This window comes from Eulemur rufifrons, chromosome 10, assembly GCF_041146395.1.
Source record: "Eulemur rufifrons isolate Redbay chromosome 10, OSU_ERuf_1, whole genome shotgun sequence".
Lineage (NCBI taxonomy): Eukaryota > Metazoa > Chordata > Mammalia > Primates > Lemuridae > Eulemur > Eulemur rufifrons.
Window position 1 is genome coordinate 15470112 of NC_090992.1, and position 424273 is coordinate 15894384.

The 424273-nt window shown below is 48.7% G+C and overlaps 4 protein-coding genes across 8 annotated transcripts; 2 read left to right on the forward strand and 2 right to left on the reverse strand.

Annotated features, from left to right (window-relative positions):
• Positions 1-432: 432 nt before the first annotated feature.
• KCNIP1 (potassium voltage-gated channel interacting protein 1) lies at positions 433-304920 on the reverse strand. Of its 5 annotated transcripts, none has more exons than XM_069484216.1 (9): positions 304433-304520; positions 18542-18574; positions 12631-12755; positions 11159-11228; positions 9335-9405; positions 8508-8615; positions 5269-5373; positions 4312-4374; positions 1257-1304 (listed from the first exon to the last, which is right to left on the reverse strand). In XM_069484216.1, the coding sequence occupies exons 1-9, from the start codon at positions 304518-304520 to the stop codon at positions 1257-1259; spliced, it is 711 nt and encodes a 236-aa protein (XP_069340317.1). The 5 variants fall into 5 exon arrangements, with proteins under 5 accessions (XP_069340319.1, XP_069340317.1, XP_069340318.1 ...); XM_069484217.1 differs by lacking the exon at positions 304433-304520 and adding an exon at positions 193347-193407; XM_069484218.1 differs by lacking the exon at positions 18542-18574 and having other exon boundaries at positions 433-1304; positions 304433-304920.
• KCNMB1 (potassium calcium-activated channel subfamily M regulatory beta subunit 1) lies at positions 275161-284857 on the forward strand. Its single transcript, XM_069484222.1, has 4 exons — positions 275161-275221; positions 278560-278717; positions 280146-280317; positions 284537-284857. Exons 2-4 carry the CDS (start codon positions 278584-278586, stop codon positions 284804-284806), a joined length of 576 nt encoding a protein of 191 aa, XP_069340323.1. The 5' UTR covers positions 275161-275221; positions 278560-278583; the 3' UTR covers positions 284807-284857.
• Positions 304921-354715: 49795 nt separating the features above from the next.
• LCP2 (lymphocyte cytosolic protein 2) lies at positions 354716-400381 on the forward strand. Its single transcript, XM_069483858.1, has 21 exons — positions 354716-354959; positions 359133-359195; positions 364356-364402; positions 375009-375074; positions 375475-375506; positions 376368-376405; positions 378818-379016; positions 380927-381024; positions 382346-382412; positions 382525-382608; positions 385767-385792; positions 385895-385914; positions 386017-386124; positions 387570-387600; positions 389810-389822; positions 390574-390703; positions 392051-392100; positions 394533-394624; positions 395225-395302; positions 396854-397009; positions 398598-400381. The coding sequence occupies exons 1-21, from the start codon at positions 354882-354884 to the stop codon at positions 398718-398720; spliced, it is 1599 nt and encodes a 532-aa protein (XP_069339959.1). The 5' UTR covers positions 354716-354881; the 3' UTR covers positions 398721-400381.
• Positions 400382-402316: 1935 nt separating this feature from the next.
• On the reverse strand, positions 402317-407500 carry C10H5orf58 (chromosome 10 C5orf58 homolog). The gene is made up of 2 exons (XM_069484011.1): positions 407407-407500; positions 402317-402468 (listed from the first exon to the last, which is right to left on the reverse strand). Exons 1-2 carry the CDS (start codon positions 407498-407500, stop codon positions 402317-402319), a joined length of 246 nt encoding a protein of 81 aa, XP_069340112.1.
• Positions 407501-424273: the final 16773 nt, after the last annotated feature.

The window sequence follows — 424273 nt, forward strand, 5'->3', positions numbered from 1 at the left end:
GTCACAGTATTTATTTGCATTTGAATTGGATGTTTGCTTGGGATGGCTTGGGGGCTGGAAAGGATGATGTCACTGCTTGGCACAACCCTGGCATAACATAAGTATAGCTGACCCCCGAACAACATGGGTTTGAACTGTGTGGGCCCATTTATATGCGGATTTTTTTCAACCAAATGTGATCGAAAATATGATAGTCACAGGATGTGAAACCTGTGTTTAGGGAGGGCCAATTTTTCATGTACACAGGTTCCACAGAGCCAACTGTGGAACTCGAGTATTTTTCTTGAGTTTTGGTGTATGCGGGGCTCCTGGAACCAATCCCTCCTGTATCCCAAGGGCTGACTGTACTAATAACTGGATGCCAAATGAATGGACTGGCCTTTGCTTTTCACAACTTACCTCTCCTACCCAATGGAGTCATGGAAGAAATGATTGAGAGTGTAAGAAATAGTTCTGTTTATTGATCAGAACATGGTATAAAATTACAGCAATTTGCAGGCATTCTGGACTTTTTGGGAGGGACATGCAGTGCTGGGCTCAAGCAGGGAATGGAGTGGAGGTATGGACCACTGGGCAATGGCTCCCTTCCTGGGCATGTTAAGGGACTGGTACTACCAGCACAGATGTTAGTTGTGAGAGAACTATTGGTCCTTGTCTCTGGAAACAAATGACGTGGGCAGTTCAGGTCATCAGACAATGCCATGCTTAATAATCCAGTCCTTTCCCATATGTGTTAGGTTCTGGCTCTCCCAATCTGGTTATGGTAGATTCTAATTGTTCTGTATAACGCTCATTCTTCCCACCAAAGGAAGGGAAACAGGCACATTGGTTTGGGAGGCCATCAGAGAATGGTGTGCACTTGGCTCAGGTCCTCTTGCTTCTAGATTCATCAAGATCTACTCAACTTGGAGGCAGTGGGCTGGGGTCACGGAAGCAGAAAATTGTGCACTACTGTTTAAGCTCAAGCAGAGGGACCTTCCATAGGGCAGCAGTGTGAAGAGATGAGCATGCTTCCAAAACAAACTCAAATTTCATCTTGTCTCTCTCAAGAAGAAGGAAGAGGAGGAGCTGGCAATCAGAGACAGCCATGTGATGCTGGGTTCCATAGAAAGTCTTCAGCAGAGAATTCTTCCAAAGTGTAAAAGGTATTTCTGTCCCAAGAGTTGGTGTGTAAAATCAGAACAAGGGCAGATCAGGGTGTTAAGGTGGTTGTTTAGCACAATGTCTCTGAGAGCTGAATGGCTGAGCGTCACCAGTTACATGACATTTTGAAACAGCTGGAGAGACCTCATGATGTTGTCATCCTGGGGAAGGAAGAGGGAAAAGAGGGTGTTTAGAACTCTCTGAGGCTCCTCCCTGAGAAGCTCTGTCACTCTGGTGAGCAAATCTCAAGCTTTTCTCATCCTATGTGGAAAGAACTCCACAAGGGCATGGGAAAAAAGGAGCAAGGGGTGGAGACGTAGAAAGTGATCAACTCAAAGCAAGAGGCACCTCCGCTAGCCTTAAAGAGGAATTCAGAAGAAACAAATATTCTAGTAAAACAACAAGTTGCCTCTTCTAAGAAGCTCTGGGCAATTGTATTTTATCAATTTTCCAAGTCTACTAAGATGATCACATTTTCTTCTTTTTATTCTATTAATGTGATTAATTATATTGACCAATTCTTCAATGCCAAACCAATCTTGAATTCCTAGAATAAACCCCTTTGTTCATGATTTATTATGCTTTTTAAAAATATATTTTTGGATTTAGTTTTTTACATGTATGTTCAGAAAGAATATATTAGCCTGAAATTTTTTTGTAATGGTCTTGTCAAGTTTCCATATAATGGTTCTGTTACCCTCATAAATCAAGTTGAGAAGTTTCCCTTTTTTCTCTATTCCCTGAGTTTGTATAAGATTGGTATCATTTCTTCCTTAAAGAAATGTACTAGTGACACCTCTGAGCATGCCATTTTCTCTAGGGGAAAGTTTTAAATAACAGATTCAATTTCTTTAATAGACATAGGGCTATTCAGATTTTCTATTTCTTTTTGTGTTAGTTTTGATAAGTTGTGTTTTGTAAGAAATTTGTAGATTTTATATAAGTTATCAAATTTATTGGATAATGAACTATTATCTGTTTAATGTCTCTAAAGCCTATAATGATGTTACCTTTTTCATTTCTGGTATTCTGATTTCCCATATTGATAGTCTTGAGTTTTCTCTCTATTTTTAAACTAAGTCTTGATAAGCGTTTATCAACTTTATTGATTCTTTTCAAAGAGGGAACTTTTGGCTTTATTGGTTTTCTTATTGCATATCTCTATTTTACATTTTTCTATCATATATTCTCTGAAGTATAGTATTGAACATGAAATCCTCAAATGTTCTATACTAAGCAACACACTTCTAAATCCATTGGTCAGAAAAGAAAATATTCTGAATTAAAATATAACGAAAATATGACATCTCAAAATTTGTGAGATCTAAAGCAATATTCAGCTAAAGTAGTACTCAGAAAAAAATTTACTTCTTGAAGTATACACATTTGAAAGGAATGGTTGAAAATCAGTGATCTGAACTTCTATCTCAGAAAACTAGAAAACAAAATCCTAGAAAACTGGAAATAAAAAATCAGAAGGAAGAGAATCATTTAGATCACAAATTAAGAAATAGAAAATAGACCTACGATAGAGCAAATTAGTGGAGACAAAAGTTGATTCTGGTTACTTGAATCTTTAGAAGTTGCTAGGACAGGGAGAAGTTATTGCCTAGTATTTAAGCTTAGGGGTTCTGGGGTCAAGCTGCCTGAATTCAAGTCCTGAATCTGTCATTTCATAATGTTGTGACCTTGAGCAGGTTATTTAATCTTTCTGTGTGTCAGTTTCTTCACGTGTAAAATGGGGTTGAGTGTATCTACCTCTAGGGTGGGTTGTGAAAAAGAAATGAATTAATTAATGAATAGCAATAGAAGAAGTTGCTCATGTGAGAAATTAAATTGTTTTGAAAACCTCTCTCACCTGATAAGCAAGATAAAAAAAAAAATCACAGTTTCAAGGTCATGGTATTTAAAGTTAGAATGACAGAGTTCAAGTTTCATCTCTACCACTTACTGTGGCCTTAGCCACATCTCTTAATCTGGCAATGCCTCAGTTTTCTCTTCTTGTAGATGGGTATGATCAATATTGCTATCCAGCCAATTCATAATGATTAAATGTTAAGATATTTTGAATCCTACTGGTAAATAGCTGCTGACCTGAGCTGCCTCTCAAACCCCAGAATCTTCCCCTTTGGCTACATGGTAACTTGCTTGGGATCCCTGGGCCACCCAAAGATCCATCAACTAATGAGTTAATACCCACCTTCACAAGGGTCCTCTAAGGCCCTGATTGGTCAATGTTCAGTCCATTCAACTTGTTAAATATTTTGAGTGTCACCCTGCATATAGGACATCTACATCAGAGGGTTACTGTGACATTTATGTAGGGCTCAGAGCACTCAGTAGGTGCTCAGAATGTGATAATAACTCCTCCCCTGCTTTCTTGCATTCGCAGCTCTTCTTGGTTGGAGCTCAGAGTAACTGTGTACCTTTCTAAAATAATGTAGTGATATAAATGCATTTCTCTAAAGTAGATGAAGCAATTATTTCCAGTTCAATCTCCAGCAGATACTCTAGGGCCAATTTATTTGTTAGACAATGAAAATTGTGGTTCAGGGTCCAGGGGCACCAGCATCACCTGGAGGAATGTTAGACCTATGGAATTGGAATCTGAATTTTAACAAGATCTTCAAGGATGTTGTTATGCACATTAAAGCTTTAGAAGTATTGGTCTAGGGCATTTGTGTTAAAATGAGGGTTTCTAGACCCTACCTTAGATCTAGAGTGTCTGGGATAGAGGCCTGCAAATGTACATTTTTAGAATCATCACAGGCAATTTTTATGTTCACCGTGGTTTGAGAATCACAGTTGTGGACTTTTTTCTCCCAGCTACTCCCTTGTATCCTGGGGATGGGGCATCGAGCTAAAGGCAGGGAGGAAAATGACGATGTTGCCCACTTGGGAAATCTATTTTCACAGAGACCCCCTCTGGGTTTGCACATCCCCCCAGGCCCCTGCTTAGGCTGTCTGTTCAGTCCTGTGCTTAGCCAAGACCAGCCACAGGCCAGGTTGAGGAGTGCAATTATTGGACTTCTGAGCCGTTGCTGTTGTTGCTTTTGGCTCTGGTCAGACGGGTTGCAGATATGTGCAGGTTTCTCAGTCCCTTCCTTGGGGCAGGCCCCTCCTCTCGCCCCAGATTTAGAGTTAGTGTGCCCTGAGATCTCTCCTTACCTCCTGACATGATTCAAGAAATTCATCTAAAGTCACAATGCCATCTTTATTTTTGTCCATTTTCTGAAAGACACAACAGAAAGCATTTTAAAGAACCTCGTGATCTGCATTCCATCTCTTGCTTGTTGTTAATCAGCTTTGCCCTGAGAATGAGGGTGGTCTTTCACCAGCCAGACAACTCCAGTCAGTCCCTGGTGACAGCACTTTGATACCCATGAACTTCCTTTAATCAGAAGACTTGCTCCAGATACTCATCACTCATTGCTGGCTTATTCTGCTGACACCCTAACATATCTTACCTAGACTCCCTACTTGCCTGTCCCTATGGCAGGAAGAACACTGGACACAAGAGGTTCTGAGGCTGTCTGTGTCACTTACTGTACGACCTTGTGCAAGGCCAGAGAGGCCTGGGTTTCCCTATCTGCAAAGTGGGAGGCTGGACCAGAGGGAGCTCTGACATTCTTTGATACTTCATTGCTACACTAATGTTTTACTAAAATGCCACTATGATCACACCACTCCCCTACTTCAGAATCCACAGTAACCACCTATCCTTTATCAAAAGGCTAAACTCTTCCATTTAAAGATCTCACAATCTGGCCCTATACTAGTTTCCAATCTTGTTTCCGCTCGCTGCCCAGACACAAATGCTTGACACCTCCACAGATGTGGTTAATGAAGTTTTGTGTTTACTCTGATCCTCCAAGAATTTTTACGGAAATTAGAATTCATACTATGCCACTTACACTTAATAATATACTTCCCTGATCTCTTCTGTAGAGTGTACTTACCTGCTTATTGAGATCGTCTATTCCTCAAGGACAATATAGCTTATAATTCTATTCTGCTTCCAGCAATGCTTAGTATAGGGTTGGACACAAACTACTTGCTCAGGTGCTCTTGGGTGGACACATCTAAGTTGGACTTAAAGCTCATGCGGCAGGGTGCGTGCGTTACCTGGAAGAAGACGTCCACGTGCTGCCTTGGAGTGTCTTCTTTGAGCACGGGATATGTGTATTTCCCCATCATGTCATAGATGGCTTTGACAATGTCCATCATCTCCTGGAGAGGGGCCAAAAAAAGCACATAGTGCGGGAACCATGAGGTCAAGTTCTTAGATGGCAGAGTTTGTGGCTCCCTGTCCCCCTTGCAATGAAAGTGATTAAAAGGACCTTCCTCAGTAGATTAAAGGGCATTAGAAGGCTGAAGAGGCTGTATTCTGAGAGCCTCCTCTTAGAGAGAAGACAGTAGAAAATTCTTTTTGCCTTCAGAAGTTTTGGGTAGGTTACCTCTTCTTGGGCATTGTCTTCAGTGAGGGGCAATGTGCGGGGTCCCTATTCATGGACTTGAGGCAAATGAAATATTATTGTGGATTAAAGAAAAGTTAATGTTCTGGCTTAAAGATCTAAAAATCCTCACAGGTTTGGTCACCGTTTTAAGTGAAGAGAAATGAACCAACAGTCAAGATGATCGATGGGGCCACACGAAGCCAGTGGTTCCTCAGACTGGGGCATTTATTAGAAAGATCAGTTTCCAAGTCCACCCCAAAACTACTGAATCAGAGCATCTCAGGAATCACTATTTTTATCAGGGTCCATTAGGAGCCATTATTCTGACCACCTCGGCCCCTACTTGGGAAGGAGATAAAAAGAATGTTCAGCATGTTTGACATGGTGTCCACAGAGACCCAGGGGCCAGGCTCTATCCTGAGTTCCTTGACTGTTACTTCTCGTTCCAGGTGCTTATTTTATTTTATTGGTTTTTTTTTACTTTATTTTAACCTATTAATAATTTTAGACTTAAAGTTACAAAAATACTACAGAGACTTCATGTATACCTTTCACCCAGCTTCCTCTAATGTTAACAACTTGCATAACCAGGGCACAATTACCAAACCAGAAAGTTAACATTGCTGCAAAATTATTAACTAAATTATAGAGCTTATTCAAATTTCATCAGTTTTTCACTAATGTCTTTTTTTTCTTCAAAGATCTAACATTGCATTTATTTGTTGTGTCTCCTCTAATCTGTAAGTTTCATTCTTTCCTTGTCTTTCAGGAACTTTAAAATATAAATACTGGTCAGTTATTTTGTAGACTGTCTCTCAATGGCTTAGTTCTTGTAATTAGACTGAAGTTATCCATTTTTGGCAAGAATTTCATAGAAGTGATGTTATATCCTTCTCAGTGCCTCACATCAGGGAGGTACCTGGGGTTGGAATGCCTTGTTACTGGTGATGTTAACCTTGATCATTTAATTAAGGTGGTGTCTTTCAAATTTGCCTACTGATTTTAGTGCCTGTTAGTGTATCTTGCCTACAAAAGTTATTACTGTAGTGTTTGCCTAATGGTAATTTTGTATTTCCTTTATTCCTTCTATATTTATTAATTGAATTTTTCTGTAAGGAAGAGCTGCCCTTTCTCCCTCATTTATTTATGTATTCAATTGTTTTTTTTATATTAGTGTGGACTCATGGAAGCTTACTGTATTTTATTGGTTATAATCCAATACCTAATCATTTTGTATTTTGCTCAAATTGCTCTAGTTTCGACTACTGGGAACTCCTTCAGGTTGACTCTATAGCCTTTGACATGCTCTATCTTTTTTTTTTTTTTTTTTTTTAAAGCACTCCTATACTTCCCAGCACTACAAGATGCTCCAGGCTCATCTTGTATTTTCTCTTTCCCAGTACTAAAATCAACCACTTCTCAAAGGAGACTGGTTCTTTTTATTGAAGAATGGTGTTTAGAAACCAAGGTCTACATGCTAGGTGTGCTCACTGCTACAGGAGTGTCATTGCTCCAAGGCCTCGTCAATAGAGCTAGGAAATAATGTTTGTATCCGTGTGTTTATTTTAAAATGTGTGCTTTTCAAGCCCTTCATGTCCACATGGCCACTGAGGTCTTTCCTGCCTGGGTACTTTGTGTCTTTCAAGGAATGTGTCCATCTAGCAGCTTCCCAGTGGAATATGGATGGGCCCCTCACCCTGGCCCTCCACCACCCAATCATGCCAACCCTGCCAACTGGTCAGCCTCATTGTGCACCAGTCTTCTCCTTCACACCCGAATCTGCAGCCATCTGGAAGCTTTTCTGTTTCTGGAACATACAAAGCTCTATCTTGCCCCAGAGCCTCTCTAGCAGCTGTTCCTTATGCCTGGAACACTTGTCCTGGCTTTTTTGCATGACCGGTTCTAGTATGACAACACCTCCTTATAGCGGCCTTTGCTAACCTTCCCTGCCAAACCATATTCTACTTGTCTATTGTCCATCCTTCTACACTGCTTCTTGAGCAGGGGACCTAGTCTCATTGTTCACCTGTTGATGTCCAGCACCTAGAACACCTAATAAGCCCTTAAATACTTGTTAAGCAAACACATGACTGAATGAATGAGGAATGAAAGCTGGGTAAGCTCTCTGAGCTTCAGTTTTCTCTGCATAAGGAGAGAACCTTGCAGGGTTGAGGGGAAGGTTAGAGATGATATTCACACCCCCAGGCACCCTGCCTGGCACCCCGGAGCTCAGCAAGTAGGATGTTACAGGAAGCTCAATTCACACTTCCACTGAGATACCAGGACACAGTGGATACCAAAATGAGTTTTGGGATAGATCTTTGGGTATTTCACTGGCTAGGCACATGTACTCTGAGGTTCTAAAAGTGTCAAGCAGTGAAGATTCAGAAATTATTTGTCATGATTTCTTTAGAGATGGTTGTGCCTCCCATCACCTGTTCTGTGGTTTTATTAGTAGGCGAAATAAGTTATGGCCAATATGATCCACTTTTAGTCTCATCTTACTTAAAAATCTCTCTTTTCTCTTCTAGGTGCTGCCTGCAATTCTACCATCTCGACTTTCAGCTTTCACTTGTGGCTGCTGACCTGTCAACACGCAGGTTCCGTAGGGAAGAGGAACTCTGTCCACGCAAACAAGTCATTTTCACCCCCTGTGCAATGCACATTGATCTGTGTGATCCAGTTAGAATGAATCTGTTTAATTCTTTCTTGGGCACCTGGGAGTAGGGCAGGGCAATGTGGGATGCCAAAGGTGCCCTTCTTTATTTTGCCAGGGACCAGCTCTGTTAGCTCCAGGGCAGATCCTGCCTCGTTGAGACAATGTTATCCTCGTGACTGAGGTTGTTTTCTATTTGCTCAGGCACCTTCACAGTAGCTCTTTCGAGCCCCTGGTTTCAGCTCACTTACCTCTTTGTTTATGTATCCATCTTTATTGATGTCGTACAAATTAAATGTCCACCTTAGTTTCTCATGGACGGTTCCTCTCAGTAAAATCGACAGAGCGGTTACAAAGTCCTGAGAAGTGAAAAGGCAGGAGTGACATTAACCACTGAGCTACCGGGTGGGGTGAAGCTGTGTCTTTGGGTCAGACTCTGTGATGCTTTTACAGAATGGTGCCTCCCACGTCCTCTTGTCCACCTGGAGGACGCGGCCACGCTCAGCCAAGAGCCCCTGCCTTCCCATCGCTGCCCTGCCCCATTCTTTGGGAAGAATGAAGCTCTGTGAGACACAGGCCCACACAGCCTCCCCTGATGTCGGCCTGCCCCAGGGCTGTAGGGGTTTATTTGTCACCTGAGTTGCAGTACAGTCAGTGGCTAAGGACATGAACTATGGGGACACGCTGCCTCCATTCAAGTCTCTCCTTCACCACTTCTTAGGTGTTTGAAGTCGGGAAAGCCACCAAAATTAGAACCCTACTTTGTAGGGTTATTATGGGGATTAAACGAGTTAATACATGCCCAGCACCAAGTACAGAAGCTAGCACGTGGCAAGCAGTGTGCGTGTGAGCTCCTACACTGTGATTATCACTCCCCCGAGTCCCTGGATTCCTGGAAGGCAGGGGAAGTGGCTGCTCCTCTCCACCTTCAGGAAATGCTTATTAAATGAATGAAGGTTTCTTTGTCTTGACTGAGAGCATTTGATGATCCAACCCTTCCGCCAGTGCCCCGAGGTCTAGAGGGAAAGGTGGAGTGGAACCAGGGACCCCCTAGAGTGGACCCAAGAGACCGGTGTACCTCGAACTTCACGGAGCCTGTCTGGGTGGTGTCGAAGGCGTTGAAGAGGTAATGGGCGTACGTGCTGGCGTCTGCAAGGCAGGAAGAGAAGGGCAGGTGAGGGGGGCAGGGGCTCCACACAGGGGCGCGAGAGCACTTCAGACAGAGGCAGGGCTTCGACAAGAAAGAGAGAAGGGGGTGCTGGGGTGACAGAGAGGAGGAAACCATGGAGTGGGGCCTGTTTGCTCAACTCTTGGGGTTTAGGTGGAAAGTGAATTCTAGCCCCTCCAACTGGCCATCCTGAGAGAACCACTCTCCTGCCGGTCTGTGCAGGGAATCTGGTGGATGAACGACGTGGTGACCGTGTGAGGATGTTGTTCTGCGTGGCAGTGCAACGCCGTGGGATGAGCACTTGCTCGGGAGCAGACAGGCCTGGGCTCTGTCACCACGTGGCTGTGTGGCCACAGACATCTAACGCAACCTCTCTAAGCTTTCCTTTCTCCTCTCTGTGCAATGGGATGTAGCAAGACCTATCTCTTGAAATTTCTGAAAAAGTATGTTAAACTAGAGCTATGCCTGGCACACAGTGAAAGCTCAATGAAGACTGGCTCAGTGGAACACAGTAAACTGGGACTCTGGGGCCTGCAGGGGACGAAAGTCTCCTTCTGTGTGGGTAGGGGCCCTGCACTGGTCCCACACCTGGGTAGGCACCTGTCTGCTGCTGAAGAGGCCCATGGGAAACAGGGCCCAAGAAATGGTTGGGACACTTGGATCTCTGTATTGTCAGGACCCAGGGGAGGGGTCCTGTAGGAGACAGCTCTTGGGATCAGGATGCAAGGTGGTATGTGACACATGGAGGCCATAGGAGGAGCCACCTATGTGGTCCCAGGCCCATGTGGCTAGGGCTGGTTCCCGCAGGAGTCAGGCAGGGCAACAGAGGGGGTGCTGTGGGCTGGCACACCGGTGACCTGGCTGTATAAGCACAAACGTTACGCTCCCTGCCTCTTTTTGGATTCATTTATTTTTATAGTTTCTGGTATTTACTAAAGCTCTTTTTCAAAATTCGGCTTGTCTCAGCTGTTTTAAGGACAAGAGTGGAGACTGGGTGTGAAGGCTCATGCCTGTAATCCTAACATTCTGGGAGGGTGAGGTGGGAGGATTGCTTGAGCTCAGGAGTTCGAGACCAGCCTGAGCAAGGGTGAAACTCCATCTCTACTAAAAACAGATAAATTATCCGGGTGTGGTGGTACATGCCTGTAGTCCCAGCTACTCGGGAAACTGAGGCAGGGGGATAGCTTGAGCCCAGGAGTTGGAGGTTGCAGTGAACTATGTTGATGTCACTGCTCTCTACCGAGGTCAAAAGAGCAAGATTATGTCTCAAAAAAAAAAAAAAAAAAAAAAAAGAAAGAAAGAAAGAAAGAAAATGCCAAGAGTGGAAAGTGTCCTGTATAATGGTGGAGCCAACCTGGCAAAGCCTCTCATGAGACAATTACTGGGTCTAATCCTGGTCTGCTACTTCCTAGCCGTGTGATCTCAAGTAAATTGTTTAACTTCTCTGAAGCTCAATCAACCCATCTGGGATCACAGTACCTGCTTTCTAGAGCTGTTGTGAGAATTTATGTTATTGCATTATCCATTTTTCTTCCCCTCCTGGAGTGGGTCCATTTTCAGAGCTCTTTTCTGCTAAAGTTTTAGAGAATTGCACAGCTTGTGCTAAGGGAGGCCTCCTGCTCTGAGTTCTCTCTCCTCCGGGAGGGGCAGACGACAGGCAGGAGTGGACCTGGCGGAAGGACAGCTGCTCACCACAAAGGGGTCTGGGCGGGACGTTGTCAAGGTCAGACTCACCTCCATGAGGGAAGAACTGGGCGTAGATCTGCTTGAATGTTTCTTCATTGACCACACCGCTGGGGCACTCCTGTGCGAGGGGGAGAGAGAATAAGCATTGGGGGGTGTAAGGGCCCATCCTGGGGTCTAGGGCTGCTCATGATCCTTGGTGGGCAGGGGCTGGGCAAGCACCCCTGCATTTCCATGTCTCCAAGGAGAGTGGCTGGAGGTAGCCTCACCTCGGGACGGAAGCTGCCTTGCAAAATGTTGAGACGTTGTCAGAGAATGGGCACTGAGAGGTGGAAAAAGTTTGGGTTTGGGGATTAGAAAGGCCTAGGCTTGTATCCTGGCTCAGCTAATATGAAACTTTGTGACTTTGGCCAAGTCAATCTCTGATCCTCATTGTCCTTACCTGTAAAACAGAGCTGGCAGTACCTTCCCAACAAGGCTACCGTGAGCTTTAATAGGTGAGCCTGTGTCAGGTGGCACTGAGTCCATGGTCAATGCCAAGTAGTGTCTCTTTCTTCTCTTGTCTGGATGCTGTTCCCCTCAGCCCAGTCCCATCTGGGCCACCTTCCCACAGAGCCCTGCTCCAGCCCACGGCTAACACTGCCTCTTCAAGATCAGAAGGAAAGAAGCCCCGACGGTAGGAAACCAGGCACATGGCCAGCGCAGTGTGTGTAGAAGGCAGAGGCATCGCGGCTCTTGTCAGATAACTCCCAGGAGGTACTTGAATCCCCATGGGTCAGTGCCGTGAACATTGAGGCTGTCATCAGTTTAGGATCAACTAAGCTCTACCTACAGACTGCATCTGGAAGGAGGGTAAGTAGGAGCACCTCTCTCCGCCCCACCCCAACCCGGGATTTGGAAATAAGATTGCACTCTAAGAGTTAAGCTTGTACAAACAATCCCGGATGGGATCTGAGCTCTGCCTTTTGAAGACAGGAATGTATTAATGTATATGAGGCAACAATGATCCCCCATCCTCTGATTCCACCTTTGATTGTAACTTGGCATCTGCAGAGCTCACAGGGCAAGAAGGGCCCAGCAAGGGGAGAGGAGTGTCTGGTCCCACCACCAGTTCCATTTCCCATGGAGAATCAATACACTGACACTCGGGCTTATACATCAGTCTCTGTGAGCCTGGTTAGCGTAGGTCAGCAGACCTAAGTCCCATCATTTTGGGGCACCCACAAGATGGAAAGTGTGAATGTGTAAGAAGAGCTAAGGCCAGAACCTGGGCCAGGGTGAATCCTGCAAGGTTGTGCCACCCTGTGGAGTGTCTGGGCGGTGGGCCAGTTTACTGTCTCCTGAGATTGCCTCGTCCTTCCTTTCCAACCACGTGATCTCGCTCTCATGTCCCCTTCCCTGTACAACAGTTGGCCTTCCTTGTACAACCACACATATGGGAAACTCCCTTAGGAACTCCCTTGGCACTTGGGAGAGTTTAGTCCCATCCCACTCAGTGTCTGTGGAGGCTACGTGGGTCTTACATTTTTGAAGCCTCGATAAAGGACTTGCAGCTCCCTCTTAGTGAAGTTGGTCTGGGCCTCGAGCTGCTCCAGTCCCTCAGGTCGATGGCAAACCATGGTCATCTCCAGCTCATCTTCAATCTTATCTGGAACCAGAGGAGATGGCATTGGAGCGGTTGGCCTCAGGGGTCACTCTTGTCTGACAATAGTCTGCATTGGCAAAGAGGGCTGTCATGACCAGGGACTTAGGACTGTGGCCTGGGGGGGCACTGCCGATGGCCTTCCTGCCATGAACCTTATTTCCCTGCCTAGTCAGTCTCTGTCTCACACCAGCCCACCCCGTTACTGTGGGGGTGTTGGACACCACAGAGGGAGGGGCTTCGGCGTTGGAGATAAACATGTTCCAAGTGGAGATGAAGGTAGAAGTGCTCAAAACAATTCCATATGAACACATGTCCCTTGCTTTCAGAATAACCTCTTTGCATATTCAAATTGTTGTCCATTGAACTTTCTGAATATTCCAGAGACACAGGTAAGTGAGCAGAATGATAACGTCCTCCAAACAGCAAAGGGAAATAATGAATATATTAAAAAAACAAAGTAAACTCACACCATTTGGGCCAACTCGGGAAAGGTTAGGATGATTTAGTAAGAAGTTCAAAGTATAGCATGTTAAGTATTAATTATAAAAATTTGAATATATTTACAGTGTCTTATTTTGTTATATCTGCTAGATATCCTTAAATACTTGGAAAATGACTTAAGTAGGAGCTACTTTGTATAAAGCAATTGAAGGGCTCTAAAACCAGTTGTTGTAAGTAGTAGTTTAAGTATGCCTCACATGGGTACTATAATGGAATCTAATGTTGCACTAGTTATTTAGAAAATGTGTGTCAATCAAAGTAAGGAATCTGCCCATCTCCCACTGAAGGATTATATCATCCAAATCAGTGGAATTTTCAACATCTTGCCATTACAGAGGGGTGAGTGAGTGTCTTCCTCTGGGCTTTGCCAGAATGCTTTCTATAAATTTACACCAGTCAAGAATCAATTACCATCTAACTATCTCTGCCTGTTGTCATGAGGACATTACCAAATCCATATATTGAATGACTGTAAATCTGGGCTGGCGAGAATAGCGCTGACATGGGCAGGCTGGAACATGCCCACACCACGTCCCGCCCCATGGCAGTCCAGAGAAGGACTGGCTTAGTTTCTACACCGGAGAACAAGGTGAACAGGTACATTAAATCGTGCGCGTTTCTCTAATCATTGTCATTCTCTGCACCAGATTTTCTCTGCAATTGTCACTTTCCCCTCTGAGACTTTGATTCCAATATAAAAGGAATCCAACAAATTAAGTTTGTATCTTGTACATATCCCCAAAGGTAATGGATGCTCGTGTAAAGCTCCGGTAACTTGGTAACAATTCCTAATTGTCATCTTTCTTACGTGCTGGGCAATACATATCACCTTATCCTGCTGAGCGCAAGGCAGGTGATTCAATATGAATAAGACACTGTTTATATCACATAGCAACAAGTGGCCAATTTCCTCATAATTCATAATTCTTAAAGAGCCTTTGATTATTGTTATGTTTGTAGTTAATGAGTTAAGTAGCAATTACCTAAACACTGAAGCATTTCTATGTAAATCAAAAGGCTGATTCTAAAAAAAAAAAAAAAGAAGGAAAGAAAGCAAAAGAAAAGGAAAAACAATTCACATAAGTCTAATTGAGAATGCTCATATCTGTTTTTAACTCATTTTAAAATAGAAGTCAATTGTTGGTTTAAATCTCTTAACATTGGATCTTTCATTTTTAAAATGCACATATCTATGACTGTGCATATATTCAGCTGTGCATATATTCTGTAGAAACGTCAGAAGGGGCTGCAGCACTTTTCACATCCTTCCCGTTTCCCCTTAGGCGTTCTGGGGGTGCTGCCAGGTGGCCCCCATAAAAAAAGGAGAAGCAGCAAAAATCATATTAAAATGTAAATAAAGAAAATGGAAATATTGTATTTTTGGAATAAATGATGCATTTTTGAAGGCATCCAGTTTACCGTTCTAGGTTTATCTTACCCAGAAGCATAAAAGAATTTTGTGCAGTATTGTTTTATCCCTTAATCTTCCTGTGACTGAATTTCTCACAAGCTCAGAGAAATTTCTTTGTAAAAGTTTGAGGGGACCTTTCTGACTCAGAAGCAGCACTTGTTTCCCATCACTTTTATTAAAAATGCACTAAGTAATTATTGAGATATCAACTATTAAACACACTTCATTAAGATGGAAGTAGACTTTATTAATAAATGATTTGTTTGCTGTCTGGACAGCAAGATCGATTTCCATATCAAACAGATTCTGTAATATCTGAATATTTGGATATTGACTGCCAAGTTTTTGTTTTGTTTTCCTTTTTCATCATCTGCTAATTGTCAGGCTGTGCTAACAACAGTTATGGAAGGAAATTCACATCTTGGGGACTCAACATGCTGGCAAGTAGCCTGCCTATGGATGTTAGGGGCTTAAACCAGTGGCTTTCAATTTTTTTTTACTGTATTTTATAGTAAGAACTGCAATTTGTATCACAATCCCATATACATATACATATAAGCAAAAACTTCATGAACTATTTTAAAGCAAAATTTAATGACATAAAACTGTCCTTCACTAACGTGAGATGTATTCTATTCTCAGTTTTAAAAGACTCCTTTGGAAACACATGCTGGTTGTGACCGTCACGTGCCATGACTTCTGGCTGGCAAACACTGATTTAATGTGTCTACCGGGCAGGCAATGTGGTGCCGGCCACGGGAAATACACCCAGAAGAAACTTCAGAGGTGGCTGCAGCACTTTTCATATTCCTCCTGGTGCCCCTCGGGGATTCCCTGGATGCTGCCCGGGTGGTCCCAGTAAAGGAGGGAGGGTGACCCAGCTTCCTGATTGGAGGACAGAGAACAGAACGAACATGTGGGAGTCTCTGTGGCAGTTTCGTCTGAGGTTTGCTAAGAGTCTCCAATGCCAAATGTTGCTCGTCATTATTATTTTTGTTACAAAAAATAACGATGAGCCAGTTACTAAGTCAGACGGAGTTTGAGCAGTTGAGATAAAAATTAACCTAGGGACTTAATACTATGATGATCACTACACAACAAGAACAAATTAAAAGACTTTCTGTTTTACTATTAAGCTGTAAAATGTTGTCATGCCTATTGTCCCATAACCTTGTGTGTGGTGGGGAGAGAGGGGACCACTGCCCTGCCCATCTGACATCAAGAAGGTGGGTGTCCTAACAGACGCAGTAATTTTCCAACTATGCGTTCTTCACACCCGATGAGTCTCCATCACGGGGGTACAGCTACGTAGAATCACCAACTACGGGGGACCTACGCAGGAAGCTCTCAGGCTGCAGCATAGATGATTCAGTTTAAGTGGTCCTGAATGTTTTGGGATCGCAGACTCTTCTGAGTATAGAACGAAAGCTTTAGACTCCATCGGAAAAAAATGCACCATCACTGCATTCTTGCCTATACAGGCATGTGTCGCTTAACGACAGGGATATGTTCTGAGAAATGCATCATTAGGCAATTTTGTCAATTTGAGAACATCACAGAGTACACTCACACACACCTAGATGGTACAGCCTACTGCACACCTAGGCTGTACGGGGTAGCCCATTGCTCCCAGGCTACACAACTATACAGCACGGAACTGAATGCTGTAGGCAATTGTAACGCAGCGCTAAGTATTCGTATGTCTAAACATATCTAAACACAGAAAAGGTACAGCAAAAATATGGCATAAAAGATAAAAAAATGGTACATCTGTATAGGGCACTTACCATAAACAAAGCTTGCAGGACTGGAAGCTGCTCTGGGTGAGTCAGTGAGCGGTGAGTGAATGTGAAGGCCTAGGACACCCTGTACACTGCTGTAGACTGTATAAACACTGCACACTTAGGCTACACTAGATTCATAAAAAGGTTCTTTCTTCAATAATAAATTAACTTTGGCTTACTGTAACTTTTTCACTTCACAAACTTTGTGATTTTTAAAATTTTTGATTCTTTTATAATAATTCTTAGCTTAAAACACAAACACATCGTACAGCGGTGCACAAATATTTTCTTCCTTTATATCCTTATTTTATAAGCTTTGTTATTTTTAAAATTTAATTTTTTTGACATTTTAGACTTTTTTATTAAAAACTAAGACATAAACGCACACATTAGCCTAAGCCTACACAGGGTCAGGACCATCAAGATGTTGCTAGGTGACAGGAATTTTTCAGCTCCATTTATAATCTTATGGGACCACCATTGTATATGTTCTGTTGTTGACCAAAATGTCATTACGCGGAGCATGACTATACACTTTCGGCGAGTTTCTGCATCTTTTAAACACATTGAGCTGGTGCTAAGGTCTTCCAGCGTAGGAGATCTTTTCTAAACTCTGTCACTAACTGGCTTTGTCTAAGTCGTAGGTCACTTAGACAATTGGTGACAGAGCTGGATGTAGAATCCAGCCAGTCCTGGCCTCTTCCATCAGACCTGACAGCTCTGTGCCCGGCTATAAGTAGACTATGAGCAGCAGGAGGACCCAGTGAGGTGCCTCCTTGGCCAGCCTCATGGCCACGGCCATCTCCTTCTCCCTGGACCGGAAATAGTTTCGCCATCATGGTGTCTGGGTTGGACTTCATACTTACTCATCTAGTTTTTTTTTTTTTTTTTTTTTTTTTTTGAGACAGAGTCTCACTCTGTTGCCCTGGCTAGAGTGAGTGCCGTGGCGTCAGCCTAGCTCACAGCAACCTCAAACTCCTGGGCTTAAGCGATCCTACTGCCTCAGCCTCCCGAGTAGCTGGGACTACAAGCATGTGCCACCATGCCCGGCTAATTTTTTGTATATATATATTTTAGTTGTCCATATAATTTCTTTCTATTTTTAGTAGAGACGGGGTCTCGCTCTTGCTCAGGCTGGTCTCGAACTCCTGACCTCCAGCGATCCACCCGTCTCGGCCTCCCAGAGTGCTAGGATTACAGGCGTGAGCCACCGCGCCCGGCCACTCATCTAGTTTTGAGGTTACAAAATAGCTACTTTTGGCCTGAATGCAGCCCAAAGACAGGTTGTGTTTGATTTGTAAAATGTGTTTTAATTATTTGGGAATTAGGTGCCCATGTTTAAAGATGAGACGTTCATCTACAAATGGATTTCTGATTCCTCTTGGAAAATGGAGTTATCTGACAACTTTGGTCTCATATTCTCACAAGGCAAGAGTCTACTAGAGCTGAGCAGTGGCTGTCCCCTCTGGGCAGCCGTACCGTCTAGGGCTGTCTGTTGTAACCCATTAATGCCACCTGCCTGGCACCCCGGGCATTTGAGTTTTCAGCTCCTGATCTGTACCCACGACTCCTCCCACCCGCCTACCTTTCTCCTACCTCACACCACACCACCTACTCCCTCACTATCTGCTTATTTAAACACACTCCACGCTGTTGCATAAAGACTTGAGGCTGATTATAGGAAATAAATATAATAAAGTAATAAGTAATAAGAAAAACTGCCTCAGAAAATGTGGATTAGATTAAGAGGTCAAGACCACGGGGGAAAAAGAGAACAGAGAAATTCAGGCCATTTGTTTGAAGCAATTACAACACTTGAGCCACAAATTGGCTCTGAGATTTTACATATGTCTTATTGCCCATGAAAAAAAAACATATCAGTTTCTTAGGGGGAGCAAAGCTTTTCCTAAAGCTTATCTCAGAATGAACATTTCCAACTGTTTCTATAGAGGTGGGGTTTGCTAACAAGGGGAACAGAAAGTTGGTGAGTGAGAAGACTAATTATAGAATAGATACTTGATTAAGAAGCCCATCCCTTGCAAGTCATGTGACCAAAGTAATCGAGTAAGTTTAAACTTTTTTTTTTTTTTTACCTCTCTGATACTGGTAATACCACCAGGCGATGTCTAGGAAAAAGTGAGAAAACATTTTACCAAATCCATTCATCAAAAAGGAAAACACACTTTTATTGTTGATGGAGAGGCCACTCTAAGGGTGTCCAGGTCACCGTCCATCTCGACATATGCAAAGAAGCCTCTCCGTACCAGAGCTAGGGCTGAACACCCTGTCCTTTTCCCATGGTCGGAACAGGCAAGAGCGATGAGTCGCCTCCCGGTGGCCATGGCTCCCAGCAGGGGGCTCGCTGAGCATGCCCTCAGCCATGCAGTCATGCAGCCTGCAGAGATGGATGGCGCGTGGCAGATGTGCATGGATGTGGATGGGTCCTTGGAAATACCTGCATGTTTGACTGGAGAGCGGCTCGTAAGACCCCTCCAAAATCAGGAGGCCCCCAGTACCCCTCTCTGCTTCTTTGTGATCTGAAGCTACAAACCTTATAGGATCATTTATTCACTCACTCAACAATGGTCAATGAACATATTGGTGAATGTACTATGTATATATTGGTGAATAAAATCTCTGTTCCCTGCTCTCATTGAGCTTACAATCTATAAATCTTTGCTTCTCTCTTCCCTTTTTAAACTTGATAAGTAACTCAGATGCAGAAGAGGAAAAAGGCAGTTGTGGAAGATAATTAGCACATTAGGACGCGTGGCAGAGTAGATGCAGGCTAAGTCCCCTGTTATGCCGAATATAAAACACAAGACGAAACAGCAGACCTGGAAAGCCATCCATGGCACAGTGGAGTTGAGTGGGCCCAAGGTCCCAGGGAACTCTACTAGATGTCTCCTGGCCTTTTTGGGTCTATTTGGTGGTCAGCCTGGCTCTCCTTTGTAGGTTCTTCTTTGAACTTCCTCCTGTCTTGCCAGCACCCTGACCAAGAGTGTGTAAGGCAGCCCAGCCACCACCAAAAGTGTGCTTTAGTTTTTGCCCCCAATCTGCAACCCCAGACAGCAGGGACTTACTTGCCTGCTGCTCCTGTAAGTGGTAGCATAGGTGAATATCCATTGGTAAGTGTTTTCACTCTTGTCTCCTGACCTGTGTCCCATGGGACAAACTTATTTTGCTGGATTTATCTGCCCCTTTTATCAGGCTGGTTAGGTGACATTTGCATTTATTTATTTATTTTCACTAATAGACTTTATTTTTTTGAGCTATCTTAGGTTTACAGAAAAATTCCATAGAAAGTATAGAGAGTTTCCATACATTCCAACCTTACAGTTTCCCCTCTTATTAACATCTTGCATTGGTGTGGTATATTTTTTTTACAATTGATGAACCAATATTGGTATGTTAATAGTAACTAAAGTCTTTAGTTTATATTAGAGTCCACTTTTTGTGTTGCATGGTTCCATGGGCTTTGATAAATGCATAATGCCACGTATCCACACTTATAGTATCATATAGCATAGTTTCACTGCCTTGAAAAAGCTTAGGTAGCATTTTAATAGAGATATGTCTACAAATATGGATTGACATCCTCTGGCATGCCAGGAATGTGATAGGTATTGGAAAAGAGATGAAAAGACATAAAGTCTGTTTACATGAGCTGTCAGACTGGTGAGGAGGCATACACATAGTCCAGGGATTGCAAACTCAAATGCCAGTAGTCATTGGCAGGTAATTTAGATGAGGACAGGTGACGGATGTACAACTCTAGAGGGTGGTGGGGACTGAGAACTGGAGAAAAATTGCCCCATGAAAGGGGAACAACTGTTACTGAGCCAGTTGTTAATAGGTAGTAATAATTTAAGCCCAGTGAATCCAGATCTTTAGATTTTTCAAGAGATGCCATAATTAAAGATCGTTTGTTTCCTGATTCTTAGCTGTTATCAATGAATTTAATATTGAACACATACAGCAGGTGCCAAATATAACACATTTGTGGGAAGGATGTTGTAGGCTGTTGGTTTGGAACTTTTCATTGGCAAATCATTCCAAAACAGCATGGATATGGCAAAGAACTGGGAACTGGGGAGAGGAAGCTCTTAATGCCTCCTGGGTGGCACAGGAGTGAAAGGGATATGAGGGAAAGCTTCAAGGGGGTGTGTGATAATTTAGTTGAGTCTTGAAGGATGAAGGGACGAGGGAACAGCATATGCAAAGGCACAGAAACTGAAAGACCCAGGAATAGTGAGCTCTCTTGTAGCAGAGCTGAAATCTCTCTGAGAACAGCTAGAAGGGGATGATGTTTAAAAAGTCCCATCTGTTTGAAGGCATTACAGAGCCACCAAGGTAGCCTGCCCCAAAACAGCTCAGTCCCTGTCTGGATTAAGTTTACCTGCTTTTGTTCTATTACTTTTCAGAAGTTGAAGGCTTAACCAGATAGTTTACACATTTTCATTCTAATGTCTACCATTCAGTGAAAATTTGCCAGGCATATCAAGAGACAGGACCAAGAGAAAAAAACAGAATACAAGTCATAGATCTACAGATGATTCAAATACTGGATTAATCAGGCATGAGCTCTAAAATAAGGGTGAATATATGCTCAAGAAAATAGACAGAAAGCTACAGAATTTCACTAAAAGAACTAGCATATATACAAAAAAGTGAATTAAAAATTCCAGAATTAAAAAATATATTACCCCATATTAACAACTAAATAGACCAATTTAACAGCACGTAATACACAGATGAAGAGAGAATCAACGATTTGGTAGGCAGATCCATAGAAAAATATACAGGCTGATGCATTGAGAGAGAAAATAATGGAATCACAGGTAAAAGCATAGGATACATATGGGACATGATGAAAAGTACTAACATATGTATAATTAGTGTAAAGAATGATTATGAAGCAATATTTGAAGAGATAATAAATTTTAAATAAAAAAATGGGTGAAATATATTGAGCCTTGAGTTCAAGAAGCCCCACAAACCCCAGGCAGGATAAAAACAAAGAAAAACCACCTACAAAAACATAGGAAACTGCTGAAATATAAAGATAACTAGAAAGTCTTTGATACAAGAGAGCAAGCATCAGTTATGAACCAAACCCTAACTAAGTGATGTGTGCAAGCATAGGGGCAAAGAAATTAAAAATAAAGTGATGGAAAAGGATACACCATGCAAACACAAATCAATAAAAGCTGGCATGGCTATGTTCACATCAGATTCAGCAGATGTTAAAGCAGGAATCTTTGCTAGAGATAAAGATAAAGTTTTTATGTAAAAGGATCCATTCACTAGGAAGTGCTAACAATTCTAAATAACATGTATTAATAATATAGCTTCAAAATACATGAAAAGCAAAGACTGATAAAATTAAAATGAGAATTAAATTCACAATCACAATTGGAGATTTTAAAACACCTCTTTCAGTAGCTAACAAAACAAGCAGACAAAAAAATCAAGAAGGGTATAAGATCTGAGTAATACATTCAACAAACTTGGCTAAGACATAGAGAGCTCTGTACCTAAGAATCATAGACTACTGTACATTCTTTTCAAGTGCACATAGAACATTTTCCCAAATTGACCATTTCCTGGACCATAAAGCCAATCCCATAAAGTTTAAAGAACTGAAGTTATTTAGAATGTTTTCTGTCCAAAATTAAGTATGATATCAATAGCAAAAAGAAAACTAGAAAATCCTCAAATGTTTGGAAATAAAGCAATATAGTTCTAATTTCTAAGTAACCCATGTATCAAAAAAGCAGACTCATGGACACTAGATAGTATTTTTAACTAAATGATAAGGAGAATATGACATATCAAAACTTGTGGGATGCTGTGAAAGCTGTATCCAGAGGGAAATTTAAAAGAGCACGACATACTTGAGCTGCAAATAATTCGCATGACAGTGTGCATACAAAATACAGAATGCTGTACTTCCTCTTAAAATTATATTTCTAATATTTCCAGTATTTCATTTTCAATGTTGCCTGACCTATATTGGTTACATGAGAAACTGTATTAGTGATGGCATGCCAGCATTTGCAAATGTAATCTTTTATCTCCCTTTAAACTTGGTTGATCGGTTTGTTTTGGGTGGGTTTGGCACTATCTTTTTGATAGACATATAATCAGAGGTGAAGATCCTCGTTGTTTGCATAGAGCAGAGGAGGGAAAAGTCCCACTTGGTCCTGAAGCCTTGAGGCTTAGATTCTTACAGCCGAGGCTTGGAGGTGAGTCATAAACCCACTCAGACACACAGAGTGCACACAACTCATCAGCTCTGAATTTTATAAACTTCACAATGAGTCCCGGGAGTGCTGAGCTGAGCCTTGATAAAGATTTTCTGAGTGTTCCAGATATTTTTTTCAGTCTTCTTGGTTCAATAAAACTCGAATCATATTTTGCTCCAAGCATTTGTTCTCTTAATCTTGAAACCCCTCCTGCCCCTTTTAAGCAAGATTGAATTTATACATTTCTCATTCATTTACACCTCAGTACTGAAAATGTTCTGCAAGAAGAGTTCTATGGGAAAAAAAAAAACTTCGAGTGCATCTATTTCTATTGATGGGAAGTTTTCACGATCAAATGACTTAAAAATTCTTCAACATACAGTTTATTTCAGTTCACTACCCTTTCTCCCCAAATGAGAGTTTCTCGCCAAATCAGGTTAGCACATAGATTGAAGTATGTGGTGGGGAGTGTCAAATACTCCTTGCTGCCTCTCGGGAGGTGGGTGGTGGTGGAAATTAACCATCAGAAATGTAATGCAACTATTAAAAGTCCACAAAGTCACTATACAGATTGTGACATAAGTCACAGTTCTGTTTATGTGTGACAGTGTTACAGTCACGTATTTTTCACCAAGCCTAAAAAAACAAACAGCTGGGAAAGGAGTTATCTAGATGCCAGGGTTAGGGAAAGAAGCAGCCCTAAAAGGTGTCTGAGGACAAGAAGCAAGGCCACCTCCATTAAGGACTCTCATGTCACCTCACCTCTACAGCAACATTTTGGTCCAGCTGAGCCCAGGCTGCAAGGTAGAACTGTCAGTTTGACTACAATGGCTCAGCCACAGGCAGAAATCTCTAGACGATGTTTTAAGTGGACATTTTTGTCTGGAAAAAGTGCCTCAGGATGATTTTTTGATGATTTACTTAGGTAGCTCCAGCAGTTCCTGCAACTTTAGGGGGCAATTAGTCAAAAGAGGCCCAAATCCTGCCACCATCTGGCATTTAGGTGGCAGTGGAGAAACCTCCCACCGTTTCTCCTTTGGACCCAGCTGGATGCTGCCCTGAAGTTCCAGCACATGGAGGCAGCCAGTTAATGAGCAGTTGCTGACCGGTGTTGGAGAGAGAGGGCATGTTGCCCAGGGTAAGTGGGTCTAGGATATTTCTGCAGGAAATAAGAGGATAACGTGGGTGGGATTTTATTACTCCTCTTGACTGAGGCACTGAAATAACAATTGGTTGCAAATGAGAAGTGCCCAGGGAGAAACGGCATTTTTGGTTTTAAGATGGAAAAATGAAGATGCAGAAAGAGGTTGAAGAAATTGCTCAAAGGAAAAGTAAAATTGCCACATGAATAGAATTTAAGTCAGGTTAGCATAGAATTTCCTCATCACTGGGAACTCACTGGATCCAGGTCAGGCTAAGATGTGAAGAGCCTGCCTTTCAACCTGAGTTTTGAAGAAGAGGTGTTAACTGCTATGCAAGTAATCAGATAACCTGACAACTTGCTAAGTGATGGCTTCTGAGTAGAGAGCTGGTTTTGGTGGGCAGGTTAACGTCTGACAACTGGCTCTGGGAGAGGGAGGGAGAAGACTGATTGGTCCCATTTTCTAATTTTCTTGGTATAAATATTCCCATCATGGCCTAGTTCAGGCCATCAGTACGAAGTTGTTGAAGTGAAGTGATCACGCTTTGGGAAGGACAAAACCCCAGTATGATCTGGCTCTATCACATAACCGCTGCCATTTTAGAATAGCTGACATATGCTAACTATCCCAAATTAGTGTGCTAAAGACCCAAAAACCAATTTCACAAGGTAAGCTTAGTCCCCGTAATTCAAGCTAATAAACCCTTTCTTTGTTCATGTGAACATAAACTTCTGTCCATCATGTAGAATAATCACAAACAGGGAAATAATGGAAGTTGGCCAAGTGAGCTTTTGCTGGATTCAGTATTAATGTATCCTTGTATTAAGTGCCTGTCTTGGTGAGCTCAGAGAGCATGATAATAGTTTTAGAATTGATCTAATCATCTCACTGTCCCTAGGAGGTATGTGGTTATTAGACTAACTCAAGCTATAATCCTACCCACCTTGTAGCTATAAATCTAAATGAAATGAGGTATGTAAAATGCTCTGTGCACATAGTAGGTGCTCAAAAACAGTATTCCCGTCTTAAAGGATATTATGACTGTGATTTTAAGGGTCATTCTTAATAGCAGAATCCAACAGTTATGTTAGACTATGTCTTAATGATATTTTTCCTTTTCTGATGGATCTAGTTAACTAAATGTGCTTCTCTGTAATACAGGGAGATTTTCTTGTTCTGTGATTTACTCTGTCAGGGAGACACCCAATTTCCAGTTGAGGTTGGACATTATCTGGCTGGAGTGAATATATCATTGTATCTCAGCCGGGACGGCCATAAGTGAACACGAGTCTCTGGATGAAAGCACGTCAGCCGCCTCGGTCTGGAGAGCGCCGTGCAACGGGCAGGAATCTGTGGGTGGTGGACATCAGCGACCCACAGTGTAGGGCCCGGAGTGTAGTGAACAGACATGATAACTGACGGCCACTGAGGCAATGTCCTGCCTCCTTCTCCCTGGAGGTATTACATGGCTCCACGTTCTCTGCCCTTAATAATCCAACAGTCAGTGTGCGCATTGTTTGGTCCATCTCTTAGCTGGAGAAGTCAATTGGACATTACCCTCAGCTGGAACATGAACTGCCAAATGCAAGGACTGCAGTCAGCTCGTCTGAGAACGTATGTCTGCCTGCCCAGAGGCAGGGAGAAGATGTCAAGGTGCCATCCTCTCCAGGACTCGGCTCGGAAGCCTCTTAACTGTGCACTTAATAAATGAAGCCTTGGCAGACACACCTTGAATTATTAATGAAGTTATTCAGCTTTGATTGTTTCCTTCTTTTGGGGAAAGGTTATTCACTCAAATGCCTTTGATTAGACTACACAGTACATCACAATTGGGCATATTTTATGTGCAACTTTATGGCGATAATAGTTCTGTCTCATTTAGAAGCAAATCAGACATTATGAACTTCGTGATTTATTAATGTATTGATTTCTATAAATGTCAGCACATCTCACATCCCGTCAGAGAGCCTGGGAGCAATCAGTGAAGGGCCAATAAAAATGTAAAATGAAACCATCATAAAAAGAGGAAATACTGCCTCTTTCAAAGCCCCGCTGCCTGTCTGAATTGTTTCAGGATCCAGATCATTACCAAGAAGGCACCCCCCAGCCCCCGGGAAACTCAGCCTGCTGCTGGCGGGGTGGGGCTCAGTCATGCTTAAATCTATTTTAAATAAAAATAGATTTTGTGGACTGAAATAAAAAGCAAGAGGTAAAGGGTGAGAGCCGGAGGGGCCTGTGTCCAGTGCCCAGACTCATCCTGACACAGCAGGGGGAGAAGGGGTCCCTTTCCGTCAGATTCACCCTGCTACAGCCCGCCCCTCCCTGCTGAGGGAGCTTCAGGATGGAGCCCAGAGTCTCCAGCTGGCACTGAAGGGTCTACACTGGGGGCCCAGTCTACATCCTGGCACTGAAGGGTCTACACTGGGGGCCCAGTCTACATCCCAGCACGATTCCCTGACACTTTCTGTTGTGGGTCCTGTGCCATAGCCCCAGAGTCTGCTGGTGCATAGACACCTGTCTCCACTAGAGCATGTGACCAGCTGACCCCAATCCGACCCGCCCTTTAAACCTGGCTTAAGTGTCATCTCCTCTGGGCAGCTCTCTCAGAGCACTACATGGAAATCTCTCTCTGTCCAAACTTCCAAAGCACTTATCTTCTCTAACAATCACCCAGCAGGTGTCAAAATCTACCTTTGGGCGTTGCCATTTTCATATACAGGAGCGGAGTTGGGGGAGATTGTGTCCTGTGCTTATTTTTGTTTTGTTTATATTTTTGGTATTTTACTCTTGCCATTATGTCTGGTGTCCACTTTGCATATAGTAGATGCTTAGTAAGTGCTCATTATTTGCTAAAAGTATGTAGCACTGCAAGGAGTTAAATTAAAAAATAATACTTTAAGGGTCCTGAGACAGCCTCCAGGGGGATATACGGAAAGTATTTGGCTAATTTAGTGAGTAATTTTGTAATTTGACAGTTTAGTTCTGAAATCACAATCTGGCAGCTCACAGAGTACTGTTGCTGTTTCACTTCTTTTAAATGTGAATTTTGCCAACATTTATTTCACATAAAAATATGGATTTTTGGCTTCTCTTTAGAAATCTGAAATTATGGCCATGTTAGGCCCACATTCCCATATGGCAGCAATTGGCTGGAGCTGAGGAGGGGCTGCTCGATTTAGACAGGGCATGTGCTCTGTCGTGAACCACAGTCCCCACTACTCCCTATTGCTTCTCCAACACTAGACCAGGGGACGGTTGTTACTCATTATCACACATTTATGTACCTACTGGAGTCTGCAATCCCTTTTTAACAGCTCCCTTCCCCTGCCAAAATCATGTTTGTCCAAGTGGCTTTTATGTGTTTTATCATAGTCTAGAAAAAAATGACAGAATTTCAATTTTGGGGTCTTAGGCAACATGGAGATGTTTAATCACCCTGTAATTAGAGAGACTCTCTGTACAGAAGTACAGAGTCAGGATGTGTCCTGCAATGTACACTTCTGTGCTGCTCATAGCACACGTATCAACAATGGGGCGGGCTCCTAAGTTCTGGGCTCAGCACATTTCAGCCACCTGTTTTATGGAGAATTTTCACATCACTTAGCTCCTGTGGGGTATGCATTATAGTATCCCCATTTTACAGAGAACACTGACACTCAGAGAAGAAAGAGAAAAGATGACACTTGTGAGCACTGCCAATTTCCAAGCACTCTGATATGTACTTTACTTATATCGTCTCATTGAATTCCCGCATAGCTTTTAAGTATTATTATTCAATATTTATTGTTGGTTTATTATTAGGTAAATAGCATTTTTTCCATTTTATTAGGAGAAATGGAATCAGAAATTTTAGGAGACTTCATTGAGGTCACAAAGATGATGACATGGAAGAGCAAAGACTAATCTCATCATCTGCTCGATGGGCAGATGTGTAAGGCCATAGGGAACCCTCCTACGGGTCTCTGCTGGGCCCACTCTTGTGTCTTTGTGGTTGTGTCTCTGCACAAGTCAGAGACCAAATTCCACTATTCAAGCCTCCTTCACTTTCTGCACTTGAGAATTTGTAGAGCCCAATCTGAGGTGGCAGGAGGGGACACACCAAGTAGTTTCAGGAGTCCCCTCCCCATCTCCCCCTTCCTCAAGCTCTCTGCCATCCATTTAGCATTTCCAAGACTGTTTCCATTTTCTGAGCATCAGAGCACCTTCACTCTTGGTGACAAGATGTATAAGTCACAGAGCTTCTGAGTCACAGAGAAACCCTTTTATCCTGCCCTCTCAGTGTACAGATGTGGGTACCAAGGCCCACGGAGGGAGCTAGACTTGTCCAAAGTCACACACGGGATTCCGGCACAGCAGGGTTAATCTCAGATGCATCCTTCTGGCAACACAATGTTCTTTTCACAGTAAGTAAATGGGGTCATTTACTCACTCAACCTACTGAGTGCCTACTAGGTGCCAGGCCCTCTCCTAGGCACTGGGAACAAAGAAGTGAACAAAAGACATTTAGGTGGCGATGGAGCTATAACGGAAATACAGGAGGGTTATGGAACAAGAGAGAGATGGGTCACGGGAGGCCTGTTTTGTACAAGATGGCTCAGGAAGGCAGGGTGACATCCCCCTTGAGCATCAGTGAGAGAGGAAAGATTGTGAGCGTTGCAGTCAAACATGGTTGGGCTTGAATCCCAGCTCTGCAGCTTAACAGCTGGTGAGTCTGAGCAAGTCACCTATGTCTTCTGAGACTCAGTGGTCACAATAGGAAAATAGGCACAGTAACACCCATCTCTCAGTCTGCTGGGATCAAAGGAACCACTGCAGATAAAGTGCCTGGTACACAGAAGGCACTCACTGACGTCTCCTCCCCATTTAGTGGGGAGGCCCTGGGGCTCAGCTTCCTAATGAGTATCTTTGCTTGGCTGTGAGTGGGGTGCAACCTACAGAGAACCCCCATAACACTCTGTTAGCCAGGGCAGCAAGCCGGAGGGTCAGCTGGAAGACTCGTGCAGTTTAAGAGGATGAATGAGCTGGGATTAATTAGCTGAGTTAGTTTGTGAATACGTTAGTGGGTCACAGGGCTCTGAAGATGTTTCATCTGACAAGTGGTGGGTGGCAACTGCTGAGCCTGGAGTGATGCTTTGATGGAACTTTCCAGATCTGGAGCTCTGGGTTGGAATTCCCAGCCCTTCCAAACTCCTCGCTGTGAGATAGAAGTTCTCCTCATCACTGAAGTCTCAAGGTGGTTTACTAAAAGGCTTAAGTGGGATCAGAGTAGTCTTTGAAAATTAAATCTCCTATATGAGAAATAGCTTGAAGTCACGTCTTCTATGAGAAGCCTTCCTGGACCTCCCAGCCTGCATCTACAGTCCTGAAACGCTTTTGTCTATAAGGATTGTGTCTTGGGATTATGGGGTAGGGAGGTTGGGGAGAGGAGACACACTTTCCCCTTTATTACCGTCTGAAATATTTTTTAAACTATGGGTATGAATTGCTTTTAGAATTTTAATGTTTGGTTAAAACATTACATTTTGAGTGGGATAATGGCTTTGATCATTTGTTGTGATGTGCAGAGAGACCTGGAAAGTCTGCTCTACTGCAGTCCGTGTTTTGTTGTAATATTGTTTCTGTGAAATAAAATGTTTTTCAAATAAAATATATTAAGAGTCATCATTCATGCTTGTCAATGACAATTTCTGGTTTTCCTGCTTCTAGGCACAGGTATGGGTGTACTTCCTGCCCCTTTGAAGTTGGGTGGGACTATGTGACCAGCACTGGCCGATAAAATGTGAACATTTTGTAGTGTGTGTGTGTGTGTGTGTGTGTGTGTGTCTCCCAGGTGTCTCAGGAGTGATGTGTGTCCTAGGGGGTCCCAGAATGTGGGGAGGGACATAGCCAGCCTGTGTGCAGGCAGCTGACTTCAGAGGCAAAGCTTATAAACCACGATTCCATGCATATACAGTCCCTGTCCTCATGGAGGTATCGGTCCTGTGCTGGAGGCAGATATTAAATGAATAATTTCTTGGAATGAATAATTTCTTGTAATGAATAATTTTTAATTACAGGTAAGCAAAGTGTGATGGAGGAAAGGTATGGGTCGCTGGGGAACTTAAACTGGAAGCCCTAACCATAGCCGCAAGCCTTCTCTGTGGTGCCTCGAAGCTGAGCCTGGAAGGATGAGGGGGGACAGCCAGGGGACGAGCGAGGGAGAGCTTCTGGCTGGAGGGATCAGCCTGCACAGGGCCCCACGGGGGAAGAAGACAGGCCTGCTCTAGCGACGGGAGGAGGTGGCCTGTCTGGAGACTGGGATGTGGGGGGAACAAGGCCCAGAGGAGAGCTAGGCAGGTGTGGACCACATCGTGCCAGGCTGGGAGCCCGTGTTAACAGTGTTAGGAATGGGACACAGCAAAGCAAATAGAGCTTTTTTTTTATTATTATTTTATTTTAATTTTTTTAAAGAGAAACGGAGACAACTTTGCCCCTGCCCACTTTCTGGGACTTCATGGAGAACAGCTCTGTAGGGCCGGCTCTCTGCGGATGACTTTGCTTCCCTCCCTTCCTTGGGGGCTCGTACTGGAATGCCTCCATTGACCAATCAGGCCTGGGACCTTAGGCTCAGCCCCAGCAGGTGAGGGAAAGGGGAAGAAAGTCTGTTTCTCCTTATCAGTTAACAAGGCCTACGATTGGAGGTATTTGCGGTTTCAGCTGGAATAGCAAGGGGTCTGGTAATTCCTATCGGGAATGCCAAAGGCCAAAGCAGGCTTGGGTGGAGACCTGATTCCATGGCATTGAGAATATCATAAGGCTGAAGAAAATCTCCTAGGATTGTAAGATTTTTTTCTAGCTAATCAGAAACTTTCTCCTTTATTCTTACTTTAGTTATCTCGTGACGTTTCAGGGGGAAATGGCCCCTGGTAGTTGTAATTAAAAGGGGGGAAATTAAACATGCAAAGGATATGTGATAATTATTGGAGCAAAGTTCAAGAAAGTGGGAGCCACTGGGACAAGGACCAGAGCTGTGGGTAACCCTGTACTGATTTCAGATTATTTCCCAGAAAAATTCCTAGAAGTGGGAACAAAAAGCAAGTGTTATAAAACAGGAAATATTAATATCTATCCATAAATCATCTCATCTGTATCAATCTACCTCATCTGCCTGTCAAATCTATCTGTCTCCAGGAGATCATATGTAAGTATTTCAGTAGTGCTTATCTCTGAGAGTTAGGATTATGAATGGCTGTTATATTCTTTTTTTGCTCATGTGTATTTTCTAAATTTTCTCCATTGAGTAAGTATACATTTCTAAGACAAAGAAATTTATAAAGGTTATTTTTAAGTCACCTAAAAGGACAAACATGGGGCACTCTGCAGTCCTTAGAAGCCCTGGGATGGGAGTGGATGGCCGGAGCCCAGAGCCCAGGCCACCTTCGGCGTCCCTTCTCTGCAGAGAAGTCCTGGAAACTAGGCGCGTGAGCGTGGAGATCCTCCGGCCTGGAGATCTTCATGTAGCCTTGGCCACGTGTCATATTTGCCAATCTCAGTTTCAACATCTGGGCAATGGTGGGAATAATGCGCACTTTGCAAGGCTCTTGCTGGATTTCAATGAGATAATGAATGGAAGTGCAACTGGTGTGGAGTATACACTCAATAAATGTCAAACAATTGCTAGCAAGCTTTGTCCACCCTGTGACAAAAAAAAGACAATGTGGCTTGAGGCAGTGGGGCGCAGGCTGCCTTCCCTCTGGCAGAGGCGTTTCTGAGACAGCGGTGGGTGGCGTGGTGCAGGCGGGAGGGCCAAGGGAGGTCTCCCCTGAGCAGAGTGATATTAACGCTACATAAGCATTTCCTAGCGCCTGGTGCTTCACATGCTTTATCCCATGGGACCCTCCGAGAACGCTGTGAGCCACACACTGCTACCCTTTTGAAGACAAAGAACCTCAGACTTAGGGAGGTAAGGTGACCCACCCCAGGCCAAACAGTTAGTAAATGGCAGAGCTGGGACTCAAATCTGGGTCCGCTTGATGCCAGAGCCCACGTTCATAACTGCAGGATTCGCTCTCATGAGCTTCATAACCACGTGGAACTGGGCTGTGATTCCAACTTTGCTCTTGATTCCTGGGCCTTGGGTAAGTCACTGCCCCTCTCTAAGCCTCAGTTTGTTCATCCAGACAGTGGCTGTGATCTAATCCCTGTTTCATGGTCCTCTGGAGCTGTGTTTGTCACGTGGTGGTTCCCTGGCCCCGTCGTCTGGGTCCCAAAGAGGGCATTCCCACAGTGCCTGCGTCTTCCGAGGCAGCGTCTCAAAGCCGCGCTGCTGAAAAAGCAATTTTTTGCTCTAGCTTGTGTGGATAGATTTTTAATATTTAATTAGGGAGACCTTCCGCTTGGAGAGAGGGCAGGACTTGTTATTAAATCTCCGCTGCTTGGTCTCCCTCACTTGCCCGTGGGATTATTCATTCATTTCCAGTCACACAGTTTAATATTGCGACAGCTAATGGGGAAATGTTGATAATTTGTAAAAACTGGTTGGTCCCGAGGCCACTGGAGGAGCTCCATGCCTGGACCTGCTGTGGGGGCTAAAGCAGATTCTCGGGAGACCAGGGCTCCCGGGAGCTTCATGTTCATTATCAGTAAACATCCACCGAGCGCCTTCTGAGTGCTGGATCCACGTTGGGAGCCGTGAGGACCAGAAAGACGTTCACGGCACAGTTGCACCCTCGAGGATTCAGGATTCCCGAATGCGTCAAAGGATTGGACTCTGCAGCCAGACACACAAGGGTTCAAAATGCCTACTTCAACATTTCCGAGATGAGGCACTGGGCATTAATCTCTCTGGGACTCAATTTCATGCACTCTGCATGAAATTGCTCAACCTACCTGCTCAACCCTACCAATAGGTTCTCTGCAAGAATAGTCAGAAGGGCCTTTCTTAAACAGTCATTCATGGAGCACACAGCTCTGGAGTATTTTAACACGGGAAAGGCACTTTGGCAGGTACTGTGATTACCATGGTGAGTAAAAACACGTGTGGTTCTTGTTCCCAGAGCTTATGGTTTGGTGCATGAGGGATTTAACCTAAGAATCACAGACACAAACACAAAATTACAGCTGTGAGAACTGCTGCAAGGGAGAGCTATTTGGTGCTCTGGGAGGGACTGGCAGGGGTCCTGATGTAGTGCAGGCGTTCAGGGGAGGCTTCCCTGAGGAGTGATGTTGGCCCTGAAATCCCAGCGAGCAGGAACGGACTAGGTGGGAAGGAAGGGGAGGGAGGGAGAGAGAGAGAGAGACAGAATATGCATCAAAGTATGGAAGGAGGATGGGGAGGAGTTTTTAGGAACCTCCTGTACAGAAGCCCTGGAGAAGAAAGAGATAAGATGTATTCAAGGCAAATACATCTAACTACATCCTTACTTTAAAGCCTTCAATGACTCTCTGTGGCCTGCAGGAAAAAGGCCATTCTCTTTAATAAGGCATTTAAAGTCTTTAACGATCTGCTCCCTGCTTAGCTTTCAGGGTTTGTCTGTCCTACCCACTGTCACCCTGCTACATACACACTCATTTTCTGAAAATACTTGCTGTTCTGCCAACATGATTTCCTGACTGACACTTCCACACCTTTGCACATGCTCCTGCCTCCGTCTGGTGCCTGACTTTCTTCCTCTCTGCAGAGCGATTTCCTGGGTTTCCTCCAAGGCTAGCCCATTGCGTCGCGGACCTCCAGGGGGCGCTACTTACATGGTCTACAGCGTGAGCGGTGCTGGCTGCCATTGCGCGATGAATGCGTGGCCCTCTCTCAAACCTCGCCTCACGGGCTGCTTCCTCTGAAACTGTAGTTTTTCTGTCTTCCCCGGACAGTGTAAGTGTGACAAGACCCCTCTCCTGCAGCACCCATCCCACTGCATGGCAAACACAGAGAGAGATCTTTCTGTCTCTCCAAGACCGTGGGTTCCTTAACAGATACTGAGCTCCTACTCTGTGCCAGCAACACGGTCACAAATAAGTCAGGCCGATCCTCTGTTCAGCAGGAATGACATGTTAGACAAATATACGCACAAATGAATATGCGATTATAAATCATTTCAAGTGCAGTGAAGGAAAAGAGTGAGGGAAGTGTGAGGAAGAAAAACCAGAAGGAGCCTAATTTAAGTTAGGAAGGAAGGAAGTAGAGTCTGCGAGCATAGGAGCTGAAGCCTAAGGATGAGAAAGAGTGGTGGGAAAAGAGTTCCGGAAGAGGGAATAGCATACGCAAGGATTATGAGATGGGAAAGAGCTCCGCCTTTTGAGGGACAATGTGGCGGTCGAGGTGGTGGGGCAGAACGGGGCAGAGGGAGGAGGCCATGTCATGAGAATGTAAGTGGACAGATCACGAACCGTCTTATAAGGACTCAGATTTTCATCTTCAAAGCAAAGGAAAGCACGAGTATCAAGTTCATAACTGCCTCAAACCAGAAGCCTACCTGTGTTCATCAACAGTAAAGCGGATGACAATTGTCAGCACAGTCACGCAAGGAGATGCCACACAGTGATGTGAATGAATCAGCCACAACAGTGTCCAACAGTATGGGTGCAGGTACAGTGCAAAATCAAGGAGAATTACTCCCTGCTGTTAGAAGTCAGAGTAGCGTCACCTGTGGGGAGCAGTGATTCAAATGGAGCAAACAAGGGCTTCTGGGATGCTTTAATATTCCTCCTCTCCCTTTTTAGAAATATGGATGTTGGTTACATGAGTTCTGGTGCAGATTATATTTTAAGTAAAGTTTTGAATGATATTTTTGCTTTTTTAAAGTAGATGTAGAAAGACCTGCTAGGAGAGTGTTGTGACTGTCTCGGTGAGGGATGATGTTAACGTTGAAGGGGACAGAGGAGAGGCAGGTTTTGCATCTCTCTGGCAGAGAGAACCCAGCAGACTTGCTGATGTTGGGTGGCGGTGCAACAGGAGTGAAGGAAAGGGATCGGGAGGCGAAAAGGAAGATAATTCAGGCTTGAGCAATTGGGCGGATGGTGGAACTGTGCTGTGATGTGAAGTGGGGAAGGCTGGAGGGACAGCTGTGTCACACGTCTCTGTACCCTTGGCCCCAGCGGTGGGTGGTTCCGGAGAACGGGGTTTGGTTAATGTTGCCTTTTGCTCTTATAAGTCAATAACCCTACGATCTGTCCTGCAGAACAATGTTACCACACTTGTGTTCTACATATTCCATCTTCTTGAGGATAGTTCAGAATTATTTGTTCTTCCAACTGAACAGCTTTTTGCAGACGGGGCTCATGGATGTTTGTCACGTGGACAGCACATCTTTATTCTCCTTGCAGGTACAATGTCACATTATGGCACAGACATATATGTGTGACCACTTCAGGTGTTCCTTATGATTCTGGGTGTTGAGAGGAAAGAAAAGAACAATGAGAAGGAACCTCTCCATGGAAGGTGCTCTGTTGAATGCATCTCATACCCTCTTGAGGCTATGAACCAACCTCTTGAGGATTGTTTTTTAAATTCCCATTTTCTGTGTTATTAGGGCTCGGTGAGTATCACTGAGTGACGGAGTTGGAATTTGAACCTTAATGATGCCACTCTGCTTCCATGTGATCAGGGATGAGGGTCTGGGGTGCTCATTGGTATGTTAGCGGGTGACACAGACCTTCTCCCCATTTTAGTCTCTGTGATGAGAGGAGTGAACACCAGTGCTTAGAAGGTGCTTGGAGATCTCCAAAAGAGAGCTGCTCTAGGTTCTGTTTCACTGTTTTGAGAAACATTTGCCCATAATGTCTCTTTATAGGATAATAAAAATGAACCATCTGTGGTTCATTGGAAAACATATCTCAGGCTTATTAAAAATATATGAATTTTTACTTTAAGATGGGATGACCATATTATTCAAAATTGTAAGCCAAAATGTATTATCTATTATTAACTTATTTTTAATGGACATCTTTCTTATAGATTAGCATTCTAATTACTTCTGAAAAAGTGGGCCTCAGCGAGGCGAGTTTTCCAATTAAAATTGTCCTGAAGATAAATTGAGGTCTTTGGCTGAGAGCACTTCAGCGTTCTCCCCATCCTTCAGCAACAGCATCCGTCATCCCAGAGGGACGGAGCCGGGATTCGCATTTGTGCTGGATCGGCCTGAAGAGTTTGAGGTTCTCCTCAGGAGAGAACTGGGGCGCTCCCGGCCACAGACCCTGCTAAGGCTGTCCAGGAGCCGCACAGATGAGGGCAGAGCTGCCTCCAGCCTGCTTCCTGCCGCTGTCCACCCCTCCTCGGGCCCCTCCACTTCCTGCTCGCTAATCCTTCCTCCAAGCCAGAGATAAAACGTGTCTGCTGCAGGAACTGCTGCTCACATGATAGGACAGGGAATTTATGGGGTCTTTCAAACACTTTATATAACGGAAACATCTTAGCATTTATTTATAGTTTGACTGAAGCTCATTCATGTCCATTCACATCAGTTCATGTTGGTCGAGAGCCTCCTGTGCCCAGGTGTTTGCAGCGGTAGAGGCAGAGGTGTGGGACGAGCCGGATGCTGCACTCAAGGAGTCTGAATGGCTTGAATCTCAGACCTCACCCCCTCGCTGTGTGGCTTCTGCACGCACTTCACCTGCCCAGTGGTGGTGCCTCATCTGTGGAGGACACTCACTTCTCAGGTCTTCCTGAGGATTAGCTGGATTACCCAGAACACGGCAGGCAGCAGATGTACAACACATGTGCTCATTTCCTCCCCTTCTGGTCTATTCTGTGTGAGGAGGGTGGCCTGGCAGATGCAGTAGGAGCCCTCAGGACATCCGCCTTGGCGTCAACCTGGCTCCATCTTTAAGGGACAATGTGTGTGTGGGGGGCGGGGGGGAGGCTAGCTTGTCCCTAGGGATGCCAGCACAGGGCAAAGAACACTGACCGCGGGAGTGGGGGGACATTGGGTGAGTGGGATGGGAACCTGGGTTCTGGGCCTGCATCCTGAATCCTGGGCTTTAAGCATTTCCATTCTCTGGGCCTAATTCCTTCTGCAACAAAAAGAAAGGGTGGGGGACCCTAGCTTCCTACTTTTCTAGACTTGGCCAGTTCTCTCTATAGTTCTAGTTTATTAATCAATTATGAATCCGGCCTCCAGAAACTTCTCTAAAGTCATCTTAAACTTATGCTATTTTAAATTTATAGTAATTGCCTCTTGAGATAGCAATTTTCATTAAGTTTATTAGTTGTGCGGAAGGCAAACTTCTTTTGATCAGTCCTAGTTTACTTCTTTTAATCTTTTAATTTTAGCATGTTTAGGATTTGCTCAACATGCACATATTTGTTTAATAAGCATGTAAGCATGTCCACGCTCACCATATGCAGATTTCAGGAAAGAGAAGACATATAGAAAAGAAGTTTACCAATATGTCTGCTACATTAAGATACACTAAGTGCTTTCACATTTGTTAATCTCCTTTTATTTAACATCTTCTCAACAATCTTGGGAGGTGATATTATAATAGCATCCCCAATCTGCCATTGGGCAAGCCAAGTCTCAGAAAGCTCAAGTGACTCCCAAGGTCAGGAAAGAAAGTAAATGCTTGTACAGGCATCTGAAGTCACATGTTGCTTTCCGTGATTCCGCAACGTCATGTTGCTTACATAACTTTGCCATGTATTGTTGCAGTCTTGTAATGTTGTGCCCACCTTCTTTCTGCCTTTCTTCTCCTCTTTACACATCAGACAGATGGAAGTTATTGTTCCTAAAGCTGCTCTACATTGATTCTTTGCTTCTCCAGGCCTTGAAGATTTTTTAAAAACCTCCCTGCTTTATCTGCAAAGGCTTGGAGTGGAGACTCCTGAGGAGGGGTCCACCAGGGGTCCCACCCAGCACCCTGCCGCTTCTTGTTTCCTGCGGCCAAGGTGGGACCTTAAGATAAAGTGCCTTGACTGCTGCAGTTTGGTGATGACCTGGCTGCGTGGCAGCCTGTATATTAGGTACCACGCATGCTTAACTGCATCTGGCCAATGAGTGCGTTGCATGTTTGGGGATCTTTACTTAGGTGGTTCTGGGGAAAATTGAGGGCGTGTATATCAAGCAATTTTTGAATTATGTCTCTATTAGCATCTGTGAATATCTCCCTGGGGAAGCCAGGAAAGCTCTATTAGTTGAGCAGTTTAAAACAGGATTAGAGGAGGCAGTGGGGGAATATCCCATAGGGAACAATAATTATAAACAGCAGTTCCATGTAAACAGGTCTTAATGTGTTTTCTATATTGAATTCCTGAGAGTGGGGATCTTGAGTGGTGTTTCAGCGCCCCCTCCAGGGCCTCGCCCCTGCATTCTGGCACCTAGGGGGGAAGTGTTTGGAGCTGAGGAGGAAGGCTCTGAGACCCCAGTGGCTCCCTGGGCACTGGAAGCCTCTCAGACCATGGCAATGCCTAGCCAGTCTGCTTGTGCCCACTGGCTGCCTGTGGGCCCTGTGGTGGCATTGGCATCATTGTGTGATCTCCAGGAAGTGAGCCTGGGCAAGTCACTCACTCTCTTTGTGCCTTTGGAGTATTTATATAGACTTAGCACTGAACACAGGGTTCTCATACAGTTTATTTCAACTAATCCTGCCAACATCCTGCAAGGTGGGTTATATCACCCCATTTGACAGATGAGGAAACTAAGTCTCATGGAAGTTAAGTATCTTGCCCAAAGTCACTAATCAGCAAATGGCAGAGCAGGGTTTAAACTCTGGTCTTTGACTGCAATTCCAGGGTTATTTACATGACATCAGATTATTTCCATGCTCCAAGGTCTTGTCCTACTAAATGTTCTATGAAATGCACTTTTTTGGTACCAGAAGCTTGGTAATCTCATCTTGGGTTTTGCAACACCACCTCAACTTATTTAGACTGTAGCAGCCATGGGGACAGAAATCTTGCTCATTAGTTATGTGTTTTATGACTGCTGCTGGCTCCAGGGTCCCAGGGGTCATGGCTTGGGCCCAGTGCATACCCCAAGGATGCACCCCTAGGCATCCTCACTGACGGTTGTCACGCTGATGGTGCCATAGAGAAATGCCGTGGCCCCTGCTGGGTCGCATCCCTTCTGTCTACTTTTAAAGCAAGTATAGCATAGTTCTTCTTACACCAACAAAGGGGAATTATGAGATAATAAAAATTAAATTTGGACAGATCTTAGATACCATCCAGTGGTTTCCAAACTCCTAGAAAGGCGAGAGATTCTTTAATTGAAGGAAATTGTGCATGGATGCTAAGTGTGTAAAATAGATGAATGCAATCAGATGCTTGGGATAACATGGGAGATTGTGAGAATGTAGTTTTCCTTCCCCAAATCCCACAGGTGGTCCTAAGGGAATTCTGCAGATCACCGTTTGGAAACCACTGATCTATTTCAACCCTCTCATTTTACAGTTGGTTAGAGTGAGCCCAGAGAGTGACGCTGATGTGCCTGAGGGCTGGGGTTGAGGCTCTAGTCTAAGTCACTGGGGCCACATGGGGCTCTTTTCCTAACCATGCAGAAGTGGCAGCGAGGGTGCCCCAGAGTTGAACTTGAAAGAATTCTCATGTCATTTGCTATGGGCAGTATGGTACTTAGTTTGTGCATTAATCCATTCATTCAGCAACTTTTACTGAGTATTTATTAATATTTGTCAAGTAGAACTTGCTCTATCTTGGAATGTTCTCCGAAGTACCAGGAGATTACTCCAGGGAAGGTTAGAGGGGAATGAAAAGCTTCTGCAAATATTTAGGATGTATATTAGGAAGGGAATAGAGAGGTTTGGAGAAGCAGTCAGGCTTTGAAAGGAAAAAGTCCCACCAGAAATGAGCAAGAAGTAGCCTGGGATGTGATATGGGATGTGCAGTTTTTGCTGGTGAGGTTGGAAGCCTTTGTCTTGGGTCCCAGATGCTTTCCAAGGTGTGAGGAAGCTTTGGAGATAAATCCCTGCCTGGGCCCATCATTCATTAGCTTTTTGTTCATTCATTCAGCACTTAACTTACTGAGGACCTACTATGTGTTTGGCAGTGTGTGGGGCAGTATGGAGGTGGGTGAACAGAGCAGACATATCATTGTCTTCTGAGCTAGCTCCTCCTCGAGCCTCCCTCTTATTTATAAAGGGAGACTATGCAGACCTTGCATACAAAAGAAGGGGTTTGGATTTTCTTTTGCGTAGGACAGAAAAGTATTGAAATGCTTACTATGAGGGTGTACATTTTTAAAGATTATTCTGGACAAGAGTGGAAGCAGGAAAGCCAGAAAGGGGGCTCCTAGACTGAGGAGCATTATGGTCTAACCCCTATCACTGACATCATCTCCAGCCCTCCTTAGGGCACACCTCAGCTCCCAGGGCCACAGATGTCTTGTCTTTTCCTGAACATGCTTTTTCTACCTCTCAAGGCTCCTTTAAATGCATACACTTTTCTTTCTGTTGGAAATGTCTTTTCTCCTCTTCTCTGCCTCTAAGGCTCCTATTCATCCTTCAAAACCCATTTAAAATGCTCCCTCTTCTGGAAGCCTTCCCTGATCCCTTCATGGCAGATGTAGTCCTGGTTTCTTCTGTTGCACAGCTTTCTGCATGAATCTCTGTCCTGCAGCTCAGCTACTTACTAGTTGCATTACTTGTGCAAGTTATTTGACCTCCATTGCCTCAGTTTCCTTATCTGTCAAATGGAGAAAATAGTAGTAGCTTCTTCATAGGGTTGTTTTGAGGGATAAGTGTGACCATGCACACAGAGTATTTTGTGCAGGCTCTTATTTTATTACAATGCAATATTACTCCTATTGTATTACAAATATAAGGCTGACTATCTGACCAGACTGTGAATGCCCTTTGAGGATGGAGACATGTCTTATTCATTTTTGTATCTCCAGCAACTTTTCTGGAGTTGATTGATGTATAAATGAATAAGCAAATGAAGGAATGAAAGAATATCTCCTTCTCTGACTTGCCAAATTTCCACATATCTTTTGGCGGTCCTTTGTTAATTCTCTTGGTGGTGAAGCTTGCTTCCCCTAACCCTCAGAGACAGTGAACACGGACTCAGGTCATATATCAATTACCCTTAGCCCCTGATTCTCTCCCACCCTTCCACCATTCCTTTCTCTCTCTTCCCTGTTTTTTGGGGGTTCTCCCATTTCCATGCTAACTGGTCATCCCAGAGGAGCCAGGGGACAATCTGTATGACCACAAAACAGGGAGTGTGTTTCCACAGGATCAGCCCCAGTGTGGACATGGCCCAGATATTCCCAGAAATCAGACCTTTGTTTCCATGGAAAAACCTCAGGACTCTCCCCCTAGGCCACAGTTGAGGCCAGGGACATTGTAATGATTTTGAGACTTCACCTGGTGGTCAAGGAAGGCCTCCAAAAGGTCACTATTAAAAGGTCACTAAGTAATATGGTGTTATCTGGAGGGGTGACATATTTTGGTCTGTCTTTTGGGAATCTCAGCTGTGAACCCAGGTTGGAACTGACTGGGGCCTATCTGTCCATCTTTCCTGGGTCAATTTGGTTTTGCTTCCACTTGGTGATCAGGAAGTGTGGCTAGGCTGGCAGCCATGCTGCAGTGACAGAAAAATGTAACTTTTCCTTAAAGCATCTGAAAACTTGAGTATTGAACACAGCCAATGAATGGAATGGAGATTGATATACATATAACAAAACAACATAAATGTCCCAAAATACATTCCAAACTCAACTCTAGCTCAACCCTTCATTATGCTCAGTGACCTCTACGTCTCAGTCTTGCCCTTGGTTGGGACCTAGGTTTTTTTTTTAAACCAACCTCTACTTATGCACTTCTCATAATACAGCCTGACTTCTGGAACCAGACTACTTGGGTTTGAATCCCAGTTCCCTGCCTTACTAGCTGTGTGACCCTCGGTAAGTGCCTTAACTTCTCTGTGTCTCATCTGTAAAATAGGGAGATGATGGCGCCTACCTCATAGTCACAAGGGTTAAATGAAATAATATATATGATGAAGCATATAATATACATAAAGAACTTTGCTTGGCACATGGTAAGAGCTTAATAAATATACCTATTATTATAATACCATCGTATTTCTTTTTCTCTTGGAAAATCTGGAATGCACTTCTTTTTAGCCTTGGCATTGCTATTTTGTATCGCCCTTTGATTGGGCCACCAGCTGTTCTCTGTCTTCAATTCGATAACTGAGAGTATTTTATAGATAGTCTTTGTGCAGACTCTGAGGCAACATTTAGAGAATGGTTACTATACACATACATTCTCACATTTCATCTCATGACACCCATTGAGGTGGTAACAACTTACCCATTTTGCACATATAAAAGGTGAGTTAAGGAGGTGAAGTCTGTTCCCTAAGGTAACAAACAATGTGCAAAATGTAGGGTGGGATTCAGACCCTGCCTTCTGACTCAGGTGCTGGTGCAACATAGAGTATGTAACCTACCAACTCCTCCCCAAAAGCTAACTTCCTTGGGAGACACAGCTTAGAGTGACTTTGGGAGTAGACAAGGTCACCTCAACCATCTTTTCTCTAGCTTTTAAAATAAGCAAATGTAGGCCGGGCACGTTGGCTCACGCCTATAATATCAGCACTCTGGGAGGCCAAGGTGGGAGGATTGCTTGAGGTCAGGAGTTTGAGACCAGCCTGACCAAGAGCGAGATCCCGTCTCCACTAAAAATAGGAAAAATTAGCTGGGCGTGGTGGCACGCACCTGTAGTCCCAGCTACTCGGGAGGCTGAGGCAGGAGGATCGCTTGAGCCCAGGAGTTCAGGTTGCAGTGAGCTGTGATCCCAACACTGCACTCCAGCCTGGGTGACACAGTGAGAACTTGTCTCAAAATAATGAATAAATAAATAAACTAAAGTGAATGTGAAAGCAGCTAACAGTCTAACACTAATGCTGTGTTAGTACCATAATTGAAAAAAAAGATTTTATTCAGGCTCTTCACATAGAAACTCACTGAGAAAATGATTGCCTAAGAAGGCGTGGGAAACAGGGCGAGTACATTTTTTGGAGACAGATTCAATGCAGGGAAGTCTGGAGGACAAAGGGGCGGAGCGGCTAAGCGGCCCCCAGGGGAAGGCCGGGTAGCAGGGGAGAGGCTTGGGGCCCCAGGCTGGAGAGAGCCCGGAAGGTAGGAAGGAGAAACCTGTGACAGCTCTGACTTTTTAATCTGCGAATGTTGCCTTGAGGGAAATAAAAGCACAGTGTGCAGCGCTTACTCATTTCCAGGGCACGGACCACTGGAGTCCTGCGCCGAATGTACTGAACAAATGGCTGTGTGGGACGCGACCTCTCCATCGCAGGAAACCTCAAGCGCCCAGCCCTGGAGATGGCTGATCGAGTAACTAGACAGACTGTTCCTTACGGCCGCGGCTGTGGGCATGCGCAGGCTGGGGTCTGCATGGGGCTGGCTCTGTCTGGGGGCAGTGCTCTGGCCACAGCCTGAGTGCAAGGCCGGCTGCTGCGCCCGGCCTTTGCAGCGTGCAGTCTCTGGAGACACAGAACAAAAACAACTGGCGAACTGTTAATTAGCTAAGCGGACTCCTAAAGGCTAATGGCTGTAGGAAATACTTGGACACTCTAGTGAACCCCAGGGAATCAAGTGCTTGCCTTAGAACTGGCTACACCCCCTTCCTGTGACTGGCCCCCCACTGCCCCTCCTGCTCTCTCACCCTCTCCGCTTCACCTCTTCCTTCCCTGCCTTTTCTGACTGTTTCTCTCCTCTCTCCTTTCTTTTACTTCTCATTCTCCTATCTTATCTCTCCTCTTCTCCTTTCTCTCCAGTCTCTTCTGTAGTTGAAAATATTATGGACCCACAACATAGGTTTATTTCACTCCTTTACTAGATTTTATATTCACTTTTCTTAACTTAAAAATCAGGTGGTGACCCTCCTGTGCCAGTCTCCAGGAACCCGCCTCATCGTGCTCTGCTCTGAACACTAGCCCCCTAATGGTACTTTGTCCAGTCCTGGGAGGTACAGGCACACACTGGGTACTTTCACTTGATCTGCATCGTAAAGATTGTTTTTTAAAAAAAGTGAGAATCCATTCATGTATTACTTGTGTAATTGAATATAAATAAAAAGGAAATATTTTTCCAAAAATCAGGTGAGTTGACTATTTTATGTTTCTCTTTCCTGAAGAAGGTCAAGGTGGTTAAATGCAGTTGCTTTTACTCTTATAGGTCCTCCCTTTTTCTTAGAATCTCTAATCTTGGATAGAAGAAGAAATTTTTAAAAGTTAATCATGCTTGCTTTAACAGACTGCAAAATGCCACCTATTCTAGTCCTCCAATGTGGTGTCTTTTGCACTGGATTTTAGGAGATTCGGTCAGCTGCAGGTGAGTCTGCAGGCATTAGGTGGGCAGGTGGCAGAGTAGTATCTAGAGTCAGTCTTACTTTGTTGGTCAGATTGGGGGTGTTCAGGCTGTGGCTGGTCTGGGTCTGGGCGCCTCTGGGTGTCCCTTGAGATCAGAAAGACTGAGAGGGCTTCTGAACACAGAAGGAGTTCTCCCTGTTGGAGGATGGGAAGTACATGCTGTCTTCTTGCTGGTCATACAAGCAGAGAAGTGTCAGAGACAAAACTGGGAGCCCACCCAACGTCGGAGACAGGGTTGTTCTCATGTGGAATGAGATGCCTCAGGAAACCCTTCCCGTTTACCTAGAAAGAGGCATGTTCTGGGAATACCAAGGGCCTTGGCAGTGTGAAATGATAACACAATGAACAGATCAGGCAGATAGATAGAAGGATAGGAGAAGTAGAAGGAAGCGAAAGTGTCCTTGCCTTCTAATATTTCAGAGCAGGCGAGCAACAGACACTGCTTAAAGCCAACATTTAAGTAATTAAGGATTTAATGTGTCCTTTAAAGTATACCTGTATCTACAGAAGAACTAAAATTAATGAACCAAAATCTGGAGGTAGAAATAGGAAAAAGAGAAAAGGGGGAGAGGTTTGGGGCCCAGGTTGTAGAGCAGCAAATCTATTCTGAGGTGCCAGGTCCTTCTGTGACCATCAGGGACCAGAGATGGAGGAGGGACTCTGCATGCTGGCGCAGGCAGGAGGTCAGGGCTCTATTTCTTGTCCTCCTTGGAATTGCTGAGAGAAGGTGACCTAAGCCTTTATATTTACCAGCATTCCAGATCAATAGGTCTATCAGTATCTGAACTTTTAAGTGCATGTATTTTATTTTATATTATATTGTGGCAAATGAAGAAACATTTCAAAAAATCTGTGTATAATTTTCCTAAGGCTGTCATAACAAATTAGCGCAAACTGGATGGTTTAAACTAACAGAAATTTATTCTCTCACAGTTCTGGAGATCAGAAGTTCCACATTGGTCTCACTGAGCTGACATCAAGGTATTGGCAAGGTCATGCTCCTTTTAGAGGCTCTAGATGAGACTCCTTGCCTCTTCCAACTTCTGGTGACTGCCAGCAATCCTTGGCTTTTGTCCACATCACTCCAATCTCTGCCTCCATCTTTACGTTGCCTTCTCCTCTTCTGTCTGTGTATAATCTTTGTCTCTCTCTTATGACATTTATGATTGTATATAGGACCCATCCAGATAATTGAGGATAATGCTTTCATCTTGAGATCCTTAACTGAACTACATCTGCTAAGAACCTTTTTCCTTGTAAGGTAACATTTACAGGTTCCAGGGACTAGGACCTGACATATCTTTGGGTGGCCATTATTCATTCCACAACCTAACTATATTAGGTTCTGTGTATGTACTTTACCAAGAGCATATTCACTGAGTGGAAATAGTGATATTTGCAATGGTCCAGGCCCAGTTTAAGTTTGGCTGCATCTAGATAGCAGTAATTACCCTAGAGTGGGATTCAGAAGACTTGAACTGAGTGCTGAAATTGACACTTCCTAGCCATGTGGCCTTGAAGTCAAATATCCAGAGTCTCAGCTTTTTAAAAACTATAAAATTGGTTCAATAATAACATGAGACCTTTATATGTCATAGGATTGTTCTGCTGTCCAAGTCAAACACCAGATAGGCAAGTATTTCTTAAGCTGTATAGTACTAGACAGATGCTAAGTCTATAAGAAATGGTTAAAGCTGATTATGTGTGAGTGGATGGCTTCATATGAACCATATTTTAAACCTTTTGCCATCAAATGGAGCCAGTAAGCCTTCAGAGTAATACTGTAAGTCTCTTGTAATTTAGAATGCATAGAAAATTGACTCTAAAAACCCCAGTGGGCACTCCTGGATTCTCATGATTTCACCCCCAAATTTATTATTGTTACTATTTTTGGCTGTGATTCTTGCTTATCCTGTGACATTCCTGATTTCATGAACAAGTTATGGTCAGGTAACACAATTACTCTATATTTAGACAGATATAACATATGGCAGCAGGAGAACCCACTTTGAGAAACACTGATATATATACCTCACTGCCTCAGTAGATGATGACCTGGAATAGTGAATCACTTCTGCAGTTACCATGGCAGGGCCAGTAGACATGATGTTTTGGGGAAAAGAGTGTTGTCACCTGATGAGGGTGAGGTTGCATAATGCTGGCCTGGCCCAGCAAGCAGCAGGTGAGAAGAGAGGCAGAAAATTAACTGGTAGTGGTCTCAGAACCTTCCTGGGGGGTGTTACCTATCTGTCACCTCCATGCCCCTGCCTTGATATTTTCTTCTCTGCAGCCCCTGCTATCCTCACTTTGGTGGGCATGATGATGAGCTTTGAGTGCTGATGTATGAAGGCTGGGTATGCATGATGACATAGCATACAGACAAAAAGTCAGCCCAGGGTTCCTACCCTGGAAGCTTCACTGGAAACTTGCAAATTCAAAGGGAAGAATTATTCTGTCCAAGAGGACTGATGGATTTTTAACCAAAGGCTTAACGCATGGGTTTTGTTTGTTTTCCCTGATAACTAGGGCATTCTTTTGATTGGCATGATCTAAGGCCAAAGGTGCTTTATGAAGCACCTGCTATGTGATAGGTGAGAAGCGTGGCACTTCCCATGTGCCATTTCATTTAATCCTTACAATGCCTATAAGAACATTACTGCTATTGTTATAAATTGAATTGTGTCTCCCTCAAAGATAGGTCGAAGTCCTAACTCCAACTACCGTATTTGGAATTAGGGTCTTTGCAGCTATAATCAAGGCAAGATGAGATCACTGAGGTGGGCCCTGGTACAGTATGACTGGTGTCCTCCTAAGAAGAGGAAAATGCCATGGGAAGATGACACTGGAGCAATGCTGCCATGAGACAAAGGACACCTGGAGTTACCAAAGCCGGACAAGGCAAGGAAAAATCCTTCTCTGGAGGCTTCAGACCCTAGGGGCGTTTGTCAACACCTTGATTTCAAACTTCTGGACTCCAGAACTATGAGAGAAAATAAATGTCTGTTATTTCAAGCCATTCAATTTGTTATGGCAGTCCTAGGAAAGGAACCCAACTGTCATTCTCATTTATCTGTTTTATAAATGGGAAAGTGAAAGCTAGGGAGAAGGGACTTGCCTAACATCCCACAACTGATAAATGGATTGAAACCCAGGTCTTTTGACTCTGGGCCCCACATCTCTGTACTGTTCTAAAATTGTCCCTGAAAAATAAAATAAAAATAAGACCAAAGTCCTAAGAAAGACTACAGATGGGTTCTTCAGAGCTGTTCCACTGCTCTCCTCACAATGACTGCATCGCGCTGGTCCCGGTGCAGTTAGTAGGAGGTGGTATTCTCTCCTCAGTCCTCAAATGGGTGAACAGAGTCTCCCATACCACGTACACATTAAAATGGTGTTTTGGGCCATATGGTGAAGGCTCTAGCAGGAGAGCCTATGTGTGGTGTAGACTCAATGACAGACTACAGACTCCATCTGGAACTAGCTTACTTGCTGAGGTACTTGGAGTGCAGAACAGAGGGTGAAATTTTAGAGACAAACACCTCCACCTTGCTATTGCTTCATTTTTGGAAATTTTATTTAACTTTTCTAAATCTGTATTCTTCCTTATATAAAAGGAATAATGACATCTACCTTCCAGCATTATTTAACATTTTTTTCCGTAGAGCGTTATTTTGAGGGTTACGTTAGCTCATGTAAATAAAAGCACTCAGCACTATACCTGGCACATTGTGTGATGAATAAATGTTAATACCCTTCTTTTCCTTCACCTAGGATTCTCGGAAATAGTTTTGAACATATGTTCTCTACTCTTCACCTTAAATCTCCTCATTACTATAACATTAGGTGAATGATTGATATCTTCTGTGATAATAAAACCAAAAGCTAAAGTTGTGAAAGGGAGATGGATACTTATGACATGGAAAGGAAGGACAGAGACTATTTCCACTACTCCTTTTAGCCTTATAAGGAAGTAGGCAGTTCTTGAATTAATTTGTAATCTTAGAGGTAGCTGCTCTAAAGCTCTGAACAGGGATGGAACGTGTTTTCTTGGAATCCAGAGAAGAACAGGGGTTTTACTTAGTTGTTATGCACTGGCAAGCTGAGTTTGGATCTTTGGAAGAGCACATCAAAGGGCCCAAGGGCCAGGAAGAGTCCCTATGTGCACGCAGAACTATTCTTCCAGACTGTTAGATTTCAGGTGGTTTTTAAGAAAGAAAAAGTTTTCTGAACAAGCTTCTGCTTTCAAAATCTCGGGGAAGCCAGGTCATAGAATCATAGATTAATAGATTCACTAAATTTTAGCTAAAGCTAAAAAAGCCCTTATATGCAGGGCTAATATATAGAACAGATAAAGTTGATCTGGTCTGGTTGAAGTGGAGCTGAGGGGGCTCAGAGTTTGGCTAACCATCCCCTTCCACAAAACTGAATTCAAAGAAACCTTTGGGTCATTCTAGAATTCCATGGAGCAGAGATCGAAAACCATCACTAGGAAACTGAGACCCAGATTTTTAAAAAATGACTTGACTAAGATTAAACCAAGACAGATCATGGACAGACATCAGATTTCTTGACTCTTAGTCCAGGGCTCATTCAACCACAGCACCTTGAACTTCAGTTCCTGGTCTACCTCAGCTTCGGTTGGTATTTTAGCTTGTCCTTTGTGTACAAATGCGTGCCATTATTATGTATGGTTTAGTCATACGATGTCTCCTGGAAGAGAAATTCTATCTACGCCATGCAGTTATGAAAGAATATACCTTGACTAAACACTGATATACATCAAATATACATTATTGGAGGTTGGTCTTGTTTAATGCATCGCTCACTAAATTCGGAATCTTTCCAGGAGACTAATTAATTGTATGTGACAAAAATCATATAGACAAACTGTGTTCTATTTGAAACAACATCTCATGAGGAGGGAAAAAAACCCTCTGCACCTCCTGAGCTCCTTTACCTTTGGAAGCCAAACCACTAACTTTCTAATCACAAGCAGTGTGGTAAACCTGGGTTTTTAACTACATTGTCATTAAGGAACGGAGCTAAAGTCACTGGTGAGGAGGTGATTTTTAGAACAAGGGTTCTTATGAGGGTTGAGGGTTAAGAGTTGGGGAACGGAATCGACATTTGTTAAATGTTTTCTAAGTGATAGCACTGAGATCAGCATTTTACAAAGGTTTTTATCTCCATGTAATTTTCTCAAGTGCTTCTTAAACAAAGTTAATCAACATAATGACTTTTAAAAGTCATTCGCTTCAACCAGCAATACAAACAGTTATCCAACACTTTCAGAGAGAATTCTGATGCATTGTGCTGGTCGCACGTGGCTAATAATCCATGAAGACCCACACGCACACAGGACCAGAGGAGACCCTGCCTCCCCTCTCCAGGCGCGCCGCACTTCAGCGCGAGGGACAGAGCACGGAGGGGGGCGGGAGCCACACAAAGCTGTTGCAGCCGGGCTTTTTCAAATCTGGGTCTCCGCGCTGCTTTCCGTGCATTTTCTAAACTACTGTCACAACAAACAAAGCCGGAAAACACACTGGCATAAAACAGCGAGGCTCGAGGGTCCGCTTACCGTCCGACAAGTCAATCAGCCCGAGGTAGTGCAAAAGTTTCAGAGAGGAGCACACGACCACCACTATGCCCAGGGTTTGCAGCCCTTCCGACTCGCCCTCCGCCCACATCCTCACGGAACCCCTCCAGCAAGACGCCAGGCGGGCATTTAAAGCCGGAAACCAGGCTTCCAAGCCTCCCTTCCCGCTGTTCTCCCAAGTGCACGGTTTATTTCCTACCAATCTCCCTACCTCCTACTCTCTCTTCTCTCTCCCTCCCTCCCTTCCACTCCTCCCGCTCCCCCCACCTCTCTCCCTACTCCTCGCTGGCAATCTCTATGTCTCATAGTACTCTGTGCTTTTATTTCCTCTTTTACCCAAGGCAATTTCTCCAAAGGTTTAACCAATTCCTAAACTTCTGCTAGCTGATTGTAACCATCACGGGCAACGTCTCATGGCATATACTCTCGGCACCTCAGAGGAATATGTGTCCATATAGACCATTTCAAAGGCATAAAGAAAGAGAGCTACTAGACTTACTGCTTTGGATCTCAGATAGACTGAGAGATGAAAGCTATTTTTTTCAAAGGGACAATTTTTCTTTACTTCCCCAGTGAAACACCAGGCAAGCTGATTCTGGCATACGGGTGGTCCCTGCTTTGACATTGTGACGTGTTTCTGGAAACCGTATCACCAGGAAAGGTATTATAAACTAGACTGAGTACGCAGTTGTATTTGACTTTAGGCAGCTTTTATATCAGTATCAGGAATTATTAAGTGGGTAGCCAGGCTAAGTAATCATTGGGCAGCATGAATGAGCAAAAAACAGGGACATAAAAGGACGATGCTGCTGGCGTGTCCTACACCTGTGGGCTCTGTAGGAAACTTCGCCCTCTGCCTGCACCGGAATGTCAGCAGTGAGCCTAGTGGGGAATGATGTTCGACACGGGGAAGAGGGAAGATTGGAGACATAGGGTCACAGAGACCTGTCTTTGGGCAAGTTTCTGGATCTCCATGAAGTCCAGGTTCCTCTTCTGTGAATAAATGTATCTCTAATAAGAGAACCTATGCAAAGGGTGAGAACAGGGTGGGCACTTAACAAATGCTGGTGTCAGATTTTGAGAATACACTATGTTGATAACACTGTGGGGAAAAGGCACTCTCTTGAATCATTGGTAAGAATATATATTCAGAAATAAAAAATGTATATACTCTTTGATCCAGAAATTTCACATTGAGAAATTTTACTTGCAGGGATGGCTGTGTATGTGCACAAATATATATGTACAAGGATGTTCATTGCATCATTTGTTTATAACAGTAAAAGACTGAAAAGGCTTATATGCTCATCAGTGAGAAAACTCGTTAAATAAATTATAATATATACATAAAAGAAATACTATGTAGCCATTAAAAATAATAAGGCACATCTATGTATCTTTTCATAGAAGAATACTGACGGATGTGCTGTTAATTGAAAAAAATAAGTTGTTTGGTACGTTACCATTTTAATATTGAAAATGGACACCACACATACACTCACACACACACTGGAATATAGACAATATATTTCCAGAAGAGTACACTGATAATTGAGAATTTATCTCCTCTCCTTTGGAGAGGAGAACTGAGGGCCTGGGGTCAGAGGGTGACCCCACTGTTGAAATTTTCTCCCACGTATGTGTGTAATGGATTTAAAACAACAACTAAATATGAATGCTGGTCTCTCCTTCCTTTCCTTCTTTGCAAAAGGGAAGACATATTCTATATATCTGAGTGAGACTCAGGAAAATCTTGTCTTCTCTGCTCAGCATCTCTCTTCTCAGCTCTATGTGACAATCTCCAGTCTCATTGGTGGCTGGGCAGTGTGTCCTGGAGCCAGCCTGTAGCAGCTGGTGAAAGCTGATTGTTAAATATTTAGGAAATCTGCAATGTAGTTGGTAAACCTTTGGTAGCTTGAAATCGGGCATGGTAGGAGTATTTATACCACGGAAATCAGCAAATGCTATAAATCAGTGTTTCTTCCCCCTCCCCAGGGCCATTGATTTACCAGGACACCACACTGCCATTCCACATCCCATCTGCCCAGAAGGAAACCTGACAAATTCACCTGCCCAGGGGTTTTCCTAATAATGTTTCCTCTCTCTGAAGCCCTAGCAAGTGTAATACTTAGTCCACTGGGCTTAGTGGGATTTTAGGCATTAGTATATCCAGCCGGGAGGAACTAAATTAGAGCAGGGAGACTTCCAAGTCTCTGGGAAGTTAATACTTTATTCTCTTGGCTTCTCTAGCCTGTACTGCTTCTGGTTTCTACCTTCTCCTTCCCCTCTCTCTACGGCTTCCTTTCCAACAGCTCTGGGAAGGTGCTGTTCCCGATTCTCCCCGCTTTGCTAGTGCACGCTCACTGGGCCAGATGTCAGCTCTGGGCAGGTGCTCTGGTCTCAGGCACTTTCCTGGGCTCCCGTCCCACATTTTCATCTATTGCCCTATTTTACCTCACACGCAACATTCCCTCTTTAGTTCCATCAACAGGTAATACTGAGCATCTGTTAGATGCAAGGCCAGGTGCTAGGAACTAGATTTAATTCCTTGCTGCTTTCTGGCATTTCTGAGAATGAGTGATGCAAGAAAGGAAGCTAGTGGTTCCCGCTTTCTGCTTTGCTGTTACCATGTAAAGACTTAAGTTCTTCTAAGAATTTGACTTCAAAGACAAGTCCCCTTTCAAGTTGTCTCCTAACCTTGAACTTTAGGAGCATCTGTGTCTCAGGAGAGTCACTTCCATGGCAACCAGAAAGACTTATCTACTATTTCCCAGAAATGTCGAGGTGTTACTTCTTATCCCCAAGAAGATCAGAAGGAAATTCTTATGGTAGTGGGTGTCTGGGTATCAACCCCAAGTTACCTGCCTCCAAAATCCATGCTCTCCCCGTATGTCCAGCTAATGAAAGGCGAGTCTGTGGTTTGGCATTTGTGAGAGCTACATGAACTGTTTATTACAAAATTTGCCTTTTTCTTACATCACAGTTCCACCCAGAGTCACGTGGTTTCTGCACAAATCTTCCCTGTGCATGTAATCCACATTGAATTCTTCACTCAACTTCCATCTTTCACTTGATGAGACACTTTTGCCCTAACTGGAGCACTGTGGAATCTATTTCATAATTTGCTTTTTACTATTTCTATGTCCATTGTATGGTGAATATGTTTACATTGGAGATGTGAGCCTGTACAGATTTTGACACTTCTCTCACTAATTTGTCCCAAATTACTATTTTTTGGCCAAGAATTTTCACTTCGTTGGCCCTCTTTAATTCCTTAGCAACACTAGCAGGCATTTATTTCCTCAGGTTAATTTGCCCGGAAGAAACAAAGGTTTGATCATTTGTGAGAAGTTCTCTCTGGGTGAGGATGGGTGGAGGGGCGTTTAGCTGACCTCAGGTACCAGAAACCTGACTTTTGTTCTGATCCATCCTAGACACCAAAACAGGCTGGTTTCCAATCTAGGCCTTCACCTTGACAAATGAATACTGGCCATGGTCTTCAAGGTCCCTGGGAAGTCTTAGAAACCAAGGTGGTCACACTCACAAACACCAAGTTTTTGCCGAACAATCACAGAGTTGCTGGGTTGGATTTTTAGCTCTGCCACCTACTAGATGTGTGACCAGGACAAGTCACTTGAACTTTTGGAGCCAGTTTCTTTACTGAGGGATAGTATTAACACCCATATCACAGGGTTGTTGCAATACTGAACTAAGATAATGCCATAAAGTGCTCACACAGTCCTTGACACCCGGTGAAAGGCAGTGTGGCACAGTGTGGCACAGAGGTCCAGAGCACAGCCTCTGGGCCAGACTGCCTGTGTTGACTCTTAACTCTGCCTCCTACTTAGCTCTGTGACTATCGGTGAGTTACTTAACCTTTCTGGGCCTAAGTTTTCTCACCTGTAAAACACGGATAATCACAGTACCTACTTCAGAGAGTTGTGGTGAGATTAAAATGAATTAGTAATTATTCATAGAAACAATGATATCAGTATCATTATTACTGTTATTGTTATCCATAAGCTCAAGGAGATAATAATCAGACGGGTCCCATGGAGAAGTCACAAGTAGTATGTATCGACTGGGGGTTTGGATCTGGGGAGAGGAAGGAGTACTATTTCAGGCAGGGGAATTAAACTTCCTTTGGAAATTGCTGGGTGCTTGAACTTCAGTTCTCCAGCCACAAATCCTCCTTCTAGGCAAATGTTTTCAGCTGAGTATGATTCGTTGCTGCTTAAACTTCACTTGAATGTCTGCCCCTAGCAGCTACAAAATCGAATTCTATTTTAGCTCACTACTTGTGCTGCTCTCGGCTTGCTTGTTGCAGTGTGACTTGGAGCACACAGAGAGGCCCCGTGGTGCAGTGTCCTGCAAGACCGGAGCAGTCCACGTAGTTAACTGAAGACACGTGTGCAGTGTGACATCCACAGTCCCTTGACTCACGGGGCTTGCTGCTGGCATGTGGGTTTTCTGAGTGGTTCTCCTGGTAAGGTACTGTCTAAACCACATTTGGATAAACTAATTTGGTAGGAACCTCATTTTCCAGAATGTTCTGCTGCAGTTGGTATAAAAATAATGCCAATAATTGCATCTGGAGTTTTCTTTTTCTTTAGAAAGTATGAAAGAAATGAAAGAATTCCTGAGAGCACCATCTCAGAGCTCCTGATTCTACCAGAAAGCAAATTATTTAACTGCAAGGTGATTATTGTTCAGAGAGAAAATCGTTACTATTCCCATCACTGGTCAAAATGGGAAAATTATTCCTGTGTTCTTTATCCTAGCCCTTATCTTGGTGCCCTTTTGGGTTTGTTTAAATTAGTTTTATAATGATGATGATAATTGTACAATAATAAAATAGCGACACCTTCCTTCCTCCCTTCCTTCCCCTCGCTCCCTCTTTTCCTCCCTCTCTCCTTTCTCAGATATTCACTGTTCACCTAAGCTCTGTGTACATGTTGGACACTGTGGATAGATGAAAAGTCTTACCCATTAGGAGGTTCACAATATCCCAAAAGTTTTTTGGGATTTTTACTTTGTAAAGTTCTGTTTAACCTTTTAAATCTCTTTGCACAGAGTAGTTTCTCAATAAATATTTGTGGAAAAATACCTTGCCACTCTTCATGATCAACCTTTGGGTTAGGATACAGCATTATTTCTGCTTTAAAACAGGGGCAAAGAGGAGGGAACTAAAGGCTATTAGCGTTTTCCATGGAGCAAACATTGTGCTGGACTTTTTGCACGTGATTTCTTCTTTATTTAATTAGCACAACAACCGATGACATTCCTACTGGTGTCACCTTACAGAGCAATTTTAGACAGATGCTGAAAGGTAAAAAAAAAAACAAAACTCTCAGTGCATCCAGCTAGAAGCCCTTCTTTCAGAATCACAGTATTGGGAAGAGATGTCATGCTTTAAGCAGCTTCCCGTGGAATCCAGCTGGGCTGGCTCTCCACCCTAGGGGTCCTGGTGCCTCAGGAGTCAATTCTCAAAGCCAGATCTGCTCCTTTGATTGTATCATCAGCTCCACGGAGCCTAGAGGCAAGGGGAGACAAATGGAGACAAGCTTCCTGGTTTTCCCCTTGCATTTAAAAAAAAAAAAAAAAAAAAACCCTCAGGAAAGATTATGCCAAGCACCTCAGAAAATCAATTTTGGGAGGATCTTGAACCCTGCTTTCAGGATCCCCTGTCCCTTGGGTTGAACTTCAGGATTCACTCCCTCACACGTTCAGTATGCAGGACTCAAGTTTGCACTCTCCGTCTCATCACAGCCTCCTCCCCTACCGTGGTTCCAGGCTGAGGAGGTGGAGATGTAGGTCTCTCTGCGCAAAACAGGCAGGAGAACAGGAATCCACGCTCCCTGGCAGGGAATAATAATGAGCACATTCATTAATGAGTGCACAGTGTTCCCGTCGGCTGTCAGCACTAGTCATTTGTTGGTTTGAGCAAAACTTAACTGTTGTCAATGGAAAGCTATTTGTAAATAAAGCCAGTGAGTAATAACATTGAAATATTCCCTGACATGTTTCACTTTTTATCTCCTTTGCTTCTTAAGGAGGGATCCAGGCTCTGTTGGAATTTCAACAGAAATTCCAATTAATACACACATTTATAATCAAGACTGTGGATCCAAATAAGCTAATTAACCTACCTACCTCCCTTCCGTCCTTCCTTCCTTCCCTCCTTCCCTCTCCTTCATTGCTTTCTTCCTAGCCAGGTATGCTGCTAAATATCCCACAATGCACAGAAAGCACCTCCACAATAATGAAATATCTGTACCAAAACGTCAATAGTGCGGAGGTGGAGACATGTCGCTTTAGAGTATATACACCTAGGAATAGAATTGCTGCGTCACAGAATATGTGCATATTCCACTTTACTAAACATTGCCAAATTGTATTCCAAAGTTTTATTTTTTAACTAATTTACTCCACAAATGGGGGTCTCACCCACTCCCATTTTACTGATTAAAAATCTGAGGCTTTGGAGGGGTGTGGAGTGACTTGGACAATTTATGGAGTGACAAGGACATTAATAAAACTTTACAAAGAAATAGACATTTTATCTTCCCAGAGAGGGCAAAGTAGAGGAAAATAAATTTAGTCCTTCAATCCAAGAGACATTTACAAAGTTTCTATTATGTGCCAGAAACTATACACATATTTTCTGAAATCTTCCCCAAACTGTACAAGTTACCGGCAGAGGCTAGCATGGCACACTTACTAGCAGAGCTCTGAAGTCTGATAGAGCTGATAATGTGTCCAAGAACAGTTATTTACTAGCCCTGTGTCTTAGGAAAGTTAATTAAGCTCTCTAAGCTTCAGTTTTCTCATCTGTAAAATGGGGATTATAATAGAACTATATAATTGTATTGTTATGATGGAGGTAATGCAATAGCCAATCCCTACATATTAGTTGTCATTGACGTCATCATCATCACTCTCATTTAATAAACCAGGAATATAGCTGCAGAGTGTAAGTAAGTTGCAAAAGGTCACAGCTAGTAAGTGGTAGAACTAGAATTCGAACCCAGGTCTGTCTGACTCGAAAGCTCATCACATTTTAACTGTGTCAAGTTGCATCCCTGAGATGGGAGGACTCCTAGCCCATCCCACCAGTTTGGACTAACGTGGGGGGGGGGAGCACATATGAATTACTAAAAGTCAGAATTCATCGAGCACTTTTAAATAACAAATTTTAATGGTTTCATGAATATTTAGTAACTCAACTAAGTAAAACAAATGCTGCCAAGACATTAGTTCCCTGGGGAACTGCCGTAGTAGATAGACAGGGATGGTCTGTAATTAGAATGTGGACTGCATGAAAATGGTGATTCCACAGGGTGTGAGAACAGCTTATTGTCTTACAAATTCCACATATCTCCTTTACTGTATTATTGCTATTAATCTACTCCACCCTTAAAGACAAACCAACTAAAACCTATCGCCTAGGCAAAAGATCACAGATTTTGAATTAGTAGTGTCAGAATGAACAATGTTTGCCTTCCTACACCCTGTTTGCAATCAGATCTTCCTACTTCTCCATTTCCCACCCCTCTCCCTCCTGGGAAGACATTTGTCTTCGGAGGCTGGCAATGAGGCATTTGCCATTAGACACATTATGACATATTTTAAATATGCTCCAAGAAGCCAAGGCTAAATTACACTGTTGAGTTATTAAAAACAGCTCTCAATGCTATTATTATTTATTGCATTTCCAACTCTCAGCAGCAGCTGATTACACTGCTTAATCTTATATTTTTTTTTTCAAAATTCCCCACCCTGAAATTAAATTCTCCCTGCAACGAATAGGCAAGGTCGGCCACACTGAGCACCCTTTGGAAAAGAGAGCTTGGATTCTGGGAAGGAGTTTGATTGACATTCCTGGGACAAAGCATCAGTTTCCCCAGGGAAGGAAGGCCCTCATTTGAAATATGTGAGCACCTCTTTTTCAAAGCGCTTCCAGAGGGAGTTCTTCAAAATCGCAGGGCTCACCATGCCAGTCCCTTCCACACAGTCTCGGAGGCCACCATCTTTAGCTGTCATTGAAGGGCCTCTGTGACCTGGCTCCTGCCTGCCTCCCAGCCTCATCTCTCACCGCCCCGCCACTCCATCTGGGACTCAGTCATTGCAGTGACTTGCATTTCTTCCCAGTACCGGCTGCTGCCGTCTGAGCCTTCCCATGTGCTGGTCTTTCGCCTGGAGTTCGGCCTCCACCCTTATTTTCTTGGCCAACACCTTTTCCTTTCAGACGCAGCTTAGAGAATAGCTCCTTTGTGAAGCCTCCTCAGGGTGGAATAGGAAAAATTTTTTTCCCCTGCTTCCATTAAGCTTTGCACTTGCATCTATTATAGCACGTGACACACTATATTGTCATTTTGGGGTCATTATGTGTATTTTTGTGTCTCCTTCTTGTTATGTTGTAAACTGCTTGAGAATAACGATAAGCTTTAGTTGTCTGAGCTCCCTGTATTAGGCCCAGCACAAAGTAAGTGCTCTGGGAATTGAGAAATCCAAAAATAGAAGCAGGGTAGTGGAGTGGAGAGAGCCAAAGCTCGTGAATTAGGCATTTGTTCATTCACTCATTCAACAAATATTTATTAAGCATCTATTATGAGCCAGCACTGCTCTGAGCACTAGGCTACAATGATTAGAAATCAATGGTTATAATGCTAATAGCCTATAGGGGGAGGCAGATATGACTCAACTAATAGCACAAGTATAATAATATGATTATAAGCTGTGATAAGTCATACCCAGGGCTCAACCCAAGCTGGAGTGGTACAGGGAGGTTCATCAGGGATGCCTTCCTTGAGGAAGTGATGCTTCAGCTAAGGGCTGAAGGCTGCATAGGCATTAACTAGATGGCAGGTGGGATAGCATGTGCAAAGGTCCTGAGCCGTGTGGCCCTGAGTGTTGAAGAAGTGTCTAGGAACAGACTGAGGGCCAGTGCTAGAGCCCAGGGGATGGGCAGGGGTGGAGGTGGCGTGGCAACAGATATGGCTGGGAGGCACTCAGGGGTCATGCTGTGCAGAGTCATGCTAAGGATTTGTCTAGCCTGGGCACAATGGGTTTTCAACAAAGGAATAATATCATGTGTGTGTATGCATGTGTGTTTTCAAATGTCTGCAATGTAGAGAACAGAATGGAGGAGGACAAAGTGCACAGAGATTGTGGGGTTTGTACCCACAGTGTCATTCCTCAGATGATGCAGTGATGAGGTGAAGTTAATGCCTGAAAGACCACATGGAGGTGGGAGACCTTCTAGAGGTCCTCAGAAAGACACCTGGACCATGTCTCAGGTTCAGTGGCTCCAGGATGTCCCCCTTCCAGATCAGAAGCTCAGCCTTTCTCGGGCTTAACTGGTTTGAGGGGCCTCTTTTTTTTTTTTTTTTTTTTTTTTTTTTTTTACAGTGGAGCTCCCAGGGGCTGTACCAGACTTCAGGGCAGCTCTATAATTTATAGTTTATGACTCTAGGGTAAAGAGGCCAGAGAACTGGGCCTTACCTATAAGTTCTGCCTCTAACTTCTAGGTCTTGGAAGGATTATGTTAGCTCCAGACTAGACTTAATTTGCTACTTTGGGAAGCATGGGACCTTGGGAGGTCATCTGATTCATTTTCATCCATCCATCCATTTATCCATCTCTCCCTCCATCCATCTGTCCATCCATCCATCCATCCACCCATCTACCTGTCCATCCATGCATCTATGCATCTATGCATCCATCCAACAAACAGTCACTGAGAAAATCCTGGAACATACCGGGTCTAGAACCTGGCCTCTTAATCCCTAACACAGGGCCTATTGTGCACTGGTCCACATCTGTCCGGTGTGAATCAGTGCCTGTCAGCTTTAGCCAAGGTTTGGAATCTGGCCCCAGACGCTGTCACAGAATTTTGCTTTTTCAGTTCTTTGGTTGCTGAATTGAAGCCCCAGGCAAACCCTGCATTCTCTCTCGATTTAATTGGCCCATTATTTTAAACTTTTGTAGATAAGGGAATAAAAAAGTCAGTGGAATATTGTATTCATCACATTCAAATTAATATGCTTCATTACCACAAAGACAAAGAGTATAGTTGTAATATTTTCTCAAAACTTTTAATTGAACAGAGCATGGGAGGGGGGAAAAGCGAAAATGGAAACCACCAAGCTCACATGTTGTTTTTCTTTTTCTCAAAATGTGTGCCGTCTGTGATCCACGCATCTCATTAGTGTTAATTATGAACTAAAATAAAATGGCATTTAACACTGTGCTGAGACTTTAATTAAAGCCAAACCTTCATACCCAGGAACTCTCTGAAGTCTAAGATAGTTATTCCAAAGTGGTGTAACCTTCTGCTGAGCCAGCTCAGCAGTGAGTGTGGGGACACACAGTGAAAAGTCATGTTGATAGCATGTACCCTGCAAATGATGTGTTGTGAGCGGGGCTTGACCTCTGTGGTCTTCCTCCCCAAACCCCACTGTAATCATGAGAAAACTTCAGATAAAACCCAATTGAGGGACATTCTGTAAAACATCTGCACAGTAGCTCCTAAACTGTCAAGGTCATCAAAATGAAGGAAAGTCTAAGAAATTGTCACACCCAACAGGAGGCTAAGGAGACATGACTACTAAATGTAACGTGGTACCCAGTTGGGATCCTGAAATAGCGAAAGGACTTTAAGTAAAAACTACGGATGTCTGAATTAGGGATGGACTTTAGTCAGTAATAACATAGCAACATTAGTCCACTAATTGTGACAGTTTTAATGTAAACCGTTAACAATGGCGGACACCGGGTGTGCAGTATATGGGAACTCTCTGTCCTACCTTCGCAGTTTTCCTCTAACTATAATTTAAAACTATTCCAAAATGAAAAGTTTATTTTAAAAAGTTAAGCAGAAACAGAGTACGGCAGGCGCAGCTGAGGCTGTTACAAAGGCTGGGGAGGGCTGCTCAGGTCCAGCTCAGCTGGAGAAACGGCTGAACTCCCGCTGACTCGCGCTTTGTCTTTTTTGTCCTGAGAAAAATGTAGATTTCTGTAAATAAATCTGTCTGCTGGAGTGGAAGGGGATAAGGTTATTGTATCTAACTGGCTTCCCCATGTCCCACAGGGGTCTTATGGCAGTTAGATTCATTAACTTGGCGTTTTCTAATGATTAACACTGATCGATAATCCACTGGTCTGGTCCTTAAATCAATCGCCCCATTAATGAGAATGAAAGCACCATTTTATTATCCAAGCCCCGGACCTTTTGCAGAAACGGCTTCTGGGGTTTTGGGCTTCCATTCCCTCTGCTGTGTCTTAAGTTAATTAAAACTCCCACTCAGGTCTCCGAAGCCGGATGCCTGTGACTTGAAACAAAATTAACTGTAGGGAAAGACTTCTAGAAAAATGGGTTAGAGGCTTTCAATCAGTGAGACACTCGGTTAATTTGTGAGTCACCTAAGTTTTACTGAGGACCTAATGAGTGCTCAGGTCACTGCCACCTCCTTAGAGAGAGCTCCCTTCACCACTGTGTCTAAAATATTAATGCCCCCATGTTCTCTGGCCACTGCTTTAGTTTTCTTCAGAGTGTTTAGCACTACTAGATGCTAGATTTAATGTTTGCATATTTGTCTTTTTGCTTTGCTTCCCACTGAACAGAAAGCCCCATGAGGGCAGGGGCCTTGTTCATCGCCAATGTGTAGCACATAGCAGATGCTCGGTAAATGGTTTTAAATAAAAGCACGTGATTTGATCTCTCTCTCACCAAACTGGCTCCTAGGCAGATCTTCCAGAAAATGTCCGTTCCATTATGTCAGACACCCAGGTGTCCTCCGAGAGTGTTCTCCTTCCTCACCCTTCCAGCCCCCAGGCAGACCCTCCCGGGGCCCTGTTGGCTCCATCTCTAAGATGGATCACAAGTCTCGATCTGTTGCTCTCACTGGTTCTTCACAAACGGAGCTTTCTCTGTGAGCAGTGAGCCCTGTGCTGGCTCCACGTGCAGGACACGCCACAGTGAAGGTGCAGGGTGGCCCGGGATGGGTCTGCCGCGCTCTGCTGGGTGTGCGGCAGGTGAGGCCTGAGCGCAGCGGGAGGGCTGGGGGGGCCTCTGGCCAGGACCCAAGCTCCGCCTTGATGGGGATTTGGGGGCCGTTGAGGGGGACGTAGCGGAGGATCCCTCGCTCCCTGGCTTCTCTGATACAGAACAGACCCCAAGCACAGGGCTGAGTCAGCATACGGGTGGACAGGAGCCTGGGCCTGGAGTCCTTACCTCCCCTCGCCCTGGGGCTTTCCCTGCCACCCGGCTAGTCAGGGAGGGACGAAAGACCAAATATCATTAACTGAGCGTTCCTTACAGAAACCATCAATCACGGGTGTCACGCTCTGAACCCCAGCTGCCACTGTGCTGTGATTTACTTTAAGTAGACAAATGAGTGTTTTGTATAAAAATCATTTTCCTTTAAATATTAAGGGGAAAAGTTTTCCATTTTCTTTGGTGTGGTTTTTATTATATCTTGAGGGCAAAGACCTCCAATTTCAAAATGGAAATCGATGAGAAACATGATTGGATTTAGGAAACACGGTTTTACAGCCAACAGTTTTGGACGATGCCAGAAGTTCGGAAGGCTACAAAGATATCCATAAATCATACTAATATTTTGAGGGTTTAAAAGGCAACAGGGTGTCTGTTTCCCAGGAAGCTATCTTGGAATTTGGAGTCACTTCCAGTGTTCTACAGTCTTTTGGGGCTGCAGAGACCTTGAGATAAGCTTATTTCCTTGTCCTTTTCTTCATGCCCATTCCACTTTAATGTGCCCAAGGAAACAGACCAGAGTGCGCCATAAATAGTCATTCTCGTGGTTATTTTAATCCTGGCAGCTCAAAGGGACGAAGGAATGCAGGAGGTTATCAGAAGATAAACAGTGGCGATATGATGAAACGGATGCAATTCTAATAGTAAACAGTCTTCTCTTAAGGTTCAAATTCTGAATGCAGATTAAAACACAGGACAAAAAGGCATGTCCAGGGCCTGGTTCCAGCTAAAAAGCAGACTGTCCCCACAGCTGTCCATGCTAACTCTTCACTGCCCTCTATACATTGCTAAAGTTTCGGACCTACAAGATTCTGGGAAGTCTTCAGGAAAGACCTTTTCATAGAAAGAGGAGGAAAGGAAGGAGGGACTCCTCCAAAATTTGCCAACAACGCTTCTCTCTGTGCAGTAGGAATTTGGGCGACTTGTTTTTCTTCCGTCTAGTTCTCTGTATTTTCCAAGTTTTCCAGAATGAACATACACTGGGTTCATAATAAGGGCCCAGATTCCTCCATTCTCTCGGAGTTCCCCTCCACCCACCCACGCCTTTGGCACGAGTTCCTTTGAAATATCCCAATGTGGGTGTCTGTCTGTTTCTTGTGGGGATCCTGGTATACGCTTGGCATAAATCGGAGGTAACTGGCATCATGAAGTGAGTAAAGCCAAACAGTGCTGTGAAATCCTGGTGAGAGGACGTTAGTTACCAGAGGCTCTTAGAACACTGCCTGCCTTCTTTTGGTTTAAAAAAAAAAGTGATCAGAGAAGACTGACTCGTATTAGGGAAACCTTAAAGTCATGCTGGCAAGAAATACAGCTCCATCCTTGAGCAGCGCGGACTGAAAGAGGACAGGAGGGGAGTTACTTTCTTACTACATGTCTCGATGCTTTTGATGCGGGGCCTATGCCCCAGCGCACAGACACGGTCATAAGCCCTAGGCCCTGTGTTTTTGGAGACAGTGACTTAGACGGCTGCTGGTGGCCTGTCCGCTGTGAGGCTGTCTGAGTTTCTAGGCTCTCAAGCCCCAGAGAGGGACCCCAGAACAGACACGTATTCAGATTCATTGTGGAAAACCTTGTTGTCCTGGGACTTGGGACTGATGCAGCCTTTGGAGTGACGGTCTCCAATGCAAATCTGATCGAGGCCCTTAGCTCCATTCACTTCTTCCATTCACTTGCTCACTCACCAAATACGTCCTGTGTCCCTGCCGCAGCCTGGGTGTAGGCTAGACTCTGCAGCCTCAGTGGGGACCAGACAGACCCTCCCTTGGCTGCCCACCACCAGCGGAAGGGCAGGTCCCTACGCATGTGTGAGGGCCCCCATGATCTGTCCCTCCCTCTTCCAAAACTCATCTCCTACCATGTCTAAGAAATGTGGTTGCTGTGTGACACTCTATACTCTTTTTGCTTCTGGAGAATCCATCTGCTATTTTTTTTTCTTTTGGTCTTTGTGCCTTTGCTTATGCTGATCCCTCTGCCTGCAATGCCATTCCTTGAGGCCCAGCCAGGTGATACCTACTCCATGAAGGAACCTCCTATCTTAGGTACCTCTTAGGAGCACTGTGTCCTCATCTGTGCTCTTCCCTGGGTCGTGTACCCCTTGAGGCCAGGGCCTGGCTATGATTCACTTCTTAACATGCCTGGAGTCCAGCAGCAGGTCAGGGTTTGCTGAATGGCTGAGTGACTGAGAGGAGAGCCAGGGCTGCCTGGCCTGGTGGGAGGGCCACCTGATTGCCACCGGTCTGCAGGTCTCTCTCACTGTTTTTACCCGCCAGCGTACTCCCAACAACTGGTGATCTTAGGGGACGGGATAGGTTATTTCTGGAGGTGCTGGAGAAGAGTGAGAGATCCTAGAATGACGTGGGGCAAGTTGTCCATCAGGGGCGGTCAAGGGCATTCAACATGGAGCCATAGAGCCAGGGGCCCATGGAGGCCCATCAAGCCAACCCCGCACCTTCCATGTGAAGAACTGAGGCCTGAGCAAGGAGGCAGGTGCATGCCCTAAGGAGTGGGCGGCAGAGCTGGGACTCGGATCCCGGACTCTTGGCCCCTAACCCACCCCCACTGTCTTGGGACCTCTGCTCTCGTTTGAGAGGTTTACTTAAAGCCTTGCTGCGTGTGTGAGTCGTGCCTGTGCATGTGGACGACCAGAGTGACTCGGATGAGTGAGCGTGTGGGGCAGGGTTGTGGGGGGCATGGGTGAGACCTATGGCAGGAGCCAGGGGCCATACTGGCCTCCCCCAGCTGCCTCCCTTGTGGGCTGTTAAAGGGACAGTGGGAGGCAGCCACGCAGTTGTCACGATGACACTCCACAGTCCTGCTCGAACCTTGCCGGCATGGAGGCAGGAGAGGGAGGAAAATATCTGTGAGACAGTGACTGTGCTGGACGGAACCCATTGGCCCCTCCAGGCCCACCCTGCCCCCGCCCCCGGAAGCTGACCTTCACAGATGGCATCTGCCTGGTTCCCGTGACCTCTGGCTTCTAACGGGATGCAGCCGGGGGTAAGCAGAGGCAGCGCTCCCAGGGTTCTGCTGCCCTCCAGGCCCAGGGGTGGTGTAGCTTCCTGCTTCCAGTGACTACGTCCTGGGGTGTCTTGCTCCCCCTTATCGTTCTCTTAACCCTCCCAGGCCTCTGAAAGCAGCGGGCGCAAGACTCTTCTGTTGCTTTCTTCACGTCTATACCCCCTGGGACCCTGACTGCTGCGGTAATCATCACTTCTGCTACCTGTATTTCCCCTTCTCCACCTGCCCCAGTTCAGAAGGCAGAGTCTGCCAGGTGGCTGTGCCGGGGCAGAAGCACACACAGCAAGTCTAGCTGGCTTTTGTTTGCAAAAGACCCAAGGCCTCAGGACCAGATAAAGATGGAGCCAAGACAACATGTCTCAAGCAGGGCCAGAGGGCATGAGAGGCTTGTCAATCACCTTCCCTGGGAAGAGGGGTCCTTGGGCTTAGGGAAAGGGAGAGAAAGTGAGAGGAGTAGCTCCGCGGGCTTCCCAGGGTCCCAGGAGAGAGCTGTGCAGCCCTCAGAGGGAAATGGCTGCAAGTGTGCTGTGGTGGCAGGGGCCCTGCGGCCTCTCAGAGACACCCTGTGCTTCCTAGAAGGGACAGAAGGGCGGGTGGTGGCCAGGCCTTGCTGGACATGAAGGGGGGAAGGCAGCCCCCTTAGTAGTGGTGGGTGACTCAGGATCAAGCGAATTTCCAGATGCCTCTGCCCTGACACACCTGGGGTGGTGCTTCCTGAATCAGGGGCTGGGGTCGCCTAGAGGGAATGCGGTCATGACTTGCCTGGCTGGAGAGTCCCCGGGGCAGCAAAGACAGGCAGCTACTGTGCTATTTGCTGCTCCAGGCAGAGAAGGATAGGGAAATGGACCTTGCCTTCCCCCTTCCTCCCACGCTCCAAGTGCCTCCATGGTGAATCAAGATGGCTGTACGCTCAGGGGTCAGGTCTATGCCTCCTCCCTGGAATCTGGGCTGCCTGTGACTGCGCTGGCCAATAGAGAACAGTAAGTGGCGCTATGCCGGTTCTGGCTCTGGTCTTTTTAAGAGGACTGGTGGCTTCTGCCTTGGTCTCTTGGAGTCCTGAACTGCTACATGAAAAGCCAGACTAGTGGACCAGAAAGACTCGGTCCAGAGAGACTCAGAGAGCCCCTGAGGCTACACCAAGAGGGAGAGAGACTTGGCTGTGCCCAAGCTGTCCCTGTCAAGGCATTAGACATGTGAGCAAAGCCATCTTGGACAGTCCAGTCTAGACCAGGCTCAGCTGAATCCCACTGTGTGAACCCAGTCAATGCTGCACGGAGCAGAAGAATCGCTCAGCTGCGCCCTGCCCAAATTCCTGACCCACAGAACAGAGAGGCAATAGCGGAATGATTCCTCTTTTAAGTCATGGTGTTTAAGGCTAGTCAGTTGTGCAACAACAGATAACTGGGTCAACCTCCTGTGGGGGGAACCCAAGAAACACAGGCTGCAGAGGCAGGCCCAGGATTGTCACAGGACTCAGAATAGAAGTTAATTCTGTAATCATGTATTTCTTGCACACCTGGTGGGTACACTGAGATTCATTTCAGGAAAACTGAAAGGAAGTTTCTCACAGGGCCTGGCCCATATAAGCACTCTATTAACTGGAGCTATTGCCTATTGTTAGGACAGGGTCCCAAATGACTTGGGGAGCTAAGAGGTCACATCCCGTTTGGCCATGGCCCTCAGGGCCATGCTACTCTGGCACTCTGGCTGCTTTGGGAAGGCAGGAGAGGCAGAGGTCAGAGCTCTGAGCCTTGTAGTGTGAGGAAGGTCAGTGCCTGGCCTGTTTTGCTCACTCTCTCGTTCTCCCACGACTGTCACCTCCCACCAGGCCTTTGGGGCCCCAAGGACTTCCCAGGGCCATTGTACCAACCGCCCACAAGCTTTCTCCCACGCGCAGATCTTTTCTAATTTCCTGCCCTGTGGCGGAACCGTCGGTCCCTGAGCAAGAAGACGGATTGGCCTGAGAGAGACTTGCTTCCCGAGTAGGGTTTTTCCCACAGCAGGAACATGGTAATCAAACTTCGCTACAGTTGGGAGAACAAAGTTTCCCCAAGCAGAACGTCAATTCTCAGAGCAGGATGCAAATCAGAAGTGGAGTGGGCATGGGGTTGTGATCCAGCCACACAATGTGCCTGTTCGTGTCACACTGAAAGCCAACTCCCCTGTGCTCTGACTCACCAAGGAAAGGCAAAGGCAGCCTGCGCCACCGGACACCGGGGAAGAGGTCAGCTCTGCAGATCTCGACACACTCCAAATGGCCCTCAACACAGCCAGGGTCCGTCACTCACGCAACAGGGCGCAGAAATTGCCGTTGGCCTGTCGTGGCTGGAGCCACAGCGTACTATTTTCATTAGTTTCACGTATACAGATTTAACCAGAGTAGAACGGGAGTGGAGGAGAAACTGAGCTTTGCCAGCCAAAGCCACGCTGCAGAGTGAGTCATACCTTCCCCCGGCCCTGGCTCCCACCGGCCTCTCACAGGCAGGACATCTCATCGGGTCGAGTGTGACCGGAGCGCTGACATCAACGTGCGGTGGACGCCTGTCGTCTTTGCACGACACAGCCCCAAATGCACTCCACCTCCTTCACCTAATGCACAACTAAAGAAAGAAATTTCTCCCAACGTTGGATAAAAAGATTGGTTTTGTTGGATGTATTTTGAATTGGCATATTCACATATACTATATTTTAAAGATGATTTAAGGGATTTCAAGGATAATTCTGACTACGCCCAATTTTTATCTTTTGTGCCGACTCCAGAGCCACTTAAGTCATTACTTTATAATCTCCTTTATCCAGCCAACTTCCAGATCCTTATTTTTATAAGTGGTAATGATGCAAAACTGACCCTGGCTCATTTTTGAATTATTCTGAATTTCAGAATAATTCAGCATGCTCCAAACTAATGGTTTTATGATACACATTATAAATAGGATTCAGAACTTGGTAGTGTTAACATTATCTTACAATATCTTAACATTTTCTTTCTATATTCCAAAGAGCATAAAGAAAATTTCTCTTCGTACCATTAACCCGATAATGTTAATGCAAGTCATGTACCTAAATGTGAAACTACCGGCTGCAAGAATACTCTGGCAATTGGTTAACATTATAATTTTTGTCAATAAATAGCTAACCTAGTTTAGGGTGGATTTGAGCTGTACCCAGATGCTTGATGTGCAGGTAAACGACGGACAGTATTTGCACAGGAGAGTAATGAGCAAATCCAACGGTAGCTGGAACAAATTCTTTGCTTTAAGTAATAAGTTTTACCCTCATTAAATGCATTAATATTCATGAGTAAGTGGTTGTATATATGAATTTTCTACTGTAATGACCCAGATTCAGCCAGTCTTCCCCCTCTTTAAATGGATACCCAGCCACGATTTCACTGTGACTAGAATAATATACACAATTTGTGAATTTATTACCTCTTTGTGGACATGACTAGAATGTGAGTTCCTTCAAGGTTTCAGTTGTATTCAACCCTTCAGGGCGTTCCCCACGGCACTGGGGGCACAGTGCCTGGCACATAGTAGGTGCTCAGCAATGTTCAACACATGGAGAAACAAACGCCTGGTGGACATCGCAGACCCTCCACGGCAGAAGAGCACAGGAAAAGGCAGCTCACGGTGGCTGCAGGGACCAGGGCAGCAGCCTTCTCGGAGGGGGTGGGGCAGAGCTGAAGCCCAGAGAAGGGCAAGGGGCAGCTCCGGCGAACGGTGTGCGGAGGACATTTCAGAATGAGAGGAGGAGAGACAGACTTAGGCGATGTGCAGAGGTAGGCAAATGAAAAGCATGGTGTGACTTTTGTAGAAGGTGAATTGCCAGGTACAGGGGCCCCCTGTGGGCTTCTCAGACCAGTGCCCTCTTTTCTAGGAAACGTTCTCCCCCACTTCAAATTTTTTTTAGTGAAAATTGCGCTGTTCTTACAATATCGCAATTTGTATCACATCTGTTTATCACAGAAGCTTGGCCCAGGGTTGGAGGCTGCAGTTTTTGTCATGGGATGTCGGAGCTGAGACAAGGGTATCAATTCACCCTCTCCTGGGAGGTCAGGCTTTTGATATGAAATTGGAGTTGGTGGTGGCCGTCTTCTGCCATGTATATGGGAAAAGTGACAGCGTGTCTACAGGTAAAGGGAAGCAGAGAAGTGTGTGTGTGTTTGTGTGTGTGTGTGCGCGCACGCATGTGAGACAGAGAGAGAGGGAGAGAGAGAGAGAAAACTTCCTGGCAACGCCGTGCCTCTGCCTGTCCAGGCCCTGGTCCGCCAGAGGTCCCCTTGCCGCCTGACGTCAGGGTGCCTCTGAGAAGTCCCCCCTTTTAGCTCAAGGTTGGTAGAGTTGGTCCCTGTTCCTTGGCACTAAATTAGAGATTTTTATGTGCATCCATAGCCTAATGCTGGATCGGACAAAGAGGGTCTCACAAATTATTGCACAAAATCCATTCTTAAACCCAGAGGTGGCCTCACAGATCCACACTGGATGATGGTGATGAAGAGTGAGGAGGAGGAAGCAAAGGAGAAGAGGTGTTCATTACACGGCTTTCTGCTCTTTATCAAGGTCATCGAGCTGATCACCACTGGGCAGCAAAACATCTGCTGGGGGTCTCAGCCCAGCCAAGGGAGAGTTTCTCCAACTCTTCCCGCACGTACAATGAGATGCAAAATTCCAAGCCCAGAAAACTCTGATAGATGTCACCACTCTTGGCCAGTGGAAAGAAAAGGGGTCCAGAGCGGGGCTGTCTTTTCTCCACTGTCTGTCTGCATGCCCAGCGGTCTGGCTCCCTGCCAGTCACCCTAGGGGTGGGTGGATGCCGGCCTAGACCTTCGTTCCTTCACCCCCTGTCCTCCACCAGCTGTGTGCTCTCTCATCCCAAACAAGCAAAAGAAAGAAAGAAAATCTGGGTCTGTTCACTTCCAGAATCAACCTAAATGTCTGCAATCTTCTGGAAGGCAGGAAGTGAGTGTGCATTCGTTTTGTTGTTTGTTTTTTAGGGGCAACGTGTGGGGAATGCAGAGAGGTGTTAGGGAAAGCACCCAGGCTTTGCTGGACCACTGAGAGCCCCCACTTCCCCATCTGTAAAATGGGACAGCAGTACCTATATTTCCATAGGGATTGTTTTGGGGGGAGGGGTCTTGCTCTGTTGCCCAGGCTGAAGTACAGTGGCACGATCACAACTCACTGCAGCCTTGAACTCCTGGGCTCGAGGGATCCTCCCACCTTAGCCTCCTGAGCTGCTGGGATTACAAGCACAAGCCACCGGGCCTGGCTTTCCACAGGGACGTTTTAATGATAAAAGCAGAGCTGATGTATGCAAAGGCATTAGCATATGCCTGGCACACTATAGACAAGTGAGTAAAGGTTAGTCCCTCCCTGCCCCAGCAGGTACCCTCAAGTCTGACTCTGATGTCACTCAACACACACACACACACACACACACACACACACGTGAAAACCTGCAGCCTTTTCCACTCCAGCCTATGCTTTCCATCCTAAGTGCATAATGCCCCTTTCCCCGTTACTGGCTACCGCGGATGAGACCCAGTGACTTCAGGTCTGCTCTTCTTGTCCTCTGGAAGCCCCTGGCCCCAGCATAGGTAACCTGGCGACCAGGCAGGACCGGCCGCTGTGCTCTGCTCTTTGTCTTCCGCTCTCGCCTCCTCCCCCACGGCCAGCCAGCTCCCATCGCTCACCCTGACAGCCACAAACGCCTATTTATTTGCCGACTAACTTCCTGGTGGTTTAATATCCCCTTGAATTACTGTACAATCTTTCTCAAGTTATATTTGATTATTTTTCACATTTAAAAACATGAACACAATTACCCAACAATGGCACGTGCCGTTACAGTCAGAAATAAAATAGTATTGCAATACAATATATGCATCTTAGACAAGTAGTCAGACCCTAGAAATTATGTCTCCGGCGTGCAGCGAGATCCGCAGTGATAGGTACCATATAAATGCATATGAGACGATAAATAGTTACAAAGGGAGAGGATGCTGAATAATTAATCCACCCGCCTCTCCAGCCACGTTCTTTATAAATCTGTCCCAGGCATTCATTTGTTTTTTTACAGAAGCAAATATTTAAAAGTAAAGAATAAGTAATGTCCAGGAAAGAGACATAAAAAGAAAACAATCAGTGGGAGGGGGGTGGCGGATTACAGATGGCGAGGGCTGCGCCATCGGCCAGATGGCCTTTGCTAGGGAGACCAGGGTGGGCAGGATGGGGCTGTTAAGCAGCGGGGAGATGGCGGTGGTTTGGGGTCACATCTGAGCATCAGGCGTCCAGGCTGGGTTAATGGCGTGGACTTCTTACCCAGGCCCAAGCCCATGGGTAGATAGAATCCACCTACCTTCTCCTGATATGGATGGGTCTCCAAGACCCAGGACTGAAGACAAGGATTTAATGTGACCCAGTCCAAACCTTGGCTTTGATGGACTACCTCTCCAGGTGACTTGTCTAGTTTACCTCTGGCAGCCCTGAACGTTAGAAAGTTCTTCCTGTGGAGTCCAGAGTTTTCTCTCCGAGACCTGCCTTTTCCTAGCTGTCCCCCTGAGAGACAAGAGCAGCCCAAGCGCTTCTGCCCTTCAGATACATCAGCAGAGATCAAGTCCTGCTCACCCCTTCTCCTGGCTTCTAGGCCTAAATTTCCCCTGATCTGAGATTCCTTTGGGTTCAGAAGCTCCCTACTAAAATGTGCTTCTCGTACCAGTCATTCAAACCTTAGTGGGAAATGTGGTTGTCATTCTCTTTGTATATTTTAGATCCACATTCTTTATCAGCTAACGCTTTGCAAATATTTTCTTTCACTTCGCGGCATGCCTTTTCCTTTTCTTAATGATGTCTTTTGGTGCAGAAGTCTTACATTTTGATGAAATCTAATCTACTAACAGAGTGCTGGTGGCATATAAAATGCTACAACTACTTTGGAAAATCCCATGTTTTCAATTTCTTAAAAAGTTAAAGATTCCTCTATCATATGATCCAGCAATTCTACTCCTAGGTATTCTCCTGTGAGGAATGAAACCATGTCCATATAAAGACTTGGACATGAATAACATAGTGGCCCCAAACTGGAACCAACCCAAATGTCCATGAGCGGGTGAATGGGTGAACAGACTGTGGTATGTCCATACAGAAGGATATTACAACACTGCTTCAGCCATAAAAAGGAATGAAGTATTGAGGTGCATAACCACACGAATGAACCCCCAAATAGTCATGCTAAGGAAAAGGAGACAGATAAGAAGGGTTACATATCGCACTATTGATGTATACAAGTCTAGCAAATGCAAATTACAGCAAATGGATGTTTACCCGAGGTGGGGGAGGTAGGGTGGGGATTAAAAAGGGCCGGAGGAAACTTTGGGGGTGACGGCTGTAGTCATGTCTTGATTGCGGTGGTTTCATGGGTACAGCCCTATGTCAAAGCTAATGAAATTTTATACTTTAAATATGTACAGTTTTAAAAATTTCATTTATATCTCAGTGTATCTGTTTTTTAGAAAAGGAATTAGAATCTTTTCATTAAAGGGTATCTGATTTATAATCCTTGGCAATATTTCTTAAAATCTCCTTTTCTCTCCTGTCCGATTTTCTTCCTTCTCCCAGGTGCTCGGGAGCCATGGGTTCTGTGAAGCCCAGAAAGCTCTCCGGGACGGTTACCCTCTGCCTCGCCCTCCCTGACTCATTCCCAGCTGCTTGTTATTATGAAGATCAGTTGAGCCTCTCTGGATTCTTTTCAAGTCTCCTTTCATCCCAATCCGTCCGTTATCTGAGTTTTTCATGACAAGAAAAGATGAGAAGTCACTTGGCCTTCCTCCTGCCTCGCTTCCCGTTTCCCTGGGTGCCGGCTTATGACACGATTGTTCTGGGATGGAGTGTAGGGTGGTGAGTGGGGCAGGGCTCCCACTACCCTAAAAAGTGTCTCTGTGTGAGTTAGAATATGATGCTTGGTCTGAGTAGATGAATTTGAAAGATGCTTCCCACTGAGCATAGCCCGACCTGCAAGAACCTGGCTTGGGGAACAGATAGCATCATTGTGTGAAGCAGGAGGTCTTCGCTTTTTCTGTGTAAACATAGCCTGCATCAGGGTGCATGGTTTGGGGAGCAGAGTATGACTAAATTTCAGCTCCTACTCACTCCCTCATCAAGAGGCTTTGTTCAGTGCACAAACTAAACAACAGACCATGGCAGCCTTGGAAGAGAAGCAGCTTTGATGGCAGGCAAAATCAAATATTCTTAAGAAGAGGGGAAGGTTTAGAATACCACTTGATAATAAATCTTGTCCCCATGTGCTTTTATTTTCACTTTGCATCAAATGAGTTGTTTATTCATTCAAGCACTGAGAGTTTTTGCTGTTGTAAACAACAGTGCAATAAATGTTCTTGCATATGTCTCTTAACAATATGTTCAACAGTTTCTCTAGGGTAAATACTTCATAGTGACATTGTTAGGTCATTTTTGGCTCCTGTTCAACTTTTCTAGACATTTCCAAACTATTTGCAAAGTGGGTGTGCCAATTTACTTTTCCATCAGAAATGTCTCATCAATTCTTTATTAAATTTCTTAATTCTTACCAATCTGGTGGTTGTGAAATGCAGCTCACTGTGTATTTTCTTAGCAAACTTTATTTTTAAGAGTAGTTTTAGATTCACAGCAAAATTGAGTGGAGAGTACACGGAGTTCCTATAAACCACCTACCCCCACCGCCACAATCTCCCCCACCATCGACATCTCGCACTAGAATGGTGCATTTGTTGCAGCTGATGAACTTACATTGACACATCATTACCAAAGTTGATAGTTTACATTAGGGTTCACTCTTGGTACATCTTGTGGGTTTTGGCAAATGTGTAATGACATATATGCACCACTGTACTATCATACCACATTGTTTCATTGTGCCAAAAATCTTCTGTGCTTCACCTAGTCATCCCTCTCTCTCCCCAACTCCTGGCAACCACTAATCTTTTTACTGTCTCCATAGTTTTGCCTTTTCTAGAATGTCATACAGCTGGAATGAAGATTAGCTTCTTTCACTTAATATGCATTTGTGGTTCCTCCATGACTTCTAATGGCGTGTTCATTTGCAGAAAGAATGGGAGAAAAGTGGCATTTGAGGTCCTTCATTATCTGACCCACCCGACGCTGTTATTAATAGCTTTGTTTCCCAACACCGTCCATGGACTTCGCCTGTAGGCACTCTTGTCCACCGAGGAGAGGGACAACGGCCCTGTTCTGGGTCACCCTTCCAGGTAAAAGTTTGCACTGAGGGCTACAGATGATGAGGGGGAAGCTCAGAGAAGTTCCATGACCCATCCGTGGAAGGCTGGTGAGTGACACAGCCTGACTGTGTCTGACTCGCCTGTATACGTCACCTCACTTCATTCCCAGCCAGCTTGGGAGGGACTGAGCACGTCCCATGTAACAGATGAAGGCGCAGAGCCCAGGGAGTTACAGCCCTGACCCCACGCCACCCCGCCAGCTGCAATCGGAGCCCCGGCTCCTGGCTGCAGGTCTCTGCCTTCCGCCCGACGACATTTCCAACAGTGCTATTGGAGGGTGAAGAAGACACAGTAGCCACACACTGGGGATAGGCGGGACCGTGTCCTAGAGAGGCTGAGATCTAATGAAGGACTCGCAGCAGCCGTGAATAGTTTGACTTCTTTGTTTCTATTTAGGGGAAACTGAGTCGCACTTACTGGGCACATATTATACACCAGGTCCTGGGGACACAGTGATGACACGCTGTGGTCCTTGACTTCAGAAGTCCCTTAGTCCAGAGGGAGTGAAGGTGTCAGACTAGATGCCAGCTCCCGGCAGCACAGCCCAGCAGGACCCACTACACGGCAGAGCAGTGATGAAGCTGATGTCGGAGCCCTCGGGGCACAACCCTGGTGTTTTGGTTCCTTACGGCTGCTGTCATAAATTACCACAAATTTGGTGACTTAAAACATCACAGATTTGCTCTCTTACAGGTCTGGAGCCAGAGGTCTGAAATGTGTGGCGCGGGGCTAACGCCGAGGCTGGTTCGCTCTGGAGGCTCACGGACAGCACCCACTGCCTGGCCGTCTCTCGGGTCCCGGTCCCCTGGCCCTGGACCCCTTGCTGGCCCCACTCCGGCCTCTGATTCATCGTCTCTTATAAAGACACTTGTGATTACATTTAGGGCCCACCTGCATGATACAGGATAACGTCTCCCACCTCAAGAGCTTTAATTTAATTACATTTGCAAAGTCCCCTTTGTCATCTAAGGTAGCACTCGCAGGTCCCCTTTTAGGGGACATTATTCAGCCTACTGCAGTTGGATTCTGTTAATTTTGTCCCTGGTGGGAATCTCAAAAAATGGCATAAAGCCTGTGGGACAAAAGCCGCAGGAGTTTGGAGAGTCTGAGGTGGTAAATCTAACTTCTACCACAGGCAGCCGCCGGCATTCCTATCCCTCCCGCTCCATAAGGACGAAGCTCCCCTCCCCTGTCTCTGCAGGTGGTCCTCCCTCCCCAGGTAAAGCCCTCTATAAAACCCAAGGCTTTCCCCTCCCTGGGGTGGATGCTCTCTGACCTCCACCCATCTACACCCAGATGCTCAAAATAAAACAGCATTTTGCTACCCACGAGGCTTCGTGTGTCTCCCTCTCGGCTCCGGACCCGACAGAGTCATCTCTTCTTAACTGATTAATCCCGGCCGGAATCACTTCACCTCTCAGAATCCCAGTTTCCTCCAGTGCCAAGTGGAGACAATAATCCCCATGGCAAAGAGGTTCTGGCTTTAAGGATTAAGTGGTTGATACGAGCAAGTTATACTGCATTACACGGAATATTGATTTTAATAACTGCACTTGAATTCGCTTCTCCCGGATCCGTGCTCAGCCCGCAGCCCTCCCGCTGTGTCTGACGCAGGCTCGGGCGGCTTTGGCAGGGGGACTAGCTACAAAAGGCGGGGAGGGGGCTTGAAGTAAACCCCCTTAGAGACTCCCTCACATCTGTCCTCTGCACCTGGGGCCTGAGGCTTTGCTCTGGTGACGATATTGGAAAGCAGGACTGGAAGCTGGTGGAGGCACCACACTGCCCCACGTCCCCTCGGTGAGGTGAGCGGCCCTGTAATGACAGGGAGCACTGGGAGAGGGCTTGCTCCCTCGGTTCCCACCGCCCCGGAAGTAATAAGTGTCAAGTTCCCTGCACTGTGTGCACACAGTGGTGCTCACTGCATGCTGCCCCCTCTCCTTTGACCTCCAGACCTTGCTGGACTCTCCACGCCCGTCCCTGCTTAGGTCTGGAGACCCAGGGGGGCCACAGAGGCAACCGCCAGGGTCAGCCGCGGCTGCCACCCAGAGACCTCATGGTCGGGGCAGTTGCCCAGAGCCCTGGTCCTGCGTTCCCTCCCTCGGGCTGGGAGGAGCGAGGGCGATCGGCTGCCCAGCTTCCCCCACGGTGTGGCAGGTGGGAAGCGCTCAGCAATCGCTGCCTACTAACATGCGAGTCTTCATGCCTCACCCTTCCTGGGGTATCTGCACCCTAAAGGGGAGGGTGAAGACCCTGGTAGAGAGAGGACACCTGGAGCAGGAGCCCTTCTGGCATGGGACAGGGGTGGAGACGTGTAGGAGTGGGGTCTGTGTGACTCGAAGGGGTGCTCCAGGTAGGACCTATGGCTTAGCCCTTACCTGGGCATCCTTGTCTGTGATATGAGGAGATAATCACTTATCTCCACTTCACAGGGAGGAGGGGTTCGCGGGCTGGAGCAGCCAGGGAGCCGAGGGGGCCTGCAGGGAGAGGATCTGTGCACTGGTTGGGGCCGGGTGGTGCCCTCGCTCTGCCTCTTGCTGAGCTGCTGTCTCCTGGCCTCCCCGAGGGCTTTCCGCCCTTGATAAGCATCACGCCCATGGATTGATTACCTTAAGGTATTTTAAAAGATACCTTTAAAGTTCTTGAAAATGAGCCACACTTTTGCTCATCAGGCTTTCATTGCTACCACACTAGGACACGTATGTGAAGAACAACATGGGCCCCGAGGCTCTACCTGGCTGCCTGTGGTGAGGCGGGCACTTCAACGACCACCCTCCCTGTGGGACCCCAGGCTTCTGAGCCCTTTGTTCCGAAGACCTCCTTTTATGGCAGAAAAGCCTCCAGCCTGGGAAGACTGGAACGCTGTATGGCAGGAACATTCTACCAATCTGATTTGGGGAAAGCAAAGCCGATCAGAAGGCCAAAACATCCCCAGGAAATGATATTGTTTTGGGGCTCTTGACACTAGGCCGGGGCCCAGAGAAGAGGAGGCTCTCACCCAGCTCATGTGGGGATCCAGGGACCAGGGACAAAGTGGCCTGGGCTTCAGGGGACGGCAGGGAGAGAGTGCCCTCTGCTGTCTGGCGGCAGACCCCTGACTGAGGTGCTGGTCAACATCTCAGGCCCAGAGCTCCTGCCTGGTCTCCGGGAAATCCCACCGAGGTATCAGAAAGGCAAAGCCCTGGGTTTCCAGCCCCAGGCTTACTTCCCTAAAGCTGCAGTTTGAGGACATCTATCCCTCATCCCACATTCCCAGTGCACACAGAACCCAGACCACCTCAGGGGAGCACCTTTGCGAGCCCTTTGGGAGCACCTATTCCTAAGGAGTCCTGGGAACAGTGATTTGCATGTCCCTGGCATGTCCCATTCTCTTAAAATCCAGAGAAAATGAATTTGCATAGCAGTTGGCAGGAACTGTCCCTATCTGCCTTTAAGGTAAGAGATGGCTCTGCCCAGGCTCTGGTCCACGCGAGCGTCCCAAGGCCCAGAGCCATGGAGCAGGTGAAGAGGCAGCAGCAAAGAGGCTTGGGAGAGGGTTGAGGGTTGGCTCCCAGGGCCTGGCCAAGCCGGCAGCACCATCCACCTGCAGCGTGCCGGGGGCTGCACCCACGGGTGGATGCTCCACGTGCCACCCTAGCTGGTGCTTCATAAACCTTCGACATTTCAGTGCCAGAAACCAAATGTCACTGCAGAAACCTGGCCCTACAAAGACCTCATGATCCAACCTCCCCCCGACACAGGTAACTGGAGTCTAAACCCCATCTCCCCTGGCTGGAGCCCTGGCGTGAGGTGATGGGTGGGAGAAAGGTGACGGGAAGGGCGACAGAGCCGGGGGTGGGTGACGTGACTGGTGGGATGCCATGAGTTTGTAAATGGCTGAGGCTGCATGCCACCGAGGATGAGGGCCTTCCGAGCACCCAGGCAGGACTGACCAGGTCCCAGAAAGCTCCCTGCACCCCTCCATCCCATGCCGGCAGGTCTCAGCCATTTGAAGCTGCCAGGGCAGCTCTTCGGAGCCAATGTCATAGATCATGGGGAGACGCCCCCCTTGGAGCAGGCAGCCCAGTGCAAGCCACATGCACAGACAATGGGGCCAGGTCCTGGCCTGATGGTTGCCAGAAGCCACCATCCTTGTGCCTCCCCCAACCAATGCTAGGGGCCCTTTCCAGACCCAGAGAAGTCTCCTTGGGGACAGAAGTCCACACGTGGAGGAACACCCCAGCAGAAGGATGCGATGCAAGGAATCAGTTGTCTTACTGTGGCGGCTTTTGCTCCCAAACTGCCAAGTATGTCATCACACAGCCCTCCCGACTGCTCGAACCTGACTTACCTGCAAGAGAAAACACAGATGGGGATGACAGCCACCTCCCCGTGGGATGAACATGGCCTCCGGGACTGCGCCCGTGCAGCCCCTGGTGCCGAGGGAGAGGCAGGCTCTGAAAAGGCTCCCCCCATCAGGCAGGGCCAAGCAGGGGCTGCTGCACGTTTCTCTTCATGCCTTGACCTTGACCAAGTCCACAGCCTGAGAGAAACGTGGTGCGGCACAGAGGTGGAGTCCGGGAAGAGGCTATTCCCAGGGACCCAGAGTGAGGGCGGGGCCATGCCCCCAGGCCAGGGGACAGAGGGTCCAAAGCTCCACCTCTGCGTGAATGTTTTCCTTGGGGAGGCTACAGCAGCAGCTGCCAAGGTATATTCTCTTTACTTAGCAACCAGGGGATTTGTGATTTACCGGATTTTTTATCTTCTGTACAACTGCAAGCCAAAAGGAGTTAGCAACTCTGGGGTGGACTTTTGGTTCTTTTTAAATGACGATGCTCCCCCTGCCCATTTTCTGTGCATCAGAAGGAAGCATGGAGTCCGTTCTGCCTACGCCATGCCAAACCTGCCTTCTATGAGGTGTTTCCCTGGCAGGATGTTCCCAAACTTTATAGTTCTCCAAACTATGGGGAGTGTTGGGGACTCAGGCAAGACAGGGAGGAGAATTCTAAATACTGACGCTTCTCCCCAAAGACACATGCACAGCCTGGCACACACTGGGGGATTTTAGTAAACATGGTCTGTTTACTAAACACCCCCAGGTTATGATCTCTGACTAAGCTCATATCCTTCATGTGTATGTGGAGTAATGGACACTCTTCTCTTGTCATAAACCTGAAGTACCAGTCAAACACTTTCACTGTCAGTATTTCCTCAATATGATTCATTTTAACTCAACTCTGGATATTGGACTGTAGTTTGGGGGCACCGTTAGACGGGGCACACAGCCCAAACCACCAGGCAGGTGTTCACTGGAAATTCAAGATGGCAGCTCTAGAAGCAAACTCACTGAGATTCAATCATGACTTTTCTACACCCTGCTAATGTCTTCCGAGCCCCAGGCTGAGTTAGACAGGTTTCTTCCCTGCGTGCCTCCTCACAGCGTGGATATGCTAATACATATATTGTGACTCTCTAGTGCCCACCACTTCCTGGCCCCGGGACCACTGTCTCTGCCTCAGGAGATGGGATACTATCCATCTAGTTCTCGCATCGTCGCTCAGGAATTACTGTTGGCACCTCCCTGTTCCCCGGTTCCATAGCAAATCTGCCACCACGTCCTGTTGATTCTTCTGCCTAGATCTCTCTGGAAGCCACTGGCACTGTCCTAGAGCAGGCTGCCATCATCTGTGGAACCGATGGCTGGTGCCCAAGCAGCAGTCTTGAACTGTGAAGTAGCCACCATGGGCTGATCGATATTGGCAGACCAGGAAGGTAGAAGGAGCCCTAGTTTATGATGTCTTGAAGCTGCTGTACCAGCCCTGTGCCAACCACCTCCTGCCTTCTTTCATGTGTGAGAGAAATAAACTTCTTTATGGTACAAAGCGATGATTTTTCGGGGGGGGGGGAAGGGTAGCTTAATAGCACACAGCTGAACGTCCTCTGACTGAGTGACTGCGGCAGGGAGAAGGGATCTGACTTACCAGCAGTTGTACCCCTGGCAGAGCATTCGTGACTCCTTGAATTACAAAGTGATTGAGGGGGAGATGAGAGGAGGGGAGGGTTCCACGAGTGAGGCCGATCCATGGGGCCATGGAAAGGAAGTTACCCTCACAACCACCGGCGGCCCAGCAGTTACTGAGCGCGGATACTGTGTGTCCACCTATATTACCTCATCCACTCCTGAGAAACAATCCTAGAGTGTGGCTGACATTATTTCCATTTGTGAATGAGAAAAGTGAGTTTGGATAGGAGAAGTGACTCAGCAGGGCCACGCAGTCGGGGATGGAGGCGGGATTCCAACCCAGGACTCTGGCTGCACTGCCTGGCCCTCAACCGCCGCCTCCCTGGAGGTGTGTTTGTTTTCCTTAAATATCCAATAGATTGAAGTTTTATATGTAATATGCCAAGTTTTTGAGACATCACATCTGTTTAGGGTTTGACATCTGGTTTCATGAAAACCATAAGGGAGCCAGACTCTCAGGGCTGCTTGCTGGGAGGAGTCCACACACGTGGACACAGTATTTGTGCTCAGTCATTGCCGGCCGCCTGTAACTAAATAGAATTGACTGTCAGTCTGGGAGGAAAATTAAAGATCTACGAGGCCTTCAGGTTGTTATCACTGTTAATCGGCGGTGGCAGGAGTCCTAGGGACAGGCGCTGCAGGAGAGGCTTCGGTCAAACAATCTCACGTGGACCTTGTGAATAAGCAAGAGTTAGGCCGCTCCAGGGGGGCAGAGGCGGTCCGTCCAGAGAACACCTGCGTGGCGACCTCTGTGTGCGTCTCCTCCTCCTCGCGAGGAAATGGGGCTCCCCGCGCGGGGACACCTGCGCAGTCCCCGTGTGCGGGCCTGCGGGCCTTCCTCAGGCTGCTGCTGCCCTCTGCTGGTCACAGCCGGAATGGGCGGACAGCCGCCTCCCGGAGCGGGGACGCAGGAAGCCCGGACACCCAAGAGAGGATGTCGCTCAGGCTTCCTCAGGGGCTCCGGCTCCCACTGCCCCGTCACGGGAGTGTGGGCAGTGGCCACGGGATTTTTCAGGAGCTGAAGGAAAACACCACTTTCCTACGCAACTACGCAACGCTCAGAGTTGCTTTGGGCGCCTGGGCTGTGTGGAAGAGGAGGAAGAAGGTCGTCTATTGGAGGGGCTGAGGACCCTCATTATCACCTTTAAGTGACACACCTACTCTCTGAGATACATCAACTATTGCTCTAATTTTCAATAACTGCCACTCAGAATGGTAGAATCATTTCCTATTCCATTGCTGTCAAGACCTTAGACTATGGGGTCAACGGTATGCATTTGAGTCTCAGATACTGACGTTCCACAGGCAAGTTACTTAACCCCCCACCCCTCAGGGTCTGATTTTCTCTCTGGGAACTGGAGACGCTGCAGACTGTACAGGGGTGACTGGGAGGACCCCTGAGCTAGCAGGCAGGCTGCATGCCAGCACGGGCCAGGCACAGGGCCAGGCTCAGGACAACCAAGCAAAAGCAACTGCTGTCCAAGACCCACCTTGCAAGCAGCAGCACAGGTTGGAACCCCACCTGGCTACCTCCCTCTAGAGACAGATGGCCTTGAAAGGGGCTGTTGAGGCACAGGCTAAGGTGAGAGTTGGGGCTGTCCTTCTCTGCAACGCAAACTGTAAGTCTGGCAACATGGGCCCTCCTGCAGGCATCTCAACTCTTGCTCAAAGTCCAGGTCTCTGGGATCTCCGACCACCCCTGAAGCAGGAGCCTGCTTCAGCCTTTGGGTGCCTCTCACTTCCCTCTGCTTCGAGCTGAACCGGGAAGGTAGAGAATGACACATCTTTCTCCTGGAGTCCTTGCGCCATTTTATTATATTTGGCATTTGTTTATTCGACAGATATTAACTGCGAGCTGGGCCTGGCACCATTCTAGGGGCGGAGAAGCAGCAGTGATCACAACCGCTGCTGGACCCGCCCTGGTGGCGCCCTCATTTGTTTAAGTAGAGATGAAGGGAGACAGGAAGGACATGTGGAAACAAGTGACCAGAGAGGACATGAAACAGTGAAGACGCCTGGGAGAGACAGGAAAGCAGGGAAGGAGGGGAGGAGCGTTGCTGGCTGGGAGGGGCTCAGGGAAGCTCTCACTAAAGGGAAAGTGAGCCTCGTGGATGTCTCAGGGAAGAGCGGAGGGATCAGCACGAGCGAGGGCCCTGAGGCAGGTGTGTGGGTGCCACGTTTATGGGATGGCAGGGAGGCTGGAGCAGCCAGGGCCTGTGGGTAGGGGTGGAGGGGAGGGGCCGAGGTGTGTGGGGGTGGGGCAGTACGCAGGACCATTGGCCATTGCTCTGAATGAGACGGAAGGCACTGGAGGGACACGGTGTGACTCACATGTAGAGTCCGCCTTTGTCTGCTGGCGGAAGAATGGACTGAAGAGCGAGGCAAGGGCAGAGCAGGGGAGGCGCCTGCGGGGGTGGAGGAGCGGGGTGGGGGGGGGGAGAGACGCAGGCATGGCTATTCAGGGCGGGGCTGCAGCTGCCCAGTGAGAAGCCCTTGCCAGACGTTGGGGGTCTGGGGAGAAGGGGGAGCGGGTGGTCAGAGGGATGGCTGGGCCAGGGGCTCCAAGGGGCTGGGGAGTAGCTGGAAAGGACAGTCTGTATTCCCACATATGCAGGATATACCTGGGATGTAGGTATGCGTGTCTTTCTTCAAATAGAGGCAAATGCGGTTGTCATAAAAATAACACTTACGTTAAAAGCTGTTGACTCTGTATGTTTGAACGCACGCGTGCCTTTGTTCCTTGGATGCTGACCACCGTTTTGTTGGTGGTTAGGGTGGACTGGGGGCCAACCCACTGCTGACTTGGAGGTGGGCTTTGCATTCAGACAGCCTGGTTCACAGGCCTGGTCCTGCCACTTACGAGCGATGACCTTGCACAGGTCGTTTCACACCTGTAAGTCTCTGTTTCTCCATCTGTAAAGTGAGGACTATGGGACCTGCCTTACAGGGCGGTCAGTAATGTGGGTGGAGCACTTAGCTTGTAGGAGGTGTCAATGCACGTCCCACCTTTCTGCCCCCTAAAAGCCAGCCCCTGTTCTTGCTTTAACACTGGCTTGAGGTGTGGTCTTGGGGGACCTGTCTGTCTCTTTGGTCCACCATTGCTCTCCTTCTCAGAGAGCTCAGATCAGGAAGTGAGACCATGTCAGACTGGTTGGGTTATTGATGAGGTCACTGCATGCAGTAGGTGCTCAGTAAGTACTCTCCTTGTGGATGAATCAGTGCTACTGGCCTCTCTACTGCCATCCTCCCATGGCAGAGCTGGTTGGCCTCAGAGCACTGGCCTGTTTGCCCTCTGCTTCCTGCCTCTGCTGTCCCCGCATGTCCTTCCTGTCCCCACAGGACTCAGCCTTGCTCTGCTCTTCTCTGTCGATCTCTCAGTCCCCTGGTGATCCTACTCGGTGCCACAGCTTTGAACACTGTCTCTGTGCTGATGATTCCACTATACATACCCCTCGCCAGGCCCCCCAACTCCACACTCCTATTTCTAGCACCTTCTCAATATCCCACGCCGATGTCTAATAGAACGAGCTCCCAAACTTAAGAAAACGAGACTCCTGGTGTTTTCCCCGGACTTGCCCTGCGTCTCCCCCGCGGCACTCAATGGAAACTCTGCTCTCCTCGTTGCTCAGTCGTAACTTTGGTGACGCCCCTGTCTCTCTCACGCCCATACCCAGCCCATCGGCGTGTCCTGTTGGCTCGACCGACCTTCGACATATGCCCTGAGTGTGGCCGGTGCTTGCGACTGCCACCTGCACCCTACTGCCCCTGGCCCAGGCACCGATGGCCCTTGCCTGGCCTCCTGACGGTGTCCCTGCCTGCACAGCCCAGGGTTCCTTTTATAAATCTAAGTGGGATCAGTGTCCTCTTCCGCTCAACATGCTCCGGTAGCTCCGAATTTTCCTCAGAATGAAAAACTGGTCCTGCAGACATACTTCTTGGCCGGAGACAAAACCCTGGACAAGACAGCAGCTGGGCCTGCCCCTTCGGAGCTCACAGTGGGGGCGACGACAGCAGGGAAGGAAGCAGCTGCATGCACAGGCAGCTCCGGGCTGTGAGGCTTCTGTGAAGACCGTGCTGACTTGGGCAGGGGCTGCCTTGGATGGGGGGAGGTCAGGGAAGGCCCCTCTGAGGGGCTGATGTTTAAGACATCAAAGAGACTTAGAGCTGAAAGGGACTCTTGAGATACCTACGTTAATAAGTCTTCCTGCTCCATTTATGTGTGGCAGCAAAAGAAGCCCAGAAAGGTGAAGCAGCCTGCCTAAGGCCACACAGCCCACTACTTGCAGAGCTGGATCTCCAAGGCAGGCCTCCTGACAATCTAGCTTGTGGCTTATGGGTTGCCAGCCTGGAGCTGCAACTCCTAGCAGTGATGTCTGGGAATGCTATGCGCTGTTAAGCTCCTCTTAAATAAATAAATAAATATATATATGAAAAAAGAATCGCAGAATGTATCATAGTAACAATGACATTTCTCCTTTTGGCTTCGAGGACACATCTGCCTGGTCTTCCTCCTACTTCGCCGGTTTTTCCATCTCAGTCTTCCTTGTGGGTCCTCCCTGGTCTCCCCGACCCCTTGCCGTGGGCGAGCCAGGGCTCAGGGCTTGGTGGCCGTTGCTGCCCTCTGTGCACACACGCCCTTGGAGGGCTCGCTGGCCTTCGCATTTATGTGCCGGTGCCTCCACCATTCCATCTGCTGCCAGGATCTCTCCTTTGAACACCACAATCGTATACCCAGTTGCTGGCTCTGGTGCTGCTCCAAGTGTGGTTCTCAGTCTGGCAGCATCAGCATTACCTGGGCACGTGTTGGAAATGCAGAATCTTGGGCCCCAGCTGAGACTGACTGAATCAGCAACCCAGGGGAGGAGCGGGTGGGAGCACCCACCCATCTGGATGCATGCTGAAGTTTGGGGAGCCTTTTATTCTTTGGCCTCTCCACTCTGGTGTCTCATGGGCATTGCAAACTTACACGTGCAAACTGGAGTCCCTGGCGGTTGCCCCAGCAAGCTCCTCTACTGGCCTCCCCCATCTAAGCCCATGCAGACTCCATCCAGCCACGGGCTGAGACTGAAAGCCGCGGAGTGGTTCTGCAGCCTCTCTTTGTCTCCCCTCCTCATCTGCTCTGTCAGCAAATCCTGCTGCCTCTATGTTCACAGTGCACCCAGAATCCGACCCCTCTCACCACCTGCACAGCCACCGCCACCTCAGCTAGAGGTGCTCTTGGGTGCTCTTCATGCTCTGCCCCTGAGCCCAGCCCAGCAGCCAGGGACCCTGTTAAAATATGGTCACATCTTGTCTCTGTTCCCAACCCTCCATGGCTCCACTCTCATGGGGAGTAAAGGCCACAGCCTCAATACAACCAACAGCCACACACCCCTGTCCCCTTGTCACCCCTCTGGCCTCTGCTTTCCCCTTAGCCCTCCTTCCTTGGCCTCCTTGCTCATCCGGGCACCTGCCTGGCCCGTGCACCAGCTGATTCTTCTTCCCGCAGAGCTCTCCTCCCAGACACCTGCGCTCCAGCCCGCCACCTCTTCAGGTCTTACTCGGAACCACCTGTCAGTGAGGCTCCGGACGCCCTAGCCACTTAACGTCTTCTTTGCTCTTACGCCCGGCTTCCCTACTTATTTTTCTTATCTTGTGTGTGTCTGTATCTGCAGCAGAAGGCCCGTCCTCCAGGACAGAGCAGCTGGCTGCCTTGCTCCCACCGCAGCGTCCTCCCCTAACAGCTTCCGGCTCCTCGTGGTCCAGGTCAGGCCTGTCTTTCCCCCCGTGGACACCAGGTGGCGCCAGACACCGCCCCAAGCCCAGGCCGCCTCCATCCTCGCTGGAGTGAGAGACCCCGAGAATGCCAGGCGGGGGGCGCCATCCCTGGCCCCGCCCCCTCAAACGAGGATGCCTTTTCTGACCCCAGGAAGAGGATGGCTCCTCCGAGACCCGGGAATTCACAGTTCTTCCCCAGGAGGAGGGAGGGGAATGGGCTTTTCCACGTTCAGTCCGTTCTGAGCCCCCAATGCGCCCCCCCATCCCCTGCCAGGGGACCCGTGGAGGGCCCCGGGGGGCCAGGCGCCGTGCTAGGGCTTTCTCAAGGTTGTCCACGTCCTATGGAATCCTCACCGCCCCTTAGCATGATTGTCCCATTTGGAGATGAGGAAAGCAAGGTTCAGAGAGGCCAGAGTGCTGGCCTGAAGTCGCACAGCTGGTGCAGGGCTGGGATTCTAACCCCGGCCTGTCTGACTGGAAGTCACGGATCTTCCCCTGTGTCAAATGTCCCCTCACTGGCCCAGAGAGAACGCAAAGCTGGACGCCCGTCCATTCTTGGGTAACATTTTAGGAATCAAGGGAGGGACATTCATTTATGCCAGCCACTTTCTTCCCTTTACTTGCTACCCACATCCCTGGTGACAAGGACGTGCAAACTGAGCCCAGAAAGGTTAGGCGATCATGGGAGGACACACAGCAGAGCTGTGTTCTCTCTCCTCACTTCCCCCTCTGTGCAGGCGCCCTGGAGTGCGGAGGCAGGGCTGTCTGCAGCCCATCCCAAAGGAGGCTGCTTCCCTTCAAAGAACTCTTCAAAAGCCTTTCAAGGAAGCACCAGGGGGCGGGGGTGAAGCCCGGGAGGGGGTCTCCTTGGGTGGAGAGAGAAACAAGATTCAGATTCCAGGAGAGAACCCTAATTACAGAAGGATTAATAACCCAGCAGGGCATGTGCTGCAGGGCCGGGGCTCTCCCCTGCCTCCTCCCCCCCCATCGCCCCCTGACCCTGCCCCTCGCCCCCACCCCCGGCATTTGTTTGGAAGCAGATGCAGGTTTTCACGCCTCCCAGATCCTGAGGGGCTGGCCTGGGGAGGGGCAGGAGGACAGAGGGCAGGGACCAAGGGCCTCTCCGGTGGCAAGGGCTCGCAGCTGAGCAGGCGGCAAATGCAGGCCCCAACCAGGCCCCCTTTCTGTGGCAAACTGCTGCCTGACATTCCTGGGCACTGTGGGCATCTGCGAAGGGGAGGCCCAGCCCAGACCGGTTGGGAATGTCCCTATGAGGTAGTGGCCTGTTGTTACCATGGCAGCTGCCATTATTGACCTGCATGTGTGGGTACCATGCTACCCTCTCCTCTGGTCAGGACTGGCCCAGGTCTCCAGCGGGGGAGCAGGTGGGCTTGGGGAGCCCAGGCGGGCAGCATCTGCAGGGGAGGAGAGTGAAGGGGCTGCACCACCACTACTCAGAGCCGTCCCTGCCTCTGCTTCAGAGCAGGAAGGAAAAGTAAGCAGAGCAGCAGGCTGGGGGCTCTGTGCTGGGGAAGACAGCTTTCCTTCTGTGCAGGGAGGTAATCTTTTTTTTTTTTTTAAATTCTATCTGAGAAAGCTCGTTTGTTTGTTTTGCCTCCTCTTAGGGTCTGGAGGCTGCTTTTAAAAAGGCTTTGACATGGAGAATGGCAGAGACCAGTCACCAAGGCTCAGAATCGCCCTCGATTCCTCAAGCCCATCCCTGGGTCCTGGGTCCGGGGGCCATGTGTGTGGACAGCAGCAACGCCCTCAGCATTTCCTGAGCATCTACTGTGTGCCAGGCATGGTGTGCGTGCTCTCGCAGACATTCTTTGCTTCCTCCTCACGGCTGCCCTGGGGGTGGGATTTATAATGCCCATTTCACAGATGCGGCAACCACCTGGCCAGTGTGCTGGACAGTTAGGAGGTGCTCTGTCCTCAACAAGGCAGCTTCCCATCTCATGGAGCCGAGTGTCCCTGTTCATAGAGGAGGGAACAGAAGCTCAGAGAGGAAAGTCACTGGCCTAGGTCACACGGTGAGTCACCAACAATCTGTACTTGAGCCCTGTATCCTTATTACTAACCCAATCTTCCCTCCAATACCCAAAACCGTTATCAGTTGCTTATGCCCTGGTGTGGATAAGGGAAGGAGAAAGCCTTGGAGGTGTTCTTATCTGGACCCAGTGCCAATCAGAATGCTCCCCTCTCAGCATCAGTTTCTGGACCTGTAAAATGGGGTGATGGTGCATTCTGGGATTGTATCTTCAAGACATAGTGTTGCAATCTGTGTCTTTTCTCCCACCCTGCCTCACCAGGCATTTTCCTGTGGATCGAGAGGCCATACTTGCTCCCGTGGGGTGCAGCTGTTTCCCAGGAGATTCCCTGACCCCTGGTCCCGCCATCCCTCACGTGCGCTGTGCCCGTTCACACTCCCCCGCTGGGGCCAGGCTCATCCCTCTGCCTAGGCGCCCTTTCTCTTGTCTCGGATCATGCCTCTCCCTTGTTTCAAAACTGGCAGTGGCTCCCAACTAGTTAGTAAGGCCCTTTTCACCTGCCCTCCCCCAGTCCCGGCGGACCACTCTCAGTGCCAAGCACATGACTATACTCTAGACCCACCCCCTCCCCGACCCGGCGACGGGCCAACTCTTTCTTGCCTCTCTGCTGGGATGCTCATCTCCTGTGTGGACCAGGTGAACTCCTATTCATCCGTAAGGCCCACCTCAAATGTTCCCTCCTTTGGGGAGTCTTCTCCAGTCCCCTCGCCCACCCTTGGTGGCAGTAATTGGGGCCGTAACACCTGGTTCATGACTCTTGTCCGCTGGCTACAGCAGGAACGATAACTGCATGTTGATGGTGGAGTCATAGCACTTGGCACCTTGAATTATCAGTGTCGGCTCGCTTGGCTGTCTCATCCTTCTATTCATTAAGTAAATATTTATTGAGCTGTATAACATGCCAGGTCCTATCTGCAGCCTGTTTTTCTGACATGGCTGTGAGCTTGGTGGCGAGGGATTGTGCCCAGATCACCTCTGTATCCCCAGAGTCGGCATCTGCCCCCAGGAAGAGCTAGACGCCGTTCACCCGATAATTACCCGGCACTCAGTGCTGCTGTTTGCCAGAGGAGCCCGGCGAGCGCTGGCCCAGCGGCCTGCCCGCCCTCGCCAGGGAGAGAACTGGGGCGAGGTAAACTGCTCAGCCCTGGCCTGCCTCCCCCTCCCCTGCACCAGCCCCTCAAGAGGAACAGATCCGAGGCCGCATCCTGGGGAGGGGCTGGGTAGGTGGGTTCATTTCCTCCCACAGAGTCTACTGTAGTTTCTAGGGGGTCTGGCCTGTCCAGTTGCCCTTTCAGGTTCAGGTTTCATTCATTTCCCACATGTCTGGGTGCAATTGCTGCCCCTCCTCGGTGCTCTGTGCTGGGATGTAGGGGGATTGGGCCAGTGCTGGGGGCATGGAGGGGGGAGGTGGCCCAGCGGGGAGGACACTGGGGCCAGGCCTGAACGCCGGTGCCATCCTGCAGGGGGAGTGGGCAGCTACCCAGGGGAGGGACCAGCAAGGCCAAGGTGTGGCCCAGCCTGACACAACTGAGCTGGAGTGGGGTTGGGGGGAGAGTGGGGCACCAAGGCGTCCCAGCTGGCACCTCTGGCTGCCCAAGACCCCTTGCCACACCCTCTGTGGGCCTTGGCTCGGGGCAGAGTGGTCTATGACCTACTGTGGGGGCTTGGGTGTCCGGGACCCTCAGGTGGAGCAGGCCCTGGGGGAGTGAGCAGTCCCTTGGCCTCCTGAGTGCCGTCTCAGCCCATATGATCATTTATTCTTTCCTTCTGACCCTGACTGGGACCAGCCACAAAGTCTCTACGGGGACAGGCTGCCCCGCCTGTGGCTCCCCTGGCCAGATTCCCGGGGCCCTGCCCCACCCCATCCCTCAGAGCCCCCAGACTCCTGCCTGGTCACAACGATGTGTCTGCTTCCCAGGGCAGTGAGTGCAGGCAGCCAGGCCAGCGTGAGATCGATGCCTGTGACAGGGGCCAAGGAGGGAACAGATGTTTTCTGAACAGCAAATCCATAGAGCTCAGGGTGGGAGCTGAGAGGAAGTAGGGACAGAATGATTTTGCATTCCAGAGCCAGCCTGCGGCGTGATGGATGGAGGGCCCGGCAGGGGCTGGGGAAGCAAGCACAGGGTGGGCTCAAGTCCAGCGCTGACCTCGGTGCCACGGACCGGACCGCAGGCCTGGAAGCAGGAAAGGCGGCTGGGCACAGATTTTCTGTCTGGCCCTCTGCTCAGCCGCAGCTCCCCTGGTGGGGCTGGGGCCAAACCTACGACACTTGCTCAGAAACTCCAAATAGGAATCCTGCAAATTAACCTTGAGCTCCCTCCCCTCCAGGAGGAATCCCACCGCCAGGAAGGCGGGCAGGGGCAGCGAGGGATGTGTGCGTGTGCTCACATGCTGATGGGTGTCCTGGCGGGACAGCCGGGCCCGCAGTGAGATCGTTAAATCAGGGCTTTAGGGTCCAGATGCTGGGCATGGAAAGTACCCCCTGCTGCTTTTATGACACGTACAAATAAATAAGTGCCACCTTCTTTATCACATATTTCACTGAAGTTTGTCCCCCCCAAATTGGTGTTCCTAGCAGATTTCTCACTGGGTCTTCTTGGGAGCATTGCCATCATCTCGCCAATAAAAACCCAAAAAACCCAGAACCACCTTTAGAGTCAGAGAGACGGAAGCTGAAATTCCCGATTTGACACCTACTGTTGTGCGATGAGAGAATCTCCACCTCTCTGAGCCTCAGTGTCCCCACTCGTCACAGCGGGTAAGACACGTCTGCACGTACAGACTGTCGTGTGGATGAAATGCCGTGATTTCTATAAAGTGATTGGTGCTAGGAGTCGCCCTTGGGTGGCTGTCTGACGTTTGGGTGAAGAAGGGGGCTGTGTGGGCTTGGGAGGGTGGCGGGGAGGAGGCCGCCTGTGCCTTCTCTGGGCCAAGGCTCCCCATCTAGGCCAGATGCCACCATGGAGACCCTTCTTGGCTGCATTCTCATCTCTGAATGCCATCTCTGTCATGGTGGGTGATGCAGAAAGTTCCCAGGGGCTGGAATTCCCCACGTGCTTCTCTGCAAAAGGGGAGCCAGAGGAGTGTGCGTGGTCCAGGTCCACAATCCCTTTATCTGTGAGATTGGCTCAGGCCTGGCGTTGGCAGAGGAAGGCTTTTAATTAAAAGCTTTGACATTTCCTGGAGCGGCAGGCCACCAACATTCCCACACTGCTGATAGGATTCTTTGGGGGCCTTGGAGCTCTGGGACCAGGCAGAGCCCCCAGGTACCTCCCCTGTGCAGCCCCACCCCTCCCGGTGGGAGCGGTTCTTCAGTCTGGGCCTTGGTGGGGCAGAGCGGGCAGGGGGCAGATGGGGAGCTCCCACCTTGGCTCCTACAAGCTTCAGCCTTTTCGTCTGTCACCCAGAGAGGGCTAAATGCCACAGGGTGGTTCAAAACAGACCTGCAAGTGTTGTCTTCCAAATCAAAACTGTCGTGGGCTTTGCTGGATGCCTCGGGGTCACCATGAGTCACCACCTAGGACTTGGGCGCCCAGGTGTGTGGGGTCAGTTGGGCAGTTGGGCGGTGTGGGGTCAGGCAAACCTGCGTGCTGGTTGTGATAGTGGAAGCCCTGGGGACAGCTGCTGGCAGAGGGAACCTGACCGGAGGAGCTTAGGAAGCAGAGGGAGCTCTCTCAGTTATAAAATAAATGGTTAGTGTTTTTCTCATTCTGTTCAGGACCAATAACAGCTTCGTCCTGAGGACTGTTCCTTGAGAGCCACTGAGCCAATGGCGGGCGAGTGGGTTGTGGGGAAATGCCAGAGACGCAGCTCCTGTTCCTGACAGTGACCCCTGTGAGTCCAGGACAAAAACAGAAACAATGTGGAAAGGGGCACGTGGTCAGGCCACAGCCCATCTCAGCGCCAGGGAGGACACAGCTGCTGGCCCTACCCAGCACTGGGCACCGCTACTGCCGCAGCCACCAGGCACTGCCTTTTCCCATTTCCAAGTATAGATTTTTAAAAAAGAGTAATATCACTTGCTATCGATTTAATCTCAAAGTTTATTTAATTAATATAGAATGGTTTAGATAGCCAAATGCAGTAGTTAGTAAATTGGCCCTCTTTTCATAGAAGAAATAAATATGAATAGTATTTAAAAATAAGGATATATTTTTAAAAAATGGATTAAAAACTGCATATGAAACTGTAAAAAAAAAATAAATAAATACCTTTTCCCCCATTGCTTTGAAACGTTCCTGGTGTCTTGGGTAGAGGCATTTCTGTACTTGTGGCTGATGGAAGCCACTGACAGCTTCAGCCAGGCTTTTCAGGTGGGGCTTACCGTGGCCAAGACGCCTTTACCCCGGCCTGATTTTGAGCTCCTTAGGGACTTCCAGAAACTCACTCTAACCCAACAGACCTTCTACAGACCTTCATCTGACCTTCATCAGACCTTCATCCCGCAGGCTCCCAGCGACCCTTGGTGTCCTTTGGCTCTTTACACCCAGGGCTGCCCTGTGAGAGGCCGACACACTCTCCCTGGGACAGACAGGGAAGCTGAGGCTCAGAGAGTTAAGCCACTTGCCCAAGGTCATGCGACCCGATGACCAGCGCCAGGCTATGCACTTGGGTCTCTCAGACATCAGTGCCCACCTGTGCTTCCTCTGGCTAGTGCATTGGGAAGGGATTTGAAGGGGAGGTGGCATTCCGTCTGTGTTCGGAAGGACGAGGGAAAAGTTAAGCTAGTCTATAATCCTCTCATTGCTGCTTTTCAGATTAGTGTGTTATCGCTCATAGACACATTCACTTATTCATGCATTTAAGTATTCATCAATCTGTTCAACAACTATTTATTGAGCAATTACTACAGGCACTGAGGATACACTGAGGGACAAATATCTGCAATCTCCCTGAAGGGACCTTGGTTCTGAGGTTCTGGGAGGTCATGAGGGCCCCCAGGTCTAGATAGTGTACCCCAGGGCTCTGCAACTCGCCACATACAGCCTATGAAGCATGCACTCTCTTCTCTCTACCTTTTATAAGAAGGAAGGAAAGAAGGAAGGAAGGAAGGAAGGAAGGAAAAGAAAAAGGGAGGCAGGGAGGAAGGGATGTAGGGAGTAGGGAGGGAGGAAGAAAGGTTCTCTGTCCTTACGAAGCTCTGGTTATATGATGTCTCAACAACAGTACAAAGCAGACCAGTTGTTAAATCATCATCCCCATTTGACAGACTAGGAAACTGAGGCTTAGCTGAATGATGTGACTGGTCTGAGATTTCACAAATTAAGTGAGTGACAGTACTAGGATTCAAACTTTAGTCCCCAGCCTCCTAGGTTACGTTGCCCTGCACACCACTGGGATGACAAAGAAGAAAATGTCTCCCTCCCTCCCTCCTTCCTTCCTTCCTTCCGTTTAGAGAAGACAGTGCATTCTTACTAGGCTCTATGTGAAGAGTCACAGAGTCATGGGGGACACCCCAGACCTGGGGGCCCTCCTGAGCTCCCAGAACTTCGGAACCAGGGTCCCTGCGGGGAAGCTGTTAGCATGCACGCAAGTCACTGCAGCCAGCCCAGGGTTTTTAATCAGGCAGCATTTAAACCATCCCATTTTGTCTGTGATTATGCCGGATGTTTATATCATTTGTAATGAGACAAATTGGGACAAATTGCCAAGGACACTTATGTAAATGAAACCAGCAGAAATGCTCCCATCTTTAGTGGTCGGCTGGAGGGCTTCTTTCCCTTTCTCTCCTTTCTCCCCTGGGGATGTTGTAGAGAAGGAATGGTACTTTGTATTCCAAAAACCTTCTCCCTGGGCAAACAATAGTCCCTGTAACACAACTGTTTTACATCTCCGTTGTAATTCTCTCCTTCGTGTTATTTACTCTCTCACCCACCTCGAAGGAAAAGTAACTGTGTGATACCTGCACTCACTTTAACTTTCTCTGCCATCCCCTGCACAGAGAATGGGTAGCTCTGCATTTCCTGGAGTGTGTCTGCGAGAACATTAGGTGGGTCAGAAGAAAAAAAATTGCTTGTTCAGTTAAGTTTAGGGAACAGGGCTACAAAAGTTAAGGCAGAGTCTTTCCTGCAGGACATTTCAGAGCCTTAGACATGCTAATAAGCAACGAGACTCTTCAAGAGCAGATGTGGCTTATAGGGCCCCAGAGTCCCCTCTATGGGAGTCGTTTTATGGAATTGGTTGTGAGCAGACCCAGCCCTGGCACCGTCCTGTGAGCACTGTCTGCAGAGGGCCTGGATCCCTCTGCCTGTGACAATTTGTAAGGCTGCTGCCCCATAATCACTCTGATCCTGGCAGGTGAGGTCTCCGAGTGGGCAGCAGGACAGAAACAGGTGGCAGCAGGGGCTCGTGGTGTGCCGGCTGGGAGAGGTCAAAGCCCGACCGTGGTCCAGCTTCCTGCTGCCCATCTTGACCTGCTGGCCTCGGAAAGGACTTGCTCTTTGACCTCCTGGCCTTGCTGTGCCCACTGCCCGGGATGCCTTCATGCCTTCTCTCCCCTGCACCCCTCCTTTCCACAGCGCCCCAGTCTGAATGTTGGCACTCTGCAGTGAAGGCACATTATCCAGTAACATCATCTTGTCTTCCCCTCCAGACTTGGGGTCTTCAGGACAGAGGCCCTGTGTTCCTACCTTGATATCCTTAATGTCCAGCTTAGGGAAAATATTTATTATGCACTCCCTAGGTACCAGATCCTGGGCCCCAAGGATGCCAAGACAAGCAAGACAGGGACCCTGCCCAGCAAGAGTGTGTACTTAGTGGGGGTGACAGACAAGAAACCACAGTAATGGCTCAGCGTGATCACTGGGGTGATGGATGGGGACAACCAAAGGGTAGAGGCAGGACAGGGGGAGCCTGGGCCCACCCAGGGACATCTGGGAAGGCCGGACTCCAGAGGACATTTCACGCAAGCAGTGCCAGGAGAGGTAAGTAGGAGTTAGCCACGTGAAGGAAGGGGTACGGGGGTGCATTCCCAGCAGATGGAACAGCCTGGGCAAAGGCCCAGAGGCAAGAGAACATACTGGTTTAGAAACTGGATGGAGGTGCAGCGTGGCTGTGGGGGAGCACGTTCGTGTGGAAACTGGTGCGTGCAGGACAGGGTGTCTGCGGAGGAGGGTGCTGAAGAGGGGAGCACGGAGCCTGCCTCGTTCACGTGAGAGGGAAACTTGGAGCAGAGGGAGCGCGGGCTTTCACGGTCAGGCGCACAGACATGCACATGGAGACTCTCCCACCCTTACTCAGCCCCTGCAAGGTCTTCCTCCCATCCTGACTTTGGGCAAAGAATTATTTCAAAATTTAAAATTACCGAAAAACAAACAAACAAAAAACGTTGGTAGTGGAAAAGCACACTCTAGCCCGAAGGCCTCTGTCCTCGCTGCTGTTCTATCTGCTGACTCGGTCACTGTCCTTCACTACGACAACGTAAAGCTCTATGAAGACAGGTCCTTCGCTTTGCTCCCTGCGGAATCCCAATGCCCAGCTCAGTGCCTGGCCCATAGTAGGTGCTCAGAAAAAGTTGCTGATTGAATAAATAAATGACAAAGATAGTTATGAGTACCAAGTGCCGTGATGATCATCTTATCAAATTCTCAAAACTATCCTATAATATCAAAACTATTATCCTTAATTTTGGGGGAGATGCAGAGAAGTCAGTGACTTGTTTAAGATTCCATCGTCAGCCATGATCTGAATCTAAATTTGCAGATTTCCACTACTCCACACTTAATAAAACCCTGTTAAGTAGACATTACATTTCTTTAAAGGCTGGCATCCTTATTAAAGTAGGCTTGTTCCCAAACATCTTAGTCTTGCCTCTTCCGAGGCTGATGCAGCTCTCAGAGCTTCTGGAGGAAAAAATAATAAAACAACAGCATATGCAATAACAGCTGCTGTTTATTGAGCACTTACTATGTGCCTGATGCTGTGCTAAGGACCTTACTTGTACCGATTCAATTAACCCTCACAACCTTATGATATACGTATACCCACTTGACAGCTAAAGTAACTGAGGTGGTTTACGTGGCTCCAGGTGTGAGTAGTGAGGTCTGGATTCAAGGACAGCAGTTCGGCTCAGAGCTTGTACTCTTCTGTGGCCACTAAGTGGAGGTGCCAAGTGACAGGGGCATCTCCCACCTTTAACATAGTGGAAAACCCCAGGCTGCTGGGATTCTCCCTGCAAGGAACTAGCAAGACCGTGATCGTGACAGCAGTGGGTTTTTTCCTAGGACAGACAATTAGTCAGGAGTATTAATGAAAATGCCAGCTCCGTGATTGTAGAAACTTAAGTAATTTATTGGGAATTGCACTTGGGCCATTAAAATGTTACTACAGGCTTGTCAGCTGGTGTTCCACGTGCTTCTGTTCCGAGGCCAGTGCCTTAATGAAATTGTTTGGTGCTCTCAGAGCTGATGGTGCCTGGCTCTGCTGCGCCAGGAAGGGTGATTCTCCACAGCTGTGTGCCCAGGCTGGGGCAAAGCGGCGCATGCTCCGCATTGCTTTTACCATCGGTGAAGCTCCTACTATGCACCAGGCACTGAGAGGGAGTGTAAACAACAGAGACACAGGCTCGGCCCGCAGGGAGCCTGTAAACTCCTGGGGAAACCAAGTGTATAAAGGTGAGGATGCGGATGTGCAGGGAAACGGCACATGCAGTGACGTTAGGAAGCTCAATTCTGGCCAAAGGTGACTGAGAGGCTTCCTGGAAGAGGCGTCACAAGGAAAAAAGAATCTGTTTCCTGGTGAGTTGCTTCTCTCCCCTAAAATCTGGCGGGGCTAATTACAGAAACTGGTTATCTGAAGGCTGAGTGCACAAATACACTCTTGATGTGGACAATAGCATTCCCACCAGCGGCGAAAATTGATTCTCGTGGGAATGTTTATGTGTGCGAAAAAACCTTACTCTTTTTGCGTTTAAAGCTTAGATATTCATAACGTACATAAACAGATATTGAATATATTTCTGGTATTAAAATTTCATGGGGAGGATGATTAGGGAAAAAATATGTCCCATAAGGCAATAAAGAAAACAAGGTTGAACCCTGGTGCAGCAGCACTGGGAAGATGGCGGCTGGGCCCCACTGGAATGGAAGTACCCTCTGGGCCATCTGGCTGCTAGAAACTGCACGAATTGTAGCCCATGGTGAGGAGGGGCACTGAAGCTTCAGACAGCTCTGCTGCTAGCCAAATGGGCCGACAGGGTTGGCGTCATGGAATCCCATCTACGGCCCCCATCAGCAGGGACTCAGGCCTTCCTCTTGGCTGTGGCAATGTTTGGGAAGAAGAGGAGGGAAAGTCCCTGGACAGACAGTCCTCCCCAGCTTCCCCCCTCTGCTTTGTGACACAGCCAGGTGAACCATGCCTCCCCTGGGGACACATCCTCAACCATTCTGCTTCCAGGGACTTGACGGTTATTTGAGAATTGGGTATTTCACTTCATCGCCTCTCTAGTGGGCACTAGAGCTGGCGTGATCTCTTGTTGAACTTATTCTGTGCAGACTGGAAGCCACCGGTGCATTCATGCTTGTTCCCTCTCCTGGGCCACAAGGAGCCAGTCACACAGAAACCACGTGGCCCTGGCTAAGGACTGACCTGGCACAATATCCATGTCTATGCCATGATCTCCTTTTTTTAGAAACTCTTCATCCTTCCTTGTCTAATAGGACCTTCTTCTAATGTGTCTTTGCACATTACTTTACAAATGGTGTTATTCATTTTGTCAGTATGGGCTAGGATCTGCTACAGTAACAAACAATCCCCAAATGTCAATGATTTAAAATAATGAAGGTGCATCTCTAGCTCCTTCTTCTCCCTCCTTTTCTTCCCTCCACGTTCTCCATTTCCTGTGGTTTCTCCACCCACTTCTCTCTCTCCCACCTTCTCTGCATTCAAATCTTGGCTCTCTCACTTCCTAGCTGTGTAACTGTGGGTATGTTAGTTTTTTTATGCCTCAGTTGCCTAATCTTTCAAGTGGGGGGGGGTGCAATAATATTAACAGTACCTATTCAATGGAATGTTGAGAAATTAAGTGAATTAGTGCAGGTAAGGTCCTCAAATCACACCTGACATAAAGTAAGTGCTCAATGAATGTTTTGCCTAATTATTAGCTGTCTATGCCCCTGGAAGGGCTGCAAAAACAGACTAAGTAGGCTTCACCTTCACAGTCTTGGTGGGGAGATGGACACATACAGGGGTGGTAGTGATGGACGCTAAATTGGCAGAGGTGGGGCGAAGTGAGAGACAGAGAAGCCTCACCAGGAAGGGAGATTTAAGCCAGATTTTTAGGAAAAAGCAGGCATTCTCCAGGTGGAGACAGGGTGGAAGGCACTGGGGCAAAGGGATCAGACACCACAGTCACTGCAGTGCGGCTCTCGGGGAGGACTTCAGCCAGGGAGAGGTGTGATCAACTGTGAGCTCTAGAAAAATCTCCTTGCCGTGTGAAGGGTGGATGGGACCAGGACTCAGCCCTGGGGGGCAGAGGAGCCTGAGGAGGCTGTTGTAGCAATCCAGGGGGAGAGAGGAGAGACCTCCCGGAGGAGGAACCGGGTAGGACCTGCGGATTGACTGGGCTTTGGGTGGGGGAGGGTCCTTCCCAGGTTTCCAGCCTGCCCAACTCCGGGGCGGGGCGGACACGCAGCCATATCTGAAAGAAGATACAGCATGGGTCAAATTGAGTTCCCTGGATTATAAACAGCCACATTCGCTAAAAGCCAAACCTAACGTTGTTAGGCTGGGGCAGGGTGATCTGTCTGTTCTCCTCCTGCCACCATGACAACGGGCCTCCACTCCATTAAACCAATTTGCTCCATTTCTCAGACTCAGGAAAATGGGGGCGAGCTCTGGGGGGACTGTGGGCTCCCTGACCTCCGGCTCACCCCGAGAAGCTGCGCATCCGCAGCCCGGCAGGCAGAGCACTGGCTCGCTATCGCTCACCCACGCTCTTGCTGGGTTCCCGGGACTGTGATTCAGCCTGGGATCTGGATCCTCCTCGCCACTCACCTCCATTAGTCTCAGAGAGGGAGCTGCCGGGAGAGCAAGTGCTTCTTACTTGTGCCGGCTTAGTTACGCTGATTGCTCTTAATTTCTCTGTGCTGTGCCCAGCAGGGCCTGCGGAGAGCTTGCCAGGCAATCTGCACAGCTGGCTGGCCCTTGAGACCAGAGCATGTGGCCCCCAGAAGGCAATTTGGAAAAGGGAGGGGAGCGGGGAGTGGTCTAGAGTGGGGCGCACTTGGTGTGAGATGTTTTCTGGGGCCTCCTGCACGCTTTTTGCCTCTAGCTCCATCCGGGTGGCAATCAGGTGTCTGCCAGGTTCCCCATGGGCCACGAGCTTGCTGAGGGCAGCGATTCCGCTGTGGAACAGTCTTTATCTCCAGCACCTGTGCAAACCCAGCACTGGGTGGGCTCCCAGTAAATGTCTGGGGATTAATCAGGGGTTTATTCGCTAGAATGTGAATTCCATGCGATTTTTGTCTTTGTTCACTGCTACACGTTCAGCAGCTAGGGCTGTGCCTGGCAAGTGTTCAGTAAATGCATATTGTTAATAACTGAATGAATGAACAAATCCTCCCTTCCGACAGCCCTGCCAGGCAGGTGTGGTAGACTGTGCCATTCAGTTGCAGTTCTTCCCCTCCCTCCCTGCCCTGCCCAGCCCCGCCCCGCCCCGCCAGCTTTGGGCTTGGCCACGTGACTTGCTTTGACCGATACAATGATTGGGAACCCAGGCCTGACTCCAAGTTGCTGCTGTTTCCCCAGAAAATGGTTAGGTCGGGAAGGGGTTACACTGTGAGGGGAAGAGGGTGGAGTGGGCTTGGGAAGAGGGTGTGTTTGCCACGTTCCCGGCAGGCAGCCATGGCCATGGACACCAGGAAAGAAGGGAGTCTGGAAAGAGATGCCTGTGTGTCTTGACCCTGAATATGTTTATATGACACCCTCCTGCAAGGGCTATGTGGATGATTCCATGTCTTCTAACCTTTTTCTGCTCTGAGCAATTGGCCCTGAATTCTCTGCCCTACTCCCTTGGACTCCTGCTGTACTCTGTAGTACAGTACTTTTCCTTGGATTAACCTCACCCTTCAAAGCTGTTGTGGGCACAGGGCAGAGAAATGAACACCAAATGTGAATTACGAGCCCTGGAGGGCTGCAGTCTTGGCTCTGCCGAGTCTCCTATGGGTGCAGAGTAGGCCACGCCCCTCTCGTACTCTGGACTTTCATGGCTGTAGACCAGAGGCTTGAACCAGATAAATTCTAAGGGCCCATCCTGCTCTAATTCTAAAAACTGATGCCCCTACTCCCTCCCAGAATCAAAGGAGGCTGGAATTGCAATCTGAGAAAGCATCTCAAAGGTCCTCAAGAAATGCTTGATGAATTTGAGTCCCATTGTCAAGCCAGAAGACTTGAAAACAAATCCTAGCTTTGGCACTTATTACTTGTATGACTTTAGAAAAGTCAGTTCATTTTGGGGAGACCTCAGTTTCCAGATGCAGAAAATGGGTAACAACAGCTACAGTGCAGAGCTGTGGAAAAGAGAAATGGTGCAACGTATGTAAAAGCGCCCTGCACATATTAGGTGCTCAGTAAGTTTGGAACATGAATCTCTAGAATAATCCTCCAGGACAGATGGTGGCAGGAGACGTAGTCATAGGCTGGTGGCTTGGAGGATTATCTATAGGAAATGTGCTGTCTGTTTATAATCATAGGACCATTTTTTAGGGACTCACTAGCATACTAAGCACCATACCAAGCACACCATCTATTAGCCCATTGAATTTGGAATTCTATGGAATAGGTAGAATAGTTATTTTCATCTTATGCACAAAGAAACTGAGGCAGAGAGAGGGAATTAAGGGAATTGGCCAAGGTTACTCAGTTAATGAAAGGCACAGCCAGGATTCAAATCCAGGCCAGCTTGGCTCCAGAGCCCTGGCTCTAACAGCTGCGCTAGGATCTTCTCCAGGCTTCTTACTACTCGGAGCTGCATATGAACATGAAACCAGGCCACATGCCTGGACAACACTGCTTGATCCCTCTGGAACTGATTAAACTGTGCCTTGACAAGGTTTCATGGACCTATGCCAAGGGGAAACTTAAGAAAAAGGACTTTGAAATTCATGGTGGTTTACAATGGGGATTTGGTTGAAATAATAGCTCACTGCATCATGCAGAAATCTCTGAGTTGTCAATGTTAGGAGCTAAGCTATTGGATTCTGGGGTTAGACTAACATGGAATTCAGATTCTACCTCTATGCATCAGTTTCCTCATCTGTAATATATAAATCCTGCTTCATAAACCGTTTGGAAAGATTGCTTGGGGCAACGCGTGCAGTGACGTGCTTAGCGCGGTGCCTGGCACAGACGGCTCCACAAATGCAAGTGATCATTATTATTATTCCTAGGCAAAAAGTAAATAAATAGCCTCGTGGCTGTCGTTGCTTTCTGTTGCCTCCCCCATGTGACGGGAAGGAGGAGAGAAAGCGCTTTCTCATTACGTATGATAAGAAGCCACCCCGGGGAACACAGTTTTCTCGTTTCCAGTCTTTGCTGTGTACGATTCCGCAGGAGACACACTGAACAACACACACCGCAGTGAACGACGCTTTCCTGTCTAGAGCACGTCACTGTGGGAGCACCAGGAGGCCCCATTATATTGCTCCCACACGGGGGGAGCCAGACATCTCCTTCTTGGAAAAGGGAGGGGAGCGGGGAGTGATCTAGAGTGGGGCGCACATGGTGTGAGATGTTTTCTGGGGCCTCCTGCACGCTTTTTGCCTCTAGCTCCATCCAGGTTGCAATCAGGTGTCTGCCAGGTTCCCCATGGGCCACGAGCTTGCTGAGGGCAGCGATTCTGCTGTGGAACAGTCTTTATCTCCAGCACCTGTGCAAACCCAGCACTGGGTGGGCTCCCAGTAAATGTCTGGGGATTAATCAGGGGTTTATTCGCTAGAATGCGAATTCCATGCGATTTTTGTCTTTGTTCACTGCTACACGTTCAGCAGCTAGGGCTGTGCCTGGCAAGTGTTCAGTAAATGCATATTGTTAATAACTGAATGAATGAACAAATCCTCCCTTCCGACAGCCCTGCCAGGCACGTGTGGTAGACTGTGCCATTCAGTTGCAAGAGTGTGAGCCAGGGACACTGGCGTCATGGCTGTGAGTGTGGCCTTGCTGACACAGGCTGATGTGGCGACGGTTATTAATCTTAGTAAGTGTTGTTATGAGGACTGAATGAAGTCACACATGTGCAAGAGACACGTCACACAGCCTGCCACCCCCACGTCCCCAAATCGCCCAACCCACAGCCCTGGGAGAAGGAAAAACACTATGGGTGGCCACATTCTGGGTCAGGGACTCCAGGCTTCTCCCACCTCCCTGTTCTCCAGCCAAGCTGACGGACTGCCAAAGGCTGCCCATCATTTTGTCACTTTACATGCTGTTGAGAGATCACTGCCTGGTGAGTAAAAAAAAGCAGTTTCACAACCACTAAGATGATTATAAAGACAAAAGCAGGTGTTGGTGAGGATGTGGAGAAATCGGAACCCTTGGACATTGCTAGTGGGAACGTAAAACTGTGCAGCTGTTGTGGGAAATAGCTCGGCAGTTCTTCAGTAAGTTAAACAGAGAATTACCATGTAATTCCTCTCCTAGGTGTGTACTCAAAACAATTGGAAACAGGTGTTCAAACAAAAACTTGTACATAAATGTTACAGCAGCATTATTCACAGCGGCCCAAAGGTGGAAACAACCCAATATCCATCATCTGACGAGTAGATAAACGCAATGTGGTCTATCCACACAGTGGAATATTATTCAGCCATGAAAGGGAAGAAGCAATGATACATGCTATGACATGGAAGAACCTTAAAAACATTATGCTAGGTGACAGAAGCCAGACACAAAAGGTCACATGTTGTGTGATTCCATCTATATGAAATGTCCAGAATAGACAACTCCATAGACACAGAAAGCAGACTGGCTGCCAGGGGCCAGGGGGCAGGAGGAGTGGGCAGTGACTGCTGAATGGGTATGGGGCTTCCATCTGGGGTGACAACAAAGTTCTGGAACTAGATAGTCCCAGACTATCTAGTTCTGTCCCCCAGTTCATGATATTGTGAATGTAATTAATGCCACTGCACTGTATGCTTTAAAATGGATAAATAGTACATTTTATGTTATGTATATTTTACCACAATGAGAAAAATAAAAGTAGGCTGGGTATATCTGGTTCTGTGTCTCTCCCAGAAGTTGCAACTGGGAAATAACAAGAAAATGAGGACGTAGGCGCAGTGGTTAAAAGGTCTTGAGGAAGAGCAGGAGCAGAAGGGCTCCCAGGCCGGCTGTCACAATGAGGACATAGGGACCAGGATAAGCAGAGCCCGAGATGGGGGAAGACAGAGAAGGAAGGGTGGGCAGGTGGCTGGCGGGCAGGGGCTGGGTGGCTGCCGTCTCCATTCTGCAGCAAGGGAACCGAGAGGTGTGCCCACCTTACATTGCCCACTGACACTGCCGAAAATCAAACTCAGGTCTGCCTGTGAGGCCCAGGCCTGTAGCCACTGTACCGCACTGCCCCCTGCCTCCCCCAGGCTGGGTAGGCACGAGTCCTTTCTTGAGCTGGAGGAGGGACAGAGGGAGACCCGCTGGCTCAGAGAACCAGATCTGCTCGGGAAAGAGGCAGCACAGGGGGCCCATGCACTTGGCCTCTTTTCTGTCTCGAGTTGTTTGTGAGAACTTGCTGGGCTCTGTGGGGTGTGTGGACACGTGCACCAGCAGGTCTTCTCCTGGGGGATGAACCAGTCACTCTGTGGGGTGCAGCTGCTGAGCCAGACCCCAGGGGTGGGACGGATCTAGGAGGTGGCTGAGCATCCCCGCGTGCAAACTCCTGTAGTCAGCTCCTGAGCAAAGGGGCTCCAGCCTTTATCTCATACAAGGAACAAACAGGGAATAGGTCCTTATTTTTCTGTGGCCCCCAGGCTTCTTGGGGACAAAATGGCCCCCATTTATATAAAGCCACAGCTGCCCTTTGGCTTCTCCCTACAAGTGTGAGATGAGCTGCAGAGGTCACCACGGGCCCCAGGCCAAAAATCCTAAATATTCTGCTCAGCCTCCACGTGGCATCTGCTGTTCCTCCTGCTGCTCCGAGTCCCCTCCACTGAAGCACCGCTGTGTCCAGCACCAACTGCCGCGCCCACGGGCTGTGGCATCAGACTGGGCTGCCAGGGCTCCTCTGCACCCTGACCCCTCCTTCCCTCAATGTCGTGAACCAGTATGTTCCCCACGTTCACTGCAGTTGGGTTTCTGTCACTGGCGACCCAAAGAATCCTGAGAGAAGCTGAGGAAACTTCCCTAGACTGGCACTGCCCTTCTCTCCTCCCTTCCCGGCTCGGTAAACGGCGCCCCCTGTTGGTCAAGCCAGACACACCTGCGCGGCGCCACTCTTCTTCCCACGCCAGTCACCTTGGCCCAGTGAACTTGTCCCTTTCTCCCTTTCTTACTTCAGGCCTCATCATCTCTTGCCTTTAACAGTTTTCTTTCACAGTTTCCCAGAAACTTCCCCTCTCCCCCCGAGACTTCCGTACCCCCAGTCTTTCCCCCTCGCCCTCCTGCTCCTCCCATAATCTACCCCCCTCCACAGTGAAAACAGGAGTTTTCCTGAAACACAGATCTCAGCCAGTCCCTGCTGTCAGTGACACGCATCGTCCGTAGACTGAAACCTAGACGCTTTCTCACCTGGCATTCAAGGCCCTGCCAGGCCTGGGCTCCGTGTACCCTGGGCCACAGCAGGGTCCTGGCCCACCCACCCTCCATCTGAGAGCGTGTCAGCTCTCTGGGCCCTGCCGCCCTGTGCAGGGACACCTTCTGTCCTCCTTCGGCTGGCTGGCAGGTCCCCTCCACAACCCTCTTTCCCCCGCTCACACCCCTGTGTACATCCCATCTTGTAGCATGCATGTGACCCTGTTTCTTCCTCTGTCTCTGAGGGTTCTGCGCATCCAGAGTTGGCATGTGTCTGTCTCATTTGTCACTGTGTCCCTGGCTCCCAGCACAGGGCCTGCCACAAAGCGGGAGCTCAACATGGAGCCAGTGAATAAATCAGTGAAAACTCTCCCTGCGACCGAGCTCAAGGCCCTGGACGCTCAGGCAAGCGGAAGCTATTTCTCCGGCCCCTCCTCCCCGCCAGAGGTGTGATTTGGGACCTCTTTGCACCAGTTCGTCTCCGCAGAACCTCCAGCGACACTTTGAATTCCTGTAAATTACTTCCCTGCTATGACTCGTAAGCCGGGTTGCCAAGCAACGGGAGGGATTTGGTCCTCTGGAAGGTCCTCATCGGCACATCGGGCACATCGCGTGCATTAGGCGGGGGAGGGACCTCCAGGAGCGGGTCGGGGTGGGCAGGACCCCGCGCCCTCAGCCCCTGACCTGCTGGGAGCAGCAGCCTCAGTCGGGGCCTGACCCCTGGCCCCGAAAGGAGCTGGCCTTGTTGGGAGCGCCCGAGACATCCCTTTCTGAGGTGCCGTCCGCATGGCCCGCCCCTGGGCAGGGGAGGAGAGAGCCTTGGCAGAACCCTGGGACCACAGGCTCTGCATCCCACAACCGGCACTTGGACCCATGCCCTCGGGGAGGTCCTTTTCCGTGCTGATCTGGTTTCCCCATCCGGTCGGTGTGAGTATTAAGACCCGTTGTTCCGGGCCGAGGGGAGGAGCCTGCTGCAATGCCGCTCCCACGCTGTGCTTAGTCCTCCCGTTCTGACGCCACCCTTGGCTGGGGGAAACCACAGCACTGGGCAGTCAGGCCCACGTGTGCCTGGCACTGAGCCCGTGAGCTACCAGAGCAACATAAAAGAGAAATAGAAGTCACCGTTGGGGTCCTTTGGGGACCTTCTGCCAACCATCGTAAGCGCCACAGCCTGCACAGCAGACGGGTGGGTGCTCAGTTTCCAAATTTCCTTCCAACATTGAGGATTTTTTCAACTGCTGTTTACTGGGCATCTGCTACATGCCAGGAGCCGAGCCAGGTGTCCCCTCCCCGTCCTCCCAAACACCCTGCGATGCGGCTGTTCCTTTCCCCACTGGCCCTGAGGCTCGGCAGTGATTTGGTTCCAGATGTTTGGCCTGAAAGTCCCCTAGGGCTGAGGAGCTGAGGGGGGAGGTGGTGGGTGGGCGAAGCAGCGGGAGGCCAGGTGGGAGGATTGTGGGCCTGGATCAGTGCCTTCCATAAGTATTTGTTGACTGACTTACCGTCCTTAAAAGCAAAAGATATCCATGTATCGTGCAGGAGCTGGTCTTAAACTTTCATAGTTCTGTGAATGACAGGCATCCTAGAAAGGCTGGCATGTCATGCAGGGCAAGGGCCACTGGACTTCAGGGCCTCCAATTCGCACACAGAGGCTTCACTCCAGTGGTCAGATTGCCTGGGTGGGTCCTTTGACCCGAACTCAGCTTGGTCCTCCAGGCACCATCTCAGTCTCAGTGGCAGCTTCTGTCCCTGCTGCCTGTCCCTCCGCAAGGGCCAAGGCCCAGGTTATACCCCAGACAGGTTCCACCTCTTCCAGGATGCTTGCTCCAACGTCCGCAGGCCACACTGACGGTCCCTTACCATGTTCGATGCCTCTGTTACAGAGCAAAGCATCCAGCTGCCTTCTCTGCATCGGCCTGTGAGCTTCCTGAGCACAGGAACCAGGTCTGGCCCGTCTGTGGTACAGAGCAGATGTTCAGTGAAATTGTTGAAGGGTGAAATGAATGCTCTTTTTTTCCTGCTTTCTCCGCTGCTAAAGTATTTATTGTTTCTGCCCCTAGCTGACCTCACATTTCATTCCATTTGCTTTCTTCCGTCGCGTGTGACTTTTAATACAAATTGTGTCCTATTGGGATTAAAAACTAAGAGAAGCCCTGGACAGATAAACTGCCTCATCCGAAGAGAGGGCCCTGGAGCTGAAGCCCTGGATTTCCCGGGCAAAGCACAGCCAGGCTGAGGTTTCACGGGCTGTTCTAGCCTGGCTCATGGATGGCGTTCCACCTTCTGCCTCCATCTTCTGCTGTCTCTGGGGATGGCAGGCAGCTGACTGTGGTTCTGATCCATTGCTCCCATAATTACTTCCAAATGTCATTTTCATGAAGCCATATTCTCCTCCACACTGCTGTGACTCCCAGCCGTCCCCGACACGTGCCCCATTAGCTCCAAACTGGGAGCTGGTGTATTTAAAAGGCACTGCAGCTCAGCCTACAGCCTCGGCATGCAAACCAGGACAGGGCTGCTCCATAGAGACAGGGCAGACATGGACATTTATCGAACACCTACAAGGGATCCAGAACTTGGCAATGGCAGGTGTCATTTTGCGATCTTTAAAATCTTTGTAATTTTTAAAATGTTAAGCCCATTTTATAGAGGAAGAATTAAACTCAAAGAGGCTGAGTGACTTGTCAAGGTCACATAGTTGGTAAGTGGTAGAGTTGGGGTTCAAAACCGATTTGTGTTGTTAGTACTGAATTTATCGTCCCTGTTCAGAGAGGTGATACAACCTGCCCAAGGCCACAGAGCTAGCCCGTGGCAGAACTTGGGCTTCAACCATGGCTACCTAGACCTGAGTCTATGCTCCATCCACTTGCCCACCCCTCCTTCCAGAACAATGCTCTGTTCGGAAATGCCAGAGGTGACCCGGGACCACATCTTGGGGAAAGGCAGATGTGTAAAACCAGAAGTCTCCGGGGCTCAGAGGCCCCCTCTGTCCAAGAAGCTCCGCCTCCTTCCCCTGTCCCCACAGAACTCTCTTTCCTTTTGATGCCTGTGGCTGGGAGTCTGAGCCCCACAGTCTCACTCTGGGCTGGCCCCAGGTCTGCCTCCCCAGTGAAATTTCATGTCACTGAATGCCATTGCCAAACTCACGGCAGGCCTAATTCAATAAACATGCACTTCTTTGTTTATCTGGACAATAAATAACGGTAGGGAACATTGAGTGCTGACCATGCCAAGCATTAGTTCTCACAAAAATATTCTGAATTAAGCCCTAGTACAAATCCCATTTTCTAGATGAGAAAACAAACTCAGAGAGGCTCAGTGACTTACCCACGGTCACACAGCTGGTAAGTGGTAGAGCTGGAATTCAAAACTACATCTGTGTGATTGGAGCCCAATTCTGAAGTTCAGTGTTGCCAAACATTGCTGGGCCGTGTGCTTGCTGCGTCCCGGGCACTGCGCTAATCAGCTTACATGTGCTATCTCGTCCAACCGTCGCAACGGCCCCGGAGTGTGATGAGCAGCTGGCTAGCTGCCCAGGGTCACACAGGTAGCAAATAGCTGGGTGGAGATTTGAATCCAGGCCGCTTTGGATCCACAGCTTCAGCTCTAACCATTTGCTATCCTGCTCCTGCACATAGGACCTGCCCACTGAGGCCCTTGGGAGACAGCAGTGAGTGAGACATGCTGCCAGGTGAAGACGACAGGGCAGTCATCAGTGGCAGTGTAACATGAGAAGTGTGGTCTGAGGTGTCTGTACAGGGCAGGGGAGGTGGAGAGGGGGTGCCAGGGGCACACGGAGGATGGGATGCTAGCACAGCCTGATGGGGTTGGGGGCACCAAAAAAAAAAGGCTTCCAAATCTAGGAGGACCTTAAGGTTCTTGGATCCTAAAGGACAAGCAGGATTTGGGTAGAAAGAAACAAAGGAGGAAGGAAATTCCAGGCAGAGGAACAGCCTGTGCTAAGGCCCAGAAGCTCAATACAGCATGTATTTAGGGAAACACAGGTCATTCCACGTGGCATCAGCCAAGAATTCCAGGGGGTGAAAAATTTAAGGGAGGTTGGAGAGGCAGGCCAGGGCCTGGTTGAGTAAAAGTAAGGGGTTAAGAAAGGCCGTGCAAGGACTAGTCCCCTGACTTCAAGTCCCAGCTCTGCTATCAACTAGCTGTGTGACCCTAAGAAAGTCAATTGACCTCTCTGGGTTTCATCTTCGGGGGGTTGTTTTTATATGGCTTAAACAAGTCACTTGTAGCAGTGACTGGCATTTAACATGCTCTCAGTAAACGTTATCTCGGGAAGGAAGAGGACCTTGGGTGCCAAGGTAAGGAGCCCTGGTTTTCTCCGAAACAGAGAAGGCAGCCGAGCTGAAAGGGAGTAAATGGCTTTAGAAGCAGGGACGTGCTGTTATATTTTCACTCGATAAGTCCTTGTTAGATTAAGTCCGTTCTGTCCTTATTGAAATATCTCATTCAGGTCAATGCTGGAGGAAGGAGGGAGAACGTTCAGGTGAAACTCATCTGAGTGTCTTCCTGGGTTCTCCAGTTTCTCCTCCTCCCACTCACAGTGTTCCAACTCCTCATTCTTCCCCACACCCCAGGCCCATCACACACCCACTCCACGGTCCTGAGCATCATTGAATCTCGGGGTGGGAGGGCGCCTCTGAGCCTCATTGGCTACTGCCTTCTCCTCCACCTGTGACCAGAAAGGCTCTACTTGATTGCCTCCAATGATGGGAGACTCATTACTTGAGATAACAGGCCCACAACTCTGAAGAGTTGGGTGTGGTAAGACTAGTTGCCCTGATCTCACTGGAGATGCCACATGGCATTGCACGGGATTCCTGGGCGAGCGAGTGGCCTTCTGAGGCTGTGACTGGGTCAGAAGCTCAGGCCAAAGATGGATGCACTGTGTGCCGCAACCACATTTCCCTCCAGTGTAATCGTAATAGCTAGCATTCATTGAGCACCACTGTATGCCTAGCACTTTGTTTTAGTGCATTTTAATTGCTGTTTCCACCTTCACCTGCAGATGGATGACAAATTTTCGGAGCAGAAATGTGGAAGATACAGGAAGGAGGGGCGGGCCACTTCTGTCTGGGTCCTGCTCCGGTTAAGGCAGCGTCAGCAGGCCTCAACCCCAGGGTAGCCTTGGGGGTCCGCGAACAGCCAGGGCCTCAGCCTTCGGTTCTCCGCCCTCTCTTCCTCTCTGCCTGCCCCTCCCTGCCCCACCGCAAACACACAAAGGGGTTATGGCACGGGGTGTGTCGGATGGGTACAGAGCCTGTTGCATGCTCAATATCCTGCTTCAGCTTCGGCGTCTGCGATGACAGGGGCTCCCTCCTGCCAGGGCCCTGCTGACCCTGCCCTCTGGTCCCACGCAGAGCAGGGCGGCCCCTTGTTCTGGAGAGGGCCCTTTGAGGGTGCAAAGAGAACCCCTTGGCACCTCCCAGGCCTGCTCTCTCTGTGCAAGACCGAGATCTGCTCTAAAACCAGCGCCCCTGAGTCTTTGGCTAAAAGCCTCCTTAGTCTCCCCACCTGTGGTCTGTGGCGTCCGTGCAGCGGGTGGTGCCCGGCAGCCGGCAGCCAGCGCCTTGCCCAGTCTGAGCGTGCAGTCTCAGGCAGCTCATCTGATCCACGGGCTGGCGCCTGAGCAAGGCTCCTCATGCCCAAACAACACCTCTGCCTCCAGGAGCTTCCATCTCTTTCCCTCATTTGATCCTCATAAAACCCTGTGAGAGGGGCCAAGTGGGTATTGTCCCCATTTCACAGATTAGAAAAATGAGGCTCAGAGAAGTGAAGTGACTTGCCCAGCCAGGGCCACCCAAGTCCTGGTCCTCTGCTTCTTCTGCTCACTTTTTCTGGGGATTTGCTTTTATACTCACAGGGTAGGTAAGTTGTCCAGGGTTACACAGCCAGAAAATGGTAGTGACAGAATTTGAGCCCAGGCTGTCCGACTCTGGCGCAGGGCAGGTGTTCAGCAAAGGTGGAATCAGATGGCCTCGTCGGTGCCTCCTCTCTGCCCTGTCACCTCCTGTCCTTCGGGTTCCAGTGGCCTGGACCCCACTGGCCATCTACCGGGCAGAGGGAGGACTGGCAATTCCTTCCTCCTCCCGGCTTCCCTCGGCTGCCAGAGAAGCAGGTGGCTTCCCCTCATCTCCCATTCAAAGGGCGTCGAGCTGGCAGAAGGCGGATGAATGAGCTCCTCAGCCAGGGAAGATTTTGCTGCTAAAATACACGGTCTGATTAGGAGTGATTGAAGGGCTGGAGAGAGTGACTGCAGTTGGCTGTGATTTGTTCCGATTTGAAGTAGTTCTAAACAAGTCACCAGGAGGCAGGAGTGGGGGCCGCAGAGTTCAGCGGCGCCGGGCTTTGGCAGTGACACATTTCCTGTGGATGCCGGGGCCGTTTCCAACCGTTCTGGACAGAGTTTTCAAACAGTTTTTGAAATCAGATTTGGTGCATTTATTTTGCCTCTTTCCCACTTGGCATGAAAGCTTCCCCTCTTGTCTCTCTCTCTTCCTTTTTTCTTTCATATATATATATATATATATATATATTTTTTTTTTTTTTTTTACCCCCTCTCCAGCATCAGAAGTGAGCTGCCAATTAAGTGGCAGCGGCTCGGGAACCGAGCCCAGGCCGTGTGGAATAACGATGTTATCCGTGGCCGAGATCAGCCGTGGCACTGCCTCCCGTGTCGTCTGACAAGGAGAATCTGCTTGAGGGAATTCATCCTGTCAGCACTGAAGGCAGTAATTGGGGCCAGTGATTCATGACCCTTTTATGGGCTCATGAATACATTCATCTTCCAGATTTATCTCATTTCTAAAATCCATGATCGTCCGTTCCGGCAAGAGGTGGTGGGGCGGGGTGGGCTGGCGTGGGGGGAAGTCTCTTTGCAAACCAAGATAAAGGGAGGGCACTTAGGGGAGGTGGCTCGGCGAGGAGGTCTCATTTCGACGGTTTGCAAGATGGCTGACTCAACCCATGGTGCGGCCTGGTGGCTCTTCCCTCACCAGCAGGGAGGATGAGAGCCAGTCCCCCCGTTTGTCACTTCTGCCTGGGTGTGAGTCATAGGATTGCCACAGCTGCAAGCGACTGTCCTGCTCTTGGCTTTTAACTGGGCTGAACCAGCCACGCATCGTTCGGGCCCAAAGGCATTTTCTAGCATGATGACCTTGGACTGACCCCCAACAAAGGCAGGGTAGACCAACAGTTAAGGGCACGGATGTTGGAGCCAGATCAGCTAAGTTCAGATCCTGGCTTTTCCCTTTAGCAGCTGCATGAGCTTCAGCATGTTATTGAAATGCTCCGTGCCTCAGTTTCCTCATAAAACTCACCTGTAGCACAATTGTGCAGCTGAAAAGAGTTGATACATATTAAACACTGGTACACAGCAAGTGCTCAATCAGTGCTAGCTGACACCATTCACTTTCTCTTGCTTTGCTGCCTGCTTCCCAGAAGCTCCGCTCCTTGATTGTGACATCTGCTTCCTGTCCCATTAGTTGGGGACCCTCTGGACAACCACCTCTTGGCTTCTAGCATCTGCGTTTTCTGTATGCATCTTTGCCTTGACCACAGCTCCAGCCTTGGCCTCCCAGCACCTCACTGCCTAAGTAGGTCCCAAATCGGAGGGGTGTTCAGACAGGACGAGAGCCTTGAGATCGTCACGCGGTGGTGTCTGTGTGCAGATGGCCGAGGCACTTGCCCAGGGCTGCCTGGCCAGTGGCTGGCGGACCTGGCACTCCTCTCACCTGGTCTCACGCTCTCTCACTGCTCCGAGCTCTTGGGGTGGTATTTCCTTTATCATGCCATTCGTTCCTCTTCTCCTGACTGTGGCAGAGTCCGGGTTCGTGAATACCGTCCTGCTCATGGACCTCTGGAACACACCCCTGAGATCCTCAAGCAATACCCTGGTCTGGCTTCGGTCTCTAAGGAAGGAGTTTCTGCCTCCGCTTTTGGTCTGAGTGGCAGCTGCAAATGATGACAGGGCTTCCACGTGGCAGCTTTCCTCACCGTGAGTACTGTGGGTGTGATGGGCACGGGGATCAGCAGAGAAACGTTGCAGAGAAACGTGCTGACTTACAAAGGGACAGATGAACTGCTTTATTGGGGTGAGGGCGGGGGGATCCTAATCTTCTAGGGCAAGTCGTTTGAATTAATGGCTCTTTCTTGAGTGCAAGATAATAAACAAATCCTTTGTGTGCTGCTTCCTTTTGCTGCTTTCAAAGCCATGTTCTGGAAGCCTGGGGGCTCCAGAAACAACTTTTTGGGTCCCTGCGTCTTAGAAGGGAGCCTCAGGTAACTTGGCATTTGCATTGCTGGAAGCCTTGCTGTGACAGCCACATTGAGATGAGTTTGGATGAAGCCCAGCACCCCGAGGCCCCGACACGCACTCCCACACACGTCCTGCATGCACACCTTCCTTAAGGTCAGCAGAGAGCACTGCATGTCAACTGCGTTGTCTAAAGCCATGACACAAACTTGCAAAATGTAAAGGGATGACTGACTGATCTGCTGTAAAGCGCTTGGCTCTTTGGAATCAGAGTCATGGATTCAAATCCAGACATTTTCTAGCAGTGTAACCTTGGTAAAATCATCTTAGTTCTCTAAGCCTTAGCTTACCCTTGTGTAAAATGGGATAAAAATGCTTAACCTGCAGAGATGTTAGAGAGATTGACTGAGCTACACAGGTGCTCAGTAGTGCTAGTGCCTTCTCCTCGGCCCTTCTCCCCACAGGCTGAAGCCTGTGCACCCCAGCCCATAGTAGACCTGGCAGGTTAGTCCTGGAGATGGGCAGGAAATCACCCCCGAGGGTCCTGGAGGGACAGATGCAGGGACCTTTTCCTCTCCTCGTCATGGGCTCTGTTATCAGAGCCCTTGCAGGCAAAGTGCTCAGCATGGGACTGTGGGCTGTGGGCAGCGTGCAGGCTTCTCTGCTTCTTTGGCCAGCCACACTGCATGTGAATTATCTTCATGGACTAACTCCAATCCCACCGCTGATGGAACTGGGCACAGCCCCCTTAGGCACAGCTCCTTGGTCCGAGGAGCCATCTTTGTGGACTCTGCTTCAGAACAGAACAGTGGGGCTCCATCACCACCTCCCCTTTACCTGCATGCCCTCCTCCATCCCCACGCCCCTCACCCTGCACCCTTCCAGTCCCCAGCCCAGCCAAGCCCTACCACAACCAATGACCGCCTGCCACTCAAAACTCTTCAGAGAGCCAGGCCTGGGGAGCCACTTGGCAGGACTTTGGTGGCCTTGAAGTGAATCTTGGCTCTTACACATGCTACAAAGGAGATCGAGTGGGGGACCTGCCTGAAAAAGGGGTGACTCAGTTGGATTGACCTGACACTCCCACCCAGCCATGCACACAACACCTAAAATTGCATGGCCAAGTGGTGCCTGCTACAATCTTCATGAGAAACCAAACAAGAATAACGGGTAATGTCTACCATATGCAGACATTGTGCCAGGCACTACTTTTCATAACTCATCAAGGGGATCCCTGTGATTTCCAATTTATAAATAAAGAAACTGTAGTTAGAGAGAGTCAGCAACATGCCCAGCCCCACAGTGGAGATGTCGTCTTTGGCTACAAAGTGCTGCTCTCTCAACCACGTGGCTCTTCCCCTCTCTTGGGGGCAAAGAGTCAAATGCCATCTCTTTCTCCATACCACAAGCACTGATCCAGGACACTGCCTGAGGTGTCCCACACACTGTGGCTGGCGCTGTGTATCCTAGTATTAGATTATTCCCCGTGGATGCAATTTATCAGGAAGCAGAAGGCAGCAACAAAGGAAAGACAGAGGCATTCACGGAGCTCCTACTATATTCTTCATATCGTACTCGGGACTCTGGAGCATTCAAACATCCTGGCCCTGCCAATTTGTAACTGTGTCATCTAGGGACAGTCATCCTTTGGGAGCCTCGAGTCCCTCATCCGTAGAATGGGGATCAGTTCAATGTCAGATGTCTCCTCATTGAGCAGAATTACACCTTGACCCAGGTGTTAAGGGCACCCTTGCATTCTGTTACACAACAGGGGTACAGGAAGGTTCATTGACTTTGCCAAACTCACAATGCACCTGAGGCCGGAGCCCACATGCTTCCCCCAGCTCAGGCCTTCTTTCCTTCTCCACAGTAACGGCTAAGAAGGGAAGGCCCCGGGACATGGGTTCCAAAGCTCCAGCCCTCTGCTGAGGCCCACACTGCCGTGGCGACCCCTCCACCTCCCTGCACTCAGGGCGAGAGTGACTGAGAACTCAGGGACCAGGCGCCAGCCGGGGATGATGTCTCGCTTAACGAGGGATTGTGGGAGGGTGGAAAACATACCCGATTTATCTTTGTTGCCTAAATACCTCTTACATTCTCCCTTGAATACTTCTAATTCAGCAGAATGTGAACAATTATAGCAGGAAGCTATTCATAGGTGGAAGGGGGCTGATGGAATTATTTATCAAAGTGACATTTTAATTATAGTGAAGGATGAGTTTGTTGTCACCGAGATGGAAGGCACTGTTCCCCGGCCTCCACACACCCCTCCAGAGTAAATTACAAATGCTCCCCTCGTCATGATAACGCCATTAGGTGCTGGGGACGCAGGAAGCCCGTGGCAGGTTCTTTCCAGTAAACATTCCTGGGAGGAGGTGAGGTGAATCCCTGCAAGGGATTCTGCCTCCCGCCAGGAGGTGTGGAGTCTCCAGGACACGTGGGTGGCAGGTAGAAGCCAGAAGGGGTCAGAAGAGTCTCTCTCTGTTGTCTCTCCTTCTCCTCCCACCGCCTGGCCACACTACTCTGGTGTCCACGCTCTCTTTTAAAAGGCAGTATATGTGCATGGCAAATTCCAACTCTGCAAAAGCATGTACCATCAACGTTAAGTCACCGAAGTAAATGAGCCAGTTTCCTTCGCCTCCCTGTCCCTCAGTTTCCCCATCTGAGGCACGCAGTGTGTCCAGACCCTCCTGACTCGGTCCCGAGGTGATCTGCACGTACACAAGCACGTTTGCAGTCTGTGCTGACTTCGATTTTCTTCTTTAGTTGTCGCTGGGCTACTTTATTTCCTCACCTAGCAGGAAAGCCAGCAGAAGGCACAAATTATGATTTAGGCTTCTTGTGTTTGCCCAGCACTCATAGCACGGTGGTGTTAATTTCTACCACTTAGCACCTGCCACACGCCAGCCACATGTTTAGTACTTTGCAGAGGACTTTGTTCAAATCTTCTAAACAATACCCTGAGGACTGAATTTCTCTCCCGCCCAGGTATAGAGCAGCTGACTAAGTGTTCCAGGTCACCTGGAGCCCATGCCTCTGGTGAGGCACTGAGCTCACATCCACTCCCCCAACATGTCATTGATTCGGACCCGTGCCTGCCGCTGTGTCGGAGATCAAGAAGCAGTCTCTGATCCCAAGGTGCTCCCAAACTACGTGTGGGGCAGGGCACAGAGGACAGCAGATAAGTGAATCAACATCATGTAATGGTGCAATAATAGTGGACTTCATGGAATGTGCTTTGTGTTTGGAAAGAGGATGGATGTTTAAATACAAGCTCTGGCATTTTCTGGCTGTTTGACCTTGGATAATTCGTCTTTTTATGGCTTAGTTTGCTTACCTATAAAATGAACATAATAATACCCACCTCATTGGGCTGTTAGAAAGATTGAGAATAATATTAATAAAGAAGTAAGAGGAGTAAAGTAGACATTTCTCCAAAGAAGATATATTATACAAAGGCCCAATAAGCACTTGAAAAGATGCATAAATCACTAATCATCAGGAAAATGCAAACCAAACCACAATGAGACACAACTTCACACCCATTAGGATTATTTAAAAAAAAAAAAAAAAAGAAACAAATGAACAGCAACAACAGAAAATAACAAATGTTGGCGAGGACGTGGAGAAACTGGAACCCTTGGGCACTGCTGGTTAGGAACGTAAAATGGTGCAGCTATAGTCAGACAGCTCCTCAAAAAAATTAAAAATAGGGCCACGCACTGTGGCTCATGCCTGTAATCCCAGCACTTTGGGAGACTGAGGCAGGAGGATCGATTGAGGCCAGGAGTTTGAGGCTGCAGTGAGCTATGACTGTGTCACTGCACTCCAACCTGGGCAACAGAATGAGAACCTGTCCCCCCCCCCAAAATTTTAAAATAGAATTACTATATGACCCAATAATAATTCTTCTGGGTATATAACCAAAAGAATGAAAAGCAGGGACTCAAACAGATACTTGTATGGCCACGCTCATAGCAGCATTAGTCACAATAGCCAGAAGCTGGAAGCAACCCAAATGTCCACTGACAGATGAACTGGTAAACAAAATGTGACATAAACACATAATGAAATATTATTCACTTTAAATAGGAAGGAAATTCTGACACATGCTACCACATGAGTGAACCTTAAGGACATTATGAGAAATAAAACAGGCCAGTCACAGCCCGACCCAGCTCATCCTCAAACTCGCTGGTGACCTTGGACAAAACAAGTCCCCTCTCTGGGCCTCGGATCTCCTCTGAAAAGTGAGGAACCCGTTGGCTTAGATGTTCTCTAAGGGCACTTACACCTGTCAAATTTTATGGCTTCATTAGGCCAGAGCTGTATAGGTAAGAGGGCAAGTTTGAACTCAGATTTTTTTTTTTAATGATTTTTGATTCTGGATTTGCTACTTATTAGCTGTGTGACCTTAAGCCAGTGACTTGCCTTTCTGAATCTCAGTTTTCTTACCTTTAAAGTGGAGATACTAGTAGTATCACATCCTAGGTTTGTTAGGGGTTAAATGGGATCATGCCGGTAAAGGGTTAAGCCAGCGCTGATGTTACCATCAGTACAGGGGCTCTTCCCATGCACCACCAGGCCCGCTCTGCCAGGTCTTCGCTTTGGGAGGTGGTGGGGGGTGTCAGGCTCTGGGGACTGCAGAGCGAACATGGAGCAAGGGAAAGAAAGCACATGGATTCCTCTATTACCACTGATTGAAGCCGAAAATAAAACTGAAATTCAGCTAAAAAGGAAGGAGCATGTGAGTCACTAGTGAAAAGAGTCCCCTCTGCCAGCCACTGTGTCCTGTGAGTTGTCCCTCCACTCTTTCTGTCCTTGTCACCGTGACCTGCCTCTCCCACGCCTCACGCTGATTGCACGGCTCTGCGTGCTGGCCTTTCTGTCTCCCTACCTCTGCACGTCCCTGCCAGGTTCCTGGTGTTAAATGCAGCTTTTCTTACATTATTCCCCGGAGCCCAAACCTTTCACGACTCACAGGCTTCCGAGCTTGACATTCTAAGCTTTTCCAAGTTCTGGTCCCCATCTCCCCTGCCACACCTGTCTCTGACTGTCCAGCCTGGCCTCCCAAGCCCCCCGTGCTGGGCCCCGGAGCAGCCTCTTTCGTTGGCTTCCTGTTTTGAGTCCCTTCTCTAAACCTTATGCATTCATTACTTTATCTATGCAACAAACAACAATCGGAATTTCTAAGCAGCACAGAGTCTGGGGAGCACGGCTTGGCTCTGGTGGCCTACATGCAGCTGCTCCCCGGGGTCCAGCGCCCGTGGCAGGCATTACTAATAGATCACAGCACTTCTTCTCTCACCAGGTTCACACGCAGCCTCAGAATCATTCTCAAAGCAGTTCCTCTGCAGCCTGTACTCATGGATTGAGTTGGCACAGCCCAGATTCTATCTTCAGGTGGTGGAGTCAGACAGGTGGGGGTCCCAGCCCCATTCAGTGACCCCAGCTACCACTTTGTGACCTCAGATGAGGCCCAAGTCCATCTGACCATCCATAGCCTCCATGTTAAAATAATGACAATTACCTTCACCCCACAGGGCTACTGGGGGTGGGGATCAGAGATAATGGACGAACCCTGCAGGACCACATTTGGGGAGTTCCTCTTTGCCCTTCCACCACTAGCTCAGCAGCATGCATCACGGGGAGCCAGCGTGCAATGGAATGCTGAGAGATTTTCAGTTTATTGAGCCTCAAGAGCCTGAGCCCAGAAGATCACTTTGTGCCCAAAGCAATCGATTTTGGAGAATAGATGAAGAAGCCGGCTATTCTGCACTCAAGCTTCTCCACACCCGGGGAAAGAGGGGCCGGGAAGGAGAGAACTGAGATGCTGGTGGCCACTGAGGAGCGGGGGAGAAAAGGGAGCCCTAAGTCAGTCTGGAGATGAGAATGAAGTGAACAGCAGGCTGGGCCCGGGGAAGGCAGAGCTGTCCCGGAAGACGTGTCCCGGAAGACACCTCCCAGCTCGCCCCTTGCTTTTCCTGCTCTTGGAGTGGGGCGCAATCCTGCCGACCCACAGTTCTGAGAATTTTCATTTTTACTGTGTAGGCAACTTCTCGGGAGTTATGAAGACATATGAACTGACTGGCTGTCTAGCTCTGTTGTCAAATACGTTTAATCGGTTTATTAAATGGTCTTTAGAAAATGCTGTGTGCTTTGATAAATTTGGGCACAGCAGACTTGGGAGGCAGTTTGCTCCCCTGTAATTCAAGAAAGATGTACAACCTCCCAACATCACATTCTCGGCTGATGGCCCCCACACATCATTGCCTCGGGCTTGTCCCCAAGTGTCAGGACCGTGGGTGTGTTCTTTGGGAATCCCCACCAAGCAGGGCTGGAAGGCGAGAGGGCTATGGAGGTAAGGAAGCTGCCCTTAGCTTTTCTGGCCTGCCCTCCTGGCCTTCCTCTTTTTAGCCAGAAAGCTGGTCCTGGGATCTCTTTGGGAACAAGAGACTACAAAAATCTGCCTCACACCAACAGTCTGCGATTGGTGATCTGTGTGTGCCCAGCAGCATGTTTATGGGTGGCTATTGCCGCCAACCCTTTTGCAGCCTGGAAAGGTACTAACTCATACACAGAGAAGGAGGAAGGTGCAATACGATAAAGTGGATACTTCCTAACATTCATTGAGCAACTGCTAAATGTTAAGTATGCTGAGAACTTTATCTGTATTTTCTCTATTTCTGTGGCAACCTTGTGAAGGAGACATGATTCCTCATTTTACGGAATAGTCAAAGGATCTCAGAGAAGCACCTGCTCAGGACTACCCATCAAGTAAGTGGTGGAGCCACCTGCCAAGCTGGTACCTTAAATTGTTATTCAAGCCATCGACATGCCACCTGTCACCTGCTCTATATTGCTGGGGCTTAAGGTAATTGCACATCATTTTCATTCCGCTGATGCTATAGTTCACATATTTGACCCCAAACCTCATGTTGAATCTGATCCCCAAAGTTGGAGGTAGGGCCTGGTTGGAGCTGTTTGAGTCACGGGGATGGATCCCTTATGAATGGCTGAGTGCTGTCCTCAAGGTAATGAGTGAGCTCTGTCTCTATTTTTTCCCAAGAAATTTCCCCCAAGATCTGGTTGTTGAAAAAAGCCTGGCACCTCCCCCCTCTCTGTGGCTTCCTCTCCCACCATGGGATCCGCACATGCCGGCTCCCCCTCCGATTCCACCATGAGTGGAAGCAGCACGAAGCCCTCACCAGACGCAGGTGCTGGCGCCATGCTTCTCGTACAGCCTGCAGAACCAGGAGCCAATACACCTCTCTTCTTCATAAATTCCCCAGCCTCAGGTGTTCCTTCATAGCAACGCAAACAGACGAAGACGGTGGGCTTAATCATCACACGTGGACCCTTGAATTGTTTTCATAAACGAGGTGGCTAAATAACCTTATCTCACATGATTAGCTCTTCTGCAACACTCACATCACTTCCAGAGAGCTCCATTTGCACATGCAGAAAGTCATTGAGATGGACTAGCTCAAGGACCCCAAATCCTTGGTACACAGGTCATCACTTCCTCACCTGTGTTCAAAGCAGACATCATAAATGATTCATAGAACTCATTTCCACTGAATCCAGATGTGACCTCAGAGTCCTTTTGGAAAACCACTCTTCAGGAAACATAAGCTATGAATGACAGGTTGGCTCATGGAGCAAGTCCAATTTGCAATTGTTGGATGAGAAGACAGCCCAGCATCCTTAGCGCCTGACACTCACCCGGCCATGCGGTGTGGGAAGAGGAGCTAGTCGTGAGCTTGGCCTTGGGAGCCCAGGGTCTAGCCTGACTCTGCCACTTGTAAGCTCTGTGACATTGGCGTGTTAGTCCCTGCCTCCAGGCCTCAGTTTCTTTTTCTGTATCCTTCAGCTCTGTGGTCCCACCTAGCGCCAATAATCTGTGATTCATATCAGATCACCTGACAGGGAGCAGATGTGAAGTGATCCCACAGGTTTTGCATCCCAGGCCAAGAAGACATCATTGAGGAGGAATAATACCCGCCTTTAGGTTTACCAAGGCGATGGCTGTGCTAGGCACTGTAACCACACGACCAAGTGCTGTCTGAGATAGGACCCCAGTGAATTAGAATAGAATCACCTATACTCAAGATCCAAAGTGCCTCAAAGATTATTTGGGTCATGTCTATCTGATGCTTGAGACCCCTCATACCGCCTCCAAAAAGAAGTTGACACATCTCTGCTTGTACACCTTCAGTGACGGGGACATCACTGTTTTTGAAGGCAGCTCAATCCTTTCGTGGACACTTCTGAGTATTCAAAAGCTTTTCCTTAAATGGTGGAATTAATTCAGCTCTTGGTCCCATACAGGGTCTTCTGCCTCTTGATAGTTCTTCAATTATTTGAAACTAGTTTTCATGTCTTGTGCCTCTTTTCCTTGCTCAACTCCTGCCATGAGTCTGCTTCTCCTCATGCTGAAAGATCCTCTAGTCCTTCCTCTATTCTTTATGAGATAGAGTTCTGAGGACCCTTGCCCTGGATGACCCAGGGCGGTCCACATCAACGTTCAACCTGAATGTAGCCTTCTGCGGGTGGGGTCTGCTCTGCGCAGCATGAAGTGGGAGGCAGAGTGGGGGTTGAGGGTCTGGGTTCTGGGGTCCACTGACTTGGGAGCCTCAGCTCTGTGTGACCTTTCACAAGGGACTTCTCAGAAACTCAACCGCTTCATCTGGAAATAAGAGTGATAGAGTGGCTGCCTCATGGGAGTGTGCAAGGATGAAGTTGGCTGTGTGTGCAAAGGGCACACAGGAACCACACGGCATTAGTTGTTACCACCTCATCCTTCTAGAGGTGGCACTTCTGTTCATGTAGCCTAAAGAAACAACTTTCCAGCAGTGTTTCTAAGAAAGCAAGGATCCCTGGAAGCAATGTTGTCCTTTTTAGAGTGGGACATGGACCAGTACGTGGGGCTGGAGGAGGTTAGGATGCCCAAGCAATTAATGGCCATTTTTCCTCAGAGACTCAGAAAATCAAATTTAGAGCAGAGAAATCTACACCATAGCCTGACAGAAATCACCAAACGTGTCTGTGAATTTGCAAGAAACCTGTTATTTCCCCCCCGCCCCCCCCCCCCCCATTTAGGGCTGTTCATCCCAGGGCGTTTAAGAGCTGATTCAGGGCAAAATATGTAAGCCGGTAATGAGCTTTTGGAATGCCACCCCCCACTCAGGCAGGGATCAGAGAAGGCGCAGCAGGCTCTGGGAGAAAGGTGGAAATGCGTGCTTTGATTCCATGTGAGCCCCTCTAAGCTCTGGCCCCGCGGGGCTTCCTGCCTCCAAGCAAGAGCCAAATCCAGCTCTGAACCCGGGATAAGGAGCCTTTGGATCCCAAGGAATTTCTTGGGGGTCTCTGAAGAACCTCTTGCAATGCCAGAGAATCCAGCGGAGCTCAGTGCAGAGCAGACTCCTAGGGAAGGATTGTTACACCGGAGATGCCATTAACTCACGGCTTCCCTGGCTGTGCCAGCAAGATGGCATCACGGTGAAGAGATGCATGTGATGCTAAAAATGCCCAAGACCTTTGTGATCATTGGCAAATGGTGAGGTCTAGGGCCAGCCTCTGCTTGATCCTGAAGGTAGAGAGGCAGGGCCGTTTCTCTGGCCCGCCTGAAGCTGTCCTGGGTGCATTTTCCCTCATTGATTCTCTGGGTGTGGTACATGGACCACCTTCATTGTAACTACTTGTGGTGATTTTTTTCAATGTAGATTTCTGGAACCTGCTAAATCAGACTCTCTGGGGATTAGGCCTAGAATGCTATAGGCTTAATCAGCTCAACAGGTGTTTCTTATGCTCATTAGGATTTGAAAGCCATTGCATCTAGATGTAGGACTATTTCTCATGCACGCAATGCATTCTGAGGCTGCTTGGCTTTAAGAGCAGACAGGTTGTACACAAGGAGGTAATGAACATGCATGGAAAGAGAAGAGTTTGGAGACAATCATACCTGGGTTCTAGTCCCAACTCAGCTACTTCTTACATGCCACTGAGTTTTGGGTGCTTTGTCACACAGCATTACAGTGACAATTCCTGACTCACTCACTCTCGCCATTTTCAAAAGAGCTCACTATGCCCCAGTCATGGGTTGCTTTCCGTTTCTCAAACATACCAAGCTTTTTCTGTTCCTTCTGCTTGGAATTGTATGCTCCCAACCTGCTGGTGACTGTCTCTTCCCCAGTAGTTACATGTTAGCTCAGACATCCTCTTCTCAGAGAGTCTCCCTAACCAGTCTATCTATGTAGACCTCCCCTCTCCCACCCTCTTTATGTCCTACACAGCATTTATCACTTTGTGACATGTATTTGTTTGTTTGTTGTCCATCCCCTTTTACTTTAAGGCACCTCACTGGCTATGATCACTGACGGATCCTCATTGCCCGGGGTGCAGCCTGGCGTGTTGTAGGTGCTCAGCACATACTTGGCGAATGAATGAGGGGAGAGCGTCACTTTCCCCAACGCCATGTGGCTGCGATTAGCTCTGGGGTGATTCTTTCTCCTCGGATCTCATCACTGATGACACCCTCTCTCTTTTGAGGGCTTTTTATATCTCCTCACATGCAATGCCTGTGTGATGGCATAGTCCACAGTCCTGTGCGCCCCGACAGTCTGCCCAGCGGGGAAGCTCTGCTGTCCAGGTGCACTCAGACCGGGCCAGTCTTCCCACTCCGACCCTCAGCGTCAGTCCCTGCAGAGCCAGCACTCTTCCTCTTCCTCCGTCGGGCTCTTTCTCAAGCTCCTTGAACCGCACCTCATTCAATGTCCTCTGAGCTGCGGCACTAAGAGATCCCTGCATAGATTTTCTGCTGTTCTCAGCCCCCTCCTCAGCGTCCACTGCTGTCTGGCAGATTCCTCTAGCTCTCTTTCCTTTCTCGCTCTGTCGGCTCTGTGGAGGTGGGGGCCTTTCATTCGCCACTGGTCCCCCAGGGTTTAGAGCAGTGCCTGTCTAGCACGTAGTGGGCACTCAAGACACATTTGTCAACTGAACAAATAAATGTTATATTTTCTATAACATATTATGTTATTAATATAACATAAGCTTTGTCCTAATAATTCCATGTCTAGCAATCTGTTCTACAGAGGTAGTCAGACTTGTGCAAAGTTGTTCACGGAAACATTTTTCAGGATAGCATAAAATCTTAAACAATTTAAAGTCCATCAAGAGGGAATTGATTAAATGAAAGCTGATGTGGAATAACATGGAATTTGCAGCCAATATCAATAGAAGTCTTGACTCGCATGCATTTAGGTGACTTTCAACTGTTTTTGCTGTTATAAATAACACTGCTTTGAACATCCTTGTTCTCACACATGTACTCATCTTTAATATGTCCTTAGGATAGGACCATGGGATTGGAGTTATTGGGTCACTTGCTATGAACTCTTTTTAAAAAGTCCTAGTCTTTACAAATCACCATGCTGTCTCTGAAAATCCATCAAGAAAACTGCTTATAACACCTGAGAGAACACTGTTTCTTTGTTTCTTTAACCCTTTTTAATCAAAGGAAAACATTATTGCCCTGGAGTCAGAATTAACAAGAGAGACATTCCGTATTAAAAGATTCAGTTAGCATGAAGACAAAGGCGTCATATGAGCTCTGACATTCACGCGCAACAGACGCATAAATGGATTTCTCATCGGCTCCAGCTTTTGACTCAATGTATCCAGGCAACAGAAGTCTGGATTTAATAACAGATGTTCGCTGCATAGCAATCACCATATAATGCCAGGGTAGACTAAAACAGCATTTTATCAACCAATAAATGTGCTGTTTGCTTTATTTTACCATGTTGTTCTTCAGTTCCTTTCAAAACCGAGAGGACAGATTGAGTCACTCGGCATCTGCTGGGAGCAGTATACTTGGCTTCATTTAAAATGAAAAATCAGGTCTGTGTTTACATTTTTCACCAAAGCATGGTATCTGATGTGCTAACACTCCCAACTGGGCTAGCCGGAAGGGCATTCAGGAAAATCTCAGGGGAACTGGGACCAAAGCGGGAAGTCAGTCACCCTTCTGGGAAAGACATATGGTGGCCCTTCCTCTTCAATCAACCCTACCAGAGGGAGGTCCAGATGTCCCCCACCCATAGGCCTAGTGTTGGCAAGAGACCCCTGCCAGGTTCCTTCTCATAGGCAGCAGCTCCCAGCTTTGCAAACAAGAGTTTCTTTGAAAAGACCAATCGACCAGCAATGCTTGAATAATGATCTAGGTGCAACCTGTAAGTTTGTGAATACACAGATTTAATTTTCTGGGGGGAAAATGCTTCAAAGGTAGTAGGTAGCCAAGAAGAATGTCATTTTGAGTCAGTCCAGGTTGACTGAGATGAAGTTGGGGAAGAGAGAAAGAAGCTAACTTTTGTTAGACACACACTATGTGCCAGATATCAGGCTAATTTTTAAAATATATTATCTCATTTAATGATTTTAGTAGCACTCTGAGGTAATACTCATTTGTCCGCACTTTGGTGGAGAGCTGAAATCACTTGCCCAGGTGGCTAATAAGTGATGGGGAGGGGTGGGATGGAGTGTCAATCCTGTGCTCCCATTGGGCGCGACTGATTGCATTTTCCAAAGGTGCTTGCAACAATGTCTTCCGTCCCACACCATCTTGTACAGCCTGCCACTTCTCTAGTAAGAGAGGAGTCTGTGTCCCCATCTGTGAAACCAGGTGGGCTTTTGTTACAGTATCAACTACAGTACCACAGTAGAGGTGACATTAAGTGACTTCTGAGGCTAGGTCATGAAAAGCCATATAGCTTCCACCTTGCTTCCTGGAATACTCGCTCTCAAAGTCTTTGGCTGCCATGTAAGCAGTCTGCCTGCCCTGCGGTCACCATATATGGCGAGGCCCGCTGTGCAGGAGCTTATGTAGACACGAACCCAGCTTATGCAGACAGCCCCTGCCCACAGCTTTCAACTGACAGCCCCAGGAATGAGCCATCCTGAACGCAGACCCTCCAGGCCCCGGTTGAATTACCCCAGCTGACTCCACATGGAACAGAAACGAGCCATTTCTGACAACACCTAAACAAATTTCAGACTTGTGAGCAAAATAAGTGATTTTTATCACTGTAGGGCATTAAATTTGGGGTGATTCGTTACACAGAAATAACTAACTGATACATCGGGGATCTCAGAAGATGATTAAAAGAGGTTCATTTTTTCCAACTCTTCAGTGCCTAAATAAAACTTTTTGGTAAAAAGAAAAATAGTGTTTTCTACGTAACAGTTGTAATACGGTGAATTGTTAAGAAGAAAGGCCAATTGTTTTTAGCAGCCCTCTCCCACCCCCACACTGGAAAGTCAAGCCAGAATTTTGCTTCCAAAGGCCTTGAGAAAAACTGCTCCCTTTGTCCAGGAGAAAGAAGGGGTACAGAGGAAGCAAGTGGGAGAACTGAGTGGGGCAATTTTGAGCCCTTCCCAGCAGCAGAGCCTAACGGATGGATAGATCAGCACAGACCCAAGCAGTGTAGACACTGAGATTGAAAACTGGTCACCACCCCAACCCAAGAACCTGGTTCCAACTTAACCATAGGGTTCTTATTTGACAAGCCCACCCCGCAAGACAAGGGTGGGGACTTCCCAAAATAACTGATACTGAATTTTCTGCCAGGGTGGCAGGTAGTGGCTTTGAGCAGGTCACACCAATTTAAAGACATAATGTAACTGATATTTCTTGCACTCATTTTTCCTGCTTAAACTTAAGTAACATATGCCCTATTAAAGGGGAAAATTTCAGTAAGTGTTGACTTTATTTTTATCATAACGTTACTTAATCTGTACAGACGTAAAGCTTAGGTATAAAATCCTTATGCTTTTAGCTCTTATTCAGCTATAAAACGGAAACAAATTTCCAAATTAAACACGAATAAGACTGCAAAACCAATAAACTTCAAATTAACAGCATTAGTTTAATGTGAGGTTGTTTGGTGGAAACGGAATTGGTGCTCGCGGTGCGACTGAGCGTGGGGCTCATGGGTTTTACGTTTTATCTCATCCCGCCTCTCCTCCCCTGTGCGGTGATGGCTTAAGTCTCCTGCAGCTTCTCTCCTGGAACTACTCGAAACGCTTACAGCAGGTCCTCAAATGACGTCATTCCATTCAAAGTCACTTTGTTACAATGTTGATGACAAAAAGTAAATTGCTTCCCGGCCAAGGCCACCTTCTGCGTGGAGTTTGCACGTTCTCCACACATCTGCGTGGGTTTCTGCAGGTACTCTGCTCTCCTCCCACGCCCTACAGATGCGCGCACGCGGTGAGCTGGCACGTCTGTGAGGCCCCGGCGAACGTGAGTGTGGGTGTGTGTGAGTGAGCCCTGTGATGGGATGTGTCCTGTCCTGGCTGGCTCCTGCCTGGTGTCCTGAACTGTCGGGAGAGGCTCCAGCCACCCAGACCCTGAATTGGCTTAAGCAGGTTGGAAAGTGAACGAATGAATGAGTACCAATTGTTGTAAAATAAAAATTTGTAAAGCATACCATAATTAGACAAATGTATGGCAGTAAGCAATGCGGTATGAAAGCACTCAGCGAGCCCATCTTATTTGTGATTGTTTTGGAACCCCTGTTGGTGGCAGGTGCTCCTGACAATTTTTGCTTTGCAGCATTTATTTCTTGATCTAACCCACCACCCCTATGACCACTGTCGCTCACTGATTCACCAAAAATTGAATAAGTAATTGTGTGACTTGTTTTGATTCATCTTTCTTCAGTGTATGTATAGCTCACATGTGTTTCAATGTTTAATATTACAAATGCTTTGGGACATTATTTAAAACTTTAGCGATGTTTCTGTGACCAGAAATATGCTGTAGGAACTTAACTCTTGTTTCTATCCATTAGCCTACGGTAAAATTGGTTTTGTTATGCATTGTTTCGCTTAATAAAACCTCAATTTTTAAGAACCTGTTGATGACAATAAGTCAGGACCCACTGAGCTCTCTAGCCACATGCTCTAGGTACCTAAGGTCCTCTATTTCTGTTTTCCTCGTTAGTCCCATGGCAGTAAAAGCACAAACAGAAACAAAACAAACAGGGCACCCAACTCAGCTGGAAGTACAAATGTAAGGCCCTAAAATCACATTGCATAGGTCAGGGCTCAGCAAACACTTATCTGTCAAAAGCTAAACAGTGAATATGTTCGGTTTTGCGGGTCTCTGTTGTGACTACTCCTCTCTGCTGCCCTCCTGCAAAAGCAGCTACAGAGAGTACGCAAATGACAAGCGCTTTTCTGTTTTAATACTACTTTATTTATGGACACTGAAATTTACATTTCATGTATTTTCCAAGTGTCATGAAATATTCTTCTTCTTTTGACTTTTTTCCCCCCCATGATTTAAAACCATAAAAACAATTCTTAGGTTGTAGATCTTAGAATAATACATTGAAGCCGAGTGTGGTGGCTCACGTCTGTAATCCTAGCACTCTGGGAGGCCAAAGTGGGAGGATCGCTAGAGGTCAAGAGTTCGAGACCAGCCTCAGTAAGAGCGAGACCCCCATCTCTACTAAAAATAGAAAGAAATTAGTTGGACAACTAAAAATATACAGAAACAATTAGCCGGGCATGGTGGCGCATGCCTGTAGTCCCAGCTACTCAGGAGGCTGAGGCAGTAGGATTGCTTAAGCCCAGGAGTTTGAGGTTGCTGTGAGCTAGGCTGATGCCATGGCACTCTAGCCGGAGCAACAGAGCCAGACTCTGTCTCAAAATAATAATAATAATGATAGGTTGGGGGCTGATTCTGTCCATAAGCTGTAGTTTAGTTTGTGGATTCCTGACATAGGTGGTTATGAGGTGGTTAAAACAGATGATCTAGAATATTAAATCAATGCTTAAATGATTATTATTTAAATGAAAAAGTTTACATTTTGCAAAGAAGTTACTCTGGAGAATTCATAAGACCCTGAAGACTCTCTCCCAGGATTTGAGTTTGAGAGGTACTGCCCTGGGTTGTTTCCAGAAAGGAATCATGTTCAACTGGGCTTCAGGCAAGAAATTCGAAAGTTGAGGAGCAAGCTGGTTTCCGCAGACCTCCACAGCATCTCCCCCTTCACCCCGGAGCCTAGGCCACTCATCAGGTGCATAATAAATGTACCAACAGTGGCCTGGACCATCCACAGAAGCATTGCTGTAACTGGAGCATCCACACAAAACTTGTTTCTTGCCCAGCAAAAGACCGTGTCTGCCTGTGCCAGGGCCAGGTCGGAGAGTGCGGCGCCAGCGTCCAGGCGGGGGCCGGAGGCTGGGCCCTCTGCTCTGCTGCCCACTCGCTGTGTGACCTTGAACTTAACCTCTTTCTGCCACTGCCAAGCCTCCTCCCTTTCCTCCCCAAATATATCAACAGGTGTTATGAGGCTTAACTGAGATGGTATATGTTGATAAACATTCAGTATACACAAGCCATTCATAAAGTCCCATTACTGCTTGTTGTGGCGTAGTTGTCTGAGCTTCCCTGAGCCCTGACAGTCTCGGAGGTGGGTTCTGTCCGACAGCACAGAAACGCCGTGTGCAGCAACACGTGCCACAGGTAAGTCATCATCAGCCCTGCCACAGAGCTTGTGTTTGTTCCAGCGGCAAAGTCCTGAAATGAATATTTCTGTTCCAGTCAATAACATGGTGCAACTTGTGGTGAAAACTGCGAGGCGATTAGTCATTGCAACTGGAAGCATTTGATCCCACAGCGGAGAGGAAACAGGAACAATGTGCGAGCAATTCGGCACACCACGTACGCCTTGATCTTTTAAACGCTGCCTGGTTGGGTTATAAATATTTTTCCTTTGGTGCCGGGGTTTGCTGAAGCTTCAAGAAAACGCTGTGAGTGTAAAAAGGGAGGGTTTTGTGTGCACACAAACCCTAGCCATTTGGTGGATTCCCGGTGTCAGGGGTTTCATTCAGGTCTAACTGCAAGGAGATTTTATCTGCTCAGAGGGAAAATTTATGCAAAGATTGCAATCTGAGAACCAAAACCTCTGAACAGATGTTGTATTTGGTTTGTTTATTTTGTTTTTGCTGGGGTGTGTGTGTGTGTGTGTGTGTGTGTGTGTTTAATTGAGGAAACTCTTAAAAATTGGGGCATAATGCACACAGCTGATTTCCAGCTCCTCTTGAAAAGTCAGGAAATCTGGCCACGCTGGTTCCTATTCCCCTGGGCAACACCAGGCCAGAGTTAAGAAGCAGCTGCTCCTTTAGTCGGCCTGCAGCCTGCGAGCCTCCACTCGCCCAGTCCCCCACCCCCATCCATCCTGCAAGTGGACCACTTGGGTTGTCACTTGTTACTGCGGGACGGTGCTATTTATCTTACAGGAGAGACATAATTCTCTGTTTTCACATCTCTATTAAATGCGGAGAAATGAAAGATAGATCAAGAGGGATGCATTTTTCAAGGAAAATGATGGAAAACATAGTTTCCTGTGATATTGGAGAATTTTCCCGGGTATTTTGTATGCAAATGGCCAACTTTTGCTCACTTGCGTTTTATCTGGCCCCGAGCTACAGACTCTGTCCTATTCCCTAAGCCTCCGGGAATTTTCACGTTTAATCACAGTCCCATTACTGACATAAGGGGCTCAGCCCATGTCCACCGAGCACCTGCTCTGCACTGGGCGCCGTGCAAGGGCCTGGACAGCGGTGAATCTGGCAGACAGGCCCTCTGTCCCCTCCTCTCTGGCTGGCAAAAAGAATCCTAATGATCCAAACAAGCACCCCCAACAAAGGTGCTGGTTGCTGTCACAGGAGAAAAGTTCTGGCCACCGCAGTATAAATCAGGTGGGAAATACCTGATTAGGAGTCAGGAAGAACTGATGTTTCAGCTGAGACCCAGAGGGTGAGGCAGAGCAAGCTGTTGCCGGCGAGGATAAGCATGTGCAAAGGCAAGAAGGCAGGAGAGAAAAGTGTTCGAGGAACCAGAGGAAGGTACCTCTCGCAGGAGTATGCAGCACGGAAGTGAATGGGTCGTTGGGGGCGCCGTTAAAGATGAGTCTAGTGAGGTGAGCGACAGCTTGCTGTGATTGTCGATGGAAAGTGTCAGTGGACTCACTGGGGTTCTGAAACGCACGGATAGATCCCAGTTGCGAGAGGAGAGCAAGAGTCCACCAGAGCCCAAAAGACAACGTGGAGAAGGACGGGGGAGGTGGGGGAGGACGGGGGAGGTGGGGGAGGATGGGCGAGGTGGGCAAAGGCCGCACAGACAGTGGGGCGGGTGGAGGACTGCAGGGGCCTGCGGGGAGCAGCTCCTTGGCTGTCTTTGCAGCAGGCCCTGGAATCTGAGGATGAGCAGGGCGCTGAGAACGAAGCCCAGGCTCCCAGCCTAGACAGGTCTAGTGGGGCCACTTTCTGATTGGCCTTGGGATACTCCTTCACATGTACAGCCTCAGTTTCCTCACTTCTAAATCAGGCTAACGATGAATACCTCCCAGAGTTGCTGTGGGGGTTAAATGAGGCCAAACACATCTGGCACTTAGGGGGAACTTGATAAAGGTAAGTTGATTTTCAATTGATTTCGGTGTGCATTTTAAAACCTGACACCTAGCCTGGGAAGACTTAGCTTTATTTCCTCCCGTGAGGCAGCTCTTGTTCGGTGCCCCCTCCTGGGAGGAGCCCTCCCCCGCCGGGGCTGGCCATCTGTCGCCGGTGCTCCAGTGCCGACCTGCCGCCTGGCACGGGGCCGCAATCATAATTACCACTTCTGAATCGATTCCTTTGAGCCCTTTTGAGCAGGCTGAGGAATGCTGTGATTAAAATGATTTAAAACCTGCCTCCTATTTCACAGCTTTTAATATTTGATAAGATTTTGGAGCAAGGGATGAGAGCAAGGCAGGAGATTGAGAAAGAGAGAGAGTGAGAGAGAGGGAGTGAGAGAGAATAGAAACATGGGGAGGTGGGGAAGGGTAAACAGAGTGGATTCTCCAAAGGAGAAAAGCATAGAAAGATGAGATCCTCATTCTTCCAGGCTGTTCATGGTTTTGAATGCCAGGAATAATTGGGATGATTATTATCAACATAATGATCAGAAGACCAGTATAGCAGCTATCATTGATCACATACACTCTGTATGTCTGGCCTGCACGTAAGAAATATATTTTCTTTAATTTTCCCAACGATCTTATAAGGGAGTATTTTTTTCTTAATTTTATAGAAAACAGAGGCTCACAGAGATAACGTGACTTTTCTAGTACGGCTCGGCCAGTAACTGGGGAAGCTGACGTCCACCCTGGGTTGGCTGAACCTGCTCACCACACACAACATCGTAGAACGCTGAAGCAGAAACAGGAGGACCCTGCAGATAAGCAGGGACCTTGGATTTCCATCCTGTCCCATTCATGGCAGTGATCTTAGGAGCAAACAGCCAGATATCAAATGCCTAGATGTTTTGCTCTTTTCATTTTAGCTCATTTCATATTAGCTCATTTTTAGGCTCTCTCCATGCCAATTTCCTTCCTTTTAACCTAATTTTGATGACTCTGCTGGAATGTCACTGAGGACAACTTCTTTGTGTGGATGGAAATAATAACCCCTGAGAAGCTCACCGCATTGGGTGCTTACTAAGTGCCAGGTGCTGATCTACCTCTTTTTCTATCTCATACCTGGTGCCGGGTACCTGGTACTTTGCCCAGCAACCCTATGAGTCATGCACTATTGTTCTCTCTCTCTGACACACGAGGCAACTGCAAGGCAGTGGCATTGGGAGGTTTATTCAAATAACTCTGATAGGAACCTGGACTGGTCTCTGGCGCAGAAAAGACACCTCGAGGCTTCCCAGAGTGAGGTCTGAGAGGGTCACAAAATGTTTGCCGAAAGTGCCAGAGTTCATAGTTCTGGAAAAGCTGGTCAGTGAAAGCCTGGTCCTTTGTGCCTGTTTTCCTTCTTCTCCTGGTTCATGATTTCGCATCTTAACAACAGTTTAATTTCTCGGGTGCTTTGGGCAGGTCATTAATTTCATGGTGTTGCACTCTCATTAACACTTTTGCCCCGACAACCAGGGCCTTGTTTCTCCTCCATCCCCCCCTTCCTCTGCCTAATTTTTGCTTTGATCCAAGCCTTCCTCACTGGTCCATTCTCCAAGAGAGAAGCCAACATTGGCACATGTATCAGTGTAGACTGTCAGGGCTCCCAAACCATTGCACATCTGTTTCCGGAGGGACAGCGAGGTGGCATGGTGTGGGGAAAGCATGGGAATTGAAAGCAGACAGATGTGAGCCCTGCCTTGGTCCCTGCAGCCATTGTGTGACCCTGGGCAAGTCACTGAATTTCTCTGAGGCTCAGTTTAATGCAATAATTCCCTTTTCCTTTAAAGGCTTAAATGAAAGTACATGATAGTTCAGATAGTTCAGAAATCAGCAGAGGACAAGTTTCCCCACATGATTGTCCTCTTCCACTCTTCATCCATACACATAAATTATTTTTACATTGTTGCTGACAATATCCTGCCCTTGTCTCATTTTTCTCATGTCCTTACATATTAGGCATCTTAACACGTTGCTGTGTCATGTGAAGGTGAGGCATTTGGATTTAACTATACTATCCAGTTACTTCTGACAACAATCCTAGGAGACAGATATTATTTCCTTCCATTTTGCAGATGAAGAACCGAGGTCACCAGATCCCATAGAGAGAAAGTGGCAGGGCCAGGATTAAAATCTTAGCTTTCCCTACTTAAAACACATGCTTTGAAACAAATGGCATATTGCTTCTCATATAACAATTAATGGACTTGAATGAGGGAATATATATAAGGTGCCTAACAGTGCCTGGCACATAGTAGGTACTTATCAAATGTTAGGTTTTTTTTTTTTCCTTACCTTTTTGGGAGGTAATAAATAGAAACTGTGAGTGTTTAGAAAAGAGCAGAGTGTCTTTGAAAGTTCTTCTCTCTCCCCGGCCACACACTCTACTAGGGTCTAATTTCCTTTAGGCTGAAGTAAGATATGTCCCCCCATCTTCCTTCAGCACCCCGGACAGCACTTAATAAATAGTTATTGATTGAACTATTGGTTAAAGCAATACTGGAGGTGCAAGTCACCTCCATGGTGACTCTCTGGGGAGGGGTGGGGCTGGTGTGCTGGCCTATGGCTGCTCTCAGACAAGGGCGTTTGCATAACTGGAACGAGCTGTCCCCATCTCTAATAGAGATCCGAACGTCACTAATTGGCAGGCAGAGGCTGTGTTCTCTCTATGGGAATCAGGAGGCAGCAGAACGTGCCCTGAATGTCAATTTTCTCATAAGCCTGCGCTTGGGGGTGGGGGAGAGGAGAGGGAGAAAGGTTGAGGGGCACAGTAGACTCCACACACGCAGCTCTGGTCTTGTGGCCACTTCATGAAAATGTACTGAAGTAAAATCAAAAGGGCACAGGATTTGGTGCCAGGTAACCTAGGCTGAGTTCCTGAATCTCTTTCTTACCAGCTAAGTCAGAAACAAATTTCTCAGTCTCCCTGAGCCTCAGTGTCTATATATGTCAAATGGAAATAAAATAACAAGTGACCTGGTCAAAACATTTGTTGAATGAATGAATGAATGAAACCTGATAGATTTTTCAAAGGGATGTGACATCAGCTATATAAATTGTCTGCTCTGCAAGAGTGTAAACAGAAAAAAAAAGTCTCATAAAACAACAACAACAACAAAAATGGCAAACCACATGCAGGCTTCTGGGTAAAGCTGGACAAGAGTCCCCCACCTCCCATGGCAAGAGCAATACCAAGTCCTAGAACAGTGGTGCCCACACGTGGTCAGAAAATTATTTGAAGTATTTTTAAAAATACAGATTCACAGGCCATATCTCTGAAGAAAGTGTGGCTCAGTAGGGCTGGAAGGGAGGGCAACCTGGAAATTTGATCTTTTTTCCTGTGCCCCGGCCATTCACTCTAGAGGCGGAGCTGCTTCAGGGTCACATCAGCGTCCAACAGCTCTGTCTCCTGCCACCAACACCTTTGATGACAGAGAAGATCAAATGATGGGTCACAGGAAAGATCCCATGCAAATAACTGTTGCTGCCCCCAGTTTACCTCCCAGGACCCTCAGAGACATTTCAAGAACATCTGAGCAGGGGTCGGACTAGAATAAAAGTGTGTAGCTAAAATTTGTGAACAGTCTCAGAACATGAGTACAGTGTTTATTAGGTTATTAAGCATGAAATGTCTGACTTCCTTAAGTACTAAGTTTGACAGTTGCTATCTCTGACATTTCACTTTGACGCTTCTTGTTTTATTTTGATTGTGAAGGTACACCCTCAGTCTTTCACATGCATGTTTGGCTTGTGGGTATCTTTCAGATTTTTTTAGAGCAATTTTTGTGAAACCACGGAGAAGTCAAAAATTCGTGTTATTTTTGAATATGAGTTCTGTCATGGAACCAATGCAGCACAGACAGCTCAAAACATCAACGAAGTGTTTGGGAAGATGTGGCTAATGAACACACAGTACATCGATGGTTTGAGAAGTTCCATTCTGGTGATTTTAATCTTGAAAATGAGCCATGTGGGCGACCTGAGACCAAGGTGGATAGTGACAAGCTGAAAGCTCTAGTGGAAGCGAATCCGTCTCAAACTACGTGTGAATTAGCAGCAAGGCTTGACATTACTATTCCCACAATATTGGACCATTTGAAACAAAAGGGTAAAGAAGCTGGATAGATGGGTACCACATGGATTAAATAAGTGTCAAAAGAGAAATCATCTCTAAGCTTGACTTTCTTTGCTGTTACCACATAAAGGCAAACCATTTCTACACTGTATTGTTACGTGTGATGAAAAATAGATTCTTTTCGACAATTGCAAATGTTCAGCAAAATGGTTGGATAAAGATGAAGTGCCAAAACACAGTCAAAACAGAATATTCATCAAAAAAAGCTAATGGTGTCTGTTTGGTGGTCCAGCGCTGGTATTATCCACTATAGCTTCAAGAAACCTGGTCAGTTGATTGCAGCTGATGTCTACTGCAACCAACTGGATGAAATGATGAGGATGCTTGCGATTAAGCAACTGATATTGGTCAGTAAAAACAGGCCAATCCTCTTGCAAGACAATGCTCGAACACATGTTACACAAACAATGCTGCTCAAACTACAGAAGCTGGACTTGGAAACTCTCTGTCTTCCACCATATTCACCAGACCTTGCACCAATTGACTCCCACTTCTCCCAGGCTTCGGACCACTTCTTGCAAGGAAAAATATTCAATTCTCAACAAGCTGTGGAAAATGCCTTTCATGATTTCCTCGCCACTCGCTCTCCAGGCTTCTTTGCTGCTGGCATAAGCAAGCTACCATTAAGATGGCAAAACCGTGTGGCTAGTTTAAGTGCATACTTTGATTAATTGTACTGCTTGCTTGAGATATAATAAACTACACTTTTGATTCGACATCGGACATATTGTTAGCATCTGCTACTGTGCTAATACACCATGCACCTTATGAAACACACATAATTATAGAAATTAAAAATGCTGACATAAAAGTTTGTCAATAGAATTTCTTCCTGCATCTCTGAGATTTGGCAGATGGTTATTGCATTTTTAGTTTTTGGTGTGTTCACAGTGTACTGTCACATGGTTATGGAGGAAAGAGGATGGGGCAGTTGGGGACCCTGTGTGTGTTTGTATAAGAACAGTGTTTAGGGGCAGGGTATGTTGGAATGGGAATCTTCCTGAATATGCCCCAAATCCTAAAACCGTAAAAGTAACACACATCTCGCTTCACAGCTTCTAAACTGTGTGCACATGCCTTTGCATTCCTCTACAAAGGAAAAGAGGAAATATGGGAAAGAGGGAAACTTCCTAACCTCATTCATGCCAAATGTCTGGTGCAGATCGCCTTGCTTTAGAAATCTCAGGCCAGAGAGTGAGGCGTGAGGACAGGAGGGGAGAGGAAGCCCTGTGGGTGAGCAGGTGGTGTCAGTGCTACAAAACTGGAATGAGGACCATGGGCCTGAGTCCAGAGGGCCCGTCAATAGCAGCCACTGGGATGTAATTCCGATAAACTGAGCAACTGATTGATCCAAAGTCAGAATAATCACTGGCTTCCTTTCCTTTACTGCTGCGCCTGCACGGCTGGGCCATGTCAACCGTGCTCTAACCAAGGCGGGGAGCAGCAGCGCCTGCCAAATCAATAGGTGGGATCGTGGCCTGCACTCTGGGGGAGAGAGGATGAGTAAATGAGAGATTGGTGGGTCAGGGTGGGGAGGCTCTGGGCTTCCTAGGCTCTCCTAGAGGTCTCCCGCAGTGTCCAAGACTGAGAGGGGTAGATTGCGAGGGGAACTAGATCTGGGTGGGAGGGTGCGTGGGAGTGAGAAATGCCTCTGGATCCCAAACTTTCAGTCCAGAAACTTGGCAGCTCAGGCCCTGGGCTCGCTTTCCAGAGCAGAGGAGAAGATGAACACCCATCCTGCTGCCTGGGGCGAGGGACTGAAGACAGCCGCAGGAGCCTGGGGCCCGTGTGCTATTCCGGGGCCTGAACCGAGTTCTGGGCAGACGTCCCACTTGCTGTGTTTCAGTTCTCCAGCTGCAGTTTAGAGCCCTGGGCTCTGGAAGACAGATTTCTCTGCATTGCCATTCCAGGAAACTTGAAATGCAAATTTGCCCCTTGTTGGAAGGGCTTTTATTAGAAAATGGAGCATATCGTTCTCAGGCACAGTGGTTCTGGGGGTGGGAGACGGCGTGCAGGGGATGAGGGAGTGGGGTACCCACAGGATGCCAGGCTTTGGGAAGGGCTCTTGCAGGGACCCGCTGGGCTTTGGGAACTGGACAAGGAAGAGAGGCCGGAGAAGAGAGAATTCATTTGTTCATCCAGCAAATGTTTACCAAGCCCCTGCTATGCACGAGTGCTTTCCCCGACACTGGGAATACAGTGGTGAGCACGACGGATGAGGCCCTTGCTCTCACAGAGCTCGTGTGCTGGTTGCAGAACCCTAAGCTGTCACGTGGTCCTTGGGCACAGATCACAATGAAGCTGTTGTGCCCATGCCACTGTCCACTCATTCATCCCTGTCACTGAGCATGCCTAGGCTCACCCCTGCCTCACACAGGTGCTGGGCCCTCTGCCTAGAATTCCTTCTGCCTCTCCTGTGTCTCAGCAACGCATATTCATTCACTGGGTCTGAGCTTTATTTGACTTCCCCCAGGAAGCTTCCCTGTCATCCACAATGGGCCAGCTGCCTCCTTTCTTTGCTTCTCCTATCTTAGCATTTGCCACTCATCTATGTTTCCTGTTTGTCTTTAAACACATAAGGCAGATGGTCCCCAGCTTATGATGGTTTCACTTACAATTCTTTGACTTTACAATGGATTTATCAAGACAGAACGCTATGCTAAGTCGGGGAAATTCTGGACTCAGGATGGTTCAACTTATGACATTTGACTCCATGATGGGTTTATCGGGGTACTAAATGCATTCTCAACTTAGGGTGTTTCTCCACTTATGATGGGTTTATCAGGAAGCAGTCACAGTCCCATCATAAGTCAGGGGGCATCTGTAAATTCCTGGGGACAAGTCTGAGTCCTAATCATTTTGGTAGCCTCAGTTTCTGGGATAATGCCTCCCACAGAGTGGGAAGTCGATAAATATGATTCCATCAAACAGAATGGATGACTCCTGTGCACCTACTATGTGCCGGGTGCTGTGTGTGCACTAGCCATCCTGGGCGGTGGGGAGATTAATCAGATGTGGCCCTGCCCTCAAGAGGCCCCCAGTCTAATGGAGGGTGATCAACCTCAAGGCAGAGACTGAGCACTGTGGTCTAAGTGCACAAATGAGCTTCAGCCTATGCCCTGAAGGTACTGAGAGGAGGAAGGTCAATGTCCTCTAAACTTGTCCTCCACAAGCTCCTTCGCCCACACACTCCAGCCACCCTCCTGCACCCTCCTGGTCCCAGCCTGGCACCATCCCTCTCCCTCTTCCGAGCCTGGAGTGCTCTGGAAGCCACCTCAGCCCCTTCAGACTCTGCCCACCCTGCTGTCAGGGTCACTGTGGCTGCTTCGTCATCCACATGCTGATGGGCCACAGTAGGGCTGGCGAGGCAGGTGGGAGGGAGCTGTTCACCTGAGGATCCAGGGGCCAGCCACGCAGAACGGGGACTTTCTAATTGACATTTAAATGTCAATGTGCCACATTAAATGTTATGGGTGTTTCATCACAGCCCTTGAGGACCATAAACACATCCCCGCTCCTTAATCACTGCCCACATTAATTACAGATGCCCTTTGGCAAGTGGAAACAAGCCTGGTGCAGAGGCCACGCTGCAGTCAGGAGGCTGGGCTCCCGCCCGCAGGATGGCAGGCCGCCCTCTCCGGGACCCCAGACAGGACCCCCCTTGTGAGAAGGATGGACAGTGAGAGAGGGACAGGAGAGAGGCCCGAGGCAGGGAGACTCTGGGGAGGAAGGAGCCGGGAGAGGGAGAAGGAGGGGGAGGGAGAGAAACACACAGAGCGAAACTGCGGAGAGAGGAGCACTGGGGACTAGGAGAACCCAGGGTGAAGGCAGGAGGCAGCGCTGTAGGTGCAGGGCAGAAAGAGAAAGACAAAGACAGAGGAAGGCTGAGGAGACAGAAAAAGAGAGGGACAGGGAGAGACAGAGGAGGAGAGAAAAAGAGACAGGGACTGAGAAACATCAACCTGTAAAGGAAAGTGTTTCTTTCTGGATAGTGCTGGAAACTTGAATTTCTGGAATACACACAAACATGCCTGCATCCCCGTCACCCAAGACTGGCCCACCAGATTCCTGGCGTAGGGCGGGTGGGAAGACAGCACCACTAGCTAAGGTGAGGTGGTCCCGGGAGAGACAGGATCCACAGACTCACGACACTGCTGCGCAACAGGGACCGTGACTAACCCCGTGGGGCAGCTGAGAACCGAGACCCAAGAATGTGAAGATGCCCAAGGTCACAGGGAGAGATGCCCAAGGTCACAGACAGCATCCAGCAGAAGACCAGGTCTTGTCTTTTCCAGGGCTTTGCCAGGGCTGCCTGTCAAGACACTCTGACTCTCTCTCTGTCAGATCTGGAACCTACCCAATCCCCCGGCTGCCAGCCCTGATCCGGGCTGGGGGAACCAGGGCTGGGCACCCGCACCTCGCTGGGTCGAGTCAGGGGAAGAGAACAGAGGATGCTCCCGTGTGCTTCCTGCTGGCAGCGCGGAGGCTGAGAGGAGGGACAGGAAGACAGGCGGCAGGTCGGCTGCCCGCTCCACAGAGAGCTTACTGACCAGAAAACTGTCCCCCAGGTGCCACTCAGTGCCAGCTCCCATGGAGGAGTTTAGGGAACTTCTGGAACCCATTTCACACGGACTACCAGCTTCATTTATTTCTCTATTTTAAAATTTTGTCACATAAATGCTTTTGTTACAAAGCAGTTGATCTACGCAAAATGAATGTACGTAATGTATGTCTCCATTGCAGAGCATAACACTGGACACCATCTGTGAAGCCCTCATCCCCAAACTTAAGAAACAGAGCAGTTACCATGTAGCTGAATTTCCCCCGGGACACACTGTCCGCCTTACCATACTGATGAGGGAGCAGGGCGAGAACCGTGGCTGGGGCTGGAATGGCAACAGTAGAATGGGGGTGGGTATGAAGTCTCCGCCTGGAGGAGGCAAAGCTTGACAGAGGAGGGGATTTTTGAGTTGGACTGTGAAGGATGCATAAGAGTCTGCCTAGAGGCCAAGGGGAGGGTGGGGCCGTCTCAGGCAGTAGACAGAAAAGGTGTGAAGTTATAAAGTTTGAGGAACTAGAGCATGTTTGCAAACAGTTCCTCTGCTAGGGACTGGGGAGGAAGCCAAAAATGAATAATATGTGCTCCTGCTTCGTAGGTGATTTAACATAAACGTGAGTAACTAATTATGGGTTTATTGTGATAGCTTAAATAAGAATGATATGAACAATGCTTTGGGACTAGGGAAGTAGAATTTTGGGAAAATCACATTTATCTTTACCTCTATCAAATCTGCAAAAGCAGTTTAGGTGGCAAGAGAAGAATTAATTCAGTCCAGAGGGAAGGTGGGTGCTGCCTTGAGGAATGACGTTTACACTGGGATTGGAAGGATTCTCAAGAGCAGATCACACAAGTTGTCAAGTAAAGATACTGCGTCGCCTCAGGTTGGCTTAACTAAGAAATACTTAGCACCGACGCTGGCTTGGGACGGAAGAGAACATAGAAAGCAAAATCTTTTTTCAACCCTTTATTTTACAGGCAGAGAAACTGAGGCCCTGGGAGGCGATTAGGACTCATTTAAGGCCACTCGTTTTATTAGGGACTAACAAGATACAGTCCCATATATCAATCTGCAATTTCTGGGTTTTAAACAACTCTTGGGTCTATATGCACTTTGTTTTATTTTATGAGATCTGCGTGTCAAGGCTGATACCCTTAAGGATTTGTTTGTGCTTTTCCAGCTCATTAAAACATAATAACAGCCTTGGGGGCCGTTAGGGTTCCAATTCCCCGAATCAGCACTCAGCTGCTCTCTCTGGGAAAGGCACAGGTAGGTTGAACAGCGGCACCTGGGTCATTCCTAGCGGGTCCCAGGGGCTGCACAGCTGCTGCAATGCAGCCTCCCCAACTGCCCGGTCAGGGTCACTCTGAGAGCCCTCCAGTGACCTTGGACGGAGTCGCTCTGCCCTCCCCCAGCCCGCTCCGCTCTTTCTCCATAAGTGAGGCTGGTGTCCCACCTGTCCAATGACGCAGCTGAAAGGGCTTGTTTCCTGAGGTCGCAGCCAGCTTAAACCTTCTGACAGTAGAGGGCAAGAGCGGTTTAAACAATGAGAACCCTTGGCAGTGGGTGGCACTTTACCCTCAAGTTCATCATCACAGCCACCTGGGCTAGGAGATGCGATGCTGCCATTTCATACAAACCTGGGAAGGAAGGGGGCTTGGCTAAGCAAGGACGGGCAGAACTGAGAGTTGTCACCCAAGCCCTTAGAACGTGAAGGGTAGTTCTCTCACCTGAACCAGAATGCCAGTCCTTTCCTAGTAGCCCATAGGCAGCCTCAGGACTGGTAGCCACCATAAAGGCTGACAGTTCTCTAGAGCCTACCAGTGTGCCAGGTGCCATTCTAGGCACTTTACCTGGCTCCTCTCATTTAAACTTCAAAACAATCTTATGCTAGAAAACTCAGATTAAACCCAAATTTCTCACTGTGGCTACAAAACCCTCCATGATTTGACCTCTGGCTACTTCTCAATCTCCTCCTACTTGGCTGTTCTTCCTCCCTCCAAACCAGCCACTCTGGCCACCTGCCTATTCCTCAAACTTGTCCTCACCTCAGGGCCTTTGCACAGGCTGCTCCCTCTGACGGCCACGTGGCTCAGATACCATATTCTCAAAGGGGCCTTCCCTGACCCTCACCAGCACCGTATCACCTTCCTGCAATTGTCTCTGAGAGGACGGGACCCACACTGCTCATTGCTGGGCTTCTGGCCCCAAGCACAAGGCTTGGCACACAGCAAGGGCTCGGCCTATGCCATGGCTTGGGCACATGGAGAACGCCGGCGGGGGCAGGGAGCCGGGGAGAAGGCGGTGAGGGAAAGAAGGCATGAGGCCCCGGAACCACTCCTCCGGGCCACACGTCTTTGAGATGACTTCACGATGGACACGTCTTCAGGAGAAAAAGTTGTTGACTCAGTTTATCCATTTTCATTCCAGAACATAGCCACCGTGCTCTAATAATAGTGGCTAACATGTCTGAGCACTCACTATGTGCCAAGCCCTTTAAATGCATGAACGTGTTTCATCCTTTGACAACCCCATCCTTTGACAATCCTTTGATGCCTGTATTAGCCCTCTTAGGCCTATTTTACAGCTGAGGAGAGAGGCCCAGGAGTGTTGAGTCACTTGTTCAAGGTCACACAGCTAGCAAGTGGCAGAGCTGTCATTGGAGCTTCGCAGGCTTGGCTCTGGAGTCTGTGCACTTAACCTGCCAGGCCACTGCCTCCGAGGGAGGTGAGGGAACCCGTTCAAGGCCACACAGCTAGTACACGGAAACACAGGGGTATAAACGCAGGCCGGTCTGACTCCTAAGGCAGGTCAGCCGCTCTGTCCTGCCCAGGAAAATTTTAACGGGCAGCATTAGCAATTGGAATCCAGGCTACAGACCAGCAAGAATTCCCTGATGTGGCAGCTGGAGCTGACTGCAAGATGAGGGTCTAGAAATATTCTGGTGCATTGAGGGCGGGGCCTCCCTAGCGCGCCTGCCTTTCCTAATCACAGCAAAGTTTCTGGAACAAACATGCAGGGTCTCATTCGCATAATGAGCCATCGCAGATGGGGCTGAATGGAGACAATCGGAAGAGACACTTCAGATTGTCAGAGCTGGACAGCTGGCTCTAGCCTGCTTCCGGGCCCATCTGCCACGCACCCCTCCTCCTTCCTCCCTTCCCCCCACCCCTGCCCTGCCCCTCTGCCCTCTTCCCTGATGCTACCAGCAGCCCCGCCACCTCCTGAGGAGGAGACTCCAGCCAGAGGGAGCAGCGTCCCTGGCCAGGAAGGGGAAGCGAAGTGTAGGCAGCACCTAAAGGGGCTGAAGAGGGCAGGGCCACTTGGCGGTGGAGCCAGGGCCTGGGTGACGGGCACACGGTGCAGGGCTCCAAGAATCTCCTGAGCTTGGCATCTCAGAGGCATTCTTCCCTGCTGTCACCCTCAAACCATTTCTTGAAGCTCCTCCAAGAAAAACTCTGGAGTTTGGGGACTCCTGGAACACAACTAATATGGAGGGAGGTTTTAAAGCACAATGATTTAGACCAACTGGCAAGACAAACTGAGCTTCACCCCTCACTTGCTGTTTGACCTGGGGACATGGCTCGACGAGCCTCACTTTGCTCATCCATCAAATGGGGATAATAACATCTACTTTAGAGGGGCTTGGGAAGTATACTGATATATTTCACGTGTATAATATTGTGCCTAGCACACATTTTATGCTTAATGAACAGTCAAATTGTTGCCATTGTCCTATTGTGGTGGGTCCAAGGTTTTCTTAGCTGGTTGGTCTGCTCTGGCCCCCGACGGGGCGGAAGGCTGGTTCGGTGGGTACGTGGACACTTGGGTAGTGTCTCAACCTCATTCTCTCTCCTCACTAATATCCTCCCCTACCTTGTATCCCAGTGGCCCTGGGTTTCCCCTGAAAATTAGGGGACAATCTCAACAACTTGATACTTCGCAGTTCTCAAGGCTGCCTTGCTTTTCCCCGGACTTTCAGAGACGCTGTCTAAGCTCATTTCACGAGGGCCCTGTGAGACAGGCAGGAACACCCTCGATCAGCAGACGAGGACGTCACTAGAGAAGCACGGGGCAGCACAGCTAAGCAGGAAGCACTTGCTGCTGACATGGCCAGAACTTTCCAGAACCCACACAGGAATCATTTGGGGCAGAGCCTGCGGGAGTAGGTGGCCTCCCTGGGACACAGTGCCATGAAGCAGGAAGAGCAGAGGCTGGGAGGCCAGCTAGCTCTCGGTTAGAATCCTGAGGCCACGACAACTGACTGTGCGGCTTCCTCACTCAGTGCCTCGGTTTCCCCATCCGTAACATGGACAATCAGGCCAACCTGGCAGCGTTACTGAGAAGGTGAAATTCAACACCAAACAGGCACACAGTAGGTGCTCCATTCCTGTTGGAGTGACCTCTGTTTGTTCGGAATGCATGGTGCCCGTGTCATCCCTTCTGCCCCAAAAGATCCTCCCTGGAAGCTGTTTCCCTAGTGCATGAAGCAGGTGCTCTGATGTCACCCCCGAGGATGCTGGTGACAATCAGGCAGAGCGGCTCATCCGCATTAACCTCGGTGATGGCTGAGCTCAGTCCCGGCCTAACTGCTGAACCTCCACATGCAGGTTGTTTATCGGCGGAGCAACAAGGAGCCTGAGTGCGCTTGTTCTCAGAAGATGGGGCTGGGAGGGAAAGCAAGCGATTCTGCCTCCGCCTGCCAGCAATGAGGGATAATTACAGCGCTTGTCAAAATAAGATGTGCAGCTAGAGCCCATTCCCCGCCAGCAGGCTTCTCAAATCCCCTGGGAATTCCTGGTTTAATTAAATACCTGGTGCAAACGCGGGGTGCTGGGTGTCGGCAACACGCCTGGATTAAAAGTCCACCCTCAGTGGAGCCAAGATGAGCGCGTTCCCCCTCCCCTCCTCACAGGCTCTGGGGCGTGCAGAGGAAAGGGGAGATGGCAAGAAAGAGAGAGGAGAGAGGGAAAGAGGGAATGACAAACACGGGAAAGAAAGATAAACCGACAAAGTTTGCTCTGGCAGAAAGGATTAAATGGAACATGAAAAGAACTTCCCAACTGGGAAGTGTGCCTGCAAAGAAATTTTCTATCCTGATTAAGGAAAATGAAACTCACATCCTTGAGTGTGGCCCTGAGTGGCGAGTCACTGTGTGGGGAAGGACGGCTGCACCGCCCAGCCCCGACTCTGGCTTTTAAGACTCTCCGGGTGGCTGAGACTCACTCTCTAGTCGAGCCATGTTCCCTGACTCTTTGGCCTCTTTGGCCTCGAGAGCTGCTACCCTCTCTTCCCCCCTGGCCCAGTTTTGTACACAGGCCCCACCCTTTAATCCTCCTACAGGATGGCTGGGCTCGGCTGCAATGTCAGACAAGACTTAACTGAAATCCTGGAGAGACAACCGGAAAATAAACATCAAGCGTGACTTGCATCCGGATAAGCTGGCACGCAAAATGCAACTTCCTCTCGCAGGCTCCGGGAGCTTGCATCCTTTTCAGTCTCCACCAACCCAGAGCCCATTCTGGCCCACCTGCTACCGATTCCAGACTTGGGCTCTCAAACTAGTGGCCCAGGGACTTGATCGAGCCCTTAGATACTATTTTCTTTGGGACACATACAGTTTTTTTAAAATGAAAAAAAATTTTGCATGACATCTATATATCTAAGTTCTCATGGCAAATCAGAAGACCTGGCTGGACTGGGCCCCATTCCCACAGGCATGAGTCCTTCCTTTAGATAGGACATGCCCTTGTAAGCCTTTGACACTGTCATACTGGTCTGTACCCTAGAATGTGAGGGCAAGAGCCATGACATTGCCCTCCTGTGCTGTCCGCCAGCGTTGTGTTGGGTACTGACTCACGGCAAGAGTGTACCTGTGTTCACTCGTGCAACTACCCATCCATTCACTCGACAAGTGTTGTGAGGGCTTCCTCTGTGCCAGGTACTGTGCTAACCTGTACACAGAGGGTTAAGCAAGGCAGACAGCTGAGGTCCGCCTCCTCGCTCCAGGTTTCCTATGGGAAGTCCTTCCCTCCTCACTCGTAAGAATTACAACTAAGAATGACAGGCCAGCCCTTCCTCTGAGGTGTGCCTTATCCTCGCAGACCGCAAGACGATAATCATGCTGCCAAACAATGCATCCACCACACTGTGCTACCAAGATGCTTTAGTCTGCTGGGGGAGAAGAGATCTTTCCGCTGTGCTAGCTCATGGACAACAGTGGGGAAGTGGTACCATGCAGAGTTGAAAATGACGTGGATTCTGGCCCAGACTGCCTGCATTTAAATCCTGGCTCAGTGCTACCTTGGACAAGTTACTACGCCTCTGTGGGCCTCAGTTTTCCTCATCTGTTAAATGGGAATAATGACAGTTCCTACTCCCTGGAGTGGTTTTTGAGAATTAATATTTATAAAGTGATTGGGATGTAGTAAGAGTGCTATTTAAGGATATGACTAAAAATAAACGAGAACCAGGAACACACAGGCTTTGAAACATGGGTACAAGTCACGTGATTTCCAGGCACCCTTCCCTGTTTAGGGTTTCATGGTCGATCAGAGGTGTCTCTCACGGGGCAGGTGTGAGGATTACTCAGACAGTCCCTGTGGTGTGGGGCCAGGTGTCTGGGCCGCAGCAGGAGCTGCCCGCCGGGTTAAGCTTCTTCCTCTCTCGCTCAGGCCCTGGGCCGCAGCCAGCTGCTGAAGTGAGTGGCCTCAGCACACCCTTGGGAGGAATTCCCTGCATAGCAAGCAGCTGGCTGAGGATGACATCATTCACTGGAGCCGTCCCAGGCCTCTGGAGCCCTGAGAGAGGGAGGGACGGCTGAGTGTCACCATGGACCGGTGTGGCCCCTGCTCCTTGGCAGCATCAGTCCTGGCCTGGACAGCTCCCCGGGGCCTTGCTGGTCCAGCCGATCCCCTCTACGATTCCTTCCCCACACAACTGAGCTTCAGAAAGCATCAATCAGAGCTTGCTGTGCCTGCTGAGAACCTTCTAGTGGCCTCCTGTTGCACTTAGAATGAAATCCCACCTCCTTAGAGCAGCCCAAAGGCTCTGCCCCATCTGGCGCTTGCTGGCATTTCCTGTAGTCCAACCACAACTGCCCCTCCCTGCCCTTCTCTCTTCCCGGTCTGGCATGGCCTTCTGCCTTCCCCCTTCCTGCTGTGGGAGCCTCAGCACAATGCCACCTCCTCAGAGAGCCTTCCAGGATCACCGCATTTTAAGCAGCTCCTCATTCCTCCCACGTTACACCTCCTCGTGCTGTCCTGTTTGATTTCCTCTGTAGCCCTCCTTGTTGCCCAATACCATCTTACTGGTTTATTTCTTTGATTGCTGTCTGCCCCACCCCACTATTAAAGCAGTGGATTCCATAAACTCCATGAAAACAACAACTTGGTTCTGCTCTGTTTTATTCAGCTCCCAGCACCGTGCCTGGCACACAGCAGACTCTCAATACATATCTGGGCAACCAATGTGTGAGTGAACAGATTCCTTTCTTTCAGATGCCAAGAGATGTAGACTGGTCCTTCCTGGGGCCTGATGCTGCGCTGAGACCTCTTGTGACAAATGGTTCTAATTTTAACAACTTCCTACAGGCTGGGAGAAGTCAATGTCCTTGATCTATAGAGCAGAGGACTAGGTGTCCCTCCAGCTCATCATGAATATCATCGTGAAAACACATACACACACACACACACCCCTTTGCAAGAACAAATGACATTGTGTGGATGCAGCGGAAGAAAATGAGATTTGCCCTCAGATTCACCCAGATTCCAAATGTGGTGAAGCCCCGGCCCAGAATTAGCAAAAGAGAAGGTGTGGGCAGCACAGAACCTATGAGAAGAGGGGACTGGTCTGCGCAGCTGTCACTCTATGGAGGTGCACGTACCCTGCACATTTGCAATAGTTGTCCAAGAGTCTCTGGTGTTTTACTCGGGGAGAGGGCTGGGAACAAACTATGAGTCAGATGTGGTGTGTGCCCTCAAGCAACATGTCTTAGTATGGACACAGATAGTAACATGACCTTGGATGTGGTGAAGGTCATACAGATGAATGCAGAGCACACTGCAGGAGCCCAGGAACGTTACAGTCCATTCCGAGGTGGACATCAGCCAAAGCCCCAGAGAGGCTCTGACCACGGAGCTGGAGCCTGCAGGGTGAGGAGGTGTTTGGCTAAAACACAAGAAGGAGAAAAGACAAGCAGGGAAGGGGCACGAAAAAAGGCAATGACAGAGTAAAAGTGCATAGTGTGATTGGAGTGGGGGGGGGTGAGTGCAGCTGAGCAGAGGATATCTGGGGAAAGGGAAGAGACAAGCTGGGGAAGGAGGCTGGGGAGAGTCTTTAATCCCTTCTAAATCACCCAGGCACCTGCAGTGTAGGCCGTGGGGAAACTTCAGAGGCCGCATGGCCAGGGAGACTTGTGGTCAGACTTAAGCTTTAGAAAGATTACATTGGTACAGTGTGGAGACGGATTGAAGGGATGGAAATTAGAAGTGGGAAATGAGATGAGGGGGCTGTTGAGAAAGGATAAATGCCTGTTCCAGGGAAATGAAAGGATGGGCTCAAAGGCTATGTATCAAGTAGACTCACTGTGTTTGGTAAGCAATTGATTCTAGTACTGAGTGAAAGGAAGGAGTTAAAGATTACACTGCTATCATCATCACCGTCAACATCACTATTACCAACACCACCATCACTACCATCACCACCACCATCATTGTTATCATCACCACCATCATTGTCATCATGTCACTATGACCATCATCACCATCACCATCACCATCATCACCATCGTCATCCTTCCAGCTCTCATTTACTAGACTTGCACTGTAATCGGGCACTGTTACAGGGATTACTTTGGGAAGACTCCTCAGATCCATCAGAGATTCTGCAAGCCTTAAAAACCACCTACGTGCTTACCTAGCAGTAATTCCTAAACTTCCTTTCCTAGATAAATTCTTTGTTCAGTTCCAGAACCAAGTGTGTTTCTGCTTAGTCTTCTTCATGGTCCTCCAGAGTAGTACAATTATGTCAATAAGTTTTGCAGCTTCTAGGCTGGATATAATAGCCAAATGCCCAGCCAAGTGCCCAGCTCTTGGGCCCATTGCATGGCTATGATCCAATAATTTGAGGAGCAGCTGGATTCTAACCACCTGATACTTCCTTCTTAATGCTCCCATGACAGTTCAATGGTCCTACAAGCTTGATAAGACTGAAACCATTATTTGTAATATCTGTTTTATTCACCAATGAATACTAACAGTGGCAGGCACATCAGCAAATATCTGTTGATTAAATCTTACCTTCTCCATAATCCACTTTTCAATGTTCATTCATAGCATACAAATATCTGTACCAGCAATGAATTATATCTACAAAATGCATTTTTACTCTTCCAAGTTCCTTATATTTCTGGGGTCATATATGATTTGGAAACATTGACTCAAATAAAGTTAAATAGACTTCTATATTTCAGGGCTTCTTGAGCCTTTAATGTCTAATGTACTTTGTGAATCTCCAAGAGAACTTTCAATTATGTAGCATTTCTTAAGTGTATTTCAATATAGAGGCCTTTTTCATGGTCTAATGTTCCAAGGAACACACTTTCAGAAATGCTGGAGTTAAATCAATTGTGCAGTGGTTTTATCAACAGTAAACCAGCTGTCATCATCCCAGATTTCCTTATTTATATTCTTAACATGGTTAAGAGACAGATAACAATTTTATCAATTAGTTGCACACATGTCAGTTCCTTAAAACAGAGGAAGTTTTCTCAGCCAAGGACCTTTTCCTGGTCTAAGGTTGGGACTGACATCTCTTTGCTTTGAAAAGAACCCAGGAACTCAATCTGTGAAACTGTGGATGAACGTTTAGGTTAACCAAGGTTGATATAAGGCATATGCTTTTTCAGCCTTGGTGAGATTTTTGTTTTTCATTAAAATGAATGTAGCTTCTGATGACAGGATCCCAGGCTCTGGTGAACTTGGAGTGGAGGCGGAAGGGCTTACTCTTGGGTGTTCAGAAGCCAAGTGGGGACCTCTACCCCGCTGAGTGAGTCCCAAGTGTACAGCCAGGACCTCGTGCCGAGGATTCTTCCATCTAAGGAGGTACAGGATGGTTTTAGCACAAGGAAAGACTATGAAAGCAGGGTTCTGGTATAATAGGTCCACTGCCTTTAAATAATTAGTTATAAAAGAATTAGTTATGCACTTATGGTCACTCTTAGCCCTCGAGGTTAACTGCAAACTGTGCTTGGAAACCAGCAGGTAAAAGCCAGGCCCTATCAAGTAGGTAGAGGCCCCCACGTAAAACTTGGAACTCAGGGGTTAGACCTTTAGTATAAAGGTGAATGAGAAACGAACTAGCACAGAAAAGCTGCTTGTCCTGACTTTGATGCTGGGAAGGTGGATCGGGAAGGAAGGGCTCATTTTCCCTGAGAATTTGTGACCATATGCTGGCCCTCACTTGGGGACGTGGTCTGAAGAACCTCCAGTGAAACTTTTAATTTAAAATGGACTTGGGTTGGGAGTTCTCCCCAGTGGCTGAAAGATCCAAGCACAGTGCTTTCTGGAGAAGTGAAACTTTAACTCAGTCCTCAAATAATTCTCGAGACTAAAGTTCTAAGGAACATTCACCATCAAAAATTACCAAACACACAAGGAAACAAGGCACTATAAGAGAGAGTTCCTAACTACAACAGAAACAACAGACAGCAGAATCAGATCAGCAAAGCTTCAGATATCAGAATTTTTATTAGGCACAGAAAATGAGATGGTAAAGTTTATATGCTCAAATAAATAAAAGAGGTTTGAAAATATGAGAAAGTAATAAGACACTATACAGATGTCTTAGCAGTTTTGATAAAGAACCATATAGGATATCTAGAAATGAAAAATACATTAATTAGAAATTTTAAGCCTCAGTGGATGGATATGGATGAGTTAGAGAGCAAATAAGACACAACTAAGGGGAGAATTAGTAAACTATTATATAGTTTTAAATAAATTATCCAGAAAACAGGCTAGAAAGACAAAGGTGGGAAAAATGGAAGATGATTCTAAGACGTGAAGTATGGAATGAGGGATCTGACACAGGGCTACTGCACCTGCTATGTAGATAGGGTACAGCACAGTTCTGGAAGGTGAAAGTAACATCACAATCTGTGACAGAGAAATCTTGAAATTAGAGAGAAAACTTAGATCATCTATAAATAAATAGCAATTAGGGTAACAGCTGTCTTTTTAACAATAACATTGGAGGCCAGAAGGCAGTGGAATGATATTTTCCATGTGTCAAGAGAAAATAATTGACCACCTGCACATGCAAACTTAGTGAAATTATACTTCAAGGATGTGAGCAAACTAATTTTTTTTATGTTTGGATAAATAAAACAGGTCCTCATCAGAGGAAATTCTAAAAGATGTAGCTCAGTCAGAAGGAAAATTAACCCAGATGGAGAGCGAGAGATTCAAAAAGGAATACTAAGCAAATATGTGATTAATATGTGGGTAAATCTAAACTAACATTGCTGTACAAGTTAATAGTAATTATGTCTAATTTGCTGGTTTAAAAACAACAAGATAAGGTACTGCTTTCGGTAAGATGTAATAGATTGTGATGGGCCGACTCCCCCACGGCAACAACTATAAAAAAAAAAAAAAAGGAAAGAAAAGATGCAAAAATAGAAATTTTGAAAACATCAAAAAGCCATAGAAATGGACTAAATGCACCAAAATTGCAGAAAGGGAAGAGCCCTTTCTAGATAAGCTGATAATTGCTGGCAGTTTTCTTCCCTGGGGGCACTTGCTGATTCTGGACATGGGTTGAGGATTGGCGTTGGCCCAAACAGAGGTTGTCCACTGGGGGAAACAGAAACTAGCTGAGCTTCTGGAAGTTATGCAGGGCTGGCAGGATGGGTAGGAAACCAGAGGAGCCTGAAACATAAGGAGCCAAGTAACTGCTGGCTTCACACAGAAGACATTGCTGAGTGCTGAGGCAGCACAGGTGGCTGGGAAGCTGGGATGGAAGTTTGGAATGAAGGCTCTTCTAACCTCATGGACAGCACTCCTTGGGAGAGGGAGGGCCTGCCATAAATGCCCGTTTGTCCCCTCAAGACATTTGCCAGATTTTGAAGATAGGCAGCAAAGCTCAAGACATCCAAAGGGCAGAACTGAACCTCCTTCAGTCTTTCAGGGCAGAGGAGACAGAGACCAGCTAGGCTCTCAATCAAAAGTCATGAAGGGCCACACTCAAGGAACAGGGACAAACCAGAGGCAGTAGACTCAGTCCTCCTAAAAGTGCAACACACTTCAATTTCTGACTAGACTCAGGGAATCAGCCTTTCACCCTGCCTCCCTAACAGAGGGAAGTGGGAAGCCTCTGGTGGAATAAATCAGCTGGAGCCTCCCCAGTTCTTTTAAAAACAATGTCCAGCATACAGTCAAAATTATGAAGTATGTGAAGAGGCAAGAAGAGAAAGAAAAGAAAGCACATGATAAAAACAGGTCCACAGATGAGCCAGATACTGTATTTACCAGATAAGAGATTTGACTATGATTTAAAAAAAAAAATAGAGGAAAACATGGACAACATGGATGAACACGTACAGCCTTCTGAAGTCTGTTATCTTCTAACAGTTACCTGGCGTCAATAAAAAAGTACAAACTTATTAGATAAGTTTAATAGCAGACTGCACAGCAGAATATGGAGTCAGTGATTTAAAGGCAGAACAATAGGTAATAGTCAAACTAAAACCAGAGAGGAAAGACAAAAGGACTTTAAAAACCAACAGCTTCACGTGGGACATTATCAAAGGTCTAACATGCACAGGATTGCAGTCCCAGAAGGAAAGAAGAGAAACTGGGCAGAGCAATATTTGAAAAGACAATGATCTAGAGTTTCTAAAAGTGATGAAAGACATTGACCGACTGATTTAAGAAGCCCAGTGAACCCCTGAAAAGATAAACAGAAAGAAAATTACAACTACACATTTTATAGTCAAAATGTTGAAAACCAAAGACAAAGGGAAATTCTCAAAAATAGTCATAAGGAAAAAAGACAGATCATCTTCCAAGAATCACCAAGAAGGCTGTTAGCTGATTTTTCAACATACACTGATGGACTCTAGAGAACATCTTTAAAATGCTGAAATTAAAACAGATGCTACTCTAGTATTAGATACACAGCAAAAAAAATTCCTGCAAAAATGAAACAAAATAAAGACATTTTCAGACAAATAAAAGCTTATAACCAGCAACAGTTTATTATCATCACACTGACACTACACAACATACCAAAGGAAATTCTTCAGGCTCAAGGAAAATGATCCCAGCCAGAAATACAGAATTGCAAGAAGGAATGAGGAACACTACAAAGGATAAATATTTGGGTTATAAATATAAATATAAAAGAATATTGCATATTTAAAATGACAATATTAATAATGTCTTATGGGGCTTACAATATATATAAAAGTAAAATATTTAACAACAGCAGCACAAAAAGCAAGAAGGAAGTATTGTAATTCAACTGTTGTAAAGTTCTTGCATTGTTCAGGAAGTAACAAAAGTCCTAACTTAAAAGTAGACTGTAGTAAGCTAAAGATGTGTATTAGAACGTCTAGGGTAACCACTCAAAAATAATTCAGGAATGAAAAAAACAAACAAAAAAAACAATACAAGAAAAAATGCAATAAGAGAAATATTTACTTAAATTTTTTGAAAGACAGAAAAGAAGAAATAAAGGAAGAAAAAGGAGATAAGACAAACAGAAAATAAACACCAGAGTGGTAGAATTAAACCCAACAATATCAGTAAGTATATTAAATGTAAATGGACTAAAATAATGAATAATAGCCTATACATCAGAAAGGAGATAATCAGGCTCCAAACGTTGAAAAGCTATTATTGTTCAGGAGATGAATAAAGATACCAATGAGATGTAGACTTCAAGTGTACATGTTAAAATATCTAAGGTACCCTACTAAAAGAACCAACCTAATAAGCTTTCTAGGTTATTCTGAATTTGACAATTAAGTATCATTATTTAAGTCTCTGAAGTTACAAGGTTTGGTAGAGAAACAAAAATCTTCATAACACTAAAGTATTTACTAGTGAGCTGGTCACATAAACATTTTGTTCCCACTCCAGTATTACTTCCATTACACTGGTTTCTATCCTTACTCACCTCACCTATGGCTTTGTTAGTTTTCTTCCACTTGTTGGTTGTTGTAAATATCTGATGGTGTAATGGAAATTCAAAGGAAATTGATGAGGAAAAGTGCAAATCTGGAAACAGATTCAGGATTTCATGAAGTTAGCCGAAGTGTTGTTGGATAACTTCTCCACTCACATTTACACTACAGACAAATGAGGAGCTGGCAGAGTTAAACTAGTTAAAAACTGAGGAAGAGAAAAGATGTCCAGTGCTTCAAAAGAGAATAATGTTATCATCTAATGACAGGAAGAGGCTTATGGGAAAACTGATAAAGTTCAGAAGTATTTGCCCAATATGACCCTGTTTATTTATCGTGCTGTGAAAGTCACACAAAATTAAGACAGTTACATTGTGCTAAGATATAACTTTGTCTAAAAAAATGTCCCCCCAAACAATAAGCACTGGTAATTTCTATTTTTAATGAAAAAAATTAGCATATTTGATCCTATAATCTATATTTTATTAATAGAAAAATTAAAAAGACTTGTTTTTATGCCTTCAATTTTATTTTTTCAAGGTATGGGCCTATTCAAACCTTTTCCTTCACTACTTACAATGAATATTAAAGTTTTGTTTAAGAAGATTTTCTTTAAGTGGTATTTTACTGATACCAATTATCCTTAGAAAAAGGAGGACTGCCTGTGTCTACCTTCTTTTCCTTGATAAGCATCTTTGTGTGTAGTGTTTATTACACAGGTATGTACTACGGTCTGAATGTTCATGTTCCCCCAGCGCAGCAGTGTTGGCAGGGGGGGAATCTGGGGGGTGATTGGCTCATCAGAGCAGGGTCCCCTTCGATGGGATTAGTGCCCTTATAAAAGAGTCCCAGGTGAGCTTGCTCCTTCTGCTATGTGAGGACACAGCTAGGAGGCACCATCCATAAGCAACAGGCCCTCACCTGACATTGAATCTGCTGATGTAGTCATCTTGGACTTTCCAGCCTCCAGATCTGGAGCAACAAATTTCTATTTTTTTTTATTTCAATGAACTATTTATGTGATTATTTTTTTCATTCTCTCTTTTTTAAATTTCAAAATATTAAGAGGGTACACATATTTTTGTTACATGGATAGCTTTTATAATGCTTAAGTCAGGGCCATAAATGTGCCCATCACCCAAATCTTGCTCATTGTACCTGTGAGGTAGATTTTTACCTCTCCCCATCTCCCTCCTCCCCTCTTCTTGATTTCCAATGACTTTTACTTCTCTTTGTGCCCATGTGTGCCCATTAATTAGTTCCAAATTATTAGAGAGTACCTGTGGTGTTTATTTTTCCATTCTTGATATACTTCACTTAGGATAATGGTCTCCAGTTCCATCCAAATTGCGGCAAAGGACATAAATTCATTTCTTTTTATGGCTGAGTAGTACTCATGAATTCATGGGCACTTGGGTTGATTCCACATCTTTGCAATTGCGCCTTGAGCTGCAATAAACATTCCAGTGCAGGTGTCTTTTTGAAAAAATGACTTATTTTCCTTTGGGTAGATATACAATAGTGGGATTGCTAGATTGAATGGTAGGTCTACTTTTAGTTCTTTAAGAAATCTCCATAGTGTTTTCCATAGAGGTTGTACTAATTTCAGGCCTACGAACAGTGTATAAGAATTCCTTTTTCTCTGCATCTACACCATCATCTATTGTTTTGGGACTTTTTAATAACAGCCATTCTGATAGGGTAAAGTGATATCTCACTGTGGTTTTAATTTGCATTTCCCTGATGATAAGTGACATTAAGCATCTGGAGGCATCACATTACCAGACTTCAAACTACACTACAAGGCTACAGTTACCAAAACAGCATGGTATTGTTACAAAAATAGAGACATAGACCAATGGAACAGAGAGAGAGAATACAGATATAAAACCATCTACTGACAACCAACTGATCTTTGACAAAAGCAACATACACTGGGGAAAAGTAGCCCTATTCGATAAATGGTGCTGGGAAAATTGGATAGAAACATGTAGAAGAGTGAAACAGGACCCCTGTCTTTCACCACTTACAAAAATTAATTCAAGATGGATAAAAGACTTAAATATAAAGCATGAAATCCTAAAAATTCTAGAAGAAAATGTAGGAAAAACTCTTCTAGATGTCAGCCTACACAAAGAATTTATGGCTAAGACCCAAAGGCCAGTATAGCAACAACAAAAATAAATAAATGAGACTTGATTAAATTATTGATTAAAAGCTTTTGCACAGCAAAGGAAATAATCAACAGAACAAATAGACAATCTACAGAATGGGAGAAAATATTTGCAAACTATACATCCAATAAAGGGCTAATATCCAGAATCTATAAGGAACTCAAACAAATCAGCAAGAAAAAACCAAACAACCCCATTGAAAAGTGGACAAAAGACATGAACAGAAGCTTTTCAAAAGAAGATAGACAAATGGTCAACAAACATATGAAAAAGCAATAAATTTCTATTATTTATAAATTATAGTAGGCCCCCCAACCCAGGTTTCACTTTCTGTGTTTTCAGTTACATCTAGTCCATTGCAGTTTGGAAATAGGTGAGTACAGTACAACAAGATATTTTGAGGCTGGGAGTACAGCATGGTGCACACCTGTACTCCCACACTTTGCGAGGCCAAGGCAGGAGGATTGCTTGAGGTCAGGAGTTCAAGACCAGCCTGGGCAACATAGCAAAACCCTCTCTCTACAAAAAATTAAAAAATTAGCTAAGCCTGGTGGCACACACCTGTAGTCCCAGCTACTCAGGAGGCTGAGGCAGGAGGATCACTTGAGGCTAGGAGTTTGAGGCTGCAGTGAGCTATGATCAGGCCACTGCACTCCAGCCTGGGTGACAAAATGAGACCCTATCTCAAAAAAAAAAAAAAAAAAGATATTTTGAGAGAGCCCACATTCACATAACTTTTATTATAGTATATTGCTACAATGGCTCTATTTTATTTCTTTTGTTAATCTCTTACTATGCCTAATTTATAAATTAACTTTTATCATAGATATGTATGTATAGAAAAAACTAGTATACTATGTATAGTGCATACAGGATTTGGTACAATCTGCGGTCTCAGGTATCAATTGGGGGTCTTGGAACATATATCACCTTTGGATAAGGGGGGATTACTGTACCCAGTCTATTTTGTTATAGCAGCCCAAATGGACTAAGACACTGTGTCTTGTTTTATGTTCAATATAGGATTCAATCTTGACACTTTCTGTTTTTGACAGTATGAGCTGGGCATTTTGCTGAGTACATATCTCATGCAATCTTTCCAACAACTCTATGAGACATTTTGGATTTAAAAGCTGAAGTCTAGAGAGTTTAAGTGATGAACTTACCCAGTGCCACAAGGGAGTTCATGACTCAATCCAGATCTCCACCCCAGATGTGTCTGACTTCCAAACCAAGCTTTTAATTTCGACGCTACACTTTCCTTGCCTCTTTCTCTCCCAGGGCCATGGCAGAGCCTGCCACATAGTAGGTGCCAAGGCAGTGTTGGCAATTCTGAATTGTTGCCCAACTCAGGTCCTCAGTTCTGTGTAATATGGCTGAATAACCATTATTACCATTGTTCAGTTCGACTTTTGGGCGTATGGCTGGGAGCCCAGGTGCTATAAATCTGTGGATGGCGATACTTCTTTAGAATAGGAGCTGGCAGTGAAGCATCTTTCCCATCTTGCTTTGTAGACAATATTATTGGGATAGGAGAACTGGAAGGGAACCAGTAGTAGATCCTGAGCTTCTAAAATGTGCCAAGCGTTGTCTGAGGTATTTTAAATTTGTTATCTGCATCTCCTAAGAACTCAGCAAGGTAGGTATTATCTCATTTTTGTAGATGCACACAAGGGAGCTCAGAGAGGTGAAGAGGCTCACCAAGGCTACACAGCCCACAAGTGGCAGAAGCTGGGTTCAAACTGCCTGACTACAAATCTCGCTCCCTCCTCACAACATTCCGTTTGGAGCATCCGAACTAGGTAAGAAGGGGGAAGGGTGGGGGAGGGGGTTTTGCTTCATGGCTCTGCCCCTGCTCTGAGAAGATGACAAAGTACTGAGTCACCTGCATGGTCACAGTATGTGCAGTCTCAGGGAGAGAGCTTGCTGGTGACAGGTATTAAATAGCCCAGGCCACGGTTTGGGGGCAAGGCTGGGAACATCATTCATTCAACTGAGAAAAATAAATCCCTCTCAGTGAGATTAATGGGGCTGGTAGCATTCGCTGTCCAGGACTGGCTCAGAGCTGATCATGAGTACAGATAGAAGCTTTGCAGTCAGAGGGATGAAGAAATGATTGGAACAGACTCTAGGTGGTCGAGGTGAGAATTGACCAGTCCAAGAGGAATGCCTCAGGCCTGGCACAGAGGACAGACAGCCGGCCATAGGGTCACGTGGAACATTAGGTCACGTGCAGTGAGGACTTGTGTGTAGCAGTAGGAAGGGCCTCACAGATCATCCTTTTCCCACTCTCTACCATCAGCCCATTTTATAGATGGGGAAACCAAGGCCCAGAGAAGGGAAGGGCCTCATTCAAAGTCACAGAGCCAACATTGTCAATCTCATATTTCAAAGTTGGAGAAAGTGGAGTTCAGAAACTGTGAGATCTGAACTTGCCTAAGAACACCTATGAGATCATCTAGCCCTCTACCCCATTCTGTGGATGGGATCACTGAGGCAGAGGGAGGCCCAGAGACGAATCATTTCAGGCACAGTGGGCAGCATTAGATCTGCCAGCTTCTGCCCAGGTTTCGGTGCAGCCACCAGGACCTTCTCTACCTGGGGCAGTGAGAAGTGTTTGGGATTTGGGGTTCTTATTCCACTGGCCACATGCTTCACCCTGGTGGCCTGCCAGTCTAGTTAGGTGTCTTTGGGACCCCATCTCCTGCAGTTGAAGGAGGGTTGGTTTGGAAGAAAGAGCCAGAATGATGCAACCATTATGGCAGGATGGGACCAAGGCAAGCCCGTCAGAGCTTCTGATCTCTCAGATGCCTCCGGGGCTCGCCCAGGGTGGGTCGCAGTCAACATCACATTACAGAGGAGCGGGCTGCCAGCCTCATCGGCCTTGACTCACAGCAGTGTGCCTATGGGACGGCAAGTCTTCATCACGTGGTGGGCTCTGTGCATTTCCACCTGTCATCTAGAAGGCCCATGGTTGCCATCGTAATTGTGGATGAATTATGGTCCCCGAGATCCATGAAGCAGTGCTGGGCAGCAGCTGTTGGGGCAATAACTCACCAGGGGACTCGCGCTGTGTTTGACAATCCTGGCTGGGGCTGTAATTATGCCCCAGCTCCAGTGGCCTCCTCACTGTCCCTCAGTGTACCTTTCAAGACTTCTGCAGGGGGGAGTGAGGGGTGGCATGGGGCATGGTCACTCTATCCAGGAAGGCTAGCAGCTGGTCTCTCTCAGGACGGGGGCTTTAGGGGCCACACCCCTAAGGAAGCTTCTGAGTCTATTTCTTTGCCCAGAAACCTTGTTTGTCTCTCATTTGAGTTTTCCTGGAATCTAGCAGGGAAGTAGCATGTGTCAGGGCCTCAGTTTACATCAGAGCAGCTCAGGCCCAGAGAGCAAAAGTGAACATGTCAGATCCGCACAGCAGGCACGTGGAGCCCCTGAGGCAGCAGCCAGGATGATGGACGATCCCATTATTATTATTTTTAAAAAAACAATAATAAAATAAAAAAATCTCTTCTCCTTTCAGCTCAACCATGAAGTCACTGTGGAACATAAATTTTTTATTTACTCTCTGAGATGCTCACTCTGTGAACACAGACAGCTGGGCTTAGAAGACGCACTTAAACTTCTAGCAATTGCTGGCCATGGCCAAAGAACCTGCTTCACCCTGGCTAGTGCTTGGCAATTGTCCTGACCCAATAACTTGCTGAGCGCCTGTGCGGTGCCAGGCCCTGGGTTCTGGGTGCTTCTGGTGAACAGGACAGGCCAGGTCCCTGCTCTTCTGGGGCTTGGAGTCCAGTGCAGGTGACGGACAATAAACCAGTAAACGGGCACGTTCTCAAGATGCTGGAGGTTGGGAGAAGCACGGCTGGGACAATAAAAAGGGTGATGAGATGAAGGTTCTCAGTGGGGGCAGGTGGGGGCAGGGGCCGCTTCAGACAGAGCAGACAGGGAAGGGCTTTCTGAGGAGCAGTCGTTTCTGCTGAGACCCAGATATTGAGAAGAAGCCACTTCCCGTGGGAAGGACTGGGGCCAAAGGCAGGCACGAGCCCAGTGTTTGCAGAAGCGCAAGGAGCCCACCGCCAGCGGGGAGATGGGGCCAGGTCAGCAGGGCCAGAGCAGGCGCAGCCCTGAGGGCTGTGGTCAGGAGCGTGGGTTGCTCTCCAGCTGCCAAGGAAACTCCCCAATTTATGCCAGGGAGTGACAACCTGATGCATGAATTGACAGTGGCTTTGTGGGAGGCAGGTTTGGTAGCAAGGAGACAATCCTGAAACTATCGCAGTAGCGCAGACTGGAGACGAGGCTGGCTTGGACTAGCAGCGGAGGAGGTGGAGGGCATGGAATAGACAAGATGTGTCCTAGAGGTCGTGACCACAGGACATACAGATGCGTATGGATGGTGTTTAAGGCAAAGAGAGTGGATGACACCACGGGGTGGAGGCCAGGAGGCTAGCCCAGAGCCCTGGGGCCAGCCACCGTTCAGCAGGCGCCAGTGGAGGAGAATCTCATGAAGGAGGCTGAGAGGGAGTGGCCAGAAATGGATTCATTGAATAATACTTGATCCGTTAATGAGTGGGTGAAGGGACATGGGCCTTTGGCACTTAGAGGTACATACAGTGACAGATTCCTCCCTCTGGGCTTCTAGGAAGGAGGATGCCCCTCTGCTGGGCTTCTAGACCATCCCCCCAATAGACTACAAGTTTCGAGGGCAGCACCTGGGGCTCCTTGTATACATCCTATGCCAAGGACACAGCTGGTGCAAAGGAGGCTTCTGGAACGAGGACTGGTGATGGCTATGGGCAGAGGTGCAGATGAAGGAGGAGGAACAACTGTGTGCAGACAGACCCCCTGTGGCCCTCAACCCAATGGAGTCCAAAGTCAAGGCCAACAGACTGATGAGACTGTGTGGACAGAACATGCTGTAGGGGGACTTCCCATCCCTCACCCTATTGTAAAAGGGTTTTGGAATAATAATCATAATTGCATATTTACCATCCATTGTCTATCTGCTTTGTCAGGCCATGCGGGTCTGATCAAATCACCCCTGTTTATTTATTAGCCTAGATCTCCAGATGCCTCAGGGAGGGGGTAGGGGACACCTCTCCTTGAGAACATGCCTTGCAAGTGTGAGCCCATGTGGTCGGTGGCCTCCCTGCAGGGGCCAGGGAGCCATTCTTTGAGCCTCGTTTCCCCATCTGCAAAAGGGGACGAGCCATAGCAGCGTCCTCCCAGGGCTGTCTGAAGGCTTCGGTGAGATTTCGCCTGCAGAGAGGTGAGCACCGGGCTAAACTCAGCACTGTTGGCTACTCGTGCTTTAGAAGCCTGAAGGGAGGCCGGGTGGCTCACGCCTGTAATCCTAGCACTCTGGGAGGCCGAGGCGAGTGGGTCGTTTGAGCTCAGGAGTTCTAGACCAGCCTGAGCAAGAGCGAGACTCCATCTCTACTAAAAATAGAAAGAACTTAGCTGGACAACTAAAAATATATATAGAAAAATTAGCTGGGCATGGTGGCACATGCCTGTAGTCCCAGCTACTCAGGAGGCTGAGGCAAGATTGCTTGAGCCCAGGAGTCTGAGGTTGCTGTGAGCTTGTGAGCTAGGCTGACACCATAGCACTCTAGCCCAGGTGACAGAGTGAGACTCTGTCTAAAAAAAAAAAAAAAAAAGCCTGAAGGGGAAATGGTGCCAGGTCCGTGGCCAGACGGGACAGCTGCTTCAGTTAGGGTCTCGGGGGACACAATGACCCACTCAAACGGGGTGACTTGAAGAGAGTATAACAGAGGGACTGTTTCCAGTGGTGTAGGGAGAGTGTGGAGAGCACAGGGAGGTGCAGCTCCCTGGGCTGGGAACAGGGGTCCCTCAGCACCCCAGTGTGAAGAGTCGGGGGTCCATCGACAGAGGACGAGCAAGAGAGGCTGCCTGAGAGAGCCCAGGGCCACGGCAGCCCTGAAGGCTCAGGGAGGGAGGCTGGAGCTGACGCCTCACGTTCCCTCTCCTCCCACCCCCGGTCTCAGCAGGGGCCTCCCTCTTGCGGGCACTCATTACTGGGGTCCTCCCGGGCCAGCCTCCCTGCCTCAGAGGGGTGAGGGGAGAGTGGGTCCCAAGGGTTTGTACAAGGGACAAAGGGGGACGGCGGACATTTACCCACGCCCACATCACAGATGGAGAAGCTGAAGCTCAGAGGGCGACGCCACTTGCTAAGAACCATAGCACTTGGCTGCCTGACTCCCAAGCCAGTGCTCCTAACCACTGCCCTGAACGGCTCCACTCAGTCCTACCCTGACCTGGGTGCTATTTTTCTCATTTCACAGTTAAAGCGACATGTGCTCAGACAGGTAAAGTGACTTGTTTACACAACAGTCAGGCTCAGGCTGTAGAAACCAGGTCAGGGGACCCCAAAGCCACGCTGCTTTCATCACTCGGTACAACCCTGCCTTGGCAGGAGGAGAGAAGGTTCTGGAAACTAGGTTTAGATCAGACCTGCTACTTCTCTGAGCCACTGACCAGAAGTGAAGTGGCCTGTGGCACAAGGACAGCCCTGAGCGCTGGTGTCCCGGGAGAGGTGGATGAAGCCTCCTCTCACTTTGCAGAGCCACATTCTGGTGGAACCGCAGGGTGTAACCTCTCCTCTAGCAGTGGCTTTTCCAGGGCCAGAGCTGCACGAGTTCGACTCTCCTCTCCTTAATCCATCCAGCCTAACACCCTGGGGACAGCTCCCTCCGCCCTGCCTCCCACCCTCCTTCCCTCCCCACCCCCAGTAGCTCTCCAGACTTCTGAGTGGGTTTTCTTTGACTCTGTTCTCTGCTCTAGACAGATAATACATAAAGCTACTTGCCAAGGTCATTTTTAACTCCGGTGCACTGCGGGTGCGGGAGCGAGGGAGAGTCACAGCACAGCCAGCCCACCCAGGGCAGCACCGCTTTCCCTAACGTCTCGGCAGGTGTGCGGGGGCAGCGGGGGGACTCTGGCCCCTTCCCTCCCCTCACTCTGCCTCGACTCAGTGGGACCTGGGCTGGCAGCAGGAAAATGTTTGCCTTCTTCATTTCCTCTTTGGTGAGGGTGGGACCAGAGAGGAAGGGCGGACACAGGAGTGGGCGATTTTGATGATGGGAGAGAAAAGATTCTGGCCACGGCATGGATGGAAAATGGCAGCTCTTGGGGGCAGGTGGGACTGGGCTCTGCCTGTTGTCCACGGTAGAGGTGTGGCCTTAGAATAATAAGCCCATTCTACTGTTGGGAAAACTGAGGCCCAGGGAAAGTAAGGCAGGGCCCAGAGCTGCACAGACAGTAGTAATTGGTGGAATGAGACAGCAAGCTCACCTCTCCTGCCCTCAGCAGATAGAGGAGCTCCCAGGTTAGGACCCCGAGTCCCCAGTTTCAATCAGGGCTTTGCTCTGACTTGCTGGGTGACCCTGGCAGGTCACTGCTGCTCTCAGGGATAGAAAAAGCCAAAGTCAGGGAACTGGGGAGCATCCTCATGGATCGCTTCGTTTTTATTAATTCCCTACCACGTGTCAGGCACTGGGGATACTGTGGGAACAAACAAAATCCTGCCTTTATGGGACTCCCATTCTGGAGGAGAGAGGGCTGTGAGTTAGGCTCACAACCCCTCTTAAGGTGGGCATTGTTAAGCCCATTTCACAGATAACAAGACTGAGCTTCCTCTCCGCGCTGGTAGGGCCTCTTTCCACCCTGCCGGTCTCTGGCAGAGAGGAGGAGAGTGCAGTTCACACTGAGCTACAGATCTCGCAGATTTGAAATCTTACTTATTTGGTTTGGAGATGAGTGATCAGACTGTTTTTCACTCAAAAGCAGATTTACCTTCTTAATTATGTTTGAGTTAGATTTACAATGATATTAATTCCTACTCCCTGAATAAACATAGAAGGCAGGTGTTTGCTCAGGGAAAGACCTCGACAAGTGTGAGGAGGGGGGTGGCGGGGTGGGATGTTAGAATTTCCTGCAGGTTTTCAGAGGGTGGTCATTCACACAGGGCAACACCTGGGGACGTGGGGGGCAGATCTACAGAGGAGGGAGCCCCCGAGGGCAGTCCCTGCCATCTTTCCTGAGGCCTGTATCAGCAGGAGGTGGGTGCTCATTGTGCACCTACTAGATGTTGTTGGGGAAGCACAGAAATGGACGCTCCTCAGTTCCCTGTCTTCTGGCTTTTTCCATCCCGCGACAGCTGCCGGCCTTTCCTTGCGGAATCGGGCTCAGAGTAATGAGTTAAAGCAGTCTTGTCTTCCCGCCTCTTCCCTTCACCCAAGGGCACCCCACCTTGTTCCACTGAGTCATTAAGTCAGACGTCAAGGAGAACTTCTCTCCTGCATGTCAGCTGGGGGGAGAGGAAGACACAGCCTCCGTCCTCCAGTCCCTAAGGACAGTGGATAACCAGATCTGCTGGTGGGGGTGGGGCTGGCACCACGGCTCCTGACCTCCCCAAGGTGGCAGGGATGGCGCTGGGATGGTGCCCCTGCTACACCTGCTGCCTGAGTCAGCAACAACAGGCTCTGCAGCCATGGGGATGATTTAGCAGCTAATGAGAAATGGGAACTGGGAGAACAAACAAATGAAGCAGCTACTGCCTGGGGGAGGGGGGTGGGGGGAAACCCGTTCATCAGACTCGGAGACAGCGAGGCGACCGGCACAGCTGGCGCACCCAGGAGGAGGCTGCCATCCCGGGCTGGGAGGAGGCTGCCAGGGCCGGGACTCCGGAGTTCTCACCCCGGCCAGCTCAAGCCTCCCTAGGGCTCGCCTTTGAGCCAGGCTGCAAGTCTTGTCTGTAGCCTCTGTTTAAAAAAAAAAAAAAAAAAAAAAAAAATCTAACTGGGAGACCATTAGATTGAGGAGACTTTAGCACATTAAATTCCTACATGAACAAACCAAAGCCCAATGTCAACAGTGAGTTGAAACTAGAAACCGCACCAATCCGAAGCTGCCAAGGAGCCTCTAACTAGGAACTTCCCACTCTAACCAACCACAGTTGTTTCTTCGTCTGGCTTCAGCAGTCACTTTATAAAAGTTACCCCTCTTGCTGCTCCCGGGGAGCTAGCTGCTTGAGGCCTGGTGCTACCCTGAGTCATGAATAGCTGAATGCTCAAATAAAGTTTTTAAAATTTAAATGTGCTTAAGTTTTTCTTTTATCACCTCTATGGGGCAGAGACTGGCTACAAAGTGGGGCCTCCAGTGCCAAACTGAATCAATGCAGGAGCAGCTACTAGGAAAACACCCGAGGGCCTGGCCCAGCTAGTCCACCAGGCCTAGTGAGCCGCCCTCCCGCCCACTGCCTGCTGGAGCCAGCGTTTATGTACCATCTACCAGAGAAGTCCGTTGTGCCCATTTTGTGGATCAGGAGACAGGCATGTGGAAAGGGAACATGACTTCCCAAGGGCTGCAATCTATGAGATGAAATTTGAACTTGGTTCACACCAGTCTTGGGATTTGAAGTCTGAGTTCTCTTGAACCAAGAATTTCACCTGAGTAACCTCATTTAGTGTTCACAGCAGCCCTTTGCTTAATGGTTTATTAGACCCATTTTAAAGATGAGGCAGTGACAGTGGCAAGCGACAGTGACAAGCCATGATCCAATGGCACATGGCTAGTAAATGGCAGAGCACAGTTCACAGGCTGGGCCCCACCAAGTCTCAGGCACCGGGCCAGGTGCTCAGCATGGGACGCAGTAGAGCCCGGGGTTAAGTCTGGAGCCAGACTTCCTGGGGCTCTGTGGACCCTGGCAGTGTGGCCTCAGGCAAGTTCTCCAGTTCTCTCTGCGTTGGTTTCCTGGGCTGAAGGATCAGGATAAAAAGAGCACCCCCAGCACAGGACTGTAGGACAGCACAAGGAGAACAGTGCCACACACCAAAGTGCCCATTTACACCCCGGCTGGCATTAACCCTCCCTCCACTCTGCCGGGACCAGGAATGCCGGGGTGAGGGGCACTGCCATCCCCGCTGCGAGCTCTCTGAGTCGTGTTCTCCTCTCTCGGTGTCCTGACACTCAGCGGTCCCTCCCCAGGGGGGCCGCAGAAGGGCAGGGGGTTCCACCTCCAGAGAGCAGACAACAAAGAAGGTGCTGCCTGGCTTCTGATTTCCAAAGAGACCTTGACAACTGCAGGCGAAGACCCGAACTTGTGAGAGAAAGGGCTTTTGATCTCCTGGGCTCGCTGAAGTCCAAAAAGCCTGGAGCTTTGCAGGACTCCTGGAAAGCACAGCAGATCTGGGCGGCCACACAGTCGGGCAGAGAAACCTCTGGCTCCCGCTCCCTCCTCTGCCCTTTGTGTAAAACCTGCCTGGATGGAGAGAGGAGGAGGAGGAGGAGGATCAGAAAGAAAGAAAGCCCAGGTGTTTGTTGGTGGTCCCTGGAAAAGGGACTGGGACCCTCCCCTCCAGCTGAGTCCCAGGGCAGGGGAGGCAGGCACCCCTTATGGTAGCACGCGGGGACAAGTCTGAGAGCAGAGGGTGGCCACACAGCCTCGTCGTGGACTGTGGTCCGTGGCACCAAGATGGCAACATGGGGTGTCCCGGCCAATGAGTCTGAGGTGGTGTCAGCTGACCCCAGCCCAGAAAGCCCAATATCTCCTTATGCCCAAGAGGTATGCCCCAGAAGTATACGGGGCAGGGGGGGAGAGAGAGAGAGAGAGAATATGTCCTGGAGTCAAGAAACCTTGAGGCTCAGATGAAGAGAATACTACAATACACCAGGGGTCAGCCTGGACCTGTGATCTGAGATGAGACGGGTCAAGGACATTTCAGTGGATGCCAACACAGAGAGAAGACCAAGAACCAAAAGCCCAGACCCTGCCCCATGCCTTGGCTCCCCTGCCTGACGTGGCAGAAACTACCAGAGCTGGAAATGCAACCCTAGAGAAGGGGGAGAGGAACCTAAGTTGACCAAGATTCTGTTTTTATCCCTTGGCAAGAAAGGGAATTGAAGCTGAAACTAAGCTCAGTTATGAAACAATAAAGAAAGCAACATTTCTTGGGTAGCCAGGTCTGTGGCCTGAGTTTGCTGCAGGATTTAAACAAAGAAAAAGTCTGAAAATGTACTAATCTCTAGGATTTAGGTCAGCCTAAATCCTGGAAATACAGAAGGTTGAGGAGGCTTCCTAGGGGAGGTGACCCAGGAACTGGCTCTTGGGAGGTCATGGAGGAGCTTGCCCGATGGACAAGGGTGGCAGTGACGAGGGCACTCCTGGCTGGGGAGCTGCCGTGCAAAGCTTGGCACTGAGAGGGGGCTTGTCCTGATTGGGAAGTTGAGAGTGGCTGAGGCCAGGTGGCTATGACAAATGGCGTTAGACCTGGAACAAGCTGGGGGTCAGGACTTGGACGTTTGTAACTCACGAGGATTCTAGAGGGCAGGCCGGTGGCGTCAAGGGCCTGCGTTCCCCTGCTGGGCAGGGTGAGAAGTGGGACAGTAGGGAGTAGGGGGAGGCTGGGACTCCCGCAGTGCCTCGCACATTGTTGGCACTCCCTGGGCTGGGTGACAGATCCAGATAGCAAACCACATTCCTATCATGCTGCACTGTAGGGTAAAGGAACCAATCCTGTTTCTTCAACAAAACAAATTATTAAAATGTCCTCATTAGGAGCAGGATCGGCATGACAAAGTATGCTAATTATGAGATTTGAAGCTCCAGGTGTCTTAGGACTGATATTACCAAAGATAGGAATAATTGTCAGTGGTGAACTTGCCAGGGGATGATGTGATCTCATTATTTCATGACACTGAAGCAGGCACTACTGTAATGTGTGATGGTTTCCCTGAGGCTTCAGGGTCCCTTGGAACCTGACCACCTCAGTGGTGGTCCCGAGACTAGCAGCATCAGTCAGACCCCAGGGCGGGGTGTTGGACATGCAGGATCGCAGATCCCAGATCCCAGCTCGCAGCCCAGAGCTCCTGAGTCTGAATTTGCACACTAACAACATCCTTAGGTGGTTGGTGGGCACCAGAGTTTGAAAGCACTGAAGTAGAAGGCAAAGTCTTCCAAGGGCCCATCAGCATAATAATTCCCCTTGTTAGTCCCCGCAGTGTCTCCCACATCCTGCCCTGATACTCTTTACAGTCCAGAGCTGACGCTGCCACGTGGACATGCACGGGGATGGGCGTATCAGGCAGGGGTCTTGGCTGCAGACTATAGAATCCACTCTAGTTGGTTTACGCAGAGAAAGAATTTATTAGGAGATGTTTGTAGTGGGGAGAATCTCCGAGAGAGTCAAAGGATGAGGTTTGGGGGCCACCCTACCTAGAGCCATGTTCAAGCCAAGCCCCACCATGGAGGGCTCTCCAGGAAAGACCCCTACTGTCTCCACTGCTCAGCACAGGCACCACGGCCCACACTAGGAAGGTGGACTTTCCCACCACCGCCTCCACAAAGCTGTTTGCCTCTGCTGCGACTCTCTCCAAAGATGGATTCTGGACTCCATCCTCTTCCTCACATGTTTGGACCCTCCCAAACATAGCCTCCAGTAAGCCCCTCTGCTGTCTGAGCCCTAGAGGCAAGGGCAGCTGGAAGTCTGAGTTTGAACTCCCACCTTGGGGAGAAAGAACTCCCACTGTCAGGAATTCCCCAAACTTAGAAGTGTTCAGTAGATTCTGGGAAGCTAAAAACTACATTTTGAGCCCTAAAGTTGGCAAGGTTGACAAGGGGCAGATCTTGTGGGCAGCTCTCTGGGTATGAGAGGCAGAGTGGGGTGAGAGGGCCAGAGGACCCCATCCTTCAAACCGAGATACATTATATGCTGGCCTTTGAGAAAGTCATTTCACCTCCTTGACCCTCAGTTTCTTCATCTACAAAACAGGAAGGGTAATATGAGCATCATAGTGTTGTTGGGAGGATTAAAAGGAGCAGTTATGCAAAGCTGCTAATATAGTACCTAACACATCGGCTACCAATAATATCATACTCATTAGCTATCAGATCATCACCACCAGTAATAACCCCACCCTGGGGTCCCAGCAGCCTTCTGTGCTTTGATTTTTATTTGTGTTGCCATCTAAACAATCAATAAACATTTGATGAGATATGGACACCTCATATGTGCTAGGCACTGTACTAGGTGCTGGAGTGGTAAATGAGAAAGTTAGTTTTTGCCCTCCAAAAACTGGCAGCCTAGGAGAAAGAAACATACCAACAGTTTCAGCAGTGAGATAGTGACCTTGGTCTTGTAGAGAAGGGTCTTGCCCAGCATTAATCCTGGGGAAGACTATTCAGAGGAGGGGGCATTCAAGGAGGAGTTCTGAAAGTGAGCAAGAAATTGGACAAAGGGCATTTGAAGCCTGGAGACCAACAAAAAGCAAGGCATGGAAGGGTGAAGTGGCAAGGCACTCTTGGGGATGACCGCATGGCTGGGTGGCTAAGAGTCTACACTCTGGAGCCCAGACTGTCTAATGTCGATTCAAACCCCAACTCTGCTATTTATAAGCTCTAACTCTGAGCAATGCTGTTACTCTACCCCATAAGGCTGTGGTTTGCCATCTGTAAATGGGAATAAAGAGGACAAGCAATCTGAGTGGTTCACAAGAAGGGGCGTGTCCAGCAGTGGGCACGGTGCCTAACGGGAAGCAGGAGCCCTGCAGTTGTAAGCTGGAAGGACTCATGATCATTCAGGCTGGAGTGTAGGGCAAGCGGTTTCTCAGTGCGAGGTTAGGCTTTGCAGAAACCTTGTGTCCTTGAAGAAGGTAGTGACATATTTTCTGGATACCTTAGGAGGACGAACTAAGTTTTCTTGGACTTGTGTTATGCCCCAGGCACTGGCCAGGCTGGCAGCCATTCCCCTTCCAGTAAGAGTTCCAAGGTTTGCCCACTCCTCCCACCAAATACAAGCCATTTCATCGTTCTAGGTAGAATTCTCCTCCCTTCCCAGAACCTGGCCAGTCAGAGCCCAGCACATGACCCAATCGGGGCCAAGGAGAGACAGCCTTGGGACTTTTCCTGGAACCACTGAGAAGCCCTTTCCCACCAAGGTGGCTGCACTGGTGGGGTGCAAATCTGGGGCTGCAGGTGACTACTCTTGGCACCCCAAGGTTAGAATTTTCCTGAGAATGAAGCCAAGACAGGAGAGCAGAGAAATCAACAGGTCCTAGTTGACATTTTCTTTGAGCACCTGGATTCAGTTGTTACTGAGGTTAATGCTACCTTGGCCCTTTTATTATATGAATCAATAAATTCCTCTTTTTTCCTTAAAGAGGAAGAGCTGAAACTGAAAAGGTCCTAACACAGATGGGATGCTCACTTATGCTTCACCTGACAAAGGGACCATGGGCTACCTTTGAGGCTAAGCATGACCTTCTACGCAATGAGACTGCCAAGGCCTGTTGAGTAGTTGAATGGAGCCGAGTGGATTTCCATTCTCACATTCAGACTATTACCCTATCTGGAATTGCATTCCACACATGTATTCAGAGATAGCATCAGCTCAAATCCCTTAGAGAAGACTCTCTCTTTCCAGATGAAAATGGTCTAAAGTCTGTTTAGACCCTTGGGTTTCTGTGACTTGGTGTGTGTGACTCTGTGACATCTTTAGTTCCCAGAATGAGTCACAGATTTCTTGTCTATGAGCATAGAGTGGGGTGTGGGGGGTAATGGGCCCTATTAACTGACATCCCACGAAGCACTCCCCCCTCCAAACTGGCCTGGCACGAGCCCCATCAGCGACATTACAGCCTTGGACATTTGTGTCCAATCATCTTCTGGATACTTTAGGAGGATGAACTAAGTTTTCCTGGGCTTGTGCTATGCCCCAGGCACTGGACACAGCACATTCTATTTATTCCTCATGCTAGACATGCTGGCTGGCCCCATTCTACAGACAAGGAAGGTCACCCAGCTAGCAAACAACACCGCAGAACTGAAGTCTGGCCTGCAGCACTTTGCACTAGCCCAGAGAGTGTTGGGAGGAAGACTGTCAGGGTCTAGCCTGCCTCATCCAACTACCCAGCGACCACCCACTTACAGCCCACTCTTTGAACAAAGCGCCTGCTGACTGGGGCAGAGTAATGGGGGAGGTGAGGGGGAGCGGGAGCCAGGGAGCCAGAGTCTCTGGTTCCAGAGCAGCTTGGATGGGGTTGGCTGCTGAGATGTAGGTTTCCTCCAAGGCAGGCCCCAGGCAAAATTCATGGAGTTGCTACTGCAGTCAATCCTTGATGCTCCCAGGAGGGCTCCTGAGGCCTTCCCAAACCCTCCAGCACACAGCACCATTGCAGCATGCCATGGACCTCATAACATGCAGCAAAGGATAATTGAAAAATAAAATGACCCCTTCAGAACTGTCATGTTTCTATAAATGCAGGATGACAATCATTTATGAAATTATTAACACAAACTCTTCCCCCAAAATGAATGCTGTGTGACATTAGATTACATCAGGACTTTCAAGACAGGGGCATTTGGTTTTGTTTCTTAAATATTTTTTGCTGTAACTAAGAACCCAAGGACAAATAGAGGGAAACATGGTTGTTTTGAGATGAGCATTCTGGGGTGGGCATGGAAGTGTGTAAATGCGTGTCTAGCTCAATGGCTCTCCCACACCAGCACCCCAAGGAGCACCACGAAAGTTTGTACTTTAGCAAAATCGCTAGGGACCACCTGCATGGGTCTTTGGATCATTTGTGAATAGTTTAAAATCCAAGTGTCAAACTCTGCTGCCTGGTTCTGCCCATGGCTGTGAGCTGCTGATGTTGGCACGTGACTCACACGCTGGGTCCTCACAACATCACAACACGGGGGCATTCACACCCGCTGATGAGCTACGTGAGGCTCTGGGAGGTAAAATGAGCTTTTTTCAAAGTTCTGCAGAAGGCACAGGGCCAGGGTCAGAATTCTCACCCGGGTCTTCCTGATGCCCAAGCCCATGTAGTGTCTCCTGAGCCAGCACCCCTGCCTCAGTTAAATTCAGCTCTGCAAACATTCATTACTTAGTGACCTTAAGTTTTTTTGTAATAAGGCAGAATATTAGCAAATAAGTAAATGCATAGCTTTATTTAACTCCTGCCATAGGTCAGGCACTGTAAACTGTACAAGGCTTGGACTCTGATCTTAAGGATTCATGGCTTGAAGTTCCACGCTGGGCTGCTGGTGAGCAGGGAGTTTTGGAGTATGGGGAAGGGTCACCCAAGCCAGCCTGGGGCTGGGGGCAGGACAACGGAAGCTTGCCCGGAGAAGGCGATGCCTGCGTCAAGTCCCAAAGGACAGGAAGGAGCTAGTCAGGAGAAGAGCATGGGTGAGGCTGAGCAGAGGTGTCCCAAATGGTGGGGACTGCATGAGCAAAGGCAGGGGGAGAAGAAGCAGCTGACATCTCAGTCTTCCCCTCCCAGGTATCACCACCTGAGTTTTATTGGTGACTCTCCAAGGCCAGCAAATTTTCGAGTCCCAGAAGGACAGATCTCCAATTAAAGATGGACGTAGCCTGGGGCAGTGCCTATTTGACATGTAGGGGAATGACAGCTCCAGTGCAGCCTGAAACGAGCAGAGAATCCCAGAGTGGAACCCAACAGGCCCGAGTCCACATGCACCCTGAGCACGTGCCTTCCCTTCCTGGAGCCTCCCTCTCTTCTGCAGAAGTGGGCTGCCGTGTCGGTACTGACAGCACCCCTGGCATTTACTGAGTGTGCACCAGTGGCCAGGCACTGTTCTGAGCACTGCAGACTTCTTTCTCACTTCACAGTCACAGCGTATGCACTGAATTTTATAACGAGGATATTGAGCGCCCAGGAGAGTGACACGAGCCTGGCCAGGCCACACACCTGGTAGGTGGAGAGCCAGGTCTGGATCCAGCCATGGGCGAAAGTGCCTGGCTGCCCCGAGCACATGGTGGGGCCCGGTGACGCGAGGCTCAGCAGACAGAGCCGGGCCTGGCACATGGTGGGTATCCGAAGGGTGGTTGTAAGATGGTGTTGCACGGAATACAGAGACATGCCGCCCCAGGAGAGCAGCCTGGTTGGTTCTGGCATTCTCGGCAGCCCCGTTTTCCTGGGGACGATGACACAGAAGCCCTGGGCAGGGGTGTGGTTTTGGGCCCAGGACGCAGGGGGAGAGGCACAGCAACACGATCTGCAGCCCTCACCCCTTGCCGAAGGAGACGGCAGAGACAGAGTCTGGAATTACTCTGTTTGACCAGGTGGACCCCATGGCATCAGATGGCTCTCCCCACCCCCTTCCCCAGGGGAAGCTTCCAGAACACTCCTGCTTCTCTTCAGCTGCCTGGGAAAGGGGCTTGTCACCACATTTGGCTGGCATTGCAATATTGCAGTCTGAGTCAGAGAAACACACGGCAGGAAAGGTCACAGGCTCCCAAATTAACTCAAGGAAAAACTGCCAATTGGCAAAGATACATGTAGGGTTTTCACAGAGGTCTTCCTTCCTCTGCATTCTAGGGAGGGAATGCACACGGACTAGGTGCAGAGATGGGCGTTCGACATACACTATAGTGCTTGGTTATTGCCATTTTTAGATGTTTATTGAGCTTTTGCTAAGTGTCAGGCACTACCTAGGTGCTTTTATGCAGATTATATCCTTTATCCTCACAAAAACCCTATGGAGCAGGTATTACTATGATCTCCCATTTTACAGAAGAGGAACCCGAGGCTCAGGGAGGTTAAGTCACTTGCTCAAGGTCATCCAACTGCTAAGTGCTGGAGTCAGGGTTAGGACAGCTTGCAGAGTGCATGCTCTTAGGCCCTCTGCTAGAGGCCCACGGAGACAGGGACTCATCCACAGACACAGCTGTTTCCAAAGTCCGGGCTGGCCGGCTCCCCACTGACCCTGGGCACAGAGTGGGGACCAGCAAATGGGGCACATTGGACCAAGCCCAAGGCCTCAGTGTTAGGGAAAGTTCCCAGGCCTTGAGCAGAAGCCCACTCCTAACTGCCCCTCCACCAGATGTCCTCTCTCTGGTTTCATCTGGAAAGCCGAGTTGCACACAGTTCCTCTCCCAGCCCAGGCCACTTCTCAGAGTCAGACGCTTTGTAGGGGAGGAATCCTGCTCACCAGTGAACCCGCAGAGAACCCAGAGAACGTGACTGTGCAGAGGGAGCCATCTGCTCCACGCCAGGCCAGCAGGGCCTGAGGTCAGAGAATGCTGGGCTGTGGTTGGGATTCAGCCTCCTGGGGCAGCCGTAGTAAGGCCCCTTCCCTCTCAAGACCTCAGTTCTCCCTCTGTAAGGGGTGAAGGCATGGACTGAATTTTGTTTCCCACTGGATTTCACATTTCATGGGTCTCCACCTGCAGACATGCAGCAGACATTTGATAATACAGTGACCGTGCCCTAGTTATGTTCTCAGTGCTGTATGTGAATTATGTCATTGAATCCTCCCAACAACCTATGGGATGGGTTCCATTGTTACTATTATTTCTATGTCACACACAGGAAGAAAGAAGAACAGAGGGGTCAAGCGACTTGCCCAAGATCACACAGCTAGCAAGCGATGGAGCCAAGATTCAAACCCAGAGAGTCTGGCTCCAGAGCCCAGCACATTCACCCTTGTATTCTTCCACTCCACACTTGCATTTTCAGGTGTGGCAAAGCCATGCTTGAGGAACTGGGAGAAGTGTACATGGCATCCAACAGGGCTGGTTGTCATGAATGTGGCAAGAGACACAGTGCTGGAGCATGGGCAGCTTGGGAAGGGCCTGAGCACAGCCTGAAGGGGACAAGTTAAGCTGTGCTGAGGGTGACGGGAAACCATGGCAGGACTCCAGGCCTGAGAAGATGCAGCCAGATTTGCATGAAGACAGTGGATTTGGAGGCAGTGGGAAGCTGGTCTCTAGGGAACTAGGGTAGAGGAGGGGCCACTACGAAAAAGCCAGAGACGACCATGGAGCCTGGACCTGGGCTGGGAGGAGGGGCAGAAGCCAAGACACATGTGCTTGCTGCAGAACTGATGTGACCCATCTTCAGAACTGATGTGACCCGGCTTCAGATGGCACATAGGCAGCAGCAGAAAAGGAGGAGATTAGGAGGACCACTGGGTGCCTGGCTGGGGGTCTGGGAAGACAGGCATTGCTGGCTGGGAAGAGAATATGGATTGAGAGGCAGACTGGGGTAGGAGGGGAGCAGCTAAGTTCGGGGTGTGACGAGCTGGAAGGGACACGCAAAGTTGGAGGAGCCCTTGGTGTCATCAGCGCATAGGTGTTGGTGGGAGGGGCTGGGCTGTCCCCAGAGGGTGATGTGTGGGGGGAGTACTAAAGAGGGATTAGGTCAGAACCCTGGGGACCCTGCCAGTAAGGGGGCGGGTGGCCAGAGGGAAGGAGAGGTGGGCCATGCCCTGGCCCTGCCAGGTAGGATTCTTAGGCGGGAGACTGATTACCTTTGTCTTTCAAAGTTGCCTCTGAGGAGCAGTAACCGGCCGCAATCCGGAACCCTGCCTTTCTGCTCTGGCACCGGCCCAGGATTCTCCGGCAGGCTCTGAATCGTGTAATTATCCATGCAATAATTATGCCTGGCAGAACTCGTCGGCTTTCCTGGGGGAGGGCTTCCCGGAGCATCGCCTACCAGTGCAGCCACCCTCAGCCTGCTCCGAGGACAGCTCTCTGCACAAGATCAGAGCGCAGGCCTGGCCGGGGGAGATGAGACGTACTCTGCGGGGGCCCGTGGACACCTGTCAGACCGTCTCTCCAGGGGACCTGTGTGCACCACTCAGTTGGGCTTCCTGGTCATACACAGCCCATCTCGGCCTCTTCCCACCCAACCTGCTGCCGCCATCTCCCACAGCCCTACTCATGACCCAGAGGGGAAAAAATCTATCAGCTCGGAGCAGCAGCTAATCAGTTTACTCGGCTGCCTGGGGTCTGCCGATGTAATTATAATTCCTATCAAGACACTGGTGAGTGTCAGACTCATTTCAACGACTGCTGCAGACACGATAATCAAAGCGCCAAGATTCCTTTGTTCCAAGTCCTGCTCAGATGAGGCTCAGGAGGTCTGCTTTGGAGGGAACACTCTAGGCAGTGGATTTTTATTCTTCCACCTTCTCTCCTTCCTGCCTTCTTTCTTACAGAGATGAGGACAAAGCTGCTAGAATGTCCCCCACGCAGCTGGAAACAGACCCAGCCCCGTGGGGCTGTGGGTGCGGCTCCCCAAGGCTCCTGGGCGGCCAGAGAAGCCTCATGACGAGGCGGAAGCCTTGCTCTGGGGAGGCTGCTGGCTGCGTCCCAAAGACCTCACAAGGTGGCATTTACCTTGGCGAATTCCTCAGCCTCTGGCAGTGAGCCTTGGAGGTTTGCTGGCACACCCAGAAGGGACTCATCTGTCAGGAGAATACTCCCATTAACTCGGATCACGTGAGCAACACATAAGCCACAATGAGAAACGCAGCTGCCACGCGGAACAAGGACGCTGAAGATGTCATGACCAGCCCTGTCTCTCCCTGAGGCGGAGCTGCCTGGGGAGGCACGTTCTAACAGGAAGGTTCTCGGCGGCCTGGGACGCATCAGGGATGCTGGTTGAACCACTCATATGTTTAATGGGACAAGGCTCTGACCATCTGCTGCATCCTGTCCTCGGGAGGGAGGCAGTTGGCACCACACAGGCCTTACCTCTGGTCAGGGCAGGACTTCCCTGGACGGGTTCGGTGTGGCCCCTGCCAGCTGAGCTGCCTGCTCCAGGTCTAAGATGACCAAACAGCGTCTGGACTGACTCCTTGCCCAGGCGGGGCTCCACACAGCTGACTGGGGCCCAGGCCTGCGGCAGACCTGGCTGTGGTCTTCACCTCCATCGTGCGCTTCCCCAAAGCTAGAGTTGTTGCCGGGCCAGCCAGAGGCCACGTTTTCTGCCCTCCCCACTCTCTGCGTCTGGGTGGGGCTAAGGAGCGGGCTCTCCCTAATGAATCTGAGCATAAGTGATGTTTGTCACTGCCAGGTCAAAGTGCTTAAGAAGCAGTGTGCTTTCTATACCCGCTTCATCTAGATGTAGAGGAGCCCCAAGGCCAGGGAATGACAACAGGGAAGGAACCTGGGTCACTGAGTGACTACATGGAAGAAAGCTACTTGCCAGCAGGAACACCTATGGTGAACCGTTATATGAACCATAACTATGACTCTATGTGTTAGGCCACTGCAATATTGGGGTGGGGTTTGTTACAGCAGCTAGCATCACCCTAAAGTATACATTGTTGTATTCTAGGCCTGCCTTCTTGAGATTATGGCTGTCAGCCAATGGAGGGTTAAGTCCTTTGAAGACTTTGAATTCACATTCACATGCCATCTCCTGTGCCACTCCAACAGGTGGCTGAGGGTGTGTGCTTGTGCGGATTTTGCTCTCCCAAGTTCTAACTTGATTTCCACCCACATCCTTTCCAGACGTGAGCTGATGTGACTTGGAAATCCCAAGCCTTAGACAGAACAAGTGTCTAAGAATTGCAAGCGTGATTCTGAAAGCCCAGAGATTTGTACAAATAAACCAACACACAAATGACTGGGATGGTTTTACACTTGGGATGAGAAGTTTAAATACACATACACACAAACACAGAAACACGCACTCGCAAAAGCGGAGCTGAGAGACAGCCTGTGCTAAGCACAGGGAGCAGCAAATGTGGACAGAACTAGGATGCAAATAAACTTCATCTATCTCTCACACCAACTGTACTCAGTGACTGCTTGGAGTGCTGTGTTAAGAAGGATTCTGAAGTTCACATTCTAGCTTGGAAGGAAAAAGTCCTGTGATGCATGGATGATCAATGTCTGCCATGGGTAATGGGTGAGGGAGTGATAGCACGTTTCAGGAATGGCCATATCTGTGCTAGGGACTAGGGTTGTTGTTGCAGAAGAACCTGTTCTTATCACATCTGTTGCCCAAGACTCATGTTTCCGTTGTTAACTCTCAAATGAGTGCCGGTGAGGAAATAGATGTTTTACATACGCCTTCCAGTTAATCCTCACAGCAACCCTAAAAGGGAGATATTACCTCTATTTTTCAGAAAAAGGATCTGAGGCTCAGACAGAGCAGGTGCCTTACCCAAGGCCACACAGCTCGAGAAAGGCAGAGCCAGGTTCCAGAACAGCATTGCCTGCCTTCTAAGTCTGTGCACGTCACCATTACGTGGAGCACCTTCTGAATTAAGTGGGTTCTGGGTTGAGAAGGGGCAGGGCCAAGGCATGCCAGCCCTGGAGTCTGGCTGCTGCCTACCAGCATATGAGGGCAATGCTGGTGCAGGGGAGGAGGGTTTGTTTCCCGGGCAGCTCAGACGGAGGTCATCAAACTCCAAAATGTTTTGGGATTGGAGCTTCCTACAATGTTTCTTTGACTTTCGGCAGAGAAAGAGAGAAACTTTGGTTTATTGCTCCCCCAAAGTTTTGGAAGACAGCCAAGAAAGGGAGGAAGATCAGAAAGGAGATGGAAGATTTTGTGTTGTCCAGTGATGTGCCAGGGAGGGGACCAAGGAGCTGACAGAACTGGGATTTAGCCTCCCACTGCGTCAAGTAGGCTGTGCCAGTAAACAGATTTCCTGAGCCTCAGTTTCCCCAAATGTCAGGCAGAGCTAATACTAGTAGTGGGGTAGAATCTCTGAGACCTAAGGGGACAGGCAGGCCTGGGTTCCAACACTGCCCCTGCACTTAGCAGCTGTGTGGCCTTAGGCTGCTCCTCACTTCTCTCTGAGCTTCAGTTTTCTCATCTATAAAATAAAGATGATAGGAGAATCTGCCTCATAGGGCTGTGTGACAATTCAATGAGATGATTCAGGGGGAGTGTCCAGCACATTGTCTGATGGTATACACAAAGAAGCATGCTTTATCCTCCAGGAAGGGCCACACATGCGCACACACCAAACACCCTTTGATGAACTCCCACTGTTGGATATGTAGCGTCACTGGGTGGTATTAGAAGTTCAGGGGACAGCCTGCCTCGGTTTACACCCTCTGCAGACTGCACAGGGGAGCTTGAGGAAATTCAGCCTAGCTTTTGTTCATCGCTTCTTGCTTTCACTCACCTGTGTCTTTCCTTGAACTCTTCCTTCTACCTGGAGTCCCCTCCCCATCTTTTAACAGGAACAATCGCAACAATAAGAGTGACGACCACCAGTGAATTCCCCCGCTGTGGAGCTTGCTGTGGGCAGGCAGCTGCTACCCGCACCCTCCATGCTTCCATTTCCTTCCATACTCTTATTACCCATCTCTCTCCCTTCCTTCCTCTCATTTCTTGACTTTGTTCCAGCATTTGGGGGAACAATAAATCAACTCCAGAGACAGATAGAGGCTGCAGGCGGCTCTAATCCAAAAACCACTTTGGTCTTCCCATTACCTTCCGTCTTGCAATGCCTCAGAGGCTGATTCCCACCCTCGCTCCGTTTACACTTCATTTCTCGTGCTCTGCCAAGGAGCCGATGTGGTCCGTTTCACTAACCCCACCAGGCACACGAAGAAAGGGAGGCTCAGTAGAAGTGCTCACCCAGGGTCACGCAGCCAGGGAAAAGCAAGTCTGGGGTGGAAATCCAAGACTGTTCAGTCTCCAAATCTTACTCCTTACTCTGCAGAACAGCACTTGGACCCAAATGCCTATGGTTCACCCCATCCTTCTCAACAGCCCCACCAGTACCATGTGTCCAACAGGAGACCCATCTCAGTGCCAGGATCAGGGGGTTCAAGGTGAATCCAAGCCACACATGTTCCACCTAAAATCTCTGGTCTATCATTATCCACCACTTATTAGCTCAATGTCTCCACCCATAATAAAAATAATAAATGATACTAAAATTAATGTCTGCAACCATTTATTGAACACTCACTATGTGCCACATGCCTAAAAGCCACGAGAACCTTCAGAGATTGGCACAGGATTGTTCTTTCTCCACACACAGTGAACGGAGGCTCTACAGGTGCCTGTGACCTGCTAGAGTGGAGAGGGCAGGCTGTGGGGGCACTGGCACCTAAAGCCACTTCTGTCATCCCTCCCGCCATCGAGGGAGGACTTGCTACCAAGAAGAACATCTCCAGATCCAGGACGTGCCTCTCGTCCCCGCTGCATGGCAGGGCCACTGGGGAGGCAGGCGTGGGCCCTCCAGGGCAGCTGACAGGAGATGCCATTTTCTCCACTGTTCCTTGTGTTCAGTTAGTGCAGAATTAGAGCAGAACAGGCCCTGCCTCTGAGAGCAGGGTGTTGGGGACAAGGGTCAGGCCAGGCTGACACCCAATGGGCTCCCAGGGGCAGAGGAGGTGCCAATAAGCCTTCCCAGCTTGCCATATAAAAAGGCAAGCTTTTTATATGGCATTGCCCACGCTGCATGGTGTTAATGCAGGTATATTCTGATGTGACGGGGACTGTGCCTTATAACCCCTGTGTTATCTTTGAAGATGGGGCATTTAACTCTGGTGAGTTCACCCAAGAGCAAGGCCTGTGTCCTTCTGCTAGTTTATCCTTTCATTTCACAAATATTTATTGAAGACTTGACTATGTACTGGGCATGGCACTGTGCTACATGCTCGAATGCAAATGTAAAGAAGGCAGCTTATATTTAATGATTCTGAAAGCACCAACCATGAACAAGAGCAGAAATCTGGAGGCATGAGCTGATTTGTCTTATTCTTTCCTACTTTTGACAAATACACCTGGGGGAATTTAAGTTCTGAGTGTTGGAAATCCTGTGCAGCCTAGTCAACTTGACAAAGGGATTGATGGCCTCGAATCTACCACTGCTGCTGCCACCAGTGCCACCATCATCCTCCCAGCAGCACTACCATGAGTACCACTGTATCACCACCACCATCGGCAACATCAGCCCTGCCATTATCATCACGACAACCACTAACACCGTCTGTAATCACAACTACTGTCCCTACCACCACCACCACCATCACTGTCACACTGCCACCACCGCACCATCATTATTATCACACCCATCAACACCAGCACCACCTCCATAACCACCACCACTACCACCATCACTGTCACACTGCCACCACCACTCCATCATTATTATCACACCCATCCACACCAGCACCACCTCCATAACCACCACCACACCACCACCATCACTGTCACACTGCCACCACCACACCATCATTATTATCACACCCATCAACACCAGCACCACCTCCATAACCACCACCACCACCACCATCACTGTCACACTGCCACCACCGCACCATCATTATTATCACACCCATCCACACCAGCACCACCTCCATAACCACCACCACACCACCACCATCACTGTCACACTGCCACCACCGCACCATCATTATTCTCACACCCATCAACACCAGCACTACCTCCATAACCACCACCATCATTACTACCATTGCTATTGTCACTTCCACCACCATCCCTATAAGCAGCAACATTATCTCAGCTGTAATCATCACTGTTAGCACTAACATCATTATTCTCCAACATCATCATCATTATCATCATTAATACCACTACTGTCTTACCGTCACCAGCATCTCTGTCATCATCAACAATACTAGCCCTACTGTAATCATCACCACCACTAATAATACCAGCCTCAACACCACCACCAACGACCAACTGTTTCCACCACCAATGCTATCAGCACCAGCACCGCCACCACCATCAAAATCATCACTACCTGCTGCTATAACCAGTAAGTATAAATAAATAAATACATAAATAAAATCATCATTACCACTATGACCAATTAACATCATCTAATTTTGATCCTCACCCTTTATGCCCTGCCTGACAGTTTACTAAACATTTCCATTCACATCATCTCACTTAATCCTCATGACAATCCAATGAGTTGGTACCATGACTGTTGTTACTTAATAGATGAAGAAATTGACATGCAGAAAGGGGTTAAACAATTCATTTAAACAATGCAGTTTCATGAAGGGGAAACTAGGACTGGCCTTCAGTTCTATTCACCCAACGCGTCATACCTTTTTCTCTCCATCAACTCTAAGCTATAATCGAATGGCCACCAATACACTATGATCCACATAGTGGACCACAATCTTTGACGTCATATCCTGTGGGTGTACTGTGGGGGGACCTCAAAGCCATCCTCAAGTTTCTCTGCTACATTAACTCCAATCGAGAATCCCAAGTCTTTGTGCATCTCTATGAAATAGCAATTCAAGCCACCAAGGACCAGTTGTGTGCCCAGACTGTGTTGGGCTCCTCGGAGAAGCTCAGAGGGCAGAAAGGTTCAGAGTTTGAGAAAAGGATACTTTTGCTGAAGAGTCAAGCATGTTTACAGAGAATGATTATTCATCAGGTCAAAGTCATCAACTGTTAAATCATGGGGACAAACAGTGAGTGCCCTGGGAGGGGAGTAGGTGGGAGTGGATGAGGGCTGGAGCAGTCCCGGGGGGACTTTGGGGGACATGCGTCGGGGGGCACAATCCCCATCCTACTTACTCAGTGTTTTCCTCACCCTGCTATCTGCTGCCTCCCAGGACCCTTTCCTTCCCCGCCTTCCTGGACATGGACAGCTCACTCTGGTCCCTGCCTCCATCCTGTTCCCTCCCATTACTGACGACAGCCTTTCTGTTAAATCCTCCAAGTCACAGAAGTACACATCACCACTCATTTTCATTCCTCCTCCCTTCTTGTTGCCTACTTCCATGCCTGCTCATCCCATCCCTCCTGTCCAGAACTTCGATAATCTACATTCATACTTGGGCCAAGCCCCGGCCCTTTCACTGAGCTCCAACGCTGCCTCTTTCAGGCATGCTCTGTGATTCTCCAGCCCCCTCTGCTCAGGTAGAGGGGCTCTCCCTCCTCTGAGCCCCACGGTGTCACACAGTCTGTAGTGCAGTGTGGTTAGATGTCCAGCGATTGAGCACACAGGCACTCGAGTCAAATCATCTGGGGTCAAATCCTGGTTCGCCCACTTATAAGAAGCAACACACTAGACATCTGCTTATGTTCCCTAGTCCTCGGTTTCCTCCTCTGGAAGGGGTCTAGTAACAGTGCTTACTTTCTCAGGATATTATAAGGCTTAAATAAAACCAAGCTGCTGAAGTGTGGGGTAGACAGAGTTTCATAGGTTTGCTGTTAATATAACTACTCTCACCAGACAGAAGCTCTTTGAGGGCAAAGACTGTGTCCTACGTAGCTCTCAGCTCCTTCCAGCAGCTTCTTCTTTAGGAGAAGGAGGATGGGAGCCTGCCTGGGCTGCAGTATCGGGGCACGGTGTGGCTCAGCGCGTAAAGTGGTCACACGGCCAGGGCAGAGCCAGGGAGGATGGGATGGTGGCACACAGTGAGGACAGATGGAGTAGGAAACTGGGCGTGACCAGGTGTCCCTGAGAAGATTAGGGCAAGACTCAACAACACTCAGTCTTTAGTCCCTGGTCTTCAATCTTCAGCCCTGGGACACACCACTAACAAGGCGCTTCTAGGAAGTCGCTGGGCCTGTCCTGGGAGAGCCGACAGCAAGGCCTGGAGGCAGCCAGGCTGGTGTGAGTCCTGTTCCACCAGCCACCTGGGGGCTCGGGCAAGTCACTTGTTACTGAGCCTCAGTTTCCTCATCTGGAAAATAGGGGGATCAGTGCCTACTTCTCACCGTCCGACATTGCGTCTGTCACGTGGGGTAATCGTGGCACCCACCTCACAGGGCTGTAGAGAGGATTCAATTAGTTTAGTGTCAAAAGACCTGGAATAGCACATGGCACAAAGTGCTACATAGATGTCATTTCTTCTTCTTGCTATTCTTGTTATTATTACTATAAGGACAATTTAAATGTTATTTTTGTTACTGTTATTTTGTCAATACCTTGCACCATCCCTGGCACACAGTAGGTGCCCAATACAGACCAGTTTTTTCTTTTTCCTGTCTGGTTCCAACTCTGATGCTGAAATATCTGATAGGTAACCTCAGAAGATGCTTAAAGCACCATCAAAGTAGGGGCGCCAAAAATTGTAAAAACAACATGTTTTGAAAGCATATTATATTTCCAAAAAAGTCAGCAGAGTAGTCACCATGGGGAAAATCCAAATTCTAGTGACTTCCCTGGAGGTATTTTACTGTCTAAGCAGCCCTTGGTGGGGAATGAGGGACACAATCATCGCAGTGCTAGGGCCTTCAGGGAGCAGAGCCCTAACCCAGCCCAGGCTGGCTGAGTGCGAAGGAGAAAGGAAAGGAAGTGAGCCCCTTGCTGGCCTTGACTTTGGTGGAGGGAAAGCCTCCCTGGGACACCCCTGCCGAGTGTGCGACTTGGCCATCTGGGAGAGTCCTACATCGGTGAATCCCGGAGACAGGAAAGTGCAGCCTCAGCCGCGTGGATGCAAAGGCACCGGCTTCCCCGAGGCAGCTGGGAGCTGCATGGTCTCCACCAGAGCCCTCCTCTCACTCTGGGGCCAGGCTGGCATGGGTGAGGGGCTGACAGGGCCCAGAGGAGGCTGGTGGCTGTCATTTTCAGTCCCTGGGAGCTAGGAAGCTGGCAGTAATTGCCCAGCCTCTTCTTGGGCATCAGCAGCTTGCATGTCCTGGACGTGCCCTCCAGCTGCAGGCAGGAGGCCATGTGAGGGTGCCTGACAATCAGGCAGGCTTCAGTCCTTGCTGTCCAATCACTAGCCCATCAAGAAGCCCCCTGAGCCTCAGTTTCCTGCTCTGCAAAGTGAGGGTAATAATATAACCGTCAGAGGACTACTCTAAAAAGGAAAAAGAGATTAGATTTTTTTTCCCCCAACAGAGTGGTCCTATTAGGCTCCCTGGAAAAGGCATTCAACTCTCATGCTTCAGATCCTTCCTTTGTCTATTTAGACTCTTACTAACTTCTGTCAAATTTTCTGGTTTCAAATCCCACACAAAGGCTTTGTACGTAAACCAGGCTGCCAGCCTGCTCTGGCATTCTGAGCACTATCAATGAAATCCCTCGTGTGCGGAGGCCTCCAGTGGCAGTCCACACGGCTCTGTCCTGCACCTTGTACTGGCCTATGTTCTCAGAAACAACTCAGGGGAAGACCCTGAATTTTCTGCCTCCTCGTCACATCCTCAGGTAGCAGAAAATTTGGAGATACAGCTAAGGTGACGGCTGGTAGAATCAAGATCCAGGCTCTTGCTTGGCTGAAGTAACATTTAAAATTAGTAAATTTAAACTAAATGGGCATGTAGTACTGCACTTCTGTTTTATTATTAAAAAAAAAAAAGGAAGGAAGGAAGGGAGGGAGGGAGGGAGGGAGCGAGGGAAAATGCTCAACTGGAGAAATGCTAATCTGGGGAATTCTGACTCTATAGCAATTCATGTGAGACAAGCCAGGCCGGGGAAGCCTCGGGTTCAGATGCCAGGCCTGACACTCCAGCTGTGTGACTGTGGGAAAACCACCCACCTGCCCTAGAGGGGACTTCCTGCCCCTGTGGACCATGTGAACATCCTGCTTCTGAAGGTCTGAAATTCTAACATACTTGGAGACATTTAAATGCTCGATCCCTCCATGACAGGCAATGATGACTATAATAAAGGGAGAAAATTTAGTTCACATAAGTGATTAGAGCAGAGGACAGATGTTTAATCCTATTAATGAATTTGCTAATTGGCCTTCTGCCCCCAATCATTTCATATTCAGGCTTTTGCAGTGTCAGATTAAATGGAAACAGATCCAGGGGTGGTTTGAGATGGGGCTAAGAGTGTTTCGCTCAGGGCCTGCAGGCAGTTCAGTTGTTCGGTTTGGCTAATGAGGTGCTTGGGTCTATCCTGGAATGCCTTCTCCCCAACTTCTGTGCACCCGTTTTGGCTGTTTGCCCACTCAGGCCCCCCAGGCTCCAGAGGCAAAGCCAAGAGGGGAGGAGGTTGGTGCGGCGGCTAAAAGCTCAGGCGCTGGGATCAGCCAGAATTGGGCTCTGCCATCTCCAAGCTCTGACCCTAAGCAAGACACTTCCCTTCTTAGAGCCTCAGCTTCCTCATCTGCAAAATGGGAACTACAAACAGCATTTAAAATAACACAGGAAAGGGCAGAGCAAGGGGCCCAGTGCTGAGCGGAGGCCAGGCAATTTTAGCCAGTGTTAGCATTAATCTTCGTAGACATGCGCATTGTCATACCTCACATTTGGGACTTTCTGTTACTATGTAAATCAACAACTTCCCAGAGAAACTGCTTAGGGTTTTGGTGGCCATGGATGTGGTGGCTCTGGGTCTCAGAGGGATGGAATCAGAGGCCACAGCTCGAAGGGACAGAGATTGCCAAGGGTAACACAGTCATCATACAGGTGGAAGGAACCTGCCCTGAGATGGCACAAAGGGCAGCCGCGAAGCCAGCATTAGCCCAAGCTGCTGAGACCATCTTGCCTATGCGTAGCACTGTGCTCGCTCCCTCCTTGGCCTTCACACAGCCCTGTAAGGGCAACACTGGCATGCCCCCCATTTTACAGAGTAGGAAACTGAGGCTCAGAGAATTGCCAGAGGAGGGTTGTACCCCAACACTCTCTTACTCTAACTCAGTGGTCCTAACCATTACACCGTCCTATTCCTAGTTCCCTGGTTTGAGTGGAGTGCGGCTCCTACTTCTCCCCACTGTACCAATGAGGCTTTTAGTTTGGCCTGGAACCATAAGAATTAATCCAAAGTACTAAGCCCAGGCTAGGGCATGGGAAGCTAGCAATATCCCAACTGACTTCAACTACTTGCAGAAGGTGACCTATTTAAAATACTACCCGGAGGGAGGTGAAGCATTGAAAGATAAGTTAAGTTTCTCTGAAGGCCCTAGGACTCTTAGGAAATCTCTCCCTCTCTGTCTCTCCCTCCTCCCTCAGTACCGTTCCTTCCCTGCCTGATGAATGGGAACATCGGCTCCAGGGCCATTATGCGGAATTTTATAGGAGCAGACCTGGATTTCTCCTCTGCACCACTGCACTCCCGCACTCTCAGAGACATCAAGCACACACACCCTAGCCGATCCATCCTCACCTCTACGCAGCCAGCATCCATCACATCTGGACCCAGTGTCAGGCCGGACAGAGGCCCCAGAATAACAGCTCAGTCCCTGAGAGCTAGTCAGAGAGATAACTGTGTAAACCCACAATGATCACCTTACATTGTGTTCAGGATTGTAGTGAGAGGAAGTAGCAACAGCTGTAGGGGAACAGAGATGGGAGAGATGTGCTCTGTCTGTAGGAGCCTGGGAGGGCTTCCCAAAGGGGTAACACTGAAAGAGGCTTTGAAGGATGTGTAGGAGTTGGCCAGATGAATGCAAAGATGGAGGTGGAGGGAGGCTGAGGGAGCCAGAGTGGATCTTGGGCAGAAATGACATCAGAGAAACAATGTTAAAGGACAATTACAGGATTGGCTAAATGAACAAATGATAAATAGACAAATATACAGGTTCTGATCTCATACAGACAAGGTGAACGGGAACCTGAAATACAAGGGAACACAAGGGAAGTCACTGTGGGTCAGTCCCTGTTTTGTTTCAACAAAAGAGTGAAAACTTAGAGATACCTCCCCATCTTCTTGCCTTCCCCAAGGACACTGCACACCTACTGGGATCCAAAAAATTACCAGGACTCTTCTTGATTGAATTTATAATTTTCAGCTTTCTAGGAAGCATTTGCTTTAAGTTTACTGTTAATTATCTGCATGAGGGCTTCTTGTTACCTTGACTCCTTCCAAATTTCATGGTGGAGGGCTTAGATCCAGTATTTGGGAAGCATGACTCTAAATGCTCTTAGTGAAAAGACAGTCTTTTCTTATAGCTTTTCCAGGACTTCATCATTCATTCCCTCATTTATGGACACATTTGTTCATTCATGAATGCTTTATTCAATCATTCCTTCTGTCATTCCTTTGATAATTCATTTGCTTCCACATTCATTTGCTCATTTACTGATTCCCTCATTCATTTGAACATTCATCCTTTCACTCATATGGTAAGGTATGCATTTGCACGTTTAGCATGCATTTATGGAACAAAGCCCTCCCAGTGGACAAAACCCCACTGATTTTAGGCAGTAAGTCTCCTCCCTTCCCTCTTCCAGTCTTTTCCATCTCTCTCTTTCTGTTCATCTTGACTCCTCCCTTCCCTCTTCCAGTCTTTTCCATCTCTCTCTTTCTGTTCATCTTGACTCCACTGAGCTGCTTCTGGGACTGAGGGACCAGAACAGTGCTTGGCACTGTGTGTGGGCTCCCTGCACTTTTGTGACTATCAGGGGGCTGGGAGTAGGAACACTGTTCTCAGCACTTTCTTGCTAAATCGTAAACAGATTCGGTACATTTCATGGACAAAGCCAATTCAAAGCCAGCAGACCAAATAACAGAATTCATTCCAGGCAGAGGGCTGGTAACTGAAATTCCAGTGGGAAGTTAACTTTTCCTGCAGGGTCTGCAAAATCTAGGAGATAATGAAGAACAGCCAACCATTCCCTTATTTATAACTTCCTTCAGAAAATATTTATTGAATACCTACTACGTGCAAAGAACCAAGCTGGCTGTTGTGAAGAATGAGTCAGACAAGGTTCCTGCCCCAAGAAACCTGTACTCTGGTTGGGCAAGAGGGGTTAGCACCTCCACTGATTGCCTGATTGCCAGTGTGACTTGTGAATCACAAGAATGGACACCTTAAAAGAATTCAGGAATTTAGACGGGAGAAGTGACTTCTCTCTGGGGCTTGGAAAAGGCTTCCTGAATATGGAAAGAGCTTAGTGAGGTCTTGGAACGTGAGTGGAATTTTAACCATTAGACAAGGAGGTAGGGATGGGAAAAGGGTATTACGGAGTTAAAAGGATGGGCAAAGATGCAGGCACTGGTAACGCCCAAGACACAGGTCTCTACAAATTAGCATTCCCCCTTTCTAGTCAAAGAAACTGGCATTTGCAAGGTGAAATGACTTGCAAAAGATCCCCCAGGCACAGGACTGTGTGATTTTCTCTGCCTCTCTGCCTCTTGCTGGTCCCCCAACTCTCTCTGGTAAAACACGCTGCCCTGACCGATAAGCCCCAGACCCGGCCTCCTCAGGTACACTCTGCTTCCATGAGCTCTCCAAGGTGCTCAGTGATCTAGCAGCCAGGAGACTGGTGCCGTATTTGCCTCTAACTTGCCATCTGGCCTTAGAAAAAGCATCTGATAGCTGTGGGATTTGGTCCGCGCACCTACACAATGAGCATTCTGGAGATCCAAAGCCCAGCCCTTTCTGAAAGTTCCGAAAGCTTTCACCTGGTCATGGAGGATTTATAACCCAGCCACTCCTGCAATGTGGGATTCTTTGCTTACAGGCAAATCTCTCTTGAGATGGCCTTGGTCTAGTGATGTCTTCTCCAAGTTCTCTCGCCCCCCACAGGCCCAGCAGCTGCACCTGAACGACCCTCCTCTGGGTATTCCTGACACCCTAACCTGTCTCACTTACCCATGCGCGCCCAGGAGCAGCCCTTGGTATGATGGGCACATGCAAAACTGTTGAGCCAGAAATTCTACCTGGGACCGGGATGCACAGGTTGAATCCCAAAAGCAGGGCTTTTCCAATTTTGAATTAAAGACACATAAAGATTCCAAACAGAGAGAAGGACAGGAAATGAACTTGAATATTTTTATTCAGTGGCATGGCCCTTAAATGACTTTAGATTCTGCTGCCTTTAGGGAGCTCTCTCTGAACACCCAGGTTAGGCTAGGTGCACTCCTCTGGCAGCACTAATCACGTGGAGTTTTTGCCCTATTTTAAAAATATGTATGTACTTCCACATTGTATTTTCAAAGCATTCAGGGTTTTAGTTGAGCAGGCTATGATGTTCTCAGGACTAGCAACAGAGCAGAGGTCACTGGGGGCTGCAGCAAAGGACCAGCGTCTCTGTGCCTGGATTTTTGGTCCTAGTTACCTGGAAAGGGCTGGAAGAGGATTCCAGAAATGAACTGTTAAGATTCTCAGAGATACTGCCTACTTCCAAGATGGCCTTACTCTGGGCATTTGGAAGACCTGCATAATAGAGCCATAAATTGAATAGTACCTAAAATTTGCTGACCACTTATTATGTAGCAGAACCTGTGCTAAACATCTGAGTTGCATTAGCCTTGAAATCCACACAACACAACAGCTATTTTAAGATGGTAACTACTACTGTCCCTGTTTTATAGTTGAAGAAAACAAGGCTTAGTCATACAGCTAGTAAGTGGCAGAGCCTGAATTTGAACCCAGCAGGGAGACTGATGCCTAAGTTGAAAAATCCCAACCGCTCTCTTTTGACTGCTTTTAATTAGATCTGAGCCTCACATCCCAGAGATCATAGCAGCAGCTTTGGTGAGAGCATCAACAACAAAAATCTTAGAATTTGAGAACCAAATAGAACCTGCAGAAATGTCTAATGTAACTCTCTCCTTTTACAATGGATAAACCAAGGCTCCAAGGGAGAAAGTGACCTGGCCAGGATGGGACCACTCACCACCACCCTCCCCAGCCAGAGCTCTCTCCATGTTTCCAAGCTGTCTCCCTTGGAAGGGTCTTTGCTGGCTAGCATTCCATTGAGCAAGACAGTGAGATAAGACTCTACACTGGGGGCAAATGCCTGGGGGAATATATGTAGCCAGATTCCTGGACAATTCAAACCAGTGGCGTAAGGCTCTGTGCAAGAGTGGCTGACCACTCAGCGCTTAGGTAGCTTGTCTTGGAGGTCCACCCAGTGGTCTTGGACCTGCAGGGAGCCTCAGACAGTGAGGGTTAAATGAGAGAGTGCAGATAAAACACCCAGCACTGTGCCAGGCACACAGCAGGGGCACACTGAATGCTGGTAACCCCTCTTCTCTTTCTTAGAATCCTGAGAGAGAAGCAAGAGCTTTGGCCTCTGGGAACCCTGAAGGAATTCATCCAGGGTGACCTGGAGTGCACGTAGGAAGAGGGAATGTTAGACTGTAATATCTGAGCTCTTACTCTCTTCCCAGCCCTATGCAAGGTGCTCCTTACTCATCATTCATGTGACTCCCACATCCTTACAACAAGCTCCTCTGGGCCCTGGGGGTTTCAGACAACACAGTATATGAGACAGGGTCCTCCCTCCCTCTGTGTCCTACATATCCAGGTTCCCTCCTGGAAGTAGCATTCTCACTCATTTTATGGATAAGAAAACTGAAGCTTAGAGAGGTAAGGGGACTTGTCTAAGGTCCTGGAGGTAGGGAGTGATGAAGCTGGGATTCACACCCAGACTCTACTTGACTCTAGAGCTCAAGATCTTTTTGTGACACCTAGCTGCCTCCCAGGAGGCCCACAGACATTGAAAATATTTTAAAACAAACCCCTGAGTTTTCTGTCCCCATGGTCCCCTGGCCTCTGCAACCTCACGGTGGTCAAATAGATGATGGGAGAAAAGACCTGTATTTGGCACAGAGCATTGTCCCCGGTCGAGCAGCACCCCAGGATCTGCGAGAGGTGGAACTCTGAATGTCAAGGCCCTGGGCCAAGGCTTGCAGACCTCTCCAGCTCAGGACTGGTAAAAGGGCAACCAGTGCCTTCCCTGCCAGCAGGACGTGTAGCTCAGCTGGGCAAAGGGGCCGAAGCCTCTTCCCATGTTCTAGGCTGTAAATGCCAACCCAGCTTCATCACCTACGATCTGTACCCAGAGATCTCCCTCCTTGGTGCTCAGCCAGCCCGATGTCTCTGGGGGCTGGGCCAGAATCCTGGACCTCTTCTTCCTGCGGCCTTCCAGGGCAGCTTACCCGGGGGAGCTCTGGGGTCCCAACCCAGGTGAGACCAACCCAGTCCTAAGGGTTGGTCTAATTGTGCACTTGGGGCTCACCAGTACCCCACTATAGTCTTACTCACTAGCACATCAGGGGTGGGAGCGGTAACCCCTGCCTATAACCAGGATCTAGGCTCTAATGGCAGAACTTGAACATTTAAGTGTCAGGTTACTTAAAATCCTACCACCCACAATAGCATGTGAGCATTAAACAAAACCAAAGCCATCATTCTCCTTTTCCTAGCACTTTCAGTCTCTTTATTCCAACAACCAACTTTCTAACTGCTGGTTAGGAGGCTGCACAGTCCCCCACGGCCCCGCTTCACAGGGACCCACCTGACAACTCTCCCACTGGTGAGACCGGCGCATCTTGGCTAGGGAAAGGCAGCTGCCGAACAAAGTCCAGACAGAAGGGACTCCAGGATATTATGCTTTTCAATCTTTGATATAAACCCGCCTCTTGGCCACCCCTTGGCGGTGCCCTCAACTCCCCTGAGGTTCCCCGAGCTCCGCAGGCAGCAAGCTCGTGTGATGCCCTCTCCCCTCACTCCCTGAGCCACCAGGACATGAGCCTGGGGACTTTCACCACCTGGCAGCAGCTGATTCCTTTTGGCTTGCAGAGGTTTGTCGGGGTGGGCAGGCAGCGCACCCCCTCCCTGATGCTGGGGCTTCCAGGTCTGCACCTGGCACCCGGGAGGAGCGTGTGGAGCACCCTCGCTCGGTGCTCACAGTTGCACAAACGCCAGCCGTCATGGGAACGGGAAGAGCTTCACAACACTTCCACCAGCGAACCCCGTCTCCCCCACCTGTGAATGTGCCTCTTTATCCTGCTCTTAGAGATTTCCCCGGGAGGAGGGTCCTGGCACCTGTGCCCCACAGGGGGGCCGTCACCCCTGAGGCCAGCACCCACTCTGGCTCCCTGCTCTGGGGTTCACACCAACCCTCCCATCGGTTTCTCACTCCTCTGGACACAACCTGTCCGGGCTCCTCATGGGGAGCAAGGTCCAGACAAAGGGATGCAGGTGGCGCACCCACCTCAGCACCCCGCGGCCCCAAACCCAGCCAGGGGAACAAAAGGAAGAAGGAGGTGGCTTACCTTTAGAGGGTCGCCTTTGTTTGGTTTGCAGAGATGAGAAGGTGCCCATGACGGCCCCCATGGCAGCGAAGACTTGTGTGCCACTTGTGACCCCGGGCCCTACCCCTCCCCTCCCCTGGAAGAAATCAGTGTGGATCGTCTACTCTGAATTGGAGGAGAGAGGGAAAAAAAGAAAAAAAGAGAGAAAAGCCCGGCAGCTCGCCTGCAGCTCGGTCTTCAGCGCGTGGGGCTGGGCGCCGGAGGCTCTGGCTTCCGCCCGGCCAGCCTGCGGAACGCGCCCGGCGCCACCCGGCCCCGCCGGTCCCCTCGCCGCGGCCGAGGACGGTGCCCCGCAGCCTGCCAGGCGCTGGACACGGGGCCGGCGCCCGCCCGGCCGAGGCTGCCGAGCCAGCGCCGCGCGGTGCGGGAGCCGCGCTCCGCCCGCCCCTCCGCCGCACGCTCGCTCCCTCCCGGCTCGGGCTGGGTCCCGGGGGGCGAGTAGCAATCATGAATGAACAGAGCCCGCGCCCGGCGCCCGCCCGCCCGCCTGCCCGCGCTCGGAGCCGCCCGGGGAGCGGCGGGCGGGTAACCACCGCGGGGCGGGGCGGGGAGCCTGGCCCGGTGCGCGCCGGGACCCCGGGGAGGCGCCCCAGGCAGACAGGACGCCCCCCTCCCCGGGGCTAGGCACCTAGCTGATGGGTGCGGTTCAGGGGGCAGCAGATGGACTGCCCCCAGCTGATTGTGTGTGTGTGTGTGTGTGTCCCTGTGTGGGGTGCATGTGATTTCACTTGACTTCAAGGGAAATGTCATTTAACCCACTGCCTGACTTCATGAGGTGGGGGCAAGACTGTCTCACCCAGGAGAGGGAAAAAACATGCATCTAACTGGGTTGTCTGTGGAAGAGGGTGCCCTCCTGCTCTATGGGGCCCCGAGGTGCCTGCAGAATCCTCCAATGCCAGAGCCCACCTTCTAACTGGGGGGGGGGGGGGGTGAGGAGCCCTCGCCCCTCTGGGCTCTTGCTTTCTGTGTTTTCCGTTTCTGCCCTCTCTCTCTCCCTCTCCTGCACGGTAATTTCTTAGCGATCGGCTGTGGGGCAGGGGTTGAATTAGTGATTGAGGGGTAGTGATGGATTTAGGCATCCATCTCCCTTCTGTGAGCTCTCACTCTGGATCACAAAGACCCCCAGACCCCACTGTGGCTTCTTACTGAAAGGACTAAGTTTGGATCCGTCCCATGGACTCAGACCCTTGTGGTGTTGAAATGCAAGGTTTGCACCCTGGAAGGCTGGAGAGGAGCTTCCCTTCCCCAAAACTGAGCTGGGGGGGAGGTTCCCACGGAGACCCTTTATGATTGGCACTGAGTATCCTCTGCCCAGGCTGCTCCCAGACCCCCGCCCAGTCAGCTCCTCTCTGCCACACACACACACACACACACACACACCACACACACACGCACACACACCGCATGTTTGCAGTTCGCAGAGTCCAGCAACATATGGTGTCATAAACATGCCTACACGCATGCATACATAGTCCCGCAACCATATGGGCACGAGTCCCTCAAACCCACGGACACTGCTGTCACACACACAGACAGACCCAAGGCCATAATACACCCAGAGGTGCATCCATAGGACCCTACACAAGACTGAGACACAAACACCCAGGCACACAGACTCTTGCACAGTGCCAAGTGGCATTGCAGTCACCACATTGACACAGGCTCAAGGCCACACAGGCACACAGTTGGACCCCAAGGGTACAGGGTCCCTTGGGAGCTGCTTCCCCTCTTTCCAGCCGATGAGCTGCCCCTTCAGGGCCTCAGCTGACCCAAGAGTTGGCCAGGGACCCTGAATAATTTTCTTCATCCTTATACACTTAATGCTTCCTCAAATCCCAACACATGTCCTATTTTGTGCAAGGTGTATTTGGGGAAGGTGTACTTGCTAACATACGTCCCCTTCATTTGCATTGCCTGCTGCTGTGAGACCACATGACCCCAAGGGGTGCCCACAGGGAAGCCCTGCGAATAAGGCAGGTCCTGCCTGTTCGTTACCACAGAGAGAAATTGAAGCCTCCTGGGAGTTAGAAATTTGCCTGAAGTTGCCCAGCCAGGATGTAGGATTAGAACTCAGAGTCTGGGGCTGTCATGGCCTCCTGGGGACTCCTCTGCTGGCAGATGGGGACACTGGGCGCCACTGAGGTGGACATATCTGCTGTGGCTCCCACCAGAGTCAAAGCCTCAGCTCTGCTAACTGCCAGCTCAGGGCTGGCGCATGCCCAAGAGGCCTGGAGTCCTGGAGGAGGGGCAGGACGTGGGGCTGGCCCCTGCTTCCCTCCTGCCCTCCCTGCTTGAAGAAGGGGATGGGGTGAGGCTGGAGCCTGGGTCGCTAGGGGACCCTCTAGGACAGCCAGGACTCAAGAGAGAGAGGAGGGCTCTTTGCTGAGGAGAGAGTGATGCCACTCCAGGTATCTTTGCCAGCCCCTCGGGACCTCCCTGGAGGAACAACAGGCCACTTCACTCTCAGCTCCGCTAACCTGCACACTGCCTGATGGCCACGGCCAGGACAGCACTTGAAAGGCCACAGAAAGAAGGCTAGGATGCCACCTTCTTGTTTCCTCCTCCCCACAACCCTCGAAAGAAGCAGGGCAGAGAGGAATTGCTCCATTTATACAGATCAGAAATAGAAATGTGGTTCTGGAGGTGTTTGCAAATGGCGGCCTCTGAGCAGGGAGAATAAAGTGAAGTCACCAAGATAAAGTCCAAACTCTCCAACACGAATTATGAGGCCTTGTTGTGGCCTGGCTTCTTCTACCAATCCCCCTGTCCCCTGCTGCTCCCTTTGGGCTCAGCCACACAGATCCCTCGCTATTTTCCAAAGGTGCCCTGTATGGTCCTGCCTCAGGGCCTTTGTACATGCTGTTCCCTCTGCCTGGAATGTGCCTCCCCTCTTTCTCCACTGGCCACCTGCTGCTCATCCTTGAATATCTACTTCTGGTGTCACCCCCTCCAGGAATCCCTCGCTGGCCCCCGTCAGTTCCCAGAGCACGCAGGGCTTCTTTTCCTATCAGAGCACCCATTACTTGGGTTTTCATTGTCGCTTTCGTTCCTTGTCTCTCCCTCTGGACTACAAGTTCCTCAAGGGCAGAAACCTATACTGATTTAACTCTGGACTCTCTACTTAACCCCCGGTTTCTGACAAGGGTGCAATCAATCTATGCTGAGTGAATGAATGAATGAATAAATGAATTTTCCTTGCTCAGTAACACAGTTAGTAAGTAAAAACTGGTGTTTGCCAGATCATCCTTGCCTCTTAAAGGAAGAAGCACACTCTCCCAAGTGAAGATTCATTCGTCCACTCACTCATTCAACAAATATTTATTCATTCATGTATCTAGCATGTACCAGGTATTTACATGCACAATAGCTCATTTGTTCCTGATGATGCTCTATGAGGTAGGTGTCATCTGCAGTCAAATAGACACACACACACACACACGCACTGTATGATGCAGCAGACATCACCCATGAGATGCTCACAAAGAATGTGTCCATGCAGAAGTACATGGGTAAGTGTAAGAGGCGAGAGAGAAAGGTGATGACAGACCCACTTCCTACCCCTTGGGAACTCACAACAGAGAGCAGAGAGCTGCACGGGGAGAGAGGCAGTGACAAAACAGGTGTGTAGAGGGAGTGCCAAGGAAGCTTCCCATTAGCCACCCTGGCTGCAGAAGCCATTTGTCCTGTTGCTCCCAGCATGGTGTACTCACCAAGGTGACCTTGCCCCTCCATCCAACCTGAGCTCCAATGGCTGTGGCTCCTTCACTCTGGAAGGAGAGCTAGCTCTTGCACCGTCTCTAGCTCCGACCCTTCCCTCGTCCACACTGGTATGGACTCAATGTTTTTGTCCTCCCAAACTTCATATATTGAAGCCTCATTCCCCAGGCTGTATTTGGAACCCTCTAAGAAGGTCATTAAGTTTAAATGAGGTCATAAGGGTGGAGCCATGATCTGAGAGCATTAGTGTTCTTATAAGGAGAGACACCAAAGACATCCATCCTACGCACAAAGAAGAGGTCACGTGAGCACACGGGGAGAAGGTGGCCATCTGCAACCCAAGGGGAGGGGCTTCACCAGAAACCAACCCCGCTGGCGCCTTGATCTTGGACTTCCAGTCTCCAGAACTGTGAGAAAATAAGTTTCTGTTGTTTAAGCCACCTAGACTGTGGGGTTTTGTTAAGGCCTCCCAAGCAGACTAATACACACCACCGGTGCCAGCCCACACCCTCAGGAGGCTCTGGGAGCAAGGCTTTCCTTCTGACATGAGCACCCACATAGAATTCCTTAAAGCACCCCTCTGAGGCTGTTCAGGGAGGAAGGGGTGAGGTTGGCAGAGACCTGCAGGGACCTTGCTAAAACACGCATGTGCACATCTGAGTTTATGTAACGTACATGCCCTGTTCTTTCCCTCCCTCCCTCCCTCCCTTCCTCCTTCTCCCCTCCATTCCTCTCTCTCTCCTTCTGTCTGTCTCTCTCTTTCTTAATTCTTTTCTCCTTCCCTCCTACTTCCCTTCCTCCCTACTCACTCCTTCCTCAGCCATGTTATTTTCTCATCCTTGTGGACAACAACAGTCCCTTCCTGCCACAAACGGAGGTAGCAGAGTGTCACACTGAGTCTGGATTTTGGAGGCTGCTAGAACAAGGTTCAGATGCTGATTTTGACTGCGTGACTTTGGGCATGATGAGTGCTTTCTCTGAACCCTACTTTCATCTTCTTGCGGATCACATTAGTACCTCCTTGGGAGTGTTGCTGGGAGGGGTTGGTGAGATCACGTTTGTGAGGCGTAGCAGGTGCCCGGCACACAGGGTGGCCCATTACCGAGGGTGGGCCACCACTGTTCCTGCTGCAGCGGGCCAGGCATCGTGCTGGGCTAGAGGGGTAGAAAAAGCCACAGCCTTCCCTTTGGGCTTCCGTCTTTGCTCTTCATCTGTTTGATAGGAAATCTATTCTCAGGGTCCCCATCTGGTATTAAAAGACTCAGATTAGTTAAGGAAGGCAATGTGGTTGGCACCTGATTATGTGCAATTCAGCACTATGCTGGCTGCTGTCTTGTACCATTTCCCAAATGTTCTGCATGCATAAGTCTGGCCTCCTCAAATAGACTGGGAGCTTTTAGCAAGCAAAGGCCGAGTCTCTCCTGCTTTGCATACACCCGCTCCCCCGCCCCCTCCGCCGCTCTGCCTGGCCCGGAGCTCCCTGAGTGCTCCACAGATTCTCAAACTGAGATCCTTCAGGGCAGGGGAAGGGATGTCTCCCTTCACCCCTGGCTTCAAGTCCCCTCTTCTCTTGCTAAATGTGTACCTGGGCCTTAGCTTCCCCACTTGGGAAACATGAACACAACCACTTTGTGGGGCTGGCGTGAGGGTGGGGAAAGACAAAGTCAAGGGAGAGTGCTTTGTCTCTCTGTAAAGCACTCTACAAGTGTTCTTTATTGTTATTGGCTCTGGGCTCACTGAGTTATTCATTCATTCATTCATTCTTAACAAAGAATATTTGTTAAGCACCATCTCCAGGCCAGGCCCTATTCTAAATATATGGATCAATAATGAGCAAGAAGAGAAGAGTCCCTGCCCTGGGGACACGGACAATCTAGGGCTGAAGACAATCAAGTCATCTCATCATTACAAACTGTGACAAGGCTGGGAGGGAAAGACGGGAGCTGATGAGTGGGGGGCGGCAGGTGCTCGGAGAAGCCAGGTTGGGTCACTCTGTGCAAACTATGAGGTGATGACACTACACGCAGGTAGGTCTTCAGGGGACAGGGAAGTAGATGTGAGTTTCAAGTCAGGGAGCGCAGGCTTCAAGTCCTGGGCTTGTTTTGTGACCTTGGGCAAGTTATTTGACCTTTCAGAACCTCAGTTTCCATGTTTGTGAGCGGAACAATCCCGTCAGTATCGATGCGGGTCACAGGGGTGGTTGAAAGTGCTTGTGATCACAGCAGTGCCTGGCACAGGGTCTCCCTGGCTGGAATGCAGTACTGGTTTAGAAAACACAAACTCCATTCCTCACTTTCCCCTGCTGGCCCCCTTTGCTTGCACCGTCTTACCACCCTTCCCCAGGAGGAAGCAAAGACTAGGACAGGGTCTGGGGAAGCAGCTCTCCTGGGCCACATCCTTGTGCATGAAGCATGGCCTCATCTGTCACGGTTGATCATGTTCTGGAGGGAGTGGGGCCGATGTGGGCTGCAGGCAAGAGCCGGGGAAGCCAGGACACGGGCTCTGCCCTTCATGTCCTGATGGCTGCACTGCCCAAGGGTCCCCCCTTCATGCTCCTGCGCTGCCAGTCCCCACCAGGGGCTGAGATGAGTTCAGACAGAGTGCAGCCACCCACACAGCCGAGACACTGGCGGCAAAGCCCTCTGAGTTACCCGGATCCTGCTGGAGTGTGTGCGTGCGCGGGGCGGAGGCGGGGGCAGTCAGGGAGAGGGGGAAGGATATTCCTGGAGACCAGAGAGTCATGGGCGCCAGCACTATGCTTGGCGCAAGGCAGATCCTTCATGAATATTGATCAGATGGCTCTCTGGGGGTGGATGGGAGGATGGATGGAAAGGGGAAGCGTAGATGGATGGGTTCAAATATGTTCAAACAAACATTTAAGTATCTGATGAAACCTGTGAACACTTTCCCCCAGAATAACCAGGCGTGCACGAGCATATGCTCACATTTGGTGTAGAATTTCATGGAGTTCAGGGTCTCCCCACGAAGTACATCTGTGGACACTGGTTAAGAAACCCTGCCCTATGGAAGAAAGATTATGGTAAGGGATTTGATCCCTTCATTTCTTAGCTGTGTGACTTTGACTCCTCTGATCCTCAGTTTCAGCGTCTATAAAATAGGTACGATAATTGTGCCCATCTTTTAGGGTTGTAGTGAGGATAAACGAGTAGACGCACACGTGCTTCAGTGTAGCGCCTGGCAGGGTACAAGGCTCCGTGAAAGGGGCGGGTCCTCCTTAACATCAGCACCAATCATTCATTCATTCATTCACTCATTCATTCCTCACAATTTAGTGAGGACATCGAGCGAGTGCCTCCTGTTTGTCATGGCCTGAGCTGGTCTCTGGGGTTGCAGAGGTTTATGCTCGCTGCCTTGGGGAACCCACAGTCTAAGGGGGCAAAAAGAAGATGAACAATTCACTGATTTGTCCCAGAGGTCACCAAGAAACTGTCGGATTTCCCTCTCTCCAGCTCTGCTGCTGAGGAAACAGCCCCCAACTCTGGCCAGGTGCCAGCCCCACCCAGAGTCCTCGGGAGCAACAGATGTTGGGACTCAGCAAAGTTGGGGGCCAGGTCAACATAGGAGGTCAAAGGTCGGGATGGGGAAATCAAGGGAGGAGCTGAGTGGACAGGGATGGGATTGGGGGGAGTGGAAGTGAGACTCAGGGCAGAGCAGTGGGGGACGCCCTGGGCAACTGCTTTTCTGGGCCGTAGTGGTGTGGTTCAGGGGGGGCAGGTGAAGCTGACATGGTTGGGGCAATGCGGACACAGGGACACAGGGACACAGGGACACAGGGACTGTGGTTAGAACTTCTTGTTTCTCTTTTATTCCCCTCCCCCCCCCTTTTTTTTGTATAGAGACAGGGTCTTGCTATGTTGCCCGGGCTGGTCTCAAACTCCTGGCCTCAAGCAATTCCCTCACCTCGGCTTCCAGAGTAGCTGGGACTACCAGTATGCATCACCATGCCCAGCTAGAATTTCTTGTTTTTCTAAAGTGTGTGCAAAGTACGGATCCATAATCTCCTTGAGTAAATGTCCAGGAGTCAATGGTGTTCACACCCTGCTTTATTCTCCAGAGTTTATATAATCATTGCATTAGCAGCGGCAGCCACCGTTTATGGAGTTCTTACTGTGTGCCAGCCACATGCCTGGTCTCACTCAATCATTCCAATATCCATAAGGTAGATGTTGTCATTATCCTCCATTTTATATATGAGGCAACTAAGGCACAGAGAGGTTAAGCAATCTGCCAAAAGTCACACAGTGAGGAGTAAATGATAGAGCTGGCCTTGAACGTGGATGATCTGACTCCAGAGCTCACACACTGGTCTAGCTCCAAGCCCTCTTGCTGCTCTTGCAACTGACTTCCAGCCCTGGTTTTCCAGGGAGGCAGCGACTGGGGAAGCCCGGATGTAAGAGACGGACACACAGGGAGGTGCACAGAGTCCTGGACCATCTGGGTGGCAGGTGCTGCTCCCATCCACCCTCCTCATGCCCGGGGGCTGCAGTCGTGCCCACCCGTTGGCTAGGATGCACACGGGTCTGCCTTCCCTCCTCAGTGCCTAAGGCTGAAGAGCCTGGAGGGAGCGAGCAGGGAGGGGAGACGGGAGCAGCAGTGGCCACGCTGCTGCAGCTGCCTGGTGATTAGTAATGATGTCCGTGATCAGTGGCTGAGCCGCCCCTGGCCCTGCACGGCCTGCTGAACCCGTCAGCGCGGGCTCCAGGCTCCCAGCACCGGGAGGAGGGAAAGAGGAAGGAGTGAGGAAGGGAGGGGGATAAGAAGGTCTCGGTTGCCATCATGCTGAGAGAGCTGTCTCTGGGACAGGGCCTGCAGAAATGAGGAAATGAAAAACTGAGATATTAATGGACATTTCTTCTGCTATTTCCTGTGACCGCATTCGAGACCTGTGGCATTCACTGCCTGGGGCAGAGATGACACGGAAGCAACGGGGTCACCGTCTTGGATTTTGACTTAGTAAGGTCTGGTGTGAGAGGAAAGGCCTGGAAGAATCTGTGACCAGTTGGAGAGTAGGGGCCAGAGGGGTTTGTCCTTGACCTCCAGCTCAGGGGAGTCTGGCGGTTGATTGTCTGCTCGGCACTGAAACCCCAGACTTTGGTAGAATGTGAAAGCTGAGAGAAGACCCTGCCCTTTCCCAAGTCAAGCCTGGGAGAATGGACACAGCCCAGAGTCCCCCTCCGAGTCACACCACCCCCTGTGTGGCAGGAATACCGTATAGCCGCTGGGCTGTGTGTATTTTCCAGGCAGGGAGTACTGACCTACCTCTCCAGGCCAAGTCTGGGAAGGAGGAGAATCTTTTCACCCAAGAGGGACGTGGCCCAGAAAGCCCCCAGAGAGCCAGTGAATGTTGGGTCTGGGCTGGGGGACCCCAGATATGACCTGATTGGCACCATGACTGAAGAATGCACTGGAACTGGGACCTTTGGGGCTCCTCGTCTGCAGGGGTGATAAGGCTGCACCCCAAAGGTGGAACCCCCCTCATACCTTGATGCTCCATCAGCCCCCCATGAATGTTTAGGCAACACTAGGATGAGCATCCTGAACTAACTGAGAGTTCTCTGCCACCGAGAGGAATGGGAATTTGGAATAAAAATTAAGCTTAGCAATGTAAGCTACAAGCAAAGTAACATTTCTTGCACACCAAAGTAAATTGCCTGAAATTCTTAGTTATTTATAAAATGATCCCCACAATGCCACTAAGGCAGTTACTTCCCTTTCCCCATTTTATAGATTGTTAGACTGAGGTTCAGAGAGGTAGTGTAGTTTGCTGAAGGCCATAAAGGGGGAGAAATCTGTAGAGCCTGGGTTCAAACCCGGTCTGCCTGCCTTCAAAGTCCGTGCTATTATCCAGTAAGGATGGACAGCAGAGGAAGGGAAGAGAAAGAACTGGGCGGAAATAGCAGTGTCAGGAAGAGGAGGTGGGTGATGGGGAGCCTTCCTCTCGTCCTCCCTCCCAGGAGTCAGGGAAGAGTGGCTGTGAAGAGCCTTGGTCTTGGTTTAGAGGACACCACGGGACATATGTACATGTCCTGGCACATAGATGGCCGGGTGCAGAGGGAAGGATGGTGTAGCAGTTCCAGGAGCAGTGACACGCGTGCAGCAACTATTACATGGGCCCCTGAGTGCTGGTGAGGGGTGAGGGCCCTTCCTGAGAGGCCTGGCTGGGCCCCTTCTCCACTTGCTCTATGCAGATCCTTTCCTGGGCTGCCACAAAACACTGCCTTGACAACAGTGGCCCTTCAAGCTGATTTCTGTCTCTGTTGTCCCTCCTTGCGCTGGGCTGGCCCTCAGCGAGTGAGGGGGTTGGGCACTCTAGCTGGCACGGGGGTAGCTAATTGACAGTCCAGGGCTCTCTTGCTCCGGGCTGGCATTTGCATGGTGCATTAGTATTCGTGCCCGCAGCTCAGGGCTGCTCTGCGCGAGGATGCTGTGCAGACGAGCTCGGAGCCTGGTGTGCCACGAGGAGTTGGTGCAGTTTGCTAGGAATCCAGGCCGCTGCGTAGTGAGAGGCTGAGGAAGGCTGCGGACCCGAGACCAGGGCTTCTCACCTGGTTTCCACACTGCGGTCCCTGGGCTGTCTGCTCTCTGTGATGCATGAGCTCCTGGCCAATGCCCCCAACACTCCAGCCACATGCACTGAGCCCCTGCCATGTCCCTCCTGTCCAGGGATTCAGGGAGAGGTGAAGTGGGCGTGGTTCTGGCCCTCAGGAAGCTCACAGTCCTGTGGGGACAGAGTGGAGCATACACTGTTTGAAGGCAGGGGAATAGACCAATGTCAACTAAGCACAGGCCACGTCAGCTCAGAGAAGAGATATCTGATTCAACCTGGGGAAGGAAGAGTAGGGGGGACAGGGGGACAGGCAAGGCTTTTCAAAATAAGGAGTGCTGGAGCTGGGTCCTGAAAGATGAATAGGAATTTGCCAGCCGAGCACCACTCTTAACACATGATTTCTTGCCAGGCCCTCCTCTTTCCCCAACTCCAAAGGAGTCACAGCTGGTTCCATGCTCATAGAGATACCCTGTGGGCCGAGCAACGATGCATCACTAACCCACCTATGGATTCTCAAACCTCCTGCTGCGAGGACTTGGGAGAAAATGGGTCCAGACACCAGGGTTGATTTAGCTCAACGAAACCTGTGACACGTGATGGAAATGAGTGACTGCGTCACCCAGAAGCAATTGGACTTTTCTAAAGATCTCCAGGAATGGAAGCTTCCTAGCTTCTGTATGCAACCCTTTCCAGCCTTTTACCATGCCCAGAGCTAGGGGGTGCCTCCTGCTGTCTCACCAATGTCCTCTAAACTGAAGAACATTTACTCTTAATACTCCAGGAAGGAGGGAATGGAATGCCTTGCCTAAGAACCCTTTGTGCAGGCTACTAGGGCCACACAAAACCCTGAGTGTCCCAAGCTAAGCATCTGGGTGGGAGGGGGAGGGTGCTCACAGTTGGTGGGGGATACAGATGCAGACGGTATAGAAACTTTCTACAGCAGAAACTGAACTGAACGGGCAGGGCTGGGGAAGGCTAAGGGATTTGACCTGCACCCCAGGCTCTGAATCTGACTGTACACATCTGAGCTGTCACAGAAAGGTATTTGGTCTTTGTCTCTGGGTCCTGGCACAGAGCTCCTAGAACCCTTGGCATTTCCTGAGTGATAAGGGTCTAGGAGCATCTTTTGTTCTAATGAGATGGGTCTGGGTGGGTCCTTGATAACTTCGGGGTGGATCTGGTCACCAAAAAGACCAAGCCTTGGTTAGAAGCTGGGACTTGCAGCCTCTGGAGAGAAGAGAGGGGCTGGAGATTGAATTAATCCCTAGTAGCCAAGGATTTAACGAACCACACCTATGTAATGAAACCTCCATAAAAGCCCCAAAACAGCAGGATTTGGAGAACTCGCTGGTTGGTGAAGACATCAACGTGCTGGGAGAGTGGCATGTCCAGAGAGGGCGTGAGAAGTCTGTGCCCTCTTCCCCCTGCTGCGTACCCCGCCCTGTCATTTATTCCATTTGGCTGTTCCTGAAGTGCATCTTGTTAAATAAACCAGTAAACCTAAGTGAAGTGTAATCTTGAGTTCTGTGAGCCGTGCTAGCAAATTATTGAGCCCGAGAAGGGGGTCGTGGAATTTCCTATTTACAGCTGGTCTGTTAGAAGGACCGGGGGTCTGGGGCTTGTGACTGACTGGTGTCTCACGTGGGGCGGTTTTGTGGAGCTGAGCCTTTACCCCATGGGGTCCGTGCTAACTCCGGACTGTGAGTGTCAGAACCGAATTGAATTGCTGGACACCGGACTGGTGTCAGAGACTTGGAGAATTGGTTGATGTGAGGAGGAAAAAAGAACCCTTCAACATCTTCCTGAAAACTCAGAGAGAATCTCCCCAGAAAACAAAGTCTCTCCTAGAGTTACGCTATTCAGAGGTAGAGGGAATTTGCAGCCACAGAGCTGGGCCCTCACGTCACAGGTGGCCCAGGGAGGGAAAGATGCTGCTGAGGGAAGCGCCGGGGGACAGCGACGGAGTTGGGCGGTAACTCGGGGCCCGGAAAGGTTCTGGTGTGTTTCAAAGTGTCCTGAGTTTGCCTCGACTGTCAAGTCCCCCCACTCCCACGCCAGAACCGGACCCACATTGACTCTTGGCTTCCTCCGAGGCATAAAATTATGGGCACAGGAAGATGCTTCGGTCCCACAGTGCACCTCCCTCCCCTTAACTGCAATTCCCTCAAGATAAAGTCATATCAAATTAGGTTTAAACTGCAAATATCTGGAGGAAGTTGGCACTGATCTGGGATTCAGACTAAAGCATAAATGACTGCACACCGCTGGCCAGATTTGCTAGATTAGTGATTAGGAGGAAGTCAGCGCTCTGGAGACTTGAATCCCGTTACAGGGGAATGAGAGACAGACCAGGCGTGTAGCCTACGGCCCTCAGTACACGAGAGAAGCAGGTGTGTACCTTTAAACATAGTGTGAGTCCTGGGGAGGACTCTGCACTAGGTAACTTTCTGTGTGTGGCATGCATGCATTTATTCAGTCATCTACCATTAATAGATATTCAGGCCTACATGTGTCTGTCCCCACTGAAGGTATCAGGATACACCAGTGACCAAGATGGACATTTTCCCTGCTCCGTTCTCACAGGTGGGGAGGTAAGGACAGAGAGCAGTAGGCGAACAAACAAATCAGATCATGTCTGATGCCTACAGCACTCTGCGCTTGATCTTGGCTGAAAGGCTGAGACAGATGATGACAATAGAGCTCAAAAGACAAGGCCACTGTGATGTTGCTGCAGGGGTGGGCCTGAGAAGGAAGGCCCTGCTGGGAAGGGGAGACTTATTCTGATATCCGAGTGGGAGGAGTTACTCACGTTTAGGGCTTGGGGTGAGAAGACTTGAGGTAAAAGAAACAGGGAGCCCCAAGGTGTGCAAAGTAGCGGGCCATGCACTCAGGGCACAGCGAGGAGGGTGGGGCCGGCCGGAGCGAGGGGGCAGAGAGGGGTTCGCAGGAGGCCTGGCAGGGCCCGTGGGGCTGGGCACAGAGCTTGGGTTTTACGGAGAAGCCATGTGAGGATGTTTTTAAAACTTTTTATTTTGCAAAGATTTTAGACTCACCGAAAATTCCAATAATACTGAGAGCCCCCCCAGACCCTTCATCCAGTTTCCCCCAATGGTAGTGTCTTCCATAACTATGGTGCAACATCAAAATCAGGTCAAAATCAGGAAATGACTTGGCACAGTCCACACAGCTGCTCAGATTTTGCCAGTGTTACCCGCACTCTGTTGGGGGTGTGTGTGTGTAGCTCTATGCCATTTTATCACGTGTGTAGACTTGTGTAACTACCACCACGGTCAAAATACCAAACCATTCATCACCATAAAGGAACTCCCTCAAGCTTCCCCTTTATAGCTACCCCACCCCCCAACCCCTCGTCACCGTGGCAGAATTTTAAGCAGGAGCATGGAGAGCCTGAGAGCCATCAGTTGGGTTGAGGACATGGCCTATCCAACTTTGGATGCCCTAGAGGCCTTTGAACAAAGTAAGTTCACCATGAATATAGATGATTTTGAATGCTTTTACTTTGCTGCTGAGGAGCATGAACAGAGAGGCTAAGCTACTCAACCAAGGTCACACAGTGCTTCTCATGGCTTCCTGGCCGTCTCAATTTAGATGATTCTAACAACTCTCAAATTGCCTAGCCTCATGAGTGAAACGGACTATCACCTGTCTCAACCAGTCGCCATGAGGAACTGATTCGGCAATATTTGTGAAGCAGCAAGCATAAAGAAAAAGCTTTCCACCCCAACTTGCTGGCACTGGAGAGAAACAGTTGCCCCTCCGTACCCCTCTCACTCTTGTTTCAGTGGAAGGGGAGGAGAGGATCTTGTTGGGAGACTGGCCAATGGCCCTCAAACCCCGTAGCTCATCTCCTTCTTGTAGCTTCTGGCTCACGGCCTCTGCACATGGCAGACATCTCAGGGCTGCCCTCGTGGCTGTGGGGTGAGGGGGACATGCAGGAGACTCCAGCTCTTCGAGCTTTGCTGGATTACTCAGTGGCTAAGCTCACCCCGTGAGGCTGAAGCTGGGCACAGGTTCTTGGTTCAGGCCCCTTCTCCAGTCTAGCCATCAGTGATACATGGGTACCTTCCCCTTCTGAATCTCCACCTATTTCTCAAATGGCTCATGGGAGAGGAGTGAGAGTGACTGTCACCTTTCAACTCCAAAGCCAAGCATAGTTCTGGGTCCAGAATCCCTGCCACAAATAATGTCACAGTTTTTATTTAGAGCAGTCTGCTCAGAACTGCCCGCAGGGGTGGGTGTGTATTGGGTGGGGGGACCAGGAGAAGGGCCTTGAGCAAGATGGAGAGAGGAAGAGAGAGGCCAGGGGCAGCTTGGTGGGGGGTGCCCTCCCAGGGCACTGCAGGAGAGTCGGGGGGCCAGCCCCTGCCCTGGGGCCTCCTACACCAGGACCTCACCCCCGGCAGCGACCAGACTGTCTCATTCCTTCTCTGCCGACAACGTACAATCTTGATCGCCTGTAGCACGGTTTTTTCTTTCTCAAGGGAAATTTCTGTTTCTGGCAGTGGTCCTCCATCTTTCCGGGTAAGTGCCAGGGTAACGGATGGAGTCATCGTCCCCTACTCCTTCCTTCTGCGTCTGCAGCCTCCCAGGCTGCTCACTCACCACTGAGGGGCCACTGGGTCAGCCTCCCCGCCTGGCCGGCCTCCTGCCCTCCAGCCTCCCGGGGAAGCAGGCACATCCTTCCTCTCCACCACTAATGAAATCTTCCTTCTGCTCAGGGCCCAGCCAGGCTGGGGGTCAGTACTTTTACCCACTTGGCTAGGCTCTGGGCTCTGGCTCGGTAATTACACCCCACACCTCATTGCAGACAGGCCTGGCTCAGCTTCTCTGCACCATCACCCCCTGGAAGCTTAAAAAGTGCTCTCTGGGCTTCAGGGACTGTGGGTGTGCGAATTTTCTCCCCCTTCCAGGTCCTTGGTCGGCCTGGCATCCACTCACATTGACGTCCCCCCAACACGCACACAGTCAAGAGCCCTTCCCAGGTCTCTTTTGCACCTGGCTGAATCCCATCCCTCACTCCTGGCTTCACTCATGTCACGTTGCACCTCCCCGGCAAAGCCTTCCCTGATGCAACACATGGCCTCCCAATACGGCGACACTCACAGAGACTGCCGGCTTCTCCGAGCTCTGAACACTGGGCACTGGGCTTGGTACCTCGTAGGTGTGTAAACTACATAGTGAATGGATGAGGGAGGGAATGAATGGATGCAGGAATGAATGAATGGATGGATGGGTGAATGAATGACTATGTACTTACAAGTCTATCCTCCTCCTCTGATGCTTAACCATATGTTATTTTGTTTTGCTTTTTAACTGCTCCACAGAGAGTGATGATGGAAAATGCTTGAAGGAAGGAAACTTCTCCTAAACATTAGTCATTCATCGCCCATCATTCAGCAAACTTCCTAGTCTGCACCAGGCACGAGAACACAGGGAAACCACTAAAGCCTGTCTCTGCCCTTTGAGAAGCTCTGCCTAATGTCATGACATTAGGGCTCTCGGCCCTTCTGGGATCCTTTTGAAAATCTGATGAAATCTGTGAGCTCTCGCCCCCAGAAACACATACACATACAAATGAAACCCCCTGGCCACAGTCTAAAAATGGGGGGTGGGGGGCGCGGTCAGGTGAGAAAGAGAAGCAAGTTAGGAGGCAATTATAATCTCTTGCTAGGGCCATGCAGGGAAGCATGGTCAACTTGTATTGGTGGTCACAGAAGACAAAGTGATGAACTCACTTTGAGTTAGGATGGGGTGTCTCAGGGAGGTGGGGATCAAGGAAGACATTTCAGAAGCGCTGGCTCTTGAGGAATGAGTAGAAGTTTACCAGGCAGGCAAAGGGAGAGGAAGAGGACGGTGAACCGGCACGTACAACGTACACACCAATGTGTTCAGTGGCTGCCAGCAGCTCCGGGGCTGAGGGAGGGAGGAGTGGGAAGAGGCTGCTGAAGCCTCGGGGTTTCTTTCTGGGGCGACGAAAACGTTCTGTGATTAGACAGTGGTGATGGTTGCACAACTTCGTGACTATGCTACAACACGCGGATTTGCACACTTTAGAAGAGTTGATTTTATTTTGTGGTGTGTGAATTATGATGGTTAATTTCATGTGTCAATGTGGCTGGGCCATATTGCCCAGCTGTTTGGTCAAATACCAATCTAGGTGTTGCTGTGAAGGTAATGTTTTTGATGAGCTAACATTCACAGCAGAAGTCTTTGAGAAAAGCAGATTGCCCTCCATAATACGAGTGAACTTCACTGATTCGGTTGAAGGCCTTCAGAAAAAAATACTGAGGTCCCCCGAGGAAGAGGCAGTTCTGCCTCCAGACTGCCTGGGGACTCGGCTGCAAGATCAGCTCTTCCCTGGGTCTCCAGGTTGCCGGGCTGCCCTACAGATTTTGGATCTGCCAGCACCTACAGTCATGAGAGTCAGTTCCTTAAAAGAAATATCTCTCTCTCTCTCTCTCTCTCTCTCTCTTCCCCCACCCCCTGCTGCTTCCCATCTCTGTGTTTGTGCGGCTCTCTACATATCCTGTTGGTTCTGTGACTAACACATGAATTATATCTCAACTTAGAAATGTTCATTAGTAAAGGATGAAAGAAATTATGGTAAGATCTTAAAAAAACAAGAGCACAGGCATGAACCTGTGTGGCATACTCCCGGCGTAGCCAGACAGCTCCTGGTGGCGGAGCCGGCGGGAGAGGAGAGGAAGCTGGCTGGGCAGGCAGGGGCCAGGCCGTGGCTGTCATGACAGTGCTCTCTCCTGCCTGCAGAACGGTGCTATCTTAGCCAGGGTTATTTTTGATTGCAAGCAACAGAAACTGACTCCGGCCAACTTCGGCAAAAGGAAGAAATTGTGAGAAGGGTATGGGGGCTCACACGCTCAGAAAACACTTCACAGCCAAATCTGGAAGCTGCCAGGAGCCAGGGAAATCCCAGAAATCTTGGCAGCAGGAACTCATGACTTGGGCTTCTTGAGGATAAATCGATTGCCACCACTTTTTGTTCTTGGTTACTCTGCTCAAAATCACAGTCTCAGGAAAGAGAATGAGACTGGCCACGACTGAGTCCACATGTCCAACCCACGACCTGGGAGCACAAGGTGGAACCCCTTGTCTGAAATCCCTGCCAGTGGCTGCTGTCTGCTGCTGGTGGCAAAATGGGGAGCAGATGATGGCAGGCCGCTCAGTAGGAGAACATGGTACCAACCACACTGGAGTCTCCGACCAGCTAACAAATGACACTGCCAGGAGCCTGGTGTCTGCTGAGCTGAGTGACGGGCCTTTGTTACAGCAAGGACACTGCCCCCACCTCCGGCTGTGTCAGGACGACAGACCACCTGTTGCCAGGGCACAGAGCTGTGTAGAGGGAGGACTGGAGCTAGACAGGGCCCTGCTGTTTCTAGCTGTGTGACCTTGGTGTACTCACTTAACCTCTGTGAAATGCAACGTCCTCATCTGTTTGGGGAAGGCCAATCTACCCACCTTCTGGGCTTCTTAAGAAGATTAAATGAGAAAAACAAGTGGGAAGACGTCTGCCCGGGGTCTGACATATTCCAGAGGTTCATCCTTCCCTCCAGGGAAGGTCTCCTAGACTCGATGATGCCGAGTCTAGAACAAGGGCATGAGCAACATTTTCCAGTCTGCTTTCAATTAAATTGAGCCCAGCTGCGAGCTGGGGCTGGGGCTGGGGCCAAGGCTGTGGGTCCTCAGGCTGGGTAGAGTTGCTCTCTCCCTGGGCTCCCTGCTTTCTTCTCTCCGTCAGGTGCCGGGCCCAGAGGCAGCCGGAGGCCCTTTGCCTTCCTGCGAGGCCGCATCCCAACAGCCCCCTCTCCCCAGCCGTCTGGGAAAGGAACAGAGGCTCAGCCCCTGAGAGGCGGAGGGTGGGGCCCGTGGAGGCTCAGAGCTGCCCCAGCTCTTCGCAGAGTCCTGGAGGTGGGTCCCAGAATAGTCCTCACGAATGCCTGTGACCCTGCAGGGGGGCTGTGTGTCTGTGTGTGGGCCTGAGGGTGCTGTTGACCCAAAGGCTCAGCTCTGGCCACCTGCCGCCCTCCCTGTCCATGCCCTGGGCTGGAGCTGGGCCCTGTGGCTTGAGTTTGGGATGGAGACGAGATGTGTGTGGGGTGGGGGGGAGGAGCAGAGGCCCCAGCTGGAGGGCAGGTGGGATTCCTGTCCAGGTTGGAGGCCCCGGCCAGGCCCAGAGTCTTGCAGTCACGAAAGACCCAGATCTGAGCCCCGCTGCAGGTGGCTGCAAAAGCAGGGAGGGCGGTAAATGGAAGACAACATCTGGGAAGCAGGAAAGTGAGCCAGAGCCAGAGAGGAAGGAGAGCGGACAGGATGCAGAGAGGGTGTGGGGGACAGAGGAGGGAGAGAGGCAGAGGGTGGAGAGAATGACCCACCAAGACAGACCTGGGAAAGGAGGAGAAGGGGAGGGGGGACGGGAGGGGGGAGGGGACAGAGAGAAAGAAACACTGAGAGGAGAAGAGCAAGAGAATGGCCAGAGGAAGAAGAAAGAAATGGGAAGACAGCAACAGACGAGGGAGAAGGGATGAAGGAGGGAGAGACAGAGGAGGAAGAAGGGAAGCGAGGGAGACGGGAGACGCAGGCCACCTCCAGGCCCTTGCCAGCCTCCACGGACTGTGACAGAGGCCCTGCCGGCTGGGAGTCGCCAGCCTGGGCCACACGCGTGCTGAGCTTGTTTTCAGTCTCCTGCTCCGTCTATCACAGCGGAGAGAACCCCACAAGTGCTCCGCCCCCGCCGCCCCGGGCAAGCGCGCTATATTTGTGAGGTGACTCACCCCGCTGCGCAACCCCTGCGATCCAGGCAGAACGCTCCTCATGAGTTCACCTCCAAAAGGTCACGGGACTGCGGGGACGGGACTCGAGGGGGTGCGAGTGTGGCCGAGGGTCTCAGATGAGCGGGTCTGTCATCCCACCTGGGTCCGGGCAGATCCGGATGGCCAGGGCGAGAGCGACGCGGAGTCCCGCCCACACGCGGAGGACGGCTTGTGGCTTGACATGAGCTCGCTCCTGATGCCGCCTTTAGGCTCAGTCTCACCGAGGGGCCAGAGAACTGGTCCAAGAACTTTCTGTTTCTCATGGCAGCAAAGTGACAGGCTGTGACTCCCGCTCCGGGCTCAGCTCAGCCCCTCTTCCTGCCACCTCTCCTGTGTGGCGTTCCCGGGTCATGATGTGACATTCACTGTGAAGTGTTCTCCTTACCTTTCTGCCAGCAGACTGAGAGCTCGCTGACTGAGGATGGCGATGGGCTTGGCCCGTGGGGCCCCCACACCGTGGCGCCCTCTTGAGAACCAGCTGCAGAGAGGACCACTGAATGACACCTGTGCCTATCTGGGAATCTAGCAATGCTGAATTTTTATCCCACGGAGATATTTTTTGCAACCCTTTTGTAACGAGGAAGGGGAAGTTCAGAGACATGCAGTGACCGACGAGGGCTGCAGCTAGAAAGAGGAGGTGCAGGGATTTAATTAGGCCAAGTCTGACTGATCTCACCGTCATCCCAGCCAGCCATCAGCCCGGAACGTCGCAGCCCCACACAGCTCCACGCTGACGGCACCCCATTATGCAGTGATTTGTACTCTCCCCTCACGTGTTAACCCAACACAGCAAGCTAGATGTCTTCAAAGACAGAGAAGCCAGAGGGACTGCAGCAGATGGGAGAGGTGGTCTCAAAGGGGAGAGCCTGGCTCCGTCCACTGCACTGCGTCCGGAAGCTGGCTGTGTGCAATCTGTGCAGTATCCCGGGGATGGTCCCAGGAGAGTGCAATGATTGCATTTCCTCCCGGGAAGGGACTTTGGGTTTGCATCCTTGTTGTCCAAAGGTCTCTAGCCTTGGGTCACCTAGGTTGTTCCCGCGGAACCTGGGTTCCTCCTACCCTGCAGTTACCTGTGATTTCCAGGCCTGGGTAAGAGGCAGAGGAAGTGTACCCCAAAGGAACACCCACCTCAGCAGCCTGCTCGTGAGCACATGCATGGCCCACACTGGCCAGCTCCTCTGACCCCGTTTGTCCTTAGAAACAAGGCTAGCGTAGACTAAAGAGAAGAAAGGCCGTTTTTCCCATCTGGTATGTTCAATTTAGAATTTAGATAGGCTTGTATGACTTGGGCTATGTCAAAAATAAAAATAAATAAATAATAAAAAGAAAGCATTTAGGCTTCAGTTTGCAGGGGACACATGGCATCTAGTCATGCCCTCTTTGAAATACTGAAAGACCAGGCAAACTTCTCGGGACAAAGGGTGCGGGACAGGTGTAGCAAAATGCTTCTTCTGATGAGTAGCCCAAGTACGAGACGCCCATGTTGCCAGAGCTATGTCGGTGGATGGCGGAATTGGTGGAAAAAGGCTTTGGAAGTTATTGTCATTTTGGAGCTAATAACCTCTTTCTTTCTCTCTCTGCTAGGCTTGGCCTTGGACAGTGCTTGGCTCCCACAGCACACTAGGTAAAATCTGGACTCTGGAGGCTAAAATATCAGTGGCCAGGCCCCAGCGAAGACACGCGACATAGGAACATCTGGCGGCTTTGGCTTTTTGGGGGGGAAAGTTTCTCAAAACACTAACTTCCGATTTACTTGGTTCCGGTCTCTGCCACTCATCCTCTGTGAGTCCCTGAGAAATTACTTCAGCTACCTGGTCCTCAGTTTCCTCAAAGGTAAAATAAAACAAATAATTGTGCCAATTTCATGGGGCTGTTGGGAGGATTTATGGTATAATAACCGTAAAAAGCCTCCTGCTATACTGAGAACACGCTAAGGATTAAAAAAATTGGCCATTGTGGTTATTCTTATTAATAAATATTGACTAACCACTGGCTAAAATTCTACCCTCCTTTAACCATGAGGGAAACACATGAACTTGATGAGAGGTGGGACCATTTGGGGGGAGGTTAGTGGAGGTGTTTTGTGCTGCCTACATGGTGAGTCTTTTCTCAAAGTGGATTCCAAGCAGAAAGTGTCTTTTCCTGTTAACAGCTGGTTTAAAAGTAGAAATATTTCCTACATTCTCAGTTGGCCTCACACACCTCCCCTGGAGGAAACGCTAGCATGGCCGGCTTGGTATGAGACAGGGACTGTAAAGCATCCCACGGCCACAGCCAACATGCTGTCAGTTACATTGCAGGGGAGCAAAGTGCTTTAGCAGGTGATAAAGGACAGGAACGCAAAGAATCCTAAATGAAGAATAAGACTTAGAAATAAGGACTTGGAAGCAAGAAGTGGCAATTTGAGTTCTGATACGATTGTGTGGACCACTCAGGAAAAAACCACCATAGATTAGGTCCTTCTTGTTACCAGAAAATAAACTATAAATCTCTATCACTATAGAAGGTGGGTGGCATTATTCTTAACCTCTTTCTGTCATGGTAATAGATCCCAAATAGATAAGCCTCTTTAGAGGTGGGTAGATGTCGGCTCTTCACTAAGGTGGTCCTGACCTCACTTCTACACTCTTCAATCAACTGACTGCAGATTAATGAGAAATACCAAGTAGTTCATAAATATTTATTTCATAAATATAAAACAAAAGAGAAAGGAGGTATAATTTGCAGCTTGGATGAGGGGTTAAAATGTTAAGTGAGTATGTCATTGAGAAAATGCATTTGAAATTTTTACATTAGAACAACACAATTGAGCATTGCTAAAGTTAAATTGGGAACACTAATGGGAACTCCTCAACTTAAATATTTTCCCACTTCTGTCATTAAAAGTGGATGCAGCAGCAGCAGCAGCCACAGCACTGATGTCCACCACCAGTTCTCATGTGCCACCTAAAACTTTTCTCCTCTAAAAGAAACAGGGGCTCTCTCTAGGGATAGTCTCAGGTAGGGTAAGATCAGATTGGGCCTGGAAGTTTCTTTTGTGGCCAGAAAGCAAGGATGCTTTCTAAAATATCACAGGGCAGTTCTGGAAGGATCAAAAAGCTGGTTTAGAGAGGCTTCCTCTGGCCAAGCTCTGATAATTTGAATATCAGCTAAGATTGATAACTATAATCAATTTGAACACATGGAATCTGTGAAGGGCCATAAGTTCCTAATGAAGCTCCAAAGAGAAAAGTTGATATGAACGATGAACATGATAGGGTTTCATTTTATATTATTTTTAATAGCAGGCTTGTATTATATATGGGTGATATTATTTCTTCTATTAAATATATGTTGGTTTATTAAGCACAGATAGGTAATTTCCTCTATTGTTATAAGCAGGAAAGAGTGGATTTTGAATACATCTAATAGTCTTGGAGAAAATTAGAAATTAGCAGTCATGCATGACAACACATCAAGAGAGAACCAATAATGTGGTAGGAGAATTGGCCAAATGTCCTCATAAGGACAGCAACCTGCAGAGTTTAATCTCTGCTCTCCTAGGAGATGAAACACACATTAGTGTAATTCTCTGGTCGCAGAAAAGAAGACCAGGTGAAGGGCACGGACTTTTACATTCTTGATCAGGCCACATTTAATCTTAAGTATAGTCATTTTGTGAGACCCTTTGTCACTCCCAAATAAGAATCAAGACTCCTAAACCTGCTGGCCTGAGATAATATTATCTTTCTTTTGGTTCTTTGGAAGAAATCTATTTTCCTAGGAGAAATGGGATCATTTTACATCCTAATCCTAGGAAACTATCATAATAACCCTAAGAAAATAATGCTGATAAAATAAGTATAAAAATAATAAAAAAAAATTGATGATCTTCACATTTTTGTAACCAGTGTAACAATAAGTATATCTTTTTCAATCATTCTGATGTTTTGTGTGCATTTTGGTTGAATTTTTAGGTGTTTGAAGCATTTAAGAGAGTCTGACATATTAAACTCATATTTTTAATTAAAAGCATTGGAGAGTATGCTTAAATAATTTTGTAACCAATGTTTACAGGTTTGGAAAATTTTAATCAGTTCAATTTGTGATTATAAATTGATTTATCAGTTATGAAAATAGTGCTTGACTGTTAAGAGGAATATTGTTTAATATGTTTCTAAGGCTGGGGAGTTGAATATTAAACAAAGCACAAACAGGAGTGAGTGTTCCCCCTGGTGACAAATGTCCCACAGTCATTAAAGGCCCTTTCAATGCATCACAACTAAAATTCAAGAACCACTAAGTGGTCAAAACAACCAAGTATGAAATGGTGCTAAGAACAAAAGGGACTGATTATTTTTGTCTTGGGGCATGCCATGTTATGCTTGTATTTTAATATGGAGATTCTTAGAAATGGAGCGTTTTCATGTCTCAAAGGAATTGATCAAATGGAGTTTTCCTACGCAGAAGGTACCCAGACCTGAAATTCACTCGTTTTTTTCCCCCCCCCAGAACCCTGATATTCTTATTATTTTTATTTTATCAACTCAGACAAGCAGTATTTTATCACATAGGGAACAATAGGGCATTGCCTGCTCAGTGCCTCTACCTGGTGGCTTCTTCAAAATGGCCCCAGGCAACAAGCTCCCGGTTCTCTTGGCAACCAAAGGAGAGGGTCCTCTCTGATGGCTTCCTCCTGCTTGACAACACCTTGTATTTGTGGCTTCCTCTGCTTTAATGTCTCCTTGATAGGTTACTTGCAATCCCACTTTTCAAAGTCCAAAGAAAACAGGATTGAAACATTTGGGAGCAAATGCCCTGGAAATACTGCTAACCTTTTGTTTCCCTTTCCTTTTCATTAACCGCATTGAGAGTCACGCATAAAACTTTAGATCTATATTGGTGTTCCATTTGTAGGGAGTGTTCAGCTGTCTGTGTCATTTTCATTCGCCCTAAGTACCTTGAACATCCTACGGAACTGTAATCTTGAGAGCTAATACTTCTCAAGAAGTCTTTTCTTTTTTCTTTTAGAGCTTACAAGTGTGTCCTATTTTAAAATGAACCCACGATACCAAAATGCTCATATAGAAATTTAGACACATAGGCAATTGTTCTTACAGTGGGAGACTAGGCTTGGTAAAGAGATGGTTCCCTTGGGAAACTGGCCATGGGAAATTGACCTTGGAGCTGCACAGTCTTGTAGTGAACTGTCAGGCATGCGCTGAGTTTGGAGTCTCCGGAGCAGTCCGGAGTGGCCGACCAGAGTAGGACACCCTTGTGAGAATGGCAGAGGGAGGGTCCCGCAGGTCTGAGGGATCTACACCCTCATCAGGACTGACATTCACAGCAGATACCCTCATGGGACGGGAAGGCCAGGGAAGCTCGTCCTCCAGTCACGAGTGTTGCTGAGTCTCCTAGTCCACTAAATGAGCCACAGCAAAGGAATTCATATCCCTTGCGTATGTCTGCGATATCTTTCTGACCACCAAGCCACCTAGTGTTGTGACAACTATGGAATAACTGACAAGGAACTTGTACGAGGTATTGAATGAACATAACTGCGGTAAAATCTATTTGGATAAAGCCCCAAATGGTTACCCGACAACACCCCCAGCCCCCGCCCCCGCCCCGGCCTTATAATATCTTCCGGCCACCGCTGCCTTTCTGGCTCCGTCTGGAGCAGCCTCCCTGATGTGCCTGCCCTCTGCACTAAAGGACGTACGCGGCACGGATTCAGCCTTACGGGAGGCACGAAGATCCAAGATGCACCTCAACAACCCTTCCTCCCTGAACTCCTCCCTGACACTTTCCCTACCGCAAGTGGACTTGTTTCCTTGGATGCTTTCCTGCTGGAGGTTTTGTCATACGCTATTGCAAATAGGAATTTACAAATCTATGAACTCTGAGGACAGGGCCGTGTTGGTTGCTATCTCTCCAGTGGCCTATAGAGGGCAGCACTCAAAAATGATCCTTCAGTGGATAAGCAGTGACCAATAGCCACTAATGACTTCGAACCATGCTATCAAATAAATAGCTTAGAGCCAACCCATGAAATAGACCGTTAGGAGGCAGTAATATCTTAGGCTTTTAAAAATAAATATTTACTTTCTGACAGTTATAAAGCCCTGGAGTGAATTTCCAGGTCCAGGTAACGTATGGAAAATGTCTTTCTCTCTGGGCCCAAGAGAAGGCCATTTATTTACTTACTTACTCTTTTGAGCAGTTTTAGGCTCACAGCACAATTGAGTAGAAACTCTAGCGAATTCCCACGTGCCCCTGTGCCCACGCAGGCACAAGCTCCCCCACTATCAACATTCCTCACTACAGTGGTACCTTTGTGACCATCTGTCAACCTACATTAGCACATCATTATCACCCAAAGTCTATAGTTTACATTAGGATTCACTCTCTGTGTTGTAGGGAAGACCACTTAAAATATTTTACATTTCAAAACTGTCTTTATGCTTTGTAATCTATGTTGAGCACTACTGCTAGGATGTGGTCAGAATATTTTAATTTTTCTTGAATATGAGGAATTTAAGACTCTGCTACATTGTAGGGAGTGATGTGTTAACTTGTGAGATAACAATGCTTTTCCTTGAGAATGTATCCCCAAAGCAGAAGTCAGCAGAAATAGGCTCTTTTATATGCCAAATTTGCCTTACATTCAAAATTTCAGGCTAGCAATGATTTTTTTTGAGTCATGTTGCTATCCCAAGACCATAACTTTGATATAAGCCATTACTGAAAGGTCAAAATTCAAGACAAATTATAACATGCCTGTTTTTTAAAGCTAAGCAATATTTTTTTTCTGTTCATATTGTGTTTGCCAACAGTATGCTTTTAACTAATTAGCCATGAAGAGTGGGGGCGGCGGGGAGAAGCCCAGATTGGAACAGAAGAGAAGTCTACCATCTAATGCATGACACTGAGACAGTTAAGTCAAAACGCAGAGAAACAGAATCTGTTTGTTCCTGCTGGAATTGAGAGGGCAGCTCGATACTGAAATTTCATCATCTGTTATTGTTCTTAATCAGAGATATGAACATCTAAAAATTCGGAACAAGCCAGGCATGGTGGCTTATGTCTGTAGTCCCAACTACTCCGGGGCTGAGGCAGGAGGATAGTTTGAGGATCACTCAGGGGTTTGAGGCTGCAGTGAGCTATGATTGTGCCACTGTACTCTAGCCTGGGTGACAGAATGAGACCTCGTCACTTAAAAAAATAAAATAAAATAAAAAGTAAAAATAAAATAATAAATAAATAAATAAAAATTTGGAACTGCAAAGTAGAAACAAGTGTACCCAAAATTATACTAGTAATCATTTCATCCCCCTGACCCCAGAAAGCATGCATGGGCCACCTGCCACCCCTTAACCTATCGCTGACAAGGGGGGATATTGGATCATTCAGGATTTAGCCGTGACCTGGGACTACGGTCAGCTTTGGGGTGGGGCATGGGGTGGATTCCTGAACAAAATTGGGTCTGTCAGCAAAGTGGCCGAGAAGGGAGAGGAGGAAATGGAGGTGGCTCCAGCGTTCTCCTAGGGCCCTTGCAGCTCTGCAGATGAGAAGCCTCCAAAGGGGCCCTCGCCCCAGTTGTGTTAGAGAAGGATCCAGAACAGAAAGATATTTTGAGACTTCTTGTAACTTTGTGACTTTCTCCTTTTGTTTTGTTATTTTTATCTCCTCTGTTTCCTTGTCTTACCAGCAGTGAGAACCCTTAACTTAGAAAAACCTAAGAAAAGCCTGCTGCTTGTTTCTGGACAGCTGTGTGGGAGACACCTCTCGGTGGGTCGGCAGCAGGAGTCAGGAGCCCCCTCGCTGCACAGACCTCCTCTTCCGGGCAGAGGCGAGCAGACCGGCTCCTGGCGATGTGTTCCAGCAGCCCTGAGGCCAGCGCCTGGCCCCCAGCAGGCGGCGGATGTGAAGCTGGAGCGCATGGATAGAAATGAATATACTACAGAGGGAGGCAGAGCAGTGAGGCTAAAAAGGCTTTGAGGTTGATCAAACCTGGATTGGACTCTCAGTCCTGCTGTTTCCTGGTGGTGTGACCTTGGGCAAGTCACTTACACTCTCTGAGCCTCCGTTTCTTCATCAGCAAAATGAAGATAATACCGGTGACCCCAGAGGAGTTTGTGAGAATCAGAAATAATGGATGTGAAGCATACAGGATGGGGACTGGCACTTACTAGATGCTCAATAAATGCAAGCTGACTTCTCTCCTGGACTAGCGCTCTTGTAGGGGCGGGACCAATGGCTTCCCTCCACCCTTCTGGGTTCTTTGAGCTGTAAATTAAATGGACATAAGGCAGATTGGCAGGAGAAAAAATATTCTTAATTGTGTGCATCTCACAAAACCTGAGACTCAAAGAAAGGCCAGATAATTGAAGCTTATATAGCATCCTGAGCTACAGAAAGGAACAGGGGCTTGGGACTTCAGGGCTGGGGGTGACACAATTATGGGAGACTGAAGGAAGGGAATGTATGATGACTAAAAGTTGTCTCGTTATGCAGGTAATAAAAGTTGTCTCTGAGCAGCCCTCTTCCTGATACACATAGTTTTTCTAATGTAGGTTTTCTTTATAGATGTAAATTTCCTTTACAAAAGGACAGCTTTTCCGAGCTACTCCTGTGTCTGCAGTTTCTCAGAATAACCAGCTTGAAATATGCCAAAGACGTATATCTTGCCATGGCATATTCTGGTCTCCTACAGTCATATTTTGGGGTGGTATATCCTGGGCCCCAGCCCACTCTAATTATTTTCAAAATTAAAACGCCATGTCCTAGCCCAGTGTCAGCTGTACCAACACCACCCAGTCTCCTGGCTCACCTGCTGATGTGCGGCTGAGGGCAGAAAATTGGCAAAGTTGCTAGGGGCTCTGGCAGCTCGGCTCAACCTCTGTATTCTTCTCGACTTGACAGTGAGTTTGCCCTGATTATGTAAATTGCTTGCCCCTCCCTGATTTCTCCTGGGGCGACCACCTTATCAGTAAGAGCCTGGAGTCGGCCAGAGTTCAAATCTGGGCTCCAACATTGACACACACATCTGTAGCTTTGGACACACTGCTTTTCCTTCCTTGTGCCTCAGTTTTCTCATCTTTACAATAGGGATAAGACACTAGTACCTATTTTTATACTAGTAACAATTAGGGTGGTTTGGAGATTTAGCCAGCTAGCGCATATAAAGCCCTTGGCATAGGGCCTCGGATATGCAAAACACTTAATAAATGTCAACTAGTATTGTGATTATTGGGGACCCCCCAATTCACCCCATCGCTTACTGAGTTGAGCAGACCCGCAGGCGAGTGGAGGCAGGTCCACTATGGCACGCTACTACCTGCAGTGTTGCCCCAACAGCCTGGAGGGGAAGCCTCTCATCCGGAGACCTTTCTTCTGACTCTCACAATGGTGCTCTATCGGGTTTGGACCAAAACTATTCCCATTTTGTAGATGAGAAAGCCGAGGCCCAGAGGTGCATCTCTTCCTCAAGATCTGAGTGGCAGTCTGCGGCAGGGGGGACTGAGCCCAGGTCTCCTGACTCCATGTTTGGTGCCCTTCCTATCCCACCCTCAGAGAATGAAGAGGAAGGGGTGGGCTGGCAGAGGAAGAGTCGGGAGCTTCCCCCAACCCAGCTCCCGTGGAGGCCGGAAAGGGCTCTGACACCTGCCGCCTCCGGCCTCCACTGCTCCCACCTGTCTGCCAGGAGGCCTCTGATGGAGATGTGAAAAATGAGCCACTAAATGCATTATGACTTGTGAGGCTGTCGTAATAATTAAGTTTTATTAAAACGAACACCAAGGAATTTCCTGACATGGCCTGCCTGGCGAAGCTCAGCCAAAGCTGACAAATGAGCGGGTTCTGGGGAAGGAGAGCACCTGGGGCGGGAGCCGGGACGGGGAGGAGCCTCTGGGTGGAGGCGGCGGAGGAGGCCCAACCTCTGCCTCCCTGCTTTGGCCTTGCAGACAGTGTGCCGAGTCCAGCTTCCAACAGAACAGATTTCAAACCCCAGCCGGGCCACTACTGATGGTGGCAGCTTGCCCGCCCTGCCGGCTGCGCTGTGAAGGGGGAAGGCTCTGAGCAAACTACTGTCGCCCCTGAAGGAAGGGGGTGGCCAGTCACCCGTTTGGGAAGCCTGGCCATCTTGTCTGCAGACACTCACCGAGACCCTTGCCAAACAAACAGTGCTTTCTCCTGGACAAGGCATTGAAATTGGGGAGGGGGTTATTTAGAGCAATTCTGTTATTTTGATTTTCTACAATAAGCATCAGTTGCTTTTTGTACAGAAACAAATGAGCTCTTCCAGCCCGCACACATTCTAGAGTGCCTGACTGAGGGTCGCTTCAACGCGGAGGGCACAGGTCTACCGAGACACGGGTCCTGCCCTGGGGGAGCCCACGGTGGTCTGAGGGACAGGGGGTTAGGACAATTCTGTGACGGGGTGTTAATGGTGCTGTACCTGTGTCAAGGGCTATGGCAGAGGCAAGCCCAGAGTGGCTGGAGAGGGGCACAGGGAGGACCTTGGGAGAGGCTTTCTGGGCAAGGGTCGCCTGAGCTGAGGCTTGGTGGAAGGAAGGAGGGAGTGAAAGCTCAGAGGCACAAATAAGCACTGGGAACTCAGAGACTCATAGCTAGTTCTGTGGGGGTCCGATAGCATCTCTGATTGGCTCTTCCCGTTTGCACACAAGGCTGTCCGTTCTACCGGCTGCTGGGCTGGTAACTTTGCCTCATTCAGTAGCCCAGAAGAATGGCATTCTGGACCTTACTAGAAAATACAGTCTTGAACCTCCGTTGTCCCCATCTCCTATTAGGAAAAAAGAAAGAAAAAAAGCTCCGTTGAAGGAATTGTTATTTATGGAGGATTAAGAAGGACATTCCTTCTGCGGGAGTCTGGGTTTTATCCTTCCATCAAGTAGGTCATCAGAAAATGTGTACTCAAGAAAAAAGAGATCAATGGAACAGAATGGAAAGGCCAGAAATAGACCCTGATATGGTAAAGGTGGCTTTGCAGTGCAGAGAGGAAGAGGCAGCTCAGCCAGCGGACCCTGTCGGGAGAGTTGACTAGACATTCGGAATACAACACCGAAGCCTCACACCACACACCCAACCATGACTGGGCAAACGTTTACGTGTTAAAAAAAACGAGACTACAAAATAGAGGAAGAAAACATGGATAATGTTTTTTTAACATTGAAGTAAGAGGAAATTATTCTAAGAGCACCAGTCTCAAAAGCCACAAAAGAAAATGGTTGACAAATTTGATCACAAAAACATAAAAACTTCTAGATCATGAAAATAATTGTGCAAAGTCAAAAGAAAAGTGATGGGGGTGGGGGCAGGAGGCTTTCAATGGGAAACCACTAAAGGGTTTTCAGCAAGGGATTGTGGGGTAGGGGATGAAGTGGGTGATGAACTGTCACAGTTAGTTTTATATTTTGGTGGGGGCGGGGAATCTCTGGCCCTAGCACAGATTGTAGAATTAGAGGGGACTGACCAGGTGTAGAGAGAAGAGCAGTGAGCGTGGAGACCAGGGAAAAGGCTGTTGCGACAGGCCGGATAAGAAACGATGGCCACTAGGGCTAAGCGGGAGCTTGGACCACCGGCAATGGGTGGAATGGGGTGACATCTGGGCGTGGAAATCTACATGGGCCTTGGTGGTCCCACTGGAAAAAGGGGCAGTGGAGGAGAGGGTGTCAGGGGTGACTCCCAATTTCTAGGCTTGAATAACTGGATGGTAAGACAGGAAAGAGAGGACAGATTTTGTGGTGGGGGTGGAGATGTACAGTTATTTGACTTGTTGAGCTTTAGATGCTGTCGAGCAGGGCTGGCCTCATGCTCTCCTGTCACCATCTTGAAATCCTTCGTCATTTTTAAACACAGGAACTTGCATTTTTGTTTTGTACTGAGCTCAACAAATTATATAGCGGTCCTGTCTTTGAGCCATGCCAGAGCTAATGCTGTGAAACAGTTATCCAGATCTCTCCAGCCGGGAGGAAGCTTCTGGGCTGGAGATTCGCCAGTGTGTGAGTCATCTGCGTTTAGGCGGTGGCTGGAGCCCCTGGAGGGATGCACTGTCTTCAGGAAATGCTCTGGAGGACAAGAGGACAACTGAGGATGAGTTTTCAGGTACTCGCAGGTGTGATGTCTAGGTAGGCGAGGATATGAGAGTAGAGGTTGACAGGGTAGCAGAAGGAGGGAGGAGAATTTGGAAAACCCATGGGAGGAATTATATCAAGAAAGAGAGCAAAGTGTCAAAAGCCAGATATCAAGAGAAATGAGAACTGAGAAAGCTCTAGTGGGTTTGGTAACACGGAGGTCATTGGCACGCTCAGGAAGTGCCATTTTTGTGCACTGGATGGAGAGAGAGGACATTGTGGACACAGAAGCTTGTCCATGCTCTAGAGGGGTGGGAAATGAGGTTATACCCCAAAAAGGTGAGGGGTGGAGGGAGGGTTTTAATCATTATTTTTATGAGAAACATGGACATGTTGCTAAGATATATTGTTAAGGAAAAAAGCAGTACAGAATATTAGATGCAGAATAAACTTTGTGTACAAATGAGGTGGAAGGCAGATTATATGTGTACACAGTGAAAATTTCTGGGAGGAAACACAAGAAACGTGTCATGATGATTACCTCTGGGGAACAGGCCACGGGGCTTCAGCTTTTTCTTTCTATACTGGTTGATTTTAAAATTATAACCATACTTTAAAAATAATAAAAATGATTAATTTTATGCCCTCAAGGGCAGCTTTGGATACCACAATTATTGATTAAAGATTTCTTTGGTTCTCAAAATTAACATTCAATTTATTAAAGTTACAAATTCACATATACTCAAGTTCTTCTATAAGCTTTGAAATTCAGCTTACAAATCTTATTATTTATTTATAAGTCTAGCAAATTTTAACAATCATTTTTAAGGGTACCTTTGAGAAATGTTTCGTCTCATTTACAAATGTGCTTAATTAAATTGCTCTAAACATTGTAAACTGCATTTATAGACTTAATATATTTGAATTCCTTCTTAAGTACTTCAATTGTCAAACAAAGCTTCTCAAATATTTAAGTAACTAGTGCAAATCTAATTCATTAAACTTATAAGTACAGAAAAGCTTAAATTCTTTTAGTGGTTCCAATACTAATTTAATATAGTAAGACTTCAACTTAGAATCTGAGGTCCAAGTCAATGGCTCAGGGTGACACTTTACATTAGAATGGAAAAGTTAATCTATGACTCTTAAAGGCTACATTTTCTTAAACATAACAAGTGCATAAACAGCTTATTTCAGAGCACACATACCTTAATGGGAATGGTGTAGTTCCCTTCTATCCTTCTATACTTAATTCCAAGTCTTCTGTAGGTTCAAAGGTGCTCACCTATGATCCTGCCTATGTCACCTCCCCCATTCCAAGAACAGGGCCAAGGGTGGGGTCTCACTCTGCTCCCTGCCAGCACAGCACACCTGCATCCCTCCCTCCCCCTCCCCCTGCCTCTCCTTCCTTCCTGTGGACCAGCTGTCCCTCTTGCCGGGCAGGTCCAAAGCTCCACCTTTGTTTTGTTAGGGTCCTCCCACTTTCTTAAGTGCCCAGTAACCATCATCTCTTCTCTCCTATGGATTTGATAGTTTCCTTCAACTTGGATACCTCACATCAGCATTTTAAACGTGCTCAGGTCTATCTTTTAAAACAAATAAAAGCTACACGTGGTGACCCCTGGGTCCTGGTGGCCTAAACTCCTAACCGAAATCCTTAATTCTTACACTATGTAAGGCAGAGTATGAAAAATAGTTCACTGGAGCATCAGGTATCTCCTGACTTATAAGTAAGGGTCTCTAATAGGATTCAAAACTTTCAGGTCAAAGCCACTTCTTGGAATTTGCTTTAGGTTTAGGTTTAATCCTCTATTCTTTTGTTATACTTGACACCCATCTCCTTTTCTCAGATTACTCGTTATACCTTGAAAGTAGCCCCTTGTATATGTATCAAAACTTAATTTGTTCCTTCCTCCCACTGTCTCTGAGTTAATTATACTCCATTGCTTGAGCCAACCATGAAAACAAATGCTCTTCTACCAGAATTTTAAAGAAATTTGGGTAGAAAGAAAGGTTATTTCTGAGGAAGAAATAACCTTCTAAAACTGTAGAATGTTTTTCTCTTTTCACAAAGTGTGAATTATTCTTGTAGGAATAAACATTGCTTTTCCTGTCAATGATTGAATTCTGGAGTTAGCCAACCTTCCTGGGCAGATGTGTTAGTTTTCTAAGCTGTGTAACAGATAATATATCCTCAGGATGTCACAGTTTCTGTGGGCCAAAATATGGGCACACATCAGCTGCATCCTATTCCCTAGGTCTCTTAAGACTGCAATCAAGGTGTTGGCTGGTTTGCATGTTACTTGGTTGGCTCCACCTCGGGAGAATCTGGTTCCAAGCTTACTCAAGATGTTGCTGGAATTAACTTCCTGTGGGTGCAGAACTGAGGACTTAGGCTTTTTTGCTGGCTGTTGGTTGGATGCTACCCTCACACCTAGGGGCTGCCCACAGCTCCCTGCCATGTGGGATTCTTCATCATGCTTGCACACTTTAGCAGTCAGCAAAGAGAATCTCTGGCATGAATCTTCGAGCATAATGGAGTCATATAATGTAAATAATCAAAGGATTGATATCCCATCATCTTTGCCATAGTCTGTTGATTAGCAACAAGTCACAGGTCTCGTCTACCTTCAAGTGGAGGACATTATACAAAGGCATAAACACCAGATGGCAGGGGTAACTGGCAGTTGATTTAGGATCTGTCCGCTACTTCTACTCCAGTGCTTTCCAAAAGATATGCCCCCAAATTCCTTTCAGATCATTTAAAAAGCAAACTGGAACCGGGAATGTGGTACCCTCCTAAACGGTGCCTGGAAGTATACCTGCTGTCTGTGCCAGTGTGGTGGCTGCAGGTATCGCAGATGGCCTGTCCCCATCATTCCGCACTGAACCAGGACAGTGGAAGATGTGACAAAGACCATCACATTGAAACAGAGGCCGCTTCCTCTAATAAGGCCACTTTCCTTTAAAGTTAAATTGAGAAACTGAGCGACTGGGAGATTGTCCTTTTAATGGCTGCAGAGTGCAAATGCATTTTGAGAGCAAATCCTCCTTCTGAAAAAATCATTTCTAATGTTCTTTCAAACTGTCAGTTTGGAGGGTGAAGGGGGATGTGATTAGAAGACCAAAATAACAAAGAATTTCGAGACCAGCAAAAGTGTTGACTGCATGGATGTATAATTTAAACTGCCAAAGTGGAGGCACATTTTTGATGCCAAATATACTTAATCAGTAATAATCCTGTTCTTCAAGCAGGCTCCTAATTTGTTTTATTGCCTTTTTAGATTTGTCTTCTTTCATTTTCTAAAATATAATCATAGTTCAGCGACTCCATCTGCGAGCGATCCAGCGATGAATTCTGGGCGGTAATGATGTACAACGAGCGAATAACAATTCCTTAATCACGCTGTTTCCTCTGTTGTCGCCTCATTTGAATTCCTGGTTTTCAGAAAATTCAATTATATTTGCAATTTCATCAAGAATTACTCCGATAAATAACTGACAGCGTAACAGTTCACTCAGTCGTCAGGAGCGAAGCTCACGGCCCGCGGTGGGGAGAGAAGAAATGGCAAAAAGCAGGTTTGATAAAAAGCGTCGTGAAGTTTTGCTTTCCTGAGAAGCAAAGGAGACGGTGACAATTGCACAGCCGCAGATGTCAGCTCGGCCTGTGGATGGGAAGTGACAGGAGGCCCCAAATGGAACTTCCTCATCGATCCCGCCCTGCCTAACGTTCCCCTCCGGAGCTGTCTCTGCGGCTGTGAGGCCCCATTCCAGGCTGAGCTTCAGAACCGGGGGTTTGAGGTGCCTGTCGCCACCACCATCCTCTGAGTTTCACGTCGGAGTTCTGCGGCCACACACACCAGGTGCGGAAGAGAGGCCTTACTGCGACTTTAGTCTTCCCGGTAAAGATTCTCTGAGTGTCTGAAGAGGAAAATCAATCATCCTCCACAATTGCCATCTGTTGCCATTCTAACTCCACGCGAGTGATTCAGCCCGTCACCTAGCCACTGTCAGAGAGGAGCCAGTCACCACGTCCTGTGTCTCCACTCTGCACTCAAAGCCCGAACTGTTCTATTCTCAGTCCCAGTGCTACCAACCCGGTGTCCCTCTGGATCTTTCCCCAGGAAGCAGGACTGAGGAATGCAGATGGGGTCACAGTGATGTGCGTTGGATTGGAGTGATACCTCTTGGCATTTCTGAGGATGGCTTTGGGTGCAGTTAGCAATCCGTGACAACAGCCACCAGCTCAGGCCCTGGGCAGGGCAGCTCCTGGGATAGACAACGTCTGCTCCCTGCTCGCCTGGAAGCAGTTGTAATCATCCAATTATAACGTTCCTTTGGAATGTTAGCTGACGCCCCTCTGGATGAGACATACCCAGGCACAGACACTTAGAACAGCAAAACTTCTGTCGTCCCCACCCCCACCCACGCACACATGCACCCGAACACACATGCACACACACGCACACACAGCATACACCCACGCACACACGCGCACACACACAGAGTGGAGGGGAAGCTGAGGTGACTCTCCAGAAAGCACCTAGTATATTCAAGGCTGCCTACTCTAGAAGATGCTCCCTATCAGAAATACATTTCTCACCATCAATTAGTTGGCAGAGATTTGTAAATTAAGTATTTTTCCAAGTTCAGGTTTCCAGGATCTAGATGGTGTCAATGCCCTTTAGTCAAAGACCCGCAGGCACACACCTGGAGCTGAACAGCGTGGGGTTCGTGGACTCATCGCAGCAAGGAGAATGTGCACCGTGGGGAACGGAGAGGTTTGTCTGTAAGAGGTGTTAGAAAAGATTTAACTAAGGATTTGCACTTGTGTCAGGCGACTTTGGGGAGGTTTGGGTTAGATGCTGTCAGGCAGCAGGGCTGGTTCTACAACGGGGTATCTCTCTAAATCTTATCTGTGAGGCAGAAGGAATAGAGCAAGGCTAACACCGTTACTGGTAAACACGCAGCAGTCATTGCTATTAGCCAGAAAGAAGGGATGTTTGGTCTTTTTGTGGTCTGGGCAATGTTCATGTCACATACGATTATGAAGTGGTTTTGCTCCACCACGGTCAGAATGGCCCTGTCTGATGTTGAGGTTCTGTGAAATTGTTCATGTGTTCAAGAGGAGAACATGAGGGCCAGTGAGGACCAGGCCAGCTCCTGTCTATCTGAGATGCTTGTCTCTTTCTTAATGATAAGCTTCTTCAAGGTCATGAACCGCTTCTTCATACCCATGCTCTCAGCAATCGCACACATTCTTCCAAGTATTATGAAGCACCTGCTCCATTGCAAGTGTCAGGTGATGGGACTACAGCAACCAATGAGTCAGCCACAGTCCAGGAGAGGCCATTGCAGGCGCGGGTGGTGAGCTCTCGGCTTGCGATTCACAAGGATGTCACCAGCCACACGGTGAAAGGACCCTATGTGGCCAGGGGAGACTTCCTGCAAGAGCTGAGCTGTCAAGGAGCCTTAAAAACAAATAAGAGTTGCCCAGAGAAAGAGAAGGGAGAGTGTTTCCGGTGGGGGAAACGGCCGGGTCAAAGCCTGGATGCTTGAGATCTGAGAGCGCGAGTGGTTTACCGGGGCAGGAGTGAGTGGGGAGGGTGCACGCAGGCAGGAGTGAGTGGGGAGGGTGCGCGCAGGCAGGAGTGAGTGGGGAGGGTGCGCGCAGGCAGGAGTGAGTGGGGAGGGTGCCCGCAGGCAGGAGTGAGTGGGGAGGGTGCGCGCAGGCAGGAGTGAGTGGGGAGGGTGCCCGCAGGCAGGAGTGAGTGGGGAGGGTGCCCGCAGGCAGGAGTGAGTGGGGAGGGTGCGCGCAGGCAGGAGTGAGTGGGGAGGGTGCGCGCAGGCAGGAGTGAGTGGGGAGGGTGCCCGCAGGCAGGAGTGAGTGGGGAGGGTGCCCGCAGGCAGGAGTGAGTGGGGAGGGTGCGCGCAGGCAGGAGTGAGTGGGGAGGGTGCCCGCAGGCAGGAGTGAGTGGGGAGGGTGCCCGCAGGCAGGAGTGAGTGGGGAGGGTGCGCGCAGGCAGGAGTGAGTGGGGAGGGTGCCCGCAGGCAGGAGTGAGTGGGGAGGGTGCGCGCAGGCAGGAGTGAGTGGGGAGGGTGCCCGCAGGCAGGAGCCAGACCAGAGGCCTTGCGAGCCCTTCAGAGGAGTCTTGGCAGAATTTAGCCTTATGGCGAGTAATAGGGAGCCATGGAAGGGTTTTTAGCTAGGGAGTGACACGGTCTGATTTATGTTTTACACGAGGAGACACTTACAGAGCGACTGGGAGAAAGGAAGGTAGGCGTCGGTGGCAGAACTGGACATCTTGACCTGTGAGTAGAGACCCAGGCCCTACACAGCTGCTTCTCGCTACCAAAGCAGGAGCAGAGACTGCAAGGGGCGGGGCATGAAGGCAGGGTGGAGAGAACTGCCGTTTTTAAGCCCCCGGCCCTGCTGCTACTTCTAACACCGGCTGACGTGCACTCGCCCTTAGCGTGCACACGCACACTGCTCTCAACCCCGTACGTGGACTACTTTATTTCATCCTCGCAATGACCCTATGTCATGTGCTTTTTCCTTGGCCCTAAATTATAGGTGAGGAAACTGAAGCATACAGAGGTTAAGCAGTTTGCTCAAGACCCTCCAGCTGCTAAGAGGCGGCGTAGGAGCTCGACCCCAGGCAGCCTGGTTCAGGACCCCTGTTGCTTTCCTCTGGGCTCCTTGGGGCCCTCCCGGTGCCAGGCTCTGTGCTGGACTCTTTGCACACCGTGGCTCACCTGGGCCTCACAAAACTGCGGGCCAAGGGTGTGTGGAGCTCAGGGTGTCAATGCCAGGGCTCAAAGCACAGTTTGGAAAGGGAAGGCTACTTTTCACAGTGGAGGAAAAGGACTGGAAGCTCAGTGATCATGGAGAAGCTTTTTGAACTTGGCACGTGTGCCAACTTTGGGTCCAAAGCACCCAGTGTGGGGCTTGCTGGTTTTGCACTAAAGGTTAGAATTTGTTATGTGCATTTGAATGAATGAATAAGTCAAACTGTGACCTATCTTCCAAATAGATGGCAATAAAATATTATGCAGACAAGATAGGAGAAGCTTGGTGTCTCATTTTGGAGAAAACTTTCTCCAGGGGATGCAATTGCCACTGTGCCCACGTTAACAGCACAGGGAGAATTCACCAGCCTGAATTAAGCATGAAGCGAAGTGCTGCCTCTGTATTCCCAGCTGTGCAACCCCAGACAGGTCGTGTAAATGCTCTGAGCCTCAGTGTCCTCGTCTGCAAGATGGGAGCGGTCACTGTGAGGGGCTGCTTTCAGGCTGAGACAGTATATTCTCAGTGTCCGTTAAGGCGTGTGGCACGTGAAGGGTGCTGGGTAAAGGGCAGTAAATACCAAAGCCAGACATGTCAGAACAGTGATGAATCACTGCAAAGTGCAGCTTTATTTCCCTGTGACTGGAGGGAGAGAGTGAGGACCAGGCCTTGGATGGGCTGAGGCCAGCTCAGGCGCTATTACCCGTCTGCAGTGCCTTTTCCACTCGCCCATTCTTGAAAACTGTTCAGACAAAAAGGTGCTTCCTTGGTACTTGCTCCTTTGGTGGTCAGTGTTCCTTGGGCCACTCTCACCATTAAAGCGTCACCGTGGCAAACCGCCCGCTCACACAGCTTGCAGCGGGCCCACACTTCTCCCAGGAGCAAACAGCCCCTCCTGCAGGTGCCTCCCCACTCCTCTGGGCAGAGACGAGGGAGAGCAGCAGGGTAAGGGCTTTCACCTGCGGGATCCGAAACGTGGGCGTTGAAAGTGCACAGGCCTGGCATATGGGAAATACACAGAAACGCTGGTAGAAATGAATGAGGCAACACCATTCAGGGAGTTTCTGGAACAGGGCAATTGTCCTGGGTCCCAAAAATGTATGTTGCCCCAGGCTGCCAGGCAGGATAGTGGGGGTTCTGCTGGGAATTGCGCTGGCCTGAGACGGTTCCAGCCATCCATTTGGTCATTCAACAGTATCGATAGGCTGGGCACGACATTATGCACCACTATACAAGGATGGAATCGTTGCAGTTTCTATCCTCGTGTGGCTCACAGAATAGTAGGAAGCTGCAGAAGTAAAGAGTCAAAATCCAGTGGGGCGGGTGCTACTCAGAGGAACGTACAGGGTGCTGTGGGAGCCCAGGCTTGGGTGATCTCCAAGGGCTTCTCAGGGGAAGAGTCAAAGAGCCTGACACTTGGATGGACGGGTGAGGAGTCATCCAGGACGAAAAGGACGGTGAGTGACTGCTCCAGGTGGAAGAGATGACATGTGCAACCCTCAAGGTGAGAGGGAATATGGATGACTCTGATTGGAAACTCAAGACTTGTCTCGGTCAAGGTCTCATTTGTAAGCAACAAACACTAAGCCTGGCTCATCTGAGCGGAAACGGGATCGATTAAGTGACATTAGCTGGCTCACTGAGTCTCTGAGAGACTAAAATCAACTCGGAGGCTATGAGCCGGAAGCAACCCATGAAATAACATTGCACAATTGCTCCTGTGAAGATGCCACCATCCTGGCAGCTGGCACCGATGTGGTGGCTTGCGTGGTCAGCAGCGCTGAGGCTGAACTCTGGATGCCGGCCCTGGGAACTAGATGTAGTGTCACTGCCTTCGCAGACACGGGTCCTGCCTGGTTCCCAAGTCTTCAAGTCATAACTTCCAATTCAAACCCCAGGACAGAGGGTTTGATCGACTTGTGCTCACCACAGCTCACCACAGATGCCAGGGAGCCTGGGACAGAGGGCATGGGCCACTTATAGCTTTATGATGAGAGGTGGACTCTGCTCCGAACACATGGAGAAAAAAGCAGCGGCAGTAAACTAACGAGGAAAGCATTATCACGGAAACCCTGGGCCCACCTCCGTGACCGAGCCGTGAGAATTGCCTTCAAAAGGGCTCACAACCTAATGGAAGTGACACTCTGTCTATAAATAATAAAGAGATGGAGAAAGTGCAGGGAGGGGAGCAGTTCTGAAGATGGGCAAGGGATAGAATGAGTCAATGTCAAGGTTCCAAACTGGAATCTCAGGGTTAGGATGAGCTGGGAACCCCACTGACACCCCACATGAGTAATGCCAACCTGGAGCCCTTCTGCCCCCGCCAGCTCTCTAAATCAGTGGAACCAAAAGAACATAGGGTCCTCCAAGATACGGTTGTCTGCCAAACATCATCATTTTTTTTCATCAGCCATTAATCCAATCCTTCTAGAAACAATTTCTACTTCATACTTGTAACGGCTTGCAGGATACTTCAGTCTTCAGGCTGCAATTTCAAACTTGATTTCCATGCCTCCCCTCTACCCCCATCAACATCCCTCATATCTTTTGGGCTGTAGCCTAATGAATATGCCATAACCCTTCCCAAGTCCTGACGGATTTGAGGGGTCTGCAGCCTTCTGAGGATAGAAGTGCCGAAGGAATCTGAGAAGGCAAACCTTGGAGGGGCTTCACCCCCAATCCAGGGAGAGACCACGTGGTCCAGGCCAAAGGCAGTGGGTGTGTGTCATTTCCCTGGCCTCAGTAACTGGATCAGGTTGGGGGCACAGTAACATAAACTCTTTGACCAGAAGGAAGCCCCAGAGGCTTCTAGGCACCCCTGTGAGCTGTGGGACCCAGACCTGGAGCTGAGAGGCCAGTTTGCCGTGTGGGGGGAGAAGAGGACTTTGAGGAGCCACCATGTGAAAAAGAAGCCCACACAAGAAAGTAGAGACAAGAAATGCAGCAAAACCAGTTCTGTAGACAAACTTGACCTCTGGATCCAGCAGTGCCTGAAGCCTTATCTACCCTTGAACTTGTTAATTACGTGAGTGAGCCCTGACAAAGATTCTCTCATTGAGCAAACTCCATCCAGGCTCCCCTGAGCTCTTTTTCAACTAGGTATGACTTCTGCACCTCTGCGTTTATCTCTGCATTTTCGGATTTTAGCAAAAGTCCTGTTCAGTCAGTTTAAGCACAACCCTAACTCTTCACATCTGATCACCTTGACAGCTAATTGGCTTCCTCATCTCCTGCTATTGCCCAGGTGATGTCCGATTTCTGAGGCCTGTCTGCAGCTGAAATCCTGCTAGGTTGGTTACCCAGAATTCCGCTCACCCCTGACGTTTCCTCCTAGTCACTTTCCACCCACTGCCCCCACCCTGCTCCTTGGCTCCATGGTCCCGTTTGTTCTCAGAGTTGAGCCCAATCTCTCTCCTCGACTGCAAAATCCCATTGAGTGGGCCCCACACCTGTCACAATAGCTCCCTTGGACAAAGTCTTCCTTACCGCGCTTTAACAAGTGTCATGAATAATATTGTTCTTTAACAGTGAGAATACAATTTTTCTTCATTGGTCACTCACTCTATCGTTTTACTTATGCCAATTTGGGCTGCAGTTTTGGTCACTTGGGCAAAGCAGAGTCCTCAAGAAACAAGCTCCACCTGTCCTTTCAGCATCCTGATGCACCTGGAAACCTCCAAAGCTCTCCTGGGAGGGTCTCGGGCAGGGTCCTCACGTGAGAATAAATTTGCTTTGGTTCTACTTTTCCTCTGATTCTCTGTATGGCCTCGGGGAGTCCCCTCTCTTAGGCCCTCAGTTTTCTAATCTGTGAAATGACTAAGCCCCTGCTGTGGGTTCCACGGCCCCCAGGGCAGCGTCTGCCAGGGCCTGAGCGTAATGTTCTATGTGGTTTTCTGGGCCCTTGTGTTTTAGTTTGCTGGATCACAAGGGACCACAGACTAGGCAGCTGAAACAACAGAGCTGTATCGCCCCACAGGTCTGGAGGGTGGAGGTCTGAGGTCAAGGTGTTGGTAGGTGGATCATCTCTGAGGTCTCTCTCCTTGGCTTGCAGATGGCGACTGGCCCTCTGTCTTCCTGTGGTCTTCCCTCCATGTGTGTCCGTGTCCCAATCTCCTCTTACAAAGACACTAGTCATATTGGACGAGGGCCCACCCTAATGACCTCATTTTAATTTAGTTATCTCTTTAAAGACCCTGCCTCCAAATACAGTCACATCCCGAGGTATTGGGAGCTAAGACTTCAACACATTATTGGGGGGGGCAATGCAGCCCATAACACCTCCATTGCCACCTGTGGGCTATCAGGCACGGCCCTGGCTGTGTGAGGAGGGAATGGGCCACTCGTTGGCGCTTGAAGCCCCCTGAGGCTGCGGCCCATCTGTGCCCAGGCGGTACTCAGCAGCCCGCCCCAGGTGGGCACAAAGGGGCCACCCCTGCTCTCCCATGGCTGAACTGTGGGCTGCAGCTGCAAAGCCTGGGAAGAAGAATGTTGCTGGAAGTCTTAGTGCTGTCAGCCTGGAAGTCCTGAGGCCGAGACTCCCAGGCTAACCCACCCCTGGGGCAGCACTTCACGGCTCCCAGGGCTCACTAGGTGGCCCTGCAGAGGGCTGGGGCTCAACCCTCCCCCTGCCCTGGCGAGCATCAGTCTCCTTGTCACAGGCAGCTGAGAGCGCCAGGCGGGCACATGCCACATTGTCCTTCCTCTAGCGCACTGTGCTGAGACCTCCTGACACGCTGCAGGACCGAGCTGCAGCGGCAGGCGGTGAGAGGACCTGCCTGGAGGCGGCCCGGGGCCCTGTTCCTCACCTGCGCCTGCCTGCCAGGTAGCCTGCCAAGCTTCATAAATGCTGCAATGCGTGAAATTAAAATGTCCTTCATATTTGGATGGGGCAGCACAGGGACAGGGAGCAGGGGAGAAGACGCTGAATGCCACACCCGCCCCAACTCCACGGACCAGGAGGCCCCTCCAAGGGAGCGAGGCAGTAGACGGACCTGGTTTGGGGGCAGAGGGGAGGGAAAGGGGCTGAAGAGCACAGGCTACAGGGGTGGGGGGCAGGGAGGAGCCGGGCATCACAGCGACTGTGACACCTGCCTCCTTGTCGCTCCGAGGTTGCTGCCTCCGGCCACCCTCACACAGCAGGGCAGGCGGAGGGCTCCAGCCAGGAGGCAGACTCAGCCACGGCACAGCCCCGTTAGACCAGCTTTGCAGAAGCAGACCCTGAGACTGTGCAAGGGACTTATCCAGACCGTGCTTCCAGGAGAAACCGGTAGAGAGTGGGGAAGAAGGGCCGTGGGAGAAGGGTGGGGCGCCAAGCAAGCCTGCCCTCTCAGGCCCAATTCAGGAACCTCAGGGGTCAGTGGCTACCCAGTGTTTGTCCCTTCCCGCCCCCACACACTGGCTCAGGGGCAAGGATGGGGACTGTGGGACACAAGCTCCCAGGTGCTTCAGGCTCTGGCCATGAAGTGCAACGCCAGTGGCTTTGGGACTCCCCGAGCTCTGAGCTCTGAGGGCTGTGACAGTTATGGGCTCGGTGGGAATAATAACCCATCAGAATGGCATAATGTGACTTTCCACGGGAATGTGAGTTATAGCAGATGCAGAAGGAAATTTTGTCTGAACTTCTCGTATCTGACACAGCACTCTCTAAGAATTCAGCTGCCAGAAACACCCCTGCTCGGGGAGTCTCCAGACAAGGAGGAGACTGGCCTTTAACACCCTGACTTCCAAGGAAGTCGTGTAAAGGACTCGTCACAACCTTCCATACTCTCCCCTGAAGCCCCAGCCCCACCCTGCTTTAGTAAGTTGGTATATAGCCCTTATCCCTAGCTGTTCAGTCTCCCACATGCATGTGAATAAAACTTGTTTTTTCTCCTGTTAATCTGTCCACTGACAGTTAATTTGCAGTCCCCCACCCCATCACTGGAACCGAAGCTGATAGAGGAAAAGTTTTTCTCCCAGCAGAGTGTTAGAAGCAAAAGCACACAGAAGCCAGGGGAGGAATGTTCAGAAATGGTGAAAGGTGCCCAAGGAGTCTAGGTAGAGCATGGACAGGCCCACACATACAGTGTCCAAGGGCACACAGAGTACAACACAACCACACAGAAGTTTGAGGCACCACAATGTGCAGGGGGCTATGGGAGCAGGAAGGAGAGATGTCTGAGGCAGTCTTTGGATGGGGGTGTTTGACCTCAGGGTCAACTCTGGGGAAGGTTCTTCATTTGGCGCCCGAGGCTGGTTGGGTCATGAGCTGATGGCACAGGGCTGAGGGACCCAGAGATCCACGGCAAGGTGGCACTAGAGACTGTGCACAGACCCCGAGGTAAGGGAAACCGAGATGGTTTTAGATCTTGCAGTTCCCTCTAAGAGTGGGAAGAGGTAAGAGAAAGCATGGGCAGAGACCACCTTCCCGCCGCAGACCCTGTCCAGGGTGGCCACGCGGGACAGAACCCAGCTTTGAAGCCGAGGGTACGTCCTGCTCCGTCTAGCCCCCTCCTCGCTCTGAGCTTGCTGAAGGTGCGTATTTGTCCCCTACGGGGTCTCAAGCCCCCGCTCTGGGGCCAGGCTGCCCTGTCCAAATCTTGGCAGGTCGCTCCATCTCTCTGTGCCCAGTCTCTGGTCTCCCAGATAGGGGTGAGCGCGGGTCTGCGGGTTTGCTGTGAGGATGTGACGAGTCGTGCACACTCAGGGCCGTGAGCGGCTGCTGTGCGGAAAGCCGCGGATACGGGGGTGCGGGACACACTGCCCCAGAGCAGGCCGCCTTGGCATTGAGCAAACTGCGGAGGCAGGAGGGCTGCTCTCTGGCCTTCTGCCCCTCCTCCCTGAAACAGGCCTTAAAACATGCCCTGACCTTCCTCCGCAGTAGGTCGTAAGACCCTCATTGTAGAGGTGCTCTCCCCGTACCTGCAGGAAACGTACGTCCTTTCTCTGCAGACGGGGACACAGAGAAGCATCGGGGCAAACAGACCTTGCTAAAGTCCCCCTGGTCTATTGCCACCAGATCACACCCTTTGTCCAATTATATTTCTCCACAATTACCTGCTTCTTCAGCGAACGCAGCTTAGAAATCCACAGGTTTCCCTGTTTCTTTGGGTCTTCATTTCTGAAGGCTCCTGCCTCACATAAACTCACATTAATAAATGTGTGTGCTTCCCTTTTGTTACTTGTTCTTTTGTTACAGCTGCCTCAGCTATGAACCCAGCGGTGGATGAGGAAAGAAATCTTTTGTCCCCTACAGATGTATTTTTAAAACCCGTCTATGAGGCTGTTGTGAGGTCTGGAAACAAGGGCGTTGAGGGGCTCTGTGGATGCCAGGGGGCAGCGGCGGGCGGCTGCCACCCTTCCTGGTGTTGTCTGGGCCTCCGGGGTTGAGGACGGGGCCTGGAGACTGATTCCCAGTCAGGAAGTCTGAGCTGAAACTGCAGGAAGCAGAGATAGGAGAACACACACACACACACACACACACACGCATACACATGCGCTCGCACACGCGAGCTGCAACACCTGGGAACTTGTCGAAATGCAAATTCTCTGGCCCCATCCCAGATTTCCTGCACCAGCTCTGGGGGTGGGGCCCAGCTGTCTGGGTTTCCGGGAGCCTCCAGGGGGTTCCAGAAGGCTCCAGGGGGTTCCAATGCTGACTCAAGACTGAGAACGGCTGACACTGAGCAGGACAGGTGGATCTTCCCAGTTCTGGCCTCAGGCCGAGAGGCCGCCCTGAACCCACCAGGAGACCTGTCACTCTCTGGAGTTGGTCACTGGGACCTGTCTGTTCATCAGGCAGAGCAGGAACACGCCCTTTAGGGAGCAGCCTTCTGTCTGCCTGATAATATGGGCACCCTTTACCTGGGTTCTATTTCTGTCCCGTAAATTAACAACCTTGAGTGGCCAGAATTTGCATAATGGCTCTCCTGTCCCCTTCACATGCCTTAATTCATGTTTCAGAGCACTATTTCGCTCCGAGTTGCCTAGAGCAGTGGTTCTGTACCTCTGTGGGCCCCAGAACCACCTGGGTGGCCTGTGAAGAGGCAGATGCTGCCCCCACCCCTCCTTGGCCCCAGAGTTCTGGAATGTGGCTTGAAGCTACATCTTCACTCTCCATAAGATGGGGACAAGGCCAGGGTGACGGTCAAGGAAGGGCTGTGTGGTGTGGATGTCCGGTGGGGATGAGGGACAGCCCATAGCCCCTGCGGGCCCTGGTTTAAGAAGGGGCCCGTCTGGCTCAGGGACTGGGGGGGGTCCTTGCGGTGGAGACAGGAAGGTGATGTAGGAAAGGGAGAGGAGTTCTGGGAACTGGTTCTTGAAGGAGAGTCCTCTGGGTGGTCTCTGCAGGATACAGCCTGAAAAATAATAGCATCGTTTCCCACACACCTTGCTGGGCTCTGTGCACTTGGGTGCTCACGTAATTCTCCTGTGACCCCACAGGGTCGGGATTTTATCTCTGACTCTGCAGAGGCTGGTTAAGTCCATAATCACGTAACTAGTTGGGATTAAGCACAGCCCTGTCCTTTCCTGGAGCCTGCACCTTCCGCGTCATCTGACACTTCCTCCCCCTGGGGGAGAGTGTCAAGGACAGACAGCTCCGCACCTGGCCTTGAATGAGCTTACGGAACAGACAGCTCACAAACAACCCTGTGCCGCCCCACTCTGCAGTTGAGGAAGAGGAAACTCCGAGGGGTGAGCTGTCTGCACCTGGGGCGCTGGGACCCTCTGCGCTCCAACGAGAGTGCCAGCCCCACGTGTGGTTTGCGGTGGAGCTTTGAGGCAGGCTGACGGAATCTAGACAGACCTGGGAATCTGGGGATGGGGACGAGGCAGGATGTCTCCTGCCCGTGATGAATGTCTAGGAGGTTTCCTCCAGCAGGGAAGAGCAGGGAGACACTGAACCCAAGAGGCTGGATTTTGCAGTAAAATTTCAGGGCAGAAAAGCCTGGCTCTGGGAAAGGAGCCTGCCAGCCTGTGGCCTGTGCCGCCCTCTTCTGGTCACAAGTGGTACTGGCTGCAACTGGCCAGGGCCGGCTCCCCGGGCCCCAGGCCAGGACATCTAGGAATTATCTGAGGACTTAACCCTGGCTCCTTCCTCCCCAGCCAGGACAGACGCGCATTAGCGGCATCCAAGGCCATGCATGGCAGCTGGCGGGAGATGGGTCTCCCTTCCATCCTGTTCCTAGAAGAGGTTTGACAGTCATTTCACCGTCTCGGTCAACCCAGGTTCCTGGCTGCTGCCACTCCTGTCTGCAGGGGCAGCAAAGACAGCAGCTTCCTGCCTGAGCCCTCTGAAAATTCCCTATCTTGGTCTCCCGGGGAGGGTATGATGGCGCCTTTCCAGGATGCCACCTAATTTGGGGTCTGGGAAGTAAAATCTCCAAAGACCCTCTCACTCCAGCCCCTGGGATAATATTAACAGCACTTGGCATTACTCAAACACTGACTCTATTTCATGTACTTTTCTAAACGTATGTGTATATACTTACGTACATACTTAATCTTATACGTATACACATGCACATATAATTTTCACTTAATCTTAATACTCTACACTTAGTCTTAATACATACATCCTAATCTTCACAACAAATGTATGAAGAGGGTACTAATATCATCCCCCTGTTATTATAAACAACAAAAACCGAGGCTCAAAGAAATTCCACAGATAGTTTAAACAGTGTGAGGTCCCGCAGCCAGTAAGTAAAACTTGAATCTGGGCAGCTTGTTTCCTTGGTCCTCTTTCGTAACCATGGTAGGACCTGCTCAAGGAGGGCTCAATCTGCGGAGCTCCTTTGTGGCCAGACCGATGCAACACAGTGCAAGGCAAGGCACCCGGATTAGGAAACGAGAGCAGAGAGGAGCAGGAGTCATCTCTGGGTGGAGACGCAGGAGTCAGGGGAAAGAGTATGGTCTCTATGGCCCGATGGCCCTGGGGAGAGGGTCCCTGCGCTGTCCTTGATCCTGGGAAAATAGGTGCCCTGCTCTGAGCCTCAATTTTCTCATCTTTATTATAATAATAATATTTCCTTCTCTGTGGGTTTCAGTAAATGACAATTGGAACAAAGTAAAGCATTTAGCACAGGATATGACATATGACATATACAACACAGGCAGGTTTCCTCCCTTCCTTTGAGATTGGACTTACCAAATCACCTGGAGGAGGCAGAGGTAGTGATGATAACAAGGATGCCGATGCTCCTACCTGCTCCCAATTACTGAGCATCTACTTTGCTCACTCAATAACTATTAACTGCTATTGTTGGCGAGTGTATGAGCTTTGCACTTACTTTTCATTTCATCTCAGTGGTTCATCTTTGAGATTTAAAAAACCCCAGTGCCTGGGTTCTACTGATTGAATTGTACTGGCACAGTACCAGGTCATGATACATTTTTTTTGTGGCTCCTCAAGTGATTCAAGTTGTGCATCTGGGATTGAGAATACTTCCCTCCTGCCTGCCCTTCTCCAATGTAACACTTATTTGTCATTCAGATCTCAGTGCAAATGTCACTTCTTTAAAGAAACATTCCCTGATCACTTAGACCAGGCCCATTTTCTTTGTTTTGCACCATTGTAAATCCCCGTTCCTTTCCTTTAGGGAGAATTTATCTCATTTATATTTATTTTTGTGGCCATTTCAATGTCTGTCTCCCCTCACAAGATAGTTTTCCCATCTGTAAAATGAGGATACTAATTTCTACCTCATAAGGTTGTTGTGAGGATATAATAACAAAATGCAAGTAAAGAGCCTGGTTCAAGGTCATCCCTCTGAATGTCAACTCACTCATGTTTTCCTAGGGGTCTCTTAGGGTAATGCACCGTCACTTTCTAGTTCCCTAAAATGAACACATGGCAGCTTCAAAGCATGGACCTGGCTTTAGTTTTTCTGGATTTAGGCTACAAGGTGGTTCTTATGTCCTCTGAATTTCCCTGATTACATGGGCTCCTATAATAGCCCCCTGCCAAACCATGAATATTCCACAAATAACTGAAACCTCAAATGCCAGCTCTGAGCTGGGATCCTTATTTAGTGTGCCCAGCTGGTCTTTCCTTTTAATAATGAGATGATTTGCACAACAAATATTTATTAACTAAGGATTAGTTATGTGCCAGGCACCATTCCAAATACTTTACATATATTATCTCATTTAAGCAGTTTTGCTGCTTAAATAAAGCCAATCCTCCCGTTTCCAGTTAAAAGCTAAAGTAAATGTCCTCAGGGGCAAGAGTTAATATAAATGAATGCAGGAAGGGTTTTGGGGGGTGGAGTGGGTCCTTTGGCTGCTGGGAGATCAGGCTTTATTGAAAGACCCTGTTTTCATCTCCACCTAATTGTTTCTCCACAAGCCCAGAATTGCCAGACTGCCCTACTTTTAAAGAGAAACCAGCAACCTGCATTTTTATATGAAATTCTCAGCTTTCAAAAATGGCTCTATCAGGAAAAAAAAAAAAAAAGACAAAATACGGTTGAGATTAAACAAAGCTCAGCTGTGAGATGGGATCTGCCCATGTGTCTGCCGAGCTTGTGGGTCTTGCAGGGCAGGTGACAGAGCCTTGGCAGGAATCCCCGGCTCCTGTGCACCAGGTCTGGGGAGCCCAGCTCAGCAGACATCGGGTGCACCGGCAAACTTGAACTTCCAGGGCTTGGATGAGAAGGAAATGAGGAGGCCTCCCCTCTGCCTGGACCCCTCCTTATGGAGAACTTGTTACCTCTGGACGCCACCCTCCCCCACCGGGTGACAGCTGGAAGTGTTGGGAAGTTCTTTCCTTGCTCCCAGGGTGATTTCCTGGAAACTTTTCAACTGCGTGGAGATCCCAGCTATGAGCAGAGGTCTACCGCATGGGAGCCCTTGTCCTGTTTTCTCTGCACCGCCCAAAGTCCCCCAGTGTCTCCTGCAATGCTACAGAAGGGGACAGCACATCAGGAGAGAGCAGGTCCCTGCTTTCCCAGAGCCTCATCCTTGGTTTTGAGAAGATGAATGAACAGACATTTCTTCCACCGCTGGGCGTGGCGGGCGCGGTTCCCGCGTGCCCCTCCCTCGCGCTCCGCTTGCGTGGAGTAAAGGAAGGAGAAGCCGCCCGGGGACAGGCAGTGGCACCAAGACCTGCTGCCTTCTGCCCGGCTTGTAAACTCTCACGCTCGCTTCGATGCACAACCCAATTGCCTGTAAAATGAGGCCACTTTCCGCAAGTCCCTTAATTGGAATCTGTTTCTCCGACTCAGAGGCGAGGGCCGGAGCCTGCTCTGCCGCAGCTACTGACAGAGTGAGGGGGAGGACCTGTCCCGCGGGAGGGCAGGGGCCCGGAGGGACAGCACCCTTTCCTCCCTCCCATGATTGGGACAGGATCCTTCCTGCGTGTTCTCAGCCATGAGAGGAAGTCGTGGACAGAGCAAACTCTGGGACCCAGCAGGCAGGCTGGCCCCTCACCCTTGAGACCAGGGCAGAAGGCAGTTAGAGGAAGGGCTCAGATCCGGCAATAACGTGGCAGGGGCAGTGGCAACAATAACAGCTGCAGCTATCATTCGTGGGTCACCTCTCGTGAGCCAAGGACTGCACAACATTATCTCACAGAATCCCACAACAACTTTTCCCAGTCCTACCCTTCGCTGGTTCTTGATAGGCAGTTGGGGCTCCCAGGGTGAGCCTTTGGTTGAGGCAAGCATTTACTGAGCGCCCACTTTAGGTACAGGACTAAAAGATATCCTTGCGTTATAGACTTTCCCATCCTCGAGCAGAGATGAACGTGTAGGAAAGTCACCATGCGCCAAGCAATGCTAAGTGCCGCATTAGCCATACAGGGTATGACAGGAGCCAAGGAAGAAGCAATGTAATCTCCTTCAGCTGGAATAGTTGCCAGGGACGTGACACCTGAGCTGGGCTTTGAAGGGTGTGTAAGAGTTTGCCAGCTAGAGAAGGTGGAAGAAAATGCTGGGCAAATAGAACTACTTGAACAAAAGCATAGAAGTGTCAGAAGAATAAAAAGCACTTTAGCTGGGCCCAGTAGCTCACATTTGTAATCCCAGCAACTCGGGAGGCTGAGGCAGGAGGATCACTGGAGGTCAGGAGTTTGAGACCAGCCTGGGCAACAGAGTGAGACCCTGTCCCTGAAAAACTGAAAAAAGTTAGCCAGGTATGGTGGCATGTGCCTGTAGTCCTAGCTACTTGGGAGGCTAAGGTGGGAGGATCACTGGAGGCCAGGAGTTCAAGGCTGCAGTGAACTATAATTGTGCCACTGCACTACAGCCTGGGCAACAGAGTGAGACTTAGTCTCTAAAACAAACAAACAAACAAAACAACACTTCAGTGTGCTTTAACTGGGGTGTAAGAATATATCTATTGGCAGGAGAATAAGGAAGATAGGCGAGGCTGAACTTGGACTGTGATGAGCCTCCAGTGCTATGCCATGAAGCTTACTTAGAGCTTGTCCTCTAGACACTGCGGACTCACTGAAGGGCTTTGGCTGAGACAGTGACAGGTCCAGCCCTGTATTTTAAAGCATTCCCTCCGGGGGCTGCTGTGGAGAAGGGGCAGCTGAGGGAAGACGCACGAGGCAGGACCCGAGCAAGGAGCAGTTACCAGGATCACCTTGGGCTCAATAAAGGGAATGTTTCTCACACTTCCAGGCTGTCACATGGTGGGGAAAGGGGGTGCCCAGAGGGACAAGGTCTCCATCGGCAGCGGGTCCCTGCAGAGGTCAGGCCTCCTGCGTGTCCTCTTCTGGCAACAGAGCTGGCAGCTCCAGGTGTCAATACTTACTTTCCCAGCACCCCCGCAGCTGGGCAGGGACACAGAAGCAAAGTGTGACCAAAGGGCACCGGGAAGAGGAAAGAGGGGTCATCCGGCTGCTATTCTCCTCCCCGGATAAAAGGTGGGGTCGAGGGAGACACACATCTTTCCTCCCCCGGCTTTGGTGGAGTCGGTTGTGTGGGGCCGTCCTGTGACTATTGCCAGGACAGCAGATAGAATCTCAGGAGCCACCCAGAGCCTTGACATCATGGGGTGCTGAATTAATGGCCCCCAAATTCTCTGCACTCAGAACTCCCGCCACATAAGATGATAAATATCATGACCCATGTTTGAGCCAGATGTTATATTCCTCGCTGCTGAGTTCAGTCCGTCTGGAATGTCATTTTCATAATAAAACAACAGGAAGCGCGAGTCCAGCTCCAAAAGCCTGGGCCAGTATCGGGGCCCTGACGGAAGTTTTCGTGGAGGGACTGAAGAGAGCGTTACATCCCCCCTTCTGCACTTGGACAAGGCCCCTTCGCCATCTCTGCCCTCTCCCCCGCCTTTCCCAAGCTCCTTCCACCAACTCATCTTTCCCAGCCTCTGCCCATTTCTAGATTTCCTCTTCATTCTTTTTTCTTACGTGGAGCAATTTAGGCTTCTCTCAACTTCTCCACTGAGAAACACAGAGGTTGTCCCTGGGGCACACCTACATTAGAAGGGGAGAGTGGGAGGAAATGGGTGGGCAGGGAACATCTGAGCAGGGTTTTGAAGAATGAATAGGAGTTCACCATGTGAAGGAGGGAGGAAGGCATTCTAGAAAGGGGGAACCACACTTGTGAATCTAACAAACGTTCTTTCTATCATATGCTTACAATGCTAAATTGAACCCATAGGCCTCATCTAGGAGGCTCTGAGCAGCTTGCTGGCTCCAGGGTTGGGGGTCGGACCCAGATGCTGCAGGGAGTGTGGTGGGATGAGTTGTCTCTGGGCCATTGGCCCCAGCAGCCTGGCAGCATACTTGGCCTCAGGAGGAAGGCAAGGGGGTGGGAGCAGCTTCTCAGGAGGAAGACGTGGAGGTGACAGACCCCACGCATAGAGGCTGAGAGCAGCCCTGGTGCCCAGCGGCAGGCCTGTGGGTGGAGACCTGGCATTGGGGGTGGGGGACTGTCACATCCCTGCTTGTACTGGCTGGGAACCCATGAGACAGGTGCCAGGATGCTGAGCTGGGTGAGTTCTTTTCAGACCTCATGCAGCAGGCTGCACTGGTCTTACCACTTACTGGCTTTGTGAACCTGGAAGATTGCTTCACCTCTCTGTGCCTGTCTCGAAACTGGGGAAATAAGAATGCCCACTTCATGGGACAGCAGTGAGCACTGAATAAGGTGCTCCTGTCCAGGCACAAAAAGAGGCTGGCCACGAGCTACCAGCGCCAGGCCCAGAGTCTTAGACCTGCGTGTCTTTCCCTCTCGGTCCACGGAGGCCGCAGGAGGGCTGGGAGTGCAGGGCTTCTGGACAATAGTCCCAACGCACCAGAAACAGCTGCTTGGAGCTGCCTCACTGGTGACTCTCAGGGCCTCGTTAAGGACACGACTTGGAGAGGAGGGCGCTGTTGCCTCCCTTTTGCAGGTGGCCCCCCCTCTGCCCTGCCCTGCTCCCCAGCAGGAAGCACGGAACCTACACCCCTGCCAGAGCCCCCCTCAGGCCGAGTCAGACGGGGTCCGTCCTGCTCTCTGCTCCCCACCCTCACGGAAGGCCTCTTCCCTGTCACTGCAGAGACGTCCCGAGGCCCACGCAAAGGCTGCACACCGTGGTTTCTATCTGGGTTCCTCGTCCCTGAGGCCAAAACACGGCTTTGTTTTATGCAAGGCCGGCTGCTGGGGGCGGCTGGTTCTCAGCTCCCCTCCAGCCCCTCTTGGGAGCTGGATGGAGACAGTTGCCTCCCGGGAGCTCTTTCCGGGCCCTGCAGTGGAAATCCAGGTGGAGGGTGAAATGTTCCTTCAGGTAAGTCAGATAGTGCTGCCACCAACTGCCATTTCCTGGGTGCCTGCGCACACAGGCAGTGTGTGAAATGCCCTGAGTGCAGACTGCACTCCACTGCCAGATGCAGTTAGCAGTCCCGTTTTGAAGAGTGGTAAAACCGAGTCTCAGCGGCACTTAATTTGCAATTGTTTGCATCATGCAGACAGTAGCTGCCAGATCTGGGATTAATCCCTGTGATTTTGTGGCTCAAACCCACATCCTTTCCTGTGTCCCAGTGTTAATTCACAGCGGAAAGCGAAGCACGAGATGGTCAGGCTCCCACACTGGGCTGGAAAATGAAAGAAACCCCATAAGAGTGTCACCAACAGGGTTTGTCTGGGACAGGGTGGCTGCCTCACTGGGTGGATGTGACTATAACAGTGAAACTGTCTGTGCATGAATCCTTCCGAACCACAAAGCATTAGCAAGCACCTGCTCAGGTGTCCTGGGCCCTGAGGACACAGAGACCTAGGAGAGACAGTCCCCACCCTGGAGGGACTCTGGATCAGAGTTTAGTACAAGGAAGAGCAGCCCCTGAGAGGTTTTAAGGACTAAACGCAGGGGAATCAGCGGCTTACTAACCATCGGAAGGGCTGGAAAAGTGGCTGCCAGGCTGGGCCTGCAGGGGTGACCCCAGGACACTGCGGAACTGACCTGTGGGGTGGGGGTGGGGTCACTGCCCCTGAAGCTGCTGATAAAATGGCTGCGCTCCGGAGCACACACTGGCGCTGCAGTTCGGGAGCCAGGAAGCTGACGCCATGGCCGCCACCACGGCAACTTCCTGTGGTCACAGTGCTGCAGAAAACTGTATTTCCAGGGCCTTGCTGTCTGGAGAAAGGTGCCACAAAGAGTGGGAAGGTGGCTTCTTCCAAATCTTGCTAGGGTGTGTGGGACTCACAGCTGGAGCCCTGGCTCCAGGAGTCAGCTGTTGGGCCTCCATGGAGGAAGTGGCACTTGCTGAAGGCAGGGAGGAGTGGGAGCTGGTTCAGGAACCACGCCAGAGCACTCTCTAGCCAAAGGGGGTGTCAGGAGCCTGGGTAGCACCAGGAAGATGCCTTGTGTTCTGTTCATCCTTTAAACTCGCCTTGCAGAGTTGGGGGACATGAATCCAAAGGACATCTCCTTCCTGTGAATGCAGGGAACCCCAGAGGGCCTCCTGGGTTTTCTTTGCCAGCTCTCTGGCATCACCTGCATGGCTAGGACACCTGGAGGGAGGCCAGATTAGGCACCTGCGTGGGGCCTGAGCATGGACGTGGCAATTGCTTTTCAGAATCAAATTTTCACTTGCTAGGGGCGAAGTCAGGGTTAGCCCTGCTTGGATGCAAGGGAAATGGATGAAACAAATTAATTCATTTATTCACTTAATGTTTATCGGGCACTTACCATGTTCCAAGCACCATTCTAGGACTGGGGAAGTGGTGGGTGAACAGCTCAGATATCACTCATGGAGCTCACATGCCAGTGAGACAGAAAAGTAGCAAACTAATCAAGACATTAAGAAAGTGTAAAGTACTGCAAGGTAAATGAAACAGAGCTATGGGATGGACGTGTGCTGGGGAGGGCAGCTTTCATTCAAGGGTGCAGTGAGGGCCTGTCTGGAGAGGTGACTTAGAGCTGATATCTGAATGACAGGTGAAGCCAGCCATGGAAAGATCTAGGGAAGCAGGGTTCCAGCACGTGCAAAGGTCCAGAGGTAGCCATGAGTGCAGTGTGTCTGAAGGCCAGAAAGAAGCCAGGGTGTCCAGACAAAGTAGAGTGGTAGGGAAGAACATGCAAGTGTCAGCAGGGGTTATATCACAAAAGGCCTTGAGGCCCACGTGGAGGAAGTTGGCCATTTTTCTAAGAGTGATGGGAAGCCATTGGAGGCTTTTAAACAAAATGATCAGATTTCTGCTAGTAAAAGATTACTCAGGCTACGGGGTGAATGATGGGTTGAGGTGGGTAAGAGTGGAGGCAGGGAGGCCAGAAGGAGGCTGTCACAGTGAACAGGTGAGTGGTGGTGGGGAAGTGGACTAGGGTGCTGGCCCAGGAAGTGGGGGTCATATCAGCATCTCCCCCGTGTGTCCCAGCCCAGAGGACTCCTGGCTTTCTGAGCCTTGCTCTGGCCTTCAGTGGTCTCATCATTGCCAAAGGTCTGAGCTGTGTGGAGTCTAAAGTCGTTCCTGGGCAGCCTTGTGTGATGTCCAGTGCTCAGACACACCTGGGTTCCAACTCGGGCCCTATGACTTACCATGGGACTTTGCTAAGGTTACTTCATTTCCACAGACCTCAGTATCTCTGTCTATAAAATGGGAACAACAATGCCTGCTTGTGACAAGGATGAAATTGGAAACGGCAGCCCAATGGGAGGCATGCAAAGCAGGTCATCAGTCGATGGTGGCTTCATGCCTGCTTTCCATTCCACGTCCCCTCTCTCACTCTCCTGCCGCCCGGAACTCGGGGAAGACGGGAACTCAAAGAGCATGTCTGAAAATTCCTAGTACTGACAATGTCAGCAGCAGAAGAGAGGGGGCTGAGTGCTGCTTTGACGGCAGCGATGGCCATGAATGATTTATGTCCAGCGTAATGGTTACATAAGCAGCTGTTACATTCTGAAAGCATCATGCAAACAATATGAAACATTTATTTAAGTGGTTCTCCACTACGGGGAATTTGATTTAATCAGCCTTTATTTCTGTTCTCATTAGAATGAAGTCTGGCAACTCTAGTAGACAGCCCTACCTCCGTTCAGTAGCTGGAAGCTACCGAAAGCAAATATTTTTACTGTGCTACCATTAAACATGTATACAGCACCCGGCTCCCCATCTGGCCTGCGGATGGGAGGGGAGATACAGTGAATTCATGCAAAAATCTAGCACAGTATAAAGGAAGAAGCACCCCTACATCAAACAGAATTAATAAACCGTCTGAAGAGCCTGTGTGAGAACCGCAAGCTTCGCTGATTCGTAAGATTTCTCTTGACGCGCTGTGAGCTGCAGGCAGGCAGAAGATTCTCTTGATCAGTTTTAAATCTTTGCTATTCTGGGCCAAGTGGGATTCTTTGCTTTTCTTTTGAATTCTAAGATCATCACAACTTAGAAATTATGGGAGGTGCTAAGAAGATTCTTGGAAGATAATATGATTTATATGAAATTCTACCAGGATTTGCATGTGGTATAATCCCCAAATTCAGGACCGGGTTCCCCCGGGGACACAATGGGGAGGGTATGCCAGGGGGTTTTGTTGTATTGGTAACGTTTTATTCCTCAAGCTGGGTGGTGGTGCGTGGATATCTTGCACTAGTCTTTATGTCTTTTTGTATGCCTTAAATAGTGTATAATACAAATTGAAAAAAATAAGAAATAAAAAGAATTTTGCTGGGTATTGGAGTCAAAAAACCAAAATTTCAGTCTTGGCTCTGCTACTATTTTTGTCAACGGTGGACTTGTCTCGTGCCTTTTCGGTTTCTCTGTCTTAAAAGGGCAGGACCAGAGCCGTGTTTCTTAACTCGTTTTCCCCGGAACTCTTCCCGAGTGATATCCCTTTAAAGTAAAGTGTTTTGTGGTTAATTAAGCCTGGGAAATGCTGCATACTCTCCTGCCCGCTAGGAAAATCAGAGTGTTAAAGGCCCTGAGAAGTCCTGTGGCAAAGAAGTCTGTTTTGTTAAATATCTATTAACATCATTAAGCGCTAACATTCTGTAAACTAGTCTTTGGGACCTGTTACTCTGGACTATGTAAAAAAATCTCTTTTGATTCCAGGTTCTTTAGGTCAACAGTTTAGGCCACATTCCTGCCTATGAATGGGACAATCTCTAACCATCCCTGAAATAAATCAGACATTCCAGCTGATCACTTCCTCTAGTTTAGCCACCAGAGCATCTTCCCTTCCTGCTCCAAAGTCCCCTCCTTCCTTCCCCTGGGCACATGCCCTCCCACTGCTGGGCAACTCTTCCTGAGCCAGTCGCTGAGATTCTTGGATGTCTATCTTTTCTTTCTCTTTGGCTCCCCACCCTAGAAGTATAAATTGTCCAGGCTGTATCTTGCTCTGTATGAGGTGATAAAGATAAGGAACAGAGAGGTTGTGTGACTGAGTCATAGTCACAGAGCTGTGGATGGCAGAGCTGAAACTAGAATCAAGTTCCCTTCTCACCGTCCTCAACTGCTTTGCTGTACACCCAGTTTACATTCTGCCTGGTGCATGAATGTCCTTGATGCTGTTTTTCTTGCTGTTTATCTATGATGGTTTTGCATATCTCTCTTGGGAAAGCTAATCTCTTTAAAGGCAAAAGTCACATCTGTGTCTGTACAAGACCCGCCACCATCCTGAGGACACCACAGTGCTGAAAACACTCTCAACTGCAAGTCAGTGAATGTCCCAGCTGATTCTTCTCCTCGCTCCAAAGACTCCCCTCTTGAATGGCACAGTCTTATCAGTTGATTCATACAAAGCCGTGTTTAAAACTGCCCCTCCAATGTGGGGTAATTCAGAAGTCTAGAATCACATCAGCCCTAGTCAGGTGTTCTTAATCAATTATTCACATTGGAAAAAGCCTTGGTTAGCAGAAAGCCCAGCACAACCACACCCACCCCGTGTGGGTGAGGAAGACACAACTTGGCAGCTGCTGTGGTCTGAATGTTTGTGTCTCCCCAGACTCAGATGTTGAAATCGAATCACCAGGATGATGATGCTGGGCGGTGAGGCCTTTGGGAAATGATCAGGGCACGAGGGTGGAGCCCTCACGAATAGGGTTAGGGCCTTTGCAAGACGGGCCCCGGGGAGCTGCATTGCTGCTTCCACCAGGTGAGGACCCAGCAAGAAGGTGCCATCTGTGAGTCAGCAAGTGGGCTCCCACCAGACGCTGGCTCTTAATTATGGATTTCCCAGTTTCCAGAACTGTCAGCTTCCAGAACTGCGGGAAATAAATTGCTGTTTTTTTATAAGCCACTCAGTTTGTGGTATTTTGTTATAACAGCCTGAACAGCCAAGACAGAAGAAAAGTTTTTACCATGAATTGAAAGAGAGGTTACCTAATTTCTGGGGAGAAGCCCTTCACTCAGCCATGCAGTTAAATTAGTTGTGAAAGAAAAATATAAATAATTGTTTTAAACATGCATTCTGCAAAGCAATATTATTTTCTGCTAAATCTTTTTACTGCTAGGAAGCAAGAATGTGCCATGGCCAAGGTTGCCGACAGCGTGGGTGACTTGAGCTTGCTCTGTGGGTGTGGATCTGCTCTGGGGACATCTCCGGCGACAACACTCCCTCCCACCTCAGTTTATCCCGTCTGGGGAGCTGGTCCTGGGGCAGACTGTGCTGTTACTCCAGACGCAGAGTGCTTTGAGCTGGTTTTCCAGGAGAGGAACATGCGTCCACCAGAGGGCAGTGTGCCGGGGACCTGATTGAGCAGCTGGCTTCTTGCTCGACCCTGGCTACACCTGTCCACCTGGTAGACTCTAGCCACCTGTGGCTACTGAGCCCCTGAAGGGTGGCTGGTCCCTAAGATATGCTGTGAGGTTAAATTTCAGAGACCTATCACAAATGAGAAGAAGGAGGAGGAGGCAGAGGAGGAGGAAAGGAAGAAGAGGAAAAAGAAGAAGAAAAAATCTCATGAATAATTGTCATATTGATTGCATGTTGAATGATACTAGTTTGGCTATACTGGGTTAAATAAAATTTATATTAAAACTGATGTTACTTATTCGCTTTTCCTTTTTAATGTGGCTACTGGAAAATTTAATATTACATATGTGATCTCATTATGTTTCTGTTGGCCCAAGAAGAGAGACAGCTGGGGAAGGGAGGGCTGGGGACGCTGGGGAGGGCCAGCAGTGAAGGTCCCGTGCAAAGCGGAAAGCACGTGGCCTTGGGCGAATGACCACCTGGGCTGGAACTCTGGCTCCTGCATTTATTTTGGACGTGCAATTTAAATCATTTTAAGTGTTGCTTTCTCCATCTGGCAACAGGCATAAAACCGCTGCCTTCTCATACTGGTGCGGGGAGGGTTGGATGTAGGACAGCCGTAAATGGTGGTCTGCTCGGGCCCGTGTCCCAACGCAGTTACGAACAGCACCCCCTTCAGCTGCAGGATCTTCCCAGTTCAAGCAGTGAGTATTAGGTCTCCCCAGTTAAATGAGATCATGCATATTAAGCACTTGGCACAGTGTAAGCACACGATTCTATGTGTAAAAAGATCACACCATTCAGAGTTGGAAGACGGTGACTTTCTGTTCTATAATTCCACGTAATTTCTGACCCTGAGCCTCACTTCTGCTGGATGCAGAAAACTCAGCCTAGTCATTTTCAGGTCAATTAGATTATTTCAGAATTGTATTCAAATCCAGAGTTCTAGCTCCTCCCTTCTTCCAAGGATAATGCCTAAATTAGGGGAGGAGAGGCTTGTGCAGGTCACAGCACTGGGCAGGGAGGGGATATTGGCCATCTGCTCCATTGTCCCTTTGTTCCTCCATCTCTCCAGTTACTCCTTCCACTGCTGATACCACCAGGCCCCCCTCCCCCGTCCCCGGGTCCTCACCCACGTGGAGCTCCCAAACCTCTCTGGGGTCTCTGCCTCTCACCCTCCCGGGGACTAGCCATGGCTCTCCTTCTCAGAGGTCGACATTGGAGGCTGACTCTGTCTGTCCCTCTCTGTCTCAGCTCCCTTCTTCTATTCACTTAAACCATGACTTCTGTACTTTCCGGGGGAAGATCCATCCATCTGGTAGCCACATAGACCTCGCACCTGCTTCGTCCCAGACCTTTTGCTAAGTTCATAGGATATGGAGATAAATAGGAAAGGCTGCTTCCCTCAAGGAAAACACAGTCTTAACCGAGACACTCTCCCAAACGGCAGGTGGAAAACACTCACTCCCAGGACGGAGGTGTGAATGAAGGGCTGTAGGACTGCGGGGGGAAGAGCTGGTCACGGTGGGAGAGACAGCCAGGGCTGGGGACTAGTGTGGATGAGCTGCTGCAGAGGGACAGTCTCAAGGGACACCTGGAGATGGGGAGGGACAGTGAGCCAGTAGGGGACCCAGTGTGAGCAAAGGCTTGGAGGTGGGACCACGTTTGTGTGTAGGGTCAGCGGTTCAGTTTGATGCCAGGGAAGGTTGTCAATGAAGGGGAGGGGAAATCAGGCTGAAAAGTGTTCTTGAAGGCTGTGCTGGAAGGGTTTGGAGTTTGGGTTTGGTCCCATGGGCACAGTTTTCAAATAGGGCAACGGGTGGCATCAGAACAGTATTTCAAGGACCCTTACCCCAAAGTCACAGTAACACAGACTGAGGGGGGCCAGTAGGGGCCAAGAGGACCTGGTCAGAAGGGAGGGGCTGGAGAAATGGCCGAAGGGGGTTGTTTGGAACCAGCGCCAGAGCAGTAGGACTTTTTCTACCCCTACACCTGAAAACACCAGGGAGGAGGGGTTCCCAGAGCCAGACGCCTCGAGAGGGGCTTCTGTCACGGTGACCTCACAGAGAAGGAACTGAGTGACCATCTACCCGGTGTCCCTGTTGGCTGAGAGCAGACCGTGACGGACAAATGGAAGTTTCCTGCAAAGCATCCATAGTCTCTGATGCCAGGTAAGAAGACACTCACTAATTCCCCAGGAGAGAATGATTTCTGGCTGTTTATTCTTTTATTCAATAACTTTTATTGGGTTTCTTTCTTATTACAAATGTAGTACATGTTCATTGCAGAGAAATGAGAGGCTATAGACAAGTGGCAAGAAGAAATTAAAAATCAGTAGAAATCTCACTCTTGAGACAAGATGGCTGTTTACAAAAATGCAATTATTGTGGACTTTTCTGTTAAAATACATAGTTTGGATGTCTTTCTGTTTGTAGATATGAATAGATGTCATTTTGAACAGCTACTTTTACATGGAGGCACCACAATTTGTTTAAACAACCCCTCTTAGTGGAGATTCTAGCTGTGCTCTGCATCCTGAGCAATACTATATCCTTGTAGTCAAATATTTATACCTCTTAGGTTCGGTTCCTAGCAGTAGAATTGCTGGGGCAAAAGGTATGCTCATTTGAAAAGATATTGCAATATATTCCAGTATTAATTTAAAAAAGAGCATAATATGTAAGAGTTAGGGTGTGGGCTTCTTGGTTAAACCTTAGAAGCCTTAGAAGCCTTAGTGAATCTGGGCAAATTACCAACCTGGCTGGGCCTGTGTTTTCTTGTCTGTAAACTGAGGATGATAATAAAAGTATGCACCTGACAGGGTTGTTAGGATTAAGTGAATTATCAAGTAAAAGGTGTTTGGAATATAGCATAGAACATGGTAAGCACTTAAAAACAAAAGTTAGCTGTTACTACTGCCAAAGGTCTTCTTACACAGGAGATACTGAGCGACCCAGTGTTCTCCATGTTAAATGCAGAATTGCAGCTTTTTCTCAAAGTTCAGTCACAGCATTGAAGCAGGGAAGACCCTTTACAAGGCTGAGTTAACACGACCCAAGACCCTCAGGACATCACAGCTGGGAATAAGGAGTCTCTTCAATGATCTTTCCTTGATATTGCTTCTCTGAGCTGACTTTTGTGAGTAATTGGAAACAGGGAAGCTCGATGTTCCTTGTCAGGGCCTGGATTTGGGGTTTCCTACGTGGCTGACTGAGGGCCAGCCCACGCGGGTTGTAAAAGGGTGGCCCACTTCTCAGCCCACTCTGCTCAGTGCTGAGCTGCCCAAGTAGCTTTCGTCCTGGGTGGAAGGACTCTCTCTCACACCGGGATGGGGCTTGGGGGCCACGTCAGCTCTGGCTTCGGCCTCAGGAGTTCAGGTTGGATTTAGGAATCCTTCCCAAGCTGCCCAGAGTGAGGCTGGGTGACAGAGAGAGAGCAGAGTGAGAGTGGGCCAGGGGCAGACCTTGGGGTCACCTGGGAGGTGTCCGGAGGGCTTGCTGTCACTTAGAAGAGAGTTCGCACTCCTTGCCTGGGCTTCCTAACCGGGCTCTTTTGGCTCTTGGAGCATCCTCCTCCAATTCCTTTCTCTCCCCTCTGGCAGCTCCCACAAGCCATGCCCATCCCTGACTGCGCAGAGCTTTGCAAGGGCTGGTCCCACAGCCTGGAATGCTCTTCCTCAAACCTCCCACGGCTGGCAACTTGTTGTCATCTCTATCTATTCACTCGAGTACCTACCAAGTGTCAGGCACTTCTAGACCTAAAGATAGAGAGATAATTAAGATAGAAAAGGCTCTTCATGGGGCTCACTGGTTTGGACCACGTGGTCAGAAGTCTCACTGAGGAGGTGAAATCCTGAAATTGTTCAGAAAGAAGGAACCAGCCATGTTCCCCAGGGAGGTTATAGGAGTGGATCTCAACCTGGGCAATTTGTCTTGAGACACTTTGGTTGTGAAGACTCGGGTGTGGAAGGTGGGGGGTTGCTTCTCATACCTGGTGGGTAGAGGTGACGGATACTGCTAGATGTCACAGTACACAGCACCATCCCCACAACAAAGAATTACCCCACCCAGATGTCAGTAGGGCTGTGATTGAGAATCCTGGACTTATAGGATTCGGGACCCAAGGATGGAAACATACTAAGGGAAACATGAGGGAGAGACAGCCGGCCAACACGAAACACAAAAGTAGCAATGAATTAGCAGGAAAACCCCTTTGCATGGCACCCATCCCCCCACTCAGCAAAACAACAAGAGGACATCCACATGGGTTCTCCCAACTAATAGTCATGGTGTCTACCCACAGAGAGAGAGCAAAATATGCCAAGAGATAAAATATTACATTTAAATTTAGCTAAAGTAACATTTATGAATCATGAAAAATATGCAGAAACTGGAGTTCGTCATTCAAAATTCATTCAACAAATATTTGCTGAGCACCTACTACACACCAGGCATTTAGAGACCTTACCAACACATGGAAGAAATGCCTCCCCACTTCCACCTCTCCCCTTTCTCACCACACACAGAAGCAAGGAGCAGCAGAGTGGGAAAAGCCAGGGTAGAGTCAAAACATTAAATGGTGCTCCAAAGAATACTCATCACATTTCTAGTCGAAGAGCTTGAGTAGAGCTTTTATACAGAAGGGATAGTCAATAAGGATTTCTTTCTTTCAAATACCCATATACACACATACATTTCTGAAACCTGCACCCAACCAATAATCAACATCTAGCATTAATATAGACTTTTTCCTGAGAAGCTTTCATTAGATTGATTGCATGGCTCACAATAGAGAGTACCTGATATAAAGAAGGCATATTACGTATATGACATATAGACTACAGTTCCCCCTGCCTTGCCTGAGGCAGACATTGCTAATCGATTGCAACACTCTTGTCTGGATTTACAGAATGCTGGACAGCCCTAGTGTTCTTCCCGGCAGGACTCCGGGCACTCAGTGCCAGTAGATCTTAGCTGCTGTGAGGATGAAACAAATCTGTCTTCTATGCTCTTTTTCACCTTAGGTCATTTCTTCCCCATCTTCCACTTGTGCCATTGTTTTTTTAAAACTTCTGCTCAGGAGTGGTAGCAGATACAGTCAGACAAGATGAGGGGAACATGCAGGATTCATAAACGGCTGTGAGTTTTGATTTCCCCTTGGGTTCTGAGTCAGTTAATGGATTTTGGCTCCTTCTCCCTGTGAAAGCAGGTCCCAGGGGGAGGCTGGGCTCGTGGAGGGAGGGCTGAGAGGGGGCCCGGCCCTCCTTCCCGGTGGCAGGTCAGGAAGCCAAGGATGCAGCCAAGACACAACTTTACATGTTTATATATACAGTCATGTGTGAAGGGCTGGGCACGCAGAAATGGGAGCCCTTAGGCTGAGGGCAGGTCAGAGTTGAGGAATGAATTGAGCACTGAAGCTGACACTGTGAGTGGTGTGGAGTCTGCCCAGGCCCGCCGCCATTCATTCACTGTCAGTTCCTGGTTCCTGCAGGAGACATTTCTAGAAGCCTAAAGCAATGATGTAGGGCTGGAAATACTTCCCAGGCCACTCTCCTGCACCCCCCATTCCCTGTCCCTTGCCGAGAGTGAACTGTCACCGTCTTTGTGTCTTAAATCAATGACTCCCTTTCCCGTGGCTCAGCGCCTGAGCCCGATCTCCTTCTTTCCTCACCATTTCCCAGGCACCAGCACCAAACAAAATAAATAAATACAAAATATCTAGAAGGTTTTACTCCCCCAGGAAATTCTGAGACAGTTCAGATCTCTACTTGAACTTAGACCCTGAAGACAAAGAAAATGAGGTTGAAGGAACATCACCCTGGCATCGGTAATTCTGGCCCAGGAGTGGGGGCGGGTCCCAAGCTTGGGGAACTAACTGCAGGAAATGTCCCCAGTTGTCTGTTCCCACTTGTCACTCTCCCCGCATTTTCACGGGTGCCCTCACTCATGCAATAATCACAGCAGTAATAATGCTTGGTGCTTTCTGACTTCTGAAAAGCTCTCACATCACTTAATTTTTGGGTCTTCACAGCATCCTATGACATAGCTACTAGTACTGTTCCCACTTTACAGACGAGGAAACCGAAGCCCAGAGAAGTGAAAGGCCACGCCCAGGAAAGAGGTATGGGTAGATATTTGGGATTTGAGTCCATCTCTTCTGACTTAAGGCCTGGCATCCTTTCCAGTACAACACAGCTGCAGTGTAAGCACTGTGACATTTTAGTTTCAAGTAGCTATGTTTAGAAAGATTTCATTATGACAGGAAATGATCCCAGTGAGTGCCAAGGCCAGGCATGATTAGTTTGAAAGTGTCATTGCAGCTGTGCCTCCTGACCCCAGCCGGAAGGGCCTGAGAGACCCAGGCCAGCCCCACGAGGTCTGCAGGTTCTGCAGGGAGCAAGGGGCCTGCCCTGGCCGGCTCCCCGGTGCTCAAGCTAACGTCCTGCGTAGGCCACAGACTCATGATCCACCCATTCCTTCCTTCCTTCACTCTCTCATTCAACAGATTGTCACTGAGCGCTTACTCTGTGCTAGGCGCTGCTTAGCACTGGGGATACCGCCTGTGAGCGAAGCAGACAGCCATCCCATCCCCAGTTGCTATCCCAGCGGTGCATGAGTGGGGGATGCCAGACAGATGATGACTGAGTAAGGAACAGACTATGTCAGATGCTAACAGGTGCTGGATGCCTGGGGCGGCAGGTGTGTGGGGGAAACAGGGGGTGGAGAAAAATCTAAACAGGGTGCTCAGGGAGGGTCTCACTGAGAAGGGGCATTTGCGCAAAGACGAGAAAGACGGATGTGAGTGGATGGGGAAAAGCATGCCAGGCGGAGGGAACAGCCTGCGCAGAGGCGCTGAGCTGAGCGACAGCAGAGAAAAAGCAAGAAGTGCAGGTGCTGGAGCTGCTGCTCGTGCTGCACGGCGCCGCTGGAGGGAGCTGCATCCTGCTTTTCTCTTCCCGAGACACTGCGGCAGGACCTCCCGGAGGCGTTTTATGTTCATTTGTTCAGGGGTTTTTTGGTTTGTTTTTTCACATTTGTTCAATGATCTCCCGAAGTCAAATTTCTGGATCAAAAGGTTTGCACATTTTAAATAGTAGGAATACTTCCTGAGAGCATCTCCTGTACCATTTTCCTCTTTCCTCCTAAGAGCACCAGATTAATCTTCTCCCCCCCCATCATTTACCTCTTGCTGCTTCCAAGTTCAGAGACCTCAATGGCGGCCTCCTGCCCAGAGGAAATCGCCAAGCTTTTTGGCCCAGCATTCAAGTCTTCATGGCTTCCTCCTTCTGCCCGCCTAGACTTCTCCCATCCTTTCTCCTGCTATTCGCCTACGCAGAGTCTGCTCACTTCTCCAACACACAGTGCCTGCAGGCCTGGAGAAGCGAAAGCTGAGAAAGCTGATCTGGTGGTGGGGCCACAGGTCAGTTGAACTGCATGTGGTGGGCCGGCTAGAGGTCAGTGGCCAGCTGTCCCTGAAACCCACAGTTCCTCCCTCGCACCTGACTTCTCAACCATTTGTCTTTCCCTTTCGTCAGGTCCAACATTCATTCATTCAGCAAGCATGCGCCGTCACCTGCTACGGCAGGCTCTCTGCTCAGCACTGGGGACCCCGCGATGCCACAGACTGGGCCCCAGACCTCAAGGTACACTTTTTCTGGAGCCTTCTCAGTTTCTCCCTCTGAATCTGCCCGGTTCTCCCGGTGGGACTCCCCAACCCCAGGAACCTTCCTTGGCCACCCAGAGCCCGGTCAGCTCCCGCCTCTCACCTCCACGGCCTTGTGTTTGGCACTTGTCGTACATTTATTGATACTGTCGCTCATTATTTTTTAATAAATCTGTTTCATCTCTTCAACTAGACTAAAGCTAGGAGAGGGCAGGGGCTACATTTTATGTTACATCTCTGCAACCCTCTCTGAGCCTAGAAGATTATCTGGCACCTAGTTGTTGCTTATTACATATTGGTTTGTTGAGGATATGATCATGTCTCACCTCTGCTCAAAACAGAAAACAAAATTTGATAAAATTCAAATTCCTTGGCTGCCTGGCATTCAAGGCCTTTCCTTTAGGACAGCCTCCAGGAAGCCTTCCAGGAATGCTTATCTCAGGGTACTGGAGAGCCAGTGCCCTACACACGTGCACATATGTACACACACACCCACACTCTCTCGCACTCCTCCCAGCCTGTCCTCTATCAGAACAGTTATTTGCATGGTGGATGAGAACTTGGTCTTCGAAGGCACCAACCCCTGGGTTTGAACTGTGGCTCTGCATATATTTGCTGTGTGGCAGTCCCTTCACCACTTTGAGCCTCAGCTTCCTCATCTGTAAAATGGGCATCATAATCACATTTGCCTTCTGACAGGGTTAGAGGTGATGCCGTGAGGAAAAAGTGAGCAAATGCTACCTAGAAGCTCTAGCGCCTCTCCAGGCCCATGGAAAGCTGCAGTCGGTTAGCACCGCCTTCTCTTTGGTGACATGGTGTGTCTGAGGTCTCCTCGAGGGCAGCACGGAGCTGGCCTTGCTCCCCTCTGAATTGACAGTACCTGCTGGGGTCTGCGACAGAGAAGGTGCTCAGTGTGTGTTGGGTGGGTGACCATCCATGTTTGCTTTGAAAGAAAATCTAACAATTGTTAATGCAATCCTCTCTCATCCCAGAATAGCCCTAACAGCCACCCCTACTGGGGCATCAGTAAGAGTGACAAGGCGTAGCTCGGGGGTCACACGTGCCTCCAGGGGGGGCCCTTCTTCACCCTCCTCCTGGGCTTCTTCGTGCCCCTGCACTGAGCCACCCTCAAAACCCTTCCGACAGATTTGCTCCCATTCACTCAGACGCCACTAATCTCTTCCTTTTTATCCTGATCCAAATAATTTATATTTTCCCATTATAATTTAATTGTCTCCCTTCCGCCCAAACCAGAGCGCTTTGCCCACAGAGATATGGGCCATTGTTTGCATTTATAGCATCCTTATTAATCCCGCCCTGACCTCTGGGCTCGGAGCTCAGCCTGGGGAAACAACTTCAGTTCCCTTTCCGCAGGGCCTATTAAAAGGCCTTTCTTTTAATTGGTCCAAAATGGAAGATGAGCTAAAAAAGTAAAAAAAAAAAAAAAAAAAAAAAGCGCCAGCTTTCCTATTCCGTTTCAGGGTGCAAGAAGGACAGGCAGGTGCACCTGCACCGCGTCTGCAGTCCCCTGCATGAGGGACCCAGGTGGGCCCCCCTGGGCAGGCTGATGAGGCAGGTGGCTGGCAGGGACTCTCAGCATCTGATGGCTTTGCCTGGGCTCCTGCTGGGTACATGGAGCTTAAAGCAAAAGCATGTAAAGCTGGGAAGCACTGTGGATTCAAATTTGGCCTTTAGCAAAACTGGCCTTTAAAAATGCCAGTCAAATACTAACAGCTAATCTTTTGGATACTTACTACTTGCCCTTGAGTGTTTACTAGGCTTCAGGCGCTGATCAAGGTGCTTTCTGGGTATTAACCCCTCGAACCCTCACAAAAATCTAGGTGAGAAATACATCATTTTCCTCCATTTTACAGGTGAAGATACTGAGGCACAATGAGGCTATGAAAATGCAACTCAACCAAATCCCCCAGCTCTAAGCGGCAGAGGAGCCAGAGCTGGCCCGTGTGAATCCTTTGTGGAATTGGCATAAGACATCCTGTCCTCGGTGGAGGCCCCGAGATCACAGCCGAGCGACAGAGGCACAGGCTGGGTCCAGCCACCTTGCTCTCTCGGCCTGGAGCCCTTGCACAGGGCATAACCCACCTACATGGCAGTCCTGGTGGCAGAGGTGAGGATGGAACCCAGACTGGCTCCAGAGTCCGTGCACGTAACCACCACATAACCCTGCCTCTGTGAGCTTGTTCACACTCCTTGTCCCCTCATTACCAGAGCAAAGCTCGGGGACGGAGAAGTCCCTCAATCTTGTTGGTTTGCTCTTACAAGAGCAACCGGACAGGTGAGTTCACACACACACTGAGACCCCAGGTCTCCGGGCAAATTTCTGAGGTCTCAAGACCCCAAAGGCAGGTCCCAGGGGCATCTGTCTGTGGATGTGTGCAGATTAGGGACCTACTCCCAGCCACAGAGGGCACTGATAATGCCATCAAGCCTGAGATTTCAATTTCAGGAAATGACACAGGGGAAAAGGAACAGCACAGTCTCGAGCCTCAGACAGACCAGCGTTTATGTCCCAGATAAACCTCCTATTCCCGAGTGAGCTTGGATGCATCAGTAACCAGGCTGAGTCTGAAGATGCACAGTCACTGATTGTTGGGTGCCTCGAATAGAGCCCCCGCCCCTCGCCAGCCTCCCCTCCCCGGCCCAGGCCTGCTGCCCATCACCGGGAGAGGTGAACAGGCTCCCGAGACAATGCAACCTCCCAAACCCAGGCTGTTTGTGTGCCTGGGGAGTGAGCGCTGTCGGTGACACTTTCAGAGCCCAGGTGCTCCGGGAGTGGGGGGTGAAGCGTTTCCAGAGCAGCAGGACATTCCCTCCGGCACTTTCCTTTTTCCTGGAAACACTCACACAGAAGCATCCACTGTGGACCGGTCCGAGCCTCTGCCCTGCTTCTTTGTTCTGTGCATTCTTTCTTCTTTGCAACTAAGATTTTTTTTGACAAGGGCTGCAGCGACAGCTGAGAAAGCGTTCTTTAAGAAGCCAGGGACGTTCGTAACACGATTTTTCCTTTACCCCAACAAGAACTACCAAAAAACCCCAAAACCAAACAAAAAACCTCCCGAGCAAAGCCAAACCCTTTCTCTCCTGACCAGAGGAGGATGGGAATGCGTTTGGAATGCCACCTCGTCCTCTCTGTGGGACACTAGTTGCAGGGCCAGGGGAGCAGTTAGGGACAAGTGCGGTTCTGCAAGGTGTTTCCTGCTTTCTGTTTTGAGGTACAGAATAATTCTGCTGCCTCGGAAATCAGAAACACTTGGCTCTTATTGAGTTACATGGCAAAGAGCTCATTTGGCAGCATTTGGTGAGAGCAGATCACAGACCAGGATCTGAGGATTGATGAGCTCACTCTCAAGACACTCATCTGCCTCCAACGGCCCTGCTCCATCCAACTGAGGCCCCCAAGAGCCAAAAACCCTTCTATAGCAGTTCACTGCCAGCCAATAATTCTAATCTCCTTCCATCATCTAGTAACCATCTTTCATCCAACAATTTCTCTCTCCAATTAAAACCATCCTCCACTGACTATGGGGGGGGGGGGTCAAGATGACACTGACAATCAAATGACAGCCACCATTTGAGTTTTTATATGAGTTACTCTAAGTCCTCTACCCACGTTATCTCCCTTAATCTGTCCTAGAAGCTAGAAACTATTAATCTCCCCGTTTTACAGATGGGAACATTGAGTCTCATGAAGATTAAGCAACTTGCCTTAAGTCATGCGGCAGAGCAGGTTGTGATTGAACAAAGCCCATATTTTTTGAGGGCCACCTCCCTAATTAAGATGCCATCACTGGTGAAGGTCATTCTCACTGCCCTGCAGAGGATGAGGCAGTGTTTTGAGTAACAGTGTAATTTGTACATCCTTAAACCCACTATGACATGGTAGGAGCCTGAGAAAGAATGTGACACATTTTCAGAGTGGGCATTTGTCCTACCAGTGATGTGTATGAAGTTTGCCCTGCCCTCAGGAAGCGTGTGGTCTAGGTGGGAAGGCAGGGCTGGCAAATGTAAAATGATGAGAGAAACAGCACAAGGTGGGTCCTAAAATTATAACCATTGTAGAGCAGTGCTTTCCCAAATGCGTTTTATAGAAATGTAGCTCCCTGGAGTGTTATATCTTTTGAAAAATATTCCATGGTCACATTTCATTTGTTGAGCGTTTGATTCAGTGTTATTAGTTTTGTTTCTTTACTGCAGGCCTTCTCAGGACATTTACTTTCCTAATCTACATGAAACGTTCCATTCTGTATTTTCTTAATTAAAAGATGCCATTGATTGTAAGACGATTCATTTATCCAATGCCTTTTCCAGGAAATAAGCATTTTTGTGTTGAATATATAAACAGTTGACCCTCAAACAACATGAGTTTGAACTGCACAGGTCCACTTATACCTTGATTTTCTTCTGCCTCTGCCAACCCCTGAGACAGCAAGCCCAATACCCTCCTCTTCCTCCTCCTCCTCCTCAGCCTGCTCAATGTGAAGACGATGAGAACGTAGACCTTGCTGATGGTCCACTTCTACTTAGTGAATAGTGAATATATTCTTTCTTATGATTTCAAAAAGATTTTTTCCTTTAGCTGACTTTATTGTAAGAATATGGTGTATAATACACATAACATACAAAATATGTGTCAATCGACTGTGAATGTTATCAGTGAGGCTTCCAGTCAACAGTAGTTAAGGTTTGGGGGAGTCAAAGGTTACACATGGATTTTCAACAGCACAGGGAGTTGGTGCCCCTAACATCTGCATCACTCAAGGGTCAACTGAATATATACCCAATATAAGATGCATGCTGATTTCCAAAGCATTAATATGTGGAAATCAAATAAATTTGTTATTAGGCAGGATTTCCCAAGACTTTGGACCAGAGGGCCCTCTTATGCAGGACTGGTGCTCCCCAGAGAAGTCTTTGGGAACCATGTGTTGGAGGACAGAGCTCCCTTAGAGCTGGGGTCCCCAAGGAGACATCAGAGAGGACAGCTTGGCAGTGGGTCTTGAAATCTGGGCAGGAGAGGCTGAGAAGAAAAGAGAAGGTAGGGAGAGGGCTGAGTGCTGGGCCAGATACAGGGCTGCGTCCTGCCCCAAGGACTGTGTCCCACCTGGCGCCCAGTCAGGAAGGGGCCTGCAGGGAAGAGAAGGATATTCTCATAGTGTGCTCTCCCCATGCCAGCCGGCCAAACAGAATCATCAGTTCCACCAGAACTACTTGGTGAGTACCCATGCAGCACCAGGCACGGCGCTAGGGGCTGTGGGTAATACAGAATGAAAGCAAGAGACAGTTTTGAAGCTGCAAGCAGCAAACTTTATTAAAGGGAAAGTTCACTCTTAAAGGGGTTAAGAGCAGGCACCGGTCTGAGCTGACTGTGGCCCTGGGGTTTCTTTGATTTCTAATCAGCAAGTGATAGCACACTCCAAAAGGGATAGGAATGGGCACACGTCCCGGCGGACAGTGGCACTGGGGTCTCTGTGTCATGTTTTTTTTCTGTCTGGCCTTTCTCTTGTGTGGCGTTGTTTCTTCTTTTCTTTCTTTCTTTCTTTTCTTTTTTTTTTGCCAGTGGGGACGTCGTTCAAAGGGGAGCTTTTCACCTTTATATGGTCAGGCCCAGATGTGTTGTGGGGTCCAAAGCCCATTGTGGGGGGGAAACGGTAATGTCTAATGTGCCCTGTGTTGTTTCTGTTGTGTTTCTTGGGATAGTTGTGGCTGACCTTATTTTATTATTGTTACAGTATGTTCTCATACTCAGCATCCATTTGTCTACGTTGTTTGCTTTGTGTTTTTCTGTTCATGTCTTACTTTCCTTACACTAATATTCTGTGTCATTATCCTCATCTTGTAGTGTGTTTTCCTACTCAGTATCCTGCTTGTTTACACAGCCTGTCTGCTACCTCCTGGCTGGTGTCTCACCCTCTTACCTACCCCAGCGAGGTGAGTATAGTGGCTTGAATGGTGGTCCCCAAAACATATATCCATGTCCAGATCCTAGAACCTTGAATATGACCTTATTAGGAAAAAGGATCTTTGCAGGTATAATGAAGTTAAGGATCTCGAGGTCACCTTGGATTACCTGGATTGGCCCTAAATCCAATGATAAGTACCTTTATAAGAGACAAGAGTAGAAGCCACAGACAGAAAAGGAGGAGGCCACGTGAGGACAGAGAGGCAGGGAGTGGATGGTGCAGCCAGGAGCCAAGGAACCCCTGGGGCCACCAGCCAGGGGAAGAGGCAGCGGAAGGAAGGAAGCTCCCCTAGAGCCTGGGGGCTGGGGTGGATTAGGGGCCTGCCCACACCTTGATTTTGGACTTCTGGCCTCCAGAACTGGGAGAGAATAAATTTCTGTTGCTTTAAATTTGCGGTAATTTGTCAGAGTAGCGAAGTCACTCAGTAAACGATGATTTAAAAAAAATCAGTCCTTTTATGCCTGAACACTTCCCTCCTTAGACACAGAGTCTCCCGGGAGATGTTCTTCCCAAGAGAAGGCACAGTTCAGACCGACCTTGTTAACTCCCAGAGAAGACTCTGGCGAAGCCCATAATAGTCTTCACACTGAGAGTAAATGTAGACTTGAGCCTTGCGGAGCAAGCTCATTATTTATGGATGACAGACGCACATTTTCATTAATGTGTAACAAAAGGGACTAAAAAGCCTCTCTCTGCAGTGTGTCTTTTTAAGTGCCCACGGGAGGCAGCTCCCGGGACCGCCCGCCCTGCAGGCAGCTGAAGGATCCGCCTCCTCCTCCACGGGGACCTGGCTCAGAGTTTGCAAGGCCTGTCACGAAGGCCATTCCCACCCCAGGCTGAGGTGCAAGAGGGGTGTTAGGAAAGCCCCCTTAGGAGCTGCCTCGGGCAGGCTGCGATGTGGGGGACAGGAGCTAAAGGCTCTAGAGATGTCTGTCCAACAGGTTCGCTAGCTACACGTGGCTATTTAAATTTAAATTAATTAAAATTAAAAATTTAGTTCTCCTCTCACTATCCACATTTCAAATGCTCACTAGCCATACGTACCCAGAGGCTACTGTAGCAGCTAAGATTTATAGGCCGCTCCCACCATCGCAGAAAGTTCTACTGGATCATGCTGCTCAGACAAGAAGGGGTAAGAGTTTCAGCTCTGTAAGTCACCAGCATTGTGACCTTGGACAAGAAACGCTTTGTCTCTGCCTTAGTGTCCCGATCTATAAAGTGAGGATAATCATAGTCACTGCTATACAGGGCCAAGATCAAATTCAATGCTATAGTCCGAGTACTTAGCACAGTGCTAAGTACTGGCATATGTTGGTGCTCAGTAACTGACAGTCTCATGAGTGGAGAATACTCCACACAAGAGGAATAAGGCAAGACTTTGGCACAGAAATCAGAGGTGTGGGCTCCAGGCTGGGTCCTGACACTCACGAGAGGTTGTAGGGACAGGCCTGAGTTCCAATCCCTGCACCATCGATGCTGTGTGGCTTTGAGCAAATCACCCCACCTCTCTGAGCACAGACCACTCACCAATAGAACAACGGAGTGTATCTCACCAGAGCCTACACAGCCAGGAAAAGAGAAGAGGCAGAAGCCTTTAAAAGGCTCATGTTCTTTGGCTCTGATCCCTGCTTCTAGGAATGGTTGGAAGGAAATAATCAGAGAGGCTAGCAGAGACTGACATTCCAAGACCATCATCAAAGAGTAGATGACAACAGCAAAACCTTGAAAATAGTCTAAATATCAAATAATAGGAAAATAATAAAATCCATCATGATGCGTCTACATGATGGACTATTACAGAGCCATGAAACATTGTTTGTAGAATAATATTATATAAATGAGAAAATGTTGCTACTTAAAATGAGAACATATTTAAAATTATATAGTATATTTCTAGATTTGTTTTTTAGAAAGCATTTATATCTATCTGTAGAATATAATCCACCAATATTTTAACAGTGGTTTCCTCCTTGGGATGTTGGACCTTGATTGGTTTTTATTTTCTCCTTTTTACTTCTTTGTACTGATCAAATTCTCTACAACTTATCTCTATTAGCTTGTAAACAGAAAACGTTACTCATGCAGTAGTGATCCTCTAGGCCTGGAAGATCTCTAAGAGCCCTTCGAAGGCTGACATGCTATGACTCAGCAAGGACATTTGCAGAATAACCTGTTTATAGCCTCAAAGTCCCCCCCCCCCCCCCGCCCCGGTGCTGACAGGCTGGCAGGGGATGGGTCATTCGGCCCTTGGAGCCCGTCCTGACAGGAGCCACTGAGAGCAGCTGATGAAGATTGGCTCCCGGAATCCTGCCAGAGGAAGAAGAGAGTCAGAAGGGTCTGGGACAGGGACTTGTGGTTTACTCCTGATCACAATTTGAGACAAATAAAATATTTTGCTTCCAATGAGCATATGAAGGACTATTCAATCTTGCTAGTAATTTACAGAAAGCAAATTAAAACTGGGATGAAATATTTTTTACCTAGCCCAAAGACCCACTCCTTCTTTCCTTTCCTTCCTTCCTTCCTCCCTCCCTTCCTCCCTTTCTTCCTTCCTTCCTCCCTCCCTTCCTCCCTTTCTTCTTCCTTCCTTCCTTCCTTCCTTCCTTCCTCCCTTCCTTCTTTCCTTTCTTCCTTCTTTCTTTTTTTGACAGAGTCACACTCTGTTGCCCCAACTAGAGTGCAGTGGTGTAATCATAGCTCACAGCAACCTCAAACTCCCGGGCTCAAGTGATCCTCCTGCCTCAGCCTCCTGAGTAGCTGGAACTACAGGTGCACACCACTCCTGGCTAATTTTTCTATTTTTTGTAGAGATGGGGTCTCACTCTTGCTTAGGCTGGTCTCCAACTTCTGGCCTCAAGGGATTCTCTCATTTCAGCCTTCCAGAGTGCTAGGATTACAGGTGTGAGCCACTGTGCCCAGCCAACACATATTTCTAAATTTAATAGCGTCTAGTATTGGTGAGGATATGTGGAATCAACCAGTCTCATATACCAGCTGTGAGTACCAAAACTGATAGAAATATTCTGGAGAAAGGTATGCAATACGTATCAAAATCTTAAAAATGCAGACACCCTTTGCCCTAGAATTTTGGCTTGGCTTGGAAGTCTGGCTTTTATTCCAGGGAAATAATCAGAAATGTGCAAATATTTTATGCAAAGAATATTTAATGAAATACTATTTATGGACCCTAAGTTTCCTCATCTGTCACCAGCCTGAAGCTACAGATGAGCAACATTCATTTTGACACACAAACTTTTTGGCTCAAGGGCCCTACTTGCATGGCTTTCAGACACCCACAGATGTTTCTGTGGGTTTCCAGGGCATCCCCACGTGCTCAAACCCTGTTTGTTCTGACCTGCTTGCTGGTTCTCCGCCCAAAAGCCACAGCCACAGGGAGATGGACTGATACCTGTGTGTGCCCTGCAGGCCTCCAGCTGGCTCTCTGCCCTGGAAGCTGATCTCTGGGACCACAGCAAATCTCCTTGTCCGTCTACCAGTGGAGTCAGCCAGTGGAGATCAGGCAACGTGGAAAAGGGTCCCAGGAGGGTGAGGACAGCGGTTCCTTCCCCAGCTCCCTCCCTGAGGTCTCCCCAGGCTGGGGCATGCCCTCTCAAGAACAGTCCCCTGCTGATGCAGGACACAGCTCCCTTCCCTCATCCTAGAGCCCAGCACTGCAAGCCCTTGGGATATTACACTATTCCCTGTGGTTCCCATACCTTGTCCACACCTTTGCCAATAGTTACTAACGCCTCCCCAGGTTTCCCAATTGGAAAGTGTCCTCTGAAGTGGTATGCTGGCAAACCAGCTCTCCAAAAAGGCAAAAGCCCTGATTTGTGCTTGTGTATTTCACTGCTGTAAATATTCCCACCACAGCCATGAATTTCCTGCTCCTGGTGCTTTAACAAATGGCTTGCAAAAGCTGTCACAAGGCAGCATCAGCCATCTCCCGCACACCAGGGACGCTGACTCTCATAGGAGTCTCGCCCTCGCTACCTCTCTGCTGCAGCTGCTTTAAGTGCTGATGAAAGTTCCCTGTCTATGGGGGCCACTGCTTGAGGCCACAGCTAAACAGAGGTGGACAGAACCACTTCCTTACCTGAGTCCTAAGTGGCATTGTTTCTGTTCTGCGTCCCACAAGCCCCAGCAACAGCGCTCTCTCGCTCTCTCGCTCTCTCTGTCTCTTTCTCTCTCCAAGGTGCAAATCCAGCCTGGGGCAGGGCTAGGAAATTGCCAACCTGTTGTCAATTCCACTTCTATGGCTTACCCACCTCTGTCCCCTAGCACTGGTCCTCAAACTCTATCATAGATACAATCTCCCTTGTAACCTGTCAATTCATGAAAAATGACATGTGAGCGTGGTGTGGTTCTGGGGTGGAGAGTGAAACAGGTCTGCAGAGGCCTACTCTGCGTTCCACGAAACACAAACAGGCAGGTAAGCCAGCCCCACTCCTAAATAGCCAACAGCTGGCTTTGATGAAATCCACTATGGGTTAGCCACAGAATGAACACTGCACAATCCTTTAGAAACAATGTTTTATGGCATGGGAAAATGATTACAATGTTCTGTTACGTGAAAAAGCAAGAGCTTTGTTTGCAAATACTGAAGCACAACCACAGCCAACCCCTGAGATTCTGTGTTATTTCTCTGGATGCCAGACATGTGACAGTGAATAAGAACAGTCACAGTCCCTGGTCTTGGAGCGCTAATGCTGCGGTGGGGAGACGTGTTCCGGAGGATGCCCATGGATAAGTGTGAAATCGCAGGGAGAGGAAGTGCTCTGCGGGAGATGCACGCAGGGCTTTGCGCATGTCGACTCAGAGTGTAGACCTGGTCCAGGAGGCGAGGAGAGAGGCTGAGGGGACGGGGTCCCATGGAAGGGGAAGAGCTCACCAGGAGGCAAGGACAGGGGCAGCGTGTGCTGTGGAAGGAGCGGGCACTTGCGTCCTTTGTGTGTGTCTGGAAGGACACACGTGCTCTCACCAGTGACTCTCTTTAAGCACTTCGTCTTAGCTTCTCCCTGCACTTCCGTATTGTCCAGCTGTCCCACAGAGCCGGGATGATTTTGCAGTAAAGGAAAGGCAGGAAGAAACCTGACCTTACGGTGCAAACAGACAGCATTCTTTACTTACCTATGCTCCTCCTTGTTTCAAAGAGGATTTCCAAGCTGCAATTGAAACAATTGTTGGAATTACACTAACAACATCACAGGCTAAAATGCCTTGTCATTAAGTAAGAGAAATGAGGCCAAGGGAAAAGACAGTAGCACGAGTCAGGAGAGAGGAGTGGGGTGTCCCTCACACAGCAGGGACAGCCTTATCCTGTTCTTTGCCCTGCCATTTCATTCTAGCGTCGGCAATTAATTTTCCTGTTCTTATATTTTGTCTGCATTGTTATTTCCTCTGCCTTTTATTACTCTCTCTCCCTTAAAATGCATCATTTTCCTTTCTGTTTTGCATTTTTGCTGTTTTGAAAATCCAGCATCGCTTCTCCACAGGACGGGCCGTGTCTGAGTCGACTCGGGCAGTGGTGTGTTCACAGACTGCACACAGTAGGTGCTCGAGTGTCCGGACTGAGGTGACGCACACCCTTCCCCGCGGCACTCAGCCAGGGACGTGCACTCAGCGGGGGCTCCAGAGCCACTTGCCAATTTGATTTATGGGGCCTATTATCCCAAGTGTCGGCAGAGAATAGGTATCGCTTCCAAAGGGCTGAAATAAATAAGTGGCTGCGTGATCCAGAAAGGGTTACAGACTGAGGTGCGGGGTTTCGCAAAGCAGCTGCAGTGGAAGTCATAAACACCGGCCTTCTTGAAATTTGTTCCTGTGCGAGTCAGGGGGCAAGCGAGTGGCAGGGATGGGCTGCGGAGTCAGCGGGCACAGGTTCAAATCCAGGCTCCGTTGCATCACATGCTAGGGCGCGACCTTGGGAGAGTCACTTTGCCTTTTGCTTTCACAGAAGGAACAAGGCCTTTCGTGGGGACTGTGAAGAAGAACGTGTCCGTGTATGTGCATGCACATGCATACGCACATGCCTGTGTATGTGGCTGCCCTGGCACATAGTAGGCGCTTAATAAACAAAAATACCCTCCTATATTACTGCGCTTCCGTTCCATTGGTGCAGCAGGGTGTGACCTGACATAAGATAGATTAGAGCATTTCCAGATTTCCCCATAACACTCCATAAAGTAGTCTCGGGCTTTTAAATCCCCACTGGTTTACTACTCTTACCAACACAGTAACAGTCCCATTTTTAAATCACTTACAACGTTCCAGTAACCACAGCTGCATAACAAATTACCCCAAAATGTAGTGGCATGAAACAGCCATTTATTCTGCTCATGATTTCGAAAATTGGGAATCAGAAAGAGCACAGAGGGGGCTGCTCGTCTCCGTTCCACGATGTGTGGGGCCTCAGCTGGGAGACTCGCAGGCCGGGGCTGGGATGGTCTGATGAGAGATGCTGGATGTTGGCTGAGACCTGGGAAGGGGCTGTCAGCTGGAACACGTGGCCTCGGCTGCCTATACCGTGGTGGCTGGTTCCCAGGGGAGGGTCCTGAGAGTGCCCAGCGGAAGCTGTATCCCTGTCCATGACTCAGCCTTGGAAGTCACGCAGTGGCACTACTATTCCATTCTACTGGCAAGACAGTTACAAAGCCCCACCCACGTCGAAGACATAAATGCCTCTCTTGGTGGAGGAGTGTTGACGTCACATTGTGAAAAGAGCACATGGGATGAGATGTATGTTCAAAAATACAATCTCCACACTATGCCTCAGGTAGCTTAGGTGAGCTCTCAGTCCTCAAAAAACACTGAGGGTCTAGGTATAATCATCTCCATTTTAGAGATGCACAAACTGAAGCTCAGAGAGGCAAAGTATTAATAACTTGCCTTGGGCAATTTATTTAACCTCTCTGAACCTCAGTTACCGCCTCTATAAAATGGGTGGAAAAATCTCTATGTCAGTAGATTACTGCAAGCCTACAGTGTTATTACCGTAAGGAGTTGCTGGGAGGTTGGAGTCCGAGAAGGTGTTTGATGATCTGACACCGCGTAGCAATGCAAAGCATCAGCAAGCACCGTCGTAGCACTGTTACTGCCTCACCCTCCACCTCCGGCCATCGGGCACACACAGCCTCAGCCAGCAAAGGACCTGGGTTTTCATCCACACACCCTTGAGAGCAAGGCTTGTCAATGCGTTTTGATCGTGGCTCACTTACGTGCAGCAGAAGTGCTCAGAAACCACCCTCCCTACCTGTTCCCATCTTCCAAGAGGAAAAGACCCTTAGGAAGAATGCTAATGATTGTTTATAAATGCCAAATAATGTGTAGCCCTTAATAATCATTTAGTGGATTATGAGCAAGTCGTGCTTTGGGCATATGACTACCTGAAGGTGGCAGTCAGTTGCATTGCGTATCTCTCTCCCGAGGGAGCGGGAGGGAGGGCTGGTGTTTCTGGATTAGCTCACGTGCCCCAGGAGGACGCTTCTGGCTCTTGAATGGACCAAGGATTATCCGTGGAAAATTACTCTTCTGAGGATTAATTCCGCATCTGTGTCCCTCATTGTCAACCCACCTGCAAGGTCTGAGGCTGGTCTTAAGAGCCCCCCTTGTGCTGTGGTGCCCATTAAACAGACAACATACTCTTCAGTTAATATGATTCAATTAGGGAAGGGGTGGGAGAAAGGCACTGAGGCTCGAGAGGGTGTCAGGGAGGCCCGAATGGCGGCTCTCGGCCCTCAGTTCCTGCCTGCTGGACATCTCACAGCGGCTGGAGCAGGCCCGAGGGAGATGCTGGAGCTGCAGCAGGGGTGGCGGGCCTGCACCCACCTCCCTGGGGGAGGGGCACTCGGAGTGACCTCCAGACCTTCAGGTGGCAGGTGACTGTATAACAGAGGCAGGCGTTAATGTCTCAGAGCAGCGCCAGGGACAGTAGGGACAGCCCAGGCTGTGCTGTCTGGAAGGGCCAGCCTTGAATCCGGCTCCAGCTCACAGAGCAGAGCAACCCGGGACCAGTGACTTCAAGCTTCCAAGCCCCGGATTCAGTTCCTTCATCCGATCGTTGGGTGAGGTCAGGGCTAGGGATGTGCTAACCCTCCGGTGTCATGCCTGATACTTAGGTGTCTCAATACCCAATTTGTTTTTGTCACTGATTTTTAATCCTGACAAGATCCACTTTACAGAGGAGAAAACAGACGGACACCCAGAAGCATTTCTTTGCCTATAAATGCTGATGTTCATCTGTCTTATGGACAGGAACAAATCTCTGCCGTGCGCCCAAAGCATGCTTTGACAGTCTCTGGGAGCCCCCCGCCAAGCAGGCTGTGCCTGGATCTTGCTGGCTGGAAGCAGCCTCGGAGCTCTTACTACTCCCAGCTTCAGCCCACTTGGTCCTTAAAAGGCGGGTTTTCTTCCCTTGTTATAAACCCCCACCATCTCTGACCCACGTCACTACCTGAAACAAAGTTAAGTTTTTAAAACTCCAGTAGCACACGTGAGAAATCTGAGGCCCAGAGAGGTGGCATGACTTGTCCAGGGTCACACAGCACATAAATGCCAAAGGCAGGAGGGTTTAGCGGCTCCAGAGTGGATACACCAGGGGTTGGTGACAAGCCCAACCCCTCCAGCTCGACTCCTCCTCCCGTCCCCACGCCAACAGAAGGAAAATGATTTCCTATTCCTGGCTTCTCTGCCAGCCCAGACAGATCGAGTGAGGAAGAAATATTTCCACATGGACCAGGCTGGTCTTTTGCAGTTTCTCAGTCTGGCTGTCTGTCGTTGTTTGAAATCTGTTTCCCATGAGACCCTTTGGAAATGCAGGTGCAGGGGCCTGGGTAACAGCTGCCACCCTCAGGGCTGGGTACCTGCTCTCCCAAGTCTGTGTCTCGAGGCTGTGTGCTCAGACATGACCATGTTTGGGCATAGAGGCTCGTCCCAGATGAGGACCAAAGGCTGCTTCCCTGGAGACGGGCTGGGAGGCCAAACTTCCTGCTGGAGTTCCGCAGCCTCTTTTGGGGTGGGGGCTGGGGGCGAGGCAGAAAGAGACGTCTGCTGGCCGAAAATCTGCAGGGCACCAGGGAGACTGTGAGTACTGCGCCCAAGAGCACTTGGGAAGTGGTTTCTTCAAAGACTGGGGGCCGGGGGGAGCACTGCGGGGAGAGCAGCCTGTGATGGGGCCGAGAGGGGGCAGGTGCTAGCAAATCCCTTCACCTTCGGGGCTGCCCGTCAGGATGCTGGGCCTGTCGTCTGCTGGCCATCCAGGGCGTGGCTCAGTGGCCAGATCACTCTGGTGGCTCAGTGCCCCGGCCCTCCAGGTCCCAGCTTCCAGAGGGGCCGGAAGGCAGCAGCCTGGGGATCAAGATCAGTCCTGGCCCTTGTCCCCAGTGGAGGGGTGGGGCAAAAAATAGACTGGGCAAGAGCAGTCCAGACTTCTGCTCCAAACTGTCAGGCTTTCCTTTGTTAATAACAATAGCTAATATTTATCAAGGGCTGATGCCGGCCGAGGCACAGGATAGATGCATTGTACTTGATATATCATTTGATCTTCATCAGAACTCTCTGAGGCAGGTACTTTACTCTTATTTTTCAGTCACATGGTTGCTAAGTGGCAAAGTCAGGATTTGATCCCAGGTCTGATGACCTCAGAGCCCTCCCTGCCCCATACCCCACCAAACTCTTAAACGCTGTGCTCTATTCCCTGTCCTTCTAAGGAAAAGGATGTCAACCTAACTATCAGATCACCCAGGACACTCCACAATCTCGCCTCCCTTTGCCTTCTCCATCTTTCCTAGATCCATCTCAGACCTCGACTGACCTTTCTAAATGGGAAGATACAGCCAAAAAGTCCAGAGATGTTTAGAAACCCTCAAAACTTGGAAGTTCTTCTTGGAGTCTAACTGAAACCCCTCCTGCTGTAGCTGAAACCCATTTTTTCCTGTCCAGGCCTCAGGGGATATCAACAGTTCCCATCGTTCTTTTTGTCTGAAGGCTCTCACTGAACCCCAATTCCTCACCCAAGTCTTACATCTAAATAGGACCCCATGGTCTTTATCACGACTCTACAAACCCACTCACTTGGTGTAGGCAACAGTCTTATCAGAGCAGTATAGACAGGTGGGACCTGAATAAGCCGTAGGTTCCAGATTTTCTGTGACAGGGAAGCCTCCTCTCTCCTTCCTCCTGAGTTCCCAGGGCTCCCGCCTTCACCAGCCTCGGGAGTCCCGGGGGCTCTGGGAGGACATAGAAAACCATGCAGTGGAGGAGGCAGCGCCCTGGGAGGTGGGGGCCAACTCGCCAGGAAGGGGCGGTCGTGCCAAGGGAAGCCCCCGACTCCCCCAGCAGAGAAGCGGGTTTGCTGCGTGCACCAGGCCGGGCTTCCTCGTTGGTGCCGAAGGACTTGTGTCCCACAGTCCCTGGGGTGTGGCCAGGTGACAGTGAGCCGTGAGAGTCCTGGGCATGTGGGCTGTTGGGGCCTTTCGCGCATCTCCTGATGACCCCGTTGCCTTCCCTGTGAACACGGGGACGCGCTTGTTAATGGCACCAGGTAGAAAAAGGCGCAGGCTCTCCCTGCCCACGAGATCTCAGAACAGAAGGAAAAGGGTAAAAGGGGCTTCGGCAGAACATCTTTCTTCGCCAGGGGAATTTTTTGCTCACTTGTGACTTCGTAAGGTTTCCATTAGAAAGTAGGGGAACCTCGCCTCCCGGTGCCCCAAAGGAGGGAGGAAAAGCTGTCACTGGATGTCATCTCTGTGGATCCAAAGGGGAGGCGGGCCATCTCCCCGGGAGGCCGTGTCCTCGGTGCCTGACCGTGGACGTGGACTCTCCGCTGTAGGACGGGGGCTGGGGTGGTTGGGCTGTGGGGGAGGGGTCAAGGATCTCTGGACATTTGAAACAGTCCGATATTTAGGAGAGAAGCCTGAGCAGAAAGTAAAGCCCTTTGCTGAAAAACCCGTTGGACGAATGCCTGTCTCCCAGGCACTCACTGATTTATAGAAATAGTGGGTCTATTATGATACTTCAGGGACCTGGCAGGGAGAATAAAGACGCCTCTGATATCTGGCTAAAATTTCCCCTAAAACAAGCTATTATAGAGAAAGAGTCTCGTGGTCCTAGTATTTTTGGTAGGAAAAGTCTCTGGTTACCTTAAACAAACAAACAAAAGCAACAACAAAGTAAGTTACCTACAGGCCCTAGGACAGCTGGCAGAAGGCACAAAAGAGCCACAGGACGGGCCGCAGCTGGGCAGCTTGGTGGCCGCAGGCCTCAGGGATTGAGGGGCTGTCGCACACTCCTGGGAGGGCATCTGGGGACCCGCCAGGGGAGGGCGGGAATCTTTGCTTGCATTGGGGTCGGGGGGACACCCAGAGGGGCTGAGCCAGAAGACAGGGAAAGAGGAAAGTCACCAGTGACTTCCCCCATTCTGCTGTGGCCCCAGGTGGCTTCAAGTCCTGGAGCAAGACGGCAGTCGCTGAAGCCACCACCATGTCTTCTTTCTTTGCTTGGAACGGGGAGTGGCCCTTACAAAAAACCTGAATGTGGGGAACCTCCTGCCTCCCCTACCAACCTATGGCTGCCTTGTGAGGCCCTGCTCCCCGCTCTCTGCCTGCTGCCGGGCCAGCCCTGCTGTGAGACTGTTTCTTGGCAGAAAGTCTCTGCCCAGTTTCTCTGTAAGTGTCCTGGGAGAAAGTGCACGGATGATCCACCTGCGCTGTTCGTTTATTGTATTCGTTTCAGTGGCCCTTGTAATAAATGACCGTCAGCTGATAGCCCCAAACAACAGAAATTTAGTCTCATAGTTCTAGAAGCCAGAAGTCCAAGATCACCAAGGTGCTGCAAGGCTGCACTTCCTCCAGAGACTGCAGGGGATGACGCATCGTTCCTTGCCCCCTCTAGCATCTGGTGGCCACTGCCCTCCCTGCCTGGGACCACATCGCTCCAATCTCTGTCTCCTGGTCATATCACCTTCTTCTTTTCTTCTGCGTCTCACCTCCCTCCTATCAGGACACTTGGGTTTGGGTTTAGGATCTACATGAATAATCCGAGATCATCTCCCCATCTCAAGACCCTCAACTTAATCACTTCTGCAAAGTTATTGCCATATGAAGTAACACAGAGGGAGAGATGGACCTTAGAATTCCAGGGACTAGAACATGGACGTCTTGGGGTCCATTACCGAGCCTGTCAACACTGTGTGACCTACAGCAAGCCAGTTTCCTCTCTCAGCCATGGGTCCATCGCAATTGCCTCCCGGAGCTGGTGGAAGGCTTACCCCAGGGCAAAAAAGCCCTCTGGAAGTTGCAAAGCTCCACATATAAGTAGGAGTGATGATGACATTTGAGTGCCCTCCCCTCTCACCTGACCTTCCTTCTGTGGACTGGGGTCACCTGAGCTGATCTCACTTCTGTTTGCCTCTGTGGCCCTAGAAATGACTGCTGCCCCCAGTGGACATGGGGAAGAAGCTGGTGATGGCCCAGAAGCGGGGAGAGACTCGAGCCCTTTGCCTGGGTGTGGCCATGGTGGCGTGTGCTGTCATCACCTACTACATCCTGGGCACTGCTATGCTGCCCCTCTTCCAGAAAAGGTACTGAACCTTCCAGGCCTGCACCCCCAGCTCTCCCCTAATGGTCTAGAGTCTGCAAGGAACCCAGCCTTTTACATACCCCTGCCCTAGACCCTCACACCGGCAGGACGGTTGAGACAATGCTCATTCTTAGGTTCAAGGGTTCAGGCGTAGGAAAGGTGGATGGACTGAGCCCCGCTGGGCTGAGACTCTGGGACCTGGTGGTAACAGTCCCAGGCCACCCTTCTCACAAGAAGTCACAGGGGATCAGAGCAAACGCTCCAGTGCAAGTTTGATCCCAGGAGGAATCAGAGAATTGCAGATGTTTACAGCTCATCTGCACAGTTCTCTCCCCTCTGAAACCTCCCAGTCAGGGGGGCATCCAGCCTCCTGATGAATATCTCAAGCGATGGGGAGCTCACTACCTCACTGGACACATCATTTCATGTTTGGGCTTTTCTGCTATGTAGGCAGTGTCTGCATGGAGCCGGCATCTGCTCCTCGGGAGCTCTGCTGAGGAATCTCAGCGAAGGTTCCCTGCCCTTTCTCCCTGACGTGTCAACCACTTGAGCCTTTCAAGAAGAGCTGTGAAATTCCTGATTCATGTTCTGTTTGGAACAAACACACTCAGTACTCTCAGCCTGTCCTTAGGATGTCTCAGACCCCTCCTCTGGGCATGTTCCAGCTGCTCACAGTCCCTCCTGCCTGGCAACAGGCCCCGCAGGATAAAAGGGCGGTGAGTCACAGTTGATTCACTTGTGCGTTATGAGCTGTTGGTCTTTCCTGGCCTGCTCCATCATCATGTTTTACAACAGCAGAGCAATTCCAGGCGGGACCCTTACCCCGGTCAGGCACCACTCGGAGTGTCTCCACCATCTTCCCACCTGGCTCAAGTCGGGCCCCTCCTATGTCTGCTTCTTTTGGTAGAAAGAGCGGAGATTCAGAAGCCACTTGGACCGAACTTCAGGTGCTTAGGCCTTGGAAAAGTCATCTGACCTTTCTGAGCTTCTCTTACACCTCTGTACGATGAAGATGATGTGTCTAAGAGAATTTCAGTCCTGGCTGTTGAGCACAATCACTTCTGGGAGCTTTGTAAAAAATGCCAGGGCCTGGGCCCAATCACCTGAGAATTCTGATTCGCTTGCTGTGGGGTGTGGCTTGGACATGGGAATCTTTTTAAAAGCTCCCCAGGTTTTTAGATGAGTTGCCAGGGTTGAGAACCACCTATGTGCATGATGTCTAAGACACCCGCCTCCACTCACCAGCTCTGATATTCTGGCTCCTCCTTGTGCCCAGGGACTCTGGGTCACGTGCCTTCAGTGCTGCATGCTCATGGCAAGGTGAGGGCCCAGCCTTGGGTCTTTTTAAAAGGACCTAGGGGATCAGGGGTTCAAACTGGGTGCCCTGACTGTCACTCAGTTCTGAGATGTGCGTGTGTTGTCTCCCCAGTGTGTGGACCCAGGAATCCACGTGCCACCTGATTGAGACCAACATCAGGGACCAGGAGGAGCTGGAGGGCAAGAAGGTGCCCCAGTACCCATGCCTGTGGGTCAATGTGTCAGCTGTGGGCAGGTGGGCTGTGCTGTACCACACGGAGGACACACGGGACCAGAACCAGCAGGTAACCGAGCTGGGAGGACGGGTACACATCCCTGTGTCCCTGACAGGCATATGAGCCTGCTCTTAGCTGCTCCTGTCCCCGGGGCTGGGAAAGATTAACCCGCTTGTCCAGGGTCTCACAGCTGGAATGAGGTCAGGCCAGCCCTAGCTTCCCGGTATCAGAGTCAGACAGAATCTGCCACTGAATCTGCCACTAACTGGCTGTGCCACTCACCCCTCCAAACCGTTCCCACTAATGCCGCACCTTCAGGTGCTGTTATAAAGTCAGAGACACTGCACAGAATGTGCCAGGCTCCATGCTGGGTGGACGGTGGGCACGCAAAGGAAGCAGCACTTGGTGTTACTGCTTCCATAATATAAACTGAATCCAGTGAGAGGCCAGGCCAGAGCTGACCCCAAGGAGTGGAACCCCTGTGACTCCCCAGGAAACCAGGGACGCGGGGCTGAAATAACCTCCATAGACAAACGTTTAGCGTTTCCCATCCTCACCTCCCAGCATCCCAGCACCCTCCACTCAGAAAACCAAAATTCACCACCATATCCCTTCCTAAAGGAAATGCAAGTTGGCTCATTTCCTTCCTTCTTGCCTGCCTTCCTTCCTTCCTGCCTTCCTGCCTTTTATTCAACAGCAGTTGAGCACTTCCCGTGCCAGGGCTGTAGCACTCAGGAGCAGAGAGCTCATGCATGAGTAATACCTAGTTGAGGTGGGGGCATTGGCACCCTAGAGAAGAGCAGAGAAAGTTACGGGGTTAAAGGGGAGAGCGATGTTTTCCAGCTGTCACTGAGGTGAGGTATCATAGAGGCTTTTGGGTGTGGCTCCTACAATCAGGCCTGGATGCACAGGAACATGCAGGGTGTGTGTGTGGAAGGGGGTCACATGGAAGGGGTGCATTTGAAAGGGGGTGCACATGGAGGGGGTGAACATGGAAGGGGTGCACATGGAATGGGGTGCACAGAGAAGGGGTGCACAGGGAAGGGGGTGCACAGGGAAGGGATGCACATGGAAGGGGTGCACATGGAAGGGGTGCACATGGAAGGGGTGCACATGGAAGGGGTGCACAGGGAAGGGGTGCACAGGGAAGGGGTGCACAGGGAAGGGGTGCACAGGGAAGGGGTGCACATGGAAGGGGTGCACAGGGAAGGGGTGCACATGGAAGGGGTGCACAGGGAAGGGGTGCACATGGAAGGGGTGCACAGGGAAGGGGTGCACATGGAAGGGGTGCACATGGAAGGGGATGCATATGGAAGGGGTGCACATGGAAGGGGTGCACATGGAAGGGGGTGCATATGGAAGGGGTGCACAGGGAAGGGGATGCATATGGAAGGGGTGCACATGGAAGGGGGTGCACATGGAAGGGGTGCACATGGAAGGGGTGCACAGGGAAGGGGGTGCACATGGAAGGGGGTGCACAGGGAAGGGGTGCACAGGGAATGGGATGAACATGGAAGGGGTGCACAGGGAAGGGGGTGCACGTGGAAGGGGTGCACAGGGAATGGGGTGCACATGGAAGGGGTGCACAGGGAATGGGGTGCACATGGAAGGGGTGCACATGGAAGGGGGTGCACAGGGAAGGGGGTGCACAGGGAAGGGGTGCACATGGAAGGGGTGCACATGGAAGGGGGTGCACAGGGAAGGGGGTGCACATGGAAGGGGTGCACATGGAAGGGGGTGCACAGGGAAGGGGTGCACATGGAAGGGGGTGCACAGGGAATGGGGTGCACGTGGAAGGGGTGCACAGGGAATGGGGTGCACGTGGAAGGGGTGCACAGGGAATGGGGTGCACAGGAAAGGGGGTGCATAGGGAAGGGGGTGCACATGGAACGGGAGCCCTAGAACAAGGCATGGCACAGGGAGGGGCTGGGTGGAGACTACAGAAAATGACCATGATGGAGCGTATATAGCTGGAAAAAGCTACAAAGACAGACTAAAGTCTGCTCCCAGGGGACCTCGACTATCAAACCACGGAACTGAAATGTGAGCATGTAAGCCGAGACATCTCAACTTGGGTTGTGCATTAGAACCACCTGGGGATGTTAGAAACAAAACCAGGGTCCCACACCAGACCCACCGGAGCAGAAGCTCTTTGTGGAGCTCTGGGTGACTAAGGTTTGGCATCACTGCAGTGAGCCCCTGGAGGCAGGAGCAGAGCGGTACGAGGAAGACAGCAGCAGCCGTGGGGGTTCTGGTACTGGACAGAGAGGCTGGGGCCACAGCAAACATGTGGGCCTGTGGCAGGGAGAGATGCTGACAGTCGGAGTTTGGTGGCTGATGGGATGAGAATGGGCAGGGTGCCTGGGGTGGGCGGAGGCTGTGGGATCCCGACAGAGCTGGGGGGTGAGCGGGGAGAAGTGGGCCTGTGAGGGTGGGGTCAGACCCATTCTGTCATCGCCAGTGTGACTCAGCCCCACCAGGTGGAGAGAGAGCCTCAGGGCCCACCCGAATTAGCTCCTACTCATAACGCCTGCCTCTTTTTTGGCATTCAGTAGCAATTGCCAAGGTCACACAACTCAGAACTGGTGGTTGAACCCTGGCCTGTCTGGCTCCACAGCCACACCTTAGCTGAAGGGGCTGAGCTACCTAAGGTCACAGTTAGTGGCACTGGGGATACTTGGCCCAGGCCCTCCAGCTCTCAGCTCAGGCCTCTGGATTATCTGCTACTGAGGATCCGGCAGTGCCCAACAGCTCTGAATGCCGTATTCCTCAGGAGTCAGCTTCTCCCCAGCCTCAGCTACTCCCTGGCTGGCTGGGGCCCTATATCTGCATGCAGACATCATTTCCCAGGCTGTCAGAACCACGCTGCAACCTCCTCTGTGATGCTGGACTGAATGTCATCAGGACAGGCGGCTTTGGGGGTGGGGCCTCGTTCAAGTCCAGGGAGTAACCGAGACCTGGAGAGAAGCTGGCTCAACGCTTGCCATTTGGGTCTCACTTTTACCCATTTTGATCCTGGATATGATTTCACTAAGGCAAAATTAAGTGCGTGAAGGAATCAAAAGGTTCTCAGAATTAAGTGCATATAGAAGTCGCGCATCCCTGGGTTCCACCTTCAGGGGCTCAGAGTGAGTGGGACCGTGTGTACAGGCAGCCCTCCAGGGCGTCTGCTGCAGGTGGTCTGGGGGGGCCACACTTGCAGAACATTTCCCAGAGGCTCATGCCAGCAACGTTCAGCCCTCCCAGCACAGAACAGAGATACAGCCGGGAAATGCACTCCGTGCCTTCTTTGCAGAACTTTCCAGCTGGGCCTCGTCTGAACAGGCCAGAAATTCCTAACAACAATGATCAGTGTCCGAATGAAATGTGTCCCATGGTCTGCCTGCACAAAGCTCCTTTGTGCATTCCCTCCTTCCTTTGGACCCCAGCGTCAAATGCTGGCTTGCCAAGACGCTTTGTGTGGCTCACAGAGGGTTACACCTCAAAGGGTTTCAATCTGAATTTTTGCCCACATTTTAAAATTATGAGCGTTCATGTTAAAATCTGGTTTTCTGACTTCTCTTGAAATGTCGGAGGTCCGCTACCGTGGATCTCCTGGGCGGCCTGGTGTCCGTTGTCCAGAGAGAGCGGTGACGGCCAGTCTGGATGCGGCTGGCTCTGTTTTGTCAGGCCTCACCACTCGCTGGCAGTTTCCCCTGGCACCAAGGCAAGTGTCAGTTGGCACCTGTCACCTCATTGCCTTGCCTGCTTCGCTTGCTGACATTACGTGCACAAGCCCTGTAGGCAGCTGAGCACACGACCTCTGTCCTGAATCCACCGTGTGCGAGCCCACTGGCCTGTGTCCCAGCCCACTGGCCTGTGTCCCCACTAGTTTCCTTAGACAGTTATGTGTGAAGTCCTTCGCTAATAATATCCTTTGAAGACAAACTTGCTATTAACTCATTTAAGTGATGAGGTATCAGGGCTCAGAAAGGGTGAGCAATTTGCCTAACATCCCGCAGCCAATAGAAGCAGAGCCAGGACTGGCGCGAGGGCCCCTGTGTCCAGGTGTGCAGCGTGTACACTGAGCAGTTCCAGGGCCGCCGTCCACACAAACAGCACGAGGGAGAACGCGCCGTCCGGCCTGCGCAGTCGGCAGCCTGCCAAGCTCTAGACAGAAGTCCCGACTCTCATCGGGGGCCCGAGACGAAGCTGCATTTTCCTGCACTCCATCCATCCCAGGCCCTCACCCGTGGGCCCTGAGAGACAGGGATCTTCAACCTTGGGTGCTGTTGCTTCCCCCCCACAGTGCTCCTACATCCCACGCAGCCTGGACAACTACCAGCTGGCCCGGGCCGACGTGGAGAAGGTCAGAGCCAGATTCCACGAGCACCAGGTTTTCTACTGCTTCTCGGCGACTCGGGAGAATGAGACCAGTGTGCTGTACCGGCGCCTCTACGGGCCCCAGGCCCTCCTCTTCTTCCTCTTCTGGCCCACCTTCCTGCTGACCGGCGGCCTCCTCATTATCGCCATGGTGAAGATCAACCAGTCCCTGTCCATCCTGGCGGCCCAGAAGTAGACCCATCTATGCCACACCACGCCCAGGCCACAGGGCAGGGGTGGGTCCCCAGGGCTGCCCCCCACTTGCATCTCCATGCCCCTCCCCCTCCCCTCCCCCTCCCCCTCCACTCCATCCTGTCTTCTATTGCCTGCTTGACCTGTGGGGAATCACTTTGTTAAGTCATTTCCTGCTCAAGAATGTGCAATGGCTCCCTAGTGCCTTGGAGGACATAAGGCTGGCCAGTTGTAGCTCTCCATTACCTGTCCCCAGTCAACTGACTCATACCTGTTTTCTACTGTGTCACTGTGTACCCCACAGACAATGACGATTGTTGCCTCTGTGCCTATGATCTCCCTGTTGGCTCAAAGGGCTGCCCGTTCCACCCAAGTAGCTGTCCTTGGCAGACCTCAGTTCCTTCTTTGAATTCCATAATAAAAACAACAGCAGCTCCCGTCTACAGAGCACATTGAGACTATTGCTTTTTTAGAGTATACTAAGTGCTATAGACAACATTTTCCAACACACAGAATAACAAACAGCTTTAAGGAAATGCACCAAAACACATCAAAATATTAACAGTGGGATGGTGGTTAATTTTCATTTTCTCCCATATCCTCCTTTTTATACTTAGTAGTTTTCTAAACTTTCAACAATAGGCAGATTGTATTTTGTTTGGTTTGGTTTTAATCAGAAAAGCAACTGTAGATGCTGTTTTGGCAAACAGCATTTGAAAGGGTGAGTCCCCCTCAGAAAGGACACGAGGCTGGGTCCTGGGGTGGGATCAGGCGCCAGTCAGCTGTTGGGAACATGGGATCCTAGGAGCGCTCTCTGGAGGAAAGACAGTCTATAGGCCGGGATTTGTGATTTCCATTGACGGGGAAACACTCGGGTGCGGACCTGCTGGGGGAGCCTGTGTCAGACTGGGAAAGAGTGAATACGGAGGCAGCCGTCACCTTGGCCATTCCAGGAAGTTTTCCCAGTGATTCTCCAAGTGTGGTCCTGGGACCAGCAGCATCAGCGTCCCACGGAGACTTGTGAGACACGCAGGTTCTCAGGCCCCCATCCCAGCCCTGCTGAGCCGGAACTGCTGCGTGGGTGGTGGCAGGGACCCCAGTGGCGCTCACGTGGGGAGTACGCGCCCCGGCACCAGGCTTTTCTGACTGGACAAGTGACTCCTCCACAGGGAAAGTCCTAGCTTGGGGCCAAGTGAGGCTCGTGTCTCTGAAGTTCCTTCCAGTGTTGTGATCCTAAGACGCTGCCCTTGGTTTTGAATCCTGTCTCCACCTATGCCAGATTTCTTCTCTCTGATTCTTAGTTTTCTCATCTATAAAAGAGAGACTCCTCCTTTTGGGTAGTTGGGAGGGCTGAGTGAAGATCTGGCACATAGTAGGTGGCCGAAATGGAAGCTATTGTTAATCACAGTAAGAAGTGGTAAATACTCAGAAACTTCTAGAAGAAATTATACTATTCATAACAATGTTATCTAGCACATACTGGTGCTTATTTATTATGTGCCTGGCACTGTGCTAAGTAGTTTGCCTTGCAAAAATTCAGGGAGATGCTACCGAACCTGCTTCATAGATGAGGAGACGCGATGTAGGACAGCAGTTAAATACGTGGACTTGGGATGTGCCCTGTCTGGGTTCACATACACAACCCTGCCATTCATTAGCTGGGTGGCCTTGGGCAAATAACTTAACCTCTCTGTACCTCAGTTTCCTCATTTGAAAAGTAGGAACCAGTGATAATATCTCCCTTACAGGGCGGTTGGTATCAAATGAATTACTATGTAAATTTCCCAGGACAGTGACCAACACATGGCAAGTGTCATATACGCCACCGTGAAAACATGAGGCTCTGGGTGACTGGCCAAGGAGCTGGGATCAAGCCTGGTGCTGGGTGACTCCAGAGCCTGGTACCTCAACCACAGTAGTCGAGTAGCTGAAGGGCTGAGGGACGCAGCCACCCAAAGCCACAAGGGCCAGGCAGGGAGCACATTGCATTCCTGGAAGCCAGGGTGCCCACCTGCAGGGTGGGGGTTCCCAGGGGAGGGCCCCTGGAATCTGCACCCGCATCTGCCACTTCCAGCCAGGGATCCCTGCTGCGCACCTGTGCCCTCCCGCTTCTTCCCGGGTAGACCTCGGTTCCAACAGGAGGCAGGTCACCTTCCCTCAGCGTTTTTCCCTTCCGGGGTCAGGGAAGTCTCAAGGGTCCTCTGAGCCTTCTAAGAAAGTCCGAACTGTGATATTGTCCTACAGTTCTGCAAGCTATTACATTGGGGGAAATGAGGTGAAGGGTACGTGGGATCGCTGTATTATGTCTTACAACTGCAAGTGAATCTACAATTATCTCAAAATTTTAAGGTAAAAAAAACAAAAAAAAAAAAAAGAAAGAAAGAAAGAAAGAAAGAAAGAAAGTCTCAACGAGGGGTCTGACTTAAAGGTCCTACTTTGCACACGGTTTCCATGCGTTTGCATTTGGGACCAAAAAACATGGAAGCTCAGAATATCCAAACAGCTCCTGCAGGGGAAAGGCCATGTTCCTCTAGAAAAATGAGCATGTGATGATGCCTAGCCGCCACTGCCACGTGCATTATTAATGATGACCTTCATTTGCTTGAGACAAATGTCCTCCTCCTGTCAACAGAGACTGGTCTTCTTCTGTCCAATACCACACCTGTCTGCTGCTCACAGAACCTCATGCACAGGATGAGTGTGAAATAATGGGCATTTAGGTGTGATGGAGTCAGACACTGTGAATAGTATTGTTCGGAATGATAGCTTCCCGAGTCAGTTGCGTTTCACCATCTTTGCTTTTCCTCTCATGGGCCGGTGACCCACAGCTGGAGAGGTGCACCGGCACCACTTCCTGTGCACCCTCCCCCAGAACTCAGACCGCACGGTGCCGAGCAGAGGCAAGGGGCCCCTGCACGCCAGACTGGGGGTGGAAAGTCCTAACAGTGGGACATCCTGATAGTGCCAGGCCTTGGACAAAGTTTCAGCTCATCCGCTCAAGCCACAATTAGAGGGATGAAAGAAAAGAGGGTACCTTCTATTTTTGAAGATCTGAGAGGGAAAGATTCCCCTTCACTTTCACGCTGTATCTACTCTCCGTAAGCGGAAGCGCCTGCCTTCCAGGAGCTTCGCATCTTCTTGCCGTCCTCCCTCCCTGCCTCTCGCCAGCCATTATGAAGGGCTTCCTTCTTCGCAGTGAAAAACCCGAGTTATGCAGATTTTAAATAGTGCAATATAAGAATATGAATACAACCCTAACTTTTGTGACTTACTGAAATGACAGAAGCTCCCCCTGTAAATCAACAATTCATCCAAAATTTCTCCTCATTGCAAAACTCCTTGGGTCGGTGGATTGCAAACTGCATTTATTCTATAGCTCGTTGGCGTGCAGGCCGGTACTCAGAATATTCAGTGTCCTTTAGCGTTGGGCCAGCTTTGGGATTCCTGCCTAGGCTCACTCGAGAGCCGAAGGTAGCGTAGACAGACCCTGACCTCCCATAATCTCCATCATCCCATACCAACCTCCCCCGTTCTCAGCACGCATAAAATAAAAGCAGGGGCTGGCTAAGCAAGTGCGGCTTCGAGACACTCCTGCTATCCCACGGCCAGCATGGAGCCCACCTGTGCCGGTTCTGGAGCCCTTGCTGTTCCGCTCCCCTTCGATCTCACACATTCAGATACAAACTCTTATTCGTCAGTAAGACAGTAAGGATCATCTAGCACTTCCCCACTTTCTATTTGGTGCTTGAACTCTCTGTGGTATCATAGAAAGACATTTGGTCTTTAGCACAGAACTCCTGAAAGAAACCTTTGGAATTTCCTGAGTGATGGGGTGACAGGAGCATGTTTTGCTCTAATGAGGCGACTCTCGCTCCAGGGTGGGGGCTGCTTGGCAGAAGGACCACGCCTTGAGTCAGGGGAGAGGGGCTGGAGGCTGAGTTGAATCACCAATGGCCAATGATTTAACAATCATGGCTACATAATGCAATCTCCATAAAAATCTCTAAATGATGGGGTTTGGGGAGCGTCTGGGTTGGGGAACACATTGAAGTGCTGGGAGAGGGCGTGGAATCTTTGCACCCCCCCCACCTTGCCCTGTGTATCTCTTCCATCTGGCTGTTCCTGAGTTTTATCCTTTATAACAAACTAGTAACATTAGGCAGAATGTTTTCGTGAGTTCTGTGGATCATTCTAGCGAATTATCATACTGGAACGGAGGGGAGTCGTGGGAACCCCCTGTTGGTCAGGCAGAAATGTGGGTAGCCAGGGCACCCTATTTGTGACTGGTGTCTGAATGAGACAGTCTTGTAGGGCTGAGCCCTTAATCTGTGGGGTCTGGGCTAACTTTGAGTAGTTAGTGTTAAAATTGAATCAAATTGTCAGGCACCCAGTTGGTGTCAGAACTGGTTCATAGCAGGAGAGAAAAATTCTCTCACTTGGTGACAGAAGTATTGTTGGGAAAAACTCCCTCATACCCTCTCTATGACATTTCTCTTTAAGGACAATCTGCAGCGACACCTCTTTGGGTGAATAATACATTAGAACTAGATGTAGCCACTTCCATTTTGGAATATATGTAGCTAATCAGTCCCCATATAAGACTCGGTCATTCCTAATAGTAACAAGAACTAACATTTATTGAACACCTACCTGTGTGCCAGGATCTGGGCCAAGCGTTTGCAGGCCCCACTCATTTAACAGCCTTTGAGGTCATTATTAGTGTCTCCATTTCATCAATGAGGAAACTGAGGCACAGGGAAGGTATTCAACTTGCCCCAGGTCAGAAGTTAGTAAACAGCAGAGCTGGGATTCAAATCTAGGCCGTGTGGCTTGAGACTACTCTCTAACCACTTTTTAGTCTCTACCCCATATCAAAAGTGAGAAGTGCTATTGTGAATTGTGCTGTTATAAACATTTGAGTGCAGGTGTCTTTTTTATAGAATGTCTTCTTTCTCCTTTGGGTAAATACCCAGTAGTGGGATTGCTGGATCAAATGGTAGTTCCACTTTTAGTTCTTTGAGGTATCTCTATGCTACTTTCCATAGAGGTTGTACCAGTTTACAATCCCATCAACAGTGTATGAGTGCTCCCACTGATAAAATGTGGTATATGTATACCATGGAGTACTAGTCAGCCATAAACAAATGGTGAACTAATACTGCTTGTATTATCCTGGATGGAGCTGGAGAACATTCTTCTAAGTGAAGCATTGTAAGACTGGAGAAACAAACACCACATGTACTCACCATTAAATTGGAACCAATCGATCAACACCTATGTGCACACATGGAAATAACAATCATTGGAAATCAAGCAGGTGAGGGGGGGAGGAGGGGATGGGTAAATTCACACCTAATGGGTACAACGCACACATTTGGAGAATGGGCATGGTACAAAAGCAATTTGTGTAACCAAATTGTTTGTACCCCCGTAATACTCTGAAATTAAAAAAAAAAAAGTGGAAAGTGCTGAGCAGCACAAGCTCAGCACTGAGACGGTGTTAGATGCCTCTGTGCACCTTCCCACAGAGCCCAGCTTCTCAAAATGACGCCCAGGGCCACACCTCAAGAGTCAATAGATGTGGGGGTAATGCCCAAGTGCAAGGATCTGGAGCAGCCCTGCGAAGGTTCTGCTGTGGGCACTGCCGAGACTGACAGGGACCATGAGGTCAGCTGCCAGCTGCCTGATTCCACGACCTCCAGCCCACGGCCCAGCACACGCCCAGCTGGAACCCGGCTCGCTGTGGCTGCAGCTGCCTCCGACTATTCACTCCAATCTGTTGTTGATCTCTGCTTTCCTTTCCAAGTGACCCCAAACCCTTGGTTTACTGGTTAACGGTTAATCCACTCTAGACTTTGTCCAGGAATCGACAGCATGCTCATTTATATATAGCCTTAGAGACTCTCCTAGTACCATTAATAAAAATTGGGCCATGTGACACCTTCTTGGCCTATAACTAAATTTTCTGTGACTCTGCTGGCCACGTGCTCTCATTCCCTCTGTTGGGTCTTTCTAACCTGTGGAATCGAAATTCCCTGAGCCTCAATCCAGAAGCCCATTGATTTGAAGCAGCTGGAGCCATCGGAAGAGCTCCTGACCCCACGTGAGCCTCTCGGCCACGCTGGGCCATTGCACCCGGTTCGCAGATATCCCCCGTTGAGGCAGATGGGAGCGAACGGAAAGAAAAGTGACGTGTCTGAGGTCTGCCCCAAGCAGGCTCGGCCGCTATTTATTTTACTCTCTCTCAGGACATGTCTTAAAGGCCTTTTTCTCATTCTTACCCTTTTTGGGGGGTAAGTTTCAGATAAGTATGACATTATTCTTACTGCCCTAAACTACGTTTTTGTATTTGTCTTTGGAGAGGGAACCTGCAGGGAGGAAAGCTCAGAAAAGCAAGAGTTGAGTCCGGAGTCCGGCTTGCCTGTGACCTCGGGCAGTTCATTTCAAGTCTCCCCGAGTCTCAGTTTCCTCCACTGGAAAAAGAGCGTCACATGGTTTGTTTCATAGGGGGCTTGTGACGATTCTGTGCAATGCTGGACGCGAAGTACTCAGCACAGTGCCCGGTGCATAAAAGATGTTGCACAAATGTCTTTTCTCTCTTTGAGCAAGTGTGTCTTCTCCCACCGAAAATCCAGATTCTTTTCTCTTTGGGCTCAGAGAATTCTGCACTGCCACCTTTTTCTCACTAGCAACTTCTCACCCCTCTGTGTTGTGGGTGTGAATGAGGACTGCCTTGCCTCCCTCTCCATCCGTTTCTAGCTGTATTCTGTCTTAAAAATGTCTGCCAGGCCCAGACTGACAGTCTTTGCTTTGAACTTTCTTGGATCTACCTGTATAAACTTAATTCCTAAGGAAAAGCAGTCCCGCCCCGAGGGCCACAGGCTTGCCTCACTGGACCATGCCAGGGGTCAAAGGACTGGTTCCTTGAGAGTCTACTTCATGGGAGAACCATTGCCCATGATAATAACAGGTCTGGCAGAATAATCCTCCCAGTGTGAGGCAGGGAACCCCCTTGGCAAGGAAATCAGGCTTAATTGGAAATTAAATTGCTTTTCCATGCCAACTGCAGGATGCCTATATCCACAGCTAATGCATCAAGGTGATGCCTTATCTCAAGGAAGCCAGTGGGAACAGAGCGGCTGCATCAGCAAAACTGCAAACTTGTACCTGATGCAAAGAATTTTCTTTAAAGTGCAACTTGAACCCTTCAGGGGCCTCGTTTTGCATTTCAGTGTTTACTGGCTGCCTTCTCTGTGCAGGTTCTGTGCCAGGACCCGGAGTTACGGACACCAGTGGGACTGGCACTTCACCGTAGCAGCTCCCGGGCCAGTGGCAGGAAGAGAAAGGTGCAAGCGAAAGATCCCAAAGCCACAGCACTTTGCTTAGTTATCCTGGGCTGAGTAGCTCGGAGAGGTGGAGAGTGTTATGAATAGACTCATGGGTAAGAATTTGATTTCAATATTTGACACTGATACTAACAGTTCGACACATTCAAGGGTGTGCCAGACTCTCCGCCAAGCCCTTTACACACCTTCATCTCAACGTCCAGGGAACTGCAGGAGACAATGCACAATGATTTTCATTGTCCCCATTTTACTGATGAAGAATCTGAGTCTTAGGAAGTAAGTACCTCGCCTAATGTCACTATTGCCCAATTAATAGACAGTGGGACTGGGATTCGGACTAAGGTAAATTCATACAGATCCTATGCCTATAAACACTATACCATATTGCGCCTTCACTCCTCCAGCTTTTTATCTGGGAAATGCCCAGCTATGGTACAGAAGAGCTGCAAAATTCTGGGCATACATACCTTTCACCTCCATTCACCAGTGATTATCAGTATTTTGTTGTATTTGCACTCCCTCTCTCTGTGTGCATGTGTGTGCATGTGCATGCATGTTTGTGTGTGTATTTCTGAACCATCTGAGAGTCAGGTTCAGGAACATAAGACACAAGACTGGTTTGGAAACCATGTGGGGACCAGTTTGGCAGGAGGAGGACGTGCATGTGGAACAGGCAGCGGGCAGAGACTGTGGGGCTCACGGGGAGGGCAGGCCTGGCAGTCTGGGGTACACTCTAACACCAAGTGGACAGTCAGTGATACAGCAGCAGCCAAAGCACAACTTTTACTGTTGGTATTCAGAAAAATTATAAAATTAAAGAGGTATATTCAGCGAATGAAATCATTATAGTTTCTGATTAAATATGGGTATTTATTGAAGGCTATTCAGACAATGCAGAGAAGTATCAAGAAGAACTTTAAAAACTGACCCTTAATCCCAGCTAAAACCCACACTAATACTTCAGTTTCTTTCTTTTCTAATTTTTCTTTGTCCAGACACACATCTATTCACAGATTAGGACCGCATTGGGCATACAGTTGTTTCTCCTGCTTTTCTTGATACTATGCAGGAGCATTTCTGTATGTTACTAAATAGTCTTTAAAATAATTTTTCAAATTTAGTATTTTTCCATCAGGAAAATGATGGAAAGGTTTATCTAATGCACTATTTTTTGACTGGCACTTAGACTGTCTCTAATTTTTTACAATTATCAATAATGCAATAACACCATGATGGACACCTCTGAACGAGGTGTGTGCTGAAAGTCTGTGTGCACATCTCTGGTGATTTGCTTACAATAGATTTCCAGCAGGAGGGCTGGGTCAAAGGGTGGGGTGGACCATCTCTTTGTGCGGCCGTGGCGTGGAGGAGGTGGCAGGGGAGAAACGGGGGGAAGCGCAGTTTGCAGGCTGCGGCAGCAGAGCAGGTGAGACACGGTAAGAGTTTGGACTGCAGGGACGGCGCTGAGAACGGAAAGGGAGTGACAAAAATTGTAGAGATCTAATATACTGCGTGGGGACCATAGCTAATAAGACTGTATCATATACTTGAGATTTGCTAAGAGAGTAGATCTCAAGTGTTCTCACCATACACACAAAGGTAGCTATGAGGAGAGATGGACATGTTCATTAGCGTGACTGTAGTAATCAGTTCACTATGTATGTGTGTATCAAAGCATCATTCTGTACACCTCAAAAATAGACAATTTCAATAAAAATTTGAAAACCCAAAACCAGGTAAGAAATGTGCCCTGCAGCTGCAGCGGCAGTACGTGCTACGCAGGGAACCAGGAGATGTGGGGGAGTGAGGAGGAGGAGATGTGAGTGGAGGTGGGGGGAGTGCCAGGGGAGACTGGGTGGACAGTGTCCAGCGCCTAGACTGAGGGAACAGTGACTGCGAGGACCCTGAGGTTGAGGAGCTGAGTGTCCAGCAAGAGCAACGTGGCCTGGTGTCGGGGGTAGGTCACCTGAGCAGGATAGAAGAGAGGGAGACAAGAGGAGGGGGACAGAAATGCGGACCACAGATCCTGCAAAGCCCATAGGCCACCAACTGGTGTCTGCATTTGACTCTAAATGTGTCAAGAAACCACTGGAAACAGTTTTCAGCAAGAGGATTATATGATCCGTTTTGTATTTTAAAAATACGTGAATGGCCCATGTCTGGGTGAATGGATAAACGCATTGTGGTCTACACATACAATGGCACTTTGTTCAGCCGAAAACAGGAAGGGAATTCTGACACATGCTGCAACATGGATGCACCTTGAGGACATCGTGACAAGTGAAATAAGCCAGGACAAACACTGCTCATGATGGCACTTGTATGAGGTACCCAGAATAGTCAAATTCATGGAGACATAAAGTAGAACAGTGGCTTCCAGGGGCCGGGGGAGGGGAATGGGGAGTTAGAGTTTAATGGGTGCAGAGTTTCAGTTTTGCACGATGAAATGGATGGTGGTGATGGTTGTACAACATGTGAATATACTTAATGCCACTGAACTTTACATTCAAAAGTGATTAAAATAGTAAATTTAATGATAATATATATTTATTAAAATAAAAAATATGGAAAAGGGTGCTCTGCAAAGAGTTATCTATGGGGCCATATTAGTCCACTTGGGCTGCCATAACAGAATGCCACAGACCGGGTGGTTAAAAAACAGAAATTTATGTCTCACAGTTCTGGATGCTGGAAGTTCAAGTTGGAAGTCCAAGATCAAGGTCTGGGGAGGGTTCTCTTCCAGACTTGTGGTTGGCCACCTCCTCACCATGTCCTCACGTGGCCTTTCCTGTGTGTGTGCAGTCCTGGTGTCTCTTCCTGTTCTCTTAAGGACACCAGTCCTGTTGGATCAAGGGTCCCACCCTTAACCTCATTTAGCCTTAATTACCTTCTTCAAGGCCTTATCTCCAAACACAGTCACATTGGGGATCAGGGCTTCAACACAGGAATTTGGGGGGACACCATTCTGTCCATAACAAAGGGTGACAGTGCTGAAGAATTTGATGGGGAGTGCTCTTTGGTACTGCACATGGTCTTTGTAAGTCACAGTACTGGCTTTGTGATGTTGGCAGATTATTCAACCTCTCCAGGCCTCCAGTTGGGAACAAAAGTGGGTAACTCACAGAGATAGGGCTGGACTGGGTATAGAAATCCTTCTAAAGCCCCTAGCAAATAAGTGGCCCCCAATGGATGGTGGCAATTGTCATTCCTCTTATATTTCCTGTTGAGTTTATAGTGACAGCCTCTGTTTCTGGACTCATGAGGCACGGGCAGAGTTAATCAGCACGAGGATGTGAGTCGTTCTGCAATCCACTATGCTTTGTGGCTTAGAGACACCCTGGGCTGCAAGTGACAGCCGGTTCCAAGCTGATGTTTGCAGATACCGAGCAGCAAGCCTGGGCTTGGCCCGGCCTGCCAAGCACAGATGGTTTGAAAAATGTCACCCACGCTGGCCCAGGGTTAATCAAAAGATTACAGAAGGAAAATTGGGGTAGGATAACACCAGCCTCTCAGATGCAAGCCCCCAAAATCACAGCTCCCTACCTGACTTCTGCCCAATCCTCTCTTTAGCATCCAGCCAGAAATGAGAATTGGCCCTGCTAGAAATGAGACTGGAAATGCTTGCTGGGCAGGGTTTCCTTTCTCCTCCTGCCTCCACGCAGCCTCAGCTGTCGGGCCAGCTCGCACACACTGTTTGCTGTCTGACTGTAAGAGGTGACCTGTGGATGATGGTTTGGGTTGTGGCTTGGGGGGCTCAGGTCCTGGAGAGCTTTCTCCTGAACTGGGCTTCTTCAGTCAGGATGGAAGCCCTGAAACTTTGATTTCTGAAACAAGAGTGTCTGTTACCTCTTGGCCAAGCTGGGAAGGAATTAGTTTTGTCTGTGTTGCCGAGTATCATCCTGGACCTGATTTTTAGGAATGGAGGGTGTGTAATGGGGGTGTGCTGGGGAGGGTGGTAAAAGCCAGGACTTGGAGACAGACAGCCCAGGCTTCCAATTCCCACTCTGCTCCATGCTGGCTGTGTGACCCCAAGACAGGCCCTTCCCCTCTCTGAAGCTCAATCTTCATGTCTGCGAGTGGGTTAATCAGAGCTCTCCACCTTCTTGGGTTCTCATGCACATCAAACAGAAAGGTGGGTGCAGAGCGCTTAGGCAATGTTGGGCACACAGCAGGTGCCACCAGTAGAACACATCAGATTTAAGGCAATCTTGTTATTCACTCTTAAAATTCCAAAGCTAAAAGGTACCTTTGATATCAGCAGGTCCCTCATTTTAGAGATGAAGACACTGAGGCCCAGAGATGGGAAGCCATTTGCTCAGCGCAATGGATGAAATGTGCGTGAGTCCCTCTGAAATGCGGGTGTTGAAAGCCTAACCCCCAATGTGATAATATTTGGAGGTGGGGCCCTTGCGAGGCGATTAGGTCATGGAGGTGGAGCCCTATGGGACGGGATTAATGCCCGTATAAGAAGGGGCCAGAGAGCTAGCTCATTTTCTGTCTTCCATTGAAGATACAGCAAGAAGATGCTGTCTATAAACCAGGAAGAGGGCCCTCGCCAGAACCCACCAGGCTGATGATCTAATCTCAGATTTGCAGCCTCCAGAATGGCGAGAAACAGTTCTGGTTTATAGGCCACCCAGTCTGCAGTCTGTGGTTAGAGCAGCCTGAATGGAATAAGATAGCGATTAAATGTAAGGATTTGCACTAAAACCCAGGTCTGGCTCCAAAGCTGTTACTCTTTGTACTTCGAAGAACACCGAATGGAATCTTGGTGGCTTGAGCCAGAGAGGACCGAGGTTGGCTTTGTGTTCATGGTCCTCCCACCCTCACCTGGACAGAGGAGGAAGGCTTTCTTCTGCCCCTAGACTGCAGGTGTGTGAGCAGAACAAGGAGAGTCACTGGTGGTGGTAGATGGCTTCCCTCGAATCTTTTTCCAGAGTCCTGGCTGCTCTTTCCTCCAGATGGCCCAGGGGGGCCCGTGCAATTCCCTCATCCCTGCCTCCTCTCCCCGAGAGCTCCTCTCCCCACCTCTGCCCTTCTGGCTGAGGTGCAGGTGGGCATTGGGGAGGAGCCCCGACCTGACCTGAGCACCTGGCCAGCAGCAGTGGGTGGGCAGTGTGGGCCCACCTCTGAGGGGCAGTGCCCAGGCAGAGCACAGAGGATGGCATGAGAATGGGGACCAGGCCCTTGGTCTTGCTTGCATTGACCCCCATCTCATCTAGATCACTCTGGCCGGTCACTGCTGCCAAACTCCAGCACAGAAATTCAGAACAGGGAGATGGGGAGTGGGAGGCTCCAGAACTAGCCCAACAAAGAATAGACCTCGAGAAGGGACTCCAGCCATAGGGCCGGATGCTGCTAGGCAGGGAAGCACGGACGCATCACTTATTCAACATGCATCGGTTGTAGGTGCTCGAGGCACTGAGGCGATTCCCACGTGGTGAGTGCTTTTGCAGGGCTCCCATCCTCTCGGGAGTGGATGGCCAATAAGCATACAAACAGCTATATAAAAAGGATAATTTCAATTGTTGACAAATGTTTTAATTACAGAATTTGTCAACATCTAGGTAGGAGCAGGGAAGGGACTTGACCCACAGAGACTGGCTTCTTTCAGCTCCACCTCTCTTTTCCTGGCTGTAAGTCCAAGATAGGTCAAGTGAGAAGAGAAGGGCAGGGAGCTTGGCTTTACCGGGCAGCTGTCATGTGCCAGGCACTGTCCTGCCACGTGCACCGTCTTGTTCACTCTCCAGTAGCCCCATGAGCTGGGCAATATTGGCCCCATTTAGGGGAGGACACAGACTCACTATGGGGAATAGCTGGCCCAAGGCTGCCCCACTGGGGAATGGCAGGATTTGAACCCAGGTCTGTCTGGCTCCAGAGCAGTGCTTTCTTTCCCTGCCCCTCGCTTCTTTCCACAGCTACTTCATGTCACCACCTCCACCCTTGCCGATCAGCAGCTCTCAGGGACTTGGGACTGGGGTCTGGTGAGAGAGGCAACCCAGGGAAGACCCTGTAACCACAAGCAGACTGGGGACAAGGAGGGTCCCTGTGGCATGACAAAGGACCTCCGGGTCTCAGAAGGCTGATCGAGACCTGACTCGATGGGCTCTGCCCAGTGCCATGATACACGCCCGCCTGCCAAAGGGGCCCATTTCCAGCCACTTTTAATTTGGAACAAACTAGCTGCTCCCTCGTGGTCCTGAAGTTAATAGGATGTCTGTGCAGCAGTGCCAGGATAAGCAGCCCTGAACAAATTACTCCTGCGTGGTATCAGGGTTATCTAGGAGAGAGGCCCAGAGGCCCCAGAGAGGGGCAGCTTGGTGGTGGTGGTGGGAGGTCCCACCTTCTTCTCTGCCTTCTCCTGTGGGACCATGCAGACCCCAGAAAGCACCTGGACAGCCGAAATGGACCAGGGAGTGCTGGGCCTGCTACAGAGGGGCAGGGAGACCAGTGGGGCTGGGACGAAGGCTAACGGGCACAGGAAGCTGAGGCCAGCACAGTCCCCACCCTGGCAGGCTCTAGCTTGGCTCTGGAGAGGCAGGCATGGACCCAGAAGCCCCGGTGATGGAGCTTTCTGCCCGTGGCCAGGCATGGGTGTGCAGAGGTTCCAGGGAGGCAGGGAGTGGGGCTGTCGTAACATGACCCACACTGGGGCTTGCTGGTCTGGCTCTGCCAGCACAGTGACCTGGCCAAGACATGGGTGGTGGGGACTCTCTTTTCCCCCAGCAAGGGGCAGCTGAGCTTCTCAGGGAAGAGAAGCTTCCTTTTCGTAGACGACATTGTAACATCTCACAGGCCCAAAGGTCCCCGGTGTGAAGGCCATTGCTTTCCCAGACAATTGTAGCAAGTAGCCACAATGCTTCATTCCAGACTATTTTGTGTCCAAGACCTTGTGTGTTTCCCTGGACAAGGTTACTTCTCACACTTTCCCTGTAAGAAGGGGGATCTGATGGGCGGGGGGCGGGGGGGGGGGCGGTCCCTCATGGGCACGGAGCCCGCTCGGTGTCTGGCATTTTCCCTGGCCCTGCACACCTGAGAAGTGAGGGTGACACTGGGGGAGCACGGGTGTTGCTGTCTTCTTGACCTTGGCCTATGGAGGGTTTCCTTTCCCCATAAAGCTGATGCCTTAACCAGGCCATGCCACCTTATGGGTTTGTCACAGCCCTTTGCACGACAGGTGGCTGCTCTGAAGAGACCCAGCTGGGACGAACCCACCAGTGCAATTAGTGGAAGGCTGGGGGGCTCCACTGGTGACAAGGTGGGGAGCGTGCAGGCAGGACATTTCCAGCCCCGGGAGTGCAGGTGACAGTGCCTGGTCTTGGCCCCAGCAGGACTTGGGTTCTAATCCCAGTCCTGCCACTCACCTGCTGGGCCCCTGGCTTCCTTCCCTGCTGGAATGGTGACTGCAATCCTTACTTCCAGCCTCGGGACTGGGGTGAGGCAAGGCAGGTGCCCAGGGCACAAAACTGAAGCAAGAGCAGAGTCGGCACTTGCCCTGCCAGCAGCCGGTCTTGGCTTATATTAGCCTCATTAAATTAAAAAACAACCTTGTGCAGTTGATATTGTTGTTATTCCAGTTAAAAGCCAGGACTTTGCCTCGAGGAGGCTGTGGGACTCACTCAACCTCACACAGCCGGTAGACAGCGGAACTGGGACTCCAGCCCGGCCTGCCTGAAGGCACAGCCCGTCCCCAGGCCCAGGGTCAGTCCCCTGGGGATCCCGAGCAGCAGTGGGAGGCGGCAGGAGGAACGGCACATCTCCCAGGGGTCTGCAGCTCAGTTCCTCCCCTGCATGCACGGAGAGGGGGAGTTGGGGCTCCAGGACATTGTCCTTGAGATAGATCTGATCTTATCTGCACCCCCACACACCCCATGGGTGGCCTGGAGGATGCTAGAAGCTCTCCTGGATTGATCCCTCCCTCCTGCTTGCTTTGGCTTCGTCATCTGGGCCTCGGGGAACGTTTGTTCCCAGTGTGCAGGAGATGCGTCCTGCAGCCAGAAAGGACCTGCACAACTTCCGGCTCCCTCCACGGCCCCCAGGAACTGTGAGGGGGCTGCGGAGCTGGCTGTGGAGAAAGAGGAAGAAGTGGGCTTCCCAGACCCCGCTCTAACCAGGCATTGGGCCAGGAGCTGGGCTTCTCCTGAGTTACACAGCAGGCAAGGGCCGGCTCTGGGAGTCGGGCTTTTAACCCCTAACAAGGAATCGGGCGAGGCAGATGTCTCCAGGCAGGGAAGAGAATGCTCTAAGTCCTCCAGGAACTGAGTGACAGGGCCATATGCTTTCCTAAAGCAATCCCGAGTTGCCACTCTCAGGGTCTGTGCCTCGTGTTGAAGAAGCAAGCAGTAAGCGAGAGGGATTCCCCCGCTAATGACGGCAGTCACAGCCACACACGTGCTGAGCACTGATGGTGCAGGGAGTGTTATCCTCACAGTCTCTTTTAATCCCCGTAGGAGGGTATTGCTGTTCCATTTTACAGATTAGGAAACTGAGGCCAGAGCGGCAAGGGAGCCAGCCTGAGGCTTCCCACCAGTATGGAGAGTCCAGGGATGTCTCAGTCTGGCAACCAACTGTGCTTATTACTGCATTTGTGGTTTGCAATTTTTTTTTAAATGAAAAAACAAATCTTTAACTTTGAGAAAAGTTCATTATGTAAAACAAATCAAAACAGACCGGGGGAGCTAGAAGCCTGCCCACCCACCTTCCCCTCTTGGGAACAATTTAAACACCCTTCCCTGGACACTGAGCAAGCTCACGCAGAGTTTGAATGCTTTATGTGGCGGGAGGCTCACCCTCTGGACGTGGACTTAGCTGCTGCGGCTGAACAGAGTTCAGAGAGCATGTGCCGCAGGCAGCTGCTGCGTGGTGCCTTCTGGAAAGCTGCTGCACCAGGCATCATCCCAGGCCAGTGGCTGGTGTCTGTGCCATGCAGGGCTGTTTCGTCACTTAGCACCGTTAGTGAAGCAGCTACTCCATGCTGAGCACTGCTTTCGTAGCTCTGGCTGCCGTGGTGAGCAAAAATGCACATGCTCTCACCGTCGTAGAGCTGAAGTTTAGTGGGGAAGACAGGCTTTAGCAAACATGTTCCTAAAGGAACAAGGATCACAAATTCAGATCAGGGGTGGGAAGGAAAAGCTCAAGGTCGAAGAGATGTGTGAACAGGGGGCCTGAGCAGCTCGTCTCTGCCACAGGGCACTGAGGAGAAACCGGGACCACCTAGCACCTTAGACCAATGTGGAGGGGACTGCTGGCCCCGGGGGGCAGTGGCCACGGGTTAGGAACGGCAGGACAGGGAGGGTGGCCTTGGGCCTTCCTTGGTCCTCAGGTATTCCCAAGGCTGGTAGGAAACATTAAGTTACCCCCAGAACCAACAGGAGTACCTGGTCCAATAGCCATTTTGTATTCCTCAATTCTGAAAGGAACAAAGAAAAGTCCCTCTCCTGAGGGAGTACTGCAAATCTAGAACTCAGTGCAATGAATAATGAATAAGTGAAATCACAATTAAAACCAGAAATCATTAAGCAATCATAATGTGTCCATGTAGGGTTGAATCTGAACCCACCTAGGGGAGGTCTATACGTTAGAAAGCTTTTCTCCGGACTCTCTGAAGACCTGTCTCAGCTACCCTGCTCCCACGCTCCTCATTTATTTAACAAATATTTAGCAAACACCCAGCCTGGGCAGAGCACCAGTTACCCAGCACGTGCCTGGCGCAGAGCCAGGGCTGTGTAAACACTTGGTCCTCGTCGCAGGGCTGAGCAAAGACACAGATACCGTTCAGATGCGATCCTGCCCTGGTGCCTGCCGCGGGCTGCCTCCCTGCGCTCCAGCTCAGAAAACCTGGAACTGAAGCAGGTCAGAGAAAGGCCGGTGGCCCCTGGGTCCCCAGGGCTGTCCCCCAAGCCCCTTCTGAGTCACAAGGGTCTTAGGCTCTGGGATTCTGAGCAGAGAGAGGGAGCTGTCCTGACCCACCAGAGCTGGTTTCTCTACAGAGGCGACACTCCACTGCTCTCCCTCTGCCAGCGCCAGCCTCCTCCCCCCTGCCCAGCCCTGCCTCTCCGCCCGCCCCAGCTTAGATGCCGCTTTTTGGAGAAGCCCCTTTATCTGCCCCAGAAATGTCTTCTTTGCACTTGTTGGCCCCATCTCAGCGCTCAGTGTGATGTCCGGCGGGTATCTGTGTGTTAGGTCTGTGCCCCCACCAGACTGCGTGTTTCTGGACGCAGGGCTTGTGTCACCCATGTGTCCAGCGTCTTGGGATGAGCGTGGCACAGAGTAGATGCTCGGTGAATAAATGCTGAGAAAATGAGTGTAGGCAGATGTGCAGAAAATAGCTTCATGCTCATTTATTCAAACAGCCAACTATCCTCTTTTTGTCTGTCTCTCTCTCTCTCTCTCACACACACACACAGCCCTGTGCACACACTCTCTCTGCCTTACTGACTCACTTTCTCACACTCACCGCTCGTGCTGCCTTAATGTCCCGCATAACGCCGTTCTGTGATCTGACTCCCCCGTTGCTGCTGCCTGGGATGAACAGACCCCCTTGCAGGAGGCTAAATTAAGAAATTTCTGACCCTGGCCCTGCAGACCCACGGCCCCCAGCCCAGACCCCTCCTCACCTCTGGTCACTGCCACACACTCGATAAACGGATTCCATGTCCCGAGTCCCCCGGATCCTTGCAAGGAGGTAGACAGGCAGCAGGTAACGGGCTCATTTTACAGATGAGGAAACTGAAGCCCATAGAGTCGTGGCTTGCCTAGGTTTCCCGAGTCTGGCCAGAGCTCTTTCTGCTGCACTTCTGGGAAAAAGAGACAGGGGCAGGACGCTGTCCCTCTGCCATCACTCCCCGAGTCCCTGGTGACTGTGATTCGGAAGAAAGCCTTCCGTTTGTGTCTGCGGATTGAATGGGGGACTCTGTCAAACCTCCTACCCCTCCGCTTTCTCCTTGTGCAGTAAGGAAAGCCACTGAGAGCTGCCGTGGCCACACGCCCTCACCGCCACTTCCATTCCCCACTAATCCCGCCGGGCAGCCTGACCCCCACACGGGATGCTCGCTCCACTGGGTGCCTTGGAGGGGCAGTGCCCTATTTCAGAAGAGTAGCAGGGAAATAATGGGAAGGTCAAAAAAGCCTGAGGAAGGAGGTAAAATCTCACCACTGCCCCCGCCCATGTCACACAGTTTACACCAGGCCGGCCCCTGCGGGAAGCCGGGCACCTGGGCCACGCCACGCGGCTGGCACGCACAGCCCTTCTCTCCTCTCGCTGCCGTTTTTCAAATTCCCGACCAAGGGCTTGTGGGCCTCCTTCCCTGAATATCCTGCCTGCTGCCTGCAATGCCTCCCCCACCCCCAAAGACTCTCTCCTCCTGAAACAGGCCATGAATATTTAAAGACATTTTTTCAGCAAGTGGAACCACATCATGCTGCTGCTTTCCCTTTACAATCATCTCCAGAAAGTTTCCCAGAGTGTCCCCGAGCGCCGCCCCCTCCCCGGTACAGAGCACAGAAGGGGGTTCAGGATGGGGACCGGCCTGTTCTGCGGGGGAACGGGCTATGGGCCCATCTGGGGCTGAATGATGTACACGCAGCCCCAATTCTGGTCTGTAACCACCTTCCGGGCCGCCCGCAGAGCTGGTCCTGCGCACTGCCTGCCACCCCGGCTCTCGGGAGGCAGAAAAGACAGACAGCAACGTAGGCATGAGATGTGGAGGGACAGGCATCCAAGAAAGCAGAACCACGAACAAGTCCCGGAAGCACAGGCCCCTGCAACCCCACGTAAGAAAGCTCTTGGCGCACGAGAGGCAGAGCTGATCCGGATTCTGGATTCACCGGTGCACAGCAGCTTCTGGCCCCGTCGCCCCCTCCTGCCGGCCCCCTCAAGCGTCTCTGCTCTGCAGAATTACTCACAGCCCACTGCATCGAATCTCTCTTTTATCAACAAAACACAACACTCCATGGATAACTTCTTGAAACTCCAGTCACGCTAAGCCGCTTCCAGCGCTCTGGGAAGGGTTCTGTCCCTCGGCCTGCCTGTAACCAATCAGCCACACACCACCAACTCCATTTCCAAAGTTCCAGGCAATTACAGCCGGCTGAGCTCCCTGGCCGCGTGCCCACCTGCTCAGAGCCAGGACCCAGGTTGTCAGCAGCCTCAAATCCCAGCCACCGATTTCCCCAGCCTCCCCAGACCTGGGAGCACCAGAATGTCCACGCTTGCCACCCTGAGACACTGTGACCCACCAGGCCACAGCAAGACAGAAAACAAAGGTCAAGGCCAGTTTCCCTACCTTTGCTGAGGGTCCCCGTGATGAGCTTAAAGATGGTCTGGGCAAATTTCACGAACCCCAGCTTGCATCTTTTGGAGCAGCCGCTCATGGTGGTGTGGTGGAGGGGGGTGGGCGGGGAGGCAGGCTCTGCTGTCAGCGCCCAGAAGGGATGGCCCCCACCTCTTGTGCCCCCGGAACTTGGAGCCTGCCTGGGTGCACCCTGAGAGATGGAGGCACCCCTGGTGCTGGGCTCCGGGAAGAGCACAGCTGCCTCTGCAGCGAGTCTGGCTTCTGCATCCAGAGAGCCTGCAGGGCAAAGCCTCCCTCCCTCTCTCCACCCCCTGCTGCTGTCCACTCAGATCCTCACCACGGGAAGACCCGGGGATGCCAGGGCCGGGACAGCACTGCCGGGGCACAGGGCGCTCTGAGGGACCGAGCAGGAGAGTGAAGCCGAGCAGAGCAGGGAGGGAGGAGCTGGAGCCCTCCCAGGCTTTGCTGACTGTCTTTCTCACATGGCAGCGGTAATGTAGCAATTAATACTCGAGTCAGAAGGGAGGGGACTGCTATGCATAAAACACTCAGCCCCACAGCCTCCCGCGCTCGCTCTCCCTCTCTTTCCTTCCTGGTTAATCTAATAGATCAATTCTCAGTGCCCTGATCAGGATCTGGGAGAACTCCCCACAGAGCAGGAAGCTGCAGCTCGTCACTCAATGGAAAGTTTGCAGGCGGCCTTGAAGTGGCCTGGTTTGCATCACGGAGAAGTGGGGCTGAGTGGAGAGCCCCCGGGGAGCAGCCTGTGCACGATGGACAGACAGACAGAGCATGCCCAGCCTGTCCAGTGACCTCATCACCAGCAGCAGGTGCTGTCTGACTCCCTGACCCTGAACGCCAATGCCTCTGACCGCCTCCCGGCTCCAGGTGGTCCCAACTCAAAGTGAGACCACTGGATTCCGGCTTCTACCCCTGCAGAGCAGGCACCAGTCTGTGTTCTCTCATTGAGAGAGGAGAGAAGTGCAATTAGGGCTTTGCTTGATTAAGATAGTACTCCTTGGGAATGCCACAAAGTAATGACCGAGATCCAGACAGTTTGACTACAGTGCAATACTCTCAACAGTGGAGCTGCAAGGCGTTGTGCAGATGTGAGGTCCAGCTATTGCTCAGTGAACAATTCGGCTGCCGTTCAGTACCATAGACTGCGAGGTTGGAAGGAACCTCGGGGGACATCTCATCCCACCCTCTACACTGGGCATGAACCTCCCCCCAAACAGCCCCACTTCACTTTCTTTGGTGAGTCACAAGGTTCTCCTGGGCCCTGACCCTGGGCACCTACCTGTCAGTGCACCGTGGCCACCTGGGAGCAGCGGATATGAAATTCACTCTCATCTGAACAATGCCAAGCCCTGGGGGAGACTTTCTCTTCCTTTCCAGCAGCTGTCTCCCTGTGATCTGCTCCTCTGGGATGTCCTAGAGGAATATGTTGTGTAAAGCCCAGAGAATAGAGACTGCAGGTTGACAAAATGCTGATGAGCCAGAACTCATGCACTGGCTCTGGCTTCTTCCTGGTCTTCCAGGAGTAACGTGGAAGTGAATCTTGAAGAAACAAACCTCAGCCCTTAGAGTGATCACCAACAAAATTCAGCTCCAAGACGAGGCCTGGGAGACAATTTGTCAGCTTAGAGCTGTCTCCAAGCCCCAAAGCACTCAAGCCTTGCCAGCGTGGTAGGAGTCACAGCATATATAACACACAGTAGCTCTAGCAGGAAATATCCCATCGTGCTTGATGTCTTAGGGCTTGAAATTGCCACATTATTCACTCATTGTATGAAGGCATTGAAGGTCCCAGTTAAAAGGCATGTGGTATCTGAGAATGTCCATGGCACTTAGATGTTTGTTCACTTATTCACTGAAGCAATATTTACTGAGTTTCCAGTGTGTAGAGAAAAGCTAAGCGTCCGGGGTGCAGGAAGCACTGAGCACCCAGGATGTGGAGCGTGCTGAGCCAGGCGAACTAGACGACGAGGTCAAAGCCCTCAGGGACTTACAGTGGAGGGGATTCACCATCAGACACGAGGCCTCGTTGAGAATCCGTTTATTCAATTAACTTCTCTCCCTTTACGGAATCTCAGTGGGACTGAGACACGAGGCAGGTAGGCATTAGGAAGCAGGAACAAGGAACTAGGTCGTGGAGCACTTTCTGGCCAGCAAAGAGCAGGCAGAGAGCAGCCTGCCTGGCACCAGGGAGGAGGAGAAAGGTGGAAGAGAGACAGTTTGGAAAGGAGGGTGTGGTACCCGTCTGACCATTTTACCAAGGAGAGTATTGCCCTCTGGACAGGAGAACTCACTTTGCGGGACACAGGATTCTCAGCTAGACTCTGTTGCCTTTCTCTTCCATCCTACTGGAAAGAATACCGAAAATTGAGAAGGCAAAGGAAACAATGACTATGATATTAGTGACATTAGCTGACCTGGAACTCAGTCTTCAGCCAGGAATCTTGCTGCGGGAATGGCTGCCGCACGACTGTTGGCAGCGTCTGTGCGGGGATGATGAGCGACCCCCAGGGGGGATCTGCATTTGGGCTCCGGCTCAGGAGTGTGGAATCCCAACACTTGAACATAGAGAAGAAACAACAGCACCTGCTGTTTGAAGGATTTGGCACATCCTACGAACAAGTGTCCTCCAACTCCTCCAAACAAGAAGCATGTTGGTTAAGAGCATGGATCTTTCCACCAGGTATTTACTCCCTCACTTGCTCATCCTGTACCCATATATTGAAGGTATATCCCATTATCATGGACTCTGCTCTGGGTGCTGAGGGTAGAGTAGGAGATAAGACAGACAAAGTCCCTGGCTTACTGACTTTATATTCACATGGTGGAGGGACAGACACAGTCAACAAATGTGTCTATACACAAGATAGTGCCTTGAAGAACAAGAAAACTGATTCAGTGGATAGAGGGTGGCAGGAGCTCTAATTTCAGATAGGGTCACCTGAGCAGGCTTTTCGCTATTCAAATGACATCTGAGCAGAGACCCAAACCAGCCACACAGCTCCGTGGGGGGAAGAACAGTGACAGCTGAGAGAATAGCAAGTGCAAAGGCCAAAAACAGTCCTGAGCTCAACTCTAGGATCTGCAATGTAGCAGCTGTCGAGTAAGCAGTTTAGCCTCATTGAGCTTCAGTTTTTTCTTCTGTAAAATGGGAATAAGAATCCTTACCTCATAGGGTTTTGGGGAGGCTTAAATGAAATGAATGTGCTAATATAGTGTCTGGCATAGTAAGTGGAGAGGTTACTACATCAATGGCAAAGGTCATTGCTGCTGCTGCTATTGCTGCCCCACCCCCATAACATCTATGCAACTGGACAAGAGACATTCTCTATCTTGACTCATGAACACCTGCTAAGTGCCCAGTCCCAGGGTGGATGCTGTGGCGGGCTCCAAAGGAGGCATGAGATGGGATCTTTGTTCTCACACGAAACCATTGTAAAATCACTGCTCATATCAAGTGAGGGACAGGAGAATTCCAGAAGAGGAAGAGAAGATTGAGAATAGTGAGGCTCTAGTGAGTGGAAAAGAATTCACAGCGTGGAAAAGGAAGGTGAGAGCCAATAGAGGACTGCAGGTAAAACTTTACAATTATTGGAAATTATGGAGCCAGGCTTCAATTTGTATCTGTCCTAGCAGTAACTCGAACACTAAGCATTTTGGATTCTCCCCTGATTTCTGCAAGGCATCATGTGTTTGAACTCTCAGTCTTAGATAAATGAGTCAGGCTCAGAGAGGGTCAGCAGTAGCCAAAACACCACACAGCAAAATCTCCCAAAATGTGGACAAGGTGTTCAGTGTGCCAAGAACATTTCCAGCGAAGGAAGGCAAGTTGTGCCAGTATTCAATTCATGGCAGCAGAGTAGAGGGGAAAATCGTTCTCTGCTCAAGGAACAAATATTCTGCAAGTAAGGAATAGGAGAGGAGGATTCAAGTAGCACCAGACAAACAAGCCCATCAGGAGACCTGTGATCAGTTAGTCTCTGTATCATAGACGTGCATTATCTAAAGGAACTGGGGAAGCTGGAGTTCTCACCACCTGACACATCTGTGGGAATCCTCACACAACACTTCTGGGGGGAAGTGGGACAGACAGATGGGGGCTCCACATGGTGTCCAGGCCTGGGAAAGGGCTCTGACTTCTCTGAGTGCAAGGCTAAGAGAGGACAAGCATGCTGTCCTTCAGAACATTCAAAGGCGTCCTCAGTGATGATAATGACGCATTACTCATTGAGTTCCTTCTCTGGGCAAGTGACTGTTTTAAGTGCTTACTTTCCATATATCAAACCCTTATTATAACTCTATGTGGTAGCTCTTGTTATATGTGTATTAGCCCTTCTATGGACAAGAAAACAGAGGCCCAGGAAGAGAAAGTAACTTCTTGATGCCCACACAGCCGAAGCAGAATTTGAATCCAAGACCATTTGACATTTGACTCTAAAATGTACAGAAACTTATTTCATCTCCCACCAGGGTTGGAAATTAAAGTGACTGGCAGTTTTAGAGAGATGTATCTTGCCTGGATATTGGAAGAAACGAGTAGCTCCGTTAAAATCGTACACTCCCCATCCCTGGAAGCATCGTGGAGAAAGAATGCAGACATTTGTTCTGGAAAGAATTCCCTCCAAGGCCACGGTTGTGGGTGTGGGGAGGGAGGCAGGGCGGGGCATGCTCAGGCAAAGGATCCCTCAGGGACCAGCCCGGAGACAGAGACCACACCCACCTTTTTAATAGAGGGAATTTCATATAAAGGCCTGTTAAGCTGGCATGGGGGACAGCAGAGAGCTAAAAGGGATGCTGAGCAGTCACAGAGGCAGGAACTGCAGGAAGCAGCTACCCGTGCTAGTGCTGGGGGTGGGAGTAGGAGACAAGGAAAGCCACCAAGGTCCCTAGCACCTTGGGGGAGGGCTCTGTGAGGCTGAGACCAAACCTCTGCAGAAGGGGTGCGCTGGCTGTGCTGGTGTCTCTGAGGCAGGGCTGTGAGGTTGATTCCGGGAGTTAAAAAAAAAAAAATACTGGAAACTGGAGTCACCTGCTGCAGCTGGAACTTGCTGCTGCCGCTGGGGCCAAGAGCGATTGCTGTGGAGATGCAGGCGGGAGCAGGGAGCTCAGGGGAAGAACGAGAACAAGTCCCCTTCCTCCAGCCTGCACCTTACTCTCCCCAGTGCCAGAGCTTGTCACGGCGCTGCTGGCAAAGCAGAAACGTGGTTTTCAGTCTCAGCCTCAGCATCACCGTCACCCAGCAGGGCAGGGAGGGAGGCCCTCGAACCTGGGTCAGCAGCTGAACGATCGGCACAGTCTAGAAGTCTTCTTTCCTAAAATCCTAGAACCCTTTTCTCCTCATTTGTTCATTCAATACATATTAACTCAGCACCTACTGTGTGCCAGGCATTAGGGTGTGCTGGTAAATGAGACAAAAGCCCTTCCCGGGTGGAAACTGTATTCTAAAGGTTGAAAAGGGGAGGGATGCTCAGACCATAAACAAACGAATCCATAAGGTGGAGAATTCAGAGATTGCAACTGCTGATGCAAATGAAAGGAGTGATGTCTGTTTTCTAATCGGCAGGATCCGGCTCTCCCAGGGTTTGTGGCAGCTCATAGGGGAACAACAAGAAGAGGAAAAGGGCAGATTCCATGGGGGTGATGATTGTTATACAAAAATATCAGCATGATCTGCTACTGTTGCCAGCTGCTGTTGTGGGCGCTGTGTTTGGATTATCTCATCCTAGACTTGAAACAAACTCAAGAAGTAGGTGTTACTACTTATTATACCCATTTTAACAGGTACGCAAGCGGAGGCTTAGGCAGGGTCAGTGCTCTGCCCCAGGAGAGGAGTTTGAATCAGGGGGACCAGCACTGACTGAAGGAAAGCCTTGGGGATGAGGGAGTCAAAAGCCACCAGCAGTTCTAGAAAGGGAAATAGGAAAGGCGAAAGAGGATCAGGGCTGGGGAGGCAGAAGAGGAGGGAGACGCTGACAGACTTTGTACGTCTGAGACAGACCGGTGTCTGGCGGGCAGGCAGAAATGAAGATGGGGACTCAGGAAAGCAGGTAGAAGCCAGAATTCTCATAAATAAGAATTTCTGTTGCTGCTAACGAAGAAAATAAATGTGGCATCCCAGCAGGCCCCAAATATTAGCATTTAAATACAGGCTCACACAGGTGGGTAAAAAAGGCAATTTCCTAAGAATTAAATCAGGTTTTATTTTTTCCCCTAAGTCTCAGAGAAATCAGCTCTGCTCGAGTGTGGTCCTCGGAGAGGGACTCTGCCTCGCTCCAGGGGCGTGCTGCTCCGTGTTCTCAGGGGGACGTCGTGTCTTCTCCCCATCATAATTGCGAGAAAATGATGCCTGAGGAGCCAGAGGCAATTCATCAGCGCTGTTTGCTGGCGTTTCCAGGGCTCGTTTGTGTTGAGAGCCATGCATCTCGATGCTCTCTGCACGCGACTGGGTCGGCCCTGGGAGTCGCTCTCAACTTCCCCGTACCCTCCCTCCAGCAGCCCACCTCCTGCTGCTGTTACTTCCACCCCGTCAGCATCTCTCTGGTCAGCAATCCTCGCTAGCCCCACAGTCATGCACGGGGCTTCTCAGCGCGTGGGCCAGGGTCCATGTAGTGGCTTGAATGGGGCCCCCAAAAATATATGTTCACATCCTGGAACCTGTGAATGTGGTGACTTGTTTGCAAAAAGGGTCTTTGCAGATATAATTAAGCATCTTGTGATGAGATCACCTGGATTATCCAGGTAGTCCCTAAAGCCAATGACAAGTGTCCTTATAAGAAGCAGAAAGGAAGACTGAGGAGGAGGGGGCAATGTGGCCACAGCAGCAGAAAGGGAGTGATACTGCCACAAGTCAGGGAATGCCCACAGCCCCAGAAGCAGAGTGTTCCCTGGTGCCTCTGGAGGAAACACGACCTGACTTTGGGCTTTTGCCCTTCAGGACCATGAGAGAAAAACTTTCTCCTGCTCTAAGCCATCCAGCTTGGGGAGGTCTGTTAGGGCAGCCACAGGAAACTAATACAGCCTATCTGAATCAGAATTGCTTGAAGAAGTTATTGAAAATATGGATTTCAGGTCTCATGTCCAGACTGGTAACTGGCTCTTTAATTCCAGCAGGCATCACAATCACCTGGGAACCTGGTATGTTTAGTCCTGGGTTGGCTCAGAAAACCAAAGGGTCTGGGGCCCTGGAATCTGCATTTTTAGTAAGTTCTCCAAGTAATTCTGAGGACAGGGACTATGGCTTTTTCATCCTGGTACCCCAGGGCCTGGCACAAAGACCGGGGCAGAAGAGGAGCTAAGAAAATTAACTGGGTGAATGAATAAGTTACACTTAAAATCACACATCCTTGGTTTCTGACTATAGGGACAGAGAGGCATCAAACCCAGTTAGCATCCGGAGAGAATGATGTTCCCCACCCCCTTCCCTAAAGGATGCTTTTCTTGGTCCCCTGACAGACAGGGGCAGTAATTTCATGCAGCCATGCAGGAAGGGAACTTGTATCTGTGCCAGGCAAATTCCTCTGTCTCATAGCATGCTATCCTCACCATAGTAGTGTGAGAGGTGTTGGTATGCCCATTTTACAGGTGACAAAATTGAGGTCCAGCACAATAAGTGACACATATGGTCACACTGTTAACCAAAAGTTCAGTACTTGTCCCAGAGGCCGAATGAAGAACGAGTACAAATCGTTTGAGGAAAAGCAAGAAGTTTATTAATTTGCCAGCAAATGATTTTACCCCGCTTGGTATCTAAGACACCAGTAGGACTGTAGGTCTCTACCGTCACCTTGTACATAATGTCTGATACATTTGGAAATTCCTCGCTAAGGAATTGTCTCTCCTTCCTATAGACAGAACAAATAACCAAAGAAAGGTTAGGAAGAATACCAACATTTTCATTTTTCCTTCTTCTTAAACAGATACTTCAGGTCACCTAAAGGCTGGCTTGTCCTCTAGGGGCTTAGGTCCTCTTCTTCCACGGGACGTCTCTTTACTCTGGTATGATGGACCCAAGGTTTTACTCCTGGCAATTTCAACGAAGTGTGAGTTGTTAAAAGCACTTCACAGGGTCCCTTCCACTTCTCTGCAATTTTTTGTGTGGGTCCTTGCTCTTGCCAAGCTTTATGCAACACCTGGTTTCTGGTTTAAAGTGGTGTAGGGGTGCTTCCAACAGGGGCAGGGACCTGAAAGAGAAAAACTCATACATAGTGGTTAGAATTTGATTTATCTGTTTGATATATTGCTTTCCTTTGTTTTCTTCACCCATGGTTGTATTGCCATACTTACCTTGGGGTGCTAGGAAGGGTCTCCCATAAACTACTTCACAGGGGCTTAACTTAAACCTGCTTCTAGGGGCTACCCTTCTGGGGAGGAGGGCAAATGGCAGCATCTTATCCCACTTTAGATGCATCCATTTTGCTATAATTTTCTTTAAAGTATGATTCATTTTTTCCATTTTCCCCATAGAATGAGGTCTCCAGGATTCATGCAATTTCCATTCTAGATGTAGGGCTTTGCTTTCTTGCTGGGTTACCTCCGATATAAAGGAGGGTCCATTATCACTTTGTATGGAGGAAAGGAGACCATACCTCGGAATGAGTTCCTTCAAAAGGGTTCTGGTAACTTCAGACACTCTTCATTTGGGTAGGATAAGCCTCTACCCAGGCTGAAAGGGCATCTACTAACACAAGTTCCAGCCATTTTAGGCATCGGAGTGAAATCAATTTGCCAAGCATCAGAAGGCCGGGTCCCCAGATGTTGGGTTCCCTGTGCAGCAACAATCTTTGGATTGTTTTGAGCACATAAAGGGCATCTCTGAGTTATTTGTTGGACAGTTTGTTGCAAACAGGGTCCTCTTAAATGAGGTCCCACCAAATCCATTTCGGCCCATAATGTGTGCATTCATGGAGGTGCCTTATAAAGGGGCCAAACCAAGGCTTGAGTAGAATGAGTCCATGAGAATTCTGTCTCCACTTAGCTGCGTCATTTCAAGTGTCAGAACAGAGCCCTGGTCTTTAGTTTTAAAGGGGGTTTATAGTGATCTAAATCCAGCCAGGGTACCAAGGCCCTGAGGAACAGATCAACTTTAGTGGCCTCTGTAGTATCTCTGCCAGTCGCCTGATTTCTTTTTTCACCAAAAGCATCTCCTTTATTGGTGACCAAGACAGTGCATGATGGCCACCTGCGTGGGCTCAGCCACAGCCTGTATCAGGGCCATTATTTCAGTGGCATACCGGAACAGAAGTGCTCTTGGCACTCCCACTGCTCACCCAGGTCCAACGTGACTACTGAGGATGTTGGGGATGCCAGAGTCAGCAGCAGAGCAGTGCCAGCCCCAGTGGCAGCTCCTGGGCCCATGGCAACAAGTTCCTGGGCTGCTGCTGCCTAGCCCCCACCCCCTGCCTGGCTCACAGGGAGCTGTGTGTGGCTGGTGCCAGGGGCTGGGGCAGCAGCCACAAGGGGGGCCCAGACCACTTCTGCCCATGCAGCTTGGCAGTGGCGGTACTCCTGTGTCAATTAAAAATTCCACCAATCGAGTCCCCGCTGTCAATCATATCCAGGGCTCCTGTGGGGATATTTGGACCGGAGCCACAGTGAGGCATGGAGTCCCAGCCCCCCTCATTTTTCATCTGAGTCCTGGACTGGAAATATCATTTGCTCTCCTGGGGCTTTCTTGTTACCTGGAGACCTTTGCAATTTTGGACAGTGTTCTTTCCAATGTCCTTCCTCTTTACAAAAAGCACACTGATTGTACTTCAACCTGGGGCAAACTTTTCTGCCCTTTCCTTTTGACTGTCTCAAAGGATCCTTGTTTGGCGCAGGTAACAGAACACACATAGGTTTCAGTTTCTGTTCTTCCCCAGCATTGTATATTATACTTTAAAGGTGATATCAACAAGCTGTAAGAGATTCATGCCAATTGCCCCTTCCACACGCTGCAGCTTCCTCCTTGTATCTGAAGCACTCTGTCCTGTAAAAGTCATGGTAACGATGCACAAATTTTCAGGGGCCTCTGGATTTGCATCTGTATATTTCTGATATTCCTGATAGTTGTGTTCCAAAAATTCAGAGGGATCTTCATTAGCTTTTTGTTGTAATTCTTGGACCTGTTTAAACTCTTCTAAGCACTTCCCTCTTGAGGCCTGCCAGAATACACTTTGCTAATGATTTATTCTCACACCGTCTGCTTCTGCATTAGGATCCCAATCTGTGTGAAGTCCAATAATACCCTGCTGGCTGTCCTTGTGCATTCCAGCCCCCTATCTGATATTGCTGTAGTGCAATTTGCCCTGCCCGGCTCTGGGTGTCCTCTGGCCAAATTGAGTTCCCTGCCAGGTCTTGGAAGGAGAGACCATTTCCACTCCTGAGTCATAAGCCAGTGGGTATGGGACTGAAGAATTAGCTCCAGTCGCACCCTCCCCAACCCCCCTCATAGTGCCAATATGGCGGTGGCTGTGGGCAGTGGCAGTTGCCCCAGGCCTGGCTCTGCGTGGGGCTGCTTCCCCGGCTGGCTGCTCCTGTTAGTGTTCTCTGTGATCACCACATCGGGGGCTGTGGTGGATGGGGCAGCAGGGCCCCAACAGTGCAAGCTTGAGCACGTCCAAGCCCACAGCACCTTCCCCAGCTGGGGGTGGAGGGCAGATGGCAGTGGGGGCATAGGTTCATGAGATACAACCTGACTAATTTCTCCCCAATTTTATGACCCAAGATCTGACTACCCTTACCATTAACTTTGTCCCAGGCCTTTCAGCCTCTTTATTATGCAATTGCAAGAAAGATTGTACCTATGGGATCTCATCCCATTTACCTGACCTTTGACAACTAATTCCAGTTTGTAAGATAGTACAGTAATTTAAGGTTCCATTCAATGGCCACTTCTCCTCACATTCCATCACGTACGTTGGCCAAGCAGTATTACGATAAAACATCATTCTCCTTTTAGACTTAGACTTTTCGGTACGAGTTGATCATTCAGCCAAGATTCTCCCCCAGGGACTTGCAGATGGAACAGAAATGGAGCCTCCCATCTTGAAACAAAACTCACAAACAACAAATACAAGCTGACAAGTAGACAATACAGGAAATTCCCACCAAAAACAATCTCGAATGCCAAGGCCTACCAACAAATGGGCACCATACAAATGAGAACCAAATTCTCAACTGAGAACCAACATCTGCCAATCCAAAAGGAAATGAAACCCCAAGGTTCCCTCATTTTGCTTAACCGTGACTCCCACCCCCAACTGGTGCCACAAACAAATGCCCTACCACAGGGCTGGAAGGTTCACAAACCTTCCCCAAATGGGTGGAATTAAGGGTCTCGTTGTACACACCTGGGAACTTACCAAAATGGCCAAGGCATTGCGACTCTTCCCAAATCCATTTCCTTTTCCTCAATTAGGTTTATCGGGAGTTGCATCTAATTCAGGGATGGAGATACAGGAGATCCCCTGAGCTAAACAGGCTCCGGCAGCTGCTGGGGTGGTCCCTCATTCTCTCACCCCAAAAAGACGTTGCTCCTACTGGCAAAGACCGTTGGCTTGACCAGGTCTGCTCCCTGCCTCTTCCAGCCACGGCAGCAGTTGTGGGGTGCTGTTCCACTGGGCCTATGGACCCACCCAGGGACGCCAAATTCTGTTACAGAAAGTTTAGTACTTGTGCCAAAATGCTGGGATTATAGGCATGAGCCACCACCCTTGGCCTCAAAGAGCTTTTTCTATAGAGAAAGATTAGTCTACCAGACACCCTGGGAGCAAGAGTATGAGATGGGGCCCTTCCCTGCTGCTGCTTCATCTTATCCCCGTCCTCCCCACTGAGCTAGTCCACTTTGTCCCAGGTCCCCTGCGGCCCCCGCCACTGCACTCACCTGCTGGGGTTAGACCATGGCTCCCAGCCCCTGCCACTCCTCCAGGGCAGTGACTGTGCTGGCCTTCTGCGCTGCCGCCGTCCGGCTGCCGGGCCCGTGACGGGTGTGCCATATGCAGCCGTGTTGATTCAGACACTCCCTTGCATGGCTATTGTTTAATGTCCTCCCTCTCTGGATATAAGATTAGAGGGAAAGTGTCTGTTTTGTGCACTCTGCTAAGTCCAGGCTTGACGCACACAGAATCGTGAATGGGCTCCACCTTCCCTCAGGTCCCAGCACAGTGCTGGGCCTGGGGAGCTTTTAAAAACTCTGATGACCAGACCAAAGCTCTCGGGCCCTGGGGTAGTGGGGAAGCACAGAGGAAGACAGGCCAAGGGCCCAGGGGAAGTGGGCAGGGAGAAGCTTCCAACTTGGCCTCCACTCCCAGACCTGACTTCTGGGTCCCTGAGCCTGAGCCTGTCACAGCCCTGGGGCCAATGGAGACATCACCTCCATTAACCTCTGTTACCCCACAGGCCACCATCATGTCCTTCCCCTGCCCCAAAAACCTCCAGTGACCTTGTAACTGGCCCCTACATTGAACACATTTCAATGACCCCTATATAATCTTTTCCCTTAACTAACTTCCTGATCTTTTGAGTTGTTTCCCAGAAATGGCAGGTTTGCTACAAGACAAAGGAGCTGAGATTCTGAAGGCCGCTGGGCAGACTTCCCTATGCCCAGATCCACCCCCCACCCACCCCACCCTAGTCAGTTACACCAGGATCTGCCCCAAGGCACGTGGCCTCACCTGTAAAAGCCCATGATCTCCATTAGTGGGAGAGACAGATTTGAGGCAGCTTCTCCCATTCTATTACAAGTTTCTTCTTTGGGAATCCTCACTGTCTCAGTAATTGGATCTTTGTGCAACCAGTGGCTAGACCTAGACAGAAACCCCCTTGCAGTTTTGACAACAACCTCCCACTATTCCAACAAAATCTGAGGTTTTAACTGGGACCCACACAGCCCTGGGTGACCAGGGCCCACTGCCGTTCCTTCCTCGCATCCTTCCCTGCCCCTGCTCCCTCCCTGCAGCCTCACTGGCCTCTTGGCTGCTCCTTTCACAGCCAGGCATGTTACGGGCTTGCAGCCTCTGCACTTCCCTTCCTAGGCCTGGAACATTCTATCCTCAGAGAAGCTTATTCTCATTTTACTGAGTTCTGCGCCCAAACGTCACCTCCACAGAGGAGAAGCGCCTCCAACAAACTGCACGGGGAAGGCACCCCTGCCACCGCATGGTCCTTCCCTGGCTTCAGCTCTCTTCGGAGTGATTTCCACTCCCTGCGCCTGTTACTGAAAGTAGAGGACAAACTAAAGAATGAGGACGAACAGTTTGAGGAAAAGGAAAGAGAAGTTTATTAATTAGCTGGCAAATGAGGAAGACAGCAGACTCTCGTCTTAAGGAGCCTTCATCCTCCCTTTGAGCAGAAATACAGAGTTTTAAAGGGATTTTCAGCTTCGGGCTACTGCTGTTTAACCATGGTTGGGAGTCCCGGTGGACCTTATCTCTGGTGAAAGGACCCCATGACCTTGGCCTGGACAATTCCCTTGAGACATCTCCAGTGGTTTCAAACAAAGAACAAAGAGCACTCCTCTCCCCCTCTGAGCACTGGCCTCTGCAGGAATGCAGGGTTTAATTCCCAAAAAGAGTGGGAGGGTGGTTAAAGAGACAACTTGTAACACAGTTTGCCCTGACTTCTGTTACACGTCTACATTATGTATCTGTCTGCCCGCAAGCTCCAGGACAGCAGGGCCTGGGGCCGTTTTCCTCCGCACTGTCCCCAGTGCGACTGCAGCAGAGGCCTCCGGGTTCTCTCTCAGTAGACGGATGTCGAAGGAAACAGTGCCCCTGCCCTCGCGGCTAGACAGGAGGCTCTTTCTCTTCAGGGAGGTAGGCTCCCTCCTGGCTCCCACGCTCTTGGGTTCCAGATGTTTCAACAGGCCCACTCTTAAACAAATTCACTCGACCATGCTTGAAATTTGAGTCTGTTCCAGATCTTGCTTAGCTTTTTTTAGAGCAATACTGAACATGGGTAATAAGGGTTTTGCAGCCCACGAGGATTGACTTCAAATTGCTACTGCAACTACTCAATGGGTATATGTGCTTATAACCCAGTTATTCCAACTCTTTAAACTTTTATTTCCTTATCTTTAAAATGGAAATAAGACCTCTTAGCTATCAGAATGGATGCAGGCATTGAACAGGCAGGGTGACCAACTGCCTTGGTTTCCCCAGGATTGAGGGGTTTCCAGGGACACAGACTTTCAGTGTGAAACTGAGGATAATTCTGGGTCACCCTGTGAGGACAACACAGAAAAGCCCCTCCACAACAATGTAATAAGAGAGGGGAGCCTGTGATTTTTAGTCAAAATTTTATATTGCCTTCAGATTTTTGGTCACTCTCATTTTACATTTTACTACATATATTGTCACAAATGGCCCCAAATCTTTTGTGGTGAGGAAGCTCAGGAACTTTCACACCAATGTATGACTCCTTGGTGTAAAGAGTATTTTGACTTAAAGGCCCTTAGAGATCAAGAGGCCCTGGAAGGGGCTACCCTCTTTCTTCATAAAAATCCAGACCCATCAAAAATTGACTTCACAACTCCTTCCTGATGTTCCAGTACGTTGAGATATAGTGAGAGAATGCAGCCACATCTGGCCCAAACCATGCGAAAGGTAACACTTGTCTCTCAAGTTAATTTAATTTCCAAATAGAATCATCTGCAAGTCAGTCACTTCCCCCCACCCCTTCATTCTCCCAAGTATCTGTTCATTCTCCCTAGTAGCCACGTATTGCCCCTAAACAGAATTACCTTTATTCCTCATCTCCCCTCCCCTCTAAACTGAGGCTATAGAAACTTCGGGACCCCACTGGGATGTTGGGTAATCACTCTGTGATCCTCCTTGCGTGTAAATAAGAGCGTGGGAAATAAATTTGTACTCTCTTTCTCTTGTTAAACGACCTTATTGTGAGTTGATCTTTCAGTGAAACTTCGGGGGGTGAAGAGGAAGTGTTCCTTCTCCCCCGCAGTGGCCCCAAGGTGTGGTGTTAGACACAGTTAAGGGGTCATTAGTCACGGGTGCCTAGTCACTTTTGCTTCTGGGTTTCCTTCCCCTGTCCCCTCCAGAGATCCACTTGTGGAGAACACAGAGCCACACTCTCATGTCCACGACCAGGCAGACTGACCATCCCCCAACACCTTCAAGGTCAGCCTCCAAGAAAGGGTCAGGTGACCAAGGTCAAACCCCAGGCAGCTCCAGGTCTCTGTCAGAACAATTCCTCTAGAAATCCATCCAGAGACAGCGATGAGGGAACTTGGAGAGGAAACATTCACGGGTTAAGTAAGAGTCCCTTTAAATATTCATCCCCATTTGGGTAATTACCTCAGTGCCTGGAAGGTCTGGCTAATGGGCCGGCTGGAGACAGCGGCGAGTGTGCACTGGGTCCCAGAGTGGGTGCTGAGTAGGCACTGTTTCCCACACTCCCGGGGTAATGCTCACTGCAGAGCCGAGAAAACCGCCCCTTGTCATTGTGCCCAGGGCCTCAGATGATGAAATCGACTCAACTATTAGCGGAACTCAAGCTCGGTGCCAAGCCGGCATGTCCTGGGAAGGGCAAGAGGCAATAGGCCGGGCAGAGGGGAGGCTAAGGCTTTTGGGGTGACTTTATGTCATGTCTCCCCCTCTGGCCTGCAACCTTGCCCCTCTTATGCATACCTCAGCCCGGCGTCCCTCCCCAGGTTACCTCTCTGTTCTCAGAACGCCAACACCTTGGTTTTCGTATCGCCCTCCCATTCCTACGAGCAAAGGAAAGGTCTAGAGCAATAGGCCATGGCATATTGTCTAGGTGCGTAGCAGGCGGTGCCCTCTAGGATCGTGTGAGCACACCACGATATCCACACAGCGACAAAGTCACCTAACGATGCATTTCTCAGAATGTGTCCCCGTCATTAAGGGACACATGACTGTATGAGGATTTGATTTCTAACCTGTACATTGGCATACGGGTGTTAAATGGCATACTGGTTAAGAGGTAGTGCCTGGGATGAATAAGAGCCCAGTTTCTACACTTTCTAGCTGTGTGACTTTAGACAAATGAAACTTCACAGGCCTCAGTTTCCCCATCTGTAAAATGACAATAATAATAGTACCTACATCATATGATTATTGTTTTCAATGAAAAATGTGTGTAACGGCTCGATATATAATGTGTATATTATATATGTTATATAGTAAGGTATATAATATATACATACTGACATATAATATATAATAAGGGCTCACATAACAGTAGCTGTTATTGTTGTTGCTGCTGTTATTGTCATAACGTTGATCTTGGAGCCTACTAGAGGATGAAGGTCCCGAGACCCAGGGGGCCCTCCAGATGTTCTGACCCCAGAGCCTCCTTGCCCACAGCTCCCCTCACAAGGTCCTCCTCTCTCTGTCCCAGCCAAGAGTCCGAGAGCTGGATGTCCTCGTGCTGCAGAGCTGCCCCAGCAAGAGGACCAGGGACCTGGAGGTGTTCCCAGGCTCCTCTTGCACCTGTGACTTCAGCCCAGGGTGGGAAGGGTATGGTCGGCCCTGCACCCCCAAAGTGTCAATGAGCTACGTCATCACAGGACAAATCCTTATTAAGATCCTGCCATGTAGATGGAAAAACGCTCAAGCTGGGCTCCGATGGGCAGCTCAGGTCCTGCAAAAGGCCACGAGGCAGGACAAGGAGGGCAGCAGAACCCCTCTCTGAAGCCCCCTACAGCGCCCCCTGCTGCGGCGCTTGTCCCTTTCAGTTCTCTCTTTCCTGTCTCTTACCCATGTGGACAGGAGGTCCAGAGATAAACACAAATGTAGTGGGACGAAAGACCCTATTATCCCATCAGCTGGCAGCTAATTCAGGAGAGAATTTTCTTTGTTGGGGTACACACCCTGAATGTCACCTCGATAAATAACAGCTGTCAGGAGACACAGAAAGAAATATATAAACTTCTCTGCTTTAGAAATGAGCAGGAGCTGGGGCAGGGGAGAGAGCTGGCGAAGGCTTAGGGAGGAGGAGAGGGAGCCTGGCCTTCAGTTATCGGAAAGCGCCAAAGGGCTTTTAGGAATACGCATGTCTGATGTTGGACTTGAAGTTGTCTGTGTGCCTATGAAGCAACCACCCACACCTCCAAGCATCTCCCCAAACTTCCTGTGAAGTTGGCTATACATAAGGGACTTGTCAGGTTTTGTTTTGGTTTGGTTTTGAGTGAAAATTTAGGGAAGGGATTGAATGAAAATTCACATGCTTTTGATACAGAATAGAACAGGACACATAGGAAGCCAAACGGGGCCCTAAACTGGCTTAATTCAGTGAAGCAGATGCTCAGGGCTCCCCAGGGGACTGAGGAAACCCCGCCCTACGCACACCACCCTCTCCCCCGACACACACACGCCCCCACACAATAGCAAAGAGCTTGGGAAGGAAGGGGCCCACTACTTGGTGGGGGCACATTCTGGCAAAATCCATTTGAGTCTTATAGGATAAGGCATCTTAGCTGCTTTCTGGGTTTTAAAAATGATAAGAACACTAACATCGGCTTGCACGATACACTTTCCAAAGTGCTTTCCCATATTTTGTCCCTTTCAATCCCAGCGTTTTTAGTTTTCTTTTCAGACAGGAAAACTGCAGCCCTGAGAAGTCACATGACCCACTCAAAGAGACGTGGGCCAGGGTCTGTGCCCACTGCTGCGGGAACCTTGCTGACGCAGCAGAGCACAGGCATCTGGTTGCAGTAGTTCGCTGATCGTCAGCACATTAAGTAGCTCCAGAAATACTCCGGGTGGTTTCCAGGAGGCAAAGCTGAGTCTGGAAACGGGGCTCAAGACCAATCATGGCCGTGACCCTCCTGGAGCCAGGGTGGGTGGTGAGCCGGCAGGGCCCAACCCAGCAGGTCCAGCACGGGGAGCCGTGTGTGCAGGGTCCAGCCAAGAAGGGGTGGCGAGGAGCTACCTCCAGTGGGCAGGTCTGCAGGGGACAGCACGGGGCCAGACCCCAGGGATCTGCATGTGCACAGATGGGGGGTTTGAGGTTCAGTGCCAAGGCCCTCAGAATGGTGAGCATCTAAGACTGATCCACTGGGGAGCTGTTGCTTCCCTTGGGAACCCCAGAGGGGCCCTTTGTGACCAGGACTCGCCCCCTCCCACCACCTCCTTCTTGATGGAAAGTCCCACAGAGGTCACTCTGTGCCTAGATGAAGGAGTCTTCTGCACTGCCCCCACGGTCTCACTAGAGGGAGCCCAAGCTCCCACTCCCACCATCAGCCCACCTGGCAGGGGAGGCCTCCCTTCTGCCCCCCAACTCCGGAGAGGACGTGAGTGCGGGGATTAGAGAGAGGCAGCCCTCCCTCCTAGTGACCGGGAGGTCTCAACGGACATTCAGGAATCACAGGCAACAAAGGCTCAATTTGACTGTAAAATGAGTCCTATTTCTGTCATCCAGCCCCCACCCTGAACATGGGGTCTGTACCCCACCCTCAGCCTGCTCCCCCATCCCTGGGTTCAGAGTTCTTCTCAGCAAGTCTCGCTGAATACAGAGTCCAGGGAGCCGGACACAAGGATAGGAGCTGGGAGAGGCAGAGGGCACGCCACAGGGCCAAGGTTGCCGTAAGAAATATCCCCCTCTCTGGAGAGCCAACACTTATTTCTGGATCTCTCATGCTACTGTGGGGGTGAGCGGGACCTTCCCCTTTGCTCGGGAAGGTTTGCTGAAAGATCAACTCGCAGTAAGGCAGATTAGTAAGAGAAAGAGATTTATTTACCCTGCGCACAGGGAGAATCGCAGAGCGATTCCCCAATATCCCAATGGGATCCAGAAGTTTATACACCCTCGTTTAAGAGGGGCAGGGAAAATGGGGAATATAGGCAATTCTGTTGAGGGGCAATAAATGGTTACTAGGCGGATCAATAGCCACTTGGGAGAATGAGTGGATGAGGAGAAAACAGGTTGACTTGTCAGAGATTCTCTTTGGAAATTAAATTAACCTGGGAGACAGGTGTTATCTTTGAAATGATTTGGGCCAGGTCTGCTTGCATTCTTGATCTTTTTTCCTGCAATATATTGAGATAACAGGGAGGGGAAGGGAAGTCAATTGTCCTTTTTGATGGGTCTGTTTTTTTTATGAAGAAAGATGGAAAGCCCCTTCCAAGGCCTATTGATCTTTAAGGGCCTTTAATTTAAAATACTCTTTATACTAAGGAGTCATATTTTGGGGTGAAGTTTCCTGAGCTCCTTCACTGTTCCGGCCACCCATCCCCTGATGGATTTCCTCTGCCCAGCTGTGTTCTCAGGAGCGATGAGCAGCCCCATCCCCCAGCAAGAGCAGTGTGTGCGTGGAGGTGAGACCTGCAGGCTGGAGCCAGGACACTTTGTCCCCAGATGTGCCCAGCCAGGTGTGAGTGCCTCGAGACCAGCGGCCTCGTCCGTCTGTGCACCCTCCGTGCCTAGAGCAGAGCCTGGCACACAGAGAGCATTCGATATTTTATGAATAAACCAGTGGCTCCAACCCTTACTGCTTCTTTAACCTTGGACACGTTACTTCATCCCTTTCGGTTCTCTCCCCTGCAAAACGGGACAAAAACGTACTTACCAGACAGGACGGTGGTGAGGAGTAAGTGAGAAAATCCAGTTAAGGCACTTAGCACTGTTTTTAGTATGGAGTAAGCCTTCAACAGTGACACTAACATCTGATTAGCAGTTCATTTGTGCTGGGGTGAGAGTGTGTGTGTGTGTGTGTGTGTGTGTGCATATAACCTCGAGTAATCCTTCCAGGAGTTGGTTCTATTATTATCTTACTTTACAGTTGAGGACACTGAAGCGCAGAGAGGTCCAGTGATGAGTCCAAAGTTGTCTTGCTGGTAAGTGGTAGCAGAACCAGATTTTTAAGCCCAGGTGGTCTGATTCTACAGCTTTGCTCTTACGCTTAGAAATCGCTTGCTTAGAATCCTTCTGGATCTGATACTCTGCAAACGACAATGCAATGTTTTGGGTTGTTCCAGGCAGAGGACAAGGCAAATCTGCTGCCATGCTTTCCTGTGTCTGACAGTCACTTTCGGCACCTTCGATCACGAGTACGCCGTCAGCGAAGGGCCAGGTGGCCCAAGGAGCCGCTGACCAATGTCCCAGTGTCTGACCTGCTGCGGTGCGGAAACAGGATGGCATCAAGGCATTTAAGGTCTACGTTGGGGGCTCCCAGCCTTCGGAGTTCATCAGTAGCATCCGGTCCACTGGCCAAGTACAGACGCCAGTGCCCACCAGCCCCCGACCCCACCCTGGCAGATGCTGATTCTTGCAGGTGTGGGGGGGACTTTGGGACCTGCATCCTTAACAAGCACCCTGGGTAATTCTGATGCAAGTGTTCCTCCCACCTTTGGAACTTAAAAAACAGAAACAAAAGATCTACCAAATACGTATGTATGTACCCTAGGTTTATCTGTTGACTCCGAGCGGAGGGGACAGTGGGCCCTGTTTTGGCTTTTCAAGAGAAAGGTAAATGTCAGAGAGAAGTCAGTATGGTTAAGTAGCCCCAACATGGCCAACTGCTCATTCCTCCTGCCCCCAGCATGAGGGGACCGTCCCTGTGGCCCGCCAGCCAAGCACAGTGCTGAGTTGGTACCAGGGCAGTCACCCGGCCCTGCCAACGGGCCAGAGAACATTGAGCCCAGAGAAAGGGAAAGCACAGAGACTCCAAGCTCCTCCCTGTGTCCTTGCTTCTCTACCTCCCTTTGCTGCCACTGGAAGAAAGAAAATTGCCAAGTAATTGCTCCTAGACAACCCCTGCTGGTCCTCAGCCATTTCTTCTTGCTGAGATTATAATTAGGGATAAGTAAATTTAAAAAGAAAATCCACGAGCAGCACAGAGCCTTTGTGTTTCAGACGCTGTTCCTTGCACCCTTCGAACGGCACCCACGCTCCGTTGTGGACAGTGGTGCTGTGCGGAGCCACCCGAGTCAGGAGGGGATCGGGGCGGGGGGACACAGCCCCTCAGCTCTGCAAGGCTACAGGAGTGGCAGCGACGTGGAGAAGCATTTTCTGTGTGCCAGAACCCAGCCGGCTGGTCTCCAAACCTGATCTTATTACATCTGCCCTTGGAAGGAAGCACTCGGTTTACACCCTTTTTGCAGAAGAGGAAACTAAGGCTCAGAGAGACAGCGACTTGCCCCATTGGGGACTTAGAGCCCCAAATAGCTGAGCCCTAAGCCTGTGTGTTTTGTCCTAAAATTTCACTGCTTTTCCAAAGGAGTAGGGGGTCTGAGAAAACTCCGGGTTTTTATCTCTCTTCTTCCTTGCGGGCACTGAAGTCTGGACGCAGCTACAACCTGGCTTGGCCTTGCCTTCTCCCCCCTGGCCCGGGGTGGACAGCCCACGGCAGGTCTGCGGGTGGGGCTGAGGGAGGGGAAAGAATCCACCCTTCCCTTTAGCTGCGGCTTCTCCCTAGGCTGACAGTGCTGTCCCCTACCTGGGTCCTCACAACACGCTGCCTGGGGACCCACAGCATCCCTTCCCTGGAGAGAGGAGGACACAGGCCTCAGAGAGATCCAGTGACTGGACCCAAGATTCCTCAGCCAACTACTGTCTGGTGGCGTCGGGACTCCCGTGCCTGGACCCCTGACCCCTGAGCCTCCACCTGGCCGGGGCCGAGCTGCCTCCCCGCAGGGCTGGGCTCCCGCTGCAGGAGAGAGGCCTATCGAGACCAAAAACCCTAAACATCAGCAGGCAGGGGAAGGAGAGGAAGCTAACGTTTTGGGGGCACCCACGTGGTTGTTAAAGCGAAAGGCTTTGGAGTCACTCTGTCAGCAGGAAGTTCCTCCTGGCCTTTCTGTGTGTCATCTACAGAGTGAAGCTGTGTCAGGTCCCCACCTGGTGGAGATGACGTGAGGACCCACCAGGACCGTGAATGTGAAACACGGACACAGTGCACTGTTGAGGACCCGTGAGTTCTGAGCAGTCACCGTTATTTGTTTTATTGAATAGCACATTAATGTTGTTACAATTCTTATAGCCACACCGTGAGATATCATTGTCTCTGTGTTCAGACGGGAAAGCCGAGGCTCAGGGATCCCAAGACTACACTCGCCCTCTCACACATATCTGGAGCTCAGGGTGGCACACGGTGGGACAGGATGTCCAGGGGACAGAAAAACATGAGGACCCAGGCAGAGCAACGCATGGCCTGGGTCTCCAGGACAACTTCAGTGTCTTGGTGACTGCACCTCCCAATGACCTGCACCCCAGAAAAATAGACAAGGTACAAGACATCCTGCGGGTCAAGGACAAAGGCCCAGTGAACTGACTCTGGTTCTTCTGGAACCTACCCCCGGTCATCAGGGCCCTGCTGCCAGGGCCCTCTTAGTTAGTGGTAAATAAAGACAAATCCCTCAAAAATTAAGTGCAGTGAAGAAACATTACCATCCCCCCCCCTTCTCTTCAAATCTAACTTGTGATTTTTAAAAGTGTTCAGGAACTTCTTTCTTCCTCCTTTCCCTTTCAATGTTTGGTCTCTCTCCTCTTTGGTCTCTCCTTGTCTCTGTCTCTCTCTATCTCTGTCTCTCTCTCTCTGTCTTGCTCTGCCTCCCTCTATCCCTCTGTCTCTGTTTTTGTCTTATGAATATCTCAGCAAATTAATCCCCGGACTCAGAGGGGCTGTAGACCTCTCCTTTCCGACACTCGCCTCCCTGAACCCTCCACCCTGAGCCCGGCGGCCGCTGGAGCCCGGCACCAGCTAAGCGCCTCGGCGAGGGCGGCACTGTTACGTATGGCTGCGATTTTCCCGGCCTCGGAAACTCACAGCTAAGCCTCTCTCCTCGTGTTCCTAAATGTAAATAAACATTTCCCCAGGTGGGAAGGGCAGGACCATAAATTGGCTTGTGTTTCTGCAAAGCAAAACTTCTCAACCAGAAAGTTGCACACTCTTTATCTTCCTGGCTGCAGGGGCAGAGTGGCGAAAGAGGGCAGGGGACCTGCCCGGGGCTGGTGGGGGAGGAAGAGCTAGCAGAGGCAGGAGAGGAAGAAAGGGGTGACCGAGGGCGAGGAGAGGCGCAGAGAGGCCCACAAGAGCCACACCCATCTCTCTCATGCCATAGGTAAAGGATTGAACATTAGGTGTTCTATTTCACAGACGAATAAACTGAGGCTATGGGGAACTCAACGGCAACATGAGGAGAGGGCAAGGGCTCTTCTAAAATTAACAACAGTGCAGGAAGGGCAGAGAGGGAGGGAACTTGGAGCTCCCTAAGCCCCAGGAACTGAAAAACCACAGTCTGTATCGTCTTTCTCCCCGCTGGCGGAACTGAACGGGCCTCCAGGGCCCAGCGGGCCGTTCTGCTGACCTAGCTTTGCGTGGCCAATGCAGTCGGGGCCTCTGCAGCTTTCCGGAGAAATGGCGCATTTGCTAAGGAGGAAACACCATCACTGGATTCACGCTTTCAGTTTTGGGGTCCAGCCCGTAAACAACACCGACCCCACGTTGCTGAAAGAGAAAGGATTGTGCAGTGAAGCAGTAATCTTAGCAGGAAATAGCCAGACAGGATCTAAACGGGGCGAGGGTGCTGATTCAAGGTTCAAGGGCAGCCTCGTGCCAGTTTCCCAGCCTCCCCATATAAGGGCCGGGCCAGGGCCCAGGGTGGAAGATGCTACAGCCCCAGTGCACGTTCCGAGGATCTCCCGGCACAAGCCACAGTGCTAATGCTGGAAAGAGTGACATCGGGGGCTTTGTGACACCTAGGCCAGCTGAGACTCATAAGTTAATCAGGCTTCAGCTTTGCTACCCCCAGAGAAAAAAACCACATTTTTGCTAAGGAGCACTTCTTCTGGCTGTGGACCTGGAGGCGGGAGGAGGGAGAGTACGCTGCTCTGCCCCCTGCCCGGGGGGGGGGGGGGGGTCGCAGTACAGTCTCAGTTAATAAGAGGCCGAGGAGCAGTGGCTCCAGTGGCCCGGGTTTGCAGCTTATCTGAGTGGAAACCGTTGTTAGCACCAAGGCTTGCTAGTGAAGGAGTCTTTCCATAGCCTCTGCTGCCCGTCGTACATGCTCGGTGCTTGGCTTGGGGAAGGCAGTGACCAGGACTGTGCACCGAGTGCGTCCCACGGGCACCGTCCCAGGACACATGCTGGAAGACGTTCTCTTTTCTAATAAGCCCTCTGCTAAGAATACCTGTTTGTCATGTTCCTTTTTCTCCTAAAAGCCAGGGGCAGACATCTGCCTAATCTCTGGGTCTGGCAAAGCATCTTCTCTTTACTGCATGACAGTCTGAATTTCTCTTCTTCCGTGGTTTTGCTGGATAGTGCCATTCTGTGCCCGCCCGTTGTCTGGGATTGCTGCCTGCTCACCCCCCCCCACCCCGAGACTCGGTGGGGGACAGGGGCGCTCTGCTTCCTGAGATAGGTGCGGGAACCCATGGGGTGTCGGCCAGGCCACCCTCAGAATCAGGCCATCAGAATGGCCCCGTGACAGCTTCCGTGTGACTGGGGTGGGGGCAGCGCTCACTGTCAGGGCTGTGACCTCCAAAGGCACTGACTTTCCCTCGGTTCCTTCCTCTCCCTTCTGTGAGATGAACAAGGATGGGGAGCCCCCTGCGGGGAGCATCATTCCCTGAGAAAGGAGAGAGAACAGAAGCCTGATCACAACCTTCCTGAGGACTCATGTCCCCATCCCCAGGGAGCTGGGGGTCCCCTCCCCAGCAGGCCCAGTCACCTCCTGCCACATGATGCTCTACGGTGAAAGGGCCCTGCGCCACCCCTCTGCTTAGTCTGAGCTGATTTGAGGAAAGGAGGGAACCGTGTGAGCAGCAGGCCTCACCGCCTCCCCTCCTGGCCCAGGGCGGGGGGAGCGCTGGGGACTTCCCTGCCTTCTCTCTGCAGGTGCTGCAGCTCCTGGGAGTTTGCGAGCCACATGTGGTGCCATCCCTGCCTTTGCAAATAGCACGAGCACTTGCACACCCCTCCCCTCCTCCTGGGTGACCCTGGGCAGACTCCCCTGATGGATCCCCCACAATTCATATCAACCCCCTCTCCCTAGCTCCTGACACCACCCCTACGCCACTCGGCACCAAGCCCTACAGACTCAGGCTGTCCTTGCCCATCAAGAGAGCTGAGAAAAGGGGCCATGTTTTTCCCAAGCCACTTTCTTCCCAAGCCACCAAACACACAGACGCGGGACTTTCCCTTGGGGTCAGAACCACATCTCCTTCCCAGCAACTCTTTTTGGCCCCAAGAGGAGGAGATCTTATGCCCCAAAACAAAACGGAATTGCCTGTGACTCATACCCAGCCCGGCCGTTTGAGAAATCTACTTCCTGGGGTTGGGGCGGGGGTGGGGGGGGGGAAATGGGGCCAGGGAGGCGTGTGTGTGTGTGTGTGTGTGTGTGTGTGTGTGTCTGTGTTCCTCAGGGGTCTCCCAGGAAAACACAGCAGCTTTCTGGCTGCGGAGCTTCCAAAGACCAGAGCTTTCTGGCTCTTCAGAAAACTAGCTCCCAAATCATCTAAATCATCTGTCCTTCTTACTGGGTAGTCTGGCTTGGCCCAGAGTCTTTTTGGAGTTTTTTTAAAAGAAGAAGGAAAAGAGAACTAAGTGAAAACAGAAAATAATCCGGCCACGTGAAGCTGAACTGGCTGCTCCATGAGAGTTGGGAAAGGGAAGGGTGTTGTCTCAGGCACGGCAGACAAGGCGCCTGACGCTTAGCCAGTCCTCAGCTCCTCCTCTGTCTGCAGCTTTCATCACCCTCGGTTGCTAAAGCCCCAGAAAGGAGCCGAAGGTGCCCTCTGCAGAGACCGCTGCTTGCTTTGAGAGCAGCTGTCTCTGGAGGGTTCCAGGAGTGCCATGCTGGATCCCCAGGGCACAAGAAGTGAAGCTGTTTCAGTTTTTGTTCTGCGTGTTGTTATTGTTGCAAAAGGGAAATATCAACTTGGATATTAGCAAAATGGGGAACTGAGACCCACTATGTTATTTTTGCCATTTTCTTACTTTGGTAGAACAAGAACAAAGGCACTTTCTAATGATACAACCTTTTAGAAAACAGCATCATTATTTGTTTAAAGCAAGAAAAGAAGAAGAAATGATGTTTGTCAAAACCTATCATGTGCCAGACATTTTACCGAACTGCCGCATTCAATCTTCCTCCTCCAAACCCAATGACATAGGTACTTGTGTCCCCATTTCATGGTGGGAAAACAGAGGCTAAAAAGGGTGAAGTGACTTGTCCAGGGTCATGTATGTCAAGGTGAATACTAGAGGAAGGATTCAAAATCTGGTCTGGCTATTGCCAAACTCGCTGCATTTCCAAGTTCGCACACTCTCCCCAGCCCCCCAGCCCCCCAGCCCCCCAGCCCCCCAGCCCCACCCCTGCCCCCTGCCTGCTTGTTCTGCTCTTTTCTGTCCCTCAAACACACAGAGCTCATTCTTACATCAGGACTCTTTGTCCCTATTTGCTTGGCTGTGTCCCTTCTTATTATTTGGAACTCATCACAAATGCCACTTTCTTGTAGGGTGACCTGGCAATTCCTTCTAAAGTAGTGCCCTCTGGGACATCCCTCTGCTGATTTATTTTATAGAACTTCTCACTCGCCTATCTCGATTATTTGATTAGTTCCATTGTCTATTCCCCCCCACACTAGGATGTAGAAGCCACATCTTTCTTGTTCTTCTGTCTCCACAGAGCCTGGAGAAACAGCTGTCACATTGAGGACATTCAGAAATATTTGTTGGATGGCTGGATAGGTGGGTGGATGGATGGATGGATGGATGGATAATGTCTATGTACCAGGTCCCCATGGAGATGTAGAGATAAATAAAATGTCTCTTTGAGCAAAGAATTCACTGTGAAGTGGGAGAGACCTTCTCATAGTCAACTAGATGCATCAAAGTATAGTAGATCCTCTGAGAGAAGAAAGACGCACAGTTGGGATAGAAAGGAGGCCAGGATTCATGTTTGCAGGTAAAGGATGATCAGGAAATGCTGTATAGGGAAGGTGGCACTTTGAGTGAGCCATGAAGGATAAGTGGTGATTGTTCAGGAGATCACTGAATTTAAGCACCTTCCCTGTGTCCCAGAAAAAGGCAAAGAGGTTGAACGGAGTTTTACAGTCAGGACATCACAAGCTGCTTGGTGTGGGGGGACATGGGGCATGAAAGAGCTGATCTCGCTTGCTTCTGTGTCTTCGGTGTATAACGTGCAGTCACTGTGTTATTGGCACCTGGTGATAGTACTCAAGAACAGGCACTTAACAACTATCTGTTGAAGAAAGGAACAGAAGCAGAGCGGGGTGGAAAGCGAGGCTGGCACGGCTGCCCAGGGTTGGGTGCTGTGCTAAGGGATTTAGAAACTGGCCAGGGGACAGTGGGAAGTCACAGAGAGTTGATGAGATATCTATTTCTGACAGTCACCGTGCTCAGCACAGGAAATGTGTTGGGGAAAGTCCAGGCTGGAGCAGAAAAGGGGGGTAGACTCTGGCGATAGTCCAAGTGAGAGCTGTGGGGCCCAGGTCACACTGGGATGGCATGTATGAAGCGGTGGAGACACTCCAGAGATTTGAGGAAGATAGATTTGACAGGCTGACATTTTTGGTTCCATACAGATGAGGATGGGAAGAGGGAGGAAACAGAAAGAGAAGAGGATTCCAGGTCTCGCTGGAAGGACTGGATGCCGGCCGTTGGAATACAAGGTGTATGGGGGGATTCTCCACGACGCTAACGAAGGTTCTGTGTGTCGGGATCCCTCCGGTTCATAGGCCGCTATCAAGGCCCTGAACCTAACTATGTACTCACTATTATCTTTTTATTTATTTTTTTCTTAAAGGGCCTCTCCGTGATGAATTATAGAAGCCTCGGGCCCCACCAAGCCTGGCTCTTCCCCCAGAAATACAAGGGGAACAGTTTGAGGGGAAAAGGATTGTGAGTTCCATTTGGGGCGTGTGAGTCAGAGGCCGAGGAAGATGGAGGTGTTCTGCAAGGAGCATAGGGGTGGTTAGAGTATGGACTGGGTTTCAACCCTGTCTGAGCTCTCTGTGCTCAGTAAAATGGGATGGATGTTATTAATAATACCAGTATCACCTAGTGTTACAGGGTTGTGGTAAAGACCAGAGGAGACAACGTATGTAAGTGCTCAGAAGAGTGCCCAGCACACAGTAGGTTCGCAAGACAAGTTACATGTCTGCTGTTGGTGTTCTGTGGGGAAGTGGATATCTAGGAGTCGTTGGAGTCAGGGTGGCCTTGGGAGGAGTTGGACTGTGTGGAAAGGGTGTGTGCGGGCATGGCACAAAGGCCAAGGGCAGAGCTCTGATGTTCATCAGAGTGAACAGAGGAAGAGAAATCAGCAAGGGAGGCTGACAAGGATCAGCCAAAGGGGCTGGGGGAGGAGAATGGGGTCCTGGAAGCCGGGGGAGGGGACAATGTCAAGGCGACACTTGGCCATGAGTGTCACCTGCTGCTCAAAGTCTAGGAGGCTGTTGGCATGGGCCTTGGGGAAGTCATGGTGACCTGTCAAAGGGCCTTTGGTGCACGGTTGGGTTTGGAGGGATGAAAGGGCAGCACAGATGGCAAGTGCAAACTGCCCTCTGCTGAGCCTCGGCCTGGGGAAAAAGACACGAGGCAGGAGGCAGAGTGGGACGGAGGCAGAGAGAGGGTGTCTCTGTGGCTGGCTTACTTTGCTCTTGGAGGACATGGGTCATTGTTTAAAGACAAGATTCACAGGCTTTTGGGAATGTGAAGAAAAGTTGGCACAGGAAGCTCGAAGACTTGGGGAAGAAATGCTGTAAGTGATGAAAAAATGTGAATGTCCTGGAAGAATTAGGGAGGGGAGGATGAGGATGCAGGGTGAGGGTCAACCCTGACCCGCTGTCCGAATCTAGAAGGAAGGGGTGAGGGTGGGAAGCTTACAAATAGGTTTGTAGATAGGAAGTGGGGGAGTTATGCCCGATAGCTTCAGTTTTGTGTGTGTGTGTGTGTGTGTGTGTGTGTGTGTATAGTAGGATAATAGATCATTTGCAGAAATCCATACATGTACAGCTTCTCCCTAACTGTGGGACATTTAGGAGAAATTATGATTAAGAAACTTAAAATCTCAAGGGAGTCCCGGAGTTGGAGGAACCAAAATGGATGGTAAAGTTATTAAGATCATTAGAAATTCTTTTACATCAACAAATATAAAGCAGTGAGCATACAGTATACCAGGGGACAATTTTCGCTGCTTTATTAGTACTCTGCAATTCATTTTAATTTGCAGTCCTTTGTTTGCCTGCTAGCTGCTTGAAGCATTTTAGAATTTTCCTACTCTGAAGTTAAAACTTATAAATAAATGCTTATAAATTAATTTTTTAATTATTAATAATTTCAAGCATACAATACCCATTAAAGTTAAAGGAATATTAGTGAACACCAATATATCTACCACCTTGGTCCTACCATTAACGTTTTACTAAGCTTGTTTATTTAAATAAACTTTTAATTTTAGAATAATTTAGAATAGTTTTATACTTACAGGAAACTTGCTAAGACTGCAGAGTTCCCGTATACTCCCCGGCCAGATTCTCTTATTAACTTCTTATATAAGTATGGTACATTTGTAATAACTAACTAATTAATATCAATGTATTATTATTAATGAAAATCCATACTTTACTCAGATTTCTTTAGCTTTTGCTAATATCCTTTTTCTGTTCTAGGAGCCCATCAAAGGCACAGCATTACATTTAAATGTCATGTCTTTTTATGCTCCTTTGGCTTTGACAAGTTCTCGGACTTTTCTTGTTTTTGATGATCTGGGCAGTTCGAGAAGTACTTACAAAGTATTTTGTAGAATGCCCCTCCCCCAGGACTTGTCTGATGCTTCTCTCATGATTAGACTGCAGTTATGGGGTTTCGGGAGAAAGACCACAGAGGTATAGTGCCTTTCTCCTTGCCCCATATCAACGATACACACTATCAACATGTCTTATCATGGCTGATGTTGACCATGGTCACCTGGCTGAGGTGTGTTTGTCAGGTTTCTCCATTGTAAAGTTACTCTTTCTCCTCCCTGTTCACATGTACTCTTGGAAGGAAGTCACCGTGTGCATCCCATAGTTAAAGAAAGTGGAGCATGCTCCACCTCCTTGAGGCCTGAATTTGTTTTTTAATCAGATAACTATCCATCCATTAGCTATCCTTCTATCCATTGGTCAATTTGTCTTACTTTTTTATACATTTCAAAATAAATTTGCAAATTTATATTATTTTGTTGCAGGTAACAAATATGCTAAGGAAAGTTGTTTCTGTACCTTGTCTGGTCCTCTTTCCAAATTTCTATTCTTTTCAGATTGTATACAACTTCTGTGTCCTGCCTCCTGGACCTCACTACAGTCTCAAAATCGCACACAAAAAAATCCTAGATCATGAAAAGGAAATAAGCATGGGCATTTAATCTGCTCTATACTGAGTAGACATTTCGAGAGGCCCCTTGCCAGTTCCTGAGGGTAGAGGACTGGCTCTGCCATGGTGACGTCTCACCCAGCACACGTGGGCACTGCTTCACACGCTCGCTGCCTGAAGGCCATCCTCTCTCACCTGTTGCTCCTTCTCTTCCAGGGATTCAATGCAATCATAAAAAAAAAAAAAAGTAAAAAGAAGAAATAAACCTCCACTCCTCCTTGTCCTCTTCTGAACTTCCATTTCCATTCTCAGCTCCTCTTTTGCTAATTATCTCCATCAAGAGTGACTTTGCATTCACACCCTGGAACTGAAATTCTTCATTTTCCAACATATATGCATCCGTTACACTTGTTAGTACTTCACATAAGATGAACTCAGAGTTGTAGACACATCATTGTTGTACTTTGTTAGGTATATACAAAATAACCATAGTATTACACATTTTGCAAATATGCCATATTAGATAATTCATGCCAATGTGCAAATAGCTGCATGGGTCTAGCCCAATGAGAAGAGTAACTGAAGGCTCTTGGATTTAATATAAGTCTGGCAAATTCTTGACTAAGTGGAAACCACTTCAGAAACTTTTCTGTCTTCTAGTCATCAATATATCTCTTTATGCTCATCCCACTTTATCATTTTTTCACACATTTGTCTTTTTTTAAAAATGATATCTTCTTTCACCATCATATTTGTACTCCATAAGCATTGGTCGAGTGCCATAATGATTGGCTGGTTGGATAGGTGACTGTAAGTTCTAGACATTTTGTAAGAATTATTCAATTTTTTGCTTACACCATTTAGTCTTCTGTCTTCAATTTGGAGCTACTAGCAGTGATGGCTGGCCACCTCCAAAGTATTAGGTACTGTCACTTCTAGGATTCAAAAAATTTTGTTTTTTTTAATTAACATAGAGTAAAATTGACTTCTTCTGTGTACAGTTCTTGGATTTTAATATCTAGATTTGTGAAACTACCACCACAATCAGGATACAGTTTCTATCACTCTAAAAACTCCCTTGTGTTGTTCCTGGGGAGTCATCCTCTCCCTTGGAAATCACTGGTCTGTTCTCATCACTGTAGCTTTGTCTTCTTTGAGAATGTGAGGTTTTTGTGTAAATATAAGTTTCAGTTTCCCTAGAATAAATACATAATAATGAGAATGCTGGTTCACATGGTAAGTGAACACTTAACTTTATCAGAAACTACCAAACTGTTTTCCAGGGTGACTGTACCATTTGCATTCTCACCAGCAGATATGAGAGTTACGTTTGCTTCATATCCACACCAGCACATGATTTTGTCAGCATTTTTTTGGTACTTAGTGTATGTATTAGTATTGCATCAAAGTTTTAATTTTCATTTTCCTATTGACCAGTAATATTAAACATCTCTTCATGTGCTTATGTGATGTCTGTATATTCGCTGTGGTGAAATGTCTGGTCAATTCTTTTACCCATTTTTAACTCGAGTGTTTGTTTTCTTACTGTGGAGTTTTGAGGTTATTTATATATCCTGGATATGGGTTTGGGCCATAATCATGAAAGACAATCTCGAATGCCATAATCCTTCCCAAATGTTGAAATATCAAAATCTCTAAAGTCTAAAATCCTGAAAATCACAATCCCAAAAGATATAAATCCTGAAAATATAATTCTGGAAAAACTAATTTTAAAAATTCTTTAAAATATATTTATTTGCATTTTTAAAAGAGGATTTATTAAAGAAACATAAAAATCTCACACTTTGGCCACTTTATAAGGACACTTCATAGGCCACTTTACACAATAAAATAGGCAATAATGTACATTTTTTGCAAGCATAAACACTCAGGTATACTAATGACAGTCACACAGGCATAACAGTTATGAGCAGATGAGCCATACTCATAAGGAAATAGGTCAAAAAGTGAATGTGTAAACACGCATCACTATGGTTGGTAAATGTGGGTGCCCAGCTTTAGAACTGCGGTCATCTCAAATATCATGATGGAGGACCTCAGTCTTTTGATGAGATTAATCAAAAACCATAATGGGTCATCACCCAAAAGCTGACATCTCAAGAAATTTTATTTTTCACAAACACATATGTACAAAAAGGACATCTCTTCATTTATTGAGGAAGTTTCAGTGTTTTTAAGTAACACGCACAAAGCTCACACGAACCACATCTGCGAAAAATGCATACAGCAAACTAGAACTTCTAAAAGTCTTTACATAATTTATGCCACCTGTATTGAAAATAATGCAGCAATGAAATCCATAACATAGCGAATTGGTACTATGTATCGGGGGCAGAGTCATATGTGATTGGATAATTTGGCAGGGCAATTTCTTGTATTTTTATCTGTGTTTTCGCTTCTTCTGTGATCTTTGAAATACTGCACTTGTATTTGGAGAGTGGCTGTGGTCTGCACATTTTGTAAGCATGTGCTGTCCATTTGAAAGTCTGGTTGTTGTTTGGCCATTTGCAATTAAGTGATTTTCTGCTTTTGCAGCACCAGTAGTAATTAGCTTTTAAACTTTTATCTTTCACCATTAACTAGCCTCCTACGCTTAACTTATCACAGCTTTTTGCAAGGAAACAATTTCACAGATCGCTTCCATTACGTTGTAAGGAATACAGTAAAAAGGGATATTTGGCTTCCCCAGTACCAAATCTGTATTAGTGTTCTTCAGAGAGACAAAACTAAAAGGATATGTAGGTAGATACATGAGCGGGGATTTACTGGAGGAATTGACACATGCAATTATGGTGGCTGAGAAGGCCCGTGGCAGGCTGTCTGCAAGGTGGAGACCCTGGATGCCAGTAGAGTGTTCAGTCCAAATCCAAAGGCCTCAGAACCAGAAAAGCAGATGACTAACTCTTATTCCAAGGTCAGAAGCCTCAGGACCCAGAGGGCTGCTACTGCAAGTCTTAGAGTCCAAATGCTGGCAAGCCTGGAGTTCTGATGTCCAAGGTAGCAGAAGAAAAGTCTGTTAGACTTTCACGTATCACCATAATGGTTTTTGCTTTTCCTGAGATTAGCCATAGTTACTTTCATTTATTTATTATATTAATTGAATTTGTTTTTTTAACTTTAAAAAATCTTTTCCTCTTTCTAAGCAATAAGTCACATGAAATCATGAATTAGATGAGCTTATTGTAGTTTTCTCATGCACAGCAATGTGTGTGCGGCGGGGGGCGTACACAAACTTACATTTGTAAAACATGTGTATTCGTCTGTGTTCTAACTCAAATCACCCTGTGTATCACCCCGGTGGACTGTACTCAGTAACAAGCTGCTGTTCTGTGCTGACCTGGATTTGGTCATGTGGAATGCAACTCAGGAAATAAACTGGTGTGCAGGCCTCCGTGAGGAAACCAAACCAAAGAGTAATAATCTTTTTTTGAATACCAGGGTTCCAGATCCAGCCCAGTCCAGCCTGGATTGAGTATTCCAGGATACCTGAGTTCTCTAGGAGAGGAGGTTTCTGCTCCAAAGGTCTAACCCACAGCCTAACTTCCTTATCTGTATGCTGGGGTCAGTAATCCCTAGTGATCAGACCAGACTCTTGGTTATTAGCAGCAGAAAGAACCCTTCCCTTAAACAACAAATGGAATGTATTGAACACTTGTGAGGGCAGGGGCTCACAGAGTTGATGGGTATCCGAGCAGGTTTGGAAGGTGGAAAATGGGTGGCAGCCGTAGGACCTCAGAGGGCAGGGCTGCAGGAGCCACACAGCAGGCTCCAGCCCAGGAGACAGGCGATACAGCGGTAGGTGCTCCAGAAGTTCCAGCAGAGCCCAGTGTTCAGGGCTCAATGTCCCAGGACAGTGTCTGGCGGGCCAGGTTGACAGAGGGAAGGGATGGGGCAAATGCTCACTTGCCACTCTCATAAGGTGCTGAGAGGAAGAAGAGGACTGATGCCCGACAGCCGAAGGCAGCACTCAGCCCCTGCACTGACTTTCCAGGTGGCTTTGAGAATCTGAAATAATTTGTACGAAGGGCCTGATAAAGCGCCTGGTACCCACATAATTAATGCCATGAACTGGGAAGACATATGGACGTCTTGAAGGGGAGCTCTGACTTAAAATAACATACAATGGAATAGGAGTTATCTGCGTAGGAGGACTCGAAAGAGCCAGCCTAGAGCTGCCCTTTAAAAGCTCCCTCTTCCAGACCAAGCTGACAGTCCTGAGGCCTCTACAGACAAAGCCAGCCCCCGCCAGCAGCACTTTTATTGCCAAAGGACATTTAAATGGAAAACAGCTCAGCCACCAGAATAAATGTGTCCTCAGGGAAGGAAGTGCAATTCTGGGCTATGTGGCCCTGACAACACCGTGAACCAAAAACCAGACTTCAAGGCCCCCTGAGGGGCAGGTCTAGAGTAGAAAGAAAAATATAAAGTCGCAGCTCACAGCAGACGGCTTAAAAATGAAGGTAACCTTGTTGAAAGACCTAAGGCCATGTTCCCTTCTAGATGTAGCAGAAATGATGCTGTGGTTAGTGTTTTTAAGGGAATGAAACAAAAATGTCATCCTTTTTTCTAGAATCCCCAAATATCCAATTTGTGGTTACCTTCCAGCATCTCCAGTGCAGTGTGCAGCCTGAGGCCCCCCCCCCAGCTATAAGAATTATCTAAGGAGCTTGCTGATGGTACAGACCCACCCTGAGATCTGAGCTGGGGGGTCTCGGTGAGACCCAAGGGTCTGCATTTTCCCCAAGCCTGGGTTTGCCTTTCCCTTGCCATGGAAAAGTCTTGCTAGGACAGCTCTGTGAAAATAGTGCCTATTAAGCCAAATAAAATTCCACAGGGAATGTTAAGAAACACTGAACTATTAAACATAGAATACAGTAAGCATTCAAGGAAATTAACTCATATGGGCATCTCTTCCCATGAGAACAGTTGTTACACTAGTTAGAAATCATTCTTAGCACTTTAACAGGTCTCTTAAGGGCCTTAACTAAATAGTTTGGGACATTGGCTCAAATTATTGTGCCTAATGAATAACAGTTCTACGTAATGTGTACCCACCCTATATTATGGGGTTTGCATGCCTGATTCCATTTAACTCCCAATAAACCCCAACAGGATGTGATATTATTATTCCACTTCATAGCTGAGAAAACCGAGGCTCAGAGAGATCTTGTGCAAGTCAAAGTTAGGATTCAAACCCAGGTCTGTGTGATCCCACAGTCAATTAATGTCTAAACTACGTTTAATAAGACCGTCACGGCATTGTATCAATCACTTATTGCTCTACTCTACTGATATTCACACGGGCCGTCCCTGGCATGAGCTGGATTTATTGAGGTTCCTCTGGGGCTTTTCCCAGGTGGGGACTGGAGCCAGCTGCACGGCCCACCAGCCCTCATCCCAGTGAAAACAGGTTTAAGTGGAAACCAAAGGCAGCCGTGACAGGAGGGAATCCCACAAAATTACAACACCCTCCCTCATGCTCAACTGGCAGGAGCCAAAATGAAAACTGTCTCTGTAGAGAGCAGTAGAGTAAGATGTAGCAAAATTATAAAAGTCCACATCTTTGACCTAGCAAGTCGACATCTAGCAATTTAATCCTACAGAAGTAATCATGGCTGTGCAGCAGCTTACCTAAGAAAATGCTCATTTCTGGGTTATCATAATGAAATTTGGAATCAATCTAAATATCCAACCATAGGGAATTATTGAAATAAATTCTAGTACCTACACACCACATGGCACTCAGCAGCCATTTACTAAACTGCTTTGGGATGACATTCAACCACGGGTAAAGCTGTTCACAATGCGTTGCCTGCATGAAAACAAACAGAAAACCCACAAAGAGGTGTTAAATAAGCAGGAGGACATTACCCTGTGGTTACCTTGGTACTTCGAGTCCCTACATAACAAACTGCCCCCTAACTTAGTAGGTAAACAAACTGAAATCTGACTTAGGAGTACATATTTTTTTATATATTTTTTTTATTTCAGCATATTATGGGGGTACAAAAGTTTAGGTTATGTATATTGCCCTTACCCCCCTCTCCCCCCCCCAGTACATATTTTTGTAACAAATAGCTGGTTTCAGCCAATGACATCAGCCAAGCTTCAGCCAATCACAGCAGCCCCATGCCCAGGTGAGGCAGAGGCCTAGCTGCAGCCGACCAGGTGATTTCTCTGCTTTGCCTCCATGTTCAGCCTATAAAGCTCGCTGCTCACGCTGCCCGGCTCTCTGAACCTCTTCTGGCTCTGAGTGTTGTGGATTTCTGACTCATTCTTCGCTTAAATAGACTCTGTTAAGTTTAATTTGTCTGAAGTTTTATTTTATCAGAGGTTATGGAGAATTCTATGAAGGATGCAATCTCATTTTGACAGCGAGAAAGATTTTTTTTTTTTTTTTAAAAAGAAATACCAGAATTTTAAGTGTTTAATTTTTATTACTTTTTTCTTGCCTGCATTTTATTTATGTTTCTACAATGACTCTGTTTTATTTTTATAGATTATAAAACAGACATAAATTTGTTCAAACAAAATAAGACCTAAGGGTTGCAGACAACTTAAGGGGGTTTGGATGGTGCACATATGTGAAGCCATCTCCCCCTGCCCGCCCCCTCCGGCTGTCTCGCAGACCTCTGTCTGCTACTTGGTTCAGAGCCCTAGACGGTGCCACTACGTCACTACGGACTTGCTACGTTCTAAACAGGGGTTTCAGAGCCTTCCTGGAAATGCAGAAATCCCCACGCCATGCTCAGTTATGTCACAGGAAGTCTGGTTTCCCTGCTTGTCACTGAGCAATCGTTGGCTGCTCTCAACACAACGTGCTTCTGATTCTCCAACCCTTGATGCACCTACAGACCCCCCAGTCACTTCTTAGGGGAAACCAAAGAGGAAGTTGAAGAGTCACCAAATCTGGAAGGATCCCCACACCCCAGATACTCAGAAATGGAAATGAGTATGCGTTCTCTTTTCAGAACAGGAACATTGTATAATAGTTTGTGCAGAAGCACAGCAGCAGCCTCACAGTGGGGCCAGTTCGAGCCTCAACCCACCCAGCTGTGAAGCTCATTCATCCATCTGTGCCAGGCACCCTGTTAGCCACAGAGATACTATGCTGACCTGCCCTCACGGAGACCATACTCTGGTGTGGGATGTGCGGCCAGAGGGCCACGTGTAGATGGCGCCGTATGAGGGGTGAGTGAAGCATACCCCTGAAGCACTTAGCAGGGCCCTTCGCCCACATGTGGAGGTTCAGGGAAGTTTTCCAAAGGACATGATGCTCAGCATTGCGAAGGAAGAGAATCAAGGAGGAGCCATTTGCACGTTCTCGTAGAAAGGACCTGATAATGCTGGAAGATGCCTGGTCTCAATCTACCACCCATGGCTCATGAATCGGGGTGATTCTGCTGAGTCTGGTCCTGGGGCCCCAGAGCCCTGGTCAGGTGACCAGGCAGGAGCTGGGAAGAGCCAGGAGGGATCCCTGAGCCCAGGGAAGAGAGGTAGCCAAACCCAAAGCCAGGCACCAGGGCTGCCCACGCCTGCCATCTGAAGGGAGCTGGGCAGAGCAGAGAAGGAGAATCTAATGTGAGGCCAGGGGCAGAGGTGGGGAGCGGGAGGGGGGCGGCCGGCTGCCCAGGGAGCAGCAGAGGGTGAGAGGGACGTGCAGCCTGGCAAGGTCCCCGGGCGAAGCTCCAGGACATTACTGCTGCTCTTTCTGCCATGATGGTTCTTTAAGCCTCCTCGTGAGACACACTTGTTAGGGGACCCAACCAGGCATAGAGGGGAGAAAAGGGACAACGATCGAAGAGTTGCTTGACATTAAACACAATAGAAGAGACGGTTTACATGACTTAACACAGAAGGCTGGAGGTGAGTGAAGACGCCCCTACACGGTTAGTGGTTCAAGACTCTGCACCACTCTGGGACTCTCTCCGCCGCAAGCCATGCTCTCCCCACCCTCCTGGCACTCCCTCCCCGTTGCCTCAGTCCCTGGCTCCTCCCTGACCTGGACTCCACCTTCCAGTGGAGAGTTTCCCTCCAGCGATGTTTGGCACCTGCTCACCCTGCATAAAGTCACCTTTCCTGACCAGCCAATCGGGAAGGCCCCACAGCCGTGCTCCCCTATCACACTACCTTGTTTCGAGGTGAGCAGAACTGTTATCCCATCCGACATTACCTGCCCTGTGTGCTCATTTCTTGTTCCTTGTTTTTTTCTCCCACTGCGTGCGTGGAATTAGTTCTTTGAGAGCAGAGCCTTGTCTGCCTGTTCATCACCATAACCCAGTGCCTAGAACCGTTTTGGTACAGAGTATGGCTCGATGCAAAAGTGCTGAGTGAATGAATGAGGGAACGATGACTGTGTCTGGAGAAAAGACAACACGCTCCAGAACTGACCCAGACAGACCCCAGGATTGAGCCCAAGTCCACCCATGGGGTAACCTTTAAGCCCAGTGTCCTGATTCGTGAAATGGGAGATGCAGGACTGTGGGTTTGCGAAGCGCCTGATATGAAATAAAAGGTAGCTATGCTAAAAGGTAGCCACTTCATTTTGTCACTATTATTAATGCAAAGAATGAGGAGGAGAATTCTGCTGGCACACCAGAGGCAGGATGGAGTGAGAGCCCAGAACGGGCGGCAGGCGGGTTGGAGGAGCTCGCTGTCTTCACTGGTCACGAAAGGGAGGAGGAGAGCATGATGGACGGCCAGCTCTAAGGACCCCCAGGCCACCGCACAGAGGGGAGGGCGGCCTGAGCTCCTGGGTTGCCCTGCTCTTGAGGGCAGATTTGGTGGGGTTTCCCGGGGCAATCCCTGGGCAGGTACCAGAGCACACTGCTCGGCCCGCCATTGCACCTGTGTTTGGGGGCAGGAGGCTGAGCTTAGCTCCACCCCTCCCCCACCCCCTGCACCCTACTGTGCAGACTGCCCACAAGCCAGCCTGGGCATCTGCTTCCTGTTCCTCTCCTTTCACATGGTGTAGAAAACTCCCTGGACGTTGCAGTGGGGCTGGGCCTGCGGAGAAGGAGAGAGTCCAGACAAGCAGAAAAACCGTTCTGAGAAAATGCGGAAGGCAGTGGAGACACAGCTGGTTCAAGGGAAAAGTGCCAACTGAGCACAGAGGAACATGCTCGCTGAGAGCTCTGAGGATGAAGGAACTTACATGAAGTGGGGAGAGGCGGGGACGCCTGGGTCCCAGGACGGGCTCTGCCACCAGCTGCTGCGGTGTTAGGCCAGTGACTCCCACTCTGGGCCTCAGCGTTCTCACCTACTGCCTGATTCCCGCCTTCTCTATACCATTTGTTCATTCTCGAGCACCCAGTTTGTGACAGGGACTGCTGTAGTGATTCAGCAACAAACAAAGCTGACAAAAGTCATGCCCTCACGTGAGCCCTCATGCCCACAGTAAGCCCAGTCAGTAAAATAGATTGTATATCAGTTTAGGATAAAGAGGAAAAATAAAGCAGGGCAGGAGGACGGGGAGCCTTTTCTGAAAGGGTGACCTCTGGGTCAAGACCTACGGAGGTGAGGGAGGGAGCCAGGAGGACCTCTGCTCAGGCCTCCCGACCTCCACCCCCACCGCCGGGGCCTTCTAGCCACACATGGCCGGCAAGGTGACTCTTTAAAATGTAAGTCAGACCTCACCACTTCCCTGCTTAAAACCCACGAGGTGCTCCTACCGTATTCCCACCATGCAAATGCCGAAGTCCTCATTACGGTCCTCTAGTATCTCCCAAGCCCATCTCTCTCTTCTTCCTTCCTGGATCACTCCTTTCCAGCCACACTGGCCTCTCTGCTGTCCCTGGGACATGCCAAGCAAGCCCCGGCCTTGAGCCTTTGCTCTCGGCCTCTGTCTGTGTGTCCTTCTCCCAGTTATCCACAAGTCTGGCTTCCGGACTCCATCTGGATGCCACCCCCTCGGGAGGTCGTCTTGACCGTCCTGTCTAAGCAAGACCTTGTCACCCTCTGTCCCCTCACCTGGCTTTACTTTTCCTCATAGCATTTAGCACCACCTCCCATCACTTTATGTATCTGTCACGGCAGCAGTGATTGATCAAATGTTTGCTGTGTGCTGGACACTGTTCTAAACAGCTCAGAATTAATTCACCTTCTCCAACCCCCCTGGAGGGTGGCATCATTATGAACCACATTTGGTAGATCAATAACCCGAGACATAGAGAGCAGCCAGGTTAAGGAATTTGCTCAAGGTCTCCCACCCGGTGAGTGTTACAGCAAGATTCAAGTTCCGGAGTTTCATTATTGACCACCACACCCTAGGCCAGGGCTGCCCAGTAGAATTCCCAGCGATGATGGAAAGTTCTGTGTTTGCACTGCCCAAAATGGCAGTGCACCTCTTCCTTGCTCCTGTGTTAATGTCTACCTGCTGCACAGGGATTGAACTGCTCCGTGCCTCAGTTTCCTCATCTTAAAGTGAGGAAAATACCCGGGCACAAGGGAAATACTCAGTGCTTCTTAATTATCACCCTCACCGTCACTCTCACCATTGTTACCATGATTAGGCTCTGTGAGACCGATGACTCTCTGTTCACTCCTGAAACCCCATTACATCCTGTGGCACAGAGAAGGTGCTCAGTAAGTATTTGTTGAATAAGCGAATTGAATTAAATGTGGGCCTTGGATAAAGATACACTGTCACAAACTCAAACTTTTTCCTGGGCTTGGCGGGGACCGTAGCTGAATGGTAGGGCTTCTGTGGCCGAAGGTCCTGGGAGGACTAAGGGCTGTGGACGAAGGAGGAGAACAGGCTCCAGCTAAATGCTTTCAAAGTCATTTTGGGGGAGTGGGGACAGTGAGGAGCATTGCTATCCAAACAGAACACCCACAGCTAAAAGATACCCATGCCACTTTAGGGCCACGTCCCTTTAAGGGCCCTTGTCACTCCATGCTGAAAAGTCTCTGATTCCATTTCCCAGAGGTTCAACTCTACACATGCCACGACACTTTTTTTTTTTCTTTTCCTTTCTTTAGAGACAGGGTCTTGCTCTGTTGCTCAGGCTGGAGTGCACTGATGTGATCACAACCCACTGTAGCCTCGAACTTCTGGCCTCTAGTGATGCTCCCACTTGAGCCTCCCAAGTAGCCAGGACTACAGGGGCATGCCACCACACCCTGCTAACTTCAGACATGCCACAGTCTTGAGGGGCATCCTTTGTGTGTAAAGCAGTCCAGGATCCAGGGTCCAGAAAACCATTGACATAATGTTCAGTGAAGATATACTTGTCCATGCTCGCATTCAGTGCAGAGCTTTCTGGGGAAACTGATGGTGCTTCTGAAATTACATGTGCAAAAAAAAAAAAAAAAGAAAGAAAGAAAGACAAAGAAAAAAGGAAATGCAGCTGGCATGCAAAACAGGGACATGCATCAGGGAAGCAGGCCACAGAGTTGACAGCAATGATGGGTAAGGGCCCCAGCACAATGCCCTGTGTCTGGAAGGGAGTCTCCTCTTGGACAAGGTTTAAGTCTGAAGACAACACCTACAGCTGGTTGGCCTTTTTGAGCTTACCTGTGTCATTCCTTCACTCCTTGAATCGAACAGTAGGCAAAATGGCACCACTTAAGTTGCTATTTCTTTCTCATCCCAGCCACGTACGGTTGTGTTTACATAAGGCCCAAAAGCATCTGACAGCTACACATGGGCAGGGACTACCAACATTTCTTCTCCTCCACTTGCCTTCCCTAGATGCCTGGGGAGCACTGTGAGGACATTCTGAGACTCAGCCTTCCCATCGGAGTCACAGCTGTGTGGTCGTGGCCCTCCCTGCCCCTGAGGTCATGGGGTCCATGGTGCTGATTTCCAAGTCCTTCTGGCTTAAAAAAGTGCACGTCATTCAGTAATTCTCAATCGAAAGTGGCTGACAGTGGCTCCACAGCCAACAGATGTGGTTTGTTTGCCCTTTTTTTTTTTAAAGGTAGTAGTTGTATTAGTTTTCTATTGCTGCTGCTATAATAACAAATTCCACAAACTTAGTGACTTTAAAACAACACAAATTTATTACCGTATGGTTCTGGAGGTCAAAAATCTAAAGGGCTATGTTCCTTCCTTGCTCAATGTTCCAGGAGGGGCTCCCTTTCCTTGCTTTCCCAGATTCCGTGGCTGTGGTTCCCTTCCTCCCTTTGACACCAGCAGTGCTGCGTCTCTGCGCCTTTCTCCCACAGTCACCTGTCCCTTTCGTTCTTCCTTCTCCCACCCGTCTTCCGCTCTTAAGGACACTCCTGATTACACTGGGCCCACCCACATATCCCAGCTAACCTCCCTACTTTAAGGTCAGCTGGTAGCAACCATAAATCCCCTTTGCTGCACAACCTAAAATGTTCATAGATTCCAGGATTAGGGTGTGAACATCTGCCTACTACGGGTGACCACATTTTCTTTTTGATTTTTTTTTTTTTACATAAAATATACTTTTCTAGCTTTCCTCGAAGTAAGATCTGATAACACAGGGCCACGTTCTTGCCCCAGTGTGCCCTGCTGCAATGTGGCAGCAATGGGCTTGAGCTGAGCCCTGCCCTGCCCGATCACTCCCTGGCGCTCGTGCCGGAGTAGGCTGCCATTAAGCCTTGTGCTGGGTGGCTGTCCTTCCCACCGGGCTTGCGTCATGCACTTGCATTTCCCCCTGCCCTTATCAGCTTTCGAGTCCGCAGTGCCTCTTTTTAATTATTAGGAAAGCCCAATTCTAGCACTTCTGCTATCTGTTTACATTGGAAATATCACAGAGCGGTGTGTGCAACTGATCCTCACCCACAGGTGACACAGGAGAGGGGAGCTCAGTGTTATCTACAATCCAGGATTGAACGACAACGGGGAGCAACTGCCACTGTGGGCTGGGAGGGGTGAATGAGTCAGATGAGTTCAGAATGGCGAAAACTGCCGGCAAGGCCACCGGCTACGGGGTGGCAGGAGGTGCAGTTTGTGCTTCCACTTCTATTGCACCGAATCCTCACAAACATCCAGTGAGGTCCATGCTGCTGTTCAGATTTTCCCACCCCCCTGGAAACGGTGGCACAGAGAAGTAAGTTGCCCAAGGTCACACAGCTGGAATGTGACAGAATTGGGATTCAAACACATTATTCGAGACCTACAGGTTTTGACTTCAGAAAGACAGAATTATCTGTGATTTTAAACTTTTGAAGCACTGGCCTTGGGAAGAAGAGCTGGAGCAGGAGGATCATTCTGCCAAATCCCCAGCGTGGACTTGAGTCCCCCTGAGACCCCAGCTTCACATACGGAGCCCCCCAAACAGGAGGAAAGGCCCTCCTGTCCGAGGATGCTGCAGTTTGGGGAAATCCTGGCCGCCAGTGGCCCGGGCGAGACTTCCTAAATCACAACCCTGGCAGTCAGGGCCCTTGTGAGGGCCTGAAACTCTGCAGGAGACAGAAGGAACAATGGTGGCGGTAGGGGGTTGGAAAGAGGGAAGTTTGTGAAAATCTGGCACGGTTGTGGCTGGTCACACATTCAGTGTAGAGCTGGGAGCCTGTGCAGTCTCCCCGTTCTAAGGGAAAATGGACCCCTAGTCCCAGCAAGGGCAGGAGAAGGCCATGCTCGGAAGAGGCCTCGTTGGACAGCTGGGCCCTGGCAGCCACGGAGCTCAGGGGGCACACGCGGCAGGCACAGGCTCAACGTGCCCCCAGTGAGTTACATATGGGATTTCTGCCTGCGGCAAACAGGATTCGGGTTCTTGATGAACGCAGATAGACTCACCATTTACCAGAACAAGTGAGGAGCAGGAATTCTGCGTAGGTGGGGCGGATGAGACATCAGGATAATGAGATGAGAACTATGCTATTGGGGTGCCTCTGTCATTTGCCAGGGGTGGCCTCAAAGTCTGCCTTCTGTCCCAGCAAGTTACAAAGAGTGCTTCCTCCACTTCCGAAAATGTCCTGGTTTGGCAGATCACACGTATGGTCACCCTCCAGTGACACTCTGTGAAAACAGAGCAGCTCCTTGACATCAACTTGTATTTCCTTTGTTTCTGTCTCCAGAGAGAGGCGGACAGAAATTAGCAGCTACTGAGAAGATCAGAGAATGTTTGCACTGAAAGAAAGCTCTAGAAATTGTCTGGGGGAAGGAAATGTACCTGTATCATCGCCATGATACCCCAGACACGGGACAGGCTTGTAACACGAACAATTTCATTTATCAGCAAAAGCACCAAGAGGGATGTGACGTTTTATCAGCCCCTTTTAAAGAAGAGGAAACTTAAAAGGGGCTCAAGGGCAGACACCCAGTTGATGGCGCTGCCTGATTAGGATCCAAGCCTGGGGCCTCCCACCTCCCAGTCCGCGGCTCTCTTCATCACTCCAGCTACCTCCTCTTCCCCCCTGACAGTGTTTGGATAAATTAAATACAACGGTCTATGTACCTGAGAGAGTCAGGGGTTTTTGGTTGCAAGCAATAGAATCCAACTCTGTCCAACCTGAGCACGAATGTAACTTACTAGAAGGATCCAGGGGCATTCACATATTCAAAAGAACAGTCTCAAGAACCTGGCTTGGAACACGGAGAGGCCGGCTGCTCCAACGTCTCTACAGTAGAAGCAACGCAGGCCTCTTCAGGGGCCCAGGCTGGAATGAATGGAGGCTGGGGGTCACCTTCCTCCCTTATTTCACTCTCCTCCTCCACCACCCCCACCTACCATCTCCAGCTCAGCCTGATCCAGCCGAGCCCGGCAGCCCTGAGCAGGTGTCTCCCTCCTTGCAGGGTATGACTGAGGGACTCGGTGAACCCACACCACTAACACAGCGTTAGATTGCTAAGCCTGTTTCTTTTTAATTACAGAAAAATGTATGCAAAGCAAGGATCATCATTTTAGGAGAAGTCGGAGACAAAATATCCAGTCTTTCACAGCCTACTGAATATGTTTGGCAAGACCTGTTCTAGGTGAATATTGATTCTCCACCTGGTAAAATTTCTGTCCTTGGAAACTACTTCTTTCAGTGGAAAGACTCTTAGCATCAGACAGATCTGGTTTCAAATCCCACATTCTACCTCTGATTATCTATGAAGACTTGGACAAGCATGTGGTCTCCGGCAGCCTCTTCTTCAATCTGTAAAATGGGTACGTATAACTCTCCGCCTTTCACAAAGAGCAGTTATGTGGGTCACTTGAGGACCTACTCTTTCCTCTCCCCAAGGCTTGAAGCCCCCTGGAAGTGATGGTAGGCAAATTCCATGCCTCTGGCTGCATCCACTCCTCCCACACCCCCATCTAACCTCTAACCCCTTCTGTTCTCGTGTGAGGCAAATCTGCACTTTGTCTCGGGGACAAGTGAGTACTATCCGGGCCTGCAGCTCTGCTGGTGGGAGCCCCTGGATGGGTCACATTTGCCTTCCCTGGCTGGGGGAAGATTGCCTTTATTTTCCTGCACCCACCCCGTCCCCCAACTCTGCCCTCATCCCTCCTGCCTGAGGAGCAAGGTGGTCGTCGGGGGAGCCTGCGTCCCCCTCCTGCCCTCTGCCCGAGCCGCCCGCCCTGGCCGGCGTTGGGGAGTTTCCCTTCCGAGCTGTCGCTGTCGGGGTTCAGGCCCGAGTCAGAAATAGGGCAGGTGCGGGGGAGGGTGGCAGGAAGTCCAAATAAGTGCTTCCTCCGCCCACTTTCGGACGCGGCTCCAACGGCAGGGCCAGGGCCAGGGAGACAGAGAAAGGGGGATGAAACAGTTTTTTTTAAAGAATGAAATTGTTGGCTGTGAGGAAGTGGAAAATATTGCTCCTCGTCGCCTCTCACAGAGCGGCTGGTTCATGTTTTCCTCCCGCGATATCCCAGGATGGGGTTGGGGGCGGTGAGACCCGCGTCCGGGCTGGGGGGCTGGGGCCTCGGTGGCTGTCAAGACAGAGCAGAGTGTGGTCGCGAGAAGGGCTACTGTGGGGTCGCACGGACCCCCGGTGTGGGCGGAGCAAAGTGCTACCCAGAAGGACGCCAGACACGGAGGGGACAGTGCTGCAGTGGCCTGTCTCTAAGAAAGGTGGGAAAACTGCCCCCTCCCTACGGGGATGAGCGTTGCAGCCTTTTGTCCCCCAACAGGCAAACCCAGACAGGCCCTCCAGAAAGTTCCAGCATCGATTTATCTCAGCCTCCAGTGATAGATCTGAGCTGCAACAAGCTGGAGGCAGTGAGGCTGGGTGGACGCATGTCAGGGCATCCTCTTGACTGCTGGTGGCATCCCACGTCAGTGTCCTCTCTGGGCCACATGCCACCACCTGTGCCTCTCCCCTGGGCCAGATCCAAATCCAATCCAAATAAGCACTTCCTCCCACCCACCTTCGAACTTCTTAGATTCCTCTCCTACGAAAGCAGACACATTCTCATCCGTAAAGTCCCTACTTTCCCTTCTTCCTGGTCCCTAAGCAACAACTGCCCAGACCCCTTCCCACACCCCCCACACACAAGCCATAACTTCCAAGTCTCTTCCAGTGAATTGGTATTTTTCTCACCCCTGGAATTCCTGTGAAGAAAGGCAGTTACTTCCCCACCCAATTCTGCTGTGGCTTAGAGGGACCGGGAGGGAGAGTCGTGTCTGGACGCGGCGGGTAAGGGAGGGGAGGAGAAGGGCTTGATCCTCCACCCTGGGTTGAAGTTTGTTGCCCCCACATCTGCTTTTTGTTCCTAAGCTCTAGCAACCTGACCAAGCGCTCCCTGCAAGGACTGCTGTCTCGTCCACAGCCTCCACTGTGCATTTAATGTTTCCTATTCCACAGGCCCGATCCCTGTGTACTAGGATAATGTGGTTCTCGTTGTGCTCAGAGATCATTTGCCCTTTTCCTAACCTTGAGATACGAATCACAAAGCCTAAGAGAGCCTCTGCTAACCTTTTAATTTGCTAACGTTTTAATTTTCTCTTTTATAAGTTCTGGGTTTCTCCAGCTACTTTGGGGAGGGAGAGGGAGATGGACGAGGGTCTCCCCACTGCAGGTTCGTCACTGCTGTAACTCACGGCGGCCTCCCTGATCCCACCCTCTGCTCTGCGTCATGCTTGAGCCCAACAGACTGATGATCTCAACCAAACTGAGCTAATCCTGGAGTCTATCCTCATGGCACTCCCGCTGCCATGGCTGTACCCCGAGGTGCCCCATTTTATAGGTGAGGGACCAGAGGCTGAGCCAAGTGGCCTGGCCCGCACAGGGTCACACCGCTCCTTCTAGTCTCCTGAGCCTGTCTTGGGGGCTCGTTGGCCCTGCTCCCGGAGCTTTGGGAACCCTCCAGCTGGGGACAGGAGATGTGAAACTCATGAGTGTTGGGAAATCACCGAGGCCTGGGGAAGAGGCAAGGCGCCAGCCTGAGGCAACAAGCTTCCCCTTGCATCAGCTGCTCGCTGCCCTTCTGAGGAATGGGCCTGTGCTGCTGCGGGCAGGGGGCATCAGATGCCTGCCTTGTGCCAAGTGCTGTCACCTTTTCTGAGCTTGTTCAGATGGACAACCCTGCTTGGTCTTTATGGGAGGCAGACCACAGGGAGGAAACTTCACAGGCTCGGAAGACAGACCTGGGTTTCAATCCCGACTCCACCTCGGGCAACTTAGGTAACATCTCAGAGCCTCAAGGTGGCAAATGGCAAGGGACAGGGGTTCTGAACTCAGGTAAACTTTGGAGGAGACCTGGCTGTGCAACCTACTTGCCAAGTACAAGGGGCAAGTAGCTTCACCTCTGTGAGATGCAGTTTTCTCTTCTGTAGAAATAATAATAGTGCCAACCATTAAGTAAGACGATCAGTGTGAAGTTCTCAGCGTGCTCTCCGGCACATAGGAAGAGATCAAAGCATCGCATCTCTTATGGTTCTTATTGTCATCATTACTGTCATCCAGGTCTCTAAACTGCTGTGGCTACCTTCTAAATGAGCTCCATGGACTGTCCCTCTTGGCCACAATTATTGGATTATTCTTCTAAAGGAGTCTAATATTTACCTATACCTTCAGTACAACTTCTGATTTTCTGTAGGCTTTTCTTGTCCTGCAAAAGGGTGGACATCATTTAAAAATATATATATATTGGCCAGGCACGGCGGCTCACGCCTGTAATCCTAGCACTCTGGGAGGCCGAGGTGGGAGGATTGCTTGAGCTCAGGAGTTCGTGACCAGCCTGAGCAAAAGCGAGACCCCTGTCTCTACTAAAAATAGAAAAATTAGCCAAGTGTTATGGCATGCACCTGTAGTCCCAGTTACTGGGGAGGGTGAGGCAAGAGGATCGCTTGAGCCCAGGAGTTTGAGGCTGCAGTGAGCTGTGATGATGCCACTGCACTTTACCCAGGTGACAGAGGAAGACCCTGTCTCAAAAAAAAAAAATGTATATGTATAGCTTCTACTTTTAAGGATAATCTGGACTATTCCCTTCCACAGGTGTTGTGTATTTTGAGAGAGATTGATTCAGGTCAGGATCACCCTCCTGTGTACTCCCATCTTCCAGGGCTCTGCTTAAATACCAGTTAATTCCATGACATCTTTGATTACTCTACTTTGAAGTGATTTCTCTCTCTCCCTCTCTTTTCAAATGGCTTTGTATCATTTGCTGCTATGCTGGTGGTTTGAAAGACGAAGTGACCTCTTTCACCAGTGATGCAGCTTTTGAACAGCAGGTCTGAGCTTTAAACAGCATGATCAGTTACTGAGAGCTCGTAGGTACGAGGCCCTGTGAGGAGCACTTGGTCTAGGCTACCTTGATGAATGCCCCCGGCACCCTCTGAGTCAGGTTAACACCAGCTTGCATTTATGACCCACTTTTCAGGTGCAGGGCCTGGAACTAAATGCATTAAGTTGACAAACTGCTAGTGAGGCAGGTATACTTGGTGACAAGGGGGCTCCTTAGAGTATGCAGAAGATGGAAACTTGCATGGCCAAAGATGTCCTCGAAAACCTTCAGGAAGGCACCACCTCAAGGACCAACTCAGTAAGGGCAAGAGAGCTCAGTTCTTTCCTCAAGCACCAGAACAGATGGGTGCGTGTGCGTGTGTGTGTGTGTGTGTGTGTGTGTATGTGCGTGCATGGAGTATTAGATGAAGTAGCTAACTTGTGTTTAGAGGTTGGCATGTTGCACAAATATAGGTGCTTTTAGACACTGGATCTACTTTCCGCTGACAAGTTGCTCAGTTATGAGAAGTACATGGGTCTGAAATGGACTAAGAAAACAGCAGATTCCCGTCTCCTATCTCCAGGGAATGTGCTCTTTGTCTAGAATATATGGTGGACTCAATAGTGAATAGAATATACGGTGAAAACACAGTGAATGGAATATATGACACCATCAAGAGCAATCATTAAATTTCCGGCTTTTTAATTTTTCTTTGTAATGTTTGTCTAGTTAAATGCAATTATGTTTTCTATGTGCATGAGGCATTTCCTCTGTTTTCCCGTTTTACAGATATGGAAACTGAGGCTCCCAGAGTTTAAGTCCTTGCCTAAGTTTGCACAGCGCAGAAATGGTCCCAGCAGAAGTTGAGCCCTGTCAGCCCAGTGCAGCGCCCTGTTCAGCCCTGGCTGCCTGACTCGCTCCCTTGCTGAGGTCGCTCTCACGATGAACTGTAAAGAGGCAGCTGATGGAATCCCAACTTTCGATGGCATCTGTGGGATGGGAGGGGAAGGTGGTAGAAATGCATCAAAAGGCCAGCAGTTCACTGATGTGGGAAATTGTCTATATTTTAGGTCAATTGTCAGGACAGATTTTGGTCTGCATAGACCCAGCCGAGCAGGAATGTGGTGCATACATATGGTTGCCAGGAGATTTAATGGAAAAATACCTGGGCTCACATTGGAGTTTAAGTCCCCTTCATTGTCCCCCTACTAGGCTGGAGTGACTGGGGCCAGTGGGGAATTACCAAGCCTGTGGCTCTCGCTGCATCTCAAGCCCCCAGAGCTGGGCTTCCTTGTTTACTTATTTAGAGCTAGCAGAGGAAGTGGTAAAGGAAACTAGCTGAGTCGTTTTCTGAGAAGAGACCATATTTGTTCGCAGAGGAAGCCGTTGCTTTCTGGGATCTGGCTACAACACAAAAGACGGTCTGCTCCAAGAAGGCTGTTCCAGAGGTTAGCTGGGAGTTGGAAGAGCCAAGGACGCCTCCGAGCTCTGGATCTGGGGTCCTCTGTCTATGGGTGAAGCGCCCATGCCCAGCCTGTGAGCTTCCTCCTGGAGAGCAGCCATGGCGCTGAGGAATGTGCCCTTTCGCTCAGAGGTCCTGGCCTGGGACCCTGATAGCCTTGCGGACTATTTTAAGAAGGTGAGCCTGGACTTTTTGGTTGGGCTGGTGGTCTTGCCCTTGGTGGGCTGGGCAGAGGCTTGCAAATAGAATCGGGACAGAACGCGCGAGGTGTATAAGATAGTGATGGAACTAACAACCCCACAGCTATCTTACCAGTTGAACGAGAGCCATGTAGACCACTGAGTTTTCATGGCAATTAGTTCTGGACAGAAAGGTGGGAGGGGGAGCCCTCACGCGAGTGTGTGCCTACTATGTGCTGGGGTCTGAATTTAGTGCTCTACAGGCACTGGCCCACTTAACACTCCCCACTGTCTTGGCTGATTAATATTGTCATCCGTCCCCTCAGCTCAGCTGCAAAACCAGCTCCGGGGAGTTAAACAGCCCAAAGCCCCAGAGACCATAGGTGATAGAGGCAGGGTTCAAGTCACGCCTGTGTGGCTTCAAAGTCCATGCCCTAAGATGCAGAGAACTGCTAAGGACATCAAGGCTACTTACCAGAAAGGGGAGATGTGGAGTCCTGGGCTGGGAGAAAGGACAGGCAGGGTGGGAGAGCTATGGTGGGCAATGCCAGACGTGGCGTTTGGGCATTCTTTGCACATGACACAAGAGAAGGGTCCCCAAGCTCTCACATGGGACAAGGTCTCATTAGAACTTTATGAGAGTCTCATGAGGCAGGCCAGAAAACTGATACAAGCCCCAGTGTGTAGCTAGGGAAACTGAGGCCCGTATACCCCTGTAGGCTTAGTCAGGCAGAGCCAGAGCCAGGCTTGTGGCAGAGCTGGGACCAGGGTGTTGCTATCCTATCTTCCAGGCTTGGAGGAGAGGCTCAAGGATCCCCAAGCTTGGTCATCTGCCAGTGGGGACCACACACCTGTGTGGGCAGATTTCAAGCCACATGACTCAGTTAGGAGCCCTCCACCCCTGTCCATGGGCTAAGATGCTTTGTGAGGGATGTTGGAGCTTCCAACACCCTCACCCCTGCAGGCTGGCATCCGACTCAGTTACTAATCCAGACATAAAGATGAGATTCTAAAGCTAAGACCTGAGAAGTCATCTAATTCGACTTCCTGTTTTTCCTGGGAAACTGAGGTCCAAGGGGCTGAAATAGGACACATAGCTCCCTAGGACACAGCCGAGCCTGGAGTCTGCGCAGTTCCAAGGTCCTTACAGTCACAACAGTTCTTCCCCAGCCTGCAGAAGAAAATGTGTACATGTTGAACTGGGTGTGGCAGGGTAGGGGCACAGCCCACAGATCCTGCTACTTGCCATGTTTTGCGAATTTCATTTCTGTTATTTTCCTTCTACAAGGTCATAATAAACTTAGGTTTCAGCAAAGAATTTTGCACAACTGGCTTTTGAAGGGTGTTTCTAAATACTTTCCTTAAATGTAGACCAAATAAGTTGGGGCAACAAGGTAAAATTTGCCAAGATGGAATAAGGTGGCACGTTACCTCCATAAAGAGAGGAGAAAGGGATTGGCATGCAGAGAAAGCCTGCAGGCAGGCGGAGAGGCACAGACAAGCCCCATCTTCCAGCGTGACCAGGGGATTCATACGACCAGTGAACAACTGAGAACCTAATGGCACAATTCCCGTCAGTGCAGGGAGATGGACTACAGGTCAGGGATGATCCAGGGGGACATCTCTCCGCCTGAGCTGGGGGAAGGGAGAGTTTTCTCCTTGGAGATGGCAGAGCCTGGGACAAATCCATAGCACTGGGACAGGTTCCTGCTCCTGGCATAAAAGGATCGAGGGCAGGAACAAGGAGGCTGAGGGCAAGATCCTGGGAGTGCCAGCCGCACCCTCCCCGACTCGGATAGAGACCCTTCAGATTGTGACCACCTCCTCCCACCCCACCAAGAGAAAACACACAGAGAATGGACCGTGGGGTCATTTGGGGATGGTTCTTAGCGACCAAACCTGCCATTTAAAGGACCAATCCGCAGGCGCAGTTTCTACTGAAGTATTGGGGTCAGTCCACCCTCAGAGACACCGCCCCACCCAGCTCTGGAGTCAGAAACCTTGGTTTGAATCCCTGCTCTGCCACCTGCTAGCTTGGTGGCCTTCCCTTAGTTATGTCTCCTCTCCTTGCCTCAGCTTCCTCTTCAGTGAGACAGAGATACCAACAATAACTGACCCAAAGGGGTGCTTGTGAGTATTAAAGCAAACAATGGTGTGAGGCACTCAGCAGACAGAGGGGGCCTAATTCACGTTCATGTTTGATCTTCCTCTGTTCCTGCTTTATTAACTGGCCCCGAGCTGCGGACACCCATGCACACTGGCGGGCGTTTGCGTCTTATTGACCTGATATGTGTGTCTCAGCCTGTGTCTGGAACGTAAGCTCCTGAGGACTGAGATCGCATTTGGTATTTCTTCAACCCCTCTGATTCCCTTTGACTTGGCAGGAGAGTGTCCTTGGGCCCTGCAAGGGCTCAGAGCCACATGTCTTGATCTCAGTTGGGATCTCAGCTTACTGTTTGACTTTAGGCCACTTCCTTTCCCTCTCTGGGCCCCAGTTGCCCCATCTATAAAGCCATGTAACTGCTCTAGACCAGTGCCTACCATAGCTGGACGCTTGTAAGAGTCATCTAGGGTGGTTGTTAAAAATATAGATTCTAGGCCCACAGTTCCAGATCTTACTGGGGCCAAATAAAACGTCTAGGTCCCAGTCTGCTGGGCTTTCTGTCCAGCTAGATGCAGTCAGCACTCTGCAAAATCGGAGATTTATCTGATAACGATGACAGTGAAAATGATGAATTACAGGCAGTTGACTATTCCCAGACCTGCTCAGCCCCCCTGTGTGGAGATAAGGGTGTACCAGGCCCGGGAGATGCTGCTTGCTTTCAGCATCGACCCCTAAACCAGCTTTCTTAGTGTGATGTGCACCCACCCTTCCAAGCCAAGAGGTCACAACAATTGTGTTTACTCCTTAGGTTTGTTGGCCATAAGATGAGAACGTAGTTTTAAATTTGCCCCAAAAGAAAACCGCCGTGAACTGGGGTCCCACCCCTGGGGGAGAACCTCAGATCCTCAAGGACAAACATTTAACATTAAATACGCCTGTCCGGAGCATCGAACTTAGAGATATTTCAAATGTGAATGCTTCTTGTTGTGGACAAGACAAAATGGGCACTTCATGCAATTGTTGATTGGTTTAAGAAAATAACCAAGACCTTAAAAATGCTCATTCCAGTGGCTCCTATATAACTTTATTCTGAGACTTTGACTTAAACAATTTATCTTAAATAGGGAGAAAAAAATGTGCAGAATAATATCCATGCTGTTCAATATTTTGTTCTGGATGACGTACGAAGGTGCACTTTCACTTGTTAATTTTACTGCTGTATGTGAATAACACTGTTATTAAAAACAAGAACATTCCTGATAGAGATACTAAAGACTTGCTCCAAAGCCCAGTTGTGACCTCTGTCACCTACCACCCATGGAACCTTATTAAGCAAGTTACTTGACTCTGTGCCTCTCCCTCCCCATCTACAAAATGTGAGGATTAAATGGCTTAAGACTGATTTGAATACTTGGGAACAGTGCCTGCCTTATAGAAAGTGCTCAATAATTATTAGCTGTTTTTAGTTATCACTGTTGAAACAGCAATTTGGTAAACAATCTAAAGGTCCAGAAATAAGGAAGCAATTAAATAATGTTGAAGCCATTAGAATACTGTTCAAAACAGGTTTGTATAACACTAGGCAGTGCTTAGAGTATCATTTTAGGTAATTTAAGGAAAAAAAGTCAGGAGAACAAGATTGGCTGCAAATCATAACCTCAAGTGTGTTTAGAAACAAGCTGGGAAGAAAGCATTGACGGAAACACATCACGGCGCTCACTGGGGTTGTGTCTGGGTGGGATTTGTTTTCTTCTTGAAGCTCCTCTCCACTTCCTAAGGAGCACGTGGCCAGAGCTTTGTATGCCTTGAAGACAGTGTCTTCATGGAGGGCTTGGCCCCAAAGCCTTAGAATGAGGCAATCTCTCCATTTCAGGCAGTCCCTAGGGGGTAGTGACAGCTGGGTTGAGTTGGGGACAGGGCCCCTCTGTTAGCCAGGAGCGGGGAGGGCGGGGGGACTGGCTAGCCACAAGTACCACAAAGTGTTAAGCTTCTGGGGCAGGCGAGGGAGGGGAACCAATGGCATCATGAGCCTGAGTGGCGTTGCTGACAGCACCTTCTCCCCCGCAGCTGAACTACAGGGACTGTGAGCGGGCAGTGAGGAAGCACCTCATCGACGGCGCTCGATTTTTGGTAAGCTCTGCCCAGTGCAGCGTCTGAAACCGAGGATGCTCGGTGCTTTTCCCGTGGCTGCAAGGCCACCTGGTCTACCCTGTCCCTGGGGACGCCCATGTCAATGCCTGTCCCCAGGGGCCCTGGAGCAGCATCTGCCTTCTCCAGAGTCTCCATAGGGCCCCTCTCTCACCACCTCTCAGCACCCTCCTATTCAGACCCCTCTCAGGTCTGTCACCGATACCAAGACACAGTTAGAGGAGAAGGAGGAACCCAAGTACAGTTGGGAAAAAATCTGGAAGATCTCTTCAAACGCCATCCACACTTTGAGAAGCCCGAGGGGATAAAATGATCCTATCGGAGAACAGATGATTCTCACCTCCAGTTTCTCCCTCTGGAGAACATGCCCACTGAGAGGAATAAAGGCCGGAATCATCTTTTTATTTCAATGACTTCTCTCTTTCTCACTACCAAAACTCATAGTTGATTCTGTGTCAAACATACGAGTGACATGGCTCTCTCCACTGTGTTATCATTCAGAAAGCTTTCAGTCTAAGACCAAGCGGCAGGCGTATAGTCAGCACTAAGCCACGAAAGGGAAAGGGACGCAGCTCTAATGCTGGAGACAGAGGTACAGGATGTGGTCGGCGGTGGTCTGAGCATTTTCCCTGAAGTGACACCTTTTCCCTCGGGTTAAGAGAGACCCTGACGGGCAGCACCAATCCATCCCTTCTGGGCATGTTGCTTCACTCTTTAAAAAAGAAATGCAAACAGGGCTTTAAAGGTCTCAAGGGGCGGGTGCTCCTAATCTGGATTCAGAGTAGTGAGGAAGGCACGCGAAGCTGTGATGGCCTGTAAGTCAGTGAGGGAACTTGACCCTTTGACTTCAGGCCAGTTGGAAGGGACCAGAGAGTTCACAGGCTCCAGTCATTCAGGCAGCAATCCATTTCTTATACTGCATCCCTGCTATCAACATCTGCTTGAATTCCTTCAGGGACGGTGAGCTCACTACCACCCATAGTCATCTGCCCCTTTCTGGGCAGCTGTGAAGTCTCACGCTGAGACTAAACCTGTGCTCCCATTGGTCTGAGTTTTGCTTTCAGGTGCCGTGTAAGACGTGTTTATTCACTGTCCACCTAAATCATTCGTTCATCCACCCATCCATTCACATGACAGGCATTTTCCTGAGGTCCTTGCACATGCTGGATCATGCCAAGTGCTGGGGATAGAGAAGTGATTAAGATGTAATTTCTTGCCTTCTAGAAGCTTGTTTTATAGCAGAAAAGTATCCCCAGGAAGGCCTCCAACCACCTCTTTGCGGATGAGGAAACACACGCAGAGGTGTGATGTGATTTGTTCTATGTCACAGACCTAGTACTTGAGCTAAAGCATACATTTAATTTAGTCTAAAACTGTTTGAGCTTATAACAATGTTATTTATTTATACTGAGCTTTGAGTCAATAGAATTCCTGGAGTTTTATCATTACTGTTCTTGCAAATTCCTGCTGAACCCGAATATTTCATCCTGGTGCCTTTAGCACTGAGAACAGAGACTTACCATGTTTGAATAAAAAGGGAGGGTAACATCTTTGAGGACCGTCCTGCTGTGGCCCCATTGCCCTCGGTCACCTTGAGCAAGCCCTTTCCTCCCTGAGCCTCCCTTGCTCCCTTCTGCATTGGGCCGGGTTGTAGCGGATGCCGGCCCCTCCCGGCTCTGGGATTCCCCCAACACTGCCCCTGTGGGTGTCAGGCCTGGGAGGACAGGGTCATGTCCTTGGTCGAAAGGTATTTTCTGAGCAGCTATGTCTCCTCTATTTCAACCTCTGGGACTCGGCGGTCCCTCAGAGAACGCAGCACGTTCTGCTCATTGTGTGAACAGGAAGAAAGTGGGGAGACAGGAGCCAGGAGAGCAGGGAGCAGAACCCAGGGCCCTCCCCCCCACAACTGGGGAAGCCCATCATCCACCCCAGCTGCTCTGGGGACAATTTTGGACTCCTGGTGTAAGCTCCAATTACTTGTCTTTCACTCCTCCCAGCTCTGTAATATCCAGGGCCAGGCTGCTATGCAAGGCAAAAGTGGAAGGCCCTAGTTACTCCTTCCTGCCTGCCTGCCTGCCTTCCCCTCCCTTCGTTTTCTTCCTTCCTTCCTTTCTTTGTTTCTTCCTCTCTTTCTCTTTCTCTCTCTTTCATTCTTTCTTTCTCTCTCTCTTTCTTTCTCTCTCTCTTTCTTTCTCTCTTTCTTTTTCCCTTTCTTTCTTTCTCTTTTCTCTTTCTTTCTTTCTGTCTTTCTCTCTCTTTCTTTCTCTCTCTCTCTCTCTATTTCTTTCTCTCTCTCTCTCTCTTTTTCTCTTTCTTTCTTTTCTTTCTTCTTCAAAGTAGGAGCAAGGAGGCCCCTTGAATCTGTCTTGCTGTCATTTTTGTTTTCCGTTAAGAAGGACAGAACCTTATCTGGTGGAAAATAGGGGCACTATGCTGCCAGAAGTGTAAAAAGAGAAGGAAATGTGCTTGAAATCTGTGTCAGTTGGGAAGGGAAGGCATGTGGTTCCATGTCACAGAAAGCTGACCACAGTGGCCTGACCAGATAGAGGTTGGTCTTTCTCAAGTCATAAGAAATGTACAGATGGGTGCTCAGGCTGGTGCGCTGCTGAAGGAAGCCATCTAAAACCCACGTTTCATCCAGCCTGTGGAAAAAGCCGACAGCTCCTGTCCGGATGGCTGAGAGTTGGCGACTCCACCTGTGGGCATCACATCTGCGTTGCAGGCAGCGGGAAGAGGGGAAGGGCAAAGAGCGAAAGGTGCATGGTGAATGGTAAATGTGTGCCCCCTTTTTTCAGGAAAGTAGTAAATTTTCCAGAAGTTTCATCCAGCAGACTTTAGGTAATGTCTCACTGGCTGCAATGGAGTCACGTGACCTCCACCATCTGCAAAGGAGTCTAGGGAGTTAGATGTTTTGAAAAAGTATGTCTAAAGCCCTGAATTCAGGACCTGTCGTAAGGACAAAAGAGAGAGTGGACATTAGCAGGCAAACAGCAGTGTCTGCTATGTTGCCTCTCCAGGAGGGCCCAGTTTGTAGCTTTGTCCTCTCTGTGTCCCTCTTCTGGACACCCATAGCATATAACACTGCTGCAAAGTCACAGACTGACTCCAAAACCATCACACAAGCGACCCAGAGTTTGCTGAAGGTTTTTGAAAGTGGTGGTGGGGGGGCGGGGGCGGGTACCACACACAGCAAAACTCTCCAGAAATCCTCTTTCGACATCTCTCATCTTTCCTCACCATTCTTGTCCCAGTTCTAAATGTCGTTCTTTTTCCAACAACCTGCTCCTCTGTGTCTCCAGCCGTGCTCACCTCCGCCTGCTCCTCCACCATGTTCCTGAAATTCCCTCAGCTTATGTTCCCTGCTCAGCACGACACAAGCTGGCAGCCAGCTGCCCGGTGCCCAGCTGTCATCCCTCTGGCAGCTCCAGGAACCTTTAACTCGTCATGGCGCCCTCTGAACATGAGCCTCAGTCCCCTCCCTGACAGTAGCATAGCTCTGGAGGGAGGAGATGCTGCTGCTCAATGACATTAAAAAAAAAAAAAAAAAAACAAGAAGCAGAAGAGGTTAAGAAGCTTGACCAAAAGCCTGGTGCTCTCGGGACTCTTGGCTGACTCTCCTGACCTTCCCCAGCCCTGCCTCCCACGGTCTGGTAAGGCGGGTGGGTCCGAAACTGCTCCTAGGAGCCAGGTCAGATGGACCCGATAAGCACGTTGCCAAGATGCCCCGGCCCAGCCCCTGTGCCAGCTGAGCTCAAAGGGAAGCCTGTCCAGCTCTTCCCAGCGGGCAGCAAACAACCTGGCAGGCAGCTCTCAGCACAGAGGAGGAAAAGAAGCAAAAACACCTCCAAGACCCAGCCAGACCCCCCCCCAACCTTCCACCTCCTGAGGTAGTGATTCCTCGTCTTCCTCCCCAACTTCTCAGTCGCACACTCTGCCAGGCACCGTGCCAGACCCATTACATACACCACCCCACTCAATCCTCATGCCCCTGAAAGGTGGGTGTTATTATGAATATTATAATGATCTCCATTTTACAGATGAGGAAACTGAGGCTTAGAAGGGCTGAGTGCGAGCCCAAAATAAGACAGCTGCCGAGTGGATGAACCAAGACTCAAACGCAGCCTGTCCAACTCCAGAGCCCCCACCCTGACCACCAGCCCTGACCACGGGCCTTGGCTAGAATGGCCCGGAGCCCCTTCTCTGGCTCACGCTGGCTCTGTGGAAAGCGCGCCCACCCTCTCTTCTGATCCGCACACTGGCAGGCCCACCCTCCCCCTGCCTTCAAGATGTCTTCTGTCACCCCCTCCCCCCACCTCCCCTCCAGCTTAGGCCACGGGGACCCCCAGAGGGCTCAGACCTGAGAGGTTTGCTGGGAGAAAAGAGACCGTGATGCTTTAGAGCAGAGTCCCAGCCCCCGCGCGTCCCCTGCCAGCTGAAGTTCCCTTAATGTCCCTGAGCCTCAGCGTTCCAGGGACTGTGTTACAGATAGTCCCTACAGCACAGGGACGATGGGGGATGCGCTAAAGTGTAACGAGGCAAAAGCCCAGAGTCAGTACTTGACAAATCAGAGTTTCTTTCTCCTTCCCCTCTGGGTTCCCTCAGGAAAGCCTTTTTGTTGCACCCCCGTCTCGAGAGCTCCACTCCACCAGTGGCCTGGTGACAGTCTCAGGGGTGTGATGGCGTAAACGGGGCGCCGAGCCCTTCTCCAGGCTGGCTTCGCCACAGCTGGGCCACGTGGAGCCCGAGGGGCCCTGAAGTCTGGGGTGTGAGTTTAGGGAGGAGGTCACCACACAGCCAAATTCAGCCCACAGAGCAAGTTGTTTGGTGTAACAGATTTTGCTCTCATCGTTTTTATTTGGTTAAGTCAAAAATATTTGTCAACATCAAAAACTCAGAACATTTTGCATAAAATCCATATTTCAGGATTCCCTTTGGAAAAGTAGAGCCAGCAACGCCAGGCCCAGCCCACAGGCTTTTAGACAACATCTGGAAGCTGCCGGCTTTAGGTGGGTGGGCGGTATATGCTTCAGTTTGCCGCAGGCCCCACCACTCCCTAGACTGTTCCACATGTTACTGTTCTCGCCTGGCTCAGAGCCCTCCCTGCGGGTTGTAACCTGCCTGCCATGCATGTCTTCATTTCAGAACCTGACAGAAAACGACATCCAGAAGTTCCCCAAGCTCCGGGTGCCGTAAGTACTCCCCTGACTCCTTGGGCTGTTTGGGAAACAGAGGTCAGGATGCAAGTAGTCTAGGGGGGCTGGGTCAGTTACGTGTCACTGTGCGCTTGAAATAAGAAAGCAGGTGAGATGGCTGGGGACATGGGCAGGGTGTGGGGAAGGGAAGTTACACGATGAGTTGGGAAAAGGAAGTAACAGCTCCATCCCAGCTGGTGAGTTGGATGATCTTTGCCAAAGATAAGCCCAACTCTCAATGATGTTTTCACTTCCTCTCTTCCCATGGGTGCTTGGGCCGCTAAGAATAGCACCAGCACCGAGAGACCACAGGTTTCACTATGGTGTCATCATCAACTCTGTGATATCTTGAGTTTTTGTGGACCTTTGTTTCCAGCTCAGCAAAATGAGAGCTGAGCCAGATGAAGGATGGCAATGCGAATCGGTGTGCGTAAATATTGACTGCCTGGGAATGGCTGCCAGGGGTGTTGTGTTGAGAAGAATCCTGAGAAAATGGAGCTGCTGTTGATTACTCATGTCTGCCGTGGGTGCTGAAATGGCAGTTAGAGGATGCATATCATGCCATGCATTTTTCATCCCTCTAGTAAAGGTCTCATGTACACAAATACCTACAGGAGCCAGGCAGGAGACAGAAATATGTAAAATGAGCCAGGTTGAAAACACAAAGCCCCACTGATTTCTTTTGTTTTACCAGCATTGAGTAAAACGGTGGTAAATATTCTATAGGGAGAAATATTTCTCCACTATTAGAAAAGTAATAGCACAGTGATGATGATAAAAAGATAGTAGCCACTACAAAGCCTCATTGTTGGTGAAACATTAGGGAGTGGTGGGGATTGTGGCAAACCAGATATTATAATCTCCGTTCAAAGAGTGTAATAGCTACTGCACTCCAGTGTGGACCCAACAATGTCCAATCTTCAAATTTATCAAGAGTAGCTGGAAATATGGGCTTTATAGGATATATCTCAATTTTTAAATGTTGACTCAAATATTTTTAAATATCGTGAAACCCAAAGTAAACATACCTATAGGCTAGAGTTAGGCTGGGTGTTACCCATTTGAGATCTCAACTTGGACATTCTCTGAGTTCCTTTCCCTTGCTCCAAGGGTCTCAGAACTCACAAAAGGGAAGCAGACCAAATGAGTAGGAGGTTGGGAGATCTCATGAATAGACAGAAATGCCAGAGGCTCAATTAAAAAAAATATTTTTTTAGCATGATTATCAGGTGTCCCTTGTCTGGAAGGGAAAAGGAAAAGAGAGGAATAAGGATTTGCCTTAGGACGCTGCCTATCTCCAGGGAGGAATGTTGATGAAGATGGCTTGATCTTTCTGAGGATTTCCTCTAACCACATGTGGCTATATAAGTTTAAATTTAATTTACAAATCAGTTACTCAGAGGCACTAGCCACACTGTAATAGCTACATAGAGCTGGTAACTGCTATACCAGAGCAGATGTAGAACATTTCCATGATTGCAGAAATGTGATGCTCCAGAAACAAGCCACAGTTCTATGTAAAAGAGAGACCTTCCCACACAGGGGCCAGACCCAGCCTGCAGCCGTGTTAAGTTTAGTGTACGCTGTGATTTAAAATCAAGAAAAGTTTCACAAAATCCAGCTTCTTTGGAAACAAGTGAAAGAGGTGGTAATGCAGGGCCCACACTCTCGTGGCAGGAGTGCCTGGATCTGATGCCGGCTGCCCTGTTCAGGTGGGGTTTGTGCTCCCCGTGTACCACGGTCCCTACCGCGACCGAAGGGACGATCCTAAGGCACAGCAGGCATTTATATCCTGTGATAGGAACTTGGCTTTCTGACCAACATGAAGTAATAGGATCCTATTTACTTTCCCGCGTGAAACAACCAAATACCCAGGCAAGTATACGGAACAGCAGTTTTCACGACATTGGACATCAGACAAGGACAATGGAGAACAAAGGCGGCGAACCCTGTGACTGCTCACTGCTTGGAGAGAGTCTCCAGGCCATGGTGCAGGGGCTGGAAACACAGCGCTAAGCCTGGTGGACACCTTGAATTGAGGAGACAGCTGCCATTGCAGGCGTCTGCAGCTCATGGAGCAGGTGCCAGAGAGGAGTGCCCTGTCAAGTGTTCCGGAGAGGTTCAGAGGACCTCCTGCATCAGGGGCTGAGCGGTACCTGTGCCAAAGGAGACTACCTGAGCTCACAAAAGAACTACCCAGGAGGACTGGAGGAGCTAGTAGCCACGCATAGGGCTGGAAATGGTGCCTGCTCCTACTGGCCTGGTTGGAAAACCTCTAGATGCACAGTCATTGGGTAGAGTGCACAGAAGGATCTTGCCTTAATAGTAGGGAATTATTAGCCCTAATCTAAAAAGTTTTCTGGTCTTTCCTAGCCAATGTTAAAAGCAAGATTCAAAAGAAACAAATTGTTTCTCAGTAACTTAACTGCAACTCAAAACAAAACTTAAAACTCTTTATAGGAATGCAAAAATATTCATTACCCAGTGAAAGAAAATTCACAACGTTAGGCATCTAATCAGAGACTAACAGGCATGCAAATAAGCGGGCAAGTATGACCCATAATGAGGAGAAAAGCTAACACACCAAAACTGCCCCATAACTGCCCCAGATATGAGAATTAGCAGACAAGGACAATGTAACTGTTTCATATGTTTGAATAGTTAAATTCAGGCCTGGGAATCACAAAAAGACCCAAACAGAACTTCTAGAAATGAAGACTATAATATCTGAGATTAGAAATACACTGCTTGGGACTAAGAGCAGGTTAGATATTGCAGAAAAAAATAGTAATAAAAGAAACTATCCAAAATGAAACATACAGAGAAAAAAATCAAAACAAAACAATGTAAAGAGCATCAGGGAACTCTGGGACAACTTCAAGTAGCCAAATATATGTCTAAAGTCCCCAAAGAGGAGGAAAGAATGTGCATATGAGACAGGAAGGAAAGACATAAATAAAATATTTGAAGAAATAATGGCTAAAACATTTTCAAGCTGGATGAAAATTATAAACCCACAGATCCAAGAGGCTTAACAAACCTAAAGTCCAAGAAAAAAGAAGAAAAATACCCCAAGGTACATAATAATCAAATTCCCCCAAACCAGTGATGAAAAGAAAATCTTAAAAGCACTCAAAGAAAATAAGACATATTACAGACAGAGAAACAATATAAGGATCACGGCAGATTTCTGGCCAGAAACAATGCAGGGGAGAAGGCAGTGAGGTACTAAAAGTAAAGAACCAAAAGAAAAATATTGTCAATCTAGAGTTCAATACCCAGCAAAAATACCTTTCGAAAATGAAGGTGAAACAGAGCTTTTCAGATATATAAAATCTGAAAGAATTCATCACGAACTGATCTACACTACAACAAATGTTAAATAAAGTCCTTCAGGCAGAAAAGAAATGTTACCAGATATTAATCTGGATCCTCACAAAGGAATGGAGAGTGCCAGAAATGCTAACTATACAGCTCTCTCACTATCTATTTATCTATCTATCTTGAGGGCATTTGAGTTTGCATCTCCTGGTCCCTATACAAGACTAATACTTCATTGATACTTAATTCATTTAGTGAACTGCTACCGCGTACCTACAATGTGTTAGGCCTTTGTTAATTACTCAGGCTACAGAGAGAAGGGACCTGAGAATTCCTATCCTTGGGACACTCACATTCTCATGGGAGGGTCAGATATACAAACAAAGTAATTATACTATAACATATAATTATACTATAACAGTGCTGTGATATGTGCATATACAAGTACTATGGGAGTAGAAAGGCAGGAGTAATTTTCTCCACAGTATTCAGAGAAGACTTATGGAACAAAGGGACCCTAAGTTAAATTTTGAAATACGAAGGACGGATTGCAGGACATTCTAAGAATGGAGAGCCTGCTGCAAAGTCCCAGGGCACCAGTGTGCTTAGTGGAACTACCGGTGGGGCAGAGCAGCTGGGCCATGTGCCAGGGGGAACTAGAAGCAAAGAGGCCAGAATTACCGGTGGGGGTGTGCGTGCCACCATTTGTAAAGACCCCGTGAGCCATTCTAAGGATTCCCAGAGTGTGTGTGCAGTGAGTGCATCAGGGATAAGATCATGGTGAACCTGTGTCTTGGCTCTGTCCGGCACAGCGTGAGAGGTGATTTGGAGGGGAGCCCAGCTGGGGGCATGGGACAAGTTAGGAGATGGTGGACACGATCCCACCAAGGAGGTGGGAGCCTCCCCTAGGGCTGTGGCTGGGAAGCCAGGGGAGGGAGGGGCCTTAACCAGAGCAGTGGGACAGAGATAAGAAGGCACTTTCAGCTTGGAAGATCCTTTTTCATTGTAAGGCTAAGCTCAAGCAATGTTTGAGAGCCGGGAGCGGGAGGCGGGGCGAGCAGTGGCTGCTGGTTAAGGCAGAAGGGAGAATTACAAACACTCGCGTTGCGGGCGGGGTAGGGGCGGGATATTTCTTTAGCTGTTTGAAAACTGAAATGAAAACTTGGCCTGTGGTGGGTAGACAAGGAGGTCTGCCCGGGAAACCTGAGGGGTGGATGTGGGATTGATGGAGAGGACATCGAGGGAGGGTCCGGGCCACCCTGATCAGCGACTCAGAGAATCTCCGTCTCACTTGGCAGAAATATGCAATAAGCGCCAATCCCAGCTCTACTTCCAATGAGCCGTGTGACCCGGGACACATCCTAGACCACCCCCAGTTTCCTAGACTATAAAGAGACGGAAAGGGTGAAATGCACTCTACAGGCTTGTTAGTGTTAAATACTACCATTGTAGGTAATAATAGGTAGACAGGAGGGCTCAGTGAGAAAAAGGGCAGGCCCCGTGGTCAGACTACTTGTGAAACTCAATCCTTCCACTCACAAGCTGTGGAGGACTGTGAGACTGTGGACAATTATCTCAGCTCTCTGAGCCTCAGCTTCCTCATCTCTAAAATGGGGATAATAATAGAACCTACCTCAAAGGGTCCGTGGGAAAATCAAAGGAAATAATGGGGAAATAATAATATACACTGTTAGCTATTCTTACTTTGCATAAAATCCTGTTTAGCACAAATGAGAATTTTTTACTAATTATTCTAACTTGTTAGAAAGGGAAGGTTAAAGAATAGAAAGGGCATGGGGCTTTGGATGGGGCGATCCAGGTTCTGAGGCTGCCTCTGCCCCCTTCCTTCCAGTGGGACCTTGGGGAAGTGAATTCACCAGTCTGAGCCTCAGTTTCCTCACCTGTCGAGGCGAAGAGAACTAGCTTTCAGGGAGAGGAGAATAGTAAATGAGGCTGCCCGCATGAATTGCCTGGCGCTGCCCTTGACACAAATGGATGTTCAATACTTACTCATTCCCTTCCCTTGGACATAAGTTGATTTTTGTTTCTTTTGCTCATTACCCTAAACGGCTATGGAAAAGAAATTGTGTTCATGTGCAGCAGACCCAAACAAGATTACACTCCTTTGAACGTATCTATTTCTTTCCCCAAAGCTTAAAATATCAGTATTAAACAGATTTTGGAAGAAGCCAGATTCTGGTGAGGAAGGCTGTCTCTGTCTGCAAATATAGTCCCTCTCTCAGGACATAGTTGACCCCAAGACATCCCAATATTGTAATGGGGAGGATTTTTAAAGAAAACAATGAAGGCTGCCTTTACAGGGCCTCGGATAAACCTCACCTTGCAGCTGACAACGGTCTGGTTAAACCAGTAGAACACTTGTTAAAATCTGCTGGTGCCTATTTGGGGTTTATTAAAGCAGAAAATGTTATAAGTTTTACACTCAAATCCACAGTGTAATGTAAGAAAATAAGGAGAGGGGAGTGAAGAGTGGGTGGTGTCGTTCTCACTGGACCCATTGCCAATAGTGGAATTAGGCTTGGAGAATCCCAGATCCAAACACACAAGTAATGCAGACCTACCTGTCATTTGTCTGTCTTCCTGTAAGGCTGTAAGCCCCTTAGTGGCAGGGATGGTATCCTGTGTCATCTCCTGAGTACCTGCTTCTCTGAACGAGACAGAGAAGACGGGGAAGGTGTGGAGGGAGAGGGACCCAGAGGCGAATCGAATATTCTTGTACCTGTTGGAGAATTTGACCAGCAACTAGCAAAACTGAGGCTGTGACAAAGCTTGTCTCCAACGTGCTCCCTCCCTCTCCCATTTATGGGCTAACGCTGGCCGGGTCTCCAGCCCGCCTCCACCCCCAGCAATCTGCCCTCATCCAAGGTGCCTCCTCTCACCTGCCGTTTCTTCTCCATTGAAGCCCAGAAAACTCGGCTGAAGGCTCAGCTCCCCAGTAACACTGGTCATGCGGCCTTTGACATCTGACCTCCTTCAGGTCCTTACCTTCCTCATTGGTAAAAATGGGAGCAATCATACTTGTCTACCATGCAAGCGATTGTGAGGCTCCAGGAAAACATGACATGCAAGATTGTAGGGCGGGGAATGGGGTGGAGAGTGGGGAGACCACTCTGTGCCCTCAGATGATTCCTTCCCACCCCCACGGGGTCCTCTGCTGAGGCCAAAGGTGATGGTGGAAGGCCCCTTCCTGAGTCTCAAGACATCCGGGCTGTCCCCTGGCTTCTCGGGTGAGAAAGATGGAATTTGGAAGGTTTGGCTCAAGGAGATCGGTTTTCTGTTGTTGTTGTTGTTGTTTTTTTTTTGATATATTTTATTTTATTTTTTTGTTTTTCAGCTCATTATGGGGGTACAAAAGTTCAGGCTATATACATTGCCCATGCCTCCCCATCCCCTCGAGTCTGAACTTCAATTGTGTCCATTCCCTAGACAGTGCACATCACACTCATCATGTAGGTGTGAGGAGATTGGTTTTTAAAGAGAGAACACTTTTTTCTTTTAAAGGAGGATGGCGTGCAGAGCCAGGGCCAGTTGAAAGTGGGAATGTGTGCGGGGAGGGGAGGCGTGGATAAAGGTGACGTCGGAGCCCAGACAGGCAGCCACAAGACAGCGGGAGAGACAGTCCTGGGGGAGAGGCAGGACCACGGTTGTCCTGGGAGGGCCAGCAGGCAGTCTGGAATCTGAGTCGGGGAGCAAGCCTCCCACAGGGGAAAGCCGTGTACGAGGGAGAGGAGGGTAGTTGGTCCAAAGCTCTCACCATGCAAGCTGTGTAAGACATACATTTCCCATCATAAGCCAGTGTACAACTACACAGCGACAATGCAGGAAACAAAGACAGAATTTTCGTGAGACAGTACCTAGCCTTACTGGGTGCTGTGTGCTCCGATATTTCTATATTCTCTACCCCTTCCATGCCTCCCTCCTTCCCTCTGTCCCTTCCTTCCTGCCTTCCTGCTTGCCTGCCAGCTGCCTTTCTTTTCTGATACTTTTCTTTCTTACTCCTTGTGCATCAGCACAGTTGACCTCAAGACCCAGTAGTGCAGTTGTTGGAGCCCGGGGAGAACTGGGGGCTCCATCAAAGACCCACCGAGAGCCCTACTCTCCCCACTCCCTGCCTCACTCCTTCATCGTTACAAAGTTCCTTCTCCTTCTGCCTCTCTTTCTCCTCCTCTTTTTTGAAAACACAATCTCACCAGTGTCAAGAATAACTGGATTTATTCATCATAAAACTTTTGTGATCATAAAACTCGCCTGGGGGCCGGTTGGTGTTACTGCTCCCCGGGCCTCTCCCTGGAGAGTCTGATCGGTTAAGCCCAGGGACGGCCTGGTCACCCACGCGTGTAACAGTTGCACCCAGGCAGTGCCGATGGTCAGGCCTGTCAGGAATTCCCTAGTCAGGCCCAACCCCCTTATTGTGCTGATGAGGAATCTGGGGCCTGGGCAGGGCACCTGCCCTGTCTGAGGTCACACAGTGGGCACCACCCTTGGAGCAGGACATTGCAGTCAGACTCTCTGTGCCTACACGTTCCATAACTTGTGCATCACCAGGAGGGTCTCTAGACTGAGAGGATGAAGACTGGCCCCCATCATGCAGCAAGTTAGGGATGCAATTGGGCTGGGGCCCAGGTCATCACAGAACGCCACCTTTCTGCAGTGGCCTGACTTCCTCCTGTTGTAGGTCCAGCCCATTCCAGGGCCAGCTCATGCCTCAAACAAGGGGTATCAGAAAGAACTACTGTCTGTAGCTGCCTGGCCCTCTCCACCTCCTTCCCTGGTCCTGAGTGAAACCTGGAGTTTATGTGGTAGAGAGAGAATGAGTCACCTCCAGCCACTCACTGTCACTTGGTCCTCTGGGGGTAGGGTGCAACTTTGAAGGTTTGCACATGGCCATAGTTGCAGCAACCACCTTCCTGCCTTGCCCACCACCACTGCCCCCCTGTCTACCAGCCCCTGGCAGTGGTCTTGCGGGCTTGGAAGGTGTTGTCTGAAGCCTCTGAAGGAGGAGGACGCTGGGAGCTTGGGTGCAAGCCAACTGCAGGCCCCGTGCTGCCCGCTCTCAGCTCTGCGCCGCTCCTCTGCTGAGCCCTGCGGTTTGGCATTTCCTTCCTTCCCTGGTTAGAGCCCCAGCAGCCTCCAGCCTGGCTGTTAGAGATACTGGTGGGAGGTGACACCGCAGAGAGCAGGGGGTCCTTTCAAGATCCAAAGCAGCATTGTGAACTCAGCAGGGCCCAGCCAAGATGTGTGGGATGGGGGCGCTGAGGTGCGGTTCAGCCCACCTCCCTCAAGTCATTACTGAAATGTCATGTTCTCATTGAGGTCTGATCATTTTAAATGGCAACTGCGCCCCACCCTGCACACCCATCCCCTTCCCAGCCCTCACCACCGTTGTGCATGTGTATACACAGTGTAGACTTGACTTCAAATTTCACCTCCTTAAAGATGTCTCTCCACTAGCGCGCAATCTCCTGGAGAGCAGAGATCTTGGGTCCGTTTTCTTCATTGCTGTACCTTGAGTACCCGGCGGAGGAGTCCCTGGCACTTAGAAGGCCCTTAATGCGTATTGTTGACTAAACAGTGACCACCTGACATGGCCAGGATGCAGGACCTACAGGGCTCCCCTGCCCGCTCTGTAGGAGACCCTCCATCCGGCATCCCATCATCTTCTCAGACAACCACTTAAAGGACCCAAAAAGAACCACGTCTCGAGCACTCTGATGGCATGATCAGAAGGTGACCAGGAAGCCCCCACCCCTGCTTTAAACATCGCCCCTTCTGGGCAGTCACTGAAGTGTGAAATTGCAACAATGACATTATTACAGGGGATCAAACATTGCCCTTTCTCCTTCTCTGTCCCCGTAAGTCCCCAGCATAGTTGTGGACATTCATTCATCCTATCGTTCTAATGAGGTAGGAGGGTTTGGAGCCCCGGTCCCTGGGAGAGTTGGGGGGCTGGGGAATGATGAAGGCAGCTGGATGTGACAGATGCTGAGAACTTTCTTTGCTAACTTAGTGAGTTTGTTTTAGCTCAAACTTGTTACCTTCAGATGATCATTAAGAAAACCATTAAGCAAATGTAGACCATGGGTCATTCTCGTATATAGGTTAGGTAGGGACCCAACAGTGCCCACTTCCAGGGAGCTGGCAGCATCCAGGGAATGGACACAGGGAGGTGGTGCACTGCAGGGCCCTGGCTTGGAAACCATGGCACCCGGCTTGAGGGGCCGGTGTGTGTGGCAGGGGGAGGGGCAGTCTTCATCACTGACCGGCTATGGCTGCGGGTGAATCCCCTTTCTTGTCTGAGCCTGTGTCACCCCCTCTGTACAATGAAGTTGGACTAGATAATCTCTGAGGCTCCTTCCAGGTGCCCCAAATCCCCAGGAAACATGGAACCCGGCTGGTTACGAATGCAGGTCTGTTGGTCTCATCAGTGGGGCTAGGAGGGGCTGGAGTCTCGTGTCCTGGAGGTCTGAGAGTGGAATGGACCCTTTGCATGCTGGAGATGTGGTCCTGATGACAAAGGCCCTCCCTGTCCTGGGGTTTGAGGATTTGCGATTTCAGGCATGGAGGTACCCTGGGACTAAGGGTATCTTCAAGTGTCCTGGCCAAGGTGGCCCCAGGGGGATGGGTGACTCAGGGGGTCTCTCACTCTGCGCCTTTATAGGGGATTCTTCTCCAAGTTTTTAAAAGAATCCATGTCACTGAGTAGGAGTCAGGGAGGGGATAACGGAAGGAGAAAACAGTCAAAGAACAGCCTATGGGAGGTTGTGATAAGAAATATGCAACGAGTAGCTCATTCCTCTAGGTCTGGGAGATGGTTTGAAGATTCTTGGGAGCAAAACGTCACCACAAGGATGCTCATGCAAGAGTCAGGAGACCTCAGCCCTGGGAATAATACTACAATGAAATACACGGTTATAGTCTCCAGATCCTGAGGCTCCTGCATGTCAAAGGAGGGAAAGCCACGTGTGAGCTGACAAGTCTTTAAGGAGGGGCTCTGAGCTAGATGCAGAAGGCTCAGCCAGAGAGATCAGCAGAGGCAGAGAGGGCTTCCTGGGCAGGAGCAAGGTCTGGCCGGGGGAGGGGATGACAAGTTCTGGGAGGAAGTGAGGAGCAGAGGGCCCCCACGGAGGTAACCCAGAGGAGGCTGGCCAAAGTTGGCCCAGGTGCCCCGAGGTCACATAGATCAGGGAACTTCAGGGCTCAGTGGGAAGGTTGAGGCTGGAAGGAGATGGTCTTCTCTCTTTTCTGCTTTGTTATCTTGCAGGATTCTCAGTAAGTTAAGTCAAGAAATCAACAAGAACGAAGAGAGGAGGAGCATCTTCACACGCAAGTGAGTGGGGTGGCCCTGCGCCCCCTGGGAGGAAACCCAGGAATTTTTAAAGTCATGTTGAGCCTGCGGTGGTTCCCTGAGTCCCAGGAGTCTTGGCCGTGGTGCCCAAGGAGAGAGGGGGTTCCCTCTCCCTGCCCTACATCCTGCCTCAGGGTCCGTACGTCAGGGGAACTTCCTCCAGAGCGTCAGGCTCCCAGTTGTGCCACCAATGTGGCTTTTGTGGTTTCCAGAATCTTTTTTGGAGCATCCTAGCCCCAGTTGCCAAGCAACAAGGACAAGTCCTTCCTGGGCAGTGAGACACACCCTGCACTGGGGGTTCCTCTCGCAGGCCTGGACTGCGGAAAGAGGGAGATCTCCTTAAATCAACAGCATCATTAACGCATGCTGTTTGCCTTTGCAGACCCCAGGTCCAGCGGTTTCCTGAAGAGACAGGTAAGGGCTGGGGCTGAGAGGTGATTGCTTTAGGAGGTGACGGGCACTTCAGTTCTCCTGCCTTTCTGGTGCCTAGGGCTCCTTGGGTGTCAGGCAGGTGACCTTACCCATTTGCCTGCCAGCAGTTCTTACCCAGGAAAGGGCTTGGGTCTGGATTGAGGGGAGGAGAGAAGTCACTGTGCAGGGCACCCGACGTAGAGCTCCTGCTCTGGGGGGACGTCTGCAGAGGCACAGGGAGGGGTCTGGGAGCTGTGTGGGGCAGAAGGACCCAGTCTTTGACCGAGCACCTGATATGGGCCCGTTCCCCTGCTTCTGACGCTTTTTTTTTTTTTTTTTTGACTTGCAAACAACACAGTTTATTTCTCACAGTTCTGGAGGCTGGGACGTCCCTGGGGAAGGCGCCCTCAGAGTCTCTGTCTGGTGGGAGCTGCTTCCTGGGCCATGGACGGTGCCTTCTCACTGCGTCCGCGCCTGCGGGAGGGGCTGCCTCTGAGCCTTTACAGCAGTTTTTCAGTGGCTCAGTTGCACATGGTGTTAACATGCAGATTGCTGGGCCTCACCCAGTCCTGCTGAATCAGAAGCTCTAGGGATGGGGCTCAAGCGTCTGCGTATTTCAAGGCACTCCTAGGTGACTCTCAGGCACGTGAAGGGTTAAGAACCACTGCCGCTCTCTGGTTCTCCGGGAGAACGAGCCCCCTCAGGTAGGCTCCCTGGAGCCGGCAGAGCCCCAGGTGTGTGGGAGGAGGAGGAAGGCCAGGGAAGGGGCACAGGTGAGGAGGGCGCAGATGCAGGAGCTGCTTCGACTTCTCTTCGAGTGGCGGCTTCCTTCGGTGCTGACAGTCGTGTCATTTCCTTCCGCAGAAAGCCACGAAGAGGACAACGGGGGCTGGTCATCCTTTGTGAGTATGGTGGGGGCTGCTCTTCCACCTGACAGCAGCATCCAGGGTGGCTTTGTCACAAGGTCCCAGCACAAAGCCGCATGGAGCAAGGCCTCTCACAAGACGCCAGCACGCCCCTCCAGGTCTCAGAAAGGGTGTCTGCAAAGGGCCAGACAGGAAGTATTTTTGGCTTTGGGTGCCATGCAGCCTCTGAATCAACTCAACTCTGCCACCCGAGCACAAAAGCAGCCGCGGTGGATGAGCTAACAGATGGGTGTGGCTACGTCCCCATAAACCTCTATTTCCCAAAACAGAGGATGGGGCAGGGCCTGGCCCTTGGGCTGTAGTTTGCTGACCATGCAGTTGTCCACCGTTACCCACGCCACGCAGGGCCTTTCCCTACCCCCCACCTGTCTCCACATTGAACTCTCCTAGAAATCCACTCTAAAGGAGATTCTCTTGTCCTCTCGTGCCCAACCCGAGGACACTGTTCCGTCCCTCTGCTCACGGAGGGTTTGCATTCCATTCGCTGGTGGCTGAAAACTCAGTGGGTCCATTATGGGCCCAGCTCTTCACACGGGAAACAGGCAGGTGGGTGGACATCAGGAACCTAAGCATTTTAAACTATGGATAGCACATGTTTAAAAGGTACACTGAGGCACAGGACAATTGTAAAGAGTTATTTGCACCAATGACGATTCATGAGTCAGGCAGCACCAAACTAGAGGTGGTACCCCCATGAATGCAGAAGTAATATAAAGAAAATACTTGATTAGTTACAGTTATAAAGTTGTCTTATTTGGTCTGTCTTGCTGGAAAGTTCCTAGGTATAAAATGGTAAGTTTGTTAGCTCCTTCTGATTGCTTGAGCTTATAAGTTGTTTTCCTTTTACAAGAAAGAGCTCAAGTTAAGTATTGCTTATGTTTGCAAATCAAGCAAGATTTAGGTCACTTACGAGCCTGAGCAGTTTTGTCTGCTCTGGGTTCCTCAGGCCCGGTCTCCATTTTTATTTACTTTGACACACATATGGCAGAATATGATTGGCAGCCAAAGCATGCATACAAATTTAGGAGCCAAATGATGGGGAGAAAATGATTGTTATAGAAGCAGAAGAGGAAATTTTTGTTGTTTGAGAAAGGCTTACGGGGTACAGGGCTGGTGTAAAGTCAGGAACAAGGGGTCTGGGCAGGATAGGAGCCAGCAGGGGCTGGAGAGAGGCCACCTGCCTGTGGACCTCCTGCACAGGCCACTGTTCCCAAGTGCCAGTCCTCAGGGGCTCGACCCACCTGCCCCTAAGTTTTAAGAACATGGACAGGGCAGGACAAAGTCTTTTTTGGAGTTGGGAAGACATTCAACCCTCATTTTGCCTTCCTACTTGTTCTTGTTTGTTTGTTAATATTCCTGACCTCAAAAATAAACACAGAAATCTTTCAACTGTACAACTTAAATGCAATCTTCCTTAAGCCATTCGTCAAAGCTGTCAAGATTTCGAGGATATTGGTACCTCCCTTTCCTCGAAAAGTTGTAACCTCCCATTGCTTCTTTGCACACCGCCCTTGGCCGTAGGGCTCTGGGTTGGTTCATGCACCCACTGGACTTTGGCAAGACAGTGAGGAGCATCCCCCGCTTGGTGGCTGCTGGTGTGGTCTCTGCTGGGCAGTGAGCACTTTCATGGATGGCTTCAAAGGCAGGCACCCAGCACCTGGGGCTGACTTTCCCCGAGACCCAGGAAGAAGCAAAAATAAAATACAATAAAAATCTCACATTTAGAGAGCCTTTGTTTCCAAGAGAGCAGCTTCAAAGCCAGTGTCAGATTTCATGAATAATAATATGTCATTCCTATACACTCAGCTCTCAGCAAAAAGTGTAGCACAGCCCTGGACTGTCCCCTCCCCGAGGCGACCTAATCTCCTTCCAATTAACAGGCTTTGTTTATCTGGCTTCCCCGTCAGCTGGGCCTTCAGTGCTGCACTAGGTTATAATGAGAAGACATTTTCCCAGCACAGGCACACTAAGAACAGAAATGACAATTAACTCCTATCATCACAAACGCTCCAGGCGTTTAGTCTTTCTCTTGGTGATGTCTGGAGTGAAAAAGGTGTTTACTCAAGATAGAGCCTGTTCCTGAACCCCTATTCCAGCACGCTCCCCATTTCTTCTCTCTTTCTGTTGTGCAAAACAGGCGTAAAGGAAAAGGCACGCACTTGCCTGATGGTCAGAGACCTTGACGGAGGTCCCAAGTCCAGACTTCCTGACTCTGTGATATTGTGTGTGTGCCCCTCGTCTGCAAAACGGGAGTGGCCGCCTCAGGCTGCCTGCCCCCACCCCAGCGTGCCATTGTGAGGCTTGGCGCAGGGAGAGCAGACACAGGCACGCGAGTGCCCGGGAGCCTCTGCAAACCTCACTGTCCCTGTCCTGTCCCTGTGTTGGCAGGAGGAAGATGACTATGAAAGTCCCAATGACGATCAGGATGGGGAGGATGATGGTGACTACGAGTCCCCCAACGAGGAGGAAGAGGCACCCGTGGAAGACGACGCCGACTATGAGCCGCCACCCTCCAACGATGAGGAAGCTCTGCAGAGCTCCATCCTGCCGGCCAAGCCTTTCCCCAACACCAACTCCATGTACATCGGTAAGGGCCTGCCTCCTGGTGCTCTGGCCCTGCCGGCCCGGAGCCGAGCTCTCCACTGCCGCACGGGGGGCCGGTGCCCCAGCTTGCCCATGTAGCAGAAAGTTCTGGGTGATGACGGCAGCTCCGCTTTGTGGCAGCTGTGTGGCTTTAGACAAGTGACTCCACCTCTCTGGGCCTCAATGTCCTCATCTGTGAAATAGGGTAGTAAGAGTGAAGATCACATAGGCCTGCTTGGGGATTACTGACACTGCAAACATCATTGCCTGTGGTGGCTCGTAGCCCTGAGCTGCCACTTGAGGGTATGTGGCAGTTACAACTCATTCTGTGGTTTACTCGGGTACTCAAGAGCACTTTCCTGTTCCTCCCACCTTTGACCAAATCATAGCTACGTGGCACTACCACCCAGAGACTGTCGGAGTAAACAGAAAGACATCAAGGGGGGTTGCCTACAACTTTAAAAACATTAGGCAGTATGTAAGATTTCCATTTCCATCTGTCCTGTTAGCCCACCTCTCCCTCACTATTCACTCCTTCACCAGTTATTGTCGATCGCCCATTAGGAGCCCGGCCCCACTCTGAGTGCCGGGAAACCACCAGGAAAGAAGACACAGCCCGTGCCTTGGGCCACATTCATGCAGTGGGGGTGACAGAAAATAAACGCGTACACACTTGCACAACACAGCTGCAGGTGTGAGCTGGAAGTCGATGATCAATAACGAAAAACTGAAACCACGTAGTCCTTTGTGCTCTGTAGCCCTTTTTCATTTTGCAGCCCTTTCCTAACGCTGCCTCAACATGTCGCCGTGTGCTTTGAAGCACCCTGTGTGATAAGGACGATGATCAGGTCTGTGTCGTGTACAGGGAAGTGGAGGTCAGAGGAGAAATGGAAAACGAAGCTGCTGAGCACCTCGGATGTGCCAGTTGCAAAGGCACAGAGTGAACAGGACTGTCCTCGCTCTAAGGATTCTAGTCCAGGGGTGATGCAGCATCAAACAAATGAGTCCCAAAATTGTTTAATTCAATGATGATGCAGAGTAAGGAAGACAAGCGCAGGAGACGAGCTGGAGCGTGTGCCTGCTCTGGGCTTGCTTGCCGTAAGGAGCTGGGATAGTAAGCCGATATTAAAGCATGAATAGAAGGTGGCTAAGTGGAGATGGATGTGGTAAGGGAGGAGCATTTGAAGCAGAAGAAATGACTGTGCAAAGGCCCTGAGGCTCAAAGGAGCTCGGCATGTTAGAGGAGCTGAAAGGTGGCCAGTGTAGGACATTGCCAGCCTGTCAACCTGGCCTAGGGACACTTCTGTGGCAATCGGAGTACTGTGAGTTTCCGTCCCAGGCAAGTCCAGGTCCCCATTAAGAGCCTATGATTTAGAAACAGGAGTTGGTGACCAGCTCCTCCCTTTATGGGAAGAGATGAGTAAAAGGAGGAAGTGTCAGAGCATTTGGGAGGGGACGGGACCCAGAACAGGATCCTCATGAGCGGTGACAATTTAACCCTGCACGGGCAGTGGGCGTGCCCGTGTGACTGCACACGTGTCTCTGTGAGTGCAGATGTGTGTGTGCACGTGCACACATGTGCCTTTTCATGTCTGTGCACATGAGGGCGTGTGTGTGTTTACGTCTTTACAATTTTGTCTGAAAACACTCCGTCCTGGCACTGGCTGAGCTAATGACAAAGAGGCCTTTTTGACTGGCACGATCTGTGATAAAGACCCAATCCTGTGAGGTGAGATGAGAGCTGTCCCTGTGTATGAGGAGAGTGACACAAACTGGGATAGAAAGACGGGCAGGAAGGGGCCTAGGACTCCCCAGCCCCCGGGAAATCCAGGCTCGGTCTCCCAGGGCTGGGGTCGCGCTGGCCCCTGAGCGTGGCCGACACTCTCTCACTGTAACATTCTTGTGTTTCCGCAGACCGGCCCCCGTCCGGGAAGGCCCCCCAGCAGCCCCCCGTGCCCCCCCAGAGACCCATGGCCGCCCTGCCGCCCCCGCCGGTCAGCAGGAACCACTCGGTAGGCCTCCTGCTCTTTTCTGGTACTTTGTGTCCACTCCAGTCACTTCCTCTGTCAGAAAAGCAAACCACAAACACCTTCATCTAGTTCTAATTTTGTAAGAAAAGATTGTATCTAGGCTGAGAAAATGTACACCCAAGGACTCAGTGTTTCTTTTTCTTGGAGAAATACTAGTGATTTCTATTTATGTCATTATGCTTATTGGTATTTTCTTTGTACCATAAACACATAAACTCCTTGTATAATAAAAGCTCCCCTTCTAATGGTCATTGTGCTATTACTTGGAAAGAAGTGAAAACTAAAATAGATGAAGTCATGGCACCTACTGGTACTGCGTGGGCACCTTTCCCACAAAAGACTTGCGCCACCAGGTGGCCAACAGCTGAACTTCAGGGGACAAATGCCTTCAGACCACGGTTTACGAGACAAGGAGCCTGGGAGCGAGACAGCAAACCCCCTTTCCTCTTTCTTCAAGCACACAGTCCGGCTCTTGTGGATCTAGTAGATTCTCGGAGTGACTCCGAGGAGCTCGGATTAAGGAGTTGCTAGCTGGCAATGTGTTTTCATCCCAAGTTTATCTATAAATGCATTTTGCTTTTGAAATCTGAAGACCTTCACCTCCACTACTGGGATGCGGAATTCAGTCATTCCGCCAACTCTATCCTAGCACCAAGCAGTGTTCTGGGTGCTGGGATAGAGTGCGAACAAGACACAGTCCCTGCTTTCATAAGGTTTCCACTGGGGTTGGGGGAGACACGTCACCAGCGGGTAAACAGCTGTATGAATGAGATGATTTGAGGCGCTGTGTGTGGGGTTAGGGAGGCAGAAGACCAGGTAATAGGATGGTGGGTGGCAAGGGGACAAGGGGCTGGGACAGAATGAGCCAGTTGTGAGAAGAGCTAGGAGAAGAATATTCTGAGCTTGAGATTTTCCAGGAACTACAAGGAGACCCCATGGTGGGCACTGGGGAGGGGATATAAGAAGGGCTGGGAGTGTGGACAGGTGCAGGGCCTTGCAGACCACGGTGAGCTTTTATTTTGTTCCTGATGTGATAGGAGCCACGGGAGGGCTCATCAGGGACATGAAGGGCTCCCTCCGCTGCCTGCAGAAGATAGCTTTCATGAGAGAGAGTAGAACGGGGAGCTCAGACAGGAGGCAACCTCAGTCATTCCGAAAAGGAAGTGGATATGAGTGGACGGAGGAGATGGAGATGAAGATGGAGAAAAGTGAGAGGATCCAGATGTATTTGGGGAAGCAGAACCACCAGGCCTTGCCGATGCATGGGACATGCTTCCTAACATTTGCATCTTTTTTTACGTAGCCACTGCCCCCACCCCAGCCCAACCACGAAGAGCCTAGCAGAAGCAGAAACCACAAAACGGCAAAGCGTGAGTACCAGGGCTGCTCTCTGTTGCCCACCAGCCCACCCTGCCCCCACCCCAGCCCACTCACAGCAACTGCTGCCTTCTTTTAATTGATGTCAGTCTTTTTCCTTTCCAGTGCCGCCTCCGTCGATCGACAGAAGCACAAAACCTCCCCTGGATCGCTCATTAGCTCCGTTTGACAGAGAGCCTTTCACACTAGGTGGGTATGACTCATGTTCGATGCATAGAGATCATGGTCAACATTTCTAGAGTGCTTACTGCATGCTTCTCACACGCACCATCTCAGTTACCGATGGCCACAATACTATGAAGTAGAGGCTATCAGAATCATCCACATTTTACAGATGAGGAAACAGAGCACAAAGAGGTAACTTCCCAAGATCACTCACCTACCAAGTGATGGGGTAGACACCCAAACCCAGATCAGGCTGATTGCAGGGCTCCTGGGCTAGACCTGCTTCTCCACTTGACATGTGTGATCTGTGTACACACATCTCATTGTCCTTCAGCCGAGACTCCACGGGGGTCTTTGTGGTGCAGAGGGACGACCTGAGCTAAGAGACTAGAGGTCTGGGGAGCTGGTGTGTGCTGCTTGTTGAACACAGGGATATTACTTTCTCAGGGCTCAGTCTCCTAACTTGTAAGGCAGGTGTTCTATAAGGAGGAGATGCTTTAGAAAACACGAAGTTGATGTTCAAATGTCACGGTTGTTTTTTGTTGTACGTATACAGTTGACCAAACATGGGGTATATTGCAGTCTTTTTACCCCACAATTTACAAAATTCTTAGATTGCAGCTATTTCCACATGGAGCTATTTTCAATTCTATTCTAAAACTTAGTTACCATTTATTGAGCAACTACTATGGGACAAGTTCCTTACCTACTGCAGATATACCTACATTATCTCTAATCCTCATGCCAACCCAACAAAGGAGGTACATTATTATCTCCACTTCTCAGTTGATGAAACTGAGGCTCAAAGAAGTTGAATAATTTGCCTAAATTTGTATAAGTAGGTACAGGATTTGAACTTATGTCTTTCTGACTTCTAAGTGGCTGCTGTTTTCCACCACATAATGCTGCAGTTGAGGGCCCTGAGTTTTAACTTGCTGTGGACTAGGAGAGTCTGGGAAAGGAACTCTGAAACTGAATAGAGGAGGAGCCCGGAGTCTCAGCTATACCCCAGCCTTTCCTTGGCTATGCTCCGAGCAAGGTATTTAGTCTTTTGTGGCCTCACTCCCTTGTCTGTCGGCAAAACGACTTTCAGTTCTTGGATTTGAGACTGCTGCTTGCTGCTGTTTCCCCAAACTGCATCACAACTGCGCTGAGTCATGCAAAGCTGTGTTGGCTGTTTTGGTTTGGAAGAGTCTGCAGCAGAGCTGTGTAATCACATGGAAATGAAGACAGATTTGACTTCAGATTGCAATCCCGCTCACTGCCGTGAGCCAAGGCATCAGAAAAGTAGAATATTGATGTCAAATCCCTCACGATCACCTCCTATCTTTTAAAAGATTCTTTCTTTACTATATTTTGAAAAAAAATGCTTAAAGACACCCTTTTCTGATAATTCCTGTTCTCTTGAATTACTCCCTTTTCTGTGAAGTTTTAGAAGAATTAATGTCTTCTTACAATGCTTAGACTCAACATGAGACTCTTAACGTGCCCAGAAAATATATACAAAAATGAGCAGATATTTTTTTAAAAAGTGTATTCAGGCTGGAGGATATAAATCTGAGTTTTCTGGGTGTCCCTCCAAAGTAAGGGTTCTACCCCAAACTAAAGTTTTATAAATAATAAACATGTTTATACCATCAAAACTCTCTCCCACTAGCCAGTGAGTTCTTCGCAGTGGGGCAGTATTCTTAGGACAGTCGTGGACCTGGCGTGTATTTGGTCCCTAGAGAATAAATCATGTGAAAATGCAACTCCAGGCAGATTGTCTCGCCATTCCCCTTAGGGCGTTAACTGTGCCTGGATGTGGGAGGGAGGGAAAGAAAGGAAGGTAACTAACAACTGTCAGCCCACACGGATCATGTCGAAGTCAAAATAAAAACGCAGAGATGCATCTCTAAATGTAACGTTTTATTTGGGAAGAAAGAATTGCAATTCAGGGCATACACGCAGACCTTGTGGTCTTCAGTATTTCCAAAGAACAAAGAGAAGGTTGGAGGTTGTATAAAAAGGAGGAATGTTAACTGTTACTGTTTGAGAAAGCTCATTGGCATTAGCAAGCTCCCGGGAGCTGGCAAGTTTGAGTGGGCAGCCACGGCAGTGGGTAAAATGCAGGTCGTTTCCACAACTGTTAGGTAAAACTAGTTTGAGGTTACAGTAGGCAATTTCAGCAGCCAGACTTGCAGAGAATTACATTTTTGGAGCAATATTAGTGTCCTGGGTGCTTTCCTCCCCTGGCTTCTTGACTCTGTTTTAGCTGGGTATGACAAGAATGATCCAATTCGTATAATCAGATTTCCCCATCTTGTGCCTGACCCTGCATATAAATTGTCGACTGATTTTTACAACAAACCCATAGGGTTTTAGCCTATAACCTCATTGTAGAGATGATGAAATTGAGACTCAAAAACCTTCAATAACTTGTTCAAGGTCATATAGGATTTGCTTCTAGCCCCAGTTGAATCCTGTTAGTAATACTTTTATCACATCAACGACAAAGGCCATACCTATTCTAGGGGACTTTAGATAGAATACAAATTAAATTGCTTAACGAATAACTTTGCAATGCAGAATTCTCAGGTACATCTGGCATCTCTTCAGGGAGCCGGAATATCATATATCATCTGTTCTAAAAGAAAAGTAAAACAAACAAATAAAAACCAACCAAAAAAAAAAAAAAAAGTGATTTGCAGCACGCGAGGAGAATCTCCTGAAACCCCCTTCCCCAAGTTAAAAGTGTTTTTCAGACACTAAGTGGAGCGCTTTAATATCACGTGCTCCACAGGACTGGAGAAAAATTAACCCCTTCATGGCAAATGGGTTTATTTTCGATTTGAAAATAAAACTTAGGCTGTACAAAAAAATATTTTGGCCAGCGAAAGAGGCATAAAATCCCAAGAAGACGCTCATGCTTTTGCTCATCAGTTATCTAAAGTAAAATGTTGAAAACAAAAGCACAGAGTCCACAGTACTGTTTGTGTGTTCACAAAGCTGTGTGACCGTGGGCAAGACACTTGATTTCTCTGAGCCTGGAAAATTAGGTACTTTGTAAGCGACATTTCCAGATCTGAAGTCTGGAACAGCAGCCCCCGTAAGAGCTCAGACTCAGAGCTTCCTCAAACTATGTTTTTAAACTTCATGCTTATAAAGTCCTGTATTGAAGGCCTGTCTGCTGTCATTTACAGGAAAGAAACCAGCGTTTTCCGACAAGGTAAGCTCTTTCTCTCCTCTTTTGTTTTTGTTTGTTTTGCATTTTGTCCTTACTCATTGAAAAGTGCTTGGACACTCAGACATCTTCCCCACTTCCTTGCAGCCCTCCGTCCCCGCGGGAAGGTAAGACGCCTGTTGCATCTGCGTGAGGGGACACGGGATATCCCACGGACCTCTGCGTTGGCAGAGTTTGTTTCTCACACTTCCTTTCTCTGAACTCTGCAGGCCTCTCGGAGAGCCTTTATCCAAGATACAAAAGCCTCCTTTGCCACCAACCACAGAAAGACACGAAAGAAGTAGCCCCCTGCCGGGGAAGAAGCCACCTGTGCCAAAGTAACTGTCTTGTGTTGCTAGAGCTTGTCATTCCAACAGAGTGGATGACACAGACAGCCTGCCTAGTGTTAGCTCCGCAGCAGGAACCAGGACTCTGGGCACCCCCAGGTGGGGTGGGATCCTTTCCTTGCTGTGCCTTGAGGAATGTTTAGGGTTCTCGGGTTGGATATAAAGTGCCAGGGAAGAAGAAGAAAATGGAATGTAGCTGAGAAATGAGTAGGGAAATGTTTACTCAGGAGTACGAGATGGCTGCTATTTGTGGAGACCTTGCCTACAAGCAGTCGAATTTTTAACTGAGTTTTGCTACCTTGTTACAGCAAAGCTTTCATGGCGCATAGGAACTGCACTTACCACTTGATTTTTCAGTGCAGGTAGCAGAAAGAAAACAACTGGGGAAGGTTTTTAGGTCACTGTGAGTGTCTTCCTTACTCTTCAACCACATTTTATAATTGCAGGAAACCGAGGCTGCTCTGGTATTTCTTAACTTTGCTATGAAGTCATTTGGGGCCTTTGTACCAAATGGCATGAATGCATCTGGTGTCAGGCCAACCCTGCTACTTACTGAGGATATAACCAAGGCTCTGTTAATCTCGTTTGTGAAATCAGGATTCGTACCTATCACCCTCCCTTGGCTGCTGTGAGGATTAAATCAAGGCCAGGGCTAGAGTGTGCCAAGAAAACCCCTTAGTAATGGAGTTTGATAACATTTTAGTGTCATATTTTTAAACAATCAAAATGAATGCAAAAAAACCACAATGAACAAAATATCAAAATTTTAAATGAATGCAGGATGAGCTGATGCCGTGGGGAGCATCTGACACCCAGAGGTGCTCAACAAATTGCCCTTCTCTTCCCCGTCTCCCGGGAGACACCGTGCTAAGGGGTGCAGTGCAGATGCCTGCCGCAGCGCTAAGGCAGCTGTCACCAAATCTGTGCGGCCAGCTCGTTCATCTGGGCCAACTACACTGAGCCCCCTCTGGAAAAGTCCCAAAGAAGTAGCATTTTCCAACCGTCTTCTCTTTACACCAAGGGTGGGCCCTGAGATGGCTGTTTTAAAACATCAGCAAAGGAGAATATGAACTAAAATGTTTTCATTTGCTTGGAGAAACAACAGCTCAGTGAAATTCAATAGCTACTGAGGAGTTAGTTTGCTGACTAAACCTTTATATATATATAATTATTTGCTGCAGTAGCTACCCAGAAAAAAGGTTTGCCTAGCTCAGCTTGCAACGATGACAGCACATTGAGTAACCAGATCTCCCCTCCACCCCGCTCCCCTGCCTTTCTGCTGGGATGCGTCGCTTCCCGTCTTCCCACGCCCCAGTGGGTTTGATTTCTCATTATTCGATTAAGTGAAACTATATTGTGAGGCTGGCTCTTTGGAACTCTTTGTGCTCAGTTCTTTTTTTTTTTTTTTTTTTTTTTTTTGCCCTACTTCATTTCAGGCATGGATGGGGACAAGACAGAAGAGAGAATGTAAGTACAAAATGTCATTTTGTGAGTGCTTCGCAAGGGGGAAACCAGAGCGGGCTCCGTGGAGGTTGGGACCTCATCCGTCTCGGCCTTCACTGAAGCCCAGCTGGAGAGGGTTCTGCACGCAGGAGGCTCTTGAGTACTGCGGCCTCCACCTCTGGGGCCTGGGTCTTTCTCTGCGCCTGTCATGCTGTGCTGCTTAGCTCCTGCCCCTGTGGGAGCACCTGGGGGGGCTGGGTTAGCTGCAGCCCCATCCCATGGTGTAATTAGCAAAGTGAGGGTGGGAAGTGGAAGAGAGCATACCGTGAGGGACGGCCAGGAGTCTGGGCCACACTGTTTTCCAAGGCCTCTGTTTTCCCTTTCAGTACCCCCATGATCTGAAAAAGAGGGGAAATAGCATTTATTGATTGCTTTACCCTGTGCACACTGCTATGCTAGCTGCTTCAGGGTGACCAGCTGTCCCTGTTTGCCCAGGTGCTCCCAGTTTTAGCACTGAAAGTCCCACATCCCAGGAACTCCCTCAGTGTCAGCCAAACCAGGATGATTGTCACCAGTAGCTTTACATATGCTTTGCGTTTAGTGACCCTGGAAGGGATCATCCTTTCCCTTTTACTGAGAAGAAATTGAGGCTCAGAAAGAGATATTCATGGCAAATTGCTCAGCCAATACATAGTCAGCATCTGAATCCTGCCTGTCTGCCTTTCTCTACACTATAAGCCCTCTGAAGGCCATCAGACCCTGCCCTTGTTCCAGCGCTCAGCCCACAAATGCCTGCTGTTTGCACAGCTCCGTGCAAGATGCTGTGCTTGTTCAAGTGATGTGCTGAGCTATGGAGACAGGCATGTTCACATCACACATGCTAAAGAGCACACAATCGTGGAATGCTCTGTAGAGGCTAAGGAAAGAAGGTGGTCCGTTTGGGTCAATGAGCCAGTGGTGACTTCTTAGAGGAGGTGAGCTTTATTATGGTCATAGAATGATGGAGAGGACACAAAAAAGAGTCACCCTAGAAGAAAGCCCAGGTGCATTCAAGCCTCAGGAATGTCCTGAGCAGGCGGGCGGCAATGCCCATGAAGCCTGCGGTGACAGTGAGGACAGTGGCTTAGCTATAGAGATACAGGGACAAAGTGGAGATAAGGTTGGACAGTGAAGATAACATCACACTCCAGGTTCCCAGTCTCTGGAAGGATTATTAACATTCATGGGAATCTGGGTGTTGTATAGTCTCAAACCAGAGGAGACATGGTTGCAACAGTGTTGAAGAACAATTTCATTGGGCAGATGTGTGTTTATGTACACAGCCCTTTGCTGGGACTCCCAGTTGGCCAATGGGCATGAATAACTCTGGCTGTGATCCCTCTTGCCTTCTCTCAGTGTGTGCTGAGATTAATGATAGCCAACTTTTATTAAAGAGCACTTAACGTATGCTGGGTACACGCAGTAACTAATTTAATCCTTATAACAACACTTTGAGGAAGCTGCTATTTCCTACCACAGGTCTGGCCTAAAGAGCAGGTGCAAGCTGGCCCTTTTGGTCTACTAGTCAATGGCAAAATCACTTGTCTCCTTGAACCTCGTCCTTACCTGAGGAGAAGAGAAAATAGCCCTTCCCTTGTCTATTTCACAAGGTTACCTGGAAGATAAAAATGGTGAGGGCCGTGGGTGCACCTTGTAAGCTGCACTGGACATAAGTAAGGCCGTGTTGCTGTTAAGAAGAGTGGCCTTGGCAAGGGAGAGACAAAAAGGAGGCTGAGCTTTGGGTCAGACAGATTCGGGAGGAGCCCAGTTCTGCAGCCTTTGGCAAGCAGCTGGGATCCTTCCTGAGGTCATGTTTCCATTTGCAAAATGAGGATGTGAAATTTCTGAAGGGTTGCTAGGGGAACCAAATGCAATCTTGTGTATGAATGTTTTGGGGCACATCATAGATATTGTTAATATTATATCTTTGGGCCTTTTTAGGCACCTCTGAATCTATTTCATGCTTAGTACATGAGGAGAGTCTCAAATCGAAGTGTCCTTAGATGATTGTTTGTATTAAGAAATCATAAACCATTTAGCAAGTTCTACTATTCTCCACAATATATTTATTTTAAAGAGGCATAACTGTCAATGAAAGAAACAGAGACATTTATTTGATTGAGAAATGCAGTTTTCTTTTAGAAATTGTATTTTGATAATACATTAATATTTCTTTTTTTCTTCCCCTGCCCAGGATGAAGATGATGGTATGTTTAGAAATGGTTTTTTATAACTTATAACTCATTCTTTCATTTATCTGTTTAGGCATTCAACTGGGATTGCTGAGTACAGAAATGCCATACAATCAATTATAACTGTTAAATTAGTATTAAGTAGACTTATGTCAATTGGTATACTGCACAACTATAATGAAATGGAATTATTTGTTTGGATTACCAAAGAGAACTGTTAAGTTCGTGTGTAGCAGTGCAGATTACTGAATTGTACAGCAAAATTAAAAATTGTATGCATGGTTAGATAGAAAAATCTCTAATATTTATGCCCTCTAACAAATGTGGATAAAGAATCAGTAACTGTAGATAAATGACATGGCATAAAATTTTGACTTTCATAAAGCAAGATAAAAAAACTTGTGAATAATTTTTGAGATTCATTATGTTTCCAGTTGACAATTTTCTGCCAAGTTAGCATTTCAAAAATGAAAAAATAAAATAAGTGTGTATTATAGCGAATGATATAGAATAGCAGCACTTTAAAAATGCATTCTCAGGGGGTACGTCATCTAGAAAAACCTTGAGGGATAGGGATCCATCTCCCCACGTCCTAATTACATCTAATTGTTTAGACTTTTGTGTCTGCCTTTACTAGCTGTTTCTAACTGGATGATTGTTTAGACAGTCATCCACTTAGAATGGGATGCTGGGAGCAGTTCTGGAATGTTCTTTAGAGACACTTGGTTCCTGACAGTCTCCTTAATGTTTTTCCACTTCCGCACAGTGCATCAAAGGCCTCTGCCCCAGCCAGCACTACTTCCTATGAGCTCCAACACTTTTCCTTCAAGATCTACCAAGCCGGGCGCCAAGCACTCTCTCCCATCCTCTCACATGCCTGGAGCTTTCTCAGAAAGGTTTGTGCCTCCGTCATTAAATTGTAGCTTAACATAACATCTGGGTCCCACTGACACTGAGGTAATGCCAGGTAGGTTGAGGAAGAAAGAAATGAGCCGGTGCGTAGTGGGTCTGAACTTTCGATCTTAAGAAACAAAACCAAGCTGAGCATTCAGAACGATGTGTTAAGTCACCACGGTCCTCGAGTCTCTGCTTGGTGTGCAGAGGGGTGCGGAATTGACTTTCCCCTTGATCACGCCAGATAGAATGGCCCCCTTGGCAGAAAATGGAGGATGCTTTCACTTTGTGAGTTTGATCAAACACACAACAATCATTAACTTGTTTAAGTACCCGGAGTTCATTCTGCAATTTGGTTGGGAAGACTGAGAAAATCTTGGCAGATGCTGAGAATCGATTGCAGACTCTGTCCCTAGCAGATCAGTTTTCCCAACAGCACAGCGTTTCTCAGGACTTGTGATAAGTCTGTGCAGAGGCAGAGGCATTAACAGGAGAAAGACCCAGGTCATTGTCCCCAAACCAGCCAAGGGGCCTCCTCTTGGTGTCCCCCAAGGCCTTAATATTCAAAGGGAGGAGCCCAGCTCCCTCCCCTGCTGACTTTCAGTAAGATGCATATACCCTCAATGCTTCCTTCCCCCCCCACCCTGCCCTGTTTCCTGTGGCTCTTCTCCTTCTTCCTGCTGGTTTCTTCTTGGGCCATGCCTGCTGCTTCTCACGCTGCTGCTCCCTTCCACTCTGCGCCCAGCCCCTCCGTCCTCACAGAATACCTCTCAGGCGAGGTTGCTGTGCAGAGCAGACGTTTCCCATTTGGACTGATGGGTGGGGGCGTCACTGCTCAGCATGTTGGGGTCCCCTCCCACCCCACCGCCCAGCCCAGCCCTGCGAGTGCTGTAGCTCTCTGGCACAGTGTCATCTAGCACTCTCTTGTCGCCACCCTACCCTCTCCTTGCAGCCCTTTAGGCCCTGGAGTCACTGTCCCCAAAGACATGCCCGTGAACACATCCTCCTACCAAAGAGCAGTGCCCTTCCCAGGGGACTTCTGCCATTCTCTGAACTAAAAGACCTCAAACTGCCACCGGGTTTTTAAAGTAACTTTTAAGTGCCCTTTACACGGTTTAATTTTGCTGCTGCTGTTGTTGTTTTGGCTCATGAAGCTCGTTAGACTTGGGGATGGTCCGTCAAGGGAGAACAGTGAAATGAATCCGGTCAGTTCCTTCCCTCTGCCCAGCCCCCCTGGTTTTGAGGGGAGCGGGGGCGGGACGCAGTGACAAGGCAGGAAGCATCCGCGGTCTGGCTTCCCTGACTCAGCTCCCCGTCCAACTGAAATCCATCTTTTCCTGTCTCCGCAGCAACAGCAGTTTTCCGCAGAGCGCCTCTCTCCCGCCATACTTCTCTCAAGGTTTGTACTCGGGGCTTTGGTGACCCGCTCCAGCCACCGCGACTTTATGACTGGATTCCCCGCCTGTCCCAAGCCTGTCCCAAAGCCTTTCGCAGGGGTTTTGTTGTTTCCCAAAAGCATCCGACTTCCTCGTTCGACACTTAATTCAGTGTCTGCAGTGTTCCAAGGGCTGTTGGAATGACAGGATGTGACAGAAAACACCACACGCACACATATATACGTACACACGCATACACACAGAGACATATACACACGTGCACACACATACATATATATATACACATACACATTCACATACATGTATGGTTGCTGTGCAGGACAGCATTTTGTGTTTTAAATAGAAAACTACACTAGTATGTTTGGATTATACTTGAGAATAAACATTTTTTTCAGGAGCACATCTGTTGTATTCAGTTGGATGCGTCATTCCCCAGATAGGTGACATCCCACTGCCAACCCCACTGGCACCCACTAAGTTCTCAGTGTTCGCTAAGCAGTTGAGGTGGTTGTGTCCATATTCACCATATGGTTTTCAGTTTCTCAGCCCCTTCAATTTTCCACCAACCCCCAAACTCAGTGTGTTTTGCAAACCCACATTTGTGCAACCTGCCTGGCCCCTGCAGGCGTCTGAGTTCCAGACAGTTCACTCTACGGCAATAGTTCCCAAGGCAAATTCCACACAGCTCCAGTTTCATGAGTTGGTAATAGGGATTATTAACACAAATAGTTAATTATATTTTGGAATACCACCTTAATCCAAATTGATCCCTGTCCTCTAAGACTGCCAGGACACCTGGTCCTCAGTCTTCTCCACTGGCTGCTCCAATGTCAGGAAGGTACAGGGTGTATTGTGCATTGTCCAAAAACCTGTCATAATGCCTTTGAGGCTCTAGATATTGAGGGTGGTGGGTGACTGCAATAAAAAGTGTATTTGCTTGTCTGTTGTGAATTATGCGTTTTGAAAGTGTGTGACGCTTGCCTGTGGGTGCAGAAGCAGAAAGAGAATACTTCCTCAACTCTAAAACCGCCATGCAACAGGCCTTGGTTCTATTACTCTCCTAGCTTGTTAGATTTTATTCATTCGACAGGATTATAAAAGTGTAAAAGTGCTGGACTGCAAGAGCAGGGGCGGGGAAGGTCTGTTTAGGCAAAGGGAACCCGGAGAAGGGAGGCGCGGGCAGCTCAGAGCCAGCCTTCCCTGCTTATTTAGAAACAGGGAAGGCCATCTTCAATAATCCTGGTGACAGGGCTCAGGAGACTTCAGCCCTTCCCAGGCCACTGTCGTCCCTCAGTGGGTAACAGTGGAGATGCAGTGACAATCCTGGTGCAGAACCACCTGAGGTGCTTGTTAACATGCAGGTTCCTGGGCCTTAGGTGATTTAAAGGCCCCCAGCGATTCTTACTGATGCACAACAACGTTTGGAAACCACAGGTTCAAGTCTCGGCTTTGCCACTAGTAGCACGTGATTTGCTGAGACTCTGAGCCTCCATTTACTCATATGCAAAATGAAGACCACACCCACCTTGTAGTGTTGCTGTGAGAAGTGAAGGTAATAGAAAGAAAGTGCCTTACTCCAGACAGAGTAGTGCTGAGTAAATAGTTGTTGAATGTACACACAGATGATGGATGAATAATTAAAAGAATATTTAACTAAAAGAACTTTTCAGTTTTTAACAGCGTCTGGCACATAGAAAACAGCCTTGGCAATGACAAGTCAACACAATCAAACCTTTCCCGAGATGAGAAAATGTTCTCATAAAGTGTCAGGGAACCGTAAACAAGAAAAAAGAATTTTAGAGAGGATGAGGTGCAAGCGCTGGGTAATTTATAGGGGCCCAGTGAAGACTTCTTGGTTGGTCAAATAATCTGTAACGCCTTCTGTCTGAGTTGAGCAGTCTTTCCTCTTGAGAACAGCAGGTAGCAAACTTTGATTATAAAAGCTAACAGTATTCTCAGTGTAATTTCATCTTGTCTGGGGTCCCTTACATTTCTTTTTGTAAAAACATTAAGAACATAATTATCTTTATTACCAAATTGTCACTACAGCATTGGGAATCCACTCTGGGTGTGCTGATGTTACAGGAGTCTATGAAAGATCTGTCTCTTGAATATTCTTTTTGATGTTCACATTCCTTAAAACAAATGTGGAGTTTTCATAAATGGATCTGGTCACTTTACATCATGTAACATGCCCATTTAGGAAATCACTCAATGTTGAAGTTGTGCTCTCGGAGTTTTACCGGTATGATTACAGAACAATGTCTGAGCAGCCCATAGTTTTGAACAGGTGAAAATTATTTTCAAAGCTCTGGTTGCTTGAAATGTTAATTATTGGAACAAGTGCAAGGGCATTTTGAGGGGAAAATGTGTTTTGACAGAAGTAAACAATAGCTTACAGCAAATTAACTTTCCAAATGCTATACTTTTGAAGGCTCCAGCAACAGACCACCTCTCAGAGCTGAAGGCAGAAACTTTCCCTTGCCGGTTCCAAACAAACCTCGGCCCCCATCCCCTGCGGAAGAGGTAATAGAGCATATGTTTTTATTTTTGTTTTTCCTCGGTAAATGAATCATCAGAAACTCCCATTGAATGGTCTTTTGCACTTTTATCTTCTATTAGTTTTAGTTTATTTGAAAACATAAATTAAAGGAGAGAATCCGAATGAAAATTATGTTCTTTCTCCTTGGTGTTGTTTCAGACTCTTCCAATGGCAAATGTGTGTTTTGTATTAAACAACAAGAAAAATAATCCTATTTTGTGTTTCCTAGCTTATGACCTTGATTTATCATGCAATTGCTCGTTAACCCAGTTTTTTCATTAAGCATGTTATACTAGACTGAAGAAATTATTATATCTGTATCTTTCTTGATTAGAGGTTCCATTATATACGGAATGCTTATGCACAGCTACCTTTGCAACCGGTGTCATGATAAAAGCAGTGCACGCAAAATATCTTCTATTTAGCCCCACCTAAATGATCTATATTCAAATTAAGAAAACAAATGCTTCAAACCTCATGGAACTGAAGTGGTGATTTATGGAAATTATTACTCAGAGGCTTTTCTTTTAACTTACATATGTAACTGCAAAATTTATTCAGTTTTTAAAAATTTACATTTTCAGAATTCATTAAACGAAGAGTGGTACGTTTCTTATATTACCCGACCAGAGGCAGAAGCTGCTCTTAGAAGGATAAACCAGGTATTGTGCTATAGTGTATTTTAAAATAGTTATAAATATTAACGGAGAATAAGAAGGGAACTGACTTGTATTGAGTACCGATTATGGGCTAGAAATTCTACTAGGTGCTGTTGCCACTGTTACACCCAGGAGATCCGTTAGTGCCAGCTTCACGACCACCTCCACCCATAGCAATGATTCCTAGGACTTTGGCTGGCAGGAAAATCTAAATTAGGCAGTCATTTGGTTGCAAGAATCTTAGGAGATTTTTTTAGCGAAAGGAGCATCTTATTATAGGAATCATATAGTGTTAGAAGGAGGCTGTCTCCTAAATTTCCAACATCTAACCATTTAGTTCCATTTTCTCTTTACGCACAATTGCCATCCACATCGATGCAAAAGGACCAATATTGAAAGAGACAGCAGCAATGTTTTGCCCTTTCCCCTAGACATTTCTAGCTAGTCCTTTAATATAATAAGGTCTTAAACAGATTTCCTGTGGCCCAGTGCCGAACCTTAATCTTAAATCTATTTATCAGAGATGAGAAAGGAAAGATCCTTCATCTTTCACATCGAAAGTCTACAGCAGTAGTTCTCAACCTAAGCTGCACATTTAGATCATCTGGGAGCTTTTTAAAAATCCTGATTCTTCGTTGTCACCTGCAGATTCTGACTTAATTAGTCTGGGCTGCTGTGTGGGCTCTAAGAGGCTTCAAAACTTGATTCTGATTTGAAGCCAAGACTGTGAGTCACTGGTCCAGAAGTATGTTTGTTTAACAGAGATGATCTGACTGGCTCAATTAACTTGGAATAAAAAGACACGAAGGAAAGCTGTTATTGCAAATTGATGGCTATTTAAAGCCATCCAGATTCAGTACAAAGAGAAGAGACTAGTTTAAAGGAGTCCTTACTAATTAATTCTATTTTAACATTAGGTCTTTATAATATTAATATTACGTAGCAATACTTTATTGAATGGAAATTTAAAGTACAATAGGAATCACAACACTAGTTTAGTAAATATCAGAAAAAAAGATAAGAACACAGACAGCTGCATTCGATTTTGTTCAGGTGTCTGATGAATGAAACGCTGTATCTAGAGATCATGAGGTTTTAAAAGGGATGCATTTCATAGGTATTTGGGTGTTTTCTGACTTCAGATGTCAAAAAGAAAGGTTAGGGAATTAACTCACAGGAACAGGAAGATGTATCTTGAGTTAACCAATAAAGTATTTCTCCTGGCCTTTTATCCACTCAACCACCTGTTATTTGTTTTTTTACTGAAAAAAAGATTCCTTGTTTTATCAAGAGACTTCAAAAAGGTTGACTTGGAAATTTCTCCAATATAATCTCTGCTGCCTCTCTCTTGATAACCAAGAAATTCATGACACATGGGATCTGTCGCTGTTTGGGAAACTGAGCATTCGTTGACTGACAGGTTTTGCAGTCAGGGGACTGCAGACTGCAGCTGACAGGTTTTACGGACCCCTAGAGGGCTGTCTACTGCGCTTACAGGGCAACAAAAATAGTGACTTTTACTGCTCCCATAATAACAAGTATTTATCCTTTTAGGATGGCACTTTTCTGGTTAGAGACAGCTCTAAAAAGACAATAACCAATCCGTATGTCCTTATGGTGTTGTACAAAGATAAAGTTTACAACATCCAGATCCGTTACCAGGAGGAGAGTCAAGTTTACTTGTTGGGAACTGGGCTCCGAGGGAAAGAGGTAAGGATTTCAAGTTTCAACCTTTCCCCAAATTCTCTTATGTTTCTCTGCATATCTTCGTGGAGGCACACCGTAACATTCTTTGGGAGTCCATACTGTATGGGAACTTTAGAGTTAAGTCACATGAGTGAGGCCCTTCATTTATTGGAAGAGAAATAAAGCAAAATTGTTTACAATGGCTACCTCTGACATAGGAGTCTTTTTGTATCTTTTATTCCAAATAATCTAAAATCACATGTATAACTTTTAAAATCAGGAAAAAAATGTTAACATTTAAATTTTTTAAAAATCCAGTTAGATGGTGTCAAAGGCAAGTCCCTATTGTTCACCTCTGTGACATAATTTTAATGTAGATTGCAGTGTATTTATAAGGATGTATTTAAAATGGATGCCACTTGGAAAAGGGGGAAAACTAGAATATTTGCCATTGCTGATTATTTAGATACTTGGGTCATTTCTTACTAAAAATGGACGGTTGGCTCTGTGAAGGTGGCCAGATTGCCAAAGATAATTTTTTTTCTGTTAGGCCAAGGTTTAGATTCTCATGCCAGTCACTTTTTGAGTGGTAATCAGACCAGAAGTAAAAGAAACCTTCAGGGCTGCTTTTTGTAAAGGAAACTAACAACTAAAGTTAATGCCCCAAACATGCTCTTTAAGTTCAGAGTTCCAGCAGGAGGGCCAGCTGCATCCAACACCTCCAGAATGAGAAACAGCATACCCATACCTTCCACTTCACTCCAAATAGTTTTAAGTTATGATAATATTAGTGAGTAGAAAAATTGCATGACTTTGGTCAAATGTTTGAATCACTGGTTCACTGTGGATAGAGATGCATAGACCCTACAGAAAGAGAGGTGTTTGCCCTCCAAGATTTCTCTGGGTCTCATGTGGAAACACACAGGTGGAAACCACTCATTGCAGCTGCCATGAAGGTAGACACCTGGCAGAAAGGAAGTGCATAATCCTGTTTGGGGTACTTAGGTGACTTCTGACACATGTCTAGAAGGATGAACGGGGCTTTTCCCAGCCTGGCCATCAGGGCTGGGGTGATCAAGGCTATATGAACAAAGACTTGGCTACTGAGCCCTTTTGAGCGTGGAGGTGGCAGTGGGGACACAGCAGAGAGATCATGAAGGAACCGTTGCGCCATGCTGTAGATAACCTCAACACTGTGAACGAAGTTTGGCCTCCTGATTCCTTATACCGCTTAACATTACTAATATTGGCAGTGAAGTAGGGATACAGAAACCAAAACCAAAGAGAGCAACCTCAAAGCAAGGGTATTGTAATTAAAATATTTAGGGTAAATAACCCTCTATATGAAGTTAAAAAAATGTATGTATAATATTACATATGTATATACACACACAATTTTTTAATCTTTTGTCCATGTTTTTTGGATGTGAGGATTTTTTTCCCCAAAGTTCTATAGCAGAAATAATTAAACTATTTGCCACATTTTACAGAATTTTCCCACAATCATCATAACTTGAAGAGGTAGGATATATTACACAGATAAAAAACCTGAGGGTGAAATTCATGCTGTCCATTCCAATGTTGCCTCATTTCTGTATTTTGACTCTTTCAGGACTTTTTGTCTGTGTCAGATATTATTGACTACTTCAGGAAAATGCCACTTCTGCTAATTGATGGGAAAAACCGAGGTTCCAGATACCAGTGCACATTGACGCATGCCGCAGGGTACCCGTAGCAGGGCAGCCGAGCAAACGAGCCTTCCGCCCGCCTCTGTGGCCAACACGGATGACCAATCAACTTTGGTCAATGGACAAACACTCAGGGCTGAATTGAGACCCTCACCGTGAACACGAGGGTTTTGTCCTTTCCTTTAAAAAGTGTTTGCAATGAAGACTGTCAAATATCCCATAACTTATTTATTCTTCTTCAATGTTTGTAAAGTGCATGAGTAATAATGTTCACATTTGAAGTCTAGTAATGCACTGTAATAATTCATTTTTAAAAATGTGTATTTTTGAATACCCATTTCAAAGTACAGTAGTTTACACAGCTACAGAAATAATTTGGGGCAAGTCTAAAAACACGGAAACAGTAATAGTTATTGGTATCACGTAAAACTGATTGTTTTTTGTAGCCAAACCTCTTGTCAGTCAGAGGCATCGTTAGTTTTATAAATATAATTAAAAAATTACTAAAATTCATTTTCTCATCAGCAATAATTTAAGAGGCTTCAAAAATATAATTTCATTCCTCCTCATTGGTGTTTTTTTTTTTCTGGGGGAGGGGATTTTTATGTACCTTTTTATGAAAAGATAAATACATAACTTCTGGGATTAAAATTGTCTTTTGCTTTACTTTTGGGCTCCTAAGACAACTTTATTGACTTTATAATTTAGTCTATATTATTACATTTTTATATTAATGCAAATTTAAACTACAGATACCAAAAAGAAAGCCTTTTAAATGTAGAGATGGCGCTGGGGTAAACCTTTCACCTAGGTTTGCCCCAGGTTTAATTACTTCACCTGAGTTTAATTGGCACTTCACCTCCCACATCCTCTCCATCCCTTGCACCCTCCTCCCAACTCCGAAGCATTGTCCAGGGATGTACATTTTACAGAAGGCTTCCTGGGAAGATGAAGGAGCAATGCTTATCCATAGAAAATTGTGATCAGACTTTCTTATTTAGATACAGCTCTTCTCTCTCTTGTTATCCCCGACAGCTCTGTCATAAAGCCCCTTCTCCTCAACCTTCCCAAACAGGCTCTATGTAAGTCCCTGGAGGCAATTCACCTGTTTCCTTTAGTTTACAAATGTACTTAACAAAAAGCAGTAGGCCTTTAGTCAGATAAAAACCTAGTATTCAGCAAAACAATGACAATCAATTGTTCTTCAAATTTTTCCCTTTGGGAGCTTGGTTATTGTTGCACAACTTTTATTAACGACAAACATTTTTGGCTTCTCTGCTTAATCTACAAATTTTCTGAATAGAAAAGAAATCTTGCATCTTCATTTTCATGAGCTAATAAAAGGAGCATTGGCAGGGGTATAAGAAGTCACCAAGTTAAAACTAATGATATGCTAAGATAAGGAGTATGTGAAATATAGAGTTTTAACTGATTAAAAATCTTATTTCACAAAACCAGGTCTTTACAACCAGAAATTCTCAATTTAGAGTCCGAAATGTGGGAGTCCCAAAGCTGAAAAACCTGCCTTCATTTACATGTTTATTCAACAGGATATTGAACAAGTATTTATTTAGTGCCTGTTCTGTGTTAAACACTGAGCTAGGTGCTGGGCAGTGAGGATAGTAGATACCACAAGTTCTATTATGGGGTGAGCTCAACTTCTGTCATCTTCATGGTATTCTATCCTTCGTGTTCAAAAATATCTAAACTGGTATACATATACCATTTTATTAATCCATGCATGTATTGATGGGCACTTGGGTTGTTCCCACATCTTTGCAATTGTGAATTATGCTCCTATAAACATTCGAGTGCAGATGTCTTTATTATAGAATGTCTTTTTTTTCCTTTGGGTAAATACCCAGTCATGGGATTGCTGGATCAAATGGTAGTTCTACTTTTAGTTCTTTGAGGTTTCTCCATACTACTTTCCATAGAGGTTGCACTAGTTTGCAGTCCCACCAGCAGTGTATGAGTGTTCCCATCTCTCCGCATCCACGCCAACATTTGTTGTTTTGGGACTTTTTGATAAAAGCCATTCTCACTGGAGTTAAGTGATATCTCTGTGGTTTTGATTTGCATTTTCCTGATGATTAGCAATGTTGAGCATTTCACATTTGTTGGCCATAAGTCTATCTTCTTTTGAAAAGTTTCTGTTCATGTCCTTTGCCCACTTTTTTAATGGGGTTGTTTTTTTCTTGCTGATTTTCCTGAGTTCTATATAGATTCTAGTTAACAGCCCTTTATGGGATGTGTAGCATGCAAATATTTTGTCCCATTCTGTAGGCTGTCTCTTTGCTCTAGTGATAGTTTAGTACCACTCAGCCATAATAAAAAAAAAAATGGTGAACTACCTATTGTATTATCCTGGATAGTAATAGCTGGAGACCATTCTTCTATTAATAAGTGAAGTATCACAAGAATGGAAAAACAAACACCATATATACTCACCGTTAAATTGGTACTAATTGATCAACATTACTGTGCACATATGAGAAGTAACATTCATTCATAGGGTGTTGGGCAGGGGTGGGGAGAAGGAGGCAATGGGTAAATTCACAACTAACAGATGTGGTGTGTGTTGTCTGGGGAATGGGCATGCTTGTTGCTCTGACTTGGGCAGTGCAAAGGCAATTTATGTCACCAAAGCGTTTGTACCCCCATAACACTCTGAAATAATAAAAAAAATATCTAAAATGAAGGACATGGTAAATTTCAAAACAACTATTTGGTAGTGGATCATGTTTATAAGGCAAAGCAAAGCTTAATTTTAAGTCCCTTGGAGGCAAGGGACTTAGTAAAAGGGTGTTCCATCGTACTGCTGTGACTGTGGTGGAATCTTTTGTTTGCAAGCCTAGAATTCTCTCTTCCTTTTACCAAGCACCAGCAACTCCATTTTTTTTTTTCTTTTGGATGGGCCTAGCCTCTTTGGGCCTTAGGCCTTTTATATGCCCCCAGTTGCACCAATCACAGTTGCTCCAGACCCTGATCAGTGACAAATATCTTATCAAGCTGGGCCAGTCAGGGTTCCTCTCTGGAATGCTAAACCCAGAGACTGAGACAGATCTCTCTTTTCTTGGGAGGGTCTCCAAAAGGCAATGCTGTACACCTGGAGCTGTCTGCTGTCATGCTTCTACCCTTTCCTACCCATTACATGGAGGAAACCAGTCTATTATACGGGAGAATGAAGCCAACACACAGAAACACAAGTGAGAGAGACGTTATATGAATTAGTGGAGTCCCTGAAATCTACTCCAATCCTGGACTTACAGGTCATAGCACCCAATAAATGCTTCAGCTATTTGCAGTTGTTTGGTACATGCCACCAGGAGAGTTCTAATTAAGATAAATTCATACCATCCATTAATAATCTAGTAACTCTCTTTCAACCTGAGCCAAATTCAAACAAAGTAAAGGATAAGCAGTGACCCATGGCCAACTTCCTATGTCATACTCTTCAAATTAACCATTCCTTGAAGCATTAAAACAACAATGAAACAGCCTTCAAGAGCATGAAATACTTATTTATAAATCCACATAATTCTTATTTTGTTTTTAATTATATTAAACATATTAGTAAATTCAGTTCTCCCAGATATTTGTTAATTCAACAATAACACAGAAATTCACAACAAATAAGAAATCAGACAGAAAAACTATTAGAAGCAAGGGATACATCTGATATTTTAGACTCTTCATAGAGGGGATTGTTTCCTTTTGTTTCTGTTAAGTCTTCTGTCTTCACAGGGTGACTAAAATGTAGAGTAAGGTCACAAAGCAGTAACTGGGAGTGCTCTGTGTGAAATGAAACAGAAGACACTATATTGTAGCACATATGTCATAAGCAAATATTATAGCCTTAAGTTGCTATTTCCTAATTCCTAGTTTAATTTTTCCAAGTGATTATTGATCAAACCACAACTTAAGTGTACCCCATTTTGACTTAAAATCAGATTTATGTACTATAAAGTATGACATAAAAATTTACTGGAAGGGCTCTTAAGCCCAACTACTCAGCTATCTTACTAAACCACAACTTGATTTATTCAAATGATAACTTTTAAACTTATTTTTATCTAAGTTATACCATGCACATAGTATTTAATATAATTAGATACGTCTATGAGGCATATTACAAAAAATCGCAATTCCTATCTCCTAGAGGCAATCACTTTCAACCTGTTTTTAGCTCACTTTGTTTCTCTTGCTTTTGTTATTTTGTGTGTGTCTGTGATTTTTTTGGGGGGGCGGGTGCTGGTATTTACTGCCATATCTCTAAATGACATGTTTATTTGATTCTTTTTTCAATTTTTCGTATTATCTGCTTCTGGCAACAAAAGATTAAGATACAACTCTTTCACTCATTCCCTATTCCTCCAACATACTTAGAGAAGTTTCGCTACCTCAATATTTAACATTTAAATGTTAATTATATAAATACTCTTCACAGCAGAGTCTTTTAGTATAGTTCCCTTCCTGCAAGCTACCGCTCAATCACAGTTAATAATTGTTTTTCTCCCATTGCTCGATTATCAGGAATATATCCCAAGTGTCCCCCAGTTGAGAAAATCTCTTGGTATAAAGCCTTAGCTATTCTATTGTGGAATGTCTCCCCTCTTCTCGGGCCTTCTAATTTGCTCTAATTTGGACTGACTGCTCATTAGGACTGCTGCACAGCTCGTGTCTTGGGAATGCCCTTCACCATTATCCTAGGGACTCCCTTCACCCCTGCTTTCTGTGGAGTGCCCTTATGCCAGAATTCCTGTGTCTTTTGCTTTTTGATCTGCTTCCTTGTTTGGTGGAACACAGCCTCAGTAACTTCCTGAGGGAGTAAAATTCTATGTCTGAAAATTCCTTTCTCTACAATAATGCTCAACTAGTAGGTTGGCCAGCTATAGAAATCTGGGTTGGAAATCATATTTCTTCAGATTTCCAAAGGCATCACTGCATTGTCTTATAGCTTCCAGTGTTGCTACTGAGAATTTTCACATGATTCTAATTCTTAATCTTTGTTGTTTTCTCTTCAGAAGCTTTACAGATCTTTTTGTTCTCTCAGTATTCTGAAATTGCACAATATTGTGACTTGGTATGGGTCTATTTTCATCCACTGTATTTGGCTCTTTTGGTGTAGAAAATCCTGTCCATCAGCTCTAGGAAATTTTCTCAGATCATTTCTTTAATGAATTCCTCCTCATCCATTGTTTATGTTCTCTTTTTCTAACACTCTTATTTATTGGATGTTGGACTTTCCTTCACTTATCTTGTTATCTCCCCACCCTCAAAACTTTCCCTCTCTGTTGTTTTGCTCTACACTCTAGGGGTACTTCTTCATTTTATTCATTTATCTTTTAACCCTTCTCTTGAGTTTTCATTTCCGCTATATCACACTTTTAATTTCCAAGAGCTTCTCTTGCTCTCTAGATACTTTTTTTTTACATTATCCTGTCACTTTTCATGGATACAACATCTTCTCTTTATCTCTGTGGATATTAATGGTAATTTCTTGAAGTTTTCATCTCCTTTCATTATTTCTGTTTCTTCCTTATTGGTTGCATCCATTTGTTTGTGTCTGCTTTTCATATTATATGCATTCCTCAAATATTTGTTGTGCCATAGTTGTTCGTTCTTATTTAAGACTGTGACACTAAAGAGGTTCTTGGAAGCACTATGCCTATGGTAGTCAATACTGTGGCTGGGTTATTTTGTTGGAAGAACCTCTGCTATAAGTATCTTTAGGTTTCTTCTTTTAGGCTGGTTAGATTCCTGAAAGAAAAATCTGCTTTGGGGGTATAAATCTGGCTGCCAGTGTTTTGGTAGCCACATGAGGAAAAAAATTGCCAGAGGTCTTGTAATTCAGTATGTAAACTGGTTTTAATATTCTTGTTTTCAGTACAGTACTCTCCCTCAACTTGTGGCTAGTAGCTCCAGGCCAGAGATGCCTTGTTTTAACCTTGAGTCTTCTGTCACAGAGAAGGGATAGGCTGCCTGGCTCTGTGGGGGGCAGAAGAGACCACAGGGATCTACAACCCTTTAAACATTTCACTAGTCCTCCTGTTATTAGCTGCACTTTACCACCACTATACCACCACTTCCAGAGCATTCTGGTGCCACCATGTCTTGAGCTGTAGGGGCTATTTGTTGGCTTTACTCCACCAGGTTAGGGTTCAGATTTTAGGACTTTAGGATTCAGAGTTGTCTGTTTGCTTCCATTTGCTTTCTGTTTTATTGTTATCGCTTCTTGGGAACTCTTTACCTTGTGGATTTTTGTCTCTTTAAAATCACTTAAATTTAAATGTCAGGCTTACCACTGACTAGTTAGTTGCTTGATCCTGAGAAAGTTAATCTTGCTCTTTTCACATCCGTAAATGCCAATAGTAATAGTTCCTACCTCGTAGAGTTGTTATTGACAATTAAGTGAGTTCATTTATACAAAGCTCTTAGAAGAGTGCCTAGATTATAGTAAGTGCTGTGTTAGCCAGTGACATTATTATTTGGCAGAGGAAGTGAGGGTACATGGAATGTTCAGTCAGTCCTGTGTTTTTACCGGAAGTCTATCCTCCTAGTCTAGCTTGACAGGCCCCTTATATCCTAACTGCCTGACCTACCCACACAACTACTCAGGAACACATCTATCATATTTATTATTTCTATTTTACTTCATGAAGGAATACTCCCCAAAGTAGAACAATTAGATCATCAAGTGTGGGAGGAATCTAAAGCTTCTCTAATTGTTTTAAAAGGGTTCAAGCATCCAGAACCATTTATTCATTTAATAAACATTTTCTAAGAATTCATCAAGGCACTGTGTTAAGTGCTAGAATACTCTCAAGGAGCTTAGAGTTGACCAGGGCTAGGAAAAGTAAGTAAATATGCAATTATAAAATAGTGTGTTAAGTCATAGGAAAGGGTAGCAAGGATAACACACTGGCTCAAAAAAAGTTTTCCAATGTTAAGTGACCTCAACTAATAAGAAGCAGTTAACCTGGTGTGGTGGAGGTGGGGTGTAGCCATGTGATTTCAGAAAGAGATGTATGTGTTAAGGTAGAGATGCAAAAGAGAGCCAATAGTTCAGTATGGCTGGAGCATAGAATGTGCAGGGAAGAAGTAAGATTAAGGGACTAGAGGCAGGGTCTGATCTCAAGAGGTCATACATAGTCCATTCTAGGAGGTTTGGACTTCATCCTGAAGACAATGGTGAGCCAAAGAGGATTTTCTGCAGATTTATGTTTTGGAAAAAGTGTCTTCACTTTAGTGTTGAGACTGGATTTGAGAGATGATGAATTAAGCAAAGCTAATCAGATTTCTTTACATCAGACTCTTGAAAGCCTTTGTTAATATGCGCTGTGAATTTGTGAGAGAAATATATAGCATAAAGCACTTCTCAAACTTATCTGAGGTAACAACATGGACTCTGTTTCATTGCATGCCATCTTCTGACAGCTCTTGAGACAGCAGGGTTCACAAATCAAAGTCTGAGAAATGCTGCCGGAGGGAGAGAATGTGGAAAAGCATAACAGGCACTCACTATTTGGTGCCTAATTAACAGTCACTCCTCTCTTCTTGGTGGCACAACTTGATTTCATCTGAGGTATTCCTCTCCCCAGCTCCAGCTAAGTCCTGACTGGTCCAAACTGGTCTTGGTAGTCCCAGTCCCCTTGGCCATGGCTGCTGTAGGCATCTGCATGTGGATGCAAATCTAGCCAACGAAAGGAAAGCACAAATGTGCTGGAGAAATCTGAGAAAAGGCTTATAGACACAGACAAATATAGTGTCTGCATATGGCCACCTCTGAAGATAATGACCATGAGGAGTGATAAAGACAGTAAATGAGACAGAGCAAAAAGATGGAAAGAACCAGGTCCCTGATGAAATCTTTAAACCTATGAATTAACTTTAGGGCTGCCCTACCTTGCATCTTCTTGTTATTCCATATTGCATAAGTCATGTTAAGTTGCTATTTTGTAACTTATAGCTCAAGGCCTCATAACAGACATAGAAGCTATCTTTAAATATTCAAGAGTTGTTATGAGAAGAATAACTACATAGTCAGAGTAGTTTTCATGGTTAGAAATAGGACTCACAGGTGACTAGGAAGACAGATTTCGGCCAGTTCACAAGAAGGAATTGTCTAAAATGGAATGAGTTGACTGGTGAGATAAGAAGTTCCCCAACATAAGAAATGTTTGGGCAGAGATAGATTATTCCGAGAAATATTCAATCACAGAAATGTTACATGCCTGGAATTAAAGAATACATCTGTGAGGTGAGTGACTAAACATTATGACCTATAATGTCTGATCCTACTCTATAAATCTATTTAAAATGAAGACGCCTAAATCACAGAATCAAATTTATAGTTTTTAATTTGTAATAAACCTTGGAGGCTTAGTAAGAATTTATGGATAAAGACACTGAATTTTGCAGAATGTGACACAACTTCACTGTAATGGTGTGTTGAAGGGAAGGAAAAGAAGTAAATTTAGAGAGCTTACTTAGACAACATGATGAGCTTATTAGCGTCAGAGATGGGAATTCAGGTCTGCTAACTTGTGGATCAAACATAATTCATCTGTAGAGATCTAGGTCATATTGCAAGGCAAACCTCTCTTAAGAAATAGAGAAATCCTAATTAGTGGGCAAAATTCAGTTATACCCCTGCAGAAGCACAAATTGGCTCTGCTATTTATTTTATAACAACACATAAACATTTTAACCTAGTGATTCAATACTTACCTTTCATCTTCTTCAACTCTAGAGAAATTGTGTGAATGTTTTTAATTATGGCTTCCACATTTAGCTTATGATCAGTAACATTATTCTTAAGCATCTGATTTTAAAAGAGAAACGAAAACAATGTATAAATGCCAAATATTTATGTGTACTTTAAAAATACTTAAATTTTAAGTATTTATAAAAGAAAATGTTATTTCAGAAGTGAAATAATTGTTGAAATGAGACTTTATAAATATAGTTAGAATTCTACATAGAAAGGCAACAATTTGTTATATTTTTCCAACTAAAACTTAAGCCCCAACTAGAATTCTTAGGATGAGGTTTCTTTTTAAATCAAACCACATCCACAAGATGGAGCTCGTAATGGAAATAAAGATGTCCCCTTTTCAGAAAGCCTCAGCACTTATAAACACCACCTTACAGTTTAGCAATCATGTCAAATCTCTAATTTTATGTAAGTCAGTGTCTATTTCTAACTTATTCTTGAATGACAGGGCCCATGTGTGATTTAAGAACACAGTAAAACTCAAAATAAGATTTGATTATAATTCATTAACTATGAGGATGACAAAATGGCTACTTTAGATTTGGGAGTTAGGATAACACACATGTTAATTTTGGTTAGCTGAAAGGTATAAATTAACACATTACTATGTTAATATATACACAGCACACGTACTTAACCAATTGTGTCAGATACAAATATATGGAGAGCTGGTTCGCCAGAAACTAACCTTAAGCCATTCAAATTTCTCAAAATGACTTGAAAAACTAAGCCTCAGTGAACACCGAACTCCAGCAGTGTGAAAGGTGGGCAATAGTGGGTCAGGCTGCTTGTCCCAACAAACTAACCTTTAAGTCAGTCCTTGTCTCTGCCTTTTCCTGAACAGGAGGAATTTGTCCAATTTCTCTCACTCCAGAGCCACTGTAAAAGAAATAATCTTGTTTTCCAGACATCGGTGAATAAAATACACTTCAGTCTACCTCTAAGCCCCTGTACCTTAAAAACAGAGTGTCAGCTCTTTCTTGCGCATGCCAGACCAAAAGATTCAAATTTGAGGGCAAAGGAAAGATGACTTTAAAAAAAGGAGAGGCGGAGAGAGGCGGGAGGTTGGAATTAAAGAACTTTAGAAATGAGGAAAAAATACACAAAAATAAAAACTATATTAAAAAAAAAACAGGAGTGAAGTAGAAACTAAATAACTAGACAAATGTCCAGGACAGGGGCCACTCCCCACTGGGGGTCTGGCCACCGAGGCCCCCGAGTGCCCCGGGGGTGGGAGGCGGCGGTCAGAGGGCACAGCGGCGACTGACGGACCGGAGACGGGGCAGGCCTGGGTCAAGCGCTCTCCGGGGAGCCCAGCCAGGCCATCGCGCAGGGACAGGGGAGGCCGGTCAAAGGGCACTTCACCGGGACGTGAGAAGCCGAGAAGCGGAGACCAGGCTCCGGGGGCAGGAGCAGGGGTCAGAGGGCAAGATGGAGGCTGAAGGCACCGACGCCGCTAAAGCGCCACCCTGAGCCAGAGGACGCCGCTCAAGTCCCCAACGCTGAGGAACATTATTGCCACCGCAGTTCCTATTCCAAAGGCCAAGCGCTCCTTGTCCTCTTCCACGGCCCAACCGCCACCCTGGAGGAGCCCCAGATCTTACGAACCTGCAGCGCGGCCGGAGCCCAACGGCAGCTCAACGGCTGAAGGCGGCGCCCCCGGCACCTGGAAGTTTCCATGGTCCTCACCTCCCAAACCGGATTGGGACAACGTAAAACACACTCAGAGTGACCGGGCCTGCTGACAACCACTGGGCCTGCCCGCCCCCAACCCACCACCTCGGCCAACCACCCCCTCCCGACCCAACTGACACAACAGGGCACCCCAGGCCTGCGGGCTGCGATGGGGGACCCACAGGCCACAGGGCCGGCGCCCCTGGGGTGGCTGAAGATGGAGCCTCGGGCAGCCTGGACCTATCAACAGTCCTCATCCTCCCAGGCCAGATTAGGAAACTTCAAAACCGCATAACACTCATGACCTACCAGGCCAACAGTCACCTAGGTTATGGAGGTGGGGTGGGCGAGTGGCCAGTGATAGAGAAGTAGCGCGTCCTGATTGGCCAGCTTCTAGTCTTGCTTGACCAGCTTCTCATCCTGATTGGCCAGTTTCTCGTGGCTCCTGGGCGGTGACGTCCCAGGCAAGGCCTAACGGAGTAGGTTCCGGAAGCCAGACTGCAAGTGACTCTCGCGGCTGCATGGGCCGAGAGGTGCTGGTGTTTCCCGCCTCCTATGCGCCCGGCACTGTTCAAGGTGGTTTACAACTGTCATCAGCATTTAATTTGCACAGAATAGCGGTGGGATTAAGGCCAGATTTAGGACTGAAACTGCTTGGGTTTGAAGTCTACTCCGTCACTTGTTTAGTTAGCTCTTTAGATGCAGATAAGGGATGTAACTGGAGTGCAAATGCTCTCACCCATCATATGGGGTGATAATAACTGCCTTCTAGTGTTATTGTGAGGGTTAAGTGAGATAATGCATCGGAAGTGCTCGGTGGATTACAAGTGCCCCATAAAGGTTAGCTATTATCATTCCTATAAATTTTTACAGATGAGTAAAGAGATGAGTTGAGACATGTACGGTGGTTTTTTGCCAAGAGGAAAAACTGGGATTCAAGCCATCTTTTCTTGTTTCCAAGAGGAATCTCTGCCACAACAACCTTTGAGTCTGGCCCAAAGACTTCTCTTGGTGCCCAGGGGAATTGGGGAGCTTAGGCCTCCAGCATAAGGCCCTACACAACACGCCTGTGCCTTCTCTGTGCCTCCCCTACAGCACACACCAGCTTTCCCAACCATAGTCTTCCTGACGACCCACGTCACAATGTCTGTTGGTTATTTTATATCCAATTACCTTTATTTCAACACTGTAGGATTTGTTGTCGGCTGCAGAGTTATACAGATGAGGAGCGACAGAAGAGGGCTGAGTTTCAGTCCTAATGATAACTAGCTATGTGATCTTGGAAAAGAGTATCTTCCTTTTTCTGAGCCTCAGTTTCCCCAGAGAGGGTTGGGATAGACCAATATTTCCTAAATTTCACTCATTGTTGGACCACTGTTACGACTGCTTGCCATAACCATGTACTGCCTGTATCATTACTACATTTATATTTTAAATTTACTTCCTTTTAAAATTTAAATTTACTTAAAAATCTTTATATCACTAGTATAAATGGAAGAAAATATAAACAGAAGATAATTAGAAAAATACAGAGAAAGGAAATAAGACACATTTTAAATAATCTAGGTACACTTGCACCTTGACAGCTGAATATTTTTTGGTAAAATGGGTTCTTATTAAGTGTTAGAATAAGTGCTAAAGACAGTCTAGCACAAACTGAGACTTTCTTCTTGATATGGTCAGAGTGGTTGAAAGAGGAATAGCTGTTGCTGTGTGAGTACATGTTGTTTAATGCCTGTGCACCACATAAACACATCACTCATATCACTAGTGGGACATGCCCCACACTTAGGGAATCCAGGAGTAGATGCTCTCCAGTAATCCTTCCCCATCAAAAACTCCTTAAGTCTCAATGTTCTATATGTGTTTTTCAAAATTTCTGGAGGCAGTCTTCCTAAGTTAACCCTGCTCAGCCCCGCAGTTTCATACCAGTCTCTCAGCCAATACTTCCCTCACTTAAAATTTTAAATTTGAACACTTGCTAGTGTCTGCCTTTTGTGATGTGTGCTGAGCTTTTTTTAATCTAATTCCCTGAGTGATAAGTAAGGGGTAAAGAGAGGTGCAGACCAGGGAACAAACATTCTTTGGGCACTCACTGTGCATCATGAGTTATGTTAAAAGAGCTTTAATCTCACAACTCTCTGAAGTAGCTGGTATCCCAGTGAAACCTAAAAAGAAGTGCTGAAGCTCGGAGTGCTTAGTTCCTGCTCAGGGGTACAGGGCCAAGGAAGGGCAGAGCCCAGATTCACATCCTGTGTGTGTCACTCCGGGTCCTTCTGTTCTTTCCTCTGCACCGCATTGTTTTCTAGACCAGACTGTCATCTGCTATGTGCTGAACCATGTCCCCTCATATTCACAGGTTGAAATCTGAATCCCCAGTACCTTAGAATGGGACTGCAGTTGGAGATAGGGTCTGTAAAGAGCTGATTATGTTAAAATGGGGGCGTAAGGGTGGATCCTAATTTAATCTGATTGGTGTCCTTATAAGAAGAGAAAATTTGGACACAAAGAGAGACCCCAGGGATGTGTGTAAACAGAGTAAAGACCATAGGAGGACGTAGAGAGAAGATGGCCATCTGCAAGCCATGGAGAGAAGCCTCAGGAAAAAATCAGCCCTGCCAATATTTTCGTTGTTTAAGCCACCCTGTTTGTGGCATTTTGTTACAGCAGCCCTAGCAAACTAATATACCATCTCTTGAGATAGTACATCATGGTTCCCAAATACTTTGGGTTTCCTAGATCATTGAATTTAAACGTATATGTAGTAATGCATACACGCAACATAGGGGAGACCAGAATAGAATGAATAGCATTTATTTCCTGAATTAAGGACATTAACAATACAAAACAAGCAAACAGAACTGACTTCACTGTTTTTATAAAAGCAAAGATAATTTAACATCAAAACAGAAGGAAGAAAATAAAAGGAGAAAGGTTATAATTTCAGAGTAAGACTAGCTTGACAAAAAGCTTATGGGGTGTATGTTTCCTGCCTACTCTTATTTTGATGCAGACAAGTGAAAACTTCTTCACCTGAGACCTGCATGATTTCACAAACATGTTTGGAAACTCCCTGGACATTTCAGCAGGAGAAAATAAGGTGTTTAGGAGAAGTATATTTTTAAAAGTAGATGGGTGAGATAGCATTAAGACTGGGAATTCTAAAAATCAAGTATTGGGGGTGGGGGCTGGGTGGGATGCGGTATCCTATTGTCCCAAGCACACTGAACCCATTTCGGGGTCTATCAGGAGTTTGCAGGAATGTCCCTGCTCCACTACCTGTGGACTAGGATCCTCCTTACAGGACTCGCAGGACTTTTGCTAGAATCTAAAGGCCTTCCCCCCATCCAGAATACTGATTACTTCTTATGAATAGATGCAAACTACTGTCATTGGAAAAGATCATCATTAAGCCGTTAATCAGTCACAGAGAAGAATCAACTTTGCATTTCTTTCTGGCTTTGTACAACACCTCTGGACACAAATTTGGGAGGTAACAACACAAGCACATGCTTAGATCATTACCTGAAGAGCATGACCAGCAACCAAGAGATTAAGAAAATTCCTGTGTATCCAGACAAGCAATGCTTTCCCCACTGCCAGTCACATAAAGGAAGCAAGAAGCAAGGAGAGGAATCCTGCCACCATGGTGGAAGTGAAAGCTGAGTGCCCTGCCTGCTGTTGTCTTCAAGCAGCTGATGTTACACTAGACACAGTCATTTTCTTTTGCTCCGTGGGAGACACTTCTGAAACACAGAAAGATGTTATTAATGAAAATGCACATTGCTTCCAGGCTAACTGAAGTGTTTTTACTTCTAATTAAGAAATTACTGTTCTGAACCAACATTTCCCTCTGAATAGGGTTGCCGGAGAAAATACAGGGCACCACTTAAATACAAATTCTAGAACAACAAAAGATAATTTTTTAGTGTATGTCCTGTGTGTTGTATTAAAACACTTATAATCAAAATGTATTCATTGTTTATCTGAGATTCAAATTTAACTAGATACCCTGTATTTTTTATTTGCTAAATTTGGTAACTCTAAACACTTCAACCATGAGAAAAGAAAGCAAACAGTGTGAAGCCTTGTAGATTTAGTAGGTATGGAAACCAAGAGAATGTTAAAGTTTTCCACCATGATGTCCAAAATATTAACACAGATAGACTTACTGTGCTGGAATTGGGCGCTCCTCGTCCTTCAGCACCCCTGGGATGGAAGAGGGAAGCCAGTGCTTTGAGACAGCAGATGGACGGATGCTGACGGTATTCAACATGGCACTGTTTTTTGACAGTTGCTTGCTCTGCCCTTTTGTCTGAAGACTCTGTGCTTAGCTGTTTAGAAGATGCCTTCTAAAATGCAAGGCATATTCACGACACAAGTTATGTGTATTTCCAAAGATCCACCAATCAGAGAATACCTGTCTCTGCTCCAAAATTAAATATGTTTCTAGCTCTGTCATGTCAGCTGTCCATTCCCCAACAATACCACCTCTGTTTATTAAAGGCATAGATCCTGATGAGATGACGTCGCCCCCTGGGCATTGCTGCCCCCCGCCCCCATGCTGCCCCCTCGCTGGCCACGCAATGAAGAATGAGCCTGTTTATCAAAAGACATATTATGTTCATGAAGTCAATTCCAGTAGAATATAAGTGTGCTCTCACCTTTTGTTATGAAAAAGAGAATTAATGTGTGCATAAAAGCAAGTTTAGAAGAATACACACCAAAATGTTAACAATGGTTATTAGCATTAAGGATGATGAGATCTAAGGATGATTTTATTTCTTTGTGTTTGTTTATTTATTTAGCCTAGCTGTAATTTTAACCCCACCCCCCTTGTCTCTATTTTAAACTCTCAGGGCATTTCTCTGCATGGTGCATCGGCCACTGTAAAGCAGAGCTGCTCAGACTTTACAGCGCACAGCAATTACCTGGGGAGCTTGTGAAGATGCAGATTCTGGGGCCCAACTCAAAGACTCCGATTTAGTCAATGTAAGGTGAGGCTCCCTGAATATGCGCTTCAACCCTTCCCCCTTCCAGGTTAGCCCAGGTGTGTCCTGGACCACACTTTGAGGCACGCTGACTGACTGACTTACAGCTTCATCACACATCTACATGTCTCCAACACATGACTGCAATTGAAACTTACTTTGGCTATTGACGCCAGAATTCAGTTGGCTTTTTTCCCTTTAAATGTTTATATAATTTTAGCCATAAACAACGTCCACTTAACTGGAGAGGAAAACGTTTGGGGTGGACGGCCTCCCCGGGCACAGCAGAACACAGAGACTCAATGTCTGCTTCCTTCTCTGAGGAGGGAGGAGGGAGATGGGCATCCCGGCTTCGAGTTCTTTCTAATTTAGGTCTTTATTTGTTCGGTTTCCTAGCTTGTGTTTGTTTTGTTTTGCTTTCAGTCTCAGCTGTCACTTGCCATCCTAATGGCAAGTCTAGTGCTAAGGTCTGAGATGTGATGCAGTTTTTAAAATATTTTTTGCAAATTTTTGTGCTCAAAACTCTGTACTTCTACCTCTGCTGCCATTGCCCTGGTCCTGCCTGTGTTGCTTGCAGTAGCATCCTGCCAGGCCTGCCACCGCAGCTCTTGCCCCTGTGATCCGCATTACATGCCGAGCGCCCAGCAGGAAGAGCTTTGTGAAGTGTAAATTGGATCATGTCCTTCCCCTACTTAAAGCCTCCAGTGGTTTCCCATAGTGCTTGGAACAAACACCGAACTCCAGACCGGGCACATATGGCCCACAGCGCCAGCCTCCATTCCCCTTGCTCCCCTTTCATCCTGGCACGTGCCCATGGTGGTGTCACACTTGTTTCCTTCTGAGCCTCCCGTGCTGGCTCCTGGTGATGCTTTAGGGTTTAGTAAGCTTTAGGCTGTACTCTGATGTCACCCCATTCTCTATTCCAGCTCTTTCTTTGCTTCCTTACAATGCTTGATATAAAATTTGTAACGTTTTTGTTTATGTTTCTGCTTGCTTTTTGACTATGTTTTTGGCCTGTCTCTTTCACTATAATATACCTCTTTTAAGGGCAGGCACTCATGGTCTGGTTCACTGTTACCTACCCCGTGCCCAGCACAGTTGGAATGCCGCAGGCCCGGGGAGCAGGGATTGTGGGGCAGCCGAGGGCAAGATGGAGCTGCAGACGGAGCAGGGGCCAGACAGTGCCAGGGACACCTGGGCTGTGGTGAGTGCTTAACATGGCTTGGCTCAGTGGCTCAGTGAATGAATTGGCCCCCATTACAGTGGTATCCTGGATAGTTGGAGAAACCAAGATGTGATTACCACCCTGCTCCCCTGCTGGAGTCTGAGCAAAGCTGTGAGGGCAGAAGTCACACCTGCCTGGCTGCTGAGCCCTCAGAGAGGGACCACCCTCATGGTGGTAGGGAGAAAGTGGGTGAGCCACAGCAATCTAAACTAAGGACATTCCCCCTTTTTTTCCATCTGCCTTCTGCTTCTGGGGCACAGGCTAAAGACCCCATAGAGCAAGGACAGCAGACTCGTGACTGTTCCAGAAGGACACAACAGGCCCAAAAGCTTCAAAACAGCCTCGTATGAGAAGGATTACAAAACCCCAGTCTCTGATAAAAGGACTATCTCTGCTGTGGTTTCCATCATTTGAATAAAAATCAAATGACTTAGGATCTGTCCAAAATGAAGGATGTTTTAATACTTTGTGTGTTAAAAACACTGATATTTTGCTTCTTTTTTATTAAACAGATTTTATTATTTTTCAGAATCTTGTCAGCATAATCATTTTACGGGTGGATGAAATATTCAGCCCTGCTGCTGCAGGAGTTCTTTCACAGCAATTACCTTGTGGCACTTTCGCTGTAATTAGGTTTTCGCCTAGGATTTTTCTCCGGGTCTGGGTAATAAATGAAATATGACCAGAATTTAAATTTGTCAATTACAAGCAAGCACAGTGCGTAAACACACCACAGAGCCATGAATTCCAAGCCACAGTCTGTTGCTGGGGGGCAGATGCTCCGAAAATTAAAATGGAAATAAAACTACTGACTGGCAAGCGAGAAATGGCCCCCAAAGAAAGCAGGTCTCCCCTAACACTCATGCATGATTCCACCAATGGTGTGAGCTCTTGATTACAAATCCTTCAGCGTGAAACTGACAACTCAAGGAGCAAGCAGTGGATTTGCATTAAAATCACCTGCACAGGGATCTGGTCCCCTGCCCTGTGAATTCTGGGTTCTTGAGGTCAGATCGGAAGGTTTTTGGACATGGCGGGCGAGAGCTCCACAGGATTGTGCAGCCTGGTGGTGATGTTCTCTCTGAGCTGCGCAAGGGCTGATGGAGATTTGGGCACAGCATCTGCCATCTCTCAGCAGCTTCAGTTTTCGCTGACCTGACTTCAATAATTGCTCCTATGGGGCCCTCTGCCGACCATCTTTTGTAGAAGGGGGAATCTTAGGATTCCATACTGTTGGGGACGTGGACAAATCAGCTGTTTCATTAAAACAACCACTGAATGAAAGCAGACTTTCATGTATGGGAAGCCCTGGGCAAGGAAAAAGGATTTTTTTTTCCTTTTGTAAACTTACCGAGTGCCAATGCATTTATTCATGCGACAAATCTTTCTGGAATAGCTCTTTTGTGTCAGATGTTGTGCCAAGTTTTAGGCATATAGTGGTGAACCAAAACCGACAGATCTCTCCTTATCATGGAGCTTATGGTCTGGAGGGGGAGACAGATTGGAATCTACAGATTACACAGATGCATATTCAGTGACAATTTAATTAGACACTGTCAAGGAAGGAGGCATGCCACAGTAGGGGATGTGACGTGGCTGGGTCCTAAGGAAGGGAGATTGGGGCCGAGATGAGAAGGAGAGAAGAGTGTGCCGGGCCGAGGGAACGGTGTGTTCCAGGGCCCTGTGTCAGAGGCAGCCTGGCAGATGGGAGAGCTTGAAGGAATGTGGGCCAGCCTGCAGAGCAGGGGGAAAAGGAGAGCCAGGGGCGGGCAAGACGGGGCTGGAGACAGAGCAGGGGCCAGACCATGCCAGCCGTGTCAAGGATTATGGTCTCTCTCTTGACACCGACAGGAAGCCACTTAGAAGTCTTAAGTAGGTGCAGAATGGAAATGGTGGTGGCCGATATGATTATATTTGTAGTTTGTATGATCTGAGAGACCAAAATAGATACCCCTTTATCAACTAAGATGGACTGTAAGGTTAGGGAAACAGAAGTTACCTACAGGTTGGCGGCACAGGGCTTACCTGGCATAGTGAGTTCCTAAGTTCCTATGACAGCAAGAAAAACCACACTCTTGCTAAACTCTCCAACAATAGGAGCTATCAGCCAATGGTCCACTCTTTCCTAACCCTGATTTGCAGCCCAGACCACGACAACTCTGATTGAACAGAGAACGGCATTATAAACGTTCTTTCTTGATAAGCAACTATAGACTATGAGCCAGTTTCAGCCAGCTTACAGAGGCTCTGCACAAACTATCTTTGTATCCCATAGTTCACCTTTTGACATAAAGAGCCAAATTCCACCTCATTTTAATACTAGAATTCCGCCCCAAAGTGAACATGGGATGTATGTTACATATATGTTGACCCATTGTGCATGTGCTCAGCTCCCCTCATAAGTATTAATGTGCATGAATAGCTTTCCTCCCACAATTGCTGCATATGTATGACTCTGCTGTGTGATACAAATCCTGTGAGGCATAAAACGCAGCCTGCTCTTTCCCTCTTTGGAGAGAGAGCACCTTCGGTACATGTCAGAGATGGTCTCTTCCCGGTTTGCAAACTGATATCACAAATAAAGCTCTCCTTTGTACTATTTAGCCATCCTGGTGGCCTTTTGGACGACTTTTGAAAAGATGAGCTTGGCTTTGTGTTGATGCATGATGGAAAGGGGGAAAGAATAGAAGTCCAGTGGGGAGTGTCCTACAGAAGTCCGTGGGAGAGATGGCAGGACCTTGTCTAAAATGCTGGCAGAAGAGATGGAAATAAGATTAGAGAAATATTTAGGAGTAGAATCAATGTAGATTTGGTGATGGGTGATACATGATGACAGAAGGATGGGGATGTTAAGCATGGCCTACATGATGTCATTTAATTGTTAGAGCCTTGCGAAAAATTATTATCCCATTTCACATCTGAGGAAATTGGGACTCAGAGAGGCTTAGCATTGAACTCAAGATCATTCAGCTAGGAGGTGGCCAGGCCATATGCCTTCTACTCCTTCATAATGTTTCTAAGGTCACATGGGACAATTACTTAGTAACTCATCTCCCCTCATCCTCCCGATGTCTCCCCTCCATCCTGGAGACCACCCAAAAATGTTTGCTGTGTTTGTTTTCCAGTATCTCTCTCCCAGTAGCTGAGCTTGTTAAGGCCTGCACTTGGGTCTCATGTGGCTCTGTTTTGCCAGTTCTTAGTTCAGTGCCCGGCTTAGAGCAAGCCAGAGACTGCTTGCTGAGTGAGTGAGAAACGTACACAGGTCTCCTACAGAAGGCCAGCTGGAAGGCCCAGTGTGCTTAAAACTTTCTCACTGGACTAAATTCTCTCTTGCACCAAGACCAGAGTTTTGGGATTTTGACTGGAATGCTCAAAAAAGACTTTTAAGAAGGAACTAGAAGTTTCTAGCAGCCTGGTGTGGTTACAAGAACACAGGCTTTGGAATCATGGGGCTCTGGGTTTAAATCTTAGCTCATCAACTAATGAGCTGTGCATCCTAACTCTTCAGTGTCCTCATGAGTAAAATGAGGATAATTTGAGCACCTGTATTTACTCAATAGGACTGTCTTGAGGCTTGCATTTGATCATCTGTGCAAGGGCTGGGCACATTAGTATATACATCTCCTGTGTTTGTAGAAAAGAAGGATGAGAATTTTCATAGCTAGCTACAAAAGTGGATGGGGCTGGGAATTTCTCTCTACTTGGCCTTAAAGTTCCTGTCATTTACTGACTGCTCTTCCTGTGATTTAGCCTGGAATGAGGAAAGAGGAAGGTGGTTCTCTGGGGGTCCTAGACAAGCCGACAGATGTCCCTGAAGGCAACTTTCAACAGAGAGCTCTTTTTTCTTCTTCCTCTCCATGATTTACAGAATGCATCTACAAGCCTCTGGCACAATCACGAAGCAGGAATGGAATTAATAAATCAGATCCGTTTCCTGCTTAATTCGTGGCTCCGACAAAATTAAAAATGGAGACGGGTGGGAGAGCCTAAGCAAACCAAGGCCCCCCAAGCCTGGATTCGCCTGCATGAGGCTGCGGGCAGCACACTGCACAGCCAGAACTGCCCCTGGTGCGAGACAGACCAACTACACAGAGACGTGGAGCCTGAGGATACCCCAGAAAGCCACAGATCCTTCCAGTAGAAAAATGTTTGTTCCAGGCCTCTGGGATCCTGTATGCCTGGGTTCAAACCCCACCCACACTGCCTGTTTCTGTAATCTTGAGCAAGTGGCCTGCAGAACTGGACTCAGACGCAAGCCTGATCCCAAGCCTGTGGTTTTTAACCATTATATGTATTATATTGTTTATGAACATGGTTTGGCATATTATAGTTGCTTAACTATCTACTGCACAACTATGAATTCCTTCAAGTGAATGCCTAGTATTCAGAGGGAGCTCAATAAATACATGCTGAAAGTTGTGCTTAGAATTTTTTCCCCTGAAATTTCCTTGCTCCCTCCATTCCCGCCCACAAAACAATTATATTGATCATTGGAAAAAGTATTTTAGAGAAATACATCTTAAGACCTTCACAAAATACCAAATTCCCAATGAAAAACCAAATATCCACACATCATCCTGGCCATCTGTCTAACGTCACTTCTCTCCAAAGTCATGAAGTCCCTGGGTAAACCCTCCCATCATTCCTTAACTGCTGACTTTTTTGTCCTGTTACGTGAGGTCCACTGTCGTAAACAAACAGGGTGTTAATCTCCATATGAACTGCAGAGTCCAGTACTGGTGAAATGGGGGTGGTGGGCAGTGGCGGGGCTCCCTTCCCTTTCCCAAGGCAGCAGCATCCAAATCCTCCCCTCAGCCAGATGCCAGCTGGCCATGCCTCACTCATGAACCTTTGAAGTCCTGTCGGGGCCAAGGGGAAACTTCCCCTGAGAACTTCCCCTTCACCCTCCAAAGGTTTGCTGGAAAATCATTTCACGAAAGGCAGATTAACAAGAGAAAAGGCACACAAATTTATTAATGTGTACACAGGGAGAACCCAGCGTGATTACCACCCCCCAACGGAGTTGAGAAGCTCATATACCACCCTGGCAGGGCAGGTCATGGGAGGGGGGAGGAGGGACTCCGAGGAGGAGATTACCAGAGAGAATGAAGGATCAGGGAACAGAGGTTAATTTGTAAATAGTTCTCTTCGGAATTTGAATGAACCTAAGAGACAGACATTATGTGCTGGAAAGCTATAGTCCTTTCTTGCTCCTCTTTTCTGCACTAGATCATGAGATAACAGGCAAGGGAGAAGAAAAAAACAATTGTTCTCCTTGGCGGGCCCCCTGTCTCTATGTAGATGGGGGAAGAGTCCCTTCTGTTGATCACTAAGAACCTTTAATTTAAAATTATTCCAGGGAGCCCTATTTTGGGGTGAAATCCCTTGCGCTCCTTCAGTGCTTTCCCACGGTGACAGCCAGCAAACGCTAGGAGGTCGCAGTGTTATAGAGCTACGAAGGCCAGGCCCGAGCCTGTTTGGGTCACAAACACCCTCTTCCCATCTCCAAGCTTATATTTTATCATAGTCCATTGGGTATTTTTAACAGAAATTTTTCCTAGTTACAAAACCAAAAGCATCATGGCAGACTCAAAAAAAGCACCCTAAAAGAAAAACCAAAGAAATCACCTGTAATCTTTCCCCTTAGGGAACGTAAATGCTAACATTTGAGAGCAAAGCCTTCGGTCTTTTCTTCTTCTTCTTCTTGTACAGCTTTTGAAAAGGGATTTTTCCTTCAAATGTTCTTATGTTTTAGAAAAGGGGAGAAAAGAGTCCTTATGTTATCCCTTCCAGAAAGAACCTGAGTAATCCCTGTTATGTAAACTCTTTGAAAGAAACAGTCTGTTCAAAACTGTTGCTAAATCATTGGTTGCTATAGCAATGCTCGGCCTAGAGTGCAATAAGCCGCCATCCTGCCTCTAACCTCCAAGCACAAGCCACCATTATCTCCCTCAGAGCTCTTTGGGGGGCTCATTTTGCCACAGCTATTCATTTAAATTAGCAGCTCCACTCCTAATCACTCAAATTCCTTGTGCTTCCTACCAAGTCACACCAGGGGCCTAGAAAAGCAGTTAGGGCAATAAATTAAGTTGCTGGGGGTTGGAGTCAGTGTGCCTTTGGTTGGCAGTCCTTTGGGGGAGCAGGTGAACAGGTCATCCCTGTCTGCTGCCCACACGGTCTGCCATCTTGAATGCCTGTCTCCCAGTTTCAAGCAAGGGTAGGTTGGGGGCTTTAGGGTGTAATCCCATTAGAGTGGAAATTCTGGCAACACTGTATTTGTGTTTTTTTTTTTTTTTTTTTTTTGAGACAGAGTCTCACTCTGTCACCCGGGCTAGAGTGCCATGGCGTCAGCCTAGCTCACGGCAACCTCAAACTCCTGGGCTCAAGCAATCCTCCTGCCTCAGCCTCCCGAGTAGCTGGGACTACAGGCATGTGCCACCATGCCCAGCTAATTTTTTCTATGTATACTTTTAGCTGTCCATGTAATTTCTTTCTATTTTTAGTAGAGACAGGGTCTTGCTCTTGCTCAGGCTGGTCTCGAACTCCTGAGCTCAAACAATCTGCCCGCCTCGGAACCAACCCCGGGTAACTTTGTTGAATTAAAAGTGCTAAGAAAAATCTCAGCGAACATTCTGGAGAGCTCTTTGTAAAGTTATGTAGAGCTGCAGAATATTGGAGCTGAAGGAAGATGTTCTAGATGCTTCATAGGTATTATTTCACTTGATTCTGGCAACAACTTCATGGGAGGCAGGTGGCATATCCCCCCACCCTACCTCCCCCTACACTTCTTTACTGATGTGGACGTGGAGGCTTAGAGGGACTAAGCAAGTTGCCCAAGGTCCCTGGCCACAAAGTGGTAGAGCCGGTTGGTTTCAAACCCCTGCTGTGTGCCGCAGAGGCTGCCCGCTTGGCCTTTATGTTATATGGCCGAAAAGGGCAGGCAACATCCACTTGCCTGAGAAAAGAAACAAATCCCCACCCATGGGCCCATCCAGTAATTTATCAGAGCCGCTTCAGGCGGAGCCGTGGCGGGGGGGCAGGGGTCCTCCACTGATGGGCACTTGGAGGGGGACCAAGCACTGTAGACACGTCGGGGACCAGCACTCCCAATAGCAGGAGTCCCAGCCCCGGCCGCCTCCCAAGGACAGCCTCACCTCCTTCCCCCGCCAAAGCACAGGCCTCCCACTGGTTTGAGAGGCAGCATGGAGTTCGAGAGCTCATGCTCTGATTCCGCAGATTAACCCGGTTCAAATTCCGGCTTCTCCACACACTAGCCCTGGGACTCGGGGCACCTCACTGAACTTCCCTGAACCTCGGTTTCTTCACTTGTGAAGTGGGAACACTCAAACCTCCCTCCCAGGGCCGTGGTGAAGCTCACACGGAGTGAGACAAGGCAGGGAGGGCCCTGAGTGTGTCGTGCTCCAGGAACGGGGCTTTAAGGACATGTCAGACTGTCCATCTGCCAAGTCTGCCGGTCCTTTCCTAACAATCGGTCTCCTGGCCACCTACCCTGCGCCTCTTCTTTGTTAGCGTCCCTTTGGGTCTCCGCGCTCCCCCCAAGCACTCGTTTAGGTTGTCTTTTATTTCTTCTTCAAACAAAAATGTACAAGGCTTATTGGTCATTGCTTTTTAATCCCCTCGTGGTCCCGCTGAGGAATATGCTGTAGTGATGTTTTGCCTGGTCCCTCCTCCATGCTCTCGTGCCCCTCCCCACCTCCTCCACCGGGGCCGGGTCCACCACCTCCCGCGTCCCCAGCACCTCACAAGCTGGAGCGGGGGGCACGTGGGCTGGTGGAGGGACCCGCAGGCTTCCAGCCCGATGGGTCTGCCTTGGAGTCCTGCGTCTGCCATTTGCTTAGCTGTGTGAATCTGGCTGCAGTGTCTTTGCCCCGAGCCTCAGTTTCCTCATTTGTCAACCTAGTGTGACAAGCATTTGGGTCCAGGGCTTGGAAATCTCTGTTATACTTAGAGTTTTATCTTTACTCTTGAGGAGCTCCTAATATACTTGGGATGATAAGATAATTGGGCCAGAGAGTTACTGTCTAGTCCAGGGCATGCCTGCTGATGAAAGCTCTTCAGCGACTGCACTTCTGAGCTCGCTGGTGATATAGATGGCCGCCTTTGACTCAGATATTGACCGAATCAAAGGCCAAGGGTTTTTCCCTTCCCTTCCCTTCCCTTTCCTCCTTATTTCCTTCCTTCCTTCTCTCCTTCCTCCCTCCCTCCCTTCCTTCCTTTTTCTTTCTTTCTCTCCTTTTTTTCTTTGTTTGGAATAGGTATTCCGACCTCACCGCTGAGGTCGGCGATCGGATGGACACAGCAGAGCAATTGACGCGGGCGAACAGCCCCCAGCTGCGTTCACAACAGCCAGACGGGAGCAATGATCCCGGCAGGTGCTTTGAGACTCGGGGCCTTCTCGGTGCAGTTCTTACTGCTCAGCCCTTTGTCACGGCTGAGAAAGCCTCCAAGACCCAGCCCCCCCCTCACCTCCCCTCTCACCTCCCAGCCCCCAGCCATCAATCCGCCAGTCCCCAAACACACCAGCTGGCTTCGTGTGCTCTGCCTTCACCCTCAGCACCCTCCTCTCTTACTCCTTTCTCCTTGTCCCCTGGCCGAATGCCACTCGTTCCTCCGGACACACATGCGGTGGCTCACTGGGGCTCTCAAGCAGTTCCCTCCCAACACGCGGTCCTTGGCGGGGGCCAGGCTGCACACCCTCTCCACAATGGGACAAATACAGTAATAGCAATTTGACGGAGTGATTTTCTGCCTGTGGAATCTAGCAATCATAAATTTGTTCTGTTATTTTATATGTTTTGTTTTTTTTTTCATTTTTTAATACTAGTTCACTTTTTATTTTATTTCACAAAACTATTGGTGTGTGTGGGAACAAAGAAACAAAAGCAGAAAAGGAAGGGAATCGAAGAGCAT

What these genes read in the sequence shown, in the direction of transcription:
- C10H5orf58 (XM_069484011.1), bottom strand. Translation starts at nt 407,500, where the DNA reads ATGCTTAAGAATAATGTTACTGATCATAAGCTAAATGTGGAAGCCATA. An exon ending in AGAGTTGAAGAAGATGAAAG is followed by an intron (nt 402,469 to 407,406) that starts GTAAGTATTGAA and finishes CATTTCACACAG; the next exon opens with AGCACTCCCAGTTACTGCTT.
- KCNMB1 (XM_069484222.1), top strand. Translation starts at nt 278,584, where the DNA reads ATGGGGAAGAAGCTGGTGATGGCCCAGAAGCGGGGAGAGACTCGAGCC. An exon ending in CTGCCCCTCTTCCAGAAAAG is followed by an intron (nt 278,718 to 280,145) that starts GTACTGAACCTT and finishes TTGTCTCCCCAG; the next exon opens with TGTGTGGACCCAGGAATCCA. An exon ending in CACGGGACCAGAACCAGCAG is followed by an intron (nt 280,318 to 284,536) that starts GTAACCGAGCTG and finishes TCCCCCCCACAG; the next exon opens with TGCTCCTACATCCCACGCAG.
- KCNIP1 (XM_069484216.1), bottom strand. Translation starts at nt 304,520, where the DNA reads ATGAGCGGCTGCTCCAAAAGATGCAAGCTGGGGTTCGTGAAATTTGCC. An exon ending in GTATTACCAGTATCAGAGAG is followed by an intron (nt 12,756 to 18,541) that starts GTAAAAAAAAAA and finishes CTCTGGTTCCAG; the next exon opens with ATAAGATTGAAGATGAGCTG. An exon ending in ACGTGGACGTCTTCTTCCAG is followed by an intron (nt 4,375 to 5,268) that starts GTAACGCACGCA and finishes TGTGTCTTTCAG; the next exon opens with AAAATGGACAAAAATAAAGA.
- LCP2 (XM_069483858.1), top strand. Translation starts at nt 354,882, where the DNA reads ATGGCGCTGAGGAATGTGCCCTTTCGCTCAGAGGTCCTGGCCTGGGAC. An exon ending in CACCAACTCCATGTACATCG is followed by an intron (nt 379,017 to 380,926) that starts GTAAGGGCCTGC and finishes GTGTTTCCGCAG; the next exon opens with ACCGGCCCCCGTCCGGGAAG. An exon ending in AAGAAGCCACCTGTGCCAAA is followed by an intron (nt 386,125 to 387,569) that starts GTAACTGTCTTG and finishes ACTTCATTTCAG; the next exon opens with GCATGGATGGGGACAAGACA.